We start from the raw sequence: 559781 nt of genomic DNA on the forward strand, positions 1-559781 counted from the left end.
TAGCCAGGACAGTGCTGAGGGGACTGTGGAAGCAGAAGGCACACACACACACACACACACACACACACACACACACACACACTGATCTAGGAACACAAAGGCAGCCTCAGGCTAGTGCTGGATCCTTAGGTGGCAGGCTTCCCTACCCGTGCTAAAGCCAGGAAGCTGGAAACTAGTGACTCTAGCAGCTACTTGGATGACTGTAGTTATGTGAGAGTGTATTAAGTTTTTGAGGTGCTAAGGCCCAAACCTAGGGCCTCACACATGATAAGCACATGCCGTCATCGAGATGCAGTACTCACTTCCAAGAAAACATAATCTAGAAAACACACACACACACAGAGAAAGAGAGAGAGAGAGAAAGAGAGACAGACAGACAGAAAGACAGAGACAGACAGACAGAAAGACAGAGACAGACAGAGACAGACAGAAAGACAGAGACAGACAGAAAGACAGAGACAGACAGAAAGAGACAGACAGAAAGACAGAGACAGACAGACAGAGACAGACAGAAAGAGACAGACAGAAAGACAGAGACAGACAGACAGAAAGACAGAGACAGACAGAAAGACAGAAAGAGAGAGAAACAAGAGAGATGACAGAAACAGAGAGAACACAAACCACTGTTTCCAGGTTGCTAGAACCCATTCTCAGAAATGTTTGGGAAGAAACCAAAGAGAGGTATTTTCACAGCAGAAAAGGCAGGAGCAGCGAAACGGTAACTATTGTTATTTCAGTTGGTACATTTTCAGCTGCTACCCTTTCTTGCACTTGGCATGGTCAGGGAAGCAAATCACAACCATTTTCATCTTCATTATAGGCTGAGAACAGGCTCAGGAAATGTTAAGCAACTTGCTTAAATGTATACAATTAGAAAATGGCAGAGCTGTAATTAAGATTTAGTAAATGGTAGTTTTTTCAAGTGTGTGTGTGTGTGTGTGTTGTATGTGTGTATATCTGCTCCTGTATGTATAGCTATGGAAGTCAGAGGCAGACATCAGTGCTTTTCTCTCTCAGTCACTCTCCACCTTCTTTTTTGAAGCAGGATCTCTAAGTGAACACAGAACTCACTGATTCGGCTGGACTAGATGGCCAGCTAGCTCCATGCCTATTTCTACCTCCCCAGTACTAGGATTACAGACCCTCCCTGCTCTGCCTGAGATTGTGTATGGATGCCAGACATCTAAACGCAGGTCTTCATGCTGTGCAGCAAACACTTTACTGACTGAGCCATCTCCCCAGGCCCAATAGATGATTGTGAAGTCCTACGGCATGCTCAGTGAAAGAAGCAGTGTGAATAGAAAATGATCTTGCCCAAATGAACCTACCCCCATGGCAGAGATAGGTGACTGTTCACCAAAGTAAACACTCTCTTACACTACATTTCCCAGCTTCCCTTGCAGTTACACCCCCAGTCTGTGGAAAGGATGACTGTGACTGGGGCCTGGCCCGTAGGAACCTGCTTCCTCTGTCATGTTTCTGTGTGATGAGATTACCAATACAACCTTGGACGCTGCAAGTGGGAACAGCAGAGTTGCTTCCTCTCATGGGAAGCATATGGGTTTGGCTGTTCCATGATCAAGAATCAAAACTAAACTGTGTTCGAGAATTTTCACATTTAGGCATGTATGTTTTGAACAGCTAAGTAAGCTTTAAAAATTCTACCACATGAATGCCCACCTGGGATACTTTTGATCTTACTGAAAGAATTAAAGGTAAAGTTTGCTTCTGTTTAAACCACTTTTGGTAACAACTTTAAAAACTGAGAGCCTTTGAATGGAAAGCAGTCAGTCCTCCACTGGTCTACATGCTCTCTGCTGACTGACTGAATGTCACTTGCCACACAGTGTCCTCAAAAGGGTCATTCGACCCTAATCTGAACTGTAGAGAGAACATCTGTATTGTATGGATGCATCACCTGTCAATCAAAAAGCCTTCGGCCTATGGATTAGGCAAGAAATAGAGGCGGAACATCTGGGAGGAAAAGGGATTCTAGGATGGAGCCAGGCACTGGAGATCAACCTGGGAAGATGTGAGGAGATGGACTCCTGGTACCTGAGCACAGGTAACCAGCCAGGTGGCAGAATATTAAAATAGATGGGATATCAGACATTATGATTCTAGTCAGATTAGCACTTAGCTCTACAGCCAGGGCATTTGTAAATGTGTTTGAGTCTAAGTCTTATTTCTGTGAGCATGGGGCTGGGAAGAAGACCCAAGCTCCAGCTTCAACACTGGTTCCACATTCACCATCCCGTTTTGCAAAGGCTCAACTCACTAACATAGGTTCTGTTCATTAGTATAATATAGTATCTTAAAGTTTCTACATCAATTTTTCATATTAATTTCTATCTTTTCCGACTTAGTTTGGGAAGGTAGTTGTCAGAGACCCCCAAAATTGCTGTGATTCTAAGATAAACCCATAACCAGCGAGTATATAATAATGGGCATCTCATATGTGCTTTTAACAGACTTGTCAATAGCAAAGCTCTACTGTCCACCTCCAACATAAACATGTCAATTTGTTCAAGTTTTGGTTATTTGGTGGAAATAACTTTTACCCCAGGAATATGCATTTTGAGTTGTAAAGAAGAGGAACAGGAGGTGAAGGCAAGGCCAAAGAAAGGGTTAATATGTTGCCATGACTAAGATCCTTGAAGTTGCTTTGGTGCTGGCCCACAGAAGTCAAGTAAACCACCAGATCTTCTCTCCCATCTGCTCACTGTCCTAGCAATGAGTTATGTGTGTATGCAAATTTGTATCAGTGGGCATACATGCATGTGCAGCTCTGTGTGGATACAGGTGGACATCGGCCAGAGGGTGTCATTCCCCACATGCTTTATACCTTTTGTTTGATATGGGGTCTCTTGTTGTCCTGGAACTTCTCCAAGTGGACTAGACCTTCTGGCCATTGAGCTCCTGCTGCTACCACATTTTGTTTTATGTAAGCCTGGGGACACATCTCTGCTCAACTCAGCCTTCTAGCTTGCCATGGCTGGGATTTCAAGAGCATGTTACTGTGTCTTAGAATGTGGGTTCTGGGGTCTGAACTCAGACCTTCATACTTGCCAGGCAAATAATTTACCAACTGAGCCATCTCCCCTGCCTTTATCCTATCTATCTATCTATCTATCTATCTATCTATCTATCTATCTATCTATCTACCTGTCTATCGATCATCTATCTCCATCTATCAATCATCTATTTATCTATCATCTATATATCTACCATCTATTATCTGTCTATCTATCTACCTACCTACCTATTGTCTATGTTTATGCAAGGGTTCACCATGCATCCCAGGCTGGCTTTGAACTTACTATGTAGCTAAGGGTGACTTTGAATGCCCAATCCTCCTGCTGCTACCACATCTTGTTCTATGTAAGCCTGGGGACACATCTCAGGACATTGTACATGCTAGGTAAGCACTTTATGAACTGAGCTACATCCCAAATCAAAGGTTGACATCTAAATCTCAGTAATCCTCCTGCCTCAGTCCTAATGCTAAGCTTTCAGGTGTGTGCTACCATGCCTAGACAATAAACTAATTTTTAATTTTAATAGTAAATCTATTTCCATTGGTTCCACCAAAGAACTCCATACCAGACCTGACCTTAAGTTTTCAAGATCTGGAAACTCTATTAGTTCATCGGGCATCACTGGGCTGCATAAAATTGGCCTACATAGGCCAAACTCAGAGAAATTTGATATATGAATCCTGATGTTCATTTGTTTATTCTAGGAGACAAAGGACAAAAGCACTTGTTTTCAGAGGACATTCGCTTCATAGTTATCATTTATTGAATAAATACCTCTTGTTAGACATTATTGTGAACAAAGATAAATCAAAGTAGGTATTTTCAAGAGCACCTTTCTAATTTTCAGATCATGTCTTAATATGCTAATCTTGCAGTACCACTTAATTCACTTTTCCAGAAAACCATTTTGTTGGCCTGTGGTCAACAACCTTCACAGTGACCCCTCGCGCTGTCAATGCGATACCCAAAATGATTTCTCTCTCTAATGCCGCCCTCCCTGCCCCTAGCCAAGACATCTATTGGGGTTTTGTGCCACATTCTGGAGTCTCAGCGGGCGGCTCCAGGTGTGCTCCCCACCTCCCCTCTCTACTCCAGCCCTTCTGGGTCTGTCGCTGGCTCTGTTACCCTGAGGCTGGCCATGCATGTGTCGGGCCCCTTTGTCCTGATGCTGGCCATGCCCGGTTAGCTGCCTCACTTGTCCTCTACCCTCCACTGTGCAAATCCACTGCTGGTCTTTCCTTCCGTCTAACCCCGTCTCAGCTGCCGGATCCAGCCGGCTAAACTAGCCGAGCTTCCCCGACTGTAGAAAGGACCAGGCTTTGCCTCTGTGCAACCCGTACCCTCAGCGCCTTCTTATCCCCAAGTCTCTCTCCATTTCAGAGACTCCAGACAGATAGAAATGGTCTTTGTCCTTCGGGTAACCATCCTTTTAGAGGCCCATTCATCAAATTAGCACCATGCTCAGGTTCAGGAAGCTAGGGGCTTCAGTATTCCACTCTGGGGAGGGAATCATGGCATCCTCTGATGGTCTGGAATGCTGGTCAACTGTCAGCCTACAGGATAAGCCCACATTTCCTGGGAGTCATGAAGGTTATGGAATTACCTGTGAGTTTCTGAAAATTTATTTCTGGATTTTCACAGGCCTACCAGCAGAGATACTTTAAGTGCTGCTGCTGCTGCTGTTGCTGTTGCTGCTGCTGCTGCTGTTGCTGTTGTTGTTGTTGTTGTTGTTGTTGTTTTCCTGAGACAGGGTTCTCTGGGTAGCCCTAACTGTCCTGGAACTTGCTTTGTACACCAGGCTGGCCTGGAACTCAAAGAGACCTTCCTGCCATTGCTTCCTGAGTGCTGGGATTAATGGTGTGCATCAAATGGCCTATTTTAAGTTTTATAATACAAAATATAACGTCAGAGAAGTTCTTAATCCCACAAGCCATGAACAGAAGTCTATTATCTTTGTAGTTGGTTTCAGTCTTTCAAACATAGGAATGGGGTCTCTTTATATGACCCACAGAAAACTCAAGTGATTATAGTCTTCGTTCCTAAGGTACAGTGATTCTGCCATTTCTTTCTGTTTTAATAAAAATCGTTTAGATGAGTGTTGTATTTGTGTGGTGCATGTGTACCATGTGCATGCCTGGAGCCCCTGGAGGTCAGAGGAGTGTTGGACGCCCTGAAACTGGAATCAGTGATGGTTCCCATGCAAGGGTTGGGTGCTGAACTCTGTATCTCTGCAGGAGCAACAAGTGCTTTTAATTTCTGAGCCATCTCTCCAGTCTCAGTCTGCTACTTCTTAAAGTTTAGTTTCCCTTCCATGTCATATGTATCTCTGCCCCTTTTCTGTGGCTAAGTCTTGTTAAGAACCTGGTCTGTTAGGTACTTCTTTGGAATGGTGACCATCAGGATACTTGCAGGCTAGTGGTTGGCATTAGTGAGAGTCAGGTCTCACACGGTGCTGTTGGCCTAAGAGCCAGATGAGTCAAGGAAGACAGAGATTGGGCAAGTGGCCAGTTTGTGGGGCTGCCAGTGCCTGAGGACAAAGTTGAAGGAACAGTGAGTCTCTTCTGTAATGGACAGGGAAGCATTAGGCTGAGATTTAGTGGGGAAGAAGTTCCTCTGAAGGCATGCAAGATTGCTTTATACGTCCTCTCTTTCACCCTGTCAACAGTTGTACTGGGGTTGCCGAGGTGGTGGGATGACCTGAGTTTGATCCCCAGGAAAGCTGGGGAGTTTGGTGCATAAGAAAAACTGTGTGCTGTGGAACGTGCTCGTGCTCCTGATTCTGGGAGAGGAGAAGGCTCCTGCGTTTGCTGGCCAGCCAGCCAGTGAGAAGCAGGCCAGTGAGAGAACCTGTCTGCCAATAAAAGATGCTGAACACACAGGACTTCTCTTTGACCTCTACAAGCATGTGAGTATGAGTGTACACACACACACACACATACACACACACACACACACACACACAAACACACAAAACCTTGTCTCCGAGCCTTGACCTAAGTAGTGCCACTTTGGGCAGATGTCGCCACCCTCACTGGTCACTTTAGAGCTGATTTGCTGCCAGGCTTCTGGGTCACACTAGTCATTAAATAATTTGAACATCATCCATGTGTCAAGCACACACACACACACACACACACACACACACACACACACACAATTCAGGTTGGGCGGTAACATTAACATTCTGTCAAGGGCACCAACTACTCTGTTATTCACATAAAGATTTGTGTGATAAATTTCACTTCACATTTAGAACGCAGGATGATAAATAACTTGATGCCGTAATGTACAGTTCCAATTAACATCAGCACTGAAGTCACCAGAACTGTCAGTTTCTCTCTATGGCAGTCACCACTGACAATTTGTCTTGGTTTCCTGGATGTTGTCCAGTACACTGGCCAAAGTAGGCATCGGCACAGCAGTTCAGCCTCCTTTGCTTCTTGCCTCTGCCTCTGCCCTTTCTTTAGTCTGGGTCTAATGTTTTGCTACTGAGTGCATGTATACACCACTGGAAAATTCATGTGTTAGTGTTCAGACATTTACTCATTCAATAATTATTACAGAGTTCCTACTATGTGCCAGGAACTGAATGCAATGTCAAGCAGACCCTTAAGTAGCCCCCTATCTTTATCCTCAAAGTTTCAAGCCAACAGCACTGCGTGTGGAAAATGAGCTAAGAGGTCCTGTTCCCACTTACGGCTTTTATCTTATCTTATCGCCTTCTATTCCTTCAAAACTTTCCGTGGTGAATTCTCATTCTCATGATTTGAATCTTTTCTAGTACAGAGTCTTGCCGTCTGCCCGCCAACCTGCTCATGTCTCACATACAGTACATGGTAATCTTCTTATCTCCATTTAACTTTTTAAAAGATTTATTTTATATGAGGAATGTTTGACCTGCATGCATGTATCTTGTGCACCTCATGTGCCCTGGGGCCTGCAGGGGTCAGAAGTGGGCTCCAATTCCCGGGAACTGGAGTTTCTGAACCATTCATCCACCTCTGCATCTCTGTTTCATTTCTCCGTTATCATCTTTCCCATCAATAGATTTCAGAAAAGAGTCATGGATCCCTCACTGCCTACTCAATTTTTTAATAGCTTGAAATTTTGCTTTCACGCCTCTGTCTCTTATTGGCATGCGAGACTTTGTGTGTGCGCATGTCTAAGCTGATGTCAGCTATCATCTTTAATCGCTCTCCAGCTTGGTTTTTGAGACAGGGTCTCTCATTGAACCTGAAACTGGCTGATTTGCCTGGGCTGGCTCGCTAGCAAACTCCAGGGGGTTTGTCCGGTCTCCACCTCCCCATCCTTGGTGTTATAGGCATGCGCCACAGGCCCTGGCTTTTAACCCCTGGCTGCTGGGGATCCAAACTCAGGTATTACTCGAATGAAGCAAGCGTTTTATTCACCGAGTCACCTCCCCAGCCCCTAATGGTTTTTTGTTTGTTTTTTTTGCTTTGGTTTTTTGAGACAAGGTTTCTCCGTGTAACCCTGACTGTCCAGGAACTCACTCTGTAGACCAGGCTGGCCTGGAACTCAGAAATCCGACTGCCTCTGCCTCCTAAGTGCTGGGATTAAATCACCAGGGTCCCTAATGGTTTTATTGTGCTCAGTCTTCCTTTATTTAGTTAACTGAAGGTTCTGGCTTTTCCTTCTGATAGGGAGCAGAAGGTAAGCAGGACATTCTGAATAGGTAACATGGCCTTGAATGCCTTTCCCTACACTCACCTTGGTGCAGAGGAAGGCTCCTACGGGAATCAGCTAGCTCCATAGCCCTTGACACTGGATGACTTGCTTAAGCTCTCTCAGCCTTAATATGAGTGAGTTACACCAGGAGGTTCTTCCAGCCATAGGGGTTTTGAGAGCACAGGAAGTACAATCCAGTTAGATGAGGATGCCTTGAGATTCTGGAAATAGAAAAAGCAAGGAGATGGCAAAATCTTGCTTAGCTCTTGGAGAAAGGACAGTCAGGGTAGAGGAGACAAGGAGAACAAGAACAGGCAGTGTGACAGAGCGGAAGGGCGACATTAGCTTTTCTTGGAATCATTGCTACACATCCTCATTGGACGAGAAGTCAGATGCAGGCTCTGCGTTTGTGAACCCAGGATACACTGAGCTTGAGGCATATCCTTGACAGGTTCTAGCTCCGAATGAACATACAGTCATTGTTCTCCTCCCTTAAAAAAGATCAGTTTAATGATTATTGGCATCACAAAATGCCTTGAGCATCTGTCTACATAGCAACACCACTTGGCATTAAAACTGTGACTCACTTATGTTTAATTAATAAACAACTTCAGAAACTGTGCATTGGTGAAAATAAGCTGAGGGCAGAGAGAAGAGGGAGGGAGAAGGTAACGACGGCCTCATTCCCTAAGGGTCTAGACCTGAGAATCCCCAAATATTAGAGGCAAGGTAAGGCTGGAGGGGGCAAGTGGGTCAGGGGACAGTAGTCGGTGAGGTTTCCTTCTCAGATAGCTGATCATTCCTAACCTGCTTCTCATGCTGTCGTTCATTAAGTTGTGGCTAAGACTTCCAGACACATATTAGCCCAAGGCTGCACTATGAGGATTTGAAGTTCCGTCACCCCACGTCCCCCCCAGAATCCTGGACTATGGACAACAGTGGCTATAACCCAGGAAGCTGAGGTAATGGACAGTGTATGTCCCTGCATGGATTATAAAGATATGACACCTCTGACACGGTACAGCCACCAGCCTGAACATATCTAACTTCTCCCACTTAAAGAACACCCTTGTGGGCAGGTCGCCTCTTTTTTTTTTTTTTTCCTCCCAACTTTTGTGTATGAGTGTTTTGCCTGTGTCAAGTGTGTGCAGTGCCCACAGAGGCCAGAAGAGAGCAACATATCCTCTGGGACTGAATTAAAGAAGGTTGTGAGCCTCCCTGTGGGTGCTAGGAATGAAGTTCAGGTCCTCTGCAAGAGCGGCCAATGCTGATCACCACTGTGCCACTTTCCCAGCTACAGGACCCAAGCACTTAGTCTATGAAACCAAACTCAGTAATATTCTTAGATTTCTATTCCACTTAGGGCTCATAGGAAGTTCTCAGAATAATTAACGCATTGATTTGCTTTGGTGCTAATGTCTGTACTTTATACATCATATTTACATGAAATCTTTCCTTATTTATTCGCTTATTTTTCATTTATCTGTTTCTTTTGTAGTATAAATTATTAAGTATAGAAATCTTGTCCGATGCATTCAATGCTTGGATGTACTTGGAATAATTTTAGTTTAGGTTTTAATAATGTTGATTGAATGGTCACACAACTGAATCTCAGGGTGAAATACCTACTTATGGTTCTTAGATTTCAAAGCTCATTGCCTGCCAGCATCTTAGGAACTGAGGAGTTAAAGCTAGTACAGCTGAGATTTTCTGGTTTCTCATGCCTTTCCTTTGCCTAAACAGTACAGTTTGGGTGGCCTTCCCTTCTCTCACTACTCTGACAGAGTAGATTTTTGTCATGGCCACCCAGAGAGTCCCACGGCTTCCTGCTCGGGCCTCATACTGTATGCAGATAGAGAGAGTAACATAAGTGTCACCAGTCACAGATCTAAGGAAAAGGAATAGGAAGCATCAGTGCCATCACTGAGAGATCTCACATGTGTCAGTCGTCTTAGCATGTCTTGTTCCAGCAGCAGCAGCTGGTAGGATGATGGCCATCTTGACTGATAGATCCTAGTCATCACTGATATGCAGAAACACAAAAGAACACATTGGCAGCCGGGCGTGATGGTGCACGCCTTTAATCCCAGCACTTGGGAGGCTGAGGCAGGTGAATTTCTGAGTTTGAGGCCAGCCTGGTCTACAGAGTGAGTTACAGGACAGCCAGGGCTACACAGAGACCCTGTCTTGAAAAAAACCAAAAAACAAAACAAAACAAAACAAATTGGCATATCAGAGCTACTTAGTAGCAGCACTTTGGAAAGTGCTGGAGTGTGAGCTCTTGTACAGAAAGCTAAGTCTAACTGAACCAAGGCTGTTGCTATATGCTGGATATAGCAAGCCCTGCCCTCTAAGACCTACAGGTGCTGGAATTCATCACTTAAGGAGGGTAAACAGGTATCACTCCCACCAACCACTCTTGTTCTCAGTAAGGCTGGCTGAACCTTTCCCTGGTGGCCTCTGCTTTTGTTTAGTGACACATCCCTTTTGGTAATCCTACCTCCAGAAATTGGGAAGAAAACTGTCTGCTTGATTACATCCACAAGGAGCTTAAGGTAGATTATCCCATTCACCTTCTTGCTCAAATGAGTGACCATTATATCCTTTGACTTCATAATTTCATTGAGGAATAAGTCCCAAGAAGAGAAGTCAGGAGCAAGAATGGAGGGGAAAATATCTAAAATTAGCAAAGTAGAATACAATAACCCTTAGAAAATGAGAAGTTTGAGGCATATGTATGTAGTACGTGTGTGAAATAACTGAAAAGGAAGGTAGATCATGCAATAGTTAATGCTAAGACTACATGTTTGATCAGACATGTAAAATGTATGCATATTCATGTACAGATAAAGAGTTCGGTAGGTCCGACCAGGGTTTATCTCAAGAACACTACTTGCAAGAGATAGGTACTTAGTAATGTTTACTGAATGAGGGAGTGAGTTGGAAGTAAATTTAGAAAAATGCCTGGAATTTATACTTATCAGATTGCTTTTACCATGAATCTGTTAAAATGCATAACAAGTAGCTTTAGTACAAAGATTAACTGTTAAATTTCAGGTTCAGGAAAAGGGAAGGTAGGAAAAACTGAAACATTAACAATGGGGGGGGGTCTGAGTTGCACAGGTAAATTCTTGTTTTTACTTATCAACTTAATGAATTCAGTTGTTCTCAATTTTCTGCAGTACCCTGGGAGGAATGGTTTGTCTCAAAGATTATCCCAAGATAGCAGGTTACAGACCTAAGGGAGTGGATCTTGTTGTTGAAATTCCAGGCACTATGGTAAGCTTGGGGGGTGGTGGTGGTGGTTGGGGATATGCCTGGCATTTCCCAAAGCCCACAACACAGGCCGCTGCCAATCCTATCCTCCCACTGGTACAACTGACTTTGGCATCCAGACTTCAAATTTGAGCTGCAGCCACTACAGCAAGTCTGATTGAAGGCTACATATGTTAAGGAGACACGTTTGTGTTTCACATCGTTAATACCCAGAAACAGAATATCTTGTAATCTCAGAAGATTACAAGGAAACCACTCACTAGAGTGTGCTTTGAATCATGAAAATTTAAAAAATAATCAAAATGTCCACTGCACAGAAGATAGTCTCTACAAATCACAAGTAAAACCCCAGAGAAGTTGCTATGGTAGGATTTGCCTGTAATGTTAAGGCAGGAACGTTGCCAGGTCAAAGCTAGCCTGGGCTACATAGAGAAAGACTCTGTCTCATAATAGCAGCCAGGCGTGGTGGTCCATACTTGAAATCTTAGCACTCAAGAGGTGGAAGAGAATTGCTTCAGGTTTGTAGCCTGGGTTATATTGTAAAAACCCTGTCTGAAACTAAACTAAACTCAACTAAACTAATCAGGAACAAAACCAAAACAAATAACAAAAATCTAGGGCTGAGGATTTGGCTCAGTGGTAGGTCATATGCCCATCATGCACAGGGTTCTGGGTTCAAATCCCAAGCACTACAAAAGGATAAACAGCAACAGTGGCAACCCCAAATGAAGTTTACGGTATCACGACCTTCTCTAAGATTTGTATGCACGACCATCCTAGGAGAAACAAGACAGTCATTGAGGCTAGAGGTGTGAAGAAACCATCAGTCAGCAAAGGAAGACCATCATCTGAGCATGTCCCTGTCTGTGCTGCCGTTATGTTCAGGACTTATGAGAGCTGCCCATACTGTGGACCATTCGCCACACAAAGCAAGATGATGTCACTAGTCACACAGCCCTGGGAAGTATATGAATTGCTGAAGGCCCAAGCACATTAAAAAAAAAAAATCAACTACTGGATAACATAGGAATTTGTAGTAACTAATCACCAAGACTGGAGGCAAGAACAATGATCCTAATTTTTGATAATAAGCATTGATACCAGCTTACCTGTTTATCAGTCTTAAAAAAAAAATCAACCTCATGGGTTTACTGACCAAATAATCATTAGAGGCATTCTAGAACTGAGATAAACTCTAGTAAATTTAATTTAAAAAAAAGAATCAGCTTCATATGAGGCAGGACTCATTCAATTTACTGACTTATAGTTAACAAGTCATCCATTCAAATAGTTAAAACTTCATGAGACGCCAAAAGGATCTCTGCACATATGTAATAGCCAGTTCTACTTAACAATGGTAGAAATATAACCCTCGTCAGAGATTAGAAGCAGTCTAATTAGAGCAGAGTACCAACAGCTTAAAGTCAGGCGCAGCGGCTTGTAAAGGGGTCTTTTGGACTGCAGAGTGGATTCGGGGTGCTGTTGTCTGGAAATAATAAAGTTAAGATCGACGCTTCTCAAAATCCCATTTCTAAAATGCTAGGCCTGGGTTTGTACACTGAGGCTTTATCTTTGTTTAAAAAAAAAAAAGGCTCAGATACTGCTATAATTACAAACAGCAAGGTTTTTGATATCTATGATTTTAGAGAACAATGTTTCTGAGTGAATAAAAAAAGCAGCAGCCACTCAGAGAAGGGAGTGGTTACGGCATATACAGCTGCAGCATGTCCTCAGAAGACTCAGCGTCCTGTTAGCTCCGCAGCTGGCTTTATCTGTGCCTATTATCCCAGCCTGAGGAGGGGCCAGGCACATTTTCACCTTCTCGGTTTTGAGCTAAATTTTACTTTCCCATGGAAATCCTAAATGCCAAACGCTGTATGAAGTATTTGGCAGACATTTTACTTAGTCTTTGCAGCAGTCCTTTGAAGCAAAAGCTAGCCTCCTGTTTCACAGATGAGGACAATGAGGCTAGGAGATGCTGAGATGCTAGGAGATGCTGTTAACTCAAGGCCACAGAGCCAACCACCAGAGCCACCTCAGATCTGGGGCCGGCTTGTCCTAGTCCTTCCTTTGTCCTTGCTTTTTTCCTCTTCCTCGTCTCTAAAACATGTTTCCCTTCTGTTTGTTTTTTTGTTTTCAGACAGGGTCTTACCTTGTAGTCTAGGCTAGCCTAAAATCTGCTGTGCATCTTAGCTGGCCTCACACTTGGGCCAGTCCTCTGGCCTCTGCTTCTCAAGTGATGGGTTATAGGTGTTAGCTACCAAGCCGACCTCTAATCTACTTTTGTTAACATCCATACTTTAATCCAAGGTAGAAATTAAAGACTAGTCAATATAAAATAGGTAAAATCTGTGCAGTTTTCCTGTAGGGAAGTAGAAGGCTAAAGTACTACAGGATCATAGTTTGGGATAAGTTTTCTGGAGGTCAGTTTGGCAAACAACGCACATTTTAAGTTAGCAATCAATCTAAGAATTAAGAAAATTATTTCCAAACTGCATGGAGGCACATAATTATAGAATTAACCCTGAAACATTGTAATCAAACTTTTGTAACACTGTGCAAAGGCATCCAACCATTTAATGATGAAATTATATTGTTCAGCAAAAGATACCAGAGTACCAATGAATGTTTAGAGTGTAATTTTATTTTTGTACATAGAATTGAATAATAGGAGCTGGGACTCTGGCTAAGTTAGTAGGTTGCCTGCCTTATACTCGTGAGGCTCTGGCTTCGTTCCCAGCATATAGCGGAGGGCACAAAAGTACCACAGCCAAATCGAGTATATATACAGTATTTATATATGCAAATACAATGTGTGGAAAGGTATTCACTGTAATCTTATCTGGCTTACTGGGTGTTTTTCTTTATTTCATTTATATGTGTAGTATATGTACAGATTTAAGTATTAGGGCCTGACAGTGAATGCACAGTGGACGCCTGAACAACAGTCAGGTGTTTTCCCACGTCACTGTCTCACCTAGAGACAGGGCCCCTTACTGAACCTCACCATTAGATTGCTTAGCCAGCAACCCCCTGGGACCTGCTGGTCTCTGTCCCCCAATGCTGAGACTATAGGCATATACATATCCACATGGTTTTTTTTCTGTTGTTTGTTTTTGTTTTGAATGGGTGCTCGGGATTTGAACTCAGGTTTGCAACTCATCCTCAAAAAGCAAATGTTCTTACCTATTAAACTTTTTCCCTGTCCGTTTAATTTTTTTAACTTTCCTTACTGTTTATATATGAGTCAGTATCATTGCTATAAAACAAAACTATTTGAAAACAACACCAGTTAAGTCAGCTCTTGCTGTAACAACTAGAGTGCTTGATGTATATAAGCCATAAGTTTTTTGGAAGTGGAAATGATTAGGTTCTGGAGACATCTAATAGTTCATGTTACAGATCCTATTCACAAAACTAGCATTTTTTATATGTCTAAAGGATTATTACTGATGTGTGGGGTCAATAGTATCTGGACTAACACCACATCTATCTGGGCCATAAAGTTTAAATACTGCATTGGATTTTCATTTTTAAGCCTCTCCTTAATTTACCTTAAATGAATGTAGTTAGTTCAACTTGCTGATTGATACTGCACTTTATAAATAAAGAAATTTTCTCAAGTCAGGCTGTGGTGGTGCACACCTTTAATCCCAGTGCTTGGGAGGCAGAGGCAGGTGCGGATTTCTGAGTTGGAGGCCAGTCTGGTCTACAGAGTGAGTTCCAGGACAGACAGGACTACACAGAGAAACCTTGTCTCGAAAAACAAAAACAAAACAAAAAAATTAAATTTAAAATTAAATTTATATATTTAACATTTTTAATTTATTTTACATGTAGTATGGGTGCTTTGCCTGCATCTACACCTGTGTACCATATTTGTGCCTGGTTTCTAGGGAGGCCAGAAGAGGATGTCAGAGTGGAGTTATAAACAGCTGTCAGCCATCACATGGGTGCTGGGAATTGAACCTGGGTCCTTTGGAAGGGCAACCAAGGTCCTTAACCACTGAGTCATCTCTGCAGCCTGAGAATGGTTTAAAGTTAAGAAAGCAACTAATAGTTAAAGCTATAGACACAAGCCAAATCGACTTATATGAGAGAAGAGGAAGGGAAGACAATTAAACATTTGAAGATACCGACATTTACAATTCTTTATGCCGTTGTAAAAATCGGAACAGCTAGGGGTTGGGGAGATGGATGAAATGCCCAGCACCTAAGCTTAATGGGACCCGAGCTCCGTCTCCAGCACCCGTGTAAAAGCTGATTTTAATCCAGGAACCTGCCCGGGTCAGAACCGAAGCCTGGAGGTGTAAACGGGTGGATTCTGAGAGCTCGCTGGGCAGCCAGCCTAGCCGGGGTGGTGAGTTCCAGGCTCAATGAAAACACTCTCTAAAAGGGTGACCCACAAGATGGCTCGGTGAGAAAGGGAGCTTGCTGCCAAGCAAGCCGTGGGTCTAAAGTTGATTTCTGGAGCCAGCATGATGGAAAGAAGAGAACCGACTCCAGTAAATTGTCCTCTGACCTCCACATGCACATGCATGAACACACACACACACACACATAATTTAAAATTAAGGGGACACGCTATAGAAGTTGGCACACATGTGTAGATACTTGCATGAACAAAACATAACACACACACACACAAAGGAGAAGACGCGGTGTTAGTGAATCCAAGTTCAGAAAACAGGTAGAAGGAATGTGGTACAAAACAGGAGGAGGGGAGAGTAAGAAAGGAGGGGCTAGCAACATCCTGTAGAAAAACCAAGATAAGGCTGCCGTGCCCTCTGCATTTGCACACCAGCGGTTCCTGAGGTCTAGTCTCTAGAGGCAGGAGGACTGCCTACACTTGGCTCATTTGTAAGAACCAGAGGGCAGGACAAAGCACTTTGCACAGCGTAGAGGGCACTAGACCAGGAAACAGGCCCCGCAGAAGTAGACCAAGCAGATATGACTTAGATATCTACTAAGAATTCCATAGAGGCCTCCAGGCATTTCAGCTATTAATAAGGCTGTGGATTGTGGTTGGTGCTGTAAAGGTGAGGACAGAGCTAATCAAATGCACCAGGGCGCTGACTCTGATAAGAATTGACGGGATGAACTCAGGGATGGATGGATGACTGTATCAATGAAGGCTGAGTATGGTCTACTGGCTGCTTTATGACCATGACCAAGACAGGAAGATGAAGGCAGCGCCAGGGCACTCAACAGTAGTAGGGTGGAGGTACCTGCTTTGTGTAAGAAGTCATAGGCTGTCGCAACAGGGGGTTGTCAGGTTTGTGCCAGAGAAGGGACACGGGGTGGGAGTGGGGAACTTAAGGATTTCCACAGGCTGCTTTGAGGCGTCAAATGCAGGATGGGAAACGGCAAGACGACCGCAGCACAAGTCAGCTAAAGGAGACAAGAACTCAGGAAGCAAAGGATGGCCGCCCAGCACTTCCACTGCCAGCGAGAGAGCAGAGACTGTTACACTGCAGGTCTTGGGATAAGGGCTGCTTTCCAGATAAAGCGATCAAGGATTCTGTGGCTGCTTTATTCCTCTGGTGACAAGGAACACTACTTTTGAAAGTGGCACTTCCGTTATAGAATAAGAAAAGGAGGGGGGGGGAAAGATGTGGGTCCCCCTCGAGAGAAAAGATTTGTGACAGACATTTTAGTCAATTCATGCAATTGCAGAGCCAGACACTGTCAGTCAGATCTTTTCATCTGCAAAAAGAAAGGGGGCAGATGATCTTTCTTTTCCGTTGTCTAATAGTCTGTGAAATCATCTAGGCAAACTACCTCTCAAATTTTACAGAACAACAACAACAAAAAACGAGGCCCGAGGGATGTCTCTTACTCAAGTAATACAACTCACGAGTGGAGACAGGCCCAGGTCAGATTCCTCTGGGATCCCCAGGGCCTCCAGGTCGCTCTCCAACCTTCCCTAAACGATAAAGAACAGCAGGAGGCCACAGGTCCCACAGCCCGCTCTGTCGCACTCTGGGGTTCTAGGCTTCCTGGCAGCGGACAGAGGACCGCCCCGAGGGGAGGTTCCGTGCGGGGAGAGTACGGGGCCTCCTTTCTCACTCTTCCTTAGGACATCGGCCCCGGCGTGCCTGCGGCCGGCAGAGGGCGCGGGACGGCTTCACGCCGCGCGGGGCTGGAGGGGTCGCGCTGCCGGGGGCGCGCCGTCGGAGCCGGAGGGCAGCGGGGCTCTGGGCCCGCCCGCGGAGGGGGCAGGGGTGAGGGCGGGGCCGCGAGTGGGTGGGGCGGGGCTCGAGGGCGGGGCGCTGCGGGCGGGGCACGGGGGGCGGGGCCGCGAGCGGGGGGCGGCGGCGGCGGCGGCCGTGGAGGAGGAGAACATGGCGGCCGCGGAGAGCGGCTGAAATGCCTGTTCATCAGGCCGGGCGAGCGGGAGATTGACGCGATTCACCTCGTCCTGTCGTCCGTCGGTCGGAGCGCGGCTTCAAGCGCTTCGGCTGCAGTTGGCTGCTGTTCCCTCAAGCACAGCTTGCGCCGGGGTGGTTCTGCATCCCCCTGAAGTGGGGGGACTTCTGCTCCGGAGGAGGGGGCCGGAGAGCCGAGGCGGTGGCGGCGGGCCGCCTGGGCCCCGGGGACGGGCGCCCGGCCGGAGGAACGGCGGAGTCCGCGGCGGCGCCGCCACAGTCGAGAGCGAGCGAGCGCGGCGCAGGGGAGCGCGGCCCAGAGGCGGCGGCGGCGGAGGCAGGTGAGTGGCGGCGGCGGCGGCGGAGGTGGCGGCGGTGGCGGCGGGAGCCTCGCGGTGGGTGCAGCTGTCACGAGCCGCGCGGCCGCGGCGGCCCTAGGGGGCGGGGAGCAGCTGGCGCCCTCCGTCCCGGCTCCGCTTGCTCTGGGACCCATCTCCCGCTGCCACTTTTCTCGAGTTCCCCTGCTGGCCTGGCGCGGCTGCAGGGGGCGGAGGTCGCAGCTGTCACGGCACCAGCTGGGGGCTGCTCAGGGCGAGCGGCGCGCTGCAGAGCGCCGTCCCTGCGGCGCACTCCAGTTGCCCTAGTTAGTGGAGTGCGAGCATCCGCGGAGGGCGCGCGGCCGCGGGCCGAGTGGGGAGCGGGCGCCCCGAGCCGCCGCCGAAAGGGGGAGCCGGAAGTAGGCGCGGGCGCCCCTCGGCCCCGACGAGCAAGCACGGTGACCTTGGCCAGCCCGTCTGCCTCTCTGAATCTTGTTCGCCGGGACAGCGAAATGGGGGCGACCTAGGCATGCCTTTCTGTGGGTGCAGCTTTCGACGGCCCCTTTGCTTAGCCTGGAAGCACTTGCCTCTCTTCCCTTTGGGACTAGGGCTTCGGAGGTAGGAATGGGCGGATAAAGGAGATTTTCTTCTTGAGGCTGGGATTTGGTCCTCTTGCAAGGTTCTGCTGAAAGGACCTAGAAAGACAAGCAACACACGTTGGCCCGACGATTGTAGGTAGGGCTGGCTGGTTAATGGTCACTGATGGAACTTGAGCTCTCCATAGTCGCTTGGAAGAGACTCGGAGAAACTGGACACCGGGGTCCTCAGTCCTTACCATGCATCTGCGGTGGCTCGTTTAATTTTATTTGTATATGCATTTTTTTTTAAAAGCAGTCACTCCCATGGGTCAGACACCCTGTAGTGTGACGATGTTAGAGGGAGACGGAGGGATTGACAATACACCCTGTGTGTGACAAGGACAAGCTGAGGTGCTGTGGCCAAAGAGTTTGGTAGGGAGGGAAACTTTAAGCTGGGGGAGTATCTGTTAGCCTTTTGGCTCTGCTATCCTTATAGAGACACTGAAGAGGCGAGGCAGGTGTCCTTGTGGAGAAGGTGACTTCTCTTTTTCTCTTTTCAAACAGTAAGTTTTTAAATGTGAAGTATGATGTTGGCGAGTAAGGAGTTCGTAGGTGAACCGCTGTCCCAGCACCCGGTGATTGACAAGAGAAATGATAGTGATGATTTGTGAAACATAATGCTTTCACTTCATGTAGAAATCTTTTAAGTGTCTGCATGACAGCCCTGCAGCGAAGCCTAGACTATGTGGTAGAGCCGTAGGGGTGGATTTCAAGGGTTAAATTTGAGGTTTGCTTCCTCGGCTGGAATTGGTTGGAGGTTAGTCTTGGGAGAAAAAAAAAGTCGGCCAAAGGGGCCTCATCTAGCTTCACAGAAGCTGTGATGTAGCAGGAGGGGGGTCGGATTTCTTCACGTTGGGAATAAGGTGAAAAGAAAGTATTTGCGTATTTGCTTGGGTCTTTGGCTCTCGAGCTAGAAATAGTTTTGGGTTAAAGGTAGCCATGGGATTTGATTCAGTTTCATAAATAGGCATTCCTCGAGTAATTTGTCATAAAGTAGGTAAAATGGAAGTGTTTCTACTTAATCTCTTGTACTTTGTGGAAAGGGCCAAGTTGATTCTGTGACCTAAAGTCTGTCATGTTTTCTCTCCATTTCTTTCTTATTCAGACCTCAGACTCAGAGAGAAAATCTGAAGCCTATTGCTTGTAAGAGTCGGTTTGATTTTTTTTTTTTGCAGACATTTTATGTTAATCTATTATACGTATTTAATCCATACTGAACTTTGGTTTATAGATGCAAAGCTTAAATTTTACATAATTTAAAGCTAATCTCTTCCTTATTTCTGAGAAAATTTATAGGGTTGTGTCTATAAAATTGCTTTTGTGTGTGTGGTTTAAGCCGAGGGAATGTTTTTAGATCTACAATATTGGCTAAGCGGTTTTATTGAAAGAAAATAAAAACTCTATGGAACTAATGACGATTGTTCACTTTAACCGGGATTATATAGACAATGCCTTCCTTTCTCCTGCTTTCTTCCAACATTTGTTTTTATTTCTCCCTCAATTCCAGGATTTTATTTCTAGAAATTTGGGCTGGAAGCAGAAGCAGCAGTTTGTATAATCCCAAGAACTTGCTTATGTCAGGAGGCTCTGAGGCTGCATGAAGTGGGTGTGGTGGGAAGATAGTGCTACTACTGAAGACATTCCTCTGGCTGCTACAGGAGTTAGGGTCACAGCCTATTTTTTGCTGAATTTCCCGTTTTCACATATGTGTTGATCTTTTGGTGGGCAGAGGATTAGGTTGCTATGGTGCTGACTGGTGTATACTGTAAAACTGTTGGCAAAATGTCATGTTTCTAACTCTATAGTGAAGGGTGGTAAACAGGTCTAAATAACTTAAATGTGTTGTTCCCAGGATGGAATGTTCTCTGCATGTCCTCTTGATCCTGTTAATCCAGGGAGCGATCTTCACCAGGACTTAATGTGGAGTAAGTGAGCGTGGTGGAGAGGCGCTGAAAGGCGGAGCAGGAGGGAGATGGAGGATGTCCCACGTCCCTGGGAAAAGCCGTTTCCACTCAGGCTCTGGACCAGGTGGCACTACTAATTGTTTTTCAAGGATGTTTAGCTCCCCTTGTTCAGTTGTCACCAACTTCACACGCCTTCTCTTGGGGCAACAGTGCCTCTGTTTCTTGTTTCAGTTTGCTGTACTTTCTGTCAAGGTGTCCAAGTTGTTTGTTGTGTTGTGGTTTTTTTTTTACAGAGTTGGCTGGCCTTAAGCTATGGTCCATCTTAGGTTTCATTTTAGGCAAGTATGGAGTTTAACTTGAGTCTACAAGACTTAGTAGACTTTCTAGGTTATGAATAGAGGATGTCCCTAGGATGCTCATTATGGTCCTGGCGTTGATCATCACAGTAGTTCTCAGAGGGCTAGCTTTTACTTTCCTGGCAGAGGTCCAAGATCATTGTGGTGGGTGCTTTACTGCATTACCTGCAAATTCTAGATGCTAACATGGGTGTGGGGTTGGATGGAATACTCAGGCTTCAGGAGTTGGATGACAGAGCCCTAGATCTGGTTTGGGTTACAGAACTGTACAGAATTTTATGGCTCTCCTCACTTATATAGACTTGATCCTACGAATGGAATAACTAGACCACAGCTCTGTCGCATTAACAAATCATTTTCTCCTTTGTCATTGGCCATTGAGGATAGGCCTTATGAGATTTTTTTCTTTCTTTCTTACCATAGAAAGAGATATATAGGCATCTTTTTTGTTTGTTTGTTTGTTGGCTTTTTTGGGTTTTTTTCCGAGACAGGGTTTCTCTGTATAGCTCTGGCTGTCCTGGAGCTCACTCTGTAGACCAAGCTGGCTTCAAACTCAGAAATCTGCCTGCCTCTGCCTCCCAAATGCTGGGATTACAGACATGTACCACCACCGCCCGGCTGATATATAGGCATTTTAAATTTTAAATTTTAGTTAGACTCTGTGCCTATTCCTTATTATATGGTGTTGGGCCATAAAATGGCATGGTGGCAGCTGGGTACTATTCTTAGTTACTTAATTTAAGGATATATAACTTTTGTTTCTATAACCTAGTGTAGTTTTGGAAATGGCTCATGACTATGGTATTTGAGTTACGGCAGAGCATAGAAATCATTATTTTATATTTTTCTGGCTATATAGCTTAATATAGGAGGTCATTATTAAACAACTGACACCAATGTGTAAGTCTTCCATTAGTGCAAGTTAAAGAGGTTGCATCCTGGTTTCCTCCATGAACCCATCTATAGCAGAGTGGTTTTTTTTTAATTAATTAATTAATTAATTAATTAATTTTACCCCTTCCCTTCTCCCTCTTGCTCCAGCCCTGCTTGCTCTGGGCCATAGTTTTTTTTTATTTGTTTCTCATTACGGATGGTTGTGAGTCACCGTGTGGTTGCTGGGATTTGAACTCATACCCTCCAGAAGAGCAGTCAATGCTCTTAACCACTGAGCCATCTCTCCAGCCCTGCTGAGTGTTTTTATTTACTTTATGATAAGGAGAGTTGGGCAATGGTGGCACACGACTTTAATCCCAGCACTTGGGAGGCAGAGATAGGTGGATTTCTGAGTTCAAGGACAACCTGGTCTACAGAGTGAGTTCCAGGACAGCCAAGGCTAGCAGAGAAACTCTGACTCAAAAAAAAAAAATCATGATAATTAATGTGCTGTCTGTCTTTAAATGTATGTTGAATTAAAACACACACACACACACACACACACATGAGAGAGAGAGAGAGAGAGAGAGAGAGAGAGAGAGAGAGAGAGAGAGAGAGCGAGCAGGAGCAGGAGCAGGAGCAGGAGCAGGAGAAGGAGAAGGAGAAGGAGAAGGAGAAGGAGAAGGAGAAGGAGAAGGAGAAGGAGAAGGAGGAGAATTAAACCCAGGGCCATTTTGAATGCTCTCAGGTCATCTACCGCTCAGCTGCGCTCCCAGGTCTGTCTCATTTTAATTTTGACATTGTGCTGAGTTGCCCAGGCTGATCTCAAAGTTTCAATCCTCCTGCTGCAGCCTCCTAGTACCCAGGATTACTGTGCTCAGCTCACAGAACAGTATTTCTGAGATTCTCTAAAGTGACAAGCTTTCTTAGTGTAGTGATCACATTTAATGGTAAGTAGCTTATGCCAGAATAGACACTGTCATTCCTCGAAGTGAAAGTAATCAGTCTAGTCATGCTCACCTTTTGAGACAGGGTTTCTCTGTGCAGCCCTGGCTGTCCTGGAACTCACTCTGTAGACCAGGCTGGCTTTGAACTCAGAAATCTGCCTGCTTCTGCCTCCCAAGTGCTGGGATAAAGGCGTGTGCTACCACCGGCTGGCTTCTTCTTAAGTTTTTGAATATTCTTCTTCCTTTTTTTTTTTTTTTTTTTTGAGACAGTTTTTCTCTGTGTGTGTAGCCCTGGCTATCCTAGAACTCACTCTGTAGACCAGGCTGGCCTTGAATGCAGAAATCCGCTTGCCTCTGCCTCCCAAGCGCTCACCACCACCTGGCTTATATTCTTCTTCTTCTTCTTCTTCTTCTTCTTCTTCTTCTTCTTCTTCTTCTTCTTCTTCTTCTTCTTCTTCTTCTTCTTCTTCTTCTTCTTCTTCTTCTTTTTTTTTTGGTTGAATAATCTGGCCCTGGTCATTCGAATGTGGAGCAATAGGAGTCATTGTGGGTCTGAGCTGCTTTGCAAGTGAGCTTTTGGTCAGATTTCACTTTTCTTTTGTGCTAAAATTATAATTTATATGTTATAGCTATTTGCCTTCCTGCATTTGTCTTTCTAATTTATTCTACACATAGCTACTGAAAAAAAAATCCTTTCTAAATGTCATTTGATGTTTTCTGTGAAGACTCTACAAATGTATCAAACCCTAAAACGTTTACGTGTAGTCTTTTATTTCCCATTCCAGAAAACCTGCTGTAGATAACATCAGTAATGCTTTATAACCTTCAAAGTACTACTTACGTGAAGAAGGCATTATAATCCCCCTTAGTCCAGTCTGGAGGACATAGTAAGACCTGTCTTAAAAAATAGTCACCTACAGGAATATTGCTTCTTAGCTTACATGTTTCATTTTCTTTACTTAAATTGTGTTTCCTTTTCTTTTATGTTCTCTTCATCTTCAAAAACAGTGTCAGAGCTGGTCTGTTACAGCTGGTCTCCACTCTCGTAAGCATCACTCACGTTTCTGCACAGTCCCTCCTTCTTTCTTTCCCTGCCTCCTTTACTCCCTCCCTAATTGGACTGGGAAATCCTTGAGATTGCAGGAACCACAGCATTCAGAGTAGAAGAGCTATAAGGGTTACTTAGAATAATCTCTGTAACATTATAGAGAAGATAACTAGGTTCAGGCCAAAGGTTTTGGCTCCTGAGGTTTAAAATGTCAGGAAGTCTAGTAAACTTTGAAGTAATCTCTGAGCTAAGGAAGGAGGGAATATAGTCAGCCTGTGGTTATCCTTGGATCAGCCAGAGAGAATACCCAAAAGGGGTGGCGATGGCAGCGCAGTGGTGAGGGCTCACCTAGCTTACCTCAGACCTTGTGTTCATTCCCCATTACTGCTTGGGGTGAATAAGGAAAACATCTTTAAACAATTTTAAAACATTTTAAGCAATTTTGAAACATTTTAAAACAATTTTTAAAATTGTTTTCTGTATTGAATATGTGTAGTTTTTTGTCATCATTCCCTAAATAATACAGTATGATAAAATTTAAAGCCTTGATATTGTATTAGGGTTTGTACTAGTAGTACTTTAAAGTGTACAAGATTAAGAATAGAGGTTATGTGGAAACACTATGTCATTTTATGTAAGGCACTTGAACACCCATAGATTTTGATATCTCCGTGGGTTTGTGCAGTCAGTCTCTCATAAATACCAAGAGACTATTTTAACAAGGAAGTAATTAAGACCATTTCCCCTCAAAAATTTCAAAAAGTATTTGGAGAGGAATACCTGCCTTTCTTGTATTGCTCTCACTCAGAATCAGCAAATATTTATTGAGTGTTTTCTCCGAGCCAGGTATTATGCTAACTCTACAAACCACATTTTATAAACGAGGAAATAAGGTTCAGGGAAGTTAAGTGGCCAGTGTAAGATCACAGGGCCTGTAGGTGTTAGGATGGCATTGGAGCCTAGGATGGCTGCCTGGAAGTCCCGGTCATACCTTTAAACTGGCATCTATCCAAGAGTGTTTGCCCTCTTCTCTGGACTTTCTTTGGGTTCCCTGCAGAAGCTGTAAGACTCCTGCAACTTTCTTTCTTTCTGGTAACCTAGGTACCATGTATACACAGCAGTTAGTGAAAGTGTCGCTTTAAGATTCTTGTGCTCTCTGGTCTCACCTTTGTACTTTAGTAATGTTGATTCTTTTGTGCTTCTGTCCAGGGAAGCTTATCTTTGAATGGCTGGTTTTGGATTCTTAGTAATAAAATTCTGCCTCTTAAGTTTTGATAGTGTTTAAATAAAGCTTAAGGTATTTCCTTTCTTTGGAACAAATTGTTTGATCATTCTGTGTTTGCAGTGTGTTTTAGATGGTCGTCTTACTCTGTTTTAATATATTGTACCTTAAAATTTTGGCTTGTCTATATGGTTGAAATATTTACATACTTATATTATCAGTCATAGATTTCATTGTTTGTGTGTATATATTTAAATATACCACAATGTATTTGATTTGATAGTTGAAGGATAAAATGCCCTTGTTTTTTGAAATGTATAATACTGGCTTTACTTTGGCAAGTGTGTTTGGCGTAAATCAGGGAAAAGTTATTTATTTGTTCTACAAATTCCTGGCTACACTTTGGAATACTTCTATTTTAGATGGTACTGGAAGTCTGTAATTGACTCTAAGTAGCTACGGGCATCCACTGGAACTATAGCTACATGGGTACCTTGTTCAAGGTGCTGTGCTGTTAAAGATAAGGATGTGAAATGATAAGATACAAATTCTATTCTTAAGGCGATTATGACCTAGGAGAAGTGATAAGACAACACATACCTGTAATATTAATTAAATGTGATGCGTGCTGTGAGAGGCATGCTGGGACAGCAGTGTGCTTGAGGGAAGAGAGAGAGAGAGCAAGAGAGAGTGAGAGAGAGAGAGAGAGAGAGAGAGAGAGAGAGCAGTTATCTCATTTGAGAGAGAGATCAAGGCAGGTTTCATGGTGGGCTTGGTGATGAACTGAAACTTGGACATGCTTTCTGTAAGTGTGGGATGAGGAGAGCAGCGTCCTCAGAAAGATAAAATGGACAAGCAGCAAGGGCAGGGAAGTTGGGTTTCTCAGTATGTGATGAAGGGGACTGTGTGGAGACAGAAGAGCATCAACCTAAGTGAGAGTGGAAGCAGCCTTCAAATTGAAGTCATGGACTTTTAATGGCAGAGGTAGTAGGAACAGTATGTAGTACGTATGTAGATCTGGATGAGAATGAGAACTGTCAGTTTTCCAAATTCATATGGATCTTTTCTTGGCAGGTTTTTATATCCCAAATTTTATATTTTCATAATTTTTGAAATAATTCCATATGTAAGGTTTACCACACTGGGAAATTTTCACTCATTTTTATGTATATTTAAAAAAGGGTCACGTGGTTTTTGAAATGAGGTTAGTATAAAATCTTTTTAACTGCCTTAAACTTCTTTTAAGCAGCAACTATTCTTTTAGACAGTGCATTGTCATTTGATATTTTAAAAGTTATTATTCTTTTATTTTGTGTGTATGTATGTGTATTTTGCTTGCATGTATATCTGTGTGTACCTATCACAACATGCATGCGTGATACAGTCAGAGACCAGAAGATGGTGTGCAAAAGGAATTACAGATAGTTGTTAATCTTCCATGTGGGTGCTGGGAATCGAACCAGGGTCCCTCTGGAAGAGCCTTCAGTGCTCTTAACGATGCCACCATCTCTCTAGCCCTTACTTGATTTTCTTTTTATCTATCTATCTATCTATCTATCTATCTATCTATCTATCTATCTATCTATCTATCTATCTTTCTTTCTTTCTTTCTTTAGCGGTTTGAGGCAGGATTTCACTGTGTAGCACTGGCTGGCCTAGAACATTGTAGCCCAAGCTGGCTTGAACTCACTGCGCTAACTCTCCTGAGTGCTAGGATCAAAGGCATGCACCACCGTGCCTGGCCTCATTTGACATTTTCAAACTGATGCAGTAAGTAGAGTTGTCATTGCAAAAATGTCCTCTCCTTGTCTACATGCACCTGACTGTATAAGAGAGATTGATCATGCAAACTGGAAGCCCCCAGCTCTCAGTATTCTTCACTATTTATTTATGCCCTATTGTGTTCCAGAAAGGATTGAAGGCAGGCTGTACCATTAAGACTTAGGACCTTAGGCAGTTGAGATGGTTCAGTAAGTCAAGGTACTTGCTGCCAAACATGACAACCTGATCTCAATCCCTGGGACCCACATGGTCAAAGAAGAGAACCAACTTCCCCAGAGTGTCTCTGACCTCCATCCAATGCTGTGACATGGACACACACAAACATAAATACTTGAGCTTTTGAAATAAAAGAGCCTTGGACCTTGTTACAGCTGTGTGCCCTTAGCTAGGTATAAGTTGAAAGAATAGTGTTGTCTTTTGCCAAACTGGTAGCACTAATTTAGGTATGGTTACAGTGCAGTTGGAAGGTAGTTGTTCAAGGGAAATCAGTTGTGAGGAACTGATAATGTGTTCTGACGTAGATCAGTGCTTCTATAGTCACATCTTCATCAACTGTTTGGAAGATGCAAGAAATATTAAAGATTGGTGGGCAAGGGCTTTCACTTTCAGTCTTTGTGTGTTAGGGAGGCCTAGGTAAAGAGAACCTTAGATTTATAATTTTACAAGGTAGATATAGACTCCTAACACCACTTTGTATTGGTTATGTGGGGTATGCATTTAATCTGCCCCTTTGCGACAGCGACTCTCTCTTAATAGCAACTCAAAAAGTAATTATCTTGTGGAAGAAAACAGAGTTCAGTGCTGGAGAGAGGATGTTGGAAATGGTGTTTGGAAGCGTTTCTGTCCTATTGGATTTAATTGCTGGTAATGATGAGTGTTAATTTTAAGAACTTTTTTGACATGAACACTTGAATTCATGAACGAAGTTTTCTAACCTGTATAAAAACCTTGTAAAAGAGACATTTTAGTGGTTTTGAGCCCATCTGCTGAAAATATAAAAAGGTAATTTTATCTGATTAGCTTGTAAGAACAACTGATTGCCATCAGGAAATATGGAAATGCAGTAGCTGAATTTTAGCAAAAAGCCTTTGCATAAATGGTGAGTGGAATTGCAATTGAATATCATGTTTTATTCAGTGCAGTCAGTAATGGAGTTCTTTTTTGGTTTTATTCATCTTTGCAAAGTATGTTTTTCAGCTGTGCTAACCATTAAAACCAAGCAAAATAGTTATTTATTATAAACACGAACTGGATTTAGGACTAGAGCCTCAAGCTGTAGTATTTAAAAAAGTATGAATACAAGATTAAAACTAACCCCCCCCCCCATGTTTAAGTTGTAGTACTGTCAAAGAGTAGTGGAATTAATAATAGCATTTATGAAAAAGTGCACATAAAAAAAGTGCATATAGCTTTTATGAATCAATGAGTAAAGTAATTGTTTAAAATTGTTTAGTTTGGTGTAATTGATTCTTAAATTTATATTTTGTATATATTTTATAAAGCACATAATTTATCAGCTTGATGTACAGTGTATATAAATCATAAATATGCACATGTGTGATTTGCTGTTAAACTTTAAAACCATGGGAAAGATGATAAAAATTGTTACCACTATTCCATAGCAGAGGTTCGTAACTTGGAGTTTATGAGCTAATAGCCTCTAGATGGGCTTTAGTCTGTAATCACTTCATATGTAAAATTTTGTGAGGTTATCATTTCTCTGGGAAATCTCACCAAATTCCAGAAAGTATCCATCATCATCCCTGTGTTGCTTAGGACAGGGACCTCAATAACACCATTCATCCAGTTTTACCCTCTTGCCAAGCTTAATGGATATATCTGATGTCATTATTCAATCCCGCAGTATGACTGGTTTTGCAGTTTTTCCATTTTGCAATAGATGTGATTGCAAATGCCTTTGGCCTTCACAGGTGTTTGAGTTCTGTTTGTTGCACAACTGCCTGGCTCTACATTATTTGGTTCTTTTATATATCATTTCTCCCTCAAGCCCTTCTTTCCAATTTCACAAAAGTGTGAATGAGGATATAGGTGTGTGTGTGTGTGTGTGTGTGTGTGTGTGTGTGTGTGTGTGTGTGTGAAGTTCTGATGAATGGGTTGGGAATCAGAGTTGCTTGTTTAAATAACCACTAGCCCCCAAATCTCAGCCGTACTAGAGTTTTTTGGCTCTGATTTGACATACTAAAAGCTTTCTGAGTGTATAGGCCCATTACTTTGTCCCTTCTTTCCCACTGTAATTTTAATTCAGGTCTACTTTCAAATGTAGTATTAAAGTGGTCCTATAATCCATAGTGGATTGCTTCTTTTCTTTTTTCTTTATTTTATTTTCAAAATATTTACTTAGGGCTGGAGAGATGGCTCAGTAGTTTAGAGCACCAGCTGCTCTTTCAGAGGGCTCATGTTTGGTTCCCGACACCTCCATGGCAGCACACAGCTGTCTGTAACTCCTGATTCTGGAGATCCAGTGCCCTCTACTGGATTCCTCCAAGTATCAAGACACACATAGTAGTACACGTTCATGCAGGCAAAACACTCACAAACATAAAATAAAAATAACTATTAAATAAAACTATTTATGTGTGCTGTGTGCCATATGTACATGTGGTACACGTAGCACATGTATGCCTGTGTATCCATGTGGTGGCCAGAGCTGCTTCCGGGAGTTGGTTTTCTCTTTCCATCCTGTGGATCCCACAGGATGAGACTCAGCCACAAGTACTCTTGCCTGCTGAGACAGCTTGCCAGCACCTCTTCTAGTTTTTGCTAAATTTTACTGTAAAATGATCACCCTGATATTTTTGGGGCATGTGCATGATTTTCCTGTATATGAGTGCATATATGTATGTACATATGCACCTGTAGGTGTGTGTGTGTGTGTGTGTGAGTACAGGATATGCATATAGAGGCAGAAGCTAGGAGTCGGTGTCTGGTGTCTTTCCTTGATCAACCTCCAACTCTTTATGAACTGAGGCAGGATTTCTCAGAGCTCTTGGCCAGCCTAGCTTTCCTCCACAGGCCCCCATACCCACCTGGTGTTTACATGGGTGCTGAGGATTCTGGTGCACGTGCTTGGCTTCCTCCTACTGAGCCCCTCCCTGGCCCCTATCATGCTAAAGCTTTCTTATGCTGTATTACTTTACTAAAAAACCTTCCAAGGTCCTTATTACTATTAAAATAAAGTTGTTCCATAGCCTATCACTTAAACCCTGCCAGTGTCTGGCACCAATCTGTTTTCCGGCTTTATTTTCAATTAGTGTTCTGCAATAGAGTATCTGAAATGTAATTGTTGGATTATTGCCCCCTAAGTAGCCTATTTTTTTCAGTGGAATATTTTCCCTTATTTTAAAACTATACCTATTTTTTAAAACTTCACTCAGTTTTCTCAGTTCTTGTCACTTTAAAATTAAAGGTAGCATGTTCCTTCTGTGAACTCTTTGCTTTTCTTATTCATTGGATAATATATATGTGTGTGTATATTCTGTGTGAATTGTTTTCCATGTCCTGTTACCCATGGTGTGGTATAAAATGAGCAGAAAGGTTCATGCTTTATATTTTGTCCTCTGTGATGTCTTAGGCTCAATAAAAATTAGCAAATGATGCTGATTAACTCACAGTGCTGCTTGTGAATGTACTTAAAGAGTGTGTGTGTGTGTGTGTTTCTGGAATACTCATAGATTATATATTCTAGGTCTCAAGATGTATAGTGAATTGAAAATAGAATATTACACGGAGAACATGTTCTAGAGTGTAACACTGACTGTGAAGGGTTCTGAGTTGTTGTAATGACTGTATGTGGTAATACATATTGTTGCTTAGGAGGCCAAAACAGGAAGATTTTAAGTTTGAGGTTAGCCTGGGCAACTAAGCAAAACCTTCTCTGGTGGTTTTGGTTTTTTTGTTTGTTTGTTTGTTTGTTTGTTTTGATTTGTTTTTTTTTTTTCTGAGACAGGGTTTCTCTGTTTATCCCTAGCTGTCCTGGAACTCACTCTGTAGACCAGGCTGGTCTCCAACTCAGAAATCTGCCTGCCTCTGCCTCCCAGAGTGCTGGGATTACAGGCGTGCGCCACCACCGCTGGCCTTTTCTCTATTTTTTAAACAGTGGCAGTGGCTAGACATACAGCTCATCAGGCAGGGTATTTGTCTGACCAAATATTAGGCCTTGGATTCAATTGTTAGAATTGCTGCTCAAAACTTGAAAACCAAGGAAAAAGAAATCTGAGATAGATTGGTAAGTCATTATTTTTAGTATAGAGCTATCCTTGTCATGGATCAAATAAACAACTTGTGTTCCTTTCTGCCTTTGTCCTTAAAGATGTTGGACAGATCCTAAGATCATGATCATTGCTACTTTTCTGGTTTCATTTGTTTGTTTGTTTAAACATGTTCTTTACATGAGAAGTTGTTTTTTTTTTTTAATTGAACACCCATTGTTTAAATAGTAATATGAGCCTCCAAAAGTTATTCTTCAAGTTCCTATCCATCAGGAAGATTATAATCAGGCCTGGAGACATGGCTCAGTGGCTAAGAGTGCTGGTTTGTCTTCCAGATGACCTAGATTCAACTTCTAGCACCCATATGGCAGTAACACCCATCTGTGACTGTCGATCTGGTCAGTGGTTCTAATGCCCTCTTCTGGCCACCATGGGCACCAGGCACACTCACGGTACACAGACATAGATGCAGATAAAACTCCCAGATACATAAATAAAAATAAATAAGTCTTTTAAGAAACCAAAAAGATTATAATTTCCGTAAGGCAGTCTCTTCTGTCTTAAACTGTATACAAATTAAAAAAATATAAAACAGTGCAAAAATGTCTCATGGGAGTATGTATTTCAGCATGCACACATTTAGCACTTGCTTGAAAATTATTATTGTTGGCCTGTTTCTATTTTTACCAGTATTCTTTCCCTCTAAACCAATTATAAAATACAAAGGGGGGAGATGATTTCTCTACTAGTTTGTACCCTAATGCTTTCAGAGTTCTCTACTCATAGTGTGTATTTATAAAGTCACGATGGAGCTTGGAGACCAGCGTGGTTTGGACAGACAGACTTCCTGGAGGAAGTGGCTGTAAGTTAGAATTGGTAGGATTTGGAAGATGCTTGCGGCATAGTTCTGTAGTGCATGGAAAAGGGGTTGATAATGGAGGCAGATAAGGAAGCTTCAGTATATATTTTCTGAAACATGAAATAGCTTCTTTGGTTATTATGGCTTTCCCCAGTTTTAGTGTACTTACCTGAGATTTAAAACCATGCAGGGCGAGGGGCCAGGCTCATCCCTTGGAATTGCTGACTTGGGTGAAGATAGAGGAAGTACCCTGAGGTCAATGATGGGCTGTGCGAAGGAATGAGGCCATTAGTTTTCTGTCACTTTGACCAAACACGGGAGAATATCATCTCAAAGCAGGAAATGTTTAGTTTGGCTCATGGTGTTAGCAAACCCCCCCCCCCCCCCCATCTCTTGTCTGTTCTTTCTGGGACCCTGTGAGGGAGAGGGCCATGGCAGGGTCATGTGGGAGGAAAGCTGGGCATGGACTGGCACCCAGACAGTAGAGGAAGAGGCCTGGTCCTGGGACAGAGGCATGCCTCCCAGACCCCTGTCCAACAGCTAGGCTCTGCCTGAAGTGTCCACCACCTCTCAGGAGCACCACTGTCTGGGGTGCCAAGCCTTTAACACAGGAGTCTTTGGGGAACATTCCAGATCCGTACACCAAGAGAGGCCAGCATACAGACTGCCTGAGCCAGAGACTCACACACAGTCACTCTTTTATATACTCTCGAGCACGTGAGCACAGAGGATCTTCGGAGACTTTGGACACTGTTGAACCTTAAATAAGACCTACTCATTATTCTCAGTTAAATGACCTAATTGGTTGCTTTATTTGCTAGTGCTAGTGTGAATTGAGTTCCAATATATACACATTCACTCAGACACAAAAAGGAAAATACCTTATATGCTGTTATTGACCTTTTTTTTTTCTTACACTCATGGATATTTTTGTATGCTAGAACATGTAAGAGCTGTTTTATCTTTTCAGTGGGTAACTAGCCTTACAATTGAATGTATATTATGTTATTTATTTATTTATATATTTTTTTGGTTTTTCAAGACAGGGTTTCTCTGTGTAGCCCTGGCTGTCCTGGAACTCACTCTGTAGACCAGGCTGGCTTCGAACTCAGAGAACTCAGAGATCTGCCTGCCTCCACCTCCCACTAGGATCAAAGGCGTGAGCCACCACGCCCGGCTATGTTATTTATTTAACCAGTTCCCTTTTAATGAATATTAAGATAAAGTTTTTTTTTAGATACCTGCTTTTAAGAACTATGTATTTAATTTGTGTGTGTGTGTGTGTGTGTGTGTGTGTGTGCGCGCTCATAAGGGCTCACTAGTCAGAGGAGTTGGTTCTCCCCTTGCCAGTCTCCAAGTGGGATCTCAGGTCCAAAGGCTTGGCAGCAATCGCCTTAACAGCTGAGCCACGTTGCTGGCCCAAGTCAAACAAATATTCTGTTGCAAAATATGTTTCAGTAAATTTCTTGTATCTGTTTCACATGTATGAGAACACGCCCATGAGATTATTGGATATGCACACATAAAACCTGATGTTCATTCAGATTGTCACTTCAAAAGCTACATTAACTTACATTTCCACTAGCAGCATCTAATAGCAGCTGCTTTCCTTGCCTTTGCTAACTCTGTATTATCCTTCATTTCTAGTTGGACATATCTGCTGGTTGAAAATGCTACTAAACTTTGTAGTTTGTAGTATCTTGACTATTGTTAAAGATGATAATCTTAGCAATTATTTATTGTACTTATGATTTCCTATATTAAAGTTCTACTATTCAGGTTTGTTCACTGTCCATTCGAGATGCTTGCCCCTCCCCCCTCTTAAATTGTTGCTTCTTTTATGGGCTTAATATACTAATGTTGTAATTGTGTTTACACCAACTAGAGATGGCTTTGAAAGCTTGCTAATTATTTCTCTCAGAAATATATAAAATCTACTTCAAAACTCCTATGTATTTTTACATATATCTCTAGATATTTAGCTGACATTTTTAATAACTATCTGTGGAAGTTGGTTAAGTAGTCTATAGGTGTTTAACTTAGTTAATTTTATCACTGAGCTGAGGTTTTGGAAAGCCTTTGAAGATTTTTCTGTATCAAAATTTTATGATCATTCTAGCCAAGCATGATGGATGATATGTATTGTAGTCTCAGAATTTAGGAGACAGAAGCAGGGGAATTGCCAGTAGGAGGCTAGCCTAAGTTACACAGTGAATTCAAGGCCAGTTTACATAACTAGTGAGAGTCTGCCTTAAACCAAAACCGAGGCTTAAGGATATAGCTTAATGGTAGAGCACTTGTCTAGCATGTGCAAAGTCCTGTGTTCAATTCCTAGCATCATGCACACATACATGCACACGCTCGCTCACTCACTCACTCCTCACTCACTCACTCACAGAGCTATGACCACATTGCGTAGTTGAGAGCTGGGAATGGACTGCCTGCTAGTTAATTGGTAACTCCTCAGAGCTATTTTCAGTTTGGCCCTTTACTTATTTGGCTAGCCGCCATGAAAAGGTAGGTTGGCTGGCCACTTTGACATGTTACTGATTCCTTAATTTTTATAAGAAAATATTCTGTACTTGATTGACTCTGAAATTTATGTATGTATACATATGTTATCATTTAGCTCCACTCAAATGTGTATCTACTTTCAGCACTGTTGCTTAATTTTTTAAAATATACCTGCTAATCAGAGTTATCATTTCTTGGAGAATTACGGAAAACATACTCAATACATTGCTTTAAAGACAATCAGTTTTTACCTGGATCAAACCAGAATATCTGAGAATAAGCTGTATTGGCTACATTGTTTTAGAGCAGGGTAAAACTGCTCTTACAGAACCTTTCTTCAACCTTTACCGAGAGGCATTAAAACAAGCAGCATTATGAAATTTACTACACTTACTGTGGCATTCCGGTGAGGCTCTGTCTCCTTTATCATGGTGCCCTTGTTAGTTTGGTTAATACTGCGACTGCGGGAACCATTAACAGCAGATCTGGAGGGCTGACACCCCACCTGCCACTGTGAGCTGATATTTATTAGACAAATCCTCCTTCTAGCCGAGGCAGGCAGGTGCTTGTGCCCTCACCTTCCTGGTGAGGAGTGGAAGGGTTAGGCGCTGGGCGCCTGCTGGACTTACCGGGCTTGACTGCTTTGCTGACTCCTGGACAGTGTGCCTTCAGCTCTTCATCTGAAAATGATAACAGTGGGAACTGTAGCTGCTTCCACACACGCTGAGAGCATTTCCTGAGTTCTCCCCGGAAAAGGTTTAGCAATCCCGCCTGGGGTTGGGGAGGCTCAGAGAAGATGAGCTACGGGTATTTTCTTGTTTTGTTTTTCAGCATTGTTAACATTAGAACACGTGTACTGGACTGTCCCTTATTATGGTGGCAGGACAAGCTGTTTCTCCTTTGACCAGCTGGTTTATACTGCACAGTCATCACAACTCCTGAGACTTGCAGGGCAGTGGTGCGCATGCTTTTAATCCCAGCACTTGGGAGGTAGAGGCAGACAGATTTCTGAATTCGAGGCCAGCCTGGTCTACAAAGTAAGTTCCAGGACAGCCAGGGCTACACAGAGAAACCCTGTCTCTAAAAACAAAACAAAACAAAACAAAACAAAACAAAACCAACAACAACAACAAAACAACTCCTGAGACTCAAGGGATTTCTCTCTTTAGGAGGGAACTCAGAGCCTGATGGTGGCCTTCCCCCAAACCCCCAATGGTATGGAATTTGTGACATAAGATTTAAATGGCAAATTTACTGTTGACTCGGTTTTAATAGTCTTCATTTTATTTCTCTTTTCCAATTTGATTTTCTTTTTCTTTATTAGTTACCTTTGTTTGTGTAGATGTAACCAAATGCTTGACATAAGTCATTTAAATGAACAAAGATTATTTTGGCTTATCATTTCGGAGGTTCCGTCCATGGCTGTTTGGCTCCTGTGGCAGTGGGTGTGTGTGTGGCAGAGGAGAGCTACTTATCTCTTGGCAGACCGGTTGCAGAGAGAAGAAAAGGACTAGGGATCCAGTGTAACTTTCAGAGTCACACCACAGTGGCCTGCTTCCTCCACCTGTGTCCACCCCCAAAGTTTCCACAACCTCCTGAAGCTGTACCACAGCAGGACTCTGTAGCAGATACTTCAAATTGAAACCGACACAAACTGTAATGCACCCCTGTGTGCTGTCTCAAATATTGGGGGTTGGACTACAAAAATGAGTGATTTGTATTCTAATGCATGCTCATATTGAAATGTCACATTAATTTTCATTAATGACTACTCCTCGATAAGTACATACTAAAATTTCCATTTTCCTCAGCCACAGTAGGTAGGCTACTTCTAGATCAGTCCCTGTTAGAGCTAATCTGTTGAGGGCATGCAGTTTCTCTTAAGCTTCAGCAACATACGTGTTCCTTTGTGGCCTCTCTTGTATTTTACTTTTTATCCTTTAATCTTTGCTTCTTCCATCTCTTACAGATTTGAGGGAGGAGCTCATTTTAAAAGCTCATGAATCTGAAGTCTTTGGAAATACTCTCTAGAATAAGAGTTTCATTTACACTGCGGCATAGGCAGTATGAAGGCTACACATTGTTACTCCATTTCAAAAGCATGTCAGTTTATTATTTACAAAGAAATGCTCCAAAGGCAGAGCTGCGGGCTATGCCACTAGTGTAGCTGCTCCCTCAGGAGGATGCTCTGAGCTTGCTACAGCCACTTTTTGTGAGAGACTTAAAAAAAAAATCAAGTCCCTCTCCCTCTTCCCCTCCCTCTCCCTTCCCCCCTCTTTCACACTCTCTTTGTAATTTTATCTTTTGAAGAACCTGGGTGGGTTGCCCTATAGAATTTTCTGCAGTGGATTTTGGTTTATTTTACCATGCTGCTGTGCCCCAGAGTATCTGGTAAGTTGATATTTTGATGTAAAACCTGGCTAAGGTGAAATTATGGAGGGGAGAGGAATACAAGATGTATGTAATGTCTAGCTATTCCTTTACGATGTTAACAGTGTTGCAGTTGCTAATGGCTCTTGATTCTTAGAACATGAAAAGGATCAACGTGGTATTTAGCTGGAAAGGAGGAGGCAGTGTTATCATCCATTGTAGAGACAGGAATGCTATGGACTGTTGGGGGAAAGCAACACTGCCAGGAATTGAAGACTATGTAGTGTTGGCCTTGGCTCTCTGCACAGAGCTCTTTGTCTTTGCATAATTAACAAAAACAAGGCGGCGGCAGCCAATACGCACTAGTGCTTATTTTATACCAAGTTCTGTGCAAAGTAATTTATGTATATCATGTAATCTTATTTTCGTAACTACTCTTTGAGCCAGACATTATCATCTTTATTTTGCACTTCAGAAAGGTTAAGTGTCTAAGGCCATACCACTAAGAAGTTGGCTTCAAAGGCCTCTAGCTCTGCTCCACACCAATAAAGTGCTGGTGAGCACCTTGTTCTTCCATGTCTATAAAATGGGTACATGTATATCGGCCTTGCAGAATTAATGATGTTATTTGTAAAACTGCCATGAAAAATGGAGTCAATGTTAAAATGAGATGTATAGCTGATAGCACACAAGTCAAGAGAGATGGTTTCTACACAAATACTATATAATATATGACCTTTTCTGTCAATTTCTTCTAACATTATTCTTTCAGGGCTCATCCATATTAAAACAGATAATCTGTTCTTTGTTTTTATAACCAAATTTCCTATTATATTCATTTAAAATATCCTATTACATTCATTTTAAATTCTTATTTATTTTATGTGCAAAAGTATTTTACTTGCATGTATGTCTGTGTACCATGTGTATGGCTGGTGCGCACCGAAGCCAAGAGAGGGTGTGGGATCCACCAGCGTTACAGATGCTGTGAGGTGCCATGTGAGTGCTGGGAAGCAGACCTGCATCCTCTAGAAGAACAGTCAGTGCTTTTAAGTAGAGCCACCTCTCCAACTCTTCCCTTTTGACTGTTACCGTAACTGGCCTTTTAGGGTAAATGCACAGCCAAAGCAGGCTAGACTTGTCCACCTGGCCCCAGCATGCTAAGTAAAAAAACAAGTAATTGTGAAAAGCAGAGAGAAACTTATTTTATGTGGCCACATTGGGAAGAGTAACAGATAAAGGAGCTAATGACTCCATGCCTAGCTTTGGGGTACTGATTGAGCATTAGACTTAAATCAAAGGATCTGGGCAAGAGATGAGAGAACTGTAAGGAAGTAGTTCCAGTCAGTGTGATCTGGTCAGTGATTGTCTTAGTTCTGGCTTCTCAGTGTGGTCCATAGAAGTTCTGTTGCAGCTATTGTGAAGGGTGTCATTTCCCTAATTTCTTTCTCAGCCTGTTTATCCTTCAAATATAGGAAGGCTACTGATCTGTTTGAGTTAATTTTATATTCAGCCATTTTGCTGTTGTTTATCAGGTGTAGGAGTTCTCTGGTGGAGTTTTTAGGGTCACTTATGTATAAGATCATATCATCTGCAAATAGTGATAGTTTGACTTCTTTTCCATTGTAACCCTTTGATCTCCTTTTGTTGTCTGATTGCTCTAGCTAGAACGTCAAGTACTATATTGAATAGATATATATATATAAAGAGAGGGCAGCCTTGTCTAGTCCCTGATTTTAATGGGATTGCTTCAAGTTTCTCTCCATTTAGTTTGATGTTGGCTACTGGTTTACTATATATTGCTTTTACTATGTTTAGGTATGGGCCTTGAATTCCTGATCTTTCCAAGATTTTTAACATGAAGGGATGCCTAATTTTGTCAAATGCTTTTTCAGCATCTAATGAAATAACCATGTGATTTTTTTTCTTTGAGTTTGTTTATATAGTGGATTGCATTGATGGATTTCCATATATTGAACCATCCCTGCATCCGTGGGATGAAGCCTACTTGATTATAGTGAATGATCATTTTGATGTATTCTTGGATTCGGTTGGCAAGAATTTTATTGAGTATTTTTGCATCAATGTTCATAAGGGAAATTGGTCTGAAGTTCTCTTTCTTTGTTTGGTTTGGGTATAAGTGTAATTGTGGCTTCATAGAATGAATTGAGTAGTGTTCCTTGTGTTTCTATTTTGTGGAATAGTTTGAAGAGTATTGGTATTAGGTCTTCTTTGAAGATCTGATAGAATTCTCCATTAAACCCATCTGACCCTGGGCTTTTTTTGGTTGGGAGACTGTTAATGACTGTTTCTATTTCCTCAGGGGTTATGGGGCTATTTAGATGGTTTATCTGATCCTGTCTTAACTTTGGCAACTGCTATGTGTCTAGAAAATTGTCCATTTTGTCCAGGTTTTCCAATTTTGTTGAGTAAAAGACTGAGAAAGAAATTAGAGAAACAACTCCCTTCACAATAGTCACAAACAATATAAAGTATCTTGGTGTGACTCTAACCAAAGAAGTGAAAGATCTGTGTGACAAGAACTTCAAGTCTCTGAAGAAAGAAATTGAAGAAGACCTCAGAAGATGGAAATATCTCCCATGCTCATGGATTGGTAGGATTAATATAGTAAAAATGGCCATCTTGCCAAAAGCAATATACAGATCCAATGCAATCTCCATCAAAATTCCAACTCAATTCTTCATAGAGTTAGAAAGAGCAATTCTCAAATTTATCTCAAATAACCAAAAACCCAGGATAGCTAAAACTGTTCTCAACAATAAAAGAACTTCTGGGGAAATCAGCATCCCAGATCTCAAGCTGTACTACAGAGTAATAGTTATAAAGACTGCATGGTATTGGTACAGTGACAGGCAGGTAGATCAGTGGAATCGAATTGAAGACCCAGAAATGAACCCACACACCTACAGTCACTTGATATTTGACAAAGGAGCTAAAACCATCCAGTGGGAAAAAGAGCCTTTTCAACAAATGGTGCAGGTTCAACTGGAGGTCAGCATGCAGAAGAATGCAAATCGATCCATTCTTATCTCCTTGTACAAAGCTCAAGTCCAAGTGGATCAAGGACCTCCACATAAAACCAGTCACACTGAAACTAATAGAAAACAAAGTGGGGAAGAGCCTTGAACACATATGGCTTATGCTCTAACAACAAGAATAGACAAATGGGACCTCATAAAATTGCAAAGCTTCTGTAAGGCAAAGGACACCGTCAATAGGACAAAATGGCAATCAACAGATTGGGAAAAGATCTTTACCCACCCTACATCTGATAGAGGGCTAATATCCAACATATACAAAGAACTCAAGAAATTAGACTCCAGAGAACCAAATAACCCTATTAAAAAATGGGGTACAGAGCTAAGCAAAGAATTCTCAAGTGAGGAATACTGAATAGCTGAGAAGCACCTAAAGAAATGTTCAACATCCTTAGTCATCAGGGAAATGCAAATCAAAAGAACTCTGAGATTCATACCAGTCAGAATAGCTAAGATAAAAAATCAGGCGGTAGCAGGTGCTGGCGAGGAGAAAGAGGAACTCTCCTCTACTGCTGGTGGGTTTGCAAGCTGGTAGAACTACTCTGGAAATCAGTTTGGCGGTTCCTTCGAAAATTGGACATTGTACTACCAGAGGACCCTGCTATACCACTCCTGGGCATATACCCAGAAGATTCTCCAACATGTAATAAAGACACATGCTCCACTATGTTCATAGCAGCCGGTTATTTATAATAGCTGGAAGCTGAAAAAAAAAAACAAACTAGATGTCCTCAACAGAGGAATGGATACAGAAAATGTGGTATATTTACACTGTGGAATACTACTGAGCTATTAAAAACAATGAATTCATGAAATTCATAGGTAAATGCATGGAACTAGAAAATATCATCCTGAGTGAGATAACCCAATCACAAAAGAACACACATGGTATGTACTCACTGATAAGTGGATATTAGCCCAGAAGCTTGGAATACCCAAGATATAATTCACAGACCAGCCAGGCAGTGGTGGCACATGACTGTGATCCCAGCACTCTGGGAGGCAGAGGCAGGCAGATTTCTGAGTTTGAGGCCAGCCTGGTCTACAGAGTGAGTTCCAGGACAGCCAGGGCTATACAGAAAAACCCTGTCTCAGCTAATTCAAAAAACCAAACAACAACAAAAAAATCACAGACTAAAGGAAGCTCAAGCAGAGGATGGCTTTGTTGCACATCAAAGGGAGGAGAGGCCCTTGGTCCTGAGAAGGCTGGATGCCCCAGTTTAGGGGAATGCCAGGACAGGGTAGAGGGAGTGGGTGGGTTGGTGGGGGGGGCATGGGGTGTTTTTGGAGGGGAAACCAAGAAAGAGGTTAACATTTGAATTGTAAATAAGGAAAATATCTAAGAAAAAAAGAACACAAAAAGTTCAATTGCTGTCTTTGCTTGTAAGGATTTGTCTGGTTTCTCCAAGATCATTTCTAACCCAGGGTACAGCCTTGCCTTTGTGGATTATTCATCAGTATTCACTCCCCACCAGGAAGGGAGGGAGGGGGTGGTGGGTAGTGGTGGTGGTGGTGGTGGTGGTGGTGGTGGTGGTGGTGGTGGTGGTGGTGGCACACGCCTTTAATCCCAGCATTTGGGATGCAGAGGCAGTTGGACCTCTTGAGTTGGACCTCGCCTGTTCCACAGAGCAAGTTCTAGGACAGCCAGGGCTACACAGAGAAACTATCTTGAAAACTCAGAAGAGAAAGAGACAACCCACTATCTTCCAAATACACATGACAACAGCACTTTGTGGCTCGCCTTTCTTGGCAACATTGTAATTGCTTATGATCTTGCCATTGCATTAGTTTCTCTTGATTCTCTACTAATGAGTATTTTCTTGTTCTTAAGTGAAGATTCTTTATCAAGAGCATACTAACCTTTGCCCTTATCATAGGATGTGGGAACTATGAGTAGAGTTATTGATGATGCATCCTGTAATCAGGGCTGTAATCAGCCCTCCATGTCTAGATGGCCTGTAAACTCCTTGACTTGCTCACAAGCATGTATGTTCTATATACAGTACTGGGGACAAGAGGCCTCATCTGTTCAAATATTACTTTATAAACTGTGCTTCAGAAAGAGTACAGGGTTGGGAGCTCATGTGTCTATGGTTGCAATCAGTTATTTTTGTCCTGCAGCATTTTAAATGAAAAGGAGTTGATGAGCACATCATAACTCACAGTGTTTTAAACTTAAACAAGAGTCTTATGTCCATCAATAAAGTGGGAGAAATGGGTTTAATTTTTAGGCCTATGAATGGCTATAAAGCTCATGCTTTATTCAGCTGGAGTCTGCCCTTGGTAGTGAGCACTCCTTTCATCAGAGTAATACAAAGCACTGTCAGCCAGTAATTCTTTTGTTCTGTTTTCCTTTCTGTATAACTCAGAATTAAGCTGTTTCAAGGAGCCATTGTTTGGGGGCTCATTTGGAGTTTTTAAAAAGTAAGTGAAATTCTTTTCTAAACCGTGAGTGTGTTCTCTTCCTCTGACATACCAGAGTTGTTATGAAAGTTGCTTGGTGACTATGTGTTTTCTGGGTAGCCTATGTTACTGATTGGCTGTGGCCAGTTGAAGCCAATCCCCCTTTTTATGCTGAGTTCAGGTACCTCTATTTTCAGTACTGTTGGATGATTAAATGAAGATATTTGTGCCTCTGTCTGCATGTAGTGTTAGCACAAATAGAGTTAAGATAAGATGATAAAACAGCTGTTTGTACTAATTCATTGATGGCTGTACTAGTTCTTGGCCAGTTCTTAACTCTTTTTTAACTAGAATTCACTAACTTCATATATTTCAAATATGTACTAAAATCAAGGGATAGTGATCAACTATCCTAGGTACCTTCCTTTTAATTTATTTGAATCCTTAATATGTTGCCCTAATTTGGGGAAGTGTGGGGTTGGAATCAGTCCATTTCCTGGAAAAAAAAAAAAAACAGTATCATGAATGTTTTGGTTTTCATGAGTAGTGTAATTGTTTTGCATGTTTTAAGCTTTAGAGATATACTAGAATATGGTGTTTCTCAACCATATTTGGTGGTCCATTGACCTTTTCACAGAACTCACATATCAGACATTTATATTACAACTCACAACAGTAGCAAAATTAGATATGAAGTAGGAACAAAATAATTTCCTGTTTGGGGGTCACCACACCATAAGGGACTGTAGTAAAGGATTGCAACATTAGGGAGGGTGGGGACCACTGCTGTAATATGCTGTTGTAATATGCATTTTTCCTCATCTTTTCTCCTCTGTGATTTCTGTTTCTTGGTTATACCACAATTTAGTTATCTGTTGTCTTCAGTGCATTTTGTAGGCAGTCTTCAATGTTGTATTATTAGACAAAGGTACAGTGAATAGTTAATCTGAGACATTTTCATTTAAATATGCATTCCTTTTTATAGAGAGTATGTAAGAGAGAGCAAGTAAGAGTGAGGAAATGTGTGTTTGTCTGTAAAGAGCAGAGATCACTGGCTAGAGGAAGTTATTTGATATTATTTTAAGGTTTTAGGTTTTTATTATTTTTTTAAAAGATTTATTTGTTTGTTTTATGTATATGAATACACTGTAGCTAGCTGTCTTCAGACACACCAGAAGAGAGCATCGGATCCCATTACAAATGGTTATGAGCCACCATGTGGTTGTTGGGAATTGAACTCAGGACCTCTGGAAGCACAGTCAGTGCTCTTAACTGCTGAGCCATCTCTCCAGCCCTCTTTTTTTTTCTTTTTTCTTTTTTTAAAGATTTACTTATTTTTATCTCATGTGCATTGGTGTGTTGACTACATGTATATCAGTGTTAGGGTGTCAGATCCTCTGGAACTGGAGTTACAAACAGTTATAAGTAGCCATGTGGGTGCTGGGAATTGAATCCAGGTCTTCTGGAAGAGCAGCCAGTCAGTGCTCTTAACTGCTGAGTCATCCCTCCAGCCCCTGATTCTTATTTTTAATCATATGTATGTGAATGTGTCTGAGGATATGCTTATACACAGAATCTAGAAGGTGTCAGATTCCCTGGACCTGGAGTTATAAGCAGTTGTGAGCCACCCAGTGTGGGTTTTAGGAATTAAACTTGGGTCCTCTACAAGAGCAGTACATGCTGTGAGCCGCTGAGTTGTCTCTCCAGACCCTCATTCTCCCTTCACACTTTCCACCACAAGTTTGCAGTTTAAAAATCAAGCATCATGAGGTTCTAGATGGTGGTAATTTTATAGGTTTAACAGTTTCTTTCACTAGTTCTTGAAGAGCATGGAATGGTAAGGAAAAATTTATACTAACAAATGTGCAGGCTTGTGACTGATGCATTCTAGTATACGGCCAAGAGTGTTCATTTGACTACTTTAGCTAAAAATAACACACTTTTATTTCTTGACAACAGTCCAGTCCTATACATATTGCTAATAGTTTACGTTGCTTGCATTTTATTTGATTAAGTCTTGTGTAGAGCAAGTAAGGGAAAAAGATTCTAGCCCCTAACAGTTATGTCTTCAAATGAGAATTACTCATATCACTAAGTATATTTGTTTATGTGTGTGTGTGTGTATTAAATGTTAAGTTTATATGGCTTAAGAATTTAATAAGAGATACCTAAGGAGATTTTATGCTAAATAAATATGGTTAAATGGAGTGTGATGAGTGTCCAGAGAATCTGCAGAATTAATGCAATGATAGTTACAATCTATAATTTAAAGGTAGTAATGCTCATAGGATCCTAACACATTCAGAAACAAGGTTTTGAATCAGAAGTAAGGGTGCCTAGCACATTTTGACCTTTGAACAGCTGGCATAAGAAAGACACAGAAAGAGCACATTAGAAATGGTGCTTGTCTTAAAACCCAAAGCTACTCTCCCTCATGCACTTCCTCCAACAAGGACATGACTCCTAAGCATCCCCAAACAGTGTCACCAACTGGGAACAAGCATTCAAACATCTGAGCCTATGTGGTACATTCTCATTCAAACCACCACACTGAGTGAGGTTAGACTGTCCATTCATAGTACTATCCCTAGATGAACAAGGTCTCATATATCCCAGGCTGTGATGTAGTAGAGGGTGACCTTGAATTTCCGATTAACCTGTCTCTACTTTCCCAGTGAAGGGCATGGAGCATGTACCACCACGGCTGGTTTGCGTGGTGCCAGGGATCAAACTCATGGCCTTGTGAATGCTAGGGAGACACTCTTACTATCTGGGCTCCATCTCCAACCCTGTTTTTTTTTTTTTTTCAACAATACATTGGATCAGTTATTAAAAGCCCAGAAACTCAGTGAAGCTTCTACAAGAAAGAAGTTTCTAGAAACTGATCATTTACTCCCACTTTTGTCCAAAGTGAGCCACAGTCCCACCCTCAAGGTTGTTTGCATGGGGTGCTTATGCTGCTGGTAGGTGCAGCAGCAGGCTGAGCATGGCCTGAGCTCTGTAAAGATGCAGGTGCTGAGGACCCTGGTCTAGAACATGAGGATAATCCTTATTATTAGTGTTTTTTGTTTTGTTTATTTTTAACTGAGAAGAGGGACAAAGAACAAAGGATCATTAGCCGCTACTAACTATTGGAAACTAATGCTTACCCTTATTAATAAATACTTATATTAATATATATTCATTTTAAAAATTGTCTTGATTCATTTCAATTCTCATTCAAATAGTGGGCCTTTTTCCTTTTTACTTGTTAGTTTCACATTTCTACCTTTTTTTCTTCCTGCATCTGATTTCCTTATTGCTGGGAAATTGCTTTTCTAACTGTATCTCATTGCACTTTCCTCTTCTTCCAATCTAGCTTCCTTTTATTCCTATACACTTCTCTCAACCATGTATGTTTGTGTGCACACTCTACACACATACCCCATTTTCTTAAGTTACTCAGTGCTTTTGTATCTGATTATTTTGGATGATGTGAGACTAGTGTGTGCTCTATTCTGTTGTTTCCTCAGTGTTTATTCCCTGTTTTCTCAGTGCTTATTTCTCAGTAAAGATTTTTCACTCCGACTTTTGCAAGAGTTTCAATTTGTGAACCTTCACCTGTGCAGGGCCTCTCCCTTCTGATGTGCTGTGGGATCTGGCTTCTCCTCACTCCTTCTGGCTTTGCACAGTCCCATCATCCTCCAGACCCAGTGTGAACCAATATTCTCTGCACCTCCCACACCTTCCTCCTGGACTCCTTCATTGGTAGCTCAGGTCTTTCTCATGTCTACACTAAGAAGTCAAAGATGACCCAGATAAGCAGGGAACAAATTTTGTGTTTATGTATCAGAAACTAACTATGGGTAGGCTATTACTACTCTGCAAACTGTCCTATATTCAGATACATGTAGGACAATTCCAATCAAATTCAACTTTTTTTGTTTAAATGATTAGTTAAATCTAGGGCCTAGATTAGACAACTATTTTGAAAAGAAAGAAAATGCTGTAGGACTTCTGTATGCTGCTGGTTCTCCTCAGGCTTTCCAACGGCTGCAGCTGGGTATCTACATGTAAGTACTCAACTTTGAACCATACCTTACACGGTTAAAAACAACAAGGACCAAACCAAACCAAACCAACCAAACAAAAAATAACAAAACAGAGTTCTAATCACAGAACTAAACATATTGCTTAAAACTGTAACATTTATAGAAAAATCATACCATAAAGTTTTTGTATTTTACTCTGTGATTAGATAAAGATTTCTTACAGCACCACAAAAGGAAGGCATTGCTGTCTGAACCTCGTCATTAAGGAGCTGATCCTTGGAAGGCGCTGCTGTGGAGATATCCAGACCCAGAAGAAGGAAGCTAGGTCACCCTCTCACCCTGTACAAATCAACTGCAAATGTATCTTAAAACACTTTAATGTAAGACCAGACTCAAGCTGTTAGAGAGAAAAGTAGGGAAACTATTTTAAGGTGCAAGGACTTTCTGAATAGGACTCAGTCACTCTGGACATAATGCTAGTAACTGACAAATGAGATCTGGTGATTCAGAAAGCTTCTGCATAGCGGAGGTAAACCCTTGAGCTAAGAATCCCTAGAGTGGGAGGAAAAAAATTTTGTTTACTTGTGTAACATGTTTACACAAGTTGATAAGAAAACAAATAAGAAGGGCAATGAAACCGTGGGCAGAAGAGAGCCCCCCCTGCAGTGCTGGCAGGCACATATGTATGTGCTATGGCTAACCACTATGTATGCCACTATGAAATCTTGCAATAGATTTACCTACCATATGACCCAGCTATACCATTTGTAGATGCTTACCCAAAGGATACTAATCAACATATCACAGAGATATTTGCATATTGATGTAGTATTCTTCACAGTAGGTAAACTGTGAAACCAACCTAGGTGTTGGGCAACAGGGAATCGAATAAAAAAAAGGGATGTGCACCTTGGGAAACTTTCAGCGGTAGAAGGAAGCTGTGTTGTTTATAGGACCAGAGATGCAGCTGGAGACAATCATGTTAAGCAAGAGAAGCCAGTCTCAGACAAATGAACTTTCTCTCATTTGTGGTTCCTATGTGCTCTATAAATATGTACAATCATTTATGTTATATGCCATGAAAATGCCCTATGTATCTCAGTGCCATGTGTAATGTGCATGCACAGTAAACACTGCTCTTTACTGTTTGATTAATTTATCCAAGAACAGTCACCTGAACAAGGACCACTGAAAGCCATTTTCTCCAGCTGTAGCTACTTTAGGAGATGCTCTGCCCCTATTCAGGGATGCCAATGTTAGAATCCAGAGTTTTGGGGCTGGAGAGATGGCTCAGCGGTTAAGAGCACTGACTGCTCTTCCAAAGTTCAATTCCCAGCAACCACATGGTGGCTCACAACCATTTGTAATGGGATCTGATGCCCTCTTCTGGTGTGTCTGAAGACAGTGACAGTATATTCACATACATAAATTGAACAAATAAATCTTTAAAAAAAATCTCAGAATTAGAGAAAGGAGAAAAATGTATAAAACAGTTCATTTGTGAGAACTGATTCCATACAACTTAAGCTTAAGATAGACTTTCACAGTATCTTTACTCATGGTGGTGATTTTAAACTGTTTATGTTGCCTGAACTTTTGTTCATTAAGCATTTTCTTGGTGATGCCTCTGAGGGGCTAAGGAGGTAGCTCATTGCTTGCTTAACAGGTAGGGAAAACCCAGATTTTATTTACCCCTCTCACCCACAGTAAAAAGACACACCTCAAGTTAGCTGTCTATTATTTTTTAATTGTTCAAACTATATTGTCCTATTTTAAAGTCAATAAGTAGTGTGTGGTGTTTTGTCTACATGTATATCTAGTGCCCTCAGAGGCCAGAGGCAGGTTAGATCTCCTGGATCTAGAGTTAGCAGATGGTTCTGGGCCCCATGTGGGTGCTGGGGATTAAACAGGTCCACAGGAAAAGCAGCCAGAGCTTCTAACCATTGAGCCATCTCTTCAGTCTCCCTCCTCCTTCTTTTTTTTTTTTTTTTTTTAATTCACAATAGAGCTGTAATTAGAAGTAAGAGATATAACTGTGGAATTTACCACAGAATACAGGGGAAACTAGCACTGAGTAAGGTTAGAGTTTAGGTCTATGGTATGGGAGCCTTGGATATTTGAGTGGTATATACTGGGGGAGTGAGGAATGGGAACCTGGCCACAAAGGTGGAATAGTAAAGACAAGTTGTTTTATTAAGAAAATGACTAGGATAGCAGCACTTTGTGGAGCTAGTTTAGGGAAGTGAAGATTTTTTTCATTGAGCTCTTGTGTAACCATTCCTGTTCATTTGCTCAGACCTCAGGTTTCTTAAGTGGAATCTTTTCTCTATCTCTTTTTAACTTTGGGAGACTTAGATGTAAGAATGAAGATTATGTTGAATCTGAAAAAGATAAAAGCAAATACAAACAGACTCAGCTGTAATTAAAGTTGTAGTAAAGCTTTGTAAAGTAAGCTTTTGTGGACTTGCCTGCCAATTGAACTATAACTTATGACATTTGTTTTATGAGTAGATGCTCATAAAATGCTAATAAATGACTAGCATGCAGTTAAAATAGGATCTAATTTATTTGTCTTAGAGGATAGGGATTTCAAAATAAGCATAAGAATTAAGGGAACAGCCTGAGATGTAGAAGGGATTTTGTTGTTCAAGTTGCCTCACTTCTGTTTGATTGTCTCTAGTTATATGAAAACAGCTGCCTCAAGTTCTAGTCTTCCTGGTATTAGGACGTTCTGGTAACCACCAGCCTCACTTTCTCATCCACATATAGATCTTGGAGGTTGTGTAGGGTACATTTATGTAGGTCAAGAACTCTGAGGTCTTCGATTTTTGAAGAGCACTGCTCTGTCTTTTATGCTTCCTGTATGGAGCTGCAGTTCACTGGGCTAATGGCTTTTTCTGTGCCACTGTTTTCAGGCCTGGGAACCCTTTTGAATATTCTCTAATTTGTACCTCATTTTAATTATGTTATTTAAAGCCTTACATAATGGTTTAGATCAAATCTGATAGTTCAGATTAGGATGATTATTTAATCAGTGTGATTAAAATGGTCTAAATTTGTAATTCATGTTTTTCCCCCAATGGCTGTTGGAGGAATACATGTTTTGTTTGCATCAATCAACTCTTTGATCATATAAATACCTTTAGATAAATCAATCAGCCAAATAACCTACCTACCTGCTCTCATAATTGCCTACAATGTCAGAGGGTTAGGTTTTGGGGTTTTTGCTTTTGTTTTTGTTTTGTTTTGTTTTTGAGACAGGTTTCTCTGTATAGCCCTGGCTGTCCTGGAACTCACTCTGTAGACCAGACTGGCCTCAAGATAGTTAGTTCTTGCTGTCTTCATTTTAAACTAAGAATCGAGGACAGTGGCTATCCTCAGTGAGCTTGGGATTTAGCGTCAGAAGGCTTAGGGCACTGCCACGTGCTAGTAAAGTGCCTTTGGACTAGCGACTATTTAAAAATCATAGTCCATCATTACTGATATTAGGAAATAACAAAATAATGAGATAATCATTAGAAAAGATTTCACACTGTGCTTTACTCATAGTAATATTTTATTGACCTTTAATCTTTTGATCCATATAGTCTTGCTCATAACCACATTTCATTTTTTCTGTATATTTGCCTTTCTAAAATCATAAATGAAGTTAGACAGTATTTTTTCTGTGTTTGGCTTATTTCACTTAGCACAGTGCTCCCTGGGTTCATTCATGTATGGCAAATGGTAAAAATTTCCACCTCTTTGGAGACTGAATCATAATTCATACAGGTGTATAGATTATCCTTTGTCTGTTGATGGATACTTCAATTGTTTTTGTATCTTTTTTACTATGGTTCCTGATGCATTGAGCATTGAGAATGCAGATACTTTTGTGAGGCAGTTTTGTCTCCTCTGTATATATACACAGAGGAAGAAGGACTACTGAATTGTGTGGTACAGCATCACCCACTTGTCTTCAGTGGATATTGTCTGGGACACTCACACCAACAGATACTCAACATCTTCATATATGTTTTTATTTCCTGTACATAGAGATCTAATGATAAAGTAGTCTGAATATACACATGCAGTAAGAGACTAAGAATGGGAACTACTAATAAAATTGGGAATTGTATTGGAAGTACAAATGCAGCTTGTTTCTTTTTAAAGAATCCAGACACATGCCTGTGTTTCTGGATTGTAGTTTCTTACATAACTGTAACAGTGGTAAGTGAAATAAATAGAGGAGACTGCTACCATCCTGTCCTAGATGTCCTTTCTTATGCATCTCTGCATTGTTTTCCTCAATGGTTGCACCAGTTCCTCACACCCTCAATAACACGTATCTCTTGGGTTTCATTAATTCTTATCTCTTGCTGTCATGAGGAGTGCACAGTGATGATCTCTTCGTGGCTTTCATTTGCATTTTCTTTTCTTTTTTTTTTTAAATTACTTTTATTCTTTCACAGTCTAGTCATTACCTCCTTCCCAGTCCACCTGACACTCATCCCATTTCTCTACCACCCCAATTCTCCAAGAGCATGTCCCCCACTCCAACCCGCCCAACCCCACTATGCCTCCCCACTCCCTGTGGCCTCAAGTCTCCCCAGGGATCGGCCCATCTTCTCTCACTGAGGACAGCCCTGGCAATCAATCCTCTACTGTCTATGTGTGAGGGGCTTTGGACCAGCTAAGGTGTGCTGCCTGGTTGGTGGCTCAGTGTCTGAGAGAGCTCGGGGTCCAGGTTAGTTTTGATGAGCAGTGATATTCAGCATCTTTTCATGAGAATATCTATTCAGGTCCTTTGCCCATTTTATAAATCTAATTACATTTTCTTTCCTTTAAATTATGTGTGTTTTGTAAAATCCTATCTTTATGCTTTGAAAGTTCCATATATTTATGCAGTATATATTGATTATATATTATGTACCATGGCTTCCTTTCAATCCCTTCTTGCTCCTTACTACTCTCCAACCTTCATGTCTTCTGCTTTGTTAAGAAAACCCCAGTTGCCAGGCAGTGGTGGCGCACACCTGTAATCCCAGCGATCTGGGAGGCAGAGGCAGGCAGATTTCTGAGTTCAAGGCCAGCCTGGTCTACAGAGTGTCCTGTTCCAGGACAGCCAGGGCTACACAGAGAAACCCTGTCTCAAAAAAACCAAATCCAAAAAACCAAAAAAAAAAAAAAAAAAAAAAAAAAAAAAAAAAAAAACAAAACAAAACAAAAAAAAACAAAAACAAAAAAAAACAAAAAAAAAACAAAAAAAGAAAAAGAAAGAAAGAAAGAAAGAAAGAAAGAAAGAAAGCCCCAGTCAGTGCTGTGCACATGCACAGGTGCATGTGGCCATCTACTGGGGCATGGGGATGTATCTGCAGCTGCGCAGAGCAGCTGTGGTTGGCTACTTGTAGAATACCTGAACAAGGTTTTTAACATCAGCTCCTTATCACATACATGGTTTGCAAATATTTTCTAGTGCTAGGTTATCTTCTAATTTTGTTGACTGCTTCTTTGCTTTTGTATCCTGAGTTTTGGTGTGATAATCAAAAAGTAATTTCCCAAACCAAAGGTGTTCTCTCCATGATTTTTATTGTTACTGTCTGAGACAGGGTCTCTCTATGTAACCCTGGCTGTCCTGGAACTCACTACGTAGACCAGGCTGGCCTCGAACTCACAGAGATCTGCCTGCCTCTGCCTCTCAAGTGCTAGGACTAAAGGCACGCACTGTCACCACCACCCAGCCTCTTTCCATTTTTTAATCTAAGAGTTTAATGATTTCAGGATTTATGTTTCTTTAGTCTTTTAATTGATTTCTGAATATAATATTTGAATTCAGTTTCCTTATTTTACAGGTGGAAATTCTAAACTTATTATTTATCGGGGGAGGGGCTTATTATGTCCCCTGTGTTGGCCTCCAACTCTCACATGAGCACTGGGAATAGTCCTGTACTGTTTCACAGTACCTGGGTCTGTGATTCAGATCTGTGGCCTTTGCCCATCCTGCCTCATAGGTTGTTCATAGGTTACTTCCTCCATCAGAGTACTTTTATTCTTTACTGCTTACATTCTAATAGTTATTTTAAAATGTGTGTATGAGACTAAGGGCATAGCCACTTTTCTATAGCAATCTTCATTAATAAAAGTCTGATATATTCAAGTGGGGAATTTAGATTCCATGCATTAATTTGTTGAAAAAAAAAGAATTAATTTTGATAGTGGGAACACAATCTAAGATACACTTTTGGAAACGTTTTCAATTTGCTGATTTTTTTTAATCTAGGAAATTGATTCTGACCAAACAAACAAACAAACAAACAAACAAAAAACATTGTTACCTTTTTCCTTTTAGACACCAAGATTGTTAACATTTCTTTTTGGGATGTTTTAAGCATGTCCATGTGGGGGTAGTATGTGCGAGCGTAATATCGTATTTACTGTGGTATTAGAGTGCTCTAAATCTTGTTTTAAATTAGTTATTTAATTTACTTTACATCCAGATCTTAGCTTCCCCTCCCTCCTCTCCTCCCAGTCTGTCCCTCTCTCCTTACTGCCCCGCCTCTTCTCTCCTTACTGCCCCGCCCCCTCTGGCCCTTCCCTTCTCAGAAAGGGGAAGCTGCCATGGAAATCAACTCACCTTGGCCTTGCAGTTCGAGTAGGACTAGGTGCATTTCCTATTGTGGCTCATGGAGCCAGTCCAGTTAGGGAAAGGGGATTCAAAGGCAGGTAACAGTCCCTGCTCCTGCTGCATGCTCTTTGATTGGCAGTTTAATTTCTGTGAGCCCTCACAGCCTAGGTTAGTTAATTCTGTATGTTTTCTTCTAGTGTCCTTGACCTCTCTGGTTCCTTCAATCCTCCATCTTCCTCTTCCATAGAATTCCCCCAAGCTTCACCTAATGTTTCGGTGTGGGTCTCTGCTTTTGTTTCCGTCGGTTGCTGGATGAAGTCTTTCAGAAGACAGTTGTACTAGACTCTTGTCTGTAAGCATAACAGAGTATCATTAATAGTGTCATAGGTCTCAAGCTTGGCCAGTCATTGGTTGGCCATTCCTTCAATTTCTGGTCCATTTTTAACCCTGCACACCATGTTGGGAGAAACAATTGTGGGTCTAAGGTTTTGTGGCAGGGTTGGTGTCCCATTCTTCAATTAGAAGTCTTTTCTGGTTACAGGAGATAGCCATTTCAGGCTCTGTATCTCCATTGCTGGGTGTCTTAGCTAGAGTTGCCCTCATAGATTCCTGGGAGTTTCCATTGTCCTAGGTTTCTAGCCCATTCCCCACACCAATTCTATTTCTCTCTCTCAGTTCTCTTTCTCTTTGTTCTCCCCCACTTGGTCCCTCCTGCTCCCTTCCCCAACCCCTCCCCCAACAGCTCCTTCCCTCTACCCACCACCCTCCCATGTCTATTCTATTCCCCCTTCTCAGTGAGATTCAAGCATCTCCCCCCCCCACCACACACACACCTCTTGGGGTGCTCCTTGTTACTTAGTTTCTTTGGTCTGTGGATTGTAGCCTGGATTCTGTACTTTATGGCCACTATCTCTTTACAAGTGAGGACATACGGTGTTTGAGTTTCTGGGTCTGGGTTACTTTACTCAGGATGGTCTTTTCCAATTCCATCCATTTCCCTGCAAATTTCACGATGTCATTGTTTTTAATAGCTGAGTAATAGTCCATTGTGTAAATATACTATATTTTCTTTATCTAGTCTTCAGTTCGGGAACATCTAGGTTGCTTCTGGTTTTTGGCTATTACAAGTAAAGCAGCTATGGACATAGTTGAGCAAGTGTCCTTGTGGTATAGTGTAACATCTTTGGGGTATATGCCCAGGAGTGGTATAGCTGGGTCTTGAGGTAGAATTATTTCTAATTTTCTGAGGAACCTCCACATTGATTTCCAAAGTGGTTGTACCAGTTTGCAGTCTCACCAACAATGGAGGAGTGTTCTCCTTCCCAAAGTGCCATTATTTTAATCTTGTTTTTGATTTGTTTATTTCTTACTCATTTGGTGGTAGGAACTGCATCCAGGGCTTCTAGTTTGCTAGCCGAGTATTCCGTTCAGCCACGCACATGGCCCGTGTGTTGTTTCACACAGCTCCCGTCCACCATGTCATCTACATGCAGACTCAACATGGTGCCCTGTAGTGACATCCCTGCCCTGTCACAGGCACACTGCTTCTGTTTCTTTTTATTTTGTTCCGTACTTCCCTAAAGATGGCCAAGTCCAGAGCCCACGTTTGTTTGGACTTAGGTGTGGAGCATCCTTAAAGCTCCTCTCCAGAGCTGCTAGGAAGGGAGGACCGAGGGGGATGTGTGTTTTCAGGGTGAAGAGAGGAGAAAAAGGTTAGGATTACTTAAAACAGATTTGAAAGGTTTCAGGTTGCAGGGGGATTGCCTTTGGCATAATGGGTTTATTAGCAGAGAAACAGATGTCACCAACGCGTGTTGTGGCTCTGAGGAGAGTCCAGGATCATGTGGACATTTCAGGGTTATTAATTCTCCCAGTCTGTGAACGTGAGTGGGTGTGTGTGCTTCCATTATGGTTTTCTTTGGAGAGGTCGTTTACTTCCTTGGTTAAGGTTTTTTTGGGGGGAGGGGGAGGTATTTTATTGTACTTTATGTTTCTATGGCTATTGTGAATAGTATTGCTTTTTTTTATTCTTAATTTTTTATTTATTGTTTTGTGTATGTGGTACACATATGTTTACAGGGACCTTTGCCTGTGTTTGTAGAGGTCAGAGGTCAGCGCTGAGTGATTTTCTCCGTTGCTCTCCTCCTTTCTGAGACCGGGTCTCTCATCCACGTGGAGCTTGCTGTTTGGCTGTGGTTTGACATACAGTAGTCTTCATTGTGTGGCAGTACCTTCCTTCTGCTCTCCTGCGCCCTCTCCCTCCCTCTCTCCCTCCCTCTTTCCTTCCCTCCCCCTCCCTGACTCCTCCCTTTTTAGTGTTAAATAATGAATTTCTTGTTGCTTTTCTGCATACGTTAAGTTGGTCATGCGGTTTTGCCTCTGTTGATCTTATGTCCTTACTGATTTGCACATGTTGACCTGTCCCAGGTGGTCTTGATACATAATTTTTAATGTGCTGTTGATTTAGTTATGGTCGCCAAGGTTATTAGCCTATAGTTTCCTTTTTTGTTGTGGTCTTGCCTCTAGGTTTAGGTATCAGGATAATACGGGCTTTACAGGGTGAGCTTTGAAGAGTTTCTTCTGACTTTTGTGGCATAGTTTGAGAATTGTTTGTTCTTTAAAAATGTGTTAAAAACATAACTGAAGCTGTGTGCTTTTCTTTGCAGATACTTAGAAATATCATCATTACTCATTATTTGTTCCAGTTTTTTTATGTCCATATCCTTGTTCTCATAAGTTACATGTGGGGAAACTTCTCAGATTTTCTAATTGTTGGCAAACTCTTGTTCAGAGTACTTTCTAATGGCCCCTGCACCTCTGTGGCAGAGCTCAGAATGTCTCCTTTCTGTTTCTCTTTTTTTATGTGCCTCCCTTTTTCCTTTGTGAGTGTAGCTGAAGAGTCACACATTTAATCTTTTCAAAAATCTAGCTCTTAAAAACATCCAGCTCTTCATTTTGTTTTCTATTCTGCATTATTTTAAACTGTATTTGTTTCCATTCTGATCTTTGTTATTTCTTTTCTTCTACCAATTCTAGATTTGGTTTTAACTTATTTCTAGTCCTTCAGTTGCATTGTCAGGTAGTTTATGTGAGGTTTTTTTTCCCTTTCTTTTATGTAGGCATTTACTGTTAGAAACTTCCATTCAAAACATTGTAAAATTTCAATTACATATATGCATATGTGTTTCTTTGTGTGCGTATATGCACATGGGTACAGGTGCCTTTGGAGGTCACGGGCATCTGATCCTCTGGAGCTGGGGTCACGGGGTCGTAGGCTGCATGAGCAGTGCATGCTGGTCACTGCCCAGCCGTGGCTCAGCCATAGCTTCCAGTCTAATACTGCTTTTGCTGTGCCTTGTTAGTTTTGGTTTCTATTTTCATTTGTTTCAAGAACATTTCCACTTCTCTTTTGTTTTATTGATTCAATGGTTAGCAGAGTATGTCACTTAACTCCCCAGACGTTATACATTCTTAAAGTTTCCTTTTGATGATTTTTTTGTCCATTGTGGTCTGAGACTGGGTTATGGTTTCTGAGTTTTATTGTTGAGTTTAATTTTTTTAATTAATTTGTTTTCTATCGTGACTTATTTTGTGGCTCAATACATGTTCTCTCCTAGGGCGTGTTCCATGTGCTGATGAGAAGAATGTGTATTCTGCCATTGGGTGAAATGTTCTCTTGGTGTCTGTTGCATTTATTTGTCCTTTAGGACAGTTTAACATCAAGGCTTCACTGTTGACTCTTTTCTCTTGTTGGTGGAGGTCTTGAATGATCTCTGTTGATGAAAACGGACCAACATTACTGCGTCATGATCTGTGTGGCTCACCCGTTTGCTTTACACTGTTGGGTGAGTTTAAGCCTTGCATGTGTGTGTATTTATAATTATTACTTTTTTTTATGTTGAATTGACCTCTTATTGGAAGAGAGCCTCTTCTTAAATTTGGTTTCTCTGCTAAAAGTATAACTAAATTTTTATATTTGATTTGTTTGCATGGAATATTCCACCAGACATCTGCTTTAAATCTCTTAGGTCTATCAACTGGTAAAGTCTCTTAAGGTAACAATGAAATCACTGGGTCTAGGTACTTTTAGGTATTCAGTTAATCCAAATGTTTTAGTAAGTTTACTCTATCTAGATTCAGATTTATTGATACATTAAGAGATTACTGCTGTAATTTAGACTTTTTCATATTTATTTTCTATGTCATTGTTCCTTCTCTTGCTATCCATTTTTATGCTTTGGTAGCTTTTTGTGCTGATAGTGTTTGTTTGCCTTTTATCTTTTCAATAAATGCTCTATTCGTGGGTTTCATGTATCTTTGTGTTTTCATGATAGTAGTTAGAATTCTTTGGGTTTTGAATTTACGGTTGCCTCAGTTGCTCATTGTAACGGTCGAGATTGTGCTGGCCTCCATCTGTGGGAAGTACTGATTGCTAGAGGGCGGGCGGCTTTTCTGATATGCTTCCCTTCGTTAACAAGTTATTATTTTCCCAGATTATTTCATCAGTTTTTCCCTGCCCCATAAGGTTTCTATTGAGATGTCTGTCTATTGGATGTTTTCCTATATTTGAAGTGCTACTTGTTTTAGACTTCTTCATAGTGCACTTTTAAATTTGATTACAATAAGTCATAGAGTTGAAGATCTCTGAGCTTCTTCAGTCTGGATGTCTCTATATTGCTTACTACTTGGCTCATTTGTGCTGCTAGTTCATTAAGTTTTTCTGTGCCCTTTTCCCTCTTCTCCTTTTGAAGTATCCGTAGTTCTAATATTTGTCTACATAATTATAGTTTATAAGTCTCATAGGCTATAGTACTTTATTTTTTCCATGAAAAAGAAAGTAACTCTAGTCCTCTGTCTGAATCTTGCAGAGGACCTGGGTTCAGTTCCTAGTACCCACCGCTCACAACATCTGTAAGTCTAGCTCCAGGGGATCTAATGCCCTGCCTTCTGTGAGCACTTTCATTCACATGAGCTTACCAAACCTTTAAAAGAAACCTTAATCTTAATGGCTATTTAAAAAATCTAAATTTAAGCTCAAATCTGCTTTATCTAGACTCTTGTTGAGATCTGTGAATGTGTGTGCATGTGCACACACACACACACTTCTATTTTGCTCTTATTCACTTCTCCCACCCTTTTTATCCCTCTACTTGTTCATCCCATGATGCACTTCAATAGCATCTGCTTTTATGTAAAAATCTCCATTCCATTTATAAGAGAAAGTATATGATATTTTAGTCCACCATTACCATCTCCAAGATTTGTTTGGTTCTTTTTCAAGACCTGTTGTGACTTTTTCATGATCTCTGTCTCTGGTGAGGTTTTCTGTTTTCATTGAATTAGCTGTATTCCCTTATGTCTTGTTAAATTGTTAAAACTATTATTTTAAATTATTTTCAGGCATTTTATGTCTTTTCCTTTAGAGTCGGCTGCCGGGGTTGGGATGTTCTTTTGGAGCCATTATTCTTCCTTTTGTATTCTTCTTGTGTTCCCACATTTGCATGTTCGCTGGGCAACCTTGCTCACCTTACTCAGTTTTGTCATTGGCTTTTGTAGTTCTAGCCTGGCTCCTGGTGATTAGTCTTGGATGTCTTTTGGGCAGATGGTGATGTTGTAGTTGCAAGTGAATGCAGTGATGTACTCTCCACATAGTTCAACCATAATCACATCGGTGATTCCTGTTGGGTGTAGGAGTATGGATCAATGGCCTAGGCTGCAGGGGTATGTGGTTTTATCAGTTGTCACTCATTTCTCTTAGGTGGGAAGTGTCTGCTTGCCATTTTGTATGTGGCATAGCCTAAAATGTTTGTGGGGGTGCCTTTTTAATATCTGAAGGGCCCACAGGGGCCAACCATTCCGACAGATCTTGATGGCTTTGGGAAATTGCTAATGTCTGAGGAATGCAGTGGAGTGTGCTGCGCTGGTGCACTTAGATGTGGTGCACACCAGTGTCCACAGGCTGCCTGGCTGCCTCGCAGGCTTCAGCTTCTGAAATTGCTCAGAATAGGTTGCATAGCTGCAAGGGCATGAGCTAGACCACCTTGTTTCTTTGCTGTTTTTTGAGAGTGATGTTTTTAACTTCACAATAAGAAATGATCTCAGAGCAGCTGATATTGGTAGAAGACTAGTTAGAACAGCTGGGGTATACTTCTCAGTTGACAGCCATCATGGTACAAATTCTATTTTAATTGAAATTCTAAAACTTTTCTAGTTTGTTTCTAAGAGGAGAAAGGTGATAATCCATTACTAAAAACAAGCAGGCCAAAATATATTTTCCTTTTGTGCAAGCTAACAATATGCAAGTTTAGGAACTTTATATAGCTTTTAAAGTTAGGAGATGCTTTTTTGTGTTTGTTTAGATGTTTTTTAGATAGGGCCCCACTATGTAATCTTAGCTACACAGCTAGTCACTATGTAGACCAAACAGAGATCCATCTGCCTCTACCACCCAAATGCTGAGATTAAAGGTGTGTGTGTGATTATACCTGGCTGTTTAAGATACCTAATGAAATTATAGAATTCCATAAAACTAGCAGATCTTATCTTTGTATATTACTTGGATTTTGGTAAAAATTAGTAGCCATTGAAGGGAGGCGACTAGAAGGGTACAGACCATTCTTTCTGGTTTTAAAGACATATGGGACACTCGCAGCCCCCTTTGCTCTTCTTTACCAAACCTGTAGAAATAATACTTAAAAAAAAAAAACCCACCCATATTTAGCTATGTTGGTACAAGAAGGGGAACTTTTGGTAATTCAGAAACTGGTGAATTTCTAAAAATAGGATTTCTGTGGGTGATATTCATGCCCAGAGAGGTGGGATATGAGTAGGAGCAGAAAAGTTCCCAGAATAATTAATAGGGTGATTGTTTAGCATTGCTGCAACTTAGCAACTGGGCAGCCCTGAGTACTGTACATTCTAACAACAGTTAGATCCAAACAGATGGTCTGCTCCATGGGTAAGAGTCATGGAGCGACGGCTCTACCCTGCTGGTATAAGGTAGGATAACTAGCTAAGCTTATACCTGTAAGGTCGGCTAATAATCCTGCCTCATGGCATGCCTGTTCTCCACTCCTACTGTAACCAGTTTGAGATGAGTGCTACTTCCATAGTATGGAGCATCAAATTCCTCAGAGTGTAACAGGATCCTGAGTACAGAAACAAGCATCTCCAAATGTTTCTCCAAGCCAGTACCATAAAAATGGAGCCAATAAACAGGAGACCTTAGGGTCAAGTGATAAGTTACAACAGAGTTCTAAAGTAAATGTAGCTGGTCATTTTATACAGTGAGTTTCTTATACCCTTTAAAGAGTCTAGAAGTTTCAAGACATGAGCAAGCTTTTGTTAAAAAGAGGCAATTACTGTTGCCCAGAGCTTGGGTTCCAGTCCTGAGGTCTCTGGCTGGAGCCCTCAGCTCAGCTCTCTCCGCTTCCGGATCCAGATCAGCCTGGGCGGCAACACCACATCTCCAGGTCCTGCAAGAGGCAAGAGGGGGAGCCTTCGGGTGCCTGCTTTGGGATCTGAACGGCCAGGGCCACAGCGCTCGGTCTCCAGGAAGTGCGGGAGACCCGGTGTGCACCCAGAGGCAGTCTGGGAGCTCGCAGCTCAGCTTGCTCCTGTGGCCCAGAGCTTGGGTACTAGTCCTGAGGCCTCTGGCTGGAGCCCTCAGCTCAGCTATTTCCGCTTCCGGATCCAGATCAGCCTGGGCGGCAACACCACATCTCCAGGTCCTGCAAGAGGCAAGAGGGGCTTCCGGGCGGCCAGCTGGGAGAAGTCGGTGTGCTCCTGTAAATCCAGCGGGCCCCAGCGGGAGCCTTCAGGTGTCTGCTTCGGGATCTGAACAGCCTGGGCAACAGCACCCGGTCTCCAGGTAGTGCAGGAGGTAAGCTGTGCACCAGAGGCCACCTGGGAAGGGGCAGCTTGCACTGGTGAGTCCAGCATTGACAAGACCAACTAACACCAGTGAGAACTAGATGGCAAAAGGCAAACGCAGGAATGTCACTAACAGAAATCAAGGCAATATGGCAACATCTGAACCCAATTCTCCTCTACCAGCATGTCCTGGATACCCCATCACACCAGTAAAACAAGATTTGGATTTAAAATCACTGGTCATGATGCTGGTACAGGAACACATGAAGGACATACTTAAAGAAATTCAGGAGAAAATGGATTAAAAGTTAGAAGCCCTTGCAAGGGAAACACAAAAATCATTGAAAGAAATCCAGGAGAATACAAAAGCCAATAATGAGGAAACGCAAAAAACACTTAAAGAAATACAGGAGAACTTTGGTCAACAGGCTGAGGTCATGAAAGAGGAAACACAAAAATCTCTTAAAGAATTACAGGAAAGCATAAACAAGCAAGTGAAGGAGCTAAGCAAAACCATCCATGATCTAAAATCAGAAGTAGAAACAACTAAGAAAACTCAAAGGGAGACAACTTTGGAGATAGAAAACCTTGGGAAGAAATCAGGGGACAGAGATGCAAATATCAACAACAGAATACAAGAGATAGAAGAAAGAATCTCAGATGCTGAAGATTCCATAGAAACCATGGACTCAACAGTTAAAGAAAATGCAAAATGCAAAAAGCTTATAACCCAAAATATCCAGGAAATCCAGGACACAATGAGAAGACCAAACCTAAGGATTATAGGCATAGATGAGAGTGAAGATTTACAACTTAAAGGGCCAGCAAATATCTTCAATAAAATTATGGAAGAAAACTTCCCTAACCTAAAGAGAGAGATGCCCATGAATATACAAGAAGCCTACAGAACTCCAAACAGACTGGACCAGAGCAGAAATACTTCCCGTCACATAATAATCAAAACACCAAATGTTCTAAACAAAGAAAGAATATTAAAGGCAGTAAGAGAAAAAGGCCAAGTAACATATAAAGGAAGACCTATCAGAATCACAGCAGACTTTTCACCTGAGACTATGAAGGCTAGAAGGTCCTGGGCAGATCTCATGCAGACTCTAAGAGAACACAAATGCCAGCCAAAACTACTATATCCAGCAAAACTCTCAATCACCGTAGATGGAGAAACTAAGATATTCCATGACAAAACCAAGTTTACCCAATATCTATCCACAAACCCAGCCCTACAAAGGATAATAGGAGGAAAACACCAATACAAGGAGGGAAACTTCACCCTGGAAAAATCAAGATAGTAACCTTTCATCAAACCCAAAAGAAGTTAAGCAATCAAATTTAAAAAATAACGTCAAAAATGACAGGAAGTAACAATCACCATTCCTTAATATCTCTTAACATCAATGGACTTAATGCCCCAATAAAAGGACACAGACTAACTGACTGGATACGTAAACAGGACCCTACATTTTGCTGCTTACAGGAAACACACCTCAGGGTCAAAGACAAACACTACCTTAGAGTAAAAGGCTGGAAGACAATTTTACAAGCAAATGGTCTCAGGAAACAAGCTGGAGTAGCCATTTTAATATCAGATAAAATTGACTTTCAACCCAAAGTCATCAAAAGAGACTCTGAGGGACACTTCTTGCTGGTCAAAGGAAAAATACAACAAGAAGAACTCTCAATCCTGAATGAACATCTATGCTCCAAATGCAAGGGCACCCTCTTTCGTAAAAGAAACTTTATTAAAGCTCAAAGCACACATTGCACCTAACACAATAATTGTGGGTGACTTGAACACTGCACTTTCCTCAATGGACCGATCAGGAAAACAGAAACTAAACAGGGACACAATGAAACTAACTGAAGCTTTGGACCAATTAGATTTAACAGATATATATAGAACATTCTATCCTAAAGCAAAAGAATATACCTTTTTCTCAGCACCTCATGGTACTTAATTCTGCACTGAAACCTTCTCCAAAATCGACCATATAATTGGTCACAAGACAGACCTCAACAAATATAAGAAGATCGAACTAATCCCATGCCTCCTATCAGATCACTATGGAGTAAAAGTGGTCTTCAATAGCAACAAAAATAACAGAAAACCCACATACACGTGAAAACTGAACAATATTCTACTCAATGATACCTTGGTCAAGGAAGAAATAAAGAAAGAAATTAAAGACTTTTTAGAACACAATGAAAATGAAGACACAACATACCCAAATCTATGGGACACAATGAAAGCAGTGCTAAGAGGAAAACTCATAGCCCTGAGTGCCTCCAAAAAGAAAATGGAGAGAGCATACATTACCAGCTTAATGACACACCTGAAAGCCCTGGAACAAAAAGAAGCTATTTCACCCAGGAGGAGTAGAAGGCAGGAAATCATCAAACTCAGGGCCAAAATCAATCAAGTAGAAACAAAGAGAACCATACAAAGGATCAACAAAACCGGGAGCTGGTTCTTTGAGAAAATCTACAAGATAGATAAACCCTTAGCCCGACTGACCAAAGGGCACAGAGAAAGTATCCAAATTAACAAACTTAGAAATGAAAAGGGAGATATAACAACAGAAACTGAGGAAATCCAAAAAATCATCAGATCCTACTACAAGAGCCTGTACTCAACACAACTGGAGAATCTGGAGGAAATGGACAATTTCCTTGACCGATACCAAATACCAAAATCAGGACTAAATAGACCATCTAAACAGTCCCATAATGCCTAAAGAAATAGAAGGAGTCATAGAAAGTCTTCCAACCAAAAAAAGCACAGGACCAGATGGTTTCAGTGCAGAATTCTATCAGACCTTCAAAGAAGAGTTAACACCAATACTCTTCAAACTATTTCACAAAATAGAAACAGAAGGAACCCCACTCAATTCCTTCTATGAAGCCACAATTACGCTGATACCAAAACCACACAAAGATCCAAGAAAGAAAGAGAACTTCAGACCAATTTCCCTTATGAACATCGATGCAAAAATACTCAATAAAATTCTTGCCAACCGAATCCAAGAACACATCAAAACGATCATCCACCATGATCAAGTAGGCTTTATCCCGGGAATGCAGGGTTGGTTCAATATACGGAAATCCATCAATGCAATCCACTACATAAACAAACTCAAAGAAAACCACATGGTCATTTCATTGGATGCTGAAAAAGCATTTGACAAAATTCAGAATCCTTTCATGCTTAAAGTCCTGGAGAGAACAGGAATTCAAGGCCCATACCTAAACATAGTAAAAGCAATATACAGCAAACCGGTAGCCAGCATCAAACTAAATGGAGAGAAACTTGAAGCAATCCCACTGAAATCAGGGATTAGACAAGGCTGCCCCCTCTCTCCTTATCTTTTCAATATTGTACTTGAGGTACTAGCTCGGGAAATTCGACAACATAAGGAGGTCAAAGGGATACAAATTGGAAAGGAAGAAGTCAAACTATCATTATTTGCAGACGACATGATAGTCTACCTAAGTGACCCAAAAAACTCCACTAGAGAGCTCCTACAGCTGATAAACAACTTCAGCAAAGTGGCAAAGAGAAGGGGGCTTATGGGACTTTGGGGGAGTGGGGGGGCTAGGAAAGGGGAAATCATTTGAAATGTAAATAAAAAATATATCAAATAAAAAAATTTAAAAAAAAAGAACTGAAATAAGCAAAAAAAAAAAAAAAAAATCAACTCAAGCAAATCAGTGGCCTTCCTATACTCAAAGGATAAGCAGGCTGAGAAAGAAATTAGGGAAATGACCCCCTTCACAGACAGTATAAAGTATCTTGGTGTGACTCTTACCAAACATGTGAAAGATCTGTATGACAAGAACTTCAAGACTCTGAAGAAGGAAATGGAAGAAGACCTCAAAAAATGGGAAAACCTCCCATGCTCATGGATCGGTAGAATCAATATAGTTAAAATGGCCATTTTGCCAAAAGCAATATACAGATTCAATGCAATACCCATCAAAATCCCAACTCAATTCTTCACAGAGTTAGAAAGAGCAATTATCAAATTCATCTGGAATAACAAAAAACCCAGGATAGCTAAAACTATTCTCAGCAACAAAAGAAAGTCTGGGAGAATCAGTATCCCTGACCTCAAGCAATACTACAGAGCAATAGTGTTAAAAACTGCATGGTATTGGTACAGTGACAGGCAGGAGGATCAATGGAACAGGATTGAAGATCCAGAAATGAACCCACACACCTATGGCCACTTGATCCTCGACAAAGAGGCTGAAAACATCCAATGGAAAAAAGATAGCCTTTTCAACAAATGGTGCTGGTTCAACTGGAGGTCAGCATGCAGAAGAATGCGAATTGATCCATCCTTGTCTCCTTGTACTAAGCTCAAATCCAAATGGATCAAGGACCTCCACATAAAGCCAGACACTCTGAAGCTAATAGAAAAGAAACTGGGGAAGACCCTTGAGGACATCGGTACAGGGAGAAAGTTTCTGAACAGAACACCAATAGCGTATGCTCTAAGAGCAAGAATTGACAAATGGGACCTCATAAAATTACAAAGTTTCTGTAAGGCAAAGGACACCATCAAGAGGACAAATCGGCAACCAACAAATTGGGAAAAGATCTTCACCAATCCTACAACAGATAGAGGGCTAATATCCAATATATATAAAGATCTCAAGAAGTTAGACTCCAGAAAACCAAACAACCCTATTAAAAAATGGGGTACAGAGTTAAACAAAGAATTCTCACCTGAAGAACTTCGGATGGCGGAGAAGTATCTTAAAAAATGCTCAACTTCATTAGTCATTAGGAAAATGCAAATCAAAACAACCCTGAGATTTCATCTTACACCAGTCAGAATGGCTAAGATTAAAAATTCAGGAGACAGCAGGTGTTGGAGAGGGTGTGGAGAAAGAGGAACACTCCTCCACTGCTGGTGGGGTTGCAAATTGGTACAACCACTCTGGAAAGCAGTCTGGCAGTTCCTCCGAAAACTGGGCCCCTCACTTCCAGAAGATCCTGCTATACCACTCCTGGGCATATACCCAGAGGATTCCCCACCATATAATAAGGATTCATGCTCTACTATGTTCATAGCAGCCCTATTTATAATTGCCAGATGCTGGAAAGAACCCAGGTATCCCTCAACAGAAGAGTGGATGCAAAAAATGTGGTATATCTACACAATGGAGTACTATTCAGCCATTAGAAACAATGAATTCATGAAATTCTTAGGCAAATGGATGGAGCTAGAGAACATCATACTAAGTGAGGTAACCCAAACTCAAAAAGTGAATCATGGTATGCACTCACTAATAAGTGGATATTAACTTAGAAAACTGGAATACCCAAAACATAATCCGCACATCAAATGAGGTACAAGAAGAAAGGAGGAGTGGCCCCTTGTTCTGAAAAGACTCAGTGAAGCAGTATTCGGCAAAACCAGAACGGGGAAGTGGGAAGGGGTAGGTGGGAGGACAGGGGGAGAGAAGGGGGCTTACGGGACTTTCGGGGAGTGGGGGGCTAGAAAAAGGGAAATCATTTGAAATGTAAATAAAAAATTATATCGAATAATAAAAAAAAAAGAGGCAATTAGAGCTGGAATGGCTCAGTGGTTAAGAAGTCTGCTCTTCCAGAGGACCTAGATTCAATTCGCAGCACCTTGTGGCAGCTTACAACTGTCCGTAGCTCTAGTCCTACCTTCACACAGACATACATGCAGACAAGACACCAATCAATACTCATAAAATTATAAAATGCTCATAAATTATTTAAAATGAGGCAATTAGAGATCTGGGGAATGAGAAACATAGTTGTTGAAATGGAACACTTTATTGGTGGCAGGGAGCTTTTTGGGGTTCAGAAATGCGATGAGTTCCTGAACTAAGGTATTCATAGTAGGGATAGAGGTAGAGGAAGCTCATAATAGAGGTGATAATTAAATTATGAAGATTGAATGCAGGATTAGAAAAGAGAATGGAGAATCCTGGAATCCCCCTTAGGTTCTTGATTTTGGTTGTGTGGCCAGAGATGATGTTACTTGGGAACCTGGCTTTAGAGCAAATTGAAGGCTAGAAGCAGTTTCTGAGGGAGAATGAAAGATACTGTTGTGGCACTTGCGTTTATAGAGATGAGGGTGTTTGTAGGACGACCATATAGAAAAGCATAGTCCGCTGACTGGTGAGTGTTTGGGTTTAGAAGCAAATATTTGGACTTCATTAAGATTGAGAAGTCATATAAGGAGAATGGTAGTTTGATCTGTTTTTTCAAAGGTGATAAAGCTCAGGAAATATAGACAGACTGCTACCATTTGGAGCTTTGTACAAAACCAGCCATAAGCAAGAGAGGAAAGAAAACCTGATGGTGAGAGGTAAACTGAGACCACTGTCCTGAAAATCAGAGAAGGGAAGGAGTGCTCACTAGCTATAGTGCATGTGGCAATTACGAGGTGACCAGACAGGAATAGCTTCATAGACTGTAGGGTGGGGGAGTGCCTCTAAGAGCAGATTACCGGGCATTGAGTCAGTGGAGTTAAGATGGAGGCCCCTGAGTGTGTGCTGCAGGTACTTAGAGGTCTATGAGCACCATGGCCGAGGCAGGCAGCAGAAGCAGCAGCAGCAGCAGGGTGAAAGGGGAGGTGAAAGGAGAGTGAATTAATTCCCATAGGCCTTTTGTCGCCAGCCTCTACCTTTCTCTGCTAGTTTCTTATTGTTCACCTACAGACATTATATGACTGTTATCTTTTTACTTGATGTTTCAATCAAATATATGGCTTGAGCAGAAATACTTACTTTCTTCTCCTGTTATGTGTTTATTCTCCTTAGCTGCTTGAACTGCAAGTCTGTCATGGTCCAAGAGAGTGCCCCTTTCTGTCTGCCACTTAACCATAATGTTAAAAATACTCAATTCCAAGTGCTTTGAGGCTGGCTATAGCGGCTCACACCTGAACCAGCACTCGCTCTCAAGGTTGAAGGCTGGAAGACTGCAGGTTTGAGTCTAGACTGCCAACAAAACTGCTCAAAACAAATCATGCCCACATAGTCAAACACACTTTTAATCCCAGCAGGCGGATCTCTGTGAGTTCAAGGTCAGCATGGTCTCCATAGCCAATTCCAGGATACCTAGGCCTATATAGGGAGACCTTGCCTTAAAAAAAAAAGTCTTTGAAAACCAATGATGCAAACATAGTATGAAGAGATTCTGTTTTGTCACAGTATTTGAAAGAAAAAAAAAAAAGCCTGTTTTAAAGAGTTAGTTGCTTGTTTGATTTAAGGCAGCCTTAAAACCTACCTACCTACCTACCTACCTACCTACCTTCCTAACTGCCTGAGGGAGAACATGTACTTCATCCTACTGGTTTTAATTTGGTATCATAATTAAGAACACTGAAAGTCTAGAACCTTGTTTGAGATAGAAAAAAAAATGATGAGGTGGAGCCTGCTGGTTCCCTGCCTAATGTCCATTCTCCATTTCTTTCTTAGTAACATAACTGCCTTGTTGTGGGCATGTCACTGAGCACAGCTGTAAACTGACACTTCCTAGTGGCTATAAACAGAAGTCTTTGGGCAGGGCTTCTAGGAAAGTTCTTTAAAGGGAATGGACTCATCTGGAAACCCTCAGGAGCTCTTATCCCTTCATCCTGTCTTCTGCTGGGACACAAATGTAATTGCTGTGGCTTTGCTGGTAGTTTTTTGTTGTTGTTGTTTTGTTTGGCCATAGATGATGTGGAACACTGGATGCCGTGGAGCCAGGCTAGGAGGAAGAAAAAGTGAAATAACCTGGTCTCTGTGCGGCTATGAGCTGCCAGTCTATCCCAAAAGACATTTTCCCCCTCCCCTCAAAACTCTTATAATAGAAAAATAAACCTCTCCATTCCAACCACAGATATTTTTTCTTGTGCAACCAAAGCTAATCCTGCTTGACTAAGGGAGTCTGCAGTTCACTGCTGCCAGACTGCTTTGCAGGGCTAGCCTTGGCAACTGCTTCCCAGGGCTAGCCTTGGCAGCTGCTTCCCAGGTGCCACGAGGGGCCAGCCTTTGCATCCTTTGCAGCCCTTTCTGTACAGCCAGGGAGGGGGTTATGGAACCAGCTGACTTGGTTCCAAATTGACACAAATGAACAATTAAAAACATAGTTTAAACGTGAGTCCAGATAATCCTTGAAAGAGCCAGTCACAGCTTCCAGTTCTGAAAGAGTAAGCCCTTCCCTGTAGATGTGAGCAGACAGTAAGCTAGCAGGAGGGAGACTGTTTCAGGAACTCAAGAGAAGGGACAATCTGAGTTTTCACAGCAGATGCTACCTGCTAAATAATTACAGCACTGTAGCATGCTTGGTTTTCTTTTGTTTTGTTTTGGGTTTTTTTTTTTTTGCTTGTTTTTTTTTTTTTAAACAACAACAAATTACAGAGTTCTTAGGCTTAAAGAGAATGTGTTATGATTTGGAGTATTCTGATACAGGTAAAAGCTTTTGGAAAATGACACCATTCATTCTGAACTAAAATTATAATGTAAAGAAGCTTGGACACTCCAGAAAAACATACTGGTGGATTAGGATATTATTTCAAATGATTTTGCATGATTTTGGGAAGAGTCTAATATTTTGACAAAAAAGATAGCACACACAGTAGACAGGCCAAGGGGGTCCACTATATAAAAGTTGATGTTTCTTGACAGGAATATGTATTAGTAATAAGCAAATGCTCAAAGAAAATGTTGCTAAACCAAAGTCTCACCTTTAAAAAAAAACTCACCAAATAAGATGATTAGAAATATGCTAGTCATACTGCTATTGTTTAAGGATGAGAGAGAATTCTTTAGTTATTGGTGGGAGTAAAGGGTTAGGGAATTATTTTCAAAAGATAGTCAGATTGGTTGGAATCTACTCTCAAATTTAATGAAAAAATGCTGTACCTTTGGATTAAAGCACTAGGAAGATTCTAGTTGAAATTTTGGCTTGCATGTGGTACATGGTTATAATCATAGTAATCAGGAGGTAGGGGTAGGAGGAAACTGAGATTTTTAGATTACTTGCAGAGAATATGAAGTAAAAGAAATAGGTTATTATGCAGGGGTAAGTTGGGCAGGTGTCATGTAGAACCAGGAAAGCAGTCAGGCTATTTGGACTTTATTTTAGGGGAAAGGGAAGCTATGGAAGGATCTTTAATAATTCAGAAGTGATATAGATATGATCTAGTTTATTTTATAAAACATCATTTAAGCTAGAGCATAAATGTATTAGAGGCAGGTAAAATTGGAGGCAGTAAGATTAACTAAAGGGTTGCCTTACTAATTCTTTTGTTCTAGTAATAAATATTTTTAGGTCAAAGCTCAGAATAGACTGACCATAGTAGGATCATAAAGATAGAAATCCTAAATAGGTTTAGGTTTTGGTGGCTGAATGCTAGCTAGATTGATGCAGAAACGTTTGCAGGTAAATAGATGATGATGATGATGATGATGATGATGACGACGACGACCACAATGACAACGACAACGACGACAGTGACTACATTCAGTAGATGAGCCCTGAAGAAGACTAGGGAAGGATGATAACTTTACTAAGAGTTGCTTATAGGATACCTAAGTTGAGATCTAACTATAGCTTTTCAGATTTAAAGTTCAGAAAAGAGACTTAAAGAGTTACTTTTCTGTTGTGATGATCAAACATCATGACCAAGGCCATGTCTAACGGACAGCATTTGTGGCTTCTGTCTCAGAGGCTAGAGTTCACGGTGTCAGCTGAAGGGAGGTTGAGAGCTCGCATCCTGATCCATGTCCACGAGGGAGAGTCTTTCCCTCCCTGGGAATGAGTCTTCTGAAACCTCAGAACCTCAGTGGCACAGCTTCTTCAACAAGGCCACCCTTCCCAGTTCTTCCCAAACAGTTCTACCATCTGGGCTCCACAGATTCAAATAACTGAGCCTATCTAAATCTAATCACCACAGTCTCTAATGTTATCAATGTTTCAAAACATCAACCTAGGGGAGTAAACAGATAATCTAGGTCATATTCTTAGATAATCTAAAATAAGGATTTTGTTGGTAAGGTTTCAGGATTTAAAAAGGTAGGAAATTTCAGAAAAGTCTAAGTATTAGAAACATAAGGAAGTGACAGCAGGTGAAGATAGGTTTCTCACTTTGAGGAGTGAAGTTCTAGGTGACAGGAAGACTAGATGAACTGAGTATTAAAGACATTAGTATGAGTGCTTGCTGAGTTTAGTGTAGTTAACGGCTTCAGAAATTATTGTAGACATGTACCTCATCTTTAGCTCTGTCAGAGGGCCTGGAGAGAGTGATATCAAGTAGCACCACACAACACGCAGACAGTGGGGGGTTAACACTATTCTCTAATTAAAACAGAAAGAAAGGGAAGGAAGGAAGGAAGGAAGGAAGGAAGAAAAGAAAGAAAGAAAAGGAAGAAGGAAAGAAAAGGAAGGAAGAAAGAAAGAAAGAGAAAGAAAGAAAAGAAAAGAAAGAAAGAAGGAAGGAAGGAAGGAAGGAAGGAAGGAAGAAAGAAAGAAAGAAAGAAAGAAAGAAAGAAAGAAAGAAAGAAAGAAAGAACAAAAGAAAGAAAGAAAGAAAGAAAGAGAAAGAAAGAAAGAAAAAGAATTAGCAAGCTAGCGAGCTAAAGCTTTTTAAGAATGACTGATTTTAGGGTTGGGGCAGGGAATATTCAAAATCTGAAAGGGCAGCTGCTTGGCAGAAGGATAGAGAAACCAATCTGTAAAAAGCACCCAGTGGCCAAGGCTGCAACAACAGCATAACCAAACAAACCAAGCTCATAGTAATTGGTTATAATGCAAGCAGACATAAATATTCTTCAATTCACATTGATAAAGTTAATGATTAAATAAAGGATCCCATTTGCCTATCTTACAATGAAGATTCTTAAATGATTTGTGGATCATTTTCTCTAAAGGGCTGGATTTAAGTGGGTACTGCACTTAGTGACTGAGAAGAAATGTCTCTTTGTTGAATAGAGGCTATTTAACATTAAATATGTCAAGATCAAGGTACTTTTATGGGATAGGTTAAAGAATACAAGGTGTTCATCATGGGAGCAGTTCAGGAGAGATGTGGGGAGACTTCAGGGCTCTAAATATATACCTTTAACTTTGGCCAATATTGTAAGATATTTATTATAAATAAATTTAACCAGAAACTAACAGACATTTTATGTCTATCAAAAGCCCACTTAAAACATCAGCTCTGAGGAAGGCAATCTGGTGAATCTCTTAATTATGCATTCATCTAGTTCCTTACATTAAGCCTTCAAAGAACAATAATATCAAGATCATTGTCACCTTGGTCTCCCGTGACATGAAAAATGCCTGTGTGTTCAGCTCTGATTTAATATGTCATCTGTCTTTTCAGAACCTCTCAGCAAGGAACATCATTTAAATAATGTGTGTTTTCTAAAATTACATCAAAAACTAAGTCCACTAGACTCATTAGTCCTGGAATAACTTCATTCAGTTTGGGTAAAATTTTTACATCTTTTCTTCTTGTCAACCATTGAGAATTTATAGCCTAGAATAGGTAGATTGAATTCTGATATTCAGTATTTATAATTTTATGCTACTGTAAGTTTGATAGTATCTGTTTCATTTGCTTTAATGACACACAACAAATGTTACCCCTAAACTTGATGGCTTAAACAACTTTTTCTTTTGAACAGTTTTACAGGAGCAGAATGTGGGCAGCAATCAACTAGGGCTTCTGCTCCCATGAGCTTTGGCTGGGATCACACTTATTCAGCTGCTGCTCCTCAGGGCTGCTCTGTCTGTAACTTCACTCGAATGACTGACACTCCCAAGTATCTATCCATGGCCTCCCCACAATATTGTGCTGTTAGATGTTCAGATTTCTTAAACTGTCTTCTGGCTTCTAAGTGGCAAAGGGGAAGCTGCTGGTCCTGTCCATCTCTGGAGCTTTAGGACATCATCATTTCCATTATATCCACTGGTCAGAGTAAGACACAGGGCCAGTCAGGGTGGAGGGTCTGGGAAGTGAAGTCTCATCACTTGGAAGGAAGGAATCTGCCCCAGCCATCTTTGGAGGAAAGCATGTGGCCATTATCATCTAACACATGATCTAATATTTTAATTGTATCTACATGGTTTTGATTGATCTTATACTCTAACTTGTAATCCTGTTAGAAATTGGATTTTATAAATGTTAAATAAAACTTATCTTAATTTAAAAGATTTTAAAAATCACAAAAGGCCCTGCTACAGGTCTCTTTAGCCTGGTGTGGTAGCTTATACCTGCAGTGTTTGCCAAACATAGACTTTAAGATTGCAAGTTCAATGCCAGCCTAGGTTATGCAGCCAGTTCTAGGCCAGAGCAGGGCATAGAATGAGGCCCTGTCTTGAGAAATGAAATAAATATATTTAAGAAAACCTCTTATTGTTTTCATTCTGTACACATTTATCTTGGATTAGAGCTTCCAAAACACCTTTACTTGGTAATTGGAGCTGTGCCCTAAGAACCTAACCTGATATGGAAAGTTGATGACACATTCCCTGTTTTTCTAAAGCCCAGGTAAAGTTTGTGGAACACAATTCTTCAGAAGTATAATGAAGCCAGTTGTGATGGTGCATGCTTTTAGTCTCAGCACTTGGAAGGCTGAGGCAGAAGGATCTCTTTGAGTTCAAGGCCAGTCTGTTCTATATAATGAGTTCCAGAGTAGTTAGGTCTATATTGAAAGACTGTCTCAAACAAAACAAAACAAAACAAAACAAAAAAGTTACCATATTTAAATGCAGATATTCTTTAGCCTAGTAATTCAGCTTCCTGTGTAGCATACATTGATAGCTGTGTCAAAATATTGGAAGCAGTACAGTGAGAGACTAATTAAATTACATATATCATATAATATATTATGAAATTGTCTGAAGGATGAGGAGATTCTATAAAAAAATGAAATGAGATGAGCTGTAATATACAAGAGTCTGGGAATGAGGCTTACTGGTAAAAGGAGGAGCTAGTGTTCCCAGGACCCTGGTTGCATCACCAGCATGAAGGTGGAGTGGGGGGCTGAAATATGTCTTATTGTACTGTAGGAATACTGTACTTACCCTTCTAGTAATGACATGGGATGTTGCACTGCCCATGTGATCATCAGAAGCAGGATGAATGACCTAGGCAGTGTGACATAGCCTCAGGCTGCTGTTGTCATTCCGAGAACACCACAAGAAAAGTGTCTGCCATCTTCCTTTCAGAGTGGATGACACAGGACTACTCTGGGTGACATACAATTTAAAACTTATAGATTGCTCTTGGAGTTTTCTTTTTAATATCTTGGACTATCACTGAGCACGGGTAACGAGCTGGAAAGCACCCTGTGCTTCACTTCTGGATGCGTCTTTGTTTGAGGTAGACTATGACCGCTCTATTCAGACAGGAGAGGACTAGCAAGGAGGCAAAGGCTTAGTGGAAGATTAATGCACAAACTGGATCCCTGGGCTGAGAGGTAGAGTTGTCGTCTTTGCATTGTTCAGGTATTTTCCCATTATTTTATTGGATAGTTATTTTTTTTCTGTATTGAACAATTAATTACATTCTAGAAATAGGTTCTTTGTCAGATATTTACCCTGCAGATAGTTACGGTCTAATATTCTGTTTTCAGGACGGTGTCTTTTGCATGGTGGAAGTCAGTGTTGATGTGCTTGATTTGTTTTGAGCACATGAATCTTTTATTTTGTTGAACTTATCCTAAGTATGTCTTTGCCTTCTTTAATGCATATGTGCATATGGTGTGAATGTGTGTCTCTAGGCTTTTTAAAAAGTTCTTTGCGTACAGAGGGTGATGTTGGGAGAATATTTGTTGCCTGTGAGAACTATTACTCCAAGATTTTTAAAGATGCATATCTAAGCCAACTTCAGTCCCAGCACTCAGGAGGCACAGGCTGGTGGATCCAAGTTCGAGGCTAGCCTGATCTGCATAGTGACTTCTAGGACATCGAAACTATATAGGAAGACCTTATCTGAAAAACAAAACAAAATAAAATTTAAAAAATATATGTTTTCAACATATCACATCTTGCTTAAAATAATATATACTCCATATATCATATGAGACTTATGAAAAATTGTCCTCACTTTTTAATCTTAATTTTTTTCTGTAAAATTTATTTTTATACATGTTTTTACCCTACAATAATTATATTATTCTTTGCCTAATTAGTAAATAATCTGAAGTGAATATACATAAGAGGAGAGCTGCAGAAATGGCTTAGTGGTTAATTATTTGCCCCACAAGCATGAAGACCAGAGGTCAGACCCCCAGAATTCATGTAAATGTTTTTTGTTCATGGAAGCTGCCTGTTATTTTAGGTTTGGAAGTCAAATATTCTATGGGATTCTTAGGGCATTCTCTGGCTAGCAAGTCGAGCCACATTGGTAAGCTCTGAGGGGTTAAGAGGCCCTTCCTGACATCAGGCTTTGGCTTCCACACGCATGTGTAACAATGTGCATGCACACACACATACATATACATGTAAACTGTACATACACTTGCACATCATACACAAAAATATGAAAACGAAAAGAAAAAGAGGTAAAATAAGTATATTTCTTTTCCTTTCCAGCACTCTCTTTTTGGTAGATACAGACTCTCACCTGGCACTCTGCTCTTGCCTGAAGAACTTCCCTCCACATTTTTCACACTTAGGCCTACTTTTTTTTTCAACTAGATTCTTGAATATTCTGATTACACTAAAGTCTGTTATGTTTTCAACAACTTAATTGTTTTGTTTTTGTTAGTTGCTCTATGTCTTCGTATACATGTCTCCAGTTCCCATGCACTCAGCCTCTGTTCTCTTGTGTCTAGAGCACTGCTAGAGTCTGGCATTGTGTGCTTCCTCCCCTCTGGGTTCTGTACCACCCTCACCTTTCAGCCTTTGCACATCTCTTCTGCAGAGGAGTTGTCCTTCTTCTAATGGTGGCTTAGTGCTTCTCTCTGCTGTGTTGTGGAGCAGGGTGGGCTCCTCTCTTACCCTGACCAGACTGAACTGCCACCAGGCACTGAGGCTTGGGCTTTGTCCACATTCTTGCCCTTGCTCCCTCATGGAAGTCATATTCTACCAATTATTTGTGATTAGTCCTGGGCAGGAATGCCTTCTCTTCCCCTAGTTGTAGGAACTGTGTCATCTTTGTGATTGCTGTAGCATCCCTTGCTACACCATCTTTTCCCATTCTTCAACCCTGTTCCCGAAAGCCTAAGCATTTTGATCTCATTTTCCCTTTAAGCAGTAGACTTTGCTTTCACAGAAGTGAAAGAGACTTTATTGTTTTGATTTTTTGTTTTGTTTCATTGTTTATTTGTTTCCCCATTGGAGAACAGATAAGCTTTTAGACCTGTTCCTAGATTCCTAGACTCTTTCCCCCTGCACACTGTTCTAATAATGCAGGACTTCTATAGCCTCCTGTTCACTCTCTCTCTCTCTCTCTCTCTCTCTCTCTCTCTGTGTGTGTGTGTGTGTGTGTGTGTGTGTGTGTGTGTATGTGTGTGTAGGCATGTATATATGATTGTTTACATGCACATGGAAGTCAGGGGTATCTTCAGAACTTATTTTTTGAAACAGGTTTTCACTAAACCTGAAAATATGTGGATCATCTTCCAGTTAAGTCTTTGTGACTGGGGAGCCTCAGCTATTCCAAAGTGACATACTGTTTTATACTAGATTTCGAAGAATTCAATAAAATTTCAGATGAGTTAGTATTAAACTGTTGTATGTTGGCCACTTTTTTTCTGTGTTTACCAACAGCACGCAGTCGTCCTCGGAGGAGCTTATTCCTCCAAGGAGAAGAACATTTACTTGGGATTTTACTAGATTTACTTGGTAAATAATAAATTAACTAGGTTGCTCCATCATTGTTAGAATAAGAGAAGTGTGTGTGTGTGTGTGTAAGTGTGTGTGTGTGTGTGTGTGTGTGTATGTGTGTGTGTGAGAGAGAGAGAGAGAGACAGAGAGAGACAGAGAGACAGAGACAGACAGAGACAGACAGACAGAGAGACAGAGAAAGATATCTTCCTACTCCACCTTAGGTATGCCTTTCTGCCTTCTGTGTAAAGGTGGAGCTGCATTAGCCACTTTCCTGTTGCTGTGATAAAACACCCTGAGAAAGGCAACTTAAGGGAGAAAAGGCTTATTTTAGCTCATGGTTCCAGAGAGGGTGAGTCTGTCATGCTGGGGAAAGTGGCTGATTAGATTTTCATCCACATATAGGAAGCAGAGAGAAAGAACAGGCTCGTGGCCACTTTATGATGCAAAGTGCATTTCGTCCAGCTTCTTCAAAAGCCCCTTTAATCATTACTATTTAAAAAACCAAAGTCCAAAGTGTATAGTGAGGCACAAGGCAATCTCTTACCTGAGACCTTGTAAGCTAAAAACAAATGAACACATTCCATAGCTCCTAAATATGTTACCACTCCACATCGGAACAGAGGATGCAGTGAGAAACTCATGGACCAGAGAAAGGCTGAACCCAGTAGGGCAAATGTTAAAACCTGTCCCGTGTTAGGTCGTCAGTTTTAGAGGGTATACTTGCTCTTGCCCTTCAGTTTTGCTGTTAGCCACATACATTTTCCCTTCTGGGTGGATGGACTCTCAGTATGCTCTCCTTGGTGGACATCCCACAGTCCTGGCATGTCTGACACCTTAGTGTCTCCACTGTATTCTGGGCATTACCTTTACTGCTTTACCAGTGGCCTCTTAAGACTTACTGACAGGCACCTCAATCCCGCCACACATTGCCTAGTCTCAGTGGCTCTCAGAAACTGGGGAGAAACAATCCATGACCACTTGAGTCTTGTCTCTTTCTTGTCTCTAAAACCATTTCTACATAAACGAGATCACCACATTGAGATGCTAGCTTAAGATGCCCCCAGCACCCTTAGATCACAACTACAGCAGCTTCTGTGCACTGAGGCCAATTAAAGAATTCCCAGGCTATTGCTTGATAGATCAAGTAATTCCTAGGTTCTCTTTACAAGTTGGAGCTTTAATGGATGGGTCTGGCCCCAGGACACCTTTTCAGGTTTTGTTTTGTTTTTTTAAGATTTATTTATTATATATGTAAATATACTGTAGCTATCTTCAGACATACCAGAAGAGGGTGTCAGATCTCACTAAGGATGGTTGTGAGCCACCATGTGGTTGCTGGGATTTGAACTCAGGACCTTCGGAAGAGCAGTCAGTGCTCTTAACCCCTGAGCCATCTCTCCAGCCCCCACCTTTTCAGTTTTTATATTGCAGAGTAAGAGACTCTACCTAGCAATTGATCCCCTTAACCATTACTACCTCTTTTCAAAGCATTTGACTGAGAGCTTAAGCTTCCTCACCAAACTACATATTTTATTCCTTTCTGCCTCACTTGTTGCTGGGTTTTTTTTTTTTTTTTCATTGTAGAACTGCATAAGAGTTGTCAGTAATAACCATACAACAGACTCAGGGTTTTTTTGTTTTTTGTTTGTTTTTGGATCTTTTTTTTTTTTTTCCAGAAATCCGCCTGCCTCTGCCTCCCAGAGTGCTGGGATTACAGGTGTGTACCACCACTGCCCGGCTGACAGACTCAGTTTTACACTGTCTTGAAATTTCCTCTGCCAAAGAAATTAACCTGCTTCATTTTAATTTAGCTGATGCAAATTCTTAGGACCTGAATAGAATACAGCCAGATTCTTTGCCAAAATGTTACATGGAAGGCTTCTAGCCCAGTTGGTAATAGCCTCCTGTTCTCCACAGAACCTCGTGAGCTGGACCTCCACTCTCTTCATTACCTTTCAGCAGTGCTGTCAGCAAGGCTTCTATTAGAATGGCCCAGTAGGTGCTGCTTACAGTATTCAATTGCATTTCTAGACCAACCTTGCAAACCTTTCCATGTTCTTCATAGTAACAACCCCAGTGTGTTCCCTAGCTACTAGCATTGGCTACTTTGCTGTTACTATGATAAAACACACTTACACAAGCAACTTAGAAGAGAAGGGGCTTGTTTGAGCTTATGGTTCCAGGGAATAGAGTTCATCATGGTAGGAAAGCCATGGCGTGGAGGCAGAAGCAGGAAGTTGGCTACTCATATGTTTATCTGTACACAGGAAGCAGAGAGAAAACAAGAAGAATGGCAAAGATAGCAACTCCCAAAGCCCAGCCCCAGTGATGTCCTTCCTCCCACAAGGCTAAAGGTTCTATAACCTTCCAAATCTGTGTTGCCACCTGTGAGCTAAGTGTTCAAATATGTGAGCCTACTGGGGACATTGCTTATGTAAATCACCAGAATCCTTGACAAGGTGTATGCTGTTCTCACTGACCTTCTATGTTTTCCATTTTCCTTTATTTGCCTCATTTATGAAAATTCAACCAGAGGAGCTACCTTTTACTGAAGCATTACTGATCCTCCGAGTAGAACCGAACATCCATTGGCCTTTATCTTTGTTTCAGTTTTCTCAAGCCAATTGACAACAACTTCACTCTCAGTGAAGGTTGGCTGCTTTCAGACTTCGAGAAGTGTCCCTCTATTTCTCAGTGTGTAGACAGTTAATTGGCTTCAGATAGAATCATAGAATCAGCTTGAGAGAACAGATAAAACCACACAAAGGGAACTCATTTATTAATAGAATAAACATCTTTAAGATTTAAACATTTACATGTGTTTTGTGAATGTATGTATTTGTGTGTCTGCACACATGTGAGCACACATGTAAATATTTACATGAGGAGGCCAGAAGTCAGTGTTGGGTATTTTTACATTAAAATAATGTAAAATAATTTTTACATTATTATTTTTTGAGACATGGTCTCTTCACTGAACCCTGAGCTCGTCAATCCAGCTGGACTGTGGAGCATTCCCTGTCTTCACTCCTGGTTACTTGGGTGACAGATGCTCAGCCAAAACACCCAGTGCTAGAAATCCGAACTTAGGCCCCAGGCTTGTGGGCCCACTGAGCCATTTCCCTAATCCCAATTTAAGATTATTCTACATACTTTTTAATTTATACATAATCCATACAGTAATATTAATGGAATTTTTTGTTTTTTGTTTGTTTGGTTTTTTGAGACAGGGTTTCTCTGTGTAGTCCTGGCTGTCCTGGAACTTGCTCTGTAGACCAGGCTGGCCTCGAACTCAGAAATCCACCTGCCCCTGCCTCCCAAGTGCTGGGATTATAGGTGTGTGTTACCACCACTTGGCAGGGTTGAATTTTTAAATGTATCTTTTTTTTTTTAAAGATTTTATTTATTTTATGTAAGTACACTGTAGCTGTCTTCAGACACTGCAGAAGAGGGTGTCAGATCTCATTATAGATAGTTGTGAGCCACCATGTGGTTGCTGGGGTTTGAACTCAGGACCTTTGGAAGAGCAGTCAGTGCTCTTAACCGCTGAGCCATCTCTCCAGCCCCTAAATGTATCTTTTTAAACCGATGGATGAAAACAAAAGTTGTATCATGTGGTTTTTCCCTCCTGTGTGTGTTTGCAGATGCATATGCACATGCATGTGAAGCTCAAAGTTGAGTCTCAGCCATTGCTCCCAGTTACTATCCACCTTGGTTTTTGAGATAGAATCTCATGGGCCTAAAACTTACCACATGACCGAGTCTGTCAAGGCAGGAAGCTTCAGGGATCCTTGTCTTTACCTCCCTAGCATGTGATGGTGTTGATATATGTATTTGTTCACTACGTAAAGTTTTTAATAAAGTTAAACATTGGTCTCCTCAAACATTTATCACCTCTTTGTGGTATAAAAAACACAATTCCCCCAGTCTCTTGGAAGTACAAACTACATTGTTAATACCACTGTACAACAGACCACCAGAACGTCTTATTTCTGTCTGTTAGTACCTATTGCTCAGTCTTCCTCCCTCCCCTAATCTCCCCAGTCTCTAGTAATGACCAGTTTACTCTTAACATCTCCAAGATCAACTTTTTATATGCCACATGAGAGTGAGATTATGAAGTACTCATCTTTCAGTTTCTGGCTTATTTCAATTAATGTAATTATCTTCAGTTCTATCCATGCTGTCACAAGTGACAGGATTTCGATCTGTTTCATGGCTGACTTTACTCCAGCGGGTGTGTATAGCTCGTTATCTTTATCCATTCATCAGCTGATGGGCACTTCAGCTGTTTGCATCTCTTGCTATTGTGAATAGTGCTGCAGTAACATCAGAGTGCAGATGTCTCTTTGATTCCATTTCCTTTGGATGTATACCCAGAAATGGGTTTCTGGATCATATGGTAGTTCTATTTTTAATTTTTGAGGAATCTCCATACCGTTTTCCATAATGGAGGTAGTAATTTGCATTTCCAACCACAGTGCACTCGGGTTCCCTTTCTTCCACATCCTCATCAGCACTTGCTGTCTTTTGTCTTTTTGATAGTAGCCATTCTTATTGAAGTGAGAGGATATCTCATTGTGGTTTTGATTTGCATTTCCCTGTTTATTAGTGATGCTGAACACTTTTTTCCACATACTTGGCCATTTGTGTGGAATAAAGGACAGCAGTTGTGGAATAACTGGTGTGGGTGAAAAAGCAGAGAACAATGCGGGTATGAGACTAGGAGAGGAGGGAGTTGGCCACATAGTGTGTTCTGAATAAAGCTGATTGGATGTCAGTCCTGGAAACCACAGGTAGAATTAAGTAGCTCAGGTCCCTAAAATGATCTGATAGACTGACCATCTCTGAAGCTTGATTGTTGTTTCTGTAATCTAGAGAAATGTTAATGAAGAGTTAGTGCTTAGGCTGGGAGTGCAACGTAGTTGGCAGGGTTAGCTTCCTAGCATGCAAACTTCACCCTGAGAGGTAAGACTAGAGTCATTAGGTCTCACCCTCTTACGAAGGCCCTGGCTGGACAGTGCCCACTGTTTGGTGGCAACTTTGAAGTGGAATAGGAGCGCTCAGCATTGTCAGTGGCCCAGTTATGAGCACTGTCCACGACCCTGAGCTCTTTGCTATTGCAGTTATCGTATTCTGAACTCCTGTTCTTCCCATTGTTTGGCGTTACCTGGGCCAGGGTATAGCGGGTGTAGAGGCCTCTGCGATGACTACAGCAGCTCTTGTGAGCAGAATCTAAGGCTCCTTGTGGCTTTGTGACACCAGTGCCCGGTTTGCTGCAGATCACCATAGGCTATCTGATCTTAAAAAAAAAAAAAAGTCAGTCAACTTCTGAGCAACTTTATATTTTCCCCGTTATACTTTTAATCTTTGATTTAATTTCTTTTCTACCTGCAGTAGTGACATGAATGAGAATTGTCATTTTTCAACCAATTAGAGCATCCAAGAATCATTGTGTGCTTGCAGGGAAATAGTGAATCCATCATGGTTTCCGTGGCCTAAGTGTTCCTTCTTCCTTCTGCTTTAGATCTGACCATACTAAAGGAAATGTAACTGGAACTGATCTGATGATAAAACCAAGGTCCTTCAGACAAGATCACGTAGGAGGAAACCTTGCTTCCAAATGAAGACACCGACATTCAGACTTTCTACTTATTCAGAGGTATTTAAGACACAGTTTTACTTAACTTGACATGTTGGTAGTGATTTTGTAATGTTGATTTCTGTATGCAGGCTTTATAAGATTAAATCTTCTTATATGTTCAAGTATGTAGCTTTTAGAGAATAGTTCCCTGCTCCTATGTCCTGCTTCACTCCATTTTCCCCAGAATATCAGCAGGGGAAAATTTTTAGATTTTGGAAGATATGTTTCTAACTAACAAAATGATAAGAAGATTAATACTCTGTAAATTAGTACTGAAGTAGACCATACCTGAGTGTCCTGTGCACACCTGTATTCCCAGGACTTAGGAGACTGAGATAGGGAATCACCATGAGATTGAGACCCTGTTTCCATAGAACAAAGAGAAAAAGAAAGTCGATTTAATGGTTATTTGACTCATGATCCTTGACTTTAATCACTAAATCTACGTCCTAACAGACCCACTTATTCAGTGAGGCCTTTAGTGAGGACATTCAGTGGCTTTCCCTTTCTCTTAAACCCAGTGACCAGTGGGGCACCAGGAGTGTCACTGTTGTTCCTATGGGACCTTTGGATCTGGGGGACGACTTCACATAGAAGAGGAAGGCAAGACACACATTAGAGTCACGTGACTCCTCTAACCCACAGGCTGAAACATTTAGAGAGTCACGTGACTCCTCTAACCCACAGGCTGAAACATTTAGAGAGTCACGTGACTCCTCTAACCCACAGGGCTGAAACATAATAAGGTAGTGTCAGAGGAAACAAAAACAACAGCACTGACTAGTTTTTTAGGATGCATACAAACCAGGGGAGAGTTACTTATGTGTTTCATTTAAAAAATGAAATATTTGTTTTTTTATTATATTTTCTATACAGATGTAAAGAATGTATGTTGAGGTAGGCAAAGTTGATTCATTTCTAGGTAATTTTTACTGAAATTTAGAAAGCAGTATTTTGTTAGAATAGAAAGATGGAAAACTGAGAATATTGTGTCACCTATTAGTAGGATTAATTCCATATCTTTTGTTTTGTTAGGAAAATATGGAAGGCAGTATATTAAAAAGAATAAGAATAGTGCTGTGGTAATCCTAAACTGGCCTTAGCTGTAAAGGACTTTACTCCTAGAAAAGGATATTGCAATCAATCACTTTCTTAAAGAAAAGTTAGCTCATATCAGGTACAAGTGTGATGTTGCCTTAGTAACAAGTTTAAAAAAATATCACTGGCCTTCCCATGTACCTTCCCATGTTTATTGTGTGTATGTGTGTGCGTGTGTGTGTATGTGTGTGTGAGATTTTTGAATCAAAGGTAATAATACATAAATATATGGGTTGTCTTACTTTTAGAACTATTGTACTTATTGTTTTCAGATATGACATGTCTTCTTAACTCTACTTAGTATCATTTGATGACCCGTCCAGCAGGTCCAGTTATTCCAGGGTCTTGAAGAGGCACTACTTGAGGGTCAAAAATAGGGGGAAGAGAGAAGGGGGCCAAGCACGCTAACAAAGTCAGAGTCAATCTGGGTTGTGTCAAGGCCTCATTTAATGTCGGGGAGATGAACGGGTTTTAAGGCTTACAGAGAAGGAATTGACCTTCACACAAGAGCAAAGGAGGGAAGGTCAGAGACACCCCTAGCGATGGAAGCAGGAAGCGAGGATGTCATCCAAGTGGGGACATCCGAGGTTAGGGCAGGAACATCTTGTGGTATTGTCGGGAATCTTCTCACACCGATAGCTCTAGTTAATTGTTCTTCCTTCTTCTTGGCAGCCACCACCTTAGGGCTGTGAGTAAGCATAAGTCCGAATAGTTCGGGATGGTTCCCCAAAATTTGAGTGTCCAAGCTTTACAATAAAATAAAAAAATGGTCTTTAGATTTGTGGAAAGATGTAAATTACTCTAGAACTTTATTATGAATGATATTGAAGACATAGGTTACTCAGCATGTGAGTCTTTAGCACGAATAAAATCAACATCTGAAAATAAATTATGTATTACCATAAAATCATGATTTTGATTCCCTTTCTAAGCAACTCAGTTAAGTTCTATATTGAGAATTTACCAATTCACAATTGGGTGTAGGAAATTATGATCATCTGAATTTGTTTGCTTATTGTTTGTGGATGCTGTGATTCTACTTCTAAATGTTCTCTGTAGTTTAAAATAGGTAGCTTAAATTCTTGGTCAACATTTTGAATTGATTGATTTCACATACCTCCCCAATAATGCAAGTAATTTTCATGAGGTAATTTTACATTTTGAAAATACAGAGAATTGAAAGTTTCATAATACCTTTAAACTGAAGTCTCTGACAATGTTTTAGAGAAGTTTAGATTCTAAGATTATAGAATTATGTTGCTGGGTTGGATTCTAGTAGAGTGAAATCAGTAAAACTTAAGAGAATGATTTAAGGCCCTAGAAAATTTACCAGAGTATATGTTCTTTATTACACGTTACACAACTACTATGTTACCCTTACGTTTTTTTTTTCATCTTGACTGAGGAGAGAGAGTTGGACACAAATTTGAATAAAGCAGGTGAGGGAAGGGCAAGACCTGTGCTGCGCTGTGATGCGGTGTGCAGGGGTGGGGCACAGGCTTCTTTCACGATACCTGGGAAACTGAATTCATGGCTCTTAGCTTCTTTATAATAATTAGCATTTAGAGGTTTCATGAAAAATGAAATGTGTACATAAAATGATGTAAATGAGTTTTGGACTGATATTAATGAATATTATTACTAAAACCAGAGTGCCCTGCTACTAAGGTAACTAGGAATTTCCTTTTCATAGAAACAAAAATCTCAGTACAAATGAGAAGCTTGTAAAACCAGTTTCAAAGTTAATGATAAATATTATGCTTGGAGAGAAAGTAAAATGAGCTTTTGGCAAAAATGTCTTATCAAAGGCATACCATCTGGAAAAGCAATTAGTGTCACGTGTCGCGGGTATTTTGTTTCTTCGGTAAAAGGAAAGCTCTGATATTCGGAGACCACACTAACACTTCACTTCAGTGTTGCTGGTTAGCATGGAAGATCTAAACAAGAGCTTTCTTATTTATGTCTTGTTTTGATTGGTTGGTTGATTTATTTTAAAACTACTTATAACCCAGAGAAGTTGCATTTTTTCCTTCAGCTCAACACACAAACAACTACACAAAAACTACAAAAAGCTATAGGAAAGGAAGTCTTGGATTATTGGGTATAAGAGATTGTGGACCATATCTGTTCATATTCTGCCCTTTTTCAGGGATAGAATTAGTATTCAATAATGTATTTTCAATTATGATTCAGTATTGAGAAGAGTTAAGAATTATGGCTGTAAGCAGCATTTGGCCACTAAATCCATATCTTTTCAGAAATTGTAAAGAAATAAATGGTCAGCAACTATAGAATTATGTTTTGTGACAATATCATATGCTGTCTACATAGGGGAAAGTGTTTACATGCTTGTGAATTCATAGTTCGTAAATTGAATGCATATTGACAAGTGATAATTTTGTTTTTCTTATTTCAGAGGGTATGATTTAGTTTTTCACATAGGTCAACCTCATTAATATAAGTTTTGATGTTAAAGATAGATATATGGACTTTATAAAGTCTGATTTATATATAGAATAATTCAATCAATCAATAGATTAACTATTCCCCTATCTGATTATTTTACTAAGTTATAAAAAGTAAGGGAATTAAAAATTCCTAGAGTTAAGTAATAGTAGCAAAGTCAACTTCCCTGAACTTTTGGGATATAGCTAAGGCATTTCCAGGAGGGGAGTTTATAGCTGAAGAGGTCGCAACAGGAAGCTCCTTGGGGCTTGCTCACTAGTTGGTCTATCCAAATCTATGAGTGTCTGGTTCATTGAGAGACTCTGTCTTATATCACCAGAGCTTGCTGTCCAGCCAGCCTAGCTGAAACTCAAAAACTCAAGCTCAAGCTCACTGTGAAAATCTATAGTGCAGTACATCAGAGAGTGATAAAGAAAGACACTTAATGCCTTGCTTTGGCCTCCACATTCATGTACATGGGCACATACACCCAAACACTCATGTGCATACCCAACACACATGCAAGAGAGAGCCTGCCTCACAAAATATGTGGATAATTATTGAGGACAATACTGACATTTAACTTCTGACCTCTGTGCACACACACACAGACACACACACACACACACACACAAACGTACATGCATATATCCACACAAATATAAATAAGCATGTAAAAGTAAGTCAGAGAGAACTCAAATGACTTAATGATTGTACCATAATACCTTAGAAAAAGAACTGGTAAATACAAATTAGTAGACAGAAACAAATAATGAAAAACGGGTGAGATTAATGAAATATACACTAAAAGAACAAGAATCAAGGAAACAAAGAATTTGGGGGGAATGCATGATTAACAAAACTGTAATCAAATTAAAATCAGAGAGAAGACTCAGATTAATAAAATTAGAGATGAAAAGGGAGATTTTAGGACATATTCTACTGAAATCCAGAAGTCACTTAGAAACTTCAAACAAACAACAACAAACAAAAATCCTTCGAAAATCTAGATACATATCAGTTTCTAAAATTAAATCAAGAGGATCTATATCTACATCTGTGCATAGTCGTATAGCAAGCAGCAAAATGAAGCATTAATAAGTCTCTCAACCCAGAGATGTGCAGGACCAAGGGTGTTTGCTGCAGGATTCTACCAAACCTTTAAAGAAGTGCTAACACTAGTGTCCTCAAATGATTTCATAAACTATCTAGAGGAGAAACAGTAACAAACTTTTGTGAAGTCAGAATCATTCTGATACAAAAGCAGTATAGGAAAACTAACAACAAAAAGAAAAAACTGTAGAACATTTTTACTAATGAGTGCAAGCACAAAAATTCTCAATAAAATACTTTTAAACAATTCAAGAAGATCATATATTCTAAGAGCAGCAATTGACAAATGGAACCTCATGAAACTGAAAAGCTTCTATAAAGCAAAGGACATCGTCAATAGGACAAAATGGCACCCTACAGATTGGGAAAAGATCTTCACTAACCCTACACCCAATAGAGGGCTAATATCCGAAATTATATATTCAAAAACTCTAGAAGTTAGACTCCAGTAAACCAAATAACCCAATTAAAAATTGGATACAGAGCTAAACAGAATTCTCAACAGAGGAATCTCGAATGGCTGGGAAGCACCTAAAGAAATGTTCAACATCTTTAGTCATCAGAGAAAGACAAATCAAAACAACCCTGAGGTTCCCACCTTACACCAATCAGAAAGGCTTAGATCAAATCCTCAGGTGACAGCAGGTGCTGGTGAGGATGTGGCGAAAGAACATTCCTTCATTGCTGGTGGGATTGCACACTGGTACAGCCAGTTTGAAAATCAATCTGGCGGTTCCTCAGAAAATTGGAAGTAGTTCTACCCAAGAGCCCACTCCTGGCATATACCCAGAAGATGCTCCCACATGTAATAAGGACACATGTTCCCCTATTTTCATAGCAGCCTTATTTATAATAGACAGAAGCTGGAAACAACCCAGATGTCCCTCCAACAAAGAATAGATAACAGAAAATGTGTACTCTAAACAATAGAGTACTACTCCACTATTAAAAATGAGGACATCATGAATTTTCATGCAAATGGATGGAACTAGAAAATATCATCCTGGAAAGGATGAGGCAAGAATGGGTGGGGGTTGGGGGTGTACCCCCGTAAAGGTATAGGGGAGGGGCAAAGGGAAGGGGACAACATTGGAAACATAAATAAATAAAATAATTAATAATGAAAAAGATGCTAAAAAAAAGACATTACACTCTAACCGAGTTTACTTAAGGGATTAGAGAACGAACGTGGTTCAGCATATGCAAACCATCAAGTATAACAGCAATAACAAGAAAAATAAAAACAAGCAAAACATAAGTAAATTTAACATCCCTGCATGATGAAAGTCCTGAAGAAACTAGGAATAGGTCTGTATCTCAACTTAATGCAGGATATATATGACAAACCTTAGAGCCAGCATTATACTAAATGTATTTCCTTTACATTTCCTTTAAATTTCCTTTAAAGTTGGGAATGAGACAAGGGTGCCCAACTCTCTATATCTTTATCTAATATAATGTACTCACAGTCTTAGCTACAGTCAAGCCGAAGAAATAAAAGACACAAATAGAAAAGAAGTCAAATTATCCCCATGTGTAAACAGTACGATCCTATATATGAAAGACTGCAAAAACACTAGATCTGATAAGGTGTGGTGGTGCATGCCTTTGGGAGGTAGAGGAAGACGAACCTCTGAGTTTGAGGCTAGCCTGGTCTATGCATAGTTCCAGGACAGCTAGGTCTACACAGAAGAAGGGGATATTCTTAGATTTGATAAACACTCTCAGTTAATTATCATGATGAAATATCAATATTGGCAAAAGGAAATCAATTGCTGTTCAATAACAAGCATGTCAAGAAGGAATACAGAGCAGTCCCATTCACAGAGGACTGGATTAGGGGAGCAAGAGCAGGGGAGAAACCCAAGAAGATACCAGAAAATCCAAAACCTTCCCAAACTCTTGGATTAGCAGAATTAATATTGTGAAATGGATTTATCATTAAAAATGATTTAAGAGTCAGTACATCAAAATTCCATTATATTCTTCTCAGTAGAAAAAAAATCTATTTTAAGATTTATGTGCTAATACAAAAGAACATCAAGCTAAAACAATCCTTTGCTAAAGGTCACAATACCTAATCTCAAATTATACTACAAAGCTATCATAGTAAAACCAGCATGGTAATGGCATGAAACCAGACTTGTAGATCAGTGCTATATAACAAGAATGCCAGGAATAAACCTGCACAGCTACAGCCATCTGATTTTTGACAAAGGTGCTCAGACCATACTTTGGAGAAAGACAGCCTCTTTATTGAATTGTGCTAGAAGATCTAATGTACCCATATGTAAAAGAATGAAACCATGTTCCTATCTTTTGCTGTGTATAGTAATCAACATGGATATAAGACTTTTAAACTTGAAGCTGAACTTGGTAAGGGGACATAGTTGAAGTCTTAGGCATAGGCGTATCTTTCTGCATAGGACTCTCAAAGAGTTCACAACATAATAGCAAGAATGAACAAGTGAGATGGCATCAGAATAAAACAACACCTGCTGCCCAGCAGAGAAGAGAGCCTGTGAAGACTCAGCTCTTAGAACAGAACAGGAGAGAAAAATTTCCAGCTGCACATCTGATAAGAGATTAGTATCTAGAAAGCTTAAAGAACTCAAAAAAATTAAAGGAAATAATCTAATAAATGTGAATAAACTGAACAGAAAGTTCTCAAAAGAAGTACAAATGACCAAATAGATACATGAAGAATTGTTCACCACATTGAACCACCAAAAGAATGCAAATCAAAGTTATATTGCGATTCAGTCTTATCCCAGTCAAAATGGGCATCATCAAGAAAACGATGAGAATGTGGGGAGCAGGGCTTGTGGAGGGAAACTGTTGGTGTGGCTGTAAATTATTAGTGCAGCAACCGTGGAAATCTGCAGGGAAGTTGCTCAAAAGGCTTAAATTAGAAGTGCATCATGGTCCTACTGTGCCGCTTCTGGGTTTATAGGAACGGGCATCCAAGTAAGCAGACAGCAAAGCAGCCTGAATATCATGCTGTGCACAGCAGCCTAATGATGGAGTCGGCCTCAGTGCTCATGGCAGGACAGTGGCAGGCTGTCATCAGGAGGAAAGTGGACAGCAGTGGAACCATCATATTTAAAATAAGCCATAATTTTTTCTCTTATGCAGAATCTAGGTTAAAGTGTATGTATGCATGGCAGGGCAGTAGAAGGGAGGCCGTCTGAGAAGGGGGAGGGAGCAATGTGGGGACATAAGAGGGCAATGGGCAAAGAGCACGAGAAGCATGTGTGCAAATGTCATTACAAAACCCACTTCTCATATACTAAATAGACCCATAATAGAAGAAAAGCAATAACATATATTTTAGCATGAAAATACTTTCTGTAACCAAAGGCAAACTGAGAAGTGTAGGAATCTTTGTCTTCTAATCACTCAGATTAAAATATCTGATTATCAGCTTTGATATAATAATGTTTTAAAAATTTAAAATACTGGAAGTAGACATGTCTCGGGAAATATTAAAAAATGAACCTGCCAACACTCGGCGGGGCCAGACCATGCTTCGAGCTCCTGTGGCCATCAACGGCTCTTTCTAGCACCCCTCCCCTTCCCCGCATCTGGCTCGCTGGAGCTGCTAGCACTTCCTCAGCCATAAACCCATGTAGTCGATCCCACATTCCAGTAACTAAATGGAACTGCCAACCTCACCATTGCATAACACAATACGCAGTAGAATCAAGATTCTCAAAGCTTAATTAACCAACCAGATTTATGTATCAATACTATCACAATTTACAAGGTGCCAATTCAATAATTTCAGAACCAATTGTTAATGATAAAAGCTTTAGCCCAATATTTCTAACCCTGTGAAATCATAACTACTTGTGGCTGGTAAATGAAAGGCGGGTTCACATCCACAGTCATAGTCTTCCTTCCTCTCCTACCCTGACAGACCTCCTCTGCACTAATGTAATTGGATAGGGAAAATCCTGTGACATAGACATAAGTGAAAAATATTGCTTAATGACTCATTTCATGTTCCATCATAACAGCCAATCTATTGACAGGTGATTTTTAACTAGAAATTTTTACTTTAGTAAAAACAAAAAATAAGAAAAGAAATAGGCTGAATAACTGATTCTAATCTGTGGTCATAAACATTTTTGCAATGTGGCTATTTAAAAAAAAGATAGGGGAAGGGCTTTGGCAAAACAATCCAGATGCAAAATCAGTGGGCTGTGGTTGGTCGAAGAGGAGACCTTTAGAATATTGGTAAGCATAGCAACAGTAGAATGAATCACTTTGGATATGTTTACATGTGAGTTCCTAAGATGCTTATAAACATACAAACTGCCATGTTTAATTTTGTTTGGAGTATACTTAGGAACTAGCTATACTCCAGGGTAGCCAAGTAGTTCAAGGCTGAGAGGAAGTTCTTTTCTCAGGAATGTTTTAGTTAATAGAAGGAGAAAGGGCAATGGAGCAGAATGTCACCATTTAGAACAAATCCTGATCTAGGTCACCAGTGGCTGCTAACATTACAGGAAGATTCAGTGGGCATTTACAGTACAGCCTTCCAGTGAAGTAATCTTGCTTCCAAGTTAAATTTGAATCCAAATCTGATCAAGCCTCTACTTCTAACTGCTAGTTTATGGGAACAGGGAATATGTTTATGGGAATATGAAATGGAACACTGGATATTGTCAGCAAAATACATGTCCTTGGTGCACAGGCTTTTTTCCACCCCCGATACACATACAAAGTGAGTAAAAGAAGGAACAGGAGTATTGGGTTACTGCTGGCAATGCTGGAGCTTTCAGATGGTCTAGATTTTGTCCATAGGTGTCTATGGCACAATCATGGAAATTTGAATACTAATCGGATATTTGATATTCAAGAACTATCCTTAGTTCTAAATATGAAAATAGAATGACGTTATGTTTTCACAGTCCTGATATTTTGGGGGACAAATTGACATATTTGTGGGCACAAGGCATGCCTTTGATCTGATTATTTTCCAGTGTAAAAGCAAGTGTGTAATGGAAATGAGTTTTGCTGTCAGATGATTGATCATTGCTCACGTTAGGTGTTTATGACTGAGACAGTGTACTGGTAGGAGGGGCAAGAGATAGTTTATCATTTTCTCAAAAGGTTCTTGAAAATTCATCCCTTAAGTCAAAGGTCCAAAATTTTTCTCTGTTCAGTTATGTTCATTTGGCAAAGAGCTGAACTCTTAATTCAAATAATTTCTTGAGTTTTCAGTAAAGAAGATATTTCTCACAAGGACAGATTGGCTGTGTCGTATTTATTATTTAAGACTCTATTCTAAGCACTTTATGCAGATTGACTCACTAGACTCTCACAAGAACTCCAGTGAAGAGAGGCTAAGTGCCAAAAGTTAATTATCTGCTGTTCGTGAGGCTGGACCGACTTCCAGGGCGCCCGGCCCTACAGTCTGCTGCCTCTCTAGTCTTGCCTCTCTGCTCAACTCTCAATCCAAATGACTTATTTTCAATTATTTTATTTAATTGTTTTTACATTTGTTTTTCAGTATGCTGGTTGCTGAGTCCAATTTTAAAAGGCCACTTTTCATTTGCAATTTTGATTTTGGAACTTTTCTTAATGCTTAAGAGAATACAGAGGTCTGTTGAATTTACTCCTTTATTAATACAAGGAATTGAGTAACAGACAAAGAATTAGTTTAGTAAGTAGCAGAACAATCAAAGAATCAAGTATGCTGTAACAGTCCCTGTGGCTGCAGAGATACCTTGGTCTGTAAGCAGCTATCTGTGGCTCTGTTTGCTGCAGTTTCTTGTTGACTTTATCAGTCTCCTTTGTAAGTTTCTCCGTGCCTCTCTGTAACATTACACCTCCTCCCCATCACTCCCACACCTATTGCATAATTGCATCCTACTTGACTTTTTAGAGGCTACTTGAGATAAAATAAGGCAATCTACTTACTACAGTATTTAGCACCTATGATATGCATTTAGTAAATATACCTCTCCATTTGAGAAACAACTACAAAGCATTGTTCAAAAATTGTTCTTTATCCTTTAGTATATGAAACTGTAAAAGAAAAAAATATGCCTTGGTGAGTTAGAAAGTCCTAGGCCTGGGCATATGGGGAAACTGAAGATATGTGATAGTGATTTTAATGCATAACTGCTATGTTCTGTCTATAGAACTTAAAAACATAATGATCTTTGAGTCTGGAAAAGGTTGACTAATAATACTAATACACTGAGATGCTAGAAGAATGTTTGCTATAGGCGGGCATTTCAGGAGAAAATCTAACTTTTCCCAGCCCAGTTACAAAAGGACAGTGTGAGATGCTGATGAGATGGTGTAGTTTTCGGAGAGAGGCACATAGACTCTGAGAAAGAACAAGTTTTATTTCAACCCCACGAGAAAGAGCTGGGTCACAGTTACAGACAGCCTTTTCCTGAAGTGTCTTCATCATGGCTCTTTGATGACCTGACATAGCTAATTAAATGCAGTGTTGTTTCCCACAGACCATCACCCTCTTCCCTGCAGTTCACCTGTCTATCTGTGTAGTGAGAAATCGAAGAGACCTGTAATGGACCTTTAGTGGTATTTTTGAAAAAATGTCATTAAGCACCTGAAAACTGAAGATTTTAAAGAAGAATTTCGTTTGTATTCCAGAGTATGCCATTATAACTCTTGAGTGGTTATAGCTATTGAATTCCAGAATTCGTAGCTATTGAAATTATATATAAAGAGGAGGCTTTGCTCCTGGGATGTAGGTTATCAGTAAGATAAAACATTGTTTTTGAAGGACAAAGCTAATGTTTATGGCAGGAGCTTATTCTTTTTTCTGTTAACAGAAATTTTGAGAGAAAAGACAACGTGTGGACTCCATGGAGCCAGAATCTAACACACAGGAATAAGCATGTTTAGTTACCTTCTGGTAGCTTCAAAATATTGAAACTATTGCTTTAAAGATGATCCTAAGAGAAGAGGTGTGGCTGTGTGATAGAGTGTGGGCTGGAGTGAACGCAGGAGGAAAGAAAGCCACTGTGAGCGAGAACATGTGACTCTGGTACTTAGTCACTGCTGTCTGTCAGGCAGCTCAAATAGAGTTTCTTAGGCCTCCCGGGCTGACTGGGGACTCTCAGGTGCTCTCTGTTCTCACAGCCGTCTGAGTAGACACAGGCAGGCTCCAGGCTGCTGCGCTTGATAGACGCTACATGCTTAACACAACTCGATTTCCTTGTGAAGTTAGTTACTGTCTAACGTGGGAACACATAATTTAATATCAAAATTTTGAGTTTTAAAAGACTGTTTTTTTTTTGTTTGAGAGTCTTTTACTGGCTGGCAAGATGGCGCAGTATGTAGAAGTATTTGTTGGCAAGCCCAAAATCTGAGTTCATTCTCCAGGACCCACCTGGTAGAAAGAAAGCTGAGTACTGCTCATTGTTTTGTGACCTCACACATGTGCTGTGGGTTGAACACCATCCTAGTTTAATTAAATTTATTAAAAAAATTTAATATATCCTATGAGGTTCTTCTCTGTGTAGCCTATATAACCTTGAACTTGGTAAAAAGCCCAGGCTGGCTTCAAACTTAGTATCTTATTGCCTCAGCCTCCCAAGTACTAAGGATTACACCATGCTCAGTAGTGGTTGTTGGTATTTTGTCTAAGCTCCACCCCACACCTACTTGGCAATAGCCAGGTATGCCCCGCCCCAGAGATCTAGCGCACTATAAGAGGGGCTACTTGCCCCTCCTCTCCCTCTTTGCTCTCCCATTCTCCCACATACTCTCACCTCTCTGCCCCTTGGGCTCTCCCCACCCTCCACATGGTCACGGCCGGCCTCCACTTCTCTTCTCTTCTCTTCTCTCTGCTCTCTGCTCTCTTCTCTCTTCTCTCTTCTCTCTTCTCTCTTCTCTCTTCTCTCTTCTCTCTTCTCTCTTCTCTCTTCTCTCTTCTCCTCTCTCTCTCTCTCTCTCTCTCTCTCTCTCTCTCTCTCTCTCTCTCTCTCACTAACTCCCATCCCCTACTCTGAATAAACTCTATTCTATACCATGCCTGTGTATGTGTGGTCCCTCAGGGGGCAGAGATGCCCAGGCAAGGCCCTGCCTGGGCACCCCCTCCCCCATGCCACTGCGCCACACTCCCTTAACCCCCAATCCTCTCCTCTTTAAGCTCCTTCATTTTGGGCATACCTGGCTATTGCCAGGTAGGTGTGGGGTGGAGCTTAGACAAAACACCAACAGTGGTTGTGTGTGTGTGTGTGTGGGGGGGGGTGTCTGTGTGTTAGTATATATGGGTATGCAGGCCAGACATTGATGTTGAGTGTTTGCTTTAATCACCATCCACCTTATTAATTAATAAGTTTATTTTTGAGACAGGGTCTCTCATTGATCCTGGGAATCTTTGCTTTGCTTATACTGGCTAGCCAGCAAACTCTAGGGATCCACAGGTTTCCCTGAAACCTCCTTTCCAGGACTGGGGTTATAGATTCTCAGTGCCACTGCTTGTATATAGGTACTAGGGATCAAAATTCTGGTCTCCACTGTTGTATGGCAGACACTTTACTGACTGAGTTATCCTTGACATTTTGTTTCTTCTTTGTTTTACACAGACAGAATCTCTCTGTGTAGCCCTGGCTGTCCTGGAGGTTGTGCTGTAGACCAGGCTGGCTTTGAACTCATAGAGATCTGTCTGCCTCTGCCTTCCAAGTGATGGCATTAAAGGCAAGTGCCACCATCACTGGCTCTTAACAGTCTTTTAAAATTAAGACTTTCTTTTATTAAGAAATACTTTTTTTCCTTTTACAAATCTAATAAGGTGAGAAAAAATTAAGTTAGGTACACAATTTTGAGAGTTGTTTTTCTTACTCTTCATACTGAATAGATAATTTTTTAAGATTATTATTAAGATTTTAAGATTTAATCTACTGACAACAGTATTTAGCACCTATGATATCCATTTAGTAAAAGAGATGGTTCACAGTTACGGACAGCCTTTTCCTGAAGTGTCTTGAACATGGCTCTTTGATGACCTGACATAGCTAATTAAATGCAGTGTTATCTCCCACAGACCATCACCTTCATGTCTACCATGTGTATGTAGATGCCTCTGGAGGCCAGAAGAGGGCGTCAGATCCCCTGGAAGGAGTTATAGGCAGTTGTGAGTTACCTGATATAGAACCTGAGTCAAACCCCAAGTCCTTGCTGAGCCGCCTCTCCAGCCCCTCTCTACATGGATTTAAGATCAGGAGGATTGCAAGTCTGAGAAGCTGAGCTGATCGTGGAGCTTTAGCTAAGTAGGAAGTTTCCATTTTAGTTTGAGATTAGATATGCTTCTCCGGTTGATGGTGGAATAGAAAAAGAATATTAAAACAGCAACAAAACAAACAAGGCAACAGTAAATTCTAGGGAATGAAGAAAACTGAAAATATATATCTTTTTTTAACTATAACAAGTTTTAAAATGTTTAAGCCTAATGATTTGGAAAAATCTAATATTTCTCAAAATAACTACTTAATAGTAGATAACAATTGTTATTTAGTAAGCTGGAATAGAACTCATTTAAGACCAATACTGTGCTTAAATTAAAATTCATATGTTAATTAAATTTACTATTTTTTTTTTTTGAGATAGGATCTTCTATAGTACAGGTTGTCATTTTAATGGTAAAGAAAAAAATAATGTAGTAAACACTCAGTTTCAGTGGTGGATTTGTTGGTGGGTGGTGGTGTTTGTTCTTTTTCAAACTCAGCAAAATGAAGAGTAGAAAAGGACGCTGCCACCAGATGACAGCGTGTGCTAGGAGCGAGGGCACCACAGAGGGCAGCAGAGGGGCACCACAGAGCACGCAGGGCTCGAGGGAAGGGCATGCTACCAGCCTGGATGTGGGAAACCAAAGAGATGACAGGAACAGAAAGTTTAAAAAGAACTTGTGAAAGGGAACACTTAACTTTATGCTACCTTATTCGAAATCTTTAGTTATTAGGAAAAACTCAAATTGATTGAAAGAAAAGAAAGGAATGAAGAAAGGAAAGAAGGAAGGCAGTAAGTAAATCTGGGTAAACTAAAACCATGGTAGGAAGTTAAAGGGATTTTTTTCCCCTAAGTTGATTCTAGGGCCAGATTGTTTTGCCAGTGAATTCTTTTATACTTTGAAGGTGTATACTTTCAATGTCTATGGTGAGAAATACTCTAGTAATTATAACAAAGATGAAAATATGTTCAATGAATGCTATAAAATTATTCTGAAAAGTCCAGGGAAGGTATTTTGTTGTTGGTGGTGGTGGATTTGTTGGTGGTGGGTTTGTTTGTTTGTTTTGAGTAGTGTAGGCTGTCCTTTAATTGACTGGGCAGCTGGCCTTGAATTCTTAATCTTCCTGCCACCCATGCCAAGATCCTAGATTATAGGCATACGCCAGTAAACCTGGCCCAGGAAGAGATTTTCTTCTGAGTGCTATTGTCCCTTTAGCTCATTCAAGTAGTTGACAAGTCAGCTCTGAATCATGCTGCTGTACAGAAGCACAATGACAAAGCAGCTTCCTGTGGGTCTCATAAGGAATAACAGGAAGATAGGATCGGGTCGGGAAAGCACTCCGAAGGCACTGTGTTGTGGCACACTTAATGACAAGAGTACTCTCTGATGACATGGTTTTGAGATAAAATATGAAGGCAAAAAGAAAGACTACATTGAGAAAGGAAGAGAAAAAGAACTGGGACAAAAGGCCCAGTCTCTATTACAAAAGGCCTGATGACATGAAAGATGTTGACTAGTATAGATGAGGTATTTTCTTTGTGTGTGCATATGTGCATGTGCAACATATGTACAAGTGTGTTTGAAGGCCAAAGGGTGTTATCGGATACCCTCCTCCGTAGCTCTCTAGTTTTTGGACAGCTTCTCTCAGTGAGCCTAGAATTCACCAATTTTGCTAGACTGGATGGCCAACAAGACCCAGACAAGCTCTTGTTCCCTCCCCATCACTGGATATGGGTGTGGGTTCTGGGGTGTGGGTTCAGTCCCCCTGCTTACCTGACAACCACTTTACTGCCTAGCCTACCGCCCAGCCTCCCTGAGGAGTCTTAGTAAGTGAGCTGATTTACCTGAGGTACATAGAGATTGTATCTCACAATAGCAGCAACAGCAGCAGCAGCAGCAACAACCAAAACTCAAGTGTTGTTCATTTGTCTTACTCAGTTTTCTGATTGTCTTATCTGAAAGGATACATTGGATCCCTGTTACTCCTTCATGCCAGTTTGTGGAGGTTCATGATCGTCTTTGCCGTTTGCTTTTTCTGTGGGCTAAGATGTGGACAAAATCAAGAAGCAGAAAATAAGTGACCAACTGGGCCCATCCCTGAATAAATTTATTATACTACCTAAGGTTCAGGACACCTAGGGGAAGAGGGTACAAGAAGTATTACGAACCAGAATATAGGGTGAAAGGCTATAAAATGCCATCCTAGAAGTTCAGCTTGACTACTGTAAACATTAACTCACATCAGCTGTAGTTACTGCCCTGAGCCCACGTAAGGCCAGCCACATCAACAGTCAGTCAAGGAAGGGGGACGGGCTCACAGGCCCTACATTTCCCTTGGAACTATTGGCTACTCAAGGGATTCCAGGAGAGGAGGAATTGCTGTCTTTAGTAGTCTACCTTCTGTGGAGCCCTCCAGGTTTCATAGATCCAAACTCTTAGTCTTTGGTCCTGGTTAATCTTAGTAGGTCATAAAATCAAATGATTAGGCATGAGCTCTCTAGGAGATTTGTGAAGAGTGGACAGTGTGGAACAAGGAGGTAAGAGGTGAGAGTAGTCACCTGCAAAGCACACATATGTAAAATTGTGAAAAAATTAAAATATAAAAATATGTAGACCTAAGAAAGGGAGGTCAGAAGAGCAGTTGGCAAATTCTGAGTATTTCAGGTACTGACTTACCTGTAAGAAGTAGAAAGAAATAGAAACCCCTGGTTTCCTGTTCCACAAGCCCTTGAATAATAATTACCTGATCCAGGACTGGGTGTGGGAAATAGTGGTAGAGCTCCTGATTAACCTGTGCAAGACTCCAGGTCAGTGCTCAGAGTGCACAAACGCACAAAGATGAGATTTTGCTCCTAGTCCAGTACTACATGGTCTTTGAAAATTCTTATTACTTTTACTTTTTGGTGATTTAAGACCCATATTTATTAGCTTTTCCTCAGCTATTTTCTCATGTTTTTCATCTCCAATTTTGTGAGGTTTTCTTGACTGCATTTTTTGCTGCTTGGTTATCTTACTGGTGGTCAGTCATTTTTCAGTTGGGGTTGAATTTTCTTCACTCCTCATGTATTTTTTTTCCTGATTCACAATAATTTGATCTTGATGCATTGTGCCATTAATTTTATAAGCTGCTTCTTTGTGTTATTCTCAAAGAAGAAACAAATAAATAAATAACTGAATAAATGTAGATAAATATATTCATAAATACATGTAATTTTTCAATTTTACTATTAATCATAGATGACATAGATTTAATACTGTGGTAATTAGTACTAATTATCAAGTGGACAGAATCCATAACCACCTGGGGGACAAACCTCTAGACATGCTTGTGGGTCTTGATTGTTAAGTGGGAAAACTCATCTAAATTGTGGGTGGAACATTCCTTGGACAAGGGATCCTAGAATGTATAAAATGGAGAGAACTAGCTGTGCCCGTGCTTGCCTTTCCTCCTCCGTCCCCAAATTGTGGGTATAGTGTGACCAGCCAATTCAGGCTCTCACTAACTTACCTTCTCTGCCATGATGGACTACTGCCCATTGAACTGTGAGCTAAAATCACCCTTCCTGATGCTGCTTGCGTTGAGAGTATCTTCTCACAGCAACAGAAGTAATTGGTTCTAAGAAGTGAGGTTATGTGATAAGCCTGACCTTTGGAACTGGTCTGTGAGAGGAATGGGCATGAGATTGGAACTTTGGCTTAGAAAAGCCGTTGAGTACTACACTGTTTGCTGACCCATTCCAAGGAACACTTGGAAGACAAGAGAGCTGAGACAAACACACTCAGCAGAGGCCTGAAGCTTGAGGTTTTGGAGAACAAGGATTCTATCATTAACTAGGGTCATTTGTATGATAATTCCGCCAAGAACTTGGTTTCATTTTGTCCATGTCCTGAGACTGTGAGCAAAACTAAATGTAAAGGTAGTGAATTAAATTTGATAGGAATATCAGGACAGGTAAGCATTCAGGTTGGTATAACTCCATGCGATTCTGAGAAAGCAGCTGTAATATTTAAAGAGGTAGTATCTTTGGAGGAGAAGCCATTTCTGCTGCCCATGGGACTGTGAAGAGTCCTGAGTTCCATCTTGTTTGTATTTAGATTCATTTGAAGGAAGCAAGCCTAAGCTAAAGAGGTTCCCACTTCTTAAAAGCAACTAGCTATTACAGTGTTTTGACAGGGCGAGTACACAGAAGCTGATTATCTGTGGTGCACATCTTTAGTTGACTGCAGAATGGTGTGGTACTGTTTTTGAGGCATGAGTGGTGAAAGATTGAGGGTTCATGAAGTCTTCCTTGTGGATAAAGAAAGCAGCCGAGGCCAGGTGATAACAAGCAGTATCTCCAAGCAGTGGATGTGAAGCCCAAGTTGCAGTCAAGACCCCAGGATAGTCAAGATTCAGAACCATGGGTTCTTCAACACCAAGAAGAGTTGAACACTGAGCACACCAGAGACAGTTTCTGGGCTACTAAAGCAAGCTCTGCCAGTTTTATCACAAGCCCTAGATGGTTCCACATGGAGCTGCAGGCTGTGGTGTTTGCCTGATGTGTTTCGGACTTGCTTTAGTCTGACCATTCTGTTATTCTCTGATCTCTTTTGGAGCAAGAATGCTTACAGGCTGCGTCAAGCGCCTTAACTTCTCCGCCATGATGGACTGCACCTTGAACTGTCTGCTAAATTACGCACCTTCTTCTCCCTTAGTCACCTGTTAGACTGTTTAATTACACCAGCAGGAAAAGAACTATGACGAAGCTTTAAAAAGGGGGCTAGGCTTAAAAACAACACAAACAATTTATTGACAGCAGTATATACTTAGTCCTTTTCCACATTTTAACAAACTGTGTTTTCTCACCTGTGTTTGCTTTACTAATCTCTTTGCACGTCATGATTTTCTGAATAAATTTCAATAATATTGGAAATTCTTGGAATTTAACTGCTCTCTCTCTCTCTCTCTCTCTCTTTCTTTCTTTCTAAAATCACAGTTTCAATTTTCTATAGAGAAACCATGAATTAAATAGCTTCCTTTTTCAGTTGCTGGAAACTTCTAACAGAAGTTGATATCCAGCACTTGGAGGATAGTACTTGGTAAAATGCAGATTGATGACCTCAATATCTTACAGCTTCAATGATTCTGTGGTTTATTTTAAGAGACTGGACAATTTCTAGCCTTTAATTGCCCTTGCTTGGCTTGCAACAGACAACTTTTACATCACAATAGCTTTTTATTTTTGTGCTTTTCCCATAATTCAGTCATTCTGAAAACTGTTTCAAGTAAATCAGGCTTTCAAATTAAGTTAAAATTCAACTGCGTGTGAGTTTTACATAGGCTCTTAACTAGCTGTGGTCCTAGATAGGCATAATGAAGGGCAGGTGTTTTGCATAGACTTGCACACAGGAAACATTAACATGTATTACAATGTACTCTTTCTAAAGTTTTTAAAATTTAATAATACTTTCTGAGATTCAGCAGCTATATTTATTAATTAAGAAAATAACTCTTTAGAATTGAAGAAACATCATTTAGGGATTTAATTACAATAAGTATAAAATCTGTCAATGCTCTATATAATTGCTTAAGTTTTAGGATAATCAAATCGCTTTTAGAAAATGTAGTGTTGGGCATGTTATGGTTAACTTCTAAAAATTGAAAGGCTAGAACTATGCAAAAAATAAGAATCTAAAGTAAGAAAACTATAAAATGGTAATTGTGTAAAATGAAGCACATTTTAATAAAAAATTTATTATAAAAGGATTTCTAAAAGTGACCTTAAATGATTACTGTTTTATAAAAAGATCTAGCAAGTATAGGATATTCCCATTGGGAAAAAAACAAAATAAACTGACATAAAAAGAGTTGAGCCCCCTTGGAAAGTAAAACAATAATAATTTTTTTCTAATTGAATAACAATAAGAGGTCTAGAGGGAACCAAGTAGACACACATTGCTTTTTGAATTAGAATAGCTCATTTGGAAGCAATATGGTGGTGTATGTTTTAAAAGCCATACACATATCCCAAACTATTGATTTAATGATACTACTTTTGGGAATTGACCCTAAGTAAACTATCTCAGAGATCACAAAGTCGTGTTAGAACTCTATTCACAATAGCATTACTATAATAGTAAAAACTAGAGATGACCTAATTAGTTAGCAGTAGGAAATTTGACGCCTATTAGTTCATATCGCTTACATAGAAGTGTAAGCACTGTTGCAACAGAGATGATATCATTTTGTTCTCTGCTGTTAAGCCAATGCCAAGAATATCTTGGAGTACAGTGGTTACTCAACAATTACTTAGTATTGATTTTAAGATGAACAAACCCATGGAATAATGTATTTTTCAATTAAAACATATATAATGAAAACTTATTTGCTTTTTTGTTGTTTTTGTTTTTAAAACAAGATCTCATGTAGCTCAGACTGACATCAAACTCAATATCTAGCCAGAGATAGCCTGAACTTCTGATTTTCTTTTCTTCACCTTTCCAGTGCTGTGATTGTAGACATGTACCACCACACCTGGCTCAGAATCTCTTTAAGATGCTTGCTAAGAGAGATGGGGAACAAGCACACCTTTCTTTGGGGGGCAGGGTGAAGAATATGAAATAGGGTTTGAAAGTTTAGTAGGATCTGGAGTAAAAGGCCTCTCCAGGAGAGACCAGGAAACAGCCTGCCAGGAGGAATTGACTGGAGGACGAGAAAGGAGATGTAGACCCAAGGCTCTGGGCGGACTTGCAGTTCTGTCTATGCAGTAGGACTTCTTCAGTACTGGCAGTCATAGACGGTGTTCTAACAGAATTCACTCAAAAGAGCTATGTAATTCAGCAGGTTCCTCTGGCCTTGATATAGACATCAGATTCAGGGAGCAAAGTGCCGCGTGTGTTGGAATAGACTAGCATTTGATGTGAGTTGTTTCAGTGATGGCTGTAAAACTGGGCTCCTCATTTTAAACTATAAATATAATTCCAGCATGGCCATCTATGTTTTTGAAAAAACTGTTATCCTTGCAAATTCTGAAAGGTTAATTTTGAGGTGGGAAAAGATAGTGTTACTGCAGCAATTAAAAAAAAAAAAAAAAACAATATAGAACCCGGGCGGTGGTGGCGCATGCCTGCAATCCCAGCACTTGGGAGGCAGAGACAGGCAGATGTCTGAGTTCGAGGCCAGCCTGGTCTACAGAGTGAGTTCCAGGACAGCCAGGGCTACACAGAGAAACCCTGTCTCGAAAATCCAAAATATATAATATGATTTTTCTGATAACTTTAAGATTGTTCACAAAATATTTATTGATAAAAGAAAACTGTTAAGAACTGTCTGTTGACTTTATCCAACAAGTGTGAGGGTCTTTTCATTGTTTCTTAAAATCTCTCTCTTCACTGAGGTCAGAAGAAAACAGTCAACTGTCATTGCTAAATGTATTGCTAAAATGTGTTTGTAAAATTATACTCCTAGTGAGGAATCCAACTTAAAAATTTTTTAAATTATAAATTGAAGATCAAGTTTTCCCCTTAGGGCTTCTGGAGAAATAGGCCTGTTTCCTCAGCTTTTAGCATGTTAGCAGCAGCTGGGTGGTGAAAATTGACATTTGTGAAGCAGGCTGCTATGCTGAGTTAAGATCCTAAAATTTATTTGAAATTAACTAAGAAGAAATTTTAAAGAAAAGCCAATTTGTTTCCAATTATTATGTAAAATTAATTCTTTATTGTTTTTGAAATGGAAAAACCATCATAAATTATCTTAGGCAAACATATACAAACGTTTAGACATGACATTCTAATAAGCAGTTGCACAGCATTTCTAAGCATCATTGTTAAATTTCAGAATTTTAAAAATTAAATGAAAGCTTTGTACTACCAAATGGTGAATTTTTAATTGAACTGACTGTTCAGTTAAATTGTTTGAATAGTAATTTAAAAGAATATACCCAAACATCTACAAAACTGTTTTACCTAAGAGCTAGGTGCTGAGTTGAGGTTTGCAGAGTAGGATGTGTCTTACCTGAATCATGAGATGGGTAATTTAACTCATCAGGCATGACAGTTTGCTGTGCATGTCAGATGTTGGGTTTGCACAAATGTGTAAGGCGTGATAAGGGTTATCTTTCAGTCCTTGATGGACTTATAATTGTTTATAAACTGGGTATCAGACTTTGAGTGAAAGTAGTTGTATGCCACAGGAACATACTACATTTGTCTCACAAATGATTATTTGGAGAGAGACCAGAGGAGAGAACAGTCAGCGCTCTGCAGAGACGATGCACGAGCCAGAACTTGAGTAATGAGTAAGAACACACTTTCTTGCCTGGGGAGATGGTTAGCAGAGTGCCTGCCTCACAGGCATGGCTCCTGAATTCAGATGCCCCCACATAAAAGCCTGGCACAGTGGCAGATAACTATTGATAACCTCTCAGGATCAGGAGCAGTAGAAGAGACAGGAAGATACTTGGAGCTAGCTTGTGGTCTGTGAGCTCCAGAGACTTCTCCAGGAAGAAATGCCATCTTAAAAGCTGAGGCAGAGATCTTCTGGCCTGAATTCAGGTGAACACAGTTGAACACAGTGCATATGTCCTACCCCCAACACAATTGATCCATATAGAATAAAAACTTCTGTCATTAACCAAATCATTTCTCATTAAAGTCATTCTGGACTTACTTTTTATATATTGAAGCTGAACTTGTCTAGATTATAATGAATCATGAAGACAAATTTTGGTGAGCTAATTGGAATGTTCATGATAGCAATCATGTGGGTGATTTTTTTTTTATGGTTACAAATCTTTGTTCTGTACATTTAAATTGGGTGTGTTTATTGTGTAATAACTACTTTGATAACATTAAAATGGTGTGTGAAATCACACTTCTTCCAAATTTGCATTTTAAGAACTGAATTCCCAAGGAAGTAGTTTTCAATTATCCATCGCCAAAAATGAGATTAAGCATAAATCATGGATTAGAGACCAGAATCTATAAAGTCCAGGCTTTCATGGAACTGACTTTTTAGGGAAGAGACAAATAAAGAAGGAAAATCTTTGGGTTTTGTTTTGTTTTGTTTTGCTTTGGATTTGGTTTTTTCAAGACAGGGTTTCAAGACAGCCTTGACTGTCCTGGAACTCACTCTGTAGACTAGGCTGGCCTTGAACTCAGAAATTCGCCTTCCTCTTTCTCCCAGAGAGCAGGGATTACAGGCGTGTGCCACCACCGCCCGGCTAAGAAGGAAAATCTTAATTCCAGGTACTTGAGTCTTATGAAGAAAATGAAACAGATTGGTGTAAGCCCCAGCCATTTCTTAGCTGAGGCCGCCAGGGCAGCTCAGTGAGCCAGCATAGCTCTGGCTCCTGCTCATGTTCCTTTAGTTCGGCGGACACTGAGCTCGGAACTTGCAGTTATGGATTACAGAATATAAATGCTGGAAATGAAGAGGATGATTCAGCACAGTGGGGTGGGGGAGGGGCGGGTATAGGTCACTTTTGTAAGGGAGGCAGGCGGGAAACACGGCCCATTCTCTTTCTTCTCCTTTGGGAAATTCGAAGACAAAAAATGCTGTATTTCTTTAATGGTTCATTATTTCTCTGTGGCTCTAACGATTATTTGTCTTTTCAGATTTGATTGTTTCTATTGATCTCTCTTCAGGTTCACTATTCATTATTCACGAATCTTCATTTGCTAATAAGTTAATCCTGTAAGCTTAGTTTTGAATATCATATTTTTGCTTCTAAAATATCCATCTTCAGTTTCTCTGCTAAAGCTCTGTGTTCTCCACCTGCTTCAGCTGTTGTCAGAGCTGTTTTCTGGACACTGTCTGCTGCGCTCAGACCCTTGCCAGATAGTTCATACATCTGCACCAGCTTGGTATTAGGATTGGCTAATTTTCTCACCTATGTGGAGATTTTTCAGAAATTGTTTCATTTTTCATAATGAGAATATTATAAAGACAAATTAGGAAAATACGACTAAAGAAGAAAACAAAGCCATTTGAGCTGTGCATGCTCAGTGTTTTTCTCTGCAAAGCAGAAATAATGCGGACTAGTTACTTATTGTAAAAATTCTTACACGGGAGCATGCGGGTGAAATACAGCCCTGGCCAAAGAACATGGCAAAGGTTCAGAAAGTTTTTAATTTGCATTTCTTTTTCTGATTTAGCATTTTGAAATTATTACTTCAATAAAGTAGCATTTCAAGGGAAAATTACTCTTTAAAGAAAATGCTAACACCCCCCCAACCCCCCTCCCCACCATCTTCAGACTGAAAAGTATTTTCAAATGACATACCCAGTAAAGGACTTGTATAAAGCTCATCCAAAGAACTTTCAATACACTAAAATAAAGCAGCAGCCAATTTAAAAAATGAACAAGATGGTGATTGAGGAGATGACTAAGTCAATAAATGCTTTCTATGCAAACATGAGGACTTGAATTTGGATCCATAGCATATATTTGAAAGACAGTGCTGGGGGTGTAGTGAGGAGCATGCGGAACCTGCTGAGCAGTCGAGTAGGCAAATCATGTGGTTCTAGAGGGTAATTGAGAGCTTGTTTGGAGGTTCCACAGGGGAGCTCAGCTTCTCATATACCCTGACCAAAGACAAATTTTCCTCTATTGGGGAAGGTTGTCCTCTTCGATCTACTGAGGACTGACCGATTGTACAGCTTCGGGAGGGGTGCACCCACCTAGGACGCACCCGCCTAGGCAGTGAGATCAGCTGAATCAACCCTGGAGATCAATGGGCCAACAGATGTTGTATCCTGATCACCCTCACATTCCAGAAGGTAATTGAAAAAGAATTTTCATCTTAGCCTCCTCAAATATAATCTGCACAGACATGACATGTACTAACACATACACATAAAATTAATAAAACATAAATATTTTATCAAAGGTTGGAAAGTAAGCTCAATTGAAAGGATATTTGAAATCTTGCAGTCTTTCCACTGCCTTAGGGAAATTCAGATTAAATGCACAATGATATACTACTAAACAAGTACTATAAACAATACCAGGTCATCCAAAATACAGAAAAACTGGTACTCTGGTACATGACTGAGAATAATGAAAATATTACATATGTATAATTATGTTATTAAATAGCACTGGAACAAATTTCTATTCTCATAGAAGTTGCAAATATAGGACAAGATTTTCATATATTCTACTTTCCCATAGTGGTAACAGCTTACAAACAGTCACCCTTGGTCCGTATCTTAAATTAAACAATATATCGGTCTATGTTATAGCAGCTCCCTCTATTCACAGCTACGCTTGCCGAAAGCAGCCCATGCGGTTTTGAAAGTGTGAAATGATAACTGTGGTTTGTTCATAAGCTGATGACTAAGCCATGACACGTGCAGCAGCATTGTTCTGGGTGAGAGAAGGTAGCGTCAGGCAGTTGTACGCTATGTGGATCCACTTGCCTAACATTCTAGTATACAGCAAAGACTGATGGAAAACAGTCACCGACTAGGTGTTTAGGGGCGTCCGATGAATAAAGCATGAGGAAATGCCTTAGTTTGGTCGGGGAGGTGAGTATAGACCTTGTAATTTGTACATAATGGTCGTTTTAAAATTCTATGCACACTTTTATATTCCTAGAACTATACTTTAAATAAAAAGTTGTTTACTGCATGATCACTTCCTAAAACTATTTAACAGTAGAGCTAAAGTGAGAAAATTTGACATGCCTGAAACAGAATAGCAAATTTGATATGATGCAAATAAAACTAAACTCTATCTTGTAAGATTTATGGATTTTAAGAGTTTTGAGGAGTTACTGAGTGGTTGGAAACAGTTGAATGACCTTCTTAGATTAAATCTTAGATTTAAAATTAGTTTAAAAATTAAGGTCTCTACTCATTTATTATTGAGTGTGTGGACACATGTGCAAGTGTATATGAACCTGATGAGGAATGCATGCCACAGCGCCCACGTCAGGGACAGCTTTCCTTCCTGGTGTGGGACCCAGGATTGAACTCAGGGTGGTGGCCACAAGTACCTTTATCTGTCATCGCATCTTGGCAGCCCCTATTTCTGTATTTTCAACTTTAAAAAACACAACTTATTTTTTGTTTATTATTTTTATTGGATATTTTCTTTATTTACATTTCAAATGTTAAACCCTTTCCCAGTTTCCTCACTCCTGGATCGCCCCTGTCCCATCCTCCCTCCCCCTACTTCTATTTATTGTTTTTTAATTTTATGTTTGTGATGTCTGTGAACTGTGCGCATGCCTGGTACCCAATCAGGCCAGTAGAGGGTGCTAGATCCTCTGGAACTGGAGTTCCAGGTGGTTGAAAGCTGCATGTTGGGTGTGGGTACTGAACATGTCCCCACACACACCCCTCTCTGAAAGAACCGGAAGTACTTTAAAGTGCTAAGCCACCTACCCAGCCCCAGACTAAACACAGATCTGCTGTGCTTTAAGACACCGTGGCCCAGGCTGTTCGTCAACTCAAACTACTCGTCTATCGGCTTCCTAATGCCAGGATTACAGATGTGTTACCACAGCTGCCTTTCTTGTGCCCACTTTATTACTTTTAAATGAATAAATGGGAATTAGTTACCAATATTTCATCTAGAATACCTAGTGAATATTTTGGTTTCAAAACTATTGCCATCTTTTTTTAGGGGAGTTGGAGGGCACGGGGGTTTAGGAGTTACCACACTATGCTAGCTTGCCTTTTCTTTCTTTTTAAAGACAGGGTCTCATGTAGCCCACACTAGCCAAATTAGCTATGTAGCTGAGGATGACCCTGAACTTCTCATTATCCTGCCTCCACCTCCTATGGTCTGGAGGTGTAGGTGTGCGCCGCCACCTTGCGCAGCCGTGCTGGTGACTGACACTGAGCTTCTCAGATGGTAGGCGAGTGTTCTCCCAGCTGAGCCGCCTTCAGAGCTGCCTCTACACAGCTCTGAAATGTTACACGCTGGTCCTGATGTTGAAAATAGCCGAAAATAGAACAATGAATTCTTGCTGTCTCAAACAATTAGAACACAGGGCCAACTTTCTTTTTACCCTCTTCTACACTTTTTACTCTCATATTTTGAAACAAATCCAAGTTGTATTTCACTATGGCCCTAGAAAAGGTGAAGTTGTCTATTTTTTTAAAATAGCAAAATCACAATTTAATACTATTATTATAGTTAAAATTAGCTGTTAATTACTATTAGTATTCAGTTTTCAAAATAATATAGTCAGGTTTATCAATATTTTCCTTTATACATTATAAAGGAAACTATATTCACTTATGTGTTTGCTAAAGCTGGTTAGAAAACACTTTATACAATTTATTATCTTACCCATTTTTAAGAGTTAATTCATATTACAGTGCAAAAAATCTCCAGACTTTCCTTTGTATTACTTCACATATAACTCTGTATTCACTAACCAAGTTGGCTACCTTCTCACTCCGTTTAACTCTTTCTTCTTAATGATGAGATTTAATTTCAGCATTTAATCCATTTGACCTTTTTCCCTTTTTCTGTTCGCTGGTGTGGTGTGTGAATCACATTTACCACCAGCTTGCCATTTCTGCCAGCACCATTTGTGTACTGGGTAGTCATCTCAGTCAGGATATTGTTGCTGTGATAAATAAAACACCATGAGCAAAAGCAACTTGAGGGGCAAAGTGTTTACTTGATCTCATAACTTGTAGTGCATCATCCAGGAAGTCAATGAAGGCAAGGCAAAAGCCTGGCGGTGGGAGCTCATGCAGAAACCACAGAGGAGTGTGCGTACTGTCTTGTCCCTCAAGTCTTGCTCTGCTTGCTTTTGATGCCCCTCCAGGACCACTCAGGAGTGGCCCCGCCTCCAGTGGAATGGGCCTAATCAACATCAATCGTCAATCAAGAAAATGCACCCCAGGCTTGCTGACAGGCCAGTCTGATGGGAGCATTTTCTCCCCGAGGATTCTAATCTGTGCCAACTTGACATAACAGTACAGTAGTATTTTTGGATAGTTTCATGGTCCTAGAGTGAGAAGGGTCTTGGTAAATACTATAGATTTTTGTGGAAACCTCTGAACAATTACATCCTAGGTGTAAGGTAAAACAGAAATAGACCAGTTCTCAAGAAGATTTAAAATAAGCTTCAGATTAGTTTAATCTCTGGAGGTTTTTCCTACTGGCAATCAGAAACTAAACCTCCTCTATTAGAAAGCAGTACCGTTCACATTCTCCTTGTGTTGTTGTTTCAAGTCATGGTGTCTTACATTCCACCTGCAGACTCCAAGCTTACCAAGGAACAGGAAACAAGAGAAAAGAATTAGAAATGCATAGATGCATTCAAGGACTGCAGTGAAAATTTGTGTGGCAATTCCTTCATCCCTCCTGTTTGTCACAGGAGACCAACTGTCATGTGAGTTGGGTTCCGATCACAGGCAAAGCATGCTTTTCCGTTTCTGCAGTTTTCTGAAATTTAACCAAGGTAAGGATCTGTAGGAGTTATTCTTGATACTTAGCTGGGCTTCCTTTAGTTTTAGATTACTTAAGCTTGCTCACTCTTCCCTCGTGTGTGTGTGTGTGTGTGTAAGTTAGGTTAGAGGGCAACTCTTGATAGTGGATGCTGTTCTTCTACCACCCTGTTAAGGGAAGGTCAGTCTCCCTTGTTTGCTGACTGTTGTAGGACAGGTAGCCTCCTTGCCTCTCTGATGCTGGAGTTACAATGCACCCAAGCCCTCCAGCTTTCTTATGTGGCTTATGGGGATTGAACTCAGGTCCTCAGTCTTTCTCACAAACACTTTCACCCACTGAAGCATCTTGCCACCAGCTTACCACCCCTGCTGCCTTTTTTAAAAAATCTGGCCAGTTCTTCCCTTTTGTGAGGTGACAGCACAGATCACATGCTGCCGTCACACAGGTCTGCAGCTCTGTCAGTTTGCTTCCTCTCTGTTGTGACAATGGGAAGGCTCTGTTGTCCTTCAGGCCCACAGCTCTTCCCTCTGCACCCATCCACTCAGTCTTTGCTTTTAGCTGTTGGGTTGTTCCAGTCTGAAATGTCCCCTCAGTCCCTCCTCATGGCCTCCCTTGCTTTGCTAATGTCCCTATATTATTCCTCTGGATTTTATTTGTTTTGTTTCAAACGTGTGAGAAAACTAAAGGCAGAGAGAAGGCAGACAACTCATTTCATCATGGCCAGTCATGATTCCTTTTCAGATCATTTCAGCATCTCCAGCATCTTGGTATCTACAGATCTTCCTTTTTCATTCAGTTATAAATGGTCATGGTTTTTGGTGCTGAAGAAATGGCTTCAGTGGTCCAGAGCCTTTCATGAAGACGCCAGTTGGGTTCCTAGCACCCATATAGCAGGTGGTACACAGCTACCTGTAATTCCAACTCCAGGGTCTCTGAAGTCTCTTGACTCCTCATGTACCCCCCCAAAGATTTAAAAATAATAAAACTAAACCTAAAAATAAATTCCTACTTTTTGAAATAAGTGATTTTCATTGGATACTTGAACATTATGGGTATTGTATTCTGAGATTCTGTAATCTATTTAAATGTCCCAGTTTAGCTGGATATTGTGGCAGAGTCCTTGACTTCCTAGCACTAGGAAGGCTGAGGGAAGATTGTGAGCTTGACATCAGGCTATACTATGCAAAGTAACACCTTGTCTCAAAAAGAAAACTAAGTAAGGCCTCATTTAGCCTCTGCCATTGTTGCTTTCAGCTGCAGTATTATTACCCCATGGATAGGAGAGTTCAACTCCCTACTTTGCCACTCCTAACACTCAGCTTGGGGGCTGCTTCTCTTTTCCTGGCTGAGAGAGGTAGGGGCACCTCATTGCCTCATTAACATTCCCCCTGTGGCCTCTGCAGGGCATGTTCCCAGTACTGTGTAGAGGTAAAAGGCCTAACTCACAGAGGCTTCCCCTGAGGAGCCTATGGCAGAGGGAAGTGACAATGTCAGGCATTCCCTGAGCTTCGTTACCAGCTGTCCTACAGGTCTCACTTCCTGCAGTAGCCCCAGGGGGCTTCCATGTGCCCTGCATTGGCAGTGCTAGGATAGAGACTGTGGAACCCCAGACCTACATCCACACCCAATTTTTTGTGTTTGGCTAAGTGAAATAGTGAAATAGAGAAATAGCTTTTGTCCATACTGTCCTGTTCCTAATTGTTTGGCATGAGAGAACAGGAGTTTGTTTGTTTGTTTGTTTTTTGTGGGGTTTTTTTGTTTTTGTTTTTGTTTTTGAGACAGGGTTTCTCTGTGTAGCCCTGGCTGTCCTGGTACTCACTCTGTAGACCAGGCTGACCTCGAACTCAGAAATCCACCTGCCTCTGCCTCCCAAGTGCTGGGATTAAGGATGTGCGCCACCACTGCCCGGCATTTGTTTGTTTGTTTGTTTGTTTGGTGTTTTTGGAGGTCTTGGCTGCTAGGTGTTCCAGGCTGCCAGCTTCTTTGCTTCCTATTCTATCGAATTCAAGGTACAAGAGAAAACTCACAAATCCTCCATGTGCTTTTCCTTGGATTATAAGATCCACACATGGTCTGTCATCTCTTTGTCTTCAGTTTCCCAAATATGTCCACAGCTTTTACTTTTACTTAGAAGGAGAAATAGGAACAGGTACCTTCTTCCTAGAAGTGGAATTCAGCAAATACTTTTAATTTTTTTTTCTCTTTTCTATGTCAAGTGTGTCGGTGTAGGTGTGGGTGTAGTGTTGGAGAGTAAACCCAAGCCATCATACAGGCTAGGCAAGCAGTCTCCCCACTACAGAACTCTACTACCAACTTAAGTATTTTAAATTTTCAATTGCTTTATTTTTATTTGAATTATAACTAAAATTTCCCTTTCTTTGTGTACTTATGCTTGATTGTTGCTGTGGCTCAGTCTTAGGACTTTAGCTTATTTTAAATGAAAATATAGTTTATTATCTAGATATTTAAGTTTCCAAATTAACCTTTTACTTTTAAGAATTGTTTTGTATGCCGGGCAGTGGTGGTCCACGCCTTTAATCCTAGCACTTGGTTTGCTTGCTGCAAGAATAATGTAACTTAAATGTTAGTTACACTTTTGTGTGTGGTGCTGGAATAGTCTAGCCAGTTACAAATGTCTTAAAGAATGGTGCTTTATGTGGTCTGCAGGCCCTGCTTCTGGGCCTCCACCTGCTGCCAGCCCATCTCAGTGCAGGCTCCCTGCTGCAGGCCCCCTGCTGCCAGCCTGCTCCCTGTTGCACCACCTGCAGGACCTCCCCATGCAACACCTGCTGCTGAGCTAACCAACCTTACCACTAAGGATCCCTGGGTGATGGTCAGGTTCATCCTGCTGCCACCCAGGACATGATTTTATATATATAATTTCTTGACACATCTAGCCTTCAAACTGTTTCAACCTATAAAAGACACCTTCTTTTTGGGCCCTTTTCTGATAGAGAACATTGTTTCCTCTTTGGATTGTGATCTAAGTCTTTCGTGATATTTTCTGTTTCCAATAAACTCAACATTCTCAGCATAAAAAAAAAAAGAATGGTGCTTTATTTTATGCCTTCTTTCTGTTTTCTTTATTTTTTTATTAGATTGCTTCAGTTTTACATGACTGATCCAAGGAGACTCAACTGACCATGCCATTGTTTTCCTGATTTCAGGTTGTCTTTATGGCTGTATCAGAGAGTGAATTAATCTATTTACTCCCTGTATAGTACTGTAACAGATTTAGAAATAAACAGGATAAGTTTAGTGTCATTTCAAATAGTACTGGGCAATACCAGGTAGATACCAGGAAGAGGAAGAGGACTTCTGCTACCTTTCTGGATGCCTTCAGTGGCTCTCAGTTTTCAGTCGGATCAGGGACCTCGTTGAGGGTGTTCTTAAAGCTGTAATCTTTGCACAAGCATTCACATGTGTCCAGTCAGATCTGGACCTTCTCACACACATGCATGCATGAATGAACACACAGGCAACCATAAATAAAAAGAAAAAAGTAAATCTATTTTTAATATAATATGCTACTTCTTTGATTATGAAATGTGAGACTAAAATTACATATTTTGCCAAATTGTAAAAATTCCCCCGGATATCAACATTTCTTGAGGTTCTCACCACTTAATATAAAACTGTTCCTTAACATCAAAGTTGCAGCAGCTTTTTTCTGTCCCATCAGCAAGTGACCATGCCTGTTTTATGACAGTCACACTGAATGTCCTGACCCCACAGGCACTCAGAGATCAAATACTAAATTATTTAATAACCCAAAAGATCCCTGATGTTTGGAAAGTGGAAGATTTGCTAGAAATTTTTGCAAAACAGTGAACGAGAATGATGTAAGTTAGGTGTGGTAGTGCATGCAGGCCTACTGCTCTGGAGAGATGGGGCCTCTGTGAGGCCAGGCCAGGCTGCTCTACACATAGCGCCTGCCTGGCATGGAGGGAAGGGGAGAGAGAGACAGAGAGGAGAGAGACATAGGCCACTTAAAAAATAATGATAGATTTTGAGCATTTTTTTTTTTTTTTGGTTTCCTCACTCCTTCCTAATCCTCCCCTACAGGCAAAAGACCATTATGATTGAAAAACAAACAAAAAACCCAAAACAAAACAAAGCAAATGAAACAAAAAGTTCACAAAGATGCCGCTGCATTTATTTTGTTAGCCAACTACTCCTAGGCGTGGCCTGCTGTGCAGAGTGATTGCTGTCCCCAGTGCCGCCACTGAGTTTCCCTGTGTTCTGGCATCAGTGGCAGCTCTGCTTCCCCCTCAGCACTGGAACCCCATCTGTGCAGGCTGTGGGTGCAGACAACTCCCTCTTCTAGGTACCATCTCAGACCATAAGCCATACAGCACTTAGAAAGCAACGGTGTGCTCTTAATTTGTTTTTACTAGTAAGCTTTTCTGTTACAAATCCCAGTCCGCAGCAGTCCCTCACCCAGCTATTGCTTGGTTAATAAGATAGGACTGAAAGTGATTGCATCACCGTTGCAGGGTTGCTCCTGGCTGGGGCAAAGGTACCAAAACTGTTGTGCCGAGAGACCTGGAACCGGATGGTTCCTCTGAGAGGCACAGTACTGAAGCCCATCCCAGACATCATCCTGTCTCGTTACTGTTAGCTTCATCTTCTAAAATTCCAAGAATTCAAAGTTTTATACCCTCCTACGTTTAAATTTTATATTGTTTTGAAGTAGTGGCCATGGTTACTACTCTAAGGAATAGAGGCTCCTCGGGAACTTTAGTGACCTCAGTCAGCCTCACACCTGGGAGCAGTGCCAGCTAGATAACAGCTAAGAACACAGCTGCCCCGGAGGGGACTTCAGTGAGCACTTGCCGTCAGTCAGATGGTCTTTGTTTTCATTTAGGTCTTCTCCCAACTCCTTTGGAGACTAGAAAGGGGCTTCCTAGTACTTGCCCTTCCCCTAGGCCTGCCTCCTGGTTGGTGATCCAGTGTCTGAGAGATCTCCTAGGTCCAGGTTAATTGAGACTGATGGTCCTTCTGCATAGTCATCCTCCTCCTCAGCTTCTAGCTTTTCCCTAATTCAGCCACAGGGGTCAGCAGCTTTTGTTTATTGGTTGGGTACAAATATCTGCATCTGACTCTTTCAACTGCTTGTCGGGTCTTTCAGAAGCCAGTCATGCTAGGCCCCTTTCTGTGAGCGCTCCATAGCCTCAGTGATAGTGTCAGGCCTTGGGGCCTCCCCTTGAGCTGGATTCCCCATTTTGTGGGCCTTTCCCTGGACCCTCTTTTCCTCAGGCTCCTCTCCATTTCCATCCCTGTAGTTCTTTCAGACAGGAACAATTCTGGCATCCCCATCCCTCACTTGATGCCCTGTCTTTCTGGTGGAGATGGGTTCTACAAGTTCCCTCTCCCCACTGTGGGATATTTCATCTAGGTTCTCTCCCTTTGAGTTCTGAGAGTCTCTCACCTCCCAGGTCTCTGGTACATTCTGGTCCCCTCAAAAAGCTTGTCCTTTCCTGTTTCTACTTGTGTTCACACTCTCGTGAGGATTTATTCTGAATCTGAATCTGCTAAGTGACCCTAGTCATGCTACTCCCACAGCCTCATCTCAGTGATGGCAAGCACCGAGTCCCGTAGGAACTGTCATATACCTGGTGTCACAGAAGCAGAATTGCTAATGGCAATTCCTGGGAATAAAGCACTGATTTATGTGGTTGGTTGTTTTCTTGTTTTAAAATTTTTCTACTGTGATGCATACAGGCATTTACAGATGAAGTCATGCCCGCTCTGTCTTTAGTTCTAAGTACTACATAGAAAAGTAAAGAAACAAGCTGAAAAGAAGAAAAGGGTTAAATCTAACTGTAACGTAACTCTGCTACTAATACTTTTGCAAGCGTTAGGAAGCACATGATTCTTTGGGAAGCAGGAGCGTGAACAAGAACATACACTTGAATTACAGGGCTACTGCAGACAGATCTGCAGATATGTCTTCCTTCTCCAAGTCTTTTACATGGCATGATTCATGTGAAGGAATTACAGAGAAACAAGCACTGCATTCACAGTTCCTGAGGAACTCGGAAGAGCGACGTTGAGGAACCCAGAGCTCAGAAGGTCTATCACTGTGTTTAAATGCTTTCTTTTTGTGAAGAGAACAAATTGTAATTTATATTTTATAACAAAAGTACCTGATTTCTGATTTTATAACTTAATTAAAAAACACTAAGAAAATGAGGTGTATTTTCACTAAAGAAGGATAAAAGAAATATAATAGAAACTATAGCCAAATTCCTCTTATAATCCTGGCAAGGTTTTTGCTATCACAATTGGGGCAGAGCCATTATTTTCCTCAAGATTCAGTATTAGAAAGGCCTCTCCCTTTATTGCATCGAAAACAATTAAAGAATTTTTTCTTGCTGCTTCCCTGGGGACCCGTTTTAGACGAGAGAAATCCTGAGAGAAGCTTGCGCAAAAGATGTGCACCAAAACTAGACTACTATAGCAGATCCTGGTACTTTTTAGGCCTATTCTGCAGATAATTTAGAAAAACCTTAACCCCGGATTTTTTTTTAGTCTCTAAACAATTGTGTAGTTAATCATCACTTCCCACTGCAATAACTCACATTTTTTTCTTTTCTTTCCTTCTACATTTGAAAAGTGCCTTAACATTTTCATAAAAATACAATGAAACTTCATATCCTAGCTTAACATACTTATCTTAATTATAAATTAGGCTACAATAAGACCAACTTCCAATTTTAATGTGTATGAATGATATTTAATCTTTCAGAAATATAAAATATTGTCATAATTTAATTATTCTTGTTAGTTTTGTATTTTTATTCAAGTCCTGCCTCCAAATAGATTGTCCACATGAAAAGGATAGAATTGATCTAATGATTATTTAAACGTGGAATTCTCAAAAAGTATTTTCACCTTTGCTGGCTCATTCGAATAGAAAGTGTCATTATAGAATCATAGAGGTCTGGTTATCACACATCTGAACCTTTGATTACTAGAGTAGTTTAGATGGCTAAGTTGCAAAATGATTATCTCTGTTCTGAAATTCTTGAGACCGAAATTGTTAGAAATTTAGGGTTTTTTTTTTTCAGACCCTCTATTATTTACATATACACAGTAAGATATGAACATATACACTATGAATTGAAACAGAATTCATTTATATTTCCAATATTATCTTACACTACAGCTTGAAGATGATATTGTACAATCTCTTTAGAGCAACTGCATTTAGATTAAGACTCACCAGGGTACCAGGTATGAAATTTCTTCCTTGTGTTATTACATGGTTGCTCAGAGAACTCAAGACTTAAAGCTTTAGGTTTAGATGTTAGAGGTACCCACCTTATAACACCTTTTAGTTCTTGTAAATCCTGGTTTTCTTCCATACTCATAAAAACCAAAATTCCCAGTAAGGTATGGTGGCATACGCCTGCAGTCACAACTTTGGAGGGAGCAGCAGGAGGATCATTGCCACATTTGAGTCCAGCTTAGGAAATTTAGGGTATCCTTGTATGAAAATAACAATTTTTAAAAGGTGATTGTATAGCTTAGTGTTGGAGTGGTTTTCTTACATACATAAGGCAGTAGGTTCAGTTCCTAGTGCTACTTTGTTTTGAAACTTATTAACACACTTCCAATTTGCTGAATTCTGTTACATTTACAGACCATGATTCCATAAGGAGTTTCATGAGCCACTTCAGACAATCATTAAACTCTCCTGGTAATTTTCACAAAGTTTTGTTCCTGTGGGAATTCTTTTGAGGTAAAATGTCTCTAGCCTTTATTGAGATTTTTATTTGTTTGTTTGTTTTTTTACGTTAACCATCACCAAAGTTAAAAGCCATTTTATAGGCCTCCGAAGCGTCATACATATCCTTTCCAGAAGAATATACAAAGTAGATTTGTCTTTTCTAAATTACATAATTATAGAATTTAGAATGATCAACCTCCATTTTCACATTTTTAGGAGATGGAAACTCCTATAAGTTAAAGATATTGAGACTTAATAATTGTTAAATTATTATTTATTAGGGACCCCACTGATAATAGTAGTCTGTGACATCCCGGTTGATTATATTAGTGTTTTTTTAGCCTTCCAGGTTCTGCAGAGAGATTATTGAGCTTTTGACAGTGTAAGAAGCTGTTAGTACTTGAAAAGTTTTGATGGGCACAGTAGAATCTCTAACCTTACCCCATTTATTTCATAAAGTGACTGTATGATCTGACATGTCTTAGAACATGGCACATGGAGGCCCCTGTGTGGTGCTGAGGATAGCAATAGTCCTTATGAGTTTTAAAGAATATTTTGTCAGCATCTGTGTGGAAACAGCTTTTAAGAACAAGGGTATGAGATTTCATTGAGACCTAAGGAATTCATGTGTGTGAGCACTTCACTCATTCTCTTAACAAGTATTTATATGTGCACACAGTTACTAAGTCGGTTTTACTGGCTGATAAAGACTTGTGGGCCTGGTGTGTAGTTCAGTGGTAGAGCACTTACACCACCTCCTGTGTGTATTTCCAGTACAGTACACACCATGCACTCACACACAAGTGATACTTGTAGAAAATGGTGCGTGAACACTGCAGCAATTTTTATAGCATGTTTTGTAAAATAGTTCTTGTTATAAACGCCATAAACTCAGACTGTCAGGAATCACAGAAATCTCTAATGAAATACAAGGCCAATGGCTAAACATTTTGGTTTTGTTGCCATTGGCTACTTTCTGATTGAAGTTTAAGTCTTAGGTTTAATCCAGTAGTCTTTTAATGTTTCAGTTTAGAGGTTGTATTCTTTGTTGTGAACTTGCATTCTGCACTTTTACATTGGTGATATATGAGAGTACAGTTAGTTATAAGTATTAACTAAAGTAGGCATAAATGAACTTGAATTTTAATCATTCTCATACTTAGAATGATTTCAAATAAGGATTTTATGTTGAATGTGATATTGCACAGGGATAAATGCTATTGCCATTTTATAATATTCATTTTACATGTCTATTTTAATGCTAAGAACATTAGCTGAGAGATTGTGTATATTTTCCAATCTCAGTTCATCTGTTAGCTTTTCTAGAAGGAACAAGATTCTTTAATATCCTGTCTTACTTTACAATTCTTCAGCTAGCTTAGCTTATGCAAAGAAATAACCCAGATGAAATATTCACAATATTATATATTGATAGTTTTTACATACTATGTTTTTATTTGTATTTTACTTTATACATTTAGAATATGCAGTTTGTTTCCAAGTTAGTACATGATGAACAGTGTTTTAGAAAGAACACTAAAACATTGGATTTCATTGGTGTGGGATCCTCAGTTGTATGTTCTGTTCCACGAATAGACTCCTAAGCTTATAACCTTAATGATATATATCATGTAATTTTAGTTATTGGTTATCTCAGTGCTTTCCCAAGTCCTTAAAGAATAGGAACATTGAAATCAATTTGAACTCTCAAAAACTTTTTAAATAAGCAAAGACTCAAAAATCTATCTTTAGGTCTTCTATAGTTGTTCTAAAAGTCTTTAAACTCTGCAGTACTGTGGAAAATGAAAATCAATTCTCTTTCTGTTTCCTCTCCCTCTTCCTCTGTTCCTCCCGCTGCAGACCTCTGTGGGTAGTGTCCCCCTGGGCAGGTGGTCCTGAGACATACAAGGAAGGTAGCTGATGAGAGCAAGCCAGTAAGCAGCATTCTTCCATGGCCTCTGCCTCAGTTCCTGCCTCCATATTCCTGCCTTTAGTTCTTGCCTTGCCCTGTAAAACCTGCAAGCTTAGGTAGATTCTTTCCTCCCCCATGTTAGTTTTGGTCAGTGTTTTATTATACCAACGGATGGTAGCATACATGATACATCTGCATTAGTCAGCTGTTAGCACTATTATCAGTACTTAATTCTAGAACTTATAGGGTGATTTTAAGTTCTCCATGTATATACCATTGTCCCTCACAGCAATTCTATAGCCACCACTACTACCCTGCTTTATAAACTAGCACAGGGAAGATGAATTACCCACAATCACCTAGTTAGTAGGTAGCAGAATGAACAGTTATCAGACTGGAGAGTAAGTAATCTTAACTCTTCTCCCTATGATCTTAGATAATTCACAAGTCCACTTTATTGTTCTCTAACGTTGTAGCAAGGAAAAGAAACCAAAGTCATTGCATACATGTTCATGCTGACACACTGTGGACGGTGGGAAAACAGAATAACAGTGGAGCGATGGTTTCAACTTAGGTCAGTTTGGGTGTAAATCTGTCTTTTCTGACCTGATTCTCTCATTAGTAAAGGAGGATAATTTTTTTTACTTAATTTATTAGTATTTGGGGGGTGGGATTCAATGTAGTCCTGGCTATACTGGAACTCACCCTGTAAATCAGGCTGTCCTCAAACTCCACCTGCCTCTGCCTCCTAAGTGCTGGTATTAAAGACATGTACCACCACTGCCGGGCAAGGACAATTTTTTTATTTGTAGGGTTTTATAGGAATAAAATTGAATATAAAATGTGGTCAGTGTCTGGCTTCCATGTGGCACTGTTTAATAATGTTTGGGGAGCAGTAGAAACATTGGCATCCAGTCATGGCACTGGCTGATGTGCCACTGGAGGCTGAGGCTGGCACTTCTGAGAATCTCCGTGGTGCCAAGCACCGTCCTCAACTTCAGCCAGGAACCAGTGAGCATCCCTTAGTTTCCTGCTCTCAAGGAGCTATGGTCCCATGGTCTCCACAGTCAGCAGACACGTAGGCAGTTACTTTGCTCAGTGCTTTAATGAGGTAAGCGTAGTATGCCACAAGGACATCGAAGGGTTACTCACTGGCTAGGATAGATGAGGAAGCATTTTCTAGAGGAAAAATGAGAATGTGACATTAGAGAGTGAGTCCAGAGTGGGGCAAACCCAAAGTGTGGAGAAATTTGTCATAATTGAAAGGTATTCTAGTTACCTACCTCAAAAATATCATGTTGATGTTGGAATATTAAGCGCTTGACTTTAGGTTTGGCTTTTATTAAAGCACTTTTCTAATGAAAATGACTCTATTTACACAAACAGTGCATTTTCTGTTTGGCATCTTCATACATCCTGTTGAGATACTATATCATATGTCTGGGACCCGAGCGAGAGTAGGAAAGTGAGTTATCTTCAGAGGATGGAGGTGGTCGCTCACTCCCTGGGTGGATATTGGTTGCATCCCTTTCCCCTCACTCTTCCTTCGTAAGAGTAAGGTAAGGAAGATCATCTCAGTGTCCCATGCTCACTCAGCACATGGTTTTACTTTGCTATAGTTTATGGCTGCCATATACATCCATATGTTAAAGTTAAGGCTTCTTTCCATCTTTAATACTCTTTTCCAGTAAAATATCATATTCAAAACCTTATAAAGATAGCTGCTTTTGTATAAACAGGAATGAGGAAAGAGAAAGAATAAAGAACTTCTTAGCCAGGCAGTGGTCGCACACACCTTTAATCCCCGCACTTGGGAGGCAGAGGCAAGTGGATTTCTGAGTTCAAGGCCAGCCTGGTCTACAGAGTGAATTCCAGGACAGCCAGGGCTACACAGAGAAACCCTGTCTCGAAAAAACCAAATCCAAAACAAAACAAAACAAAAACCCAAAAAAACAAACAAACAAAAAGGCCCGGCAGTGATGGCAGCGCACACCTGTAATCCCAGCACTTGGGAGGCAGAGGCAGGTGGATTTCTGAGTTCGAGGCCACCATGGTCTACAGAGTGAGTTCCAGGACAGCCAGAGGCTACACAGAGAAACCCTGTCTTGGGGGGGGGGGCAAAAAAAAAAACTTCTTAGGAGGGGAGGGATGTGGACCTTGGGAAAGGAAAAGGATGGTAAACACAGGGGGTTGTGGTAAGGTCCCAGGGACCATGGGAGTGATAGACATACTACCTTCAGGAGTACCCCAGAACAAGCAGGGGCTGGGCCTGTTCTGGTGTTATGTGACATTAGGTTATGCTCTGATCACCTACAGTCAGCTCTGGCATCCATATCATACCAACCAGTAGGAAATAATGGTTTCCTGTTTAAGTATTCTCTGACTGGCCCTGGAGAAGATAGAATAGTTGCTGTGGATATTTGGAAAGATTAAGAAGCAATTGTTTGGAGCCTAAATTTTTAAGATAAAGGAGGGGGGAATGAATTCAGGTGTGAAAAAGAAAAATCTGGAAAAGATACTGAGGAAAGTCTGAAAAGAGGAAGTTAAAAGAGCAGCCATAGATGTGTTTTACCCTGCTGATAAATCTTTATGTACACGAACCAGCCACAGCCGTAAGAAAAACATGGGATTTATAGTGCTGGCCCACACACCTACCATGACATACTTGATTGCTTGACACTACAGCATGGTCGGGAGGAGGTAGAAACACTGAATGTGATGCACACTGGAGTGGCTCTCGGCTGTCCTGACTGTGAGGATGAGCACGTAGGCCTAATTGTGGTCATACATGTTGGCATTGTTGGGCAGGTCCCAACAAGTGTCTGAACCTAGACATTATAATCAGTCTATTCTTCATTTCTGCAGGTTTTCTTTTTACCATTTATTCATTCCCCGTCTTTTTACATGTTCTCTCAGCTTTCATTGTCTTTTCCACTGTGTCACCGTGCTACTGGAGTTCAGGAAGTACACTCTCTTCTCTCTGTAGTCTTCCTTGGTCATCCCATGTTCTACACTACAGCTTCAATGTTAGTGATCCCAAGAGCTGCAAATCCTCCTCCTTGTAAGTCAGCTACACATATCTTCTTAGGTGTCCTGTTGCTGCCTCATAATTAATGTGCACATAATTGAATTCATTAGCCTTTCCTCAGACATCTGTTATCGACCATATGCCCAGGCTTGGCTAACTGACATTAATGAGCCTCCAGGCCTGCATCCTTGGTATTTCTAGGAGTGTAAACAGTTTCAGCCAGAAGATGCCCTCTCTCAATGTTGTTTGTTTTGTTTTTTAAGATTTATTTTATTTTACTTTATGTGGAAGAGTATTGTGTTTGCCTTACTTGTGTGCCTGGTGCCTGCAGCAGTCAGAAGAGGGTGTCCGATCCCCTGGCACTAGAGTTTTGGATGGTTGTGAGCCACCAAATAGCTTTTGGGAAGTGAACATGGATCCTCTGCAAGAGTAACACCTGTTCTGAACTGCTGAGCCAACTGAGCCAACTCTCTAGCTCCATGTTGTTGTTTTTAATAGAAAAAAATGGAGCAAATCATAATTTCATTAATATGTGCTTCATAGTTTTATGATCATTAAAACCAAAGTATGCATTTGTCTGTATTTGTAGAACAGTGTATGTGCAGATACTTGATTAGTTCTTGATAATGGAGTGTGGATGATCTTATTTAATTCCCTTCATTTACTTGTATGTTCTAGAGTTATGCAGTAAACATTAACTTGGGTAATTTGTATGTGCTGACAGACAACTTCTTTTCTCCACTCCTAGTTCTTGTTGTCCCGGGCTTGCTCACCCAGCTGTTGCTGTTCATTGTATCATTGTATCTGGGTGGGTCTGTGATCACAACTCTCCATTGCTCAGATGCCAGCGCCATGTTTAAAGGTCAGGGCTGGCACAGTTCTTCCTTTGCCTAGCCTTTCTAGTTCATTGCTTCATATTCAGTCACCAGAGCCGTCAAGAGGGAACATGAGTGTTTGTCCTTGCTGTCCAGACTTTCAGCCACCTGGACTTAAGCAAAGACTTCATACATTCCAATCTTAACAAATTGGTTTTTCTCTCCTATGGCACTTGAATTGAAGTTTCAACTCCAAGCCTTGCACGTGCCTGGCAAGCGTGGTAGAGTTGAGCTGCATCCCCACACCTTAGGTCAGTTTTTACCACAGAGAGTTGGGCCAGGTTTGGAGCGGCATGGAGGACACTGAGCAAAGGAAGGGAGAGGGAAGAAGTTTTCCTTCCTTTCTGCCTCTACTCTGCCGGATATTTATGGGGTGCATACTTGCCTGGTGGCTTTCTTACTCCTCCTTTGTTCTGTGGACAACTTCTTGGCTTTTTTTAGAATTTAGTAAGAACAAATATCCAAATAATGAAACTCTATCTATTTTCATGTCAGTTCTTTTATCAGCGGATCTTGTCAAGAGTGTATTTATTGAAGCATGTCATGCTAGTAGTTCCAGAATATAATTATACTTGCAAATTTTTCATGTTTTCAGTGAGTTGTAGTGTATTCCAGATGGCCAAATAGCAAAACATAGATGTTTTATACTGTCCTCTCATTTATGATTAAGAATTTGATGTTACTTACTACTTACATTACCTTTGTTGTTTTAGTGAACTTAAACCTGAGAAGAATTTAAACCTGTGTTTTAAGCCCTTTTACAGTCAGTGTTTAACAAGAGTCTTTCATAATAAATTCCTTGCCCCTGTTCCTTTGTTTTATTGTGTCACTTTAAGTACCATCCAGATAACCCAATTGAGTCCTAAGGAGCCGTCCTTTATGAATGGTGTCCTAAATTTATCCTTGACAAATATTCATTTTAATGTGTTTTAGACTTAAAATTAGATGGTAAACCTTCTTGGAAAAAAAACTTAATGTGAAATTGAAAAAGAATGGTTTTTCCAAACTGTTGAGTTTTTTGACCTTTTCCAAGTACTAATATGGCCTTAGATTCAAATCAGTGAAAAGTGTGCTTTCAAATTTAACAGTAATCATCGTGATGACTTTTCCTTGATTGTTCATACTGTGTTTACTACCCATCTGGTCTTCCACCTGCTCTCATTTGAAAGTTAGCTTACCAAAGATCTGACTTGTGAACTCAGCATAGAACAAAGTTAATGAATTACAGAGGCACTGACCCAGAATGCCTGGCTTCCTAAACCATTATTTCCCTTTTTAGAGTTTTAATTTTTATTATTTGTAATTGTGTATGTGTGAAGGTGTTGGATATCCTAGAAGCTAGAGTTACAGGTGGTTGTCAGCTACCTGGTATGAGGTACTGGGAACCCCACTTGAGTCCTCTGGAAAAGTAATACATGCTCTTAACTGTAAGCTGTCTCTCTAAGCCTCACCTTCCCTAATACAATGATTTAGCATAACCACTGTATGCATGTGTGTGTATGCATGTGTGAGTGTGTGTGTGCATGCACGTGCATGTGTGGTGTGTGTGTATGTGTGTGTATGTGTGTGGTGCATGTGAATAGCAAATTTTATAGAATTCAGTTCATTTACCTTATATAACAAATGTCTTGTTCAAGGTTTTAACAAGAAGTGTATCAGGAAATATTAAAACACAATGGAAAAATTTAGTTCTTGTTTTAATTGTGTGTTTTTATTTTTTAAAATTTTTAAACACTTGTGATTTTATGTGTATGAATGTTTGACTGAATTTATGTGCACCATATGCATCTAGAAGCCAGAAGAGAGTGTTTGAATCCTTTTGACCTAGAACTATCGATGGCTTTGAGCCACCATGTGAGTGCTGAGACTTGAACCTGAGTCCTCTACAAAGGCGGCAACTGTTCTTAGCTGCTGAGCCCTCTCTCTAGCCCCTCTTGTGTATGTTTTAGAGAGGTCTGTTCTTTTACTTGCCTTGCATATATCACATATAACATTTCAATTTTTAAACAAAAGGTAAACTAAGATAAGTGTCATTTTGAATGAATTGTTTATACTAGGATCCTACTGAAGGAAATGCCTTTACACCTCCAAGATAACATTTGAAGAAAAGAGAATGAGATTTGGTAATAAAAGTGGAGATATCGTTATGTATGACTTTTCTTAGCCACTCTATTAAGATGTATCTGTAGATGATACGACTAGGTAGAAAAATATAGCTCTGGTTTGTAGGAAGATATGGTTGCATGATACTTGAGAAGAAATGTTAGTTTTAACACACCATATTATCTTCTGGTTAACTAAAGGAGATTTTTTTTTCCTCTGTAGAACTGCAATTTCTACCTACTTAACCTAAATAATGAATTGGAAAGAATCATTACCATGAGTTTAGGGGGAGTTTGCTTATCTAGCTGGAATACTGCATTTAAAAACCCAAGGTCAAAACATTTACAAAATTGTTCTTTACCGGAGAGGAAATAGTTTGCTTAGCTGTCATCCATTTATTCAACCGAATTCTTGTGGGTATCTTGTTGATGAATGATAGCTTCCTTTTTTAGGGAGTTTCCGGCTAAAAGAGTGGAAAACACATACATCTAGAAACTATCCAACACTCTACAGATCAATACAGAAGATTTTATTCAAGATGTTTACTAGGAAGGAAAATGATACCTCTGAGGTTTTAAGCAGACTCTTGGGTTGGATACATGATTGGATAAAAGGGGAGTAGAAAGGGTAGAAAAGAGCAGGGGACAGTGAACATTTTCTGTAACTGACCAGATGGTGAAGATACAGATATTGCTGACCATGCAGCAACTACTCTGCCCAGCTGGTGGAGGACGGAATTAACTGGAGCCAGAAGCAAATGATTAAAACTGAGCCTTGGTTCTCTGTGTGTGTGTGTGTGTGTGTTTGTGTGTGTGTGCGCGTGCGCACCAGGAAACACTGATCTTTATCTCTCCAGCCATTTACAAAAGTGTAAGAGGCATCTATGATTCCTGCTTGGCCCAGTTGTTTGTGACCCTGGTAGGATTAGGACCCTGACAATGGAAGATATGCAGCACTGGTGCTTAAGTGATTAAGCACCAGTTGATTTCAGACATGCCAAAGAAAAAGTTGCCCAGCTAACTGCCAATTGTAAGTTTTGGTAATCCTTTAACCATTACTTTGTTATCGTCTCTATCATTTGATTCTTTTGATTTCCAATATTAGGTGTTTCTTCTTTGGTTCCTTTCATCTTTTTTGCTTTTGTTTTTAGATTTTTATGAGCAAAACTTAAAAACCCTCTTTTGCTTAAAAAAAGAATTTAAGGGGCTGGAGAGATGGCTCAGCGGTTAAGAGCACTGACTGCTCTTCCACAGGTCCTGAGTTTAATTCTCAGGAACCACATGGTGGCTTTATAACCATCTATAATAGAATCTGATGCCCTCTTCTGGTGTGTCTGCAGACAGCTACGGTATACTCATATGAATATAATAAATAAATCTTTAAAAAAATTTAAGGCAATAATATCCTCTCCCTGGTTAATTTTTAACATGTGTGGTAATTTCTATTTTGTTATCATTTTTCATTATCCTTTTAATTTTTTCAAATACTGTTTTTATTATTTAAAATATGTTAATTTTAAACATTCAAAGCTCTGGATTTTTTTCTAAATGTTAGGTTCTGCCATTTAATTTATTTCAGTTATATTTCCCATATTCCAGTGACTTTAATTCCTTTAAACTTAATTTAACTTCTCAGTGTGTAGAAGATTCACACTTCTCACTCGTGAAATGTCTATATGTACCTGAAAGTAGTTGTCTGCAATTGTGAGTTCAAGAAAAATGTCAGTCAGGTGTAAGGGGTGGATATCAGCAAGATTGCCTAAGTTGTTTCTGTTTTTGTTCCTGAGGCATCTGTCCTCCTGTCAGCTGCTGAGAGAAGGACTTGAATCCTCCAATTACAGGACAGCAGGACAGCTCAGCAGGCTGAGGTTCTTATGTGCAAAGGCCTGCATACCTGAGTTCAGTCCCCTGTCTCATACAGGTGCAAGAAAGAACAGCTCCTGAAAATTATTCTTTTGTCTCCACATGTGCACTTTGGCAAGCAAGCACCTGCATTTAAACTCTCTCTCTCTCTCTCTCTCTCTCACTCACTCACTCACTCAGTGGGGGAGTGGCAGGGCAGGGCACTTTGAAAAGAATATTCTGTAATATTCTGTTATCTTGGTATATTTCTTTTTCTTCATTTATTTGGTTTACTTTTGTTATAATTTTAATCTCTGCCACTACAGGCTATGTTGAAGGGAAGCCTTGAGTGATAGGTATGTGAATTCAGTTCTTTGTGGAAAACTGCTAAGGTGTGATTGAGTGCTGACATTGTAAGTGTGACATTGTAAGGTCAGACCTGTGGTTGAAGTGCTTCAGAGTTGGACTGCTAACAGTATGGAATGCAATGAACTTGATACTGGTCTGATGATATAAACCAGACAGAAATAGTAGGAGATAGGTGTTCTGTCAGCTGTGGTGGTTTGTATATGCTCAGCCCAGGGAGTGGCAGCATTAGAAGGTGCAGCCTTGTTGGAGAAGGTGTGTCACTGTAGGAATGGGCCTAAGACCCTCACCCTAGCTGCCTAGAAATCAGTCTTCCACTAGCAGCCTTCAAATAAAGATGTTGAACCCTCAGCTCCTTCTATACAATGTCTGCCTGGATCCTTCTACGTTCCTGCCTTGATGATACAGGACTGAACCTCTGAACCTGTAAGCCAGCCCCAATTAAATGTTGTCCTTATAAGAATTGCCTTGGTCATGGTATCTGTTCACAGCAGTAAAACCCTAAGACAACATCTGTCTACCTATAACCCCAATGTTCAAGAGGATGAAGCAGAAAACAGCTATAAGTTCAAGGCCAGAGATAGCTGGAGATGATAAGGGTATAGTAGTGACTTTGAGTGATAGAGATGAGAATTTTATTTTTTTGGCTCATTAAACATTTATTTATTCTAAATTTTTTGAAACAGGGTTAATTGTAGCCTAGGCTAGCCTTATTCACCAGGTAACTGAGCTGGCCTTGAACTTCTGAGGAGGCTGCCTCTGTCTCTCAAATGCTAGAATTACAAGTATGTGCCACCACACTCAGTACCAAGCGAGGATGGAACAGGGGCTTCCTGTGTGTTAGGCAAACACACTAACTGAGCTGCATCCTCAGTCCCCGTGATATTGCCTGGATATCCCAATGTAGGTATTATATAAAGTGTAAATTCATGATTGATGAAAGTGGATTAGAATTACTGAAATAATTTTGGAGTAAGATTTTTTTAGCCGATCAGTGGAGCAGTTGCCCAGTGTATTTGAGGACATGAGTCTGATACCCAATATAAAAGAGTAAAAAATTGCTTTTATATGTGGTTTCAGCTGCTACGCCACCTTTACTTATAAACTTTGTTTAGTCACCCAATCTAAAGTTAAAGGACAGTAGAGACTTTGTTCATGTCTGCATTCCCAGCATTTGACACAGTGCCTACCACATACTGAGTTCTTAGAGATCCGATGATTAAAACACTGTCACCAAAAGGAAGGATGTATACTTAGTAAATTAAGTGTATAATTTGTTTTTAAAAATTCCTAACTAATGGCAGCCATATACGTTGTTAGAGTCGCAGGATAAGCCTCAGTTTATTCTTCCTCTCTCACCCCAGGGCCTTTGCATGTTGCTGTGTAGAACAGGCAGTTAAGTGTGACCATATGGTAACAGACCTTGTTACTTGACTGGAACGTTTAGTTCCATAAAGATGGGGTTAATTACTGAAGCCTCTAAGTGTTTATGGTGACCACACCTCCATGTCAAAAGGTAATTTGTAATTTTGCTATATGAAAAGTGAAATAGGAATACCTAGCTAGAAATCATTGTATGCCTTAATGAGTATTTGCTGCCTTTAGATACAAAGAGGAGCTTTGTGTGTAAAACTGGCTTTGTCAATTAACAATATGGTATATTAGATATAAGCTGCTTAAAGAAAAAATCAACACTATAAGCACACATCTGATAAATATCTGCTAAATTTAACTATTCAGTAATGTGATTTAATCATGGTTTTGTTCTAGCGTTTAATAAAATTTAATAAAATTGCTTCTAGCCTGTATTGAGAGTTAAGATACCTGGACAATGCTGTGTTTTTATTTTTATTTGAGATAGGGACTCATTATGTAGCCTTGTGTAGCCTGGAACTTACTGTGTATACCTAGGTGGCCTGAAACTCATATAGAGATCCTCCTGCCTCTGCCTCCGGAGTGCCGAAATTGAAGATGTACACCACAGGACCTTCTGGGCCTTGCCAGCTGCCTTCTAGCTAGGTGGAGCTGTACGTTAGCAGAGAGCTAAAGCCTTGCAGTTTAGGTGTTAGTTTAGTTTTCAGTCATTTGAAGATGGACTCAAGCCCTAGGTGTTTTCTGTTACCTGTGGGAAAGGGAAAGGCATGGGGAGAAGGGAGGAGACAGAGATTACATGGTACAGTGAAGCCCAGACATGAGCTTTCTCCAGGTTATAGACTCACCCAGCAGTTTTACTAACTTACTTGTTCTCGTTCCTCTCTGTGTTCTCAGGTTTAAACTATCCACGTGGATGCTTATGGTTTAGTAGGGGGAAGATAGCAGTAAATACAGTTACCCAGCAAATATGTGCGTTTAAGATGTGACTAAGAAAAGACGTCTGAGGGAGCACACTCCCAGCAGAGGCTGTATCGGATGGAGGGAAGAAGAAAGACTGGGAGGACAAGTGACTGAAGCAGAGGATGCTCTAAGGATGCAGACCGGGAGCGAGTCTGGGACTTGATAGTGAGGCAAAACCCCATGGTAGGGGAGCAGTAGCAGAGTACCGGATCGCATGCGTGTGCACTTGATATTTCTTTTTGACAAACTAAACAGTTTGTTTGAATGTCTGTGAGAGTGGAAGATGATTTCAGTGTACTACTGTGTACATGGTGGGTTGGAGCAATTACTAGGTGTAACGATCCTTTTTGAGGAGGGAGAAAAGGAGAAAGTGCAAGTGAAAGGAGAGTGGAAGAGTTTGATGGAACTTTAGGTTTAAACCAAGGCTTAAAATTAATATTAATTTTTTTTAAAGCCAGAAAGGATTGGGGGTAAAGGTGCCTCTAAGTCTGACAATTTGAATTCTATCTCTAAGATCTACATGGTAGGAGAGAATGCACGTGCATACACACACACACACACACACACACACATACAAAGTAAATAAATGTAAAGCAATTAAGGCAAAGGAATGTAGATGTGGAACTTAGTGGAGTATAAAAATAGTAGGGATAATCTTTTGAGACTAATCTCTAGGCTGAATGTGCTTATGTTATATCTAGAATTAATAATGCTGGCATTTATTAGTCTGAAGCTTTCTTTATTTCTTCACATAATGTTATAATGGATGAAATACTCATTAATATTTTAGCCTTAGTAGTTGATATGGTGACTATTGAGGATACAAATTTGACTGAATTTATAATCTGTCTTCTTAAAGAGTAGATTAAAAAATGAAATTCAAGATTTTAAAAAAAGTACTCTGAATTGATTCTCTGTATATATTTTAAAACCTAGAATATAAACATCAGTATCTTCTTTGAAGCATAGTGAGAACAGAAAACAAGATATGACAGTGTGTAAGTCTTCTGAAACAAAATATTATGGACAAGTAAATCGATTAAGTCAGGTGAAAACTGTGGGAGGGAGTTGGGAGAAAGCTTGGTGGGTGGGAGCAGCATGTGAGTTTGAATCCTAAGCACTCATGCTGTGAGAAGAAAAGAAACTGGCCAGGCACGGTTGCTGGTTGCAGGTATCTGAGATCCCATCATTGGGAGAGCAGAGATAGGTTCATCCTAAGAACTCACTGACTAGACTAAGAAGCACAGTGAGCTTCTAGTTAGGAAAATATCTTTCTCAAGGCAATAAAACAGAAAGCAGCTGCCATCCTCTCTGGCCTTTCCTGTGTGCACACACCCATCCGCTCATTCACATTCACTAGAACAGACAACATACAGCACATATGCACACAGGTCCTTATGGAAAATATGATGGTTTATATCAGTTATTGGAAGGTGGCTGCCAAGTAGAAGGGTTAAAACTTAGTTGGTTAAGGTCTGCTTAAGTATGTTTATCATGTGTCATACACTGTTTTAAGTCATTTAAAAATATTAAATGTTTCTTCTAACACTTCTTAGGTAAGTACAAGTATTTTATCCAATATTAAAAGTACAAGGTCAAAGAGTAACACAAAAAGTTGGACCTCTAGAATTGATACTTTAAATACTATTCCTGTAGTCCCTCAGTTGTACTAAAGGAGTCTGGGTGCCCAAAGGCAGATGTTAACAGTTCAGATTCTGTTCATTTATGGCACTAGTGTGAGGTTGTATTGTAACACTATTCTAGAATTTACTAGTCCATTCTATTGTTGGGACATTTTTGGGTGTTCCCATTTTTACCATTATGAAAACCAATGAGCATTCTTCACTTTCCTTGTTTCTCATATGCCAGAGAATTATTGCTGGCTCACTGTGGGGTCACACTGAGCTTGCTTAGGTCAAGTTTTCAGCAGGATTCCCCTTGGAACTTTTTCTTTGTACACAGACCAATTGTAAAAATACAATTGTATTTTTCTAAAAATTCTCTAGCTTTACTCAGATATTTTTTTTAAAAATCCGAAAATCTGTATAAAGAAATTAGTTTTTTGAAAGAGATGGCAAGATTTTCATAAATGAATTTTCTAATCATAAAATTAAATGAGTCTTTTAAAGAAATACAAAAGGAGAAACTAAAAACTGGCATTATGTTGTAAAAAGTAAAGAACTTTACTTTTAAAATCTTTGTTATTGCTGAGTCTCCTCTCTACGGAGGTATTAAAGGCAAGTGACTGTACACTATAACAAAATCAAACTTGACTTACTTCTGAACTATAAATTTTAATATTAATATTTATTTTCATTTTATTTATATCATTTTCAACTTAAGTTTAGGGAATACAACACTTTAGTCATTATTAATATAAAAAATAGTAGCATCATTCTCATGAAGAATTTGTCTCTTCTAAGAAAAATCTGCCTTTATATTATTTTTCATATATCTTCTTTTCTAAAATGTATTTGGTAAAAATAAGAATAAGAATAGTATGGAATCCTAATTTTAAATCCTACTGAAAAATGTTACAATTTCCACAAAGTATTAATGATTTGTTGTGACCACTCACTACTGAATGATAGCATAGTTCATCTAAGCTATTAGTTTGAACATCCTGGGAGTTTGTACTTACTTTATTCATTTCTACCCTGTTCATTTTCTGCTGTGATAAAATACTATCACCAAAAAAACAAAACAAAACAAAACAACTTTAGAAGAAAAAGGGTATAGTTTAGCTTATGGTCCAGAATGAGAGTATATCATAGTTGGAAAGGCATGATAGCCAGTAGAGAAAGCGCGCAGCAGAGCAGGAAGCTGGATGACCATGTTTTAACACGCAGGAAGCAGGGAAATAGAACAGGAAGTGGGTGAGGCTGTCTTCCCTCAAAGCCCGCCTAGTGACAAACTTCCTGTTGCAAGGCTCCTCCTGCCTCAGGTACCTTAACCTTTCCCAAACAGTGGAGACAAGTGTGATACACAGCCTGTGGGGGACATCTCTGACTCAAACCAGCACACACCCACATCGGAAAGTATGTCATAAGGAAAGTAAAAAATAGCTTCTAATGAAAATAACCTTGAATCTCTACTAATTAATTAGAATAATATGAAATGCTTATATTGTAAGTTTTATTAATAACAAATGACTTCTACAGTGCTTAACAGTTAATATAACTGGATGAGAGAATAATCCACTATTCTTAGAGATAAGTTTCTTTTCATTCATTACCAAAGAACACTGCAGCTTCTTTTGATAGCTATCTCATAAATCAGCTGTTGCTAATGGAAGGAACCATCTTTGCTGCTTTCTCTAAAAGTCACAATTCCTAGTGCTAGCAGTGTTTACAGAGAAGCATTGCTTTCATCTATGTCCCTTCCAGTCAAGTTATTGCATGGGGCTTACTGCATATCACAGCTGCTTAAATATTTCATGGACCCAATAATTTCACTTACTAGCTGTTTTGTTTGTTTTTGTTTGTTCATTGCTTTGGTTTTTGTTTTGTTTTGTTTGCAAGACAGGGTTTCTCTGTGTAGCCCTGGCTGTCCTGGACCTCACTCTGTAGACCAGGCTGACCTCGAACTCAAGAGATCTATCTGCCTTCCCAGCCTACTGGCTGTTTTTTAAAGAATGTCAGAATAGTGGGTTTTAAAACTGTCAAAGATAAGATGTTTAAGGACACATGAAACAAGATTTTAAATGTTCTAAAATAAAATAACGGTAATACTTAAAGTGAGAAGTAGCATTCAGTGCTTACTCCAGGTAAACATGGTAATTTAAGCAGGTATTGAATATTGGTCCCATTGTAAGTTACAGTTAACATCAGCAAACATAAAATCAGTGAGGAGTGTTTAAAGTCACAATTAGAGAGAAAAATGTGAACGCCATCACAGATTTATGGGGACAGCCTGGGTGCTAATAACAGTCATGTGAGGCCTAGGAAATCAGGTTTAAGTAGAAAAAGAAAAGAATTAGTTAAATCTGTACTGGGTATTCTTCAGAGGGCTCAGTGTAGGAACTTCGTTACTCTGGGGGCTGAAGAGATGGCTAAGTGCTTAGACGGATTGGCTAATCTTCCAGAAGACCCAAGTTCAAATTCTGGCATCCATACGGCAGCTAACAATGTCTATAGAATCAGTCCATAGGGATCTGATGCTCTCTTCTGGCCTCTGTGCACACTTACATGCAAGTGATGCACATAAATGCAGGCAAAGTATATATGCACACAAATATAAATGAATGAACACAAAATATGAATGAATGAATGAATGAATGAATGAAATCTAAAGAATTGTGTTACTCTCAAAGTGAAAGCAAAAGAAAAGGAATGGTGACCAAAGGTACTTAAAGGTAGCAGTTGATGGCCAGGACTCCTTCACTCTTTGACACTGTGCTAATAACCTTCTCTCTTCTAAGGTATGCATTCTCTAGTCCTGATTTCCTATTCTGTTTCTGTAAGCGTCATAGCTCTGAGTGGAAAGGTATCCTGGCATTTGGGTGGAGTTCAGGCTCTCAAGCAGCAGTGAGGACGACAAGAATAGACTCTCAGGAAACAGCTTCAGGGAGACAGCTTCTTTAATGGGAGGAACAAAGGCTACTTAAACCTTTGGGTAGCTGGGCGGTGGTGGCACACGCCTGTAATCCCAGCACTCTGGGAGGCAGAGGCAGGCGGGTTTCTGAGTTCGAGGCCAGCCTGGTCTACAGAGTGAGTTCCAGGACAGCCAGGGCTATACAGAGAAACTCTGTCTTGGGAAAACAAAACAAAACAAAACAAACAAACAAACAAACAAATCCAAAAACCCCAAAAAACAAAACAAAACAAAAAACCTTTGGGGGTGGACAGAGGCTTTCAGGGTGAGTGTACATTATTGGCTGGGATTCAGGCACTGAAGATTCCTTATTTGCATAAAGAGGGATTCCAGGTACTACCAGACATGACCTTATAAGGGAAGAGGAAATTCAACCTGGCTACAGGGCTGTACAACTTCCTGGCAGGGAAGGTGAAGGCACAGCCTGTGAGCTCCAGAGCATTCAGACCCAGGGCAGGGGAGGGGAGGGGAGTGATCCTACCCCTGCCAGTCTCAGGATAAGGTTTGGACAAGTCTCAACACCACTATTGCTCCAGGCTGGCTCCTCCTGGTCCCACAGCTCCCTGACCCCACAGTTGGGAGTCAAGGAATACCAAAAAGTCATACAGTACAACAAACCTCATACAAGAGATTTATACAAGGGAAGGAAAAATCTGGAAGAGCGGCTGCCTCTGCTCAGGCAAGAAACAGCAGAGAATTGAACAAAAGACAGATTTTTATATAACATTCCTTGGGGGTGGAGCTTTTCAGGGTGGAGATTTCCAGTGTGGGGATTGATTGGATTTCGAGGCCTGAACTTTTGGGCTTTTTACTCTGAAGGGTGGAGGCTGGGGCTGGCTGTTAGGGTGGTTAGAGTGGTCTGTGGGTAGAACTTGGTGTTTGGAGGTCCTTAGGGGCAGGGCCTGGCCACTAAAATAAAAGACCTCAAAGGTCTTATATCCCTTCAGCTTTTGCTTATTATAAATAATCAGGAGTCAGGAAAGGGGGGGAGGGTGACGTTATCATTAAACTGCTTCCTGCTGAATGGGGGGTGTCGAAGTCCTTTAAGTGAATTTGACCTTCACTATCAGAGTATAATCAGGAGTCCCAGGCCTCTGGCTCAGTATCTAGGGGTTGGTAATCCTGTAATAGCAACTGATTAAAAGTCTGATTAAAAAACAAATCTTTGGGTCTGTTGTTGAAGAAATCTAGGGGAGAGGTTTATGAGGCAGTCTGTGACTAGTAGGTTTCCGAGGAGGAGTAGGAAGGGCTTAAGAAGAGAAATAGCCAGTTCCATGGTAATCACTGGCCAGAGACATGGAGCTGTTTTGTATATTTTTGGAGATCCGTCTGTTATTGTATCTTTTCTTTTACTGTACCTGACTGGGTGACATAAAAGGAACATTCCTCTCTAAGGAAGAAACAAAGACCCACCTCTTTCTACTTTCAGTAAATCTAATCTTTGCTGATTTTATAGCTTTACAGTGGCCAGTGAGTCTATTTAGCCCTGGAGGGTAAGAATGTCCTGAACTACCTGTTGGAGATCCTGGATAAACCTGGTGAACACTGATGGTAAATACTAAAAAAGTAGTCAGTCCTGCTACTCCAGTGGTGATACCAGCAATTATTATTCCTAAGACGACAAGAAAGGGTAGGGCCTGAACCATTCATATGTCATGCCATACCACTGTAAACCCTGAGATGGGAATCAGCAAGTGATCCTCACTGAGTACTACCCCTAATTTTGGAAAAAGGAGCAGCAGACTCAGACTGCCTATCAGGTAGGCAGTGGTAAGCTTGAGTGCCACTGATAATCAAGGCCTGTGAATGTTCAGACATAAGGGCTTGACAGTCCTTAGAGCCAAAGCAGTGTTATAGTCTGAGGAATCCGGTGTGCCCATGAAGTATGCCCCTAAGGAGTTAAGACTGACTGAGATACCAAAGAGAGATGGGAGAGAGGAGGGGTGGCTCAGGACAGTTAGAGGCAAGAGGAGAGATGCTAGGAGTGCAGTGGGTGAGGCTACAATTGGTGGTCAGGAGTTTGACCTGGGAGGAACACACAACCAAGCACTCTCCAAAGCTGCCAGGCAGAGTGTTATTCAGTAGCCGAGATAAAAATTACCATCACCTAAATTTGCCTCATGTTTTGTTGCAGAGTCATCAGACAGTATTAGCAAGTTTTTACATTTCTGGCCACTTTGTACAGTAATCTTCCTTCTGGTCATGGCAAAAACAGGCATAGGGGAAACCCTCAGAGGAGTGATGGATAAGGGTGTCACAGGAGGTTGGATCAGCCTTTGGCAGCCTGATAAAAGGGCAGTGTCCTGATTCTGTTAGGATGAGCTGTTGGTTAGAGGTAGAAAGGTCTCTTGAGCCTTTAACATCCTTATAAGGGCTACCTGGGATAGGTGTAGATAGGAAGAAATACAGGAGCAAGTGAAAGTTTAGATATAAATGATGTTCAGATTATGTGATTGTGCAGTGGCAAAAGCTGTCACCACTGAAAATCGAGCTTGTAAATTTTGGCCTTTGAAATACACTGGGGTCAAGCTATTTGTAGTAACAGAGTGAGGCTTTAATAAAATCTGAGTTCATGAATGGAGAGAGAAGGGTCACACTCCACTGGACAGAGTTTCTATAAGCTCCGAGTGGGAGCTCAGAGGCCCAGGAAGACATAGAGTAGCTGTGAGTCTCCTAGGACAGAGCTAAGAGACAGGAGGGACAAGGCTGCAGAGGCCAGAGAAGCTTTAAGGAAACAGGGAGTTTGGTTCCAGTAGAGAAAGATGAGGAGCAAGGGCCTTACTAACTAGAGACCTGCCTATGTTGTGGGGTCCAGAGTAGATAGCAGGCTCCAGGACCTGAAAGAGGACATTTATAGAGTAGACTAGGAGAAACAGATGGTTGGAGCAGGAGGAGGGAAGGAGAAACTGAAGAGATGGACTCTAGAATATGGAGCCAAATATGATGGGTGGCAAAAGCCAGCAGAAACAATTTATCTGTACACACCTTAAGAGAGTCAAATCAGCAACTTGAGTCAGTTTGAAATGTTGAGTTGTGGGCATGGCTGAAAGGTAAGTATGCTTACCTGAGGTAGTGCTGCCTGAAGAGACCTCGGAAGGGAACTGGTGCTTGGAGACCCTGCTGTGTTAGAGGGAGGGACAGGTGTGAGAAGAGAAGCAGCAGTACGCAGCACCAGCACTCGCGCGCGACTTGAAGGCTGACTTCTCTGATTTACATGCGAGCAGCTGAGCTCTGGCCAGAGATACATGGATGCAGGCAAGTGTAGCTTAATAACTCATTAAACAGGCATTGTTTTAAATACCTTTGTAAACGGAGTCTATTGACTGGAAAGCCTAGAGATAAATTCTGAGCCCTAGCTGTCAAAATAGCCATAGAAAGCAGGGTTAGCAATGGTGGTTTGTGGCTGGCAGTAGCACAGAAAGCAAAATCAAAACCACAGAACACAGAAAGCTCGCACATTCAAGGATGACCAGTCAGATACAAAACATGTAGCCACCCTCATTCATACATTCATCTGACTCTGACCAATTTCCAACTCTTTTACAACAAAATGGATACTCTAGAAAACAGAGACAGATCTTCACACAGAAAACAGTTTCTGTCCAGACAAACCTTTCCAAATAACCAGAACCAGGTGTGTGGACTGCTTCTCATCTTTTGCCCTGAATGGGAGGGAAAGGTTTTTGTAATTGAATGAGAGGGGAGTGATGTTTGGCTATTGAGGGCTTGTGGTGTCCTATACTGACAACAGAGGAACCAAGGAGTGGATCAGAAAAGTAGCCCCAGTGTCCAGAGGCAGGTGTTGGATGGCCCTGATTCTGTGATGACTACCCAAAGCTCCCTGTTGGAGATGGAGATGGTTGGACCAAGGGAGCCCAGACCTGCCTCAGCCATTCATGGCCAGATCTAGGAGGTTGGCTGTAGGGTAATTTGGGCTTAACATCCTCATGCCACAAAGGACACAAGAACAGTCAGTGGCCCAATGTCCCTGTTAATGGTACCATGGCATGGTCAGAATGGGCATGGTCAGAACTGGCCGGGGGCAAGTTAAAAATTTATCCCTTTTGTAATTCCATTCAGGATTCTGATCAGGAACTGACTAGGCCCTGGCTGGGTGGGTGGCATTAGTTTGGTGGGTTCCATCTGTGTGTGCCATAGCCTGGTCCCAGACTCCCCTGCACTCCTTGGGGAGAAGGTCGTTGGTGAGAATCATATAAACATTATGGAAGGTAAGGTTGTAAGATTGGGTAACATACTGGAATTCTTTAATGAAGGTAGAAGAATATAAGAGTTTAAGACCCCCATCTCTTTTCTATTTGAGAGAATTCACTTAGTGAGAAGGAGATATGTAGACTGACCAAGCCATCCACCCACCTCCCACAAAGGGAGAACTGTGGCCAGTTTAGGCCAGGTAAGGGGAGGTAAAGGACAGCCCATTGGCAGAATGAGGGAACTCAGGACTGCCAGTGGGCTGAAAATGGGTGCCCGAGAGGGTTGGTTAGTGCGGCCTTTCACTAAGAAGGGAGAAAAGGAGACTGAAGAGGCCGGAGGTGGAGAGAAGGGACTGTAGGTTTAGGCCAATAAGATTTGGGGGGGGGGGTCATTACCATGATGAAAAATTAGTGAAGAAATCATCTGGTCTGGGCCTCATAGCTAGGAGTGAGTGAGTGAAGTCACAAGGCAAAATCTATCCTTTCTAACCCTGACAACCATGGCTATCGGCCACGCAGCTGCTTCCATCCCGCCTGAGTGGCAGCGAGCCATGTTTCCTGTAAAATTACCTATGTGTAGATTTGTAACCCTCAACCTCAGTGTTATAGGTTTTAACTTTTTTGTTACAGGTTTTATAGGGCTTTGGCCATACCCAATATGCTTACAAAGATTTATCCCTTTATCCCAACAGTTTTAGAGAGTTAAACCAGAACTAAGGGAGTATGAGATGAGTAGCGGTGGTCCATTTGGGACTAGTTTGTCTCTTTATTTTGTTTTGCTCTCCTTTCTGTGTCACATAGTCAAGTGGCTTGACTGTCGTGGGACAGAGATTTTGGAGGCAACCATTAACTGAGCATATTTGGGTCTAGAGGAGTGGCGCTCCAGAGTCAGCTTTTAACTGAAGTGGGACGTGTGAAACAGCAGTCTAAGATGCCTGATCCCCCAGAACTGAATCCAGAAGCTGAGCCCAAAGAAGGCTTGGAGAGAGGAAACCTTTGAGCTCTGGATATAGACAGAGGTGCTGCAGGAGGGGGCAGAGTGATTCACCGGTCAAAGAAGAGTGTGCCCACTGCAGCTGGGCTGGTCCTTGGCGCCCCTCCCCTGGCTCCCACTTTACAACAAACTTACAGATCCATCAACAACAACTTAAAAGATAGCCCCTTAAAACTATACCTTGTAAGTGTTGGAACAAGACTAGACAAAAACAAACAGGCTTGAAGGAGAGAAAAGAGAAACAGGGAATGGGGAATCTCTTTCCATTTCTTAGACCCAGAGGTTGCTCACAGTATTTGTAAAGATCCTGAATAATATCAGGATCTAGGTTGCTGTACTGGCTGCTTTTGTATGTCAATTTGACACAGGCTGGAGTTATCACAGAGAAAGGAGTCTCCCTTGAGAAAATGCTTCCACGAGATCCAGTTGTAAGGCATTTTCTCAACTAGTGATCATCAGGGGTGGGAAGGCCCATTGTGGGAGATGCCATCCCTGGGCTGGTAGTCCTGAGTTCTCTAAGAAAACAAGCTGAGCAAGCCAGGGGAAGCAAGCCAGTAAGGAACATCCCTCCATGGCCTCTGCATCAGCTTCTGTTTTCTGACCTGCTTGAGTTCCAGTCCTGACTTCCTTTGGTGATAAGCAGCAATGTGGAAGTGTAAGCTCAATAAACCCTTTCCTCCCCAAGTTGCTTCTTGGTCATGATGTTTGTGCAGGAATAGAAACCCTAAGACCGGTGCCATTAGGCGGCCATTTGGATTGACTAGCTAAGGGCTGTTAAGGATGTCCACATTCTATTGCAAAAGTGAATGACCTTAGGACCCTTCAGGTTGGGTGTCGGATATAGAGGCTGGAGACTTTCTAAAGGCATCCCAAGGAGGGATGAGCTGGTATGGAAGACACTGTTCCCATGGATGAGGAAGGGAAGGAAAATGTCACTTCATCCTGTAGTTGTGTGTGAGGGCCCAGGGAGGACCAGAGGAGGAGGATACAAGCCATTCAGTGAGTCATCACCTCCCTCAACAGGAGTCAGGTTAGCCTGGCTATGCTTAAAAGAGACTTCTGGCCCTGTTAGTAGGCCTTTCCTGGAAGCCAGAAGTCCTGAAGGAAACTGAGGCCTAGGGCAGGGTGGGAGGGGTAGAAAAGGTTGGAAAACAGTGTCGCAAAAGCCAGGAGGGCCCAGAGGAGCTGTGGGGTTTACAGGCAGCTCCAGAGTGAAGGTTGAAGAAGTGGGCAAGGAAGGACATGATAGCCAGGCTGGACCTGAGGCTACTGTAGGATTGCAGCTCCAGGGCTAGGGACCGGGTCGGTGATGAGGGCCTTAAGACCAGGCTGGGCTGCCAGGGCGTGCCACATACTCAGTGCTCACCTCCTGGATCTGGGAAGCAGTTACACTGACCACAGGGGAAACTTACCTAGTTACAGCTGGTGCATGGGTCCTGAGCTATGCCAGCCTGAAGGTGAATCTGTTGTGGGTTGACCAGATGTGGGATAGGGTACCAGTGCAGCGTAGGCCCAATGGAGCACAGATACTGGGAGTGTCTGAGCATCAAGTGTTACAGCTCTAAGGGAAAACGTATATCCTGGCCTTCTGGAGTCGGGAGCCAAGGAATACCACAAAGACACACCAGACAGCAAATCTCACACAAGAGATTTATTAGGAGGGAAAAACCCAAGACTGTTCAGGTGAGAAGAAGCTGAGAAACTGAGTAGAAGGTAGGGTTTATATAGGATTTCTTTGGAGGCAGGTATTTCCAGGATGGCCTGAGTCTGTGGTCTGATCTTGAAGTTCAGGGAATTTTGTGCTCTGGGAATGGTGATTCTGTGGCATGCTCAGGGGTTGGTGGATTCTGTTTGTTAGTCCTGGGCTTGGGCATAGGGTAAAGTCAGGCTTAGGGCATTTTTCCTTCGTTCTTTCATCCTGCACCAGGAGATCTAACACCCTCTTCTGACCTCCACAGGCACAAGGCAACATGTGTTACAGATAGGTACATGCAGGCAAAGCATTCACATACATAAAAGAAAATAAATATATATTTTAAAAAGATTAAATAAAGAATGAAATCCTGGTTGAATGTCTGATATTACAGAATATAAAGTATCTTTGGCATTTTTCAGAATTGATCAATATTTTGATATTTTTTAGTTGTCAGTATTGAGAAAGCTGCTTCACATAAATATGCAGTACAAAATGGCAAAAGCATATTTAGGACCATTTCAGAAATTATTGGAAATTCTAACCCAATCCCAAGCCAAAATTCATTTAATTATCTTTTTAAAAAATTAAGTTGAAGGAGCTGAACACAGACGTCAACAGTCAAGAGCATTTCCTGCTCTTCCAGAAGCCTCAAGTTTGGTTATCAATACCCATAGCAAGTGGCTCACAATGCCTACAACTCCAGTTGCTGGGGATCTGACACTATCTTCTGGCTCAGTGTTACAAACACACACACACACACACACACACACACACACACACACAGGTGGGGGGTAGGAGGGAGAGGAGACATACACCTAAAATAAAATTAAATCTTTAAAAAAAAAATCCTCAGGCCTGCCATATAAGCAGCCATTTTCAAATCATTTTTCTAAGAATACAGTGAAAATATTGATTTGAGACTTAAATGCTGACGAATAACAGTTGGAAAATGCTGCCTTTGTTTTTCATAATTAAACAATTATATTCTCTAAGAGCAGAAATGTTTGTGCGTGCAGTCCAACACCGTGACTCATAACATGTGGTGCCTGACATCTGAGCTGAGGTGTTTCAGACATCACTGTTAGCATGCTGCAGTGTGCAGGCACATGTGGTGCAAATGTGCACAGTGCATGGTAAGAACAAGCCAGTGACTTTGTGAGGTGCAATGTGAAGGAACACTGCCAGAAACATTTCAGACAGGTCATGCATTTAATTTCAAATTAGTTTTTGGTCCTTGAGTGTACAGAAACCTTTTACTGTTGTCAGAACTTCTGTGGCTCTCACATTCAGTCATATGAATATGGAGCTGCTTGCCACAGTTTATAAATTTGGAGTGTAGATAATCGTGTCAACCAGTTTGGGGTTTTCTGTGAGCTCTGCTCTGCACTCACTAGGGCCTGAAGCCTGTCTGTCTGTCTGTCTGTCAGCTGTGTCTGTCGTCCAGCTTCCCAGCACTTCAGCAGGGAAGCCTTGAGAAGGCTCCTGCAGAGAAAAGCCAAGCCTGTGTCCCCCATGCAGCTCTCCATCTGTGAACAGCAGTCAGATCTACAGTTTGAGTCTGCTTTGATCACTTTCCAGTGTCTCCAAACAGTTATGTTTATATTTTGTCCACAGTTTATAACTTATCTGTGAGCAGATTAATATAGTACAAGAGAATCCATTATTATTGGAACAGGAGCTCAACTAACTTTAAATATAAAAGCATGTAAGCTTTTCCAACAAAAACTTTGAAAGTAAAATGTTATCATAATTTCAGTACATAAGAATGAAATAATTGAAAACATGCAAAATTATGTTTCATAGGTAAAAAGAAGGATAAGGATACAATGGCAGAGATGATTTTTTTAAAGGCTTCTCAGTGGGTCTCTCAGAAAGTGAGCAGAATGTAATTGTGCACTCATTACCTTAGCGGCAAGTTGCCTCAAATAACACCTCCAGGAAGGTCTTTGCCTGTAAATTCAGATCTTCATCTATTGGGTTTTGGAAATATTTTCCATTTGACTTGAAAATTTTCATTTCTCTCATTTCCTAGTATTTTTGAGCTGTATTATTTCTTGAAGAATAAATAGCTATCTAACCTCCCATTTGCTTTTTTCCTCACTTATTTTAGTTGTTCGTGTAATTGACCTTCAATGAGGTGAGAGCCCCTGACTCGTACCATCTCTGGGTACCCCGCCCGCGCTCCTGCACTCCCCGGAAGCTGCCCTCTGGAGCACTGCATTTGACCACATCTGCTTTGAAGACTCATTATGAACAAAGAAGTCTCCCAGGTAGAGAAGATTTTAAGAACTTTGTAACTGTAAACATGTGGAGGGAAAACCATTAGTACTTGTGGAGCATTAATTTTTTTAACGGTAGTATGAGTTTGATCTGGGAAGCTTCAGGTTGTAAAATAAAGGGCTCGTATTCTTCAGTGGACGTGTTAGCAGATAAGCAATGTGTTTAGAATAAACAGGTTTAAGAGATAGAGGTAAGAGTATCAATTGGACAAACAATCTAAAGTCTCTTACATAACAAGCGATACAGTTCACAGTAGCCCAGTGTACTTAGACCTCAAGTAGATAACTGCTCTTGCAGCAGTGGGGAATGCTTATGTGAGATTATGAGTATTAATTTCTTCACAGTAATAACCAGTTGACTACATATTTGTGTCTGATAACATCATAACTTAGATGTGCACAGAAAATAGTTAAATACAGTAAAACTGAGGCAGGTTTCCTTGAAGGAGACCAGGGAGTCCAGAAGAAGATGCGCAGAGTCATGAGCAGTAAGGAAACATAAGCAGTAAGGAATCAGAGCCACGGTGAAATACCATCTCCTACCCACCGGGTGCATTTCACCAGAGAGAACTACTTTTGACAAGCACATAGAACTGTAATCCTCATGTTTTGTCACCTTAAATTTAGCATTTCCTTGGGAAGTTAAGAGTTAATTACGCTGTGACATGGCAGTTCTAGTCCTGGCTTTACACTCAAGATCATTAAAACTTATATCCACAAATGCTCTGCATAAGCATGCATAGCGATGTTATTGATAATCCCCAGAAGTGGAAAGAACAAATGTTCACCAATCGATAAATGGATAAACAAAGTAGAGTGTCTCCAAACAGTGGGGTTCACCCAGCCCTGACAGGACAGTGACTATTCACAAGTCCCGGTACTTTGTCGTCACATGAGAAAGGTTTCGGTGGTTGTGAAGAACTTGAGGTGTCCGAGGCTCTAGCTTGGGAATGCTCCTTACAGAAGCTGGCCTTCTGGGAGTGCAGGGCACTTTGTCATGGCTGGTCTTGTACGGAGGATCATTCTGGGGGTCTTTGGCTCTTGGAGTGTCACCTTCATCTTGTGTATTTTTTTTCTGTACCACTTGTCCGCTGGGCAAAGGACACTCTTAGAGTTGTTTGTTACCTAACTGATACTGATCTTTTAAATTATGCAGTTCTATGCTCAATCTGAGAGACAAACAACTAATTTCGTATGTAGGAAACTTACCTGAATTGAAGGGTAACATCCTGTTTCGTGAGCCTTCCCCAATTGAGTTTAGTCTGGCACATTTGATCAGATAGATGTAGTTTTTGGTCACTGAAATTACTCTTTAGAAATTGCATGAGATTGGGTATAATTTGGCAGGTCTTTAAGTCAATAGAGTACTTTAACTTAAACATGTTCAGTCCTGTTAAAGAGTGATATGCAAATTGGCTTTGTTAATTGCCCCATCTTACATCCCCCTAACAACCACATATAAAGACATTTTACATACTCATGACAGCTCTGATAGCTTGTGCCATCGGAGGCTTTGTATTGCAGTGTATGTTGTGTTTTATAAGACACTTGATACAGGAATCGTGCCATCAGCAGATTAGTAGGGGCTCTCCTACAATTCTTTGAACATTGCCTCTTATTTTGTAAGGTGCCTGTTTGACGCCTGCTGCGTTGTCTGCTACCTTTGCTCCAGAATTTCAGAAAACCTCAGCATATGGTTAACTTTGGAATCTTGTCTTAGTCCCATCTTAATAAATACATCTAAATATACTTACATTTGTTCGTGTATGAAAATGAAGCAGCATCTTTACTTCTGTGATGCTGAGTTAACCTTAATTCTGCTTCTTTGAACATCAATGTTAAAAAAACTATTCCTTTATTAATAATACCTGTCTAGCTGATATTCTCCCATCTAAGTACTAGCCAGGCCCAGCCCTGCTTACAGTCCAATGGCAGACTCGAGGGGCATGTGTAAGGGGTGTGGCTGTCCACACAGCTGAGAGTCTTCTTTTGACACTGATTTAGTTATAGAACTCTTGTTAACAGAGCCTTGTCAGGGCTTTTCTCAGTTTGTGAGAGGCCCTGCCTGGTTCTGCCTCCCTCTGCCTCCGATCCCAGCTTCCATCCCAGGCCAGCTCGTTCATTACTGCTTCTCAGGAGAAAACTGCTCTGCCCCTCACTTTGCTGCGGCTCCTTCTCCTTGCCTGGTGTGCCAGCTCCCCCAGCACACCTGTGCACTTAAACACGATTTTTGCCTCATTTTTCTCCAGAGTACTTACCAGTTTCGTAAACATGCCATATACATTACTTTTAAGATGATAACATTTACATCCCTCAAAATAAAAAGAAACCATGAGAACAATGATTTTATAAATTGTATTCATAATTGGATGTCCAGGGCATTCATAGAGCTCAGTTAATGTCAGCGCTCACGTAAGTTGAACTGCTCCCACACTGTGGTCAGTTTAAATGTTTCCCTAACTGTGCCTAAAGTTACCTTTGCTAGGAACATAGCATGTAGCCACGATTCTATTTTGATTTTTACTTAGGGTAAAACTAAAATTAATATCTGTGATACATTTTTGCATATGCAGATTGCATATTTTGTACAATATATAGGTTATATGTGTATTATATAGTACTTAAAATTTCCCAGAACTTAGACAGAGGCAGAGACAGGTCAATCTCTGGGAATGCAAGGCCAGTCTAGAGTACATAGTGAAATGGTACCTAAAACAACAGCAACAACAACAATAAAACACAAGGGGGGGAGAAAAACACTTGACCGGAAAGGCATTTGTAATCATTAATTCACCAAGTTCTGTAATGCGCTGATACTAGGTGAACTGTGAAACCGTCTGCTATGTGGAGGGGAGGAGGTCTATGAATAACAAGAATTTAGTGATGCATTTCCGGCATGCTCAGACTCGCCTTTGGTAGGTAATGTGGTCATTTCAGAAAGACAAGGCTGGAAACTGGAGACTATTTGGAAAACTATTTCTCTGGTCTACTAGGTGATGGCCTGAACTCAATGGCCAAGGGAAATGGCTCAAAACACACACACACACACACACACACACACACACACACACACACACACACGCACAATGCATAAGAGACATTAAGACCAAAACCAGGCAGGTAATGGTTAAACTGTAAATTAAATGATTTTTTTTCTGCCTCTTGCTTTCTTTGATCATCCTTCAGTAGGGGCATCCACTTAACTTTTATGAAAAACAGAACAGAACAAAAACAGTGGAATCTTGGGAATGACATCAGGACAAGAGTGCCTTTCTGCTGTTTATGTGACAGGTTAGAAATGAGAAGGAAGGTGAAGGGAACTGAGAAGCAAGAAAAAATTTTTACATTACTCTAGAATCCTTGAGATATTTGATTTCAAGCTAGGATCATAATTATATCTGAGACTGAAGGAGGAGACAGTATAAAATCTCTTAAAACAAAATGTCTTATAACCTACATATAAGAACACACCAGACATTAAAATCTCTTAAGAATAAATTGGCAGAAAATAGAAATGACAAATGATGAATAAACAAGAAAAAAAAAGAATTAAAAAGTAGTTGCAAGCTGGGCAGTGGTAGCACTCCCAGCACTTGGGAGGCAAAGGCAGGTGGACTTCTGAGTTTGAGGCCAGCCTGGTCTACAAAGTGAGTTCCAGAACAGCCAGGGCTAAACAGAGAAACCTTGCCTGGGGGAAGGGGGGGGGGGGGAAGTAGTTACAAGATTACAATCCTGAGGGTGGAGACAGGAACTAGGAAGCCTGGGACTTTGAGGCCAGCCTGGGCTGCAGTATTAATCCCAGGCCAGCCTGAGATGCAGAACAACCCTGTCTAAAGATCAGAAACTACTTGAGTGTTAGGTAGGTTCAAAACTATACTTCCAATATGGAGAAATTAGAAACATTTCCTCTTGTCCTAATGAAGTAATCTCATGATTAAAATTGTAGGTATTTTTTGTATAATGAGAAGAGGGCAACAATCTGTGGCCTTTGGAAGAGCTCTAGAGAGAGTATGATTTAGAACTAGGAAAGGATTAAGGCTGTGGGAGGCTGCTCAGATTCCAGCAGCTCTCTAAGTGTTCCCAGCTTGAGTGTTGACATGCAGTGCTAGGTTATTCAGTAACTTAGACTTAAGGAAGAGCTCCAGGTCTTCTTATTTCATGAGCTCCCTCTCCTTTTTGAGGGCAAATGGAGTGATGATAAGGGTAGCGTTTGGCACTATTGAAATCCAAGAGACTGAAAGCTCTCCGGTCAAGGATAGGGTTCCAAGCTTCCTTCGGGATTCAGCAGAACAGTGATGGATGCAGACAGATCAGTAACTGGCACATGTGAAGACCTGGCTGACATGGAAGGGGGAATGACTCTGTGTTCTCTGGCATCCATACTAAGATCCTAACATAGACTAAACATTTGATCTTGGTCTCTGGATGATATAAACACAAGGTTAGGAGTATGGAATTCAGAGTGGAAAAGTTCAATTCAAATCTCCAAACAGAACTTGTCACTTCAGCTTTAGTCATATCTATATTGTTAATTCCCTACCAGTGTAATTCATGAATAAAGTTGTTTTAAACCTTTCTTACAAAGTAAGGTATAAATAGTAATTTTGAATCTGAATAATAATACTAAAATTTTCAAAGTCCAGTTTTTACATTTATATATGCAAGTGATTTTTCTCTTGGTAAAAATAATCCTACTTAATTATTCTAAGAAAATATTTATTCTGATTGATTATAACCTTTTCACAGTGGATTGTTTATTGTGTTTCACTGGCTTAGAAAAGTAAGCATAGCAGCGAGTAACTGGGGCCCTGTGGCTCTGTTGGAGGCTCATGCTTCCGTGATGGCTGTGGTCCTGTGTCACTATTTACACATTTTTGTTGTGGTTGCTTTGTTTTGTCTTTTGATGTTTAGAAGTAACAAGGGGGCTTCCTGTACTCTTATTTGGTTAGAACGGTGATGAGAGATTTATTTTTCTTACCCTCCCTATTTAGGTGTGAAGTCAACATGAGTGGCCTTGGGGACAGTTCATCCGACCCTGCAAACCCAGACTCACATAAGAGGAAAGGATCGCCATGTGACACGCTGGCGTCAAGGTAGGAGAGCTTGTCTCCTACAGAGCTTTTTGGTCACTTCTCCAACACTTTGGACTTTGTTTCATATACTCCACGTAGAGTGGCCCCCTGCCTCCTCCCGCTCATTCAGTACAGTCTGCGCCAACCCCCACCCAGGGCTTTGAGTACTTCTCCTTCCTTCCAACTTCCATACCAGTATTAATCTGTAGCTGTTATTGAAGATGCTGTGGAAAACCATTACTTCCTTAAAGGGAGGCTTCTCTTCTCCCACAACTAGTAGCTCAAACCTCCCTTTTATATATCTGTTCTGTACATCTTTATGGCTTTGATTCACAGTTCCTGGCAGTTGCTAGAGTCTGTGCTCATTGCATGAATCCTTAGTTTCTTGGCTAGGCTGCATGCTGCTCCTAGGTAGGGACCTGTCTGCTCATGCTCGCCACCGCTCTGTCCCTCGCTCACAGTGCAATGTGTAAGGACAATGAATCCCGCCAAATGAATAAATAAGTCTATTGAACATCTTTAAATGCCATCTTAGGAACTAAGAAGTACATTGGTATAATATTTATGTTAATTATTTGTGGAATTAACTACTTGCTGTGTTTTAAAAAATAACTACATTGGGGCTAGAGAAATGACTCAGTAGTTAAGGGCATCTACTGCTCTTCCAGCAGTCCTGAGTTCAAATCCCAGCAACCACATGGTGGCTCACAACCATCTGTAATGCGATCTGGATGCCCTCTTCTGGTGTGTCTGAGGACAGCTGCATTGTACTCATATACTTAAAATAAATATTAAAAAAAGAATGACTACATTAATCAGATGAAAAGAAATTTAGTGCTGGCTGGACAGTGGTGGTGCATGCCTTTAATCCCACCACTTGGGAGGCAGAGGCAAGGGGATTTCTGAGTTCAAGGCCATCCTGGTCTACAGAGTGAGTTCCAGGACAGCCAGGGCTACACAGAGAAACCCTGTCTCGAAAACTAAAATAAAATAAAATAATTTAAAAAAAGAAAAAGAAAAGAAATTTAGTGCTAAGGGAACCCTAATAAGTGCCAGACGAGTGAGGACTTCATTCAAAGCAAAAGCATGTTCTCAGATAACAAGAGGAAGTCCAGATTTTATTCCATTTGGCTTCTAGGAACTACATCAAGTTTTCCTCAGTTTCTGCACTACTGACATTTTAAATCAGAAAATTCTTTGCTGTGGAGGTTGCTATGTATGTTGTAGGATGCTTCATTGTGTTACTGCTTGTACACAGAAATGCCAGTAGTGTCCTAGTTGTAGTAGCACAATGGTCTGTAAACATTCCCAGATGTTCCCCAGGGGCAAGGAGACAGCACACCCAGCTGATGATGACACTGGTCTCAGGAGGGCTGCAGCAGCACCACACAGCATCACTGCAGCTAGGAAGGCCTGCTTTCTCTCAGGGAGGGAGACAAGAGGGATTAAAAGGCCGCTAGGGCTAGAGAGTAAGGATAAAGGACCGTGACCGTTCTTCACTGGACAGTCACCTAGGTGCTCAAGCACTTGTGTCCAGATGCTAGGATAAAAGTACATGCCAAGATGTGAACCAGATGTATGTTGTCCAAGTACATTGTTCATTTCTACATGTAAATTCAGTCTTTCTTAAAGGAAAACTTAAGGATAAATAAAATATTATCTTTTATGTTTAATTTCTCATTTGAGGAAAATTTGAACATATAAGAACAAATACTAAAAAGCTATATATAATAATCATATAAAATTGGTATGTTGCCATATTAATATTCTATTATAATTGAATTTTTCCATTTTGTGATTTCTTTGTTTTGTTTTAGGTAGGGTTTCATTCTGTAGTCCATTCTAGCCTTGAACTTAAGCCAGTCCTCCTGCATCAACCTGAGGGGAGCTGGGATTCTAGGCATACACCGTCATGCCCATATTGTATTTTCAAATTGATAGTTACTAATGGATATAAATGCTAACAGCTGTGGGCACAATAACCTATCTGCCTATTGTGCTGAACAATCTTCCTTCTTGTACTGGCTTATCTGTAAATTGCCTGTGTGTTGTTCTCTGTGTGTATGTGCATCTGTACATGAGAACATCATTACAAATACCAAAATTTTTATGTATTCTTTTTCTCTTTTGATGTTTTAAGATAATTATCTTGATGTTTGCTTGAAAGATATTTGAAAGCACTGACTCCTTCAGGTTTATATGTATGGGCTGCAGTTTTAATAGAGCAGTATCTTTGATATGGAAAATCAGAAATTTATTACTTTGAAACTGCTTGTGTATTAATGCCACCTTGCAATGCTTCCTCTGGTCTTATTATTATATGCTGTCTCCCCACACAGACTGTGAGCTCATTAATCATAAAGAGCATCTGTTAGGCCTCACAAGGTATTGCCAGCCCTGTGGCAGAGCCAAGTATTGCTGTCTACAGAGCCCCAGACAGAGTGACTTCTCAGTTAAGCAGTTTCTTGCGGTGAGGAAGCTTCTATCTCCTCAATCCCTCATGAAGGTTGAGGTGCTAGTTTTAACTGGCGGTTAACTATGCTTTATCCTTCTTGAGCATTTCCAGCTTAACTCAACAAGTGCTTATGAAATGCTAACTGTTCAGCCAACACCATCTGTGTGCTGTTATAAGGATATAAATGAAGTGAGAGACAGGTTTTCTATCTTTGAGGAGCTTACAGATCTGGCCACACCATTATTTATTCTTAAATCCTCTTGGGTTCCCCATTTTTTAAAAAATAAAGCATTGTAATTAAAGCCGTACTAGATGGCATTTATTGAGCTAATAGGACATGCCAAGAACTTAGCAATGCATTTTATACAACAAATCTTAATCCTCACAAACCCTAGAAGGTAATTAATGCCATTATCCCAATGGTACAGATGAAGAGATTGAAGCAGAGAGGTTAAACTGCTGCTCATTTGTCTGGGCTTTGATAGCTAGTTAATGCCTGGAGGTTTTAGCCTGAGCTCCTGAGCAGCAGTCACCCTGCACCAGGACAGGCTGAGGTCACCGTGATGCTGCCCCGACTCCATCTTGCCCATGTACTTCTGTTCCGCCATGCTCACCTGTTATGTATCAGCTTTGAACTTCATTCTTTCCACTATTCCACTTCCGTTATTTCATTATTGAGAAAGCCAAGTTACCTTCTAGAGAATAAGATCTTTCCACCTCTCACTTAGTGCCATCTGTGAGTTTAGAGCCATTTTTGTGTTTCTGTAGAGTTTGATTCTTGTCATAAAGTATTGCAATGGTCTGTTTCCTTTTATTTCCTTTCTAGTGGGAGCTCCATATAATTTGCTTCAGAGTGCTTAGGAAATATTACATGGTTATCTATTATATAATTGCTAGTACATTAATTAAGGAAAGATACATCAGTCCCTCCATATCCATAGGATCAAAAGTATTCTGGAAAAAAAATGGCATCTATAGCAAATGTGTATCAACTTTGTGTAGTGCTGTTGCCTAAATATAGTATGACAACTACTTATATAGCATTTGCACCGCAGAAAGTAATACAGAGATGGCTTTAAGCTTGGGGAAGAATCTTCATATTCTGTGCAACTACACCATTTTATACAAAGGGTTTGCAAGTGCTCAGATTTTGATGTCCACAGGGATCCTGGAACTAGTACCATAAAAGATTGTGAGGCTAACTTTACTCATGAGAAATTAGCTCAGGATAGCGTTAACTAGCATGTCTGCCCCATGAAAGGTAATAAAGGGGTTTAGCAAATGAAGAAAATTAATCTAAAGTAGTAAGGGGACCTTTTCCATTCAAGATGTTGTGTTCTGCTCTCCTTCAGTCTTGGCTTTGAGCATGTCTGTTGTCCTTGTTCCCGAGGTAGTTAGTGGCTGCCTCACTTCAAGGTGGTTTTCTTTTTCCTACTCTGAAACTTAAGTCATTTTATTGGCATCTGCTATGCCTTCTATGTATAGTTTCTTGTCCCATCTTCTCTCTTGTCCTTACTCCATGATAGTTTCAGGAATTTCAGTATTACCTAAAACTTAATAGCAAAAACATGTTTGGTGGCTGAGTATGGAAGTACACACCTGTCATCCTAGCACGGGGGTTGATCACCAGTTCAAGAATAGCCAGGACTGTATATAGTGAGATATTCTGAAAATAAAACCAACAAACAAAAAATATCTGGGAGACCCACAAAGTAAATCTAAATTGATTGCCCCATTGCAATTTAGACCTTTTAGACCTTTAAGTTTACACAGCTCCCACTCTACACTGAATCTACTAACCGTGTCTGCTGTCTATGAGGTTCCCTAAGGTAAAATCACTTGTCCTCAAATACTATCGTGTTACATATAAACCCTCTGCATATGAAAATATGTTCCTCATTTTATTCCTGCTTTGCTTCAGTGCTTCAGAGTGAAGTTTGTCGGGATGCCTTGCTGTGCTCTGTTTAAGTTATTAGATAGAGTTTTACTATGCAAAGTGGAAATAATTCCTCAGTAATGAAAGATTTAACAGATAAAGACAGAGTGTGCGGTTGTTATAGTTTCAAGTCTGATTATGTTTGGGGATCTGTTCCATTTGTTAGTACTTTGTTTTCAGCAGATGAAGTAAATTAGTTGACTGGTTACTTCAGCTCACAGTGCTGTATAAGTGCCTTTGCTTTTAAAGTCTTTAACATTTTTAAGAAAAGTAAAGGACTTTTTAATTGTTGTTGATGTAAGGTTTTTAGCAACTGATTTTCCTCATGTCTCAAGTTTTTTTTCTAACACTTTTATGATTAGCCAAATGATTTTAACAAAGCTTGTCATGAATAGTTTTTCCTGTTTTATTTGGATAATGGAAAGTTTCAGAGTAATATTTTACCATCATTGAATGCATTACCTAAAGCAAATTGTTGGTGACTTGGCAAAATAAATTAGCGGTAAAGATTGAAATGCAAACCCAACATTAATCACTCCATATACTCAGGAGACTTCTTTTTGAAGTCCTGCCTGTGTCCCGACCCTCTGTTCTTTTTGTTTTGCTTTAAGGTAACTACATTTGATTTGGTTTTAATGTGGACAAGAACTTACAATATAGGTTTTATTTTCTGTTATATTTAGAAGAAAGCTGTAGCCCACTGCTTGCTGCTCTTTCTGCAGCTGATTTTTAGAGTGTACTTTTGAATAGTTTCTTTTTTATGAGGAGCAACTAATGTTCCTATCAGAATAAGAGTGAAGGGCTTATCAGATTCCTCATTACAATTCGTCTGAACTATAATCATAGTGCCACTTAAACTGTAGCAAAATTACTTAAAAATTCCGTTCTATTTCAAATGCACAGTATCCTGAAACATGAGAGCTGTGTTTGCTTTCTGTCTAGTTCCTTTAATATGTGTAGCCGTTTGTTATCTGAAAATAATTGAGGTATATACATTGTTAGCAAAGCCATCTGTCATAGCCGTCATTGTCACATATTTTAGCCAGAATTATTTTTTTGTACTTGAGGATTTTCTAGTGTCTGAGTTTTAGATGTGTTTTTAATTTGATTTTTAAATCTGGTTTTATATTTTAGGCAAAAACAAGATTTTCTTCAAATGTGTGAACATTAATGTTTGATCAGAAAAGGAAATAAAATGGTATAAATATATGCTAACTGGATTTTTTTGTATGTGTGTCCATGTATAACAGTACTGAGAAGAGGCGCAGGGAACAAGAAAATAAGTATTTAGAAGAACTAGCTGAATTACTGTCTGCCAACATCAGCGACATTGACAGCTTGAGTGTAAAACCAGATAAATGCAAGATTTTGAAGAAGACAGTAGATCAGATACAGCTAATGAAGAGAATGGAGCAAGGTAAAAATAAACTAAAGACCATGTTCTCAGTTGTTGTGATGTTTATGATATATTGTTCTACCTTTCTGTTAAGAGCCCACGTTGCTTTATGCTTTTAGTAAAGAAATGTTTTTGTTTAGACAATTTTTGTTTTATTGAGTCAAAGACCCTTTCTTGGTATTGCAAAGTGGCTTATTAAATTTACTTAAAAATTAGTGAAGTAATTAAGCAAGCTTGGGATGTTTTAGAGCCCATGTCATAGGGCCTTAAGCAGAAACACACGTGGGTAAGTTCTGAAGCCCTGGCGTCCAGCTAAAGTACAGTACATTTTCTTGATGAAAATCTCTCGGGCTTGTCTGAGGAAGCTAGCTCACAGTGGAGAGTTAGTTCTCTGGAACAGGGGTCCCGTTGTATTTTCTGAGGTTTATATTTATAGCACTGATACTTACTGGGAACCCTACACCACTAATCTCTTGGGTGATGGCCAGAAAGGAAGGTAAAGCACTCTGGGGACACTGTCGCTTGTGGGGTGCTTCAGGGCTTATAGGTGAGGGCGCTCACACACACACACACACACACACACACAGGTCTGAGGAGATCTGTGGTGAGCAGAGCACAAGCCCTGAGACCTTCACAGTGAGAACAGCTCTGTGAAAAGACTCAAGTGTCTTGGTGTAAAGATCTTAGAAACTACAGAGTAGTCTGGGAACAGTTGATTTAGCAAAGAGCAGAAACTAGAAGCCTACAGACACCAGCATCCTTGCTTGCTCTTACTATCCAAAGCCTGAGATAGCAGAATGGTTTCTGAGGAAACCCAGCAGTCCCGGGAAGAGGCATTTGGGGTGATCCTTAATGAAAACTTAACTCTTACTACATTCTAGCTGCCAGGTGGCATTTTTATGCATCTCACATGAGCAAAACCACGGGCATCTCAGGAAAGCTAGCAGTTACCCAAAGAAAAGCAGGAAGTGAGGAAATGCAGCGGAAGCAGAGGCAGAAGGGAGTGGCAGCAGCAAAACTAACATGTTAGGCCCTTGGACGGAGGAGACATTGCAGCCTTGAAAGATGGTAACTTTTGGAAGTCAAAACAGGGTACTTGGGAAAGTGTCCACCGCATCAGTGTGTTTCTCCTCTTTGTCTCTTCAAGATGCTGTCTGCCTCAGCCACCACAGGCCAGTCAGGCTAGCTCTTCCGTCTGGGTGATGTCCTCTCCCTAGGTACCACTGCCCGTGCCCACGCCCTCACTCCTTCATGTCCTTTCTCAATGGCTTCTCAGTGAAAGTGTCCCCAACTGCTCGTCTTTAAAAAAAAAAAAAGTTTAAATGGCCTTTCTTTATTTCCCTCTATGCCTTTCTTGATTTCTTTTTCTCACAGTACTTTTTACATATGCCATAAAAGTTAATTTTAAGTAATCTCATAGAGAAGTAATAGAAAATAAGAGAAAAAACTAAGAAATTAGGATTCATTCAAGACCGGGTAGAGGATAACAAATGACAGGAGGGATTTAAAAAATCCTTAACAACAACCAACCTGCACAGGGGACCCTCACCCGGCGAGGCAGGAGAGGACACACGCATACAGACCTGCACAGTGTAGTGATATGTTAAAGCACCAAAGAAAAGCTGAAGGAGAGATAGGTAGATCTCCAGCACAGCAGATTGCTTTCAGAACAGGTTCAAAGTAATATTGCATACAAGACCTCTAGACATATAACTGTATTCGCGATGAAATTATGAATGGAAAACAGGAATTTTAAGGCAAAGTCTCTTAATGTTATCTTCTGTTATACCCTTTTCAGAAACTGCTATCAAAGCCTTAGTACTAAACTAAGAAACAAAGACATAGGATCTTAACCCGGGAAACTAGAAACTGAACACAGAAAAATGAGAAAAGGAGATACAGGCATTACTGTTACCTAATGACAAAACCTAAAAACAAATTACCTACAATTACCTAAAAACAAAACATGAGGTAGTGGTGCACACCTTTAGTCCCAGCACTTGGCAGGCAGAGGTGGAAGGATCCCTGTGATATTGAGACCAGCCTACAGAGTGAGTTCCATGACCCACATTATATAGAGAACCCCTGTCTTGAAAGAAAACAAAGCAACAAAACAAACAAACATAACCCTAAAACCATAGAAACAGTTGCAATTGCAGCAAGCAGAAAGGGGACTCTGGAAGAAATGCTGCTGGACTGTGAACACATAGGACTGTCCGATAGTTGGTCAGGTCTGATAGATAACTGAGTCTGATATATGGCCAGGTCTGAGAGATGGTCGAGTTTGGGTTTAGTAATGTGGCTGTTGCTTTGATTTGGGTTGTGTTTGTTTGTTTGTTTGTTTGTTTGTTGTGGTCTTTTTTGAGACAGAATCTCACTATGTAGCTGTCTGGCCTGTAACTATTTAGAACAGGCTGGCTTCAGACTCACAGAGATCTTCCTGCTACCATCTTCCCAGTGCTAGGACCAAAAACGTGTGTGCCATCATGCCTGGCCAGAGAAAATTTTAAAATCATGAGGAGTGCTTGGAGATGTGTTAAACAACACAAACTATTTGAAAACTTAAAACTCCATACAAAGTATAATATATAAAAATATATAAATAAAGTAGGTAATCTACAAAATATACACCTGGATTTACTTTTAAAATATATTTATGACCATTGTTATAGAGATATTAAATATGACTAATAAAAATGTAATTAGATATCTGCGAGGATATAATAACAGGAGGCATAGATGTACGACTTGGGCAAACTGCAGTGGCTTGAACAGGATAGTCTATGGAGCTGTCAAGGATTCAGACGCCCCCTGTGGGTTGGGCTGCATTCCTAGGCTGTTTCCATGATAATGTGTAATAAACATGGCTGACCATGTCTGCATCCCAACTGTCCGGATTAGGATACAGGAAGACAGACAAGCATGCTCTTTTCCTCTAGAGACAGAATCCAGAACTGTTCATTGCTTCTCTTCCCATTCCATAGGCCATCCCTGATGCATAACTATTCCTGTTTTCAGTTTTCCCTAAAACTTTAAATGTGTTCACATTGCAATAATTTAATCTGTATGAAATTAGTAAGTTTTTTTGTTTGTTTGTTTTTGTTTTTTTTTTGTTTTTTGTTTTTTGGATTTTGGTTTTTTTGAGACAGGGTTTCTCTGTATAGCCCTGGCTGTCCTGGAACTCACTCTGTAGACCAGGCTGGCCTCGAACTCAGAAATCCACCTGCCTCTGCCTCCCAAGTGCTGGAACTACAGGCGTGCGCCACCACTGCCCGGCGAAATTAGTAAGTTTTAAAATTTTTTATAATTTGCTTAAAAAATAAATCTTTCTTATACCAATAATATAAATCTATGATTTAAGAAACTGGCTCTGATGAAAATGAGCTCTTTGGATGCATAGTTTTTCAAGTTTCATTATTGCAGAGAAATCCACAGCTGATGATGATGTGCAGAAGTCCGACATCTCATCGAGCAGTCAAGGAGTGATAGAGAAGGAGTCACTGGGCCCGCTTCTTTTAGAGGTAAGTGTCCTCACTGACCCGGAAATGAAAATCTTTGTCCCTACCAATTTAATGTCATCTATCCAATTACTAAATTATGAAACAAAGTACTTCTTTAAACTTTTAAAAATAGGATTTAATTATAAAGACTGCTGTTTCCTAGTTGTTATTTTGGAATTAATGTGAGTAATGAACATAAAATTTGTTTCAAAGCCTACATAATGGAGTGATTAGAATTATCTGGGAAAAGAAAAAAAAAACGAATTAGGTCATCACCTGATACATGACTAGTTTAGCTAGCTAGTACAATGTATATCTATTAGAGAATTTCACCTTTAAATGAGAGATCCTCTACTGCATTGGACTAACTATTGCCTTAGACCATTTTCTGAACAAAAAAGTTTACATTGAACATACATACAAAAGTACACACATCCACATGTGAATAAGAATTAAAATACTATCAAGCTTTATAGTGTGAAGAACTTTTAGACTTGAATTACTTTGTAGCTCCTGTATTATTTCACCTCTGTTCTCTCTCATTCCTGTTGCCTGGATTTTGAGTGTAAGTGCTGTTTCCAAACCAACTGATCACCGTAAACACCTTCTCCCATACATGGAGGTTTGTTTAAAGCACTTATCTATGCGTACATGCAGATGCTTTTCTGTCTCAAAAACAAATTGTATATTTATTTACCCAAATATACAAACTAAATTCTTGCCCTGTCATTTCTGTAGCCCATCTTTCTGTGGCCAGGGGGTCTTACTAACAAACGTGTACATATCTCAGTTTTCTAAGTCTCGAATACAGTTTGTTCGTTTCCATAGCTTGCATATAGTCCTCTCTGCCTGACAGGAGTGGTGTTGCCTTCTTAAAGAGACTCTACTCAAAGAGTCTTTACCCCCACTGTGGGATCCTTACTCTGGTTTTAACATTTGTACATTTCTTTTTGTCTTTGCCTGCTTGGGTACTGTAAAGGTATTGGGAACTATGTTTTATTCCAAAACCTGTGTCCAATGACCTTAAGTGGCAATCTCATTTAGATCCAGGGCTCTGCAAGAAGTCTTACCCAGTATGAGCCCTGCTGTGAGACCAAGGTGGTTCTTCTGAAAGGGTGACATCCTGGGCAGATGGCCAAGCTCTCAGACTGATTGGGTTATACTTAATGGACAAGCATTTGTTATCATCTCTGTATGCAGCAAATCGTAAGGCAGCTGTCAGGAAGATTCCTCCCCAGGAGCGCATGTGAGTGAGACTTGTAGAGAAAGAATAATGATGGCAAATTGTCTCCATCAGAGTTTAGGAAATAGGGATGTTTGTGTATTCATATTCATATTCATAACACTAGTCCCCAAAACAGTCCCTGAATCATTTTTTTCACTAATTTGTTTTTTTACTTTACATCCCCTCTCATCCCAGTCTCTTCCCCACCTCTCACAGCTCCTTCCCCCCCACAACTCCTTCCCCCCTCTCACATCTCCTTCCCCCCTCTCACAGCTCCTTCCCCCCTCTCACAGCTTCTTCCCCCCCTCACAGCTTCTTCCCCCCTCTCACATCTCCTTCCCCCCTCTCACATCTCCTTCCCCCCTCTCACAGCTCCTTCCCCCCCTCACGGCTCCTCCCCCCTCACAGCTTCTTCCCCCCTCTCACAGCTCCTCCCCCCCCTCACGGCTCCTTCCCCCCCTCATGGCTCCTCCCCCCTCACAGCTTCTTCCCCCCCCTCACAGCTCCTTCCCCCCCTCACAGCTCCTTTCCCCCCTCACAGCTCCTTCCCCTCTCACAGCTCCTTCCCCCCTCGCAGCTCCTTTCCCCCCTCACAGCTCCTTTCCCCCTCACAGCTCCTTCCCCCCTCAAAGCTCCTTCCCCCTCACAGCTCCTTCCCCCTCACAGCTCCTTCCCCCTCACAGCTCCTTCCCCCCTCACAGCTCCTTCCCCCCTCACAGCTCCTTCCCCCCCTCACAGCTCCTTCCCCCCCTCACAGCTCCTTCCCCTCTCACAGCTCCTTCCCCCTCACAGCTCCTTCCCCCTCACAGCTCCTTCCCCCCTCACAGCTCCTTCCCCCCTCACAGCTCCTTCCCCCCTCACAGCTCCTTCCCCCCTCACAGCTCCTTCCCCCCCTCACAGCTCCTTCCCCCCCTCACAGCTCCTTCCCCTCTCACAGCTCCTTCCCCCCCCACAGCTCCTTTCCCCCCTCACAGCTCCTTCCCCTCTCACAGCTCCTTCCCCCTCACAGCTCCTTCCCTCCTCACAGCTCCTTCCCCCCTCTCACAGCTCCTTCCCCCTCACAGCTCCTTACCCCCTCACAGCTCCTTACCCCCTCACAGCTCCTTACCCCCTTTACAGAACTCCCCCCCTCCACACTCCCACCCTCACCCTCCACCCCAGCATATCAAGTCACTGCAGGACTAGGCACATCCTCTCACTGAGGCCAGACAAGGGGGACAAGTGAGGCGAATGGGACCCACAAGCAGGCAACACTTCAGGGACAGCCCCTGCTCCAGTGTTTGGAGACCCACAGGAAGACCAGGGGGACTATACAGGTTCGGGGATCCATGTCCAGCCCAGGCTCACTCTTTGGTTGGTAGTTCAGTCTCTTGAGAGCCCCCAAGGTTCCAGGTGAGTTGACTCTGTTGGTCTTCCTGTGGAGTCCCTATCCTCTTTAGGTCCCTCAATCCTATCCCCCAACTCTTCTACAAGACTCCCAGAGCTCCATTTAACGTTTGGCTGTGGGTCTCTGCATCTCTTTCCCTTGGCTCCTGGGTGGAGCTTCTCAGAGGACAATTATTATGCTAGACTCCCACCTGTCTGTAAACGTAACAAAGTATCATTAATAGTGTCAGACATTGTTGCCTGCCCATGGGATGGTCTCAAGTTGGGCTAGCCATTGGCTGGCCATTCTCTCCTTCTCTATTCTATCTTTGTCCCTACATATCTTGTAAGCAAGACACATTTTGGATCGAAGGTTTTGTGGGTAGGTTGCTGTCCTTATCTTTCTACTGGAAGTCCTGCCTGGCTACAGGATCCACATCCCATATTATCAGGATCCACATCCCATACTGCTATGAGCTTCTACAAGAGTCACCACCCATAGACATCCTGGGGTCCCCCCATTCCAGATCTCTGGCACTTCCTAGAGCCCTCCCCCTACCTGACACTACCAATTTCTGTTCTTCCTCCCCTGCTCTCCCTACATGTGATTTCCTCCTATTCTGCTCCCCTCCCCATTTCCTCTCCCACCCAGGTCCATCCCTCCATCCTCCTCTCATATCTATTTTATTTCCCCCTCTGAAAAAGATGCAACCATCCTCCCTTGGGCCCTCCTTGTTATTTGGCTTCTTTGGGTCCATGGAATATAGCGTGGATATCCTGTTCTTAATGGTTTATATCCACTTATAAGAGCGTACATACCATACTTGTCCTTCTGGGTCTGAGTTTCCTGACTCAGGATATTTTCAAGTTCCATCCATTTGCCTTAAAAAATGCATGATGCCCTTGTTTTTAATAGCCGAGTAGTACTCCATTGTATAAATGCACCACATTTTCTGTATCCATTCTTCAGTTGAGGGACATCTAGGTTGTATCATTTTTAAAGATCGGGATTATAGCACATCATCTATTATTGACTTTATTTTCTTATGTTGTAAAATGTATATAAGCATGTGTCTCATTTATAATAAAAAAACAAAAATTAGGAACATTGAATGGTAACACTGATTCAATTATTATCCAAGGATATGCGAAAAGATTTTAGAGCTACTTTTTCTTTAAATGTGAATTTTTAATTTTTATTTTTATATAAACTTCAAGTTAAATAAATATATACCGACCATCCACTGTGATAATTATAACTTAGTTGAATATGAAAGTGCCTTTGTGTGTCCATCAACCTCAAAAGAGTTTACAGAGCTTTTGCTCAGCTTGAGGTTAGCATATTATCGCACCTGTCTCTTCTGCATTTTTAGATTAAGTGAGAAGCAGCCAGAGTAATCAGTGTGAATACAAATATCTTTCTCTCCTTTTTCTTACTAAGTAAAATCTTAGTGGAGTCACAGTAGCTGAATGGTTAAGATGTTGGGCTTGAAAATGTTACAATAAGTACTAAAAATGGGATTGTGCTGTTAAAAAATCTTGGCTGTATGCTTTATGATAGAGTTATCTAAACGTAGTTTTAAGTTAAGTGTAATATTTTAAGCAATAATTTCATCCCTTCATCCACTGATGAACACTGAGGCTGATTGTATATCCTACTGCTAGTTTGAGCAATGCTGCATTGATACCTCTTCAAGGAACTGATTTTAATTTCAGTGACTATATATGTTCAGGCATATAGTCAACTAGATTGCTAAGTTAACTGATTTCTGGGTATTGTTTTTTATTTTTGTGGATCTTCTATGCTATGTTTTATATTGACTCTACAAGTTTATATTCTTACCAACAAGTACAAAGATTCCCTTTTCTCTGAATCCTCATCTGTAGCTTTATTTTTTCTCTTTACGATACTAGCCATTCTGACAGGTATGTCATTTTAATTTACATTTCAACTTAAGTGTCCACTAATGGTTAAATCAATAAAGAAAATACAGTATATATTCACAATGGAATAATATACTACCTTTAAAAAACATAAGGAATGTTACGTATAACTACATAGATGAGCCTGGAAGATGCAATAGAGAATGGTATGAGACAGTTAACAGAAAGACAAGTGCTTCCTGGGTCACTTATGTGCAGTAAAAACTAGGCACTTACAGAAGCAGACAAAGGTCAATTTCTAGGGACTGGGAACCCCCCTTTAAGGGTTTCTATCTGTTTACCTGTGTTCTCCTGTATGTCTTCAAGGGAGTGATTTATGTCCTTCTTAAAGTTCTCTATCACTATCATGAGATGTGATTTTAAATCAGAATCTTGCTTTTCTGGTGTGTTGGGCTATCCAGGGCTTGTTGCAGTGGGAGAATTGGGTTCTGATGATGCCAAGTAGCCTTGGTTTCTGTTGCCATCTGGTTATCTGTGGTGTTAGTTGGTCTTGCAGTCTTTGACTGTGGCTTGTCCCTCCTGCAAGCCTGTGTGTCAGCACTCCTGGGAGACCAGCTCTCTCCTGAGGGATTTGGGTATGGAGAGCTTGGCACAGGATTAGCTCTAGGGTTCAGTAGCCCATTTTTAAATCGAGTTGTTTCAGTTGTATATTCTGTAACAAACTAACTACATCATTTTTCAAATAGCTAGGAAGAGTCCAAAGAAGTAAGGTCTCATTGCTAGCTTCAGTATTCCAAATCTTCCCTAAAAATTTGGAACTGTCTGGATGGACTTCCTGAAAGACCATCATGTTATTATATTTTTATAGGGCTTGATTTCTTTCATATGTTTTAGATTGCAATCTAAAAGTTCTAACAGTTTCTGTGCCACTGGAAATATTTTGTGCCCCTAGGGGTGCATATATCTCCTCTTGGAGAAGCCTGGCTCCATTTCTACACACAGGAGACACCTAGAACCTGGCTCTTGCCCACTCCACTGCTGTGTTTGCTACCCGCAGGCCTAACTGTGCGTGTACTCCCCAGCTTCACACTGCTTAGGCCTTGCCGTGTACCGTGTGCCGTGTGCCTCTCTCCTGCAGTGACTCCCTAGCCCTCCTCCCTTCTCCCCACCATAAGGTGCATAGGACTTTGTAAGGTGCTTCCTATCACCACCACCACTCCAACATTAGGCATCCTGCTCTGTGCTCATGGTGTTCCTGTGACACTTGATCAATCACTAGTGCCTTATTATGCATGTCCACTCTTGAACAGGTTTCTCAAAGGCAAGGCCAGGTATTAACCTACATAATGTAGAGACTTTCAAGATTGAATGAGTCATTGACTTCACATTTACTACACTAAAATTTTTTTCTGGAATGTGGAGACTGTTTGGTTGTTAAGAGAACATACTGCTTTTGCAGAAGACCAAGGTTTGATTCTTAGCATCTATATCAAGCAGCACAGCTGCTTGTTACAGGACATCCAACATCTCTGTCCTCCAAGGACATATGTATATGCACACATATGTATACACACACACTTAAAGATAATGAAAACAAATATTTAAATTAAATTATTTCTGAGAAAGACTGTTGATTGTTTTTCATGTATACAACCTACTCTACAGACCATTTGAAAATCATGACCCCCTCCTCACAGAGGGCCAATCCACATTTTAACTTGACATAAATTTATTTCTAATATCTTTTTAAAGACAATTTTTTTTTATCTTTTAACCTCTTGATATTTTAATCAGTGCCTTCATGTCTTAATCATTTCTTTTCTTTTTATTTTTGACTTTGCAGGCTTTGGATGGATTTTTCTTTGTTGTGAACTGTGAAGGAAGAATTGTATTTGTGTCAGAAAATGTGACCAGCTACTTGGGTTACAATCAGGAAGAATTAATGAATACCAGCGTCTACAGCATACTACATGTGGGAGATCACGCAGAATTTGTCAAGAATCTGCTGCCAAAATCACTAGGTAGAATTAACTTTTATTTTCTAAAACTTAGTATTATTACATATATAAATTAATAGTGTAAAATAATCTACTTGAAATAGTTTTAATATGGTTACAGCCTCAGCTATATCAGTAGTTGATAAGAATCTTTGTTGTCATGAAACAATACAAGCAACACACAGTTAAGTCACCCAACTTCAAAAAGCCTCTGTGTAGGGTCCCCTTTGCTTCAGTTTGGATTATATGCAGGGAAGGAGCACCCTTCTCACTGCCCTGATCATAGACAAAAGAACAGAAGGGAGGAAGAAACCAGTCAGAAGGGTATGCTGCTACATTTTATACCCCCAAAAAGTAACTTAGAGTGTAAATTCTTTCAACTCCATAGTCGAAGTATGACTGGATGGCCTGCCCACTGGGGAGAAGCCCAGCTGAGAGGATTGATGGCTTTGATCTCTAGCTGCTGTTCTGTCCACTAAACTGTGTGCTTCAGGCAAGGCTGGGACCTTAAAGTCAGCAGACTTCTGCTGATTCTCTAGGGGCTGAATGGACCGACGGCGGCCCTTCGTTTGCTCCTGGAATTTTGAGACTTGTGCTAAAAAGGTTTTCAGGACTCAAGGTCCAATTACTCCTACTGATTGAATTCCAAGTCTCTAAAGTAGATTGGTTTCAAGTAGCTGATGTACACGTATTTAGAAGAAAATGGAAAGCCTTTTTATATTTAATTCAGATTACATCCATTTCAGGGGTTTTGTTCCTGTTTTTTCCCATCATTTCTTTGTTCAGCTAGCTCTTAAGGCCAACTTATGACACAAATGGCCTGATCAAACCTGAGTTTTTCTCAGAGACACTGCATGGGAACATCTCTGAGTAGCACTTGGATGGTCCTCAGCACCATTAATGTGGGACGTGAGGCAGGAGCGCAGGGGACTAAGAGCTCTCCTCAACCCTGAAGAAGGGGCAGATTGTGCCAAAGCCACCACTGCTCATCACAGCATGGCTACTGTAGATATGGTCCTGTTCAGTTTGCCCACATCACTGCCAGGAGGTAAATCACCCGAAGTGTCATCTTATTTGTCATGTCACGGTGATACCACTGCTGGCCAGCAGTAGGTCCCTGACTGGCCTTTTCCAACTAGCCTCTACCACAACTGGGGGAGGTGTGATCGTTCTGCTGCCATTGCAACATTTTCTCATTCCCCAAGGAAAGAAAAAGCAGAAACATAGAAATAATACAGCCTAACCGTCTCTACTACCAAGTTCAGTAGAGTAGACACAACCACAGGTTATGCTCAGTAGTCACACAGCACATCTCTAGTTTTTCAGTGGTGTTTGGTCATCTGTTAGAAATCATTGAGAAGAATAAAGCCTAATTGCAATAACTTAGAAATGATACTTTTCTAAGAAATATTGGAGAGAAAATATACTATAGCACTTATACTTAAATCTCCATTATCAGAACTATCAAATCATTACAAAGTCAAAAAAGGGAAACCAGGTAAAATCATTATGTATGTATATCAGCCTCCAGAAAAAGTAAGTTTTAGCCTATGAAGAAATTAGAAAGATTAAGATCATTATTTACAAATTTGCATATTTACATATACTACCTTATATATGCATGTCACTGACATTCATAAGATTATGTTCTTGTTCTCACATCAAGAAATTTTGAACAGCTTAAAAAAACTTGTTTCAAAATTGCTTTTCAATTTTTGGGGGTAGAAGACTTCATTGTCTAAAATCTATTTTTAAACAAAATATTTTACTTATAAGGGGTAAAATAACATTTGGCCACCGAAAAGCTAATATAGTAAGAGTTTTTGTCCAAGAAAATGATTGTGGATCTGGCTCAGTAGGTATAGTGCTCACCACACAAGACTCAAGTTTATTATTCTCCAATACCTGTAAAGAAATGGGCATGGCAGAGATATCTGTTGTCCCGGTGCTGGAAAGACAGAGGAAGGAGGACTCCTGGGTTTGCCGCGTAGCCAGTCAGGCCAGGTGGAATCCAGGGTTAGTAAGGGGAAAAGAGAAGGTAGGGTGCTATTGAGGAAAGTATCCATTATGAACCTCTGGTTTCCACATGCACACACATGCATATACCTACATAGGCATGTGCATACACCCACACACATACACTAAGACTTATGTTGTGAAAGCTTAAGATTTATTTATTAGCTGGGCAGTGGTGGCACACAGTGGTGGCCTTTAATCCCAGCACTTGGGAGGCAGAAGCAGGTGGATTTCTGAGTTCAAGGCCAGCCTGGTCTACAGAGTTAGTTCCAGGACAGCCAGGACTACACAGAGAAACCCTGTCTTAGGAAGAAAAAAAAAAAGATTTATTTATGAAATTCTAATAAGCCGTGGCTTGAAGTTTGGGGGGGAGGGGAATGAATATACGGTCTCATAATTTGGGATTTATTTCTCTTGTGATACAGAGACTGTAGAAGTTAAGAACACTGGCATTTTGATATAAAATAGACATAAGAAATTCATCCCTCCCCTACCACCTACCAGCGCTATACCTCCTATAGCACCTACTAGCACCTACTAGCACCTACTAGCATTATAGGTCACTGTATGACCTTGAAACACATTTCATCCGTTGTTAGACCTTATCATTTATGAGAAGTTTGTAGGGCATTTAAATGATACTTAACCTATCTCCTAGATGAGTTTCCTTAAATTTAGTTAATATTACTATTGTTCACTTTGTATAAATGTTTTGTAGCTTTTAATTTCATGGGAGATAGATCTGTAATTTTGTATCATTCACAACTACTTGATATTGAAGATGTTTTTAGCTTAGAAATTGATGTCACGGAAGAACAATGTCCTTTCATAATGTGCTTCTTTGTCTGGTCCTCACAAAGTTAATATGAATAATTTTACAGACCATGTCAATAAGAAAGTTCAGTTCTCCTTAGTTCTTTTTAAAGTTAACTGTGTAGCTGCTGTTTCCCTTAAAAAGGGCTTTGGACTGCGCCTGCTGCTCACTGGTATAGGACTTGCTTTAGATGTACCTAGCAAGCAATTAGGTCCCAGTACTGAAACTGCAAAAAGACATTTTGTTGTTTTGCAATATTTTGATTGGATTTCTGTTACCAGGTTTTTTAAATACTAGCAGTTGCATTATTCCTTTATGGAGAATTGTGGCAAAAGGGAAGGGCAGGCAGTAAAGATTAGATGACCCCAGCACCTCAGACAGACACTGAGCTTTAGCAGCAGCTCATGTGTCACTAGTCTAGACCTGTCCTGTCCCCGCCCAAAGAGCACACAGCCTGGGTTTGTCTTTCCTTGAAAATGCTATCATTTTAGGTAAGGACTTAGTGTATAAAAGATTTGGGAGAAAAAAAAAAGCTTTGAGCTCTGTTGTAATAGGTTACTTTAGATAAGCCAGAATGAATCTAATGATTATCATTCTATAGAGGGGATCTAAAACTATCATCTGTATGTATGGAACGGTCAGTATGTCTGGTGGTAATGTTACTGTTATTTGTTTAAGAAGTTATGATGGTTAGAATGTAATTTGTTGCCAGAATAACCTTAGTGGCTTTAGTTACAAGTTCTCAATATTTCTTACTACCCAGAACAAGTTTTCTTACAACCTTCTACCCCCTCTTCCTCTATGATCCGGGAGCCTTTGGAAGATGGAATCTGATAAAGATGCCCCACTTAGGGCTGAGCACTCCACAGTCTCTTATTTTCTGTGCATTGACTGTGGGTCTGTGTTAACCTCCACCTACTGCTAAAAGAACTTTCTCTGATAAGGACTGAGAGATGCACTAATCTCTGGGTACTACAGTGTCTTTAGTGGTATACCACATCCACGTAGCAGAAAAATAGCAGGTTCTCCTTTAGCGCCTATGGCCTAACTAGCCATAGAATCTTGGCCCCATTAACAGTGCCTGGAACTAGTTCTGTCATGTGGAATGGGCCTTAAATTCAATCAGAAAGTGGTTTTGTGCTACCAGTAGGCATGTCTTGCCAGGCTGGCTGATATTGTAGCTACAGGGTTCTTAGCTGAGAAAGATTGATGGTTACTGTTCTTCCCTGGTAGCCAGCATAGTGCCATCCAGCTCAGTGCACACTAGCCAGTGGAGATGAAGCTTTCAGCTGATTAAAAACCGAGGGATCACTACAGCAAAACATAGTTCGCCTCATAGTTGCACCTCATGAGCTCACAATGCTGTGCCTGGATGCATACATAAGACCTGCATAAGCCCAAGCCAGATAAATTCCCATTTTGGAGAGAGGAAGTGATCATAAAATCTCACGGGTAGCTGAGGAGCTATTGGAAGTTGGTGGCTGCTGAAGAGTCAGATTTCTTCAGAGATACAGTCCCTAAGAGGACACCTATGTTTCAGTAGATACCCTACACACCATACGCATACTTGCAACACTAAGTGGACTCAGTCGAGTTTTATGAAGCAAACTAACAAAAGGGGCTAGAGAGATGGCCCAGCAGTTGAAAGCACTGTTGGCTCTTCTGGAGACCTATGTTCCATTCCCAGCACCCATATAGCAGTTCGTAATTGTCTCTCACTCCAGTTCCAGTGGATCCAGTCCCCTCTTCAGACTTCCATGGGCACTTCCTGCAGATGTACAGACATACATATAAGCAAAACACACACACACACACACACACACACACATATATATATATATATATAAAATAAAAATTACAAATATACTTGTAAATATATATGTGTGGTGTGGGTGTGTGTATGTGTGTGTGTGTGTGTATGTATGTGTGTGTGTGTGTATATATATATATATATATATATACACACACATACATGAAATTCGGAGGAAATAGTGATAGGGAATAGTGGGAATAGAGGTGGGCTTGATCAAAATACATTATATGCCTGCATAAAATTCTCAAAAAATATTTGTTCTTAAATTTTAGGCATAACAGGTTATGAAATTAAACTTGAGGGAAGTCACTTCACCACATGGCTGCCTGGTCTGCTCCTGGCTCTTTATGCTGGCCTGATTCTAGACACTTCACTGCCTGCTTTTCTTTTTCCTATCCTATTTCCCATTATCTGAACTGAATTAAGCAGATATTTAGCTGAATTAAGCAAGTAGCTTTTCTTTGCTAGTCTGTTCAACAAGCTGAGATCATCCCTGATAGTTGAATAAATCTGGGTAAATACCATGCAAACCAGGTGGCAAATAAAATCTTAAAAATTATTTTTATCACAGCTCTTTAGTTGGAGAAGAAAGCTCTAAAAGTGGATGAGTAGGTTAATCTTCACATTAATTATACTGTCTACTTCATTCTACTGTTTAGCCTATATGTGTTTCCAAAGTAGAAGGAAAATGGCTCTAGCCATAAATCCTCTATAAATAAATTAGACATATGTGTAAAATGTCAGCTGTGGTAACTGGGGCCCTGAAATGATTGCCTGAATAAAGTCTCTAGTTCACATTCAAATTAGAACACTAAGGACTTCTGGGGTTTTGCTGTATGTAGACCATAGAATCTGACCATCTTTAGCACTCAGACAGTGGATCCCTTAATGTTAAGGATGAAGCAACTGGAAATCAAATATTAAGCAACCCAAACAACTTGTGTAAAGCAGAACTTAACTGAAGTTAGTTGGCTTGCATACTTTTCTCTTGTACTTGGAGAGTGATGGGATGGATAGAAGGAGAGTGGGCTGAGGAGGGGAAGGAGACTAAAGCCTCTGCCCACAGAGATCTATGATCTAGACAGGACATTGCATAGGAAACCGACTCACAACACAGTGATTCTAACTTGAAATATATGGCATCTTTTCTGAAACTAAATTTAACTTTCTTACAGCAAAGGAGACAATGTTTGTTTGCACTCTTCTAATATTACTTACTGATTACACACTATATTCAAAGTATTATAACATGTTTTATGCTTGCTAAATTAATAAAGTAACTAATGGCTATAAAAAACCAATATTGTTCTTTTCTATTCTAATTCACAGGCTCTGTGGACAAACTTTCAGTCTTCTCCCCTTTACATAAAGAGCCTGCCCTTCAGATTGGCCCTTGATGAGTCCTACTTAGAATGATAACTGTGGTCTTAAATATTCTCACTTGAGATGCATAGGTGCAAATAAAAGAGTTAGCTACCATGCCAGTAATTTTTAATTCTGTCTTTGTTTCTAAGTAGTTAGTGAAGTAGTGTATTTGCTCTTTCACAATTTCTTGGAAACGGTCCAGTTTCTAACTGGTAAATGTACCTTATTGACTCAGTATACAGTTAGATCTGAGGATGTAAGCCAGTCTTTTAATAATGTATTTCTAATCAGCCAGATGCCTTGGAATGTGTTTTTGTATCTTCATAGTTGATACTTTCTTACTCTATTCACAAGCATATAAATCAATTTTGCCTCCCTAGTAAATGGAGTTCCATGGCCTCAAGAGGCAACTCGCCGGAATAGCCACACATTTAACTGCAGGATGCTAATCCACCCTCCAGATGAGCCCGGCACTGAGAACCAAGAAGCTTGCCAGCGCTATGAAGTAATGCAGTGTTTCACAGTGTCACAGCCAAAATCAATCCAAGAAGATGGCGAAGGTAAAGGGTCATTTTAAAGTGATTATTTTATCTTTGACTTGAAAAATTGGGGGGAAACGATTACATACCAGCATCCTGAGATAATATTTTTGGTTACTCTATTATTTATCATAACTATAGTTCAATTTTATATTTTTTTTTCTTGAGACAGGGTCTCACTGTGTAACTCTGGCTGGCCTGGAGCTTGCTATATAGACCAGAGTTGCCCCAAACTCAGAAGATCCACCTGCTTCTTCCTCCCAAGTGCTCCCATTAGCAGTGTGTTCCACGGGGCCTGGCCCAGTCAGCATTTGAAATAGGGTTTCACTGTATATCACAACCTGGCCTTCACCTCACTATGTAGCCTAGGCTAGACCAAAATTTAAAAGTAGTCTCCTGTCTCAACGTCATAAGTACTTGGATTTCAGGAACATACCACCATGCCAGAATCAATATTCCTCTTAATATTTTAAACAACATTACAAACATGTAGAGCCAACCCCTTAATAATGCCCCTAAAGTTTCAGCTTTATGCCAGCATTCCCACTAAGATGTCAAATAATTCAAATCTATTTTGCTGCATTGAAATAAAATAGATAACTACCTGCCTCAGCTGGAAATGTACCAGTTACACCAGGCTGTCGAATACCTCGAGTGTTTAGGAAGTTTCATCTTTAGACTGCAGGAGGCATTGGAGGATAGTGTTGGCATTTTGAGACTATGTAAAAATTCAAGAGAAAGTTTATTTTAAAAAATGGAAGTCATGGCTGAGGTTCTAATATGAACATAATATTAGCATGGATTTCTGTATGTGACACTAGAGTTCAGTGTGTAATGATAAGTTGGTCTGTCCTCCATGTAAACAGAGATTCAGATAAGTTTAGAAATACCACAAACTGGGTCCTGGAGTAAGGACCAGGGAAGAGCAGAGACAAGTCTGTCAGAGGCAGTTCAGTAGTAGATGTTACGGAGAGATGGAGGTGATAATCAACTGGGAACTTTACCCACCTTACCACTCTATGTCATTAGTGTGCAATAGCTTATCTACACCTTTTGTAAAATACAGAATGGGACTTTGGAAAAAAGTAAATCCTAAATTATAAAGTCCTCTGTTGCCAGTCATGGTGACATAAACCTATAATTGCTACAACTGGGAATATGAATGCAAGAGGACTGCAAGTTTTGAGACCAGCCTGTTCTACATAGTAATTCTATGGCCAGCCTGAGCTACATTGTAAGACCATGTGAATCCATGTTGGCATGAGTGTAGACCAATAGATCTACACTCTTTTAATAGATCACACTGAATCTACTAAATAAATCTTATATTACTTAGGTTTCTAAAATAAAAGCACCCCAGCCTTGGTTACATAGACCCTACCCCTCTCCTCCTCTAAAACATCCTTTGTCAAGACCAAAGTATTGCCACTTCAGTCATAAATCTTAGTTCTGTTGTATGATCATTATCTTTATAGTAGTTATGAGAATAATATGCAGCATGGAATACTGATGCAGGTAAGATATTGACAATAAAACTATTTTTAAAACATTGTTAAGGGGTGTGTTTCTTATGGTTTCTATTGCTTTGATGAAACACCACGACCAAAAGCAAGCTGGGGAGGAAAGAGTTTATTTGTCTTCCACTTCCTCATTGTAGTCCATCATTGAGTGAAGTCAGGACAGGAACTCAAACAAGGCAGGAACCTGGAGGCAGGAGCTGATGCAGAGGCCGTGGAGGGATGCTGCTTACTGACTTGTTCCCCATGGCTTGCTCAGCCTCCTTACTTATAGAACCCAGGACCACCAGCCCAGGGATGATCCCACCCACAAGTATCTGGGCCCTCCCCTAAGGATCACTAATTAAGAAAATACCCTACAGACCTGCCTACAGCCTCATCTTTCCCCACCCCTCCCCCACAGGGTCTCTCTGTGTAGCCCTGGCTGTCCTGGAACTCACTCTGTAGACCAGGCTGGCCTCGAAGTCAGAAATCTGCCTGCCACCACTGCCCGGCCTACATCCTCTTCTTATAGAGGCTTTTTCTCCAGTGATTTTTCTTCCTCTCTGATGACTCTAGCTTGTGTCAAGTTGACATAAAGCTAGCCAGCACAGAAGGCTAAAGAGATGAATCCAAAGTTAAGAGCACTTTTCTAAAGGGCCCAAGTTTGATTCCCAGCGTCCATATGGCAGCTTACAACTGTCTGTAATTCCATTTACAAGAGATATGATGTCCTTTCCTGGCCTCTGTGGGCACTGCATGCACACAGTCCACAGGCACACAAGCAGGCAGAGGACTCATACACATAATTCATTTTAATTTAAAAGTAGTATTGGGGACTTGTGACAAAGCATGTGCTTAACAGACCTAAGATCTTTGAATTTAGTTGCTAGCAGTGAAAACAACAACCAACCCGGGCTGCTTCCGTGGAGCGAGAACTGTTCCTCTGTTACCGCCTTCTGTCTCTGCAGGTTATGTGCAAGCACTCAGTGCAGAGAAGCTTTGCTCCGGCTTACTTTCTCCCAATCTTGGGTTTCCAGGGATTGTATTGCTCCTATGCTATTATGTTAGAGTGATGTTTTAGGTAAATCCTAAAACATGCAATTTTAAAATAAAAACTTTCAAGTAATTGATATAAACATTTTCCCTATACTTTATTCAATTTTCCCTTCTTGTTTTGGGCAGATTTCCAGTCATGTTTGATTTGTATTGCTCGACGATTACCTCGGCCTCCAGCCATTACAGGTGTAGAATCCTTTATGACCAAGCAAGATACTACAGGTATTCACAAAATTAAAAATGTTTCATAGCTATTAATAATGTAAACTTAGTACTGCACTGATTTTATCCAATTGTCTGCTTCCCAGTCTTGTATAGAAAGCATTTTAAATAGACAGTCAGAAACTGTAATTGTTGCCATGGGCATCATGCCATAGAGACTAGGTCTTAACATGTTCCCATGAATAGATCTGTGTGATCATGAATCACCTTGATAATCAAGGAAGACACTTTTAAAGAAGTTTGAATTCATACACTTTCAATTGGATATAAGTGTGGTGAGTTTACTATTATGTTTAAACATATGTGGAGGAGCCCTCCACAGGGATCAGTGAGTAAAGGCATTTGCTGCAAGCCTAACAGCCTGAATTTGATCCTTGAGCCTACATGTAGGAAAGAAAGAACCAACTCCTCTCACGTGCAAACCATACACATTTATAGAAACATACATATTTATACATACAAACATACATATTTATAGAAGTAAATACATGTGAGACTTTAATGTATTTGGCTATTTTTCCCTTTGCTCCTTCTTTTTTAAGTTTATTCAGCACATACCACGTGAGTCTGTAGAAGTAGTTCCCACGAGTGGGACTGCTCGTGGTGTATGTGGTGAGTAAGGACCAGTGGGGACCACACCTGCAGGTGCATCCCCATGGCCCCAGCGCCTGGGTGGGCTGGAGCACTGGTGTTGCCTGAGCTCACACATTAGGACAAGCCTGGGCAGCATAGCGAGGCCTCATCTCCGTCAGTTCCGCCGCGTGCTGTGTTTGTGATGATTAGGTGGTCGTTCTAAAGGTCTTACTGAGGTTTGAGCTAATATTGAGACCATAGACCATGAAGAAGGGCCACACACCCTAAGTGTAAGTTTCAGAAGTGGCCAATGTGGAAGGGCCTTGGTTTACAGTGAGCACTCCTGACCCAGGAAATAGGTAGGCCAGCCCTAACATTAGTAGGACTGAGAGGTAGGCAGTAGGGCTGCATTGTGTAATAGGAGAGTGCCTGAAAATAATACTTTGTTCTTAAAAGCCCATTAAGATTTGATTCCCATCTAGAACAAACCGCAGCCGCTGTTCACAGTTTGTCACAGCTTTGTCCTAGTTAATTTATCTTCAAACTGACATTCTTCTGTTTTCACATACTCTGAGTTACATCTTCTGGACACCTCCCTGAGTTTACAACAGAGATAGATAGTAGGGATATATTTTTGAGCAGAAATTTTAAAAATGACTTCAACTTAATTTATTCTTTGTCCATTTTAATGTACATTTTTTTTACCATGCTTTAAAGATTCTATTCTATTTTTAAGAACTTTTTAACTCTCAGAAATCTGATACTCTTTTGTTATATGCTTTATTCTTGTGTTTTTAAATTCTAAAATGTTCTTCCTAAAAAGAAGGTGGGAGGTAATTAGCCCAACCATGAAAATAAACAAACCAGCTAAGGAGAGGCCTGGGAGCGCGGAGAGCCTGCCGGGCGCTCCGTCCCCTCTCTGCCTCACGAGGCTTGTTCATTCCCACTCTCTCTCCTGAGCAGCATTGGAAAACTTCAACAACCCTTATTGAAAGCCAGGGATATTGTATATGGAAGAAAACAGGTTTCATTGACAAAGAAAAATGGTCTTTTTATCAGAAATTGATTGCTATGAAAAGAAGCCAAATAAGGCTTTAAGAGAAGGCAGACTGGGAGCTGCAGGGAGGGCGGTTTGTCAGGCTGCAGGTGGGAGGCTTACAGTTAGTGAAGGTGCCATACAGAGTCTCCGTGGGGCAAAGGCAGAAAGACAGTCCTGATGCCACTAACTTGTCCCCAACCTCCATTCATGCCCCATGGCATATCCGCCACCCCCAAAACACATATACACAAAATGGCAGAAGAGTCTGTGAACAGGACTTTTCAACTTACTCTCATTTCTGTAAGTTAAATACTACATTAAATCAGAGAATTTAAATTACATTTTCAGCTGCATCTTACTACGTCTAAGTCGATAAAAATAATCATGACCACTTAAAATAAGAAAATTAACTCCCGGGCTTTAACAATAACTGTTCAATTAAAAGGGACCTCAAAAATTAACACATTCAAGTGCCTGGAAACAGGGCTCAGAAGCTAAGAGCACTGACTGCTCTTATAGAGGAGCCAGGTTTGATTCCCAGCATCCACATGGCAGCTTAAAACTGTCTATAATTTCAGTCTCAGGGGATCTGATTCCTTCTTAGAGCTTCCAAGGACACCAGGCACACAAGTGGTACGTAGACATACATGTGCACAAGACATGTGTACACATGAAATAAATTTAAAATAAATTAAATTAAAATAATTCAAGATAAGACTTTGGAAAATAACTGATCCCAGCTTACTTGTTTTATGACTGGGAAACAGTAGCTGACTGCTGAGAGTGAGAACGTGTGTCCCTAATGAAGTACTCTGTCTTTCTGTTACGTTACCTGTGACCTCAGCACTGGACTTCACCTCTCAGACCAGGTTATCAGAGAACTAGAAATCAGACTTAAAATGTAAAGCTAGTATAATAGGAAGGTAAAGTAAAATATTAAATACTTCATTTCGATGGTCCTTTTTAGAACTATAAATGGAGTGGTTCATGCCACATTTTTAAAAAGTTCTATTAGGAAAGATTGCATTGTGATTTTTTTTCTTGTCTTTGTTGTCTTCTGTTTGGTTGGTTAGTAGTTGGTTCAACTCCCATTTGGTAAGTAGATATTCTAAAGCAAACTCTTCACGAGTCTCTTTTTCTGAACAGAGTTCTTTACATAGCCTGATCATTTAGTACCATTGCTGAAAACATAATCACTTTCCCTTCCATATTCTTTTGGTATCTTACAGACCATTTTACACACACACATACACACACACATAGTCATGCATACATACACACCCATATACACCCATACACAAACACACCCATACACACAAACACACACAAACACACACACATGCACACAAATACACATACACGCAGATACACCCATACACACATATACACATATATACCCACACACATACACACATACCCATACACACACATACACACACACCCATATACACATACACACATACACGCACGTGCGCGCACACACACACACACACATATACACACATATGCATGCACACACACACATACACACCCATACACACACACACACACACACACACGCACATACACACACACACACACACACGCACATATACATACATACACACGCACATACACATGCACATATACACACACACATATACACACATACACAGGCACATACACACACACACGTGTACACACACACGCACATACACACACACATACACACGCACATATACACACGCACATACACACACATACACACACATACACACACACACACACACACACACACGCGCGCGTGCGCACACATGCACACACACACACACACACACACCTGAGTCATTGCCTATGAGGAGCATTGGTGTATATGAGGATTATATAACAGTAGAATTGCTGCTATAAGAAGCTTCCATGTAAGGCAGGGCTTTCAGTTACAGTCCTCAGACTGTCTTCAAACTGTGTTAAGTAACAAAATTCTCTTATTTGATTTTCAACTTCATTTCTTCTAAGAGCTGGTTGATAGGATCCTCAAGTAGGATTGGATACATTAGGTTCCAGACTTTAACAAGGAAAAGCTAATAGATATTTTGTTACTAAGAAAACCAAGTTGAGAGAGGAGGAGAATGTGTGATTTTAGTTAAATGAAGAAGCATACACATTAGGACAGGCTTGACTTGGTTGTATCAAAAGGGATAAATAAAATATGAATTCATAGAAGAAGCATGACTAGTGAATAAACATGGAGAGTGCTCGGCCTTGTTCGTAATTAAGGAAATTCACATTTAGATAGCAGCAGGACACCAGCTTTCACTTACTATCTCCAAAAAAATACAGAAGCCTCTCCATAAAAGGGGGTAGAAAAGATCAGTGGTGCCTTTTGTGGTGGGGAAGTACAGGAAATTGAACTCAGGCTCTTATGGGTATATATAATAAAAATGGGCCTGACAAATCACAAACTGTTAGTTAGCCCCCTATTAACTGAGAAATAACTTATACAGAATTCGCTCAGAGACAGTAGGGAATGTGACCAAATATGACAACTCTAGCAAATTACCACAGCAATCTGTAAAACATTATTTCAATAGTATGGCGCCTCATAAATCTTAAGGTTTTGATTTAGTGCCTTTTCTGGGTCCACTTTTATTGCTTCTTGCCCTTGTTGTAGAGTTGCCTATAGAGATTAACCAGGGGCTTTAAAAGGGGGAGGAAAGCTTGCTTCTTTCTCAAAGTCTCCTCCCTGAGTCACTGGGAAATAGCTTAAACTAGAATAATATACAAAACAATTACTTCTGTTCCCTTTTGAGTAGTGTAGTTACTCATCAGGACAGCAGAAAGCAGTAAGGGGACAGTGTATGGAAAGTGGAATCCGAATAGACTCTGGGGGTTTGAGCTGAGTGTCTCTACAACTTCAGATGGTTTGGTTACTCCTTCCTGAAGGGATGTTTATTTATGATTGTCATGGATTCTCAAGGAGCGGAGGCTGACTTCAGCTAATCGTGTAGCTGGGCATGACCTTGAGCTTCTGGTCTTTGTATGCCTGCACCTCCCAAGTGCTGACATTACAGGCATGTGCCACCATGCTCTCTTTAGCAGTACTAGGAACTGAGCCCAGAGCCTCATGCATTGTCGACAAGCTCGGGACTAACTGAGCTATATATACCCTTAGCCTTGATACGATTTTGATACCTAGCTAGAACTGAATCTGACACAGTAATGCATAGCAATCCAAGACTACATGATCCATATCATGACTCTAATATGCTCTAATATATACTATAACATATGGAACAAGCATAAACATCTCTTTTTACTGTTTTTGTCTATCAAGTCTTTGGAAAGAGAATATTCATTGTATATAGGTAATGATTTTGAAGTATGGATGATTTATGGTCAAGACTGAACCTTAAATGTAAATATTCTTTCTCTATGCAGGCAAAATCATCTCTATTGACACTAGCTCCCTGAGAGCTGCTGGCAGGACTGGCTGGGAAGATTTAGTAAGGAAATGCATCTACGCTTTTTTCCAGCCTCAGGGCAGAGAGCCATCTTATGCCCGACAGCTGTTTCAAGAAGGTAACACTTCTCTCTCTCTCTCTCTCTCTCTCTCTCTCTCTCTCTCTCTCTCTCTCTCTCTCTCTCTCTCATTAACCTATGTGTTGCTATTGAGTAACTCTTCTTGGAGTTCATAGCTTGATTAGTATTTTCTCCAAATTACAGCTCTGTAATAAGTTTTGGGAAAGGAAGAAATGGGTAAGCAAAGTAACTCATGAGTGAATCCTGAGACCCAGGATACACATCCTAAAGACTAGGATGTCATGTGGCAGTCACTCACCTACTCATTCATTCATCCATTCATTCAGCAGATGCTTCGAGTTCCTTACATGCATAGAACACCATGTATAATAAGGTGCCAGGGGTACGGTGATAGCAACAGGACAGCTCTAAAATCAGTGTGACCCTGGTGTTACTAGAAGTAGAACTGTTAAAAGACAATTTCAAGTTTGGTGATAATTTGAGAGAGCAAGAGATTTTTCCCCCCAGGAAAACAAATATGTCAGAGAGCCTCAGTACTATTCATTTTAACTTGATGACTGTTGAAATATGTATCTTCTGATAGAAGATTGAAGTTCTGAATTTAAAACTATGCCCTGTGACATTAACTGTCTAGGAGGTCTGTGGAAGCACAAAACAAGTATATTTCATGCCCATAAGAAATCTAGCAATATCATAGGAAAGGTAGGGGAAGTTATTTGTGAATCAAGGTCAGAAAGTTGACAGAGATTCAGAATTAAGGTATTGCTTATATGCTAACAAATGCCGACCGCAATGGATGGTAGCCTAGCACTCCTTTTTTGATGTAAGAGTTAGGTTGATAGTCTCTAGCAATTGCTAGTCCTAAAATACAACTAAAATATTCTTGTCCCTTATTAATTTTAACATCTTTCCCATAACTTTTCCCTCATAACATTGTGTCCTTAGTTTCCTGATGTTGTGTCATTCATTGCATTATAGATTAGTTGCTTCCTAATAGAATTTAAGTTATAAGTTGCATATATCTGTATAAATGTTAAAGTTGTAGTTCTTCAGAGGGCTCCTTACTAAACTCCATGCCGCTCCTCAAGATTTATTATTATGAAGAACCAAAAAAAATTCTACATTATTTTAACTTTCCCAGGTAGTCCTATATCCTAGCTTGGGAGCCATCATCATAATGATGGATTTCATCTACTAACCATGAGTTTGGACTTCCTTTACACAGCAGTGCTTGGCTTTTAAATAGGTTTGGGACTAGGAGCATGGCTTCCACTCATTGCCCAAGGTGTGAAGTATATATGGATCTTTGATTTTTGCATGGTTTCCAAGGTGGACCTTCTGTTGCAGATCTGAGAAATTTAATTTTATTTGCCTATAATTTGTATACATTTCCACTAAGGTGAAATGGTATTTATTGTCCAAATGATTAAGCTCAACACAGATACAAAATAGCCATAATTCATTCATTATCAGTAGTCTCTATGAATTGGGTCAATTAAAATCTAAAAAATAATTAACCCGTCAGCATACAAAAATACAGTAATTTAGGGGACAGTGTAAAGAGAAAGAATTGTAATCCATCTCCTTTTCCTTATTAGGCATTTCTTAATACCATGTCCTCTAACTTTTTAGAGAAAGAATTCTGTGATGAAAATGACTTTGACTTTCTTTCCCTCAAAGATGGAAAGTTCATGTGGCCAAGTTGGTCAAAATTCATATGACTCTGGTTCTAAGGTTTTTGAAATTATAGACAATTTGCTAAATAACATGTCATAGATAGATTGCATATTCTAGTATTTGATACTCAGTAGATGTAGCCTGGTAAGAGAAATATACTCTTTGAAAACATGTATAAACCACCTGTTAAAAATACCTACTGAGAGCCGGGCATGGTGGAGCACACCTGTAATCCCAGCACTTGGGAGGCAGAGGCAGACGGATTTCTGGGTTCAAGGCCAGTCTGAACTACAGAGTGAGTTCCAGGACAGCCAGGGCTACACAGAGAAACCCTGTCTCGAAAAAAAAACAAAAACAAAAACAAAAAATACCTACTGAATTAAAGTATCAGCTAAGGGCCAATATCTTAGTAGGCCTTAAAGATAATGCTTAAGTTTAAGAGCCATTCACCTATAAAGAATGGACAGAATGGTGGCTTACATTTGCAGGTTATTTTGTATTGTTTTGTTTTGTTTATTTGCTGTCTCCATCATTTATTTATATGTAAAGCCAGTGAGACATGTTTGTGTTAGGATGACTGTTATCAAACAGACAAAACATGAGCATGTATGAACATGAAATTATAAATTAGTATACTCATTATAAAGAAAAGAGTGGTGATTCCACAAAAAAATTAAAAACAAAACTATCATAGGACTTAGGAATCCCAATTTTAGGTAAATAACCAAAGGGAACAAAATCAGTATAGTAGAGAGATACCTGTATACCATTAGCCAAGATATGGAAGATACATGCTTCTGAGTGAGTAAGTGTAAATGAAGAAAATGTTCATATGTATGTATATGTATATGAATAATATACATTAATATATATACATACAATGAAATACTATTAAGCCATAAAAAGATGGCACTCTTATGGTGAGCCTGAAGATCATTATAGCAGATGCAATAAGCCAGGCACAGAAATATAAGCAGTACATGATCCTATACACGTAGTCCAGAAACAGTAGAATGATGGCCATGAGGGGTTTCAGTGGTCTGTGGGGATGGGAGGAGCGTTGAGACGATGTTGCTCAAACCACGACGTTAGATCCAAGGGATACATCTAGCAGGCCTGTGATGTGCATGATGATTATAGCTAATAACTATATTCTTTTTAAAAAGATTTATTTATTTGTTTGTTTCTTTGTTTGTTTATTATATGTAAGTACACTTGTTGCTGTCTTCAGACACACCAGGATAGGGCATCAGATCTCATTACAGATGCTTGTGAGCCACCATGTGGTTGCTGGGATTTGAACTCAGGACCTCTGGAAGAGCAGTCAGTGCTCTTAACCACTGAACCATCTCTCCAGCCCCAACAATATATTCTTGAGGAATGCAGGAAGGGCAATAGATATTAAGTCTTCTCAAAGTGATAATTGTAGTATAGCATATGTTGATAGCTAGATTTAGCCATCAACAATGAATAAATGCTTAAAGGGAATAATGCTTAAATGCATAGGAAAAATGAATAGTGTTTATGTGTTCACCTAAATAAGTTTAAATTTGGGAAAAAGACAAATTTTACCACTATATCCTTGATTTTGTTTAGATTTTTACAGTGATAGGTATTTAGACAAGAGAAAATTGTCTGTCATCTTTCCAGTAATTTACTGTTTGATGGTGGCAATTGCTGTAAAATCATAATGTTCATTTATCGTTTATGTTCTTAGCTTGGGTTTTTTTGTTTGTTTGTTTTTGTTTTTGTTTTGTTTTGTTTTTTGCCGGTAAGGGAGGTTTTTGGTGGTGGTGGTGATGGTTTTGGTTGTTGGTTGGTTGGTTGGTTTTGTTTTGGCTGCTTTGGGCCAAGACAACTTACATTTTAGTTAGTTAGTTAGTTAGTTAGTTAGTTAGTTAGTTAGTTAGTTTGTTTATTTGATGGGGGCCATTTAGTCCTGAGGACTGAACCTGAAGCTGCATACACACTAGGTTAGTGCTTTCCCTGGCCGTTTGTTTGTTTGTTTGTTTGTTTGTTTGTTTGTTTGTTTGTTTGACATAGGCTTTCCCGTAGCCCAGGTTGGTCCCAAGCCTTATGTGACTGAGAAAGACCTTTAATTCCTGACCACCTTGCCCCTACCTCAAGTGCTGGTATCCCAACAGTAGACGACCACACCCAACTCATAAAATATTTTCAAAAGATGCTTACTGCTTCACCTTCCAGGGTCACATTTGTAACCACACCCCAGCCAGGAACACATAGGAACACTTGCTTGAACCAGATTGAAGGCATGACTGCACTGAGCCTGGGGAAAGTGGGTATTAAAACCACTTGAGGCATATTAAAGTTGGAGAAAGTGGATACGTGTGGAAATGGTTTGGAGAAGATTCACAGGTTCTGTTCCATTTAGACCAGTACTTTAAAGAAAGATGAGAACAGGCGCTTCACTGTGTCCTGGATGCGATGGATGCCAGTGCAGTTGTTAAGTCAGATTCCTGGCCATACACCATGGAATGAGTTCAATGAGCTGAGGAGAAAATGCTTTCTTACAGAGACATTTGGAAAACATGAAGCTAGGTTTCACAAGATTTTAACATCTGTAACCAGGAAGTGTTGTTTGGTGCTTAATTGAGTGTGATAGATGCTCTCTTCTCCCATCTTAGGAAATTCATGACATAGTTAAGGTATTTTAAATTCCCAGAAGTTCTACAACAAAGGTACCATTTAAACCCCATTACTCAGGGTACTTATTTTTCCTCAGAGTGGGAAGTGCTGAGATGTATGTATGTATGTATGTATGTATGTATGTATGTATGTATGTATTATGTTTATCCTATAAAGTCATTTTATAAAAGTTTTATTTATATACTTATAGTTTAGTAGTAGGTCATAATTTTTTACCTTTTAAATGTCCCAGATGTATTGTTGCATGAAAAAGGCTAAGCAAAAAAAAAAAAAAAAAAAAAAAAAATATATATATATATATATATATATATATATATATATATATATATATATATAATCTCACTCTTACATGCCTTTCCAGTTCTATATTAATGAAATGTTAATTTTACCTCAATAATAGGATTAAAGATAGCTTTATCTTTATTTATTCATTGGTCATTTTTTGTTACCATAATTTTATACTTATAAAATAAAGCACTAGGATTGGTAACTCATGCCTGTAATTCTAGCATGTAAGAGACTAAGAAAAGGGGATTGTCACAAGTTTGAGGCTAGCCTGAGCTACATAGTGAGTTCCAGGCTTGCCTGGGCTACAGAATGAGATCCTGTCTCAAAAAAAATTCAGCAATTGTATGTGTGTGTGTGTGTGTGTGTGTGTGTGTGTGTGTGTATGTCTGTATATGTAAAATAACACACCAATATCCATACATCACACGTGGAATTGGTAGGATTAATAGTATCAAGAAGTTTAGAAGTATTGCCATGAAACATTAAATGCCCACATTAATGATTACCCAAAATGTTATTTGAGTTTATGTAGTTAATATCAAAGTTCAGATGACCAAAAATCTTTTTTATTTCAAACTTTATTGAAAATATTTAAAATATTAACCCTATAGAAAGTTTGATGAACTGAACAGAATTTCTTCTTTATTGGTAACTTTAAAAGACTATCAGGAGGAGGAGAGAGCGCTAACATCCATCGGGGAGTAATTCCTTGCTTTTCTCACAGCAGCCTCTGCCCTGCCTTGTTTTGTTTACTCTTCTGTTTAGGGACACAGTCAGTCAGTCAGGTGCTGCCACACTTTGCTACCTGCTCACTTGGTTGGCTTCCAGAAAGCCCCTGGTGCTTTAGGGAAGATCAAGTTCTTAAATAGCTGTACTCCTACAGTTGGTCTGACCAGGGAAAGTTTGATTGATTGTTTTTGCTTACTTGAGGCCTTTTCTGAGAAGAAATGAAACAATCAAAGACAGTTGTGGAGTTAAAGATTTAGCGGAATGCTTTAAAGGGAGACAGGCATCAGGACTTAGGCTGGGCTTGCTCACACAGCTGGGGTGTGTCTTAGCATTTGAGAGGCTGAGGAAGGAAGATGGTGAGTTTGAGTCAGCTTGAGCTTCTTAGTAAGAGCCTATCTCAAAATAAATTTTAAAAGGAAAAAGGAAGTCAGAGATCAAAATATTTGCTGAGTAGCTGGCAAAAACTTTGATCAGAAGCAAGACCAGGACACCTAGGGTAAAAATGTAATTCCAACCCTGACCCTAAAACCCAATTAAAGGGACTCTATGGTATACAGAATAAATGTTTATGCAGTCATGTCTGTAGTGAGCTATGGCGGCTACCTTACCCTTAATCCAAAATATCAGTGGAGTATACCTCCGGGATATGTTAATATAAAGGTTAAGAATTGCTTAAATGTGTGTTACTTGTCCATTTGTACTCTGGAAACTGCTTGTTTTCCTTTGTTGGCAATGTAGGAAGTAATCACTCAGACCCTATTGTGGACTAGCATCCTCACCAGATAGCGCCTCATGACATCACCAGCTCCATTTTAGTGGTGAGAAACAAGCATGAGGTTGATTCCCAATAAATTATAGACTTATACAGAGCAGAAGTCGTGTGTCACTCTGACTCCTAGCTTTACGACTTTCTTGTTCATGGTGACTTCCTGTTTAGTACCCACTCATGACCAAAAGGCATCAGAATTCTAATTAACTAGAAAGTCAAATTTTAATAAGTTGCAGGTTTAAGAACTAGGGGTTTTATAGCTTAGAGTATTTATTTGCCTCTCGTGTTTGATATCTGAGCTGGATCCCCATTACCAGGGAGAAAAGAAAGAAAGCTTTGCTATATTAAATAATTACTTTTTCTCTCATTTCAAAGAATAATTCTCAGTGAGTTGTAATCCATACATTATCATCTATAATAATAATATTTAAATTATTATCCAAATTTTAAATGTTTTTACAACTTTAGCTACAATCTTACAAGTTTATGTAGCCTAATAAATCAAAGATTGTTTCAATAATCCATATCAAATACCCTAAGGATCCCATGTTATTCCAAGTTTCTGGTTGTTTCTCATTTATAATTAGTGATCAATAAGGAATTTCCTCTTAATGTCCTTTATAAAATTAAGTCTTGATTCCAATAAGAGTAAAAACATAAATTGAGGCATAAATGGTTGAAAACATACCTAAGATTGAAAGAGCATTCGATCACATCCCAGTATCAGCCTAGTTCCACACATAAGCTTCAGACTGAAGCTCCACCCCAGCACTTCCTTACCGGGTAACTTTATTGCAGAGCATAGTATAAAATAAAGGTCAGAGGAGGGTAGAGAGCAAGGCAGGCTAGACATCAGCCTCATGCTAGCTAATGAGGCATGGTTTCTAAAAGGCGCTTGGACGGACATTTTTGAAGAAGGAACAGTGTTGAAAATGAAAAGAAGGTTTATGGGACATATGGGGGAGGGGGAACTGGGAAAGGGGAAATCATTTGGAATGTAAACAAAGATTATAGAAAATAAAAATATATAATAAAAAATGATTAATAAAAAAAGGGAAAAAAAGAAAATGAAAGAAGTCAGCATTATCGCCACTAATTCCATGTGGGCATCAAGCACTGAAAGTGTAGGTAGTGTGACTGAGGAAGTGACTGTCATAGCTCCTTTCACGTGGGCCACACGTGGGCTCATGCTGCTCGGATGAGCAGGGCAGCTCTGTAAGGCGACTGCTGTCCCCTGTGTAATAAGGAGACTTGGAAAATGAACAACATAGGTGGGTAAAACAGAGTAATTAAAGTCGTGTAAGATTTGTTATTTGTTTTCTCTGGCCCTTTAAAATCTTATGTTAATAATGCATTGTATAATGCCACTTTTCTGTTGAAGTTGTGTTATTATAAATATATATTATTTAAAGATATAAACAGTTTAGATTGTTAACATAATTTTAGGATTCATTGTAGCAAAAATTTGCCTATACTTTCCACAGAAATTATCAGGTGTCCATTAAAGATTCTTTTGATCCTTTATTATCTTATTAAATACTAATTTCTCCATGCACTGCATTTGGCAAGCATGGCAGTGACTGGAAGTGCAGTTGGCATCCTCGTTCTGCGCCTGAGACAGATTATCTTACTGCCATTAACAACATCCTCCCCCGTAGTTGGAGCTGGATACCGGAGATCAGAGAACATAGCTTCTTCTTTCTTGAGTAGCATGTGGCTTGAGAAAATATTCATTAACCATTTTAAATCTCTCCTATGTGATATTTAAAATGTCATTGAGCAGGTAGACGAGCACAGGTTTTTTAATCTTAGCTCTTAGCAGGCTGAGCAAGGAGAGTGTATGTTTGGGGCCAACTTAGAGCTATATGACAAGCCTGGGCTATATACAGAGTCTTTATCTCAAAACGTAGAATGTCTTCAGCATCTTTCTTACAAGCTAAACTTTAATAGGCATTTGTGATAGTAGTTCTTGTATTTTGATGGGTTCCATCTTTTTTTTCATTTTTCTATTGCCAAGTGTAGAAGACCTCAAGATAGAATTCTATGGTGTTACTAAAACATCAGTGACATTTCAGTCCTTCACAGTCCCTGCCCAGTTCACAAGCACTTACCTCGGGGATTATATTCTTGCCTGCTGTTTAAGACAGAGGTTAAGTGATATTATTTGTAAAGTAATGTAACTGACAACCTAGGTTTTGTTCCTTACTAGTAGGCATTTGTTTTATTTTAATTTGTTCATTAAACTTCAAATATTATAACATTAAAATAATATAGATGTGTGTAATAGTAATAATATAGATGTGTGTAATAGTTTGTCAGAGGGGATCTGAGGGACTCGATTTCCTCAAAGAACTCTGCAAACCACTTAAAACAGAGAGGGTGGGTTTCATGGCATATGAACTATATCACTATATCTATATCAATAGAACTATATCTATATCAATAGAACTATAATTTAAACCATCAGCCAGCCAAAGATAATAAAAGAAATCTTGTTAACAATAACACTGAAGGCAAAAGGCAGGAGAGCGCTTCCCAGTATCTTGAATGGAGACAATAAATGTGAATAACTTGCCCATTATAGAGAAAGATTTAAGATTTTATTAGATTAGTGTTTGTCACAGCCCTAGCTTATGTCAGGAGGCAGCCATTCAAATCAGACTGTTAAAATCTGTCAAGTGGTATATTTTAGCTGGAATCCCCCTTCCCCAAATCTCTGAACTGTTCTTTGAGTCAGAGAAGGCAGCAATTGAGAGGGCATTTTCAATGAGGTTCTCGGTAGAATTAAGACTTGGTAACTCTCCTTTGCCCCATGTTCAAGTGTCAGAATTTTAACTAGGTTTTTCTTTTGTTTGACACAGTGATGACTCGTGGCACTGCCTCCAGCCCATCCTATAGATTCATATTGAATGATGGGACAATGCTTAGCGCCCACACCAAGTGTAAACTTTGCTACCCTCAAAGTCCTGACATGCAGCCTTTCATCATGGGAATTCATATCATCGACAGGTACTATTTATTTGGAGAGAAATTCTAAGTTAGCATAAGAATAGTTTGATGAGTGTGTCCATAATTAATATTAATTATCTATTAGTATATCCACATTGGATTTTAGAGTTTTTGTTACCAAATAGCTTTGTTTCTCATAAAGGGAGACAGTAAAGGTGGGACTGAAAAATCATTTTTTTAGGGGGTGAAAACAAAATGGTGTCTAAAAATTTACAACATTCTCTATAAGCACTTACATTCTTAGAAGAGACTTTGGAGTTGATAACATTGTTATTTTATTTTTAAATGTGCATTTATTAGGACATTTATGGCCCTTGAGTTCAAGTTGACAGTTTATTATAGAAGCCTTGCTCATAAACTCTCAACTTGAAGTCTTTCAGTATTATTTCTAGTTTTTTCCCTTATCTCCAAGTAAGATTTATACTGATACACATAGCAAATTCATGAAATTATTCTTTTATGCTATTGTATGTTAAAAAGTTAAGTTATAAGCAAATATAATTTAGCATTGAAAACAAAGACATTTCCCCCTCACTTCATCTTTTTTCCATCTGATGTTTTGCATATTGGAACATGGTAATGCCAGTCACAAATCTGCTGTCATAGTTACACATTTGAGTAACGAGCTCAGTTAAACCTGAGTTCAATATTCTGGCTTCTTCTAGTTTTAGTTGAAATATTTCTTGTGAGTGGAATTAGCACAGTTCTCTTTTTCATATTGTGATTTCTCTTCAAAAACATCTGCTATGTCTACATATCACCCTCTTTAATTTTTGCATCAGCAACACAGTATTTTCCTTACCCAGTCTTCCTCTTTGGAGTTGAAATACTTAAAAGCTGTAACAGGAGAATCATAAATAAAATGCTTTCTAAATAAAGGTGTGGGAAGTTTCTCCTTCAAATTAAATTATTACTGCAATAATCATTGTTTATATTAATTTTAGAAAAGTTTCTTAGTATATCTATTGCATATTTTCCCAACACCAATTTATTCCTCACACCACTGAAACTGTCAATGATGCAAGTCTCTAGGTGCCACTTCCTAGGAGGTGGTGCTACCCTTTCCCAGTGGTAACGGCAGGTCCCTGATTTCCTTAATTTAGGGTGATACAGAAACTGTCTACTTGATAGTTTGGAACATTAATGAGGCTAATGTCCTTTCTTATAATATCATCATGAAAATGTAATAAAAACAGATTTAAATAATTGCATAATGATGTATTTTTTTTCCCTAGGGAGCACAGTGGGCTTTCTCCTCAAGATGACACTAATTCTGGAATGTCAATTCCCCGAATAAACCCCTCAGTCAATCCTGGTATCTCTCCAGCCCATGGTGTGACCCGTTCATCCACGTTGCCACCACCCAACAACAACATGGGCTCTGCCAGAGTAAACCGCCAACAGAGCTCAGACCTCAGCAGCAGCAGCAGTCATAGTAACTCTAGCAACAACCAAGGGAACTTTGGATGTTCACCTGGAAATCAGATTGTAGCCAATGTTGCCTTAAACCAGGGACAGGCAGGTTCCCAGAGCAGTAATCCCTCTTTAAACCTCAATAATTCTTCTATGGAAGGTACAGGAATTTCCCTCGCACAGTTCATGTCTCCGAGGAGACAAGCTAATTCTGGCTTGGCAACAAGGGCCAGGATGTCAAACAATTCATTTCCTCCAAATATTCCAACATTAAGCTCCCCAGTTGGCATTTCTAGTGGTGCCTGTAATAATAATAACCGATCCTATTCAAATATCCCAGTAACATCTTTACAAGGTATGAATGAAGGACCCAATAATTCTGTCGGCTTCTCTGCTGGTTCTCCAGTCCTCCGGCAGATGAGCTCACAGAATTCACCTAGCAGATTAAGTATGCAACCAGCTAAAGCTGAGTCCAAAGATAGCAAAGAGATTGCATCCATTTTAAATGAAATGATTCAGTCAGACAACAGTGCTAACGACAGCAAGCCTCTGGACTCAGGACTTCTGCATAGCAATGACAGACTCTCCGACGGAGACAGTAAATACTCTCAAACCAGTCACAAACTAGTACAGCTATTGACGACCACTGCAGAGCAACAGTTACGCCACGCCGACATAGACACAAGCTGCAAAGATGTACTGTCTTGCACTGGTACTTCCAGCTCTGCCTCCTCTAACCCCTCAGGAGGTACTTGTCCCTCTTCCCACAGCTCTCTGACTGAGCGGCATAAAATTCTGCACCGGCTTTTACAGGAGGGCAGCCCCTCAGACATCACCACTTTATCTGTAGAACCCGAGAAGAAGGACAGTGCGTCAGCTTCTACTGCGGTGTCAGTGTCTGGACAAGCCCAGGGGAGTGCCAGCATAAAACTAGAACTGGATGCTTCAAAGAAAAAGGAGTCGAAAGACCATCAGCTCCTACGCTACCTTTTAGACAAAGATGAGAAAGATTTAAGGTCCACTCCAAACCTGAGCCTGGATGATGTAAAGGTCAAAGTGGAGAAGAAAGAACAGATGGATCCTTGTAACACAAACCCAACCCCAATGACCAAACCTGCTCCCGAGGAAGTTAAGCTGGAGTCCCAGAGCCAGGTGGGTGAATCCTTGCTTCATTGAATGGGCATTCATTTCTTCTCTGTTTGGCCTTTTCTACTCCTACCCTAGACCAGATCTGTATGGGCTTATTTCTGTCCTTCAGCGCGAAGGAATTAGTTCAGAGCCGTGATCCTCAACCTGTGGGTCATATGCCAGATAGTCTGCATATCAGATCTTTACATTATAATTCATAACAGTAGCAAAATTACAGTTATGAAGTAGCAATGAAAATAATTTTATGGTTGGGGGTCACCACAATGCAAGGAACTATATTAAAGGGTCACAGCATTAGAAGGTTGAGAACCAGAAGTAGAAGTTGAAAGCATGAAGCGCCCTCAGACCTTCCTTGTAAAACTCTAGGGGCTACAATGACCCTGTGTCATTTTTAAATGATACCTTCTTTCCTTCCTCTCTTCCTCTCTGTTTTTCTATAGAACCATAGTTTACATATTAAGACTGTTTGAGTATTGTCAGTCTTTTAAAGTAAGCCATTCTAGGATATACGTGTATTAGCTATAGGATCAGACTATAGACCAGGCTAGCCTTGAACTCACAGTGATCCCTCTACCTCTGCTGTGGTTCAAGGCCTGTGCCACCACACACAACATCTTAGGACATTTTAAAATATTCTGTCCTCATCCCTGCCTTCCAACTTCATCTGGTAACACCATCCTGGGACAGAATCCAGGAATATAAGCATTTTGAAAGAAGTTCTTCAAAGGACTCTGGGTAACCGCTAATTCGAGGTAGCTCTGATGTCCATGAAATAAGAGAGAAGTGTGAGGACACAGGCAGGCCGGCCTGCTAAGGTGGCTCCAGGGCCTCGGGCAGGGACTTAGCTATTCTGGGTAGCAGGTCACTGCCTTTACATGGCATGTCCTGAAACATGTGAAAAGCTGTTCATAAGTGTTAGAAATATCTACGTTTAGGGTGGTGTGGAGCTGGTGTGAAAGTCAACGGGCAGATTTGTTTATTGAGTAATTGCTTATAAACTGTGGAAGACTGTCATAAAAGATGGCCCTTCCCGGGCTGGAGAGATGGCTCAGTGCTTAAGAGCACCGACTGTTCTTCCGAAGGTCCTGAGTTCAAATCCCAGCAACCACATGGTTGCTTACAACCATCCATAACAAGATCTGACACCCTCTGCTGGTGTGTCTGAAGACAGCTACAGTGTACTTACATATAATAAATAAATCTTTTTTAAAAATCTGAGACATAGCTTTATCTTCCAAGAACATACATGTAAAGAGATACTGAAAATACAGAGAGGGACGTGGCTCAGCCCAGGGAAACAAAGACCTTTCCCAGGCATAGACTGTGTTAGGGAAGAGAGATACTTTAAGAGACAGGGAAAAAATCAAGCTGCTTCAGGAAATCCAAGGGCCTGGGCACACATACTAAGTGTGACCTTGTCTCCCAATGGAGAGTCTGAATAAGTTGCACTGGGCAAGTGTCATTCAGCTGTGAAGGGCTGTGTTACTCTATTCTATCATATATTATTTCATACAGTAAATATTTTCCCTAGTAGAATAGATAGGTCATGTCATTTCTTTGTGTTTGTGTGTATTTTTTTTTTTGATGTCAGGGTTTCTCTGTGTAGTCCTGGCTGTCCTGGACTTTGCTCTGTAGACCAGGGTGGCTTGAACTCAGAGATCCACCTGCCTCTGCATCCCAAGTGCTAGGATTAAAGGCATGCAACAATGATGTAATTTTAATAATGTTCCACTCCTATCTCTTCTTAATTCAGTCTCTGCCATATTTGGTTTCTAGAATTGAAGAAAAACCTTTCTTCTCCATTCTCCCAGATGAAAACATAAAATACATTTCTTCTAACTTTCATTTCTCTTCTTAGTTTACAGCTGATCTTGACCAGTTTGATCAGTTATTGCCCACACTGGAGAAGGCAGCACAGTTGCCAAGCTTGTGTGAGACAGACAGAATGGATGGTGCAGTCGCTGGTGTAAACATCAAGTCGGAGATCCTGCCAGCCTCACTTCAGCCCACCACTGCCAGATCTGCTCCCAGGCTGAACAGTACGTGCTGGGGGCAGTGTCACTTTAAGTGTTTAGAGGAACCAGGGGTTAGCCCTTTGTCTCCTCCATTATTGCAGAACACTTTTGTCTGTTAAGAAAAGAAGCTTCTTTTCATGATGCCAGGGTCTGATGTATTCCAGAGCAGTCTCAAACTTGCTTTCGTAGCTGAGGATAGCCTCAGAAGTCCTGATCCTCCTACCTTCACTTCCCACAACTAGGATTATAGGCATGCCCAATCTTGAACAGTTCTAATGCAGTATAACCCCCTCCTTTTGTAACTTGTTACAGTGTGTGGTTGGTGGTAAGGAGAGTGGTTTGTGTTCCTACCCAGAGCACACATAACAACACTCAGAAATACAGTATTGGGTCAGAGCTTGCTTTTCAAATCTCTCTCCTGAATATTAGTCTTCTAATTCTAAAAAGAAAAGATTCTGTTTCAAAGTACCCTAAACAACTGCATGTCCATCATTTCCTGATGAAATTTTACTTAACTATTAAAGTTTGCAGCTGCTTTTAAATTAGAGAAAACAATTCACATTTGTTTAAATGGCATTTCCCAAACTTTCTATATTGTAGAATTGCTTTTTTCAAGTATTACACATTGCCCCACAGAATGAGTTTTCCATGGAATATTATTTAGGAGACCATGGTGTTAAAGTATGTCAGGACTGTTCTAGCTCTGGTTAGCATTCTTCTAAATAAAATAGACTAGTACTGTAATACTTGAAATTCATGTAATTTGGACTGTCAGTCTTTTTTTTTTACATATCAAATTTCAAAATTAGAAAAAAATCATTGATGATAATACCACTGTGTGACCTTGAAAGTGAAAGAAGCTTCTGGAATGTTCTGGAATCCTTCCATCCTCTCCATTATCTAATTTGGTCTCAAACACGGGTCTTCACTTCCTTCCTTCTCACTGGAACTTTCAGAAGTCAGGACCCAATCCTGGAAATCCCCCAGGACTTCAGGCAGCTGCAAAGAAGACTGAGTTGTCTTGTTGACACATTTGTAATCAGTATTTCAGTTGGCCAGACCACTAAAGGACAGGTCAAGAACATAAATTCAAGCTTCACATTCCATTTATTAACAAAGAAATGAATTTTCCTAGTCTTACCATCTTTGAGTACAAAGTAAAAAGCAAATAAATAAATAAATAAATAAATAAATAAATAAATAAATAAATAAATGTTTCTTGTAACTAAAACAGAAAGTCTCTAGAGGCTAGACTAGCTGGGAATACAGTAATATATAGGACTAAATAAATAGATAAAATAAAATTCTATATATTGATTGATTAGAACTCCTGTTCCTCTGTCAAGTGTGAGAGAATGGAGGGGCTTTCTTAGGAGACACTGAATGCCCAGAAAGAAGGCATATATATATATATAAAAGAAGATCCTTTTCACTGTCTGCAAAAGCCATCTGACCAACAACAACGATGGCTGCTAGAACTAGGAAAATTTGCACTGACCTTGCCCAGTGAGCAGTACAGGAGAAGATGGAGCCAGAGACTATCACAACTTTAATAAAGACCTGCTTTTGAAAGAAAGCAGAACAGCCAGACAGTGGTGCACTCCTTTAATCCCAGCACTCAGAAAGCAGAGGGAGCCGGATATCTGAGTTCAAGGCCAGCCTGGTCTATACAGTGAGTTCCAGGACAGCCAGGGCTACATAGTGAGGACCTTCTTCAAGTAAGCAAACAAGCAAATAAAAAGAAAGAAAGGGATAAAAAGAGAGAAAGGGATAAGAACTGCATGTAGTAAACTGGTTTCCAAACGTAATGTTAGAAGGAGCTAAATGAGCCTGTTTTATAATTTTTAAAGGGCTTCCAACTATTGTAGCAGTAGTAGACACTAGACCAACTCTTTCCCTGTAAATCCCGGGGAATGACTAGATCTGGGAAACAGTTCTTTTCAGACTACAATGTGGCACCATTATCTCTGTGGGAAAGCAACACAGAAGGCCTGCTCTACAGCTAGCCTAGCTCTGTGTGTAAGGCAGAAAGGATTGGCCTGATCATGTTCACTCTTGTGGTTCTGAGACAGTCTTACTCTAGGACCTTACTGCTATAGACCAGACTGGCCTCAGACTCCTGCCTCTGCCTCCCACCAAGCCTAGACAGCTTTTTCTTGGAGACATTTACCAAACCAAATGCAGGTGGGATGGACCCAAAATGAGAGGGGGGAAATGGCATATGCTATGAACAGTGGAAAAGGCAGAAAAGATGTCATAGTCAAATCACCTAAAACAATGGAAGCAGTGATAAAATAAAACTCTTTAAAACAAAGAAAATGACACAGTATATCAAATGAACAGCCAAAACTGCTCATTTCTATCCCAGTATCACTTAAAGAAAGATGAAAAGGATCTAACAGTGATGGAAGAACAAATACAACAAGCAGCACCCTGTCTCCAGGGTCACCAGCAGATTACACTACTTTTCAAAAGAAAAGAAAATAGAGGTAGTAGACACTCATTTACATAAAGTGTTTAAGAAATCCAAATATGAAAGAAAGGAAAAAACAAGCCATAGTAACTAGAAGAAAGTGCAAACTAATATAAAACAAGCTATGAGGTTTGGAATTCATGGTAGGTGAATAAAATAGCCCGGTCAAAGAGAGAGAGCCAGGAAAGAGGGACGACAGAAGATCAAAGTTAAATGAAGTTTTGTGAGCGGGAGGATGGTCTCTGGAGCCGTGCCCACCTTGACAAGGGGGGTCACTTCAACCCTAGGCTCTGCTGGGAAACAGCCAAGTATAAAATAAGGAAAAAATATGTCAATGAAATTAAGTAAATTTCAGGAGGAAAAAGAAGTAAAGATTTTTTCAATAAAGTAAAACAGTACTAAAAATACTGAGAAATTACAAAATAACGAAGAACTGGAGAAGTCAGAGCTGAAGGGATGGCTTCTCAGTGGTGAAGGGCACTTGTGCTCGTGCAGAGGCTCCAAGTTCCTAGCCTCTAACAGTCAGTGACTCCAGTGTCGGGTCAGATGCCTGCCTTCCTCTGGCCTCCACACACACCGGGCAAGCAGACGCATGCAGGCAAGCATTCACTTACATGCAAGTAAGCTATTTTGAAAGAAGAGTTGGAGATTCTCCTTTCTCCTGTTAGAAGGCCCTCCCGTGCCCGCATCTGTCAAATGGGTCTGGAGAGGTAGCAGCATGCTGGACTCTTGCGGGTCCTGTCTGCTCCTGCTGTCCAGTGCTGCTGAGTGCACTGAGAGCCACTCGCACTTGTCACCTTCATGGGTGATTACACCCACTTTAGAAGCTTCCCTTCTTTGAATACTAGGTCCCACTACTGGCCCCAAAGAGCTTTGGGACTTGGTTAGATTCCCACTGACTCCAGAGCCTCCTCCTGGAGTTTGTCTCCCCAGGAATGGGGGTGTCTCTCCCAAGTGTGTCAGAATGGGAAAACAAAGTCCTGAGTTCACACTGAAGAGGCCTGGGCACTCTGCCTGCCAGTCTGAGCCGTCAGAGCTCACTCAACAGTAGCACCCTAAACCAAATAACCCTATTAAAAAGTGGGGTACAGATCTAAACAAAGAATTTTCACCTGAAGAAATTCGGATGGCCGAGAGGCACCTTAAGAAGTGTTCAATATCATTAGTCATTAGGGAAATGCAAATCAAAACAACCCTGAGATTTCACCTTACACCAGTCAGAATGGCTAAGGTCAAAAACTTAGGAGACAGCAGGTATTGGCGAGGATGTGGAGAAAGAGGAACACTCCTCCACTGCTGGAGGAGCTGTAAGATGGTACGACCACTTTGGAAATCAGTCTGGCAGTTCCTCAGAAAACTGGACATGACACTTCCGGAGGACCCTGCTATACCTCTCCTGGGTATATACCCAAAGGATTCCCCGGCATGCAATAAAGACATATGCTCCATTATGTTCATAGCAGCCTTATTTATAATAGCCAGAAGCTGGAAAGAACCCAGATGCCCCTCAATGGAGGAATGGATACAGAAAATGTGGTATATTTACACAATGGAATACTACTCAGCACTTAGAAACAATGAATTCACACAATTTTTAGGCAAATGGTTTGATCTGGAAAATATCATCCTAAGTGAGGTAACCCAATCACAAAAGAATACACATGGAATGCAATCTCTGATAAGTGGATATTAATTAGCCCAGAAGCTCTGAATACCCAAGGCACAAATCACATAACAAATGACTCCCATGAAGAAGTATGGAGAGGGTCCTGATCCTTGAAAGGATTGATCTAGCATTGGAGGGGAATATAAGGACAGAGAAAAAGGAGGGAGGTGATTGGAGAATGGATGGAGAGAAGAAGGTTTATGGGACATATGGGGAGGGGGGATCTGGGAAAGGGGAAATCATTTGGAATGTAAACAAAGAATATAGAAAATAAAAATATTAAAAAAAAAAACAAAACAGTAGCACCTACGCATACTGGCTTAGGGATCTGTGAGACTCCAGATACTGGATAAGGATCATTTATTGTAGCTACTTCACGGTCGCTCCATTTCGTACTAGTACTTTTTTTTTCTAAGTTTCTTTCATTAATAAATTTGTCTGTCCTCTCTTTGCTGCTGTTGACATTACTTGAGTGGTAAATTTTTACTGTCTCTCAATATGTACTGGAAGACTTAGAATTTGAAAATTCTGGTAGCTAGCATGCTTCTTTAGCTAAAGTAAGAAGCTCCTTTCCTGGCAGTGAACATAGATTCTGACCATAGAGGCCTCATTTCTCAGTTGCTGAGAGGGAATAGAGATCCACAACAGGGAACCTCCCTGTGGCAGCCCTGGCACCCACTATGGGAGACTCCCTGGGCTGAACTTCTCCCATGAGTCACAGCCTCACCATCTTAATCCATGGGCACATTCCAGAGGCAGGTGCATCGAGCAGAGGTCTGGTGGCAGCTGTTCATTGTCCTTTCATTGTCCCAGCAACAGCCCGTGGCCTGTCCCTGAGCTGTTCTGATCCTCTTCTGAGAAAACCCATTTAGGGAAATCTTCTCCCTGTGTCTTAATTTAGTTGCTTGTGGTATCAGCTTGTGTCCATCTGTGCTCTATCCTCAGACTTCCCCAGTCTGCTCTTCTGCTCCTCGTACTTCTGACTTCCTTTCAGCGGGGATTTTTTTTTCTCTCTCTCCATTTTTCTTATTCCACTGATTTTTGTTTTGTTCTTTTGGGTTTTTGTTGGGGACTCTTGCAAAGTAGCCCAGTTGGCCTCACACTCTCAGTAGTTGTTTTCTCCCCTGCAGTGTCCTTTTGAGCTGTCTCCGTATCTCTGTCTTTGGGAGTCAATTGAATGTTTGATAACATGTAATGTTATTTTTAACGAAGCTTGTTGATCAAAGAAATAATACCAAGGCTGGAGAGATGATTTAATCGGCACTGTGCTTGCAAGCAGAGGGGCCCAGATTCAGTTCCCAGTACCCACATAAAAATAAGCTAAGCATGACAGACAGCACATGCCTGTAATCCCAGCACAGACACAGCCCAAATCTGCAAGCTCCAAGTTCAGCATGAGACCCTGTGAGCCTTTGGATAGATCTCTGGTTATGAGGAAGGCTCTTCATGCTTTCCCTGTCAGATCCTGTCCTTGACGCATCTGCTATAACCTGTAGTGTATAGCCTTACCCCAGGTCAGAGTGGAAAGGTTGTGCATAGTGGGTAACCTAGACTCTCTGACAAAGGAACTCTTCCGATGATCTGCCTACCCTATCTCCTCTGCTGAGCAGGGCTTTTGGGTTCCATTAGTCTAACTTCTGTGGCACCGGGGTTAATGACTACCCATTAGCTACTCTCATTGAAAGGTCAACCACACATAACCACACAAAAGTGAAGTGAGAGTTCACTTCTGCATTCAAAGAAGGTTTCCACTTTGTGATGAAAAGGAAAGAGGAAGAGGCACTAAACGTGACCCTAGAAGCACAGTGGAACAAAAATGTTTGCTGTCATGGAAATTTTAATACATGAAGGATAAGCAAGGCATGTTTCTGGAGAGAAAGTTTACCCTAGCTGGACCGTAAAAGTGTTCTTCCTTCCTGTTGAGTGGGATTGAAGATTTAACTACTGGATGGTACAGTAACTACTCAGATCCAGAGCTATGTGAGGGTTCACTCCCTCAGGGGTGCAGATGAGCCCAGAAATGCCACTACTTACTCCTTTCAATGGGATCTTTTAAAAGAACAACATGTCATGCTCTCCACGGTTGTTAATGCTTTGGGTAGGATCAGGGACTTCCCCAGATCTTAAATTTGTAATAAAGTTTTGCAATATGAAGATAGTTAAGGAAATAAGGTACTGCTCTACAACAGTAAATAGGGATGTAACGCAGCTGGCAGAGTGCTCGTCTAGCATGAATAATGTCCTGGGTTCTATCTCCAGCAGCACATAAAGCTGATCATTGTGGTATATGCTTATAATCCCAGGGAGGTAGAACCAGGAGGAACAGAGGTCAGCCCTGATCTTGATAGAAAGGACCTTTACTGCTGTGCCATCTTGCCATCCTACTAATGCTGTTTTATTCAAAATTTAAATCAAGTTTACCCATAAAGAGACTCTTTAAAAGACTTGCAGCCTGGTTAAATAGTTCCAAATGAATTCCAGAAGTGTCTGAGTAAACAGGTGAATTCTTCCTGCAGTTGTTTCTATATTCCCTCAACATATATTTCTTCAATGATTACTTTTTAAATTCTATTAACTTGTAGAGCATTAAAATATACAACTATAAAGTAATAAGTTCCTAATGGAATGAGTTTTTAGTACTTAAGAGTCATTGCATTTTCTTGTTTTAGATGTTACATATAGTATGTGATTTAAATTTTATTTTAGTAATTTATTTTAGTAATTAAGATAGTCACATAAGATAGAAAAACAATACCAATAAAACTATGTAATATTAACTATATGACATACACAGACTTTTCTTCATTTCCTGTGTGTGTGTTTGTGTCTGTGTACACACTCCTAAGTAAGTACACACACACATCAGGAGGCTTACCAGTAAAAGCCAACCTAGCTACATGAGCAAAGTCAAGGCTAGCCTGAGCTACATATTGACAAAAAAAGGATCATACTATATATATATATATATATTGACTGTTTTGATATGTTAACCTTTTCCTTGGATAGCTTGCTCTTCCTAATTTACACTGTTTTGTATCTGTATGCAGGTTAAGGTCTCTTAGAGGTGACTGGTATCTTTTACTATTACAGAGCTGTAATGAGGAACCTTTCGTAGAGATAGTTATTACTTACGAGACTATATATTAAGTATAAATTATAAATATAAATGTCTGGATCAAAGGACTGATACGCAGATAGTACAAATGATCCTTCTCACAAAGTACACTACTGGTGCCCCTATTTCTGTATCTTTCACAGCACTTTGAATTATGTATTTTCTCATCACTCTGAATTAAGTTGACCATTTTCAGTGATTTTATGTGATCTCTTTATAATCTCTTGCCATTTATCTACTTGGTTATTGGGTTCTTATTAATTTATGGGAACTTTTATTTACTAAAGAAATCAGCCCTTATTTACTTAATGTTTAAAAGACAACAGTGACACTCTAACTGCCATACACAGATCCAGCCAGATATAACACAAACGGAGCCAGAAGTTTCCTTTTCAACAGCTGAGGAAGATTAACTGTGAATGTGAGAATGGGAAGTTGTTGGGTCAGCCACTGGAGAGAGTAACTTGGGCAAAAGCCATCTCCTGAAAGACGATGCCTTCTCCTTGCTGTGCAGAAAGTTGTTAAATTATTTAATAACCTTTTCTAGATTCATTGTAGCTAATGGGGATACAGAGTTTCTTTTTGGCTAGATTTAAGTTGATGAAATGTATGTTGACCTGATGCCAGATTACAGCCTGAATGACTGGAGCCCGGAGTCACGGACAGTGTAGCAAATCATCATCTGAAAGATTGGCATTATATGTGTATATACAGATGCTTTATTAGCTATCTTGGGGGGGGGGTGTCCTTTTTTAACTCCACTTAACTGCTTCTCTCCAAAAATAATCTTTGTCCTGTTTTATTTACACACACACACACACACATATAATATACGTGCACACATACATACAGTACATATACTCACTTATGTCTGTGTGAAAACAAGCATGACTAAAAATAGGGCTCCCCCACCCCCGCAACAAAACAGAAAACCTGTGTATTTCCTAGCTTCTAATGAATTGCTATAAAAGGCAGTTTCTGAAAGAAGTCTAAAGGAAGACAAACTTCCTTTAAACATACAACCTATATAAACAAAACTTTTAAGTGAACCAAAGTAGTTTTAGTTGTAGGTTTTATTGTTGTTAAGAAAGAAACAGAAGGAGGTAGAAGAGGATAGTGAAAACATCCAAAGTCAACTTCTGAGCTCCCATCTTACATAGATGAGGATATGTACACACAGACACACACACACAGACACACACACACAGAGAGAGAGAGAGAGAGAGAGAGAGAGAGAGAGAGAGAGAATCACATATACACTAAAAACAATGAAAGTAAATGTATGTGTGAGTTAAGATAATTTTATGTTAAAAAGTAAACCTTGTGTGTGTTTTGTATATTTTTAAACATTCTCAAATCTACTCATTCATAATTAAAATGGGGGACTTGGGGTTTGTATTTTGGTTCTAGTTTGAGACAGAATCTATCTATGTACCTCAGGCTGGCCATGAGCTTAGGATACAGACCATCTCGCCTCAAATTTATGGCAATCCTTCTGCCTCAGCTTCCTGAGTACTAGGATTACAGAAAGTGAAACTCTACTTAAGTAAGTTTCCTCTTAAACTTCCAAGGCCTATAATGGGTATACAGCTCAGTGCCCAGCATTCATGGGCACTGGCCTCAGTCCCTAGGACTACAAAAGCAGCAAACTCCAAGGTCCTTTTACGTTAAAAAAAAAAAAAAATTGTTTAGTTAGCTAGGGCTGCTGTGCCAAAGCACCATACTTTCTTTTCTCACAGTAAGGAGGACTAGGAATCCAAGGGGTCAGAGTAAGGATTCTTCTGAAGTCTCTTTCCCTTATCTTGGGAATGACCATCTTCCCTCTGTGATGTTAATGTCCTTACTTCTTTTGTTATAAAGATATTAGTTATAGTGTATTAGGAGTCACAGTAATGGTCTGTTTGCAATAAATTACTTCATCAAAGGTTTTGTCTCCAGTTAGTCATGTTTTGAAGTATGTTAAAATTTCTACATAGTGAATTTGGGGGAGAAGAACACAATTTAGCCCACAACAATGATGGATTAGAGTGTATTCACTTTAGAAATTACAAATAACCATTATAAACAGAAAAATAATCTCACTCTCTGCTTAATGTGAACCAAAAAGATATATAAGGAGAGCCTCATAGAATTTTTCTATCAGTATTGATACATTTATAGGGATAGAATCTAGGTGAATATAATGTCTTAGAACATACTTTCTTCTCCTTTATTCAACTGCACGTTGTCAGTATCCATACCTTAATTCATCAGTCCCAGAATTTCTGGGATTTAGGTTATTTTCAGTTTTCCCTTTTGTAAATAGTTTTCAGATAGCCATAACACCTTCAGAGAGCTGTTACATGGGGCTAGAGAGATGGTTTAGTGGTCAAGAGCACTGGCTGCTCTTCCAGAGGACCTGAGGTTAGTTCCCAGCACCCACAGGTGGCTCACAACCATGTCTACCTTCAGTTCCGGAGGATTTGACACACTTCTGGCCTCTTCGGGCACTGTATGCATGCAGTACACAGACAACCACACAGGCAAAACAAGAAGGAAAATACCTTTTTAAAAGCTGCTGTAGATAATTTTTCTAAAGAGCATGTATTATTTTCTTGAGTTTCAAAAAACATGTTTCAGCCTGTTTTTTAATGAGTATGATAAGTAATACTGTATAGGGAAATCCTACTCTTCTGTACAGTGTGTTACCTGCACCTTGTCCTCCTTTGTGACCGTGAACCTTTCTCTTCTATCAGGATTGCCTGAACTAGAACTAGAAGCAATCGATAACCAGTTTGGACAACCAGGAGCAGGGGATCAGATTCCATGGGCAAATAATACTGTGACGGCAATAAATCAGAGTAAACCAGAAGAGTAAGTAAGATGCTTCGTATTTTATACACTGAAAGATACCAGCTTCTAAGCTAGGAGCTGCTCTCCCCGGACTGGATTCCAGTACGCACTAGTATTTTGAGCTATAACTCAATGTGAGTATAATTAAAATGGGGCATGGCGTGAGAAGATGTGGTCGAGCTTAGATCTAGCAGAGCATTTACCACATGACCACAGGCGGGCTTGCTTTGTAATCACACAAGACTGGTGTGCATGCAAGCCTCGTTCTGCATCTCGTCACTTGCATTGCTTTGCTGTCCGTGTATTCCTGTGGATAAACTGGCCTTGCCGTACAAATTGTGCCGCCTTAAACTTTCAGCTCTGGGTCATTTGTCCATCATTTGTCTTTTGTTTAGAGCAACAATATGTAAGTCAAGAAAATATACCTGCTCCCATTCTCAGTGGAGTTTAATTTCTTAATTTGCACAGGCATCTGTGTTTCACAACACAGACTACATCTCATACATGTCAATCAAGGGAAGAATAAATATATTTAGGACATTTTCTGAACTATTTTCCCTTTTCTTTTCCAAGAAGAATAATTTTTTGTATATTGCTAATGTAATAATATTTATATTATTTTCTCTATATATAATTTTTATACATCAATTAATGTCTTCTTAGATTAGACTGCATGCTGTTTTCATGAATCAGTGAGCAATTTGATGGGGTTTTTGGCTGAACTACTAACATGTTAATGTTTTTCAACTTAATTTCGTTTGTATATAATAGTCACTTTATATAATCAAGATCATTTTATCAATTTTGAAAGCATACAATAAATTTGCTGTTTTGATTATGATTCAGTCACAGTATTTAATGGTATTCATACAGTCAATAGGATACGAGTGAACCTAAGGTCTGGGCACAGGGCTCATCGAGTAGAGTACTGCCACACGAACATGAAGATCCACGCAGAATTCCAAAACCTGAGAACATGGGAGGGGGGAGAGGGAGGAAGACAAAGAAAGAAAGACATAGGGGGGTGGAGGAGAGAGGAGAGAGAAAAGAGAGGGAGGTAGGAACACACACATATATAAACATAAACACACATGCACACGCACACACTTTCCTGCATGCATATAAAAGAATAAATCTGAAAAAATAAATTAACGGATTTTTTTTTGCTTTTTACTTTTATTAAGGAATCTTTATGGGGCTAGGAGATGTTCCAGTGGTTAAGAGCACTTTTGGCTCTTTCAGAGGACCCAGGTTTGGTATCCAGTACTCTTAACAGGTGGCTCCCAACCACCTGTGACTCAATCCCTAGAGACCCGCCACTCTTTCCTAAGCTCTGCAGACGTCTGCACAGTCATGGAGCACACAAATTTACTCATGCACAGACACAGTGCATAACTGAATAAATAAACCTTTAATAAAGCACTTCTCAAGCCGGGTGGTGGTGGCGCACGCCTGTAATCCCAGCACTTGGGAGGCAGAGGCAGGCAGATTTCCGAGTTCGAGGCCAGCCTGGTCTACAGAGTGAGTTCCAGGACAGCCAGGGCTGCACAGAGAAACCCTGTCTCGAGGGGGGTGGGGGGGGGGGGGGGGAAAGCACTTCTCTTAATTATATTTAGTTCATTTTCCAGGGTATTTCTTTAAGCTAACAGGAAGAATATGGAAATTTCTCATTAGTTGACAAAAGAATGGAAATTGTGGTCAAACTGTGCATTAACTGCTGTTTTCCCTGGGAAGGGGCTCAGCAGGTAAACACTCTCTGTAGGTTTGAGGACGAGAGTTTAGATTCCCAGAAGTCAGTAGATACCACGTTGCTACTCCCAACTCAGGGAGGCAGAGCCGAGGGCTCAGAGGCCAGTCTAGCCAATTGGTGAGCTCCGGGTGAGTGAGAGACCATGTCTCAGAGACGAAAGTGATGCGCTACCGAGGAAGGCATCTAACATCAGACTCTGGCTTCTCATGTGCACATATGAGGGTATACGCCAATGCCACATAGGCACATATGCAAATATATCCAAAATGTGTTCCTTGGATCTCTGTACACTAACTATAGGGTATTTCATTGTACTAGAACTCATGCCAACATCATAATAGAACTTTCTAAAACCGGATTTGTGCATACAGGTATGTATATGTGTTTACATTCTTTAAATCATTTTCTCCTGCCTTTCTTGTCTTCTGCTCCCATAGCCAATGTATTAGCTCACAACTGGATGAGCTCCTCTGTCCTCCAACAACTGTAGAAGGAAGAAACGATGAGAAGGCCCTTCTGGAACAACTGGTGTCTTTCCTCAGTGGCAAAGATGAAACGGAGCTGGCCGAGCTAGACAGGGCGCTGGGGATCGACAAACTTGTCCAGGTGCTTGTTCAGATGTCGCCTGAGCCACCAGAGTGATTTTTAAGCAGTGGTTGCTTTGGGATGAGCTTTTGAAGAGCATGAATTCAAATGAATGTGTTCTGAGACCTGCTAGAGATAACTTCTCCCACATACAGATTTATGTAGACATACATCTCATGTGTTGCCAGAACTTTGTTTATAAATTATTTTGGCTTCTTTCCTAACAGGGAGGTGGATTAGATGTATTATCTGAGAGATTTCCACCACAGCAAGCAACACCACCTTTGGTGATGGAAGACAGACCCACCCTCTATCCCCAGCCATACTCCTCTCCCTCTCCTACCGCTGGGCTCTCTGGCCCTTTCCAAGGCATGGTCCGGCAGAAGCCTTCACTGGGGACTATGCCGGTTCAAGTAACGCCTCCTCGAGGGACCTTTTCGCCCAACATGGGCATGCAGCCCCGGCAGACGCTAAATAGACCTCCAGCTGCACCCAACCAGCTTCGACTTCAGCTGCAGCAGCGGCTACAGGGACAGCAGCAGGTGAGTGCTGACCTCTGCGGCCCACTCTTCCTCAAGGTTGGTGCCAGAGCGCTCCATGACAATGCAGGCACTTGTCCATTCCCAGATCTCAGTGAAAGACCCACAGGCCATCCTGGGTCTGCTAGGACGGGAGTAAGGGACCCTTCTCTTCAGGGACGCTGATAGAGCAGAGCACTTTGAAACCCACAGCTTAAAAGGAATACAGTTTTTGTGTTTTGAGATGCAAACAAGTTTGATTAAATATGTAATTACTAAATAAAGAGAACTGTAACTTAGTTTATAAATAGAACAATAGATACCATTAGTTGTTGAGAAAAAATAAAATTCATTATTTGAAGTTGGTCAGATTGAAATCTAGTGATAATATGAATGAGAGAAAGGAAACATTTTGGAGGGCCTGGGGTTTGTGCCTGATATAAACCTCTTGTGTGACAGGAAATGAATTGATGTGGTTCCTGAAATATTTAAGATTGTAGTAGGGAGAGACAGGGCCACAGGCAGATGGTGGGACACACCAGCTCTGCTTGTTGTCAGTTTTTCAACTCTCCTTGTATATTTTTTTGAGATTCTAGGAAAGCATTTGAAGAAATTGGTTAGAGCAGTTCTAATTCAGGAAGAAAAATAAATAAGATGCATTAGAAATCTGGGACAGTGGTAGAGGGCATGTCCAGCATTCTCACAACCCCGTCTTCAACCCACGCATCCAAAAATGGAAGGGCAGTGTGGCTTAATAGCTATAAGAGTAACAGGTTCTGACTGCGAGAAAAGTCAGATGATTCCTTTACCTCATAAAGAAGCATATGGACCATGTAAGAGACTGTCAAGCTCTTAGCACAGTGCCTGGCATGTTGTAGCCTTTAATGAGTACTAGCTTTATAAGATCGTATTCAGCACGTATAATAAACAGTGTAAATGTATTTCTAGTCTATAAACGGGTGGTGATGGAAGAGAGGACAAGAAGCAATGAAATGGAAAACTCTAAATGATATAATAAAAAGAAAGGAATGTATTTAAAGTGCTAGGATAGAATAAACTACTCAACAATGAGTTAAGAAGTGAGAGGAAGAGAAATGAAAGTCCTGCTCCTAAGGAACAGTGATGATAAAGGACTTGCTGCTTCCGTGGCTGTCGGTATGGACTGGGTCCTCTGTGCTTTTGCAGTTTCTGTTTTTGTTTTGTTAGCTTTTCAAAAAAAATCTGTATTGCCTGTGCTATCCTCAAACTCCAAATTCTCCCTCCTCAGCTGACCAAGGGCTGAGACTGCAGCTGGGTACATCATCACACCCAGATCTGTCATTCACTCCCAGGAAGGAACTCATCATAGAAATGTTGAGCATCTTAGACACCCTTGGGGTGCACTCTTAAGTACCCTAAAGAAATACAAAAGGTAAATTGTATAAGGAGCTTAAATAGTCAAAACTCGACTGTCTGCTGGAAACACTGAATCACACTGCACACAATGTGTGCTAAGTACTAAGTCAGAAGAGTAGAGAGATGCTCACATGCTTAACTTACAAGCTGCAGTTAAGGAAATGTGGTTTCAGCTTAGAGGTCCAGCAAGCACCGAGTCCCTGAATTCATGAGATTGTTTCATATTCAGTTTAGGTAAAAGCTAGGTTTGCTTCCAAAAGTGGCAGAGGGCTGACAAGCAAAAATTATTACCTGCAAAGATTATGCATGTGAGGGACTGCAGAGAGAATGTCCTCACGCTGTTTCCTTTACAGCCCTTAAACCCCTGTTCAGAGTGGGAGCATTCAGCAACTCAGAAAACAGAATGTTGCTACATGTATGCTCCTGTCCATAGCCTTCTGAGTATTGTACATTCATAGGTTTGGGTACGAAGGGTCCCTTGACTTTATTATAAAAGCATCTTTATTTTTAAATGATGGTGAATATTTTATCTTATCCCACAAAACTTGGGTTCTTACTTTAACTTTAATATTGTATTAATTTTTCTTCAAAGTTTGTTTTGTTTTGTTTTGTTTCTGATCTAATGTAAGTTAGAAAATAAATGAATCCAGAATTAAAAGGTAAACTGTTAGGCAATAAGAAACGTAACCACTGTTCACAGGGCTTTGGGTTTGTGTGCGTGTGCGTGTATGTGTGTGTGTGTGTGTGTGTGTGTGTGTGTGTGTGTGTGTGTGTGTAACTCTAATAGGCTATCTTCTTACATATAGTTCAACAAAACATATCCATAATTATTCATTTGTGTAATTTATAACTTATGACTATTAAGTAGCACAGAGCTGAATTTCATGGCATATGCCTACTCTACCTGCTCCTCAGGAAACCAGGGCAGGAGGATCATTGGTGCCCAACAGTTTAAAATGGATCTGGGTAACATAGTGAGACTGCAGTATAGCTCAGGAAGAGAGCGCTGGCCCAGCATGTGTGAGGGTCGGTCACCATCACTGCATAGAACACCAGAATCATATAGTAATAATGTCATTGTTACTGTTATCAAATTATATTGAGGAATTTTTTAAAAACTAATCTATAGATTCTTTACAATGAGATCTTCCAGGTGACTCTATTGTTGTCAGATCAAGTAAAGGGATGCGTAGCCCTGTGACACGAGCCTGGTCCAGACTGCCCTGCCAAGCCAGCATCCCACAGGTTATTCTCGGAGATCAAAATTGATGGCTGTAAATAAGATGAACAAATTGCAGGCTGCCCCTTCGCAGAGATGCACAGTGTGCTCTGGCCAATTAAAAGCGCATAACATTACTGCAGTAAATAAATGTTTCGCCTTATGTAACCCTCATTTCCAGGACTTCCTACAGCACAGAATGCTATTTTCCTGGCACATCTATTAATGTCCCACAGAACAATGTGCTTTGGAACAGCAATTTGGGAAATGTGGGTCTAAAGTGATTACTTCTTCTAGTTAAATAAATAATCCATTTTCTCAGAGCATTTGTTTCTTACGTAATTCTCTCTGGCTAATGATATCATGCTGGATTTTCCCCAAGCCTAGTTTCAGATGCAGTGCCGCCTGGGCCTTGGCATTCATGTATCCCCCACAGCCAGCCTTGCAGGCTTGTCCTCTCCGCATCTGCTCCATCCTGATATTTTAAGACCTAAAGTTGTTTCTTTTCTTCTAATGTCATACTTTCCTGAAGTGACTATTCACATGCTTTCAGAAGTACACTAATATTGTATATGTGCATTTATATGTATAGCTTACCTTTAAATGTTCTGAGAGCAACATTTTCTGATACAGAGTGAGAGTTATTAGCCCTTTGGCATATTGAATGGGAGATGTTAGTAAACTTCACTACTAAAACTTTTCAATAATCAGTAAAGTTTGTGTTGCTTTATAATGCCATGCTGTGTTTGGCTGTAGACGTGTGATCCTTCCTTGTCTCCATTTCCCTCAGTTGATGCACCAGAATCGGCAAGCTATCTTGAACCAGTTTGCAGCAAATGCTCCTGTAGGCATGAACATGAGGGCAGGCATGCAGCAGCAGATCACACCTCAGGTAAGCAGACACCAGGCACTGCTGGAGCTCCCCAGCTCCAGCCGTGTGTCTTAGTGCTGACTGAGTGTTGCTGGAGTGCTGCCTGAGAGCCCGGCTTTGAATGGCACTGGTGAGCACTGCTTCTGAAGTAGGTTGGCCTGTCTGTGGTGCTCTTTCTCATACTTCGTCTAAAGCCCAAGGTTCTGTGTTTCATTCTACTGTTTTTGTTACTGTTTCGTGATACTGAATGGTCAAGTATGAAGCTGTGCACCCTGGCCAGCTGAAACAACAACACTTTCTAGGTTTGTTTACTGTAAGACCATTGTTTATAACATAGAGTCATGGAATTTTACACTTAAAAATAACTGGATAGAGGCCAGTGGTTAAGAGTTCTGGCTGTTCTTCCAGAGATCCCAAGTTCGATTCCCAGTACCTTGGTGGTGCCTCATGACTGCCTGATCTATAACAGGATACCATTCCTCTTAAGGTATGCAGGTGTGCATGTACCCAAAGCATCCCCATATACAGAAAATATATAAATAAATCCTTTAAAAAGAACAAAACAGCCAGGTGGTGGTGGCACACACCTGTGTAATCCCAGCACTCTGGGAGGCAGAGGCAGGCGGATTTCTGAGTTCGAGGCCAGCCTGGTCTACAGAGTGAGCTCCAGGACAGCCAAGGCTATACAGAGAAACCTTGTCTCGAAAAAAACAAATCCAAATAAATAAATAAATAAATAAATAAATAAATAAATAAATAAATAAATAAGAACAAACAGCAGAAACTATTGAGATGGCTTTGTGGTTAAGGGCACTTCAAAAAAACAGATCTGAGCAATGGTAGCACACATCTTTAATCCCAGCACTCAGGAAGGCAGATCCCTGTGAGTTTGAGGCCAGCCTGGTCTACAGAGCAAGTTTCAGGACAGCCAGGGCTACAGAGAGAAACCCTGTCTCAAAAAACAAAACAAAACTAGATATTAGCATCTTTATGAGTCCAAATTTGAGTTTCTTGATCTTTTAAGTTGTAAACCTCAGTGTTGAACCCCATATAGGAGTAACTAGGTTATAAAGAACTCAGACTCCCTTAGCATGTCACATGGTTTCTGTCAGAGAACCATAGTTCAGTTTTTTTCCGAATGGAGAACATCTAGTCGGCAGATTTTACTTTAAGAGGGCTGTATCTCTGCTTCAGACTCAGTCTGAAATTATGCCTTCTGAAGACGGCCTGAGAAGCGATTGCAGCCTAATCTCACCACCTCTTTCCTCACTATTGCAAGCCACTTGCCATAATGCCTAGAGGAGTAGTATGCTACCTAATGATATGAAATAGCTGTTTCCATTTACTTCTGTTGATCTTATTTCTAGTTAATTATTTTCTTTTTAAATGATAATTTTTAGGCACTGAATCTCCCAATTTGTAGTTTCCCTCCTTTTAATGGCCTTTACTAAGTTTTCCTAAGCATAAAGATCATACCTATTTATTATAGATAATTTTGAGAAATACTGAAAATAATGAAATCTCTTTCAATCATACTTTTTTCATTTAAACAGGGTGCACCAGTGAAGACAGCAAAGACAGAGAAGCCTGTGTGTCGAGAAACAGGGATGGACGTGCATTAGAGGCAGGGGAGTTCCTACGTTAGGAACTCGGCACACACAGCTTCTCTGGCTTCCCTGGGTTTCCATGGTTCTCTGTGATTCTCTTGTCCAGTATCACAAAACTACTTAACTTTTACTTTGAGTTTTCTTATGTAGTTCTTTTTGACACAGGTTTTTTAATTTGAGTTTAAACAGCTAATAAATATCCTAGCATTTCTTAGCTACTTTGTGGCCTATAAAATGTACTAAAGGGCTGGAGAGATGGTTCAGCAGTTCCGTTTAGAGCATTGACTGCTCTTGCAGAGGATACAGGTTTGATGTCCCATACCCTCAGGGTGGCTCATAACCAACTGTAACTCTAGTATCAGGGGATCTGACACCCTCTTCTGACCACAACAGGCTCCTGGATGTATGTGGTACACACACATACACATGAAATAAAAAATTTTTAAAAAAACAAAATATACTATTTTTCTCCTGTGATTTTACTCACAGAACCCTCCATTTTAGGTTTGCTTGTAACATGGTTTGCTACATTTCATTCTGTTCCACACTATCAGGCTTTATCCTATAAGCATTCCAGAATAGGTAGATTATAATAATTTAAATAACTAAGCTATTTTCCCTTCTTTGTAGCCACCCTTGAATGCTCAGATGCTGGCACAGCGCCAACGGGAGTTGTACAGTCAGCAACATCGACAGAGGCAGATTATACAGCAGCAAAGAGCCATGCTCATGAGGCACCAAAGTTTTGGGAACAACATCCCTCCTTCATCTGGACTCCCAGTTCAAATGGGGAACCCCCGTCTTCCTCAGGGTGCTCCACAGCAGTTCCCCTACCCGCCAAACTATGGTACAAATCCAGGAACCCCACCTGCTTCTACCAGCCCTTTCTCTCAACTGGCAGCAAATCCTGAGGCATCCTTGGCCCCCCGCAGCAGCATGGTGAACAGAGGCATGGCAGGGAACATGGGAGGACAGTTTGGCACTGGCATCAGTCCTCAGATGCAGCAGAGTGTCTTCCAGTATCCGGGATCAGGTAAGCGGACACATGCTGCTTTTCTGACACGGGTAGGCGCCCCTGCCTGCTCAGCATGTGTGTCTGCTGCCTGGCTTTGGGGGACTGCAGGCTGTAAGGGTGACATGGAGGCCAGGTTCCAGCTTCAGTCACCACTGAATGCCTGAGTGCTTGAAGACTTCTCAGCTCAGGAGCTGAGACTAGTAAATTACGGGGTTTGTAAAGATGTCTGACTCGAAGCCCTTTAACATTTTATGTACAAAGCAAATTCACTTATTTTTCTCTCCTGTATCCCTGTGAAATCTACTCAAACGAAATCCTTCTCAGTTAGCAGGTTTTAGTACATTAGTTCTAAGTCACTGGATGATTTTGTTTTGGTAGTTTATATAAGGATAATTAATATTTACAAAATATCTCAGACTTCTTATTGATGAGACCACTGGTAGCCAAATAAGTTATGACTTCCTCCACAGTGAATATTCTGATTTATAGAAGCTTTGTTTTTAATCTTTTATTCACTAATTTTCACTCTGTTTATACCATTTATATATTTTTTAAAAATAGTTAAGCTTTAAGTGAAAGAAAGTTTAGAAAATACACAAATTACAACTTTCACAGAAAATTTAAAGTATTTTTGAAATTATAGCCTGCAGAAAAAATAAGAGTAAGTTAAACACATCTCTGGACAGACTAACCACGCAGAAAGATTTAAAACAAGATGCTAAGAGTGGCAGCACCATGGACTGTTCTGTACAGGGGCCTGCACGTGTGTGTGTGTGTGTGTGTGTGTGTGTGTGTGTGTGTGTGTGTGTGTGTGTGTGTGTGTATAACGACAGAACACAGCCCCCCACCCCCGACTCCGCACTGCACATGAGGTTGAACGTTCGAGTGGCAGCACCATGGACTGTTCTGTACAGGGGCCTGTGTGTGTGTGTGTGTGTGTGTGTGTGTGTGTGTAATGACAGAACACAGCCCCCCACCCCCGACTCCGCACTGCACATGAGGTTGAACGTTCGTTGCTTGTGCAGAGGAGGACCTGGTGCAGCTCCCAGCAACCCTCACGGCAGCTCACTGCTATAAAGTGGCGAGCCAGTCTCTCAACTCCTAGCCAGCCCTCCTCCCAATTTCCAGCCCAGCCCCTCCAAACGTTTCTCCTAACAGTTCCTCCCTTAGTTTCCCAACTGTTCCAGCTTCTGCTGAGCTCAGCTTCTCCCAGCTCAACTGTCCCCTGACAATATCTTCTGCACCAACTGCCTTCTCTTCGCTAACACAATCCACTTTCTCAGACTCAGCTGGCTTTTTTACAACCTCTCCTGTTCCCAGAAATCCAAGAGGCAACTAACACCGAAGGTCACAGGGTCAAGCAGTTCTAACAGCTAAGAATCCTTAAAGGGCCAGTTGGCTAGCAACTGGGGATCCTTTAAAGGGTCAGGCTCACAAGATAAACCACACTGCACACAACTGTTATTCCAGCTTCAGGAGATCTGACATTCTCTTCCACCCTCTGCAGCCCAAGGCATGCACATGGTGCAGATACGTACTTGCAGATGCTCACATATATACATAAAATAAAAATAAATCTTTTTTTAAGAATATACATGACTTTCTGAAGAATACTTGAAAGAATTATACTAAATTATCAGCTGCTTGTCTTTTCTTCTAGACTTTTATAACTTTATCTGTCTTGAAAAGCCTTCAGCTTTGAGATACAATTGCTTAGGGGAAAAAGAGAACAGGAAGCACTAGTGTAACAAAACGTGAAGAGAAATACATTTTTAAGGGCTCCTGCTTTAGTCCAAGAGAGTTGACAGTGGCCATATTCACTCTTCCGTGGGAGAGAAACAGAGTCAGACAAAGAACAGGGAAGAGCAGTCCTAGGTCTGGAAGAGAGCATTGCAAATCAGTGTCCAGCAAGAGTGGCTGGGAGAGTCAGGAGAGCTGGTGCAGAGGGCACAGCTTGAGGAGAGAGCTGCCCAGAGAAAGCCAGGACTCCGCACACAGGGTCCCACTGCAGTTCTCGGCCTGCATGCATGTGAGCCCATGTGCACCCAAGCAGGGGCCAAGCGGCAAGCCTGAAGATTAGAAGAAACAGTGTTCAGAGTTCACATGGGGCCATTTTCCCTTCTGACGAGTCTGGAAAACCTCAAAACTCATGGGTGTCAAATAGAATATTATTTTACCTCAAGTGGGGCAAAATAAGTCCCAACCCAAGTCTTGTTCTTGATATTTCTAGGTACAAGACCCACCCCCAAAGAGCTTAGGTTTCCGTATAACCTAACCACGATCCAGATAGTAAGCTCAGAAACAATTAAGAAATATTTGTCTTAAAATATATATACAGCTCTTCAAACGGTAAAATTCAGGAAATCTGAAGTTTGACTTTTAAAACCACCAAGTAGGCAAAGAAGCAGGAATATGTAGCTGTAACAAACAATCAAACCCAACCCAGATTATTTGAGGAGACAAAGGGGACCCAGAGAGAGGGAATAAGAGAGAACAATAAAGGAAGTGAATATAATCCAAGTATATTGCATACATTCATAAAATGGCACAGTAAGACCTATCATTTATATAATCTATCATTTATAGATTGATAAAAGGCCTATCATTTATATAATGTATGTTCATATAATTTATAAACACGCATTAATAAAAACCATACAGATGTTAGAATGAGGTAGGAACTTTCATGTTCAAAACTCGTCACTTTAAGGAATTAAAACTATGAATGCGTTCTGTGTGTTCAGTAAATTGGAAGGAGATTTAAGGACCAGAGAGAAGGCTCAGCGGTTAAAAGCAACAACTGCTCTTCCAGGGGTCCTGAGTTCAATTCCCAGCAACCACATGGTGACTCACAATCATCTGTAATGGGATCTGACACCCTCTTCTGTTGTATGTCTGAAGACAGTTACAGTGTACTCATCATATATATAAAATAAATAAGTAGAAGGAGATTTACGCATGTTAAATAGAAGTATATATAACATCAGATAAGTAAAATAGAAATCAAACTTACAGAGAAGCGCATAGGTTAAAAAATAGAGTAGCTAGTTTGAGCAGCTAGTTTAAAAGTTACATAAGAAGAGAATAGCAAGGGAAGCAAGAATAACAAGAGGAGAGCAGAGGAAGTAGGCCAGCCTTGGTGGCTGCCTTTAATCCCAACTATTGGGAAGCAGAGGCAGCTGGATCTTAGCGAGTTCAGGGCTGCCCTGGTCTATAAGGTGAGTTCCTGGACAACCAGGACTACATAGAGATGTCTTGTCTCAATATTCTAATTGTGAGGGCTGGAGAGATGGCTCAGCAGTTAAGAGCACCTGGTTTGATTCCCAGCACCCACGACTATCTATATCTCTAGTCTCTGGAGATCTGACACTCTCTTCTGGGCTTCATGGGTATTGCATGCATGTGGTACACAGACATCCATGCACATAAAAATGATAAAATGCTCAATTTTTTAAAGCAAAGTAAAAAAAAAAAAAATCCTGATAATTCATTTGAAATTAATCCTATAATCCATTGCAATCCAAAATTTCAACATGATATTTTTAGCAAAATTGACAACTTACCCTTTATTATATATGCTAATGTATATGGAAACTTAAAGGACCTAGAATATCCAAAACAGTTTTTTATAGGAAAGATAAAATTAGAGAACTATCTAATTTCAAAGATTATACATACAGTGTTATAATACAGATATTATACAGTGAGATTGTATCACTAGAACAGAATAAAATGTCTATAAATAAAATCCTATTTTTATACCAATTGCTTCTTAACACAGTTGTATTGATGTCTGCTAATAAGCATATTTCTAAACTTAACGACAAATGCTTCCGAATGGTTGAGTCCCAAGAGTGCCATGCTAAGTGAAAGAGGCCAGACAGAGACAACCAGATACAGTGTTGTGATGGCTCCCTGTGAGTCTGCAGCCTTAGCTCCATTGGTAGATTGCTGTCGTAGCATGCACAGGCCAGGCCTACCCCAGCCTCACATGGTGGCATCCACACTTACAATCTCAGCAGTTCAGAAGGTAGAAACAAGAAGGTAAGAAATTCAGGGTAATCCTTGACTCTGTAACAAGTTCGAGGCCAGTCTGAAAGTCTTCAGACCCTGTCTCAAAAACAAAGAACAGTTTATATGGTGGCACCTGCAGATCTGAGTCTGCATGGAGACAGACAGGGATTGTCCACTAACAACAGGCAGGGAGGAGTCAGGTGGACCCAATACCTAAGCTGCATTGTGGTGATAGGCGCATAGCTCTGCATTCACCAAGGCCCCTGAGTATTGATGCCCCGGTGACTGCCGTGTCTATAAATAAAGCTTTATTTAAAGAGGGGAAAGGGAGACAGCACACAGAAACCTGGGAAGGAGTGGCCGACAACATTCTGATGATTTTGCATTTCACAAATGGGTTTTTCTTGCCTAATTATTTTCCTTTGTCAAGTTTCCTTCACTCTGACAAGAAAACTATTATATATGTTCATTGTTTGAACTTGAAAATTCTTATTAGCCAAAAAAAAAACAAAAACAGAAAAAGATTAAATACAGTCCTGCTGTACAAGTGAATAAATATCTCGGCAACTAAAAGCCCTTCCAAATGTCTGTCCTTGCTTATCCACTTGCACTAAGATTTCCTGCAATGTTAAGAGGCCACTGTTCCTTAATTTTTGCTCTGTCAAAGAAGGAATTTCGAAATGACTTATAGCAGGTGCTTTATCATTATTATTATTATTTATTTTGTGATGTTGATACATTTATGGTGTATTCACATCAGTTAATGTGTGTCAATTTCCAGGACTGGTTCCCCAAGGCGAGGCCAGCTTTGCCCCGACGCTGAGCCCTGGGGGATCCATGGTGCCGATGCCCGTCCCCCCTCCGCAAAGCTCTCTGCTCCAACAAACCCCACCCTCCTCTGGGTACCAGTCACCAGACATGAAGGCCTGGCAGCAAGGAGCCATGGGAAACAACAAGTAAGGGAATAGTTTTTCTGTATGAGAATCCTGGCACTCCGCAGCTCATAAGAGCAGCCTTGCTTCCTTAAGGTGATTGTATGTTCACAGTCCAGAGATTGCTGACTGCCATTTGTGTGATAGAAGGAACTGAATTTTGTTATCAGCAAAGGAAAATAGGATTGTTAAATATATGAAGTATCAATTCATCCTTTAGGCAAATTTGTATATTTACAGTGTGAGGGTCTGGTGGCTCTGGCCTTATTACCACAGTCCTCACACACCTGAGGGATGAGACCAAAGCCCATCAGTAACAGCTTTTCTAGGACAGATGTAGAAAATATTTCCAAAAGGAAAATATTTTATTATCTCAGTAGGTACAGCAAAAGATCAAGCTTGATATCCACTGATTAGGATAAATTCTCCATTCTATAATTATAAGAAAGTCCTTTTATTGATAGAGTAGATAATTTCTTAAAGCCACACTAGTAAAATGCTAGAGTTCATTTGAGCAGAGAGGCACACAGCTTCACTCCACTCAGAGGGTTTGAAAGCTCTCAGAAGATCCCCAACAATCCCGAGGCCGCTTGAGTCATCTGCCTCACCTGTTCTTGGAGTCTGGGGTCTTAGTGGCCTCATCTTACCTGCTTAGCTTATAAAATTACCTTGCTGAGTTTTTTATCTTAATTCTGAATGCTGAACTTCTCACACATCACTTGATTTTTATAAGGATTTTAATTTGGTTGTGTCTTGGTTCTGATGACAGGGAAGCCACTTAGTCTGACAATATAATAAGTAAGGCAGTTAAAGTTGAAAACATAAAACCACATTCTCTTAAAGTTCACTGAAAGGTGAGAAAGGAAATCTTTTGTGAGAGAACTGTGTAGCTCTCAATAAAGACTGTGTGTAAATGGGTTGGGAGTGGAGCCATCTCTGAAACACGCAAGAAGCATTTAGTCTCCTAGTGCGTTCTGGTCCCAGCTTCCTCAACTCCAGAGACTACGCGGTCTATCATTGTGATTGCATCCTGTAGGCACGCAGCCCCCTTTCCCAGTTCTTTCTGCTGTGCTTAGACACAGCAACTCCCCAGTGAACCCCTGGGATGAATGTTCCGTACTGGGGGCACCTACACATTTAGTTTAAATATGAGTGGCTAGCAGTATAGCTCAGTAGTGGAGTTCTTACCTAGCGCATACAAGCCTTGAAGTAGAGCCCTAGAAACAGAGAAGGACAGAGAAGAGGGAGGAAGTAAAGAAGAAAGGAAAGAGATGAGGGGGAGGAAGGGAAGGGGAACGACTGGGAAGCCATGCTGACAGGTTTCACTAACCTGTCTCTGTTGCACCTTGCACTTTAATTCCTTAAAAGACTGTGCTCTGTTCACCTCTGCCCACGCCCTGTCGAGCCAGTCAGGCTCATCCACCACCAAGAAATGTACAAATGTTAAAACCAGAGTAAGGATCCCACAGTGGGGGTAAAGACTCTTTGAGTAGTGTCCTCCGTGGCACCAGGTGCAGTTCCTGTCAGAGAGTTTGGCGTATTTACCTTCTTTGTAAAGCTCTTTCCACCTGTGGATTTTAGAACACCTTTCTTGCTCTCGCACTGGTGGTGACTTTTCTCCTACTTAGGCCCTGGTGCTAGAGACCATCATTTGCCCCTTGACCTCCACGCAAGCCCAGGGGCCCAGCCTAGGACCTCTTCCTCATAAGTACTGTCCTGGCAAGAACTGTGACAAACCTGTGATCTCAGCACTTGGGAAGAAGAGTCATGATGGTCAGGAGTTCAGGACTTCCGTTACTTAGTGAGCACAAGGCCAACATAAGCTGCATGATACCCTGTTAAAAAACAAAGACTGCCGAGGCTAGGGGACGGCTGGCTGCTGGATCTGCCTAAGCTTGAATCCAGAAACAAACATCAAAATGCCGGGACTGTTGGCACCAGTTTATAATTCAAGGCTGGAGCATCCCTGATCTCTCTGACAAGCCACACTAGTCTAAGAGGTGAGCTTCGGGTCAGTGAGAGATCCCACTTCACAGGAAGAAGATGGTAGTTCTGAAGAGGACCCCGAGCTGACCCCAGTCCCTCACACACACCTATAAACACATTCATGTCCTCAGTCACCATCTCTCTCCTTCTAGACTTGCTGTAACAAATGTCTATATGATTCTGTAAAGTTTAATCTCTAGCCTACACATCTCCCTAAATACCACACTGAATATCCAACTGCCTAACTGACATCTCAGACTCAGAAGTCTAAAGACATCACAAACCTAGCATGACAAACCTAACTAATCTTCTCCAACATTTCTCCATCTTAGTACATGACAGTCCATTTTTCTAGTTGTCCAGAAAAACAACGTTTCTGGTTTTCACATCTTATATCAAACAAACCAACAAATCACGCCATTGCCCCACCCACCTCCTACACCTAACACATGACAAGGCAAACATCAACACTTTGTCCTGTAGCTTCCTGTCTCAGCTATAGCCGGAGTAGTGGCCAGACTCCCAAGGCAGATGTCAGAACTCTAATAGTTTCAGCAAATCTATGTGTCCTAGAACTGGGCTGTCTCTGGGCCACCCTCATCTATGTGGAGAGCTCCACAGACCAAGAATGCTTCTGAGCAGAACCGCTGTAAAAGCCACACCCTGTTGTTTCTCAGACTTGAACAAGGACCTCTTTGGCTGTTATGAACCTGTAATGCCAGTGAGGACCAGTCTGGAACAGTGTCTTCATCTTTCTCTTCTCCCCTCTATTTATGGGTTGAAACATAAAAGCACTACTTAAGAAAACAGTGGTCCTCCCCAGGAGGTGGACAGGCATACAGGTCCATGAGAACTGGACCTAAGGTGCCAGTGAGCCAGCTGACCTACAGCAGTGATTAAGGCCACTGAGGGGTCTCTCTTCTTCCTTTGGAAGAAAGTAAAGTGTAATTAAGAAGAGTCTGAAGGAACACAAGCTAATATATAGTTCCAAATGTAAATCTGATAGACAGTTAAGCTCTAACTAAGCTTTCTTCAGTTTGACGTCACTAAGGTTCTTAGGTCGTCCATAATTGTTAACTTGTGAAGCTTGGCTCCCCACAGGGATGACTTGGGTATCAAGGGACAAATGAATGCTATCTAAGGTGAAATGTTCTTGTTGGAAAGGGAACGTCAGTTCATAGACATAGTTGGCCCCTTTAGTGGTGGGAGCATTGCCTAACAAGCGGACAGACTGCAGACTTGAAAGGTTCATACATGCAGTATTGACTGTTTCTGAGGCATATAATTTTCAGTGTTTTATAATTAACTTGGGGAGGAAATTGCTACTTTTCTTCAGCCATAATGAATAGACTTTCTTGGCTTGTTGATTTCAGTATGATTACCTTAATGGACTGAAGCTATAGATGTCAGGAAGTCCTACTTACCACTTGAGAGCTAACAAAGAATAAATAAGTAACAACTGGCAAAATCGTTTTTTGAATCAGAAATAATGAGTGAATAATGATCAAAATATTTGGTATTTTTTTAAATTTTTCAAAAGACAAACTGTGTTTTCTTTTAGAAGTATATATTTGTGTCATTGAGGATTTTTAGGGTTTGAATATAAAGCTCCAATTTGAATTTACTTGGAATGTATTCCAAGTTATTTTAACTACTAAAATAAACTTATTTTACATTTGAGATCTTTGGAATAGAACAATCCAAAACCTGACCACAAATAATTTGGAAGTTAGTTAAAAAAACAAGCCCTCTGAAAACAACATAGCTGCCCTTATATGTTGCTTCCAAAAAAAAAGATGTAAAATTATCTATGTTCACCACTGAGGAGGGAACTCGACATGAGCCATTTCATTATTAAGCCCATTAGGCAGATTTCAAAATGTACCTGAATTGTGATCTGCTCTAATATATAAGATACAGCCTTACATGTATTTAAAATGTAAAATATTTTATTTGGAATTCTGTCTAATAAAAACAAAATCCAGTCCCATTAACCCCATGTTCATGAACAGTGCATGTGACCTGGCTTGTTTTTGAGTTAACAGTGTGTTCAGTCAAGCTGTTCCGAGCCAGCCTGCACCTGCACAACCAGGAGTGTACAACAACATGAGCATCACCGTGTCCATGGCAGGTGCAAACGCCAACGTTCAGAACATGAATCCAATGATGGGCCAGATGCAAATGAGCGCTCTGCAGATGCCGGGGATGAATGCTGTGTGCTCTGAGCAGGTAAGACTGGCTACACAACCCCACACTGTCAACTACCAAGGAAAACCAGGTATGCTGACAGTTACCCGCAAGAACCATGCTTCTTTATGCCTTCACACCATCTGATTGTTACTCACCCTTGGAAGATAGAACAGGGAATCAGTGGTTAAGAGATGCTGCTCTTCCAGAGAACCAGGGCTTAATTCCTAGCACTGACTTGGGGGCTCACAATTATCTGTAACTCCAAGAGTCCCAGCACCCTCTTCTGGCCTCTGCTTGTATGTGGTGCACACCCATACACCTAAATATTAAAAATAAAAATTAAAAATATGAAATGGACCAGACAAATGGCTCAGTGGGTAAAGGTGCTTGCTAGCCAAGCCTGACTACCTGAGTTCAGTCCCGGGGATGCCTAGGGCCCACATGTTAAAAGGAGAGAACTGACTCCTGCAAATTGTCTTCTGACACCCCCCCCTCCCCAGAATATTATAGAATATTATTATAGAATACATACACACAAACACTGGCTATCTTTTCTATAGATTTTCTGTTTTGAATTCCTATTTCCCAGAAATTACATAGTAAGCCTAAGGAAACAGAACCTAGTAACTGAATAATCTATATTGTTTTACCTACTTATTTTATACAAGGTTTCATGTAGTCCAGGCTAGCCTACAGTTGTCTCTGTGAAGGAGGATGTTCTTCAACTCCTTCCTCTACCTCCCAGTGCTTCAATGCCTATCTTGTGATCTATATCTTGTAGCAAAACAAAGGAACAAAATCAGATTATTTTTAATCCTTGTTATTATTAGATTAGGTTTTTCACTAGCTCCATTAAATTAAAACATGAATTAGATAAAAATATATCTAACAGGTGTTCCTTATGTAGTTGTTTTTTACCTTTTTGTTTAATTCAACAGTCTTTGCCTTTTAATTAGATTGGTTATTCCATATATATTTAATGTGGTTATTGGTATGATTGGATTTTGTTTTGTTTTGTGTTTTGAGACAGGGTCTCACTAGCCTCGCTGGGCCTGGAACTCACTATGTAGTCCAGGCTGGTATTAAATGCATAGAGATCTGCCTGCCTCTGCCTCCTGAGTGCAGAAATTAAAGGGATACACCACCTTGTCCCATGGTACGGTTGGGTTTACGTAGCCCATCTTTTTTTTTTTTTTTTTTTTTTTTTTTGCTTTGTCCTCTTTTTGACTTTGTGAATGTATAATTGAATGTTTCTTTGTTGTGTCTCCTTTGTTGGCTTATTCTCCATCAGAGCTGTTAACAGTGTTTCCACTTAGCCCTTCCATGTTAGCACTCCTATTGTTTCTGCATATGTCACATAGACCTCACTACATGCTCATTAAGTCCTCAGACAGTCAACTGTCTTTAAATTTTAAGTAATTTTTTTCTGTATTTGCCTGTCTGGCTTAATTCCATTCTTCCTACAGTGTTTTTCGTGGTGCAAGTCTGCTGCCAAGTCTTTTGGCTTTATACATCTTTGTTCCTGCGTTCTCTTTGGAAATACTTTTCCCAAGTCCCAGTGCGGCAGTGCTAACTTTCAGAACATTAAAGCTGCTGCCTTGCAGCTCATTCTGAGGGGGATTTATTTCTACTGTCATTTCATCCTCTTTGTAATGGAGTTTCAGTAATTATGTTGTGCTTTTCTTTGTTTCCTATTCTTGGGACTTATTTAGATTCTTGGTCCATGAATATATAATTTTCATCATATTTTTTTTCTGTCACTACCCCTTCCCTCCAGTCTCACACACACACACTCACACACACACACCACAAGGTGAGTGGGTCCTATAGCCCAGGCTGACCTTGAACTTTTGATCTTTCTGCTTCCTCAAGTATTGTTATTACATACATGTGCCACAAAATCTGATTTTTTTTTAGGTGGTGCTGAGTATTGAGTCCAAGGCTTCATGTACCCTAGCAAGCACTTAATCAGCTGAGCTGTATCTGCAGGCCCCTCTGTGCTTGTTTTAAATACTTTCTATTTCCATAGCTTAAGGTTCACTGATGTTTATTATCTAATCTGTTAATTTTGTCTGGTATGTTTTTTATCTCAGACATTTCAATATCTAGATGTTATATATGAATCTTTTCTATTTTAAATTGCTAATGTACCATTCATCTTTGCTCTGTCTTCTTAAGTTGCTGAGTCAGCTCCCTCCTTCAGCTTGTATGTAGATCTGGAGATGGCTCTCAGGTATTGGGCTTATGCAGAAGGTCCTTTACCTGCTGAGTCATCCTGTTATCTGAGTTACATGAGAAACTGAGTCATCTTGCCATCTCTCCTTTTTGAATGAGCCAGGTTTTTCATTATTTCATTTCTTGAATTTGAAGTATTCTTTAATTACAACCTTGCCTTAAGCTTCTTTGCCACAAGCCTTATCCACTATTTGGCTATAGCAACCATTTCTTGGGGCTTTCCCTCCATCAATTTTGCAGAAGCTTACCCCCTGGGGGGAGTTTCTTGTTGCCATCAGCCTTGGTTGGTTGGTTTGGTATTCATCACGATTGGACACAGTGCACAAAGATGGGCTTCGTGCTTTTAAGGCTTTACTGACTTCACAGTTCAAGTGCCAGACCATCACAGATGCCTTCAGCCCTCCTGACTACTGTCCGTGTTAACATCTACTGCACCTCTGCCTGCAGTGCCTTCCTTAGGCAGGGCTGTGGGTTCTGTGAGAACCGGAACCTTGAGCTTTCCCAGCCTCTCCCTTTGTAGGAGGTGGCAATGGCAAAGGAAGAGCTCCTCTTGCTTCTTGGACATGTGCAAAACCACTATCTTAAACCTCTCCTGGCAAGTCCCATCACCTGAACTGCTCTGGAAGTTCATTGGTTTTCTTTTTCATTATGACTCATAATTCTCTGTTCTTTATATGACTAGTAATTTTTTTGTTGAACATAATAAGACTATGAAATTTACCATCTATCTTTTTACAAATATCTCTGATCTTTGTTATGGGAAGTAGTTAAGTTCCTGGAAGTGCTTTGATCCTTTCAGGCCTTGCTTTTTTTTATTTGGCATATAAAGCGGTGTTTATTTTATATGCACTCTTGCCTTAGCGGTGAGGCTCTACCGTGTTTCCTGCCTCCTCGTGAGTCTGGCAGTTTTCCACTCTGGCTGCTGAGATGGAGCTCTGGTCCCAGCCCTCTGTGGGTGTCCAGGGTCACCCCATGTTATTTACTCAGGCGCCTCTCTCTTCTACACTGTGAGCCACAGACCAGAGGACCTTGCACAGCTTTAGACCTGTCTCTTTGAACTTTTCTTCTTTGATATTCTGTCCTGTGAATTCCAACAGCTTCTAAATTCAAGGAGCCTACTCAACTATAGACTAGAAGATTCTCAATAGTAAATTCCCCATAGTTTTCCAGATCTCAGAGATACAGTGCTCTGCATTGCCTTTGTCTGATATCTTAAAATGCCTTTGTGTTTTTGTTTTGGTGAATTTAGACAGTGGTATAAATATTTGATCTTTGCTACTGATTCTTAAGATTTATTTTAGTGTGTGTGTGTGTATGTGTGTGTGTGTGTGTATGTGTCTGGGTGCGTGCATTCATGTGGGTATGTGCACCCACATATAAGTACAATTGTCTGCAGCAGTATTGGACTCCCTTGGAACTAGAGTTATAGATGGGTTGAGCCACCTGATATGAGTGCTAAAAACCAAAGTCAGGTCCTCTTCCAGAGTAGCTCACCATCTCTCCAACCTTTGTTACTGATTCTTAGCTGAGGTGGTGAATCAGCCTGAGTGTGTGTGTGTGTGTGTGTGTGTGTGTGTGTGTGTGTGTGTGTGTGTGAGAGAGAGAGAGAGAGAGAGAGAGAGAGAGAGAGAGAGAGAATGAATTTGCTTTTTCTTCATGTCAATTATTTGAATACAGAAAAGTATACAACTCTCCCAAGCTGAGCACTCCAGGCCGACACCTAGGTCAGCAAAAGAGCAGCACCGCATCTCCAAGTTCCTGGCATCTCGAAGTTCCTCGTAGTCTCCACCCACAAAGGAGCTTCTGTCTGCCTCATGGCAGTGTGATAAATGGCCGTTAAGCTGGCAGTCCTCCTAGAACTTTTCTGTCTGATTAAAGAATGTGGTTTTTCAGCTTAAACAACTAGCTGAAAATTTGGTCTTTTGTTTATCCTTAATAGATGAATGATCCAGCACTGAGACACACAGGCCTCTACTGCAACCAGCTCTCGTCCACTGACCTTCTCAAAACAGACGCAGATGGAAACCAGGTCAGTAAGAAAGGAAATCCTAGTGCAGAGCTGGCAGATGCAATCACTCTGGATGCGAGGAGGACATCACATGACATGGTTAAGAGCTGATCCCTGGAAGTCAGATGTGGGTGTGCCCCCTGGCTCTTTCCTTCCCAGCCATGGCACTGTGGGATTTTAAAGACCTCTCTTGAGCTTTGTAGGACTACAGACTTGTCGAGATGCTTGCTTACGGGGCCGTGAGAAGGTTAAATGAGATAAGCTGCAAAGGACTTAATTCCCGGGTCAGATAGTGGAATCACAGATGTGGCCACTAATCAGTGATACAAACTCTGCAAACCAGTGTTCTAAAATGCTGTAAGCAAAGATCTTAGAATATTTCAGTACATTGAGATAAAGCATTGTCTGCTCTGCACTGTACCTCCTTAGCAAGGTGCTTCTGAACAGCACAAAATATCAAGATGGTCTCTTTTCTAAATTTGGGGGTAGGGTTAATTCACTTTGGCAACTCATTTAGTCTTCAGTCTCTCAATATTAACATAGGCCTCAGGGTACACAGAGAGACATAAAAATACATACATCCTCATGTAACGTTTACAACTCGCAGGGCACCATGCTCTCCCCAGTGGGCCTTATCTCATTTAACCTTCCATTGTAGCTGTGGAGGCTGCAGTATTCCTTTCCTTCACAGATGAAGAAACGGAACCTGAGGACCTTTAACTATGTGTATTATTCACAAAGCTAGAGAGATCTTCCCACTACCAAAGTCTTCTTGGGACCTGTTAAAGAAGCACACAGAATCATGCACTTAAATTGTTGTGTAACCAAAGAAGGTAGACTACCAAAAGTACGCTAAAAATAGCAAAACCGAAGCATTCACAGAAAGGAGAAACAGGGATGACCTACAGCTCTGTAGCAGGACACTTGTCTACCTCACAGAAGGCTCTGGGTTCCATCCCAGTACTGAAGAGAATCAATGTATAAAACTAAGACTGTCAGAGAACATTTACCCAGGAGGTGGGCTAAGCTAGGCTTGAACCACAAGCCTCAGGCCATGCAAAGAAGGAAAGACTGACAGTTGTTGGTTCGGATCCAGAGGCAGGAAATACTTATAGTTATATAGTCATATAGTTATAGGAAGCCACAGCTATTGAGAATAAAAAGTTTGTGATAAGAAATCTTGGGAATCATTAGGCGGTGGTGGCATATGTCTTTAATCCCAGCACTCAGAAAGCAGAGGCAGGCGGATCTGTGAGTTTAAGGCAAGCCTGGTCTACAGAGTGAGTTCCAGGATAGCCAGGAGTAAATTGAGAAACTCTGTTGTAAGACTTTAAGACAGACAGATGGGGGAGGGGGAGGGGAGGGAGAGGATGAGGGAGAGAGAGATAGTCAGTCAATCAGTCAATGAGTCAGTCACAGGAATCAAAAGAGGTAGAGTAGATGGTGTCACATTTCTAGATGAGTTGAATACTAAATGAAGAAATGAAGGAATCTGGGCTTGTTCCTGGTGACAAAGTCATCTCTGAAGGAGATGACTGACAATACACTAGTGTGTCTTTCTCCTTGGCTACAAGGGGTGACAGAAGGTCTGTTGGGTTTGTAATGAGAAAGTGTGTCAGGAGTCTGTGTCCAGAGGTGGAGCTGTGGTACTTCATCTGTCAGAGAAAGAATGGGCATTTTGTGATGGAAAATGGAGGACGATTTTCATTCACTAGATGTTGAAAGTCACCCTCATAGAGACATGTCCCAGGCAGCATGACAAATAACTCTCAAATAAGTTTTAGGTTCTAGAGTCATCAGGCAATGCTTGAATTATGATAAAAAGTGTGCAGTGGACTCATGGAGTCTGGTGCCGCGTTCTCTCTCCTCTCCAGCATGTCTCCGGCTCCTTCCGGCAACCCTTACCTGCCTGTGCAGCTGTGGTAGTTTAAAAGTCTCAGGCATCCTCATAAAAGTTTTGGAATCTGATTTAATCTTTATAATTTTTGTATACTCTTTTAAAATACTCTTTTTAAAGAAGTAGAATTTTCTTTCTAGTTTTGTGTGTGTGTGTGGTTGTGTGTGTGTGGGTGTGGGTGGTTCCTTTCTTTTTATCAAGATTGTTTTAAAATATTTAGGGAAGAAAATCACCCTTGATGTTCTGTTCCAATATTTCATTCTTAGAAACAAATAAACATAGAATTTTCTGTGTTGATTTTAAAACGGAGAGGCATCACTGTTTGTGCTCACATGAAGGTACAGTGGGATAATCGTCATTCATTATAGCCCATCATGATGTCTTCTTATTCCCTCATTCTCTGTTTGCCAAACAGAAACTGGAAAGTGAGTTAGAACTATAGAAATCGCAGAGCCGGGCTGTGGTGGCGCACGCCTGTAATCCCAGCACTCTGGGAGGCAAAGACAGGCGGATTTCTGAGTTCAAGGTCAGCCTGGTCTGCAGAGTGAGTTCCAGGATAGCCAGGGCTATACAGAGAAACCCTGTCCACCAAATCCAAATCCAAATCCAAAAAAAAAAACCAAAAGAAAGAAAGAAAGAAAGAAAGAAAGAAAGAAAGAAAGAAAGAAAGAAAGAAAGAAAGAAAGAAAGAAAGAAAGAAAGAAAGAAAGAAAGAAGGAAGGAAGGAAGGAAGGAAGGAAGGAAGGAAGGAAGGAAGGAAGGAAGGAAGAAAGGGAAAGAAAGAAAGAAAGAAAGAAAGAAAGAAAGAAAGAAAGAAAGAAAGAAAGAAAGAAAGAAAGAAAGAAAGAAAGAAAGAAAATCACAGCAATGGTGGCATACAGGCTGGGACACAGGAAAGGAGAAGACAGAGGGAGTGCCACCCTCAGCTGTGTGAGGCCAGGCAGACTGGAGAAGCAGGAAGTGGGCTAGAGCTCACTGTGAGAAGAGAAAGCCCTGCAAGTTCCTAGAAGAAAAAGAATGGGGACAGTAGTCACAAGAGCCCACTGTGAGAAGGACACACAGCTGGGAATGGCCCAGAGATGGTGTGTGACCAGCAAGCGAGAGAGCTCAGGAAGGAGTCCTGGGAGCCCAGCAGAGTCAGGAGCCAACCCTGAGAAGGCGGTGATGATGGGGAGGGAGGAGTGTTAGCCTAACTCAGCAGACACGGAGGGGCACACAAGGGAGTAAGAATAAGAGACCACAGGCTAGCCTGACAGAATCGGTGGTGACACTGGCCAGTTGAGCCCTAGGGGGAATAGAAACAGTTTATATTGTATTTAGGACAGAACATTTTCAGAAAAGTTGAATGTAACTGGCATGCATTAGTGATAAATGACCAAAATAAGGAAATTACTAATATAAAATCCTTTACAACCTGTTACATATAAGGCACATTTGCCAAAAGTCTTAGTCACTGAGCTACCTTAGAAAGCATTTCCACTTGTCTGTCACCTGGGGCATTCAGAAGTGTGTCCTCTTAGTTGGTTCTATAGACAATTCTTTTAATAAGGCTAGCAGGGAAAAACTAATACTGGCTTTGTTTCCTAATAGGAGATGCCAGAACATTTAGACATTTTTAAGGAAAGCATTCATTTATTATAATATATACTAGTAGAAATAAAGGGAAATGTACACTGTTCTCAAATGATGTTTATTGGTTTTTGAGCTTGTGTGTTAAAGTAAATTGTCTATGAGAGGAAAAAATCAAAGACAACGTTTCTCTGCTGTTATGCGTGGTAAATCTTAAGTCAGTATGTGAAGGAACTGTGTACAGTTTGCTAACTCACCATCTAGATGTGAACCTCAGTGATGCCAGCGTTGGTGCAGAGCGTGCCGACTTAATTTAGCTAATACTCAGTTAAAACCCTTACTTCTCAGTGACATAAAAAAATTTCCCCCTATTAAAGTCATCCATAGAATGCTTTTGAGCTAGTTTTCCAATTAGCATGTGACTTTTAAAACCCACCACCGTGTCCCCAAACTCTGAAGCTGGGCTTTCCCTGCCTTGACAGTGTTAGAGTCCACATGGCAACCCTGTAGGAGGCGTAACCAGTCCCATTTTGGTTTTATTTTAAGTGTGAACTTTCCAGAACCCTGAGCAAAATGAGTGCAGCGATTTTCTTTTTGTAGGACAAGAAGACAGAAGAGTTCTTCTCTGTGGTGACTACAGACTAGAGGAGCTCTAGTGAGTTTCCACTTCACGTAGTACCCACTCATAAGCCGGGGGGGCAGGCCCTTCTGTCTCAACACATCTTTTATTTGTGTTCCAGCAGGTGCAGCAGGTTCAGGTGTTTGCTGACGTCCAGTGTACAGTGAATCTGGTAGGCGGGGACCCTTACCTGAACCAGCCTGGTCCACTGGGAACTCAAAAGCCCACGTCTGGACCACAGACCCCCCAGGCCCAGCAGAAGAGCCTCCTTCAGCAGCTACTGACTGAATAACCACTTTTAAAGGAATGTGAAATTTAAATAAGAGACATGCAGAGTTATACAAATATATTATATATTTTTCTGAGATTTTTGATATCTCAATCTGCAGCCATTCTTCAGGTCGTAGCATTTGGAGCAAAAAAAAAAAAAAAAGAAAGAAAGAAAGAAAAAAAAAAAGAAAAAAGTACACTTGTTGGGAGATTGAGAAGTGGTGTTTTTTGTTTCCTTCTTTGTAAAGGCCTTGGATATTGAAAAGAATAACAAGGCAAAACAGTTGGACAATCTTATTTCTTGAGCCAAAAGTTAATTATTCTTATTTTTATAATCAGTCATTGGCTTCTTATCTGGATGAAGGCTTTTGGAGGGAAACCAAAATAACAAGTTCGGAGGGGAAGAGGAAGGCCCACCTCACAGGCTCAGCCCTGTCCCTGCCCTGGAAGAAGAGCCTGTGGGGCCTTGCCTCTCTGTCCACCAAAGGCTGTCCTGCTCCTCCCACCACAGTCCCCCTCCCCTGACCCAGGCAGCTCGTGTGTACAATCAGCTTCTTCAAGCAACTCTGTATCTGTTGGCATCAAGAGGATATTTTGCATCTACATATGCACCCCTTCTCCTTTTTATAAAGATGGATGTAAACCAAGATGCCTCCAGGAAAGAGGATGAAAGGAGGAGATTCACCAAGGAATCCAAAATGCAGTTTGGGGGAAAATGCAATAATTTTTGATGAGATGGGTGAAGGACAAGAACCGAGTTCTATCAATTATTGTAGATACGATTTTCTGATTAAGTCTGCGGGGAAGGCAGCCTGTTCTTTCTGCTTTTACTCTGTTAACAGCAAGGTAGCTAAAGTTATTTAAAATAAAATTAAGTTTATGATCCGAGTAGCTTTTTTTTCCTTAAATCTCACTGTAAATATATTTTGATTTCTTGTAGAAATTGATTTTGTTCTGTTTTAATTTTATGCTTTTTTTCATCCTCTTGGTTTTTCTAAATTTGTGTGTGAAATATAATGTTGATTGAATTGCAATTACATTTGGCTGGTAATTTCATTATCCCAGTAACTGTGAAGCCATGTATGGATTTACTTTGGGTCTCATCAAAGTGGCACCGCTGGAAAAGAGCTATTGTAGCTGAGCTCGAGGAGACCACCCCAGAGTGTCCGGGCTCAGCTGATCAAAGTGCACAGGCCGCTTGTGTGAAGGGAAGTCAGTGCTCAAAGAAAATCTCCTTTTTTTTTTCTCTCTCTCAGAATAACTTTGGGAATTTGAATTTCCATCAGTGCAAATGTGTTTCTCTGTTCTGCTCCGAGGCTAATTGGTACCATGTTACCCCCTGTCTTGTTACTCTACCACATCCCGTCTCATCCTGGCCCCCCGAGAAAGGAGCCAGTGGATTGACTCTAGTACTAGCAGTTGTGCTTCAGGCCAGGCGATCCTGAGCAAGGCGTGGCCAGAGAGGCCAAGGGAGAGGGCGGCGCTAACCTTGCCCAGCACCCTGTGCCTGTGGCCGGCAACACTGACCTTTGGCACCAGCTACCTCTGCTCACACAGCAGAGAAACGGCCATAAGAACCAATGCAGATGAGGAGCATGGACTCAAGACTTCAAGGAAGAAGCCATTTCCCCAGGTCCTTCCTTCTGCATCTCACCACCCCTTGTACAAACAACTCCACTGAACAGCATCTACTCAGAAACTATAGGAGTTTGGAAAATGGTGGAAGGGCTCATGTGGTAGCAACAGAAATAGGACCCTCAGTTACAGACATTATCTTTTTTAGTTTTTCAGAAAATGCATCCCTGTTCCCATTCATTTCCAGCTTGAAAGCCCAGCCATGCTACTCTAGATCCTTCCAAACTGCTCTAGGAGGCTGTTTCCATTCTCTCTGTGATAATGAACGTGCAGCCTTCAGGAAACTCACCTTTAATTTCAGCATTCCAGATGAAGTCTCCTGACTTGGCGCTTTTGCCTAAGGACCTAGAAAAGAACAGCAGTAAGGAAAGTTGGAGATGCTAATGTCCTCCCCATCCCCACTGCACCTTAAAGTATGCATGTCACCTTCACGGTTTTATAATTGCACTGTTTGTTTTATGTATGTACAGATTAAAATTATTGCTACATTTGAGGAAAATAAAATTGCTTGCTTCTATGTAATTCCTGTCATTCCACAGGAAATTGACTTTTCCAGCTACTGAATAGAATTTGTTTAACAACCTCATGGGCTGCCTCTTCATTTATGCGCTGTGGAGGGGAGGGGACATACAGAAAGATTACCAAATCCGGGATGACTTCAAACACTAAAGGTTAATAAAAAGAAATGATCCTTAAAAAACCCTTAAAGTTACTCTAACATGAACCAGTCCTGGAAATTTTGATGAGATCAAAGTCAAGCTGTGACTGGGGGCCTTGAGGAAATGCTGACTTAATGGGTCATTGGTCTGATGAGTAAACTGTCGTGTCTGGGGCTAGAATACTATCCAGGCAACACTGGAGAACCATGAGATATCACGCCTCTCTCAATCACTGGTACAGCTGAGGAATTCTACTTGAGGATGTTGTTTCACTGTGATAGTGCATTTTATAAAAGTTAGGCCCTGGCCAGTGAGATGGCTCAGCATCTGTAGGCCTAACTACCTCAGTTCTGCTCCTAGAACCCACAGTAGAAAGAGAGAATTCCTCAGTCCTGAAAGTTGTTCTCTGGCCTCCACAGGAGTGCTGTACACACACACACACATACACCAATAGCAATTTTTGTTTAAACTTAGACCCTAAGTAGAGCTATTCCAGAGGGCCTGTTTCTCACATATATTTCCACACATAACTACAGACTTGGAATCTGCTGTTTAGAATCATAGTCTGAGGTGAAATAATACATTTTCCCATAGTTGGGATGAAAGAAAAGTGATACTTCTTTTAGGTGCAGCCTCCCCACTGGCACAAAGTTATCCTGAGTGGCAGTGGAGAGAGAACAGCAAACAGAAACCATGGGGAAAACTGATTCGCTGGAATGAGGAAACTGCCTTCCTTGTGGTCTAGGGAAGATTCCATTCATAGAGAAATTCCTAGAAGCTGCCTCTTGGGCTGCCCAAGCCAAAGAGAGGACAGTTGTCTGCTTACATAGGACTAACCCTGTGCTGACAGTAACTGCTTGTCAGAACACCTGCACTGATGGTCTGCAAGCATTCTCCTGCCTCTAAATTTCACTGATTCAATTGAGCCCTTACTTGCTGGAGGTTGAGCGTGTTATGCCAGCAATGTTAGCTTTCTTTGTGTATTTTCATTTCATTGCTACCATAATCTTAAGAATGTTGAAAAACAAAAGGCTCTATCATCATTTACCTGTTCAACATATTTTATTCCTTACCCAAGGCTCCAGGAAAGAGGAAGGGCGAAAACAAGATTGGCCCCTGCCCTGTGCTGACTTGTGGGAAGTGGCACAAAGGAGAGGTCTCTGAAAGAGGCCAAGCCTGGAGGTCAGCGCAGGCTTCCATGCACAGAGATGGCATTGGAGGTGAGGCACTGAGAGTGCAGCAGACAGCACCGTGAAGGGTGGATCAGGACAGACCTGAGGAGATGGGAAGGAGCCAGGGACCGGGCTTCTGGGACTGCTGGCCAGTGTGTAGGGTGCTCATAAACAAGCCTGCGGCGTTCTGTCAGCTGGTGGGGCTGGAACGTGGCTGCAGGGGCGGACTCCAGCAGGAACGTTTGCTAGCCTTGGGGACCTTGCAGGAATGCGTGCTAGCCTTGGGGGCCTTGCTTGGCAGTCATAGCAGCTGATAGCTAAGCCCTACCCAACCAGAAGCAGAGCCGTCTGTTCCTTCTCTCCACCCATCTATAGTTGGTGGCGATATTAAAGACATTCAAAGAAAGTACATGTATGCTCTAACAGTTTCTAAAGTGGTTAGGATCGTGACCTTAGCCTCCGCAGACCTTTGAGAGAGCTGTAGACAGGAACCAAGTTCTACTAAATTATGACATAAAAAGCTGTTCATCAGTGTGGGGACATGAAATCCAGCTTTAAAATTTGATTGTATGTGAGTGTTTCGTCAGCATGTGTGTATGTGTGCCACATGAGATCCTGATGTCTGCAGAGCTCAGCAGAGGCATCGGATCCCCTGGTCAGAGGTGGAGAAGAGAGAGCCCAACCCCTTTTCTGGAGACTGTGAGAACTCCTTTAGGTCTTCAAGTTAATGTGGGGAGGGACTCTTTGGCATGTAGAGCACATCTAAACAGGAAGTGAAAGATGGGTTGTCTGAAACAGGGTCAACGCTTTAGCTTAAAAGAAGTATAGAAGGTGAGGGTTAGAGGCAGATATCAGAATGCCTGACAGGATTTGAGGTGCAGCTCGGTTCCAGAGCACTCACCTCGCACGCATGGGACCCTGGGTAGACCCCAGCAATGTCTGTGGCTATCAGGATCCTTTCCGTGAAACCGGGTCATTGCACAGTCTAAGTAGGCCTCGTGGATCACAGTTGGAAGTATTCTCATCTGAGCTGGCTGTCCTTTAGATGGTGAAGCCTTCCCACCTGCTGTGGATTTGGCCCTGCCCTAATTATTTGTCCTTGGTTCAGAATTCTACAACCAGATAAAACAAGTAGCCATAGAAAACAGAGTAAAACGTTGAAAGGACCAACTACTTTCTCATCAGACATTCCTCCCATCCTGTGGCCAGAGGTCCCACGATTTAGAACAGAGCAAAAAAATAAAAATAATCCTAGGCCATAAAAATAGCTTGTTTTTGATGAGCTGACGTGTGACAGACATAGACAGCACCAGAGATAACTGCCTGAGCTGTTTCCCACGGTGGGGACTCCACAGCTCTTAAACTAGCGGTTCTCAGCCTTCCTAATACTGAGACCCTTTAATGCAGCCCCTCATGCCATGGTGACCCCCAACCATAATAGTATTTTGTTGCTACCTCATAACTATAATTTTACTGATGTTATGAATTGTAATATAAATATCTTATATGCAGGATATCTGATATGTGACCCCTGGGAAAGGGTTGTGACCCACAGGTTGAGATTTACTGCCCTGCTGGGCAGTGGTGACGCACGCCTTTAATCCCAGCACTTGGGAAGCAGAGGCAGGCGGATTCCTGAGTTCAAGGCCAGCCTGGTCTACAGAGTGAATTCCAGGACATCCAGAGCTATACAGAGAAACCCTGTCTCAAAAAAAACCAAAAAACAAATGAGAACTACTGCAATAAATGTGGCTATCCCTTTCCACTCTGCCAGGAAGTTGCTGTCAGCCCTTTCTACCTACTGCTGATCTTTTGGCATCCCTATCCTTCAGTGTAGAGCAGGCCTATTCACAGATGTTGAAACTGAATCCCCAATTTAGAGTGAAGGGGCTCAGAAATTCTGGCCTGAGTTAGCTGTTAAGCTTTGGGATGAAGCTTTGTGCTGCACAGGACCACTAAAGATGAGACTAACAGACACCAACATAAAGGCTGGGTTCCACCAGGGCTCTGGTGTTGTCATGGTTGTTTCCAATGGGGATTCACTTCATTACATAGACCAGGCTAGCCCCAAACTCACAGAGATATGCCTGGCTCCATTTCTCTGCTGGCTTGAAGGTATGTACCACCATACCTGCTTAAGGCTGATAATTATTTTACTTGTGTTTTGGGGGTGGGGGAGTGTTCACCTGGAGGTCAACAGATGGCACGATGGCGTCAGATCCCCTGAAGCTGGAGTCACACCCGTGTAGTGCTGTGTGCTAGGAAGGGAACTCTGGTCCTCTACAGAGGAGCCAACACTCTTAACCGTTAAATGCTTACCCATTTTTCTAGCTCCAACACTGACAATTCTAATGAATTCAGAATTATTCCTTAGAACTTAAGTTCCATAGAGGCTTCTGAAGCTTTTCATTTTGAAAAGTAAAACAGCCTTTGGAAGCTATTAGTGGTGACTGTTGACACCTTGAGCAAATCTCAAATCAGCCTGAGTGTGGCAACCTCTGCTCTCTAGAAAACAAATGTTCCAAGCACATATCTGGCCTTCATTCTTTATGTGCTGCTAAGGCAGGGTCTCACTTCATAGACCAGGCAGGCTTCGAACTTGAAATCCTCCTGCCTCAACCTCCAGAGAGCTGGGACTACGTGCCTGAACCACCACACTCAGGCTACTACTGATCCTCATGCTTAACTGTTGCCACATTCACTTCTGCCTTGGCTATAACGATTTCTTTCTAGCTCTCATCCCTCAGGGCCCTGCTCCAGAACCTTCCTCTGGTTACAGTGCTTGCTTTGCACACTCTGCGTGGTGTGCTTCATTAGCATTTGCTGTATGCACACTGGTCTCTTCTCCACCAAATTGTTAAGTCTCCTTGCGAAGACGGATGCATCTTTTCCCCTTCTCAGAATCTTCTCCACAGCAGCCTCTTGAATGCTGATCAGAGCAATAGTGTCTCAGCTGCTAAGGGACAAGTCGGCACTGAGTTGTCCCCCTGCAATCAGGATCATTGCATTGCTCGAAGGTTACAAATGTGCGCACAACTTGCATGCCGTGGCTCTGTTTCTGTGTTTTCCCTTTTTCTTGAAATGTGAAGGAACTCTTTTTTACTAGTCTTTCTCCAAATACAGGAACTGAACCAGGCTGAAAATCACTGAAACATTTGCAGGCTTTTTCTTCCCAAATGAGCAGAAAGTAGACCCTATCTCTTTCTGATCTGCGGTATGGACCTCTGAAAAGCAACACTTAATGTTAAGATTAAGCAATAATGGGATGGCTCTGACATTTCTTAGACTCACCTTTAAAGCTGATGCCTCTGAAAGCTGCCCACTCAGAATGTGGGGCAGATGGGTGGAGTTGGTGAACAGGGAGCTCTCACATCTCAGAGGTCTTACCTGGGACTGCTTTCCTTAAAACAGCCTCGCCCTGCTTAGCTCTGCTTAGTTCTTGGTTCTAAGAGGTGTTGTGGGAATTATTAAAAAAGTAGAACCGGCTCATTCCTGTGCTTGTGCCTCTGGCCCCGGCAGCCTGGCAGGCCATGCGCTGGTAGGCAGTGGCCGACCCATTTTTATCTCATGGAGATTCTGCTTCTGAACTTCACAATCTCTCCACACAGCTCACTAGGTTCCCACTGGCGAGTTGCCACCATGCCAACCCCCTGCTTTAAATCTCCCACAGCCTTTGTGGTGCACAAACCCATGCTTTACCACCATACCTTTCTCTCTTGAGCCCAGATGAGCCACTGCATGAAGGAAAATGCAACACAAGCTTAGTTCAGAAACAATGGTAACTCAATCTCTGGGTGCAACAACTAAAACCTAATCTTATAAGTCTTTTTTTTTTTTTTTTTTTTTTTTTGATTTTTTTGGATTTGTTTTTTTCGAGACAGGATTTCTCTGTGTAGCCCTGGCTCTCCTGGAAATCACTCTGTAGACCAGGCTGGCCTCAAACTCAGAAATCTGCCTGCCTCTGCCTCCCAGAGTGCTGGGATTACAGGCGTGCGCCACCACTGCCCGGCAATCTTGTAAGTCTTATTAAAATCTGATCCCTCCAGTGGCCATGATACTAGGAAACTCAAGCAGCTACATCTTACCCCTCTTCTGTGTGGGTTCCAAAAGGAAGTAACTCTCTCCTTCTTCTCTTCCTCAGTCCAACCCGGAAGTCCTGCCTACTCACCCAGTGATTTGCTCCTTTATTCATTAGGGGATTGGTTCACAAGAACAGCACCAGGCCCATCCACAACAAAGATGATCATCATACAACTGCCTGTCCCAAATCTTCGGCCCCACGCTGCCTGTTCTTTTTCCATTTTGACCTATAAACTTGTATAAACACAAGGACATTTAAATAGGTTCTCACCTGACCATTCTTCTGATGGTAGGAATGACATTTTAAATGATAATTACTCAGTAATCTAGACTGTAGAGTTGAACTGATTCTGTGAAGAATAGTACGCATTGAACATTCTCTAGTTAAAGACTCATTTGAAGCCTCTACTTAGGCTTCAAATTGTCCTCCCACCTCCCCTTGAAAGCTTTTCATTGGCTGTGGCGCATGCCTGAAATCCCAGCACTCTGGGAGGCAGAGGCAGGCAAATTTCTGAGTTTGAGGCCAGCCTGGTCTACAGAGTGAGTTCCAGGACAGCCAGGGCTATACAGAGAAACCAACCTTGTCTCAAAAAAAAAAAAAAATCCAAAAAACAAAAATAAAAACAAAAAAATCCCCAAGCATATATGGAAACAGAAGTAACAGTGTAAAGATCTAGTTCTCATTTGTGAACGTATGGCCCTAGGTGATCTGTCTTAAGCAATTTTATGATCCAATCCTAACTGATCTATCTAATGTAATCTTATGGTCCTAAGTCAGTGGTTCTCAACCTGTGGATCTCTTGGGGAGGGAGGGGTCACACACCAGACATCCTGCATATCAGATATTTAAAATACAATTATAACTAGCAAAAACACAGGTGAAAAGTGTTATTGAAAATATTTAATTGGGGGTTTCTACTCCTCCTTAGATCATGCAGTTCCCAGATAAAAGGCACAAACCCTTTCTATTAATGATAAGCCTTTAAAGCACTGGAGCTGGGCAGACATCTGTCCTCTATGCTATTATGTCTACTTCCCTATCAACCCCGAGTTAGAACCTGCCATGTCCTGCCTGGGCCAACCCTCATGGTCATGTTTTCATGATTCACCTACCTATGACATCTCCTCTCTCTACCTTCTCCTCCCCTTTCTCATAGTCTCCTGCATCAGTTCCCAAGCCTGGGGATGGAAACCCTGCCTATCTCTCTTCTGCCTAGCTATACACTGTAGGCATCTTTATTGACCAATCAGGGATAACTTAAGGGGGCAAGGTTACATAGCATTTCCTGGTGTACATGAGAATCTTCTCGTCCCTGTGGTAACCAAGGCCAGTATTTAGCATTGCAATACATAGCAACAGACCAACCCTCAACAGTGAAGTAGCAATGTAATAATTTTATGGTTGAGGGGTCACCAAAACATAAGGAACTGTATTATAGGATCACAGCATTAGGAAGGTTGAGAACCACTATGACCTAAGTAAAAGTAAACAGTCCCCCTCAACCCCCGCAAGGTCTACCTCAAAGAAGTTGACTCTATAAGGCTTTGTCCCATTAAAAACTGCACTACCTATTTTAGGTAATGAATGTTTAAAAAATAATTTAATATCCGGCAGCAGTGGTGGCACATGCCTGTAATCCCAGCACTCTGGGAGGCAGAGGCAGGTGGATTTCTGAGTTCGAGGCCAGCCTGGTCTACAGAGTGAGTTCCAAGATAGCCAGGGCTATACAGAGAAACCCTGTCTTGAAAAAAACAAATCCCCCCAAAATATAAAATAAATAAAATAATTTAATAGTTGGCCTGAGAAACAACTTAACAGGTAAAAACATTTGTCACATAAAAGTGATAACCTGAGTTTAATCCCCAAAACCTGTGTCAAAGTATATGAAATGAATTATTTATCCTAGCTAGTTCCCAATAATGACACAGAGAGACAGAGATTTGTTTCCAAACTTCACCTCAGTATCTGGGCAGAATGATCTGTCTTAACCCCCTAAGCTAATCTGGCTACCTCCCAGCCAAAATAGCAATAATACTTGCACCAAGGACTTCCATTTTTTTCTGACCTCTCAAGAACTCTTTTCTCTTTCCTCAAGACAGATCTGCAAATCACTTCCTCTTTCCCCCTCCCTTGGCTGGCGGAAGTCCCGCCCTTATTCCCTCCTCTGCCCAGCCACTAGATGGTCAGCATTTATTGACAGAGAATAAATGATAAGAATTAGTACAAACTTGAGACAGGTGATTCTTGACATAAGCATTACAATACCATGTCCTGATTGAAAGAAGATATGAGGGCAGAGAAACCAGTATCTGAATAACACAAGAATACCTTTACACAGTGCACAAAAACATTATGCCTACAAAAGTAAACGAAGGAACCTTGACTCCACAATGCTGTCCTGCACTGTGCAGGTGGCATACACACCGTGCACACACTATGCACATGCTTCATGATAAACGACTGTGTAACCGTGACAGGAAATATTAACTGGATACCCACCATTTGCCTGTACAACTTTGGGCATTGGGATACAATGCAGTCCCTGCCCTCTGACAGCCTGTCAGACAAATTTGTCAAATACAAGTATCAGATGGCAAGTGCTGGAGGGAAAGTTTAAGTAAGGAGCCGGATAGGTGGAAACTCTGAAAGGGAGGAACCGCCGTTTAAAATGGGAAATCAGAGCAGGCCTTCAGGAGAGGTGATGTTTGAGTGACAAGCTAGAGGAGACGAGATAGTGAGGAAAGGAAAGCGTTATGGAGGAGAGGCAGAGGTGCTCTGAATCTGGTGTTCTGGAGGAGCTAGAGAATGGGAGGCAATGGGTGAGAGGTTCTGCAGCCTTGGGTCTTAAAACAGGGAACAGTAAGCCATCAACCTGGATATTGTGCTGGCTGTTTTTTATCAGCCTGAGAGAAACCTAGACATATCTAGGAAGAAGGCATTTTAATTGAGAAAATGCTTCTCTGATTAGCCTGCAGGTAAGTCTGTGGGGCATTGCTTTGCTTGGTGATTGGGCAGGTGGAACTGGGTGGCACAAGAAGGCAAGCTTAGCAAGCTATAGGGGTGAGCAGGCCCCTCCCTCCATGACCTCTGCATCAGCTCCTGCCTCAGGGTTCCTGCCCTGACTTTCTTCCCATAATGGACTATGACGTGGAACTTTCAGCTGAAATAAACCCTTTAATCCCCAAGTTGCTATAGAATCCCTAACTAAGCCAGTACTAAGGGACTTTTATGTGGAAAACAGCTGCAAAGAAAGCAAATGCAGAAGCAAGGAGACCTGCTGGGAGGTGCTGCCACAGCAAAGGATGATAAACTGAACCACTGGGATCAGAGTCTGGATATCGTCTCCAGCCACAGGCAAAGTTGTCTGCTGGCATCTCAGATGCAGGGTATGAGGGAAAAAAACAAAACAAAAGTGACTCGCAGGTGTTGGACCTGAGCAAATGGAAGGATGGAATGGCCCTAACAGAGGCGGGGAAGAAACACCTATTCCTATTTACTTCACTTCCTGTCACATGGTTAAGATTCGGGGGTAGGGGGGTGGGGGGTGCTGGAGAGATGGCTCAGAGGCTAAGAGCACTGACTGCTCTTCCAGAGGTCTGAGTTCAATTCCCAGTAACCACATGGTGGCTCACAACCACCTGTAGTGGGATCCGATGCCCTCTTCTGGTGTGTCTGAAGATAGTTACAGTGTACTCATATAAATAAAATAAATAAATCTTAAAAAAAAAAAAAAAAAGACTCCCATCAGGCATCCAAGTGAACTCATCAACAGCTAGATAAGTACGGACCTAAAACTTAGGAGAGAAGCTGGGGTTGAAGATACAGACAGGAAATCAGCAAACAGCCTTTAAAGAGACTGTAAATGACTCCAAGCCAGGTTTGCAACTCTGCCATCCCCTTCTGGGGAGTTTATTCCAAGAATAAAGACTATCTGATATTTGGAGTCTAGCAGTATAATTCACCGCAGTGACAGCGGAGAAGAGCCATATAGTCGCCTCCATAGGTGAAAAAGGGTATTCGATTTTTTAAAAAATCTTTGTATGTTAATTTAATTTTAGAAAATGTGACGCACACCTCCCAAAATAACCCCTTTAATTTGATTCAGTAAAAGTCTAAGCTGGGTACTGGTTGCACACGCCTTTAATCCTAGCACTTGGGAGGCAGAGGCAGGCAGATTTCTGAGTTCGAGTCCAGCCTAGTCTACAGAGTAAGTTCCAGGACAGCCAGGGCTATATAGAGAAACCCTGTCTCGAAAAAACAAAAACAAACAAACAAAAAAATCTAAAAGCATTCCTGTTAAACCACTAACAAACAAAGGGTTCCTGTTAGCACCACTGCTATAGGCCGAGAGGCCCTAGACGATGCAATGATATACGAAAGAGAAGAAGAGTGTTGGAAAGATGGCTCAGTGGTTAAAAGCACTGGCTGCTCTTCCAGAGAACCTGGATTTGATCCCCAGTATCCACATGATAGCTCACAACCACTTGTAATTCCAGGGAATCAAAAGCCTCCTTCTGGTCTCTGTGGGCACAAGGCACACACATGGTGCACGGACATACATGTGGATAATACACATAAATACAAAATAAATAATTAAAAGCTTGTTATTTCAGCATATGTATGTAAATATTTGCCTACATAAATGTCTGTAGGCAACCCTAACCCTAACCCTGGGACTGGTTGTGAACCATTGTATTTTCTTACCCATTATCTTGCTCAAACATTTAAAACAGTTTCCCATTTGGGTCCTTGTAAGCATAATGTCATTGTGCACTGTGTAATTCAGATGCTGATTTCTGTGCCCCCATACCAGGTTGTAATCCTTATTCTTTTTTTTTATTATTATTTTATTTTATTTTATTTTATTTTATTTATTTATTTATTTATTTATTTATTTATTTATTTATTTATTTATTTGGTTTTTTCGAGTCAGGGTTTCTCTGTGTAGCCCTGGCTGTCCTGGAGCTCACTCTGTAGACCAGGCTGGCTTCGAACTCAGAAATCTGCCTTCCTCTGCCTCCCAAGTGCTGGGATTATTACAGGCGTGCGCCACCACCGCCCGGCTCTCCCCTCCCATTCTTGCCTTAGTAAACTATAATCTGGTTTTCAGCCTTATGCCTTATGCCTTAGACTGCTTTCTGCAGGGCACGCCCACCTGCTGCCGCCTCTTCAGCTGTTTACTGAAATCCTGTGCTGCTGCTGCTCTCTTCATGCGCATCGTTGGGCTCCCTGGGCCTGGTGCTGCCCTCAGTGCTCCGCCAGTGCTTCTGGAGCACCCTACCCAGAGAGGCCCTAGTAGAAGATGTGCAGCCTTTAGGAGACAGGGCCTAGAGGGAAGTCTTTAGGTAGCCGAGGACACGCCCTTGAGGGAATTCTGGGGCAGTAGCCTCTTCCTTGCCCTCTCGGTTCCCTGGCTATGAGGTGAGAGGCAGACTTCACCACAGTGCTCTCCTCTGTCTACTTTGTCTTCTGGAATCTCCAGAACGGTGAGCCAGAGCAAATGGCTTCTCTTTGTAAGTTAATTATCACGAGTTTCATTATAGGGATAAGGAGTTGATCAATACACTCATCTTCTTTTTTTTTTTTTGAGACAGGATCTTGCTCAACAGCACAGACCAGCTTTGAACTCAAGACATTCCCCCTGCCTCAGCTTCCCAAGTGCAGGGCCATTTCTTAAGTCCATACGTCACTACTCCTAGCTTTCACCTTTCATCTAATTCTTTCTACTGAAAAAAATGACTCCATGTAAAGAGTTATGGGACGGGTTTGTGCACCGTGTGTGCACCGTGTGTTCACACGCTGATTTCTGCATCAGAGGTCTGGATGCAGATCTGGGCACTGTCAGGTATCTCCTGTCTCAATGCTGTGTAAAAATTGTTTTCCATCACCTCTGATTGGTTAATAAAGAGCTGACTAGCCAATAGCAGGGCAGGAGAGGAGGAGGTGGGGCTTCTGATCCCAGTGAGAGGGTCTCTGATGGGGACCAGAGAGACCAGCATAGTCGGGTTAGAACAGATGTGACCCCACTCAGCTATAGTGCAAGAAGCTTTGTAGTAAATACACCAGGTCTCCATGTTGTCATTCAGGAACAAGGAAGGCATAGGAAAGCCCACACTTTACAATAAACTTTGCTTCACAAATGTTCAGTTTCTGCTGTCACATGCAAATGTTTACAGAAATAGTTTTGAACAGTGTCCTGTCATGTACAGATGTTTAGAGAAGGGAATAATTCTTGGCCGTTAAGACCTTGTAAAGGCGATGTGTTAGGTGAAGTTGAGTGTCAGGAAAGAGGGGAAGAACAGGAGCATTCTATTACTGCACTAGAGACCGGAGGCTGATGATGGGGTGTCAAGGAAAGGAGAGGGACATGGGGAGCTGGGAGGGGGAGGGGAGGTAAGGAACGCAAAGGCAACATTTTACACCTCAGCAACTAGAAGTCCATTATTCCTAACAGAAAAACATATGCTTCAGCAATGACCCACAGATAAATATTGCTGCTTATCAATTCTCCTCACTTGAACTTGGTGGCAGTGACGATGATATGATAGCAGCAGGCAGGTACTTATTAATGAGGGCTTTAATTTGAATTTGTGCTGGTTCTTAAGAAACTACCAGAACTATAAAGGGAAGAGTATGTCAACATTAAAAGGAATCCACAATGCTTCAGGATGGAGGCCATTTGGCTCCCCAGACCCAGCTGACATTAGTTCTACAAACATCAGTCACTTGAACAATCGGAACTTCTTCAAATACTGGCTCACTTCTTCCTTGGGGTATGGCCTCAGGGCAATGCATGTGGCGATATTCTCTGGCTGCTCCAGCCACAGCATGTGGTCAATGTTCTTCTGCTGCAGGGTCTCAGCCAGCTCCTTCAAGGTGGTCTCATCAGCAGCCTACAAGTTGTAGAATACACAACACAGACTGAATGACCCATTTAGGGAGTGTCAGAGGGTCACAAGATGGGGAGGGTCTCTGAAACTGGAGCTGTGGCTCCACCAAAGAATCGTAGAGTAACAGTTGTATCCTTTGGTTCTCTGTTTCATTTCTTTAGGATCTTACAGAAGTGGCTGAGAAGGCTTTACAGCCCATTAATAAAATGCAACTTTCTTTTTCTTTCTTTCTTTCTTTCTTTCTTTCTTTCTTTCTTTCTTTCTTTCTTTCTTTCTTTCTTTCTTTCTTTCTTTCTTCCTTCCTTCCTTCCTTCCTTCCTTCCTTCCTTCCTTCCTTCCTTTCTTTCTTTTTTTTTTTTTTTGGTTGTTTTGGATTTGTTTTTTTCAAGACAGGGTTTCTCTCTGTAGCCCTGGCTGTCCTGGAACTCACTCTGTAGACCAGACTGGCCTCGAACTCAGAAATCCGCCTGCCTCTGCCTCCCAGAGTGCTGGGATTACAGGCATGCACCAACACAGCCCCCCACCTCCACTCCCACCCTCCTGCAACGTTCTTTTTCTAATTGAATTCTGCTACATAGTTTCTGGTTTCCTAAAGCTGGTGCCTACTGCAGTGCACCCTAATCCTTCAGCCATCTGTGACTCAGCTGACCACTGGAAAGATTTCTAAAATTACACATACTTTCCTTCTCCCTCTCTCAGACCCAAGTCTAAGTTGATGCAGGACACATCTCTCAACTATTTGATTTAAGAAAGCTCAGTCCACTGTGAGCAGTACCATCCCTAGGCAAATGGGCCTTAACTGTATAAGTGAGATAGTAGAGAAGGTCAGGAGAGTCAGTAAACAGTGTTTCTCTGTGGTCTCTGCTTAAAGATCCTGCCTTGAGTTCCTGCTTTGGCTTCTCTAGATGATGGATGTAACCTATAATAAATCCTTTCCTTCCCAAGTTGATTTTTCCCATGGTATTTATCACAGCAACAAAAAACCAAACTAGAATGCTGTGTTATGCATGCACACTGAAGGTAACTTATCAGATTTGGTTTTTTCTTCCCATCAAGTGAGTCCGGGAATAGAACTCAGGGCTTGGTGGCATATGCTGTTACCCAATGAGCCATCTCACCAACCCTTTTTAATCTACCCTATTATATGCTTTTTGTTCAGCAGAATAGGATCTAAGGCCAGCAGGATCTTGACACAACTTTTTGAAATTCCAGGAAGATCTAGGAGAAGGCTTTCTGGTAAAGAATATCCTATGGTCCTAATCCTGAAGAGTTTGTCCAGGAGCTGAAGAGATAGCTCAGTGTCCAGGGAATACTGCTCTTTCGGAGGACCAGAGTTTGGTTCCTAGTACCCACATTGGGTTGCTCACACTACCTAGAACTACAGCTGCAGAAGATCCTACATCCTATTCTGTCCTCCAAGGACATCTGCACTGATGTGCATATACCCCACAGACAGACATACCTACACACATAATTTAAGTAGATCTTTAAAAAGATAAAAGTTAAAGTTAATCCAATGTGTATGTGAACCCCCTAGATGGGAAAAGCACCCCTCAGAAAGCTGAAAGCAGATGTAAACATGTAGGTTGGCACGTTGGTCCCTCTGGCCATTGTTCTTCCATTCTCACCCCCTGGCGGTGTTTTTTCTGCATAAAGGTTTCTCTAGAGAAGCAGGTACTATGTAAATGACAGGAGACTCGAGACTCAGAACTTCTGAAAAATGTATGCCTTCTCCCCGCTCACTGAGCATTTCTCCTTTTAAATGAACGACCTTCTATTTCTTAATAAAATAACCATTTTTATTAAGGCAGTGGTAATTTTAGGCACAGCTTTAAAAGGCAGATTGATGCACAGGTATAAAGGGCCACGATTCCCCAGCTTTGCCCTCCCAGGCATCTAAGGGACACTGGAACAACCACTTTCTGGTGAGCCCTGTGATACAAGGGTCTGTGTCCGTTCTTCACAGTCATGCTCTGCCTGGTGGAAGGTTCACTGCTGTCCACTCGAGCCGCAGACCATTCCCCAAACTCTTAAAGAGCCCTCCTAAAATCAAGCCGCATGTACTTCCGGAAGTTAAGAACTGGGCCTAAGAGCAGATCTACTTCCGGCTTCCGCACCCCACCCCTTTAGCGTTCCTCCGGATACTCCCTACGCCTCACCTCGAGAACCACCTTGCGCATGCGCCCGAGCTCCCGGAGATAAGCTGCTGTGTGCGGATGATCTCGATGAAGGTGCAAGGCCGCTGTGGCGGCGTGACAAGCCTGCGCTATTAATGCGCCCGCGGGCCAGGAAAAAGGCGCCTGAGATAGATCCTTTCGTAATACTAAGTACTGTACAAGGATCTGTGGCTCCACCCCAGAGCCTGCCATCTTCCTGATCATCAGAAAGGCCGGACGTACTCTGCGGTGCATGCTGGGATTAGCGTGGAGAGGTGGGCGCCACCATGTTTTTGTACGGCGGAAGCGCAAAGCACGCTGGGATCAGTAGGTTGCGTTTTTGAAGTTGCGCTCGGCGGGAATTCTTAAACGGGATCCTGAGTGAGGAAGCAAGGATGAGAAAGCAAGACCCAGTGATAGACAGATTAGCCTTTCAGTTCAGCTTCTTTGGGTGTTCGAGGAAGCCCGCTGGGCCTTAGTGGCCACGGCGGTGAGGCAGGCGTGGACAGGGCTGACCAGTACAAGGCAAGGGAAGCCAGAGGGAACACTGCTTGCCCGGGACTGTCAGGCAGTAGTGGCAATAGAGTGATGATTGCGTGTCTTTTCTTACTTACAGTTAAGGACGTTCGGGCCCATGTTAACCCTGCCCTGTACGTCCAGCATCGTAAGGAAAACATTTGAGAACCCGAAGAGGAGATGGAGCCTGCAAATACTTTGTGGCCAGGCAGAGAGTGCAAAGGAGGTATTCAAAGGGGGTTGGCCTTCCCGGTACCACAGTACGATCTCTCTTTCTACACATTATTACAAAGGAAGGGCCACTGTAGGGCAGTAACTTTGGCGATTAGGTATGGATTTGATTCGGGGCTCTGCCTTAATAAATATTGTGGCTTGGACACATTGCAGTTCTGCCTCATTGTCTTTCTTCTTTAAAAAATAACTTAATGTGAGGTAATAGCATGTGGGTTGAAATTGTTACTAAAAACTCAAAGTTTGATGACTTAATTATTAAAGGTATGCTATCATCAGGTGGAATCCATACTCTAGAACTAAATTACTAGGTAATCCCAGATTCGCCTGGAACTCGCCATGATCTACCTCCTTACCTCTGTGTGTCACCACACCTGCCTATAAGTAACCAGTGAAAATTTTTAAATAATCATCAGATTTGACAGGTCAATTATTCTCCAGTTCACTTGTCATCTCTTCAATCCAAGAGATTGAAACATTTAGTTATGATTGTGTTGGTTTTCTCTGTCTGCTTAGTAGTTACTGCTGTTTATTGTGTGACCATGGAGAGGAAATGGATACAGCAGAGAGTGCCAAAGCTCCTGAGGAAATAAAAGAAGTTAGGAGTCAGAAAAGTTAAGAAAAGCAAGTGAAGCTGGGCGGTGGTGGCGCATGCCTGTAATCCCAGCACTCTGGGAGGCAGAGGCAGGCGGATTTCTGAGTTCGAGGCCAGCCTGGTCTACAGAGTGAGTTCCAGGATAGCCAGGGCTACACAGAGAAACCCTGTCTCAAAAAACCAAAATCCAAAAAACAAACAAAAGAAAAGCAAATGAAATACAGTGGTGCTGCATATTGTGGGTCTCTCTTGATCTTATGCAAGTTTTGTTTTTGTTTTTTTTTTAAAGGAGATATACATTAGTGATTTGATGTCTAGTCTTGGCTGGGTAGATGAATGAGCCAGGTCTGGTCTGTCCCAAGACAAATGAAGAACAGATTTTTGTGAATGTCTACTCTTGTGAAGCCTACAAAGTATTGGATCTGCTTAAGGAACCTGGTTACATAAGGTGAAGCACTGGACTTCTCTAGGGAGAGTTCATCTGGGTTGTGGGAAAGCATGGAGAATCGCCCTTTCCCACCCTGGATCTGTGCTTCTGTGATAAGCAAGCTTAGGTGAAATGCTGCTGCCATTGCATATTAGATGAAATACGCAAGCAATGAACAAGTCTTTTGTTCTCGTCAGATGAGTGTACTAATTAGGGAGTATTTTTACACCAGTGTTTAGCAGAGAGGTTGATGGTCCCTGGTTTGGTTGTTCGGGCCTATGGTTTTATAAATTTATGACAGAACCAGTTGCGATGGTGCATGTCTCTGATCCCAGCACTCTTGGCAGAAGCAGGTGGAATTCTGTGAGTTCAAGGACAGCCTGATCTACATACATAGTGAATTCTGGACCAGTCATGTAGGAAAGACTCTGTCTTGATAAATAAATAAATGGATGGATGGATGGATGGACCCAGTCGTGTAGGAAAGACCCTGTCTTGATAAATAAATAGATGGATGGATGGATAGATAGGTAGATAGATGATAAATATGCCCTAGATATATGAACTATCTATTGTGACGACTGTTTTTGGTTGATTCACCTGTGAAGAGAGAACCTCAGTTGTTGAGGAATCACCTCATCAGATTGGTCTGTGGGCAATTTCTCTAGGGCATTTTCTTTTTTTCTTTTTCTTTTTTTCTTTTTTCTTTTTCTTTCTTTCTGTTTTTTTTTTTTTTTGTTGTTGTTGTTTTTTTTTGATTTGGTTTGTTCAGGACAGGGTTTCTCTGTGTAGCCCTGGCTGTCCTGGAACTCACTCTGTAGACCAGGCTGGCCTCAAACTCAGAAATTTGCCTGCCTCTGCCTCCCAGAGTGCTGGGATTACAGGCCTGCGCCACCACTGCCCTGCTTAGGGCATTTTCTTGATTGCTAATTAATGGAGGCGCACCTAACCCGTCGTGGATGGAAGCACCCAGGCAGGTGGTCCTGGGTTGTATATGAAAGCTAACTGGGCAGTAGCAGGAAGCTAATAAGCGTGTTCTTCCATGGGCTCTGCTTCAGTTCCTTCACGGCAGACTGCAGCCTGTGAGATGAAACAGGCCCTTTCCTCCCTCAGTTGCTGCTTTTGGCCAGTGTTTAGCACAGCAAACTGTTCCTTCTTGGAGTATGCTTTGCCAACGTTCGTCTGACTATGAAGAGTGTTTTGTTTGCTTGTTTTCACTTTCTTTAGGTGTTTTAGTTCACCTGGAAAGACTAGAGGCTCAAACGAATAGAAAGTTCGAAGAACCAACAGTTCGTGAAAAGGAAAGTTCTCTTAGAACCAAGATCCGAGAACTGCAGCAGCAGCGAGATAAGCTGAGAGCCGAAGTGAAGCGGCGGAGAGCCAGAGTGAGTAGAAAGGCCATGCCGGCCCTTCTGGGTGTGAAGGTCAGCTACGTGCACATGCTTACCCTGAGAGCACACTGAATTGATTTCAAGTCTTTGAGTCATCAAATAATCAGATCTGTAAAGAGGGAGCTAAAAATATCAACTACTAACCAGGCAGTGGTGGTACGCCTTTGATCCCAGCACTCAAGAAGCAGAGGCAGGTGGATTCCTGTGAGTTTGAGGCCAGCCTGGTCTACAGAGCAAGTCTAGGAGCCAGGGCTCTACAGAGATACTCTGTCTAAAAAAAAAACAAAAAAAACAAAAAAAACAGGGCTGGAGAGATATATGTTTTATTTTAAAAATATTTAAAGTATTTTATTTTTAAATATACAACTCAGTATTGACATTTTTTAAGTCATCAAAATAATTTGTAATAGTTAAATGCCTCTTAAATATATATGATATCTTCTGAAGCTAAAAGTAATATGCACTCAACCAGTTTTTAAAATCTATTTGGAACATTAAACATGATGAAGTAGAAAAAAAAATCTCTTATGAAGTCCTCTATGAAAGGAAATTGTGACAAGTTCCTGATTAGACAGAAACCGTTCCAAGGGAGAATACACGGCATAATTGTGACTTCATAGAATGAATTGGGTAATATTCCTTCTGTTTCTAGTTTGTGGAATAGTTTGAAGAGTATTGGTCTTCAGTCTTCTTTGAAGGTCTGATAGAATTCTGCACTAAACCCATCTGGTCTTGGGCTTTTTTTGGTTGGGAGATTTTCAATGACTGCTTCTATTTCTTTAGGGGTTATGGGATTATTTAGATGGTTTACCTGATCCTGATTTAACTTAGCTATTTGGTATCTGTCTAGAAAATTGTCTATTTCATCCAGATTTTCCAGTTTTGTTGCATATAGACTTTTGTAGTAGGATCTGATGATTTTTTAAAAATTTTCTCAGTTTCTGTTGTTATATTTCCTTTTTCATTTCTGATTTTGTTAATTTGGATACTGTCTCTGTGCCCTCTGGTTAGTCTGGCTAAGAGTTTGTCTATCTTGTTGATTTTCTCAAAGAACCAGCTCCTAGTTTTGTTGATTCTTTGTATGGTTCTTTTTGTTTCTTCTTGGTTGATTTCAGTCCTGAGTGTGATTATTTCCTGCCTTTCACTCTTCGTGGGTGTGTTTGCTTCTTTCTGTTCTAGAGTTTTCAGGTGTGCTGTCAAGCTGTTAGTGTATGCTCTATTCAGTTTCTTTTTGGAGGCACTCAGAGCTATGAGTTTTCCTCTTAGCACTGCTTTCATTGTGTCCCATAAGTTTGGGTATGTTGTGCCTTCATTTTTGTTAAATTCTAAAGTCTTTAATTTCTTTCTTTCTTTCTTGACCAAGTTATCTAACTTTCATAGAAGTCTGGTGTAATTCTGGCCAGTCTGCCCTTATATGCTACTTGACCTTTTCCCCTTACTGTTTTTTTTTTTTTTTAAAGATTTATTTACTTTATGTATGAGTATACCATTGCTGTCTTCAGACACACCAGAAGAGGGCATCGGATCCCATTACAGATATTTGTGAGCCACCTTGTGGTTGCTAGGAATTGAATTCAGGATCTCTGGAAGAGCAGTCAGTGCTCTTAACCGCTGTATTCTTTCTTTATTTTGTGCAATTGGTGTTTTGATTATTATGTGATGGGAGGAATTTCTTTTCTGGTCCAGTCTATTTAGAGTTCTGTAGGCTTCTTGTATGTTCATGGGCATCTCTTTCTTGTATGTTTAGGGGAGTTTTCTTCTATAATTTTGTTGAAGATATTCACTGGTCCTTTAAGTTGGGAATCTTCACTCTCTTCGATACCTATTATCCTTAGGTTTGATCTTCTCATTTTTTCCTGGATTTCCTGAATGTTTTGGGTTAGGAGCTTTTTGCATTTTGCGTTTTCTTTGACTGTTGTGTCAATGTTTTCTATGGTATCTTCTACACCTGAGATTCTTGTATTTTGTTGGTGATACTTGCATCTATGACTCCTGATCTCTTTCCTAGGTTTTCTATCTCCAGCGTTGTCTCCCTTTGTAATTTCTTTATTGTTTGTATTTCCATTTTTAACTCCTGGATTTGTTCCATTCCTTCACCTGTTTGATTGTGTTTTCCTATAATTCTTTAAGGGATTTTTGTGTTTCCTTTAAGGAATTCTTTAAGGGCTTCTGTTTACCTGGTGTTCTCCTGTACTTGTTTGTTTGTTTGTTTGTTTGTTTGTTTGTTTGTTTTATTTGGTTTTTCAAGACAGGGTTTCTCTGTATAGTCCTGGCTGTCCTGGAACTCACTCTGTAGACCAGGCTGGCCTCAAACTAAGAAATCTGCCTGCCTCTGCCTCCCAGAGTGCTGGGATTACAGGTGTGTGCCACCACAGCCTGGCTCTCCTGTACTTCTTTAAGGGAGTTATGTCCTTCTTAAAGTCCTCTATCATCATTATGAGATGTAATTTTAAATCAGTCTTGCTTTTCTGGTGTGTTGGGGTATCCAGGGCTTGCTGTGGTGGAAGAACTGGGTTCTGATAATGCCAAGTAGCCTTGGTTTTTGTTGCTTATGTTCTTGCCCTTGCCTCTTGACATCTGGTTATGTCTGGTGTTAGCTGGTCTTGCTGTCTCTGACTGTGGTTTGTCCCTCCTGGGAGACCAGTTCTCTCTGAGAGGAATTTGGGTATGGAGAGCTGTGGCATAAGGTCAGCTCCAGGGTACAGATGGAAATGGAAGGATCCTGTCCCCTGCTGTTCTTTGGTTCCTGTGTCCTGATGGCTCTGGGCAGGTCCCTCTTGGGCCAGGAATTTGAGCAGAAGTGGTGGTCTTCCCTGTTCTCACAGGTGTGTCAGCACTCCTGGGAGACCAGCTCTCACCCAACGGTATTTGGGTATGGAACACTGTGACACAGGGTCAGCTCCCAGCACAGATGGATTTATTTGTTTTTTTTCTTATATATTTGAATATACTGTTGCTGTCTTCAGACACACCAGAAGAGGATATCAGATCTCATTACAGATGGTTGTGAGCCACCATGTGGTTGCTGGGAATTGAACTCAGAACCTCTGGAAGAGCAGTCAGTGCTCTTAACCGCTGAGCCATCTTCCAGCTTGGCATTCTTTATTATATGTCTGGGATTCCCGTAAATACTGGTTTTAGCTTATATGTTCATGTTTTCCTGTAACATATTTATACTGATTTTCTAATCTTATTGTTGCATTAATACTTGTTTTAATGAATCAATCTAAAAGCATACTTGTTTCATTTAACTACCTTCCTTTTTTTTAAATGTATTCTTCTCTCATATATTATATCCCCACTATAGTTTCCCCTCTGTCCTCTCTTCCCAGTTCCCCTCTCCCCACCTCTCCTCTTCCCTAGATCTGCTCCTCCATTTCCCTTCAGAAAAGAGCAGGCCTCCCAAGGATGTCAACCAAGCACAGTGTGTCAAGTTGCAATAAGACTAGGCACAAACCCTCATGTTAAATTTGGAGGAAAAGGGTCCCAAGGATAGAGTCAGGGACAGCTCCCATTCCCATTGTTAGGAGTCCCACAGGAAGACCAAGCTACAGAATTACAACAAGTACACAGAAGACGTAGGTCAGACATACAAAGGCTCCGTGGTATCTGCTTCAGTCTCTATGAGCCCTGGTTAGTTGACTCTGGGTAATGTTCTTGTGTCCTTGACCCTTCTAGCTCCTACAATCCTTCCTTCCTCCTCTTCCACAGGAAACTCAGTCCACCTAACATTTGGCTGTGGGTCTCTGTATCTGCTCCCATCAGTTGCTGGATGAAACCTCTCTGATGACATTATGCTGGCCTCTGACCTACGAGCATAGCAGAATATCATTAGGAATCATTTCATTGAGGTTGTTGGTTTACTTGCCAGTCATGCTTGGCTCTATCCTAGGTCTCTGGGCTATCCAGACTCTAGCTCCTGGACCTCTAGGTAGTGTCAAGTGTGGCTCCCTCTTATGGCATGGGCCTCAAGCTGGACCAGTCATTGGATGGCCACACCCACAATTTCTGCCCCACCTTTACCCCAGGCTATCTTGCAGGCAGGATAAATTACTGTAGAAGCCTTGCCTGGTTACAGATGCCTGGGTCAGGTTCTGTGTCCCCAGAGCCAGGATTCTTTGCTAGGGTCACCCTCATAGGTCCCTGGAAGTTCCCATTGCACTCACCCAAAATGCCCCCCAGTACCAAATGTCTCTCCCAGTACTCTCTCCCTACATCCCCGCAAGAAATTTATATTATTTGTGGCTATTATGAAGGGTAATGTTTCCCTGACTTCGTTCCCAGCCCATTTGTTGTTTGTATATAGGAGGGCTACAGATTTTTTTGAGTTAATCTTGTATCTAGCCCACTTCACTGAAGGTGATTCCCAACTGGTAGGATTTGGGGGGTGTCAATTACATATGTTACCATATCATCTGCAAATAGAGATACTTTGACTTCTTCCATTCTAGTTTGTATACCCTTGATCGCCTTTACTGATCTAGCTAGAATTTCAAGTACTATATTGAATGGGTGGTGTAAAGAGTGGACAACCTTGTCTTGTTCCTAATTTTAGTGGAATCGCTTTTGAGTTTCTGTCCACTTAATTTGATGTTAACTGTAAGCTTGCTGTTGACTATCGACTTTATCATGTTTACAGCGATGTAACTTGTATCTCTGATCTCTCTGAAACTTTATTATAAAGGCATGTAGGATGTCAAAAGGCTTTTCAGCATCTAATGAATATGTGTGTGTGTGTGTGTGTGTGTTCCTTTCAGTTTGTTTACTTGCTGGATTACATTGACAGGTTTTTGTATGTTGAACCATCCCTGAATCTTTGGGATGAAGCCTACTTGATGATGTAGGTGATCTTTTCAGTGTGTTCTTGGAGTCGGTTTACAAGTATTTTTTTGAGTATTTTTGCATCGGTGTTCATGAGAGAAATTGGTCTGTAATTTTCTTTTGAGTCTTTGTATGGATTGGATATCAGAGTAATTGGCCTCATAAAATGACTATGGCAATGTTTCTTCTGTTTCTATTTTGTGGAATAATTTGAGAAGTATTGGTATTAGGTCTTCTTTGAAAATCTGGTAGAATTCTATGCTAAAACCATGGGGGTTTTGTTGTCGTTGTTTGGGAGACTTTTAATCACTGCTTCTATTTCCTTAGGGGTTGTAGGTCTATTTAAGTTGTTTACTGATCTTGATTTAACATCGGTAAGTGGTATCTATCAAGAAAATTGTCATTTCTTTGAGATTTTCCAACTTGTAGAATAGTTCTGTGGGCCAGTATGACCTCTGGTCCAGCAGGGAGTCTCCATCAGAGTTGGAGGCTGGACTTCCTGCAGTTAGCGTGGCCTTTGCCCCAGCAGGGTTATCTTCTGACTGGCATATCCTGTGCCTGTTCACTGATAGAGCTACACTGAGCAGCAGGTATCTGCTCATGGGATGCTTGAGGCAGTAGGAAGGCGGGAAGGGTTGACTTGGGTCTTTGGGATCCGAATGGAGGATGTGGAAGGGCCCTGAGGTGGACCTCACCTGTTCTGACTGGCGTGGCCTACACCTGAGCTTAGATGTCTACCTCACCTTTTCTACCTTCACCTTTTTTCTTTTGTTTGTTTTGGGATAGGGTTTCTCTGTGTAGCCCTGGCTGTCCTGGAACACGTTCTGGCCTCAAACTCAGAGATCCACCTTCCTCTGCCTCAAGAGTGCTGGGATTAAAGGCAGGTTCCCCACCACCCACCTGGCTTATCACTTTTTCTTAATAATTATTTCTTTTTTTATGCTTTTTCTAGCTTCTAATTATTAAACATGAAGCATTTCTTTGCATTTTCATACATGTGTATAATGTTACTCCTATTACCTTCCCACTCCATCTCTTGTCCCAACTTGTCCCCCTTCTACTTTCAAAGTTTTTTGTTTTGTGTTTTAAGATAGTGACCCAGTGATTTTCATTGGGTTGCTGATAATTGCATACTTACAGGACAGGAGATGAGCTCCTTACCAGAGGCTCCATCAGTGGAGAAAGTCCCATGAGCCCTTTTCCTTCCATTATAGGATATCATTTTTAATTATTTGAGGCAAGGTCTCATGATATAGCCCTGGCTATCCTGGAACGTACTATGTAGACCGGACTGGCCTCAAGCTCACAGAAATCCTCCTGCTTCTGTCTCCTGAGTGCTGGAATTAAAGGTATGCCCCACTGTGGATGGCTGGTTTTGTATGTGTATTAGTTAGTTTCTTTTATGACACACCATGACCAAAAAGGACTTGGCGGGCGGAGGGGGACATATTTCTTATAGCTTTCGATGTATAATGCGGGAAATGGAGGCGGGCATTGAGGCAGATGAAGGAGCTGCTCACTAGCCCGTTCTCCTTTAGTCTGCTTTGTTATACAACCCAGGACGACTTGCTCCGGAGTTGTGGGCCAGGCCCCGCCCACAGTGGCTAGGCCCTCTCACTGCAGCCATAGAAATTTCCCCACAGACTTGCCTCCAGTCAGTCTGATGGGGCATTTTCTCAATTGAGGTTCCTCTAGACCAGTGTGCTTCTCGGCCTTCCTAATGCTGCCACCCTTCAATACAGTTCCTCATGTTGTGGTGACTCCACCATAAAATGATTCTTGTTGCTGCTTCATGGCTGTAATTTTGTTACTGTTATGAATAGTAATATAAATATCTGTGTTTCTGGTGGTCTTGGGCGACCCCTATGAAAGGGTCATCCAACTCCAAAGCGGTCTCAGCCCGCAGGTTGAGAACCACTGCTCTCGCTTATGTCCAGTTGACAAACAAAGGTTAATCAGGGTCACATGCCCGGTGATGTCTGTCCCAGGCAGCGGTGAGTGTGAGAAGACGCAGGTTCTGAGCCGCGCTGTCTTCCCCAGGGACCTCAGTTTCGTTTCTCCCAGCAGGCAGCTGGCACATGGCTGCTTGGGTGGTCTAGGGTGCATCCCTTCTCCAGTCCCACGTTTGGAGTCCACAGCCGTCTCTCTGGTCCTCCCTGTGCTCCTCCTGGACCTCGTTCTCACCTCTTCCTGTTCCTCTGCAGTCTTCTCCTCTACCATCAAATCCTGGTTTATTAGTGAGCAGTTCCTGCTCCTAATTCCTCACAGCATGGCCTGTATCCTCTATATCCTCCCCCCCACCCCCTGTACATCACAGCACCCTGTGAGGTTGCGGTCACAGAAACACCAGTTTCTGATGCCTTACAGAATAAACTGTCTATACTGTTACTCAGTCAGACGGTGGCAGAGGCTGTGGTACCCCCATTGTAATCAGTCAGATCTGCTGCCTACCTTGTAGGTTAAAGAATCTTCTGCCAAAGAAGACCCAAGCAAAACAGAGATTAGTGAACAGGAAGTTCTGGAAAAGCAGTGGAGAAACGTGAAAGGCACTCTGCAGGCATATCACTTTACAGGTAGGACTTTGTTCTGATCTGATTGGTTCTGAGTTAGTCGGCGAGCAGTAGTATCAGTACTAGACTTGGTTTCTCAGAACTTACTTGCACACACCGCCACACATACACAAGCTGACATGCTGGTTTGTAGGCCTATCTGCCTATAAAATCCACTTCTTTAGACAGTAAAAGATGGGTGGTTGGTGGCTGTCTAGAACTATTTCTTTTCACGATCACTAGCTAGACCCTCTGCTAGAACTTTCCTGCTTGCCTGAGTTATAAGTCATGGTTATAGTTTGAACTTCAGATCTCTGTTTCATCGTAAATAGTAATTTGTTCTTCATCTGTGCCACAGAGAACTGTGGGGAAAACTGGGGATTCACATACACTGTAACTCAGGGAATAAAAAGAATACATAGAGTAAAATTTTCTCATTTTCCCCTCAATTTGATATCTAGGTATCTTCTCACCTCCCCATCCATCCGTAATTTTAACAGTTCAGGCTTGTGTGAACCAGTCAGGGAGGGGCGTATGATACTACTCATTTGAGCAGCCCTGCACACTGTGTCTGTATGCCAAGCCTTAGGCAAGGTTACTGGAACGCCCAGCTGGCGGCCCACCACCTTTGTCTGACTTTTGAGAGGTGCTGCTCACTGTCTGCCTAGGGCTCAGCGGGAAGTTGACGAGTCGTGGAGTCTGCGTGTACTTCAGCACCGCCTTTGAGGGGAACCTACTAGATTCCTACTTTGTGGACCTCGTCATAGCGAAACCACTCCGGATTCATCACCACTCCATCCCAGTCTTCATCCCTTTGGAAAAGATAGCCACAGCACACCTACAGACCGATGTTCAGCGCTTCCTGTTTAGTCTCTGGGAATACCTAAATGCCTACGTGGGAAGGAAGTACCAGGCAGACCAACTTGAGGTATTTGTGTAGGGATTTTTAGGTCTAATTTTATTGCCCATGACAGACTTCAAAGGAGCATGCTTTCTTAAAGAAGAGAGCTGTTTATTTTTGAGACAGAGTTCTTAAATCCTAGCAGTAAATGTGGCCCAGGGAGGTCTTGCCCTTGAGCCATTATACCTGTCACCTCCTCCTAAATGCTGGGATCACAAGTGTGTGCCAGCATAGCTGGTTTTATCTTTAATATATTTATTTTTGGCACGTTTGGAGATTGAAGGCCCTGTGCATGCTGGGAAAGCACTCTGCCGCTAAGCTTCAGCCCCAGCCCTGAGCCAGAAGTCCGTCCATTACCTCTCTTTACTCTGGTTGGTTGTTGGCTAGCTGGTTTAAAATAGGTGTTCACTCTGTAGCCCAGGCTGGCCTGGAAGTTACTGTGATGTCCCAGACACTCTCAGACTCAAGAGCACAGTCTTCCTGCGTTGGCATCAGGGGTGGATACGGGCATGTGTCACCATATCTGGCTTGTCCACTCACTTTCCAGCACTTGTTTCTTACCTACAAGTGGTTTCCCTGTCTTCATTTCCCACCCCTCTCGGTGATGCTGAAGAGGGAGCGTGTCCTGTTACAGGACCACAGTCCTGATGGCGATCCTCACACTTTTATCACAACATGGACAGAGTTTCCATGCTGTTAATTCAGCAGGGATTTTGAATTCTGATGTTATATGTGCAATGCTGTACTGAACATAAGTATAGGTGTCCATTACCACAGAGGACTGGGTAGGTATCCTTTATCTCATCAGTTAAACAAAATGTCTTCCCTTGACCTGTTCCCTGATCATCTACGAGGAGTGCTTCCTGCCAAACTCCTGGTGGCCTTTGTGTCGTTGAGACAAAGTGTTGTGTGGGGTCAGACTGGAGAGATCCCCCCATGCTATACATGCCTCTGGAGCACTAATGACCCTCTCCATCCTCCCCCTGGTAGAGTGACTTCCAAGCTTTCCTCACGGGGCCTTTGCAGAGAAACACCCTGGGCAACTTGCTGTCGTTCACCTATAAAGTGGAACAGAGACGCCAGACCTTCTCCTTCCGGGCCAGGCTGCTGTATGAGGACCTCACAGCAGCTCTTCCCACGGATGTCACTGTGACAAGGCCAGGTACAAGGAACAATGTCTCACTGAAGAATGGCTTGTTCTAATTCAAGCAAATGGGGCTAACATCAAGTAGACCACTTAGAGCCCTTCTGTTCACGTACTAGAAATGTACCAGTTTCTACAGTTTTCCCTTTCCTTTCCCAGATCAGCCAGAACACTTTCATTTTACAATTAATTTTCATGTGCTCACCATCCCCAAGATAGAAAACTAAGGCAGGCCGGGCGGTGATGGCGCACGCCTGTAATCCCAGCACTTGGGAGGCAGAGGCAGGCGGATTTCTAAGTTCAAGACCAGCCTGGTCTACAGAGTGAGTTCCAGGACAGCCAGGGCTACACAGAGAAACCCTGTCTCGAAAACCAAAAAAAAAAAAAAAAAAAAGGCAGAGCCCTGGGATTGTCTGTAATGACGCTAGCATACACGTAGCCCTAGGGTATATTCTGTAGGTGGCAGTTTGTCAGGGCTGGCCAGGAGACTTTGGTTTCTTCTTGCCTAGAGGTACCATGATAATCAGACATGGGCAGTAATTGGGGAGGGGGTTGGGCAGCAGTATTCTTACAATGCCACAAGTTGCACACCCACAGGTTTTAAATTGCTCTAGTCTCTGTCTATATTTTTCTAAGATCCTGTTCTCAGAATTGTTCTGGTAAGGCTTCCTCTCTAGAGCTACAGACAAAAAATAAGAAGTCACATGGGTCCAGAAGAATGGAGCCTGGGTTCTGACTCCCCTAGTCGGACTAATGGGCCTGACAGAATCTCTCTCTTTAGGTGTGGAAGCGTCATCCCCTCACTGGGAACAGCACAGAGCATCCCATGAAATGCTCTTCCGTACCAAGCCCCTGCACCAGGTGTTTGCTTCATTTTCCAAAGAAACTGAAAGGCTGGATTTGAGCCTGGTCTCCTGAAAAACCGTTTGACTATTCCGGACCCATGGGAAGTGAGCGCACTCTTGCTGCCTGCAGTCCTGGACCAGCCAGCAAGAGCTGTTGGCAGAGTGCCTGGGCACCACCATGAGAACAGATACCCACTCGTGGGATGGCAAGGAGCTTGTCCGTATCTGTAGGCACTGGGCAGTCTGGACAGTGCTCCAGAGTGCTGCTTGGTCACGCAGTACAGGCTCCAAAACATCTCTTCCTCCTATAGCTGCCAGTGTTGATTTGATCGTATGCATATATTCTTGCTGGAAATCCGCTAAAATGCGGGTAATTGAAGACCTTTTGTGAGCATCTCTAGCTTTTGTGGGAGCTATAAATCTATGGTGGGCTTGTGGTTAAGAAGAGAAAGTGTTTTTTAGCCTTTGGTTTAGAGCAGCATGTTCTAGTCCACTATTTGGTGGGAGACAGTATTTGTATACTCGGGGGTTCTGTGTTTATATTGTTTCCTGTAACAATTTGGCAGAGAAGAAAATGCATTAAGTCACTTTAAGGAAACATTGTTGGAAATCTGCACAAGGGGCCGGGGAAGCTCCCCATCATGGCTCCCTCCTGCGAGCTCCAGGCATGGCTGCCCTCTTCCCACCTTCTCTCTTTAGCCAAGGGTCTGTGGTGTGCCACATGTGTCGGGCCCTTGACATCTTTAGGCCTGTCTGCTGCTCAGGTTCTTCCTTCACGATGCCTGCCCTTCCTCTGCTAGTCCCCAACAGGATCTTTACTCCACAGGCCCAGCACCTGGGCTTCACTCTAAATTAGCTGCTTCCATATCTAGGCCATGCTCCCCCATGCGTGGAAGGTGAGCCAGCATGGGTCCCCAGTAGAGGTGTGGAATAAAGGCTCATGGTGTGGGGTGAGACGTCTGCGTCACAGTAACAGAATTGCCACAACAGTCCTGTCAAGTTGAGTAAAGCTTTTAATAAAACAGTCCTGTTCTGTATCAACACCTGCAGATTCTCTGTTAAAGCAGTAGCAAAGGCGACTGTAGCAAGAGCTCAGAAGACAAGGCAATAGTGGAAAGTTGGTTTTTGAACAGGTTAAAAATATAAATGTAGAAGATCTGTTTATATATTTTTCTTTCAGAAATAACCTCCCCCCCCTTCCCAACCAGGTGAAAGGAAATATTGCACTTTCTGCTCTCGTGACTAAGGTGACACGGGGGTTCCAGAAGAACCTTTCAAGATTATCAGGAACGTCAGGGTAAGGGCCATTGACCTAACCGGACAGGAGGGAGCAGCCAGGCGCGGAGCCTTCTCGGCCCTGAGCCCAACCCACACTCCCCACCCTACAGGCAGCTCATTCCGCCCGCCTCCACTGGCATCCTGCTCACAGTGGCCATGGCCTCTCTAGGGGTGGAGGGCTGAGCTGGAACAAAGGCTCTGGAGAGACTGCTCCAGTACTATGCCTAAGACCCCTGCTTTGGGGAAGCTACAGGCACACTGAGGAGTAGGAGTAGCCACCTCAGAGCTCACATCCACACAGGAAGGCTGAGGAAATCTGAAACCTAAAGTCTATGGGAATGTGCACTTCAACAACTGGGAACACCAGGACTTGGTCATTTGTCCCTTCCCAAAGCTTCTCTCTGCTTCCAAAAAAAAATCTCTCTTCCAAGGTTGACCACTGTGGAGCCAGAGGCCATTCAGGGGTTGTCCACCACTTGGTGGGGCAGCGTAACAGAGGAGCCATTGGGGAAGGCTGCCGGCTTGTCCTTCCCCTTCAAGAAAAAGGTCAGAAGCTCCCCTTTGCCTTTCACAAAGATGGGACCTCGCCTCACAAACCGGAAGCCATACTCTCGAAGGATGACCTGCGTCTCTTCTACCACCTGCACATGGAGAACAGAGAGACAAAGTTAGGGAAGGGGAGGCCAGGATGGTGGGGTAGAGGGCTTTTGGGCAGTATGTAGATACGGTGTGCGGGCTCCTCCCAGCCCACTTAAGCAGCAGACTACCATTTCATGGCACTGATACAGTCCACGTCAGCTTCGCTGTTAACTTTGTACCAAATGGAGGCTTTTTTTCACCCAAACTTGAATCTTAAATGTTTTGAATGGACCCAAAGCCTTTTCTCCCTCCAGTTAAGACACTAGAGGCCTTGATCCATGTTTCCTTGGCCCTGTGGCCCTGCCAACACTGACCAGGGGCCCGTATATGGCAAAGCACCAGGTTTCTACTCCCTGCATCGAAACATGCTCTGTTCTAGTACTGAACATACCTGGATGTTGCCCATGACCCCTGTGGATTCCATCCTGCTGGCCACGTTGACCGTGTTGCCCCAGATGTCATAGTGTGGCTTCCGGGCTCCAATGACTCCAGCCAGAACTCCTCCTTTGTTCATGCCTAGGGTAGAGGGGGTGGAGCATGGCCACAAGCTAAGCTGTATCAGCTCCTTACAAACTCCCAATTTCTCTCTCATAATGACCACCTGACCCCCGCCCCCCACAAGGCTGCTAATAGGAACTCCTTGTTCCCTGTTAAAAATTCCTTCACAGCTGTCTCTCACTGTAGTGGCCAGCTTCAATGTAACGTTCCTAACACTTCAAACTCCTGTAAATTAGCCCAGAAGTGGTGAAGCTGCTCCTCATACGAGGAGCTGGCACAGACCTTGGGGGAGTCAGGTGCAGAAGGGAGTCAGAACTGCTATTGGAAACAGTAGGAATAGGTCTGTCTTTATACCATCTCATTACTGTAGATGTCTACATGTGGTCACCTCCAGGAGAGCAGACCTAAGGTCATCTGGCTTCCCTACTACTCTGGAGGCCTTTGCCTGTGAAGCCTCCGCTCTGCCGGGTCCCCAGCACTGGCGGTGCCTTTACCTATGCGTAGCATGAAGTTGTTGAATGACTGGTTGTTGATGTTTGTGAGTGTGTCCTTCATGGCTAATGCAAAGTCTGCCAGGTCAGCCAGGTGCTGCCAGCGCTCCTTGTCTGACTTCTCCTCCTGTGTGGAGACATGACGACACTGTCAGAACCAACAGGCCTTGACCGGAACAACCAGGCACAGCATGGACAGTATGGGTGCAAGGGGGCAGGCTGCTGACTTTTTTTTTTTTCTCCCCAAAAGGAATTAGCAATCTCTTTAGGGCCAACATGTCGCCATGCATCTGTCTAGGGAAGGAGACCCTGTCTCAGCTGCCTCCTGTGCGCCGTGTAACTAATGGCGAGGCAGAGCTCTCGCTGCTCTGTTTGAGTCTGGTCCTGGCACTTGGTGGGCACCTCCAGCTCGCTTCACTTAGCCTCAGTTCCGAAAATGGCGGCGTAAAGGGAAGCTAGCCGACGGTTTAAGAACTGTGTTTGCTCGTGAGTCTCCATCAGAGTCCCGCAGCAGGCTCCACAGGTCTACCCAAGCTCAGTGAAAAGGTCAGGCGGCGGTGGCAGCCAGGAGTTTCCACTGACCCAGACAGGCCCACTGGTGCTGCTGGTAGCACTGTGGGAGTGAGCCCTTTGCACAGGAATCCTCATTAACTTCACCTGATTCTCACTTCCCGTGGCCTGCGGCTGCCTGTCTCCTCCTCCTCTGGGCAGAGCTGCCTCTCTAGGCCCCTTGCTAGTTACAGAGTTACCTTGCTGGAGCTTGTAAAGCCATTGGTGTTGACATCCGGTGTGACTCCTGAAGCTGCCATGTAGGTGCTGCCAATAGTTTTGATCTTAGTGATGACCCGGAATTTGGGATTGTCCAGTAGCTGAGGACAGAATTAGTAGAACTAAGGATGAGGAGTGAGTTTGCTATCAAATTTGCCTGTTTATGAGGATCAACAATGCATCCGAGTGACACTCTCCTGTAACGGCTTGCTCATTCCTTGCTACCTTGGCACATACGCCTCAGCCTCCATTACCATAACCATAACACTAAGTTGAGTGACTAGTCTCCTTAGGTGGTGGAAGTCCTAAGGAAGAGTATCCAGTCAGTGTTTAACAGGGGCTTGAGGTAAGGAGAGAAGACAATCCTTAATCCCATAAACTTGCCAGGGCCGTCTCAGGATCCTGCCTCAGCCCCGGGACTCATGAGTTCTGGATGGCTGCAAAAGGCCAGTTACTGTAAAAGACTCAGGTGGAAAATGAGTGGAACTTGTCTGAGATGTGATATAAAAGGGGGACACTCACAGAGTCAAAGTCAGAGATGATCTCGTTGAGGAAGCGGAGACACTCGATACCACCATTGTTGATGCTCTCCTCAGTGTAGAAGTCAGCAAAGTTAGGCAGCGAGGCAAACATGACTCCAATCTCATCATAAGACTGGCTGTACAGCTCCTGAAAAGAGGCAGGGGCAGGCTGGGGCACTACTGCATAAACGCCGAGGACCAGAGCTGAGTGCACAGGAGGTAGAGGCTGGCTCGCAAGCCAGACTTAACAGTGAGCCCTAGGTTCTGCAGGAGACTTCCTCCACATATTGGGGACAAACAGTAAAGGAAAACACCGAGTGTGACAACTTCAGCCTCCATATGAACACATGCACACACGTGTGTACACCACACATATGCTGCCTGGTAGGATGGTGTACTAAGGAATCTTGTCCTCACACATGTGTACTCAACTATTTGAACCCAACTTCAAACGATTAGAATGAGGAGCACTCCTCCATGGCCTCTGCATCTGTTCCTGTCCTGCCTTCCCTTGGTGATGGACTGTTTGCCTGGAAGTGTAAGATGAAATAAACCCTTTCCTCCCCAAGTTGGTTATGGTCATGGTGTTTCATCCCAGTAGCAGAAACCTCTCCAGGAAAGGTCAGTGAAATGATCAACCTTGGTTTGAGAGGGTCTTATTGGCAGAAGGAGCACTCTGGTATTATAATGGGGTCCCAGAGATGCAGCACACCAGTAATGTTCTATAGACGAGACCCTGGGAATATCTCCTGGTTGATGTTTCTGGATAGGTTCGGCCATACTTGGACTTCCAACCCCAGTTATCAAAGGACTCTGACTGGTGGGTGCTCCTTGGCAGAAAGAATAAGTTCCACATGACATCCTCTTACCTCATCTCTCTTCTTGGACCCCAGGAAATGGCGTGCAACATGCTCAGGCAACATGTTGGTGACCAAGGCCTCGTTCCACCGTCGCATCTCGTAGACACGTTCTTTCTGGTCATGGACCTCAATCTTCCACAAGAATAGTGTTCGGGCCAGTTTTTCCACCTACAGACATCAGTTAGGTGAGATGTGTACTCTAAAGCCATCCAATGGTAAGGTTTAGACAGAGGTATTGAATATCATGTATGATACCACTGGATGGAGATAACTAAATGACAGAAGAGCTGAGAGGAGTCCCCAATCAAAATGGCATCCCATAGTAGCATTGAGGACCTGGGCCTCTTGATACAGTAGAGATCCAAGCTGGGGCAGGGGCACAGAGGGCTCTGTCAGAAGTAAGAGGCACCCCCTCTTAGTTCTGCCCCTTTATGAAGTGGCTTGGGGAAGCTGTATTTTCCTGACAAACCACTTGGGGGCATCCAAGGTAACTGTCTTGTATGGATACTTCATCTTTAGTGAACAGAACTTTAGGGCCTTTTCCTTTCTCTCTGACTCCAAGGCTAGTGTATGAGTGACCACGCCCACCCATGCCAGGGTGAGTGCAGAGGCCATGAGCCCTGCCTAGGGAACATTGCCCATCCCGGAGGAGGACAGAGGAAGAAGCAGGGACAGAGCAGAACTGGGGCATCCCCCGTGCCAGGTTAGGTGAAAGAGCTGCTTTTCGTAGGTTCCTGGGCTTCTGAGGTCTGGGATGGCTTGCTGGGAGGCCCTCAGCACAGAAGAGAGTGTGTCACTCACGTGGCGTGAGAAGTAGTAAAAGCTCAGCATCATGACAAACATCATCACAGTCATTGAGTACTTGGAAGGCACCAGGGGCAGCCTGCTGGACAGACAAGAACGTGAAGTGCGCCTCTGCCACCCTCCAGCGGTGCTATTTGCTAGCGCTGTGGGCTTCAGACGCTTCCCCCACCCAGGTTCCTCCTACGGGCCAGGTAGCCCTCCCCTCCCCCAGCATGTGATTAGCCCACTGGACTTGGAGCCAGCCACCAGCTGCCCAGGTGTCAGGCCGGTCACATCAATCTCCTCGGATGCTTAGGGACCCCACTGCAGCATCTGACTCATCCAAGATGTAGTTACACTGTATAGGATTTTGAAGAAGAAACTCCCTAGCAAGACCAGTAGACCAGGCTACAATCTCGCTGTGGTGTCTTTCTAACTTTAGCCATAGTTTTGTGTGGACTTAGAGTTAACTTCCATCACTGTATACAACTCTGCTACATGAAGAGACAATTGTATCTATTACCGCTGATGTCATCTAGGCTTTGTATTATGGATGGCCAGGCTACTAGGGATATTCTGGCATGTCCGCCTTGGGGTATATATATATGTATGTATATATGAACTTTTCTAAGATGTACATAGAAGTGGAGTTTCTGGGCTATGGGTTTTAGATTTTATGTTTAAAATAGGATCTCATGTGTCCCAGGCTGGCCCTGAATTGTTGACCTCCTGCCTCTTCACTGTTTCCAGTTTATGCAGTGTTGGGAACCCAAGGCTTTGTCCATGCTAAGGCAATCATCCTACCAACTGAGCTGTATCTCCAACCCCATAGGTCTATTCCTAATCAAATCCAAATGGCTATAACTATACCAAAACCAAGAGTATATGAGTTAACACCGAACTTAATAGCAGCTTGAAATTTCTGCCAAATTGATAGGGTGTCGTGACAGTTTGTTACGGCTTTAATTTGTGTTTGTGTTTTGTTTTGTTTTGCTTGTCTAAATGCCATTCACTGGTGTCCATTTAAGACTTTTTCCCCTGAAACTCACTCTGTAGACCATGCTAGCATCGAACTCACAGAGATTTGCCTGCCTTTGCTTCTCGAGTGCTGGGATTAAACGTGTATGCCACCATTGCCTAGCCATTTAGACTTATTTTATGAAGGGCACATTCAAATCTCCTACTCTTCCTCCATTAGCACATCTTTAGAAAAAAAAATCTTACCTCAGGGTCTGCTCTAAAACTTTAGGATGCATCTTAGAGAACTTTGATATTCCCAGGGAAGACAGCCTAGGAAAGCTGATCGACACCGGATTCCAGAGAGGAGCGCTAACCTTAGCCTTAATTCCAAGTTGGCCCTCTTTCTTTGTTTCCCTGCCTGTGTGTATCCTGCCAGCCTGTTAACCCAGCTGCCATCCACTTGAGTCTTTCCCGCTCTCTGTGCCCTGCCTTCCATACACACTCTGCTCTCAACTCTCTGTCTCCAACGTAAGAGGAGCCCAGATGGCCAGGTCCTCACTGGACATAGCCTCTGCCCAGCTAATCCACAGAAATACGCAACTCCTTTAGCTGATGTACCTGCAACTGTGTTACAGTTGCCGCCTATGGGACGGGCTATGAAGCAGATGCAGTGACTCTTACCTGTCAGTGCCATTGAGCCCAGGACTGGAAAGTACCTGCATCTTCTCCAAGGCCACCATAGGAGAGCTGTTGAGCAGATGATATAGCACATTCAGGCCACATCTGGATGTAAGATGCTGATACCCCAGCCAAACACTGAGGTGTCCCAAATCTACTCAGCAATATGGAAAGGACCACTCCCAACGGGCTGTGCATGTCTGTGAGAAGCCCTGAATTTTCATGACTCATTATTATTTCTCTGCCGAGCCCAAGGTAGAAAGCTGCCTCAGCTCAGGCACCACGTGGCCTTGAAACAGGAACGGGGTGGGGCACGTGAGAGGAAAGAGAGCACGCACACCCTCCATCAGGCTTATCTTACTCCTTTTCCTGAAAGCGCTTCTGGTCGTATTCATCAAAGACAGGACACCAGGCATACAGGTTGATGGCAGTCACGGCGCCTGTGACGAGCAGCATGAGCGTCAGCTTCACCATGTGGCTGACCTGCACCAGCATGATGGTGGCGATGAGGGACAGCACAGCGACGTAGTTGTAGTACTTGGGGTTCTCCATACAGCCGCCATCCAGCTCTACCCCAGCCGTCACATTGTAAGGTCCCATGTAGTACTGGAGACAGCTAAGCTGGAGGCCAGGACAGTGGGGAGGGGGAGGGGTAAAAGGGAACATCAGTGGCAGGTCATCCGCTACAGCAGTGATCAGCTGGCTCCCTCCACAGGGCCCTCAGAGAGGTGCGAAGGCCAGCAGAGAGTGAGCTTACACGTTAGTGACTGCTATGAAGAGCCGTATCATGATCTCATCAGATGTTCAGAAAAACCACTGAGTATTGTTAGCGCTGCACCTATTCTACAGAAATTCCCCGGACAGTCAGGAGGGGCGAAAGGAGACCCGGGAGCCAGAGTTCCTGGCTCCTGGTCCGACATGCTTTTCTCATCACGCTTGCTGCAAGAGACGCTGTGTGGCCATTCGGAATCTCTGGGGTGACAGCTATTCTGCCACCAGGCCACCCCTACCTTCTGGAGTCTGTTCATCCACCGTCAACATAAAGTGTGTCCATAAGCTAAGCCTTTCTAGATAAGTGGCAGCTCACCCTAGCTTTGGGTAACGACTTGGCATGTGATGCCAGGAGGTACAGGATCCCTGTGCACACATCCAAGGTCCTTGGACCTGGGTACCAACTTTAAATGTCTCATGAGATCAGGGGCATCATTCTGCAGGGTGGACACCATGCAACCCACAGACTTCCTGCACTCTGGAGTTTTCCTCGACCAGGTAGGTGTCCAGTTACAGCTCTACAACTTTTCACTTCTAGTACTTCCAGAATAAGTCTCTAGGCTGATTTTCCCCCATGCCTAAATTGTTAAATTACAGCATGTACTATACAACATTCTTGGGGTTTTTTGTTTTGTTTTGTTTTGTTTTGTTTGTTTTTTGTTTTTTGTTTTTTCCAGACAAGGTTTCTCTGTGTAGTCCTGACTGTCCTGGAACTTACTCTGTAGACCAGGCTGGCCTCAAACTCAGAAGTCCGCCTGCCTCTGCCTCCCAAGTGCTGGGATTACAGGCGTGCGCCACCACCACACAGCAACTATACAACATGCTTAACAGGACTTAGGAGAATGCATTTGGTATGCCCAAATTAGAACAGTGTGTATCGACTGGTGGGAATAGTGACCTTCCCTGTCGCCTCTCCCTCACAGAGCATCTGGCTGCCCTCTCATGGAACCCTGGCTCTCCATGATCTGAGCAGAACAGAAAATGGCCTCCCCAGAGATCTCCTGGGCTCTGTGACACTGTGTCCCTGCTCAGCCACCTAGGAATGTAGGAGGGCTACCTGATGAAATGGGCCCACCACCTCAGCCCAGAGGATCCCAACACAGTTTTATTCAAGGAATACAACTCGTAAGTGCTTGTTAAACCTTGTGATGGGGGAGGACATCTCAGGCGTGTACGTGTACATATACAAAATGCATGTACTTTTGGAAGCTAGAATAATCTCCTGTGTCAATCTATCAGTGACATCTGCTTTGTTTGTTTTTGAGACTTCTCCCTTGAACCCAGTACAAGTCAATAAATAAGTTTGTTAGCCAGTGAATCCCAGAGATCCTAGTGTCTTTGCCTCCCATCACTAGACTATAAGCATCCACCACCATGCCTGGCTTTTTCACATGCATTCTGGGAAAGAAACTCAGGTCCCAATCAGTTTACCAATTGAGCTCCCCATCCTCTAAAACTGCTTCAACTTTTGACTGTTACTATGTGACCTAAAGCAAGCAAACAAACCTTTCTGAACTTTAATCCCTAGATGTGAGACCACAGATGTTGGTGCACCTAGCTGTGGATCAGGCACACCGGACGGTGGGAGGGAAGGGGCTATGAAGAACTCAGTCAACCTTACAAGTTTTCTGAATAACTGCAGGAAGATCCTCTCCACCTAACTGGGATGTCCAGTATCGGATTCATCTACCTGAATGTACGCTGGCAGAGGAACGCACTGGCAAGCTGATGGCATACAGCCCCTCTCCCTGGGTTTATGCCCCCTTCAACAAGGAAGCAAAAGCTCACCATGTCCACAACATTGGCCATAACCAGAATGAAGATGGCTAACATGGCCCAGGTGTTCCTTGCCCAGCGGGTCCGGTCAATCCAAGACGAGAAGGCCACGAGCTTCTTAGGAAATGACTAGGGGAAAAAAACAAGAACTGATTTCAAAGGACTGAGCCTCCACCTGGATGTCCTGAAGATAGGACTGCTCATGGCTGTATGTCCTAAGGATATGACTGCTTATGACTGACCGTTCCCATGCTCTGGTTCCAGAAATCTAAAAGGCCATGCTTTGTCTGTGGGTCCCCAAAATTGACAGGGAGAAAGTATAAGTGCAAGTCCTTGAGGTAGTATACAGCCCTAGGCCTTCAGGTCAGACCTCCTGGCTAGGCAGACACTTCCAGAATGTGTAGGCAGCCCCAGAAGCGAGGTCAGAGCAGGGAGCAGCATTCAGGGCTAGCCATCTGCCTAGCTGCCTTCTTCTTCCTTTTCTAGATCAATACACCTAACTCCCAGGTCACCCAGCAAGCAGCCTTTTGGACTGATTTTCCTAAGACTGCTTTTCCCTTGTTATTCTGATCAAAAAGTTCCTGGCATATGAGTGCCTCCAGAACTCTCAATCTGGCTTTTAAGGTCTTTCACACAATTGAAGCCAACCCAGTCTTCCAGTTGGATTTGCGCTTCACTGCCTTATATGTATGTGTTTACTCATGGTACACAGGATCCCATGTCACAGAAGGGATGAATGGGGAAGGGGGAGGGGGGTGGATAGATGGATGGATGGATGGACAGACGGACTGATGAATGGGTAAATGGATGGATGAATGAATGGATGGATGGACGGACTGATGGATGGGTGGATGGATGGATGGATGGATGGGTGGGTGGATAGACAAACTGATGGATGGATGGACGGACGGACAGACAGATGGATGGCTGGATGGATGAACTGATGGATGGATGGATGAACTGATGGGTGGATAGAAGGATGGATGGATGGATGGATAGATGAATGGATGGGCGGACTGATGGATGGACAGATGAACGGACGAATGGATGGATGGACGGACGGACGGATGGATGGATGAACTGATGGATGGATGGATGGATGGATAGGTGGATGGATGGATAGGGGAATGGATGGATGGGTGGATAGATGGAGGGATGGAGGGATGGATGGACGGACTAATGGCTGGATGGATGGACAGATGGATGCCTATTGACACCCACAGACAAGTCTAGCAGGGCTTGACCAGAAGCCCAACTCCTATCATTTACACAGAGTACCACTCTAGAGACTAGAAGGTTCCAGGCTCAACTGGGAAACACCTCTTACCCTGGGGAAGATGGCAGCCATCGAGCAGATGGTCAGGATCAAGAGCAGAACCTCTCCAACCACAAAGGTCACGTAGTTTGTCATCAGCCTATGGCACAGAGAAGGTGACTGGGTAGCACGGAGGTCAGCTGGGCACAAGCTGATGACTGCCAGCTTCTCTTTGACACCAGGCAACTGCTGTTACTGTCTCAGCAGAACAAGATGACAGGCCCTGGCAGCAAGGAATGCCAACAAAGGGCTGGGAATGCCACCCTCGAGCTGCTAGCTGTCCACTGGGACTTTCCCGGAGGAGAGGAGGGTCATCGATGCCCTGAAAATAGCCCAGGAACAGCCTGGGAAAGGGTTCTTAGGAATGAGCATCAGCCCTGTAGCTGGGGTCAGAACAGAACAGAACACAGGCGTGCCGAGGGCTGGTGAAGTGGCCTCTGACTGCGCACAGCACACTGAAATGAGGCTTTTCCACATCCATTTCTTCCCCTCCACTCTGGGAACTCCGTCTGCTCCAGGTCCTTCTCATTCTTACATGGAGAAAGAACACTCTTGCCAAGGGCCCCCAGAAACTTAGGTTGCCAATCCAGTATCCGACTCAGGGTCACCTCTTACATCTTCTCACTTGGTTTGGGGGATCTTTTTGGTCTCTGGTTTTGTTGCCACACAGTGGCCTTAAAGGGCTTCTCCTCCTACTCACTCACTCACCCACTCACCCACTCACCCACCCACTCACCCACTCACCCACTCACCCACCCACCCACCCACCCACCCACTCACTCACTCACTCACTCACTCACTCACTCACTCACTCACCCACCCACCCTTAGTGACCTCACTGAGCCTCATGCTCCCAAGTGTGCTCTGTGGGGGTGGCTCTCAGCACTGCTCCTCCAGCCTACCTCTCCCTGAGCCCCGGACTGTGTAACTCAGCTGCCTCATGGGCAGTGCCACACAGGCGACTCACTCTAGACCGCTACGGCTCAAAAGCCCCTCCAATATTCTCTACCTTGGATAAAAGGGATCTGGCTCTACCTTTTCATACTCCAGAACTCTTGCCAGTGACTCTTGCCATCTTGGTCTTCAGAATCCAGCCAATCCAGACATCAATAAAACTCAAGAGTCTGGCCCCTCATCCTCGCCTTCTCTAACTCTGCCTGGCCCACGTCACCATCGGCTTACCTCAGTCACTGTCATCTCTTAGCCTGGCCTCAGCCTCCACTCTCGCTCACTAACATCCTCTGACACACCCAGAGGGTCCCCTTCTCAAATCTGTGCCCACCTTGTATCTTTCTGCCAGCCTCTGCGTCCAAGAGTATGACCTGTGCCAGCTCTCTACCCTAACTCCTGTCATTTCCCATGCCACCCCAGCTCCCAGCACGGTCCCCTCATTATGCTTGGCCCACTGCTGCCTCTATGCCTGCCTGAGGCGAGCATCCCCAGACGCACCCGCCAGCCCTTCAGGACTGTAAAATACCACCTTGTGAGCGAGGTCTGCTCTGACCAGTCTACAGAAGCCTCCGAACCCTGCCAGACCCCCTTTGCCCTTCTCTGCTTTCCCCACACTCCTCACTACCACACACACACTGCCCTGTGTAAATGTTCATGCCCTTCCCATCACCACCCTGCCCCGGGAGATGATGTAAGCTTCACAACAGCTTGTTCTCTGCTACATCCCCAGGCCCAAGCCAGCAGTTATAAACCGAATGGCTCTAATTTCACAGCAGTCTTGAGAGTCATACAGGGTGGGTATCCTCACTTAGCAAATGAACACACTGGTGCCCAGGGTGCCTTCAGGGACCTGCCACTGTCCTGCCTGCAGAGCCTCAGATGGCAGCCAAGTCCCAAGGGTTCTGGCAGCTCCTCCAACTAAGCTAAGCAGAGCTCCAAGATCTGTCATGGAGGACTCTGTGCAGAGGGGAGATGCCCGCTGGTCCCCGGAGGCTGGGACGGGGATAATTAACCTTCAGGTAGGGCTTGCACAGCTGAGCCAATTCTGGAAGGACCTGCCACTGACGTCGGTTTGTGTCTAGAGCCTAGAATCTAGTTTTACAAAGATGAACCAAGAGTCAGCGTGACTCTGTGACTAGAGGTGACGCTGTGACTAGAGGTGTGGCCATATACCCACTCTTCTCCCTAGAGCCTCTCTAGCAGCCACCTAGCCGTGTCTCCATCCTCTTGGATGGGTCTGTCACCAGCCTTCCCGCCCCTGCTGCGATCCCATTCCGGTTGATGTTGCTATGGAATCCAGGTGGGGGTCAGGGAGAGCAGCAAGGAACCCAAACAAGGCGAGAGGCCCCTGCCCCTCACACTGCTGCCACCCATCCCCGATCCCTCTCCTGGCCTATCAGCCCCACCCTGGTCCTCCTCACCAGGGGTCAATGAGGATCTCCACCATGGCCGTGCAGAAAAGGACCACACAGGAGCAGCTGAAGGCTGCCCCGCTCTGCTTCTCCTTCTCCACCGAGTAGCGCGTTTCCATCTCTGGGTCCATGAACCTCATGGTCAGGAGGAAGGTGTTTCTCTTCTTTACCCTGCCACAGAGACAAGCCCCTGTGACCCACATGTCACACCTCCCATGACTGCTGGGATGGGGCCCAGTTTCAGACACCCCGCCCGTCCCCTGCACTGAGTGTAAGCCAGCGAGGGGCGGCAGCCACTTACACCTGGGCGGACTCGCGCTCCAGAAGGGCCTCGTTGAGCAGCTGGTTCAGTTCATGCTCATCCTCAGAGGCATCAACCACCCTGTCGGCCAGATCCTGGAGGCGCAGCCTGCGTCGGGGGTTGGGGAACGAGGGGTTGTCAGCCTGTAAGCCAGGGAGGTGGAGTCAGTGGGGAAGACAGGACAGGTGGGGAGGGGTGGGAAAGACTAGTGAAGAACAGGGGTCACACTTTCTTTCCCTGGTTCCACCCTGCCATCGGCTCCTTGGTCCCCTAACAGAAGCTCTACAGTGGCTGTCCACAGATGCAGGTGCCATGGGAACAGCAGCCCGGGTCTCGCATGGGCCTGCTGCCCCTCTTCTCAGAAGAAGCCTTCCATACAGATGACTTTGGGATCATATAATCCCAGCCCAGAGGAGGCATCCACCACCACTTTATGCCCCATCAGAAAGAGAAGCAGCAAGTTCAAAATGGAAGGCAGGATTGTATCACACAGCCATCAGCCCAAGGGACGACTGCCCAGACCCACCAGCGCTGTGAGAGTCTGAAAGGCATCTGAAGCTAGGGCTGGGACACCCGGGTTTGAGGCTCAGCATTCCTGCTGGCTGCTTGATCCCAGACCAGTTTTTCCTTCCCATAATATGTTGTGGGTGGCCTGCGCTGGCACCAAGGGCCTAAGTTAGATATGGAGGACTCCCACTGAAGGTGAGGGCTGAAGAGTCACCGGCTTCTAAAGCCATGTCTGAGGCAAACTGTACCGTTTATGAGTCCACTTCCTATGAAGACAAAAAAACCCAATCTTTGCTTTTATTTTATGTGCACTGGTGTGTTGTCTGCATGTATGTCTGTGTGAGGGTGTCAGAAACCCCAGAACTGGAGTTACAGACAGGTATGAGCTGCCATGTAGGATCTGGGACTTGAACCCAGGTGCTCTGCAAGAGAAGTCAGTGCTCTAAACCACTGAGCCATTCCTTCAGCCCTGAGAAAATTATTCTAAAGAGAAGCGGCTGGATGGATGCGTGAAGACAAGCCAGCTTCCGTGAATCTGTCTACTTTCCTCGGCATCCGAAGACTTAGGGGCAGCTCCTGTGTCCTTTCACAGAGATGTGGCAGACACCAGCTTCCAGCCACCAGACCCTGAAGGCAGATAGCACCTTTATCAGTGGGCATGTTTGACAGGTTTCTTAGTAAAGGAAGACTCAAAGCTGACTCCTCATCCTTTGGGCAGCAGAGCAGCCCTTATTTCCAGGTCTTCGATGTATAGAACTCTTGGGTCATGAGAAGGGCCCGTCTAGATACAAACTCTCACTCCCAATAAGCTCCCAGCCTGCAGAATCCTCACACCTTGAGCAGCCTGGGCTACTCCAGCTAGAAGATGCTTCACAGCCTTTGGGGGCCTTAGGCTCCCTTCTCCCACGCAATTGCATTTGCCCCTGCTGAAAAGGAACAGAACCTGAGCTGGCAGCCAGTTCCCTCCTCCGGCTACAGCAGCCTATCGCTCCCCACGCCTGCCTGCCTGAACCCACACCCACCTGGGCCTCCTGTTCTTCAGCCTCCTCAGATGTGGAGCCGCTGGCATGGGCACTCCCATTGGGCTCCTTGGTCTCGATAAGGGCAGGGGAGCTGGGTTTGGAGGATGTCGGCGCTCCGTTCGGCAGGGCCTGTGGCAGGCAGATGAGAGTGCTCCTGAGGACCACGAGCCACGGCCTGCTACTTACCCCGGCCTGCGGCTGTTCTATTATTGATCCAGAAACTTCCTCCTACATTTATGGAAGTCTTGCGGACACAGAAGTTTCATCGGTTTGTCCTCTACGACGTTCATGTTTTAAATCCTGTCATTTTCTAGTATTCATTGCTACTAAGAATAGTTTTCGAAACAGAGATAGGACGCGATTGCTCCAACTCCTATTTCTAAGACACCGACTGATGGCAGTGCCCTGAGGTCTCTATCGGGTGGGGGCCTTGTCAAGTGAATAACCCCACAAACCTCAGATTAGTGAGTCAGACACTGTAAAGGGAAACAGTTTGCTCACCCAATTAATGCGCCTGTTGAGCCCTGATTTCTCCTAACCCACATTCTCATGGGGAAGGGCAGACAATAGCAAAATAGGTAAGAGAAGAAAAGGCAGTCACAAGAAAATGGGAGGAAGAAGGAGGATCACGGGGGTTGCTGGGGAATCCAGTCATAAAGAGGGTCAATCAGGGGAGGGTCTCCGTGAAGATACCATTTCAGAACAGATGTCAAGGAACATCAAGAAAGGGATGAGAATTATAGGAAAAATGAACGACTAGCAGCAGGCTGTGCCCTGAGCACGTGAGCGGCAGCGAGAGGCCAGCAGTGCTGGAGCAGGGTAAGCAGGGAGACCGTGGCAGACGTGTGCAGGGACCAGGCCAGCGCAGGCCCCAGGACAGCCGGACTGCGTTTGTACTGGCCTTCCTCATTTCTGCTGGAAAACCTCCCTGGCCCTGGCTCTCCTCTTCCGATGCCAGCCCCGACTCACTGCAGCTCCCTCCCTTGGTGCCCATATCACTACTGTAGCTCAGCCACTCCCACACTTCTGGTGGCTCTCCCTTCTGGCTGCTGTCTTGGGACATACTACAGACCTCTTAACTCCAGCTTGCCACACTTGACACTGTTGTCCCCCAGAATTGGTCTCAGAAAGAAGCTACGGCCCGACCGAGTGGCATGGGACTCAAGTATTTCTCATGCCACCCTTCTCTTGTTATGGTCAACCGGGCCGACCGTCCTATGACCACTCTGATAATGTGGTTGATTTTTTGACACAGGATCTTGCTATACAGCCCAGGCTGGCCTTGAACTTGCTTAACAGTCTAAGCCGATCCAGAAGTTGCTGTATAGCCTAAGCTGGCTTTGAAGTCCTGCCTTAGCCTTCCGTGTGCTAGAATTTTAGGCTCGTGCCACCACATCACACCTAACTGATCTTCTCTAAATCCCTTTCATTCCTCCTCGTTGAGAAGGAATTGGACTGAGATTGGACGGCAGACTCACCGAGCCGTTGAGGCCATTTTGAGCTGTTTTCTTCACCTCTGGCTTGGAGGCAATGATGAGGTAGGTTTCGATGCCCTTCTCATCTAGGTAGTCGCAGCGACTGCCCCCATCACCAGGCTCTACATCAAACTCCCCCTTCAGGCAGTCCATGGTGCTCTGGGAAATGTGTACACGCCTGCAGCACAGAGAGAGACCCTGAGCATAGCCCGGAGGTAGCCCTTGCCTGCCCCAGAGACAGAGGGCAGACCACACGGCACTGACTGCTGCTGGGACAAGTGACTCCAGGGTATACACGGTAGGGACCAAGGGAGCAGACCTGCTGTTGGCTAACTATATGGACAGCATGGAACCCAGTGCACTGAGCTTCAGTTCCAGAGGCTGTTGAATTCTTAAGAACAGGAATGTACTTTTCCTTCCTGGTTGCTAAGACATCAGATGAGGGGCTAGAAAGATGGCTCAGCAGTTAAGAGCACTTTCTGCTCTTCCAGAGGACCAGAGTTTGGTTCCCAGTACCTACATCTGGCAGTTCACAACCACCTATAACTCCAACTCCAGAGGACCCATTGCCTCTGGTCTCTGCAGGTACCTGTACAACATGTGTGCACACCCACATACAGATACATATACCTACACATATGTGAAAATAATAAAAATAAACCTTTTTTTTTTTCCGAGACAGGGTTTCTCTGTGTAGTCCTGGCTGTCCTAGAACTCACTGTATAGACCAGGCTGGCCTAGAACTCAGAAATCTGCCTGCCTCTGCCTTCCAGAGTGCTAGGATTACAGGTGTGCGCCACCACTGCCCGGCAAAAATAAACCTTTTAAGTATCAAATAAGCCACCAAACTTCAGTACCAGCTCTGAATGCTAACTTCTAGAATTAGATTCTCTCTACCTTGTCTCCCCTGCTGCCAAGGGGACTAAAAGCCACATCGTCACTAAGGAAGTGCCTCTAATGAGGCCCCAAAGGCAGGAAAGATGGGCCAGGCCTCCTGCATCCTGCCCAGAGACAGGCACCTGTCTCCCGGCCACAGCTGGGTATGCAGGTGTGCTGCTTGATTTTTGTATGTTTGTTTGGTCAACTCCACATAACCTAGAGTCACCCAGAGATAAGGAATTTCAGTTGAGCAACTGCCCAGATCCTACTGACCTGTGACCATGTCTGAAAGAAATTATCTTGACTGATGACTGATGTGGGAGGGTCCAGCCCACTGTGGGCGGCACCGTTCCTACGCAGGTAGCTCTGAACTGTACGAGAAAACTAGCTGACAGGGAGAAGAGATTGAGGTAGTAAACTTCCATGGTTTCTGCTTCAATTCCTTCTCTGACTTCCCTTAGTGATAAACTGGAAGTATAAGCCAAATAAATCCTTTCTTCCACATGTTGACTTTGGGCAGAGTTTTGAATATAGGAACAAGAATAAAGCTACAACACAGGAACAGAAGGTAGGAACACTGCTCCTGGGAGGAATGGGGTTTTTGGACCCTTTGTCCCTCATTATGGCCACAGCTCTGAGAGTGGATGGGATAGTCGCCCTCCCTTGGTCCTTATTGGTCCCCATTGGAAAGAGTACTCACCCTGGGATGCCACCAGCCTCCATCTTGTTTGCCACGGTGACATCAGTAGACCACACATCATACTGCCAGCGCTTCTGGCCCAGGACACCCCCTAGCACAGTGCCTGTGTGCACCCCCACACGCATGTCCACTCCGGTCTTGGTCTTCTCCCGCACATACCTGCCGGGCACAGAGAGGCGATACTGGGTAAAGAATGCCATCGTGAGGTGCCCAGCAGGTGGAATCCTCCTCCACACTGAGGACCTAGCATGCCCTCTCTGGCTTTCTGCCTGAGCTAAGTAGCTTACACTGGGGTTCCTGGATACTAGCGTCCAGATTCAATGATGACAGGCATGGGGGACACAGAAACTTCTCTCAGAGGACCTCCTATTTCTCTCTTCCATCCCTCATTCATTCATAAAGTTAATACTTCACTGAATGCATGTCTGGTGTGCTCTGCATGCGGCAGACACAGCCAGCTCCTTGCCTGAGAACTCCAGGAGTGACAAACACAAAATTCGGAGAGTTGCTTGTCAGGTCTAAAAGAAACTCAAGACGGCTAACTGTGGTTCCTATTAGCATACCAAAGTGCGCGATGGCTTCCATGTCCTCTCAGCGTCGTGCATCTCTCTTACAGAATCCAGGCCAGCACCTGGGTTCTCACCCCACCCCATCCTCAACCTCCAGCTCATGGCTTCCCCTCCCCTGGCTTCCTTCCCATTACTATATAACACTATGCTATGGCCGTGCACTCTCTTGTCCCCTCCCCCTCGTCTCCCTCTCTTCCTTTCTTGCTCCCCGCTCTGCCCCCATGGCTAACTGCAGTCTGCTGGCCGCCTACCATGTACTGCTTTCTCTCCCTCCCTGAACTCTTCCCGATGCCTCTGTCCCTCATATCTACAATGAAAACCTTCCCCTCAAACCTGCCTTAGAGCAGTCCTGTTCTCAGTTTATATTTGCCTGCTGGGTTGGGAGGGAGGCTGAGCCTTTTACTCCTAACCTACTGGCTCTGGAGGAAGAAGGCAGGGGACATGAGAGGGGCTTCAAGCAGGCAGAGGGTAAGAACTCACAGCTGCCCAGAGATGGGATGCGTGGCTATCCCAGGCTCTGACCTGAGGGGAGAAGCCTCCTGGAAACTCTCTCCTCCATGGTTCCCCAAACTACCACACATGGAGTCTAACTGAGGGCCGCCTTTCCAGAGCCTTCCAGGCCCATGTGGAGCAGTGATGTGGCGTGGACGGAGTGAGAGGAAGTGAGTTCACTGCCCGAAAGCCCACGGGTAGAAGCAGAGCCTAGGCCGGAACAGAGGTTCGTATCCCACAGCACCTGGCACCACCCCTCCCCCACAGCATGCGCCCTCAAAGTCCCTTAACTGTAACACGGAGGACAAGCTCTGAGCTGATCTGTTTGGGGAGGGAGATTGTAATGACAAACAGAAAGAGAAAAAAAAAAGGGAGACGTCCACCAGTGACAGTGGCCATTTCAAACTCCAGCTTCCAGCCCCCCCCCCAAAAAAAAACAATCAACCAAACGAACAAACAGATCCTCCATGGTATTGGCCACCTGGCCACCTCAGCCTCCCAGAGGGACCCACTTACGAGATGGCCTCTACCATGGCAAGCCCCATTAGGATGGAGCACACGGCGTGGTCCTCCCGGTAGTCAGGCAGGCCACAGATGCAGTAGTAACAGTCACCTAGGATCTTGATCCTCAGCTGGTGGTATTTCTGAAAGGGCAAAGCATGGTCTGTGCCTCTGGCCCCCGGCCCTGGAGGAAAGGCACAGCAGGTGCAAGAAGGCCAGGGAGGGACAGCCTGGGAGGCGGAGGGTTGGCGACCCCGGGAGCAGGAGCGGGCACATCTGGGACTTACGGCCGCCAGCTTGTCAAAGCGGGCGAAGAGCTCGTTGAGTAACTTCACGAGCTCCTGGGCGCTGCAAGCAGAGGAGAGCTGGGTGAAGCCCACGATATCTGCAAACAGGATGCTGCAAAAGGACAGGGCCGTAGGCAGTGAGACTCCAGACAATGACTCACCACCCACTCCTGCCAGCACGAGACTCAACTCTAACCAGGGAGACCCCGGCGGAGCTTGGACTAGGACACTCATCCTCTGCAAAGGCCCCGCCTGCTGACCCCTACCCCTCAGCCTTCTGACTCCCTCCAGCCCCAGCCTCAGAGGGTCAGGTGGCTGCCAGGAGCTCTCTTCTGGGTGATATTTATTCAAGCACAGGTAAGACCAGGCAGGTGATACCCGTTTTCACCCTGCTGTCTATTGCTACGCTCCTCCCACTTGGTTCTGGGGAACCAAGGTGTACCAGGGGGACAAGGATGGCCTTGCCTCTAGTCCTAGGGAAAACCAGGTCCCACAATACTCGGTAGATCCCATGAAGCAGTGTGCCTCCCTGGCCCGGCCTGCTGTCAGGGCCCAGGCCCTGTCCGCCATCATACCTGACGTTCTCATGGCGGTACATGTACATGGTGTTGAACTGCTGCTGGTCCTTCTGACTCTCGTCTTTCTTCATGTCCTTCAACATCTCGTCGGCCACGTGCTTCGGCAGGATGGAAAGCATAAGGTTTTCCTGTGAGGAGAAGCACGGGATTGGAGGAAAACGGCCTGCACTCCTAACAAGGCCAAGTTCAGACACTTCTGGAAGCGATGTCGTCCAGGAACTACACAGCCTTGCGCGTAGGCCCCAACGCCTGTATGGCGGCAGCCAAAGACCAGGCTGGGTGCTTTCTTACCCCACAAGGCTCAGCGTCATGGCAGACCTGCACATCAACTGACAGGCCCAGGAAGTGCCACAGAGGAACAACATACTCCTCTTTCTATAAGAAGTGTGACCTTTCCTGTGTCCGACACACTACAGTCCCTCAATGCGGGGTCGTCTTCAAGTCTCCCACAGCACCTTCATAGCACTTACCAATTCAGACTCAACCTGACTGAAGTCCTGTGACACATAAGGAAATCCCAGAGTCAGCAAGAACTCTACCTGCGCCTAGGGTCTCCTGAGGACACAGGTCAGAATTGCATCGCGGTGTGACATTGTGGCCCACCACTGAGAACATGGAGGCAGCTTGCTGAGAATGAAGCCTGTGGAGACCCCCAAAGCAGGCAGGAGAACACCATGTGAGGAAGGGATCAAAACCCACCATGTGAGTCAGCAGGTACCCAGGGGCCTTCCCAGAAAACTCAGGCAGAGTTGAGTCTTGGAGGCAGATAAACAAAGGCCTTCCTGAGAGAACAAACTGTGTATCCAAAGCAGGCACACAAGAAAAGTCCTCCAGGGCTTAAGGGCCTAAAAGCATCTCAGTGGCAGTAGAAACAGAAACCCTGCTCAAGTACTAACTAGGCGGAGATCAAGAATCAGCACCCTGGCCTGTGGGCCAGATGTGTTTGCTGTCTGCTTTCATAAGGTTTTATTGGCACCCAGCCAGGCTCGCTTGTTTACACATTGTTTCCGACGGCTTTCACACTCCAACAAGAGTTGAGCAGTTATGACAAAGACCATATGGCTGGCAAAGCCAGAAATATTTGCACTCTAACTCTTTCCAGAAAAAAAAACAAAACAAAAAAAAAACTGTGGCTTGGACATCTGAGGAGATGGCGCCAGTGCTCCAAATACAGAACCATAGAGGAAAACCAGATGTGAGGGAAAGTCAGGAGCGTGGCCATACACGTGCCTGGGCGGAGCAGTCCCACAAGGCGTCCATGAAGGACATCCTACACTCAGCGCTTAGGAGAGGCCTCGAGGCCACACCAGGTGCTCTGGAAATCATGGCAACACATGGGTCAGACTGGGTGGAAGGGAAAGGAGACAGCAGACCTGAATGAAGTATTGCCCTGGGGGGAGGGGAGGGACACAGGACCCCCCAGGGGTACAGAGCAGGAATTAGAGGAATGCAAAATGCTGTCTCCATCATCCCAGACGGTTGACGGTGGTGAAGGTTTGTGAAGGTCAAAGGGCAAGAGAACCTTAGAGACTGGGCAAGGGCGATGTAGCTAGGCTGTAAAGTAGGCCAGGCCAGGTTGAGAGAAGTGGGGGGAAGGCTGTAGAAAAGAAGAGAGGTGATAAACCTACAGGCTTAGCACCCAGGCAACAGAGTGACAGAGCAGATCCTCATGACCAGGCCACAGTACTCCTCAGGAGCTCAGTCACCAGCCCGACTCTCGTGAGTCACCCTCATTGCAGGATGGCTGGTGCCTGACTCTAGCCTGAAGTGCTAGCGGCTGCCTCACTATTTGTCCCTTCCCCCGTGGTACGAACCTCGAGACTGGCATCGTTACAGTGCAGGAATGAGAAGGCACACACATAACCCCAGTGCGCCCTACCCTAGCTCCACCGGCGCCCAGGAAGCAGCAGAGAGCCCCAGGGCCCTGCAGCCTCGCAGAGCAAGTGAGACTCGGGCAGCCCTGGCACTTGGTATCCCCAAGCTCCCGCCACTGAGGTGAAGTCAGAAGTCTGATAATAAATAAATAAATAAATAAATAAATAAATAAATAAATAACCAGAGCCAAGGCCCTGCTAGCCTCTAGGGCAGCCCAAAGAAAGCCCATTGGAGTCCAGAGTAGCAGAAGCTGGGAATTCTGAAAGAGGCGGAGAGGAGGCAGATGGGGATAGGGCTTTCGACTGAACATTGCGAGGCCCTGGCCTACATGGAGTGGGATATATGTAATTGCCCTTGTAAACTAAAATCCACAGGGGTAGGAGCAGGCAGGGCGAGAACATAACTCTATATTCCCAGTGTGATATCAGACGAGTCACCAACGATCCCCAGGGCCTTGTTTCCTAGTTGGCAAATCGGGACTAAGTGGCTCATTAGCTAGAAGCACTCAGAACAGTGCCTGGCCCTCAGGAAGTGCTCAGTATATCCTAGCTGTCCTATGTCACTCACGGCCAAGTATGGCTGAGGGAGCTGGGACCTCAACAAGGTGTGGCCCCATCTTCCTCTAGGCTTCCAGGGTGGTCATGGAGGTGGATAGCCTAGTGTCAGCAGAAGAGCTTCCAGTTCCTCAGCCAGGCTGCGTGGGGTAATGAAAACACACAAATAAGCGCCCTCCCATTCTCCTCAACCTTCCAACTCTCCTGACCCTCCACCACCTGACACATGCGCACATGAACCCACACCGCCAACGTGCACACTGGTGCTAAGTGACAGAGGCTCGGACAGGGAGCGGTCTGTCCCATGTGTGCAGAGCTCAGGTGTAGGAAGGTCACAGCACTGAGCTAATCTTGCTAGCCTGTGGGTCACAACCCCAGCCTCCTGACTCCACTCAGTTGATCCTTCTGTCCCTCTCCAACTGCCTCAGAGCTCGGGGGACACAGCAAAACCCTTTTGGGGCCCCTAAGGACCTAAAGGGTACCACAGTCCAGTCTAGCCCTGGGAGATTCATATGTTCCTAATCACATCCCGACTGCTCTTTAAATACTGCCTTCTCCTAGCTGGGTCTGGACCCTCAAGTGTCGGCATGACTACGTCAGCAGGAACTTAAGATGAGGGTGGCTCTGGAGACCAAAACAAAAGCTTCAGAAATCACCTATCTGCGGAGGCCATTGGTTTCTTCTGGGATGAGATGGTCAGGGATGTCCATTCATCCACCCTTCCTTCCTTCCTTCCTTCCTTCCTTCCTTCCTTCCTTCCTTCCTTCCTTCCTTCCTTTCTTCCTTCCTTCTGGTTTTGTACTATGTATTTCTTTAACAACGTTGATGAATGTCTCAGAAGGTGTGAAGGCAGAGGCAATAAATAATCACCAGTTATCTTAAAGATAACAAGGCTGTGGCTGTAAACCAAGGCCACCAGTTTACTTGTGTGATATGTAGAACTCTCGGTCTCAAAGGCTTGCTTCCCCGGGCCTGCTCAGCTGCCTTCCTTATTCAACCGGGGCCCTCTGCCCAGGTGTGGCACCAGCCAGAGTGGGCTGGGACCTCACATGTCAATGGGCATTCAGGAAAGTGCCCCACAGCTGGGCTTGGCAGTGCGTGCCTTTGAGGTTAGCATCTGGGGGTGGCTGTGGTAGACACAGGCAGGGGATCTCTTCATGCTTGAGACCAGCCTAATCCATAGTTAGTTCTAAGATAGACAGAGCTATGTAAAGAGATCCTATTTAAAAAACAAAGCAAAACAAAAAGCCCATAGCCATGGCCAAGAGCAATTCTGGGAACAAGAGCAATTCTTAGGTGTGACTGGGAGTCCCTCTGCCCAGGTGTGTCTGGGTTTGTATCAAGCTGATAAAAGCTGTGACATGGAGTCTCTCAGTAACTGTGTGCTGTGTTTGTCAGGAAGTCACCAAGAGGCAGGGAAGTTCTGTGGAAATTCACTGTTAGTAGTTCTTCCTTCCCTGGGAATCTTCCCTTTTTCACGATGGTTTTATAACAGGACCTTCAGGACTGGGTCAGCAAATGGTCACCTCTGCTCGTGAGACTTGGAATGTTGAACTCTGCCGCTGTGAGTTACAATCACTGAACATCACTATTTACACACGGATTCACGTATTGGACACATGCAATGGACACAGCTCAGCTGAACAAAAGAACCCACAGCTGACTAATGATTACTCAGCGCTACACTAGGTTTTGAGAACTTCAGACTCTGGGTCTCTTCCTTTGTCTCTCCTCTAGCAGCACCTGTGGGCGCTGAGCAGCTACCTTTCCCAGGATGGCCTTCTCACTCTCCAGTGTCCTCAAGTGCCACGTGCTGTTTTCTATCTTAGCCTGTCACGGTCATTTGGACAGTAGAGAATCTTGCCAGACAGTGGACAGGGGAAATGCTGCTTCCTTAACCTGAAGCTACATTTTATCTGATGGTGTGAACCACTGTAACATGTCTGCTGCAGAGGGGGAAGATTTGAGATAATAACAACTAGGGCGCCTTTGCTGAACAGATAAAGCACTTTAAAAATCGAAATAATCTTTTGCGGGGGCGGGCTAGGGATATGGCTCAGTTAACAGAGTACTGAGTTCAACCCCCAAGGCTACAAGACAAAGCTAGGTGTGGTGGTGCACACTTGTAATCCTAGCCGGCAGAGACAGGAGCATCCCCGGAGCTCCCTGGCCATTACAGATTTTTTGGTAAGCCTCAGCTAATAAGAGACCCTGTATCAAAGCAGGTAAACAGCATTCCATTCCTAAACATGATACCCAAGGTTACCCTCTGGCCTCTGTACAAAAGAATACAGGAGCATGTGAACACACACACACACACACACTCACACACACTCACACACACTCTTCATAAAAGCCTATAATCCCAGCACCAGAAAGGTAGAAGCAGGAAGGTCGGAAGTATAAGGCCAGTCTTAACTATACAGCAAGTCTGAGGTCAGTCTGGGTTACATAATCTCAGGAAGGCAGGCAGGCAGGGAGATGGGGTGGGCAGCAGGTGGGGGTCATGCTTCAAGAGGTCAGGGTTCCCTGATCCTGGATGAGGCTGCCAAGGCCTCTCGCCTTAGGAAAGCACTTCTGGGTTTAGGCTTTGAGCCCTCACAGCCTCTTTCCATTGTTCAAAGTATAAAACTTTACAGAGGGAAAAAAGTCACAGAAAAGTTGGTTATGCCACCAGGACTGTGGTGGTTTTATTATATATATATATATTTTTTTTTTAATTTTCTATATTCTTTGTTTACATTCCAAATGATTTCCCCTTTCCTAGTTCTAGTTCCCCCTCACAGGACTGTGGTTAATACAGATTTTACTCCAGGGTGATCTGGTGAAATGGACAGGGTGCCATTCAGACGGTGTGAACGTTATAATACCCCTCTAAGTCCCCAGACCAGCTGTGGAGGAACAGAACAGAAGAGGTACAGTAATCGGGGAGAGGAAACGCTGACATGGGCCATGCTGGTAGATTCTGAATGACTTCACAGCATGAGGAGTCATGGAAACCTGCCCCTCGCGCCTGGGCCTGCGCCTTCACCTGGTCCTTCCCTGCACACACTCTGGCTTCCCTCAGGAAGTGAGCAGGAAGCAAGGAGCAAGCTCCTGCTGTGGCTGAGGGGCTGAGACGCTGGGCGGGGTGGGAGGACTAGCAGGGATCCCAGAGTCCACCTCAGGTCTGAGCAAAGGTGCTGTGTGGAGAAGACATGAGACTTCCTTTGGGGGCCTCAGACGAAGGCTGATAAGGAAGCAGATGCTTTCTGAGAAGGAAGGATGCTTTTTTGTCACAGTACAAAGAATGTGTTGGCCTGGGAGGGGGGATTCCTGAAGCCTGGTGAGAAGGATTGTGGGTGCTAAGCTGGAGGTGGGGGCTGGTCCAAGGGTGGTGAACTAACCAAAGCCTGAGAGTCAGCTGAGTTTCTCCTCAGTTCTGCCCTAATGGTTACAGGTGAGGACAAGTGAAGGGCCTGGCCCTGTCTAGGAAAAAGGACAGTCTACAGAGAAAGACTTGAACTCTGGGAGGCCTACAGGGTAAAAGCAAAAAGCCCTCAGCTGGGCGGTGGTGGCACACGCCTTAAATCCCAGCACTTGGGAGGCAGAGGCAGGTGGATTTCTGAGTTCAAGGCCAGCCTGGTCTACAGAGTGAGCTCCAGGACAGCCAGGGCTACACAGAGAAACCCTGTCTCGAAAAAAAAATTTTTTTAAAAAGCCCTCAGATTTGGGGGAGAAGCACCCCAGGTTTGTCTTAAACAGTGTGCCAACACACCTCAGAGTACAGGACTAACAGAGGCGGAGGTAGTAAGGCCTGTACCTCAGAGAAAAGGCCACAGCAGCCTAGGCAGGGTCCTTGCCTGCTAACGCAGGCCAGGGTCGCTTGTGTAAACAGTGCCTGGCTATGTCAAGGTGAAGTCTGTCAGCAAAGCCTCCACCAAGCTCACAAGGACCCAGTCAGGGCCTTGTCAGCAGTGACTCAGAGTTCTGGCTCAGGACTGAGTTGGAGGAAGGAGGCCAGCATTGTCCCAGGGGCCCTCAGTTGTTAGAGTTGACACTCTGATGAGGCGTTCAGGAGTTAATTACAGCAAGGAAGCCAAGAGGGATTTGGATAAATGAACTGCTGGTGAGAGGCCAAGTGTCTGCAACAGCCTTGTAAGAGAGGAGAGACTATGATAGCAAAGGAATCTGGTGGGGGGACTCTGTGTGTGTGTGTGTGTGTGTGTGTGTGTGTGTGTGTGTGTGTGTGTGTGTGTGTGTGTATGTGTGTGTGTGTGTGTGTGTGAGAGAGAGAGAGAGAGAGAGAATGTGTGTATGAGAGTATGTGAGTGCATATATGTGTGAGAGAGTGTTTATGTGTGTGAATATATGTATGAGTATGTGTGTGAGACAGTATGTATGAGTATATGAGTGTGTGAGTGTATATATGTAAGAGTATTTGTTGTGAGAGAGTGTGTACGTGTGTGTATGTGAGTGTATGTGTGAGTGTGTGTGAGAGAGTGTGTATGCACAAGTGTGTGTGGCCCTGGTGGCATGGATGTTGAGTATACAGTGTCTGTGAGATGGAAGAAGTATACTTTTGAAAGATGGGTGTGAGCTTGCTTAACCCACGTATCCTACCCACATGCTGTGTATTTGTATACCTACCCACCCACATACTTACCACTGTAAGCAAGCCTGCAACTGCTTAGCCAAATATATCTTGGTCCTGTTTCCGATCTATCCAAATACCCAAATTCTTGCAGCTTCTAGGCCATTTGGAAGCTAAAAGGACACTGAATCCCTCCGAGCGCCCATTCTGGCCTGACCCTCTGTGCAGAGGAGGCTATGAAATGCAGGAAGTGAGGTCAAAGTCCAAATATCTCAGCTCCTCCCTAGGAGAGGACCAGTGTGGAAAATCTGGAAACTGCAGGCTATTGTCCTTGTAGAATGATGTAGTCACAAACTCAGACATTCAGTGGCTAGTCGCTGGTCATCCTTGCAAGTGCAGGAAGATAAACATCAGGTCAGGAAGGACCAGTACCTCAGGGCAGGAATGTTTTATTCTCTTCATTGCTGACCATGCAGCACCCCTGGTCATAGACTTGGGCTCCCAAATGCTGTCTAGAGACAGGGAAACTGCACAGGCCAAGATGGCTGCAATCTCAGGAGACAGCCCACGGGGTCCTAAGTTGTATGTACCTGCCATCCTCACCGAGCCAATCTGGCACAGAGCAGGTATTCCTCAGAGGTTTAGTGAGTGAATGAGCCATCAAGGAGGAGACATGGCCTAAGAGACAAGCTATCATCTTCTAGAAGAGCTCTGACCAAACTTCCTGAGTCACAGAAATGCTCTGAGTCTGTGCTAGCCAATATGGTAGCCACGAGTCATATGCAGCCTCTGAGCACACAGATATTGACCAATAAGCCTGGGTAACTGTGGCTGAGGACACGGCTTAGTGAGAGAGTCCCTGCCTAGCATGCATAAAGCTCTGGGTTCAGTCCTCAGCACCACCTAAACCAGGCAAGGCTGAGGCTAACCAAGGCTACATAAGACCCTCGTGGTTTACAAATTCAACTAGGGGAACTGACTTTTAGTTGAAATCAGTCGAAGTTTAAACAGTTACCTATGGCTAGTGGCTTCTGTGTTAAACAGATAGCTTTAAGACAACTAAGTCTAGCTGAGCCCTGTGCTAACAGGGATGTGCTGGTCACATGTGCGCATGGCTGGGGAGAGTGTCTGCAGAGTCTGACCTGGTACCTACCTCACATCATCCGCTCTATCACGGACCCAGAAAAAGACAGCTTAACACCATGCTGGGCATGGTGGCCCCAGAAAACAATGCAGACACACTCCCACCTGGACAAGGCTTCTATCCCTCTTTGTGCCAACTCCTCAAGGAAGAGTAGCCCTCACTAGCATGCCTTCCAAATGCGCTCCTGCTTTCCGTTACTGTAACAGCCACCCCCTCCAGCTCTGTCCCCAAGTCAGTGTCGGCTGGTCTGACACACCAGTCTCTTCCACACTGAGAACATAGAACATTCCTCCAATGAAAACTGTCCACCACACAACAGTCCCCTATCACACACACACACACACACACACACACACACACGCAGACACAAATACACACAGAGACAATCACACACACACACATATACATATATACACATATACTCATGTGCATACACATACACACATGCATAGACACATAAATATACACAAACATGCACATTTATACATACACATATGTATAGGGACACAAATACACAGAGACAAACATGCATATGCATACAGATTTGTGCACACACAAACACATGGAGATAAACACACACAGAGCAAGCACATGCCCCCCCTACACACACAACTGCTCTATGACCCAGATCAACTACTTTCTGACAGCTCCTATTCACCAGCTCCTTTCTTCTTCTTTTTCTTCTCCTCCTCCTCCTTTCTTCTTGAAAAGCTCCGAAAGAATCATGTTCTTTATAAATGTTTAACATGTATTATGCATGAGTGTGTTGCCTGCGTGTATGAATGTGTACCACATGTGTGCAGTGCCCATGAAGGCCACAAGAGGACATCACATTGGAACTGTAGTTACTGCTGATGGCCTCCTCCAAGAACAGTAGGTGCTCCTAACTGCTGAGCCGTCTCCCCAGCCCTAAGAATCATTAGGTTTTAAGACCAGTTCCAACTACTTTGTATTTCCGTAGTCACCACTGAGCCCCTCATCCCTCTGCTTTTCCTGACCCTTCACCTTTACCTCATCATGCACTTCATTTTACACTCTGAACTCTTCTTTCTTAATGCTTATCTAACCAAGTCACAGGACCATGTTTATCCCATGCACAACCCCACATAGATCGGGGTTCCTTATACCCCAGGAACCTATACCCACTGTTAATTTGGATGCATCACATCATGGTCTATACCAGGCAGACCATGGCACTCCTGACTGGAATGGTGAGGCACCGACTAGCTTCTGCTAAGCCCCAGTGACTCTGGGCCAGAGAGAAGGTCGGAGCCAGGCTGTTCAGGAACAACCTGTCTATCCTAAGACCCTGGTGGAAGCAATCAATGGCTTGCCAGGAGCTGCGTGATCAACAGCTTCTGCTGAGCCCACCAACACATTAGAAGGTCCTATCTTACCCTCTCAGCCCAGCAGGGCCCATGCAAAAGTCCACAAACGTGGGTCTCAGCCTCAAACCTACCAGCTGTGTGGTTAATTCACAGAACTAGCTCTATTCACTGAAAGTGCCCGTGTGGGATGCTTCCCCCTCCATTATGATATTCAGAAGCACCTCAAACTTAACCACAGCCTACCCTATCCCAATAAGCCCCTCTCTGTCCTCAATTCCCCACTTTCTGGTCCACCTAGCTGTGAAGCTGGCCAGCTCTGCCTTCAGGATGCACCTAGGTCCTCCTTGTACTTAGCACTCTACCATCATGGTCCTGATCTGGGCTGCTACACCCTGCTGATCTCCCTGCTTCCCCGGCTATCTCTTCCCCATCAACAGCTACAGTGTCTGAATTCCTGGGATGGCTAGTCCTAGCTCCCTTCAGCACTAAGCCAAGGCTCTTGCCAGGACTGCAGGCTCCAGGCTGTGGCTCACAGGACCACGGCCTCTCCCTCTTCTCTGGTCCCACTGTACTGTGCTCCTGTCCCGTGGACACGCCCCACTCCCATCTCCTGTCCCATAGTGCTGTGTTCCTCAGGTTCTGTGGACGCACCGCAGGTTCTGTCCCATGCTGCCTCCCCCTGCACGGCTGGCTGCTCGCCGCCTTCAGGTCTCCACCCCACTCTACCTCAAGAAAGCTTTCCCTGGCTCAAGATACTAACAGCAGCTTCCTTCTGCCTGTGGCTCCTGGCAAGTCCCTCTCCCTGCTCTGTGGCTCACACTGATGTATTTTCTGTCAGCCGTCCCTGCAGAATCTATGCTTAGGACCATGTCCTCCTGGAAGGGAGCCCTGGGTACTTGTGATCTGAATGTACGCTTACTCTGTGTGTGTGTGTGTGTGTGTGTGTGTGTGTGTGTGTGTCTGTCTGTCTGTCTGCCTGCTGCCTGCCAGTATGTATATGCATGTAGGAGCCTGCAGAGACCACTGAAGAAGGCATTGGATCCCTTGGAGCTGGCAGTTGTGGGCCCCCTGACACGGGCATTGGGACCATGAACTCAGTTCATCTGCAATGACAGTAGCTGCTCTTACCCGCTGAGCCATCTCCCAGCCTCTCTCAGACTTCTTAACCGTCCTATCCTCTATTCCCCCTTCGCAGACAAGCTGGGGCTCAGAGCACATAAGGAACCTCTCAGGGCCAAGTGCCAAACGGTGCAGCTACAATGGGAATCTAAGTCTCGCTCAGAAGTCCAGCATGGCGGCTCATTCACACCTGTAATGCCCGTACAGGAAGGCTGAGGCAAGAACGCCCTGAGTTCAAGGCTAGCCTGGGCCACAGAGTGAGACTTGTCTCAAGAGGGAAAAATTTACAGAGACTTGGCATGGTCATTAAAAAACAAAACAAAAAAATCAAAAAAACAAAAACAAAAACCAGGTTGCTGTAGAGGAGTAGGCATTTAATAGACTACCTGGATTACTAGTCACGACTTCACTCCCTCAGCCAGATAGGAGACACTCCCAGCCCTGGCCACAGACCACAGACCACAGACCACAGATGCCCGGCTGCTGAGGAAGGATAGGCTGCCCTCAGTACTGGTCAAGACTGGAAGCAAGAGAGAAACTGATAGCTACCGTACAACATAGAGAAGGCACCTTCTGGCTTTTCAGGTGATTTCAAAGCTAAACCAAAAGCTAAAGATATTAACTGTATTTAACAACGTTTCTATTTAGAAGCTAAAATGGAAGTGTATTTCCAAATTACTGCTGGAGAAGGGACATCTGTGGCCCTATCAGATGACCCACCCATTTTCAACACTGTGGACACTGAGGTCCAGCGCCTAGAGGGAGACCACACCCTTGTGGAGAGGGGAGGTGCCAGGGCTCTAGGCCAACTAAGCAGCTCCCCAAAGAAGCAGGCCCATCACCCCACCTCACTGTTGCCAGGACAACTTTGGGGTTGGTACTAGAAACCTGATTCTCCCCCCTCCGCCCACCATGGCCTCCAAGAGAACAAGGCCTAACAGCCAAAGGACTTGAGGTAAGCAGGTAAAGGTCGGAGGACAAGGATATTCAGACACTGAGCCTATGAAGCAGTGCAGTCCTCAGCTCTGGGAGAGAAACCCAATCCTGTGGCAAGCAGGAGGGAGCTTTCCCCACAGGTAAAGTCCTGGCTCAGAACAGCAGCAGACCTCACATGAAGGATCACGACCCAGGCAGAGGCAGTCTGAGAAGCAGGTTACGGCAGCTGTTCACCTGTGGGCACCACACAAGTTGTGTCCCTTAAGCCATGATTCCTAGGGCACACAGGTAGTGACCGTGGAAAGCCCTGCATACCCAGCATTTCCCACTGGAGCCTGGATGCAGCTTCCTAAGTGCTGGGGGTGGGGGTGGGGGTAGGGGTGGGGACTGAGAGCAGCCCTTCCCCGCCCCCCTCTGAAGGATAGGGCATGGTCTGAGGAAGTGCAAGCCTGGCTGGCCACCTCCCTTGTCACCTCTCCACACCCCTCATTCCTCATCCATCATTTTCCTGCCTGGGAAGTGCTTCTGGGGTGATTCAGGTACCTCATGATTCTGGAGTTTGTGCCTGGCAACAGGTGTGATGTTCTGGGTGCCTCTGTTGCCAGGTGCCAGTTGGGGTGCTTAGCAACTCTCAAAGTCCCAAACTAATCCCCAAAGTAAGGTCACATGGGAATCACAACAAATAATGAAAGTTCCTCCCTCTGGGGCCCGGGCTCCAGACTAACATGCCCATGGAGCTGAGGGGAGACCAGAGAGAGACCCCAAGTCCAGTCAGGTAGCTCTACTCCATCCAGCTCCTGGACCACCCACGATGTCTGGCCCGAATCCCTTTGCATGCCAGAATCATGCTCAGAAAGACACATCAATAAGGCTTTGGAGCTGGCCAGACAGAGCTCTGCTCTGCAGGGACGCAGGGCCAAGACCAGCCATGGGGCCAAACTACATTGTTCCTGAACTCTCTTACCTACTTTCTGTCTCCACCCATCTGTCACCTGAGACATGCCTCCCTGTGAAAATGTGGGAGGGGATGTCTGTGTGCGAAAGGACTGGGCCACGGCATCCCTTCCTGGGAGCCATAACTCTGTCCCGCCTTCATCCCAAGCAGGAAGCGGGACACCTTCATGGAGACAGTGGCAAAGGGACTGGACCCAGAGACACCTGGGCAGGGTCCCTGCAGTGGCAGAGGAGGAAGATGAGGGGAAGAGGACACTGGCTGAGGGGGCCTCGCAACCTCAGGGGCAGGGCACAGCCTGTGCCACAAAATCACTTCAGAAAGCACTTGATACAAGCAGACACTGTCGCATGAGACATGGCCCTGACTGCTGCATTCTCCAAGGACCTCATCTGGCCTCAGAACTGACATTTACACAAGGACTGCACAGATATTCGGTGTGGCAGGGACTTCAAGTGGCTTCTCCTTAAAAGGGAGGAGAGGGGGAGGGCCTGCATCCAAACCTGCTTCTGCCTGCTCCTACTGCTCTTTGTCCCAAGTGTCCCCGTCTGTCATCTTTCCATCCATTCCAGGGGCTCTGACAGAGGAAAGCAGATGGAGACCTGCACTTGGATCCAAGCCGCTCTGGCTTTGGCTCCTGTGTACAGTCAGCCCTGACGCCCAGAGAGAGAAACCACTGTCCTGACTGGACCGGAGGAGAAAGGTACCCTCTCCACCAACTACCAGCCTCCTCCTCAGCCCTCCTCCAGCCAGCGTGTCCCGGGGCCAGCATGTCCTCGTAGTCAACAGCGTCAAAGGACTTCACAGTTTTTAAGCTTACGTCTACCTTCTTACTTCCTGTGCTTCCCAATCAATCCAAGACAATGATTCTTTAATCCCAGTTTTTCACTGAAAACAAAGAGGTGTATCCCCAAGGTCACAGGGAAAGCTAGACCCCGCTGTCCCAAGAAAGCTGGCGCAAGCGCTTGATTTAGATCTGAGGCCATTAGCACAGGGTGAGGGGTGAGGCTGGTCCCCTGTGGTACAGATACTGCTGTCAGTCACATACGAGGAAGCACATAGGGATAGGGTGTGGAAGGGAGGGGCTGGGTCTGCTGACTTCATGAACAAGAGCAAGAACAGTCTCTAGGGCATCAGGGGTTCCAAGGGCAAAAAAGTATTTTCTAGATAAACAAGAGAAATGTAAGACTCTAAGTGCACTCTCATTCATCACTAAAAGGAATATAAATTGTTTGAACCTGTATATGAGATGATTTGGCAATGTTTATTAACATTAAAAACATGCAAGGCCTTGAAAAGCTAAACACAGTGGTGTCATGTGACCCAGCAATTCCACTCTGGGTACCAGTGTTCACAGTGACATCATTCACCACAGACAGAAGGATGCTCAATGGATACGCCACCCAAAGGTCCCGGTGGCTAAGCTGTGGTCTGCAACGGCATAATGCTGCCTGTGAGAGGAGGGGGTTCTGCACCTGCCACACACGGGTGAGCTAACCAACACGACAAGCCGGATGTAAGAGGTCGGTTACTGTCAGCTTCTACTTAGGAGACACCTACAGTAGGTGGCTTCACGGTGGCCGCCAGAGGCTGGGGAATGAGGAGTCCAAAGTGAACAGGCAGGATTCCTTTATGTTTGGGATGACATGCTGCCTAACACTGAACATGGACTTGGTGCTGCTGAACTGTACTGTTCTTAAAAAAAAATGGCTAGAAGGGCTGAGACGTTGGCTTATCTTGAGAGTGTGAGGGTCTGAGTTCTATCCCCAAAACCCACATGAAAAACCCACACATGGTCATACATGCTCATAAGGCCCATACTGAGGAGACAAAGACAGTCAAATCCCTGAGGCTTTCTGACCAACCAGCCTAGCCCCATCTAGCCCAGCCTACCTAACCTACCCAAATTTCAAGTTCTGGACCAGTGAGAGACCCTGTCTTTTTTTTTTTTTTTTAAGGGAGGGGTCAATACCTGAGCTTGTTCCCTGGCTTACAGACACACACGCGCACACACAGTCATATAGACACTGCACACACATAAATTCTAGCTCTCTCAAGCAATAAGAAACATCACAGTTGTTAAGACATGAGGAGCTAAGACCTTACAGGAAAAAGAAACATAAATAGGTGAACCTAATCCGCTCTGCCATCTTTCCCCTGAGGCCAGGAACAGAGGGCAATGATGAAATGAGACTTGGAGCACGAAGACTCTACACAGAACAACAGGTCTGAGACGCTGGAGGATGGAGAGCTGGAACACAAGTCTGACTCCCAGTACTCTGTTCCTCCTGAGCCTGTGCAGGGGCAAGAACCAAATGCTAGAAACTGAGGCACAGACAGAAGACTAGCCACAGCGTGTCAGCAGAAGACTCAAGCCCTGCCCCTTAAGAAGAGGGCCAGCCTCAGGAGAACTGTTTCCTAAGAGCAGAAGAGTTCTCCAACTGCTGTAAGTGTGATCCGTTCCAACAACAGATATCCACTGAGGAAGGTAAGAGATATGGTGCTACTCAGAGTCAACCGTGCATACACAGCATTTAGTTTAAAAGAGAAAAATGCCAGAAGACAGAGCCAAAATTCAAGAGAAATGCAGACGCTCTCTATTTCAGATACTACGGCTGAGAGATCTCAGACCTAAACAGAATGGTCTATTTAACCAGAGACTTGAAGTCAAGGTGTGTGTGTGTGTGTGTGTGTGTGTGTGTGTGTGTGTCTGTGTGTGTGTGTGTGTCTGTGTGTGTGTGTGTGTGTGTGTATACACATGTGTCCGCAGAAGCCAGTAGAGGGCATCTGATCTCCTGGAGCCGTAGGTGTGTGTGTGTGTGTGTGTGTGTGTGTGTGTGTGTGTACATGTGTCTGCAGAAGCCAGCAGAGGGCATCTGATCTCCTGGAGCTGTAGGGGTGTGTGTGTGTGTGTGTGTGTGTGTGTACATGTGTCCGCAGAAGCCAGCAGAGGGCATCTGATCTCCTGGAGCTGTAGCTAGAGGAAGTGGTGAGTCATTTGATGTGGGTACTGAGAACCAAGCTCAGATCCTCTGAAAAGGCAGCAAATGCTTCCACCGACGAAGTCAAACTTTAAAGTTTAACTAGAGGTCAGAGCAAATTACCAGGAAGCGAGGTCACGCCTCGGTGGCCAGACAGTACACTTTTACTCACAATTCTGTTATCACAACAAAAGAGAGCAGGGGGCTGTCGTGTGCAGAGGTCCTCCTGTGTTTCAGTGCTAGGCTCCTACAGAAGTTGGCTCTCACACAAGAAAGCCCGTGCAGAGTACACTGCAGAGACTGCTGCTGTGCCCGCCACGCCCTTCCATAAATGCAGCCATGGATCCTGTGGTTAATGAGCTGCACTGAGTAAATCTACCTGTGGTCTGGACCATGAGTACCACTTTTATTAAGGCTGGAAAAGAAAACCCAGAGGTTGGTGGAGCGGCTCAGTGGTGTAGGATGCTTGATGTGCAAGCTTAAGGACCTGAACCTGAATACCCAGCACACTCGTAAGAGCCAGACATGGCCATGAATGCCTGTAACCCACCATGAGGGCACTGGGGAATGCTGGGAGTTCACTGGCTAGCCAGCCTAACCCAAACAGGGAGCTTGAGGTTTAGTGGGAGATGCTGTCTCAAAGGAACAAAACAGAGTAACTCTGACCTCCATGTGCATGTACACAGGCATGCACACATGCATACAAGACACACACACACACACACACTAATTAAATTAAAACAATCCAGCTCTTACACAAGACATGTTATGAGCTTTTTAGAGGAAAATAAAAAGTGCAGACTCGAACTACACAAAGTCTCTTCCCCACATGCGGCTGTGGTGTAGAAGACAGTATGACAGAAGACCAGGGCTGAAGTTTCAGGACCTGAGCAAAAAGATATGAACACTAAACAAATTCCTAGCCAGGTCCCAGAGGAAGTCAACAACAGAGGCTTCCGTGGACAACCAGGGACTTAGGCAGTAATAAAAGAGAGTGATGCTGTGGAAAATGTCTTCAAGAAGGACCAGGACCAACTGAGGATTTTTAGACCATGCCTGCAATCCCTGCACTTGAGAGTCAAAGACAGGAGGATCACAAGTTCAAGGTTATCCTTGGTTATGTTTCAAGTTCAAGTCTAACCTAGGCTATGAGCAATCCTATCTCAAAAATAATAATAATAATTTTTTTTTTTTTTTTTTTGGTTTTTCGAGACAGGGTTTCTCTCTGAATAGACCTGGAACTCACTCTGTAGACCAGGTTGGCCTTGAACTCAGAAATCCACCTGCCTCTGCCTCCCAAGTGCTGGGATTAAAGGCATGCACTACCACTGCTCAGCTAATAATTCTTTTAAAAACATTTTTTGGCCTAAAAACTATATGAATTGAGAGCATTTCCTCTTGGGGACAGTGCTGAAGTTACTTTAAAAAAAAAAGATTTATTTATTTTATGTATATGAATACAGTGTAGCTGTCTTCAGACATACCAGAAGAGGGCATCGGATCTCATTACAGATGGTTGTGAGCCACTATGTTGTTGCTGGGAATTGCACTCAGAACCTCTTGAAGAGCAGTCAGTGCTCTTAACCACTGAGCCATCTCTCCAGCCCCCTGAAGTTACTTTTATCTATAAACTTCTAAGTCTGACTGTATAGACTGTGTGGCTGCAGGAACCTGAACCAGGGGTGCCAGTGGAATCCCTTTCTCCGCTGAAGAGTCTGCATCACTTTTGCTATCATTCTCTTAAGAATTATAAACCAAAAGAATTTGCACCTTAATGTACCATTAACATTCCCAATAGTGTTGGCTCTGGCATGTCAGGGGACATGCTACAAAATCCTGTATTTAAGGCACAGGCAGAAGGACCGGCAGGGACTGGTTGGCAAAGCTGTGAAAGAAAAGATTAGAAAGCAGAAATGAGGTCAGCACAAGTGCTCTGCCTGAGGCTAGAAAGAAAATAACGGAAGACTTGGGGCAGCCGGGAAGCTAGGCATGACTGCCACTCCTATGATCCCAGTGTCCAGGGGGCTGAGGCAGGATTGTCACTAGCTCTAGGCCAGCCTGAATGTGACTTTGTATTTAAAAGAGAAAAGAAAAGAACTCTAGCAAGATGGCTCTATGGCTGGGTAAGAGGATCCGGGCTCAGTTCCCAGCACCTATGTGGCATCTCACAACCATCTGTAACTCTAGTTTCAGGGGATGTGACAACCTCTTCTGGCCTCCCTGGGCACCAGGCATGTGCAAGACATACGAACAGGCAAAACACAAATACACATAATATAAAATAATTAGTAAAAAATTTTAATTAAAAAAAAAAAACCAGAAACTAGGGACTTATGAATAAGGTCCTTGTTGTATACAAGCACAGGCCAGCTTGTACACGAGCTGAGGACCTGACTGGATCCCTGGTACAAGCGTGAGAGCTGCATAGCATTGTGCTTGCAGCTCAGCATCGGAGGAGAGATGCAGGGATGAGGCTCAGGGGTGAGGTGCAGGGGTGAGGCTCAGGGATGAGGCTCAGGGGTGAGGCTCAGGGGTGAGGTGCAGGGGTGAGGCTCAGGGGTGAGGCTCAGGGGTGAGGTACAGGGATGAGGCTCAGGGATGAGGCTCAGGGGTGAGGCTCAGGGGTGAGGCTCAGGGATGAGGCTCAGGGGTGAGGTGCAGGGATGAGGCTCAGGGGTGAGGTGCAGGGGTGAGGCTCAGGGGTGAGGTGCAGGGGTGAGGCTCAGGGGTGAGGTGCAGGGGTGAGGCTCAGGGGTGAGGTGCAGGGGTGAGGCTCAGGGGTGAGGTGCAGGGGTGAGGTTCAGGGGTGAGGTGCAGGGGTGAGGTTCAGGGGTGAGTTGCAGGGGTGAGGCCCAGTGGTGTGGACAGGTGCTCCCTGGGGCTCCCTCCACAAATAGTCTAATAAAAATTCAAGCTCCACGCTCAGGAGAATAGAGAGGGGTTAGAAAATAAAATGAATGTGGCTAGTAAATATTAACCACATAAGAAAATCATGATAGCCGGGCGGTGGTGGCGCACGCCTGTAATCCCAGCACTTGGGAGGCAGAGGCAGAGGCAGGCGGATTTCTGAGTTCGAGGTCAGCCTGGTCTACAGAGTGAGCTCCCGGATAGACAGGGCTACACAGAGAAACCCTGTCTCAAAAAAAAACAAAAAAAAACAAAAAAAAACAAAAAACAAAAAAAAACAATCATGATAATTTGCTGTCCATCTTTAAATGCATGTTGAATTAAAGCACATCATAACAGTAGCTAGAAAGCGGACAGTAGGAAATAGTTAACTGAAATTAAACTGTTGCTAAAGAGTCTTCCTTATAACCACTGATTTAATGTGAGCACAAGTTATATTTGTGCCAAAGACATTGGACTCATTTTTGCAGAACACACATTATTCTTTGATGTAGCAAAATAAAACCCATGGATGCTTTCTGAGTTAAGCTAAAAATAACAAAAGCATAATTTTAAACAAATTCTTAGATGTTCAGAAATTGGGAACTCATGAATCAAATATATTTTGATGAAAATAAGAAAATAGTCTGAATTAAACGGGAGTGGAAATATAGCACACTAAATGGAGGCTGGGAGCGCTGTCATGTCCGCCAGCACACCACTTGGGAGGCAGAGGGAGAAGGAACAAGAACTCAAGACCATCCTTGGCTACATAGTGAGCTTGAGGCCAGCCTGGGCTACAGGAGACTTTGTCTTCAAAAAACAAAACAAAAAGCACAGGTACCGTAGGAGGGGCTGAAACAAAACGGCTCGGTGGTTAAGCGTGTCCGTTGGCTGCTCTTTGCGGAGGACCCAGTTTGGTTCGCAGCACCTACATCCCATGCCTCACAACTGCCTGCAGCTTCAGTTCTAGAGGCTCTGCCGCCTCTCCTGGCCTCCTCGGGCGCCAGCCCCTCACACACTGCTCAGACATACATGCAAGCACTCCCATATCCACAAAATAAATCTTTTAAAACACAGGATACGCTAAAGCAGCGTGATCAGGAAAAACGTATCCTATCAGATGCATATTTTAAGACCTAGTATGGTGGCTTGAATCCCAGCACTCAGGAGGCAGAGGCAGGCAGATCTCTGTGAGTTCAAGGCCAACCTGTTCTACATAGCGAGTTCCAAGACAGCCAGGGCTGTGTAAAGCAACCCTGTCTCACAAAACAACAACAACAACAAAAAAAAATTTAAGAGTACATTTTAGCAAAACATGTCAAAGCTCACTCATGTAGGTTACACAGAAGGCAAGGAGGACACGAAGTAAGTCAGAGAAAACGATAAAGTTTCTAAAAAGCATAAATTAATGAATGGCAGACAAGAAATGCACAAAGTGAGAGGCAGAGTATGAGGTGTCTCGCCGCCGAGACTGCTCCTGAGCCTGATGCTTAGAAAGGCAGATGGAGAAAAAAGAAAAAGAAAAAGTAAAGGCACAAATTACCAGTGAGCAAAAAACCAGGGCCAATCTCACAGATGATTCGCCATCAAAAGCAAGAAAGTATCATGAGCGTTGTGTCAACATTTTGAAAATTCAGACAAAACAGACAAGTTTCAGTAGGTGGAAAGGGTCTTCAAAAGTTATCAAAACCCAATATAAACTCTGAACCACCTGTTTTCTGTGACCAAAGTCAAATCTTCCCATTGTCCCAGGTTCTTGGAACTCCCCTGAAGAACTGGAACATCTGCACTGTGCAGAATGCACACAGGCCCTTCCAGGCAGCAGGGGGAGGGGGAGTCTGGCAAGCGAACCGAACAGTATGGACATAAAGATGTCAGGCCCCTTCCTACTGTAAGCAGTCATGAACTGCTAAGGAAACAGGAGTTCACTGAAATCCCAACAGGGGGCGCAGTTGTACCCCTTCTGTCGAAAGGGTACTGACTTCTCCTGCAGAGTTCACCAGAGCACCCACTACCCTTAAAACAGTCTCTGGAGGGGAGCTTTGCAGGGAGAGAAACTGAGGCCTCAGGAAGCTTAAAAAAAAAATTGGGTTGGAGAGATGCCTTCGTGGTTAAGAGCTCTTGCAGAAAACTCAAGACACTCTCTGCACCCACATGGGGGCTCAGAACACCTGTAACTCCGGTTCCAGGGAATCCAACACCCTTTAGAAGAGTGCCTCTAAGCTCTGCATGCACAGAGCGCACACATACACAAGCAGGCAAAACACCAATAAATGTGAAATAAAAATAAATAAAAAGAGGCTAAGGGCACACTCAGGATACAGCCTGGCTGCACTCACTCCTCTTAGTGGGCACTCACAGACACATACTGTGTGCTCAGTGACCGCTGAGGACCGCCCGCCCCTCCTGTCTACCTCACCTCAGCTTGCTTGCTGGGGGCGGAGTTCCACCTAGCTGGCACAAGCAGACAGGCAGCAGAGGGGAGTGCCAGCCCCCTTAGGCTGTTCCACGGTGTCCCAGACTCCTAGTGCGCCAGGAGGACCCTGACTGCCAGTTCCCAGGCTTTCTGCACTGGCCCTGGCCAGAGGTAGCAGGTGGCCCTGGGGATAAGAACCTAAAGGTACTGTGGCCAATCCCAAGTTCACAGGTGACAAAGCATTTCCACCTGTGTGCTTCTCGACTGGCCCTCCAGAAACCCTGCAGCGCAAACACTGCAGCTGTGCTCTCGACGAGGGAAGTGAGCCTCTCAGGGATAAAGGAACTCTCAGGCTGTCTCAGCCATGACTCTGGAATGCCACCACTAGACACAGCGTCTTTATAAAGCCATAAAGGGGAAATACATCTAGGCTGCAGCAAGTCACTAAGAACAGCACGGGCCACACATCATGGACCTTTCTGACCACAGAAGCAAGGAAAATCCCCCTATGAATCCTGCTTTCTCAATAAGTTGACTCCAAGGCCTGAGTTGGAAGCTTCCAGATCTCACTGGTAAAGACATACCCTAAGAGAGTGGGAAGTGGGTCTCATCAGCTAAGTGACTCCTGTGCCTTCAAATACCACTTCTAGATCAGTGGTTCTCAATCTTCCCAATGCTGAGACCCTTTAATACAGTTCCTCATGTTGTGGTGACCCCACACACACACACCATAAAATTATTTCATTGCTACTTCATAACTAAGTCTGCCACTGTTATGAAACGCCACCTAAATATCTGATGTGCAGGATATCTGATAAGCGGTCACAGCCCACAGGTTGCATGCCACTGATCTAGTGAATAGGAATGAGGCAAAGGGCAGGAGCTCATTTGACGATCCCCAAAACTAAAGGCCCGTCAGCCTTCGTGGGAAAGCCTAGAAGCTTCTGGAAAGCTATAGCACCAATTCACCCCATCCAGCCTGCACCCACCACCAGCATAAAATGCCATGTAGCCCAGGGAGGTCTAGCTTCAGTTTCAGGGAAGGGAGATAGCAGACAGACCTTCAGGACATTCGTGGGTGTCATTTCTAGAGACCTTTAAGAAGTGTTTGAGATGAATCCAGACGGAAACCCATCTAAAAGGCTGAGTCACATGGGAACTGGGAGGATGGTTCTGTGTGGATTAGGCTGGAGCACAGCCAGTAAACAGAGAGCAGGGACAAGCAGGCCCTTCTCCAGATGGAGAAAGGTAAACAGGAGGGCCACAGGGATGGGGCTGCTGCTGCTACTTCCTAACTGACTTAGCCGGAGGTGGGGGGAGCATGGGGGAGGGGAGGCAGGGGCTGCATGGGTTCTTGCCCTGCACAAGCCCACAGCATCAGGAGGCTCTCCTTACACACTCCATCCCTTAGCACAAAGCCAGGCCCCAATCCCCGACCCGCATCTCAGGGCCCTCCAAATCCTGAGCCTCACCTGCTGCTGGCTCTGTTCCTCTAGGTTCATCTTCACCTCCAGCGACTGGCGAGCCTCCAGGAAGGCCTTGCGGTGCTTGCGGTCCGCCATGTAATAGGACATGATGCCCACGATGATGGCACACAGGTAGAGGAAGATGTTGGCCAGGATCTACGTGCCAAGGAAGAGAGAAAACAGGGCTGACGCTGTGTATCTTCAGGAAAACAGGGACATGGAAGTGGGGCTGACGAGGTCAACTGGGACTTAGGAGCCCAATACACTTCTTACTGTGATCAACATTAGAGGCCCCTAAGTGGACCCTACCCTGTAAATCACTATCAACAAGACATGGCTCTGGGCCAGGAAGGTATACAGACCACAAAGGCTTGCATGGGGGCTTACAAGGCCTGGTGAGAGATGGCTGTTCCTCTCCTGCATCACACAGTAACCGGTCCCCGCCCTGAGAGGCTACTCAGTTGTTTCGATAGCATGTATGAAACCCCAGCTAAAGGGTGCTGTGAGGACCCACTAGGTGCAGGCAGTCAGTACCCACTGCCCGCAAGCCTAGTGCCAGTACAAGACCGTGGCCGCCCTGGGTGACCTGGTCCCCAGGCATGCCTAAAAGGCCACTGCATTTGCAGACCCAATAGTTTCCTGTGGCGAGAACCTTGAATAAGGTTCTTGACTGTTCCCATCACACATGGCTCCTGGTGTTAGCAGCTGCTCATTGGCTCTGAGCTTTCAGGTCCGTACCTGACATGGATGGGCCCGGTATTTATTCCCTGTTGGTCTGAGACCACTGGCCTGAGTGGGCTTTCTCAGGCAAAGCTGCTTCCTGATTCAGCTCTACCTATTTGTCCAGAACCAGCTCCATGCCTCTCTCTTTCTCTCTTTGTTTTTTTTCCCCCCATTTTATGTATAAGAGTGTTTTGCTTGCATATATGCCTGTACATGCTTGGTGTTCAAGGAGGCCAGAAGAGGACAGAAGATTCCCTGGAACTAGAGTTATAGACAGTTGTGAGCCACCATGTGGGTGCTGGGGATTGAACTCAGGTCTTGGAGAGTAGTCAATGCTCTTACCCAATGAGCTCTTTCTCCAGCCCCCTCCACACCTTCTTGAAGCTGTCCTTTTTTCCCTGTCCTGGTTCCTCAAGTCCTACAGGGAAGGGGGACAGTTGCCACCAAGAGATAGTAGCTGTGGCTTTCCCTCCCACCTACAAGATTGGCATTGAAAAGCAAGATAGAAAGGAAATTAAGAATTTCAGTTTCTGGCCCCACAGGAAGAGGAGATCAGCTCAATGGCGTGCATGGCAGAGTCTGGGGTCAGGGAAAATGATGGCGCCGGCAGCACTAGGATTTTAAGTGCATGCTTTAGAAGACAGATATGGGGATGAGTTCTCATTCATTTGGGGGGGGGGGCTCTCCTGGTTATGCCACACCCTCTCTGAGCTGTTTTTCATTTAATCAGAGTTGGTCACCCAGTACCCTGAGGACTCACCACCACACACTATAGAGCGTTCCTAGAGTGGGGCAGGGAGGGCACAGGTAGTTGGCAGTGTTGAGTCTACAGGAAGTTCTGCCACAGGGTTGCTGAATAATGATTTAGGAGGTGGACTGTGTGTCTGGGCTACTCAGAAGTCACTGCAGGTAGATTCCTAAGTTCCTGGGTAGATAGTTCGCTATCTAAGATCTGTGTTACTCTTGGGCCGAGGCAGTCCCACCCGTCACTGTCCAGGGTCCCTGACGGGCCCCACCATCTGAGTGGCCAGACTCAGTGGGCTACAGCAGCCTGAGCAGCTGAAAAGCTCCAAGGTGTGTCCAGTGAACAGAAGCCAGTTGTATGGATGGACCCTGCTGGGCCTCAAAGTCAGTTTAGCAAGCTGCTTGAGAACCTCCACCAGCTCAGAGGCCATCCTCCTGCAGGGTCAAATGGCTGTGGACTCTGCCCAGTCACAAGCTCACAGAGCCACAAACTGGCAGGACTGGACGGCAAAGTCAGGTTGGCACTTAAGTTTCCTCTGTATGGTATCCACTAGGGCTAAGGCTCTGAGAGGTTTATAAGAAAGACCCTGAACATGGAGGTAGCATCCAACTAGGACCCGTACGGCTAGGTCTTCACTACGAACCCAGTGTCCCCAAACAGAGGGCTCCAGGCAGGCAAGGATGCCCTACAGCCACAGCCCTGCCCTGGAGAAGGTATCTGTACATCTCTCCCTGGCTACAACTAGCCAGAGCTAGAACTAGTTCTGAAATCATCTTGTCCCCCCAGCATGGGCAGGCCCAGCCTCCCTGCCTGGCCATCTCATAAGAACAGATGGGAAAGACACGGTTAGCACCCTATGGCGTGGTGGCCCAAGAAAACCAAGCTCTCACCAGTAACACTCTAATTCAAGGAATGTGGACGCAGGCTCCTGCCTGACGACACTTTGCAGGACTGTGCATCTGTGGTGTGTGTGTTTCTTTTTTTTTCTTTCTTTCTTTTTTTTTTTTTTTTGTTTTTCTTTGTTTGTTTGGTTTTTTGTTGTTGTTGTTTTTCAAGACAGGGTTTCTCTGTGTAGCCCTGGCTGTCCTGGAACTCACTCTGTAGACCACACTGGCCTCGAACTCAGAAATCCACCTGCCTCTGCCTCCCAAGTGCTGGAATTAAAGGCGTGCACCACCAATGCCCGGCTGTGTATTTCTAAAAATAAAGGTGTACACAGTAGAGACAAGCACTCGGGAGGACTCTGGGCTTATGCCGAACCCTCACTAGTCACGCAGCCCCTGGAGCTATTTGATCTGTCCTGGTACCTACCCAGCCTTGATCCTGTGGGTCTTCATTGGCTTTACTTCTGAAGGCAGAAGTTGCGACTGGGGAAGGTTTGGTCCATAAAGTCCAGAAAGGACTCCAAAGAGCAGTAGAGGTGGGTGGTTCTCAGACTGTCACACTGTCCCTGACCTCGAGCGCCCAGACAACAGCTGTCTCATTCTTTTCCCAACCAGCGTTTGATGCCCACTGGCTCCAAAATGCTCTCTGTGGGGAAGTAGGTTTGCAGGACCTGTAAATGTCGGGAAACTCCCCCCTCCCCACCTTACCTCATGAATTCACCATATCTAACAGTTCTACAGGAGGCCAGGTTTTGAGTTTCTGAAGCCTCGTTCCAGCTGTTCTGTCCCGTCTCCATGCCTTCCCAGACTGGAATAAAGGTTGCAGGGCCTGAGAGGAGTGTGGCAGCCTCTGACCTAAGTGATGGGTGCTGGGCTCGGCCACGGTCTCACAGAGGCCACTTCAGGGCACGGATCCAGCAGGCCAATGCTGCCAAGCCAAGGGACCCTTGAATAATTCAGGGAAGCAGAAGCTGGCCTTGGAGAAGGAAGGCTCAGGTGTGCACGGGTAGAGCCCAGAGGGCAGTAAGGGGGCTCCCGGGACATCACTGCATGGTCCCTCAGAGGACCAGGGAATGAGGAAGCCAGGACAGCAGGCCTCAGTGTCCTCCATCAAGTTACCAGGACATCTACTCCTGGACACAGGGACACTTTCTCAGCTTCCTCTCTTTTTCAGTCACTGCTGAGGTGACGGGATATTGTTCTGATTTTATAGGTAAAAGGGTCAAGCCCAAATAAATGCCCCATGCCCCAAACTCCAATGAAGTCTATGGGCTTTCTCGAGGTTAGATAAAAGCAAGCATTCCTCAGGAACTTGTGAAACTGGTTCCCATCTGCCAGAGGAGTCATTTCCCTTAGAAATAGCTGCAGAGGGGACATATGGCTCCCGTTAACATATGCCAGTGGCCTGTCAGCATATCAAAGCCCATGCTGGCCTCCTGGCTCCCTCGGTAGCACAAGGGCCTGTTACACATTTCATTGCTCAGGCTAGCATCCTAGCTCTCTCATCTCCCATACCCTAAACTCTCTAGCTCACGGGCTTCCCTCTCCACAGGTACCCATCCTTCTTAGAACCCAGCCAATCCCATGATCCTCTGCTCTTATTCTCACCATACTTCTTACTCTCTCTCTCTCTCTCTCTCTCTCTCTGTGTGTGTGTATGTGTGTGTGTGTGTACATGCATGCACTCTAGACTCTTACATTTTTGGTTGTGAGCCTAGCCTTTAATGGCTGAGTCATCTCGCCAGCCCATACGTTCTATTCTGTCTCTACTGTTCTTCCTGTTGCTCTCCCATTTCCCTAGCCCTGGCTGTCTTCAGTCTGCTTTTCTCTCTCTCTGCTTTTTCTCATATCTGCATTAAAAAACTATAACTATCTCCTGGCGTGGTGTTGCCAACAGTTTCTTTACTGCACCGCTTTGCACACGGAAAGCAGCACCACAAAGCAATGTCCCCAAACCCAAACACACTATCCCCTCCACACTCAAGGCTTATTCTGGGTTTCAAACTACCCTGAAGCTTACTACCACTCAACTTACTACCACTCAAGCTTACTTACACGTACAATCCCATCTTTCCCCACAAAGGATGCTGGGCATGTTTTAAACTAAAACTGTCACAAAGATATCAACCTTAAAGCAGTATGGGCTGTGTCAGGTCCAAAGGAAACTCCAGTTTCCCAAATTCCAAAAGGCAGTGCATATGTCCAGAAACGAGGGTCCCTGCTCAGCTCAGGCTTCACGATAGGATTGCTAAAAGCCTACAGCCAGCATTTCTCAGAAACATGTGAATGGGTTTGTGCCAGGCAGAAAGGGCTACTTCCCTTGGCATGTACCTGCAGCTGCACATCAGAGCCCCGGCTGGCTTCCTGGCCCTTTCAGTCCCTATGCACTATTTCACAGTCCACAGCAGCCGCCTGGTCCTCTCACCTCCCCCACTCCTCCTCCGCAGTGCCAGCTCCCAGGTCACAGGATTCTGCCCTCCAGGTCCCTGTCATTCTCTGTCTAACAGCAAGGCTCCCCCCTGACCCCCTCTATTCTCTTTCTTGTTCCTATCTCGCTTCTCTCAAAGCTATCCCTGGCCATGCCCGCTCTTCTTCTTTTCTCTCTGCCCTGGATTCTTCTAGATACCCCTAGATGGTCTTCCTCTTATCCACAATACCCCACCTCCCCAAATCTCAGGGCAGCCATCTTGGTGATTCTTTACTATGCTCCCATTCACAGGCTGCATACATGTTAAGCCCAAACAAAGATATATGTCTGCAGATGTTCCGTTGTCTCCAAACACAGCAGGAATCATCTTCTCCTAAGATGTGAAACATGGAGGTCTCCTCTTTCACATTTACCATCTAAGATTGTCACACTAGGGGAGACATGTGTCCCTCAAAATGTGCCTGAGGAAAGTAACTTCCACTCTGGCCAGAAGGACAGGTGACTGTCATGTTTCCCTGTCCCCGAGGGACCACTGTCAGGTGGGAGAAAGCCAGGTATGTCCGTGAACAAAGACATGACAGTGAGAAGTGGGCCTTGCTCTAAAGACCTCTGTCAGCGCTGCCTCTCACTGTACTTTGAGAGGCTTGGGGGCTGGGGGGGGGGGTACAGCCTTGGAAGGGTACAACCTTTGGGGAGGGGCATGCAGCCTTTGGGGAAAACCTGAACCCCAGTGAGGATCCAAAATGGATTGGGTAACTGTGACAAATGGCTTTCTCAGAAAGGCCTTGGGAGTCAGGAGTCTGGGCGGTTCCTTCTCAGAATTCGCTATCCTCCCTCTAGAGCAGTCGGCCTGCATCCTCCACCCTCTCAGCCTCCACCTCACCCAAGCCACACCCCATCCGCCTGCTCGGCCCTGCTCAGGCTGCCCCTGCACTCCATTCCACCCACTCTACAGAACCTTCTGTAGAGTTGGAAGGCCTTCCCTATATCAGGTACAACTGTCCTGTTCCTTGCTGTGCCCCCAAGGCCCAGTCTGGCCCCATCCCCCACCAGGTGATCTGGAAGCTGAGAGGTGTTGAATAGGGACAGACCTATAATGGTGACACCACGATAAGATTTGCCATCCAGCCACAAACGGCACAGAAGTGATCCCCAACCTGCCACCTGGACACAGCTTCTGCTGTTAGAGACTCATTAGCAGGCCTCCCCAACCCTCACCCTGAGAACAGAGAAGAAAGCTAAGACAGCAGAGCAGGTCGGTCACGGCGAGCCACCCAGAACACCAACCAGGCTGGAGAACACACACAGAGATGCTAACCGCCCTCTCCATGGCTGTGCTTGCACCACCTCCACCAGGGAGGTAGCAATGACATCACCATGGATATTAGAGAAAGATGGGGGCCAGGCACTATGGCACAGTCCTGTAATCCCAGCACTCAAGAGGCTGAGGCAGGAGGATAGATAGTTTGAGGCCAGCTTGAGGTACAGAATAACTCCCTACCAAAAGAGAGGAGACAGGAGAGGGGGGAGGGGGGAGGAAAGAGAAAGAGATACAGAGAGATGGGGGGGGGGAACAGAACACAGAGGAGCCTGGTGTTCCCACACAATAAAGCCTCAAGCCTTCTCTATGTAAATGAAGTCAGAGAGACCGGACAGTGCCCCCACCCAGGCAGCTACAGAGGCAGGAATGCTGGCACCAGATATCACCTCTCACATGGCCAGACCTGTCATCTGAGGAAGTTCTCCTAAATATAAACACTTTTCTTAATTCTAACACTACTCAAAGGAAATTTCTTTGTTAAAACATTTATTTATTTTTATTTTATGTGCATTGGTGTTTTGCCTGCATGTACGTCTGTGTGAAGGTATTGGAACCCCTGGAACTAAAGTGACAAGTTTTGAGTTTCTATGTGGGTGCATGCAGGTGGGAATTGAACCCAGATCCTCTGGAAGAGCAGCCATTGCTCTCAACCACTGAACCATCCCTCCAGCTCAAAGTTCTTCCTAAAACAAACAAATAAAGTCATTTAAAAAGCAACGAATAGCCAGGAGTGGTTGCACACAGCACAGCCTACAGTCCTGGCACTTTGGAGGTAGAGGCAGAAGATCTGGATGGAGTTCAACATCATCCGTGAATACGTAAGAGAGTTCAAGGCCAGCCTGAACTACATGAGATCCTATCTAAAAAAAAAAAAAAAAGAAAAAAGAAAAAAGAAAAGAAAAGAAAAGAAAAAGAAAAAAAGAAAAGAAAGAAGAGAAGAGAGAAGAGAAGAGAAGAGAAGAGAAGAGAAGAGAAGAGAAGAGAAGAGAAGAGAAAAGAAAAGAAAAGAAAAAAGAAGAGAGAGCCGGGTGGTGGTGGCGCATGCCTGTAATCCCAGCACTCTGGGAGGCAGAGGCAGGCAGATTTCTGAGTTCAAGGCCAGCCTGGTCTACAAAGTCAGTTCCAGGACAGCCAGGGCTACACAGAGAAACCCTGTCTGGAAAAAAAAAGAAGAGAAAAGAAAAGAAAAGAAAAGGTAAGAAGCCAGCAAGATAAAGTAGTAGATAAAGGTGCTTGCTACACACACACACACACACACACACACACACACACACACATACACACTCTAACAAATATCTTTTTAAATTAAGCCAAAATAAACACAATGAATACTGAATACATAGACAAGTCTCCCAAGTAGGTAAGGACCCAGAGCGGAGCCCATGCAGCCTGAGACTGTTTACAGCAGGCAGGCAGGAGAAGTCCCTTGGGCAGTCTTTCCTTTTAGAAGTCTATGCATCAAGATGTTGAACTTTTCTAACAGCCCCTGGGGAAAGGGAGCTCTAAGAGGGCTTTAAAATAGAAGCTGCCCCCTGGAGGTGGTCTGCTTGTTCTCTTGCCTAAAACCAGTCTCCCCTCATAGCTCACTGCAGCCCGAAGATTCCAGAGCACTCTGGTACCAGGGTTGGTACGGGTCACCCTGGAGACTGTTCTGTTGCTGGGGTTGGCAGCTCTAGAGCGTCTCTTCATTAAGGCTTACCTGGATGTTTTGGAAAAAAAGTCTCTAAGCAGCTGCAGGACAGAGGGGCGTGAAGGAGATGGTAGCTCACAAGGCAGCCAGTTTCCTCTAAGCCAAGTCAGGGTGCCCAGAGCCAGAGTGGTGTTCCAAGGTCTGGGGAAGCCTTGCTTCCGGCCTCTGGAGACACCCACAGTGGCTTCCATCAGTCAGGTGTCGTGTCCCCTCTTCCTAGAGTCCTTGCCCACCACACCAAGTGGCACAACTCCCCCTCCCTCTCTCCTTCCCTTCCTTCCTCCCTTCCTTCTTTCCTTTCCTTCCTTCCTTCCTTCTTTCCTTCCTTCCTTCCTTCCTTCCTTCCTTCCTTCCTTCCTTCCTTCCTCCCTACCTCCCTCCCTCCTTCCCTCCCTTCCTTCCTTCTATTTTTGAATGCTTGTTTGTTTTTTCCAGACAAGATCTTAGTATGTAGCTCTGGCCATCTTAGAACTCACTGGGTGAGACCAGGCTGGCCTCAAATGCACAGAGATCCTCCCCCTGCCTCTGCCGCCCAGTGGCTGGGATTGAAGGCTCTACCGCTGTCCCCGCTTCTTTCATCCTTTCTCCTTTACTCGTTTGTCTGTCTCCTAAGTCAGCTCCTTGAGGGTGGGGGTGCGTTGGTGGCTAATCTAATTTTCCCCTATAATGCCCAGAATAACTGGAATGTTGTCCAGGGCTACTGACAATGAGTTGTGGGAGGGGATCAACCTTGGCCTAGAGCTGGTAGGCTATGCAGGCCGGAGCAATAAACTTCACCTGCCTGACATCTGGCTCCTCATCCTCGCCATGATCTTGAAGACCAGTCTAAAAAGTTTCAACCGGGACATGATGGTACATGCCTCTAGACCCAGCACTTGGGAGACAGAGTCAGGGGGATCATTGAGTTCAAGACCAGCCTGATCTACAGAGGGAGTTCCTGGATAGCCAGGGCTATACAGAGAAACCCCATCTCTAAATTAATTAATTAATTAATTAAGCAAGCAATAAAAATAAAATAAGAGGTTTCAGAGAAATAATCTCAACACCACCTCCCATAGGGCTCAGCATAAAATATATTCTTATGGCATTTTCCTTCTTTGGTTCCAGAGAGGAGATAGTGGTTACGTAGATCTAATAATGAGGAAGGAATACTTGAGAGCTTCCACGTGCCTCATCTCCCTTTTTATACAAGCCCCAACACCACGGGGAAAGAGTACAACATCTTCTGTGCTCACTTGGTGGAAGAACTGACCTGAAACCAGAGAGACAGGCTTTCTGAAACCACGGTGTCCTGGCCATGCTGACAGTGGAACCTGGTCTTCCTTCTGGAGCCCAGGTCTCTTCCCTGTATTTCAGTATCTTCTGCCAACTAAGATGAGGGGTTTCTCCCAGACTGGGTAAGGGCTAGAGTTCCCAGGACAGGACAGGCATCCGGAGGAGGCATATAGTCTGTAGACAGAGATGTGACTATGTGTGGCCTCAGGATTGCAGTGCCAAGAGCATCCTGGGGTCTTCTTTAGGTACAGCCACCCTGAATACAATACAGGGCTCAAGTGTGCTTACCCCTCCCCACCTGGGTACTTCTTAAGTTTCTGCCAAAGGGGCTTCCAGAAGCTTCCTGTATTATGATATTGTGCATGCCTCTCGAGAAAGATACTTAATGTCTTTTCAAAAACTAAAAGGGCTTCTAGATGAGGCAGCCATCCAACTTGACATTTGTGCAAGCTCCCTTGTGGCTTGCTGTACTGCCAGAGCAGTACTACCCAACTCCCAGTGGTACCACTGTGAGGCTCTGACGTGATGACATCCCCGCAGAGACTCAAAACATGGAGGCCATGACCTTCAGGTCTTTGACCTGGATGGTCCCACAGGTTCTCTTACTGCAGCTCTGTCTAGTCTCCTCAAAGATAAACAAACAACTCCAGGACTCTGTGGCTCTAATTGGAACCCCACTTGCCCCAGACCCTATTAGGGTCTACACTGGATAAGTCTGTGAGTCTGCCTTATGTCAAGAACTAGCACATTTCTTCTTTGCCCTGCATGGAATGGAACTTGTTGATATTATATCAAGACCAAGACCAGTTCCAACATGCTTCCCTGTTCCCGAAAACAGAATTCATTCGCTTGTTCATACATGCTCATGAACTAAGAGAAGAATACTAGAGATATTTGAAGAGTATCAAGATTAGTAGCTTGACAATTACACTCGCAAAAAAGGACCCAGTCCCAATAAGCAAACCAGAGAAGGCCATCTGGTCTACCTCCTTGTACTCGTACAGTTATGAAGAACTGATGTTGAGTTCTTCATGATGTTCTTATGCTAACCCAGGGGTTGGTCATTCAAATATGGACTAAGTTTTAGGATAATTAGTGAGTTCCTAAAACTAGGGAGAAAGTGGCCATTTTGTAGAACACAAGTCCATTTCTCTTATCAGATTCTAGAAAAGATCTATTACCCCAGATGACTAAGAAGTACAAAGCCAATCAAAAACTGCCCTTGTTGTTGTTGCTTCAGCAAAGAAATGGAAACAGCTGGCCACAGCACTGTCTTCTTTTATTGATGGAACCTCATTATTTTTGTCACCTTGGTCTCTATCTCCAAGCCTAATAATTCCAATCCCACTTGCAGAGTCTATTTTAAAATGCTTTAATCATGTTTGACTTCAGGCCTTTCTTTTTTAAAGTGGTCAATTTAAACCTATTGAGCTTTTCCAGTGGGTGGCAGGCCCCATGCAGGGTCCTGGAGATGAAAGACCTCAGGGGGCTTGAATCTCCTGAGGGTAAAGATGCTGCAGTAAACAGGAGAGAGGGGATCGATTCAGAGGAGAGTAAGAGTAAGTCAGCAAAGGGCCAGGGAGGAGAAGCTGTGGCCTAGGCACACGAAATTGTGTGCGTCACACAAGATGAAAACATGTATCTGTACAGCAAATCTTCATGTATGGATTGTGGGTTGTAGGAAATCTCGTCCGACTCCTACCTGATTGCCAATAACAAATGAAAGAAAGGCCAAAAGGTAAACCATGTAGAGAGTAATCTGAATATCAGGGTTTTTCACTTCACTGTCTAGCTGTGGTTCTAAGTCATGGGTTCTCCAACCTGTGGGACAAGGCCCTTTGGGGCTAGCATATTCCTAACAGAAGCAAAATTACAGTTTCGAAGTAGTAACAAAATAATTTTGTGCTTGGAAGTCACCACAACATGAGGAACTGCATTAAAGGGTCGCACACTACATTAGGAAGGTTGAGAACTGCAGCTCTAAGCAATGCTAATTGTATTTTTAACACAGATCCCCCTCACATTCTAGAACTGAATGGGAAGGAACCTGGAAACTATGTCCCGGGCTGGAGGGACAAGCAGCTGAGAAAGTGCTTGCCAATAAAGCTGGAGGACCTTAGTTCAATCCCTAGAACCCAGGCATAGTGATGCCATTTATCCTAGTGCTGCATAAAAGACAGGTGGACCCTGGAGCTTGTTGGCCTACCTCCCAGGAGAAAGAGAAACGTAGTCTAGAGACGGAAAAAAAAAATCTAAACTCCAGAAATACCATCGTCAGATGAACAACCGTAAAATGTCAAAATCTGGACGAAGTCAGTCCATGACTCCACAGGCCCAGAAGTTTGCTCCCCTTGCATCTAAATCCTTAGGAAAAAAAAAAACCCTCAGGCAATCTGAAGTGCCGGCCTTGGTGCTCAGAGCCTCAGGTCGTGTCGGTGACACATTCTGCCCACTCAGGTGCAGAGCAGCAGCCGCTCCCCTCCTGACCATGCTTTCCTCCTTGGGACTTGATTCACCCCCAGTTCCTCCACTAGGGCCCGGCAGCCCCTCCCCCACAGCCTCTCACAGCGGTCCTGAGGTCGTCCAGGCTTGTGTTTTCCAGTTCCTGCTTCTGACTCAATCCCAGGTTCCTATTTTTCTTTCCCTTTTCTCTCCTTTGGCCTTTTCACTCTGACTCTCATGCAACCCAGCCTGGCTGCGAACGCACGGTGCGGGGTTACCCTTCGGACTCCTCCAGCCTCTCTGCTTCCCGAGTGGCATGATTCTGGGCGTGAGCCACCACGCTGGCTTCTGTGTGTCCCCGCAGAGGGACCCCAGAGCCTTATACAAACAAGGCCGGTGCTGTACCAGCTGCTGTTTTTCTAGGTCAGTGTCTGGGGCAAACATATCGCCGCCCTGAGGGGACCTGGTTAAGAATGAATTCCAGAGTCAATCATGGTGGCACATGCGGCCTGTAACCCCAGCATTTGAGAGGCAGGGTCAGCAGGATTTCAAGTTCAAGGCCAGGCTACATGGGGACAGCCTGTAGTAAAAATTCAAGGAAACAGAAGGGTTCCCCTGGTGCCTGCATTATTGCCTCTCCCTGGTGACTGCTGTCCCTGCACCACTACAGCAAGGTGGAATAAATACCCTACAACAAGGCGAAGGCCACCAGCCTTCCTGGTACTTCAAACGAAAGCCTTTGAATAGATGCCCCAGGTTGTCCCATGTCTATTCATTGCCTGGCATTTATTTTTATTTTATTATTATTATCACTGTTATTATTATTATTTATTATTATTATTATTATTATTATTATTATTATATTTTATTTCTTTTTTTTGGGGGGGGGGTTGAGACAGGGTTTCTCTGTGTAGCCTTGGCTGTCCTGGAACTCACTCTGAAGACCAGAAATCCGCCACTCAGAAATCCGCCTGCCTCTGCCTCCCAAGTGCTGGGATTATGTCTGGCATTTATTAACAATGACATGATTGGTCCCTACCTCATGTTAAGGTTCCTCCTCCCACCATTTCTTCTCTGTCCTGCTTCTTCACACACTCAAAGCCGTCCAGTAAGATATTCCATCGGCTCGGGCTGTCTCCTGCATGTAATTCAGCTCCCAGTTTTAAATCCAGATGTTAAGTCATCTTTTCCTTGCTTGATCACAGACCGGTCTTCTCAATGTGTCATCTCAGTCACACGACAAAGATACATGTCATGTCTTACCCCCGTCCTCCAGCCAGCACTGTCGTGAGCTGGGGCCACCTGCACGTATCCCCCTTGACCTTCCTCAGCAGATCCCAGCTTAGCTACACCTTGGCACCATGTGGGGCACTACAGCCAGGCAACATCCCAAAACAGTGAGATCAGAAGTTCAGACATTAGATTGTTAAAAGTCCACCCAGAAACTCAAAGGCGCACCTAGGGGTAGGAAACACTACTTAAAATCAAAGTGAATACCGAAGTGTCCAAGGTTAGTGTCCTCATTTAGGGTCAAACTGAGGTCCCATTTTTGTCAACTGAGGAATGAAAACACAGCTCTTCTGACTCACCACCTCACCTGACTAGGCAAGGCATCCAACACAGCCAAGCCTCAGTAAACCTTTGCTGACCGTTGTAATTGGTACAGCATGCGCCACCGCTTCACTGGGGCTGTGCACTGAAGTGACTGGGCCATTCATACCCCCTGACAGTCCCAGGTCAGGGTCTTCAGGTCTCCTTGTTACTCCTCCGGACAACATGTACCCCAAACCTTTCTCTCCCATGAGGCTTGGGAAACTCAGGTCTCTCTGGCTCCTCTCCGGTCCTGTTCATCCACCTCTGATTTCATAGTAACCTGCCAAATCTGCCATTTTCCAAGTACCACCTGTGGTGGTTTGAGTAAGAATGGCTCCCATAGGCTCATATATTTGAATGCTTAACCATCTGGAAGTAGCATTACATGAGAAGGATTAGGAGGCGTGGCCTTTTGGAGTAGGTGTGGCCTTGGAAGAAGTGTGTCACTAGGGGGATATAGGCTTTGAGGTTTCAAAAACCCATCCTGGCCGGGCGGTGGTGACACATGCCTGTAATCCCAGCACTATGGGAGGCAGAGGCAGGTGGATTTCTGAGTTTGAGGCCAGCCTGGTCTACAGAGTGAGTTCCATGACAGCCAGGGCTATACAGAGAAACCCTGTCTAGAAAAAACCAAATCCAAAAAAACAAAAAACAATAACAACAACAACAAAAAAACCACCCTGGCCAGTGCCTTCTCTCTTCCGGCTGCCTGCAGATCCAGACGTAGAACTCTCAGCTAACTCTCCAGTACCACGTCTGCCTCTGTGCCGTCATGCTCCCCGCCATGCTGATAATGGATTTAACCTCTGAAACTGTAAGCCAGCCCCAATTAAATGCTTTCCTCTGTAAGACTTGCTGAGGTCATGGCATCTCTTCACAGCAACAGAACACTGACTAAGACACCACCTCCAGCAAAAGCATCCCAATTGTGGCCGGCCCACTGTCCAAAAGTTCTCAGTCTCAGATCTGGCCTGTGAGGTCTACAGACTTTGGGCTTTATGGGTTTTCCCTGGACATCTTCTTTCTTCTCCATGTAGATTGTCTGCACGAGCCAAGCTCTTGCCTCACGTACCCTAATCCCTGCCAGGACCCTTGATCTCTACGTGTTAACATCTGTGTTCAAGATCTCTCAAACTTTTCCACCATGGTCTCTGGGGAGGTAACCTTTCATCTCACTTCGTAATATACTTGGAGGCCGTATTCTGCTCCGTAAAACCCATAGTTTATCACTACCTCTAAATGTTGACATGTTTGTCTTCTACTTGAATGGGTATCTGTCCTTGACAGTTTATGCTCACTAAGCAGGGGAAATCTACGAGGCCCTCCTGACTTCCCAGTGCTGGGCAAACATCTGACATAGCCACTCAGTACAACACATGGAGGCAGGAGGAGAGGGAAGGGCATGCTGGCCCATGCTTATAAGACATTAGGCAATTTAGGTCTGCAGAAATTCTTGTTCTCAAAGTCTGACATTTAGACAAAAGCCACCATTCCCTCGGGCACTTAAGAAGATAGTTCCTACTTAACTGTGGCGAAAGGGACCTGTGGTTCTGCCATTATGCCTATTAGCACTGATATTAGCATATCAAGGTCTTAGGCTCCCTCAGTCCCTGCTGACACACACACACACACACACACACACACACACACACCACCTACCCTAAACCTCCCAACCCCGAGCTTTGCTGTCCCTCCAGCCCCCAGGCTTCTCTTTTCTCCTATATAACCTCAGCCATCTTGCCTATGCACTCTCTTGGTTCCTGGTTCCACTACTGACCTCTTGGTCTGTGGCTTCTCTGTGGCTCCATCTACTCTTAGCCACGGCCCCCTTCTCTTCTCTCTCTCTCCGCTCTCTCTGTCCTCAGTTTCACTCAGTAAACAAAAACTCTTCTCACCCCAATACGAGACAAGCTTCTCTGAAACGCAGCCCCCCAAGCTGCCCACAGCTCTCCCCTCCCCTCGAGATATAGCTGTATGATGTCTATCTATGTGGTCTTCCTGGCCACACCCCCAGCTCTAAGCAAGCACTGTCTCCCTTGACTCTACACTCCATTATATAGAGATACACGCACAAGGAAAATGGCCGTGAGAAAGATAGGCCTGAACCCAGAACTATGTTCTTCATACTCTTGTGGAAATGAAATGGGCCAAGAGGAGCACCACAGGGGCCATCTTGTGCAGAAGAGGGGGTATTTCAAGACTGGCTTCCTTTCTTTCCTCTTCTTCTGCTCTCCCCCTCTGCCTTGCAATCTTTCTGGAATGAATCTGTAGTCCCCTTGTAAAGAAGCAAAAAGGAAAAGTGCGTGCTATTTGAAATTCCCCACAGTTCCATTCCGTTGGACCCCTGGCCGACAGCAGCCTGACGACGTGTCAGGATAGAGACTCCACCGTGGAAGTCTCCTCCTATTGGGAAGATCCCCCACCCTCTCCCCCAACCAGGCGGAATCTCCAGGATTCAGGGCTGAGCACCTTAAACCACTCCCAGCAAATTGCTCCCTCCACAGCCTTCACATTTAGCCCACTGGGCATGCCAAAAATGTCACCATTTCACTGACCACACCTCACCTCCTGGCACATGCTGCAAAGGAGGGGAGCCTGCTAGGATGCTCGGACAAGGCCTGGGCACATGATCCACCTGCTTCTCTGCTTTATGAAACCAGGAGACTCAAGGGGACCTCACCTGCACTGCCAGGCCAACCATCTGTCACTGTCACCCACCCACCCGTGTCAGCAAGTATTTATCCTAAATAAAAAGGATTTATTCTTTTTTTTTTTTTTTTTTTTAGAAAGCAGAGCTGATGGAGGTTTAAAAAGAAGTGGAACTTAAAGTCAAACTTAGGAAAACATAATCTGTTTCGTATTTAAGTATCATGTATGAAAAATGACAAAGTTGCAGCTTTCCAAATGAGGGTCCCAATGATATGCAGGACTTCAGCGAACACTGGAATTCTGGGAACCGGCTTATCATTTCTAATACTACATAATTCCATAGCTGGAGAGGAAACGTGTATGAAGTAAGAGGCTTCCCATGGATCACAACAGGCTGATGTTCCCTTCGCTATGCGAATTAATAGAATTCAAAGATGATTGATAGCTGGTAGATAGACAGATACGAGTTTATCAGTGGTGATCTATATACTGAGAGATCTGGGCTACTTAAATCATGCAGATCCAAACTCAGAAATAAAATCAAACACTCAAAAGTGGCTTTGTAGTTAGAAACCCTAGAATTGGGGGAAAAAACTAAGCAAGTTCTAAAGATTTCTTATGTGAAGGTAAGTCAACATTCATGTATAATTTTACTTACTTGAGTGGCCTTTGGTAGGGATTATTTTCATAGGAGCAATATAAAATAGGAGAAATATAAAATAAATTATTATTAATAATTTTTAAAAGGTTGCTGGTGTGATAGCTCAGTGGGTAAAGGTACTTGCTACCTGACCTGACACCTGAGTTTGATCCCTAGAATCCACATGGTGGGACGGAAGAACTGACTCTCGCTGGTCCTCTGACCTCTGCGCATGTACTGTGGCACTCAGACCCACACATATGTTTAAAAAAATATGAAGATATGACTCAGTGGCTAAAAGCATACACTGCTCTTGCAGAGGACTCAAGTTTGGATCCCAGCACCCACACTGGGCAGCTCACAACGATATACAACTCCAACTTCAGAGAGATCCATCGCCCCTGGCTTCCAAGAGACTTACTATAGAATTCTTACACACATTCTGCCATCTATAACTTTTAAGTGTTTCTTAGTTTGGGATGTTACTTTAAGTAGATTTTTAGAAATCTCCAATAGATTTTGTTAGCACGTAAAAATAAATTTGGATCTTTTATACTAATCATGAGCCTTTCTTTTTAATTCTTAATTTATTTTTTATGTGCATGAGTGTTTTGCCTGTATGTATGTCAGCATGAGGGTGTCAGATCCTCCGGAGCTGGATGGAGTTACAGACAGATGTGAGCTAGCATGTGGTTGCTGGGAATTGAACTCAGGACCTCTGGAAGTGCAGACAGAGCTCTTAATTACTGAGCCATCTCTCCAGCCCCCCTAATCATGTACCTTAAACTTTATTTTAAAAAATGTACACACATGAGGCTAGGTGGCACTTGGGAGGCAACAGATCTCCAAATTTGAAGCCATCCTGGTCTACAGAGCAAGTTCCAGGACAGCCAGGTCTACACTGAGAAACCCTGTCTCAATAAATAAATAAATAAACCAAAAAGCTGCATATACATACAAAGTTAAATAAATTAAATTAAAACTTTTGTCTTCTCTTCCATGACTCTAGGACATGCCAGGTTGAGTTTGCTACTTAATGATATGCTAAGCCAGAATTCAATTTTTAGTTGTCAGCAGAGGGTTAACATCTGTCTTTATAATGCACAGCGCCAGTTGAGAGCATTTCATTCATGTTTGGAACCACGGAAATGATGCAATAAGCCACGTGGATCACGTGAGCACACGCTTCATTCTCAGCAGGGCTGCGGGGGAGACACTCCATGGCACTAACGTGGCTCGTTGCTTCCGTTGCTTCACTGATACACTCACGTTCTAACACCCTGTACCTCTTGGTCACGAATCAGTGAGGAAGGGAAGGAAGCAAAGATGCAGGTCTGTCCCATCTTTCCATCAACCGCAGCACCAATTGGCTGGCTAGTTCAGGGAGGCGGCCAGAGAGGGAAGAGGGGAGTCTCTGCCCGTGTGTATTTTTTGAGAACTCCCCTACTTTCTCTCTGCATTTAAAGAAATCCTAGTGTGGTCAGAAGAATGGCCTCTCAGGACCATGCGCGCCCTGTCTAGCTGCAGATGGGGATATTTATTTGGGGGTTTGTTCCGTGTCTTGCACTATTCCAGACATCATGGGATCCCCAGAATTCAGTGTCACCGTGTCACTGGGGCATCCCGAATAGTATATGCAAATGAGTGACAAGGACAGATGTGCTGTGTTTCCTCCACATGTGTGCATGTTGTGGTACCTAGTGTCATGCGATGTGATTATATAACTATTTTTCTAATGTTATGGACCTTTCAAAAGATTTACTTTTCTTGCGTGTATAGGTGTTCTGCCTGCACATATGTCTGTGTAGCATGTGTGTAATACGCTTGGAAGCCAGAAAAGAGAGTTGACTCCCCTGGAACTGGAGTTACAGACAGTTGTGAGCCTCCATGTGGGTGCTGGGAATTGAACCCAGGGCCTCTGGAAGAGCAGGCAGTATTCTTAACCACTGAGCCATCAATCTCTCCAGCCCTAACTGTATTGCTTTTTAATGTATAAGAAGATACAATATGTGTTGAGCTACAACGCTTTCGTACATACATACACCCCAAGAGCACGTCAGAGCCTCTGAAAAGCCTACGAGCTGCGGTTGTTAGGGGTCAGCCTCTAGGAACGTGTTGTAGGTACAGCTTCTCAGATGGTGTTCCATGTGCGTAACAGACAGACACTAACTACAGTTTGTTCCGTCAGTCACTGAGGAGTGTGGAAACCTCCAAACACAATTATGGCTTCAACCATTCTTTTAGTTTTGTCACTTTTTGCTGAACTCAATCAAGCTGGGGTTTTTTTCCTGTATGTGTGTGCTGTGTGTGTGTGTGTATGTGTGTGCGTGGGTATGCACAGCCCTGTGTGTGCAAACAAGGGACAGCGGCTCTCACTGAACCAGAAGCTTGTCACTACAGCTAGACTGGCCGGCCAGTGAGCTCTGCCTCTACCCCACAACACTGGGGCTACACCCACACTGCCACAGGCAGTTTTGCTGGTGAGCACTGAGCCATCTTCTTTTCTTTTTTTGGAGACAGAGTTTATTGGTTATTTTGTTGTTGTTGTTGTTGTTTTAACTAACCCCTGACAAAAACCAAAATAGGGAAGGAAGAATTAATTCCAGTCTACAGAATAAGGACACTGCCCACTGTGGCAGGAGAAGGCACGGGCCTCAGAATTATTGGGATTTTTTGTTTGTTTTTGTTTTCCAAGACAGGTTTCTCTGTGTAGCCCAGGCTGTCCTGGAATTCACTCTGTAGACCAGGCTGGCCTCGGGACTTGGAGATCTGCCTGCCTCTGCCTCCTGGGGGCTATGAATAAAGGTGTACACCACCACACCTGGCCAGAATTTTCTTTTTAATGTTTCTTAGCTGTTTCGTCAGGGAACGGGAGCGGACTGTACACTCTGCCCCTCCGTGGGTGCCAGAGTCCATTGACCTGGCTGACCTGGTGACCCCACTTTCGCGGTGAAGCGTAGAAGAACATGGGGCAGCCCGAGTAACCTAAGGCTAGACCCTCTGACTCCAAAGCTAGATCTGCCATTACCAGTGCTGTGGTCTTGGGCAGAGTGACAACTGCTGAAACTTTGCCAGTGATGACAGGGTCAAGTCTCAGGGGTTGTGGTAAAGACGGTGTAATGCCAGTGAACAGAGGGAGCTCTGGTAAACCAGAAACCTCACTCACACGCCAGCATCGGCATCAGCATTATCATTGCGTGTTTATTTATAACTCCTAACTCCACAGATAAATTTCCACTGCAGTGAACTAAACTGCATTTTGTCTGAGTGTATTTGCAGGTGGGAGGGGCAGGGGTGCTCCGGCTACCAAAGGGGAACCTTGTGTCATCTGATGCTACTGCTGCTGCTGCTGCTGCTGCTGCTGCTGCTGCTGCTGCTGCTGGAGCTCGGGCCAGGAGAAGTGTGAGAACAGGGTCTGTGACACACCACTGAGCTTTCCAGAGAGCAGAACCGTAGACGTGATGGTGCCCAAGCTACCCAGCTCTTCTACCAGCTAGGGAGATAATTAATAATTTCCGCAAGGTGCCAGCCTATGCGGTGAGGCACAGGCCTGGATCAGGTTCAGGACTCAAAGGGGAGACGGGAAACCCAGATATATGCTGCGCACCTTGTCAAGTCCTGTTCATGAGTCCTGTGGCTCTTATGAGAGAGCCAATGTGGAGAGGAGCACTGGGGTAGGCAGACCGTGGAGGCACATGGATGGAGGGAAGGTTGTGGAGGCAGGGGTGTGGGTGGAGGGTGTGGGTGGAGGGGAGTGGGTGGAGGGGTGTGGGTGGAGGGCAAGTGTGACTGCAAGGACAAGGAAGGATTAGAAGGAATCTGTCCAGGGAGGAGGCTGAGAGAGGCGGTCACGTGTAAGGGCAAGTGTCTGGGTACCACTGCCTGGAGGGGATGGATACAGTCCTCCGCACTGCAGGCACTGCAGTGTCCGCTGTGGGCCGAGGCTTTAGCAGGGAAGAGCTGCTCTTGGTTGTGGAGTAAACTTTGCCCTTGTTCACTCAGTACTAAAACCGTGCCGCCTCCCTGGGGACGCGGAAGGAGGTTGGGAGGTCATAGCGGGCCAGGATCCTTTCTCCAGACTTGGGAGGGAAGGAGGAATTTAATTGTTATCCTTTATACCTTTCCTAGGTTAAGTTGGTTTCCTATTACAAGTATGTGCATAATAGAGAAGAAAATAAGTATTCCATTACTAACTGGGGTCCAATGCTAACAGTAGCTAATCTTAAAGGATAATATTACGGGTATATTATATATATATATATATATATATATATATATATATATATATATATATATATATATATATATGCGATAGAGTATTTTCCAGGATTCTCATGTTTCCAATATACCAGACTGAACGGCATAAAATAAGTCTGCACTTTTGACAAATTGAAAGTGATTGGATATAGTTTCAGGTAGGCCAACCTAATTCTTTGATATTTAACCAATTATTTAGGGAGTGATTTCACTATACTAAGCCAGTATGCAGATAATAATAAACTTTTCCTTTGAGGCAAGGTCTCATGTAGTCCAGGCTAGACTATGACTCACTATATACCTAAAGACAACCCTGAACTTCTGCCTCCACCCCTGAGTACTGGGATAACAAGCATCTAGCTTATGTGGTGCTGGGAATTGAACTCATGACCTCATGCATGCTAGGTAAGCGCTCTTCTAACTGAGCTGTGCCCCCAGCCACAATAAACCTTGAAGAGGTCATAATAGGAGGCAGCGATTCTCGTGTAGACAGGGACGCAGCTCTCTATGTTCCCTGCAGCCTGAAGCTTGAGCAAGCCTGCATCCGGCAGCACATGAGAGTGGCAGAGGAAAAGATCCTTAAGCAAATAGAAAAAAAAAACCAATGTCCATCACAAGACATACAAATGAAATTACATGTTCTAAATTTAACCTCAGCCACAGCATCTCTCTAGCAGAAGTGGGGATCTGGAGAGGGGATGTGTCAGGCCTCAATTATGCTGACCTTTACTGTCCCCACAGGAAGGTGGGGACAGAGAATCAACAGGAACGGAGGCTGCAGGGGGGCACGGCCCTGGCCTGTCAGCCCTGAGGAGGACGCAGGCCCTGAGAGGTCTCTCCCAGTTGCTCCACCTCATGCACTGAGTGCAACATGCTAGATGGAAGACAGCCACCCTCAGACAAGCCAAGCTTCTGCCAATGGGACCTTCTCCACAGATGAGCATTCCTTCATTAAAGTCTGTCTGTCACCCAGGAGCGGGAAGCATCTTCATCTTAAACCTCTCACTCTAGAACTGACAGGTCGGACAGACTTCGACAAGTGGGAATGCATGTTAATGAGTAGGTAGGTGCCTCCAGGTCTGGTGGGGGCCACGGAAGGTATAAAGCTCCTACACAGTAAGACATGGGGCTCCTGTGACACAAGGTCGGCTGTGCCGATGAGGAGAGCAGCGTGGAGAGAGATGACTGAATTCAACGTGGGGTATAAAAGAGGCACATACAGGTTACCGCCCGTGGCTCACCTAGGACTGGGATGGAAGCCATGAGGGAAGAGAAGAAGGTTTAAGAAGGGGGCAAGAACCCAGGCCACTTCCAACGTCTAAAGGACCAATGTAGACAGGTCAAGATGGAGCGCCCCTGTACAAGTTCCTGACCCACACGCAGGTCCATAGGCACCTCTCCAAAGTGCAGGCCTTTACTTCTGCTCCAGCTCTTCAACTGTTTCCTTCAAGTGTGTTAAGTAGCAAATCTATATAGCCAAGTCTGTTTAGGACTTATATTCTTATAATAAAATAGAACCTAAACAGGCAAAATACACAAGATGGCTGTTGTTTCTAAGAAAAGAAATATTCAAAACTCTGAGTAGCTAAAGAAAATGCCAGTGAACTGGAGGTCGTCAACAACAGCAACTAAAGATATTGATCACAAATAAGAAAGATATCACAAATATCTAGGGGGTTTCTGTAACCTGATTATTTCCAAATGACTTAATTCCTTAAAAAATGTTTTTAGGTTTATCATTATAAGTGCATGCTGTGTTTTGTCTGCATGCTTGTGCATCGTGTGCATGCCTGCATGCTTATCTATGAATCATGTGATTGCCTGACACCCTGAGAGGCCAGAAGTGGGCTCCAGATCTCCTGGAACTGCAGTTACAGCCGTGGGAAGCAGCCATATGGGTGCTGGGAACTGAACTGAGATCCTTTGCAAAAACAAGTGTTCTTAAACAACAGAAACGATTCTCCAGCCCTAAATGACTTAACTTTATGGAAATTAGAAATTACAGGTCACACATGCTAAATACAAAAGAAGCCACACTGCAAACCAGCTATAGTACAGGATTGAATTTCCCTAATTAAAAAAAAAAAAATCTGAAATCCAAATGCTCCCAAACCTGAAACCTTTTAATTCACCCAAGATACCCCAAATAGAAAATTCCACACTATGCAACATTTTTTCCAGATAGAAATTAGTTAGGATCTTGTATAAAAAATTAAATTACCGTGATTCTATAACTCACTGTCTTAGTCAGGGTTTCTATTCCTGCACAAACATCATGACCAAGAAGCAAGTTGGGGAGGAAAGGGTTTATTCAGCTTACACTTCCATGCTGCTATTGATCACCAAAGGAAGTCAGGACTGGAACTCAAGCAGGTCAGGAGGCAGGAGCTGATGCAGAGGCCATGGAGGGATGTTTCTTACTGGCTTGCTTCCCCTGGCTTGCTCAGCCTGCTCTCTTATAGAACCCAAGACTACCAGCCCAGGGATGGTACCACCCACAACAGGCTCTCCCCCCTTGATCACTAATTGAGAAAATGCCCCACAGCTGGATCTCATGGAGGCATTTTCCCCAACTGAAGTTCCTTTCTCTGTGATAACTCCAGCCTGTGTCAAGTTGACACACAAATTCAGCCAGTACACTCACTGAGTGAGTTAAGTGTTACAGTGAGGACCTAATTCGGATTCCCAGCATGCAGGGAACTATAGGGCATGCATGGTGATAGCGGAGTGCTCTGTATGTTTTTGACTGGGAATACAGTCACGCAGCATCCCGCAGCTGTCAGCACCTCTCCTGGATACATACACAGCATACTCGGGGCTGGAAAGAGCAGGAGAAGCTAACTATGGTGCACAAGCCTGTAACCCAGCACTGCAAACACAGGGTTTGTTGGACACAAAAGTGGCCAGACCGCTTTTCTTTTACATCAAGAAACCAAGAGAGTTCTGGGGTCTTGCTGACCAGCTACTCTAGCTAAATTGGTGAGTTCTGGGTTCAGTGAGAGACCCTATCCAACACAGAAAGTGATGTCAGCTCTAGCTTCTTCACACATGCTCATTTCTGTGTGTGTGTGTGTGTGTGTGTGTATGTGTGTGTATGTTTTTGTGCGTGCATGTATGCTTGTATGTGTCTGTATATGTGTGCATATATATGTGTATATGTGAACATGTGTATGTGTCTATGTATGTTTGTGTACATGCATGTATGCATGTGTGTCTATGTGTATGTGTTATGTGTACATGTATATGTGTGTATGTTTGTATGCATGAATGTATGCATGTGTGTCTATGTGTATGTGTGTATGTGTGCATGTATGTGTGTATGTGTCCATGTGTATGTATATATGTATGTTTGTGTCCATGCATGTATGCATGTGTGTGTCTACATATATGTGTATGTGTACAAGAGTATGTGTGTTTGTGTATGTATTTGTATATGTATGTATGTGTATGTGTCTATATGTGTATGTGTATATATGTATGTTTGTGTGTATATTTGTATGTGTATGTGTGCATGTGTGTCTATATGTGTATGTGTGTATGTGTGTATTCGTATATATATCTATATGGGTATGTGTGTTTGAGTGTTTGTATGTGTACGTGTGTTTGAGTGTTTGTATATGTATGTGTGTATGTGTGTATGTGTGCATTGTGTGTGTTTGTATATTTGTGTGTGTATATGCATGTGTTTGTGTGTGTATATGTGTATATGTATGTATACTTTTTTACTGTCTTTTCATCAAATTCACTGTGCCTTAGTCTGCAGTCATTTGAAGCATATACTATGACAAGTGTTGACAGCTATGAGAAGCTATACGTCTATATTCCCAATTAAAAACATATAACTTCTACTGTGGCCACAGAGTCCCACCATGTCCCATGCAGCCAAGTCCCATAAAGGTCCACTGCTCTTACCACACCACCCTGACACCGCCCGTGCTGCTGTGCTGGTCTTGTTACTGCTTTCTTTAAATGTGGTGATCCATGCTCTGACACGCAGCTGTAGTCGCTGCCACAATAATTCAAAAGTCGACATTGATCAAGTTGAGCATCCTCTGGAAAGAATCCTCTTGGGGGATTTGAATCTAGAAAACTTGGCCTTGAGACCAGGCACACCAAGCTTCCCAGGGCAGTGTCCCCACCCCTGCCCACCTCCACTTTTTTGGCTATAAAATGCCATGGGTGAGGACAAGCACCTCGCAGAGGGGACTGGAGAGCTAATGGGCACACTTTAGAGAGCTTGCTTTCAAGGTTTATGCAAATGTGATTCCTAGCTGGTTGTGGTGGCCCACAACTTGAATCCCACCCAGCACTTGAGAGGCAGGTGCAGGTGGATCTCTGAGTTTGAGGCCAAGCCTGGTCTAAATAGTAAGTGTGATTCCAGAGTAGTTTAGCATCTTCAGAGCAAACACAGAAGCAAAGCCCACAGATATGTCAGAGGCCGCACAGAAGGGGCGTGGGGACTGCTTCCATGTTGACCAGTGAGACTCAAGATCATCTCCTCAGCTACGTCCAGTGAATTCCCAGTGAGGAGGATGGATGGTCAAGCCCAGGGAAACAAAGCAAGACCATGAGAACCTGCGGGACTGTCCCCGGCCTACATGCCTAACGATGTCCCATTTACAAAGTGGCCAGGCCACTTTGTTTCACACCAAGGAACCCAGAGAGTTCACTTAACAGAAGGGTCTTCTTGGCCTTCCTCCACAACATACCAGAGACCTCCACGGCGTCTCCTAATCCTCTGCTCTAAAATAAGGCAAAAAAGAAAAAGGCAACCACTGGCATAGCAGGGGTGGGGGGACAGCATCAGAAGTACACTGTCCTTTGTCCTCCTGGACAGCTCTGCAAGAGCCTCCTTTTTCTGGAAAAACAACCAACCAACCAACCAACCAACCTGTGGCTGCCTCCAAATGCTGCCTTTTGCCGCCTATGCTCTCGCCTGTACGGATTGTTAGAGGCGATCACCAGACGCCCACGCCTGGCCAACAAAGCCACAATCACTCCGACTAGAGTTTGGTTTTTCTTAATAACTATTGGGAAGTGTTCAATAAGTGTTCTTGGTTTGTTTATACTTTTGTGTGTGATAAATGCAAAGCTGTGTGTGCAAGCACACACACCTGTGCACACAGAGGCCAGAGGACACCAAGTGGCCTACTGTATCACAAGCCACCTTTTTCCCTTGATGCGGGAGCTCTAACTGAACCTAGAACTAGGCTGGAAGCCAACAAGCCCTCAGCAATCCCGTGCTCCCCTCCCGACAGCCTTGCTGAAGACCAAGCCTGGCCAGTTACATGGACACTGGAATCTGAGCGCAAAGACCATTCAGAGCTAGGTACAGTTGCAGGATTGTACTGAGAAAAAACAAAACAAAACAAAACAAACAAACAAAACCTTTTTTCTAGTTGGGGTGTGGCTCAGCCCTTAGAACACACCTTTAATCCTTCTGCTTCGAATACAAACACACCCTTAGTTCTTACTTTTAATCCCAAACCATGAAGGTAAAGTTACTTTGTAGAAGGAAGCCCCAGGTTTAAAAGTGATGCCTAACTGAGTGGCAGACAAAGTCACGAATCAGAGAAAGATTTGAAAGACTAGGAGATGCCTAACTCTCACAAGAAGAAAAAGGGAAGCTACTTAAGAGAACAGTGCAGAAAGAGAAAGGCAGGAGGCAGTTTTACTGGCCCAGTCAGAGACGCTGCAGAGAGAGACGGAACAAGCTAGACACAGGTGAAGACGGGACGAGCCAGAGAATAAGTAGCCAGAGGTTAGAACGCATTGCTAAAGTCAGTATGAGGCCAAGCAGAGCAACTCAGGAGCAGCTGAGACAAAGAGAGAAGCCAGAGGGAGTCAGTCAGCTTGGAGAGGAGTCGGAGCCAGAACAGCTGAGTGGAGTCAGCCAGCCAGGGTTCAGAGCGAGCTTATTCAGCAGTGAGTCTCAGAGGCTGAAAACATTCCAGGCCTAGATTAGATTGTACAGAGTCTAGAAGCTTCCAGGACTAGGTTGGCAGCCGGAGAATAAAGATATATTGACAAGGTGTTGCATTGTAAACCTGTAATCTCAGCACTTGGGAAATGCGGAAGGCAGATCGTGAATTCAAGGTCATCCTTGGCTCCGGGGCAACTTCAGGGCCAACCTGGGCTATAAGAGACCTGGTTTCAAATAAAACAAAATAGACAAGGTAGCTAGAAAAAGTACGTGTGGATATTTCCTAAACAGGAAACAAGCATCCAATACCACAGCTGGGGACTGAGAGAGACTGGCATTGCAGATAGGGAAAACCAGGGAGGTAGCAGAGCCTGCTCCACACTACTGCCTGCCATGATCAGGCTGGCAGGTGCTAGAGTTTAAACAGTTTCATTCCTTCAAAACTCATGTTGATATATGATTCCAAGTATTTTTGTGGAAAAAAGTTGGGAGGGGGGGATGTTTTGGTTTTGTTCGTTTTTGTAAACTTGATACAAACCAGGGTCTTTAGGGAAGAGGGAACTTCAACTGAGGAAAGGCCTCCATCAGACTGGCCTGTAGGCAAGTTGATTGATTGATGGGTGAGGCACCTGTAGGAGGGGCCAGTGCTGGGCACGTGGTCCTGGTTTGTATAAGAAAACCAGCTGAGCAAGCCATGGGGCCCAAGCCAGTAAGCAGCCTTCCCCTGTGGCCTTTTCCTGCCTTCAGGTTCCTGTCCTGAAGTCTCTCAAGGTTGAACTGTAATCTGTGAGAAGAAATAAACCCTTTCCTCCCCAGACTCCCTTTAATTGTGGTGTTTACCACAGCAGTAGAAACGTAACTAGGATAATATGGCCTTTAAAAGGGACCCAGGCCCTTAAGAAATCAGTGTCTTTCTTGTACGATTCGGTTGGTCCTCTCAAGAGCAGATTATGGTAAACAAGGGTCATTTTTCCTCCCCAGTCCTGGCTTTCTGGCAGCAGTTGAAGCCACACAAGGTTCTCCCTAGAAGTTGACTAGACGCCATGTTCTTAAACTTCCCAGTCTCTGGACTCAGGAGCTATTAATACCACTGTTCTTTATAAATGACCAGGTCTTGGATGTTTTGTTATAGGAATGGAAAAAAGACTAAAAGTTACCAAGCCAATCTGCCAGTCATGTAAGAACTTGGCATGGCCCTCGTGGGTAAAAATTAGGCCTGAAGGACACGCCAGGGGCCCACCTAGAGCCAACCACAACGCTGCCAATGGTGGCTGCCACAGATGCTGCACAATCTGACTCAGCTGTGTATCTCGAGAGCCAATCTTGAAGTGACAGGCCAACAGCAAACCACAAACAGAAGCCTTGATGTTCAAGTCCAATCTACAGCGGTGAAGAGGGCGAGGGTGGGTCCTTCTCAAAGGTGCCCCTTGCCTCTCTGTTTACAGGAAGTATTGAGAAGGGGAAGGAGCCATTTCTAATTACAGTGTCTTTCTCAGGTACCACGAGGAGAAAAGAAAAAAAGCTAAAAACATTATCCAAGGGAGAGAAAGGCATCAAGACAGAAAAGGGCTGGGAGAGGACGGGAGAGAAGCAACAGGCTGCAGATGGAATATATAAATGACAACCGTGAGGGAAAAGATAGGGATGAGTAATAAAAGTCAGTGAATAAACACAGGCCCAATGGTCATAGTCTGCTACATTATACATAGGGTTATGGCTCCAAACACTTGATAATTCTTCCAGAGGAGAAATAGTGACTGGGAAAAGAATGAGTAAACTTGGCCTGATTCAGCTATGGGTCAAAGGTGAGAGGCGACTGCCAGGACCAGATGGAATGGAGAAATAATTTAGCCGGGCACGGTGGCAGAAGCCTGTAATCTCAGCCCTCAAGTGTTGGAGGCAGGAGGCTGATGAGTTGGAGGCCAGGTTGGGCTAAGATCAAGAGAAAAGAGGGGGAGGGAAGGGAAGGAAAAGAGAAGGGAAGGAAGAGGGAAGGAGGGACGGAAGGGAGGAGGGACGGAAAGCAGAAATCCAAGTGAGGCTCTGTAGTTTATAAGGTGTACATCGGCTCCTGCCTCCACCAGGCAACAAGGTATCACTCTGGTCCTTGTTTGTCACGGTACAAAATGCTATCAGACAAAAAATGTTGTCACAGGCCACCTGTGTCATGCAGACATAGAGACAGTCACTGAGGACTCTACACAATGGCTGCTTCCCAGCACTCCCGTCTTAAGCCCTCTTAAGAGATCCTGAGTCTACCCGCTCTCCCCTTAGATATTTGGTGACGGCAACTCTCCACGTCTGAAGGTTTCTTCTTCTAAGCCCCGGATCTCGAGGACATAGTATGTGGTATACAGAAGATGGACATACAGAGCGCACAGATGCACCACACAGAGTTCATCTACCCCACCCCTCCCTGCCTCCATCTTGGTAGGTGGCCTGGAGGCATCCGCCTGGGGTTACTCCAACAGAATCCCACACTGCCTTGAATGTACCAGGTTAATCCACAGGCATACAAACCTGACCCTGTCTGTCCCTTGCTTGAATTTCTTTGGTACAATTCTATTATCATAAGAATAACAACCGCCCTTGCTTAGCTGGGGATGTAGCTTGGTTGGTAAACGGTTTGCCTCCAGTGGACAAAACCCCAGTACCTTGTAAACCAAACAGTGGTACATGCCAGGAATCCCAGCACTTGGGAGGCAGAGGCAAGTGGAGCCAGCCTGGTCTACAGAGTTCCAGGACAGCCAGGGCTACATAGAGACCCTGTACCAGAAAAAAACAAAAGCAAACAAACAAACAAAAACAGGGCTGAGGCTGCAGCTCAGTGGTATAGGAGACAGAAACAGAGAGACAGAAAGCTAGAGAAACAGACAAAGACTAAAGTCCTTCCACTACCTGGTTCTGCACCTGTCCCTCCAGCTCCCACGGCCCAGTCATGTTCCTGGAACACAGTGATTCTCACCAGCTCCAAGCAGCCGTGAACCTCTTATGGCCCTGTTTCCATTGCTCCACCTGGAAAACTCCTACTGATCCTTCAGAGCCCAACTCAAAAGCAGCCCACGAGCTTCTTCCTGGGTTTCTGCAGACAGGTACTCTCCTGCACACAGGATCTGTACCCCAGCCTGTGGGTTTTGTGTGTGCGTGGGCCTTGAGATCAACTCATTGTACACAGCCCACACTGAACAATGTTTGCTGCTCTGGCAAAGCATTTATTAAACACTGTAAGGAATGGAAATTTCTCCCTGGACTGGAGGAACAAGGGAGGGGAGATGGCCACTGCTCCAACTCCGCCCTGAGGATCTTCTGAGAGATCTTATGCAAATCACTTGTGCCTTGGACCAAATGAGAACTAGGCCAGTGGAAAGTCAATGACTCATTTTCTAAGCTCCTAAAATCCCTCCTTGGCTGCTGCTCTTCCCTTGGGCCATGAAAGGTATTTAGGGGCAAGCAGCAGAGGATATTTTAAAGAGTTAAAGAAATCCTGGGGGCTGAAGAGGTGGCATTTGTTACTCTCTTTGGGGGGGGGGGGGACCAGAGTTTGATTTTCAGCACCCACGTGTGGCTCGAAACCACCTGTAACACCTGTTCTAGAGGACCTTACACCCTCTTCTGGCCACCAGGAGCACCAGGCACACATGTGGTGCAGATACATGCATGTGGACAACAAAACACTCAGACGAATAAAATAAAAAAAAATATTGAAAAAAGAATAAAATCTTTCTTTTAAAAAAAACTACTCTTGCTAGGAGGTGGCAGGGCACACGTTTAATCTCAGCACTCAGGAGGCAGAGGCAGGCAGATGTCTGAGTTCGAGGCCAGCCTGGTCTTGAGAACAAGTTCCAGGACAGCCAGGGCTACACAGGGAAACTCTGTCTCAAAAAAAAAAAAAAAAAAAAAAAAAAAAAACCCGCTCACCATCCCCACCCCCGCCCCTCTCTTTCTCTGTCTCTACTCCCTCAACTCCCCTCCCCATGCCCTAAATAAACTCTATTCTATACAAAACGAAACAACAACAAAACCAACAAAAATGGATAAATAATAAAATTACTCTCAAGCCAACACAAGAATATTTCCTCAAAGTCTCAGTAAGAGGGGAAGAAGGACCATTGAAAAGCCAATCATCAGTGGTTAGAGCACTCATTGCTCTTCTGGAGGTCCTGAGTTCAAATCCCAGCAACCACATGGTGGCTCACAACCATCCGTAATGAAATCTGATGCTCTCTTCTGGTGTCTGAAAACAGCTACAGTACAGGGTACTCACATAAAATAAATAAATCTTAAAAAAAAAAAAAGCCAACCATTCCACAGCCATTTAGCCATTTACCCACCAAACTCCATGACAGGTCCTTCCCTTCCCTGAAGCACGTGACAGCCCACAGAGAAAGCTACAGTGTAAACGTCTGAAAGATGCACATAAGGGAAGCCTGCCTCCTGGAAACAGGAATGCGTGCAGAGCGCGCCGAGCGCGCCGTGTGCAGAGCGTGCCTGTGCAGAGTGCCGTGTGCAGAGCGCGCCGTGTGCAGAGAGTGCCGTGTGCAGAGCAAGGCCAGCACTGGCACTGTGGTGTAGCTAGACGCATCTCTCGAGTTATAGCCGGCTTCCTGTGTCCTGGCACTGTGTCCTGGACATAAGGTCTAGCTTGTGTTCTTGAACTCACGGAGATCCACCTGCCTCTGCCTCCCAAGTGCTGGGATGAAAGGCATTCACCACCACTGCCCGGCCTTAAAGCGTTTTTTTTTTTTTTTTTTTTTTTTTTTTTTTTTTTTTAAGAGAAAAACTTTGAAAAAACTAAGCAACTGCACAAAGGATCTCCTGGAGAATCTTAGTGGGGAGGTGTTGAGGCCGTCTCACTGTGAAGCTCAGGCTGACCTCAGACTTCAAACCCTCCAGCTCAGTCTCCAGGATCCAGGACCACAGTGATGCAACATCACTCCCAGCTGAGACTCGAGAGCTCCCTGAAGAATGTGGCCCTATCCTGGACCACGGTCCAATTTCTCAAGCATCCCCTGGCCACTGAGCATCCTGTATCCCACGGACTCACAGCTTCGAAACTGAGTCTTGGGCAGGCAAGATGGCTCAGCGAGCAAAAGTGTTTGCTACTCAAGCCGGCTGACCTGAGTTCCATCCCCAAAATATACAGCAGAGAGAACCGATTTCCAAAGGTTGACTTTCACACGCGCACTATAGAATGTATATGTGTGGCCCACACTCACACATACAAACACATCATGCATATGCAGGTGCACAATGATTAACAAAATAAAAATTAAATGTAAAATAAATAAAATAAAATGGAGTCCCTTCTCCCCATCGGATTTCACAGGTCTCCTAGCTTGGGCACCTCAGACAGCTGCTCCGACTACAACCCTGCCTTGTACTACGTCACGCTCAAACCAAGGAGTAAAATCAATTTCCTCTTGTACCTGAGTCAATCTTATATTGCTCTGACCAATATTACTGAGACCACAGTCATTAAAACCTGGAGCATCCACTTTCTTCCAGAGATCCCGGGAGCCCTGGGAACCGCACGGAGACACTACAAAGATAGCGAGATTCCAGACTCAGAGCAAAGCCTTCTGGGAACCTGCCAGGAGAGCCATCAGCCAAACACAGACTACTGAATGAAACAGGCCCAGCGGCCAGAGAAAGTGACCCCAGACAGAGCCAAATAGATCAGAAAAACCGCCATCAGAACAGAGCCAACACCCAAGATGACGAGAAACAACAAACTCTTGTTCACTGAAGCCCCCAAGCTTCTGGGAGTGCTGGCCACAGTGGGTGACTGTGACACCCTATCTTCAGGCAGGCTGTGTACAAGCAGGCCCTCCCACATTAGAGAAGTTCTTAGAAAGCACAAAGTGAACTATTCGCCCAAATATGTTTATTTCTGAGGAATCAAATGCTTCCAATGTCTTTATATCACAGTAAAGGGAATGGGGTCACTTATGGACATCAGTGGCTAAAGGCTTAGGGTCGTTGATATCCTGCTAGCTTTGCACTGAGACCAGCATAGGTTACTCACACGTTTTGGCCACTTGTCACCTTGCACGCCTAGGCAGGCTCTCACCCTGAGTGCTGTTAAGGCACATCTGCACTGTGACCAGGAAGGCACAGTCTGGTGAGGAGACTGGTGGGAAATGACCGGGTGATTTTTGTAGGCTGGACCACCTGCATGAGATCTGCTGTCACACACAAACTGCAAAGTCCTACGGTCCTATGGCCTTGAACACCCAATCTCTTTTTATCTTGACGGCTAAGCAGGGTCAAGGCTTGGCTTAGTACTTGTATGGGAGACTGAGGAATAAGAAGTTTAGTATCCTAGCGACTCCCATGGAGAATTTGCCAAACTCTGGAGAGAATATGGGTGCATATGTGCACACATGTGTTCATATAAAGCAGCCTCAGCCCCCACGGCTGGCCCCGCCCTGGGCTTCAGTTTCCCTTCCAAAAACAAAAGCTGGCTGTCTACAAAATGCTGATCTTAAAAATAAAAATAAAAAAATAAAAATAAAAATAAAAAATTCACAAACATGGGACCACCAATGCTAACCACAAAATGTCAATGGAATAATGTGAATCGTGGGCCCACAATTGCCCTGAACCCTCAAGACACAGTAGGAAAGCTCTGCTTATACAGAGATAAGGATCGGGAAAGACCACAGAGAAATGTGAGCAGGAGAAGGGACTAGGGGTGGGGTGGGGGTGGGGGATGGGGGTCCTACAAACCATTTTTGTGCTCAGGAATCCATTATCCTTCAACCAAGCCCATGCAGTTGGACGCCATGGCCCTACAGCTCCTTGCTTCCAGCCTCTCAGCGAGCTCTCCCAAGAGGGATGGCTGCCACTTTCTCACGCTGGGACAGTGGCAGAGCCCCAGGGCCCAAGGGCAAAACCTGCGTTGAGGAGGCCCCCTCCCTCCTCCCGCATCTGTCTCCAGCACCTCTCCCACATCTGGCTTCCTCTTTCCCAAAGTGCCCGTGCCTGAGCCCAGACCTCGGCCCTCCTGTTGACTCTCCTCCCCTCCATCGCTCCCCAATCCCTCTTCATTTCTCACAAACACCTGGCCAGGGCTTCACGAAGAACTTCCTGTGGCAGGCTTCCATGCTCTCTGTGCCCACTTCCCAGGGGCAGAGGGGAATGCTTTCGACACAGGGCCTCCCATCTCTTGGGCACTGTTCTTTGACAACACTCAACAAAGATACCTGGGTTATCAAAGCAGCAGGCCTGACTCCACTCAGGGGTGACTCTGACTCTCCCGCAATCCAGCCCTCCCTGCCTCCCCTGACCTTTTTGAGCCTTGGCGCCCTCATCTTCCTCGAGATGGAGCTCCTTACCTCCAGAACACAAGGGGATGGTGTGTGAGAGACACACTCTGGCTCCAGCTGTGGAGAGGACTGTCTTGGGAGGCCTTATCCTCTCTTACAGCCTCCTTGCTGAAACTCTCCGAGACCCCCAGAGCCAACCCTCCTAAGCGAGCGAATTGCTGGCCATTTTGTAAACATGGAAGGCTCACATCCAATGCTCACCTTGCAAATAAAGGCCTCAGCAGGCTACTCATTCCCAAATAGTCTTCCTGCTGTGAAGTCAGTCTACAAACTATTTGTCATGGATTCGTAGGCCCTCATTCACCACAGACTCATTTCTTAATGACACACAGCAGAAGCTGGGTGAGTTTGCAAAAGGGTCTCTGAAGCAGTTATGGGTCAGAGGAGCACTCGCGGTCAGAGGAGCACTCGCGGTCAGAGGAGCACTCGTGGCCATATTGGCTGTCTTGCACCCTCCACTCTGCCCCGCTCCCTTCATCCCAACCACTAGCTACTGCTCTGGATCCTGCCTGACTACTTGACTCCCTCACCTCCTCCCAAGGGTGGTTAAAACACTCGGGGGCAGCTGTGCTGTAAGAGGCATAGATGTCAGAACCCGGATGAGGGCACTGCATCTCCTCTGGACTCACCCCTCCTCCCCAAGCAGCCCTAGGCCTGAGAATCCATCCCATGGCTGACACTCTGTCCCAGACCCACTACAAGGCTCTACTTTTGATTCTGTAATATTCTCTCATTCCTGATCTACAAAGCCCCAATACCACCTGTTCTCACTGGAACCCCATTCACTGGCCCTTTGAGAAGATGTCAGGCTGCCACAAAACCCAGGGCTACCTTTAGTCCTTCCCCCATAGAGCCAAGTACAGACATGGGTGTGTGTGTGGGGGGGGGGGGGTCTGCAGGAGACGCTGGCACAGGAAATGTTTCCTTGACGCTACTCACAGAGGTAACCAAAACCATGAGACTCCCCCAGAACTACAGGTGTCCTCTGTGACAAGACCCGGGAGACCTGGCCAGAGCCAAAAAGCAAGGAAAGAAACACATGGGCAGGAACTGAAGAAAGCTGGAAATTCCTGGGAGTTTGCCTGATGAGGACCTGAACTCCTGGCCCTCATTCCCCTGCCCCTCTCATTCTCCAGGGAGTTCCCATCCCACAGGCTGGAGAAGCGAGCACCAGGGCGAAAGAATGACGCTTTTCTTCACACCCAAGGGAGACGAGACCTTGGTATCTGTCCCCACAGCAACGCTGCACGAACCTTGGTTTCTACAGGAGTCAGAGATGAAATGTACGAAAGCCGCAAATGAAGGAAGACTTTGTTGAGTGGACCTGGGAAACTAGGCACCTCTGAAAAGGTCACACTGGGCCTGGAGAGATGGTTCAGTGGTTAAGCAATTCCAGAGGCCCTGGGTTCAATTCCCAGCACCTACATGTCAGCTCACAACTGCAGGACATCCGGCACTCTCACACAGACACATTTGCGGGCAAAACACCAATGCACGTAAAATAAAAATAAACAAATCGCTAAAAATAAAAAAGAAAGAAAAGTCACTTTGGTCCCAAAGAAGTGACTCAGAAACTTCTGGAACACGTACTGTAAAAGCCTGGCCTCCAGCTTCCTATCTCAGGCTCCGGAGTTAACCTTGGGAGGCCCCCCCTTTTCCCTTCTATCCCCAAAGCCAAGTTCCAGGCACGATTTCACGTCAAGATCATGATCCCCTGGGGTGCAGAACTCTTATTACACATTTTTATTTTATAAACATGTATGTATATATTATTTTTATAGCAGGCTGGGGATTCAATTCCAGAGAGGTCGGAACACACTAGGCAAGCACTCTCCCACTGAAATAAACTCCCAGCCTTTAATATTTTTATTCTTAAATTATTACTTTTATCTTTTTTTTCCCTATTTCCAATTAGGGCTCTTATTTCTTTACAGTCCTGGTCTCTTTTTAAGACCAGCAATCTTGAGTTTAAAACTGATCTGCAGGGACCCACCCTGTGGCTGAATCTTATCTAGATCCTTTTCCTAGAGCAGCTTCCAAGTTCAGTTTCTTGCTGAGTGGAGAAGATGAGGCCCAGAGCGACATGGGCCTGAATGAAGTGTCAACCCAAACCTCAGAGCAAGGGGCCTCAAGCGAGATGACAGCGTCTCCATCTATTTGATGAACAGAGACTCTATTGGTGCCTTCTACTGAGATGTGGGTGATGACCACAAGCAGGCAGAGATATTACTTGTCTTCAGTAGACAAGAAAGAGAAGCCAGGATCCCACTCTCAGGCTGAGGAGACAGATTCCCATTGCGGTGTGGGGGCCCTGGTCAGTGAGTCAGCACACCTGGGCTCTACTCATTTCTGCTGCCAGTGATTAGCAGTTGCTTATCTGTGATTCCTTCCCTACGCGACCAGAGGGCTCTGGACTAGATGCTCTCCCAGGCCCTTGCTGAATACCAGACACGGCTCAGTGCTGGCCAGTTTCCACGGGCCGGCAGCGGCTTCTGTCTGAATGAACTTTAGGTATACCCTGTCTATCCTTGCCCCTAGCCAGTCACTTCTTTAGGCTGACAGCACACCAGCCTTACCCTCCACCACACAGAGCTGAGGTAAGAATGAGGTCCCTCTATCAACCAAATAACCTGCAGACAAATCTTCCTGGAGACAGCTCCCCCTGTAATCTGGTCACTGGTTTGTTGACCCTCTGGGGACACACTCTCTACAGTCACTCAAGGCTGCCCCCCCCACTAAACCTAGAATCTCTACCATGACAAGGCCCCACTATGCCCCATCTCAGCACTCTGGGCAAGCCCAGACTTAGGGAAGGACTGCTCAACTTCACTAGAAGATGCTTTCGGTGCCCTCAAAGTCTCTTGACAACAGACAGGTCCAGGCGTGGTCAGAAGTGGGGGAGCATGGAGCAGAACTCCATGCTCTGTTCTCTGATTTGCTCCTCAGTGAACAACATACTGGGGAGATGTACTCAAGGCCAGGGACTCTGACAAGAAGAAACGGGAAGAAGGGCTTGCTTATTGGAAGGCAGGCAATGGTTCGGAAGATGTCCTCAAGTGCTGCCAGAACTACCTGTTCTAACCAATGCCCAATGGCAATGACTGTGGACACCCTCCCCCCAAAAAAAAAACTGCCCACAAGCAGAGATACAAGCTGAAGCCACCAACCCAGGAGGCCAGGACGGCAACAGCGGGTGTTTACAGAACACCCAGAACCAGGAAAACAAAACACAAAAACAAAAGCTGGTGGGGCTGGTACACACTAATCCCAGCACTCGGGAGGCAGAGGCAGTTGGATCTATGTGAGTTCAAGGACAGCCAGGGCTACACAGAGAAATATTGTCTAGGAAAAAAACAAAACAAAACAACAACCACAGCAGCAGCAAAAACAACCAAACAAAATACAAAACAAAAAACAACAACAACAAAAACCATGGTGATATGCCTATAACCCCACAGGCTCCAGCCTGGTGCTGAGCCACGCAGAAGACTTGTGAAATATAACTGAACACGGTCGCCCACATCTGTAATCCTAACACATGGCAGGTAGAAGCGAGAAGGATCAGGTGTTCAAAGCCATCCTCTGCTACAGCAAGACCATTTGAACTACATGAAACCCTGCCTCAAAATAAGAAATCAATTTAAAAAAAAAATCTGTGAAATAGGTTCCTACCTGACCTAGAATGGGAAAATAGAAAGAACCGTGTACCAAGACCTAGAAAAAAAGTTTAAAACCCAGCAGAAGCCATGTTCCCCTCTAAATAGCTGCGAGGCAATGGAGGTACCATTGGTATCACTGTAGGCTACACACCAATCCCACGCAGACAATGACAAAGGCTTTCGTAAGACAGAGGCGGCAGTGAGATGTGGGGGAAAGACCTCTGGAAACAGACAGAGAAACCTGATGGCTGTCCCTGGCCACTTCCTAGCTCTCACAAGGGTCATATGTGGAAAACTAGAAAGTGTGCTGTAAGGTACAGAATGCACTGACTCCCGTCTCTGGGGAGCCCTTCCTGGGATGACCAGATAAACTCAGGCCAGAATCTCAGCCCATCTTCTGGCCGTCTCTAGCAGTACTTGGTGGGAACACATCTTAGCAAAGCTGAATCTCCATTCTCCATCCCTTCAGTGAAAAAAGCCCGCTAGGACACAGTGCCACACTCCACACCACAATGGCTATGACAACTGTCCCAGCTGTGTCCCCGCTTCCTGCCTTCCCTCCCTTACATCACCCATCTGCTGGTGATGCTCTGAGCTCTGAGGGAGAAACAGGGTATCTGATAATCACACCTCCCCCTTACAGCTCTTCACATAACCTAACAAGCTTTCAACCCTGTTCCTTCGGATCTTGATAACAGCCATTTCCGCATTCGGGGCAGACAGGATCCCCATCTGACTGAGAGCTCTGAGGTCCCACAAGTCAAATACCATCTGGAGCTAAGCAAAGATAGCTAGTGATCGGAATTTGCCACAAGCAGTCTCTTGACCTGGGGCGTTGATGGAATGGCTGGACAAGACTTCCTCCACACGAAGACTGCAAGGTGCTGTCACCAACTCCAACTAGGCACAGGTGGCTGAGTGGCCCCAAGGCCCAGCGTTCTTTCTCTAGGATAAACACCATATGACATCGGGGTGTACACTCCCAGGGGCTGAGAGGTGGTCCTCTAAACTGGCACCTGGGACCCCAAAGCCGCTCGGGACGCGTTCGACTCCGGGCGACAGAGAAGGAGGAGGGTTGGACTCACCTGCCTCACCAGCTGGATCCCTTCCAACTCATCTTGCTGCTGCTGGGCCACGGTGACCCCCAAGACAAGCGTGTGCACCACACAGGAGATCACAGAGATGATCACGATGGGGCTGAGGCTGAGGGGCAGCGTTATGAAGAAGGAGAAGACAAAGAAGGCCTGCCAACCCACGGTGTCACTGGCTGCGTGGGCACGTGAGAAGTTCAGGCCCAGATAGGAGAAGATCTGGGCAGTGATAAGCAGCCACAGCAGGTAGGGTACCACTTTGCGGCTCACCCGGTCCGGGAGCAGCCCCTTCTTGCAGAGCACAAAGAGGATAATGTCCAACACCAAACCCACGCCTGCCACCATGAGGGGCGCCAGCTTGTCGCTGGAGAAGACCACCGCGCACATCACGACCACGTAGCAGTCGAAGAGGGCCGCAAAGACCACCAGCACCAGCAGTGTCTCATGGCGCTGCCTTTTGAAGTAGGTCTGGTAGAGGTTCTCCAAGGACTCAGGCACGAAGGTCAGCCGCATAAAGCGAGGCAGGCACAGGCAGGACCCGGAGTTCCGCACAGAAATTTCATGGGTCCGGCCGACCCCGCGGTCAGGGTCAGAGGGCAGGCTGACCGAGTACTCGGCGGAGTACTCTGCCGAGTACTCGGGATCCGAGAAACCCTGGTTCCTCGGCATGTTGGCTGCTGGCTGCTTCTAATGAGGAAGGGAGAAGTCCAGGTCAAGCCACTTCACCAGGGCTTCGTAAGACCCGGGGAAGGCGGGGAGGCTCCTCTTGGCTGGGAATGAAGGGCGTCCAACTGGAGCTGGAATGCTTAGTGGGTTCCCAGGACACAGGTGGCACCGAACATCTACAACTTAAAAGGACACCGCTAAGTAGAAGCGCCTCTTTCCTTGCCATCCACAGTACCCCTCCTACAGATCCATGCTACACAGGCCACCAACACCATAGCCTCCCAAGCACGCCCACACACTCAGTCAGGTCCACACCAGACACCCGGTTTCCTGCGTCGGGTTTCTGGAGGGGCCTAGCCATCTCTCCATCCCTCACATGCCCGGCTCTAGCCCTGACTTCCTCACCTAAATTCCCTCCAGGCCCACTGCCTCCAAATAAAACGTGCCTGAAGGAGCCGGGGCGGTCCTGGGGATTCCCTCACCTCCCTTCTGTTTACTTCCTTTCCCCCCACCTACCCCTGGGAGACTCCAGCCCCTTCCCAACCTCCGGCTCTGCAGCCTCGTGGAAGCCCGGCCCTGGATCCTGGCTTGGCGCTGACCTGTGCGGGAACTCGGGAGCCGCGCGCTCCAGACCGGGGCTGCGGAGCCGGGCCAAGCAGGGTTCAGCGAGCCGCAGACTGCTTTCCGCAGTGCCGCCGCTCCAGCTCGTCCGCCCGGAGCCTGTGCGCGGGTCCCCTCGCGGTCAGGCCCCGGGTCGGGCCGGGGGAGGTGCGGGGCTGCGGCTCAGCATCTGTGGGCGCAGAGGACGGCGGCGGCGCACGCTGCGGATGGCGGGCCCAGGCCGGGGCAGCCTGCCAGCATCCTCTCCCCGCACGCAGGGCGAGCCAGCCGAGTCCGTGCGCTGCGCTCTGCACACTGATTCACACGCGCCGCAGGCCCCAGGAGGCGGGCGGCCCCTCCCCGCCTTGTCGCCGCCTCCTGGGCGCGGGGTGGAGGAGCCCCTCGCTGTCCCCGGTGTTCCCCCACTTGCCAGTGCCCGGCGACGGCTGCGTGGAAACGCCGAGTCGGTGGCAGACAGAAAGGAGCGAGGCGAATCCACACCTTGCCCAGATCAAGCTGTGTTACAGAAGATCAAAGCCCGGGACGTATCCTCCCTGCAGGTGAAGCGTGCTGGGGCACCCCTGCCGCCCTTCTTCTACCCTGGCTTCCTTCCGGGGACAGGAGAGGCCCGGGCTGAGGTTTGGGGGCCGCTCCCTGAGTGGGCGCGCCCCGTCTCAGTGTCTCCGCCCACCCTGGCAGCCCAGACGTCAAGCGTGGGGCTTGATCTCTCCTCAAGGGAATACAGCCGAACCTGATGACAAAAGAGGACTGGAGTAGCTTGATTGGTGCCTGGCACGTGGACCTGAAAGAGGCCTTGCTTCACGAAGATCTCCAGTGCACAGCCTACCAATTGAGATGTGTTTGAGTTCTTCCTTAAAGCCGCAAACGCTCCTTTTGGATATATCCGGCTCCTAAGCCGGAGCATCAATTATTTTCCTTGAATTTGACAGAACACCTTGTTAGGAGTGAAAGTCGTTTTAGAAGAAAATGTGCTCAGGGGACTGAGGACAGCCCTCAGCATTAAGGGATCCATTTTGGGAGCAGCTGAAGATGAGAGAAGAAAAGCAGACGTGGGGGATGGGGGGATGGCTAGGGATGCCCTGTCGCGCATGGATGGTGTCTGTTTAGAAGGTCAGGCATACATTCGCAACACCTAGGGAAGAGTCCATCACCGAATTGGTCTGCCATTGCTGTGGGTATGGGTGTCCCTCATATTGTCTGAAAAGATCAGCATCTAGCCCCCCTGCACCCTCCCCACACCCTTCCCACGTGCCTCAGCCCACACTCCCCAGGGCTTTGATTAGAAAGGCAGAGCATAATAACTTCAAATATAGGCGGAGGGTGATCTGAACGCCCCAGCGTTTTGAAGTTGTTTTGGGGTCCAGAAATCTATTTTAACTTGTTTGTTACATGATGGCAAAGGATGTGGTTTTTTTTTTTTCTTTGAACAAAGGAATGCATTGGAGAGAGAGAGAGAGAGAGAGAGAGAGAGAGAGAGAGAGAGAGAGAGAGAGAGAGAGGAGAAGAGAAGAGAAGAGAAGAGAAGAGAAGAGAAGAGAAGAGAAGAGAAGAGAAGAGAAGAGAAGAAAAGAAACAAAACGAAACTAGCTGCTACGCTATGCTATGAATCAGTTCACAGGACTGAATCCCAGCATTGCAGACCAGAGGTATTAAATGCCTGAAATCCCAGCACAATCAAAAGTTCAAGGTCATCATAGCTGCATTTCAAGGTCACCCAGAGCTGCTCATCAAGTCTGAAGCCTGGGCTGTATGCAACCTTGTTTCATAAAAGGAAACCATTAGGTGGGGTATGCCTGACTGCTGGGGATGCAGCCCAGTGGTAGAGAACATTCCTTGTACAAGGTCTAGGCTCAGTCCCAGGTGCCTACAGTGGCTAAGAGCACTTGCTGTTCTTACAAAGGATTCAAGTGTGGTTTCCAGCACCCACATTGAGTGGTTCACAATCTGTAACTTTAGTTCTAGGGGATCTGGCGCCCTCTCCTGGCCTGAGAGCACCAGACACCCCAGAAATGTGTACACACACACACACACACTGCACATACATACAGGCAAGCAAAAAAATAACCTTTTTAAAGAACACCGTTGTTTATTTATTTATTTACTTTCATTTATTTCATTTATTCATATATTTATTTATTTACTTTATTTATTTAGTTCAGTCTTTTGAGATGATTTCTCCATGTAGCCTTGACTGTTGTGGAATTTGTTTCATAGACCAGGCTGGCCTTAAACTTAGAGATCTGCCTGCCTCTGCCTCCTAAATTCTGGGATTAAAATGGTACACTACCACACTCATGGGATTTATGTGAGTGGCACAAGGACACTCACATTACATCTCTGAGTCTCCCCAACCCTTGGGTTCCTCACTGGTCCTTCATGTGGCGAGGCTGTGCCACATGCCTGGGTCCTGCCCTGAGGTTCCTCAGTAGGCCTTCCAATGCTACCTATGTCCCAGTCCCCACTCTCAACACTGTTTTGCTTAAAGATTTATTTATATTTTCTGTGTATGAGCATTCTGCCCCTGTGTATATATTTCAGTGTGTGCATGCCCAGTGCTCAAAGAAACCAAAAGAAGGCATTGGATCCCTGGGGACAGGAATTAGACGAATGTGAGCTACCGCATGGGTGCCAGCAACCAAACCTGGGCCCTCTGCAAGAGCAGCCAGTGCTCCTAACCACTGAGCCATCTCTCCAGCCCCTTCCTTCACCCAGTTTTGTGAAGGGAGAGGGCTCCATATAGAGACAGTCCTGATATCTTTCTTACTGTCCACTCGGTGTCCTTCCAGAATCCTCCAGTGCACCTCACCAATTGCTATAGGAACCTGTTTGCCTGCTCTAAGAGCCAGGTGGACATTAGGGAAACCATAAGAGCTGGCCTCACCCTCTGGCTATTGCCAGAGGAACTACATCTAGCAACAAGACAGGCTCTCAAAGCCGGGCAGTGGTGGTGCACGCCTTTAATCCCAGCACTCTGGGAGGCAGAGGCAGACGGATTTCTGAATTTGAGGCCAGCCTGGTCTACAGAGTGAGTTCCAGGACAGCCAGGGCTACACAGAGAAACCCTGTCTCAAACACAGACTCTCAGGTGTCTACCACTCACAGTTGCTGGGGATGTCACAATTGGACAGGGGCCTGTCAGGTTGGGAAGGGAGGATCTGATTGGGCCTGAGAGGCATGCATCATAGGTGCCCAATCCTAACAACAGGAAAGCCTGCAGTGCAACCCAAGCCTGCTCCAAATTCCCGCCAGGGGTACGCTTTTTCCTGTGTCTCCTGGAAGATGGTAGGAGGGCAGCTGAGGCTCCCTGGCAGTCCAAAGCATAGGGTGAATATTTCAACTCAGAGGAGTTGCTCACTGCCCCAGCCCCCCCATGAAGAAGATCAGGCACTCACTGGTGTGAGCCACAATGCCTCCCAGGGTCTCTGCACTAGCATAACAGATACTCTAGCAGAGTGAATGGCCGAGTCCCTGAAAGAGATGGCACTGTATACAAGGGCACTGGCTGCCCCAGAGGCAGTCACCTGGCTTTCTTCTCTGCTACTAGAAGCATTCGGGTCAAAGGACGTTTAAGACTAATCACCCTTGGGTCTGGGGATGTAGTTCAGTGGGTAGATTGCTTGCTTGGTACCCATGAGGTCCCAGGTTCAAGTCCCAGCATGGAATAAACCAGGTAGGGTGCCACACACCTGTAATCCCAGCATTCCAGGGTTAGAGGAGCAGAAGCCCAAAGTTGAGGCCAGCACGGACAACACGAGATGCTGTCTCAATAAAACAGTAACTGCCCTCGAGGGGGGGGGGGGTGAGAAGAGCACTTGTCTAACATGTGACCCTAGGCTCTATTCCCACTACCACCAGACCGAGGGCCAGGGTGGGCTTGTAGGGTGATATTTTTCAGCGGTCCATTGTGTTCTGGTCAGGACTTGGCCGTAAGTCTGTAAGCCAGGCTGTAAGTCTGACTTTTAAATGCCTAGGTAACTTGTCCCTCACACAAATCCACAGGAAAACCAGAACCGTGGGTGTGGCTGAAGTCAGGAGGGTCCGGACCCCCACACCATCCCAGCCTCAGCCCTACGGGGTAAGTCTTCCATGAATTTTGTTTGCCTGGTTCAGGACTGGCGTGATTACTGAGAATTAATCGTTATTGGATAAACAAGAGTAGTTTGCCCCGCCCCCCAGGGGACATGGTGGCTCCTGAAGGCAGCAAACAATAGGCCAGGGCAGAGCTCTGGCATCCCTTGGGCAGGAGGTGGAGGGAGGGGAGAAGATCATGAATGCCCCTGGGACCAGGCACCAGGAGGCCCTGAAAGCAGGCAACCAGAGCCCGCCGGGTGGTTTAATTAGAGAGGCCATTCTTTTCAGGGGCAGGAGGGTTGGGGGTGCCAGGGAAACAGTAACTTTTAGGGTTTGTGGGATGAGAGAAAGTAAGAGACGCCATCCTGCTGGTGACACCTCAGGCACCATTAGAGAGTAGTCTTTTATCCACGTCCCTACTCTAGGAGCTACAGAGTTGAGTGTGTGTGTGTGTGTGTGTGTGTCTGTGTGTGTCTCTGTGTGTGTATCCATGTGTGGTGGCACCTGGGCAGGACCTGAAAGAGCCCGAGCAGGATTCTGGCAAGTGCATCTTCTGGACTGACAGGAGCAGACCAGTGGGCAGGGAGGCCGGGGGGCTGACCCTAGGGTGTCCCCCACAGGGCTCACACCCCTGCTTAGCTGCCAGCTGCTCTCAGGTTTGGGTCCTGTTACCTGGAGGAGAGAAGCACTTGGTTTTCAGGCTATCTAGAGACTTGGGAGTCCTCCCCTGCCTCCCACGCGTTAGTGCTCCTGTGGTGCAAAGTCTGTGTCAAGTTGGGGTTTCTAGTGCTGTGATAAAACACCAAGACCAAAAGCAGTGGAGCTGGTGGTGGGGTTTTAGCCGACTCTATTGCTGAGGAAAGTTAGTCCAGAACTCAACGGGCAGCAGCTGACGCAGAGGGCAGTGGAGGGACGACGCTTACCGCCTTGGCTTGCTCAGCCTCCGCCCTCGTACTCTCCGAGACCATTTGTCCAGGGTGGAAGCCACCCTCACAGTGAGCTGGGCCCACCCACAGCAGTCATCAATCACAAAAACAAATCGAAAGCCAATCTGGGAGGGGTTGGGGGTACATCTTCTCCATTGAGGTCCCCTCTTCCAAAAAGACTCTAGTTTGTGTCAACTTGATAAAAAAGCAGCCCGCACAGCCAGACTAATCCCCAGACGTGATCACCGCAAACGGGAAAATGTGAGACAAGTTTGCTGGCAAGCCCTGATTGGTAGCTCATGTCCTCTCTTCATGGAGACCAGAAGACAGAAAGACAGCTTGAACCCAGGAGATTGAGGCCACCTGAGCATCATAGCAAGACCAGGACAGGGTATTAGGGGAGGGGGGTCAAATGGCTGGCGAGCCCACACAGCACATGTCAGTGGGAGCCCATCCACCTCACAGCTAGCTCTGGCCACTCCGATCCCCAGGGCCGGTGCAAGGCTGGACGAGGCCGCCATCAGCCTGTGTCCTCTCCCCGGCTCCATTTAGTTACAGCTCTTGATTCCACTGCCGTTTCTCCCAGGCACCACCAGCCTGTGGTCTCCGTGCTCTCATTTGACACTGTCCCCCTCTGTGTCTTGTTACTTCTGATTTTCTATTGATTCTTGGGCCACTATGGATACACATGGGCACATGGATGTGGAAGAATGAGAGAAGAGCATGTGTCTTCATGTATGAACAAGAGAGTGTGTGGGCATGTGTGTGCAGATGAGCGTATGTGAGCATGCGTGGCTAATGTGTGTGAACAGGTGTATGTCTGACGTGTGTTAGAGAGTATGTATGCGGGCATGTGTGAGCATGACTGAGAGCTTGTGAGTGTGAGAAAGCATGTGTGAGGGCCAGAGACTGTGGGTGAGAGGATGTGTGTGACAGGGAGGGCCGTGTGTGAGCACGGGGCTGTGTGTGGCATGAGGGGAACATGTAAGTCTCTGAGGGTGAGTTAGATGTGAGTGAGCATGTATAAAGCATATGTGTTCTCCCCTCTCACATGGGGCGGTACTGCTAAGGCCCCTGTTTTACAGATAAGGAAACCCCACTCCGAGACGTGAGGTAATTTACTCCAAACCCCACAGTGGAGAAGGGCTCTGGCAAAGCTTCCCGGGATAGGTTCGCTTGCCCCTGTGTATCTGAGGGCTAAGACCCGGCTTCTCACTGACAGCCAGCAAGACTGGAGACTCCCTGATGTGGGAACCAAAAGAGATGGAAACCAGAGAGGTGAAATTCAGAGAGGAAGAAACAGGCCCAGGAGCTTGAACCACTGCGAATGCCGAGTCATCCCATGGCCTCTGCGGGAATGTCACCATTTCCAAAGTGCTCCAGCCAGGCCCCCGAGGGAGGAACCTCCTTAGCAGTGCATACTAACAAGCCTCTGCAGGCCTTCCGGGAGAGAGGGAGGGCGGAGAAGCCTACTCGGCAAAGGGGGGTGGCTGAGAGCAGGTGAAGGGTCACCCCAAAAGTCCTCTGTGGGCAGAAAGTCACCCCTTCCAAGGCTAAGCCTAAGAGCTGAGGCAGGTCAGACGGGGGACTCTGAAGAAGAGCTGTCCCAAGCATCTCCTGAGGGTGACAAGAATCTAAATATCCAGACAGGAGAGACTGACTGCTCAGAGGTTCAAAACAAACAGAACAAAACAAAACAAAAAACAGGCTGCTCTACCAGAGGGCCCAGGTTGGATTCCCAGCAGCAACATGGCGGCCCACAACCACCTGTAACTCCAGTAGTTCCAGGGGATTCTATGACCTCTTCTGGCCTCTATGGGCAGCAGGCACACCTGTGGAGCAGAGCTATACATGCGGGCAAAATACCCATACACATAATATTTTTAAAAAATCTAATATCCAAGTTGTTACACACCACACACACACACACACACACACACACACACACACACACACACACAGCCTTCCGGCCTCATTTCCAGAGCCGAGAACATCCTTAAACCAGAACTTCATCACTCTTTTCCTTCCCCATGCTCTACATCCCAGCAAAGAAGATCCTATCGTGCAGGCTGACCCTTCTCTGTAGGTGACAGAACCACCCCCTTCCTGGGTATGCTGATAATCGTTTTATATTTTGATGTTCACGTGTGTGGAAGCTGGAGGTCACATTCCTGTGTTGTCCCTGAGACACCACTCTCCATACTTGCTTTTTGTTTTGTTGTTTGTTTTGTTTTGAGGCAGGGCCTCTCTATGTAGCCCAGGCTGGAACTCACTATGTAGAGATCAGGCTGGCCTCGAACTCATGGAGATCTGCCTGCCTCTGCCTCCTGTGGGCTGGGATCAAAGTTACAAGCCACCACGGTGAGCTCTTCTTGTTGTTTGAGACAGGATTTCTCACTGGCCTGAGGCTGATCAGGAAGGCTAGGCTGACTAGACCCAGGAATCCTCCTGTCTCCACCTCCCTGTAGCTGGGATAGTAAATGCCCGTGGGGTTTTGGGAGGAGCGGGTTGTTTGTTTGATGTGGGTTCTAGGGGTTTAATTAGGGTCTTCATGCCACACTCACCTTCACTGGGCTCGGGCCCTCAGGTACCCTTAGACACTTTCCTTTGAAATCTGTAATGGTTTGAGCGCTGCCCCCCAAAAATGTGGCCACGTCGAAACCCCAGGACCCATGGTTGACTACTTTGGGGAAAGGGTGTTTGCAGGTGTAATAAGTCAAGGATCTGGAAATAAGATCACCACGGATCACTGGCAAAGGCTCCAAAGTAGTGACAGATGTTCTTACAAAGGAGGAGGGGGTATGGGGCAAAGGTCAAATGGGCGGGATATGGCTACACTCCAGGACTCTAGGAAGCCACCAGACTCTAGAGGAGGCCAGAAGGCTTTTTCCTCTCGGGCCTCCAGCAGGAATAACCTGAGAAGCTAGGAGTTAGACAGACTCCCTGGTGGTTGGACAGATAGGGGGCGAGGCGAGGGCTAAGTAGGTGATAGAAGTGGTGATCTTCCTAGACGGCCGCTTCTTTCTTACCCTCCTGACCTGAGAGAAATGCCTAGCACCTTAAAAAAAAAAAAGAAAAGAAAAAGAAAAGGTATATGTAAAAATCTAAAGCAAAGCCCAGGAGTTTTTCTCTGCCGTCAGTGGGCTCCCTGGTGACGCCCTGGCTCAGCAAGTTCAAGGCCTGCAGATCGGGACGCGTTACACAATAGTTGTGGGCAATCAACCATCCACCTGGCTTCAAACTGACCAACCCTAAATCAGGGGAGAAAAACTCTTCAGAAGCTTTAAAAATCTATCCCCTGAGAGGAGACTGGCTTTTCCAGCTTCCCGAGACAGCCCTCTGCTTTGCCGAGGGTCTCTTCCCTGGGAATCTGCTGCATGTGTGTGTGTCCTCACCCCCAATGTCTGTGTGTCTTAACTGCCACTCTGTCTGTTCCTGTACACTGTGTCCGAGTTCTTTGTTGCTGCCTGTTGCCCTCCAGTTTCCCCGCCTTTTAAGTCCTTAACTGGCAGAGAAAACCAACGTCATCAAGACTCCTAGAAAGTGCCTGTTCTGCTGGCACCCCAGATTTCAAACTGCTGGCCGCCAGAGATGTGAGGCAAAATAAATAAATAAATAAATAAAAATCCTAGTCTAATGCCACCCTGTTTGTGCTAACTTGTTATGACAGCCACGGGAAACCCAGGCAGGATCCAATTGCACATTCTTCACACCTGGATTTTAACACATGCTGGAGTCTGTTAGAATTATAATGGTTATCACCCCATCCAAGACACTGAGCCCAGGAATGAGATCTTGATTCTCTTTTATACATGGATTGACAGCCCTGATACTCAACAATGCCTTCTTAAGTAAAACTTTAAAAATCTCACAGGGGCAGGGTAGTGAGAACCTGCCTCAGAAGCACAGGGACCTGAGGTCAGATCTCCAGAACCCAGATAAAAAGCCAGGCGTGGTGAGAGCTTGCAGACCCAGGGATGGGGTGGGGGCAGAAGGCAGGTGAATCCCTGGAGCTTGACAGGTAGCCAGCCAAGCCTATAAACATCTGCACACACACACACACACACACACACACGCTAGCTGAGTGTGTAAGCGTGGGGACCTGGCTTGGATTTGCAGCCACCATGTAAAAGCAGGCATGGCAGCATGTGCCCAGGACTCTATCACGGAGTGGGGGAGACACATGGATTCTAGAGCTTGTTGGCCAGCCTGGCCAATCAAAGAGTTCCATGTTCAACCAGAGACCCTTTCTCAAATGATAAGACGGAGAGCAATAGAGGAGGGCACTGGATATTGACCTCTGACCTCCATACACACACACACACACAGGTGCACATTCACACATGGATACACACAGAGACAGGAAAGAGGTTAAACTATGCCAGTCCCCTTCTTCAATGCCAACATAAATACCCCTAGTGTATTCTGGGGCACTCTAGAAGAAGGCAAGCCCCACAACGTTTGTATGATAATATTTATAATGGAAGTAGTTTTGTTTTTCTTTTTATCTTGGAGGGAAACAGAATCATTTAACTGCTAAGCAATTGAATCATTTTTTCAAAGAGACGTATCGTATTCCTTTTATTTTGTGCGTCTGAGTGTTTATCTGCATGTTTGCTCACCATGTGCGTGCCTGGCGCCAGAGGGTGGCATCAGATCCTCTGGAACAGTTGCAGACGGCTGTGAGCTGCCTTGTGGCTGCTGGGAACCAAACCTGGGTCCTCTGCGAGAGCAGCAAGTGCTCTTATAGCTGAGCCATCTCTCCAGCCTCAATCACTATTTTTATTCTGAAACCATCAGGAATTAATTGTGGAACAGAAGGCAAAGACATATCCATTTTTTAAAAATTCTGCGTATGTGCGTATTTATGTGGTGTGTGTGTGTGTGTGTGTGTGTGGTTTAATAAGAATGTCCACTATAGATTCATACATTTAAATCTTTGGTTCCCAGCTGGAGTCTGTTTAGGACTGACTAGGAGACGTGGCCTTGTTGGAGGAGGCGTGTCACAGGAGGGTTGGCTTTGAGGCTTTAAAAGCTCACACCAGACTTAGTCTTGCTTTCTCTCTTTGCTGCTGATCATGATATAAGCTCCCAGCTTCTGCTCCAGCACCACGCCTGCCTGCTTGCCTGCCACCATGCTTCCCACCATGAGGATCACAGACCAACCCCTGAAGCTGTAAGGATGCCCCCAATGAGACACTTTCTTCTATGAGCCTTGGTTCATGGTGTTTCATCCCAGCAACATAACCCTAACACAGTCCATTCGGATGCATGTAGAGGTCAGAGGTCAACATCGGGTGTCCCCCTCCTCCATCCCTTTCCATCTTTACTTTCTGAGAGGTAGGATCTCTCATTGAGCCAGATGTACATCCTTTTGGCATACACATACAGGCACGCGGAGAACACAGGAGCTGCAGCGGTGTACTGCCATGCCTGGCTTTCTAAATGGGTTCTGGGGACCTGAATCCAAGTCCCAGTTCCTGTGGCTGGTGATTTATCATCTGACTCAATCCCCAGTCCCTTCATGTCCATTTCTAAGGCACAAATCAAGATTCCATGAAGAGAGCCAGGTGGAAGCTTCTGGTGACCAGAACTCATCTCCAGGAAGACCTTCTTCTCTGCAGAAGGCCCAGAAATGCCCTCCTCCTCCCTCTGAGTACAGTGGAGGATGGATGGGCGCGTGCACACACACACACACACACACACACACACACACACACCGCCTCTCCTCAGTCCCTGACTCCACTGCCATTGTCTTCGCAGGTGGAAATGCATCATAGTCCTCCTACCCTTGTGTCTTTGTGAACACAGTCCCTGAGCCTAGATTTCCCTTTCCCTCTTTCTCCTAAAACAAATAAAAACAAACCACCAGCTATCCTAAAGACACACCCTAGGTCACCTGCTCTGTGTCTCTCTGATCCCCAGGCAGAGATAATTCCACAGTCAACGTGGCCCCTTAGGAACCCTACTGCTGTGAAGAATCCTCTTGTCTGTCTCCCTCACTGGGTGAGTTCTCCTGGGTGGAAAATGACTGCAAGTCCCTTGTGTTCGGCAAGTGTCTTCACTTTCCATAGCTGCCTCACACACCACCGGCCTGGCGTCTGAGCTGGGACTCTTTCTGGCCATTCCTGGAGGGCAGAGCCCAAACAGGCCTCCCAGAGCCAGGGTTAAGGTGTGTCGGGGCTGCCTTCCTTCCTGGAGGCTGGGAGGACTCCCTGGCCTTCCATGGCTCCCCAGAGGCCTCACATTCCTTCAGTCATCCAGTCTCTGCGGACACAGCAGAAGAAGGTTTCCTCAGTTCCAGGTAAAACTGATCTTGTTCTCACATGCCTGAAATCTCACAATTTTCGGGGTTGGAAGTAGAGGCAGGGGCGTAGGGAGCTGAAGGCCATAGATCTAGATGAAATGGCTATAGATCTAGATGAAATGGCTATAGATCTAGATGAAAGCCAGCCTTCATCTACACAGACCTTGCCTCAAAGAAAACAAACTGGCAGATCAAAGGTTCCAGGTAATTACACTGGACCCTGGCATTTTTCAAGGTACTGAGGTTCCTTAACCTAATCCCATTCACAGACCCCCCTTTGCCATATAAGACATCATCACGGTTCCTAGAGAGCAGGGTAATAACATTGGGGTGGGAAACTATTCTGCCTAGTACAATTGGCTCATAATATGACATCCAGTTGGTATTTAATAGAGCTAAGACTCATCTTAATTCTTCCCATTAAAATCTTCCTCAGGGTTAGGAAGACTACTCAGTGGGTAAAGGTGTTTGCCTCATGAACCTGGTGACCTAGGTTCAATTCCCAGAACTCACGTAAAGGAGGAGAGAAAAGACTCCACAAAGTTGCCCTCTGACTTCCATATCCATGCCACGGCACATGTGTCCACACACGTCAAGCACATGCACACAATAATATATTTTAAATCTTCCCCAAATGTCTCAATTCTATGCTGTAAGTCAGGGTGCTAGCACATTAACCTGAGGCATCTCATGAGAGGGAAGCCCTGTAAAAGGTCAGGACAGGAGAACACTGTGGACAGAACACACCTGATAGCTCTCCCTTATGTCCCCTTCCAGGTGCCCTTCCTCTGTATCCCGATGACGCATACTTCAGTCTACAAATGTTGGTTGGGAGCCAGAGGTCACAGAGAGCCGGTAGCTGAGTGGCCCCCTGAGACTGTAAGCCTCCTCTGTGACGGTAAAACTTGGTTGTCGACTAGACTGGACCTGGAAGCAACTGAAAGGCAGGCGGTGGGGCACTCTTGGAGGAATTTTCTCCACCAACTAACAAAGTGGGAAGAATCACCCTAATGTGGCAGCACCTTCTGCTGGCGGCTCAGATAAATGGAGAGGGAGGGAAGCTTTGCTTTCTGCCTGCTTGCCTTTGCTTTTTTTTTTTTTTTTAATTACAATGTATTTATTTTATATGTACGTATGGGCACAGCATGTGTACATGCCTGGTGGCCGGGGAGGTCAGAAGAGGTGCTGGGTGTCCTGGAGCTGGAGCTGAGAATGGCTGCAAACCACAGCATAGGTTCCAGAGAGCAGAACCCCGTCCTCTGCAGGCCGCGCCAGCTCCCTGGACTGTTGCACTTTGCACTCTTGCTGGCAACTTCATCTGTTCTGTTGCTGCTGCTGCCGCTGCTGCTGCTGCTGCTGCTGCTGCTGCTGCATTACTTTGCCGTATCAGAACCCAGTTTCTAACATCGACCGAAGTCTAGTTGCTCTCCAGGAATTCTCCAGGTCTTCAAAGCCAAATTGGGACTGCGGAGACGTCTAGCCACATAGACTGAGCAGCCACTACGTTCTCAGCCCCTCCACTACGAGAAAGCCATGGTTGACTGCCTAGGTTGAATCATGTGATCCAAATCTAATAGATCTTCTTATAATATATATGTATACACACAGACATGCCGTCCATCCTAAAGCTCCTGTTATATACTATGAATTGTTTCCCTGAAGCACAGTCCAGAATGCATCCCTTCCTCCAGAATGTTTACGGTTTTCCTTCTGACCACAGATTACACTGTAAAGGCTTCAGTATCTATGCAGTTCCTCGCTGAGGTCTCAGGCTTCTTACCTCTCATAATCATCACAGAACTTCTAGGTGGAAAGTGCAATGACCATGCCCACTTTCTGGATGAAAAAACTGAGGCTGGATTCTGCACTCAACAAAATCTTGCAGCCAGCAAAGGGTTAATGCACCCATGTTCTACCCATGTAGCTAGCCTAGAGTCTGGTAGTCAGGCCATGACCTACTCAGCCTTGTCAGCCATTGCTGGGGGAATGAGACTCATGCTGTCTAATCTGCTTAGACAGAAAGCAAGATGGCTCTGAATGTGTGGGCCATGGGGAAAGCCAAGCAGAGGACTTGGCAGGAATGGCGGGTGGAGGGGTCATTACCTTAGCTGTAAGCATAACTCCATGCATCCTTCCCGCCATGGACTGGGGAAAGCTGCCCAGTCAGAAGGCAGAGACCTAGAGAGTGGAGCCTCAGGAGAACAACCCTGAAGCCTGGCCTGGGGGAAGAGGGGGACCTCAAAGCAGCCTGATTTACATACGGCTGACCTAGTGGTGTGTGTGTGTGCGCGCGCGCACACGTGCAGATCACTGCTGAGATCTGGTCACAATTCATTTTCTATTGCTATCTCTGAATCATTCAGGATGTGTGTCCAGGAACCAGACAGATGGGCACAACCGCTCTACACAAATTGGCATTGGCAGCTCGGGCCCAAATTTGCATAGGTTTTGGTAACTAACATTCTCTCTGGACTTCAATTCTATACTCAGGCACCAGGATGTGCGGTGACCGGGCACACGTCTGGAAGTGCAGGGCCTGCCTGGGGATACAGAAGGAGGGGAAAATGGTCCCATGAATTTGTGCAGTGGAGGCAGAGCCAGGCAGATGCCTGGGCACCATGGCCACCCAGCCTACTCTTCATGAGTTCCCAGCCAGTGAGAGTCCTTATCTCAAGACAAGGGGGTGATGATGGTACCCAAGGAGCAACATCCAAGGCTGCCCTCCGGTATCCACATCGCACATACGTGTGTGCACACTTGTGCACATACATGGACCTACACACATACTGACACACAGGAGGGTGGTAACAAACAGCTGTCCCACAGGTGGTTTTGAACACCGAGTTTAAATGCCTCGTGTATTTTACAGCACCTATCAAAGATTCTTTTGAGCAAACGGCCTGCCCTGCTCACTGCACCCTGTTGGAGGGTCCCCAGGGATGCAAGATGGTCTGGCTGTGGGAGAAACTCTGGAGAGGAAGTAAGGTAGCATCCACCAGAAGACAGGAGTGCGAAGGTGGCTAAAGCGCCCCTGGAGTCCTTCCTCAGAGCTCTCAGGCTTCGCCCAGCAGGCAATGGGCAAGCTTACACCCATGTAGAAGACATCAGGGTTTTGTGGAGCGTATCTATGCTCTTACAGAGAGTAACTTCTGTAACTGTGAAGTGACTCGCTTTGACGAAGAAAAGGACAGTGTGCTGCAGGGGGCAGAGGGAAAGATGAAGATGCTGCCTCTTCTGCCATCTCTCTCCATCCCACTGTGTGGGATGCCCGGCCAAACCAGAGAGACAGACAGACAGACAGACAGACAGAAACAGACACAGAAGACAGACATTGACAGACAGAAACAGACACAGAAGACAGACACAGACAGACAGACAGACAGACAGAAACAGACACAGAAGACAGACACTGACAGACAGACAGACAGAAACAGACACAGACAGGCAGGCAGGCGGGCGGGCGGGCAGACAGACAGACAGACAGAGGCAGAGGCACAGAGAGAGTTTTATTTTTAAGTGCATTCTTTCCTCCCCATCCCATTCAGTCTCACCCCAGTGCAGAGCCCAGAGTAGACTTCCGGAATCTTGTCTCTCACCAGCTCCTCTCTGCCGCTCTGAGCTAGCTCTGCAGGCCTCCAGCTGTCAGTGGGGTGTGGGTGCTCTGACTCACAGCCGGGCTGTGGATCCAGCACCCAGCGCAGGGCTCCCTCATCTACATGGTGATTCCATTCATTCACAGCCTCCACCCTGGACCCCACGCTACCCACCCGTGTCAAATCCGTTTGCAGAGGGAACCTCAGCTAATTTTAGCAGCTGTGAGGTCCGGCCAGTCTTTCCACCATCTGTGCATGCTCTGCCTGCCTTTCCCCCCCCCCCCAACTTTGTGTTTCCAGCAGAAACCATTGGCTCCAGTCTTCAGTAAATGAGTGGGCCACCCTACCCCACCCTGACCAGGCTCAGATCTGTGTCCCCTCTTTCTCCCTTGCATAGGTTGGGGACAGTTTCCAGAAGTCCCTAAGTGCATGTTTTCCTTTGTAGACTAGCTTCCCTCCCAGCTGTGTGGCTTGTTCACAGTTTCCATTAAGGAACTTTCAGAGGGAAATGCTACTTTTTTTTTTAAACAAGCCATGTCTAAATTCAAATATGCCTTAAGACTGAAAATAATCACATTTAAATAACTTCAGAGAGAATGGTGTGAAGGAAAAATTCAATGCTAGCTATAAATTCATTCTCTCTCTCTCTCTCTCTCTCTCTCTCTCTCTCTCTCTCATTCTCTTTCCCTCCCCCTCTCCTTCTTTCCTCAGAGTACAGCAGAGCAACTGCTACAGAAAATGTCGATGGAGAAAGGAAGACAGAAACCTACTCTGAAGTGTTAGTGATTTATGCAGTAGAGAAAACAATGTGCCCTGTAAAACACGCTGGGGGTGGCTGAGGCTATTTCTCTCTCTCTCTCTCTCTCTCTCTCTCTCTCTCTCTCTCTCTCTCTCTGTGTGTGTGTGTGTGTGTGTGTCTGTATGTGTGTGTATGTGGTATATGTGTATGTGTGTGTATGTGGTATATGTGTATGTGTGTGTATGTGTGTATGTATATGTATGCATGTATGTGTGTATGTATATGTGTGTGTGTGTGTGTGTGTAATAGCAATCAATCCTTGCATGTGCTCTACTGCTGAGCCACACCATGGCCCCTGAAAAACAGCTTTAAAATTCATATTCAGGTTCCCAAGATGGCTCAGCAGGTAAAGGCACTTGTCATGAAAACCTGACACCACGAGCTTGACCCCTAGACCCCACAGTGGAGGAAGAGAACTGACTCCTGAAAGTTGTCCTCTGATCTGACCTCCATACATACACACACCTGCATGCACACACCTGCATACATACATCACATGTGAAGACAAAATAATATAATTTAAAAAATACGATCCAAGTGCTTTGCATGTTCTCCCCTGCCACCTCCAGACACCTGGCTTTAGCAGCTCACGCTTATGCCCCTCATGGCTGCAAGCTGGCTGCCTAGACATGAGCATTATACATAGACATAGAGATTATATGTATATATTATACATAGACATACACATTATTTGGCCGAAGAGGAGAAACACTTTCTTCCTGTGCCTTCCTTTCAGGAGTACAGAGTCCTTTCCTGGGAGCTGCTGGGAGAATCCATTTTCTGCAGGGATAAGGCCAGATGCCGACTTCCAGAGTAACCCCTGACAACAGAACTGGTACCAATGTGGATGGTGTCCACTGCTTATGCTCAGCGTCTGGGCTGTGCAGTGGAGAGGTGAACACAGCAGGACGCTGCAGGAAGGGCCCCTGTACAAGTCGCTGAGACAGTGTAGCTCTGGCACTCCTCACAGGCTGGACAAGACTCCAGGATGACGCCAAGTCCTGTAGGAGACTTTATAAACTCAGCAGATCCTCGGGCAAGCGTCACTGGGATCACGCTCACCCTGTCTGACTGGCTAAGGAGCACAGTATCTGGGTGCTAAGGGCACCCACACATTTATCTCATCCCTCTCGGGTTCCTTTTTACAAACAGCCAGCTGTGTTCCGTAACTTCTTTCATGGTGGCCTGGGAACTACGCTGTCGAGGAATCCACAGTGCATCTCACAGCTCAGCAACAGGGTTGTTGAGTCCATCACCAAGTACCCACCATGCCCTCATCACTCACTTCAGTCACAAAGACAAACATGAGATGATATTCTGCCAAGAAGGTCCTGGACCAGGGAAGCCCTGGCTCTGCTGAGAAATCCTGTGTCAAAAGAAGGAAAGGGGGAGAAAATCCACTAATTTGCCAAGTAAGAGAAGAGAGGGAGCCAGGCAGTGGTGGCGCACGCCTTTGATCTGAGCATTTGGGAGGCAGAGGCGGGCGGATTTCTGAGTTCGAGGCCAGCCTGGTCTACAGAGTGAGTTCCAGGATAGCCAGGGCTAGACAGAGAAACCCTGTCTCGGAAAAACAAAACAAAACAAAACAAAACAAAAAAAAAGGAGAGAGAGGGAGGTGGCTATACTGGATGAAGAATCAGGGTCACGAACAAGCATGGTCTTGGAATACCAAGCTCACTCACTGTGTTCAGAATATAGGTTAGATGAAAATGTAAGATCAAGGCCAGAGAATTTAGGGCTCCCCAAGGTTCTGAGAGCAAGACGCTGTGGTGATACCCAGGTCCTGGGTGCTGATGCAGGCTTCGGCCAGACCTCATCCTTCCAAAAGCTCCAGGGCTGTGCTTGTTTACTGAATCACCATAAAGATTACACACTGAACACAATCGAAAAAGCGCCAGGTAAATGCCATAAAACAGGTCCACCAAGCCTGTCTCTCCTTCTCTCCACCCCTCACTTCTCTTAGCTCCTCCTCCTCTCTCCCCTCCAATCACTGGCCTCTCACTGCCTCAACGTGAATGGTTAGGAAATATCTGGCAGCAGGGTCTTACTCTATTGGTTCCAGCCGCTCTGAAACTCACTCTGTAGAGCAGGCTAGCCTTAAACGTACAGAGACCCATCTACTTCCGCCTCCTGAGTACTGAGATTAAAGGTTTGTGCCACATAATTTTGTTTTAGACAGGGTCTCAGTAAATTGTCCAAGCAAGGCCCCGAGCTTTGGATCCTCTGAAGTAACCTCTGGAGTAGGACAACTATCAACCTATAGCATCAGATCCAGAGCTATAACCTCTAGCGTACTGACCGGATAGCCTGTCAATAAAGGAGGAAGTTCCCTTCAGCCTGTCTAAGACAACTATTAATTAACAGGAGAAAAGACACAGTCAAACCTCCTGCTTTGCAATCTCTGATTCTGTGTAACCTGAGAGTTTGTGGATTCTAACTGCATTAAGTGGACTTGAAATTCCAGCCACAGAGCATTGATCAATGTTAGCTTTAAAAAAAGAAAGAAAGGAAAGAAAGGAAAGAAAGGAAAGAAAGGAAAGAAAGGAAAGAAAGAAAGAAAGAAAGAAAGAAAGAAAGAAAGAAAGAAAGAAAGAAAGAAAAGAAAAGAAAAGAAAAGAAAAAAAAACAAGAAAAACAACAACAAAACATGTAACTTCTTCCTCTCAGTCTGAAGTTTCCTCAAAATGCAAGATTTAATTACAGCCTGGAGCCAGGCATGGCACAGGTCCTGTGGACAACCTTTAAAAAAAAAAAAAAAAAATGAAACAAAGAAACTGGTGTTTTATTTAGTTTTTGATTTCTCATGGCTTTTTAGAGGATTAAGGAACCCAGATGGGGGGGGGGGGAATGAAAACAGAATAGACAGACAAACAGAGGGCAAAGAAAAACCCCACCTGCCCCCTAAATCAGGTGCAGGTTAGGGACTATTTGCATTCCTTCCTTATGAAGTACTAGTGTTTCTAACACACAACACCAGGCTGGTTCTGAGGGTGGAGGTAGAAAGAGAAACCACAGTTTTATAGCTTCTTAGGTTTTAATTGTGACAAAAGAAAGCACTGGGGACATGAAAGTCACCAAGAAGCAAAGTCTTTAAGACCATTCTCTCTGTCACCTGTTAGTTCTTAAGAGGACTCGTGCCTCAGTTGCTGGCTTGGACAGAACCTATTCAATGTAATCCTCAAGGCATTTGGGAAGCATCAGAAGCCTGGTGAGCTTGTCCAAAATTTCATTTACAAACAGAAGAAACACAAGCATCCAAATGTTTTGTGGTCTATATTATCAATACAGTCACTGAGGCCATCACACGGACTCCCTCTTGGCTTGGGGACACCACACACACACACACACACACACACACACACACACACACGAGCTGAGGGGAAAAGTTTACTACAATGGCTCTGCTTCATTCTGGTGCCTAACCAACCTTCCAAGACTTCCTCTGCTCTGTCACCTGCTTCTCCAGGCTTAACCCATGCCACCGACTGTTAAGTCACCTGCTCTGGGTTAACTATAGGTAACCCCTCCAGCCTGTGTTACCATGGTAAGAGGGTTTAATTCAACCATCTTCTCACACTTCAATCTATAACTACACCTAGCCATGGCACTGGGCATGGGGTGGGTTGAGACTAGCTGGAAGGCTTGTAAATAACGGCTAGTCCCACACACCTGGCTTCAGAGATCAGTTGGCACATGATGTGGAAGCCAATAGCTCCATTCAGCACCAGTTTATGTCACTGTTCTGCATCTATAAAGAATCTGAATTTAGGCTGAAAAACAAAACCAAAAGCTGTTGGTTTCAGTGCTGGGGTTTTTGGGGTGGGGGAGGGGATGTTTTTGTTTTTGCTTTTAATACAGGCTTCCTACAGTAAAGTCGCCTGGGCAAAGAGCTCCCGTGAGTGCAGGGAGCCCATTCCCGATGGTGGGCTGCGGTCCACAAGTCAGGCATGTTCAATTTAGGAGTGTGTGTGTGTCTGTCTTTATCTACAGCCCTGAGGCAGGGTCTGTCTGTGGCTGTCAGGCTAGCTGATACACAAACTTCTGGGGAATCTGAAATCTCAAAGCTTACCCCTTTAGACATACTTCCTCCAACAAAGTAACATCAGTCAATCTCTCTCAAGTTGCACCAGTCCCTGATGAGAGTCTTCAAATCTATGAGCTCATGGAAGCCGTTCTTATTCAAACCACCACAAAGGGTTCTGGCAGTCTGAACTCAGGTCTTCAAGCTTCTACACTGAATGCTTTACCAATGAACCATGTCCCCAGCCAACCTAAGGTACTCTTAAAGATCAGAATATAACCTTGTAAACTACGAGTCTGTAGCTGTAGATTTAAGGTGTGAATTCTTTTTTTGTTTGTTTAGTTTTTGAAGGCAGAGTTTCTTTGTGTAGCTTTGAATGTCCAGGAAATTGTACATCAGGCTGACCTCAAACTCATATAGAGCTCTGCCTGCCTCTGCCTTCCAAAAGTGCTGGGATTTAAGGCGTGCTCCACCACTGCCTGGCTAGAATGTGAATTCTAAAACTGAGCAGCCTTTGGTTTGAATTGCTTTCGCACGGCCTTGGGAAAAATCAACCTGAGTCAGTTTCTATAGTCTGTTAACTGCAGGCAACAGAGCTGAAGACGCGGCTCAGCTGGTCAAGTGTTTGCCATGAAAGATGAGTTCAATCCCCAGCACCCACATTTAAAAAAAGATAAATCCAGGAGTGGTAGTAGATGCCTGCAGTTCTAGCACTGGGGAGACGGGAGAACCCCTACAGCCAGCCAGGGCAGCCTTCAGTGAGCCCCACGTTCAGTGAGGAACCCCGTCTCACAGAATTAAGTCATCAAGGGGGATGCCGGGCAGTGACCTCTAGCCTCAACATACATGTGCTGAGCTGGGGTTACATTCCTGTCCCCTGGGCTTACCTGTGATGAGGGTGGGGGGTGGGGGAGGTGACGGAGAGATAGCCCTGTGAGAACTGAGACGCTTGGAACATGTCTGCAAGCTGTGCAGTTAGAGGAGAGTGGAGCAGGCCATTTTCTGGGTTCTCAGAGTGCTAGGCAGACCAGGGTCTATATGAGAATGAAAAGCAAAATCCTTCAGAGACAGGCTGCTTCCTGTGCATCGGTCCTGCAGGTCCTCAATCTCCACAGAGATGCAGTCCTTTAGCTTAGGGGTTTGGTAAACCGAATTAACTACATTAGTCAATCAGCACTACTTTTTTTTGGGGGGGGGGGGTGCTGGACATCAAACCCAGAGCACCATCTACACTAAACACACACTTTCCTGCAGAGCTACACTGATAGCCCGCTCTGCACTACTTCAGAATGGGTTAGCAGTGGTTTTATGTGAGCTTCAAAACCACATTTAATCAAGTCAGACTGGCCTAAGGGACCAACAAATGGAATTTTCTGCATGTTTCCCATTGGAATCTTAACTAAGAGGTCCCCTTTGCTTTTCTTGGCCTGGTTTTTTGAGACTGGGTCTCGCTCTATAGCCTGGGTCGCCTGTGGCTGGCTGTGCAGACCAGGAATCTCTACAATCCTCTTGCTCTGCATGGTAAGGTAGACTACAGACATTCACCACTACACTTAGCTTGTGTCTTTCTGAGGCGAGGCAAGGTTTCTCTTTGTGACCTACGTTGGCTTCAAACTCATGATCTTTATGCCTCAGCCTCCCAAGTGCTGGGCTTATGGTGAGGAACCAGTCTTGCGGAATGAAGATCATCACAGCTGATTAGAATTGGATTCTTATGTAGTCTAGGTTTTTTTTGGGGGGGGGGGTTCGAGACAGGCTGTCCTGGAACTCACTCTGTAGACCAGGCTGACCTCAAACTCAGAAATCTGCCTGCCTCTGCTCCCAAGTGCTGGGATTACAGGCGTCTACCACTACCACCCAGCTTGTGTAGTCTAGTTTACACCAAAGATCAGTTCTGAATAAATCAATGCAGCCAGCAGACCAGTGTTTGCTATTTGACTTTACTCTATAAAAATACACAACTTAAATACATATGACACTCTGTATACAAGACATAAACGACTGATAGATTTAACACTTTCAGTTATTTCAACAGAAAGCAAATATGTAAATTACCTGTAAGAGCATTCACAGTCAAGGAAAAGAATGTGCAGGGAGAAATCAGCGCAGGCCCTAACCCAAACTGTCCACCTCTTCAGTAACAGCCTTTCACCAAGGGCCTTTACCAGACTGCCCAGCACCGCACTGTGTTAAGACACAGACCCACTGCGTGCCCGTACCACAAGTAAACACATTCATCCTCCCCAGGGACAGTTTGTGGAGCAATCAATGTCCAAGGGGCACTACCATATCTAAAATCGTGCTCAGCACCAGGATGAGAAGGATGAATAGTTCTTTGCTTGCAAAGCCTGCAGTGGAAATTGCTTAGCTTGATTTTGCAACTAAATTCATCTTCGGAAGTTTTATAAAAAACGCTGGGGACTTAGTCCATGGTGGCAGGGTGAGAGAAGGATCTTTCCAGAACCTACTGAGCTGCCCTGGAAGGGAGCACCGTCATCGCTAGAAGCAATACGATAGCTCCTAGCTTCCTAGCTTCGGATGGCAATCTCTCTGTCCTCCTGCCACTTGTCCCTGACTCAGTCTGGCAGGAGCTCCTTGTTCTACTCTGACGAGCTTTCGGCCATTTAGCTACCCGACCTATGGCTCGCTGACCATCTAGCTGCCTGACCTATGGCTCGCTGAACTAAGACAGAATTAGGTACCATTTTGCAGGTACAAAGAAGTATTTATCACTTGAGATTTCAATCGGTGAGAAGATACTAGAATACATTTCCTGAGGTAAATACAAGCCTTAAAGAATGGTGTACAGTGTATAGAAGGACAGCAATCTTATCTTCAACATCTGGACTCGTAAGTTAACAACAGGCTGGTAAAGCCACAGACACATTTAAATGGAAAAATAAAGTGGCAGTGCTTAAGTAAGATTCTGAGAGTGAAGACTAGCAGGTCCCAAGGAGGCACAGGAGGAGGACACAGACACCAGGGGAGGGTGCTCTAAAGTGCTTGCCAAGGCTGGAAGACTGACTCTGAAATGCCTCCAGGGATTCCCAACAAGGAGAAGAGGTGACACTGGTTGGAGACTCAGATGGAGAAAGACACAGCTTTTTAAAAAAACAATTGTTTAAATATTTTATCGGGGGGGGGGGGGGGGGGGATGGAGGGAGAAGCAAGGTTCTTTATAAAAAATTTCAGCCACTGAAATGACTGAGTTGCGACTCCTGCTGATGTTCTAAGACCTTAACTGTGCAAATAGTTTTCAAAATGTCAAAGGACAAAGCACACACCTGCACCAAGAATTTAAATGAATGCAGAGGTCGGTACAGACGACAAAGCCAGGATTCAAAATACTCTTCATTCTGAGGCATGCCTTGTAGTTTCTTAGTGCTCTGTGATGGATTGTGGAAATCAGAAAAATTCTGGGACCCCGAGGCTTCACTTTTTCATTTCATTACCATTACATAAATAAGATACTATGCAGCCACCCTAAATGTCAGTAACTAAGATGTCAGAAACAGAGTCTCAAGATCTAAGACTCAAGTTCAGACTACCCTTCAACAAGTCACAGTAAAGTGCCCTGCTGTAGCTGCTCACTGCACGAAGCCTGGGCCCCACCTGGGCCCCACACTCTCCTGGGCCCCACACTCGGGCTGACAGCGCCACATCCTCCTCACCACTCCCACTTTCTGTTCCAAGAGCAGTTGGACAATCAGATACCTTAGGTATGAGGGGAGCCTCAGGCAGAACTCCGAGGTGGCGTTCAATCATCTCAGAAACTAATTCAAGGTCCAGAAAAAGCCATAAAGCCATATACCAGATCTCGTTATCTTTTTTTATACAGATCTGAGTTCATTAAGAACAACATTTTAAAGCTCAGAGAAGCAGAGAACAGGCATGCAAAGTGAGGCTACTCTGGAGAAAGGGGAAAAACCCAGAAGACTGCACGGATTTAGACAGGAAGACAAGAGCTTGTCTTCTTACGTAGGAGGGATGCTGTCTGGCAACCATTATGGAATAGGTTTTGAAAAGCCATCCTTCAAGTCCCAGGTAGCACAGGTGCAGCTCAAAATAAGAGAAGCACAGTTCAGAGGGACGACGGGAGTGGAGCAGCGAGCCTGCTTCCCTAGGGCTGTCGTGAGCCCAGCTCCTCCACCAGCTCCGTCGGCTCCGTCCAGCCCTCTGGGCCAGACAGGGACAAGGCAGCACAAGGAAGGCTTGTCTATGCAACATGAGCTTCCATACTTGTAGTTTAAAAACACTATTCAGAAATGTGGAGTCCAAGCAGAAACTGTAGGGATTCTGCCCCACACAGGCCCAAGATGTCCCACTGTGCCCCAAATGGATCCTGCTTACTTCAAGTCAGCCAAGCCCAGGGCAATGCCAGGGATTCAAAAAGAAAGGCAATGGCAGCTGTGGGAGGGAACAGCAGGGTGGGGCGAGAGAAGAAGCAGATTAACTCGAGTGCAGAAGAAGAGTGCAGAAGGAAGAGGAGGACAGGCTGGCCTCTCCCACCACCTGTGGTGAGGACTGAGGACTGGGACAAGTCTTATGCAGGGCTCCTTCTAGTGCTCAGGAAAGGCGAGGTTGGCCTTTCCATCTGTATGGCATGACTGAGTTGAGCGCACACTCCCGAGTAACCTACAGTGCGCCCTCTAAGAGCCTCTGTTCTAGGTTCTGACCCCTCACTCCCGGGGACACTGCATTCCCTGCTGCTTGCTGCTAGCAACTATTTCTAGGGTAGATCAAAGACCTGGGACCCAGGATGAGCTTCAGGTCCTCCCGCTCCTGTGGCTGGCACTGCCTCTTTCTTAGCACTGGCTTATCTCCCCCTGGTGGCTGGAGAAAGAGCAGAGTCCGTGTCCTAAAAGGGCAGGTAGACAAGAAACAGGGTCAGCTCACAGCACATCCTTCTACAGGGTGCCTGTTTTTCTTTGAAAGTCTTGCCAAGTAATCCAATTCAGACTGGCCTCAAACTCACAATCCTCCTGCCTCACCCTCTTGAGTGCTGGGATTACAGGCACATGCCACCATGACTGGCTACTAACTATATAGGCCGATGATTAAAATACTAAGCAAAAAGCTGCTCAGCGGGAGGCAAGGCTCCCAGGGGCTGGGTGCCCACTGCTCTGTTGTCACCCCCTTCTCTGACGGCCGTGGGCTGGGAGGAAGCTCAGGTGAGCCACAGTCATGGTGAATGCATAGAGATGGCATAATGACAAACACCCAGTTATCTGGCAATAAGAAATGAAGTGCATAAGAGATGCAGGGCTACCTCTCACACAAAAGTGGTCATCTCACCGAGAAATGGCCATAACACGGTAACAGGCACCCTATTAACTTACACACGAGAGAACAGAACAGTCAGCATTTGTGAAGGAAACTCCATTTCACCTCAAGGGGAGTCTGTTTGCACTTGAGCTCGCTTGTAGTTTCCTCTGCCTCTACTTGATGTTTTTCAGAAGGGCTGTCCGGGCATTCACAACTGCTTTGAAGGCATCTTCACTGCCAGGTGCTACGCACTTGTCTGGGTGAAGCAGCACGGCCAGCTTCCGGTAGGCCTTATTAACTTCCTCCCTGCAAGGAGCAGACAAGCTCTGTCAGTGCCCAGGTTGGCCCCAAATCCTGCACCCAGCTATTTGGGCGCACCACACATCTCCCATGGAATTACCTCCTTTTCTCAAAGAATAGAAAACCACAAACAAGCAATAGGTCGCACACAAGCAGGAAAATACAGCGGAAGCTGAGTCTAGGAGACAGTCAAAAAAGGATCAGCTGCAGCCTGGCATCTCTAGACACTTAGGGGCACAGAGCAAGCCTTTGCCACCTGAAGGAATGAGAGCCTGGGAGCCAGAGGTAACCCTCAGGAGGAGCTTCTTGAAGAAGAGGAACTTGTGATTAGCATGGGGTGGGGGCTTCAGAGCACCGGGGGAAGGAAATAGTAGAGAGGCATGTTTCCCAATGTCAAGAAACAGGTAGGCGATGACCGCAGCAGCCCAGGCCTGAGAGCAGAGGTTCAGCTGGAGGAATCTGAGCACCAAGGGAAGAGAGAGCACACAACATGAGGCAAAAGTCAGGGGAAGCAGCCTGTACTCAACACACAACAGGGACGATAAGGGGAGAAGCTGAGGCAATTCCATGGTCCAGAACAGCAGGCTGGCTGGAGGATGATGGGCTCCTTCCTGTCCCATCTCTTCATCATCCTCAGGCGCCAGGCTCCTGTAGAGTTCTGTCCCTGCCACATAGTTTTACTTCTCAGGATTCCGTCTGTTACCAGGGTCCCCATGATCCTGTCAGCATGGCCATAGTGTTAGGTGCCCTCACCTCTGTTTTTATTGGAGGGACTTCTCATAGCACTTTCAGTTAATATATGTTCTTTGCTGGCTTGAAGATGGTAGAAAGTCTGATGTCTGGGCTGGAGAGATGACTCAGTGGGTAAAAGCACTGACTGCTCTTCTAGAGGTCCTGAGTTCAATTCCCAGCAACCACATGATGGCTCACAACCGTCTGTAATGGGATTTGATGCCCTCTTCTGGTATGTATGAAGTGTGCTACAGTGTGCTCACATACATAAAATAAATAAGTCTTTAAAAAGAAAAGGAAGTTTGATATCAATCTGGAGTGTGACCTTAGTCTGGGGTCACAGCAGTAACTCCCTATGTTACAGAGCTTTTTCTGCTACTAGATGAGTCCTGATTTTCTTGTTCTAGCTTTGCATGCTATATTCTTTCTTTCTTTGTTTCTTTCTTTGTTTCTTTGTTTCTTTTTCTTTTTGGGGGGGGGGGTTGGATTTGGTCTTTTCGAGACAGGGTTTCTCTGTATAGCCCTGGCTGGCCTCCAACTCAGAAATCTGTTTGCCTCTGCCTCCCAAAGTGCTGGGATTACAGGCGTGAACCACCACCGCCTGGCTTGCATGCTATATTCTACATATGTAATATGTAACCTTTGGTCCAGTGTTTATGCGTAGAGAATGCTTCTGTGTGTGTGTGTGTGCGCGTGCACACTCATCTAGAAGCCCAGGGTCTTCCTCTATCTCTTTTCATTTTATTTCTTAAGAAGAGGTCTGTTAAGCTTCAACTGGCTGGCCAGTGGGCTCCAGGGATTCACCTGTCTCTGCCCTCCCAAAACTAGAATTAGAGACATATGCTGCCATGCTTGGCTTTTGTGGGGGTGCTAGGTATCCAAACTCAGGTCCTCATGCTTGTGTAGCAAGTAATTTATCCACTGAGTCACCTTCCCCTACATGTATACTCTTGGTATTAGTTCTCAAGAGGCATTCCCCTTCTTGGAAATTTGAACGGCCAGTCTGTACTTATCCAAAGATCCTCTGTCCTTGAGGCGAGCACAGAATCCTTCCCTTCTCTAAGACAGTCTGGGGCAGGGGCAGGGGAGCCACTGCTTTAGAGGTTACGTCTAGACAGACTCAGGGTTATGCCTGGCCTTTCACTGAGTGTCTTTCAAGATTTATAGGCATAGGAAAGTCTCTCAAGGGAAAGTTCTAGAGCAACTAGACTAGTATAGGTGTGTGTCAACAATATATCAGTGCTGCCTACAGACAATAAGGTATCGACAATGTATCAATGCTACTTACAGACAGTAAGGTGTCAACAATTTATCAACAATGCTACTTACAGACAGTAAGGTGTCAACAATGTACCAATGCTATCTACAGACAGTAAGGTGTCAACAATGTATCAGTGCTACCTACAGACAGTAAGGTTTCTTTAAAGTTAAAGAACTGTAATTATATTTGGCTCCAAACAAGTAGCAGAATTCTCCAGAACTTAACACATTGTTCCAAATGTGTTTGATGTCATTTGATAGACACAATTGTATAAAGATAAACTTGTGTTCATATGAGTTATGGAAACAGAAATCACAGAAATTACTCTCCTGGAAGCTCTGGTAGATTCTAATTAACTGAAGCCAATATAGAGCCAAAAATTTTCTTTTTTTCAATACACACTACTTAAAATGTACTAGTAAGATGGCAGAGAAATGGTTCCTTAATAGTGGAGCCAACATCCATTGCAAATGACACAGAAGATTCAGAATTGTACTACAGAGAATCCAAAGGGAAATTACAACACCAATAAACTTTTGCTACATACACAAACCCATCTGAGTCCCTTCACAAGTGTAGCACTCTTGGCACACGGGGAGGCCCCAAAAGCCCTCCCAGTTCTCCCCTCTTTGCCTTGGGTGTGAAGATATGCCACAAGGCCTGAAGAAAAAGAGTTGCTGCTGACACGCAATTCAAGGTCAAGTGTTTCCTCTGTGGCAGTCAAGGTGCCAAAGGGTAAAGCACGGAAGGACAGTATGATAAAACGAGACAGAGGTGGGCGGACCTCTGTGAGCTAGAGACAGACTGCTCTACACAGTGAGCTCCAGCCTAGTCAGAGCTAAAAAACCAAAAAGCAAAAAACAAAACCCTCCCCCCCAAAAGACAACAGCATCAAAAATAAACAAAATGAAACCCTCATAACCAGTCACACGTGAGTCACGCATCATCAGCAATTACGTTACCATGCTCATTAATGAGCTGGTTTTGCATAATGAAGAATACTTTTCCGTTTCCTTCTGTGATGGAGACTGATCCCAGAGCTGTGTGTGTAAGTTCTCTACCACTGAACTAAATATCCCCAGGCCTCTTTTTTATTTTTCCTTTTGAGAAAGACTTTGGCTAGCCCAAGCTGGCCTCAAGCTATGCTCTCCTTCAGACTCCCCGGCACAGGGAGTACAGGTGTGCGCCACTATGCCCAGTTCTTCCTAAATAAATCTTTTGAATACAACAGGTACCTCACATAACTCAATCATGGCGGAGAACGAGCAGGTTCATGAGAAGGCAGCTCGGCAGCCTCAGTGCTTCACACTGCTGTCTCCTGGGGCCCCAATGATCACCCATTTCACTGAACCGCAGTTCCCCAGGAAAATGGGAGCAAATTGAAAGATCTTTCTTCTTCTAAAACTCTATGATTTGAAAATTATTTTTTTAAAGTTTTCTTAGGTTGTGTCAGATTACTGCTTAACACATTCGACGGTGGAGCAAGCCATTTCTTCAAGTGTTTATGTAGAAACAGAACACAGCTCTCTCAGCAGGCAGTAGGCCTTCTGTTTCATTTCTCTGTGTTAAGTTAGTAGGGCAGAGTCCTTATGAAACTGATTTCCACACATCTTCAAGTTCCTAACCAATCAGAAGAAGAAAGACTGTGTAGAAGTTTTGGCAACAGCGCCTCAATCTCTTCCATAACTAAGCATCCTCACACTGCTTACCTTGAGGCCCCGGGTCTGACTCCCAGCATCTCCCAGCTGTCCTTACTACTTCGGATTCGGCGAATGGTGTCTGCTTGTTCTTTGGTGAAACTAGCACTGCTATTTGTGGCAGGACGCTTCCCACCATTTTCACACAAGTCAACTATGGACATGTAAAAGGTCTGCAGGGAGAAAACATGCCCCGATGAGTCTCGGAAGTGGGAGTTCCTTTCACACACTTCAGAAACCCTTGAAAGTCACAAGTGAAGGAAACACACTTCAGCTGGAAGATACTGGAAGACTGTTTTCTCCCAGAATGGAACTATATATCCCTACCCCCACCCCCACCCCCACCCATGCCCACTTGGCCCTGAAGATGGAACCCAGGGTCTGGCACTTTACTAGGCAAGTGCCCTACCACACTTTGGTAGTTGAGCTAAATCCCAACCCCCTAACTACATATTTTTAAAACAGAAAAGCATTAGCTAATTTAAAATTTATTAATTTAAAAAAATTAAAATGATTCATAATCCTATTCTCAAAGAAACACAGTTGAAGTTGGTAATAGACTAACACTGTCAGAAAAACTCAAATAGTAAAATATAAAACCTTTTCTACCCTGAGTCCTTCTCCCTGACACAGCTATCATTAGCATATTTTAGTATCCCCACAGAAACATCTGCTACCCGCAAATTTCATGTACAAATACATAAATATTTACACACAGGATCTCGGATGAGCAAGGTGCTTAGCAGTTCGCGGTTTCCCTCATACTATCTCTTGCCAGGCCTGGCGTGCATGCCAGTCATCCCAGCTGCCTGAAAGGCTAAGGTAGAAGAAGCAGGAGTTCAGGTCTGCCCAAGCTATGTAGCGAGTTCAAGACCAGCTTCAGTAGCTTAGTGAGACCTGGCTCAAAACAAAAAGTGAAGGAAGACTTAGGATAGAGCTCAGCGGCAGGGGGATTGCGTAGGTGAGCAAGGACCCGGGCTCAGTCTCTAGCTCCTTCTTGGAATCTGCCTACGTTTTGGTCCTTTGTTTTCTAATGACTACAGAATTCTATTATGCGTGATGGGTTTGTTCCTGGGTTTTGGCACCAATGAAGGGGGCATAAAAAGAGAGAGAGGGGTTTAGGGAATGTGGCACAGCAGTGTGGGGGAATGGGGTGCCTAGGCCGGCCCATGCCCAGGCACCTCTTCCCCCTGAGGGACCACACGCACACAGACAAGGTATAGAATAGAGTTTATTCAGGGCAGAAAATGGGAGTTAGAGAGAGAGAGAGAGAGAGAGAGAGAGAGTAGAGAGTAGAGGAATAGAGACCGGCCATGACCACGTGGAGAGAGGGGGAGGGGAGGAGAGCCCAAGAGGGGCAGAGAGGTGAGAGTGCCAAGGAGAGTCATGAGAGAGCGCAGTGAGAGAGAGAGAGAGGAGGGGCAAGTAGCCCCTTTTATAGTGGGCCAGGTCTGTGGGGCTGGAGCTTAGACATAATACTAACAATGCATCTATACCACAATTTATTTAATTCCCTACTCCTGGACTAGCCAATTGCCTAGTCTTCTGGGCATTACAAACAATACTGAATTGTTTTGGGTTTTGGTTTCACAGGGTCTCACATAGCCTAGACTGGCCCTGAACCTGCTACATAGCAGAGTGTGATACTGAACCCATGGTCCTCCTGTCTCTGCCTCTTAAGTTCTAGGATGACACATGTCATACCATGCGCAGCTCTGTTGTGTGTGTGTGTGTGTGTGTGTGTGTTCGTGGGTGAACTCAACTTGAGTTAAACTGAACAGATGCTCAAGGCAGCTATTTTCAGGCAGTGGACACGGCAAACATGAAATCACAGAGGTGGCCACTCATTCTCCTCTGTAGGCCTTATTTGGATCATATAGTCACAGAGTTCCACTGAGGGAGGCAGAGACCAGAGTTTGAGGCAATAGCGGTGGCAGCAGCAGCAGAGGAGCCACTGCACAGGAAGGTGCTGGCAGAACTAGACCCAGTCTAGGTGGGGGATCCTTGAGGATTTCTAGCTAAAACCTAGGTTACTCACACAAAAATTGAGACCGCCTGAGGCTTACTAGACAGGAACTAAGAATACAACCCATTTCCCTCCCTAGGGGAAAAAACTAGCCCAAGACACTTGAGCTTGGCCTTCCCAGAACACCTAATCAATACTCAGAGATCCCTAAGGCACCACAGAGAGGCAGCCTGTACCCCAGGAGTTTCACACATCCTAACTAAACCTAAAGCCAAGAACCAACACAACTGGCTAAAGACAGACTTTGGAAGCTGAATCCTACCAGCTTAGAAGGTTTAGGGAATACTTTGGGCTTCCTTCAGATCTGACATTGAAACAAAACTGAAAGCTTACACGAGTTCATTGCAATATGCCTTCTGCAACAAGATGCGACAAGCTTCTGAGAAAGACAGAGAAATATGCAGGGTCTCTACAACGTTGCCTTCACAGAAGTGATACCCAATCAAAACATCACTACCACCACAAACAAGAAAACATGACCGATGTCAAGGGAAAGCAGTCAGTAGTTACTGACCCTGGGCTGGTTCAAATGCTGCACTTAATAGCTTTCAAACACCTAGTTATTTTTCAGAAATACTGAAAGAAGATAAAGAAAGCTATATCTTTAAAAAATATATATACCTTACTTGGGCGCTGGGGAGATGACTTAGCATTAAAAGCATTCATTGCTCTTGAGAGGCCCAGGGGTCAGTTTCTAGCACCCACATGCAGCTCACAACAGCCTGAAACTCAGCTGCAGGGGAGCTGCTGGTCTCTGTGGGGACCAGGCAAGCACATGGCATACATACAGACAGGCGAATGCTCATACACATTAAATAAATAAATAAATCTTCTTAAAATATGGGCTGGGGAGTCGGCTTAGTGGGTAGAACACATAGACACATAGACACATACCAAAAGCCAAAGAAAAAACAGCAAGGCTTCCCATGTTTGATGAAAATACCTATCCTTGGGCCGGAGAGATGGCTCAGTGGTTAAGAGCACTGACTGCTCTTCCAGAAATCCTGAGTTCAATTCCCAGCAACCACATGGTGGCTCACAACCATCTGTAATGAGATCTGATGTCCTCTTCTGATGTGTCTGAAGACAGCTACAGTGTACTTATATATAATGAATAAATTATTTAAAAAAAAAAAAGAAAACACCTATTCTCTAAAAAAAAAAGTGTTGATGAGGGGCTGGAGTAGTCAGTGCAGGTACTGCGCTGGCAGAGGACTTGTGTTTGATTCCCAGCAGCTACATGGCAGCTCACGACAAACTGTAACTCCAGCCCAAGAGGACCCAATACCCTCTTCTGGCTCCCATGGGCACCAGGCAATCTCAGAAAATGAACTAATCCCAGGTAGAACACAAATAAAGAGAAACACACCTCAGAATACTCTGAGGCAAACCAGAGGTAAAGACTCCCCCTCCCCCCAAAAAAACCCCCGGGAAAGGTGCAGAGAAATTAGCATATGAATGAGGCCAGAGAAGGAATTTAATCTCTGGAGCCGCCAGCTACTCTGATTTGCATAGAGAAGCACTGTATATATGCATCAAATGATCACAGACAATGCACAGTTAAAGTACTCAGTCAGAAGGAAAGAGAAGTGTCTGCTCTCACAGTTACCACACGCACTCCCAGAGATGTTCTCTCATACGTGAAACAAAAACAATATTGGACACACACACACACACACACACACACACACACACACACACGTCTCAAGTGAGGTGAGACGTGTAACATCCAGAACTGTCAACAGTTACTCGATGGTTGTGCATCACAACCGTGGCGAACAAGAAGACCAATGGCTCAAACGGAGAGGAAGCACGGCCAATCCTGCCAGCCAAGGATGGTGCCGTCTTCCAGGAGTGGCCTCTGGTGAGAAAGAAATCCAGAGAATCAATACAATCCCACGCAGCGATGAAACCGACTGTGCAGGACAGCTACAGTTTCTGAAAGGCTACAAATCCCCCAATGTTAGATACACTCACAAGAAGAAAAATAGTTTATTTACATCCTACTTCTATCCAGGCTGGTTTCACGTGTCAACTTGACACACGCTGGAGTCATCACAGAGAAAGGAGCCTCAGCTGAGGAAACGCCTCCATGAGATCCATCAGTAGAGGACTTTAATTAGTGATCAATGAAGGAGGGCCCAGTCCATTGCGGATGGTACCATCCCTGGGCTGGTGGTCCTGGGTTCTATGAGAAAGCAGGCCAAGCAAGCCAGGAAGCAGCATGCCTGCATGGCCTCTGCATCAGCTCCTGCCTCCAGGTTCCTGCCCTGCTTGAGTTCCTGTCCTGAGTTAAGCCAAATAAACACTTTCTTCCAGAAGTTGCTTTTTGGTCATGGTGTTTCATCGTAGCAATAGAAACCCTAACAAAGACACCTTCTAAATGGATGTATAATCAGGCCCTGACTTTATTACTTACTCTTTTAAGTAACGTAAGTACTGCTTTTAAAAACTGACATCGCCAGGCAATGGTGGCGCATAATCCCAGCACTCTGGGAGGCAGAGGCAGGTGGATTTCGGAGTTCGAGGCCAGCCTGGTCTACAGAGTGAGTTCCAGAACAGCCAGGGCTATACAGAGAAACCCTGTCTCGAAAACAAACCAAATCCAAAAAACAAAACAAAACAAAACAAAACAAAACAAAAAACCTGACATCTGGGTTGGGCAGTGGTGATGCACGCCTTTAATCCCAGCACTTGGGAGGCAGAGGCAGGCAGATTTCTGAGTTCGAGGCCAGCTTGGTCTATAAAATGAGTTCCAGGACAGCCAGGGCTATACAGAGAAACCCTGTCTTAAAACAAACAAACAAACAAACAAAAAACCAAACAAACAAAAAGTTGACATCTGGTGCTATGGAGCCAGGAGCAGGGTCAGTGCCCACAGTCGCAGTGCTAAGGTGGGGGCTGTAGCAGACAGGTGGATCCTGGTGACTCTCTGGTTGCCAGTCTAGACAGTTGGTGAGCTATGGGTTCACCAAGAGACCCTCAACTCAAAAGGTGGAGAGCAAGATAGACCCTGACATCTATCTCTACACACATGAGAGTGCACCTATACATACGTCTATACATATGCACACACATACACAGACAACAAAAATGATCATCTCCAGTCAGGCTGCCGTGGGAGCCATCCTTCTACAGCGACTCTGTGGTGATGGTCTCCTAGTCTCTAAGTGAGCTGGGAGCTGCTCTGTGAGCATAGACTCAGATAACCTGTGTGTGGCACGTCAATTTTGCCACAGTAAGGCTTCATGTGAATGTAACACCGTTATCCAAAGATGGTTCTGAAGAGAAATCTCCATCTCAGTGAAGCACAGTGACTTGCTAACCCTGTTGACCACCACAGACACCTAGAGTGTTTCTTCAAGACACAAATTTCAAGGGTCTAGTCAGACGTGTTGGCATACACTTTTGAGTTCAGCACTCAGGAGACAGAAGCAGGCAACCCTTTCTGAGTTCGAGGTCAGCCTAGTTTATATAGTCAGTTCTAGGACAGCCAGGACAACACAGTGAGACCCTGTCTCAAACAAAATGAAAGTAAAAAATCCATAGGCTCCAATGGCAGCTTGAGTCTTTGAGAGGTCCAAAGCATGGTGAAGAATTTCCCCATGTGTGAAAGTTCATTCTGAGTGTCTACTTGATGGGATTTAGAGTCACTGGAGACTATTTGAGGGCTTTTCCACACTGGGCTAGGAAGACTCACCCCAACTATGACAGCACCATCTGTGACATGGTGTCCTGGACTGAGGAGAAAGCAGGCAGACCTCCAGCCTACGCTCATCTCTCTCTGCTTCCTGAGTGTCAGCTTCAACCTTCCGTCACCGTAACTTCCCTGCCACAGTGGCCTGTTCCCTCGCTTTCCTTAAGTTGCTCTGGTCAGGTGTTTTCTGACAGTGATGAGGACAGTCACCAGGTGACTACGACGATGAGCCAGGTCTGCCCTACAACACACCACTCAGATTCTCTCACTCCCTCCACCCCACCCCTTCTTTGACAAAGTCCTATTACTGTTTTGCTTCTCAGAATCTTAGCCATGGCTTTGTCTGGTTACCTGGAACATCTCGTTGATTCCCTCTCCAGTCTGTGCTGATGTTTCAAAGTACAGGAACCCTTTGCTTTCCGCCCAGAGACGCCCCTCACTTTCGTCAATGCAGCGGTGTTTGGAGCAGTCGATCTGAAATAAAGTCAGGATGGGGCAGAGAGAGGATCCTTCTTGTCCCACTACATCAGTCCCAGTGAGGTCTTTATCCTGAGCCTCAGAGCTACGTATAAAACCATCAGGCTAAACAGAACCAAACCACAAAGCCCAAGGACAGGTTCTCCATCTACTCTAGAGCATGCTTCCCACTTCCTCCCATGGGGCAGTAGCTGCTGTGTACTTTGGGAAAGTTGCATCATTACCTGTCCTACCCAAGAGGCCACCTTCTGCTGTCTGCCATGAACAACCCTTCCCCCCAGGTCAAGCTACAACAAATATTAGGCTTTTCTTCAATAGTCCCTAGACTGTTTCCTCAAGATGGAATCCAAGGCGGGGGGAAAAATGAACAAAAATCCAAGTAGACCAGGTTTCATGGTTTTTGTCTCAAAGTCTGGCCTTGAACTTAGAAATCCTGCCTCTGCCTTCCAAGTGCTGGGATTAAAGGCGTCAGCCATCACGGCCAGGCCAAGGCTACTGATTTCTATGTTAAAAAATAACATGCCCCCATTGTGCGTGTGTCTACACTTGAAGATTAAAGACAAGGCCTCACTAAACCACCCCTGTTGGCCTGGAACTTTCTACACAGCTCAGGTTGGCCTCAAACTCAGAGGCATCCTGCTTCTGACTGCTGAGTCCCAGGATCTCAGGCTAAGCCACATAACTAGCTCTTCCCTTGTCATGTCCTCAAAAGCACAACTGTGTTAGCAAACCCATTCTGAGTGGGTACCTTGTTGGCACAAACAACAAAGACAACACTGTCCATGTTCCCGTGAGGCCCCAGCTCCTGCTTCATTTCTGCCAGCCATGAGTCAAGAGCATCAAATGAGTCTTTCTGCCCAACGTCGTAGACCAGTATCACACCTTGTGTGTCCTTGTAAAACTCATTTCGGACCTGCGGAAAGAAGAACAGAGGCACGAGGTGTTGGTACTGTGATCTTTATAAGGAAGCAACTCACAATCCTTAATTAACAAACTGTGTCCTTTTTTTATATTTGGAGTGCTCATGATTGTATCTTAGTATTTACTGGCTTTGAGAGGACTTTATATAAAATCAAAATGATACAAACAAATCTGTAGGCCAGGAGAATGTTTAGCAGGAAACAAGGGCTTGGCTCCTCAGAGGCAGCTCTAACTGTGGGTAGGCGTAGGAGCACAGTCATGGAAAGACCGTCTCAGGAAGGTAGGTGAACGGTCAAAAGGAACTTCGAGCAGAATGACATCATCGTGGACGATGGCTGCCACCACACATCGCCACATCCTGGTTAAGCCAGCATCCAAGGCAGGGCTTCCCAGACTATTCCAGGGCTGAACATCAATTTTCAGCCTCCAACCTCAGAGCCCAGTGCAATCCGATGGCAAGGAGCACAGCTGAGGAGGCAGGCAGCTCTAGGTCCACACCGACCAGAAGTGTGTGACCTTTGTGTGACCTTAGCTGATCACATGACCTTCGTGCACTTCCTCATCTGGAAAAGGAAATTGTACAATGGCTGGACCAGGGGAGATCATGAGGGCAATGCACTTAGCATGGCACCTGGGGAACGATACACAGCTGCTTCCCTTTTCTTCTTTGCATTCTGTCTGACTGCCCTGAGATAATTCATCAGAGATGACAATCTACCTCTGACACATAGCTGCACCTCTCAAAAGAGTTGACAGGAAGTGTAGGGTGAACTCAGGTGGCAGAGGCAGTGAGAAGTCAGGTGGGCGGGAATTCTGCTTGGAACCTTGACAGAGAACATAGCTTTCTGTTCTTTTTACAAGGTCCCCAATGCACTGACTCACCCTAGCTAAGCACTGGGAAGTGAAGAAGCAGGGATGGTTGCAATGTCTGCTACAGCAGCATTCAGGAGGGATGCTGAGAAAGGGACTGTGAGTCTACAGCCCTACAGCAAGTTTAGATGGCACACTGAGTTTGAGGCTGGCTGGCTGGCTACATAGTAAGCCCTGAAGCAAATCTGACCTATATAATAAACTCTATGGGGGGTGGGGTAGGCATTTATCTTTCACACTGGGCATGAAAGTTTGAGCCAACAAAAACCTTGATCAATAATATAAGGTTCTATCACTAATTACAGAAATCTAAGAAGCAGTCCACCATGATAGGAGAAAACAGAAGCAGGAGAAATTTAAGGTGATGGCTGTGTGGTTTGAGTGAGAATGGCCCCCACAGGCTCCTGTGTTTGAATGCTTGATCATCAGGGAGTGACACTACTTGGGAGGGATTAGGAGGTGTGGCCTTGCTGAAGTGGGTGTGGTCTCATTGGAGGACTGTTGTCACTGGGGTAGGTGTTGAGGTTGTGGGGGCCCAGCTGTCTTAGTTGTTCTTGTCTTCCTGATGATGTCTGTGGATGTAGCACTCTCAGCTCCTCCTCCAACACCATGACCGCCTGCAGGCCGCCATGTTTCCTGCCATGCTAATAATGGACTAACCCTCTGAATCTGTAAGCCAGCCCCAATTCAATGTTTCCCTTTATAAGAGCTGCTGTGGTGTCGATGTCTCTTCATGACAACAGAACACTGACTAAGACAATGATTAATAGTCTCGCTCCTCAAAACTTGTGGTCTTTGGTCCTTCCTGGCACCTGGGGACTCTCCCTACTGTGCCAGAGCTTTGAGGGCTTAGCTCCCACATCACATCCTCTAGGTGTGTTTATCCTTCCTTCGTTCCTTCCATCCATCCATCCATCCATCCATCCATATCTGTCTTTGTCTGTGTGTATGTTCAGGTACACTTGCATGTGCAGGTTGTTCACTGCGCATTTGCATGTGGAGGTCAGAAGTTGGTATCAGGTGCCTTCCTCTGTTGACTCTACACAGTATTTTTAAGACAAGCTCTCTCACAGAACCTACAGACTGCTATTCATGGATAGTCAGGGAGCCCCTGGGCCTCCTGCCTCTGTCCTGGCAGCCCTAGGGTTAGAGATGGATACCACCACCCCTGGCTTTTATAAAGGTGCTGATGACCCAAACTCAGGTCCTCATGCTTGTAACAAGGACTTTACCCAGTAAGCCATCTTCCTAGCTTCTGAAATTTTCTTCCACCAGAGCTAAGGAGATAGCTCAGTGGCTAAGAGCACCTGTTGTTCTTACAGAGGACACAGGTTTGATTCCACATGTGGCCTACAATGTCTGTTAAGTCCAATTCCAGGGGATTTATCAGCCTCTTATGACCTTCAAGGATGCCAGAAAGTATATGGTACACAGACGTACGCGAGAGCATAGAATATATAATATATATATTATACATGTAATAAAAGAAGTATAAATTATCTTCTACCAACTCCTTTTCTCTGCTTTTGTCTAATACCAATGCTCCCCAGGTGCTACCCTGGGCCTCTCCCTTCCTTTCCAACCCTTTCTTTCCAGTTCAGCACCATCAAGCATGCGCACAGGTTCAACTGGAACGATTGAGATCAGTCTGCTCCCCTTCAGCTTCTGGGGCCCTGTTCCTCTAGGTCACAGCGGACTGAACTGGAGCACAGGCGCCTTCACACGGGGAGTCAGTGACGCGCAGCACTGCAGTCTCTGGGCCAGGGGCGCTGTAAGACCATGGCCACCTTTGCTGTCTGGTCTCCTGTCAGCAGATTCACAGTCCTGTAGGTCATGTCTGCCCTGTCACTTCCCGTCCACGCATAGTGCAACACTGCCTTCACACACTGCTGCAGTCTTCCACGTTGTCTTCCCAGCACCATGACACACAGTACCTTATCTTTTTACAGGCATGGCTCAAAAGTCCCCAGTTGTTTCCTCACCCATAGCCCTCTGAAGTTCAACCTCATTTAAATAGGGTTATAAGTCAGGGGTTTTGTTTTCTTTTGGGGGTGGGGAGCTGCGGACATATGACGTGTTTCAATACAGAACCTTGGCTGTCCTATAGTTCACTAGATCAGGCTAGCTTCAAACTCATAAGATCTGCCTGCTTCTGCCTTCAGAGCAGTGCGATTAAAGGTGTGCCACTACCTTGCCAGAACTCCTTCTCAAAAACAAAAAAAAAGACAAAATGTTTAAATATTTATTTGTAAGTGTGTGTGTGTGTGTGTGTGTGTGAGAGAGAGAGAGAGAGAGAGACAGAGAGAGACAGAGAGAGACAGAGAGAGACAGAGAGAGACACAGAGGGATGGGAGAGAGAGAAGAGGGTGTTGGATCATCTGGATTTAGAGTTACAGGAGGTTGTGAGTCACCTAATGTAGACAGAAACTCAAACTTGGCCTGCTGCAAGGGCAGCAAATGCTCTTTAACTGCTGAGCCACCTCCCCAGCCCCCCCATTTGGAGTTCTTGTCTTTAATCTTTTAAGTATAATGCTACATTTTGTATGTGGTTTCTCCTGTTCCATTTCTCACCATCTAACCTTGCAGAACAGAACAGACAGTAAACTCTTTGGCCTCCAAACCAGCACAGCTGTCACACTAGTCTCTATTTCTTTTCTCTCTCCTCCCATCTCCCCTCACACACCTCACCCTCACCTTCTCTATTTTTTGTTTTTGTTTTGTCTTTTGTAGCCCAGGCTGACCTCAAAGGCCCCATTTAGCTGTTGATGACTTGTGCTCCTGATCGTCCTGACTCCACATCCTGAGTCCTGGGATTATCACATGCACTGCCATGCCTGGCTGCTGTTGGCACTTTAGCACACTCCTGTCACTTGCTGCCATTCTCACCACGGGCAGCACATCCAGCTGTGTTCCACACTAAGGTTAAGGCATCTGGATATATTTATTCCTGACCCCCACAAGGCCAGTGGACAGTCACTGACCCACTGAGTGGCTGAATGTATGTCTACAGAGGACAAAAGCAGAGGCTAAAGAGGAAGAGAATTTCACTGCAGGTTATGTCTCCAGAGTGTGGTTGTGTGTGTGTGTGTGTGTGTGTGTGTGTGAGAGAGAGAGAGAGAGAGAGAGAGAGAGAGAGAGAGAGAGATTAAGGCAAGCTCAGCAGCTATTGCGAGGGACTCAAATTCAGGTCTAAGCTCCGCAACTAGCTACCTACATAGTCTTGGGTAAGTTGTTTTATCACCCCAGCCTTAGTTTCCTTACCTGTAAAATGAAAAGGTCAACACAGATGTCTCAGTTAATCCCTACAGCTCCATTACTCTAGTCTTCCAAAACAGCTTCTGACTACTGGCAGGAGACCTGCCACATTTCACATTTAGGTAGAAGCTAAGAGAAAGGCAACTGGCAAAGGTTGAGACAACTTCTGATGGAATGCAACAAAGGTCTCAGAAAGGTCCTCTGAGGGCACCTAATGGAGACTGCACGTTCTTCAATGGAAGAGAGGCTCCACCGCCCCTGGCAAGCCCCCAGGGAACCCTGTCAAGGGGACTGGTAATAGTGGACGCTTTATTGGGGAGGAGAAAGCTGGGGATTGTGGGATGGCTGCGGATGCTCACGACATATGTGCTGAGCAAGGACACACTTTGGTGAGCTTGTGGTTTAGAAAGAAGAGAGTGGCTTTGGTCTTGTCAAAAAGGAAGGCTTGCACTATAGACAGCAACTACAAGACACAAGAAGAGAACTCAGACTATGTCTGTGACAAGGTGCTTCAGAAGAGGCAACTGTAAGGAGTTTCTATTAATTAATACTTCTATTTTTTCAAACTCCTGAAAAAAGAAACTAAAGCATTTTTAGATTGCATTCATAGGAGTCAGATATAGAACAGGGGAGCAGAGACTTGGCAGTCAGACACGTCTACATTGATGTATTAGAACTTAGTGAACATCACCTAACTAGGGACACCTGCAAAGATTCAGCCTGTCTTCTCAAAAGCAAGGCCAGAACATGCTGAAGGCGAGCGGAGGGAGGCCACGAGGAGATGCTGCTGGCGATAGCCCCAGCTCCGGACAGGGTTAGCTCACAAAGCAGTGAACCTGCCACTTGGCTCTCTGTTCTCCAGACACTACCACACCCCACCCAGCACACCCTCAGCCTCTCAGTTTGAATGTCATGTCCCCCAAGGAGGACTTTCTGACCCTGGGAGATGTTGAATCATGGTATTAAATGAGCCAGCATTTGCCACTGGCTCAAGGAATACTTCTCTAACATACTTTCACTCCACAAGGACATGAGACTGTGTGTTTCCAGTGTCTAGCACAGAAACCAGCACACAGTAGCTGTGAGTGGCAGATGGCCACTGTGTTTAGGAGCGCACCAACCATCGGCGTCTTTTAACTTTCAGTGAGATGATCTTTGTGTGATTCAAGATGTGCATTAGTATTTCTGGTATTCAGAATACTATGTCAGACTTAAAATTGACCAGACCCTGTGTCTTTTTCCCTGATCATGGGTCTGCATAGGAAACTGATTACACCTGGCATGAGCTTCACATATAGAAGAGAGTTGTTTACCTCTATATCCTGTGCACTCACTCACAAGGTAGAAAAGTACGCCACCATTAAAAGGCCCCCAAGGAAGCCGGGAGCAGCCATACCTTCCTGTACTCTTTGCTAAGAGCAGGTAAAACCCTGGACATTATGTATAAAGTATGAATTCTAAACCTCTAAGGAGAGACACTAAGGCAGAGGAGCTAAGGTCCTTGTGACCAGAGGAATGGCGGGCAGTGAGTTCTGGGGATTCCTTTGCCAAGACCAGGAGAAGTGTCTCTAGGTGTCTAGAGAACGCCATGAGGCATAGACAAAAGTCCTGCGGAAAGCCTCATCTCACTAGTAAAGGACAGGGTAAAGAGGCAGCTGGCCAACAAAAAGCTTCAGGCAATAACTACTCAGCCACACACCTATGGGGGGCAGGAGGGGTATCTCCTGACCTAGACAAGACTGGAGACTTTAGAAGTGAAATATGGCCATGGAAATAAAAAGCTTAGTGATTGAGGTCAAGAGCTGAATGGAGGAGACAGGAGAAGAATCAGTGACTGAGGGACCAGCTGTAGGAGGCACGGAGGTCCTTGTGCTCACAGTAAGCACTGGGGACTCTTGTAGATCAGGCTGGCTCACAGAGATACACCTTAAAGGTGTGCATCACCATTGCCCAGGTTTTCTTTTCTTTTCTTTTTTTTTTTAATGAATTTAAGTTTTCTCCTTTCTTTTTTTTTGTTTTTGTTTTTGTTGTTGTTGTTGTTTTGTTTTTTTGAGACAGGGTTCCTCTGTAGCCCTGGCTGGCCAGGACTCACTCTGTACACTAGGCTGTTCTCAAACTCACAGAGTTCCATCTGCCTTTGCCTCTGCCTCTCTGCCTCTCTCCACCTCTGCCTCTGCCCCTGCCCCTGCCCCTGCCCCTGCCCCTGTCCCTGCCCCTGCCCCTGCCCCTGCCCCTACCCCTGCCCCTACCCCTGCATCCTGAGCACTGCTTTTTTGCTTTTGTTTTCTGGTGTATTTAAGTTTCCTAAGAAGGCTTTCTTACCTCAAAGAAGAAGGGATGTCCAGCCATGTCGAAGATGTTAACTTTGATTTCTCTGTCTCTGACTTGGACCCTGAAATATTCAGATGGAAACAATCTCAAAGGTTGTGTTTCTGCACTGACATTTATGGATTTCAAAAGGAAACAGGAGTGACATTTCCAGAGGTTTCTCCATCCTCTTCTTAACTTCAGAGAATCTTTACAGCAGGAGCCAGCAAGTGGCTGACAAACCCCCCTCCTTGATGGAACACATGAGCCCTGAGTGAGCACCCACCTTCCACCTCAGACACTTCAGTGTGCAACCCTGAACCCACAAGTCCCCCACTTACAAAACAATCATCCCAGCTGAGCTTGTCCTGAGGGTGGGGTCATAAGACCCTCATCTGAGTTTCTAGCTGCTCCCTGTCACCTGTTGTATGTAACTCTGCCTTAACTGCACATGGCCTTGGGGAAGAGCTAGAGTGTCCCACTGAGAATTGGGGGTGCCATCTATGCAGTCTCATCCCAGCTGGGTAAAGACTTTCTAAAGAGGAGCACGCACACCACAGGTGACCCCTCACCTAAGTAAGCAAAATTAGCCTTCCTAGGTGAAGTCTTGCCTTGATTAGTCATGGAGGCCTTGAGAGGAAGAGTAAACAAACATTCTTTATGTCTTCCTTGGGAAGGAATTTCAGAATACTTATGAGATAATCACATTTAAAAAAATAGTAATAACAGAATAGCCTATTAAATAAATCTAATTCACTCTGTCTTGACAAACAAACAAATAAGTCACAATTCCATGGCATTATATAGCAGTTCCCATTTGTTAGACAAGGTGTGAGCAAAGCTACTTGAACAGAATGCCCACCGCAGCATCACTAATGAACTCCTGTGCTCTGAAGCGGAAAATAGGAAAGGCAAGGCAGAAAGAAATGTGGATTTCAAATGAAGAGCTTTCTAACTTTCAGTCAAGAGCTACAAACTTCACACTTGAGAGAAAATTGTGGCCGGGCTGTCGTGGCGCACGCCTGTAATCCCAGCACTCTGGGAGGCAGAGACAGGCGGATTTCTAAGTTGGAGGCCAGCTTGGTCTACAGAGTGAGTTCCAGGTCAGCCAGGGCTATACAGAGAAACCCTGTCTCGAAAAACCAAACCGAGAGAGAGAGAGAGAGAGAGAGAGAGAGAGAGAGAGAGAGAGAGAGAGAGAGAATTGTGCAAAAACATCTGCTGCTTTCAATTGAAAACGGTGATAGAATTTAGATAGAACTCTTGGGTTCTCCTCTGCCACAGATTTAAACCACTTTAATGCAGACGAGGACACACATAAAACTTGACCCTGCCCTTCATACAACTGACATTCTGTTATAGATATACCTCATCAACTTTATCTGCCTTCTTGAATGTTGCCTTCATATTCTGATATGAAATTCTTCACCTCTAAGTATATCAATATTTATTGAGCAGTCACCAGGGAGAAGCACTGTACATGGCCCTCAGAGAAAACATACAAAAATCCCTTTTTACAGGGCCTACTTTGGATGCAGTACATAAAGAAATAAGCCTTGACTGACCAGGAAATTTCCTCCCTGCTGGCTAGCATCCCAGAAGATGGCATGCAGGATGCTGGGGAAGAAAAACAATCATGATCTCGCTTAATGGAGGAACCTACATGCCTCAATGCCAACCTGCCTGGCAGGATATGTCCACTGGAGTTAACAGTGGCATGGCAGTTATGAGGTGTGGTGGTTTGAATAGGAATGGCCCCACAGATTCATGTGTTTGAATGCTTGGCCCTAGGGAGTGGCACTATTAGGAGGTGTGACCTTATTAGAGGAGGTGTGCCACTGTGGAGTGGGCTTTGAAGTCTTAAATGCTCAAGCTGCTCAAGTGTGAAACACATCCAGCCTCCTCCTAGTTGCCTTCAGATCAAGATGTAGAACTCTCGGCTCCCCCCAGCACCAAGTCTGCTTGGACACTGCCACACTTCCCACCATGGTGATAATGGACTAAACCTCTGAAGCTGTAAGCCAGTCCCAATTAAATGTTTGCCTTTATCAGAGTTGCCATGGTCACGGTGTCTCTTCCCAGCAATAACACTCTACCTAAGCTCTGAGGTAGCCAACCACTTCAGGATCATACATGAAGCCTGGGAAGACACGGACAAGAGGGGAAGCTCTTGTCCTGCTCCATAGTCACCCTGTCTGTCAAACTGCCTTCTCGGTGTTTATATTTAGACCCACAGACATGTGCTGCTCTCAGGTTTGGCAGAGAAGCCTCTGCAGTGAGTGAGTAATTAACCAGAAACGCAAAAGTGGTCCAAGTGTCAAGTATAACTATCAGTGCTTATTATGGAGGATCACGCTATCAGCCTTGACCACGACAGTTCAGGAAGCACCAAGCAAGAGGTGACAGAACGAGTGGACGAGCTGGCCAGGGGAGGAGCTGTGAACTGCTGACTCTGGTTATGGCGGGGCTGCTGAACACGGCAGCTCACAACACCTGGGGTACCTGGACAAGACCAGATCAAGCCAGTCAAAACTCCAGCATGGATGAAGGACCCTTGGGGCCCCACCCTTGGCCAAAGAGCTGCTGGCAGTTGATGCTGCTGAGGGAAGGACAGTAACTATCTTTTGGGGATGTGGCCACCAGTAAACTGTCCATGTGAGTGGACGGCCTCACACCCATGGAGAGATGGGGGTAATAGTGGGTGGATACAATTCAAATACATTATATAAATGCATAACTTTCAAAGAATGAATAAAAATATTAGCAAAAAAGATCAGGGATATTAAATATATATGAATATATAGCCTAGCGAGCACCATAGAAGGTACAGAAAACTCTAACATGAGCCCCTTACAAAGGTCCTCACTGATGAAGAGGTGCTCAGAGGCAGAAGGCATGGAAGTCCGTTTTTAAGAAATGTGCTCTTTGTCCTGATTCTGCTCTTTGGTGGCACCTTTCTTGCTGCTTTCTCTCTCTCTCCAACCACTCCTGATTCATCTCCGAACAAAGTCCCACTTACCCCCAACTTCATTATTCGCAGATCTACTTGCTGGATTCCAACAAGCTATCAAGATCATAAGCCAACAAAAGACAAAACAGTCTAAAAACACACTTGCTGGTCCGACTTGCCTACACAGACGTCTGTCCTAAGATGCTCCAGCTGCCACTCAGGCAGTGTTGCCCTGCTCCTCAGTGCCAAGACTGCATCTAAAACCAGGTCTGGCCGGGCAGGCACCTAATACATGGGCTGGCTGTAAGGATGGCACCACATACCTGAAAAGTCCCTTAGTCCTGTCTTCCCCAATTTATCTTCAAAGCCTCTGTCAGTGTGACCCATGCACACATTCTAAAGTAGATGCAGGCTCTTAGACAGTCTGAGCACCTGTGCAGTGCACACGCCGGAGGAACAGTGTATTACTTACTTGGTGACTCCATAGTCAATCCCGATGGTTGCCAGGTATTTAGACACAAATCTCTTCTCACAGTAGCGCTTTATAATGCAGCTCTAGAAAGTCAGACGTACATGCGTTAGTAATGCACACTGGAAAGCTGTTAGGAATAAGCACATCCCTTCACTAGGGCTCCCTCAGTTACTCCAATGAAAATGAAAGAGTTTCCAAACGCGACAACTGGCTGACCTGGCAGTAGATGCCCAGAGAAACAGAAGCATCAAGAGATAAAGGCCAGCCTCAACCACATGAGACCCTGACTCAAAACTAAAACAAAAACTAAAATGTACCTGAAACAAGTACAAAAAAGTGAGGCTTTTATTTTTTTGTTTTAAGAGGGTTCCTGGCTGGCCTGGAACTTGCTATGTAGATCAGGCTGGCCTTAAACATGTTTCTGCCTCCCTAGAACCAGGATTAAAGGCATGTGCCACCAACCAGGCCACAAGTTATGATTTTAAAGAAAAAAATTAACTCTTACCTTCATACTAAATATGGATGTGTTTTGAGTTGTATTACCCATCGCTGTCATCTTGTCTTCTGCAGATCCTTCCCAGTCTTGCACACTCAACACCATTAAAGTATCCACACCTAGCCTTGACTCCCTCCCAGATCCACAACTAAGCACCTACTGGATGCTTTTGCCTACGTCTAGTCTGTTAATCGAGCCATGATCCCCTCAGTGAAAAAGGATTAAAATATTAAAGTCATATTTGATTCAGGGCCTAAGTCCTCAAGTCTACATTATAATTATCTTTAATGCCAATATCCAAAAGCAAAAACCCACATGAATAAAATATATCTCCATAATGGAATACATTTCTATAATACAAAGAACATACTGCGATATGCCACAACAAAGATGCACCTTATGTGAATTATACTAAGTAAAAGAAGCTGTAGTAAAAGATCATGTAGCATATGACTCCGTTCACACGAAATAGGCAGACCCACAGAGGCAGGAAGTGGGATAATGGTTAGGGGAATAGAGAGCCTGTTCATTGCTGGGGTTTCCCCTCCAGGGGATGATGAAAACATTCTACAGTTGATCGTGGCAATGGTGTCATAACTCTGTGAATGAAATGAAAATTGGTGAACTATATTTTTGAAATAAGTGAATTCTATGTGAATTATATCACATGAAGGCTTTTGTTTTTAATATTTTTACTTCATTTTAACTCTGTATATGTGTGTATGTCTGTAGATAGATGCACATGTGAATGCAGGTGTCCGTAGAATACAGAAGAGGGTATCAAATCCCCTGGAGCGAGATACAGGCAATTGTGAGCCACCCACTTTGTTGGGAACTGAACGCTGGTCATCTGCAAGAGGAGAAGGTGCTCCAACCGCTGAGCTATCTCAGCCCTCAGTACCTCAGTAGGCCTTATTTAATTCAAGAATTTTTATGGTTTTCAATCTTTGGGGATGAAAAAAGTTATTTCTAATATTTTCCCTCCAGTTTGATTGTGCGCGCGTGTGTGTGTGTGTGTATGTGTGTATGTGTGTGTGTGTGTGTGTGTGTGTGTGTGTGTGTGTGTGTACACACCCTGTGTCAGAGGACAACCTTTTGAAACTGGTTCTTTCCTTCTCCCTTGGGTTCTGGAACTGAACTCAGGTCACCAGGCTTTTACACCAGCTCACCCTCAACCCTAGAGGCTATTCCATTCTCTGTCGGCAACTTGAGATTTTTCCTTGCCCTTGTCTATTCAATTCAGCTTCTTGCATTGGCAGTCAATACACCCCAAAGTCCCATGCCAATTTCCAAAGTCTCCTAGAATCTGAAATCACCTAAGATACTCATTCATCACTGACCTTGTGTCTCTTTTTTCATACTATGTTAATTCTGATAGCATATTATCAAAATAGTATTGAATTAAAAATAGTGGCTACAGTTTCATTTACTGTATTAAGCACATTTTTCAAAACTGTCCAACATTTATCTACATAGAAAGCCTTCCTTTTTGAGACAACGTCTCTCATGGGACCTGGGACTTGCTGATTGGGCCAGGCTACTTGGTCGGTGGTCCAGAGATCCAACAGTTGGTGCCTGCCTAGCACTGGGATTAGCAGCTTCCTGCAGGGGCTCTGGGTACAGAACTGCTCTCTATGCTTGCACAGTACCAACTGATCTATAGTCCCAACTCTCTTTGCTTTTTGAAAGAGAGCTGGAAAATAGTTAATAGTCAATAAATGTTCATCTTCAGCGAATGTTTTGTTAGCACTTACATGAAGGTACATACGAACTAAATAGTAAAACACCAATAAACATTTACTGAGCATCTTCTAGTGCGGGGCACTGTTTTGCATAGGATGCAAGCTCTCCCATTAGCAGCCTTCTGCATTTGGTTTAGTGAAGACTCTGCTTCTGAGCCCTTCCCTGTCACTGTCTGCTGACCTTGGGAATTCTTAACCAACAGTTTCCGCATGTTAAGGGAAGAAAACAAGTAATAGGCATCTAAACCCATTTAGGAAAGGTCTTAGGTCACCCTCCCTTCCCATCTGAGAGGAAGTTTAATAGCTAATAAGCAGCGGATGGAACACTCTGAAAGATGATATTAACAACAACAACAAAAAAGGCTTCTCCGAGAAAAATGGACATGACAGTATGAGAAATTAAAAACGCAAGATCCTGGGTGTCAGTGCATGTCCCCTGAAACATACTGGGTTGGGTTGCTATGCTCTGGTGATGGGAATATAGACTTCCAGGCTGTTCAGAGCTACTTTTTTTGGAATCTAACACCTCACTGGCCTCCCTTTAAACAGCAAGGCTGGCAACGACTCTTCCCCAACCCGCAGGTCCTAGACCCCTCTCCTGGAAAAAAGATTTGGTATGTGAACTGATCATCCGACCCCCTTACTACCTTCAAATTACAATCAAATATCAGAGGCCACCCCAGACACCTTCTTAGGGTCAGTGACGTCAGTAAAGAGCCAGCAGCCCAAAGGTCAAAAAGGTCAAGATAGTTTTCTTCTGGAGGCCTCAACCCCCCCCCCCCCCCCCCCCCCGTGAGCTCAGGATGCTAAGCAGAGGAGGCGGAGCTTCAGGATGTTGAGTGGCGGCTCTGCTAGCCAATGAGTACGTCACTCTGGCACGCGGCAGTTCTGCCCCTCGCTGCACGCGGTACTCACTTTGCCCACTTCGGCGTTGCCCATGGAGATGACTTTGATGCGGAGGGACTTGGCGGGCTCCTTCCGCTTCGGCACGTTGGACTCCATCACCCTCGCTCTGCCGGGGCCGCGGGTTCTGGTGTCCTTATGCACCCAGCCAGCCCGTCCCTCAGGCCTCCTCGCCCAATGACGGAGCCGCTGCGCTCGTCACCACCCTGGCTCCGCGGCTCGCCATCGCCGCCGCTGCCTGGCCGCGGACGGACGCGGGCGGTTGGGAAGCGGCGAGCCGCGGAGGGCGAGCGGAGTCTCGCGATGACAGCGCCCCGTGACGTCATCGCGGGGCTCCTGGGGTCCTAGTGGGCCAATGCGACCCGGGCGCAGGCGGCTGGGGTTTCTATGCCTGACCCCAGGCTTGTTCTGCACTTAGTGGCAGAAAGAGAGTGGCTGTCATGGGGGAGTTTTTGAAATTTAGTGTAAGGCCCAGTCATGCCAAAGGCTTTTTTTTTCCTGGAATCTTCGCAGAAGGGAGCTCCCGCTGCCACCTCCTCTCAGTGACTCCAGTGAACCCTCAGTTTCTGCAGAGAACTGATCCCAGGATCACAGTGGATTCTGCAGATGTCCCAGTCACCTAAAGATGGTGTCCAAGAAAAGCTTTAATCCTGGCACTCAGGACGCAGAGGCAGGCAGATCTATATGAGTTCGAGGCCAGGTGGGGTTATATTGCGTAATCCTGTTTCAGATAAATGTATAAAAACCTTTATGGGGGCTGGAGAGATGGCTTAGTGGTTAAGAGCCCTGACTGATCTCCTGAAGGTCCTGAGTTCAAATCCCAGCAACCACATGGTGACTCATAACCATCTATAATGAGATCTGATGCCCTCTTCTGGGGGTGTCTGAAGACAGCTACAGTGTACTTATGTATAATAAGTAAATAAATCCTAAGGGAGGGACCTTTATTATTATACTTTATTTATAAAAATCTTTATGTACGGGCAGTGGTGGCGCACGCCTGTAATCCCAGCACTCTGGGAGGCAGAGGCAGGCAGATTTCTGAGTTCGAGGCCAGCCTGGTCTACAGAGTGAGTTCCAGGACAGCCAGGGCTATACAGAGAAACCCTGTCTCGAAAAAACCAAATCCAAAAAACAAACAAACAAAAAAAAAAAACAAAAAACAAAAAAAAAATCTTTATGTAACTTATGCACATCCTCAGCCTATTTATGTCACCTCTACGTTATTTGTCCTACTGTCTTAGGGTTACTATTGCTGTGAGGAAACACCATAACCAAAGCAGGTTTGGGAGGAAAGTGTTTAACTTGGTTTACACATCGCTGTTCATCATCAAAAGAAATTAGGGCAGGAACTCAGGTAGGAAAGGAACCCGGAGGCAGGAGCTGATGCAGAGGCTGTAGAAGAGCACTGCTTAGTGGTCCACCCTTCATGGCTCTGTTTAGCCTGCTTTCTTAGAGAAGTGAATTTTCTTGGCTTCTACCCCAAACCCAGCATAGCCAGCATAACTACCCTATACAAATTAAATTCTGTTACAATGTAAAGGTCATTGCTATGTAAATAGTTGTTATTCTATATTGTTGCCCTTTAGGAAATAATCACACACACAAAGTACATATTTAATACATAATCACGCCCCACCCATTATTAATATTATTTTGTTTGTTTGTTTTTCGAGACAGGGCTTCTCTGTGTAGCCCTGGCTGTCCTGGAACTCACTCTGTAGACCAGGCTGGCCTCGAACTCAGAAATCCTCCTGCCTCTGCCTCCCAAGTGCTGGGATTAAAGGCATGTGCCACTACTGCCCGGCACCCACCCATTCTTCTTAATGGACTGTTGCTTCAGTCTGCATACAGCCTGCAAAGGCGGGGGCTACCTGCAAGATTTCTTGTGTTCATCTAAGAAGGTAGCATCAGATGAGAAGAGAGAGTCTGACCCTGGTTCTGGAAAAGGACCTTGAACAAGACTGTTTCCTTGTTGAAAACCAGAGTTGCCTTTTGACTTTTGAGCAGAGGAAGCGGAAGCGTGTGTGTGTGTGTGTGTGTGTGTGTGTGTGTGTGTGTGTGTATGTGTGTGTGTGTGTGTGATAGATTTCCCCTCTCTAGCATAGGTCTAATGGCCCCCATCCTCAGGAGGAAAGCTCAGGCTGGATAGGTCTTCAGGTTTGCCCGACTCTGTGAAGGTGTGGGATTCTGACAGCTGCCGACATCCAGGCTTAACCCAGAATCTTGTTCTCTTTCCCTTTACCTGACAAGATAAGGCAGAATCATAAATTCTAGGATAACTTGTTATTGCCGAATGAAAGTCATTCTGACAGGCACACTATTCTTCTAGTCAATAATTCAGTTACAGATGTAAACAGAGCTTGGCAATGATTATCTAGTGCCCTGGGGAAAGATGGCTGACAGTTTCTCAGTAATCACAAGATGAAGGTTTCTGCTCCCACGGTGCTTTCGACATCTTCAACCAAGTCTGGGAAGACGCAGTGAAGGCCGGAGTCATCAGTAGTTACTGTAAGTCAGTTCCAGGCATGTTTAGTTTAAAATACTAAATGCTTTCTTGGAAAGAAAATGATAGAACATGTTTCGATAACGGACATATAATGTAATATGTGGCCATGGGAAGCAGTGTAGGAGATGGCCAACTTCTGGGTTTCTGCACCATCTAATAAGTTGTTTCTCTGCTGCCAATGAAATGAGCCAACTCAAGCCAGATTAGAACATATTAAAGGCAGGGCCATTGGGAAGCTGCTCTCAGGCAAGAAAGGAGGCCAGGAAAGTCACCATGGGGAGAAGGGGGGGAGGGGGAAGACAAAGAGAGGAAGGACACCTGTGCAGGGAGAGAAGAGGAGGAGGGGGGAGGGTAGGGAGGAGGGGGAGGGGGAAGAAAGAACACCAGTACAAAGTGTCTGGATTATATAGGGAAGAGCATCTAAGGGAAGGTGAGCCTAGCCCTTGGGCTGGAAAGTTCAGGGTTGAGGTAGGGACTGAGGGATGCTGGGAAAACCTGGAAGCCAGGTCTGCTTTGATATGTAAACCTTGGACCTTGACCGAACAGCTGGTAATAATAATGAGCTGGTCATGGTGGCACATTGGTGGCAAATACCTTGAGGCAGGCAGATGTCTGTAGGTTTGAGACTGGCCTGGTCTCTGTCAAGTTCTTGGCCAGTCAAGGATACAGAATTAGAGCTTGTCAAAAAAAAAAAAAAAAAAAAAAAAAAAAAAAAAAAAAGAATGAGAGGCACCGGATGTGCTGCACAGGTCTTTAATTGTAGCTCGTAGAAGGCAGAGGTAAGTGCATCTCTGTGAGCTCCTTGCCAGCTTGGTCTACAGAGTGAGTTGCAGGACAGCCAGGGCTACTAGTTATCACTGTCACAAAAGCTTGTAGCTATCTGCAATCACGCTTTTAATTCCCAGACATTTAAAAAATGTTTAAATACACATTTTATGTAGCTAGAGATTTAGTATTACAATTCATCTTTAAAATTACTTTAAAATAGTTTAATGAAAAAACGTTTTAGGAACAACACAAAAAATAAAATTTACAAATCTTTCTAGAGCCATCATTTGCTAGATAGGTAGCGGTCACTATTTGTACATATATGCACTCACGTTTTTTCCGTCATTTGAAATTAGTTTCCAAACTTTTTAAATCCATAAATACTTCAAAACGTGTTTCTAAGAATGGGAACTTTATCTTACATAGCAATATTACGTGTATCAGGCAATATGGAACCAGCAAGATGTCAAAGTGGGCTAAGGTGCCCACTGCTAAACCTAAGCCGGATCTCCAGGCCCCACGCGGTAGAAGGAGAGAACCAACTGGCGCAAGTTATCCTCCGACCTCCACGCACTCTGTGGCATAGGTACAACATTTAATCAGCACTGCTCTATGGCCCCATGATTCTCAAACTGCACTGAGATCTCCACAGTCCCACAGCAAGTTCACAGGCAGATACCTGCAGGTTCTACATTTTCTTTCTTTTTTTTCTTTAATTTTCTATATTCTTTGTTTATATTCCAAATGATTTCCCCTTTCCCGGTTGCCCCTGCCCCATAAGTGCCATAAGCCCTCTTCCCTCCACCCATTCCCCAATCAACCCCCTCCCACTCCTCTGTCCTGGCAATCCCCTACAATGCTGCATCAAGCCTTTCCAGGACCCGGACCCTCTCCTTCCTTCTTCTTGGGAATGATTTGATATGTGAGTTGTATCTTGGGTATTCAGAGCTTCTGGGCTAATATCCACTTATCAGTGACTGCATTCCATGTGTGTTCTTTTGTGATTGGGTTACCTCACTCAGGATGATATTTTCCAGTTCTAACCATTTGCCTAAGAATTTCATGAATTCATTGTTTTTAATTGCTGAGTAGTATTCCATTGTGTAAATATACCACATTTTCTGTATCCATTCCTCCATTGAGGGACATCTGGGTTCTTTCCAGCTTCTGGCTATTGTAAATAAGGCTGCTATGAACATAGCAGAACATGTGTCCTTATTGCATGCTGGGGAATCCTCTGGGTATATGCCTAGGAATGGTATAGCAGTGTCCTCCGGAAGTTTCATGCCCAGTTTTCTGAGGAACCGCCAGAATGATTTCCAGAGTGATTGTACCAGCTTGCAATCTCTGAAGAAGGAAATCAAAGACCTCAGAAAATGGAAAAATCTTCCATGCTCATGGATTGGCAGAATTAAGATAGTAAAAATGGCCATCTTGCCAAAAGTGGTATACAGATTCAATGCAATCCCAATCAAAATCCCAACTCAGTTCTTCATAGAGTTAGAAAGAGCAATTCTCAAATTCATCTGGAATAACAAAAAACCCAGGATAGCTAAAACTATTCTCAACAGTAAAAGAACTTCTGGGGGAATCAGTGGAAAAAAGATAGCCTTTTCAACAAATGGTGCTGGTTCAACTGGAGGTCAGCATGCAAAAGAATTCAAATGGATCCATTCTTATCTCCTTGTGCTAAGCTCAACTTCAAGTGGATCAAGGACCTTCACATAAATCCAGCCACACTGAAACTAATAGAAAAGAAACTGGGGAAGAGCATTGAGGACATGGGCACAGGGGAAAAGTTCCTGAACAGAACACCAATAGCTTATGCTCTAAGATCGAGAATTAACAAATTGGACCTCATAAAATTACGAAGTTTCTGTAAGGCAAAGGACACTGTCAAAAGGACAAAATCATTACCAACAAATTGGGGAAAGATCTTCACCAACCCTACATCTGACAGAGGGCTAACATCCAATATATACCAAGAACTCAAAATTTAGACTACAGAAAGCCAAATAACCCTATTACAAAATGGGGTACAGAGCTAAACAAAGAATTTTCACCTGAAGAATTTCGAATGGCTAAGAAGCACGTTCAACATCATTAATTATTAGGGAAATGCAAATCAAAACAACCCTGAGGGGGTTAGAGAGATGTCTCAGCAGGTAAGAGCACCGACTGCTCTTCCAAAGGTCATGAGTTCAAATCCCAGCATCCACATGGTGGCTCACAACCATCTGTAAAGAGATCTGACACCCTATTCTGGTGTCTGAAGACAGCTACAGTGTACTTACATATAATAAATAAATATTTAAAAAAAAACAACCCTGAGATTTCGCCTCACACCAGTCAGAATGGCTAAAATTAAGAACTCAGGAGACATCAGGTGTTGGCAAGGATGTGGAGAAAGAGGAATACTCCTCCACTGCTGGTGGGATTGCAAGCTAAATTTTCAAGGCAAACAAAATGAATCATGACTACAAAAATACAGCTTGGTGCTGTTTGCAATTCTAACAGCAGATGGCGCCACATCCCTTGTCTGGGCCATATTGGAGTTTTCTGTAGTATGATTTTAAAAAGGGACTAGGAACTCAATCTGATTCCTGAGTTTGCTTGAGAGGCACACTTGTATTTGAATAGCTACTAAACTATTAAGGTATATACATACACACACACACACACACACACACACACACATATATATATACACACACACATATATATATATAAAATGAGTGAGTTGTTTGTACCTAGTGTACTGGCTGGTTTTGTGTGTCAACTTGACACAGGCTGGAGTTATCACAGGAGCTTCAATTGGGGAAGTGCCTCCATGAGATCCAGCTGTGGGGCATTTTCTCAATTAGTAATCAAGGGGGGAGAGCCCCTTGTGGGTGGTGCCATCCCTGGGCTGGTAGTCTTGGGTTCTATAAGAGAGCAGGCTGAGCAAGTCAGGGGAAGCAAGCCAGTAAGGAACAACCCTCCATGGCCTCTGCATTAGCTCCTGCTTCCTGACCTGCTTGAGTTCCAGTCCTGACTTCCTTTAGTGATCAACAGCAATGTGGAAAGTGTAAGCAGAATAAACCCTTTCCTCCCCGATTTGCTTTTTGGTCATGATGTTTGTGCAGGAATAGAAACCCTGACTAAGACACCTAGGTATTTCTTTGAGCCAGTGTGTGTGTGTGTGTGTGTGTGTGTGTGTGAGAGAGAGAGAGAGAGAGAGAGAGAGAGAGAGAGAGAGAACAAGATTAAAAGAACCACCATGAACAAAGAAAACTAAGAAAATTTGACTTAATACATAGTTCATACACAAATTTCATGTGTGTGCATGTCTACATGTGTGCACACCCAGAGGGTGATTGTGTTCACTATTTGTACATATATGCACACACATTTTCTCAGTCATTTGAAATTAATTTATGAACTTTTTAAATCCATCAATACTTCAATATATATTTCTAAGAAATACATACAGCCATCCATCTTACCTTTGAGACAGGATCTTTTACTGAACTATCTTGCTGGCTGGCCAAAGAGTTCTGGGGACTCCACACCCTGTGTGCTGGGCAGAGCCCGACCCGAGCAGCACCCGAGGCCTCCTCTGTTCTCTCCTGTTCCCACCACTTTTGAGCATTTTCTTGCTTTTTGACATAACACACCTTTCCTGATTCTTGTGTTCTTCTCAAGCACCCTGTGGCGCACACACCCGAGTCGTAGGTGTGCTCAGTGGCTCCCTCAGTTGGTTGGGTAAAACACGCATGTGCCCACACACACACACACACACACACACACATGCGCACACGTCTGAATCCATATTTTAAAACAAGCCATGCATGCGTTTCAGCGTAACAAAATGAATTCTGGTGGTCTCCCTCTCACAACTACGTTCTCCTTCTCGCAGGGAGAGCCTGGCTTCCCCAGAGCATTTTTCAGAATTGCTAACTTATCATTTCAAAATCGGAAATTCTTCGTGCTAGAATTCAGTTTTCAGAATTTAGTGACAACTCTACTTGTCCTAAACTGACAGATTCCATTGTCATATAGGTTCTCAGGGTAGTTGAGTTAGTTTTTTACTGTCTCCTTCAATGTGACTTAAGGTTTTCTTTGAAATAGAGTTGGAATGGGCCTGGAGAGATGGCTCAGCAGTTTAAAGCACTGGCTGTCCTGCAAGAGGACTTGGGTTCAGGTCCCACACAGCTGCTCACAGCTGTCTGTAACCCCAATGCTCTGCCACTGAACTATATCCTATGATTCATTTTCTTAGGTAACATATGCACTAAATTATATGATTTCTTGTTCTTTTTTTCCTGGTTTAAATATTGCTACACTTGGTTCATGAAAAACATTTTGAAATTTTGTTTCGCTTTCTGCATTTTGGAATCATGTCTGTGACAAAATTCATATATTTGCAAAAGCAATGGAATAAGCATCCCATGTCCCCTTTTCCCAGCCTCAGTAGTACCAACTTGTAACCATTTTTGTTTCGTCCTCTTGCTCCTAGGTTATTTTGGGACAATTGTTCACAGCCATACATAGTTCATTATGTATATTTAAAATGCAGAGCTCATAAACACAAGCACAATCTCACTGGTGCATTATGGAAGACAGAACTCAGAGATGGTTTCTAAGGGATGAGCACACCCCCTCCAATTTATTCATCAACACCAGTTTAGGTGCTACTTTAACAGGACCTTTTCAAATTATTGAGACAAGTTCTTAATATAGATCTAGAGATCTATATACATGGAATTGTGCAGTAGCAATCCTTCTCTGGTCTATTCACCTCGATGTCATAGCTTGAAAGTTCTCCTTTTGCCGGGCATGGTGGCACACGCCTGTAATCCCAGCACTTGGGAGGCAGAGGCAGGCGGATTTCTGAGTTTGAGGCCAGCTGGGTCTACAGAATGAGTTCCAGGGCAGCCGGGCTACACAGAGAAACCCTGTCTCAGAAAAAAAGAAAGAAAGAAAGAAAGAAAGAAAAGAAAGAAAGAAAGAAAGAAAGAAAGAAAGAAAGAAAGAAAGAAAGAAAGAAAGAAAGAAAGAAAGAAAGTTCTCCTTTGATAGTCTCACAACCTGACCGCTACTCTTCGAGAGGTAGAGGCTATATGATTTCTCTCTTGTGGATCTGAAAGATCTTGGTATTACTGACATTATACCACCTCCTAAACTTCATCATAAAAGGCAATGTACTATCCTTTAGCCTTTCTTGTAATGCCCTCCCTTGCAATTCTGTCAACAGACAAGAAGTCCTCAAAGATCATGGAGGGCACCACGCAGGCAGGAGCTGGAACTCCCACACCCATCACCCACCACTGAGCTCACATACAGCAAGCAGCCGGACTTGCCAGCACTGAGATTGAGCCATCTTGGAAGTGCCAGGCAATGAAAGGCTGATGCCAAGTAGTGAGATATAGCAGGCAGGCACACGTGACAAATAACAGTGACGCTGATGGAAAATTGCCATTAACTCACCAAGGGACTGGAGCCCAGGACAAGGTACCGGGTCCTGGGAGGCATCCTGGGTTACCAAAGGCCAGTGAGAGGCCCTGCCTAAGGATATAAGAGAGGGCTGAGGAACACACTCGCGGTCAATCCCCACACGCATGTCCACACGCGGTCCTACAGAGGCCACTTTTCCAGCATTGGCAGAATGGGTAAACTGTCATATACAGACTTGGTCTCTCTCCCTGGAAGTGCTTGAAAACAGAAGTGTTTTAGAGTTTGGATTTCTCATTAAATATATTTTTTAAATTATGAGTATGCATATGTGTGTATACATGTTTGCATGTATGTCAATGCAAGGCACCCTAAGCATTGGGTAATCCTGGCCATGGAGTTACAGGTAGTTGTGAGCTGTCTGGCATGGATGCAGGAAATCAAACTTGATTTTGCAGTATATGCTCTTAACTACTGAGCCAGTTTTCCAGCCCCAGGTTTTTTGTTTTGTCTTGGTTTAATTGTGGTTCTTTAACCACATATATAGAGATATATATGTATGTATGTATATATATATACATATATAGGGATATATATATGTATGTGTATACATATCTGTATATATACAATATACACAATAATAATATATTATTATATATAATATATGTCATTTCTTGAGAGTGGGGCCCAAGCCTAAGCATGAAATTCATTTACATTTCATATATATTTTGTACACACGACCTGAAGGTGTGTGTGTAGTATATGTATATTTGCTCATGTGTGGGCGAATCTATCTGTACGTGTGCACATGCGTGTGAAGGCCAGAAGTCCACACTGTCCTCCCCAGTCACTCTCCACCTGACTTTTGGGGACGGCACCTCTCACTGAATCTGGAACTCACAGTCAGTTGGACTGACTGGCCAGTTTCCTGCCTGCCCCACCCTCCGCTGCTGGGTTTGCAGGCTCTCACTCTGAGCACAGCTTTGACATGGGTGCTGGGGACATAAACTCCAGTCCTAGGACCAGAGAACTAGCTCAGTGGTTAAGAGGACCCAGGTCCAGGTCCCAGCACCCACACAGTGGCTCTATAACTCTAACTCTAGTTGCAGTACTGTCTTCTGACCTGCACAGTCACCAGGCGTGCACAGGTGAGCACATGGTACCTAGACTTAGATGCAGGCAAACACCCATCCACATAAAATAAATAAATCTAAAAGAATTTTTTTTTTTAAATTCAGGTCTTTGGTACTTGCGCTGCTAACACATGACCAACTGAATCATCTCTTGGTTCCCAAAGATAGTTGTGTACACTAATAATTAAACACCGGAGAGTAGGTTCACAGCATGTACACTGCTCTGACTAATAATCACACGTCAGAGAGTAAGTTCAGAGTACGAAGCTTTCCACTTGTGGTTTTACATCAGTGCTCAACAGGTTTTGGACTTCAGAGAATTTTAGATTTGGGATATTTGGAGCAGAGATGCTTTAACCTATATATTTACAATGCAATTGCTCGTTTTGTGTTCTGTTTTGTGTTTGTTTGTTTGTTTACTTGTTTGTTTTAGAGAGGGTCTTACTCAATAGAGGATAGCCTAGAACTTGTTATATAACACCAGGCTAGCCTCAGGCTCTCATTATCGGGCCTCGACTTCTGAGTGCTGAGGTTACAGATGTGACCACTACCCAGGCTTGCAATTCGATCCTGTTGCTAGATATTACTACCTACTACTGTTATGAATCTCGTAAGTATAATATCAAATTTGAAATGAATCTGTTTTGCCATATAAAGTTTAAGACAGACTAAACTCACCCACGTGTGAGGAATATGGGTATGACTGTCTGGGGACAGCAGGTGACAAGAGTTTGTGATTGCTGGCCATGTTCAAATTTTGTTGTCAGTGTTGTTGCCTTCCTTCCTTCCCTCCCTCTCTTCCCCCTTCCTTCCCTCTCTCCCTCCTTCCCTCCCTTCTTCCCCATCCCCTTTTCTCTCTTATTTTAACAGTATTTCACTGTGTAGTTGAAGCTGGTCTTAAACTTCTTTTGATCATCCTGCCTCAGTGTCCCCCCATGCTGCAATTGCAGACCTGTACCACCAAGCCTGGAGTGGTTTCTATCTTCATCTGAGTGTGGTCACATGGATGTATTCATTTTGTGAGAAGGCAGTGGTTTGACACTTCAGTGTGTCATACTCCAATTCAAAAACCATTTACAGAAACAATTTCTACCTAATTTTCTTAAGATTTTGAAAGAAGACTGGGCCTGATGTTTGTCCCTGCTCAGAGTTTCTCACGCTGTTTTTGTAACAGATCTTGGTGTCCATGGAAACCAGACAGAGACAGTGTGGAAATAAGAAAGGATCAGAGCCTGGGAAGCACAGCGTATGTAACAAACACCAGACTCTCAACAAGCCTTCCCCCTGGGTTCTGATTCCACTCAGCCTCAGCCAGCTCCCTGCCAATGGGCCTCATCACGCATGATCCGCGTCAGCCATCAACGGTTACAAATCCCAGCCAGCTCTGTTGCTGCCTTCCATTTCATGCCGTCAAACAGCATCCTGACAGAAATCTGGTATTAAAGAGGTCTTCTCGACATGAAGGGTTCTTCACACCTCACTAACTGGATGTGCTATGTTGGAACCTCAGCTCTAAGGGAGAAGCTAAAGGCCTTAGAATAGCCGTAGTGAGCGTTCAGGAGTCACGTGGTGAGCAGATTCTTCTCTCAGGGGAGTTCTTCAGAGCTTACTAATTCCTATTTTAAACATACTGATAGATAGCACCTTGTTATTCGATTTTTCTGGGTCTACCAAAAGACACATTAGAAGTGGGTGGTGTGAAACTGCCCCCTGGGGGCGCATGTTCACCTGGCTTGGCTGTGTTTGAGACATGTTCTGGATGTCTGTGGCTGTGAATCTGTGTGGGGAAGCTTTGCATCTATGTCACTGTGTGTTGATTATAACGAACACGTGTAACAGAGCTGTACACACTTGTGTCTTGTGCATCTGTTGGTTTTGTGTGTGTGGACTGTCTGGGTGGTATTAAGGATGTTTGTGAATGAGCTTGTCACTTTGTGAGTTTGTGTGTGTGTGTGAGAGAGAGAGTGAGATGGGATGTAAAATATGCAAATGAGAACTTAAATGTTTGTGACTCTGGGGGAAAACATGAGAGAGCATTTGTGGCCACTTCTGCCGTTATTTATCTACACTAAACTGTAAAATTGCGTGTGGATTTATAGAGGGAGCTGCAGGCAAAGATTTCAAGTCATATGGCTGAGCCATATGGAATTGCCTTTCTGTGGGCTAAAAACGGTTAAATATTCAGAGATTTCTGTCTGAGTCGACCTCATCAATATGTGTGCGCACGCATACCTGAGTGCGAGTTAGCATGGCCTCTGTAGCACATCAGTCTCTCCGTCATCAGAACCGAGAAGGAGATGAGCATCACGTGGGAGACCTAGGGAGCAGCTTAATTCTTGGAGGAAACAGAGGGTGTGGAGAGACTGACAGACTGTAACAGAAAGTCGCAACTGGGGAGTCACGGGCAATGGGGTTCCAAGTTCCTTCCTCCGGGAAATCATCTCTGACCCCTGCTTTGTATCCATGGATCCCAAGTTTGCTTCTGTAACCCCTGGGGACTTCCTCTCCGATGGTGCTTGTCACAGTGGAGTGTGACTGTCATTTCATCAGGCTGTCTCCTTCCCTAGGCAGCAAACTCCGTGAGAGCAAACCCCCTGTGTCTCTCTTGTTCATTCATATTCCAGGCACAAGGCTTGCTGCAGGATACAAACTCAGTTTATATTTGCTGAGCGGAGCCTGTAAGAGAAGATAAACTTCACCGAGGGACATTAAAGAACACCTAAGTGAGGGGAGAAACTCTGTTCGTTGTAAAAAAGGAAAAAAAATTGAAATTACAGAAATGTCAGTTGTGGGGGGTATGCATTCAATCCATAGGATGCAAATCCTCAATGAATAAGTCAAAGAAACACCACGCTAAGTCCATGCTAAGCACAATCTCAAAAGGACGCTGACAAGATGGCTCCACATTGTGCATGAAGAATAATGTTTCAATAATACTTAGGATATGTCTAAAAAATGAACATGTTAGGGAAGTATATCAAAATATCAAGATGCATTTTAACCACTCCAAGGGGAGATAAGGATTCATCATCTGTGTTCTCAGCCCCTGCCTGGCCATGTTCCCCTTGTCTGTCCTCTCTCAAGTACCCCTGCTCCTGAGCACAAGGCCTCAGTCCCATCTACCGCATCTTCTCCCAGAGTTCGGGCTGTCACTGCCTCCTTTGTTCTTTCTAGTTCCCTTACCTTTAATTCATTAACTCCAATCTTTACATGAGCTACTTAATGTCACTGCCAACAGATGATTGAAATCTTCCTACCTTCCTCCAAACAGGTATGCCACTTTCTCATGTTGTGTAGCCCAGGCTGGCCTTGAACTCACAATATTCTTAGCTCCACCTGCCGAGTGCTGTGATCTCAGGCCTGTGCCAGCCTGCCTGATCAATGCCTTTTGTGTTGTTGCTGGTGGTGGTGCTGCTTGTGCCACAGGTAGAAGGGGAGGTAGAAGGGAGGGGTCAGAGGCAGCCAGAGGGAGGCCTCACACATCTCTTTAGACGGTTCTCTTGAGTTCATTTGTGGTTCTGAGTAAACAGAGAGTCTGAGATTTATAAACTCTCTGAAGAGAAGGACTAAGAACTTGGAGATAATGGTAGTGGATACTATAATCAACAATCAACCCTCGGAAGGTTGAGTCAGGATGGCCATAAGTTCAGGGCCAGCCTGGGCTACACATCGAGGTCCAGTGTTGGCTCCCCTCCCCTCTAAAATTTCTCATCATGCCTGTAATTCCAGCATTCAAGAGGTAGAAGAAGGCAGGATGATGAGAAGTTAAAAGGTCATCCTCAGCTGTACAGTGAGTTCAGGCCAGCCTGGGCTACAGTAGCCCTGTCTCAATAAAACAAACAACAATGACAAAGGATTGGGGATATGTTTTTCATTGAATATAAATTTGAGGTTTTGTTTTGTTTTGTTTGTTTGTTTTAACAGCTCTGGCTGTCCTGGAACTCCCTCCGTAGACCAGGCTGGCCTCAAACTCATAGAGATCCACCAGCCTCTGCTTCTCGAGTACTGAGACTGAAGGCATCTTGCATGGTGATTGTTTTTCTTTTTTTTTAATAGCATTTAAGAGAAAATAATGAGAAATGAAGATATTTTAAGCAAACAGTAAGTCAGGATGGCAAAGAGCAGAATTTTAATTTTGCACTATATTTTAGGGGATCAAAAGGAACAGTAGCAGGGGACAGCTGCTCCTCATTCAGGCAACAGAGACATGCAAGTCAGTTCAGACCGTCTAGCCTGACCAAGAAGACTTTTGATGTCAGTGTGTGAAGCGCAGAGGCATGGGACCAAGCCACCACTGCGAAGCGAAAACCTCTGGAAAAGACGCCGACGTCCAGCTTGCATTTGAGAGCACAGCTTGCTCAGCGCTGGTTATTACAGAAGGAGAACCAACCTGATGACCACGTGAAGCCAGGGGAGTAGAACCACCGCTGTGTGCAGCTCCAAAACAGACAGTAGAATTTTACCTGCTTCTGCCAGAAAGGGGGAGGGAGTCTGGGACCTCTGCTGGCTTCCCCGTGGAGACCACACCAAGGGGGCACTGAACTGCTGCTTCAGGCTATTGGGTGCCAGAAACTCGAGAGGTGCACCAGAAGAACAAGGGCAAGGGTTTTAGAAAAATATTTGAATTCTGGTCAACACATGCCAAAATACTGCTATAGGAACCAAGCCTTGGAACAGGGGTTCTCAACCTGTGGGTCGAGACCCCTCTAGGGTTACATAGGTGATATTTATGTTATGGTTCTCATAATAGCAGCAAAATTACAGTCGTGGAGTAGCAACAAAAATGATTTTTATGTTTAGGGTGTCTACAACATGAGGAACTGTAAGAAAAAGTCATAGCATTAGGGAAGTTGAGAACCACTGCTTTAGAGGCTGAGAAATGCCCCCAAGGCAGGCAACAACCCCAGAGTTTCCCTGCATGGGAGTCACAGCCTCACACTAGAAAACATTTTAATTTGACATGAGCTTCCTGACTCTCGGGGGTGGGGGGAAGGGGGGAAGGGCAGATGTTCAAATGTCAAATTCATAACTATGTGTAGTCAAGAAAAGGAAAATGGACTCAATGGACTCAGTCATGTGTGAGGCAGGCTATTGCAAGGCGTTGGTGGAGCAGACCTGAGAGACCAGGGGCGTGTTGGTGAAAGTAATATAAGAAGGATACAATTTTTGGCTAAAAAATATTTAATAAAAGCATCACAAGAACCCCACTGAACTCTCGTTAATGGTGATTTTCTTTTCCAGGGCTATAGAAATGACGAAGAAACAAGAAGGCCCTTAGGAAAAAGAAGACAGGTGTAGAAGACAGCCCAAGCAGCAAAATAAATAAACAAGTAAATAAATAAATATCTAAAAAGTGGCACAGACACATCTCTGCCCCTGAAACTGGATCTCAGAGCAAGAGCTTCCGACGCAACCGCAGTTGTCCTGGAGCCCCCATCAGGAGCCGCGGGGCGTCAAGGAAGTCCCCATCAGAGATGCTGCAGTGTGACCTGCTTTCTGTGACTATGTGACCACTCGTCCCTTGGCACTTTTCTGGTCCCCATTTATCAGCCCTGTCTGGACATCGGGAAAAGGGCAGGTGGCTTCACATTTGCTTTAGCCAAGGCGGAGAACCGTCTAGTCAGAGCCTATAGACTTGAGGACATTACCCAGTGGATATACTCACTCTTGTCTGTGACAAAGCAACTTCTATAGAGTCCCCCATTGCTCCGTGTTAAGGGTTTCAGACACATACTATAAATAACTAAAATCTGGTATCAGCCCAGGAGGCTTCCAAAGAGAACTGTGCTCTCCACATTGTATAAATGTGTTGCTGTTTAACTGTCGAAGGACAGTGGATGGCCTACACTGTTGTGTTTTACTTTTTGTAAAGTACCACAAATATTTGACAGGGTGGGGGAGGGAAAGAGAAGGAACAGGGAGGAGACATAGAATCAAGAGGAAGGGTTGAATGTGGAGAAATTTGAATGTCCGGAAGATGATTGTTTTTTTTTTTTTTTTTTTTTAACTTTATTTAATGGAGTGTGACTGCACACAAAGACTTGGGACCATGGGACTCAAGTCCACCTTCAAGCTGTACCGGATTGTGAGATGCAGTGGGGATAAAATCCAGAGGCCAGGCCAGGGAGACAATTCAGAGGAAACATGCAAACGTAAGGACCTGATTTTGGATCCCTAGAAGCCAACGTCAGACTCAGCAGCCTGGAGACTCTACTCTCAGCAATATGGGACCTGGAGACAGGAGAATCCCTTGAAATTCATGGGCCAGCTGGCCTGGTCATGCAATAGCAGGGAGAGACCCTTCTTCAAACAATGTAGAGAATGGGGACCAACATGGAAATGTCCTCTGACCTCCTCATGTACACCACAACACATAAGCACTCTCACAGATACACATGCAGCTCTTGCATGTTCACACTTATGCAAACACACAAACACACAAAGTCATACAACACACATCATACATGTACCTTCACAGAGATGCTTTTTAAGTTAGAAGCAAGATTTCATATATTTTAAAAGATTTTTTTTTATTTTTATTTATTTCGCTGTCTTCAGACACACCGGAAGGGAACATCGGATCCCATTACAGATGGTTGTGAGCCAACATATGATTGCTGGGAATTAAACTCAGGGCCTCTGGAAGAGCAGCCATCACTTTTAACCGCTGAGCCATCTCTCCAGCCCCCAAGATTTCATGTTTTAAAAATACTTGTTGAAGGAATAAGTGAAATATTACTGAGAACCAAGGGTGGTGGAGGAAAACAGGTGAGACACAGGCAGCAAGTATATTGAAAGACTGACTAAGGTTTTATAGCAGTGTAGTGCACAAGTGGGCAAGTGAGGTCCCCTGGGAAGAGGAGAGACTGGGAAAGGACTGAGACCGACAAGAAGAGCTGTTGGCAGTAAGAAGCAGCCTTGTGCATAGGCCAGCAAGCATGTTAGCGGGCTGCTCTCTGAAGGCGTAACTCCTTGTTGAACAAACAGAGCCTTCGGTTTTCACTCAGCAAATACTTAAGTCAATACCTACTTACTTGGAAGGAACTATATTGGGTACTAGAAATTAATTGTGAATAAGGTACAGTCTGTGAAGCCGGGCATGGTGACCCATGCCTGTAATCCCAGCACTCAGGAGGCAGAGGCAGGCGGATTTCTGAGTTCAAGGGCAGCCTGGTCTGCAGAGTGAGTTCCAGGACAGGCAGTGCTATACAGAGAAACCCTGACTCAAAAAACCAACCAACCAACCAAACAAACAAACAAAAAGGTACAGTCTGTGATGGTATGAATGCTAAGGCACAACAAGATATGACTTGCCAGCCAAATCTACTGTTTTTATAAATAAAACTTTATTGAAACACAAACATACCCATTCATATATACATGTCTATGATTTTCAAATTTTAATTGATTGAGGTTTAATTCATATGGCATGTATTCACTTGTGAAAGTTTGCGATTCAGGATTTTCAGTGTAGGTAGAATTCTGTAGCCATCATTCACATCTAATATCATAACATGTTTGTTATTTCCCAAAGAAATGCTGTACCCGTATCAGAACATGGTCCAGGAATGGAGCCAGATGAGGAGAATTCTGAGTGTTACGAGAAAAAACAAAAAACAAACAAAAAAATATCCAAGAAAACAAGACAAGAGTCTTGGGGCCTCAGCTTCTTCAGAACATAGAATTGTTCTTGGATTATGTTTTTGTGCTCCTTTCCCAGGCGTAGCAGAGAGGGGCGAGTTTACTGCAGATGACTCATTCCAACTGGCTATTGTTTATTTACACGCCTCTATGGAAAAACACGTTTCGCCACGTCCAGCTTGCCCTTACGGCTCTGTGCTTTACTCATGTGACTCCTCTTAGCCTCGGAGTATAAATTGTCTGATGCTCAGAATAAAGTTGGCAACTGAAAGAGTCTTTAGTCTGCCTTGTTCTCTACCCTACCGAGAGCAATAAACACCCACTAAGTCATTCCCATTTTCTTCTAAATTTTCCCAGTCCTTGGAAAGCACTGATGTGCCTGTTATGTGTGCAAATTCACCTATTCCGGGCGTTTCACAGGAGCAGAACCTAGGCTGCACCGCACTTTTGATGCCAGCCCTTTCACTTAGCCTTCAGTTTTCAAGTTCCACCTTTTGTGCAGCACACACCAGCACTTCTTGTCCTGGTTCTGCATCTTCTTTTGTAGTATATTGCAATTGCATTGCTGCGACTAAAATATATAATGAGTGTTATTTTTAAATGCTTTGTGCTCCACAGTCTAAAGAGAAAATAAAGGACATTTTAGGGCCTTGGATTGGAGAAAAGTTTGTAGGTCAGCAAGTTCTCTGTGTCCCTTAATCCTGGAATCACCTCCTTAGCTTTTCTGCTGGATTTCTCCTGCTGAGAGAAGACCATCTAATCTCTCAGAAAACACTAAGGAAGGACACATTCCTGATGCAGGGTAGGACTGGGACTGGGGGTTTATTAGTTAGTCTTCTGTTGCTGTGAGAAAGCCCTGTGACCAAGGAAACTTATAGAAGGAAGGGTTTATTTGGACTTACAGTTCCGAAGGGCTGAGAGTCCCTCATGACAGGGAGTGTAGTGGCAAGCAGCAGGCATGGCAGCAGGAACAGAAGACCATGAGCTCCCATCTTTAACCAAAAGCAGAGTGCAAACTACTAGTTATGTGGGGCTTTCCATGTCAACGCCCCGCCCTCACAGCGTACTTCCTTCAGAAAGGCTGCACTCCTAAGCCTCCCTCGACAGTACCTCCAACCGGAGCCAAGTGTTCAAATGTGTGAGCCTGCGGAGGAGTTTCATTCAGACCACTACAGGGGCATGGAACAATCCCTTAGAGTTTAGAAAGTTAGTTCTTTAAAAAAAGTTCAATACGATGGTTAAAAATTCAAAAGGGAGATATGATAACTATAAGGAAAAACATCTCTGTGTTTATGAGTTGTAAGATTAAAATAGTTAAGGTGGGGTTGGGGATTTTTGCTCAGTGGTAGAGAGCTTGCCTAGCAAGCACAAAGCCTTGGGTACAGTCCTCATATCTGAAGGGGAAAAAAAGACAAAATAAAATAGTTAAGCCATCATTACTATCCAAAATGATTGACAGATTCAATCTCATTCCAAGAAAGTCTATAGAAGTGTGTGTGTGTGTTCACATGCGTGCGTGGGTGTATGTGTGTATAATCTTAAAAGAACAAAGTAAGGACAGATAGATAGACACAGAAGAGAACAGAGTATAATATCAAGTAACCTTCAACGGGAGTACCAAGACTCTTGAGTGGCGAGCAGTCATTGGGACCAATGACACTCAGAAGAAGACTATCTGCATGCAAAAGAATAATCCCAGATCATTAGCTAACATCACATACAAGATTAATTCAAGATGGCTCAGAGAACCCAAGGCAAAAACTGTAAAGCTAGGCTGGCCTTGAGCTTGCCACCATCTTACCTTGGCCTTCGGAGGACCAGCTACATAGGCTCATGCCGCCATGCCTAGATTAAGAAATACTTTAAATAAAGCTGTAGACCGAGGACCATCAGTCTGTCTGCTTGGGAAGGATTAGGAGGTGTGGCTTGGCTAGAGGAGGTGTGTCAGTGGAGGTGGGCTTTGAGGGCTGGAGAGGTGGCTCAGCTGGTAAGAGCACCTACTGCTCTTCCAAAGGTCATGAGTTCAAATCCCAGCATCCACATGGTGGCTCACAACCATCCATAAAGAGATCTTGACACCCTCTAATGGTGTCTGAAGACAGCTACAGTGTACTTACATATAATAAATAAATAAATATTAAAAAAAAAAAGAATGTCACTCATCTAAAAAAAAAAAAAACCCACACCATTCCTGGTTCTCTCTCTCTCTGTCTCTCTTCATATATATACATATATATGTATATATATGACACACATACATATGTATATGTATATATGTATGTGTGTCATATATATGTATATGAGAGAGCTATCGCATATACATATATGCATATGAGATATATGTGCATATGTATATATGCATATATGTGTCTATGAGAGAGCTATACATATATGCATATATACATATGCATATGTGTATACATGTATGTGTATACATATGTGTATATAACACATACACATATATACATATATTTACACATAAGCATATATACATCTACATGTACTGCATCCAGAGCAAATCCCCTCTTCTAACACAGCTACAATAAACAGTTATCAAATATAACAGATGTCCAATGATAGCTTCCACAACATGATTCTGTCCTGTGCCAGAGTTCTCAAAATTCTCAAAATATCCTTTCCAGACAAACTTGGATTCCTGACTGGGACTAACCCAGGACAGCTGGGGCACACGATTACTTCTGTGGTAAAGCGATCCATGCCTCTTGTTCCTTGGGAGTTCCTGTCTGACAGAAAGCTGAATTTGCATGTGTGGTATGCAGGATACCATGTTACCAATTATATGACCTGTAATTACAATACCCTTTACAGTCATGGTCCCCGCTTCCTTTCAAAGTAATATCAAATGGACTGCTGGGCTGACAGAGGAAGGCTGTGGAGCAGAGGCCGCGGTAAAGAGGCTCTTTCCAGAGGCGAAGCACACACACTCTGGTTCCCTTGCTCTCCCCCTTCCTTCCCAGGCTTCAGACTCCTCCTCTCCTCTCCCTCCCACTCTCTCTTCCCTTTGCTGCGTGTGCCTCCACAGTTTGAGTCACAGGCTGCCTCCAGTCTTGAAGGCGTGACCATTAGTCAGGGATGTGGGCTCAGCTTTCCTCTGGCTGTCTGGGGACATCTGGGGAGCTCACAGGGAAAGAGCTCAAGCAGCTGGCACAACCTGTGTACTTCAAAGTGGCGGATACCAAGGGAAGTGGCAGCAGTGACCAAGCCAGACTCAGCACTGGCTGTTGATGCAGAAGCTGCTGCTGCTGCAGCTGCTGCCGCCGCCGCCGCCGCCGCCGCCGCCGCTGCTGCCTGCTATGCAGGGAGGGAGGAGCAGCAGCCATCCCGGAATGAACGGAACAGCTGCGAGGCTAATGACATCCTGGGGGTGTCACCAGGGACAGGCAGGACGTAAAGGGCATATTCACCACCTGCAGCACCCATACGAGCCTTCATCTCCCCTCCTCTCAGTTCTCTGCGCCCCCACCACCCCTGGTTAAGCTCTCTGGCCCTTCTTAACATTCGAAGTGAGGTCGTGCTCTGGAATCCCTTTCGCTCACATTGTATCGCAGAGGAGGCCGTCAGGACTGCTCCGAATCCTGCCACAGCACAAAGGCGATGCGGAGGCTTTCCTTTCTCCTGGGCTCCAGGCTTCATTCCTGGTTGTCTTGGAATGTTTGAAATTTTAGGTCTGTCCCCTTCGGCATCTTCTTCAACTAACAGTCCACATCAGAACTGGGAGTAAAGGGGTCACAGGGCTGGGATTGGGGCTCAGTTGGTAAAGTGTTTGTCTAGTATACAAGAAGCCTGGGTGAATCCTGCCGGAGCTGGGCGTGGTGCCTGCAGTTCTGAGGAAGTAGAGCGTTCACAGGCGTCCTCGCTGCACAGCCGTCCTCGCTGCATAGCGGGTTTGAGGCTAGTTTTTTTGTTTGTTTGGGTTGGGTTGGGTTTCTGGAGACAGGGTTGTTTTATGTTTCCCTGGCTGTCCTAGAACTTGAGCTGTAGACCAGGTTGACCTGGTCTATAGATTCAGGGATCCTCTCGCCTCTGCCTCCAGAGTGCTGGGATTAAAGGTCTGGCCCTCCTTCCCCCCAAGCTTCTCCTGTTTTGAAGCAGAGACTCACTATGTAGTTTTGGCTGTCCTAGGACTCATTATATAGCCCAGGCTATCCTCACAGAAGATAGATCTGCCTGCCTCTGCCTTCAGAGTGCTGGGATTAAAGGTGTGAACCACTATGCCCAGTCTTTAAAAAACGTGTGGTGTGCCGGCAGTGATGGCACACGCCTTTAATCCCAGCACTTGGAAGGCAGAGGCAGGTAGATTTCTGAATTTGAGGCCAGCCTGGTCTACAGAGTGAGTTACAGGATAGCCAGGGCTATACAGAGAAACCCAAAAAAACAAAACAAACAAACAAAAAACCCTGTGTGGTAGTTGTTGTAATGGTAGTTGTGGTCCTTCCTTTTTTTTTTTTTTTTTTTTTCCGAGACAGGGTTTCTCAGTGTAGTGCTGGCTGTCCTAGAACTCACACTGTAGACCAGGTTGGCCTCAAACTCAGAAATCTACCTGCCTCTGCCTCCCAAGGGCTGGGGTTAAAGGAGTGTCCCACCACCACCACCACCGCCTGGCTGGTAGTTGTGGTCCTTGCGGTAGCAGTGTTTGCAAGACTGAGAAAGGTGTGGCTTCCTACAGTTGCAGGCTAGAGCTGTAACTCCAGGCTACAGGATGGACTCCAGAAACAGTCTGAGGAAATAAAATCTCCTTATTTCCTTCCATATGTCTGCATCATTCAGAGGCAGAGTTCCACCTCTTCCCTAGGGATGAAAACCTGTGGCAATTGTTTGAAAAATGGAGATCCAAGCTTTTCGGACCTGGGGAGGAAGGGGGGATGTCTCCCACAGAGACCTAAAGGCTGGACTCTTACAACCTTCATCTTTGTATCTCTGAAAGGGACATTTGGGGAGACTCGCCATTTACCCTTCACTGCGGTTTATCACGGTGTCCCCCGTTTTTCTGTGCCTGGCCCCCAGCTTTTTGCATTGGTTTCCTTGTCTGATTTACTTCTGCCCAGGGAAGTCTGTGCTCCACACGCTCGTCTAGAGGCAGCAGCCGCAGCACCAGACCCTGAGAGCATGATCTCATACTGTGAACCGGCTTCTTTGTCCTCACTTCCCAACTTTGGTTCTCATGGGACGGGTTTCTCCTAACTCAGCTAGTAGTTAGGAGAAAAGCGTCTAATTAAGCTAATTCCAATTACAGCCATGAAAACCACTCTCCTTAGAGAGCTTGGCTATTTCCCATCCTAAAAAAAAATCCCCATGCAGGATGCTTAGCTGGGCGCAGCGCAGAATCCTGCTCTCCTCACTTTTCTCTCCAACAGGGTCTCGCTCTAGTCTGATTTACTCTGGAACTCACTTGAAGTACACAGTCCAGGCTTTTCCTTAACTCTTAAAATATCTTCCTACCTCTGCCTCCAGAGTGCTGGGTGATGCTAAAAGCATACACCATCACAGCCCACCAAAAATATTTTATAAGCCATACACTACTAAAACATGATATAGAACTTTAGGAGAAGTCTGGAAAACATCCCGGTGAAGGGTACTCAGAAGGTCACTTGGCACTGTAGACTCAGAGGGTGTTGGACAGATGTCCACAGGTAACCACTGCCCCTCCCCCCTCCTCATGAGTCTGAATGTCCAGGGGCAGAAGTGAATTATTGTGAACCTCGGAAGAAAGCCGATGTGATGGTTGTGTGTGGCGAGGATGGGTTTAATGGACTGCTGGGACAGAAACAAGCGACAATCCTGGCTATTTATCATTCCCAGTGTGCCACCTGAGTCTGTTTTGCTCCTTTGGAAGAGACACGGGAGTCATAAGGATGAGCTTGGGGCCCCAAATATACTCTCTCCTCCTTCTGAGGCAGGTAAGGGACAACTTAGATAAATATACTGTCTTCCTGGCTAGCACCGGAATTCTGGGTAGCAGTGGGGAGTGCCGGAGATGATCTTGGGGGCCCTAGAGGTAGTTTTGGTGCAAGCCTGTACTGGCTGGTTCTGTGTGTCAACTTGACACAGGCTGGAGTTATCACAGAGAAAGGAGCTTCAGTTGGGGAAGTACCTCCATGAGATCCAGCTGTGGGGCATTTTCTCAATTAGTGATGGGGGGGGGGCCTTGTGGGTGGTGCCATCCCTGGGCTGGTAGTCTTGGGTTCTATAAGAAAGCAGGCTAAGCAAGCCAGGGAGAGCAAGCCAGTAAGAAACATCCCTCCATGGCCTCTGCATCAGCTCCTGCTTCCTGACCTGCTGGAGTTCCAGTCCTGACTTCCTTTGGTGATGAACAGCTGTGTGGAAGTGTAAGCTCAATAAACCCTTTCCTCCCCAACCTGATTCTTGGTCATGATGTTTGTACGGGAATAGAAACCCTGACTAAGACAAAGCCTCTACATGGTTCTCAAGGAGCAAGAAAGAAGCCAGATAAAGATGTGATAGTACACATCTTGGTCCTAGAACTTGGGAGGTTGAGGCAGGAGGATCTTCATGAGGTCAGCTTGGGCTATATGGTAAGACTGGAGGCCAGCCTGAGATATATGGCAAAACTGTCTCAAAAGCTTAAACTTTTTTACTTCATGTATGTATATATGTATGTATGCATGCATGTATGTGGATGTATGTTAGCACACAAGCATGCTATAGTGAGCACACTGCATACTCTCAGAGAGAGACAGACACAGAGACACAGAGACAGAGAGTTTCTGTGCGTTTCTCTACCCTTAAGTGGACGTCAGTCTCAGACAGGTTCTCACCAGGCCTCAGAGGAGGTGATGTGTGATCCGAAGCTTAAGGCCAGGAGAGAGTCAGATAGGTTGGAAGGTGTGCATATGGGGGTTGGTGGTGTAGAGACTTTAAGGGCTGCACAGAGAAGTGAGCCTGGCAGGAAGGAACCAGATTGCAGAACCCAGTGACAGGCTTGTCGATCCCAGTGTGTCCCTGCAGGGTTTGAGCAGAGCATGAACGTGCCCAGATCAGCAACTGCGCATGCCCGCCCTGGCAGCAGAGCGGTGTGGGGAACCCAAGCGGAGGCAGGAAGAAGCCAGAAGTCTGCTGCGGGACAGCGCAGGAGATGAGATGCGGTTCCAAAGACAGTGCTGCCCCGTGTCAATCAGAAAGAATCATTTGCAGCCCGAGTTCAGGCAAGGATGAAGATGACCACCAAAAGATACGCTCCTCACACGGTCTCAGAACCTCTCTGTGGAGAAACACAAAGGGAGAAACTGCACTTTTACAAAGAAAGGTCCAGGGACCACTGCACTAAGGAGGAAGCCAAACTCAGCAGTGTGTACAAGCTGAAACCAGTTGCCTTCTGATGCGACTCAAAAGAAAGACGCATGCGCGATCCCTCGTACATAGGCCTCTTTTCAGAGATCTCAGTCTAAGCATGAGGAAATAACCAGAAATACCCAGAATGCAAGGTGGTATGTGAGAAAACTGGTTGAAATCCTTTAAAATGTCACCGTCACAATGAATAAAAAAGAAAACAGAATGGAAGAGGTAGCTAGCGCTAAATAAAAACAGCAGAGTCGTTACGAAATACAGAATGCTTGAGGAGATCCTAGACCAAGAACTCACACAGCTCTCAAAGACATTCTGAGGGCAGCTGGAGAATGTGAATATGAACTAAATGTTATGCGTTGGTCTTCTCTTGTGTTTTCTTTTTTTAGCAATTAGCTGCTATTTGTTTGTTTGCTGTGTGTGTGGTGTGCACGTGTGTTTGCATGTGTATGTGTATGCATGTGCGCACCTGCATGCATGTGTGCGGAAGCCAGAGGCTGAAGCTGGTGCCTTCATCTAATCCTCTTCACTTTAGTTTTCTGTATTTGTTTTATTTTGCTTGTATAAATGTTTTGTTTTCATGGATGTCTGTGCATCATGTGCATGCCTGGTGCCCACAGAAGTCAGAGGAGGATGTTGGATTTCTGAACCTGGAACTTCAGGTGGTTGTGAACTGCCGGGTTGCTTCTGGGAATCGAACTTGGGTCCTCTGCAAGAACAAGTGTGGCTGGGCATGCATGCCTGGGCATAATGGAACTTCTCTTTAATCCCAGTACTTATGAGTCAGAGGCAAGAAGGTCTCTGTGACTTCAAGGCCAGCCTGGACTACAGAGTGAGTTCTAGGACAGCCAGGGCTACACAGAAAAACCCTGTCTCAAAAAACAAACAGACAAGCAAATGACCCAGAAGTATCCATTACCTATCATATAAGTATGTATCCATTGTGTTTTCCTGAAACTCTAAAAGTACATTGGCAATATTCCAACACTTTATTCTTTAGGTTCCCCCAGTACTACCCAAGAATAAAAACAGCCTTAGGCTGTGAAAATGGACCAGTAGGTAAAATGTTTGCATCACAAGCGTGAGGGTTTGACCAAAAGGCCAGGAGTGGGGCTGGGTGGCTCAGTGTTTAAGAGCACTTGCTGTTTGGCTGTCCTGGAACTTGCTCTGTAGACCAGGCTGGCCTCTAACTCACAGAGCTCTACCTGCCTCTGCCTCCCGAGTGCTAGAATTAAAGGTATGTGCACCACCATCCATCCAGTGATATGGAGGTGAATGAGTTGTGTGTATAACACATTGGACAGGTTAGCGTGATTATCAAATGCTATCTGTATTTGCATTTGGGTAAAGGACACACAGAGTTCTTGAACTGCTCCTCCGAGTTCTTGTATATATTTAGGTACTGTAAAAGAGAATGGGAAGGAGAAGAATTCAGTGAAAGCTAGACCCAAGACAACAGCTTAATCCATGTTCTCAGTCCCAGCTGCTCCAACAGAACAGCAAGGCCTGGGGCTCAAACCACAAAGGCTTTGCTCGGCGCTCCGGAGGCTCCAAGGTGAGGGTACCAGCAATGTCTGGGCTCTGTCACGAGTCTCTTGTTGTAGATAATGACTATGCACAGTTGTTGTCTTCACATTGCACAAACATGACAAGAGATGCCCCTGGGACACAGATTCCACTTCTGAGGACCCCATCTGTCTTCTCTAACTTCCTCCTAATGCCACACCACAGAGCAGAGCAGGATATCAACAGATGAGTTTTGGAGGGACTCAGAAGAGAGGAAGGTTAGAGTCAAGAGAAATAAAGGGATATTTGCTATCTGTCCCAACTTGAGATAGTGTTTGGGGGTTGCCCTAGTTGCTGTCTCACGCTGAGCCAAAATACTTGACAAAAGCAAGCTAAGGCAAAGAGAGTTTATCCTGGCTCAGTTTGCTGGTTTAGTCTACCATGGTGGGCAGGGCATGGTGGCGGGAGCAAGAAGCAGCTAATTACATTGTGTCCACAGTCAGAAAGCTAAGAGAAATAAAGGGTGCCGCTCAGCCTGCAGTCTCCCTTGTATTCAGTCTGAGACCCCAGCCCATGGGGTGGTGCCATCCAGCCAGGGTCGGACTTCCTCCTTAATTAATTTTATGTAGATAACTTCTCACAGATGCGGCCTGATGTTTGTTTCCATGATGATTTATTTGTTTTTCTTTTTATTTATGTATGAGTTGGGGGGGTGCCTTCAGAGGTGCTAGATCCCCTGAATCTAGACTTACAGGCAGCTGTGAGCCACCCTGCATTGGTGCTGGGAACAGAATTCAGGTCCTCCGGAAGAGCAATATGAGGTCTTAACTGCTGAGTCTGCTCTAGCCCAGTGGTGATCCTAAATCAAGTCAACAGTCTCAGTCAACCATCACCAGTGTAAAAGACGATGATTAATATTCTGTATATATCAATTATTGCCAGAAATTACTACTGTGGCAGGTATTCCTTAACCAGCTAGTTCCCCCTACAATCACAGAGACCTTTAGGTATTTCAAAGCTTAGGCCTTATCTGGGCAGACTCTCAATTAGCTCATCTGAGTTAAAGCAACCACCCCGCCCCTTCCTGCCACGTGGCTAGCTAACCTTCCAGGACCAAGTCACATCAAGACTATCCTCATGTCTTCTGGTGAAAGGGCCCTACCCTCTCTTCTCCCCAGAGTGCCTTCTTCCCAGGAAGTCCCGCCTACCTCATTCTACTGCCCAATCACAGGCTTTATAGCCTTTTATTGCCCAATTAACTTGGAGGGCAAGGTCTGCATAACAAAAGCTGGTGTATATGAGAATTCACACTTGGGGCAACCAGATCTAGGGGTACAGAATTTAGCAGTTGAATACACAGCAGCACCAAACCAACTCCAACACACCAGGACCCACCTGAAGTGAAATTAGTAAATACTATATGACACACTTTCATAAGGCTCATAGTGACAGAGATCTTTTTATTTTTACTTTGTATTGGTTCTTTGTGAACGTCACCTCTTGCATCCCCATCCCACTCATCTCCCACCTCCCTTGTACCTGTCTTTCACTCTTGCAACCTCCCCCAACAGAGAAAAAATATCTTGTTGTGGAAGCTGTAGTGTGTCACAGTGTGCCCCACACTATACTCGTTTGTCCACACTTCCTTGCTTACAAGCGTCCCTTGCAATGAGTCAAAGGTCTGTCACAAGGCCTCTGGCTTCTGCTACATTATCAGTACAGGAACCTCCCTGGGACTCCTCTGGGATATCCTGTGGTTACCCCGTGTCATGGAGATCCCACAGCTTTGGATCTGCAGAACCTGCCCCTTCACACACTCCAGCAGTTCGTGGATGGGGTAGATGTTGGGGTGGACCAGCTCAAAGCCCTATCTGAGCCTCAGAAATATCTGAGCTAGTCAGCCGACAGCTCTCCTATACCAGACCAAGCTTTCTTGCCCCTGTACTGACTGGCATATTCAATGTACCAGGGGAAAAAATTGAAGACTTATTTATTTTATGTATTTGAGTACTCTATACACATCAGAAGAGGGCATCAGATCCAATTATAGATGGTTATGAGCCATCATGTGGTTGCTGGGTGTTGAACTCAGAATCTCTGGAAGAACAGCCAGTGCTCTTAACCGCTGAGCCATCTTCTCTCCAGCCCTGTAGCAGAAATCTTCACAAGGCCTAATTGACCCCTCCGAGAGGCCAGGCGCTTATCATGCCAAATCGGAACCTTAGGTGCCAGAGTTTGCTCCTGGCTCCACAGGAGAGAAGGAAGCTCGAACCCCTGGGACTCTTCCTTGGAAACAAAAGGACTGTGTCAGGTATGCTCTGAGGAACCTTTTCTAGGCTTGTGGTCCTGGTCATATCTCTTTTCTAATGTCATTGACAGTCACCTGAGTTAAGTGATAATGAGATTTGTCACGTCTGCCTTTCCAGTCTCTCAGCTCAGTTTCATTTTCCATCTCTTCTTGGACAGTCTCCCTTGAGAGACATGCTGGGCCTTCACCAAACACTCAACTTTAGACGCTGCAGCTGTCGTTGGCCCTGCCAGTTCCTGACCTGTCTGCCCTTGACTTCGTGAGAGCTTCTTCCCAGACTCTTGGATATTGCTTTCTATTAATAACTCTTCTGATTTTTATGTTATAAAGCTAGCACATTTTTTATGGTGGAAAAATTTGGAAACAGTGGAAGAAAAAATCTTTATCTTACAATTCCATTGTTTTATTAGCAGCTGTTATTAACATTTCTTTGAATGGGTACGGAGCTGTGTGTGCATGGAACAGTGGGCTCTCATCATACATATGCTTTTGCATTATGAGTATTTTTACTTAATAACATAGCTTAAGCACTGGAGCAATGGGACATTACCTTTTTGTCATTTTTGATTGAAAAAAGAATAGTACTGACTGGTTTTGTGTGCCAACTTGACACAGGCTGGAGTTATCACAGACAAAGGCGCTTCAGTTGAGGAAATGCCTCCATGAGATACAGCTGTGGGGCATTTTCTCAATTAGTGATCAAGTGGGGAAGGGTCCCTTGTGGGTGGTGCCATCTCTGGGCTGGTAGTCTTGGATTCTATAAGAGAGCAGAATGGGCAAGCCAGGGGAAGCAAGCCAGTAAGAAACATCCCTCCATGGCCTCTGCATCAGCTCCTGCTTCCTGACCTGCTTGAGTTCCAGTCCTGACTTCCTTTGGTGATGAACAGAAGTAGTGTGGAAGTGTAAGCTGAATATACCCTTTCCTCCCAATTTGCTTCTTGGTCATGAAGTTTTGTGCAGAAATAGAAACCCTGACTAAGATCTGTCTGTCTGTCTGTCTATATAAGTTTGTTTTGGTATGTGTTTGTTTTGATCCTGGGGATTAAACCTAGGGCCTAACATATACTGGGTAAGTATCTTACCCCTAAACCATGACTCCAACTGATCTTTTTTTTTTTTTAACAGAATATTACAAGGTTTGGATGTCATTATGATATTCAGGTTTGACAGCCTTCAATATTTAAAACATATTAAACATCAGATAAATATAACATTAAAATGAAATATGGGGGATATTGGAGAGATGGCCCAACATTTGAGAGCTCTAGTTCTTCTTCTAGTGGACCTGGGTTAGGTTCCCAGCATCCACATGGTGATTTATCACATAACTCCAGTTCTGGGAGATCTTGCACCCTCTTCTGGCTTTTGAGGGCTCCTGCATGCATGTGGTACACATAAAGTCATGCTAGCACACACACATGCACATAAAAATAAATCCAAATTGAAACTGAAATACGAAAATGTGTTTATCACTATTTGCAGCTCTTTATAATTGAAAAAAAATCATGATTTTTGTAAAAAAAATTTTCCAAATAACCAGACAATACTTTACCCACACTGTCTTGTTTTGATGGAAGGCTGGCCAGGGCCACTATGTGATGCCGGTGGGACTCAGCGTCTGTGTGAGGAAGAGGGCCCTAAGAGACCCAAGTGGGGAAGAGGATCCAAAACTAACAGGTGCTTGGCCACATGTGGCAACTCCTTTAGAGACGCCTTCTCCTCCTTCTCCTCCTCCTCCTCCTCCTCCTCTTCTTCCTCTTCTTCTTCCTCTTCCTCTTCTTCTCCTCCTCCTTCTCTTCTCTCTCCTCTTCTTATTATTATTAAAGCTAAATAAGTAAGTCTGATTTTAATATTTTGTTCTGGTGAAGGAGAAAGGGGGGCACGTGCACAAAGGAGATAGCACACAGCAGAGAAGATCACTCAGGAGGGAGCATTCTAGAACCTTTAAGCAAAACCAAACAAAACCCAGCACTAATTATAACCATTTTCCAGTGACATTAAATTCATGAGAAAGCATAGTTAACACTTGACAGACGGGTATTTTTAAATAATTCCAAGATGAATTTCACCATCCGCTTATTCCAGCTTCTATTAATTTGATCCAAGAAAGTTCAAACCATTTAATTCACCCTCACAGCTCCATGGGAGGCAAGCAGAAAGAGCCCACTACCTCCTCCGGTATGCATGTCTGCACAGTTATTTGTGGACTCTCCTCTTGACCGAAAGTGAATCTGCTTGTTCTGTAATCAACCTCTATGAATTTGATTTTAACCCTTACTACTGCGTCTATCTCCGCTTGAAGTTTCTGCTTATATATTCTTGCTCATCTACATTTTTTTCAGAATTATTCGATTATGTTATTGTATCTGGTGTGTCTTTAAACATTCAGAAGGATTGTAGCAGAACTCACCTTGTGAACTCTTCCCAGCGAGTTCCACTGCCTCTGGGAACGTTCACTTAGCTCTACACTTCCTGCCACCTGAGTTTTTATTCTCAGCGTGAGAAGAAAGAGAAGAAAGCCCATGGCTTATGGCCAAGGTGGCACCTGAGATAGCCCTTTGGGAGCACTCTCGTTTTCTCCATGTTTTGCTTTAAAATAAACATATGATCGCCATAGTACCTCAGGATTAAGTCTCAGGTTGTCCCTTGGGCCACGTGGTCTCAGGAGAAGGAGGGAAGCACACAGGCTCCCTCGCCTCAGACATTTGCTCTTTCTCTCACTGTCAGGTCCCTGGCTTGAGGCTAGGGGCAAAACCTTGCTTCCAAACAGGTTATCTTTATGGCTTGTGGTAAAGTGTTTCTGACTCTGTGTGTGTGTGCCTGCCTGCCTGCCTGCCTGTCTGTAGATCCTGCTAGAATGCACTGATTACACTTGGGAAGGAACCCCATTTCCACAATGCTTGCTGGAATCTGACACCTGACTGAAGGGTCTGTCCCAGCAGCTGTGGTGAGGACGACTGAGGCTGTGGTCACTCCAATGAGCTGGGTGACTGATCCTGGAATGGAGTTCTTTGCTCCAGTTCCACTGAGGCTATGGAATGTGTGACCTGGGGTGAGCACTGACAATGGTGCTGGAGAGGCTGTGGGATCCTGTGGGGCTGCTGGAGGGGGCGGGGAAGTGAGGTGATCTGGTGATTCTGTTCTGCCTGCTGCTAGGGTTCACAGAAGGGACTCCGTAAAGCTTTTAAAGATAAGATGGCCAGTGTATGAGGAAGGGGCTTTGCTTTTTAAGGCAGGGCCTCACGCTATAGCCTAGGCTGGCCTCGAACTAAAGAAATCCTTGTTTGTTTGTGTTTGTGGTTTTGTTTGTTTGAAACAGGGTTTCTATGTATCCCTGGCTGTCCTGGAACTCACTCTGTAGATCAGGCTGGCCTCCCCAAGGATCAGGCTGCCTCTGCCTCCTGAGTGCTGGGATTGATGGAGTGCTCCACCACCACCAGGCACAATCCTTCTTCAGACTTCAGAGTGCTGGGATTCTAGGCATGAGCCACCATGCCTGACTTCCAGGTATAACTTTTAAAAACTAAAATTGAAAACCAAATCACTGCCACTAGGACCTCCGAGATCCAAATGGTGCAGAAAACCACAAAAGCTGGGACTGAGGAGAGGAGAGGAAGCCGTTCACACGTAGGCAAGAGGGGAAACTTTGAGAAAAAGACAGAAGAGGACAAGATTTGGGCAAATGCTGCAGAGCAACAGCCGGAATTGGAAGCAGCCAGAGCGGGGAGAAGCTGCCAGCCAGGCAAGGAGGAGACTGGTTTCCCACGAGCCAGTCTTGGGGCCACCACCACCAGAACACCAGCAGCTTAATGTTTTTATTTGACTTTCTTTTAAAAACTCAAGTCTCTGGAGGCATCTTAAACAATACCACGTGGGAAATCAAGAGTCTGATATGATGGCTATATGTTCTTGCAACGCATATTAAGATAAGTAGGAGCTAAGCAGTCCTGGTGCACGTCTTTATTCCCAGCAGAGGCAGGGGGATCTCTGTGAGTTTGAGACCAGCCTGCTCTAGAGAGCAAGTTCCCAGACAGCCAGGGTTACACGGAGAAACTTTATCTCGCAAAACAGACAAATGAAGATGAATAGGAAATTAGCCAGAGATCCAGGTCTATCTATCTGTGTATCTGTGAAATCCCTGAAACAAACTCCTTCTCTACTTCCTCCGAGTCTTATTCTTTGCTCCACATTCTGTCTGCCTTCCAGGCCAGGATTTCTTGTGATGGATGAGTTTTGACTATCAGATTATATCCCAAAATAATTCAGAGGCTGGAGAGATGGCCTTCTGCTCTTCCCCACAAGCACATCTGGTGGCACATTAACTCCAGATCTGGGATTAGGAGTGGGGATGTGGGTGGTGAGGATCGAAATGCAGCCCCTCTTCTGGTCTCCTCAGGCACATGCACATGTGACAGACAGAAACACACAAATACAAACACAACAACTCTTTAACAATATCAGTATAATTCGCCAGGTGTGGGAGCACACGCCTTGAGTCCTATCACTCAGGCATGAGGATCCCTGTGAGTTGGGGGCCAGCCTGGTCTGTATAACAAGCTCCAGGCCAGCCAGTGCTACCTAGAGAGACCCTGTCTCAAAACTACAAAACAAAGAAATTCAGCGCAGTGGTGTTCAGGAATGTGGTGGGCAGCTCCTGCTTAATTCTCCTGTCTCCCTCCTCTTGCGTTTGCACTTTTTGGTACCCAGTTCTTGAACCGTCCTAGGGTTCCGTGACCCAAATCTTCCTGCTCTCTTTAGCATCTTCCATCCTCACTTTCAGGTTTTGTTGTTTTCCCAACTCCGTTATTCCTCATCCACTTCCTCCCCTCTCATCTTTTTAAACTGTGTTGTCACCTCTGGTCTTCTCGCCCAGTCGCTTTCTCCCTGTAGACCTTTACAATTTATTTTCCTTCTGTATAATTTTGTTGTAGTTGTTTTCAGTACGAAGGGAGTGTAGAGCTAAACATTTGGGCTTATTTCACCAGCAATCACTATCAGTCATTTTGGTAACTGCCCTTCCCTCTGTGTGGTGCTGAGGAGTTTGTTATTTTCTTTAACCATGTGGTTCCTGGGGACTGTGTGGGTCATCGGGCTTGAAGACAAGCAGTTTTACTTGATGAGTCCTCTTACCGACTCCCTAGCTGGGATTTGATTTTGAAATTTAGGACTTTCCAATGACTCTGAGATTGGCCCTAACATTATTCAAGTGGGATTATTTCGGGGGGGGGGCATATTTTGGTTTGGTTTTTGTTGTTTTACTTGTTTATTTTGATTTTGGTGTGTGGAGTTCTTGTGTATGTGTGTCAGAGAGAGAGAGAGAGAGAGAGAGAGAGAGAGAGAGAGAGAGAGAGAGAGAGAGAGAGAACAAGTGTGCATGGAATTCTCTAGCTGGGTTATATTACTTAGACCGAGCACCTTGACCGAGACAAGAGTCAATCATGAGGCGCATCTTAGAGATGGGAATTGGCTGGCCACTTAGGAACCGCAAAGAGTACATTTCTGTTCACATATAGGATGATACCCTTCATGCTAAATGATAGGAAAAAATAACAGGTAAGAATTACCTAGGACCCCTGCTCATGAAAGCCAACTGTCTGTCCTTGAGCTGAAGGAAAAATTGAAGGGTTCCTTTATTGGTTGTAGTCTATTGACACAAGAAGGAACCAGCTGGGTCCTTAGAGCCTTAGAGCATAATACAGGTTGATGCAAGGGCCACTTGCTCACTTTATTCTCTTTAATCTCCCTCCCTCCCTCCCTTCTTTCTTCCCTCCTTCCCTCTCTCCCTCCTCCCTCTCCCTCTCTCCTCTCTCTAAGGAGACAAAGTGTCACTCTGTTGCCCTGGTTGGCCTGGCACTTCCTACATAGACCAAATGGCCTGAATTATCTATGTAGAAGATGACCCAACTTTCAATCTCCTGCCTCTGCCTCTGAATACTGGCATTATAGGCAAAAGCTACCACACCCACTGGGTGGTTCTCTCTGGTCTTATTTTTGCAGCATTGGTGATGGAACCCAGGATCGTGTGCATATTATACAAGCACCTCTTGTTGATCTACCCCCCAGCTGTTGGACATAACCCTGGGGCTATCAGTCACGTAGGGCCATGCCCCAGGCCCCTGGTGTTAGGGTGGCAGTTTCTGTGAGTTGTCAAGTTACAGAGTTAGCCGAGTCCAGAGCTCACCAGGCCTCCCTGCAAAAATTAGGACACTGGCCAGGAAAGCTTTGTCTCTTGAGAGCTGGAATGATAACACACAAGTATTTAAAGAACCTGGGAAGCCCTGAACCAATCACACTGTCTCCACCAGCAGCCAAAACAAAGCCTTGTCCAATGTCTAATGAGGCTACTGTTGTCCAAGGAGATGAACCTAAGAGACCTCATCTAGCTCCCTTGCAGGAGGAAGCCAATTATCCGTATCCTGCAATCCTCATTATCTCCAAGTGTGTAACCAGGATTAGGGCCCAGCATGCCCAGGGGGCCAATTATCAAGCATAACCCAAGAGGTGATGGCTAGTACACACACTGTGGACAAGGGATACACTGAGAGAAAGAGAAGCAAAGAGAGACAGAGACCAACGCAGACACACAGACACAGGCATGCACACACACATGACACATAGCATCTTTTCTAATGCGGTGACAACATCACACTCTGGGAAAATTATAAAAGAAAGCATTAAATTGGGGGTTTGCTGACAGCCTCACAGGGTGAGTCCATGACCATCATGGCAGAGAGCATGGCAGCAGGTATGGCTCTGGAACAATAGCCAGGAGCTTGCATGGTGAGACAGCCACAAAGCAGAGAGAGGAAGAGACAGAGACACACACAGACAGAAGAGCTAACTGGGAATGGTATGGACTTTTGAAACCTCAAAGCCCACCCCCCAGTGACACACCTCCCCTAACAAGGCCACGCCTCCCAATCCTTCCCACAGTTCCACCAGCTAAGAGAAAACATTCAAATATAGGAGGCTATAGGGGCTGTTCTCATTCAAACTACAACATAGACTTGCAGAGAGAGAGAGAGAGAAATACAGAAATACATATACACACAGGCACACATTATTCTAGTTCACTTTCTATTGCTGTGATCAAACACTGACTAAAAACAACATACGGAGGGAAGGGGTTATTTGTCTTACAGATCCCAATCAAACTCCATCACTGAGGGAAGCAGGAACTCAAGCGGGGCAGGAACCTGGAGGCAGGGACAGAAGCAGAGACCCTGGAAGAATGTTGTAGATGTGTTTTCTTTCTCTCCATGGTGTCCAGCTTGTTTCTAGTATGACGCAGGACTGCCAGCCCAAGGTGGCACTGTATTCCATACCAAGCATTAATTTTAAAAAAGTCCTGTAAACTTGCTAACAGGCAATCGTCAGATGAAGGCATCTTCTCATTCAAGATTCCCTCTTCCAAAATGACTCATTTGTTCAAGTTAACAAAAAATAAATTAACCAGCAAACATATACACATACACGTGCATGTGCAGACATACACAGGGACCAATGCAGGCAGATGTGTGAACCCTGCAAGCTACAATAATAACCAACCTGGCCAGATATGCCCATAGCAGCACACATGTTAAAAAGAATAACCAACTGCTTCATTATTGGCTTTAAGGGCCACTCCATAAGAGGACATTCATGTCTGGTACTGTAAATCTGATCAAGCACACATGGCTGAGGGCTCTTAGGTCCCAAGGATGAACCTAGTATTAGTATTTTGCAACATGGACATCATATCAAACTGCCTTCTAAATTCCTGTCTCTCTGCCTGTCGATTATGGCAACTCTCAGTTCTTATCAGAGAGGCTCTCCGTACAGGAAACTGCGGGTAAGCAGGAACTTACAAGTGGTCAAAGTGCAGGGGATAAGTGTCTGTGGTTTGCTCATCCATCAACGGGACATCTGTATCACATTGCTTTACTCTAAGGTTCAGGGAACATCATAGAAGAGGGGGCAGAGGCCAGGCAGTGGTGGCACACGCCTTTAATCCCAGTACTTGGGAGGCGGAGGCAGAGGCAGGCCGATTTCTGAGTTTGAGGCCAGCCTGGTCTACAAAGTGAGTTCCAGGACAGCCAGGGCTACATAGAGAAACCCTGTCTTAGAAAAAAAGGGGGGCAGAAAGATTCTAAGAGAAAGAAATAGGGGGAGAGGACTGGGATGAAACAGTCAGTGTCTTTTGGACAGTTTGGGAATAATAAAACTTACCAAGAAGTAACAAGAGACATGGGCTAGTTTATCTAATGGTATTTGGTCATTTGTGGTGGTCTCCTGCATCCTGGTCTTTCACTTGCTGGTTGAACTGAAATCCCTAGGCCTGCAGGTTGGAGATGAAGAGCTTTTGGAGAGTTGTGTGGAGTCTATTGTGAACGTTAGGGTTCCGTCACTGTGAAGAGACATTATGACTGAGGGGAATCTTAGAAAGGAAAACATCTAACTGGGGCTGGCTTTTAGGTTCAGAAGCTCAGTCCCTTATTATCACAGAGGAAAGAATGGTAACATGCGGCAGACACGGTGCTGGAGAGGCAGAGAGTTCTACAACTTGACCTGAAAGCAGCCAGGAAGAAACTACCTACTGATTCCACACTGGGCGGAGCTTGATCACTAGAAAACCTCAAGCCCACTTCCTCCAACAAGGTCATAGCTAGTCCAACAAGGCCACACCTATTCCATCAAGGCCACACCTTCTAATAGTGCCCTCCCCATGGACCAAACATTCAATCACATGAGTCCATGGTGGGGAGAGACCAAACCTATACAAACCACCACACAGTCCAACTGTATATGGTATTCTATGCCCAAGGTCTTTCCAAGATTCTGGGAAAGATCTACATAGAAGGTGGCTGAGGGTAATCCCCTCCAGTCTCTGGATAAGAAACCTCTCTGCCGAGCTAGGCAGGGTAGAAACCCAGGAAGCTGGGAGGCAGAGGCAGCTCCATATTGTCTATTAGTTTTTACCTCCTGAGCCTGGTGGTCCCCTTCACACACCTCTCCCTGGTTTTCCTTAGCGCTCAGGAACACATTCTGAAGAAATGGATGGTCTCAGAGTTCTTCTGTGGAAGCTGAAGTTGTCAACAGCTTTGCTTTCGGTCATATACGTAAGCTATCTTATTCAGCGACGTGGCATAGTCTCGGCTTTTCGTTAGAAAAACGTCTGCGGCCCCCTGGCCTCTCTTCCAGAGCACTCTCTGTCTCTTCACTACAGTGCTCTACCATCACCATCACTAACCAACGCTCTCCACACTGACCCCTGACAGCTGGCGCCACCCTCTACTCCTCAGTAATAGACTCGTTCTCATCTGCCCACAGCTGCAACCGCCACCACCTTCTTCCTGGAGAAGGTGGCGTGGGTTGGGGTGGCCTCAAGAGCTTGCTTTTCAACAAGTTCCTGAGAGTACCAATTATTATCCTCTTTTTTCCTCTGCCAGAACAGCTTAACAGAGTGTTATAGGGTCTGCTTAGCTCCAACACAACTCAAACAGCAGGTCCATGCAGATGACAAAAATGTTGTGATCAATCCACTACTGCCCAAACAATCAGCTTCTGAGTCTGTTCTGTTACCCTGATCGATCAGTAGCATCTTGATTACAATACATTTTTATCATCTGCATCAACCTGGTATTTGAGTTGTGTTGGATCTAAACAGACCCCATAACAGGAGGAGGGTTTATTTTAGGTCCCTAGTATTAGAAAATTAATTAATCACAGCAGGGAGGTCAGGGTGGTGGGCCTGCCTCCCTCCTTGGCAGGGGGACACATCATGGAGACAGCTCCCACCTGGCTAGAGCTGGAAGCAGAGAGCAAGATCAACAGAGATGGGCCAGGATATACCTGCCAAGGGCTTAGTCTCCAGTGACCCATCCCCACCACCCAGGTCTAATAACCTCTAAAGCAAGTTTATCAGCTGGAGCCAACTAGGGACCGTGAGTTCAAATATCTGAAGTTGTGGGAGACATTTCAAACTCAAACCATAGCAGGAACTGGTGTGAGCAGAAAAGGAGACCTGTCTTCTGTCTGTGCCCAACGTGGTTCCCTCCTGCCACTCTGATTCCTGAGATCTAAAGAATGGATTCACATTGCAGATGAATCGCTCCTCTTCATCCCTGATTAAGTTTTCTACCTCCAGTCTCTGGGTAAGAAACCTGTCTGCTGAGCTAGGCAGTGTAGAAGTCAGAGCAGCCTTTCTGTCTTGCCCAAGAACCTGAGAGCCAGACATGGCTCCAAATAGTGTGTCACTTCACATCTCCTGAGTCTGACTGAGGCTTCTAAAGCCCAAGTGGCCTCCCAGGTAGACAGTATGGTCCATTTCTTGCCATGCTAAAAGCCTCCTCCTAAGTTGAGGGGAGAAGGAATTAATTGTCTTAGTCAGGGTTTCTATTCCTGCACAAAAATCGTGATCAAGAAGCAAGATGGGGAGGAAAGGGTCTATTCAGCTTACACTTCCACACTGCTGTTCCACAACTGGAACTCAAGCAGGTCAGGAAGCAGGAGCTGATGCAGAGGCCATGGAGGGATGTTACTTACTGGCTTGCTTCCCCTGGCTTGCTCAGCTTGTTTTCTTATAGAATCCAAGACCACCAGCCCAGGGATGGCATCTCCCACAATGGGTCCTCCCCCCTTCATCACTATAAAATGCTTTACAGCTGGATCTCATGGAGATATTTCCTCAACTGAAGCTCCTTTCTCTATGATAACTCCAGCTTGTGTCAAGTTGGCAGACAAAACCAGCTAGTACAGGAATATATAGGAATGAAGAGTTTTGTTTTTTGTTAAAGATTTATTTGTTATTTATAAGAGTACACTGTAGTTGTCTTCAGACACACCAGAAGAAGGTATCAGATCTCATTACAGATGGTTGTGAGCCACCATGTGGTTGCTGGGAATTAAACTCAGGACCTCTTGGAAGAGCAGTCAGTGCTCTTAATCACTGAGCCATCATCCCTCCAGCCTGAAGAGTTTTGTAATCCCTTCCCACTCTTTTCTAAAAAGATTAGGAAGGAAGAAAACGTTCTATACAACCTTGTTATGCGTCTTTGTGTGTGTGTGTGTGTGTGTGTGTGTGAGAGAGAGAGAGAGAGAGAGAGAGAGAGAGAGAGAGAGAGAGAGAAGGTTTTGCTTTGTAGCCCAGGCTGACCCTTAAACTCATGATCTTCCTATCTTAGCCTCCTGAGTGCTGGAGTTATAGGTGAGCTGGTGCCAATGTGCCCAGCTCCTATTAGCCTCTCTCTCTCTCTCTCTCTCTCTCTCTCTCTCTCTCTCTCTCTCTCAGAGGACTTCATGAGTCACGGCTGCATAAGCACCGCCCTGTCTTCTGCTGCCTCGCCTCTTACCTGGGTTCAGCAGTTCATACTGTCGATGCCTCGTTCTGTTTATAGTTGCTAGAAGAATGCTCCTGGGTGCTCCTGAAGACTGTACTCCTTTTCTTGTACCCAGGCCCTCAGGACTGGGTCAGAACCCACCTTTCGTCCTGTATCTCTTACCATATCCCTTTGGTTGGCATATGTTCTAATCAAACGAACCACCTGCCTTACAGCAGAAGTAAAGGTGACTTCCCAGCGCCTGCCTTCACTCCTCACATTTTCTAGAACCCACACTCTCACCTCTCCATAGCTCATTCCTTTCAGAAATCTTCTCCATTCCTTACCAGAGTCTGTTTTCTTGGCTTCTCCTATGACTCTCCCCACACCTTTTGATACAGGATCTCATTTGTCCTGTCCCCAAAATCATGTAGCTAAGGAGGACCCTGAACTCCTGATCCTCCAGGAGTGCTGAGATTAATGGTGTGTACCACCATTCCTGATTTATGCCCTGCTAGAGATCAAACCCAGGGCTTTGTAGGTACTAGAAGCCTTTGTTTCATTTACAAAGATGATCCCATGCCCACAGACCAGCCTGATGTAGACAATCCCTTGTTGAGTCTCTCTTCCCAAGTGAGTCTAGACGGTCAAGTTGACAATTGGAATGACAAATGACAAAAAGGAGTGACCACCACACCGGGCCAGCACTCCACAACTGAGCCATGTCCCCTGCCCCTCTTAGGACTCCACTTTCAACTCTCTTCTGACACAGTTACTGTTCTGCGTTGGCTTGCCTGCTCTGATAGACTGTGATCTTTCAGGACATCAAGGAATCTCTTATTTCTCTCTGTGTACTGTGTCCCCAGGAATACAAAGTACTCAGAGCAGAGGCACATTGCACAACAAAAGTGAGTCCTACCTTATAGAGATCAGATGCTGCCAGGCTTCAAACTGACTCTGTTACCCGCATGCTGCTACAGAGATGACTTAGTATTTGGGGAGACAGGGAGTTGGAATCTAAAAAAAATTCACTTACCTTTATTTTATGTGCATAGTTGTTCTGCCCACATGTGTGTCCGTGCACACAAGCATTCAGTGCCTGTAGAGGCCCAAAGAGAACATCAGATCTCCTGGAACTGGAACTGATTGGTCTTCCTTATGTTTTCCAGGTTCCCAAATAATCACACGGAAGACTTATTTATTTATTTATTTATCTATTTATTTATTTATTTTTTTTTTATTATTCGATATAATTTATTTACATTTCAAATGATTTCCCCTTTTCTAGCCCCCCCACTCCCCGAAAGTCCCGCAAGCCCCCTTCTCTTCCCCTGTCCTCCCACCCACCCCTTCCCACTTCCCCGTTCTGGTTTTGCTGAATACTGTTTCACTGAGTCTTTCCAGAACCAGGGGCCACTCCTCCTTTCTTCTTGTACCTCATTTGATGTGTGGATTATGTTTTGGGTATTCCAGTTTTCTAGGTTAATATCCACTTATTAGTGAGTGCATACCATGATTCACCTTTTGAGTCTGGGTTACCTCACTTAGTATGATATTCTCTAGCTCCATTATTTATTTATTTATTAATAAATGCCCAGGTCTTAAGGTAGGTGTGTTCCCCAACTAGTCTATAACTCAATTAATCTGTTTGTGCTACTCTGTCTGCCACGTGACTGGCTACCTCTCCTCCGTTTCCTATGTCTGACTTCCTCTGAGACTTGGTGGTAAATCTTCCCACATCTATTTCCTTTCTCTTTCTGCCAGATGTCCCACCTTCTAATCCTGCCTCAGCTTATTGGCTATGTTAGTTAGGGTTTCTATTGCTGTGAACAGACACCACGACCAAGGCAAGCAACTCTTAAAAGGACATTTAATTAGGTCTGGCTTATAGGTTCATAGGTTCAGTCCATTATCATCAAGATGGGAGCATAGCAGCATCCAGGCAGGACCCAGGCAGGCATGGTGCAGGAGGAGCTGAGAGTTCTACATCTTCATCTGAAGTCCAATAGGAGAAGATTGGCATCCAGGCAGCTAGGACGAGGGTCTTAAAGCCCACACCCACTGTGACACACTTCCTGCAACAAGGCCACACTTACTCCAACAAGGCTACACCTGCTCCAATAAGGCCATGCCTCCTAATAGTGCCACTTCTTGAGCCAAGCATATTCAAGCCATCTCATTGGCCATCAGCTTTATATTGACAGGTAATGTTTTTTACACAATGCACAAGAGATTATCCCTACATGGAACTGGAGTTTCAGAGGGTTGTAAATTGACACACAGAGGCTGGGAACTGAACCCAGGTCCCTGGAAGAGCAGCCAGTACTCTTACCTGCTTGAGCCATCTCACCAGCACTGCCTGAAATGTTTTTAAGCATCCTCTTCTCTGGACTAGGTTGTAGGACTGAAGTTAGCTGTTACCCATGAGCCAGAAAAGTGAGCTTAGGCTAAAGATTTAGAATCTGATAACTGGAGCTGAATCTCAAAGCTTACTCAGACCTGTGACTACCTAGAGTCGGGGTGAGAGGCAGTGTACACGACCAGGGCTGTCTGGCAGTGTACACGACCAGGGCTGTCTAACTGTGGTTACCAAAGGCTGAGCATGTGAGTGTAAACATCAGTATGCTGGAGTCTGGAAGAAAGGTGGTTTCTGAGGGCAAGCCTAACATGAGGCAGCAAACACACAGGGCCTGGGAAGCATGGGTCAGGCTCAAAGTGGCTCAAGGCAACCCCTCTATATTCGTGGAGCCACATTTCTGGTTGATAGGCCCCTCGTGTTTGAACCATCCTTCCGTTAGGATAGCCAGCCTTCAGCTCAGCCCAGTGCCCCAACTATGGTAAGATGCAGTTTTCTTCTTCCTCAGCTTAGAGAACCACAGCTGACTTTCTGAGCAGCAGCTGTTCCCTTCCCATTCTTTTTTCAATCGCAAGCCATGTCTATTAACAGTAAGGTAAATATGACGTCATAGGCTTCCGGTTCTTTGGAGCACAGACAGGCTCGGGTTCCCCAGAGGGATCAGAGATTTCCTAGGCTGGAGGGAGGGCACCGTGTGTGGAGGGAAGGTGCCTCCTGGCAGCTGGAAGCAAGGACATGGGGTTTCCCTGGTCTTTGTCTGAGCCGGGCAATGGAGTTTGCAATGCCTGTGTGGTGCCAAACATTAGTGGCTATAGGTTTGAACTTTATGTGGGGAATGGGTCTCCAGGGTCCAGAGGGAGTTGTAGCTACAGAAGGGGGCACTGGGCTAGGTATGGTGGCACATGCCTTTAATTCCAGCACTGGGGGGGGGGGGCAATGGCAGCTGTATCTGTGAGCTCAAGAACAGCCTAGTCTACAGACCTCTCTGTACAGACAGCCAGGCTACTCTGTCTCAAAACCTCAAAACAGAACAAAAACAAAAACAAATCAAACAAACAGCGGAGGAGAAGTGGGATGGGGGACACAGAGAGGCGTAAGGTGGTACAGTGGGTAATCTCAAACTCTCCACCACGGTCAAATCTGGTTCTAAAATCTGGTCTGTGACAGATGCTTGGGCCTGCCTACCCACTTCCGCTGCAGGCAGCTCTGCCTCCTGCCTCCTTCCTGCAGCTCAAGGTGGCTGATAGCACCTTGGTGACCAGAGCGCACCCTGCCCGCCTGGCTGCTGAGGTATTTGTGTGTTGTGGGGACTATTCTTTAGCCCTTTAGACCTCTACTCCCATTCTTGGGCATTGTTTTTACTGCTCTTTCCCTATGGCCTCTGAAAAGTAGGCCACGGTAGTTAACCTGCTTTAGGGAGAAGTGGCACGGTTCAGGGCACCCAGCCTGGTGTCAGGACTCTTGAATTCTATTTTCAGCCTCACAGATAACAGCTGCACCGCAACCCTTCCAAGCACATTCTCCCCTCTGGATCCTTCTGAGCCTCACTTGAGGGCTCAGGCTTTTTTTTCCCCCTCCCTGAAGCTGCACCCCCTGGGGCTGTCATTTCCTTCTCTCTTCCCTTCATCTGGAAGACAGTTCTTTAAAGCTGTCCCCTGCTCACTGCTCGTGCCTGGAGCAAGCGCAGAGCTGAGAACTGCAGCTCACACAGAGAGAGATTAAAGGCTTTGGGTGGACAGAGAGGAGTGATGGGGGCCTGGAGAAGCTGGCTGTCAGGATGCTGGAGAACGGCCTTGGGGATAGTGCAGGGATGCTGATACCAGAGACATGAGGCTATGCACGATGGCTGTAGCTTGACTTCTATTTCTAAGTCTTCCTTCTGTGCAACACAGAGAACGCCTGGTTCATACAGAAACTCTGGCAGAGGCGACTATTGAAGCCATCACAGCAAAGGGCACTGTTACAGCGAAACCACACGGAGCAAGGTGCAGTTTGGTTAAAGAATAATAATCTTGTCTTTGGCCCGAGCAAACGAGTCTTAAGAGGCAACTAGTCTCCAGCCAACACCTCAGGGGCCGCAGTCCTAGGACAGAGTGCATATGAAGGGACCCACTGTGGCATGCTCAAGCAGATAAGGCAGGGGAGTTAATGCAGGTAAAGGAGAGAGATGGGGCAGCGGGCAATGTATTCAACCTGCAAGGAAGAACTACCACCCCACTGCAGTGCAGTCATGGATCTCAGTGTGCACTGCAATGCCCCATGCTAGCTTGAACCACCTTGCTGCAGAGCCATCCGATCTCTCTGCACCTCTATCTTACTGTGAGTTACAAAGAGCAGTATAGATACTCCTCGCCAACAATGGCGTGCCTGATAAAATCGTTGTAGGAGCTGCTGGGGATTTTGTCTCATATGCCCAAGCACTTGCTGCACTAGTACGAGGACCAGAGTTTGGATTCGTAGCACCTATGTAAATGCTGGGAGGAAAGGGCAGTCCACCTGTAATACCAGTTCCTGAGGGGGGGGAGGGAGGGGTCCCTGAGCAAACCGGCTGCCTAACAAACAAATTCTGGGATCAAGTGAGACACCCTGGCTCAACGAATAAAACGGAGAGCAACAGAAAAAGAAACATGACATCAGCCTCTGGAACTCACTCACATGCATATGCACACACGCTTACACACACACACACAGCATACATGCGCACACCATGAAGAAAGCATTGTGAGTAGAAAGTTTACTTCTACTTCTGCCAACTTACATCAAAACTTAGAGCACAGTGCAATGTAGGCTACTGTTTGCCTCCCTTGGTGGTTCATTGTTGCTGCCTAGTAGCAAGAAAGAATACAGTGCTATATAGATGATAGGCCGAGAAAAAGATAAAAAATTTCAAGTACGGTTTCTACTGAAGGTGCATTACCTTCACATAACGTAAAGGCTGGCAATCATAAGCCACAGGTGATCTGCTCTGAGCTAAGAGCCTGGCACAGACCCACTGCAATGGGGCCATTCAGTAAATGCAATTTCTTTCCCTTTATGTTCTTCCTTACGTGGGATTCCTGCAAGCAAAGAGGAACCAATTTAAGGTAGAAATCCCAATTCTGACTTCCCTCCATCCTAGAGTTCTCCCAAGGAGCTGATTTTTGTTCTGTCTCCTCACAGACAGTCGCCTCCTCTAAATGCTCTTTTTTTTTTTAAAGATTTACTTATTTATTTTAAGAAAATGAGTACGCTGTAGCTGACAGATGGTTGTGAGCCATCATGTGGCTGCTGGGAATTGAATTTGAGACCTCTGTTCACTCCGGACCAAAGATTTATTTATTATTATATCTAAGTACATTGTTGCTGTCTTCAGACACACCAGAAGAGGGCGTCAGATCCCATTACAGTTGTGAGCCCCACCATGTGATTGCTGGGAATTGAACTCAGGACTTCTGGAAAAACAGTCAGTACTCTTAACCGCTGAGCCATCTCTCCAGCCCCAGCCACCTCCTCTAGAGGATGGGACTCTTGAATTCAGCTCTTGGGTTTTACACTGTCTCTGTTGTGTTATTTTTCCTGAAAGCTTATTTCTCTTAAACCCAGATAGAGAGGATATCAACAGACAAAAGAAACAACCCCATCCAAGTCTCTCTTGATGGACTGAGGAGTTTGCTGGGGTCACCCACGTCCAGGAGCACGAGGAACTAGGCAGTTCTGCCACTGGAAAGCCCCCCTCCCCCCCAGCATGGGGAATAACTAAAAGTTGTGTCATGGGCGCCCTGGTGCAGCACACAGGCACCCCACAACACTCCAGCAATTGCTTACTGGCCATGGAACTCTAGGGACGAATTCTGTGTTAGTTCCTTCGTTATTGCTGGGATAAGACCCCGAAACAAAGGCAGGTTTTAAAAGAAAGCATTCAATTTGGGGCTCACCTTTCCAGAGGGTAACAGAGACCACAGCCATCACTGCAGGGAGCATGGCAGCAGGCAGACGGGCATGGCTGTGGATCAGAGCTTACATCTGGTCAAAAGGCATGAGGGAGAGAGAGAGAGAGAGAGAAAGAGAGAGAGAGAGAGAGAACTGGACTACCCCAAAGGCCATCCCCATTGACACCTCCCCAACAAGAACACACTTCCTAGTCCTCCTAGGGACCAGCATTTCAAACATGTGAGCCTATGAGAACTCTTCCATCCCACTACAATCCATTCAAACCACAACTTCCCCCAGTGAAGGACTGTAAAGTTTAACACCACATAAACCCTTTCTTAACCAGATGACTTTTGGTCATTCTGTTTATCGCTGTAACAGAAAGCATCCAATTAGGAGAGGTATAGGTGGGTTGGTGGGTGTGTCTGGAGGCATGAAGCCAAAGAAAAATAGAAAATGCTGGTTTGAGGTGCAGTGAGCACCGTCTCCAGATCCAGGGACTGGATCTCTCTGGTTTCATCTTTTGCTTTGCCAAAAAAAAAGGAAAGGAAAATAAAATGTGGTGTTTCCAGTACAATGATGGACATTATGTACTGTAGGTTTCAGGGAATTTCTCAACATGAAGAAAGGCTCAAAGAGGGTAATGCGCTGACAGAGAAAAACAAAACGAAACAAAACAAAATGAAGGTCATTGCATTATCTTTCAGGTCCTTCTCTAAAGAAAACAAAAAGCCTCTACCAAGAGGCAAGAGGAGAAATTAAGAAATAGAGATAGAAAGGCCTGGGAAACATAAGGCTGAGATCTCCAGGGCTTGGGGCGTTGGCTTGTGGGGTTTTTTTTTTTTTTTTTTTTTTTTGTCCCTTTGTGTCTGCTTCTCACTCTGTCAGGTCAGGTGGAAGAGACCGATTCAAATCGGCTCTGGGACATCGCTGGAGGGGATGCTGGCTGCAAAGCTTGCAGATTACACAAATAAATCTGGAGAGGAAAAAATCAAGCGGACTTCCTGCAGCCTTGGAGGTTGGAAGTGTATTGTATTTCCTGAATACCTGACCAAGGTAGGAAACACCTAGAGTTTGGGGACCCACAGAAAGAAGAGGGTTATGCCTCAATGTCTGCTCCTTAGCTTCTCTGGCTTAGTCTGAGCAGCCTGAATGGAGCACACCTGCAGCTTCCAGCGCCCGGCTGACCTGGCGTGGGAGGGGTGTGTGTGTCATCAGTTTGAAGGACACGTCAGCGACCCGCGTAAGAGCTGAACCAGGAGCTGGAATTCAGACGGATGATCCACCAAGTGACCGAAGAACCCAGCTTCACTGGCGCGTCAGGTGAGCAAAAGGCTCGCCCCATACTGGGGAAGGGAGAGGGGCTGGCATGGAGGCGGGGCTCTCGAGGCAGCCCGCCAGTGGCCAGGGGGAGGGGCGTGGCAGAACACAGCTCCGCCCCCTGAGCACCGCCTAGCTTGCGGACCAGAGCAGGAGGCGGCAGCCAACCTCGGCACTGAATGGGCGGGTGGCGTCCCGCTCCGTCCCGCCCGCCCCGCCGCCGGGGGCCCCCCCATCGGCTGCTCCCGCCGCGCCCGGGTCTCCGCCCGCAGCCGCCTGAGCCCGCCGGGCTGTGAATGAAAGGCAGGCGCGGCCAGGACTAGCTGCCAGCGACGCGGCGACGCCGGCCTCCCGGGAGGCGCGCTCCCCGCCGAGATGTACGGTAAGGAGGGCTTGGCGCCCCGACTCGGGCCCCGCAAACTTCCAGACGTGGACCTTTGTCCCCCCCGGAGTGACCCCCGGCGCAAAAGCGAGAACGCTGACTTGATGCCAGGCTGGGCTGTTTCAGTCGCCTGTGAGCGTGCGTCTGTGCGGAGAGGACAAAGATGCCTCCGGCCGGGGGACTATCTGGTGCCCTGAGGTCCCTCGGGCAGGCGTGTGCAGGCGGTAGGGGCGGTGGTCCGTCGCCGGGTAGGAACTCTGATGGTCAGAAGCACCAGGCTTTGGGAAAAGAGAGTATCTCTGGAGCTGAGCCGACAGAGTGTTGGTGGAGGTGATCGTGTGACCATATTTGCAGAATTAACAAAGAGGCTTGTGCTTGGGAGTTTGATGCACGAAAGTGGTCCAGGGTAGAGGGGAGCTGCTCGCTGCCAGTCTACTGCCGGGTTCCTTGGATGTCGGAGGCAGCGCCGGCAGTGCAGGAGCTGGCTGGCGAGCGGGGCTGGAGGTTCATCTCTCTGAGCTGGGTGGACTTGGCCTCTACCTAACACTGCTGCTAGTGGTATACAGGCTCCCTAACTTCCAGATTGGCCCCACGGAGGGCTGACAGAAAGAGATGCTACTTCAAGGGTCTCTCCTAATTACGCAGCCACCGCCTCCACGGACGTGTGACCGCTCCAAGACCCTCATGGTGCATGTCTCTGCTTGCTCATTTGCCAACAATTCCTCTGGTTCTGCAGGCAGTGCGGATGAAGAAAGCTCTCCTTGGGTCCCACTTTGCAGCTTATAAGAGTGGACCAGTCTAGGAATTGCCTGCCTTGCAGAGCCTACCAAGGGCACATGTGTGTGTGTGTATTCCTATGCACACAGTTTATTAGAACCCAAGTCTCTGGTAGTTTATTCTGGGGGCAGCAGAAGAATCGGAACCGTGTTCTCCCTCCCCCTACTGCAGGGTAGGGGCTCGGGCTGCACCTGAGGGGTGAGTGATCTAGAAGAGCGTGTTCCCAATTTAACCCATCTCTAAGGCTGCTGGCTGCCTCTTTGAACAGTCCATGAGTCACAAAGTTTGTTAGCACAGAGAGCATGCTGAAAAGGCTCAGCAGTTGGTGGGCCCCCTATTTAGAGGACAAAGACTTAACTTTTGCATTGCATCTCTTTCCCAGGCCAGTTGATTACACAGCCACACTATGATTCCTATAAAGATGTCAGTGGGTCCTGACCACTGACATCTTTATAGAAATCATAGTGTGGCTGTGTAATTCCCTTAGGTAGAGCCAATGGGGAGAGATGTCCTCAGAGGCTGGACCCATAACCAGTGGGGACTCTGAAACAAGGTGACTAGACTTGTGCTTTGCCTATTGGGAGGTAGAAAGAGCTATATACCTCTTTTATTCTGTCTGTGCTTCCCCCCCCCCCGCCCCCTTTCTGCAGAGGGAGCAGGCTGGAGCTGCAGATCACTTGACAAAAGCATGTGACTGCAGGGGCACCTGCAACGGGGAGGGAGTCAGGACAGGCCCATCAGTATGGCAGAATTAACAGCCCTGGGTCGCCATGTTACATCTAGTAGATAATGCGATAACTTAGGGTGTCTGAGAATTAGGTTGGGGGGGGGGGTGGATGCCTGGTCTGCTCCTGTTGGAAGAGCAGGGTAGTAGAGAAGGATGTGGAGTCAGTCTAACTGCGGGCTATTTTCAGATGCATCTCAAAATTCCAATTCTCTTTAATAATGTTTTTATTTCCCCAGATGCAAACAGAGCAGAGACTAATCCTAAATGATTCATAGAAAGACGGTGATGAAGGAAGGGCTCCTCTGGGCAGTTGCCTACAGCACAGGAAAGGCACATTTAGTGCGGGCCGGAGCTGGCCCCTTGCAGAGACTGATCTCTGGAGTGGTCTCTGCTCTCCGGGGAGCCTCTCTTGCCTGCCTGCATTTTCGGGTGGTCTTGCCTTAGTGAAGAGTAAGAGTCTGCAGAGCTGTTAGCATTCTCTCCCTAGACATTTCCGTGATGAAAAGGGATGGGAGAAGAGGACAGCCTGGGCTACATGAGTTCCAGGTTAGCCAGTGCTGCATAGGAAGAGGCTATCTACATAGGGAGAAGATATCTAAAAAAGAGAAAAGGCGGCATTGTGGACTTCCTCCGGATTGTTCTTTCACCTAATTTTCTAAGTGACCTGTCGAGGGTGACAGGAGGACTAAGACAAGGTGACACTGGGCCTCTAGGCTCAGAGCTGGCCCCCTGTCTCCCTTCCCCTAATGTCTCAGGAGAATGCTTATCATTTTATGAACGGATACATAGTAAGGCCATATAGAACCAGAGGCTGCCTAAGAGCTGAAGATAAAGGTGACCTTTGACCACCTACCTGGTGATGTAATCTATTACAAACTCAGATCCTTGAACTGTGCCCTCTCCTCAAGCTGTGCCCTCACCCCTTGCCAGCTCCACACAGGTCTTCATTTTCCCTCTTGTGAGTCTCTGCTGTACCTTTGTCTTCCACAACTCAGTTAGCTTGGCTCAGTCTGTCTCCTGCCTTTGCACTAGAGGAGACCAAAGGCCTTTTGTCTTTCCTGGAGGGCACAGTGGGATCCTAGACCTGGGGTCCGTGGATCCCAACTCAAGAGCCCTTCACGGCTTTGTGGCCTTAGACAAGTGGGCTCCTGTCTCTGAGGTCTATGACTCTATAAAATGGGGAAGATACCACCGGGCGGTGGTGGCGCACGCCTTTAATCCCAGCACTCTGGGAGGCAGAGGCAGGTGGATTTCTGAGTTCGAGGCCAGCCTGGTCTACAGAGTTCCAGGACAGCCAGGGCTATACAGAGAAACCCTGTCTTGAAAAAACCAAATCGAAAAAACCAAACCAAAACAAACAAACAAAAAAAACAAAAAACAAAAATGGGGAGATACCCCCCCTCCCGGGTCTGTTGTGCCTTTCAAAGGCCAAGCAACAGGGTCAAGAGCTTCCTGAGAGGCTCGACACTTCCATGCAGTGCACACAAGAGCTTGTCCAGACGGGCCTTCTGAGGCTTCATCTCTTCTCTGTTTGCATCGCCTCTCACCACAGCCTCCACAGGCTCGTTGACTGGCCCTGGCTAACTCTGACCCACTAAACAGCTCTCCTCTTCCCGTTTTGAGACAAGAGTCACACTATGCATCCTGGGATAGCCTTCTTCTTCATACTCCCGCCTTTGCCTCTAGAGTGGTGGCCTTACAGGCATGTGAAGAACCACACTCAGCCTGAGCTGCTCTCTGACCCACCTAAGCCGTTGCTTCATCCACTGAGATCTAAACCACAGTCACTGTCTTAAATGGCTCTCCAAAGGGACACAGATTACTTCCTATACTTCGTTTTTCCATGACAGGGCTTTTCTGTGTAGGCCTGGCTATCCTGGAATTCTCTCTGTAGACCAGGCTGGCCTTGAACTCAGAAATCTGCCTGCCTCTGCCTCCCTTGGTGACTAAAGGTGTGGGCTACCACCACTATAGTCTTGATTATGTCTCTGAACATGGAGTAACAAGAATCATGATGAAAAGTACCTTGTCCTAGAGAGGGGCAGTCACCAGACAAGTTTTCTACAAAGGTAGATTCCTCTGTCTTTTGGTTGAGATTATATAATTAAGATTCAACCTGGGCTAGGAGATGGCTCAGTGGTTAAGAGCACTGACTGCTCTTCCAGAGGTCCTGAGTTCAATTCCCAGCAATCACATGGTGGCTCACAACCATCTGTAATGAGATCTGATGCCCTCTTCTGGTGTGTCTGAAGACAGCAACAGTGTTCTCACATACATTAAATAAATAAATTTATTTATTTACTTAAAATTAATTTATTTATTTAATGCACATACGTTAAATAAATAAGTAAATAAATAATAATGATTTAACCTACTCCTCTTACCAGGGCCAGAGGCATGAGAGTGTCCCACTTCCCCACCGAGGCCAGATGGAGGAGGGCGCCTCTAGAGACGGAAGGCTGGCCAGGAAGCTCAGAGACAGACTAGAGAGGATTTATCACCACACTGTGGTCTGGGCTTGCTGGGCCACCCCAGTGAAGCCAAAGCTGCCTTGCCTAATTCCTCTGTATCCTCCGCTTGTGCTCCCTTCCTGTGATGGAGAATGCTCCCTGTGGGGAGAGCAGTGGTGTCCAGCTTTTGAAATGGGGCTCAGTGCATCCAGTATAATCTGCACACCTGTTATAAATGGAGCAGAGGCATTGTAGGGCCAGGGTGACTCTCCTTGAAGTGCAGTCACCTTTGCAGAAATCTGTTTGCCTATTTGTCTCTCTGGTTTTGTCTGTCTCAGTTTCATCTCTCTCTCTCTCTCTCTCTCTCTCTCTCTCTCTCTCTCAGTCAGTCATGCCCGCCATGCTTGGCATCGGCTGCGCAGCCTGCTGCCTTCCTTCCCCATACCCCCCTCCCCGTTCTTTATTCTCCTTTGGAAGAGCCCCATGGGCCTCCCTGTTTCTGTCTCTTGCTGCTCACCATTCAGTGATTCAGGCTGTCAGTGTTGTTCTTTCAAATCAATTAAAAACAAGAAGTTAACATTACTTCACAGAAGATCTGGAGAAGAGAGAAGGGGAGAGGCAGGGTGGGGAGGGTCATCCATTCCATGCTTCCCACCCACACCCATCTTTGGGGCTTGGGATTAGCTCAGTGGTAGAACCAAGGCTGATCCCCAGCACTATAAAACAAAACAAGCAAACAAAACCCCAAAAGAACAAACTTTCAAGCTGCGTGGGAGCGCACGCCTTTAATCCCAGCACTCAGGAGGCAGAGGCAGGTGGATCTCTGAATATGAGGCCAGCCTGGTCTGCAGAGTGAGTTCCAGGACAGCCAGGGATACATAGAGAAACTGTATCTCAAAAAACAAAACCAAACAGATAAACAAAAGAACAAATGACTGAATAAAACCCGCCAAAGCTCCTGGTTTCGTATTACCGGATACTATGATTTTGTTGCTTGCTCAAATCCCTGGTCCTTTCCCTTCGCTTTCTTTCTGGATCTCTGCTGTTTGTCACTTGGCCAGCGACTCTGAAAGAGCACTGAGCTCTAAACACTGACTAGAGCAATACCCTAGCCCAGCTCCGGCCCCAGGTCTTCCTCTCAGGTGGAACCTGGAGCGGAGCTTTTCTTATCGCGCATGCGCACACTCACATGCTCTGAAAAGAACGCCCACCTCACCATGGAAATTAATTTGAATGAGAGTTGCCCCATTTTTCTCCTTTCCTCGATTCTCCACTTCTTCTTTATTTTGTTTGCGTGTGTATGTATGATGTATGTGCTTATGGTGTGTGTGTGGGGGGGGGGGTATATTGGGGGCACCCACACATTCCATGGCCGTGTGTGGAAGTCAGAGGACAGCTTCAGGTGCGAGTCCTCGCCTCCCGCCTCATCTTGTTACCACTGCACTGTGTGGCCTGGGAGCTTCCAGGGTCAACTTATCTTTGACTCCCATCTCATCCTAAGAATGCTGGGGTTGTGTGCCGCCATGTCTGGCTGTCTGAAGTAGGTTCAAGAGACTTGAACTCAAGTCTTCCCCTTGGCAAGATGCATTTTACCCCCTAAGCCAATTTCCCTACCCTCTTTGCCTCCTGATTTAATAAAAATAAATAAAAAATAAAAATAAAAGAGACCCTCATACCTCATAGCTTAAGTACAGTGCTTGTTATATGTTAGTCCCCAGTTCAAAGAGAGTTTATTTTTTTTTTTAATGACCTTTATTTTCCTTTACTGCTGCTAAGAGTAACGATCCTTCTAGAGAATCTGAAAAAATAGCTAGCTATAACAAATGTTGTCTTGATACTTGTTTTGTGCACTGTTTACATGGTTGGAATTACCCATTTTACACAAGTTCCTGTTCTGTTTTTTTCCCACATGGCATATATACATCCTCCCCAACCTCAAGTTAAGGAGATGAGAGTTGCCAATTGTTATTTCAAATAGATATTTATTTGAGGCTGGGTTGTTGTAGCCCAGTAGTCAAGTGTATACTTGACACACCTGACACCCTGCAACCGCCTGAATGTTACTTAGTTCTCTATTGCTACATTTAAAAACCTGTGATACATTAACTTAAAAGAGAAAAGATCTAATGACTCAGAAGCTTAGTGGCCTGTAGCAGAGGGCCCCATTGTTCTAGTCGAAGGTAGTAAGACGCTGCTAACTTCATAGTGGCACAGGAACACACATGAACATATTCAGGGGACTCATGATATTTACATATATATTCATACATAATGTGTACTGTAATGTTCGAGTCAGGCTAAACCCATCTAGCTGCTCTGACATTTATCATTCCCCTGTGATGAAAACATTCAAAATCCTGTTGTCTAGCTGAAGTATTTATTATACTGGGGGCTGGAGAGATGGCTCAGAGGTTAAGAGCACTTGTTCTACTTCCAGAGGACCTGAGTTCGAATCCCAGCACTCACATCAGGCGGTACACAACTGCCTATAACAGTGATTCTCAACCTGTGGGTCTCCACCCCTTTGGGTGGAACAACCTTTCACAGGGGTAAGCATATTAGATATTTACATTAGGATTCATAACACAAGCAAAATAGCAGTTATTGTGATGATACTGTGGGGGTCACCACAACATGAGGAAGTATGTGAAAGGGTCGCAGCATCAGGAAGGTTGAGAACCACCTGTCTGTAACTGCAGCCTCAGAGGACCCAGCGCCTGCTTCTGCCCTCCACAAGTGTGCACATTCATACACAGAAGTGAAAATAATAAAAATAAATCTTTTAAAAATAGAATTATTTATTTTATGTATATAAGTACACTGTAGCTATCTTCAGACACACCAGAAGAGAGTGTCAGATCCCTTTACAGACGGTTGTGAGCCATCATAGCATGTGGTTGCTGGGATTTGAACTCAGGACCTCCGGAAGAGCAGTCAGTGCTCTTAACCACTGAGCCATCTCTCCAGCCCCATAAAAAAATAAATCTTAAAAAATAGTAATTAGTCCATTGTAATTATCTTTACTCACTCTATACTAGATAGCTGCCATTTAAAATTTTTTATGTATTTCTGTTGAGTATATGTGCATGGAGTGGGGGAGGGGACACATACCATGACATACTTGCGGTCAGAGGACAACTTGGTCCCTCTTTCCAGTTTTGCATGGCTTCTGGAGATCAGACTCTGGCAGCCCTAGCTTTTTGTTCGTTTGTTTTTAGAGACAAAGTTTCCTTGTGTAACCTGGCTGTCCTTCAACTCACTCTGTAGACCAGGCTGGGCTGGAACTCAGAGATCGGACTACCTCTGCCTCCCAAGTGTTGGGATTAAAGGTGTGTGCCACCACCGCCCTGCTATCCCAGGCTTTTTAAATAGAAATTTACTAGGCTGACCTGGACCTCAGAGATCCTCCTGCTGAGATTAAAGGCGACTGCCACCTGGCCTACAGTGATATTTTTTTTTAAAGATTTATTTATTATATATGAGCACATATATATGTAGGAGTATGGTACACTGAATAAAGAAATATCTGGTGCCCAAAGCTTTTTTTGAACTCTGGAATTTTCCCTTAAGCTGTAGTCAAGGAGCCAATGTAAGTGCATAAACACACTTTAGAGTCTTGTTACTGTTGTCAAAATTGTAGTTTTTCAGTTTTTTTTAAAGATTTATTTATTTATTATTATATATGAGTACAGTGTAGCTGTCTTCAGACACTCCAGAAGAGGGTCTCACATCTCTTTACAGATGGTTTGAGATCATGTGGTTGCTGGGATTTGAACTCAGGACCTTAGGAAGAGCAGTCAGTGCTCTTAACCACTGAGCCATCTCTCCAGCCCGGTTTTTCAGTTTTTGTAAGTAACCCTCCCCAAGCAATTATCAGACCACCTATCATCTGGTGCCTTCAAAGGCAGTAAGTCCTAGGGATCACGGTCTGGCTGCAGCTAGAGGCTATGGCTCCATTGAATGCGAGAGCTAAGGGTATGGTTGATAGAGCCCTGGCTTAGCATTCCTGAGGCTCCATTTCTTATCTTTGTTAATCTGGACAGTGTGTTCACATCTTTCCGGCTTGCCTTCTGGATGTGCAGTCTACCTAGGCAGCTGGTATGTGCACATGTGCACATAGTGTGCAGTCCACCTAGGCAGCTGGTATGTGCACATGTGCACATAGTGTGCAGTCCACCTAGGCAGCTGGTATGTGCACATGTGCACATAGTGTGCAGTCCACCTAGGCAGCTGGTATGTGCACATGTGCACATAGTGTGCAGTCCACCTAGGCAGCTGGTATGTGCACATGTGCACATAGTGTGCAGTCCACCTAGGCAGCTGGTATGTGCACATGTGCACATAGTGTGCAGTCCACCTAGGCAGCTGGTATGTGCACATGTGCACATAGTGTGCAGTCCATCTAGGCAGTTGGTATATACACATGTGCACATAGTGTGCAGTCTATCTAGGCAGTTGGTATATACACATGTGCACATAGTGTGCAGTCCACCTAGGCAGCTGGTATGTACACATGTGCACATAGTGTGCAGTCTATGTAGGCAGTTGGTATATGCACATAGTGTGCAGTCTATGTAGGCAGTTGGTATGTGTACATGTGCACATAGTGTGCAGTCTATCTGGGCAGTTGGTATATACACATGTGCACATAGTGTGCAGAAGCCAGAGGTTGACATTGTCCTCCTTTATCACTCTCTGCCTCATTTCTCTCTGCCTTATTTCTCTCTGGAGAGAGGGTCTCATGGGATCAGAAATTCACTGCTTTCCCTAGGCTGCCTGCCTTTGACCTTGTGGGATTCCCTCCTGTTTCTGCCTCCCTAGAGATGGGGTTACAGATGTGTTCTACCACACCCAGATTTTGTGTGGGTTCTGGGAACCCTACCTCAGGTCCTCATGCTTCCGTAGCAAGCACTTCACCAACTGAACCCATAACCCATAACTTTTTTAAAGATTTATTTATTTTATTTTGCACTGTAGTTGTCTTCAGACACAGCAGAAGAGGGCATCAGATCTCATTACAGATGGTTGTGAGCCACCATGTGGTTGCTGGGAATTGAACTCAGGACCTCTGGAAGAGGTCTTAATCACTGAGCCATCTCTCCAGCCTCACACATCCGTATTTTTAAGCATTTGCATTTCAGTGAATTGTAAGAATATGAGTGTTACATTTATTAGGGGTATTAGCCCTTTGATTCTCATTTGCGTGGTTTTGTTTTGAATGGAAATATGCAAAAACGGCCAGTTATTTGTGGTATAGAAGCTATATATGATATACCATAGGGCATCCTAGATGATACAAAAATATATAAAAGTCTTTTTAATCAAAATTGTGACTTAAAGAGCCAGGGAGATGGCTCAGTAGGTAAGCGTTCATGCCACTGAGATGCCAAAGATGCCACTGAGACTGAAAACATAAATTTACTTCCCAAGATCCACTTGGTGAAAGGAGAGGACCAACATCCACAATTTGTCTTCTGACTTCACACACACTAAATAAGTGTGATAGGTATCATTTTATTATTTTATTTGTGTGTTTTATAAGGATGTGCTCAGTACATGGCACAAAGTTTATCTAACTTCATCCAGTGGTCTGACAGCAATATTTTGACATGGCAGAGACTTGTAAGGTTAGAGACACTAGGTGCTAACTGACTTAGTGTTGCCTGAACTCTACAAATTGGGGCTATTGTTTCTATTTTTGAAGTGAGAAAATGGAGGCATAGAAAGTTGAATAAACTTGCCCACAGCCACCTATTTTGGGGCTAAGGCTGAGATTTGAACTTGGATTTTTCAACTCCAAATGCCATCACACTGATTCTAGACCATTGGAACCCTCCAGAGGATACAGGCCTTCAGACACACACATGGTGAGCTGGGAAGAGCAGGAGAATGAGGTGACAGAGTTTCTGAAAGTGACACACCTCTGTTCTATGGCTTCAGGCCATCTACAGACACCCACTTCTGGATGGGGGCTGGTTGACCCTACCCTCTCATCCATTTTTTGTTCTGTCGGAGAGAAAGGCTTCAGGGAGAACCTTGAAGGTCTAAATAAGAATAACTAAGAAAACACAAAGGCAGATGTGCAGTGGTGGAGGGCATGGGCTGGAGATGGCACATGTGTTTCACAGATAGACAGATGGACAAGCAGGGAGGCAGGCAGGTAGACAAAGCAGTGGGGCTGGCACCACCCAGATTTTAGGATTGCAGGTCCCTTAAAGAGGCCACCTATCCTGGGTGGTACATGCCTGTAATCCCAGTACTCCAGGCAGAGAGATCAGGAGGTCAAGGTCACCCTAGGTTACACTACATGTTGGAAGCCACCGGGTCTACATGATACCCTGCTTTTAAGAAAAGTGTCTTGGGGCCAGTGTTTGGCCTGGACAGAGAACCTTCTGGAACAAGAGGTCCCTAAGAGTTTGCTTATGAACTAGAACTTGCCCTCCAACCTCAGGTCTAAGCAAACTGGATTTGGTTGTTGCTGCTCAGAGGTGAGTTTGGATTTGGTTGTGTAGAGCAGGCCTGAATCTTATGTGGATGTCATGCATAGACTATGTCCTATGTCCTATTTGGGCCTGGCTGGGACCAGGGAAGGGACAACTGAATGGCCTTGTCAAGTCACAGGACCCTGGACACTTATTCATGCTTCTAAGCTCCTGTTGTTTATATGTTTTTGAAACAGAGTCTTGGGGTGTAGCCCAGGTTGACCCACTGCCAAGCTGACCCTTAGCTCCCTGGGTACTGAGATATCAGGCAGGCACCACCATGCCTAGCCCAGCTTTCTTCATTTATAACTTGTGTGAAGGATTATCCCTAAATTACAAGAACACTCATTTGCACAGATGTCCCCTTAAGATCTCTCAAAATGACATCACGCTTGCCAGCACCTCCTAGCTTCTCACAACCCGTGCATGAAAGAAACTTCTAGAATGGAAGCATAGAAGAAGATACTGGGAAAATCCAGAGCTCTACAAGTTTTCCCATGCCCCTGGGATGCTTTGTCCTTTATTGTTGTTTTTGTTAGGTATTCATCCCAGTGGATGCCAGTTATTTCCTTACCAGACAGATCTGTGAGTCTCTTTGAGCACAGTCTCTATGGAGCACATAGGCTTGATAATTCCTTTTTATCTTTTATGTGCACTGGTATTTTGCTTGCATATATGTCTGTGTGGGGGAACTTTAGTTACAGACAGCTGTGAGCTTAGATGTGGGTGCTGGGAATTGAACTGTGGTCCTCTAGAAGAGCAGCCAGAGCTCTTAACCACTGAGCCGTCATCTTTCCAGCCCCTGGTGTGTGCAGTCTCTGTCTTACTCAGTCCTGTTTTCCCAGATGGAGAACTTCGGCATGCAGTGAGAACTCACAGGTTTACACTGAACTTGAAAGCCGTCACATGTATCATTCACACACACAAATCTGTCTAGCAGCAGCCCATGAGCCTATGCTTCCAGAGAATAAAGAGTGGTGGGCTAGGAGTCTCGCTGAGGTCTGGAACATTCCTGAAATGATAGCAACAGTCGCCCTGATTGTGCTTTCCCACACTGGTGACAGCTCACATAAGAACAGACTCCTGTATAATCATCTGGCTTCCTCTTCTGGTTTGAGGTTTCAGTCTTGGGAAACAGCCCTTGGTTAGCTGTGAGAGGTGGCCAAGGAGGCAGACATTTGCAAGGATTTTCTCCTAGGTGCATGGAGTTCAACATTAATGCCACAGTCTTTCTTTTCAAAAAGGAGGGTTGTGGTCTAAGTATGGGCAAATCTTTATTTTGATTTCCATTCCTGTCACTTGTGTATTCTATCACAAAACAAGATGGAAAGGCCCTTTCAGGCAAAGGCAGAACATGTGTTTCTTGGTGCCTGGAAGTGCTGGTCTGAGTGAGTGTCCCTGACAAACGCCAAGGCTATGAACCTTCAAGTCTGGGAGGTGTGAGTGCACTGTGTCTAATAACCGGGTCTTCTGTTGACATGGAACCCCTGAGAGTGTGTGGTGGACCAGCAGGCCTGAGCCCGACAGCTAGTAAAGACAGGAAACCCATCTGACCGCCCGGAAGTTACTCATTAGGACTGCTACTAATGTCTTCTCCAGACAGCACTCTTGGAGAAAGGAACAGAGCTGAGTGTTCTGGAAAAGAGTGGGCGGTGCCGGGCGTCGGCCACACTGTCCTTCTGCTTCATCAAGGACGTTTCTGGAGTGTGTGGGGGTGGGGAGTTGGCCATCAGAACCAGTTCGGGCGGGCAGGATTCTCTACCTCCCTCAGCTTTCGCTTTTACCATCTGTAAATAGGAAGAGCAGGACTGGATGGTCTCCAAGGGCTTCCAAGCTCTTACAGCTAGGGAAGTGATTGGCAAGGCTAGTTTATCCCCTGACCCAGGCTTCTGAGGCTGGTGTGCAGCCAAAGCCAGGGTGGGTGGTGGGAATGGATGGTGATATGGGAATTGGAGGAGGGGGTGAACAAATCATCTTAGTGGGAACCAGCCAGCTCCGGTTCTTTCTACAGCCTGGCTAGGAGTTAGCTTCCTCACCAGCAAGTCAGGAATAGGAATGACCATCTTTTGTACTCAGCGTCTGTTCTGGACCCTGACCATTGCTATGACCTTGCTGACGGATATGCTAGGCCAAGGTACCTGGGGCCACCATTTTTGGCTTTACATACATTCGTGTCTCATCCAAAATTCTACTTGATGGGCAAGCCTTTCTCCATTTCTTCTCCCCACTGTCAAGGATAATAAGGTCTCAGAAGTTAGATGTCTTGTGCAAAGTCACCCAGCTTACCTCGGTGGCACAGCTTAGTCAAAGAAAGAAAGAAAGAAAGAAAGAAAGAAAGAAAGAAAGAAAGAAAGAAAGAAAGAAAGAAAGAAAGAAAGAAAGAAGGAAGGAAGGAAGGAAGGAAGGAAGGAAGGAAGGAAGGAAGGAAGGAAGGAAGGAAGGAAATCAAACAAACAAAAACCAAGTAGCTTTTATCTCCTGTTTATCCATCTTCCATGCAAATGCTTGAAAAACCATTTCCAATTGGGCTACATCAAGACTGGAAACATGGTGCCTCTGAGGACAGGACTAACAATACGACAGGAGAAATTGCCAATAGAAGACACCAGCCAGTGATGTATTAGACAAAGGGCAAGTTACAGACTTAATAAGGAATGGAGGAGGCTCAACAGACGTGGAACAAAGCCTTCATTTTAATATGAAGACCAGGGAGACTTGACTGGGGAGGGCTGGTTCAGGGCTTGTGTGAGAGCCTGTGGTCAATCCCTTATACTGCAAAACAAACAACAACAATAACAACAACCCACAAGGCTTCTCAGAGACATCAGTTAAACCTTGTTAAGATTTCTGCCAATGCAGGGCAGTGGTGGTGCACACCTTTAATCCCAGGTCTTGGGAAACTGACAGGCAGATCTACAGAGCTAGTTCCGGGAGAGTCAGGGTTACATAGAGAAACCCTGTCTCAAAAAAAAAAAAAAAAGAAAGAAAGAAAGAAAGAAGGAAGGAAGGAAGGAAGGAAGGAAGGAAGGAAGGAAGGAAGGAAGGAAGGAAAGAAAGAAAGAAAGAAAGAAAGAAAGAAAGAAAGAAAGAAAGAAAGAAAGAAAGAAAGAAAGAAAGAAGCAAAGAAAGAAGTGGCTGGGGGTGTATCTCAACGGGTAAAGTGCTTGCCTGATCCTTATATAAAAAAACCAGGCAGGGTGATAGGCTAGGCCAATCAGCAAGCTCCAAGCCCCAGATAGGGACTACATCTTTACAAGGTAGATGACTTCTGAAGAATTCCTAGAATGAGGATCTTGCTACTGGAAGAAGGAGGATGATCTGTTACAGCACGGAGGGGAAGCAATTTGACGTTTTCCTGCAAGCTGTTTGTGAAGAGTCTGTACCTGGATGGAAGGTGGGCTTGCCACTTTCTTGCCAAGTAGGAACTTACATAGCATCAGTTGCTTTTTGTGAGACTGGCTATTCTAGAATGTGCCGTGGGTCATTAGGGGTTTGGCTTTAGGTGTTTGGGAGACATTTTAGGTGCTAGGGCCAGGCTCTAAGTGGTCATGGTCTGATTGATAAAGAATGGGAATATTGCTTTTTGATTTGAACTTTTGCTTCTACAGACAGATGAATGGCTGGTCAAAATGTGGTGTTTACATATAATAGAATGTTACTTCTGAGAATGAAGGCTGGGGATATAGCTCAGTGGTAGAGGGAGTTCATGCCTGGCATTTATAAGGCCCTGGGTCTGTCCAATCCTCAGTGTTGAAAAAAAAAAAAAAAGAACAAATTAAAAAAGAAGAGAGGGGCTAGAGAGATGGCTCAGCAGTTAAGAGCACTCTCTGTTCTTCATGAGGACCTGGCCTCAATTCCCAGCACACATTAAAAAAAAAATTTTTTTTTTAAATGAAGGGAACCCACACATTCTACAACATGGATGAACCCTAGGGACATTGTACAAAGGGACAGATGTTTCCACTAGTAAATCCTCATTGAACTACTGGAGTTGTTTAAACCATAGAGACAGAAAACAGAATGAGTCCAGGGGCTGGGGAGACAGCTCAGTCATTAAAGCTCTTTCCATGCAAGCAAGAAGAAAGACCTGAGTTTGTTTCCCAGAGACCACACAGAAAAGGTCAGTGCGGTGGTGCACGCCGGTCATCCTGGTCACGGGTAATCCCAGTGCCAAGAAGGGGAGGCTGGCGGTTCCCTGCAGCTCCAAAGTGAGAACTCTTGTTTCAAAAACCAGGTGGACAGTGTGAGGGAGAGCAGAGAGCATTTCATGGATAGCAAGATGGGAAATCGATTCATAGGCAAAGTATGCTTGTTTAAATGAAAAGTACTCAAGATGGCGGTAGTGATGCCTGTAGAGTAACATGAATGGACTTGGCACCACTGACGTACACCTTAAAATAATTAAAATGGGACTTTTTGTATTACCTAATTTAAATTGAATGTTTTTCATACGTATCGGTGTTTTGCCTCAGTACATATATGTCTGTGCACCATGTGTGTGCAGGGCCTGCAGAAGACAGAAGTAGACATTGGATTTTCTCGAACTGGTATTATGATGATTGAGAGCCACCATGTGGGTGTTGGGAGTTGAACTTGGGTCCTTTGGAAGAGCAGTCAGTGCTCTTACCAACCACTGGGTCATCTCTCCATCCTTTTGAGGCAGGGTCATGCTAGTTGCCCAAGTTTATACAAAGAGCAGCAGCTATATGGGGGTTGGAAGGGGCAGTAACTATTGTGCTCAGCTATAAATTTACGATTTTATAGAAGTTTTATACATATACGTGAGTGCGCGAGTGCGTGCACACCTTCAAATCTGCTCATGCCCTTACCACTGGCCCTGCTGATGACCTAGCAACAATCACCTATTATTTAGGGCTATCTCCTATAAATGGAGGCTCAGAAGCAGACAGCCTCATATTCTTTGGATTCCTGGAAAAGTCCATCTCTAATTAAGAAACATTAAAGGGCCATTTTTAAAGAAATGAAATTTTTACCTAAATCAGATTAACAGCATATCTGCTGCTGCTTTCTCTCCAAGTGGCTAGAGGGATGGTTGTTCGATCCGATCTATGTCAGGGATGGACTGCCTTTTTTTTTTTATTCGATATATTTTTTATTTACATTTCAAATGATTTCCCCTTTTCAGGCTCCCCACTCCCCGAAAGTCACATAAGCCCTCTTCCCTCCCCCTGTTCTCCCATCCACCCCTTCCCACTTCCCTGTTCTGGTTTTGCTACACTGAGTCTTTCCAGAACCAGGGGCCACTCCTCCATTCTTCTTGTACCTCATTTGATATGTGGATTATGTTTTGGGTATTCCAATTTTCTAGGCTAATATCCACTTATTAGTGAGTGCATACCATGATTGATCTTTTGAGACTGGGTTAGTATGATGTTCTCACTTAGTATGATGTTCTCCAACTCCATCCATTTGTCTAAGAATTTCATGAATTCATTGTTTCTAATGGCTGAATAGTACTCCATTGTGTATATATACCACATTTTTTGCATCCATTCTTCTGTTGAGGGACACCTGGGTTCTTTCCAGCTTCTGGCTATTATAAACAGGGCTGCTATGAACATAGTAGAGCATGTATCCTTATTACATGCTGAGGAATCCTCTAGGTATATGCCCAGGAGTGGTATAGCAGGATCCTCTGGAAGTGACATGCCCAGTTTTCTGAGGAATCGCCAGACTGATTTCCACAGTGGTTATACCAGTTTGCAACCCCACCAGCAGTGGAGGAGTGTTCCTCTTTCTCCACATCCTCGCCAACACCTGCTGTCTCCTGACTTTTTAATCTTAGCCATTCTGACTGGTGTGGGGTGAAATCTCAGGGTTGTTTTGATTTGCATTTCCCTAATGACTAATGAAGTTGAGCATTTTTTAAGATGCTTCTCCGCCAAGGGAGGGACTGCCTTAACAGCAGATGCACTCTCCACCTGGGGGTGATTCTAGGAGCCGGCCATTATCCTGAGCAGTGAAGCTGAGATGCTCTGAGAGGCCCACATGGCTGCTTACTGGGCGCGCAGAGAGCCAGGCCTCCTCAGTACAAACGAGGACCTCAGCTTCAACTGAACCACAAGGGTTGGTCCTTGAATTATGGGTTGATTTTTGGTTGAGCTACCTTGCAAGGGCAACTCTAGACGCCTGCTCTGAAGAGAGCAGCCAGCTCGGAGGAGGGGGAAGAGCAGAAGATGAGGAGGAGGGAGTTGGGAAAGAAGAGATGGTGAAGCTAATGCCGCACCCGGGAACTATGATAAATGCACGCATGGGTCCTGGGCTTGGCAGAAACACATTGGCGCTTCAGCAATGGCTAAGAGGACCATGGACGATTTTAATCTACTTAAATGCTTTTTTTCATATTTTGTATAATGAGCATTTTAATGTCAGGGCATAAATATAATTAAAAGTAGTTTTCATCACCAACAGCCTTGTGGGTAGTTGTCTAGAGTCTTCTAATTATGCTTAAGAAGTAATTACACAAGGATTCGTGCAAGAACAAATCTCTATTGATAGGATTCAGTCCTCAGTTGGATGAAGACATTGGTTGGAAAGGTGGACATTTTAGGGTCTTGGAGATGGCCTGTATGTTGTGTCGTTGGTTACACAGTTATAAAAACGCTTGTCAAAATGCAAGATATTGAACTCTTAAAAAAAAAAAAAACTCTGTATCTTTTGCCTGTTAATTAAGTTGCAGTAAATGTGTAAGAAACCCAGGAAAAGCAGAAAGCAGGCATGCAGACAATCACAAGGCTGTTCTGTGGTCCAGGGAGTGGGTGTGCTAGGAAACAGCCAAGGGTCTGTGCCAGCCTGCGCCATGACTTTTACCCGTAGCCCAAGATGATCCCTGGCACCCTGGTCAAAGGGCTCCTTGAGAGCTGCTGGGCAGAGCCCGTGATACAGGGCAGGCAGAGGCAGCTGAGCCCTGCAAATCCAGTCCCCTGGCAGCTGGGACGCTGATGGTGCCCTCAGCGTAAGTGGGCAGAGGGCCCACAGACAGCCATCTGGGCAGAGGGTCTGCCTTGGGAGAACTGAGGTTGACATTGCTGCCTCTCAGGGGACCAGAAATGACAAGGCCTGGCTCTAACATGCCTTCAGCAATGACTCAGCCTGATGCAGGTGTGGCTGAGCAGGGCCAGCTTGTGAGAAGGACTGATTTTTCCATTTTGTCCTAGGGGCTTTTGTGTTGTGTTCAGCTTACAGTAAGATCAGTCTAAGATTGCACAGCCATAAATGGGGTTGCTGTTCACCTAATGTCTTAATAATGTGCTGGTTGGTGACATCTCTGCACAGAGACCTATGTCTCCATGGCTAAAAGATGAATTTTTTCCCTAATGACACATTAATGAATAAATGTCCCGGTCTCCCTTTCAGGCCATAGGATAAGTATAAAGACCCCCCAGAGAGACACATAGCTTTGGGATTGAATTCAGTCGCCTCTTTAGCACCTGGGTGTCTTTGAAATGTTATCTGCTTCATGTCTTATTTTCCTCATCTGTTAAATGGGACAACAAACTCCCCTCCATGGCATTGGGATGGGTAAAGAAAATGGCACTCAAACCGCAGGATGGCTCCTGACACAAAGTACTTACCCGCGTAGATGGTGCCGATGCTAATGGAGAAGCCGTTACACATTTTCCCATCAGCCATTCTGTTATTACAATGTCGCAGGTGCTTTGGAGGAAGGATGCGCCTCGCTTCACGTAGCGCTTTCGAAGGAGCCGTTCTCCCACCCTGTCTGCCTTTCAGTGCGTGCGGTGGGCAGCGTCTGTTGAGGGACTTTGTTCCTCAGCCAGGTGTAACGACGCCCATGCGCATCAGAGCGCTGCTTCATTGAACATGGGTCTTGGCACCGCAAGGGCTCCTGCTTATGCAGCATTTTTAGTAGGATTCAGTCTAGTATTTTGCATTCCCCTGCTCCCCCCAACCCACCCAGAATTCTCATTCAATTTTGCATTTTGAAAGTGTCACTTTTGAGATTTCCCTTTGGCACCACGACCACCCTGAGCTCTGAGTTCTTACATTTTATCTGCCCTGGGCACGATGCCTGTTTTATGTTCTGGCAACCCACACATGATGCAACAGACTCTCTGGTTATATATTTGGACATCTGAATAATTGATCTCAGATTCTTAGCCTGTAAGAGTCCGAGTCTCAAGTCTGTTACCCGTCTGTCTGTAGAGTTAAAAGCACTTACACTTGCCCCCAATGGACTTGGCGCCGTGACGATGAGGCTTCCTCAAGGTTTCTATATTTATCAACGTGTGTTCATTTAGAAACTAGGGGTGAGTAACCCTGCTTTTTATAGGCTGCCTGTTGACCACAATAGGAAACTGGATGTATTTTAGGAAAGAGGAAAGCAGAAATGTGTTGTGCATTCCAAATCCCGATTTCTGGCTCTTAGCTCCCAATTTTAAATCAAATCACCAGTGACATTACCAGTGGTAGATTTTTGGTGCCACGAGCTCTTTAAGAATGGGATTTATTTACTGGTCCTTTTTTATCTCATAGTTCATGTGAACTGGAAGAAACGTGATACATGGGGTATTGCCGTGTATCAAGGTACCCCAGTGAATGACTCCCCACAAGAGGCTCGGACATCTCACAAAACACAAAGAGCTAGCTAGACACGCAGTATGGACTTTCTTTCTTTTTCTTTTTTCTTTTTTTTCTTTCTTTTGGTTTTTCGAGACAGGGTTTCTCTGTATAGCCCTGGCTGTCCTGGAACTCACTCTGTAGACCAGGCTGGCTTCGAACTCAGAAATCCGCCTGCCTCTGCCTCCCAGAGTGCTGGGATTACAGGCGTGCGCCACCACCGCCCAGCTCAGAATGGACTTTCTTAAACCTGAGCTCTCATTTATTGGCATTCCTGGGGCTTAAGAAGCTCACAAAACACTTCCCTAGCTGTAACTGATAGACTGCCTGTCCTGGGAAATACTGTTTATGAAGTGGGTGCCTATTACCAGTGCAGTTATGGAGCAAGACGCCAGCTCTCCTGTGGTCATTCGATACGCAAGGCTGCAAGAGAAGTGCAGGGTCACAAGGCTATAAAGGTTGAAGCCAGAAGGTGCTGGGTCACCTCTCAAGTCCACCCTGCCAGGTGGCCTCCCAGGGGCCTTCACGGTTGCATCTGGAGGCAGCCTGCAGTCCTGGGGACTCACAGTTGGCCGGTGAGCAGTGTGCAGCTTGGAGAAACATGCCCTCCCGGGTCTGCAGAGCTGTCCTTACATCTGGGATTTATGTGACATTAGGGAGCTCCTGGAGCCACCAGCCACCACAGCTGAGGTGACACTTTGTTCTCCTTTTCTGGTTGTTCTTTACTTTCTCTCTTTGGAATTCCAGTGTCACTCCTTCCTACGAGCCTCTCGGAGGTAGCCAGTGAGTGTCTGATAGCCAGGCCCTGCGGAGTCTTCCCCTTCCCTAGCCCCACTGTCTCTTCCTCTCTGGCCATTGTTTCTGCTAAGTGAAATTTACTTTCCCAAGATGGCTCGGTTAAGAACACGCACTGATCTTCCAGATTTTCAATTTAACTTGAATAGAAAGTAAGGGATATGTCAAGCTTCATTTTTCTTTTTTCTTTTCCTTTTTTTAAAAATTTAGATGGATGAAGTATAGAACATCTCCATTGGGGGAAGAAACAGAACCAAAAACTAATGCTCCAAATCAGAGATGTCTGAGGAAACTTACTAGAAAGACCCAAATGTCACGTCTTTGCTGTCGAATACAGTAGCCACTGGTTATGCATGTTTTGTTTTTTTTTAAGTTCAAAATATCCTTTTAAACTTTTTTCTTTAATTGATACATAAAGGCATAGGATAGCACATATAAATGGGGTACCATGTAATGTTTTCAGTGTAACTTTACACAAACACTGTATAATGTTTAAATCCAGTTAAATTATTTGTCATCCTTTGTTAAAATGTATGTCTATGTGTGGGCCTGTGTCTTCTTGTCTATGTACACCACAAGCATGCAGTACCCTCAAAAGCCAAAAGAGGGCTTTGGGTCCCTGGAACCGAGCTATAGTTGGTTTTAAACCACTCAGTGTGGGTGCTGGGAACCAAACTTTGGACCTGTGCAAGAGCAGCAAGTGCTCTTAATCACTGAGCCATCTCTTCAACCCCCAAGTGTTTGTCATTTCTTCATGGGGAAACTAGGAAACAAAACCAAAATCAATCTCCCTGTATAGCTCTGGTAGCCTGGAACTCACTATATCGATGTGGCTGACCTCACACTCACAGAGATTTGCCTACCTCTGCCTCATCCTCTGGGTCTATGACACATACAAGAACCTCACTGTTACTACTCTACTGCAGTACCATGCCAGGACCCCTTCCTCTGGTCTAACTGTAGCTTAGCACCAAATGGTCTACCTTTCCTGTCTCTGGCTATTGAACAAAACGAAACCCATGTTCTTAAGGGGCAGAGTCTTTACTTTGGTTTAAGAAGTCACAAAGCTTGATGAGACACTACTATCTTCCTGTTCTACTATCTACTGGGGGATTGAGTCAGAAAGGTTGAAAGTTTGAAACCAGTCTGAGAAACTTAGCAAGAAAAATAAATAAATAAATAAATAAATAAATAAACAAACAAATAAACAAATAAATAAATGTAAAACAAAACCTAAAAACCCAGGAGACCACCACACTATACGGCCCACTCTAAGACCCTCCCCTCATTCCCTTCATCCGTCGACTGCCTAGCTCCAGCCATAGCCAACAAGACCACTGTGCTTGGATCCGTGTGGGCCTTTCTGTATGTATAGCATGTTTTACCCACACATTTACATACATGCCAGGTCAGTTGCACACACACCAGTGATACCATGTCAAACGTGTCCTGCAGTTTTCCTTTGAATTACTAGACTGTTTACAGAGCGGTAAGAGGCGGTACCCAGAGCTCAGTGTCATTTGTCTCAACTGCTGCATGGATGTCCCCTGGTTAGGCAGCCTAGTCCCCTCCTGGGGAACACTGCACTGTTTCCAAACAAAGCCACGAAGGCCACTCCTGACCTGCTGCTCTGGCAGGCGAGCAGGGACAGATAGGAAGACATGGGGTTGTCTAGGTGTCCATATTGTGCCTTTGGATCTCCCATCCTGACTCCTGGCCCAGGTAGAGTTCCAGAGCCTTGGTGGGGTTAACCCTGAGTCTGAGACACCGCCACAGAACCAGCTCTGACATGATGGTAGGAAGCTGGCAGCCGTGTCCTATTCTGATCTCTTGCCACTCGTCATGCTGAGAAGATAAGACCTAGATTCTATCAAATGGATGGTGATGAGGCCTGAAAGTACAGGGACATTAATAACAAATCAAGATGGCGGGCACAGACTCCAGGGAGATCCAGAATGCTTATGAGTACCTTGTTTTGGTTTTGAGACTGGGTCTTCTTTTTTTTTTTTTAATATTTATTTATTTATTATATGTAAGTACACTGTAGCTGTCTTCAGACGCCAGAAGAGGGTGTCAGATCTCTTTACGGATGGTTGTGAGCCACCATGTGGATGCTGGGACTTGAACTCATGACCTTTGGAAGAGCAGTCGGTGCTCTTACCAAGAGACAGGGTCTTCTTATGTAGCCCAGGCTGGCTCAAACTCATGGTAGTCCTTCTGCCTCAACTAACTGTATACTGGGATTGCTGATGTACACCAATTTGTGTACCACCTTGCCTGACTGTCCAGGGTCTTGTTTTTAAGTTAGATTTCTCAAGCTAACTCACTACACTCATTCTGGGGGCACAGGCATAAAACCTGGGGATTAGAGGCTCACATAGTGCAAGCATCTGGGCACTGGGTGGCAACTGTGAATGAAACACAGGTCTATTACATATCGTGTGCCAGGATCCTATTTTAAAACTCTCCATTGTTTGATACTCCAGGGGTCGGCCTACTTCCCCTTCAAACATCCTCTGTCCTAATTCAATAATAGTCCAGGCCCTGCTGTAGATACAGTTACGTGTGGTCATGGTTTAGACATGAAGTGCCCCTTTCAGAAGACTGAGTATTAAAGGCCGAATCCCCACCGGCTATTGCTCCTTTGAGAGATTCTAGAAACTTAGGAAGTTGGGTCTGGTTGGAGGAAGTTTCTCATTGTCCCAGGCAGCAGCAGCAGCTGCTGCTTCTTCTTCTTCTTCTTCTTCTTCTTCTTCTTCTTCTTCTTCTTCTTCTTCTTCATCCCGTCCTCCTCCTCCTTCTCCTCCCTCTCTCTCTCTCTCTCTCTCTCTCTCTCTCTCTCTCTCTCTCCCTCTCCCTCTCCCTCTCCCTCTCTCCCTGGCTGCTGACAAGTAAGGAGACTGCTACATTTTCCTGCCACCATAATGTTCTGCCTCATCATAGGCCCAGAATCCACCGAGTGCGGCACTACGGATTGGCCCCTCTGAAGTCATGAGCCAGAATAAATCATCCCTTCCCTAGATAGTTATTGTCGGGTGTTTTCCCACAGCAATGAGAAAACCTAATACTCCTCATGTCCCAAGCCACACCTCTACTGGATATCTGAATCTATAGATGGTACTGGATTTCAAATAGCCTGTATCTTATTCCTATAACATGTCTAGTTTTACAATACGATAAGTTCGGTTTATAAATTATGCATAGTAATTTACAAACTTATAAATTTAGTGAGAGATCAAGGACAACAAGAAACTAAAACAACTATAATCAGTGGGCTACACGGGAGGTTAAAGCGTTTAAGAACCATCACTGAAAACAGGGTTTGAAAAACTTGAAGTTACAATAATCCCATGTTGTGTAAGTTGCCAGCATCTCCGCCCTCACTTTGGGTCCATTTTCAAATAGAACAAGATTTAGTGGAACACAACATAGTGCTGTTGTAGCTGTCAGTTTGATAACCAGGCTGTCTACCTTGTGAGCATCTGGACGATGGTGTATATAGCTCAGATATGCTGGGCAAAGAGGACATTCACATTCTTTTCTGAGTGGACTGAGACTCCATGAGATTTTACTCTGCTACTCAGAATAGCATGCAATTTAGAACTTAGGAGTCTTTATTTCTGAAGTTCGCCATTTAATCTCTTTGCACCAAGATGGACCTTGGGTACCAAACTTCAGAAGGAGAAACTATAGACAGCCAGAGACTGTTCTATACAGTCCTTTCTTATTAAACATCCCCATCCTCTAGGAATTTCCCGAAGGTGTCCCCTTGTCTTCAAAATGATGCCAGTGAAATTTGCACTTAAATTATTTATTCAAACACATTTCAGCCATCTGCCCGAGTTTCACTGGGAACGCCTTTGTTGGCAGACATCACGGTGAAAGTGTGTCCCGTGCCTATGTTTATCGGGAATCTGCAGAATAGATTACCGATTCTGGAAGCCTCTCCCCATTGTTCTCTCTGAAGATTACTAGGAAGTTTCCAGACTCTGGCCCCAAGTCGCTTGTGTCTCACGCCTGTTTCTCAGACCTCACGTGACACTCTATTGATATTAGAGTATCAATATTGTCGTTCTGGGCTGTCGAGATGGCCTGGTGAGTAAAGGCACTTGCTATGTATGCAAACCTTTTAGTTCCGACTCCTGGGGCTCACATGGTGGAGGAGAGAACTGACTTCCACAACTGTTCTCTGACCTCCATGTGTGTGCCCGCTCACATGCAGGATAGAAATAAATACAGTAAGTTGGAAAAAATTTAACCTGCTGGATCTTTTAACACACACACACACACTCCTTGGAGGTGGGATGAGTTCTGTCTAATCTAGCTCTCAGGACCAGTGTGGCTAACACACCCTTGGAAATGGAGAGTCAACCATTTTTCTCAGTAGCCTCAAGATTTTGTGGTTTCCCTCTCTGCGCTGCCTGCCCAGTTTGACCCTCTGGGCTTTCCGTCCTGTTCTAGCCCTTCACCCAGGCTCTGGCTCCTCTCTGTCTTCCTTCTATTCGCTTTAAACTTCAAATCCATCCAGCTGGGTTTCTCTTCTGAGAGCCCACGAGTCACTTCCTTCAGCATCCCTCAGACTTGAGGTTACCCTCTGCTCCTTCCTTACCCCAGAGAGCGAAGCAACCCCTGCCTCCAGATCCTGTCCTGCTACAGTGGGGACCTGTCCTGCCCCTAAAGACCCAGTTCAGACGCTTGAGCCTTACTCCTGCTTATACCCATGGTGTTTGGATATCCAACCTCAGGGAATGATCTAGAAAAATGAGAACAGCTGCAACATGTATACATTCTTTTCAACAGTATTTTTTCACTGTTGCATGGAAATGAAACAAGATACAATGTCAAAAGAATTTGGAAAAGAGCTGGGCGGTGGTGGCACACGCCTGTAATCCCAGCATTCTGGGAGGCAGAGGCAGGCAGATTTCTGAGTTCGAGGCCAGCCTGGTCTACAGAGTGAGTTCCAGGACAGCCAGGGCTACACAGAGAAACCCTGTCTCGAAAAAAAAAAAAAAAAACAAATCCAAAAAAACAAAAAATAAAATAAAATAAACCATTAAAAAAAAATTGGAAAAGAAGCAGTGATTCTTGTGGGTCTCCCTGGAGTCTGAAGCACTCATTCAAAATGCTACCTTAGCAGGGCAGTGGTGGCACATGACTTTAATCCCAGCACTCTGGGAGGCAAATTTCTGAATTCAAGGCTAGCCTGGTCTACAGAGTGAGTTCTAGGACAGCCAGGGCTACACAGAGAAACCCTGTCTTGAAAAACCAAAAAAAAACCCAAAACCAAAACCAAACCAAACCAAACAAAAACAAAAACAAAAACAAAAACAAAAATGCTACCTTGACAACAAGGAGGATGTGTATGGATTGGGATATAGCCCACGTCTGGAAGTGGATTGTGGGAGTTCCTCTGAGCGCCTCCTGCGGACAGGGGGATGGTGACACAGCTGATGGCACATGGATCCATCCTGGACTGGAGAATTCCAGGGCGTGTATTTGCAATGCAGTCCACCATTCTTAGATTGATGTTTTGCTTTTGTTTTAGACAAGGTCTTTCTTTGCAGCCTTGGCTGGCCTCAGTCTCAGAGCTCTGTTTACCTCTGTCTCCTGAGTGCGGAGATTAAAGGCATGAACGTGTATTTGTCTATCTATTTAATTCATATGAGTGTTTTGCCTGTGTGTATGTATATATGTGTACTATGCCTGATGCCTGCAAAGGCCAGACAAGAGTATATGATGCTCTGGAACTGGAGTTACAGATGACTGTAAACCAACATGTGGGTGCTAGGAATTGAACCTGGGTCCTCTGCTCCTCACCGGTAACTTTTTTAAAAGACATTCTCCATAAACACACTTTCTCCATACTTGCCTGGCATACTCTTTCTCTCTTCGGGTCTTTATATGCTCAATTGCTCTGAAGTTTGAGAGCTATCCACATCCCCCACACACCCACACGCACACCTACATACAACCTACATACATGCACCCAGTCCCTTGCTTATGGGATCTTGAGCCAATGTATTAACCCTTCTGGGCTTTGGCTTTCTCATGTGAAAAGTGGCAATAAGAATCTCATGGGATTTTTGGTTTTTAATACAAAATGTTTGAGTTAAGCACATAGAATAACACACACTTAGGGCTGAAGAGGCGGCTTAGTGGTTAAATGTGCATACTACTCTTGCAGAAGCCCCAAGTTCAGTTCCCAGCACTTATGGTGGGTGGCTTATGCAGCCTGTAACTCCAGCTCTGAAGGATCTGATCCCCTCTTCTGGCCTCTGTGAACACCTGTACTCTGTGCACCTGCATGCGTGTGGGGACACGAGCACATATGCACACACAGAATAAGAAATACGAACGAACATTCGGGAAATGTGGTTTTCTCCTTCCCTCTCCTACATTGAAAGCTGCCCTTTTCTCACAATACAGTGGAACTCTTCTCTTAAGTAACGTTCAAAATCACTCTACTCTGACACGTTCCCACCCCAGCTCCTGTCTCCTCAGCAACCCCGTGTATGTGCGTGCAACGTTTAATGTGTATGAACCTATGTGTTTCATACTCCTTTTGAATATATTCATATTTCTATTTTTTTACCTAGCAACAATATGAGGTATTTGCAGGAGAGACCTCAAATCTTTCATTTCTACAAGTCAGCATACTGGAGGAGAGCCCGGCTTTGCCACCATCTGGAATACAAAGATAATTTTACCAACCTCAGAAACTGTAAAGATTCACTGAAAGAAAGAAAGCAGAATGCCCACCACAGATGAGTTCAGAACACACCAGCGGCGGCTGCTGGCTACAGTCACCACCTTCCACTGGTGTTTCCCCACAGAGCTTTGCCCTTGGACATCTGAGAGGGGATGGGTGTCATCTGGGTCTGGGATAGACTTTCTTAACAGCTATGTGTGCTTCGCATATTGTGCTGACTGGTTTTCTGTCAACTTGACACAGGTTGAAGTCATCTGAGAGAAGGGAGCTTCAATTAAGAAAATAGACCGGGTTGTAGGCAAGCCTGCAGGGCATTCCCTTAATTAGTGCTTGATGGGGGAGGGTCCAGCCCTTTGAGGGTGGTGCCATCCCTGGATTCAATAAGAAAGTAGGCTGAGCAAACCACCAGTGGTGGACCAGGAAGCAGCACCCCTCCCTCCACGGCCTCTGCATCAGCTCCTGCCTCCAGGTTCCTGCCCCATGTGAGTTCCTGCCCCATGTGAGTTCCTGCCCTGACTTCCTTTGATGATGGATGGTGATATGACAGTCTAAGTCAGTTAAACCCTTTCCTTCCCAGCATGGTCAGTGTTTCATCACAGTAACCTTAGTTAAAACACACTCCAAGCATAAAATAGAGAGAGGCTGGAGAGAAGGCTCAGTAGCTAAGAGCACTCGTTGCTCTTTCAGAGGACCCGGGTTTGGTTCCCAGCACCCACAGGATAGCTCACAATGACCCTAACTTCAGTGTCAAGGGATTCCATGCCCTCTTCTGACCTCCATAAGCACCAGGCACACTTTTGGTACACATACATACATGCAAGCAAAATATTCATACACATAGAATAAATACATCTGTTCTTGTTTGAGACAAGAGTTTCTCTGTATAGCTCTGGCTGTCCTGCCAGAAACTTACTCTGTAGACCAGGCTGGCCTTGAACTCAGAGACCCACCTGCCTCTGCCTCTCAGGTGCTGAGATTAAAGACGTGTGCCGCCACTGCCTGGCTGAATAAATATAAATTTACAAATAAATAAATAAAACTAAAGATAGAAATGTGTGTAGTGGCCAGTTATGTGCTGCTATTTCATTTGCCTCTATCCTGACGTCTTCTAAGCTGGGAAAGAAACTGTGTGTTCGAATGCGTGCGCGTGTGCAGGTGGAGGCCAGAGGTGAATACTAGGTTTATTCTGAGAACTGGTTCTCTCACTGAACCCAGAGCTCACCAGTTGGCTGTACTGGCGGGGCAGCAAGCTCCAGGGATCTGCCTATATCTGCCCCTTCTACTCTGGGGTTACAGACACAGGATACAACTCTTAGCTATCAAGTTGTTGAAGGGGATCCAAAGATCCCCTTGCAATAGTCCATGGCAAGCACTCTATTGACTGTGACTTCTCCACAGCCCTAGAAATGTTAATAATGATTGCATGTGTTGGGCTCTGAATGGAAGCTGAGAAAACTCACTTCAGAGAGAGAGGCCTAAAAATGAAAGCCTTATTTTCTGCTGGAATAGGGAGGTGGTCAGTTCGGGATCTGAACCAGGTCCCCAAAGGGAGCTTCTACAATATTTTAATATGACGGGAACACAAAAGGGGGGCGGGGGCTGCTGCATTGGCCAGTTATACTTTGACACAAGGAGTTAAGCGAGAAAGTTAACGTTGGTGACTGGACCTTCTCCCGGTCATCTGGTTTCAGGGTCCTTGAGTCAGGTCCCCTCCTGGACTCTGGTTCAGAATTTAGAGGGATAAGGGACAAAGGACTGGGCTGTGCACCTTAGTTTAGGTGACGGGGTAACACCTCCTTCCCTCTTTACACCCTTCCCTGGTTAACACACAAACATGAAACACCTGGGAGAAGCAGGGTAGAACTTGGTTACAGGACTTGGTAACATGACCCTGTCAGCGAGAGGGAGGTTGTTCCTGTGATGGCGGACAGCAGGCAGCTGTCCCCTAACACTTGAAACTGGGGGTGTAACAAAGTTGATAGAATGCTCGCCCAGTATGCCTGGAGCCTTGGATATACATATATACATATACACATACACATGGCCCACTCACCCAGCACTGCGTCAGCCTTGCCTAGGATAGCACATGCCTACAGTCCAAGCACTGACAGGTGAAAGGAAGACCAGAAATTCAAAGCCATCCTCAACTACATGGGGAGTTCGAAGCCAGCCTGGGCTAGAGACTCTGCTGCTCATAGTGGCAGTGAGAGTGACAGAAAAAATGACTCAGTGGCTAAGAGCACTTGTATTCATAGAGGACCCAAGTTTGGTTCCCAACACCCACACAGGGGCCTCGTAACCGCCTGTAATTCCAGTTCCTGGGATTCTGGCCTCTGCAAGCACCAGGTACACATGTATACATAACAGGCAAAACACTCATACACATAAATAAAAAATAAATCTAAATAATAATCAGTTGTCACAGTGCCACATGGCTGGTGGTGTGTGGGGTGCTGGCGATGAAGGCTGTGGTAAACTGAGGGTTTATCTTGTGGCAGAAACAGCTAAGAACTTTGACTGTTTCAGGTTAGTCTCTGTTAAAGCCCCAAGACACAGATTTTCCTCAGTCCCATTTCACAGCTGCATAAATCAAGGCACGCATGGCTTAGATACCTCGCCTCAGTCTATATACCTCGTCAAAGCTAGGACTGGGGTTCAAAAACCAAGCTATCAGGCCTCTCTGGACATGGTGAGATAAATATTTCCTACTGTCTGTGGTCCCACAAGTCAAGCAATCTGTTTGGTTTTATTATCTGTTTGGAACATGATACTAAAACCATCGTGGGGGAAGCCCACAGGTAGTAAAGAATTGAAGTCCGGACACTAAATCAATCAGACGCATTTCTTTTCAAACTCCTGTTCTCACTCTTAAGGTGGCAATCAGATTAGCTGAGAGAGATTGGCTGGTAAGCGGAGAGCATCCTGGAGGCTCTGGAGCGTGAAAGGTTAGCCTGCTACTGCCAGCTCCTGGATCGGCCGCCTCCCCGGAGAGAATTCAGCTGCCACAGAATTCTTTTTTTTCAGTAGGGACTGTCTAGAAGCCAGTTCCTGACTCCTTCCCCAGGTCCCTTTTCACCTGAATCTTCTCTTCTTCTTCTCCATCTAGAATCTTCCAGGGTGAGAGACAGAGGCTGGCACCAGCCGTTGTGTCTCCCTCCCCTCCCCTGCCCCCCACAACCATACACCTATCCTGCAGTCAGGCGATACCACCAATGTCCTAATCACCACTGAGCAGATCCAGGTTGCGCCCGTGTGGCTCCCAGGGCAAATGGCTGCCTCGCTCTGAGCAATGAGAAACCAGGAACAAGAAGGAATGATTAAATAAATCAGCATCTGGCCAAAAGACTGACTAATAAACAGTCATTGAAGTTCCGGGAAAAGAATACGTAGTGAGAAGGTCAGGGCATTTCTGAGAGGAGGGGAAGGTAAGCTTTGACAGTACCCCGGGGGACCCGAATTTCATGTACATATTTTAAACATTTGAAAACATGGGAACAGAGAGCAAATACCCCTACAATGTCCATCATGATCTCTGAACAAGGTGATCACAGTATTTTACTTTATAAATTTGTCTCTGAGAGCATGGTGTCTTTTTAAAATAGAAACAAGGGACTGGTAGATGGTGGATAAGAGAACTTGGTTGGTTTCTCCTCCCTGGTCAGTGGCTTGAGTTTCCGTTAGCTAGATGTTCTACCTCTAAGGAGCCAAGTTAAGTCTTGCCCCTCTGGGTGCTTTTCTGGGTTTATTCAACTCTGGTATCTTCGCCTTGACCCCCTAGGACTCCCTGGGACACGCTAGCAGCTATGACAGTGGAGGGTTATTGTCTATCAAGGCCAAGCTCCTAATGGCAGCCGGCGTTGATATTTAACTCTTTCTCCTGGCCACGTGGTCCAGCAGCTCCGCACAGCTGCCGGAGTTTAAGCTGTGTCCGTTGAACACAAGCTGGGTCCTCTTGGGACATACTGCATGGGGGTGACCCGCCTCTCTCTCTGAACTTTGTCCCATTTCCTCCAATTCATCTAAAAGGGCCCTCTGTGCCATTAGCCGTGGGTTAGACTTTATTGTGAATTGTTTTGTTGTTTTTTTAAATTCCATTTGCTTTGGTAGGGACGACCAAATCTAGCCCTTGTTTTTACAGGGAGATTATAGAAGAAAATAAATATGGGCTATTTTGAGTAAAAAGGCTTTGTGTGTGTGTGTGTGTGTGTGTGTGTGTATGGGGATGATGGAGCTGATGTTTTTAAGACAGAATATGAGAGCCAAGAGGAGGACTTCCTTGGGTCTCAGGCTGATCAAAGGCAGGCAAAGGCAAACTCCTGTCAGTGCGCCTCCGGGCCTGCTGGGCTCAGGATACTGTACAGAGGTCGAGGTTGCAGGACACAAGACCTGGACTATTTACAGTTTCTTTAGAGGAAGAAAAGATGAATCACTGAAATAACAGCCTGAACTCTGCCGGGAGGCCCAGTGCAAAGTCTGCATACGCACAGACTCCAGCTGGCGGAGAGGACGGGATGGTTGCTGGTAGAGGCGTTAGGGATGGAGTCCAGCCTGTGCCAGGCCCTGAGTCAGGGTGCTTATTGCTGCTGGTCACCACCCACACTAGCTTGTACCCAGGATCCCTGTCACCTCATTTGCTGCATGTTCTGCCCTCTGTCCCTTTTAGGACTTCCTATTATAATAGGAATCCTGAGCCTTCTGAGGTAGAGTATTAAAGAAGTGTCTTAATTCGGTGGAGGATGGCTGAGGAGCAGGGTGACCCTCCCCCAGCCCCTTTGAATGGGCTTCTCTGGTCGAGCGCTAAGTGCAAGGGTTGAGGTTTTTGATGCAGAAATGGAGCCACGCTAACTCTTCAACTGCAAAGATAACTAAGCCAGAGTTACCTTCATGCTCCACCAGAAATGGATGAGAAGAAGAGGGCTGGCCAGTGGCTGGACTGACAGAAGAGAGCCAAGCATCCAGGTTTCAAACCCAGCGTCAGAGAACAACACAGAATGGTCCTGGGGAGTGGTTGGGGATGCGTTCCAGTTATAGCAACGAGAGAATTGGGGAACCTCCAGGCAGAGACATTCATACACATGCTGTGAGGTCTTCTGCGGCACAGACTCCGATCCTGCCTCTCCATCTTCCCGGCTCGTGACAGGTTCTGTGTGAAATACTTAGCCTAGTGTTTAACCCACAGCAGTTAGCAAGCCCTGGGTTTGTTAGATATTAAAGATGAGCCCAAGGCATCCAGAGGCATCGAGGCGAGAAGACAAGAATACAAAGGAGACTGTCCATCTGTCTTGTGTCTTGGAGGACCTGCAGGTCATATGGGCTGGAAAGAAGGTGTCCCCAGAGAAGGCCTAGATTGTGAAACATTTGCAATGTCTAGCAATGTTTAGTATCGGGATATTGTTTTCATCTTCCTTTTCACAGGCGCTTCTGGCCGAAGGGACAGATTGGTCAAGAACACAGGGTGGGGGCAGCCAGGAGAAAAGGCTGCAGTGGGCAGAAGCTGGCAAGGCTGGCAATGCCAGCAGACCAGATGATGCTGCCAGCAACCCCGGACTGTTCGCCATCAGATCCAGCGCAGCCAGGGCTGGGCCTGTGCTCTCACTGTGGCTGCACACCAGAGCCTCCTCAACAGGAAAGGGTCATCTGATGAGATGGCTCGGGCCGTGCAGGAGGCCAGCAAAGCAGGGAGAAGGCCAGGGGTGTGTGACGTGGGCCAGCAGGAGTACCCTGCCCTCCCGCCACCCATCTCCAGCATGTCTGCTTTGTGCCCTGAGAAATGAGCTCAGTGCCCTCCCCCAACCCCCACCACACACCATGGGTGGGAAGAACTTTCTGCCAGGGGAACCGTCTGTGCGCATGTCCTGAGAGGAGCCCTTACGTCTGGCCTGATGGTGTCCTAGGGGAGGAGGAAGGGAGGGGGACCGGGGCAGTCTGGCCATGTTTAGTTTTCAAGTTGTTGGGTGCTACAGAAGCCTGGATATCCTGTTAACATTTTTGTTAATCATTTGATTTTTGATTGTCCAGTGATATAACAGGAAATTGGCCAGGCTACTTTCCCTTCACTTTCCTTAAAACGGGTATAAAAATTTTTTTAGGTGATTGAGATCTTAGTGACTGAGGAGCATCTTTTAGAAAGTTACCTCTGGCGAATGGGGATTGCATCTGTCAGACACGATCTCCAGAGAGTGAGAGATGAGCCTGCTGGGGAGCAACTCTCTCCCAGAAATAAAATGGATCAGAATTAAAAGGTACATTATAGGCAAGCGGCTGAGAGTGAATCTCCACCCGCTTCTGTGTGCGGGCGTTAAGAATCAATGCTCTCGGGAGCAAGATAAAGGAACATAGACAAGCCTATAGAAGTCTCGTTCTGATGACTGTTTTCAGCTACTGCAGAATTATGTCTCCTTTAAATTCACCTGCTCCCAGTCTGGTAGAAAACTCAGAACCGGCCTCCCAGCACTTCCCATACCTGCTTTGGCTTCCAGAGGTCAAGCCTCAGCCCAGAACCCCCAGCTTTGTCTCTGGATTGCCTGGGAAGTATGGCTACTATAGAGGGCTTTCTGCTCTCTGGCTGAGATTCCAGAAAGATCTCTCTAGCTTCTGATTATGATTGTTTGCTTTCTAAAAGGAAGCAGATAATAAGAGGCTCGTGCATCCAGCCCTGGGCCATGTGTCCCGACGACTCCTCTGTTGGGCTGCACTGAGCTACACGGACGGCTCTCTAGTTATCAAATATGGTGAGCCACTTACAATGGGCAAAACATTGACCTTTTTTCTGAGCTTTTCCTCCCTCTTAAATCAGGTTATTCCTTTCACATCCTTACCTTATTTTAAACCCTGAGAAGGTTTAAAAACAAACAAAACTCCAGCACCCAACAGAACAGAACGGGCTTCAGACACCTGCCAGCTGGTTTCTTCATATAAACACCCTAACACCCAAATGTGTAGAAGGTTTTTTTGTATGGGATTGTTTCTTGCCTTTTGGTCTTAAACAAAAAGACATGCACATTGGAGAAGACTGCTTCTTAGAGACCAACAGCTTTTGAATTGCTTAATTAGATCTCGTAGATAAGATTTTAGTTTTCAAGGGTTGTTAATGAGATTGACCGGAGACCACTGTTAGCTTCTGCCAAGCAAGGCGCCAGTGTCTGGGTTTGGAGGGCCTGAGGAAAGAGGCCAAGAAATAAGGAAGGAAATCAAAGTGACATGCTTTATGGAAATCTGCTGGAGATCACAGATCTCAGGCTCCGCACTTTGTTACTTCCTCCCCACCCCCACCCTCACCCCCAGCAGCAGCAGCGGGGGCCACCTCCTGCCTTGCAGTGTCAGTGCCCCGCCTCAGGCAGGTGACCCCCCCAGGACTTCAGCCATAGCCTTTCTGTGTGCAGCCCATGCTAGATGTCACCTACCAGCCACCTCTGTTTTCTCCAGTTCTGAGAGGTACTACTGTTTTGGGGTTTTTGCTTGTATATGATAAGAAACTCACATTCTTACTGCGTCCTCTTACTTCTGTGAGGTGCCCACGTCTTGCTAGGTCTGCCCTCCCTTTCTGTCTTGACAAGTCACTCAGCTCAGATCTGTGTCCCACAGTATTGCGTGGCTCACCCACACAGCTCCCTGCCAGACACCCCCATGCCAATCCTGCATGTCACATCAGATTGGGACTTTACTCTCACCTGCTAATCAGACCAACTCTCAAAGCTCCCTGTAGCCTGTGCACTGTGGCCCTCAGTCTGCCCTTGCCTGGTCTTTGCATCTTCTCTTCTAGAAGGCTGAAGAAAAAAGACAGTGTCTCTTGGAGTCCCCTAAGTGGGAACCATTATCATTTTACCTATGGAGAATTGTGGATTTGGTTTAAATTAGTTACTGAAGGTCATACAGTAAGAAACCGGAAGAGCTGGGGTTTCTACCCAGGCCTCTCAGATTCAAGTCTAAATTAACCACCATGCTCTGCCACTTTGCTGACTCCAAGAGTGGCTGATAACAGGAGCATCAGGCTTGCCCAGTGATGGGCGGATACGCAGCACCCTGGGCTCCCCACGCTCATGCACACTCTCCAGATAGGGATCCCATCTCTTTGCGTCCATTCAGTTTACCTAGCTTGGTAACTACGTGACCCACTCAGCCCTCCTACAGTGCCTAAGCCATGGTCTCTGAAGCTAGATTTTGAGTGACCAACTCCTGGCTGCCCATACATTCTCTCCGTGCATCTCTAGGCAGACCATCTAACCTCTTCATGACTCAGTTTCCTTATCTGTAAAGCAGGAATAAACGTAGTGCCCATTCAGCCCGTGGAGTTGTCCCAGGTATTTAACAAGTTGGTATATGTCCTACTTGGGCACCTGGAGAAAGGGTCCAAAGAGCTGAGCCAGACAAATGACAGTGTAGCCTACAGCCTTAAACCCCTGGTTTTGGGGACCAAGAAAGAAGATCTGTCACTTTGGGAGATATTCAGTCGTAAGAAGCAATCCTGGGTGAGGTGCTCTAAATGCTTGCTCACAGAAAGCAGCTTGGAGGAGCCAGGGGAAGCCAGGACAAATCCAGGAAATGTCTGGTGGCCAGAAGAGCCTGAGGTGGTGGGAGCTGAGGGCCACAAGGCTTCCTTGTGGGGCGGCGGTGGGGGGGGGGGCTCACAAACCAGTCCCTGGTACCCTCTCTGGCCCTGGCTGCCCTGCACTACTTGTGCGCATTGATTCTCACATACCCAAATCAGCCCTGGGGCTGAAGCCAGGGCTGTCTCCTCCTCTTGGCTGGGTGCCTGGGACTCCCAGCCCAAGCCCCCCAACTGCTTCTCCACTGACCCATTTCAGAGTTCTTTGTGTGGTGACAGAATTCCCACTAAAGCAGTTCATTCTTTTCGCAGTGACCCCTAATCTTCCCAGCGAACATTTGCATTTCAGGAGTAGGGCGCATACAGAGAGAACTCCTCTATAATTGGCAGATGGAGGGAGCATTAGTTTTCTCATAGGACGACGGGACTTTCCCAGGCTCTGATGGTGGCCTCCTCTGTGAAAGCTTTCTGCCCACCCTGCTCTCCCAGCCCAAAGGAGCTGGGGTGTGGGAGAGGAAGGTCCTGCCCGGGAAGAGGGCTAAAGAGGACAGTTTCCAGAAGTTTCTATTTCCTTGACCCATTAAGTTTCTAATACTGGACCTGGAGGGTTTTTTTTTTTTTAAAAAAAAAAAAAAAAAAAAAAAAACTAGTTTTATTGTTGATTTCCACACAGCATCATTTCCCAGCCTCCAGAAATCCAGAACAGAGTCATTTGCGGCTTCTTGATGAAATAAATGTAGCTTTGTAAAACCCTGCTATATTGTTCTTAGTTTTTCCATTCCCCCACTGACTGACAAAAGAAGTCCTTGGACCAGGAAAGGGCTGGGACGGAGAACTAGCCCAGCTCTCCAAGGCAGCTTCAAATACCACAGACAAGGACCTTAAAGAAGCATTTCCTGTTCATAGCTAATGATCCTGTTCATGTATCATAGCGTCGGGACCATTCTGAAGTGGGAGTGGCACAGGAAAGGAAACTGAGGCTCAGGAAATAGGGATTTGGGGGCCAGTGAGGGCAGGCAGAGCAGTCGCCCTGAACGTGGCCTTCCATCTTCCCAGGACATTCTAGACCAGCAGTTCTCACTCTGTAGGTCATGACCCCTTTAGGGGTCAAATGACCCTCTCATAAGGGTTACATACCAGATATCCTACATATCAGAAATTTACATTATGATTCATAACAGTAGCAAAATTAGTTATGAAGTAGCAATGAAAATAATTTTATGGTTGGGGGTCACCACAACAGGAGGAACTGTATTAAAGGCTTACAGCATTAGGAAGGTTGAGAACCACTGCTCTTGGGCCGCAGGAGGAGGTTTTACAATCTGATCTCAGAAATTCCTGGGGTAGGTGGGGGTAGGTGTGTAAGTGGTAGGGTGGTGGCAGTGCCTGGCTTCTACAGGAGCTCCCCACCCATGAGATCTTACCCTCCAAGTGTTCTTCTGAGGCCTGGCTTCTTCCCTTGAAAGCCCCACTCTGCCCAACCCCTAAACTAGGCCAATGTCTTGGCCCATGGGGGTCATCAGGAGACCTCTACCCCCAGGAAGAACAAGGCCCTGGCCCTTCATCTGGTTTCTTTCCTCCTGGGCCCTGGATCCCTGGTCTTTGGGGCCTCCTAGCAAGGCTTTACACCTAGGTCTTCCTTTTCCCGTTCTAGGTGTGTGTGGCTGCTGCGGCGCCCTTCGTCCCAGGTACAAGAGGCTGGTGGACAATATCTTCCCTGAAGATCCTGAGGTGGGTCGCAGCAAGGGCTACGCGGGCTGCTGACTGGGAAAAGGATTTGGACGCTGACTCGTCCTGTCTTTGGGCATGGTGAGGGGCTCTGTCATTGGGCCCTTCTGACATTTGACCCCTCTGAAGGCTGGATATGCAGGAGGCTGTTGGGAGTGTGCTGGGCTGCTGCTAGAGAGTGGGCACAGCCTTCTCACTCCTGTCTGAGCTGCTCACCCTCCCGATGGAAACGTGAAAACGTGCCCTGCCTAGCGTGTGGCTCTGGCCCTCCCTGGCATCTGTCAGGTGTCTGACTGTGCCCTGCACAGGAGGCCTAGCTTCTTCCCTCTGTCACACTGTGTTATGCACTGAGGTCTGACGATGTCAGATCTGGTGCATTTGCCTTGCTATTTGAGAACTACTGACCTCCTCTGGACAGGCAGCTGGAGGATTCCATTTCTGTTATCCTCTAGAGAATTTCCTAGAAGCTATAGAATCATCTTTCTGTCTTGGTGGTAACTATCCATATATACCTTAATTCTGAATTACATTTTTTAAAAAGATTTTTATTTATTATATATGAGTACACTATTACTCTCTTCAGACACACCAGAAGAGGGCATCAGATCCCATTACAGATGGTTGTGAGCCACCATGTGGTTGCTGGGATTTGAACTCAGGAGCTCTGGAAGAGCAGTCAGTGCTCTTAACCACTGAGCCATCTCTCCAGTCCCCTCTGAATTGCTTTTAATGATGCCCTGTCCTTCATCCACACACCCATGTCTATCTCTATACCCACACATGTGTATGCATGAGTGCATATACACACATGCATAAAAACCTATCTCTGTATGTATGTGTATGTGGTGTATATGTGTGTGCACACATGTGTGCAGCTGCACTTGTCTGCGGAACATGCATGTGTGGAGTCCGGAAGTTGACAACTTTTGGAACCTTTCTCTAGCATGCTCCACTATGGTTTTTGAGACAAGTCTCTCAAGGAACCTAGAGCTTGCTGTTGTGGTTAAACTAGGGACAGTGAGCCTCCCATGAGTGTGAGTTTTCCTAGCTTGGTAACTATAACCCACCCAGCCCTCGTACAGTGGTTAAACCATGGTCTCTGAAGCTAGATTTTGAGGGACCGGTTGAATTGGTACTTGTTCTAGACTTGAGCCTGCCCATTAGAGTGGAGCCATGGTGATTTTGAACTGTCTGTCTTCTACAGGATGGTCTGGTGAAGACCAACATGGAGAAACTGACCTTCTATGCCCTCTCAGCTCCAGAAAAGCTGGATCGAATTGGTGCCTACCTCTCGGAGAGGCTCATCCGAGATGTGGGTCGCCATCGATATGGGTGAGTCACATAGGGAAGGGCAAGATGGCGTTTCAGAAATTGCGTAATATTTTTAGGGTAAAACAGTGTAAGAACATTTCAAGAAAAAAAAGCATTGGGTATGTTATTCAATGGACTGAGAAAACCAAGATTGAGACCAAACAGGGCTGGGCTCACACAGTCCTCCTGAGGCAGGTAAATTTGGATTGTTCTGTGGAGATTTGGGAAGAGGGCACGCGGTCTCATAGGCATAGCCGTTTGGCGTCCACAGAGTTGCCTCGTGTCCACATAGAAGAGCTTATGCAGACAGTCTGACTCGGAATGTGTAGTTTTTCTCTCCCCTTACTGACTGAAAAAGGAAGATGGAGCCATCAGTGTTCTGAGAAGGCTAGGCTGGAGTAGTTGGTCCCCTAAAAACACACTTCAGAGAGGCGGGGAATCTGGCACAGGTGCTAGGACCTTCTAGGTCTGATATGCTAGAACCCTTGGGCTGGATCTCTAAAGCCCCATACACAGCCACAATGGTGCGTGCCTGTGATCCTAGCACCAGGAGGTGGAAGCTGGAAGATCAAAAGTTTGAGGTCACCCTCGGCATTATAGCAAGGCTAGCTAGCCTAAGAAAGGTGAGGTCCCATCTCAAAACAAGACATTCGCTTTAAAATTTTAAATATCTTGCCGTTAAAGGAGAAACCATCAGAATTTTAAAACTGAACATCAAAGATAAATATCATCCACAAATAAGGCAAGGATTCAAGGTCACATGAATAAAGTGTCTGGGAGAGTCAGGAGAGAGGCAGCCGGGGAAAAGATTACAATAGGTCCACTCAGAGAGCCAGGGTCACCTGTATGGCATTCACCAGACTTACAGGCCACACCCAAACCACTGGAGCATCCTACCACACTGACTTTTCTCTAAAAGTAAATATTTAGGTATTAACCAGGAAACAGCGGTGAAAACAGGGGCATTGTCACTCATTCCGGGGAAAAAGAACAAATTGGTTGAAATTTTCCAGGTCATAAAATATGTGCCTAGATCTTCAAAACCACATCTGCTCCTTGTCCCTTCTGTCCGTCGCTTCCCAAGGAACCCCTTAATGCTCTTCCTTGTCTACAGAGATGTTTTTTGCAGTGTTTTCTGTTTGTTGTTTGGTTTTGCTTCTTTGAGACAGTCTCGGGTTGCCCGGGCCACCTTCAAACCTGCAATGTGGCTGAGGGTGGCCTTGAACTCTTGATCTTCTCGCCCCCACCACACAGGTATTGACACACAATGTGGGGCACCACACCTAGCATGTAGTGCTTCTTATAACAGTGAAACAATAGAAGTGGCTTAAGTGTCTGGCAAGAGAAAAATCCAGTACATTATGATTTATATAATTTGATAAAATAATATCACACAATAGAAGTAGAGTTTATAAGGATCCCTAGCTAAATGATATTAAAAATACAAAAATTCAGACTATAATGGCCACATGCAAAGTATTTAAGGTCATCTTAAAACAAAATAACAACAAATCTCAGTGGCTAGAAATAAAGTCCAAATGCCGGTGTATTCAGAGCGGCTCACTGTGACTGGCACAGCTGGGGGGCGGGGTGGGGGGGCGGAGGGAGGTTTCTGTGTTTCATTGCGTTGTCTCTGTTCCCCTGAAACCCTGACTATTATTGAGCAGGTGTTACTTCCACAGTGCAAGAGTGGACCTCAGGGAATATTGTGCTTGCTGCTGCCCTGTCCTCATCTATAGGTTAGGTAGCTCTCTCACTCTGAGAAGTGCAGGCAACGTTATAATGGGGCAGAGGGCTGAGGATGCGACAGACAGCCACCATTGCCAATCCTGTGGATCCTGCTCCACCGACCAGAGTCTTTCCGTTCTCCACTCTCCTCTGCTGTTTTTTCATTTTTCCTTCTTTTATTGGGGGGGGGTGGTGAGAAGGGGGGCAGGATCTCACGTATCCAAGACTGGCTTCCAAGTCATCACAGCTAAGAATGAGCTTGAACTCCTAAACCCTCCTCTACTCTCACCTCTCCCGTGCTGGGGTTGCAGGGTGCTCCACCACACCCGGAGTTTGTGGTTCTGGAGACCAAACCCAGGGCTAAGACCAACACAGCCATATCCCGAGCCCCGCCCCTGCCTTTTTCTTGGCTAAGCCTTTTAGTGTTAGATCACATGACAACAGGGACTTGTCTTCCCACTGTTTGGGGCGAATGCTGTTAGACATGCTCTTCAACTCAAAGACTAGATGCTCCTTTAGTGTCATCTCCAGGATCCTCAACTTCCACCCCCCACGTCCTCCACACCCACCACACCTACTGTAGAGCCAATACAGGCAGACTGGCTGAACAGACCGAAGGTTGAAAAGTCAAAGACCATCAGTAATGTCGGGGTAGGAGTGAAGAGTTAGGATCAAATAGAAGCTTTGTATATCCTAGGATGTGCTTTACCCCAGATCTGGCAACTCTTAAACCAGGTTGCCCTCGATGTGAAAACAAATGCAAATTGATCCATTTCCATGATCATTCTCCCTACAGTAAAATTAGGTTGCCACTCATTAAATGCAGGAGCATGGATGCTTTGTGCACAGCCGTTATATAAAGGGCCTTGACTTACTGTACAGCACATCCAAGGCAAGTAAAAATGACTTTATCCTTGACTGAACCAAAAGCTAATGTGCCAGCGATAGCATTAAACATTTAATACCGATTCTGCCCTTGCTCTCTGCAGTGATATTTCTAGTGATTAAAAATGTCCATAGCCGGCAGGGTCCCTTGCAATCCTTCCTCTGCCTGTGGAATGACAATTCAAAATTGGCATCATCCCGTTAAAAATAGCCCTTGCAGCATCTAGGTATTTAAAGCCTGAGGGCGGGCTTTGATCATAAACATTTGGAGAAACGCCTGTTAGGATCTTGCCGTCCGGTGTCTCCCTGCCCATGGCTGGCCTCTTCCTTGTCCTGGAAAAGCAACATTTTCACATCACACAGTGAGAGGAACTGTGTCTCCCTGGCATGGTGTGGGTGTCTCCATGGTTTGGCCCCATCGATGTGAACCTTGGCTACAGGTCCCCGTGACAGAGCCACTCTCTCATGACCACTGCCTTCCTGCGTTGCCTCTTTGTCACAGCCTTCTGGGGGTCCTGACCCTGAGCGTCCATCCTCACAAGGATGCCAGCTGGGAGCAGGAGAGGATGGGGAATTTCAAGGCATTGTCTGGAATGGGTGGTGATGTGCAGAGAGGCAGAACCGCAGCATTTCTCTGCTTCTCTCCATCCCGCTCCAGATGCCCAACTCCTCCGGGCAGCAGGGGAGGGAGTGAAAGTGCTCAGACAGGCCTCAGTCTACAGGGAGCACCGAGCATGGACCACCACGTGCAGGGTATGACGTCAGACAGTATCAGGGGTCCCCCGTGCCTGGAGTTCTGCTCCAGGCCAGGCTTGAGCAGTGAGGATGGAGTCGAGGAGGGTGGACTGTTCCAACCTGAGGAGCCTGGCCCTAACTAACCCAGCATTGTTCCCTAGAAGGGCCTGAAGCTGGTGGGAGGGTAGATGGACCCTTTGGAAGAGTGAACTGCAGACGCCTGCTAGATAGAGTCAGCCTGCTGTTCTTCAGTTGTAGCCAAACCCTCTCCCTGCTCCTGGGCTCTTAAAAAACCCAGAAAGTTCAGTTCAGGAATGGGCTGACCAAATATACCCAGAATGCCCAGAATCAGAGGCCCTTCGTCCAGGGTTCCGGCTGCCCTTTGCGGGATGATCCAAGTGTCTGACTCCAGGTCCATACTTCCTCTCCTCCTGGGTGGGACTCCCAGGCGACCCCTCTCACTCGTCCCCTGGCACTGCAGGCCTTTCCGGGTCTCTCTGGCTACTTCTGACCTCGAGCAAGGTGTCCAAGCAGGGCCAGCCCTCTAGGGACTCCTCAGAGGGACTTTTCCCAGGGCCCCTAGGAACCAGGCACCCTGGGTGTTTTGCTCTGTAGTTGTTCGTGTGACTGCTTCTGAGGTCTTCCATTTGTAATCTGCTCAGTGTCCTCCCCCTGCTGCTCACAATTCCTGGTCTGTTCCAGCTTGCTTGCACTCGGTCCCCTTCATCTTTGGGAAGCTCACGTGGTCTGTTTAGAGCTGATGTTTGCTGCTGCTGCAGCAGCAGCAGCAGCAGCAGCGCGTACTGCCCCATGGCCCAGCTCCATACTTACCCACAGTGTTCCAAGTACCCAGGCCAGTTCAGACTCTCAGACTCACTATAACCTTAGACGTCTTGCAGAACTCAGATCCGATCCCTGATGATGGTAACCTTGTCACGGGAATCCTGTTGATGGTCAGTATCCCCAAAGTCCTCTGCTCTGTCTAAGAGTGAGGTCTGATGGGTGGGGCACATAGGGAAGCTGGTGATGGCACAGGACAAACACTGAGCCCATCACTTGGGTCTGAATTCAAGCTCGTAATTAAACCATGCCACTGAGCCCTGGAATCAGAAATGGAGCTTCAAGGGTTCTTGAATGCTCCAAGCAAAGCCAGCCCTCCTTAGTCCCCAATGCTCAGGGAGCTAAGTGTGATTCTTCTTTATTTCCTTCCATTTCTGTTTCAGTTCAACTATGATTTTCAGCCTATACCAAAATCTCTAGTCTTGGTCAATAGTCCTTCTTTTACTATTAAAGAATAGTTTGGGGTTTGTTTGGTTGTTTTTTTCTTATCAGCATATTCTAGATTTCTCTCTCTCTCTCTCTCTCACATACACACACACACACCCATTGGGGGGAAAAAGGCTGAGTCTCTGCTGCAGAACTTGGGAGGTCTTCTAGCTTCTCCTCTTGCCTAGCCCCACCCACCATGCCTCTTCCATTATTTATTTTGTTCATTTCAACTCTATTAAAAGTAAGATTTCATCGGGCAGTGGTGGCGCACCCCTGTAATCCCAGCACTCTGGGAGGCAGAGGCAGGTGGATTTCTGAGTTCGAGGCCAGCCTAGTCTACAGAGTGAGTTCCAGGACAGCCAGGGCTACAGAGAAACCCTGTCTTGGAAAAAACAAATCCAAAAAACCAAAAAAAAAAAAAGAAGAAGAAGAAAGAAAGAAAGAGAGAGAGAGAGAGAGAGAGAGAGAGAGAGAGAGAGAGAGAGAGAGAGAGAGAGAGAGAGAGAGAGAAAGAAAGAAAGAAAGAAAGAAAGAAAGAAAGAAAGAAAGAAAGAAAGAAAGAAAGAAAGACTGGACTTTTCCTTTGCTGCCACCCCTCATTTTTAGTACCATGTTTGGTGACTTGACCATGTCCAGGTGTCCCCTCTGGACTGTCCTCTCTGTCAGGGATCCCGGCCAGTTTTCTTTTCCAGCGTGGCTGGCTTGAACTCTGTGGAATGCCAGGGCTGTAGAAGGTGTCCTCACTGCCGGTCTGTGGAGGACAAGGTTATGGAGAGTCAGGCATGTCTGTCTGTCTGTCCTGTGTAGGAGGGATGCCAAGCCTGGGCTTCCCCTCAACAAATGAGTCTCAAGAGCCAGGGCCACCTTTGTGTTCCAAAGTCACCACAGAGAGCCGGGGCTGTGGCTCAGTGACAGTGCATTTAACAAGCATGTGCCAAGCCCCAGGCTCCACCCCCGCCCCTCAGGAAAAAATTAAGGATATTATAGATAAAGGGATGGCAGGATCTACTTTTGAGTATACACAGAGACCACTATATCCTTAATAATCCTTAATAATAATTGAATTTAGTAAGGGTCAAGGATTTAATAGTAGCTGGATCAGCTCAGAGAGATTAAAGAAATAAATTTTATAAAAGTAGAAGAGATTCCAAAGTATAGAGGGTTTTTAAAAAAAGATTTATTTATTCATGTATTTTATATGAATTGTCTGTCCTCATGCACACTAGAAGAGGGCATTAGATGCCATTACAGATGGTTGTGAGCCACCATGTGATTGCTGGGATTTGAACTCAGGACTCTGGAAGAGCTGTCAGTGCTCTTAACCTACAAGCCATCTCTCCGGCCCAAGGCTTTTTTTTTTTTTTTAATGGTTCTTTTATACAGAAGTTAATGCAAGGGTGTTGAAGAACTGGTGTCTGGTTGCTGTTTTTAAAAACAGATTTAGGGGCTGGAGAAATGGCTTAGTAGGTAAACACAGTGAATGCTCTTCCAGAGAACCCCAGTTTGGTCTCTGTCACCCTCGGGGATGTTCACAATCATTTGTAATTGTGGCCCTGTGGGGCTCCAACATGGTGCAGACATGCGCACAAGTGAACGCTCACATACATACAATAAATCTTTAAAAACAAGTAAATAAAATAAAAGTTAAAAAGAAAAACCACCAGATACCATGGATTCTGCTAATTTACGTATGGCTGTACAAAGGTAGCTTGGGGCTCAACTAGTTTGACTACACAGTTTCTATAGCTGGATGGCTGCCACAAGAAATGTGGTTAGGGCCTGTGTGGGGCTAGGTAATCTTTTAATTGACCCAAACTTTAAGACACCCCCCAAAAGTCAAGAGTTTATAAATATATGTCTTATGTCTAAAAATAGACTTGGTCTGTATTGATAAGGAAGAACTGATCTTTGAGCTCCTTTGTTGTGTATATAGCACAGGAACTTGACTGGGGAGCCTTCACATTTTTAAGGTTCCCCCCTTATGTCATCCTGATTCTCCGTTCTGGACTGGAGTGAACCTTTGTTAGAAACGCAGTTCAGATGCGCACAGCCCACAGACGTAGCTCCTTCCCCAGATCCGCCCCAGCCAGGTGTGGTACCGGGGGAGAGCAAGACCAGGCGAAGCCATCATGCCTCTGTCCTCAGGTACGTGTGCATCGCCATGGAGGCGCTGGACCAGCTGCTCATGGCCTGCCACTGCCAGAGCATCAACCTCTTCGTGGAAAGCTTCCTTAAAATGGTGGCCAAGCTGCTGGAGTCGGAGAAGCCGAACCTGCAGATCCTCGGCACCAACTCGGTAAGGGGCGGGCCTGGGAATGCAGGGTGGGCTGGGCTAGAAGCCCTCTGGGTGGGGCTGCTCCATCCTCACTTGCTGTCTGACCACCGGAAGCCAGTGGCTCTCAACCCTCCTAACGCTGTGACCCTTAAACACAGTTCCTCGTGTTATGGTGACCCCCCACCATACAATTATCTGGTTACTAATTTATAACTGTAACTTTGCTACTTTTATGAATCATAATGTGAATATTTGCTATTCAGGCTATCTGATATGTAACTCCTGTGAGGGCTGAGACCCACAGGTTGAGAACTGCTACCCTAAGCTATATATACCTCTTGTCTTACCATCTCTCTTTGTGTGAGCAAAGAGGTGTTGTGTATTTTGAATTTTGGTAAATATAATATTTATATAAGCATATAAGAAAGAGCTGGGGAGATGGCTCATTGACTGCTCTTCCAAAGGTCCTGAGTTCAAATCTCAGTAACCACATGGTGGCTCACAACTATCCGTAATTAGATCTGATGCCTCTTCTGGTGTGTCCGAGACAGCTACAGTGTACTTACATATAACAATAAATAAATCGTTGGGCCGGAGCGAGCAGGGCTGGAGCTAGCAGAGGTCCTGAGTCCATTCTCAGCAACCACATGATGGCTCATAACCATTTTATACAGCTACAGTATGCTCATATACATAAAATAAATAAAAATCTTTTTTTAAAAAAAAACATATAAGAAAATATGTCCTAAAAATAAGATTTATTGGAGCTGGAGGAATGGCTCAGTAGTTAAGAACACGCACTGCTCTTACAGAGGACCTGGGTTTGATTCTCAGTGCCGGTCTTGGGCTGCTCACAGATGCCTCTAACTCTCACTCTCGGGGGACCCGCCATCTCTGGATTCCTCAGACACTCATATGCACAGGCCTACACACATACTTAAATATACACACATACTTAAATATAATATAATGAGTCTTTTCAAAAATAAAATAAAATTCATGGGCTGGGTGTGGTGGCACACATCTTTAATCCTAGTACTCAGGAGGCAAAGGCAGGCTGACCTCTGTGAGTTCAAGGCCAGCCAAGTCTGTATAATGAAACCTACCTCTGTAAACAAGCAAACAAATGAATAAGGCTCTGCTCTTTAAACTGATGGCCTCTGATTTTTTTTCCTAATGAATTATTCTCAGTAAATAATTTTCATCAAGGGCCAAAGAAATAGAAAACAGACTGAACTTGGGTCGTTGTGTGGAGAATAAGGGTGCCCAGGGCACGTGGGACTCATCTCTCCGTGGGGCAGCCTTTGAAAGCTGGTCTCAGTCACATCCTTCACAGAAAGATAAGAGCACGTGGACGGAGGCCACAGAGGGGTGGGAAGACAGGAGGGAAACAGCAAACGGCCGTGGGTCTAGTTCTGTCCCCTCCTGGCAGGCTGATTCTCATGGGCTTTGTTAGTTCTACCAAAAATCTCAAGTGGGTTGGATTTGGTCTCTTTGGGTCGCATGTTGCCGGTTATAGTATAAGTGGGTGGACCATGACTCGCTATGATTTATGAGAGAAGATACAGTAGGCTTTATCAGAAGTCCCGCTATGACGTGTTTATCTAAATGTTCTTGAATGTTCTGGCGGCTTTCTTTAATCTCTTGCCTTTTGTCTTAGTCCCTCCCCTTAGAGCATACTTTAAGTCCCAGGTTTTTAAGAAACTCATATGCAACTCTTCTATAGCTTTAGTAAGGGTATGTGTGTGGGCATGGGCATTCCATAGTGAACATGTGGAAGTCAGAGGACAACTCATAAAAGTTATTTCTCTTCTTAACACCTTGTTATTTAAATACCTGGGGACTGAACTTGGGTCATCAGGTTTGCCAGCAAGCCCTTGGACTTACTGAATCATCTTGCTAGCTCTGCTTCTAAGTTTTGAGCACACAAATTTCTCCTGCTCTACAGAAGAGTTGCTTTAACAGAAGAAAGTCCTCTAAGTTCTCTTTGCAGGACCCAACATGACAGCCCTTCCCTTCCGTTTTCCCTTTGCACCAGCTGCCTTTGACAAATTACACACACTGCCGCAGAGGGCGAAGCCCTTTGTCCTGTTGCCCTGGCAACAGCTTCACCGACTGCTTTAGTTGTCTTAAGATAAATACAGTCTGGAAGAGAGCATCTGCATGGAAAATAAACTAGACGTCCTGGATCCGTGGAGGCCAGAGCACAGAGGCAGGTGGCCAGCAGGTCTTGTTTTTCTCAACGCAAATCCTGGCTTAAGACAAGAATTTCTCCAAATTCTGTGTCCCAGTGATTCATCACCCCTGCTGAATGGCGTGATGGCTGTGCTATGACCATGAAGGTCAGCAGGGCTGACAAACCTGAGTTCAGCCGGAAGTGCAGTGGGCTGGGGTTCCCGCTAGGAGGCAGCCTTTCCTAGCATTGCCCTTCATCGGGACCCTCCGGCCGGACGCCCGAGCCAGGACCCTAGGAAGAGCCCTGCTTCACATCATTTTAGACTTGCTGGGACCCTGGTGCCCACCTTGCTCTGCCTTGGGATGGTTGGCCCAGGAGTGTCACCATGGTCTGAGGCTTTGTGGGAGCTCAGGAGCCTGGAGGGGAGAAGTTCTGGGTCCTTTCCTCTTTACTGGGCCCCCAGCTCCTTTTACCTATGTGTTATAGGCACTGACTCACTTTTAACTTAGGTAAGGTTTTGCTGTCAGGAGAAGAAAAGAAAAACCAGACGTGGTAGGAAACACTTGTAGTCGTCACAGCATTCAGTGGCTCATGGGAAGAAGATATTGAGTTTGAGGCCAGCCTAGGCTACATAGTAAAGCCCTTACCCCAAGACAAAATAGGACAACAACCAAAAGAAGAAAAAAAAAGTAATGAGAAGGGAGCAGAGAGTCTGAAAGTCAAATCAGCACTGGCTGTGAGATTCTTCCTGTTGCTTGGATGAGCTCAGAGGGGCAGAGGTACTTCCTGTTTCCCCTTTCCGGGTAGAGGTCTCAAAAGACCTGCAGCCCCCAAGGCTGCAGGAGAAGTGAGGTCCTGCCTGTGCTCTCAAGTTTTTCTGCTGTCCTGTTCTTGACAATGGAGAGTCACCTGGAGTTAAAGCCATTTGTAGAAGAGGGAAACGCTAACTGTGCGTGGAGACACTCAGTTGGTGCCCGAGTAGGCGCAGCCAAGCTTTGTTGAGCCCTGGGAGAGCTGTTTGTGCAGAGTCACTGTTTGGAGTAGGCTCCTCTTTGTTTACCAAGCTCTTAATCAGCCCCTGTTTTCCAGTTTTCCGCACATCTAGGAGAGGCACTGTGAGGGCTGGTGATCCGCTCCAGCAAGCTTGGCGCCCTGGGTTACAGAGAGAGAACTGGAACTTTGAACTTGAAGGGTGTCCCTAGCAGTGCTCCTGGCCTTTGAAATGTCCTGTACTCAGAGGTGTCAGTTTGTTGTCATGGAAACCTTCTTCATCATTGCTTTATCAGACACACACACACACACAGAGAGAGAGAGAGAGAGAGAGGAAAAGAAAATTTCAACATTTTCCTTCATGATTTCATTAAGTAACTAGCACTTAAATAAAAAATCAGGACTGGGGCTGGAGAGGGGGCTTAGTGGTTAAAAGAACCGGTTGTTCTTCCAGAGGATCTGGGTCAAATTCCCAGAACCCACATCAGGATACTCACGACCACTTACAAGTTCAGCTCCAGGGCGTCTGGTGCCCTCTCCTGGCCTCCTCTGGCATCTGCAGTCATGTGAATATTCCACACTCGGGCATATGCATACACATAATAAAAATAAATCTTTTTTTTTTTTTTTAAGTGACAAGCAAGGCCATTTGGTAATTCTGGTCATAGCACGGATACAAGACAAGTACTCATTAACCCAATTTTATAGATGGGACAGTTGAGGCCAAGGGAGCTTAAGTAGCTTGTCCCAGGTCACCCTATTGATAATGGAGGACTTGGCATTCAAATATATGGGAGGGCTCCAAACCAGTCCGCAAAATACTAATGCAAGAGATGCAGGCGGTAGCCAAGGCAGTGGTCACACCTTGGGGGCTTAGGAAGGCCACAGAGCAAGGCCCTGCTTCACCCTTGTGTCTGGAACTCCTGAGCGTGGGTGAGTCGCTCATCTTGGGGTGACCTGGACTCTTCCTGTACCTCCCTGCACCACCACATGAATAGCACAAGCAAGGCCGTTTTCACTATCACTGACACTGGAGCATCCTCTCCGATGGATGTATGTACGGGTTTTAGCTTTGGCTCCGAGAGAGAGACCTCCCTACCCACTTCATGTGTTGAACAGCTATAAATCAGCAGAAAACAGCTGCTTACTTATGGTTTGTATTAATTACGTCTGTGTCACTGTGACAAAATGTCTGTCATGAAGAGTTTAAAGGAGCGGGTCCGTGTTGTGTGTGGTTTCAGAGGTTTGGTGCATCCCGGTGGGCGTGGCACATCCCTTAGGCGTGACGCATCCCGGTGGGCGTGGCGCAGTAAACATCATTCTCTGGGGCTGAGTTGCTAGACATGCCTGTGTGTGGAGCAAATGCTGTTGGGGTAACCCACCACCTTCTTATTTGAGTCCACTCCTTGGGGAGAAACCGATGTCTAGTACTATAAACCTATGGCTGGACAGCACACAGTCCCCCGGGGAAACCTACTACTACTATTTTGCTATCAAACTGCCCTCTAAATTCTTATCTCTCCACCCACAGCACAGCACAGCTCTCAGTCCTCAGCAGAGAAGGCTTCTCTGTGTAGTTGGTGGTCAAGGTGGAAACTCACAATTGCCAGAGTGGAGTGTAGGATGTGCCCACCCACAAACGGAGGGTGGGGATCATCCCCTCTCCCACCAAGGCTCAGGAACTACCCCAGAAGTGGGGGCAGAAAGATTGTAAGAGACATAAACAGGGAGGAGCAGAACAAAACAGGACCTAAGGACTCATCCGCTCCCAGCAACTACTGCTGTCTCCTCAAGACCTGCACCAGAGCAAACCAATCTACAGTCCGGCAGAGAGGTGGGAGGGGCCTAAAGAGAGAGCCCCAACACTCACTCTAAAGAACTATTATTAGTTGGTGGCTTCTGGGAGAGGGAGAGTCGGATTAATTTGCGCTTAGGGTAAAGTTAACTCTTAACACAGATTGGCAGTTAATACCAAATATGATGAAAGTGTTTCTTTGTTTTTTAATGGTGTGAGCCCTGGTAGGCTGACCATGCTCCTGTGGATGGCCCCACACCCATGTGGGTATGAGTGGCACAATTGGTACTCAGTGAGGTTTTAAAAAACAAAGAGGACTTGACTTGACGGAGTGGGAGGCTTGGAAGGCAGATCTGGGAAGATTCAGGGAAGGAGGCAGGGCTGAATAAAAGTACTGTTTGCATGTATGAAATTCTCAAGAATTAATTAAAACTTTAAAACTATAATAAATAATGAGATTAAAGGATGCTGTTAATTTGCACTTAGGGTAAAGTTAATTTTTAACACAGATTGGCAGTTAATACCAAATATGATGAAAGTGTATCCACTAGATACTTTGAGAAAGAATATGAGGTTTTTTTGTTTTGATTTTTTGGGGGACAGGGTTTTTCTGTATGTGATCCTGGAACTTACTCTGTAGACCAAACTGGCCTTGAACTCAGAAATCCACCTGCCTCTGCTTCCTGAGCCCTGGAATTAAAGGTGTGTGCCACCACAACCTGGCTTGAATGTATATATTTTCTAAACCAACCAATATTTAGGAAACTATAAAGTGTATTTTAGGTCTAAGCCCTCTTTTTGAGGTGGGGTCTTATGTCAAACTTGCTCTATAGACTTCTGATCCTCCTGCCTCCACCTCCTGAGTGCTGGGACTACAGCCCGGGGCTGCCACACTCAGTTTATCCTGTTCTGGGTGTGGAGCCCAGGGCTTAGGCATGCTGAGGAAGCACTCTGCCCTCTGAGCTATATCTCCAATCCATTAATCTAATCTCCTTGTAGAGTTGTTTGGGAGATGCTAGCATTTATATCATCAAGCAAAGTAAATTGTATTAGTTTTTAGCAGTTTATTTTGTACGTGATGCTTGCTTCTCTGGGAGCCTTGATTGAAATGAATTCCCTCTTTAAAGCTGGAAATGTACAGCTCAGTGCAATCCGGCAGCTGGGAATGCTACTAAAGATGAGGACTAAAGCCAGGCATGGAGGCAAACTCCTGTAATCCCTAGCACTCAGGAGGTAAGGGGAGGAGGATCGAGTTCACGGCCAGCATCTGCCCAGTGAAACCCTGTCTCAAAAGAGACAGGGGGGGAGGGAGACTACCAAAATGCTGAACTTTAAACACTCAAGATTCCACCCGGAAAAAATGTGATTCCAGTCTTGAAGCCTAATGTTCAGATTTGCTCTCCTGTTTCAGAACTCAGTCACAGAGGTGCTCCGCGCCTTGACCCAAGTCCCCTTCAAGTCCCAGCCTGTGCCGGCTGCTCCCCCAGAGACCTGGACCCGAGGCTTTTTTGGAGCAGGTGCTTGGGACACTGAGACCTGCCTCTCACACACATTCTCCCCCTCTGCCTGACAGTTTGTGAAGTTCGCCAACATTGAAGAGGACACGCCCTCCTATCATCGGAGCTATGACTTCTTTGTGTCCCGATTCAGTGAAATGTGCCACTCTAGCCACGATGACTTGGAAATCAAGACGAAGTGAGTACCAGGGGTCAAGGAGCCTGAGGAGCTCCCGGTAGACTCACCAAGGGGCTCCAAAGGGCCTGGACACTGGATAACCAATCTGCCTTCCCAGACTCTCCTTCGAGTCCGCTATTGCCAGAGTAGATGGCTGTCACTCAGAAGGGGGCTCCCAGAAGATGGTTCTGAAGGAAAAAATTGGGGGTGGTGGTGGAGCAGAAAACAGGACAAAATATAATCAGTTCTCCTGAGCTGAACTTAAGGGCCAGAAACAAAATGTGTGCCTGAACACACAAACCCACCACTCACTCCTTGGTTTAAAACGTGCATTTGATGGGGCTGGAGAGATGGCTCAGCGGTTAAGAGCACTGACTGCTCTTCTGAAGGTCCTGAGTTCAAATCCCAGCAACCACAGGGTAGCTCACGACCATCTGTAATGAGATCTGACACGCTCTTCTGGTGTGTCTGAAGACAGCTACAGTGTACTTAAATAAATAAATCTTTAAGTCGGAGGGAGCAGGGCTGGAGTGAGCAGAGGTCCTGAATTCAATTCCCAGCAACCACATGATGGCTCGCAACCACATGATGACTCACAACCATCTGTACAGCTACAGTGTAATCATATTCATAAAATAAATAAATAAATCTTAAAAAAAAATATGCATTTGAACACCTCAGAAGCTGCCTGCTCCCAATATCTATACCCATCAACACAGCCCAAGTCCTCACACTGGCTGTACCTCACTCCATCTTCTGGGTCCCCCACTCACTCTCCCTCAGCTGTGCTCCAAGGACACACAGGACCGTTCCTGCCCCAGAACCTCCACACAGTCCTCCCTCCGTGCATCTCATAGCTGCTGCTTCCCCTCTGCCATGGCTTTGCTCCCACTGGTGAGGCCTGCCTGGCTGTCCTCACACCCACTCCTTTCCTTCCGTGCGCCCCCATACCGTGATTTCCTTCGTCCCCCTCTTATGTCTCTGATCCCTGTCTGTCTCCACCCACTAGCTTATACGCTACACAAGGACAAGGATCATGTTGTTTTTTAATGTGTCCTGACCAGCTCAGGACCCACAAGGAGAAGCAGCTTTGCGAGCGCTTGAGTCTCCAGATCTTGAGCCAAGCTCCTCTCCTGGCTGTGGAGATGCTCAGGGCGTGGACACGCCTCGGCCTTTTTCCTTACAGAATCCGGATGTCGGGTATCAAAGGCCTGCAAGGGGTGGTGAGAAAGACGGTGAATGATGAGCTACAGGCCAACATCTGGGACCCACAGCACATGGACAAGATCGTCCCGTCGCTGCTTTTCAATCTGCAGCACGTGGAAGAGGCAGAGAGGTGAGTGGGGTGGGGCTCACCGCTCAGAGCCCCGCCCTCACACCCAGGCCTCCTGGGACGCGCCTGCCTAGCGTGGGCAGGAAGGTAAAAGGCAGCCACAAGGCCAGGAATCTTGGCTTTGTGGCTTGTTCCCTGAGGAGTGCAAGGCTGGGTGCTTGGATGCTCTGGTCTGTCTTCTGCCGGCCCCTGAACCCCTTCAGTTCTCAAGACAGCAAGGGCGGTATGGCTCAGTGCTGCCTGAGTTCACAGGTAAACTGGTCAGGATGCAGGGGCCAGTGAGACAGAGCGCGCCAGCTAAGGAGGTTTAAAGTGCCTTTTGTGGTTCTAAATGCTAAAGACTTTCCCTTGGAATTTCCCCGTCTCGCTTAGTGATGCTATTTCAGACCTTAAAACGTGACTGTTTGACCAGCCACCGCCACTCAAGAATTGCGGACACTGGAGTTTAATCTTAGAGCCTCCAAAACATCAGACTCATCCAGTCCCCTGACCCTTACGTTCCCCAGTAGAATGGGTTAGAGAGAAAGTTTCCTGTTGCTGTCCTACCTTGCTTTTGTGCTTAGATGCTCTGTAAAAATGCACTCAGTTGAGACTGGGCAGTTAAACTAGCAGAGGGAAGTAAGTGTGCCCCCTGGTGGCTATTTCTGATATAACTGCTCGCTGATCTGCTGGTTTGGAAGGGGAGCTCTGTTCAGAGGTTCACTCTGATTTGCATACCATTAAGTCACAGGCTAGCCAATCACCATAACTTTATGCCTCTCTTTCCTCTTTTCAGTTCTCACGCCCCTCTTCCTGAGCCCTTAGATATATCTAGACCCTCCCAGCGGCAATCCTGCCCACCCTGAAGTGCTTCTCCACAAACAGTCCTATTGTCTCCCCCAGTCTTACTCCCAGATCTCTTACCCTGGTTAATCGCTGACAGCCAAGACTACTCTATGACCTGGTGTAGCTTATTTCCAATCCCTGCTTGTCCTGGGCAGAAACCTAGGGCTATACAATCCTGGCTCCCAGCTCTGAACCCCATCCTCTATTCACACGGCTCTATCCACAGCCGGTCTCCCTCGCCCCTCCAAGCACCAGAGAAGGAAAAGGAGAACCCAGCAGAGCTGGCTGAGAGGTGCCTGAGAGAGCTGCTGGGCCGGGCAGCCTTCGGCAATATCAAGAACGCCATCAAGCCGGTTCTTATGTGAGTTGAATGTTCCTCCACATCCCGGAAATGCTCTACCCCAATGACAGGTTCAAGTCTCTCCTTGCCAATTGCCCCAGTCCTCCCGCCCCCGCCCCCATCTGCCGATATGTGAAGAGAGGAGATGGCCTTGCAGACTTGCTATGGCCAAGCCAATCCTTTTTTGGTTCATACCGCTAGGCTACCTACCACACAGTGTCTACCCGTAATTTGTGCTGATTAAGAGAAGAGTACCAAAAGCTGAACAAGGGTGCCAGCTTCAGTGCTTGTGCCAAGCTATAGAGCCTGTACTGAAAACCCTTCCTTGATTGGGAACTGCCCGGGGCTCTCAGGAGGTCACTGTCCCTCCAAGTTCATCTCTCCTCCCTACCTTTCTCTGAGTTTCCTAGTCACCCTCCCCCCATGTTTTCTCCCTTGCAGCCACCTGGATAACCATTCTCTTTGGGAGCCCAAGGTGTTTGCCACCCGTTGCTTTAAAATCATCATGTACTCAATTCAGGTATGGTAGCTTCCCTGCTCCAGCTTGTCCCCCTGCCCTGCCCTGCGCAAGGGCGCTTCCTGGTGCTGGACAGTTCACAGAGCAGAAAGCCAGGTGGCTTCTGGCTTCCCCCAGAGACCCCCCCCCCAGCTGCCACAGATCATGCTATATCATCCGGCTGGGAAGGAATTGCAAGGAACTATTTAATGTTTAGTACACCCTAGGCCAACATTTTTTTATGAAATACAATGGAAAATAATCCCTAGGGAAAGTCAAATCTCAAGAAGACAAACAGCCTGCGACCCCTGAGCGGTCCCGATTACTGCGGGTGCAGTTTCCTTCTGACCCTCATCTTAGCCGCAATGTTATCAGATCTTGAGTTGGCCCTGGGCTCCCAGCCACACTCAGCAGCACTGAGATGAACCACGTGCCCCCCTCATGGGCCTTGCCAGTAAAACCTGGGGACAGGGAGAAATGAAAGACAATATTTTGAAATGGATTGCTGGCTGCCTTTGAAGTAAAGGAAATCAGGAAAAAATGTGCAAAAGCAGATTCCCCAGGATTTGGCTCCGTGTTTGGGGGGCGGGGAGGCGGGTGCTGCAAGAAAGAGAGCGAGGTCTGAGTGCCACTTGCGGTGTCCGCTGGCTGTGGGATGTCATTTTGGTTCACCCTGAGTCTCTGGGTTCCAGGAGAGGGCTACGGGGCCCTGGGGGTAGCTGTCTGGGGACCAGCGCGTCTTCCTCCCCCACAGCCGCAGCACTCCCACCTGGTTATCCAGCAGCTCCTGAGCCACCTGGACGCCAACAGCCGCAGCGCGGCGACTGTGCGCGCCGGCATCGTGGAAGTCCTATCGGAAGCTGCAGTCATCGCTGCCACGGGCTCTGTCGGTAAGGGGTCCGGGGCAAAAGGCAAGGGGCGTGGGATGGGGAGGGGGTGTGCAGGCGTTGGATTTAAAGCCGATTGGCTGCGCGGGCCCGGGCTTAAGGGAGAGCAGGAGGGATTCCTGTCACGATTTGTGGGTCCCTCCCCCTTGGCGCCTAGGGCCCACCGTACTGGAGATGTTCAACACCCTGCTGCGGCAGCTGCGGCTCAGCATCGACTATGCTCTAACCGGGAGCTACGACGGCGCCGTGAGCCTGGGCTCCAAGATCATCAAGGAGCACGAGGAGCGCATGTTCCAGGAGGCGGTCATCAAAACCATCGGTGGGAAAAGGGGTGGGGCTGGGAGGGGCCATCGAGGCTTGGGGGCCTGACTCCCGGAGAGGAGTTGGCAACGATCTGGAGGCGGGGCCTGCGAACCAAAGCCTAGGACAGGGTAGTGGAGATAGATCTGGGTGAGGCTTGGAAAGGGGCGGAGCTTGGAGAAGAAATTTAGAAAGGGGAGGGACCCGGTGAGGCTTGGAGAAGGGAGGGGCTCACGGGGAGGGGCCTGATGAGACTTGAAGAGGAATGAGGCTGTGGGGAGGGGTTGCCAGGGACCCAGGTCTCTGGCCTGAGACAGACAGGACCTACAGAAAGGAAGGACCCTGGCAAAGCTTGTACAGGGGAAGAGCTCTAGCGGAGGAGTTAGGCTGGGGCTGGGAAAAGGAGGTAGAAAAGGAAGGAATCTTGGGAGGATGGCGTGGAACCAGGACTAGATAGAGATGACCATACTGCTATAGCGTCTGCAGTATGATTGTCTGGTGCTGTGTTATTTAGGGACACTGGGGGAAATGGAGGCCAGCTTATGACACATACGCCTGGCTGGCCCTGAGCAAAGGCACGGGGTCCGTCTGGGTTTCTCAGCCAGCCAGGCTTTCCTGCAAAGGCAGACTTCCTGTGTCCTCATTAGGCATGGCTAGTGCTTCCGGGTGGGGCCACTGCAGGGGAGGTGGGGTTAGGGCAAGGAAGAAAGCAGTGGAGACTCTTTGTGCCCAGGATGTGGAGAAACATGGGGCCGCCATATCAGAGACTGACTCGTCCCCCTCAGAAGTCCCCGTGCCTATGCCATGGGCTCATCAGCGATGAAACCATCGAGCTGCCCTGCTTGGTGCCCTATCCCCCAGTCAGGGAGCCCAGATGACAGCAACAAGGGAAGAGCTGGCATCTGGAAGGGCCCTCTGGAGGCCTTCTGCTCCCTCCCCAGGAGACAGAGTCACAGCAGCCTGCCTAGGCAGATCTCTCTGGGCCTGTCACCCCCGGGCACCAGGGCGCCTCACTCTCTCCATTCAGTGATGCTGAGCCTGGGGGACCTCACACGCTCTCTGTCCTCTTCCTCACAGGCTCCTTTGCCAGCACATTGCCGACTTACCAGCGCTCAGAGGTGATCCTCTTCATCATGAGCAAAGTCCCGCTGCCTTCCCTGCATCACCCGGTGGAGACCGGACGCACAGGGTTAGTCCACTGCTTTCTCCCAGCATTCCCTCTCTGGCTCCTGGCTATCCACCCTGACTTCTGTGGCTCTGCTCTCTCTTTTCTCTTGGCTCAAAAACCCCTCAGCAGCAGGGTCCTAGGCCCCATGGCAATTTTTCAGGCTCCCTCCTACACCACCCCCACCCCCACCCCCACGTTAGGGAAGTCATAAGTCCCCCAACAAGCCTCCTGGTGAGAGAACTGGTGAGGAAGGGGGGGGGGGCTGGGGGCGCTCTGTTGCCATCCTGCTGAGACCGTGTCTCTGGCCTACAGGGAGAATAGGAACCGGCTGACCCAGATCATGTTGCTGAAGTCCCTCCTTCAGGTGAGCCCCGCTAACCCGTCCCTGCCCTGCCTCTGTGGGACACTGCTTTTTTCAGGTAACCAAGGCAGTGGCCTTCGTTCCCTGCTGCACAGAACTGCCCAGCTACTAAAGGGTAAGTGAAAGTCTGAGGCCCAACCTGAGCCCCACCCAGCTGTTCAGAGCAAGGTGGAAACTTCATGCTTTGTTAATGGTGATTCTGTGTGCCCAATGGTAGCCTTGTCACTAAAACCTTGTGCATCTTGAGGTAATCTGCCTACCTGGTGCCCTTCACCAGGTCCTGTGCCTCTGTTTCCCCCATCTCTCCCACCTTCCAGCCGCCACCACCTCCTTCCCCCATGTTTCCTGTATGTTCTAATGCATCTGAGCTTTCGTTGCTGGGGTCTAGTTCTGTTGTTCTCAAGCACCACCACTCCCACGGTCACCTGGTTAAATATGCAGTTTCCCTAGGGAGCATGAGTGGTCAGCCACAGTGAGGTCCTGAAATCTGTATTTGTGTGTGTACGATTTATTTAGGAGACACACACACGCACACACCTGCAGCCCTAGCTGGCCTTGGATCTTTCATAGCCTATGCTGGCATCAAACTCATGATCTTCCTTCCTGCCCCAACCTACCACGTGCTGGCATTATGGGCATACGTGCACTGCACTGCCCAGCTTTGAAATGTGCTTCTGTAACAAGCTCCCTGCCCAGGCCTAGACTTTGGACATCTCACAACTAGGTTATAGTCTTCAGTGTTTCTGTGTCCATCTTCAACATCACAAACACCAGGAGAACTTTCTGGGAATGCCGTTTCCTATTTATTTTGCTCCTTGTTTCCTTGAGAAGATCTCAATTTCTAATATGAACATCTAAAAGTTCAGACGTTTTAGAGCAAAATTCCCTTTCTCTCGATAGACCAGCGGTTCTCAAGGGTTGAAAACTGCTCATCTCAATATTCTGTTTATTGCTCTGCCCGGCTCCCATCTCTGCTCCCAGCATGCCGCTGTATACAGAGGCCCTCACTCCGCGCAGGCCTTCTCCTCCATCTTCTGTTGCGTTTGCCTGTCAACTGCTTTGCTTTGGGGATTGAAGCCAGGTCCTCACACATGATAAGCAAATGCCCGACCACTGACTGTACCTCCAGCCTCTCTCAGGGTCCTTCTGCAAAGTCCCTCTGTTCTTATACTTCCCAAATCCAGTTGTCTAACCTCTCCTCGGTCTCTGTGATCCTGCAGTTTTTGCAGTTGGCCCTTGTTCGTTTGTACCCAGTGTTGCATGGCGATAGTCTGGGGAATATCCATATCCCCTTCAGAGAACACTTGATGTTCTCGGGCTGGGGTGGGCTGGGGTGGGCTGGCACCATGGAAGCCTTCATCAGAGGTATCAGTCTGCAAAATGGACTTAACAGGAAATACCCCTTACAACCTAAACATTAGGCATCATGTGCAATGTGTCTATTTATGCCGACCGATTTGGGTCAAAGGCCCCATTATCACAAGGCTATGTCAGTCAGGTATGTGAGGGGAGTCTGCCAGGCAGCTGTGACTTCCTCTGCCGTCTAGTTCTTGGGACTCCTGGTCTTAACAAAGCATTGTACACATTGTGGACGTTCAGTTGTTCCAGACTCTTACCTTTCTCCATTCTCATCCTTTACTCTCTTTTAACACTCACTGCCCCTGCCTGCATGCTGCCCCCGTACACTTACATGTCAACTGAACCGTACTGAGGACACTTTACAGGTGGACCCTCAGGACCCGTGAGAGGACGGGGTGGCGGCTCTGCTTCTCCGACTTATCTCTGCACCGAGAGAGACGGTGTTCCTAAGTACACTTCCCCGGGCTTCCTCACAGGTATCCACAGGTTTCCAGTGCAACAACATGATGTCAGCCCTGCCCAGCAACTTCCTGGACCGCCTTCTCTCCACTGCCCTCATGGAAGATGCGGAAATCCGACTCTTCGTCCTAGAGATTCTCATCAGCTTCATTGATCGTCATGGCAACCGCCACAAATTCTCTACCATCAGGTGAGCCCAAGGTCTCTCCGGCAGGTGTGTGATGGGGGGACCCCAACGAGACCTGTCTTCTTGGCCAGTCACCTCACACCCAGGTGGAGGACAGTTTGGGTGCAGTGAGACCCACTAGAATTCATCCCTGACAGCGGCCAAGGAGTGTGGGGAGCCAGGGTGTGCTTGTGCCTGGGCCGAGGGCTGGAGAGAGTACTGTGGGCTTTGGAAAGTGGAATAGCAGGTACAAAGGGACATCTCAGGTCTGGGGAAGAGGAGGACATAGGGCCGTGGGCACTGGGGATTTGGAAGGAGTAAGGGGGAAAATAGATGCCACCAGAGTCTTTTCTTCCCCGTGCTCCAGTTCCCAAATAAACTCTCAGACTGACTTATTTATTAATAAATGTCTAGGCCATAAGCTAATTCTCTGGCTAGCTCCTAATGTATATAATTCGTTTATTCTATTCTAAGTGTGCCACATGGCTGGTTACCTTTCCTGGGATTCATGTCTGTCTGCTCAGGGTCAGGGAGGCGAATCTTCCCCCACCTCTCTCTCAGAGTTCCTATCTCTCTACTGGAACTCCCACCCCTTATTGCCTGACTCTTGCTAAGAGGCCACCAGCTTTTTATTGACAGGTGATGCTTCCGCACCGTGCACAGGACAGCCTCTCTAGAGAAGACAATAATCAGCATAAAGTTTAAGAGAAAGGGGAACGTGAGAACTTCCGAGGAAACGGAAACGGGGCTAAGAATGAAGGGCGGCCCACAGCACTGGGGATAAAACTTAGTGACACCATGTGGACTCAGGCTGGCCTCACAGGGACTAACAGGCTGTTCCATCCTGTCCTAGCACCCTTGGTGACATCTCGGTCCTGAAGCTGAAAGTGGACAAGTGCTCGCGGCAGGACACGGTCTTCATGAAGAAGGTGAGTGTCCCCACAAAACACACATGGCCCAGAGGAGACCAGGCTTATAGGTCCCAGCCTTCCAGTCTCTAAGTCACTGCTTGACCACTGACTGGTTCCGGAGCCTGCCTCCTCCTCCCTCCTTCAGATGACCAGGTTAGCCAGTTGCTGAGAATGGAGATGGGGTACCACATGCAGCTGTTACCCCCCCTCCAGATGGGCCTTCCTCCCCATCCACTCTGCCCTCACGACTGACCATGGCTGTTCCGTCCCCAGCACTCCCAGCAGCTATACAGGCACATCTACCTGAGCTGCAAGGAGGAGACGAACATCCAGAAGCACTACGAGGCTCTCTACGGCCTGCTGGCTCTCATCAGCATTGAGCTGGCCAATGAGGAGGTGGTGGTGGACCTCATCCGACTGGTGCTGGCTGTTCAGGTGGGGCCGGATGTGGGCGGGCCCGGAAGAGGATCGTGGGGGTGGGAGGGGCCTGTCTAGCCAGGTCCAGATAGGAATGCTCTGCAGCTGTTGAGTGACAGCTGTTTTGGTGTCTGGGGACTCTGCTTGGTTACTCCCTGAGGACCCCAAACTATGGTCTTGTCTGGGAAGCCCCAGAAACTGATTCATGGCTCTTGGTCACCCACCTCTAAGGTAAAGAGGGCACAAGGTCATCCAGAATCCAGAATGTTAAAATGTGCCTCTTAACATTTCAAGTCCCTCATGGGGTCTGAGTGCTACCCCAAAATTTCCTGAGAGGGCATTCAAAAGCCCTGAGTGATCCTGAAACGAATGTGTTCATTTAAAAATCCTCTCACTTTCAGATTTACTTATTCAGAATTGCCTCTGATGCTTGTTTAAAATACAAATGGTGGCACACACCTTCAGAGAAAGGCACATCTCTGTGAGTTCAAAGCCAAGCCTTGTCTACAAAGCTAGTTCCAGGACAGCTAGGCTACACCGAGAAACCCTGTCTTGAAAAGCAAGAACGTGAGCTGGTGAGATGGCTCAGCAGTTAAGAGCACTGACTGCTCTTCTGAAGGTCCTGAGTTCAAATCCCAGCAACCACATGGTGGCTCACAATCATCTGTAATGAAATCTGACAGTCTCTTCTGGTGTGTCTGAAGATAGCTACAGTGTACTTACATATAGTAATAAATAAATCTTTAAAAGAAAAAAAAAAGAAAAAACAAGAACAAACAAACAATAATTGCCCAAACTGGAAAGTCAGTGGCCCAAGTCTGGGAGCCATGTCTTTAACAAACCTGCATTGTGATCCGTGGGCAGCCAGTATGGTACTCAACAGGACCTAAGACCCTCTCGATCTGCTGGGCGAGTCCTTCCAACCTCGAAGGCTGCAGAACGTCTGGGTCCTGAAGCCAAGTAGGCCTCACATTCTTAAACCTGGTGACAGGTGTCTTAGGTTATCTTTGGGACCATGCTGAATCCTGCAGGCCAACCTTGATGTTGCAATTTCCTTTATTTGCCCTAAGAGATGGAATTTGCAATTCTTTTGAATCCCAGTCTACTGACGGCGCCCACAGCTTTTAGTATGTGGACCCAGTTTAACAAGCCAAGCTCCAGTATGGTTAATGGTAAGGGTTTGGACGGTGGCGCTCACCATAGCTGGAACCACGGAGTAGGGAGATGCCACCATTGCCTCTAGGCTTAGGAGGGACTTAGGAGACTCCAGCTCATGGACTGTCCCACGAACCATTTTCTCTAGCTTTAGAAGGAAGACTCCTGCCTCCCCAGGTTGTGGGCCAGGACTTAGTCTAGAGAGATGAGACATCTCTAAGAAGACTGGGGGAAGGTCAGGTGGGAGCGTGTAGACTTTAAGTTGTCAGGGAAACCCTCTGGAAGCCTGTCTGTATTACCACAGGACGTGGCCCAGGTCAACGAAGAGAACCTGCCTACCTATAACCGCTGTGCGCTCTATGCTCTGGGTGCGGCCTACCTGAACCTCATCAGTCAGCTCACCACGGTGCCTGCCTTCTGCCAGCACATCCACGAGGTTGGTGTCATCAGCGGCCCAAGAGCCCAGTGAGCCCTTTGCTTTGGAGGAAGTGTGGAAGAGCTAAAGATCCTGAAGCCCCCTGAGCACAGGGGTCTCATACCTGCTCCCCACCCTGTGTCCTCATGGAAGCACGCGGCACATACTCCTCCAACCACTCAGAAGAAAGCAACTTCATAGGAGTTTGGGGGAGGAATGAGGGTGTGATTCAGATGGTAGGGTACCCAGCTAGCATGCATGAATCCCTGGGTTCAATTCCCAGCACCACATCAAACTGGGTATGGTGACATATGCCTCTAATTCTCAGCCATCAAGAAGTCTCAGGGGTAGGAAGACCTGGGCACAGCAAGATTAGGGCTAGCCTGAGCTAATAAATAAAGTTTTGGGAAACTGAGCGTGGTGATATAGACCTGTAATCCCAGCCATTCAGAAGGCTATTTCCAGTACAAGGCCAATCTGGGCAACACTGAAACTGTCTTGGGATAAAAGCCCTTGCTTGGCCCTGGAACTCATTATGAAATCTAAGCACATGGGTGCACACTTAAATCCCAGCATTCCTGTGGCAAAATGGGAGTCGGCAGCATAAGCTCATGGGCCAGTTTATGGGACAGTGGCCAAAGCAGGAGAGACTCGACCTCACCGTGTGGAGGCAGGAACCAGCTCCCCGAAGCTCCCAGACAACTACGACATGGGCCTGCCCCTCCTCAGTTGTTGCATAAAAGTCTTTTAAAACTCTCTGAAGGGAGCTGGAGAGATGGCTCAGTGGTTAAGAGCACTGGCTGCTCTTGCAGAGGACCTGGGTTCACTTCCCAATGCCAATGTAGTAGCTCACAACTGTCTATAACTCCAGTCCCAGAGGATGTGACACCCTCTTCTGGCCTTCACAGATACCAGACACATGAGCATAATGCATATACATGCACACATGCAAAATATTCATACACATTTAAAAAAAAAACTTTTAATGCAGACTGATGCAGACTGTCCTAGTACCATCCAGACTAGTTAGTGAATCAGAGCAAGGCTCTGTGGCGCTTCACCTTCAGTGCTGTGGCCCTGGCCGTGGGCCTGCCTTAGGCTCCTAATCTCTGTCTCTGAGGCCCAGAGGAGCCTCTACCTAGCCCCTCAGTATTACCATGTCTCCTCTTAGGAAGATCAGAGGCAGGGCTGCTTGAATGAAGCTGGGACTATTCGGTTCACCCGACTGTGCCGGCTTCCTTGGCCTCTTGCAAGGTTCTCAGGGTAGCAGAAAGGGTCAAGAGGAGTTAGAACTTCCGCGTTCCCAGAGGGCTTGATGCCAGTGGGGCAGTAAGCACGGCCCTGCTTCAAGCTCCAGCCCCAAATAACACTGTGACCTCTGCTAGATACAGGTGATCCAAGCAGTCCCTTATCTGTACAGAGTCACTGTGGGGGAGACGGTACAGCAGTCTGACCCCTCTAGCTTCTGTAAATATCAAATCAGTGAATGAATAAAAGTATGCTAATAAATGAAAAGAAAAGGAAAAAATTCTGAAGTATTTTGGATAGAGTCATATGATGTCTAGGATTAAGTTTAAAATTTCAGGTCTCTGCTGGCCTAAGCTGGCTGGGGCACAGGGGAAGGTGCTATGTCTGTACCAGAGACTTTCCAAGAGCGTTGGACTTTCCCAGGCTCTGGGCTGATATGGGAGTAAAAGAAGCCCTCTTTACTAGAAATTGTGGGGCTGTTTCCAGGTCACCCTCGCACACCTGCATGCCACCTTGCCGTGGCTTCTCAGTACCTCAGTGATGTTCATGTCTCTTCCCCCAATTGCAAGGGCTATTGAGGCCATCTCAAGCTGCCCCACCCATCACCTGCAATCTCTTCACTTGTGTAAATCAAGAGCAGGGGCACCAGGCATAGACCAGAACCTTGTCTCTCAGGGCTGAGTCCCCCGTACTTGGAGGGCACTTAGCACCTGTGCGTCATCCATGGCGACAGCCTGAGCAGGCGCTGCTCCCCGGGGCAGCTCAGACGGTGACTGGGGATCTGGAGAAGCTCTCTGCACTGACTCTCCAGGGAGGGAGGCTGGGGCTGGGGAGCTCTGAACTTGAGCTCGCAGCTCTTCCTGTGGCGCCCGCTCTGAGGCACTTCGTCCAGCCAGGCCCGGCTCTCATCATTTGTTTCCTCCCAAACTCCAGGTCATAGAGACCAGGAAGAAAGAGGCACCATACATGCTTCCTGAGGATGTGTTTGTGGAAAGGCCCAGGTAAGGATGGTACCAGGAATGGCGGTATGAGTCCAGGCGAGGACGCACAGCAGGGGGCTTAGGCATGCCCTGGGCAGACACATCATCACATTACTGTAGTCCTTGCATGGTTGCCATGCCGACAAGCCTCAAGCAGGTCATGCTGCATAGGAAGTAATGCAACCTCCAGGAGCTTTGGGCAAACCTCTAGAGGAGCCATCTCTGACAGGACCCGGCCTTCAGATGGCGCTGTGGACCAGTATCACTCCGACACGACAGTGATGTCAAGAAAGATATTATGGAGCAAAAGGTGTCCAACAACAGGACTTAGCCTTCTAAACCGTGGCCTCCCCACACACTGACTGCAGGAGAGTAGTGACATTGGGGCAGTGGCTGTATGTAGTTCAGCGGTAGAGCACGTGCCTAGCGCTCGTGTGTCCTGGGGTGAATCTCACACAGAGCTTCACAAAAGAAAAAGACTCAGAAAGTCTGTGATGCTTTGACGGAATATTTAGTGGGGAATGGCTATTAAATACTAGATGAATAAAGTCAGTCACAGGCTGGTGAGAGAGACCAGTTGATAAATTGCTTGTTTCATATTATCCATATGAAGTTTAATTCCCCAGAAACCCTGTTAAGAAAGGAAAAGGAAAAGGAAAGGAAAGAAAAGAAAAAAGAAAAGAGTCACGTGTGACAGCGTGTGCCTTGTCATCCAGCACTGGGGACAGGGAGACAGTCAGGTATTTGAGCTCACCGGCTAGCCAGCCTAGTTACTTGGTCAACTCCAGGCCAGTGAGAGTCCCTGTCTCAAACAAAAGGTGAATATGCCTAAGTAACACAACCCCACGTTGACCTCTGACCTCCACACATCTGAGTACACACTTATGCACGTGCACCTGTACACACATACACACACCCAAAATTCATCACAGAACAGTGTGCTAGGGAAGGGGACATTTATATGTAGGCATGCACATATTCAACTAAAGGATTCTGCATAAAATAACAGTAGGTGTCCCTGAGAAAAGACCCAGCGGGGTTTTCTTCTATATTGCTGTTGCTTTGCATACGGAATATACTGCTATTGTGATAAAGTCATCCAGAGATTGTTCCAGCTGCCCACATTTTTACTCTGCCTCTTCTTTGTCTCTCAGGCTGTCTCAGAATCTAGATGGTGTGGTGATCGAGTTTCTCTTCCGCCAGAGCAAAATCAGTGAAGTCCTGGGAGGCAGCGGCTACAATTCCGACAGGCTCTGCCTGCCTTACATCCCTCAGCTCACAGGTATGAGTTCTAGACAAGGTTTCTTTCTAATCTACCTCTGCCTTTCCTACCAGGCAAGAGCCCTGGGAGAAGGGGCTGTGGCCTCCTGAATCCCTTGTGGTAGCATCTTAGGTAGTACATAAAAGCTGAGAGACATAGCAGGATCTATGGTGAGATCCTGACTCTGATGCGCCTCCTCTTCAGTTTGGGAACTCAGAAAGCAGCTGGCCCGTGAGATAATCTGGCTTGTGAAGGGCAGGTTCATAGTATTGGAAAGAGCACACATAGACTTACAGAAGCAGCGATCCATTTCAAGATGTCTGTGCTGCCTCCTCTTTAAAAACACCTTTGGCAAGTCTCTGGAAATCCCTGAGTTCCGTGACTACAAAATTGCCTCAGTAGAAGGTTGATGTGGGGGTTGGTGTGGAGGAATGAAGGCAGATGCATTTAGGTAACTCTGCATGCACGCCCATTACTGCTGCTGTGCGCGGATACAACAAGGTTGTGCTAGTGGAGATATACTTCATAAATGGTTGCAAAAGCTCTTAGCCCTAAGAAGCAACATGACCACCCATGATGGGTAGAGAAAGCCCACAGCAGCTAGAAGCTTCTGGAAGCTCCAGGTGTAGCCTAAGTGTGCCCTGAGCTATCAAGGACTGTGGACCAAGGCATGGTGGGTAGGAGCAGTGGCTTAGCCCTGGTTTGCAAGGACTGGGAACCCCAGCTCTGATCTCCTCTTTTCCAGACGAAGATCGCTTGTCCAAGAGGAAGAGCATTGGAGAGACCATTTCCCTTCAGGTAGAGGTGGAGTCCAGGAACAGCCCAGAGAAAGAGGAGGTGAGTGTTCTGGGGGTACTCTGTGTGCTAAGCCCTTTACAGTGTGCTAAAGGATCTATGCAGATTAGTTTCTCATGCAAATCCATTTTCTTACTGATTCTCATCATGTGGACATCTTTGATATGTCCAGCTAGAAGATTTGTTACTATTCTTCTATCGTGAGACTATCATTTAAAAAGAAAAATCACTGTAGAAAGGCTTTCTGGTCTCCGTTCCCTACTCATACAAATTGGGGCATTGACAGACACAGCATCATACAAAGTAAGGTGGGCCTACATCTGAGTGCGACAAGGGCACAAAGATTTATGGGGATTATGAGGGCTTATGTGGAAGACACTGAGTCTTTCCCCAGGTGTGATCAGAGCAAAAGTCCCTAAAGGTTGGGATTAAGCATCCCTCTACCTAGGGGCAAATTCTACAGAGCTCATCTGTAATATTCCCATAGAAGGCAGGATGCTCTGACCCTGGCTAATTGGGCAGGCAAAGTGAGGAAGTAGAAGGATCCTCAAGAGGCCTTTGTGTTACCACCTTGGAGAGAGCTGACTGCTTCCCCACACTGCAGAGGGAACTCTCCCATCCTGGGTTCAGAGGCCTTCAATAGTTCGATAAAGCTAAGGTGGAAAAATGCTTACCTAGTCTGTGCCCCTTACTCCCTGGTGACCTCCTGGGACATCACTGGTTCTTTCCCTGGGTCAGATTAGCCCATGGGTATCCTGGTAGCTTATGCAGGGATATGACCTCCCTTCACATCCTCGGCCTCTGTTCGGGACCCTGTGCTAGCTGACCCTGCTGTACACCTTCCTCAGTATCTTCAGCATCTTTCCCGGGCTGTGCATCCATGGAATCCCCTTCTTTGGGTTTTATTACTTCCTGCCTCTTTTCATTGTCTCTGCAGAAGTTGAGAGCTTTTGCCTCTGGTCTTGGGACCAATCAGATGAGCAGAGGGCCCATTGTTTCTAACCTTCATTGACTTACTGTATTAAAATTTATCACCTTGGGGTATAATTCATATCATAAGCCTTCAAAATGTTATGAAGTTTTTGGAGTTTATATTAGAGATCATATTTCTCAATTGCCTCATTACATCCAATTATTTCTCTGAGTATTTTTTTTAATTATGTGGAGGTTTCCTCCCAGGGAGCTTGAAGGACAGGCTTAGGTAGGGAAAAGAGAATAGAATTCTATTCTGAGGGAATCTGATGAGGAATTGGCCTGTTGACTTTTCTCCATGCATGCTTAGACACCTACACCTCTGGGAATGAGGTGTTTTAGGGGCACTCCCCTAAGGAGCAATGTTCACCTTTCTTAACATTTTTGCTCTTTCTCCTTCAGCGAGTTCCTGCAGAAGAGATCACCTATGAGACACTGAAGAAAGCCATTGGTAAGATGGGGCCCCAAGAAACTCTGGTGAGAAGGGGGGCTCAGGGGTGACACGGACCTGGTGGCAGAGGCTGGTGGCCTCTTGTAAACTCATCGGCCATCAGCGCTGCAGCTGGGAGTCCCCAGTCCCCAATGAGGTGAGTGACGCTGCATTCCAGGCAAGCCCTTTCCTGCTTACCAATGGCAGCTGCCTCTGAAAGCCACCGGCTTGCGGGTTACAGCCAGGTAACCAGTGGAAGGCACTGAGAAGAAATCGTATCCATGTTCATTTAATAAGGGTTGGCCCATGACGTGTTCCTATGAAGAGGTTGTTTCTAACTGATGACAAATTAAGCCACTAAATATCCTTTCCATGAAGCTCCTTCAGGATTTTGTTATAAATGCACTCAACTGGGCAGTGGTGGCGCATGCCTTTGATCCCAGCACTTGTGAGGCAGAGGCAGGTAGATCTCATACCTGCCCGGCTGGGGCTAGCCTAGTCTACATAGCGCGCTCCAGGATAGCCAAGGCTATCTAGTGAGAGCCTGTCTGAAAACAAATTAAGAAGGAATGAATGAACACACCTCTTGCCTGCCTAACCCACTCAAAATGGTCATTATTTGACCTCCAAACCCACTCCCTAGTTCTGATTTGACGCTAACTCTTAAGGGAGTGTAAAGCCTTAAGTGAAACTTCCTTACACTGCCTTCCTGTGAGGCTCTGCAGAGACTCTCGTCACCTGTCTGTCTTTTCCATCGAGGGGGTCCTTTTAAAAACTGCTCTGACAATACTAAAATGGATGGCAATCTGAGATCTTTCATTTGAGAGTCCCAGCAGGGGTGAAGCCTCTTGGGTCTTTAAAAGCCCAGCTGCGGGTCCATTTAACTGATTCTTAGAGGGTGGGGCCCTGGGCAGAATCAGGAAAAGTCTATGAGGACACAAGAGGTCTCTGCCCGTTTTGTGTCTCCACCCCTTTTTCATCCCAAGAGACCACCCTGTCCATCTCCTCAAGCTCCGACCTCTGCTCATCCCTGGAGATGATCTGAATACTAACCCAATTCTCTGTGTCACAGTGGACAGTGTGGCAGTTGAGGAACAAGAGCGTGAGCGGCGGCGACAGGTGGTAGAGAAATTCCAGAAGGCACCCTTTGAGGAAATTGCAGCCCACTGTGGAGCCCGGGTGAGTGACACACCAGAGGGTGCATTCTTGACCAATCAGAAACCTGATTTGGGTTGAGGGCAGGACTGAGTTCAAACCTTGGCTCTTTGTACTGCAGAAATTAGGGGTTTGGTTCCAGCATACAAAATGGTGCTGTTTGCCTCAGTACCCTCCCCTGAAGGTGCATTGCTTCCCCTGAGCCCAGTGACTAAGTGTTTAGCACTCAGTATCTTGGACCTTTAATCCTAGCACTTGGAAGTCAGAGGCAGGCAGATCTCTGTAAGTTCAAGGCCAGCCTGGTCTACATAGACAATCCCAGGCCACCCAGAGCTACAGAGAGACCTCAAAAACAGACAGTGGCATGTGGGGGTGGCATAGGAAGAGCCAGCTGGGTGTGGTGCCTCACACCTTTAATTCAGCACTAAGAAATCTGAGGCAGTAGATCTCTGCAAACTCAAGGCCAGACTGGTTTCCATAATTAGTCGCAGGCAGGTTAGGGTAGTGCCCTGCCTCAACAAAACAAATACTTTTACTATTACTATTATTATAAACTTTTGTTGTGGTTCTGTGTGTATGGCATGGGTGTCATACATGTAGGTCAAAGGACAACTTTTGGTCTCTCCTTCCACTCTTATGTGGCTCCAGGGATAGAATTCGGACCATCCGGCTTGGGTAGCATATGCTCTACCCACTGAACCATCTCACTAGCCAGGTTCTTTTAAATGAGAGTCTTGCTGTTTGTCCTTGGCCGGCTTTGAACTCTGTAACCTGGACTTGCATCACACTTTCAACCATCCTGCCTCAGCCTCCTTAGTACTGAGATTTCAGGCATGTGGCTTATATTTTGTATCTATCTAAGAGCCCGTAACTTGCAAGCCTGTGCTACCTACTATAAGCTATTCACATCCCACTGTTCATTTCATAGTCTAGGAGGAGCCTTAAGTACTAGACGCATGTCGAGAAAGAGTAACATCAGTTCTGGTCTCCTGACCCCATGCCCAACAGACCCTGTTACCCCATATTGAAGAACAGAAGTCTGCCAAAACCTCTCCCTGGTATTCCTGGCCCTGTCAGGTCCCCAGCCTTTGCTGGGTGGTTATCCCTGAGCTGAATGTACCATTCCGACAGACAGGTGCCGAGGATAGAGCACGTCCATCAGGTTATCTCCTGTGGTTGTTACTGCCAGAGACTTCCAGGTGTCCTTTGGACAGTTGGCCATGCAAGGTGGCAGCTGACACTCTTGGAACCTGAATTTCACTTCCCTTCTGTTTGTGTCTAGGCATCACTGCTGCAGAGCAAACTCAACCAGATCTTTGAAATCACCATCCGGTAAGTGACATAGGCATAGGCAGGGGACTCCAACTCAATGCCCAGGATCAAGGGTCAGGGCCATTGTCCTAAGCCCTCTCCTTACACCTGCTTGTAGCCAGCCCTCCCTCCATCCTCAACCTCTAACACCAGCCCTAGACTCAGTTACCATGGAGAGGACAAGAGACTGGCATAGCAAGGCCTAGAAACAGCCAGGAGTCTTAGTTTCCTGGGCAAGTACTTTGATCTTTAAAGTACCTATGACATCAGAGAGCAGTGGTTCTCAACCTGGGGGCCGTGATCCCTTTGGGGTTGCAGATCGGATGTTTACATTATGATTCCTAATGATAGCAAAATTACGGTTATGAAGCAGCAACAAAAATAACTTTATGGTTGGGGTCACCACAACATGCGGAACTGCATTAAAGGGTGTGGTTGGGGTCACCACAACATGCGGAACTGCATTAAAGGGCGGCAGCCTTAGGAAGGTTGACAGCCACTCAGGAGTCTTGACTGAGCTGAAGATTACAAAACATCTTGAAAGTCTGGGAACCTGTGAAGTGACGTGCATTTAAAAAAAAAACAAAAACCGACTGCTGCGTTCAGTTGCACAGGCAGGACCCCAGTCCCTGGTTCATACCTCTCTCCTCCGTGTGCCCGCAGGCCTCCTCCAAGCCCTTCGGGAACCATCAGCGCAGCCTACGGCCAGCCGCAGAACCACTCCATCCCTGTCTATGAGATGAAGTTTCCCGATCTGTGTGTATACTGAATTCCAGGAGACAGAGCTCCTTAGAGGACACAGTCTGTGGGAGAACCACCCTCCTGTTCACGCTCACCATGTGGAGATGTAGCTGGGATAGCTAAGAACTAGTCACCTTGGACACTGAGCAAAGCCGGAGCCTCTGGTCCTCAGTGGCCCTCCTGCCTTTTCCTTGTCTTCCGTGAGGATCCAGCCACCTGCCCTCTGGGCTGATAAGCATCTCACCTGTCTTCTCTTGTATCAGCGAGGGCCAGAGAATCACAAGGATGTCTCCATTGAGAAGCAGAAGGGCCTGGGAAGCTTCCATTGGGGATGTGTCTATGAGGGAGTGTCAGGTACTCCCAAAGATCAGGCACCTGAAATCAGCATGGTTGGTCAAAGGACGACATAGATGGCACTTGGGGAAACTGAGGAAATCCCCCATACCCCACTCCCCACATAAAGAAGTGACAGTGTGAGAGCTCAGAGGTGATGTCTGATCTCACCTCTTAAGTCTTGGGTGTCTTACCCAGTGTCCTGTTTGCTTTCTAGTTGTCTGCATTTCTTTTTCTATTGTTAATGGACGTTGAACACTTATAGCCAGAGCTGGGGACAGAGTCACTGGAGGCAGCGAGGCTAGCAGCAGAGCAGCAGGCTGGGCATGAAGGGAGGCTGGGTCTCCCAGACTGGGTGGCAGTGTCAGCAAAGCACAGGTGTGGCAAGTCTGTGTCCTGGCTGCGTCGCATCTCCTCACGGTCTCTGTCCAGAGGATGCCTGTGGTGGATCCTCTCTGGTTCTCTCTCTCCTGGATGTGTCCTGGGTTGTTAAGTTTGGTCCCTGATGTCTTTGTTTCCACAGCCTCTGGGATGAGAGAAAGCCAAGCGAGCTAGCTGGTCCTAGATGGCTAGAGAGAGGGGAGGAAGTACCAGGACCCCAGGCCTGTCCGCACCACTTCCCATGGAAGATGCTCCCAGCAGTATGAGGGGTTGAGAGAGAGGCCATTGAGCAAGTGACACTTTAGAATTCGGGGAAAGAAAGATTTAACAGCTAGGTTTGAAAACATATTTTCCCTCTCTGGGCAAAATCTGAGACACTGGGGACAATCGGCCTTGCTTGTAGCCTGGGTAGAAGTGGTAGGAATCACTTTGGCTTCCATTTTCCCTATGTGCCACCTCTCTGTCCCTATGTGACTTGTGTGTCCTGGGAGTAGCTGACCCAGGATTTGGTGAGTACAAAAAAGACCACTTGCTGTCCTTTTGGTTTGACCCTTTCCTGATGCCCTCTTGGTGTCTCCGTGCCTCCCAGAATGCCTAGCAGTGGGAGCTAGGATTTCCAGGGTAATCCTTTCTTTCCCTTTCAAACTTCCCATACGTTCTTCTGAGCTGTTTTTCTCTCAGGACCAACATGGCTCCAGAGATTTTGCTCCTTAGAAAGGGGAAGTGGTCCTATTGACCTGTAGGAATCATTTCTAGGGTGTGGTTTTAGGCAATGTGGCCTGGGGTCATAAAGGAGCCATTTCTGCCAAGGAGAAGTTAGGCTTCTCAGTACCCTGCATGGTGACAGCCTGCTCACTAGGACAAGAGGACATTTTCCAGAATCAGGAGAACTGGAGCACATTCCATTGCAGATGTGATAAGTATCACAGATGGGGCCCTCCTGACCCTTTCCCCAGAGTTTCCCATTTGTAGTACAACTCTTTCCCATGGTTCCTGCCCTGAGCATCAGGCTCACAGCTCCCGCATGGCCTGCATGACCTCAGGCCCCTGAGGACAACATCCCAACACCACTCACGTGGCTTTGGAGCTGTGTGGCTGCCGCTCAGCCCAACTTTATAAGCATGGCCTTAGGTTTCTCCTCGATATCCCTTTACTAAGAAGGCAAGTTTAGGCACAAAGGCAAGTAACATATTAGAAACTAGGAAAATCTAATCCTTGTGCTAGAAACCGTCCTTCTTCACTTGCCGGCCACATCTTTTAGCCCATGCTTGGCTTGAATAAGAGTTCCTTAATTTCTTTGCTGTTCCTAACTGGCATCATTGTCTACCCCTGAGGTACCTCAACTGTAGCTGTGGATTGGGAGAGACTCCAGTCTGCAGGCTCAACTGCTGCTCCATCATCATCTCTCTCTCTTTTTGTTTTTTCCCAGAGACAGGGTTTCTCTGTGTAGCCCTGGCTGTCCTGGAACTCACTCTGTAGACCAGGCTGGCCTCAAACTCAGAAATCTGCCTGCCTCTGCCTCCCAAGTACTGGTGTCCGCCGCCACCACCGCCCGGCCTTCTCTGTCTTTCTTATTCTTCACACCATGGTGGTGTACCATGGACATGCTGCTTTTAGAGAGATGGCCTCTTCTGTGCCCTCTTTTTGGTAGAATTGATTTAAATTTACATCCAATAGGATACTGAACCCTGTTGACAGGAAATAGAACCTGATCTTGGCCAAGTATGCTCAGAGTCAGGAAGTCTAGATGGTGATCACAGGAGGATCTGTCCCTCCATCACAAGGCTGGGAAGAGAGGCAAAAGCACAGTGGGTGGAAGCAAGAGGAGGAGCCCAATGCCTTCCTTACTGCTCTGGCCCCTGGTGTCTGATCGCACTGTCTGGAGCCGTGTTCTGTTGTCTTTCCCTGTTGTAAACCAGAATCAAATGGAGTGGGTAAACCTATCAAGGCCAGCCAGTCCCCACCCCACCCCCACGATCAAAGCACCCAGGATTCCGGCTTCTTCGGCAAGGGGCAGGACTAGAGAGGGTGGCATCCTGCTGACAGAATCTAGTAGGCATGACTGTGTTTGAGGTCTAGAAGTTAACGTGGTTGATCATAAAAACCAGAAAAAGTAAATTAAGAGAAAATACCTGTTCCAGAAGCAGCTGCAGTTTCCCCTGTGCTGAACCTGTTTCTTGTTTTTACTTCAAAGACTAAAATAAATGGCTCCACGTCTCCTAAATGGCCTCATCAGAAAACCTAGAAATGTCCCCTGTCTGGCTCCCACCTTCACACAAAGCCAGAGAATATAGGCCTGGGACCAAGGACCCTGGTCAGAGCGGCCGTAACCTGTCTGCTGCCTGTGCACAGGCTGTTCCTGGTCCAACTGATGCAGTTCAGCTGGAGTAGGATTTGGAAAAGCCCTAAGACTCTTGACTTCTTGGAAAGAAGCTCCAGACTTTTTGAGGGTCCTTGGGTCATGGTGCCTTCCAGTTGTCCTTTTGCTGTCATAGGCCTGCCAACCTGCTTAGTTGACATAGCAGAGAAAGCTGCTAAGCCCTGTGGCTTAGCTGTGTTTGGGGCCTGGGGGAAAGGCAAGGCCTGAGCTGTGGGTCTAAACTTTGTGTTTAAAAGCAGACTTGGAGGGGCTGGAGAGATGGCTCAGTGGGTAAGAACACCGACTATTCTTCCAAAAGGTCATGAGTTCAAATCCTAGCACCCACATGGTGGCTCGCAACCATCCGAAAAGAGAAAAGACATCTGATGCTTTCTTCTGGTGTCTGAAGACAGTTACAGTGTACTCACATATAATAAATAAATAAATCTTTTAAAAATCAGATTTGGAGGTAGGGGAGGGGTGTATCAGGCAGGCTGTGTCTGCATTCTTTGACTTCTCTGGCAAGCAAATTGCACCAAAGCAAGAATCCTGTCCTCTGAATGGGGGGTGGGGGGGAAAGTTCAGGGGAAACAGTATAACCCAAGCTGGGTCTAGTCTAAAAACTGCAAAGGGGAATCATGGGAGGCCCTGTTGTTGATTCTAGGTACCTGGAGAGTGATAAGGAAAACATCATGGGTCTGTTGACTGCCCTTTGGCCCCAGCCTGGCTCCTTCTGGGAGCACGGGAATCCCAAGCCCAGCACTTACCCTTTTGGAACTCTTAGCAGCTGGAGTCTGGCACGTGGAGTCTAAAGTGCACACCCAGAGATGCTGCAGTCCTTCTATCTCAGTGTGTCTGAGTTTTTTAAAACTTTCATGACCTAGCTGAGTGTGTGTATGTGTCTAGGTCCGTGCATGTGTGTAATGTAGTTTATAGTTGCCAACGTTGTGTATATAATAGCAGACATATTTATATGTGAGTGCAGAATTGGCATTGTGGCAGTTTTCTGTGTTTTAAACTTGTTGAATCAAATTAGTTTTCCTTCCAGGGAAGCGGGGGTGGGATGAGGGGAGCGTATTCTAAAGTCATTCTTTAGAACTCTTAGCTGTGGTTGATGCCCTTTTCAAATAAATGTTAATGTTGTCACCATATGGCTGTCTATTTGAATTCTTAAAAGAAAATAGCTTTTTTTTTTTTTGGATAAAAACAAAACCTGAAAAATATCAACAGTATACCATTGGCATTCATACACCCCCACTGACCTGGCTTCACATCTGGCTCTAATGAAGAAGGGAGGCGGAGGATGTTACAGACTTGGAAACCTGGAGGGAGGATTCCCAGCAAGAGAGCATCCTCAGGAGGGCCCACGCCATTCCCCATTCCAGCTCATCCCCCACGACTCACATTAGTGAGAACTTAATCCAGTTTTCTGACTCCCCTTCACATCAGGATGTCCAGGACTCACCATGTCCTTGTGAACTCCTACCAGATATAAGGGCTTATGAACAAATACGCCAATACCAGGCTATGATGGGCGTGGCCCACTGATGTCTAATCAAAGTGACGGGTATGTGTGCATCCCCTGTAATTGTGGCTGCACAAGTGTGACCCCAGCATTGTGGAGACACCACAGGGAGACAGAAGCAACACAACACAGGCCTGCAGCATGCCTTCCAGCGCAGGGGACTGCAGGAGCTCTGAAAATAAACAGGGCCGCTGGACAAGAGTAAGACTGGCCTGGGAGAGGTAGTCTTGAACCTGTGCTTGCATTGAAAAAAAAGGCAAAGCTCCTGAAGGTGGGTGACGGTGATATTGGGGATGGGGTGTAGGCATGAAGAACTGAAGAGTAGCAGTGAGACCAACAGACATGAAGCGGGACCTTAATCCCAGGAAACACGAGCTAAAGGTTTGGTAGGAGAATGAACATGATCGACATGTTCATCTCTATACGTACATGTATGTACAGTTGCAAATATACTTTTTCCATACATATTCACTATCTATATATTTTGCCCCAAAACTTGCAACTGATGAGAAACTTGGATGTAGGGAACACTGTTGGCTGGTGGGCCAACAAAGACCGTGGGACCAACAAGCTCTTTTTATTTTTTGTTTGTTTTTGTTTTTTTGGATTTTTTTTTTTTTTTTTTTTTTTTTTTGAGACAGGGTTTTTTTGGTAGAGCCCTGGCTGTCCTGGAACTCACTCTGTAGACCAAGCTGGCCTCGAACTCAGAAATCTGCCTGCCTCTGCCTCCCAGAGTGCTGGGATTACAGGCGTCGTGCGTCACCACCGCCCGGCTCAAGCTCTTTTTAAATATATGCATTAATGTGAATAATTTGCCTGGACAGGAAACCCACTGGAGGCAGGTTGGTTAGTGCAATAAATAGTGGACATCTGCAGGGAGAACTGAGAATGAAGAGACAGCAAGGTGGGAAACCATTGACCTCAAGGCTTGGTGTGTGTTGAGTTTATATGAATAACCAAACCGGAACTGCCACCAACTCTCAATTCTCACAGTTTCCTGATAAAATAATGGAATCTCTACTTTCCCTTATGCCAAGAATGAAAAGACAGATAACTATCTGAGGTCACAGATAAGGTCTCAACATTGCAGTGTCCCTGTGTCCCTGAAACTTCCTGAGTGACATCCCAGAGACATTCCTACTGGGGAATAGGCCTTCATGGTGCCACCTGCCTTCTTGTCCCTAAAGTTGGTCACTCTTGTAGGACTTGGCTTTGGGGCCAGGCTCAAGCCAAGTAGCCTTCCTAGAAGTATTGGACAAAGAACCACCCTGAGCCGTCCAAACCATCTAGTCCCCCACCAAGAGTATTTGCTGGGGCAAGGAGGTTGAGAAATGTTTTCTCTACAGTCTATCATCTGGTCACATGATAGTGTAATTGGGCAGTTGTGTTTAGACTTTATTAACACAGTCTATAGTGAAGATCAGAGCCAGCTGTGAAATCAGAAAGGTTTTATTTCCTAACAATAGGTAACTCTAAGAGGCTAGCGATCAGTAGCTCGCCCATGCAAGGAGGGGGCCTTGGAGTGAGAAGACCCCTGCACCCTCACTGGCCCTTCTTGTGCGCGTTCTTGATGATGGCGTTCTTGAAGAGAGTCACCAGGGGCGTCTGGCTCTTCTCGGAGGTCATGAAGCCACCGTAACGCTTGTCCTTGGGCGGGTTGCCCCAGCGGAAGTGCTCCACCCGGTAGGGTCCGTCGTCCTTCTCGGGGTCGGACTCCAGGACGTGCTCCAAGCCTTCTGGCTGCTCGCCTTCCAGCTCCCTCTTGAACTCTACGGGAAAGGCCTCTGCCGACTCGTTCTCGGCGACATTGGGGTACACCTTCACCGGGCGCCGCTTCTTGCCCACCGGCTTGCCCCAGCGGAAGTGCTCCATGGAGTAGGAGCGTTTGCCCTCGCGTGGACTCGGCTCCGGACGGCCATCTCCCCCCGCCGCCTCTTCCTCCGCACGCCTCTGCGCCGCGCCACCAGCGCTGCTGCCGTTCCTGGGGCCGAAGCGGTCCCAGCGGAAGTGACCCATGACGTACTTCCGGGGGTTTTCAGTCAAGGGCTGTTCATCCCCGTTGCCTGGAAACACGGGCGTCTCCGCCGAGAGGTCGAGTTTGCAAGCCCGGATGCAAGCCTGTAGGGAGGTCAGGCGCGTAAGCCAAGCCAGGCCCTGTGGCCACCACCTCTGCACCCTAGTTCGGGTTCCAGTTTGGGCCTCAAGGCCAACACGCCAAGCAGTGTTGGTCCCACCAACATCCTGCACCAAGCTACTATTGCCCATGCCTGATTCTGCCTAGATGGTAGTAAGCATCCCAGTCTTCTCCTTGCTTATTTGTCATTCTTAGCTCGCATTAGCAAGGTCTTGCTGTGATATGCACCAAAAAGGGGTGTTGTCAATGGGATCAAAGTGTGGTTCTATTTAAGTCCGAGGGGAGGAGGGGCGGGGCATGGGTCTGGAATTTGGGAAAGAATATTCCTGGTAGTAGGTTTCTGGCTTCTCGAGGCCTGGACTTTTAACAAGGATTCAGTCTTAAACCAGAAATCTACAAAGTTTTGTGCCTACTCCGGCCCTCTACCCCCAGGTGTCTTGTCTCAAAACTTTCCAGCACTAGGTCTTTTACTGTGTGTGTTGATCTTGTATCATCTCAATCAGAATTTTGAGACAAACTGGTTTGAGGTGGTTTCCCTGCCACCTCATTCTGACTGGAAGAAAGGGTGAAAGACACTGGATAAATCCACCGTGAATGGTCTGCTAGTGCATCTACACCTACAAGACTCACAACTGCAGTTATTTTCACATAAGCTGCGTCCTTAAGTTTTTTTAGATCCTTGGAAATCACGGAGGAGAAAAATAGAAGGATCCCACCCACTCTTCAGTTGAAGGTTTTCTACACTAGAGATTCTGAATTATAATGCTACAGAACGTTAACAAAGGATGATAAAAGCAAAATAATTTTAAAGTAGTATAAATGAAACAGGGGGCCCAGAAAGAGAAGGTTCTGGTTAAGGGTCCCCAATTCATTAGTGTCAGGGGTGTGAGGGGTCAGAGTAGTAGAACCCAGGAACTCTGACCTTGTTTACCACCCCCTGACCCAAACCCCTTTCCTGGTGAAATCTCAGGAGAAGCTATGCAGATCTACAGTCTTGGATTTTTCTGAACTTGGATCTCCCAGGGTTCCTTGCGCCTTCTGAGTCTAAAACACACTGTATATGAACCTTGATCTTAGGTCTTGAGGAGAGGTCTCTTTCATCACCTAGCCTCAACTGTCCATTGCTAAAACAAACAGGATGCAGTGACAGACACTAACAGGCACGTGGCATCTGTGTGTACACATGTGCATGCACATGGTGACCCGAAAGGGGCCCCAGCCTGTCCCAGAGAGCTTTTACATACTTCTGCAGGGAGGACTGGAAAGGAACTTGGCTGGAATCCTGCCTTCTGGAAGCAGCCTGGGATATTTGGCACCAGTTTGGGGAAGCAAAAAAAAAAAAAGTACTTTGGTCTTTTCTCCCTCTGGAGATGTTGTATGGAAATACTTGAGTAGTAACCGGCTTAGTAACTGAGAGAAAATAAAGAGGGAAGAAATATGAATTGAACTTGTAGGTTTTCACCTGTTCAAAGGGAGGTTGATTTGGGAGCTAAAGGGCTGGATTATAGGATCAGGAGCTATCATGGCTAATACGGCATCATTTAAACAGTATATGGCGAGGAGTCCTCACAGAAAACAGAGTGGGGAGGGAGAACAATCAAGCAGACATTATGAACCCCCTTTTCTCTGAAGCCACCCCTCCTCACCTTTGCCTGATTCCAACCTTATGGAGAAGGTTCCGTTGCTGCTCTGGGTCGCTCCAATGAATGGAGATGAATTTCCCGGCACCCCTTCCCACAGCCCTCTCTCTTCCTTTTGATCTGTACTAACCCCGGTGTCATCTTCCACCCAAACCAAGGTGGTACCCGTGGCCCACATACCAGCAGGTTGCTTTCCGTGGTGAGGTCCTGGCACTGGCTGCGCTCCAGGCACCAGCTCCACACGTCTATGGAGGTCTGAAGCAGGAGGGCCAGCAGCAGGGCCCCTGAGCGACTGTAGCAGAATCCCGGCATCTTCCAGGTGGCAGGCCGAGGCTCTGCAGAGGCAAACAAGATTGGAGGGACCCCTGTGAGGAGCAGAACAATGTTGGCCAGTCACCAGGAAGGACTCCGAGCCAACACTAACAGCTCTCACCTTTACAGTCCAAGGCTTTCTGAGGACAGTAGTGGGGCTCAGAAGATGGAAGATGTGTGTGTGGGTGTTGTGAAAGGGATGGGGTAGTGAGTGCAACACAAGCTATGGGCAGTTTTCCTCTCTGTTTCCTATTAAAATCAAACCCTTAAAAAAAATTAGAGGTGAGGCTATTTGTGATCTCATCGGCCCAACCTCTCATTTGGGAGGTGGGAAAGCTGGGCCCCCAGTAGATCATTTCTTTGGTGTTCATGATGAAGTAACAGTACGTTTTCCCACATTCCCAGACAGCTTCTAAGTTCACTGCCTGGAGAAAGCTATAGTTCAACCCTCTATATCCAAAGGGCAGGAGTAACTAAGACAGGGGATAGGAAAGTCCTGCCTTGGTCCCTCTCACCTATCATTTAATCATTTCCCATGAATGGTTTGAATACATGCAAATAAAACCAGTCCACTTAATCAAGGTTTGAGATTCTATATACATACAAATCGCCTGGTGACTATCATATCCCAGACCCTAGTAACTTTGGGAAGATTTCTTTCTAAAGCAGATTCCACTTCCCTATGTTTTCTAAACATACACACCACACGTCATAAGTCTTGTAGTCTAAAATATGTGGCCTTGAAGAGGGTGTCAATATTGAGGACAGAGAGATGGGCAGAAGACTGGAAAGGAAGCTGCCGCCTCAGTGGAGAACTGCTAAGACACTGTCGAGGGATGCAAAGCACCTCTGGGCAGATGTGGAGGTCAGACCAACAGGCAGGAGAGGGCAACCTTGGCTGCCTGGTGTCCAGCTCTTCCCTAGCACTGCTGGGTTCTCAGGCTGTTATACCTGTTCCCTTCACCCAAGGATCCCTAAAGTCACCCTACTCTGTAATCAGTTCCCCACCAACTCTACACTCATTCTGGATTTCAGATTGCCAGCTGTTAGGAAGACATTTAATTGGATTAGAAAAGTTAGTTTATAGTAAGATGTAAGTACTCAGGCAGTGGTGGCTCATACCTTTAATCCCAGCACCCAGGAAACAGAGGCAGGAGGAGCTCTGAGTTTGAGGCTAGCCTGGTCTACAGAGAAAATTCCAGAACAGCTAGGGTTACACAGACATATCCTGACCTGGAAAAAAATTAAAATTTAAGAATTAAAAAAAAAAAAAAGGTAAATGACGTGTCTGTTAGCCCGGTGAACATTTACATTTTAAAATGAATATGGCAGAAAATAAATATCTCATTTGGCGATATGGAAGCCAATCCTTTATTTTTGAAAGGGAGGATTTGGAAGTGAAAGTCTTCCTTCAAGAATCTCTTTCCCCTCTCTGCTCCACCCGGCACCATTCTTCAAGAGCTGTTTTTTCCTGCAGGCTCTGAGTGGTTTTCCCAGAACAACCATTAGTGGGCGCTAGCAGTCATCGAACTGTGTGGTCCGCACCTCAGCCCAGAAGCAACCTTGTTCACCTTTGCTGGGGCTCAGGTTCAGACCGGCAGCAAATTAGCTCAAAATACTGCGATCACAAAGTGCCCCCAGATAGGAAGGCATAAAAAATGGTGAATAGCATGAAAACATATTAGTAAAGAAAAAATAAGATCATGCAAGTCCTCTCAACTAAGTTTCCATTGTCCTGAAAGGTGGGTGACCTCGGAATGAGGTTTATCTTTGAAGGAGCCCCAGTCAAGATTTCAGGCCTTCAACATCGTGCGCTCTCCTCCTAGCCCACCCGCTGTGTGCTGAAATTCTCATGCTCCACTCCCAGAACTTTGTATTTCTCCCTTTTCTTACAATGAAACATTGTAAGAAGCATTGTGTCCTTTTTTTTTTTTTTTTTGAAAAATCAAAAGTATTGGGAGAAATATCAATTTTCATAGGTAGGAGAGTGTCAGGTTCCAGTCATTAACAGCTCTGGAAGACAGAAGGTTGCGATTTATTCATTTTGATAGAACTACACTTATTAGGGCCCCAGAAAATTCTCTGAACTGGGTAGAGCCGACAAGCTGTCTATAAACCTGAGTGGCACAGTGATGCGGCTTCGCCTATACACAGTGCGTATGCTTCAATTCCATAATACCCAAAGGGAACTATTCGTCTGCACATTATAAAGTGACAAACTACCTTTCATTTCACTCGACCCCTTCCAGCCATTCTATGAAAGCTTTCCCTGACTTATACATGGAAAACTTGGGGGAAATCTTTCTCTCCGTTCGAAATGTCCTTTGCCTGAGTATGGGTCCTTACAAATTGCTTCACCGACTTCACAGTTTTAAAAAGGCTTCCGAAACTAGACGGAGTGGTTCAGAACCCTGGACAGTTCCCTCCCCACACCCTGTTTTTAATCTGAGCTGGCTCATGGAGAGAAGACCCTACTTACCGTCTTGTCCTATAACCCACATAATTATCGAAATGCAACCACCTCGGGTCTGCTAAGATGCGCAGAGAAACGAGGGTTTTGATGTCTACAGCAACAACAAATGAACTCCACTATTAGGAGTTTATTGTGACTCGGCCTTCTCTCCCGCTATCTTTCCAACGTGTTTAGTATATATGGTCTTTTGCCTTAAAGAAGATATACAAGTCCAAACCGTCGGGAGGAGAAACCTAAAGGGGAACTCTCCCAAGATCTCCCCCGGGGACCAGTCGGAGTCTAAGACAATCCTAAGCCTCCCAATGCTTCATTCCTCCATGCGGACTCTGGGACCACCCCTCTCCGCGATGGCGGGAGATCTTTGGAATCGCCAAACCACCTGCTCTTTGGAGCGCCCCAGTCTGTCAACCCATCGTCCCAGCTCTCTCCCGGCTCAGAAAGTTTGCAAAGAGGTCAGGTCCGCTACACGCCAAAATGTCAGTCTGCATTCCCGCCTGCTGAGGATCCCAAGATCCGAGGGCAGAGCTCAGTGTAGGAGATGTCCGGAGCTGAGACTCCCTTACCTGTCGCGGGAAGGCAGCTCTCTGGGGACAGAGATGTTCAGTGGCCTCTCTTAGTCACTGCTCTTAACCTCTTTTCTCCTCTGTCGCCTCCCGTTTGGTCCCTGTCGCTCTTCTCTCTTCTTTTATACTTGCAGGCTTGGGTGGGTGAGCCTTGGACGTGACCTTCCTGGCAGCGCAACAAGCGAATCCCCGAGCACGCGAAGGGGGGGCGGGCGGCGGGCCGCGGGAGGGGGGCTTCCCGGTCCGGGCTGAGCGCGCGGCAGATGTGCCTGGAAAGCGCGGAGGCTGGCGTTAGCACAGACCCGCTGGAGCGCACACCTGGCGCCGGTGGTCAGGAAGAACTTAATTAAGGATGGTGTTGGATCTCCACTTAGGACTGGACAGAGGCTTAGCATCCTGGTGCAAGGCAGGCCTAGTTCTGAGGTCTTGCAGCAGATCGGAGTGGAATTACCTATGTGCGTCCATCTGCCTTCCTGGCATTTGGAGGTAAATATCACTAACGAGGAGGGGGTCTGTTATGTCGCAAATTTCCCCAATGATGGCAAAGTAGGATGTCTTGTGAAATCAAAATCTCTGTTCCGTTTTGCGAATGGACAGAACAGAGGCTGTCAAGAGTCACGGCAGCCTGCTTTTTGCAGTGTGGGCAAGTGAGTTATACAGTCTGCCTTGATTCCTCAATGCTTATCCCAAGACACTTGCCCTCCTGTGCCCACACTCGAAGGAAAAGGTCCCGGCAGCCTCAGACTATTAACCAGGAGGTGCAGCGCTCTGTGGTGGGCAATGGAAGAGGAAGCTATTCAGGGGCTGAGCTGGCAGAATGGTCAGGGGACTGATTGACAGCCTTCACCTTGTGGCCAGGCCTGGGGAATGTTAGCTTGGCTGTAAACTCACAGGCCAGAACAGAAGAAAGAACAGACCTGGGTGACATCTACCTGAGCCTGCACAAAGAGCAAAACTCGTTAAGAGCACTGTGTCTGGCAGGGGGACTAGGACTGGATCCGGCCAGTCGGGTGCCTGTGTGATCTACCACTTGAAGGAACTTCACTCCCCAGTTACACGCTGTTTGTTTATTCATTTGTTTTGTTTTGTTTTGGGGACTCCAGGGCTCCCTTGAGAGTTCAGCTTTCTTTTTTTTTTTTTTTAGATGTATTTATTTATTATATGTAAGTACACTGTAGCTGTCTTCAGATACCAGAAGAGGGCGTCAGATATCTTTATGGATGGTTGTGAGCCACCATGTGGGTGCTGGGATTTGAACTCATGACCATTGGAAGAGCAGTCAGTGCTCTTACTGGCTAAGCCATCTCTCAAGCCCTGAGTTCAGCTCTTCTGATTGGCATCCAAAAACCTTTCCCTTTTGTGCCACGAGAGAACACACCAAGCCCCCTAACTGTGAGCAAGGCCTGTGCCACCTGGCTTCAGCCTCTTTCCTGCTGTCCATCTTGTATCCTGGATGCCACATACCCCCAACGTTCATACTCCACGAGCACTATTTCCTGCCTCTACTTCCCTGAGTGTTCCCCGGGAGCACAGCACCCTCTGTCCCTACAATGAGGCACCTCCCCAGTTCTTAGTAAGCCCCCTTTGGCTATTATGTCTACCAGGAGCCTGAGAAGTGATCTGTGTTCTGCAGGGAACCCCATTCCTGTCTCCTCTGTACATGTAGCTTATCATATTTGAACAAATTCACTTCTGTCTCTGGCCTCCCACCCACCTCTGCCCTCACCACTAGGCTTACCGGCTCTCTTTAATCAGGTGGTGATCTTGTCTTGTTTTCCTTTGCTTTATTGTTGTGACTTTGGGAGGCCGCTTGCTACCAGCAGCATCAAAGTCAAACCAAGGCAAGTTTGAGCTGGCCCATCATCTGGGTTCCTAATTATATACAAAAGAACTTGTTTTGCCAATATGAACTAAAAAGTCTGAAAAGTTGTTAAACCACATTAGGAAACACTGATTGGGCTATAGGATGTAAAGTGGGGGAGGGCAGGAGACAAGGATGGCTGGACCCATGGCCAAAATCTGTAAAGAAAAACAGGGCCTAGAGAGATGGCTCAGTGGTTAAGAGCACTGGCTGTTCTTCCAGAGGACATGGGTTCAATTCCCAGCACCCACATGGCAGCTCATGCCTGTCTGTAAACCATAGCTCTGAAGGATTTGACACTCCCATACATTCACACGTGTAGGCAAAACACCCATGGACATAAAATAAAAAAATAAAGATTAAAAAAAATAAATTTAAAAGAGAAAAGAAAACAGATCAGAACCAGGGTCAAAAGGCCACAGGAGATCCTGTCACCACATAGGCATTGAGCATGGGTGTCACCAGGGAAAAGTCTCTATTTTCTTTGCATCTTAACATCAATAGTTCCTGGATAATCTGGAGCAGGTGGCTCTGAAGGTCTCAAACAATGCAGTTCACTAACACAGTGGTGAACTCTTAGCCCGTTGTTGATTGCTTTTCCGATGCTCCACATACAGTGCATTCACAGAGGCCAGTTTAATGATGATGAGTGTCTCTTATATGGCCAGCATTTTTGTTTTGTTTTGTTTTGTTTTGTTTTGTTTTGTTTTGTTGTTTTTTGGATTTTGGTTTTTCCGAGACAGGGTTTCTCTGTGTAGTCCTGGCTGTCCTGGAACTCACTCTGTAGACCAGGCTGGCCTCGAACTCAGAAATCTGCCTGCCTCTGCCTCCCAGAGAGCTGGGATTACAGGTGTGTGCCACTACTGCCTGGCGAATGGCCAGCATTTTAATTAAAACTTTTATATCTACTTTCATGAGCATGACTTCTAATTCTCCTTTTTTTTTAAGTCCTTGGTAAAATTGCACTGTTCTCACAAGACAAATTGAAATTTCTCTTCTTCTTGTTTTAACTCAGCCAAGGACAGGGCTATGATGTCTTCCTTGAAGGTCAGAGGTGAGACATACCTGATGCCTTCCAGAATTTTAAGATGTCTGCTTTGTTTGTTGAACATTGGTTTGTTTGTTTGTTTTTTATTGAGGGGGGAGAAGTATTCTGAGACAGGGTTTCTCTGTGTAGCCCTGTTGTCCTGAAACTTGTTCTATAGAGCAGGCTGGCCTTGAACTCACAGAGATATGCCTGCCTTTGACTCCCAAGTCCTGGAATTAAAGGTGCTTGCCAGCTGGGCGGTGGTGGCACATGCCTGTAATCCCAGCACTCTGGGAGGCAGAGGCAGGTGAATTTCTGAGTTGGAGGCCAGCCTGGTCTACAGAGTGAGTTCCAGGACAGCCAGGGCTGGGGAGCGGGGCGGAAGGTGCTTGCCACCACCGCCCCGGCAAGCTCCCTTTTCTGTTTTGTTTGTTTGGGGGCCTTTTAGTTTTTGTGGAACGGGGAGGGGGGGCAGGGGGTGTTGAACTCGGGGCTTCACACATGTGTTTTCCTTCATATGGGGGCTCGTCTGGGTTCAAGAGAGAAAGGTGCAGCGGCAAAGCGTGGCTTTGCCTGATGTGCACCATCAAGGCCGTGGGGGATTCGAAGCATGGGGCTGGTATGGAACTGACCCTCCAGTGGGAAGTCAGCGAGCTGGCTGGAGAGATTTTGGAGCTGAGTCAGAGAGTCTCTGTGACATAAGAACTGGTCTGTGAGACCGCCAGGTAGGTGAGATTAGGGGTCGGTGAGACACCGGGGTCGGTGAGATGCCGGGGCTGAGAGCAGCCGGGTGAAGCTCAAGAAGTTTTTAAATTTCCCAGAACAAGGTAATCACGGCCTTATATCCATAGTCTAATTATAGCTTCTTAACTTGTCCTTAGCATCTGTAGACTCTGGTTATGCACCTCTTTCTTGTCTGATATTAATAATTTATTAATTATTTTCTTAAATGTTTATCAATTTTATAAGATTTCTTTTAAATAATAGTCATCTTTGGTATTGTTAATTCTCTCTATTGCATGTGTGTCATTCAGAATATTTTTGAAATTTCTACTAATTATTACCTTCTACTTTCTACATGCTTAGTTAGCTACCCTTTCTCTACTCAAGTTGGATAATAAGCAGTTGTTTTTACTTATACCATTGACATTCACCTCTATTGTTTTTGCATGTGTAGATAGGACTATAAGTGTCTTTCTAAGAATGGTTTTTGTTGCATCTTGCAATTCTTAGTGTGTAATTTTTTAAATTACCATTAAGTTCAAAATATCTTATTTTCAGCTAGGCAGTGGGGGGTGTGTGCCTTTAATCCCAGCACTCCGAAGCAGAGGCAGGTATATCTCTAACAGTTTAAGGCCAGCCTGGTCTACAGAGTGAGTTCTAGGACAGACAGGGCCACACAGAGAAACCCTGTCTCAAAATAAATATCTCATGTTCATGTGTTCTATGGCCTATGGACTGTTGAGAAAAGTTCTGGTTATCCCTCCAAGCCTTGGGGATTTTCTGATTATGTTTTGAAACTGTTTTTTAGCTTAACTTCCCTGTAGTCAGAGAGCTTGCTCTGTTTTATTTCAGTCCTGAGAAAATGTTGATGACTTAATGGGTGAACATATAGCCCATTCTGAACAGTATTTCATGTGTGTTCCAAAAGAATGCATCCCGTGGTTGCTCAGACACTCAACACTCTGTTATCTGAACCTGGTCCGGTTATTTGACATCCTATTAGATTATCAAGAGAAGTATGTTCCTTAAATGTCTCCTTTTATAGACTTATCAATACCCCCTTTGATCCTAGCATAAGAACAAAACAGTTCCAGAAATCTAATAGTGAAGGGACGTTGAGTGAAGGGATTGAAGCTGAGAGGCCAAACCTGCTCCATCTTGGGACCTGCCTCCTTGTTAAAGAAAAGAAAAAAGCCTGAGGACTTGACCTACAGCAGAACCCAAGCTGCACCCACACACCAGGGAGGACCCCACAGCTGTTCTGGCCAGAGTCTCTATCTAGCCCTATCTAGAGAGGGAGAGACTGCCCGGAAGAGGGGCTTCTGTCTGAGTCTTGTGAAGCCTGCATGGAAAAGGCTCCTGGGAGTTCTGCACCTGGCTGCAGTCGTGCCAGGTGGCCGCGGGCACAGGGTTCAGGCTGCCCCGTCATCCCAGCTTTTCACCTGGGAGGGTTTAATTGGAAAGGAGATGTCACCAGGGTGTGAGTACGCTACAGAGGCAGGTGCAGAGGTGACCTCCTTATGGGAAGAAAGGGCTAGCGGAGGTGGGGAGGAGGACTGGGGGGATGACCAGATGGCAGAGAACCCAACACCGGACACATGAAGATGGCCTGACTCTCAGCCTCCCCACTGGGGCTGAGCACTAGGGGTCACCTCACCGGGAGAAAAGTCATGGGGGTGAGACTGCTGCCCACCTCTGTTTGGGAGACTGGGTTCCCTGAGTCCTGAGGTGGGAGCAAGCAGGCTCAGCTCAGCCCTGACCCCTGATCTCCACGGAAATGCTGGAGTAGCTGTCCTGAGCTAGAAGCACTCTGTGCCTTTCCAGGGCCCCCTGACAGAAAGACAGCTTCCATTGCTGTCTGAGGAAAGGTCCCCAGAGGCTGGACTAGTGCCACTGTCAGCAAGGAGACAGCAAGGGGCAAATTCTTGGCTATTTGTGAGAGGAGAAAGAGGAGACCAAGAGACAAGGAGCCTGCTTTCCCCTTAGCCTGATAAGATCCTTCTATGCTGGCCGTGGGGACAGAAGAGCCTGGAGCAGAAGGTGGCTTTTCCCACCTCCTTCCGGTCCATCTGGGAATTAGCACAGCACTGCTCCTTCGTGTGTTGAGTGTGCTGATGGTGGGGAAGGAGAAGGGGGGAGCCCGTGAGTGGGCACGAGATGTGGGATATGGGGTGTGTGTCGTGGGAAAGCACGATGTTTGTTACCAAGCAGCCCCAGGGCCAGAGATACGCTCTGGGGCCCTGAATAGGAGAGGTCAGAAAAGGGCCTGAACCAAATCTAGCGATTAGCTGGGTTCTGGGTGCGGGAAAAGAAGCTGGTCAGAGCTTTTAAGAGTAGAGTTAGGACACCAGATGTGGCTGTGGCACACACCTTAATGGCAGTAGCTGAGAGGCAGAGGCCAGCCTGGTCTACATGTCAAGTTCCAGGCCAGCCCGAGTTACACAAGACCCTGTTTTTATATTAAAAAAATAAATAAATAAATAAAAGTTGAAGATTTTATATATAAACTGGAAGCAAAGCCATTATTCTGAGAACTTCTTGTTCCCTGGATACAAAATATACATATCCTCTACTCTAGAGGAGGTGGGACCTGGGAAAATAGAGCTTTAAAGTCTTACGTAATCAACTTCAGTCAGAGCATCAGCCACTTTATACCCTGAGGGTTAGGAGGAGTCACACGAGTAAAGTGTCCAATCACAAGGACAAACTGCACATGGCAGGCACGCGGCCTGTGGAGGCCACGCTGCAAGGGAAAAACATCTTCCCAAGGAGGCGCATAAGCCAGTAATAGCCTGCTGAAGTAAACTCACTCCCGTCCGATACACCTGAGAGGGGCCCAAAAACACATTCCAACAACAATTTTGTGTTTTGAAGAACATTGAGGGCTTGAGAGAGGGCTCAGTGGTTAAGAGAGCACCAACTGCTCTCCCAAAGGTCCTGAGTTCAAATCCCAGCAACCACATGGTGGTTTACAGCCATCTGTAATGAGATCTGATGCCCTCTTCTGGGGTGTCTGAAGACAGCTACAGTGTACTTATAATAAACAAATAAATAAATAAATTTTTTAAAGAAAAGAACACTGAAACCATAAGAATTTATCTTGTTTCTTATCTTGTTCTCTTGGAGTTTTCTCATAAATCTCTCTCTCTCTCTCTCTCTCTCTCTCTCTCTCTCTCTCTCTCTCTCTCTCTCTCTCCCCTCCTTCTCCCTCCCTCCCCCCACTTCATGTTGAGGATTGTCTTAGTCAGGGTTTCTATTCCTGCACAAACATCATGACCAAGAAGCAAGTTGGGGAGGAAAGGGTTTATTCAGCTTACACTTCCACATTGCTGTTCATCACCAAAGGAAGTCAGGACTGGAACTCAAGTAGATCAGGAAGCAGGAGCTGATGCAGAAGCCATGGAGGGATGTTTCTTACTGGCCTGCTTCCCCTGGCTTGCTCAGCCTGCTCTCTTATAGAACCCAAGACTACCAGCCCAGGGATGGCACCACCCACAATGGGCCCTCCCACCCCTGATCACCAATTAAGAAAATGCCCCACAGCTGGATCTCATGGAGGTGTTTCCTCGAGGGAGGCTCCTTCCTCTGTGAGAACTCCAGCCTGTGTCAAGCTGACACACACCACCAGCCAACACAGGGATCAAACCCAGGGCCTCACACACTAACCAGGCAATCTGCCACTGGACCGCACCCCAGGCCTTACCTTTCTCTCGGTCATTTACAAGGATCTGCCTCAAATGAACCTATGAGAATCAATCACAAGCCCTCTTCCCTTGCAATGTCAAGTATAAAAGTGGAGCCATGCTGGGTCCAAGCAGAAGCCAAGATCCAGAAGGCATCCTTGCATGGTGCCTCTGGCCATTTCTGCTGAGCCATTCGGAGGACTAAAGGTTCTGAATTTTCTCAGGATGCCTAGCAGCTGGCTGTACCACGCTGGGATGTGGGAAGACTGGAGGTGAATGGTTTGAGGGTGGAAATCATGAGTTCTGTGACCATGGGTAGTTACTTAACCTCTCTGAGCCTCTCAAGGGCCTACCTCACCTGACTGGTAAGAGCTCAAGCAGACTATAGAAATTCCAGTTGCTGTTAAGAGTGTCAGCACTCCCGCCTTTAGTCCCAGCATCCAGAGGCAGAGGCAGGTGAATCTCTGAATTCTATAGTGCAAATTCTACAACAGCCAGGCTACACAAAAAGATCATCAGTGCAAACACCGGGTCCATTTGCTATGCACAGCTCACGCCTGCCTTCCCAGCGCCCAGGATGCTAAGGCAGGGGCCTCTCAAGGTTGAGGTCAGGCTGGGCAACTTAGTAAAAGGGAATTGTGTCTCTTCTAAGGACAGCCTGGTAGATTGGGGGAAAATTCCATAGATGGGCTCCGAAGCCAAGAGCATGCTGAAGGGGACTGTCCCTGGTGCCCCAGATGGTCCTCTGCGCCTCGACCCAGGGGAAGCCATTTTCCAGGCCGTTCCCATGCAGCTACAGCTGGACTCTTTTATGGCATATGGGACCTCAAGGGCAAAGAGGAATCAATTTGTGTGGAGAAGTGGAATAAAAGAGATTTCAATTGACCTTTGAATGGGGTTTTAATTTGCTTTATTACAGCCAAAGGGCCCTGGTGAAGAGCCCCTTGAGATGGCTTTCATCCACTAATGCACGTATTAGCACAGGAGCCCACCACAGCCTACAAGGACTGCATGCCCCACAGAACAGGAGGGTCTAGGCCAGAAGCCCAAAGCCAGGGCACAGCCCTCTCCCGAGGCTTGGCTTTCAGTACCCCGAGACTCCAGGAAAGTCAGAGTGTGGGAGGGAGAACCCTGGGTGGGGAGGGGGCACAAAAGGTAACCTGGGTTCTTGCTCTACCTTGTCCTATCTCTCCATCTAAACAAACGGGGTTCCATGGGCCCTGGGCCCTTCCAGGCATGACATTCTATGGATTAAAATCAGCTCTAAAATGTAACTCTGAAGAAATGATAGGGGCTGAATGTGGTAGCTCATGCCTGTAATCCCAACACTTGAGAGGCTTGGGTAGGAGGAATGCTGTGAGTTCAAGGCTAATCTGAGCTCCACAGCAAGACCTTACAGAAAAGGAGGGTGTAGGGGAGGAGGAAGGGAAAGAAGGCGGCAGGGGGTGGGGAAAAGTGAGGAGAGGAGACTGGGAGTATGGTCCAGTTGACATCTCTTGCTTATCACACATAGAATTCTGGGTTCAACCCTCAGCACTGCATAAAAGCAGGTGGGGTGGTCCACACCTGAAACTCTAGGGCTCTCATAGTGACAAATCTGGGTTTCTTTATAAAAAAACAAAAACAAAAAACAAACAAACAAACAAACAAAACGGGCTGGAGAGATGGCTCAGTGGTTAAGAGCACTGACTGCTCTTCCAAAGGTCCTGAGTTCAAATCCCAGCAACCACATGGTGGCTCACCCATCTGTAATGGGATCTGATGCCCTCTTCTAGTGTGTCTGAAGATAGCTACAGTGTATATAATAAATAAATCTTTTTTTTAAAAAGCAGAAATATTATAAGAAAGTGTTTTCATTTTAATCCCAGATATGGAGCTACAGGGATGCTTTGGACTGTCTGCCACAGCTGACTACGATTTGCCTCCTGCTCTAGCAGAGCTGTGGTTTTGCCAGCTACAGATAGGTTCTGCCTATGTGTGACATTTAAAGTTACGGAAACTTTTCAGAGGGTGTGTAAGTGCTAGGGCCCGAGAGAGGGGTGAGGTCGGTGATTGGTGGTTGTTCAGGAGGATAGCTGTGGTTTGTGAGTAGCCATGCTCAAAGAAGAAACAAAAGGAAAGAAATTAGTGGGGGGATCTCTGTCTCCCTTCCCCTCTATCCTTCTTTCTCTCCTATCTAGTGACAGGGGTGAAACCTGGTAGGAAAAAGAACCCACAAAGTAGCAAAGACCAGCCACAGGATCTTCAACTGTATAGTGATTTCAAGGTCATCTTGACCTACAAGAGACAGGAAGGAACGAAGGAAGGAACAAAGGAAGGAACGAAGAAACGAAGGAATGGAGGAAAAATGTGGCCAATGGACACAACAGAGCCCTCTGAGCTCCGAGCCAAGGAGCCAGACACGTGTCCATCTGACTCTCTGTTTTCCTTTGTATCTGCTAAAATCTCCTCATATGGGCTAGCCAACGATCTTTCTGCCTAATCCCAGAGAATAGAACCAAGAGGCAAGACGGATCTGATCTCATACTAAGTACCAAAACTTCTAGCAAAAGCATCTTGTGAGCTGGGCGGTGGTGGCTTTAATCCCAGCACTCTGGGAGGCAGAGGCAGGCGGATTTCTGAGTTCGAGGCCAGCCTGGTCTACAGAGTGAGTTCCAGAACAGCCAGGGCTATACAGAGAAACCCTGTCTCGAAAAAAACAAAAAAATTAAGAAAAATAAAAAAAGCATCTGTGGATGGCCAGCCAGCCTGGGCCACAGCCTCTGCCTCACTCTTACACGCAGCACACATTCCGTCGATAGCATGGCGTGGTGCAAGGCTGTGACGCAGGGCTGTGCGTTAGAACACCCTGCTCTTGTTCCACGGCTCAAGGCGTAGGCGTGTTCCCCGTCAGAGCCTTTTGTGCCCTTTCCCAAGCTTGCCTTAGTTCAAACCCTCCTTTCAAAATGAGGGTTTGTTTCTGGGCAGTCAGAATGGACTTCCTGGAGGTGCAGTCCTTGCTGAAGATGTCCTGGACGTTAGATTCACTCCAGACGATCCCGGATGACGTCCCTGCAACCACTTACTCCAGACTGAGCTCCGATGCCAGCAATCACCAGTGTGACTCAGTGATGACCACAATGGCCCCTTTGTGGGGCCCTCAGGCACTGACTGCTGCCCTTCCTCGGGAATGCAGAGTTCTCCAGCAAGGCCTGAGAAAAGGAGAGCGGTGGTGGCCAGGAAGGACACTGTTAATGCACATCCATTAGCGCAGTGCATCATGGGAAGAGCCATTCAAAGCTCAGACATGCCCACCTGCTGCTGTCCCCACAATGGGGCTTGAAGTGGCCTTTTTACAGGCACTCAGCTCAGTCCCCATCCCTGTCCCTGTCCCTGCCACCTGGTGTCCTCTGCTATTGTCATGCCTGCTGCACAAAGGAACAGAGCAGCCCAAACTGAGGTTCAGAGCTGTCCCAGGTGAATGACACTGGGCCCCAGCCGAGGCAGCTCAGCGTGACCTGCTCCTCAACAGGACCAAGAGCCCATTGCTCTCTGTTTGTACCAAAATCTTGCTGTGAATTGAAAGTAAGTCCCTGAGCCAGCCTCACGGTCCTTTAGCAGACCCTCTACTTAACTCCAAAGCCAGTTGACTCCAAAATTTTTTGTTTTGTTTTGTTTTGTTTTAGTTTTAGTTTGTTTGTTTTGCAAAGTATCGGTTATCTTCCTTCATTTTATAAATCAGCCCTGCAGAATTGCTTCTATCATTATTATAGGTATAATGCATTTCATTCCAAGATAGTCAATAAGGATGGTCATGGGGCAAATAACCATTATCCCAGGTTGGACAACTGAAGCAGCTAGATTGACATTCCTTGGAAGCTACCCTCTGATACACGGTGAGTTCCAGATCAGCCTGGACTGTGTGATGTGATCCTGCTTCAAAAACTAAATCAGAGCTGGGCGGTGGTGGTGGTGGTGGTGACGGCGCACGCCTTTAATCCCAGCACTTGGGAGGCAGAGGCAGGTGGATTTCTGAGTTTGAGGCCAGTCTGGTCTACAGAATGAGTTCCAGGACAGCCAGGGTTACACAGAGAAACCCTGTCTCAAAAAACAAACAAACAAAAAAAAAAAAACAAAAAAAAACCCTAAATCAGTCAGGCATGGTGAGCCACAACTTTAATCTCAGCACTCAGGAGGCAGAGGCAGGGGTGCATCACTGAGTTAGAGGCCAGCCTGATCTATATAGCGTGTTCTATGCCATCCGGGGTTACATCATGAGACTCAGACTCAAAAGAAACAGGAAATAATAAGCAAGCTCTTATTATTCATTTGCTCTTTAAAGGCCATCTTCAGGGTTGGAGAGATGTTGTTTTAGGAGGTAAGACCGTTTGCTGCTCTTACAGAGGACCTGAGTTTGGTTTCCAGCGCCTGTGACAGGCAGCTCATGTCTGTCTGGAGCTACGGTTGCCAAGGACCCGATGGTCTCTTCTGGCCTCCACAGGCACCTATCCACACATAGCATACACTCACTCAACACACACACAATCACACAGACACACACTCAAATAAACAAATAAGTAAGTAAATAAATAAATAAATAAGAGACTGTTTGTTTGTTTCCATCAAGACAGGGTTTCTCTTATAACAACCTTGGCTGTCCTAGAACTCACTTTGTAGACCAGGTCAATAAAGGACAGTTTTTACATGTAATAATAAATATTTTTAAAGGGTCAGCAGGATAACTTAGGTGCGTAAAAGCCCTTTTCTCACAAGTCTGATGACCTCAATTCAATCCCTAGAACCTAAGGGAAGATAGGAGAGAACAAACTCTACAAGATTGGTGGGTTTTTTAAAGAATTATTTATTTATCTTATGTGTATGAGTACACCGTAGCTGTCTTCAGACACACCAGAAGAGGGCATCAGATCCCATTACAGAGGGTCGTGAGCCACCAAGTGATTGCTGGGAATTGAACTCAGGGCCTCTGGAAGAGCACTCAGCGCTCTTAACCCCTGCGTCACCACTCCTGCCCCCTACAGAGTTGGTTTTTTACCTCCACACATACACTGCAATACACCCTCATGCTCATGGGCACAAACTACAACAATAATAATTTGAAAAAATTTTAAGTAGAAATGTTCTTGTGGTAATATACAATGGTGCAAACTATTTTGTAATTCCTACAAAAATTATAGATAAACTGGCAAGGCAGTGCATATTTTTAATCATGGGGGGGGGGGGGCAGGAAGAGCCCTGAAGCTCATAGGCCAATAGCCTTCCAAATCAATGACCTTCAGGTCCCGGGAGAGACTGTCTCAAAAAAACAAAGGTGGAGAAGAGCTGAGGAAAGCAATTGAGTCTCAACCTCTGGGGATACACACACACATGCATACACACACATATATATACACTATACACACATGCATACACACATATACCCTCCTATACACACACATACATGCATACACATACATACATATAACACATGCATACACACAGATGTATCCCTTCCTCCACATACACACATACATGCACACACATATACATACATACACACACACATATATATACACTATACACACATGCATACACACATACATATACCCTCCTACACACACACATGCATACACACATATACCCTCCTACACACACATACATGCATACACATACATATATATAACACATGCATACACACAGTTGTATACCTTCCTCCACACACACACATACTTGCACACACATATACATACATACATATGCATGCATACACACATATGTATACCTTCCTCCACACACACATACATGCATACACACACACACTCTTCTACACACATATGTATACACATACACACAGCCTCCTACACACACACATACACACACACATCAGCCAAAGTTATCATATGACCCAATAATTCCATTCTTGAGCACATACTCAAATATTTGTGCAGGAAATTTTATAAAATGTGTGTGCTCACTATATATTATTATTTATAACAGCATTGTACACAATAACCAAAAGGTAGAAACAACCCAAAATGTCAGGAACTGATGAGGGGGTAAATAGCATGATACACTCATACAATAGAATACTATTTGGCAATAAAAGGAGATGAGCTGTCTAGACACTGCAGGGGTGAGTATGTAAGACACCGCAGGGGTGAATATGTAAGACACCGCATGGGTGAGTATGTAAGACACTGCAGGGGTGAGTATGTAAGACACTGCAGGGGTGAGTATGTAAGACACCGCAGGGGTGAGTATGTAAGACACTACAGGGGTGAGTATGTAAGACACCACAGGGGTGAGTATGTAAGACACCGCAGGGGTGAGTATGTAAGACACCGCAGGGGTGAGTATGTAAGACACCACAGGGGTGAGTATGTAAGACACCGCAGGGGTGAGTATGTAAGACACCGCAGGGGTGAGTATGTAAGACACCGCAGGGGTGAGTATGTAAGACACCGCAGGGGTGAGTATGTAAGACACTGCAGGGGTGAGTATGTAAAACACGATGCTAACTGGAAGCAGCCATACACAAAGGCCTAAACACATTCCAGCAATGTGTTGACAGGGTCTCATGTAGCCCAGTCTGGCCTTGAGTTCCATATGTAGGCGAGAGTGACTTTGAATTAATTCTGGATCCTCCTGTATTCACCTCCCAAGTGCCAAGATGACAGACAAAGGGAAGGGAAGGGAGGGGAGGGGAGGGGAGGGGAGGGGAAGGGAAGGGAAGGGAGGGGAAGGGAGGGGAAGGGAGGGGAGGGGAGGGGAGGGGAGGGGAAGGGAAGGGAAGGGAGGGGAAGGGAGGGGAAGGGAAGGGAGGGGAGGGGAGGGGAAGGGAGGGGAAGGGAAGGGAGGGGAGGGGGAGGGGAGGGGAGGGAAGGGAAGGGAAAGAGAAGGGAAGGGAAGGGGAAGGGAAGGGAAAGGGAAGGGAAGGGAAAGGGAAGGGAAGGGAAGGGGAAGGGAAGGGAAAGGAAAGGGAAGGGAAGGGAAGGGAAGGGAAAGGGAAGGGAAGGGAAGGGGAAGGGAAGGGAAGGGAAGGGGAAGGGAAGGGAAAGGGAAGGGAAGGGAAGGGGAAGGGAAGGGAAAGGGAAGGGAAGGGAAGGGGAAGGGAAGGGAAAGGGAAGGGAAGGGAAGGGGAAGGGAAGGGAAAGGGAAGGGAAGGGAAGGGAAGGGAAAGGGAAGGGAAGGGAAGGGGAAGGGAAGGGAAGGGGAAGGGAAGGGAAGGGGAAGGGAAGGGAAAGGGAAGGGAAGGGAAAGGGAAGGGAAGGGAAAGAGAAGGGAAGGGAAGGGGAAGGGAAGGGAAAGGGAAGGGAAGGGGAAGGGAAAGGGAAGGGAAAGGGAAGGGAAGGGGAAGGGAAGGGAAAGGGAAGGGAAGGGAAGGGAAGGGGAAGGGAAGGGAAGGGGAAGGGAAGGGAAAGGGAAGGGAAGGGAAAGGGAAGGGAAAGGGAAGGGAAGGGAAAGGGAAGGGAAATGGAAGGGAAGGGAAAGGGAAAGGGAAGGGAAGGGAAAGGGAAGGGAAGGGGAAGGGAAGGGGAAGGGAAGGGAAGGGAAAGGGAAGGGAAAGGGAAGGGAAGGGAAGGGAAGGGAAAGGGAAAGGGAAGGGAAGGGAAGGGAAAGGGAAAGGGAAGGGAAAGGGAAGGGAAGGGAAAGGGAAGGGAAAGGGAAGGGGAAGGGAAGGGAAGGGAAAGGGAAGGGAAAGGGAAGGGAAAGGGAAGGGAAGGGAAGGGAAGGGAAAGGGAAAGGGAAGGGAAGGAAAGGGAAAGGGAAGGGAAGGGAAAGGGGAAGGGAAGGGAAGGGAAAGGGAAAGGGAAGGGAAGGGAAGGGAAAGGGAAAGGGAAAGGAAGGGAAGGGGAAGGGAAGGGAAGGGAAGGGAAGGGAAGGGAAGGGAAGGGAAGGGAAGACTTCCCATTGACACAGAGGTAGCAGAGTTTCAGAAAGATCAAGAACGTTTGCCTGGAATGCTGGCCTGAAGTCACCAAGTGTCTCTTCTGTCATACTTAGTTGGTAAAACGGCCATTGGATTTCTTTGTTACTTTTTTTGTCATGGAGAAAAATATCTAATAGAAGCAACTTAAAGAAGTATTGACTTTGGCCCACAGTTTTGGAAGATTTCAGGTCAGCCTGGCAGTCGCCATGGCAACAGAAGCAGCTTGGCTTTTGTTGGAAGGAGCATGAGGATGCTGGCGGCTTCCTGGCAGCTAACTAAGAAATGGTGAACTCATGCTGGAACCAGCAGCAGATGTGACCTTCAAGAGCTACCCCCACCCGTGACCCATTCCTGATAATGACATTCCCCTATTTCCCAAAGGTTCTACAACCTCCAACTACTAGCTAGGGACCAAGAATTGAAACAATTGTCGGTGGGAGAACATTTTACATTCCAATCTTGATATTCTACTCCAGCCTCCAACCGCTCATAGCTATCTCCTAATGTGAAATGCATTCAGTCCAACTTTAGAAGTCCCCATCATCCTAACAGTCCCAACGACTTTCTGAAGCCTACAGTCTTCTCTGAGACTTGAGGCAGTCTCTTGGCTATGGGGCCCTGTGAAATAAAATAAAATAAAATAAAAAAGTTCATTCTTCCAGTATCCAGTGGCATAAACCTTACTGCACGAGGGATTAGGATATAGACTGACAGTCAGCAGGGAGAATCTCAAGTTTTGTAACTCAGTGTCCAGGTGGCACCATCGCGGCTCCCATGAGCTGAAGAGACCACGCCCCCTCAGCCTGTAGAACAATATGGCCTCTCTGATGGGTCTCCATAGCTTTCCTCAGTAGATGACTCCCTTACTTTCCTTCAGCATATTGGGGTTTCTAATGAATCTCGGGTTTTACCTTCACAGGTTGGTCTCACTGAAGAGACTTCCACCCTGTTATATGTTGCCTGGCCTCACGGGCTCTCCCTACAACCTTAGCACAAGTCTTCCCATTGCTTTTGCATTCTGCATGTGTGTAAAAGCAGTACAAAATAAATAATGTCCTGCTATCAGCCCTCCCCAACCGTTGTCTATGGTGACTGGTCCCCAAGGCAGCTTAGTGGCCTGGCCCTTTAGCCTTGGGAATACTCTGGCCCTTTAATAGTCATAGAGAGGAAACGATGTCATTAAGGGGTTCCTCCTAGCCTGGCAGTGGTGGCGCACACCTTTAATCCCAGCACTTGGGAGGCAGAGGCAGGTGGATTTCTGAGTTCAAGGCCAGCCTGGTCTACAGACTGAGTTCCAGGACAACCAGGGCTACACAGAGAAACCCTGTCTCAGGGGAGAAAAAGGGGGGGGGGGGGGTACCTCCTTCAGCTGGTTCCCAGGAGGAGGAAGCAGTGGGAAGTTGGCTGCTTGGGGGGGGGGCAGGCACAGGGGGCAGGGGCCAGGGTAGGGGTGCAGTCACATCTCCAGCTTCTCCCAACTTTCAGAAAGCTTGAGGCTGTGAGACAGGAAGTGGTTTGACAAAAGGCAGCTTTCTTTGATGGAGCTGGCGGGAGCAAGAACTGGAGAGGGCCTCGGCTCTCAGGAAAGCGCCAGTCCTGAGCATCAGTGGGCAGGAGAGCCATTTAGCATTGTGTCCCTGACCTTCAGCCCGCTGCACTCACACAAAGGCCCCAGAGCACAGTGACTCAAGGCCTCATGGATGTTTTAGACACTAATGACAGCTGGAGTGAGGTAATGGAGGGAAAGGGGTGGGGGTGGGGTGGGAGAGGCTAAGCATGGGTGGGGGGTAGAGGGGGGCACTTCCAGAAGGTCTCAGAGGATCCGAGACCTCTGTCTACAACCAGCCTCCCATGCTGCCCACCCAGGGTCCAACTTGGGCATCTGAAAGGATAAACTTTGGCCACCAAGACACACATGTGTCCTCCAGAGTCAGAAAAGGGACAAGGGCACACAGGGTCCTCTCCTCCTGCGGTGCCTTGAGCGTGCATCCACACAGGTCAGTTACCCGGGAGCATCCTTATGCAGCATCTGCCTGGGGAGAATAAGACAGGACAGGTGGGGACAGGGGGCTGTCCCTGGGAGCCCCTGAAGGGTGGTCTTCCGACTGATTTGATTAGGCACCTTCGGGTAAAAGTAAACCCTGTGATGTCAGGTGAAGATATTCACACTGTGTATGATGTTATCCCAAACAAGTGGAAAACATCATCCCACACTTACCTTTTCAAAGAACATACATGAGAATATCAGGAAGTTTGAAAAGCATGCATGTTGTGTAAATAACGCCCCTCCAGGGACGGTGTGACAGTCCTGTGTTTTTCTTTGTCTCTATTTTCCAAATTTTCTAAAATAAACACATGCTGCTTGGGTTTGGATTCTTTTTGTTTGTTTGTTTGTTTGTTTTTTAATAATAAAAATGTAAAGGCTGAGGCCACGGCTTAGTGCAAGAATGCTTGCTTGCCCAGCACATATAGCCCCAGGTTTGATTCCCAAACCATAAGATGAAATTAGATTGGGAATATATGCTGGGCAAGGTACTTCACAGCCATATCCTCTGGCATGCGGGAGGCTGAGGCAGGAAGCAGGCAGATCCCAAAGCAACTCCATGCTATATAACAGGCCCTGTCTGGAGAAGCAGTTGATAAAGTGCTGGCCTAGACTCTTCGTTACTTGTGCTCCTGCTGCAATAAAATATCCTGACAAAGTCAATGTAAGGGGTAGATGAGATAGCTCAGCAGGTAAGGGCGATTGCCAAGAAGCCTGATGATCCAAGTTCAATCCCTAGGACCCACAAGGTAGAAGGAGAAAAACAGATTCGATTCTATATACATTCCTGTAGGCATGAGAATGGCACATGTGTGTGTGTGTGTGTGTGTGTGTGTGTGTGTGTGTGTGTGTGTGTGTGCAGAGAGCAGTGAGTGCATACTGCTGCTCAGCTGCCTCTCTCCACGTACACAGTCCAGGTGCCCACGCAGGGAGTGGTACAACCCTCAGTGGGTAGGTCTTTCCACTTCAGTGCAGGAAACCAAGACCATCCCCATAGGCATGCCATAGTGATTTGAATAAGAATGTTCCTCATAGTCTCATTTGAACACTTGGTCCCCAGTTAGTGGAACTGTTTGGGAAGGATGGGGGTGTGGCTTTGTTGGAGGAGGTGTGTCATTGGCAGTGGTCTTTGAGGTTTCGAAAGCCCACACTATTCCAACTGGGTCTTCTCCCACTCCGTTGTGGATCAGATGTAACCTCTCAACCTCTGCTACAGCCCTGCGCCCCACCTCTTCCTGCTGCTGTGCTCCCTACCATGATGGTCATAGACACCATTATTCTCTGGAGCCAGGAACCAATTAGATGCTTTCCTTTATAAGTTCCCTTGATGACAGTGTTTTGTCATGGCACTAGAAAAGGAACTAAGGCACATGCCCAGAGCCCTAACTCCCAGGTGATTCTAGATTTCTCCCATTGATTAATACCAGCAGCATAGCTAGCTAGCAAGCACACATCCTTGGACTTCACTCCCAGCACCATTTAAGCAGAGTATGGTGGTGCATACCCATAATCCCAGAACTTAGGATGTGGCTATGTAAAGAGTTTAAAGCCAGCTCAGACTGTATCATGTATCAGCATGTCTCCTAAACAAAAAGAGCCTGCTGGGTTGGTCAGTGGGTAAAGTGCTTTCCATGCAAGCTTAGTGATCTAAGTTTAATTCCTAGAACCCACACAACAAGTTAAATGTGGTAGAACTGGAGGGATAGCTCAGCAGTTAAGAACACTTTACTGCTTCTGCAGAAGCCCTAGGTTCACATCCCAGTACCCACATAATGGCTACAAATCAGCTCGGAGAGTAGAGACAAGAAGATCAGGGGTTCAAGGCCAATCCTAGCTACATAGTGGGGTTTCAAAATACAAAATGAGGAGGGGCTGAAACAATAGCTCAGTCAGTAAAGCGCCACCCAAGCATGAGTTCAGTGCCCAGCACCCAGGTAAAAATCTAGGCCCAGGGGCACATGCTTTTAATTCCAGCACCAGGAAGGCAGAATCAGGAGGATACCTGTATTTGTCAAGTACCAGAAGTTATAGAGTTATTAGAATGGCTTACAAACTGTGGTCCTGCTAACCCACCAGTGGCTGCCTGTGAATGGAAGGTCCAAGAATCAGTAGTTGCTCAGTTCACAAGGTTGGATGTTTCAGCTGGCCTTCAGAACAAGCCTGAATCCACAAGAAGTAGCCAGTGAAGGAATGGACTTGGTAACAAAGAACAAAAACGTCCTTCTTCCATGTCCTTATATATAGCTTCCAGTAGAAGGTGGGCCAGATTAGAGGCAGGTCTTCCCCTCTCAGAAGATCTGGATTAAAGGTATGTCTCCCCATGCCGGGCGGTGGTGGTGATGCGCACTTTTTATCCCAGCACTTGGGAGGCAGAGGCAGGCAAATTTCTGAGTTCGAGGCCAGCCTGGTCTACGGAGTAAGTTCCAGGACAGCCAGGGCTACACAGAGAAACCCTGTCTTGAAAAACAACAACAAAAACAACAACAACAACAACAACAACAAAAAAGGGCTGGAGAAATGTCTCAGCAGCTAAGAGCACTGACTGCTCTTCCGAAGGTCCAGAGTTCAAATCCCAGCAACCACATGGTGGCTCACAACCAACTGTAACCAGATCTGACTCCCTCTTCTGAAGTGTCTGAAGACAGCTACAGTATACTTACATATAATAAATAAATCTTTAAAAAAAAAAAAAAGGTATGTCTTCCCACCTGAAAGATTCACATTAGTGGCTGGAGAGATGGCTCAGTGGTAAAGAGCATTGATTGACTGCTCTTCCGGAGGTCCTGAGTTCAAATCCCAGCAACCACATGGTGGCTCACAACTATCTATAATGAGATCTGATGTCCTCTTCTGGGGTGTCTGAAGACAGCTACAGTGTACTTACATATAATAATAAATAAATAAATAAATCTTTTAAAAAAAGATTCACATTAGAAGTGAATCTTCCATTTTAAAATTAAGCAAAAATCCCTCACAGGTGTGACTCATTTGGAAGTTTTAGTTAATTCCAGGTGTAGTCAAGTTGACAACAAAAAAATAGCCATCACACTCTCTGTGGACACTAGCCAGTCTTATTGCTAATCATCAAGCCCCAGGTCCCATGTGTCAGACAAGGAGCAGGTGTCAGATGCTGGGGATGTTCTGGAAACAGGCTTTGCTCTAGAAGCTTATGTTCCAATGAGTGAACAAGACAGACAAGAAAATAAATAACCAAATAAATGCACAGTTGCAAAGCGTGATAAGTACCATAGGAGGAAAAAATAAAACTCCCAAGAATCGCTAACATGGTGTAATACTGGAAAATTATCAGGATTATGATACTAATAATAAGCATTTTGGGGAATGAAACAGGCAATTAGATGCTCTGGGAAAAGCAAAAGCTGTGTGGAAAGAAATATAATCAGTATGGGAATTTGTCTTCGCTGTGAACAATATTTACATAGTCATAATGATTTAACTAAATGTAAAATGTCAGTTTGGAAGTAACAGATTACCTATCGCCTAATGGGAGAGTCCAGGAAAGTCAGTAGAGGGGTTAAAATGCATAAAATACATTTTACAAAACTGAGCACAGGTGCTGTGATACATGACTGTGGTCCCAGCACTGGGGAGGCAGAGGCAGGGAAGATGGTACCTACCGGGGTCTGATCTGCCCAGCAGTTAGTGAGATCCTACCTCAAAAACAAACGAAACAACAAAAGCTTTCCCTCTAACAAAACCAACTGAGATGAGGGGGGGCGGTAGGGATAGGATGGTAGGTGAGGGGGGGGGCGGTAGGGATAGGATGGTAGGTGAGGGCAGGTGAGCGGGTGGGAGAAAAGTAATAAACTGTTGCTTTTCCCTCATTGCTGCTGGCTTAATGTCACTTTGTTGCCAAGACCTCTCCCCAGCACTGGAAACGCAGAAGTAAATGTAACAGCCCCAAACAACTAACACCAAAGTCCACACAATGTTGTAGAGTGGTAAATAATATGTAAAAAGCAGAAGAGTCGGGCCGACCCAGACCTGCTCAGAGGTTAAAGGCGTTTGTCATTAAACCCAAAAACCTGAGTTCAGCCTCCAGGACCCACATGGTGGAAGGAGACAGCCAATACCATAGCTGTCCTCTGTTCAACACACGTGCCGTGGCACATGCCTCCCCGCAGCAGGCATGCACACACACACACATATTCATACATGAAGAAATGTAAGACTTTGAAGAGAGGATGAAGAAGAATTTGGGTTGTTTATTCACTTGTTTGTTTCGTTTTTATTTAGTGTGTTTGTCTTTCCTGTGTCTGGATGTTTCGCCTGCTTGAGCGTTTGAGTACCACATGCACGCTGGTGCCCTCAAAGGTCAGAAGAGGGTGTTGGATCCCCTGGAACTGGAATTACGAACAGTTGTGAGCTACCATGTGAGTCCTGGGGACTGAACCTGTCCTCTCTCTCTCTGTGACAGCAGCAAATGTTTAACCCCTGCATCACCGCTCATCTCTCCATCTTTTTTTGAGACAGAGTCTCACAGAGTTCAGGCTGACCTTGATCTCCTTAAGTCCTTAAGGAATCAAAGTTAGCCTTGAGCCTCAAGATCCTCCTGTCTTCATCTCCCAAATGCCTGCCCCCACTGTGATGGGTTTGTTGTTGTTTATTTTGGTTTGGTTTGGTTTTTTGAGACAGGCTTTCTCTGTGTAGCCCTGGCTGTCCTGGAACTCACTCTGTAGACCAGGCTGGCCTCAAACTCAGAAATTCACCTGCCTCTGTCGCCCAGAGTGCTGGGATTACAGGCGTGCGCCACCACCGCCCGGCTCACCGTGATGGGTTTACACTGTGCGGATATAAACCCAGGGTTTGGTGCACGCTCTCGAGCACCCTAGCAATGGAACTACGTCCCCAGTCCCTCCATTCTTTCTCATATCTGAATAAAACTCCACGGCATGGCCTATTTTATGCATATATCTGAGCTGTCCCTCAGTTAACTGTCATGAGCAGTGCCGCTCCAGGCTTCTGTGCTACCGGTTTCAAGTTTGACTTTTTCCCTCTGAAGAAATTTTATTCTTTCTTTTTTTTGGGGGGAGGGGGTGGTTGGTGTTTTTGAGATAAGGTTTCTCTGTGTAGCCCTGGCTGTCCTGGAGCTCACTCTGTAGACCAGGCTGGCCTCGAACTCAGAAATCCGCTTGCCTCTGCCTCCCAAGTGCTGGAATTACAGGTGTGTGCCACCACCGCTCAGCAAAATTTTATTCTTAATTATGTGTTGAAGAATGTGCCAGAGAGTCAGTGCCCTCAGGGGCCAGAAATCCCCAGATGCCCAGGAGTAGGAATCACAGGCAGCTGGGAGCCACCTGACCTGGAGCTGAGAACTGAATCAGGTCCTGTGCACACACGATGCTCGCTCCTAACTGCTGTGCCCTCTCTTCCGTCCCCTCATCTCCTCCTCCTCTGTGGAGACACCATCTTACTATGCAGCCCTGGCTAACCTAAAACTCACTATGTAAACCAGGCTGGCCTCAAAATCACAAAGATCCGTCAGCCTCTGCCTCTCTGCCTCTCTGCCTCTCTGCCTCTCTGCCTCTCTGCCTCTCTGCGTCTCTGCCCCTCTGTGCCTTTAAAGCCTCAGCTTCCTAAAAGTTAGGACTAAAAGTGTATGCAGCCATCACATACATTGGTTGTTCTTCCTCCTCCTCTTCCTCCTCTTCAAGATTTTTCTGTAGATAGTCAGGCAGTGATGGCTCACACCTTCAATCCCAGCACTCAGGAAGCAAAGGCAGGCAGATCTCTGAGTTAGAGGCCAACCTGGTCTACAGAGTAAGTTCCAGGACAGCCAGGGCTATATGGCTAGAGAAACCCTATATAGAAAAATAAAACAAATGTCCTTAAAATGTATTGCTCATTGTTGAAGAGATGACTCGGTAGTTAAGAACACTTAATGTTCTTGTACAAGACCTGGGTTCAGTTCCCAGCACCCATGTCAAGTGGCTAAAAACCATCTGTAACTCCAGTTCCAGGTAATCCAACGCCCTTTGGCCTTCTCGGGTGGCCCATGCCTGCCCGTGGTCTATATAAACTCCTACAGGCACGCACATACGTCTAAATAAGGTTACTGTTCTGCATTAAGATCCCTGCCTATGAATCTGCACAATCATGCACTGCTGTGGGCTGCATCCTACCGCAGGAAGCGCTGGCGACAGGACACGGACACTTAGGATATCAGCAGACATCCTGACCTTTCCCTCTCATCAGCATCGCATGCAAGCAGCGGTCTCAGCCAGCACCTATTTCTGATCTGCGTGGTAAGTGAGAGGATCAAGGAGCCGCCAGCCTCAGAGGCTTGGGAAGCAAGGCAGGGAGGGTACGGGCTTGTGAATGTGTGTGGCAGTGCTGGCCTGCTGACTGGCATGGCACTAGCAGGCCTCTGCTGCCACCCAGGGGACGCCACCGGGACTATGGAGACAGAGTTGGCGTAAGAGGCTGGATAAGAAGCACAGCGGCCAGGGTCACTTTAGAATCCAGGGTGTTGCTGCCGTGTGGCCTCAGATGAGCCACATCCCTGTCGGCCTGGAAGTCATCATCCTGTGGGCATTTCTGCCTTTGAACTCCATGGTTCCTGACAAACAACAGGACTCTGTGGATTCCAGGCTCCCCAGTTCAGATGGCTTTTTCCTGTGGAGGTTTTGCTTCCAGTGGCGGGGTCTCCCTAGCCCTGCTCTGGAAGGAGCTGAGAGGTTCTGATTTCTACTGGTTTGAACCAAAACAGCTCAGTCCAATCCAGCAAGCGCTTTCTGAGAGTCCTGGGTGCACCATCCTCTTTCACGTAGATAGTTACAGCAGCTTCCTGATCAGGCCCCCGACCTTGTGATCAACACGGTAACTCTCAGAACAAAAGAACCAAAAGGCAGTGAGACCACTGGAGTCTGGTAGCCAGTAGCCCTGGACGCTCTTTATCGCCAGCCTCACAAATACACAACTCACACGCGCGCTCTGCCACCACGGGCCTTTACACATTCTGGCCTAATGTTCCCCCAAGTGTTGTTGCTGTTTTAAGGAGCCCTGAATTTTAAGGGTTCTGGGGATCTAACTCAGGTTCTAGGTACACGCTAGCTCAGCACTTTATTGTGTGGCCATGATTCCAGCCTTTGCTTTAGTCTTACCTGGTTAATTTCCTGGAGGTGTCTATTCAGAGTTAATCTCATCAGAGATTTCCCTGACCTTTGTCTAAAATAGCACTTGCAGGGGCTGGGAGACAGTTCAGAAAAGTGCTTATAACCGTATTTTTTGGCTACTTTATTGGGTTCTTGTATTTACCTCCCTTTCAACTTTCAGCTTCTCCACCATTCCCTTCTAATCCACCAACACTAGGTAGGCAAGAAAGAAGGTTCGACAGCTGGCCAGTGGTGGCAGTGCATGCCTTTAATCCCAGTACTTGGGAGGCAGAGGCAGGCAGATTTCTGAGTTCAAGGCCAGCCTGGTCTACAGAGTGAGATCTAGGACAGCCAGAGCTATACAGAGAAACCCTGTCTTGAAACACACAAAAAGGCAAACAAACAAAAAAGAAAGAAGGTTAGAGGTTAATCCTGCTGATTAGGGGCATTGAGTCGCTAGGGGCAAGTCCACCCGGTGTCATCAGGACAGCTCCAACCAGCAATCCAGCAAAGAACAAAAGCAGCAAACACAACAACAGGACCAAGCAACAGAGGGAGCGGCAGCTGCCATCTTTCAGGGCCTTCTCCAGGGCGCCCAGAATTCCAAAAGTAATTCCCCTGCCCGAGCATGAGACAGTCACCGTCAGCGCACAATCTGAAGCAGTCAGGTATCCCACGCCTGGGATTAAAACCAAAACATATTCACATAACATAACTGGGTTTTTTAAGAAGGTCAATTTCTCACTACAACTGCTTGCAGGTGTGCATTTAGACCCCCAGCATCCGCTGAAAAGCTGTCCGTGGCAGAGAGTGGGTGCCCACATTCCCTCGCTCTGGTGAGACAGAGACAAGGTGATTCCTGGAGATCACGGTCAGTCGGTCTAGCCAAATTGGTGGTTCCAGTTTCAATCAATCCCAGCCCTTCTCTCTCGCTCCCTTTGCCTCCTCTATTGTCTTCACAGTACTTACCACAGCCCTCACGAGATCTGTTCATCTTTCATCCATCCATACACACCACAACACACACACACACACACACACACACACACACCACGAGCTTCAGGCTAGGAAGGACTGCTGCTCAAGGTCGGCTCAGACTGGGCATTCCAGGCCTCCTGGGGGGATGAACTTGTCTGCAGCAGTCTGGAGACCCTTAAGCTTGTTCTGCAGAAGAGGCAGGGCTTTTCCACTGAGGGTCTCCTGTAAAGCCCTTAAACAGGAATCTCAGAGACTGGTACATTCAGAGAAGGCATTTGATGGGCTGTGCTCATCACACAAGAAGTAGAAAGACAGCTTGGGCCTCGGGGCCTCAGTCTGGGAGTTGTGATTCAAGCGTGGGGAAACCAGCCAAGTCTTATTTCCATAAAGATCTCCAGGCAGGTGGTTCCTCAGGACTTCAACGCTGTTTGGAACTTGGTCAGGTGGTTACAATATCCCCACAGTAGAACAACCCTGCCCTCTGGTGGCCACCTCAGGGGCAGAGTCACCTCAGGCCCCTTTAGCCAAAAGGGAGAAATTTTTCTCTACTTAACCTAGCTTCCATATAGACGTTAGAAGGCATAACATATGAGACCTTGAAAAAAATATCAACTAGGCGTTTGAATGCACAACTTTAATCCCAACACTAGGGAGGCTGAAGCAGGACAACCAGAAGCTCAAGATAGCTAGCCTAGGACACATAGTGAGTTCAAGGACAGCCTGGGCTACATGAGACCCTGTTCTAAAGAAAGAAGAGCCAGGCGGTGGTGCCGCACGCCTGTAATCCCAGCACTCTGGGAGGCAGAGGCAGGTGGATTTCTGAGTTTGAGGCCAGCATGGTCTACAGAGTGAGTTTCAGGACAGCCAGGGCTATGCCAGAGAAACCCTGTCTCAAAAACAAAAAACAAAAAACAAAAAAACGCCAAAAAAAAAAAAAAAAAAAAAACAAAAAACCAAGAAAGGGAATAATAGTTATAGAAATCGCATTATCTGGGCATGATGTGCACAGTCCTCAGAGCTCAGGAGGCAGAGCAGGTGTACAGCAGGTTAGATGCCAGCCAGACTAATCTATATACGAGTTCCAGGGCACACAGGGCTACACAGCAAGACCCTGTCTGAAAACAAGAGCAGGGCATTGTGGAGCAGGCCTTTAATCTCAGAACTTGGGAGGCAGAGGCAGGTGCATCTCCATCAATCTGAGGACAGCCTGGTCTATCTACATAATGAGTTCCAGAATAGCCAGAGCAACATAATAGAGAGACCCTATCTCAAAAATACCAACATACAAACAAAGAAGCAAACAATCAGCACAGGGGCTGGGGAGGTGGTTCCGTGGATAAGAGTGCTTACTGCTCTTCCATGCGACCGAGTTCCGTTCCAAGCACCCAGACGGGTGAGTGCAACTCCATCTCCTAGGAATTTAACATAACACCCTCTTGTGACCTTCTGAAAACACCACACACACACACACACATTAAAAACAACAAAATCAAATCATCTTTTGAAGGTTTGAGGGCAAGCACTCACGGGCATGAATGTGCCACTGTGCTTGTGTGGTTACAGAACATGAACTTCCACAGTCTCAGGTCTCCACCTCCCGTTTCATGTAAGAGCTGGATAATAGACTGTGGGACAACACCACATTGGGCTCAGGGGCAGGGATCAAACTTAGATCATCAGACTCGTGTAGATATGTAGATCCTCTGAGCTAGCTCACTGGTACTTTGATAGGTGGAAGGTATCTTTCTTTCTTTTTCTTTTTCCAAGACAGAACTTCTCCGTGTAATAGCCCTGGCCATCCTGAAACTCACTCTGTAGACCAGGCTGCCCTTGAACACACAGAGATCCACCTGCCCCTGACTCCAGAGTACTGGGAATAAAGATGTGCACCTCCACACACCACAGCCGGCCCTCTTTACATCACCCCGCCACAACCAGCCCTGTTCAGATCACTGTTTACACCCCGATCCTCCTGGAGTTTTCACCGTGTTTTGTTCCCAGTCAAGTATTTACAGAGCACCCGCCGCATTGCCAGCGCTGGCTAGTGGTAGAATGGATAATACTTCCCGTAGGCAGCTTCTTTCTCTTCTAGGTGTAATCATCTTGTGCTTTTCTGCCCTGAAATCTTCACTCCGTGTCACCACCTATATTGTCACACACTTGGCAGGAAATCATTGCTAATGGCCGCAGGCAGCCTCCGAGTGAATGCCCTCAGCCATTTGTCTAGTAAACAGCCCGGATAAGTGGATGCTGCTTCAGATCAGAACGAGGCAGAATGAGGGGTGCTTGGTCTCTGCAGGAGTGAGCTCAAGATGGTTATTACCGCCTCCAGGTTCTCCGCCCTGTGCTGGAGAGTTCCAGCAACAAAGACAGTGAAAGCACCCAATACCCACAATCCTATCAACAACAGCCACCGGCAGGGTCCTTGCTAGAACAGAACAGTGACAGACATGAAGGTATTGGGAGCCTGACTTAACCCAGGGTCCACTTCCCTGTTAGAAGCTCGTAGTGAGAATTTTAGTTTCTTTAAAACACATGATTACGTTTTTGTTTTAATCCCAGGCCTGGGATGTGGGGCTGCTTCAGATTGTCCACAGCAGCTGACTATGATTTGCCTTGTGTTCTAGCAACGGCGTGAATTTGCCAGCTGCAGATAGTTCCTGTGATTGTGTGACTTTTGGAATTCTGAGGACTTTTCAGAGGATATATAAATGCTAGAGCCCCCAAGGTGGGGGCTATTGGTTGCAGTTAAGTAGTTGTCTTAGTCAGGATTTCTATTCCTGCACAAACATCATGACCAAGAAGCAAGTTGGGGAGGAAAGGATTTATTGAGCTCACACTTCCATGTTGCAGTTCATCACTAAAGGAAGTCAGGACTGGAACTCAAGCAGGTCAAGAAGCAGGAGCTGATGCAGAGGCCATAGAGGGATGTTTCTTACTGGCTTGCTTCCCCTGGCTTGCTCAGCCTGCTCTCTTATAGAACCCAAGACTACCAGCCCAGAGATGGTACCACCCACAAGGGGCCCTCCCCCCTGATCACTAATTGAGAAAATGCCTCACAGTTGGATCTCATGGAGGCACTTCCCCAACTGAAACTCCTTTCTCTGTGATAACTCCAGCCTGTGTCAAGTTGACACTCAAAACCAGCCAGTACAATTGACCCCTTGTCAACTTGACACACAAACACATCACTATTAAGCCTCAACCCTTACTTTCTTATTCATCCCCAAGATCTAAATTACTTTAAAAGTCCCACAGCCTTTGCATATCAAAAGTTCAATCACTTTAAAATGTCCAATATCTTTAAAATCAAAGTCTTTTAAAACTTCAAAGTCTCTAACTGTGGGCTCCACTAACATATCAGGGCACAGTCACAACCAAAAGCAAAACTCAAAATTCCAATGGTTCAATGTCTGAGATCCAACTCACGATCTTCCAGGCTCCTCCAAGGACTTGTGTCACTTCTCTAACTCTGCCCTTTGTAGCACACAGCTTGTCTTCTATGCTCCAGCTGCCTGTACTCCACTGCTGCTGCTGTTCTTGGTGGTCCTCGCATGGTACTGGCATCTCCAAAACGCTGCTATCTTCCACTGTAATTAGGCTTCACCAATAGCCTCTCATAGGCTCTCTTCATGGTGACAAGCCTCTGCTCCTATGCATGACCCCTTCAAGTCCTGGACCATTAATTGCAACTAAGGCTGCACCTTCAACAATGGCCTTCCGTGGCCTTTCACTGTACCAAGAGCCTCAGCTGCTCTTCGTGACCCCTTCATGCCTTCAAAACCAGTACCATCTGGGTGACTCTTACACAGTACCAAGTCCAGCCACAGCACAAAATACAACCGTGGCTATCTCTGGAACACATTCTGTGCTCTCAGAAAACACTTCCAAGAAGATTTCATCTCAGTGATGCTGGTCTCTTCTTAATCACTGCTCCTTTCTCTGTGATAACTCCAGCCTGTGTTAAGTTGACACTCAAAACCAGCCAGTACAGTAGTCATGTGCAAAGAAACAAGAAGAAGAAATTAGATGTCCTGACATCTAAGATCCAACTCACAGGAAGTAGTCTAATGATAATGTCATCTCCTTTCCTCTCTGTCCTGTTTTCTCTCCTATATAGTGTTCAGAGGTTAAAAGGGGTGAAGGGTAGAAGGAAAAACAAAAAGAGTCAATCAATGTCTAGCTGTTCAAGTTAGCATGGCATTCCTAGAAACTCAGGAGACAGGGGCAGAAAGATCAAGAGTGCAAGGCTAGCCTCAACATAGCAGCCATGGCCAACTTAGGCTCCATGATAGCCTGTTTAAAGCATTTTTTAGAACGATCCCTTGTAATAACCACTTAGAAAGCACACTGGATGAAAAGAGTGCATTCATACTGCCAACACAATAAGAGCTGTTCTGAAATTCACTAATGAGGATCCTATAAAGCCTCTCTAGATGAAAGATGTGAGCGTGAAGGATATAAAAGACTTAAATAAATACAAAGATACATCTTGGGGGGATGTTTTCTGTGCACGGTTTATTCAGATGCTGATTTCTGTACCTGAGATCCGGACTTGGGTCTTGTCATTACTGTGAGGCATTTCCTGACTCGGTTTCTTATAAAGCGTGTTCTCTGTCAACTTCTGACTGGTCAATATAGAGCTGGCCAGCCTGTATATAGCTGGGTAGGAGAGGAAAAGGCGGGATCTCTGAGCCCTGGGAGCCCGGGAAAGGGTCTCAGCTGGACCCTGGGGCGTTCCCACTGGGACACAGATGAAGGAGGCCAGGTGAGACCAAGGTGGCAGGTAATGGGAAGTAAGCCATGCCAGCATAGGCCCTGCTATCGTACAAGAAGCTTATTAACAATATAAAGGTCTCCGTGCCATTACTAGGGAATAAGGGAGTGCATAGAACAAAACACACTTTTGTAAATCCATTCTGTCTTGGCCAAAAGAACCAGGCTGTGCCCAGTGCAGTAGGGCAACTGTGTGATCCCAGGACTTTGGAGGCGGGTGAAGAATTGGGAGTTCATGGTCATCCTTGGCTATATAGAGAATTTGGAGGCTCCACAGGATTCTATCTTAAATAATGGGCATGGGAGCTGGGCAGTGGTGACAGTGCCCAGCTTTAATCCCCGTACCAGGGAGTCATAGGGAGGTGGAGCTCTAGGAGTCTGAGACCAGCCTAGTCTACAGAGCAAGTTCCAGGACAGCCTGGGCTACACAAAAGAACCCTAAATAAATAAATAAATAAATAAATAAATAAATAAATAAATGAAAATTAAGGACATGATGGTTTACACAAAGAAACCTTGTCTTGGAAACCCAAATTAATTAATTAATTAATTAAGACAGAGGCAGGTAGATCTCTCTGGGTTTGTTGGAGGCCAGCATGGTCTACATAGTGAGATCCCAGTTAAAGAGGTGGGGGGATATGTGTGAGGAAATGTTTCCCTGAGATAAGCTATATATTTGCCAGATATGTATTATCATAGACAAAACCTTCCATCTGTCTTCCCCTTTCCCATGCAGGACTCTCCCTCTGCAGAGCACATGCCAGTTGGACTATGTTGTATGTTGCTCTCCCATGAGGCTAAGAAAACAACACTGGAAGTCATCTGGAAAATAAATAAGTGAAAAGTGGTGATAAACCTCTTACCGGGTGGTGAGAGTACAGTGTGAACCTGTGGCAAAGGAGGCGACTTGGCCCAAGCTCAAAACTAGGCAGAAATCAATAAGACGCACTGGATCGGAAGCAGATCCACTACGTGTGGACGTTTCACACTCTCAACGTGGCCCTAAATCACCGGGGAAATGGTCTATTCAGTCAACAGCGCTGGAGACAGGTGACCATGCAGAGAGTAACTAAATATGGATGCAAACCTCTTTTCCTTTACTTAGACTTAATAGTGGGCGGGTTCAAAATGGAACCGGCAAAACTGGGAGCAGGGCGTGTAGGGGAGGAAGAGGGCTACTCATGTATTCATGAGTCTTTAAAATGTAAAGCTCCCTTGTGACAACAACACAGCTAGGCAGTCTGGGAAATATTTACATCAGGATGAGAGAGAGAGAGAGAGAGAGAGAGAGAGAGAGAGAGAGAGAGAGAGAGAGAGAGAGAGAGAGAATACTAATTTCCTTAACTACAAAGAAGGATTAGAAATCCGTGAAGCGGACAGAGTGTACCTAGAAGACAGTGAAAGAGACGGATGCAGGACAGAGGCCCAGAAAGCCCAGCTCAGCTCTCCACTGTTAAAATACAAATTAGAATGAGAAGCGAGTGTCAAATGACTAACAACGACACCGGAAGTGCTCTGGAAGGTGAGAGTAGTTGCGGAAATGGAATTTGCTGGAGCCTTTAAGGATGGTGATTTGACCAAACTGTCAACATTTTAACTGCACGCACCTGTCTAGCCTGAAATTCCACTTCTAAGGATTGATTTCTCTGCAGCATTTTCTGTAAGGGTAAAAAACCTGCTAGGGTGGAGGTGGCAGCCTGGACTCGGCGATTTGAAAGAGTTCTGACACCTGCTTTTAAGGGAACAAGGTTCTGAAAGCCAGGTTGGTCTATAGGATTACATACAGATCAGTCAGTGTAGCTATGCATATAATGCAATGGCTACCCAGAGAAAGGCATCTACGTGCTTGAAAAGTGTCGCGGGATGGGGGTAGTAAAGTCAGTTGGCTCTAGGCTAGAGCATGGCGGTGAGGGATAAGCCCTTCTGGGCTTTCACCTAATATGCTGTGGGGATTTCGTTCTTTCTGTCTGTCTTTCTTTCTGTCTTTCTTTCTTCGATTTTTGATTTCTTTTCCCTTTTTGGGGGGATTTTGGTTTTTTTGAGACAGGGTTTCTCTGTGCAGCCCTGGCTGTCCTGGAACTCACTCTGTAGACCAGGCTGGCCTCAAAGTCAGAAATCCGCAGGCCTCTGCCTCTCAGAGTGCTGGGATTACAGGTGTGCGCCACCACCGTCTGGCTGATTTTTTTTCCTTTTAAATATTTTTTTTAATTATTTTTACTTAACTGGTGCTGTATGATTTTAATCCCAACACTCAGAAGGCAGATGTAGGTAGATAGATCGCTGAGTTCAAGGCCAACATGGTCTACAGAGTGAGTTCCAGGACAGTTGGGGCTACATAGAGAAACCCTGGTCGAAAAATTAAGTTTTTTGCTTTTTCTCTTTTATTTTTTATAAGATTTCTATTTATTATTATATGTAAGTATACTGTGGCTGTTTTCAGAAACTCCAAAAGAGGGTGTTTGAAGACAGAAGAGGGAATCAGATCTCATTACGAATGGTTGTGAGCCACCATGTGGTTGCTGGGATTTGAACTCAGGACCTTTGGAAGAGCAGTCAGTGCTCTTAACTGCTGAGCCATCTCTCCAGCCTGTCATTTCTTTTTTAAACTTGAATTTGGGTGTGTGTTCATGAAGGTTAGAAGATGGTGCTGGGTCCCCTAGAGCTGGAGTAAATTTGCCCTGTCTAGATACTTCGCTTGAAGTGGTGGTCTCTCTGTGACCCTAACCTTATTTCTAACACATACATTGCAGGCAAAATACTCAGGCACATGGAATAAAAAAATCTTTTAGTTTGGAAAGGTGTGGGGAGCTGGAGAGACTCAGTGGTTAAGAATACTGTGTTTGCCGGGCAGTGGTGGCGCATGCCTTTAATCCCAGCACTTGGGAGGTGGAGGCAGGTGGATTTCTGAGTTCGAGGCCAGCCTGGTTTGCAAAGTGAGTTCCAGGACAGCCAGGGCCATACAGGGAAAGCCTGTCAAGAAAAAAACAAAAACAAAAAACAAACAAACAAACAAACAAAAAAGATTAAAATGAGAATGTAAACTGAGGCCCAAGTGGGACAGTGGGGTGGTTTCTCCAGCTGGTCCTGGGTTGGTGTCATTGTGTCTACCGTCCTCTCCCACACCCATCCCCCTCTAAGCTTGCAGAGCTCACCCTGGACCAGCCTCAGAGGCCACGGAGGCTCCAGACACTCCAGCACCAGCCAGCTAGGAAGCCTGGCATGTACCCAGGGCCTCCCACTCAAACCATGCTGTGCATCTTAGATCCTCCCAGTCCCCTGCAGGAGCACAGAGCACCGCCCAGTTCTGCAGGTCCCTTCCTGTCCCTGCCACCTGGCTTTGCAGGGGAGAAGCCAGAGGCGCTCCCTCTGTGTGTCCCAGGAGACCCTGGAGGAGGGTGACAACCGTGACAGCTCCTCCAGGTGCTCTGGGCTGCCTGTCATTCTGCCACTCACATTCCAGGCGTGACATTGTGTGGGTAGGAACAGGTGGGGGCTTCAATGTTCTTCCCCACAGAAGTGGTTGCTAAGAGGCTGGCAGGGAACTTTTGGTGGCTGCGAGGAAAGCCAGTCTGTACAGCAAAGGCATAGTTACCCTGACATCAGCTGAAAATGCAGAATCTAAACCACTCAAAGGCCCAAACTATGCCCAGCAACTCGACATACGGGCATTTACCCTAAAAAACAAACACTTCCAGGAACACATGTGGAGTGAGCATGCGCCCTCAGAGACCTTGTTGGAAGCCTAGAGGCCGGAAAGGTTAAGTAGTCGATCTGTTGTGCAGCTGTAGAAGGCCTGTCCATGACTGTCATGTAACCTGGCGAATGCTTTAAGTAATAGTACAAAGATGACCAGTGCTCCTGCAGAAAACAGCAGTTTCTCTACCTCTTAAAATATGTGTGTGTGTGTGTGAGTGAGAAGAGAGAGAGAGAGAGAGAGAGAGAGAGAGAGAGAGAGAGAGAGAGAGAGAGAGAGATCTTCTCAGCCTTGTCTTTTCTTTTACTGGGAAAGGGTATTTATGGTTTTTGTTGTTGTGACTGTTGTTTTGTCTCCTGGGGGGATTTTCGTGACAAAGTCTCCCATAGCCCAGTGTAGCCTCCAACTACACAGGGTTTGAACTATGAATCCTAATCTCCACCTCCTGCAGGCCTCTCTGGAGACCTTTGCATAAAAGCTGATGCGTCACTACCACAGTGTTAGCCCATTGCCTTCGAGTTTTCTTAATCCCATGCATGGACCAGTGTGATTCTGTACAAATTTTGTCTTTTATGTATCGTGTGTTTGTGTGTACATGCGCACATGGATACACACGTGCCACTGCAGACATTGGAGGTCAGTGGACCCTTGCAGGAGTTTCTTCCTTTGCATCATGTGGTTTCCAGTGTCACCAGGCTTGGCACCAAGTGCCTTTCTTTACCCGCAGAGCCATTTCACAGGTCTTAAGAAGCTTTTTTTTTTCTCTACCTCCTCATTTTTTAAAAAGATTTTATTTATTTATGTATAGAGTACATTGCTGCTGACCTCACACACACCCTAAGAGAGCATCAGATCCCATGACAGATGGTTATGAGCCACCATGTGGTTGCTGGGAATTGAACTCTAGACCTCTGGAAGAGCAGTCAGTGCTCTTAACCTCTGAGCCATCTCTCCGGTTCCCAAGAAACTAACTTCTTTTTTTTGTTGTTGTTGTTTTTGGTTTTTTGTTTTTTTGATTTTTGGAGACAGGGTTTCTCTGTGCAGCCCTGGCTGTCCTGGAACTCACTCTATAGACCAGGCAGGCCTTGAACTCAGAAATCCGCCTGCCTCTGCCTCCCAAGTGCTGGGATTAAAGGCGTGGGCCACCACTGCCCGGCAGAAACTAACTTTTAATGACTAGAGTTGCATATAGAGGAAAGCAGTGGGCCTGAGAGATTTGCGTATCAGGGTCTCTTCTCCTGTGTCTCAGTGGTTTATTTACTTGGGGGTTAGGGTGAGGTTTTGGTTAGTTGGTTTTGTGTGTGTGTGTGTGTGTGTGTGTGTGTATGTGTGTTCTATCTATCTATCTATCTATCTATCTATCTATCTATCATCTATCAATCATCTATCATATATCATATATCTATCATATATCACCTATCAATCTATCATCTATCTATCTATCTATCTATCTATCTATCTATCTATCATCTATCTATCTATCACAACCATTGCTCAGGCTACAGCTCACCAGAGCCCAGTTGGATGGTTCCCAATGACCTTTCCTGAGGGACCTAGCCAACCCTTTTTAAAAGAAAAAGATGCAGCTACCATTGGAAAAGAAAGGGGTCTGAGTTGCAAGAGCCACACGCATGCTCACATATACCTCCCTCCGTCACAGCTTACTGAACCAGGGTGACCCTGTGCTCCGCTGTGAGCAGACAGAGGTCACAGGAACCTGGCGAGGAGCCAGTGTGGAACGGACAGGGGCTACAAGTTGAACCTGAGCCTGGGAGAGCAGGTGTAAAAATGAAGGAGAAGAAAGGGGGAGGGCGAGAGGGGCCAAGGTTGGTGCTCCCCACCCTGACCTTCCTCCCAACCTAGCAGGCCCCTGTCACAGAGTCCATCCAGGCAAGAGGCCACTGAGGGACAAGATTTATCCTTTCAATGTGCCCTGAAGCCGAGGTGAAATGGGTCCTTGTGGGTGATGCCGGGTGACTTGAGTTCCTGTCTGTCTCAGCAGCCATTGTCTTACTTCGAGGCAGCCCCAGGTCCGACAAGCACATGCCCAGAGGCTATACCACAGCCCATGCCAGCTCTGCAGTGTGTATCCAGCCCCCCTCCCGTCCCATCAGCCAGCCTAGCAGAACCTGAAGGTACAGCCCAGGGAGCGGACTGTGTGCATACACCACACACCATCTAGCTATGCGGGTTGCCTCTCAACTGTCTACCGTGCTTCCCACAAACTCTTGTTTGATTCCATCAGCCCTGACTCTGCCCCCCACCCCCGGTCCTTGCTTCCCAAACCCTGTATTATCAAGTGACACCAAGAACCAGTGTTTTTATTCATTAAACAGCAGGCAGCTCCTTGCCTTGAGTAAGCTCTCCCAACCCTGGCTTGGATCGCCCTTAAATATTTCAGAATGGCTTTCAGAACCAAGGGTGTCTGTACCAATCTCTTCCCACCTCCCCATGTCGTCCCATCTTTTCTGAGCCTTGGGGTCAGTCTTGGGAGATTGAGTCTGGGTGGTCCCGTCTGTATTCTTGTAGCAAAGAGGATTTGCAAAACCCTCCTGCTTCTCCTTGGTGTCTAGCTTCTCAAACATAAATAGCAGCCTTGGGTTGGGGAGATGGCTCAGTGGGAAAAGCCTGCTCGCTGTGTTAAGTATAAAGACCTGAGTTCAATCCCAAGACCTTGTATCAAAAGCCAGGTGCAGTTACAAACCTATAACCCCGGCACTTGGAGGGACAGTAAGGGACTGAGGCTGATGGGTAGAGAGATAGGTCAAGATGCTTTTCTATACCCGAGGCTATGCTCTGACTTCCAGACATGAATGTGACGCGTTCTAATTTAAAGATTCCTACTGCTTTCCCGCTGGGATTAACGCGTGTGCTACAGGTCCTGTGTGGCTTGTCTTCTCTGTGTCTCTCTGTAGTCGCACTGGAGAAGAGGGCCTTTGAGAGCCGGGTTCTATATGAAGTGAGTCTGAATTCTCTCTTCTGCCTATGTGTGTGACAGCATGAGGCCCTGGATCCTGGACCTAGCTTTCAGAACAGTGAGCTAAGTTGGTGGCTTCCTTCCTAAGTGAGCTCAGCCCAGGGAACTTGT

At 44.9% G+C, this 559781-nt stretch overlaps 7 protein-coding genes across 20 annotated transcripts; 3 read left to right on the forward strand and 4 right to left on the reverse strand.

Moving 5' to 3' along the window:
• The first annotated feature begins 17636 nt into the window (after window positions 1–17636).
• On the forward strand, window positions 17637–231111 carry Ncoa1 (nuclear receptor coactivator 1). 6 transcript variants are annotated; one of them, XM_052186177.1, is made up of 23 exons: window positions 17637–17709; window positions 81747–81881; window positions 143931–144090; window positions 149091–149192; window positions 154813–154979; window positions 158382–158479; window positions 164776–164953; window positions 171318–171497; window positions 174158–174253; window positions 179283–179423; window positions 188376–188523; window positions 189759–191088; window positions 192944–193124; window positions 203090–203207; window positions 205374–205542; window positions 205749–206063; window positions 209444–209545; window positions 211762–212164; window positions 216942–217116; window positions 221124–221307; window positions 225443–225532; window positions 229578–229632; window positions 229718–229811. In XM_052186177.1, the coding sequence occupies exons 4-22, from the start codon at window positions 149104–149106 to the stop codon at window positions 229620–229622; spliced, it is 4209 nt and encodes a 1402-aa protein (XP_052042137.1). In that variant the 5' UTR covers window positions 17637–17709; window positions 81747–81881; window positions 143931–144090; window positions 149091–149103; the 3' UTR covers window positions 229623–229632; window positions 229718–229811. The 6 variants fall into 6 exon arrangements, with proteins under 6 accessions (XP_052042137.1, XP_052042138.1, XP_052042133.1 ...); XM_052186178.1 differs by having other exon boundaries at window positions 229721–229810; XM_052186174.1 differs by lacking the exon at window positions 229578–229632 and adding an exon at window positions 20176–20248 and having other exon boundaries at window positions 17657–17709; window positions 229718–231111.
• A 12861-nt stretch (window positions 231112–243972) lies between these two features.
• Window positions 243973–246714, reverse strand: Ptrhd1 (peptidyl-tRNA hydrolase domain containing 1). The gene is made up of 2 exons (XM_052186191.1): window positions 246463–246714; window positions 243973–244306 (listed from the first exon to the last, which is right to left on the reverse strand). The coding sequence occupies exons 1-2, from the start codon at window positions 246712–246714 to the stop codon at window positions 244136–244138; spliced, it is 423 nt and encodes a 140-aa protein (XP_052042151.1). The 3' UTR covers window positions 243973–244135.
• Window positions 246639–260920, forward strand: Cenpo (centromere protein O). 3 transcript variants are annotated; one of them, XM_052186187.1, is made up of 7 exons: window positions 246639–246734; window positions 247076–247201; window positions 249456–249613; window positions 256899–257013; window positions 257658–257917; window positions 258881–259052; window positions 259816–260920. In XM_052186187.1, the coding sequence occupies exons 2-7, from the start codon at window positions 247156–247158 to the stop codon at window positions 259950–259952; spliced, it is 888 nt and encodes a 295-aa protein (XP_052042147.1). In that variant the 5' UTR covers window positions 246639–246734; window positions 247076–247155; the 3' UTR covers window positions 259953–260920. The 3 variants fall into 3 exon arrangements, with proteins under 3 accessions (XP_052042147.1, XP_052042148.1, XP_052042146.1); XM_052186188.1 differs by having other exon boundaries at window positions 246700–246786; XM_052186186.1 differs by lacking the exon at window positions 246639–246734 and adding an exon at window positions 246793–246984.
• On the reverse strand, window positions 260875–343663 carry Adcy3 (adenylate cyclase 3). 5 transcript variants are annotated; one of them, XM_052186183.1, is made up of 22 exons: window positions 343540–343663; window positions 341767–342620; window positions 303131–303280; window positions 280889–281019; window positions 280314–280425; window positions 280042–280169; window positions 278465–278623; window positions 276889–277063; window positions 275411–275539; window positions 273882–274024; window positions 273590–273751; window positions 271230–271317; window positions 269915–270031; window positions 267717–267976; window positions 267359–267424; window positions 265736–265820; window positions 264944–265102; window positions 264076–264222; window positions 263535–263654; window positions 262789–262912; window positions 262188–262312; window positions 260875–261798 (listed from the first exon to the last, which is right to left on the reverse strand). In XM_052186183.1, the coding sequence occupies exons 2-22, from the start codon at window positions 342439–342441 to the stop codon at window positions 261616–261618; spliced, it is 3438 nt and encodes a 1145-aa protein (XP_052042143.1). In that variant the 5' UTR covers window positions 342442–342620; window positions 343540–343663; the 3' UTR covers window positions 260875–261615. The 5 variants fall into 5 exon arrangements, with proteins under 5 accessions (XP_052042143.1, XP_052042144.1, XP_052042139.1 ...); XM_052186184.1 differs by lacking the exon at window positions 343540–343663 and adding an exon at window positions 343038–343126 and having other exon boundaries at window positions 265736–265817; XM_052186179.1 differs by lacking the exon at window positions 343540–343663 and adding an exon at window positions 343038–343126.
• Window positions 343664–364702: 21039 nt separating this feature from the next.
• On the reverse strand, window positions 364703–392444 carry Dnajc27 (DnaJ heat shock protein family (Hsp40) member C27). 3 transcript variants are annotated; one of them, XR_007978396.1, is made up of 8 exons: window positions 392160–392444; window positions 389007–389089; window positions 385600–385669; window positions 378980–379144; window positions 378106–378228; window positions 372044–372204; window positions 368165–368347; window positions 364703–367634 (listed from the first exon to the last, which is right to left on the reverse strand). XR_007978396.1 is itself a non-coding variant. In XM_052186189.1 (7 exons), exons 1-7 carry the CDS (start codon window positions 392244–392246, stop codon window positions 368215–368217), a joined length of 822 nt encoding a protein of 273 aa, XP_052042149.1. In that variant the 5' UTR covers window positions 392247–392444; the 3' UTR covers window positions 364703–368214. The 3 variants fall into 3 exon arrangements, 2 of the variants coding, with proteins under 2 accessions (XP_052042149.1, XP_052042150.1); XM_052186189.1 differs by having other exon boundaries at window positions 364703–368347; XM_052186190.1 differs by lacking the exons at window positions 364703–367634; window positions 372044–372204 and having other exon boundaries at window positions 368249–368347.
• Window positions 392445–439804: 47360 nt separating this feature from the next.
• Window positions 439805–515388, forward strand: Efr3b (EFR3 homolog B). The gene is made up of 23 exons (XM_052186185.1): window positions 439805–440032; window positions 476770–476846; window positions 478048–478175; window positions 484917–485067; window positions 491581–491702; window positions 492868–493017; window positions 494066–494200; window positions 494621–494699; window positions 495430–495565; window positions 495720–495881; window positions 496940–497051; window positions 497343–497394; window positions 499227–499399; window positions 500229–500304; window positions 500560–500721; window positions 502163–502294; window positions 504455–504522; window positions 505656–505783; window positions 506508–506599; window positions 507932–507980; window positions 509032–509138; window positions 510397–510446; window positions 511089–515388. The coding sequence occupies exons 1-23, from the start codon at window positions 440026–440028 to the stop codon at window positions 511192–511194; spliced, it is 2454 nt and encodes an 817-aa protein (XP_052042145.1). The 5' UTR covers window positions 439805–440025; the 3' UTR covers window positions 511195–515388.
• Window positions 515389–517197: 1809 nt separating this feature from the next.
• On the reverse strand, window positions 517198–519850 carry Pomc (proopiomelanocortin). The gene is made up of 2 exons (XM_052184770.1): window positions 519719–519850; window positions 517198–517882 (listed from the first exon to the last, which is right to left on the reverse strand). The coding sequence occupies exons 1-2, from the start codon at window positions 519848–519850 to the stop codon at window positions 517307–517309; spliced, it is 708 nt and encodes a 235-aa protein (XP_052040730.1). The 3' UTR covers window positions 517198–517306.
• Between the last annotated feature and the right edge of the window lie 39931 nt (window positions 519851–559781).

This window comes from Apodemus sylvaticus, chromosome 6 (assembly GCF_947179515.1).
Source record: "Apodemus sylvaticus chromosome 6, mApoSyl1.1, whole genome shotgun sequence".
Lineage (NCBI taxonomy): Eukaryota > Metazoa > Chordata > Mammalia > Rodentia > Muridae > Apodemus > Apodemus sylvaticus.

What these genes read in the sequence shown, in the direction of transcription:
- Ptrhd1 (XM_052186191.1), bottom strand. Translation starts at nt 246,714, where the DNA reads ATGCACCGCAGAGTACGTCCGGCCTTTCTGATGATCAGGAAGATGGCA. An exon ending in TGCGCAAGGTGGTTCTCGAG is followed by an intron (nt 244,307 to 246,462) that starts GTGAGGCGTAGG and finishes TACAACTTGTAG; the next exon opens with GCTGCTGATGAGACCACCTT.
- Dnajc27 (XM_052186189.1), bottom strand. Translation starts at nt 392,246, where the DNA reads ATGGAGTCCAACGTGCCGAAGCGGAAGGAGCCCGCCAAGTCCCTCCGC. An exon ending in GCAACGCCGAAGTGGGCAAA is followed by an intron (nt 389,090 to 392,159) that starts GTGAGTACCGCG and finishes CTGACTTTCTAG; the next exon opens with AGCTGCATTATAAAGCGCTA. An exon ending in GAATCAACGAGATGTTCCAG is followed by an intron (nt 372,205 to 378,105) that starts GTAACCAGACAA and finishes TTCTCCCTGCAG; the next exon opens with ACCTTTTACATGTCCATAGT.
- Efr3b (XM_052186185.1), top strand. An exon ending in AGATCCTCGGCACCAACTCG is followed by an intron (nt 485,068 to 491,580) that starts GTAAGGGGCGGG and finishes TCTGCCTGACAG; the next exon opens with TTTGTGAAGTTCGCCAACAT. An exon ending in TCTGCCAGCACATCCACGAG is followed by an intron (nt 502,295 to 504,454) that starts GTTGGTGTCATC and finishes CCCAAACTCCAG; the next exon opens with GTCATAGAGACCAGGAAGAA.
- Ncoa1 (XM_052186173.1), top strand. Translation starts at nt 149,104, where the DNA reads ATGAGTGGCCTTGGGGACAGTTCATCCGACCCTGCAAACCCAGACTCA. An exon ending in GGCTACAGGGACAGCAGCAG is followed by an intron (nt 206,064 to 209,443) that starts GTGAGTGCTGAC and finishes CATTTCCCTCAG; the next exon opens with TTGATGCACCAGAATCGGCA. An exon ending in GGAGCCATGGGAAACAACAA is followed by an intron (nt 217,117 to 221,123) that starts GTAAGGGAATAG and finishes TTGAGTTAACAG; the next exon opens with TGTGTTCAGTCAAGCTGTTC.
- Adcy3 (XM_052186183.1), bottom strand. Translation starts at nt 342,441, where the DNA reads ATGCCGAGGAACCAGGGTTTCTCGGATCCCGAGTACTCGGCAGAGTAC. An exon ending in GAGCGCGAGTCCGCCCAGGT is followed by an intron (nt 273,752 to 273,881) that starts GTAAGTGGCTGC and finishes TCTCTGTGGCAG; the next exon opens with GGTAAAGAAGAGAAACACCT. An exon ending in GGGCTCAATGGCACTGACAG is followed by an intron (nt 265,821 to 267,358) that starts GTAAGAGTCACT and finishes TTGTCTGTCCAG; the next exon opens with CAGGCTGCCCCTGGTGCCTT.
- Pomc (XM_052184770.1), bottom strand. Translation starts at nt 519,850, where the DNA reads ATGCCGGGATTCTGCTACAGTCGCTCAGGGGCCCTGCTGCTGGCCCTC. An exon ending in CCACGGAAAGCAACCTGCTG is followed by an intron (nt 517,883 to 519,718) that starts GTATGTGGGCCA and finishes ACCTCCCTACAG; the next exon opens with GCTTGCATCCGGGCTTGCAA.
- Cenpo (XM_052186187.1), top strand. Translation starts at nt 247,156, where the DNA reads ATGGAGCCTGCAAATACTTTGTGGCCAGGCAGAGAGTGCAAAGGAG. An exon ending in AGGCAGAGAGTGCAAAGGAG is followed by an intron (nt 247,202 to 249,455) that starts GTATTCAAAGGG and finishes CACTTTCTTTAG; the next exon opens with GTGTTTTAGTTCACCTGGAA. An exon ending in GCAGGCATATCACTTTACAG is followed by an intron (nt 257,014 to 257,657) that starts GTAGGACTTTGT and finishes CTGTCTGCCTAG; the next exon opens with GGCTCAGCGGGAAGTTGACG.